General features: G+C 48.1%; 2 protein-coding genes across 3 annotated transcripts in view; both read left to right on the top strand.

Moving 5' to 3' along the window:
• Positions 1–159,468: 159,468 nt before the first annotated feature.
• LOC144819194 (long-chain-fatty-acid--CoA ligase ACSBG2-like) lies at positions 159,469–524,271 on the top strand. Its single transcript, XM_078677171.1, has 13 exons — positions 159,469–159,478; positions 163,201–163,490; positions 164,221–164,309; positions 168,127–168,247; positions 187,814–187,894; positions 244,163–244,312; positions 256,659–256,823; positions 298,166–298,347; positions 307,530–307,763; positions 337,671–337,888; positions 365,932–366,071; positions 449,728–449,974; positions 524,192–524,271. Exons 1-13 carry the CDS (start codon positions 159,469–159,471, stop codon positions 524,269–524,271), a joined length of 2,007 nt encoding a protein of 668 aa, XP_078533297.1.
• A 35,239-nt stretch (positions 524,272–559,510) lies between these two features.
• The window catches only part of LOC144817687 (long-chain-fatty-acid--CoA ligase ACSBG2-like), a 1,080,196-nt gene continuing 1,062,990 nt past the window's right edge, over positions 559,511–576,716 (top strand). The window contains exon 1 of one of the 2 annotated variants that reach the window (XM_078674432.1): positions 559,511–559,734. The gene's annotated coding sequence lies outside the window, so the exon portion shown is untranslated. Of the gene's footprint in view, positions 559,735–560,055; positions 560,118–576,716 lie in introns of those variants that run through there. The other variant, XM_078674431.1, reaches the window with a different exon arrangement.

Raw genomic sequence — 576,716 nt, 5'->3', positions numbered from 1 at the left:
GTAAGACAGTGCTTGTGTGGAAGGGGAGTATGTTCCTTCTGCACTAGGAGTAGTAGTGTTAGACCTGGCACTATTGGCGTGGGTCTCCCTTCCATTTTTTGCTGTTGCCTCGTGTGTTTGCTGGTTATAGATGCTTTGGGCACTGTGCCATTAGCTATTCAGTGCCACAGTGCAAGTGCTCCCTATGGTAAATTGATGTATGGATTAGTGACTCCATGATTGGCTGGTTTGGTTTACTTGTCAGACCCTAGCTGCTGGTGGGCTTGCAGCACTGGTTGTGCCACACACATGAGCAGCCTGTAAAGTGTGTCTCAGGCCTGCCATTACAGAGCCTGTGTGCAGTCTGGTACTGCCATGTTGACTGGGCAAATGCATCCACTTGCCAGTCCCCAAACCTTCCCTTTTCAGCACATTAGTCAAATCAGGTGTTTGTTAGTAACCCCTATTGTAGGCCCAAGGCCAGGGTGCATTGTAGGTAAAAGGTAGGGCATGCCCCGATGTGTGTGGCATGCCCAAATAGTGAATTACAGCCATTTTCGTTTTTCACTATTGCAAGGCTATCTGTTCCCCATAGGCCAAAGTGGGCAGTTTGATTATAACATCTTATAATCTTAACTGACTCAGGGAACTAGGTAGAAATTCGAGACTAAACTCAGAATGATAAAATACCTCTTTTAGTGAAATTGGTTTTAATACTCTGTGTTTAAAAATACCACTTTTAGAAAGTAGGTATTTTCTTGCCTAACTATCCGAGCCTGCCTCTGCTAGGTTGTGTATTCCTTGTCTGGAGTTTGAGTGACAGTGGCTGGGGGATTCCAGGAGACAGGTTGAGTCAGCACACGGCTGAATCTGCATGTAGAGTGGTGGGAGGAGTTGCACCTGGGACCTGAATAGGGCTGTGCCTGCCTTCCACAATGCTGTCTCCACCTCCTGTGGTGCGTCTGATGGCCCTGGCCCGCACTGTCAATGGAAAGAAGGAGTCTTGTTAACAAAGTGCTCCAGGACTGGCCCGAACTGGTTTGGACTAGGTACAGACACTCTCTGCCTTCAGAGAACAAAGAAAATAGGTATATAAAAGGGGGGACCCAGACCCCAGAACTTTAGATCACTTCTGGGAAACAAGAAGAACCTTTGCTGAGGAGAGGAACCAGAGAGAAACTGAAGCAGGAGACTATCCCTAAGCTGAGTGTTGTTTGGGGGATTGGCCTGCAGTGGTTGCCTGACTGTCAAAGAAAGGAGAAAGGATCTTTGTGCAACTTTCATCATATTGTAGAAGATATCCAAGGGCTTGAAGATTGAGCTTGCCTTCTGCTGAAGTCTCAGGGACAACAGACTTCACCAACCAGCTCCCCTGCATTTCCTTGCTGTGAATTTGAAGTGCCTACTGTTGTGCTGGGCCTTCTGAGAGACTGCGTGTCACAGGGAGCTGGAAGCGCGAGTCAGGGAGAAGAAGCGTGACGCCGCTGCAGCCTCTGTCGTCGCATCACTGAAGAAGGGTGCCTGCCGCGGCCGCATTGCATCACCGAAGCGCCTCGCATCGCCAGAGAAGAGTGGCGCTGTCACATCACCAGAGAAGCATGTCGCGCCGCAGGCGCTGTCGTCGTATCACTGAAGAAGGGTGCCAACGCTGCCGCATCGCATCACTGAAGCACCTCGCATCACCGGAGAAGAGTGTCGCCGTCGCAGCCGTCACATCACCGGAGAAGCGTGTCGCAGGGCCTGTCACGGCTCAGAAGATTCACAGAGTCGCCACACGGCCGTCGGGCATGCACGCATCGTCTCGTCGTTGTCGCATCAAGGAGAAGACGCCATTTTGTTTCATTGCACCGGATCTTCATCGCATCACGGCGCTGCTGGTCGTATCGCCACGGAAGCGCAGTAAGATACCCGCGCATCACCTCCCCACATGGTGATGAACCGGCGCATCCCCTACGTAGCAGTAGTAAACCGACGCATCACCATTCTTGCGTGTAAGGAACCGACGCATCGCATTCCCTGCAACACTTTCGTTGTATAGTGTTACGCATCCAAAGGTACATTGAGCATAGATTGTCGCATTTAACATCTAAAGAGAACTAAGCTATTGCTTCCATTTTTAAAGTACAGTATTGTGGATTTTTATTGTTTGAGGTCTTGTGTTAAGTCTATATAAAGATACTCATTTTTATAATACAACCTGTGTGGTGTCCATCTGTAGTGTTGTCACTGTATTACTGTATGTGTTCACAAATGCTTTACACACTGCCTCTGAGATAAGCCTGTCTGCTCGTGCCAAGCTACCAAGGGGGTGAGCAGGGGTTATTTTAGGAGTGTACCCCCTTACCCTGACTAGACGCAAGGGAACCTATTTGGTCAAAGGTACCTACCTCTGCCAACTAGAGACCCCCAAATCTAACAGGTAGTTAGATGGTTGGACGTGATTTTGTGCTGCTTGAGGTTGTAATGCAGTGGTGGTACCTGGCAGTGCAGTGATAAGATGTATTTGTGGGGTGGTAGTATACAGTAGTCTGTGGGGTAGTGTAGGGCTGCCATGGCAGTGTGACGCTGGGGATGGTAGTGTGGTGTTAGTGAGCTCACCACATCCACAACCATAATCCTCTCTCAAGATATCTGCATACAACTATCCGACTACTTCTGAAACAAATCTCATTCCTCCCTCCCTCCATCTTTTTTTCTCTTTGTGCATCACATTTTGTTTTATAATTGCTTGGCATGTATACCCATGAGCGTGGGCATGACTGAAGAGATACCTTCACTTGCACAAATGTATGAAGTCTGAATTTGTCTTGCAAAATGTATTTGTTAGACCTGCCCCCTTGGCGTGAGTCTCCCTTCCACTTTTTGCTGATGTGCCTCAGATGTTTGACTGGTGTTAGCTGCTCAGGGCACTGCGCCACTGCCAATCCGTGCCGCAGTGCAAGTGCTCCCAATGTAAAGTGTACCTGTAATTGATTTCCATGATTGGCTCATTTGATTTACTGTCAGTCCCCAGTAAAGTGCACCAGGAGTGCCAGGGCTGGTAAATACAAATACTGCTAGTGGGCCTGCAGCGCTGGTTGCGCCACCCACAGAAGCAGCCTTTTAAAATGTGTCTAAGGTCTGCCATTGCAGAACCTGCGTGCAGTCTGGTACTGTCATGCTGGCTGGGCAAGTGCACATACTTGCCAGCCTCTAAACCTTCCCTTTACTTCATGTGAGTCACCCCTATGGTAGGCCCTAGGGCAGGGTGCATTGTAAGAATAAGGTAGGACAAGCCCTGATGTGTGTGGCATGTCCTAATAGTGAATTACAGCCATTTTCGTTTTTCACTATTGTAAGGCTACCTGTTCTTATAGGTCAGAATGGGCTGCTGGAATTATTACACTCTATAATTCCAGCAGGCTCAGGGAACATGGTAGAAAGTCAAGTTTAGTATGCCTGAACTCAGAATAATAAAATACTTCTTTTAGTAAAGTTTATTTTAATATCCTGTGTTTGCAAATGCTACTTTTAGAAAGTTAGCATTTGCTTGCCTGACCATTTCAGCCCGCCTCTGCTAGGATGTGTATCTGCTGTCTTGTTTGTGTGAGTGACAGGGCTGGGGAATTCCAGGGGACAGTCTTGGCTGCCAGGTGGTGAATGGAGGGATTACCCCCAGGCAAGGTGGGAGGAGTGCCCCTTGACTCTGAATAGGGCTGTGCTCTGCCACCACAATGCTGGCTCCACCTCCTGCGGAGCGTCTGATGTCCCTGTCCTGCACCCTGAAAGAAGAAGGTAGCTTCCTGTAAACAGTGCTCTAAAACTGGGCTGAACCAGGCTCATGCCCCCTGGCCTGCAAAGACAAAGGATACTGAGTATAAGTATAGAAGCCCTGCTCCTAGGAAAGTAGATCCTGTTTTACCACAACGAACCTCTGCCCAACTAGAAGGACCAAGAAGAAGCTGAAGGACTGGCCTGCAGTGGTGCCTTGCTGAGGAAGGAGAGGAAAAGACCTGAGAGGACTTTGTTTTATTGTGCTTAAACTTATCTCCAAGGGCTTGGTCTGAGCTTGCCCCCTGAACTGAACCCCAGGACCAGTGGGTTCATTGTGCCTTGGCTCGTCTTTTACCGAGCCGTGTGTTTCCGTCCCGCCGGAGCTGAGTTCTGTGCCCCCTCGCCCCCTCCTAGGGCCGTGGTACTCAGGAGTTTTGCCGTCTGTTGCCTGCTGAGAGTCCCGCTCTTATTGAGTCGCTCTCTCCTCGTTGGGCCGGGCCGCCTGCTCCTCTACCACCCTGCCTGCTACTGGAGTGCTTGGAGTGCTCCCTCGCCCCTCCTGCCGGAATTCGGGTTGAATCGCAATCTACGCCTCGGACGGTCGCCCGTACGTGCATCGTACCCAGCCGCCCCGCTTTGCAATCCAGCCCCCTGAAAAAGGACGCGCCGCACTCAGAGAAGACCACCAGTACGGTCCGTACTGGAGGCCCTGTGCCGCGCCTGCCTACTGGAAGCCGCCAGCCGTCAAAGACCTTAAGGTACGCTTTTCCCGCCGGCGCGTACTCGCTGAGTACGACTCGTCCCCCTGACGTGCGCCGCATGGACTGAAGCGCCCAAGAGACATCAAGCCAAACCAGGTACAGTGCTTGTCACGGACTTGGGGTCCGCAACGTTCTGTTTTCCCCGTCAGCACTGTATGTCTCTATCTGCTCAGCATTGTTCGTCTCTATCTGCTCAGCATTGTACGTCTCTATCTGCTCAGCATTGTACGTCTCTACCTATCCAGCGCTGTACGCCTCGTACGCGAGGCACGTAGTCTCCAGAAGCCCTTTGTGTACGCTGGTGAGGTACGCCTCGGACTGACGTGTCCACGAGGCGCGTGAGGGTTGGCGAGGCTGTGCGCGAAAGCATCCTGGACAGCATACAGGAGCGCGACGAAGCGCCAGCAGTGAGAAACACTGCCAGAATAGAACAGAGCTTGCAATTGACAGTGTGAGGAAGCAATTTAAACCACGTTTGGGAACTTGAAAAGAACACTTGCTTTTTGACATCTTGTGGCCTCATTGATAAACGTTATATGGTCTTGTGATAACTCTGCAGAACTAAGTATTTTTATATAAAGCCTACGTATTTTTTATACAACTTCTACGCCTGGTGTCCATTTGTGGTGGGTCATTTTATTTACTGTATGTGGTCATAAATGCTTAACTAACTTAGCGCCCTGAGGATTAGCCATGTCTGCTCGCGCCATGCAACCTAGAGGGTGAGCAGGGGTTATTCTTAAGGGGTAGTTCCTTTGCCCTGACTATAGGAGAGGGTCCCTGTTTGTCACAAGTGCATACCTGTGCCAACCAGACACCCCCCAAATCTAACGTATTATTGCTCATGGTCCTAATTAAGGGTGCTATTTATATTTGATAAAAATAACTTTCTGATTTGCCACTGAACATTAACCAATGCACTTCAGGGCAATTAGACAAATATATCAAGTCTACTGGGCCCCTAGCACTGAGAGTGAGAGCTGAGTCATCCCATGTATTGCATGACAAAGAAACTGCCAACCCCAGTGAGACAGCCGCCTCACAGAGTGGATTCATAAACAAAAGCAAAGGACAAAATTGATCCTCCTGGACCCGCAGATGAACGTTTCCTGATACGTCTCTTGTGCTCACTAGAGCAAACTGTCAGGAGGTAGCTGTGGAGGTCTTTCATTGGTCAGAAGGCGCTCTTTCTCACTGTAGCGAAGGTTAGAGACTCCTGGGCCGTATTACGGAAGTGCCCCGGGAGTCCAATGAGCGTTAGCACCTGCTTTGCGCGCCCCTGGGGCACTTCGATATTAAAGAAAGGGTTGCAGAGGCTTGTGTGGCCCTTTCTGTAATACAGATAGCACTGGCACAGTGAAACGCCTAGCAGCTGCTTCAAATCCTTTTGTAGTGTCAGGGGCATATGTATAAAAAAAAGATATCCTGCTGCACAGCATGTCACCTTGATGCGGGACAAGGAAAGGGCAGAAATGCACCGTATTTAACATCAGACGGTGCATTCCTGTCTATTCCATGCGCTGGAGCACAATGGGCTGCCTAGCACCAACGCAGGCACCCTTGCACCACGGTGCATTGTAAGCAGGATTATTTTTGTGCAGGAAGGGACACCTTCCTGCAATAAAAATAATAATCTGAGGTATTTCCCTCTTTCTATGTGAGCTGACTAATGCAGTACACACACAAAAGGAAGTTAGGAGGATAAATAAAGGTATTCCTCCTGGTTACGCCTTACCGGGGAGGCATAACTTTTTGACACATTGCCAGTTCTACCAGTAATGGTTAAACTGGGAATGCACTAAAATCGAAGGGTGGATGCACGGGAACACCCAGGCTCCACCCATGGAACTCCTCCCTGGAGCAGTGATTTGCTCTGCCCTGCATAACTTTAGATGTATTAAGCCACAGACCGCCACGCAAGGTGGCCTTGTGTGGCTTGATGAATCTAACTTAAGGGTTCCCTCGCTCTTGAGCGCCCTTGCGTGGTGCAACTCTTTCAGAAATCTGCCCCTCAGGCTACATAGCTTGGAGGCAGGGTGACTGCTGTACAATAGTGAATATGGTTTTAGCTAATCATTTTAGCTTGCTTGAGGACTTCAAACTGCAGTTCAAGCTGGGGGAGAGGGGATAATAGGACATTGTTACCTTGGTGCTTGCCAAAGTATACAATGTTATCTCAGGGAAACAGTCCTTGAGAGGAACTGTGGGAAGACTTTGGCAAGAAAAGCCTGGAAAACAATCATGTAAGGCCGGGTTGGTACCTAATGCCTCCCAGAATCAAGAAAGTGTTCCCTAATATGTCTGGCCGTGCTAGAGAAGTGGTGCTCAAGGTGGGGCTATAAATGCATGAAATGATGCACAGAAGTTCCTGCCTAAAGAGACTGCTTTGCGTAAGCAAGGACTATAAGTACAAAGTGGATGTGTACGCACCGCTGGCAGGTTTTCAAAACACATAAATAAAAGGCATTCAGTCAGAACAGAGCCCGTTCAAATATATGATTTTACAAAGCATTTATTGCACATTCAGTTGAATGTGTTTAATATCCAGGGATTTAACAGATTGCTATTAACTCAAGTTTAGGAGGGCCCTACTGTGTTTACAGTGCCACCATAATCCATTTCCACCGTCCGACCTCACGGTGGGCGTGTGCGTCCAAACGGTGCACGCGTGGAATTCGCCCGCAGCATCTATTCCTTTATTCTTTTTTCCCATTTTGAATTGTGTACCTCGACATCATCGGGAAGTCCTTGAATCAGTATCTCGGAGATCCTACCTATCCGTGCACTATTTTTCATGGCTTCAAATAATGGTACTTTCATAGTTGGTTCTCTATCTTTCAGATTTCTGACAAGGAAGGACCGTAGCTGTAGACATTTAACAAAAATCATCTCCCCTTGCTAATCCATATGACTCCTGTAAATCTATAACGTAGCAGAGCTGCCCTTGTCTTTACATATCTCCCAGGGATTTTAACCCCCTCTGCCACCACTTGATTGTTACTTGATCCTGAAGTATTAAAGGAAGAGTTACTGGTGCCATAAATGGTGTGTATATATGCTTAATGTAAGGATTGCTAGTTTTCGTCTTGCCTTTATCCAAACCCTATATACTGCTATTAGTATTTGGAATCTTTTCTTTTTATAGTAAGTGGGCTCTAAAATCTTGACCAAACAGCCTTTAACCTTGTATCCCATCACTAGCTCCTAAATAATTGGATTTCCTGCTTCGTTCATCCTCTCAGGGCTATCTGAAACCAGTATCCCCATGTGTTGTAACTTATGAGGCAGAACAGGAGACTTTTGAAAGTCACAGGCTCCATGGAAGCCTATATTAATTTCCGACAGAGTGTATCGGAATGAAGACACTTGAGTAATAGACTTATGAGTCTACAGAAACAAACAGTAAGGGACCCATTAAAGTTAGAATTAGGTCCTGACTAAAGCCCAGACCCTGATGAGCACTGTAGGCTGAAACATGTTGACCACTCATTTGTGATGTTAGGAACAACTTACACGTCTGTAGAACGTCACCACTTCATCTTTTAACCATACCCATGTATACTTTGCCCGTATTAAAGTAATTGTTTTAAAATACAGGAGGTAATTTTATATATCACCATATGGATCCCACCAGTACTTTCCCTCGGAAGAATGCGGTACTCAACTAGAGAAGCGAGTACCTAGGTGCGAAACCAAATAATGACTCCTGCTAACAATCCACCATCGTGGTGATAACTTACGCCACTAGTGGCTAAGATTGGTTGAGGGTTTCAGGTCAACCCTGGAGATAATCCATACCCTGCAGAACTGACAGAGATCACTCTCCTTTGATAATGGATGTTATTAGAGTGGAAGCGGAGTGAACTCTACTCAAAACATCTGCCTCAACCCCCTTGATTCTTAATATCTATTAAATAATATAAATGTTGCAAAGTCATCCTGTTACCTGGGCACCCCCCACCTTTTTGCTGACTGGTACTGGTGGTATCTAACTGACCCTGGGCTCTACCTAACCAGGTGCAGGGCCAGTGCTATGGTGAAAACACCCTTAGAATACAGTGAAAACACTTACATACACTAGGGTACACTATGGGTTGGGGTACCCCTGTCATTGGCATGACCTACCCTATAAGGCCCTAGTACATAATAGGGCAGGGGGATTGAAACTACTATTAAGTCCCTAGTATAGAATAGAGCAGAGCAGTTTAGAGGCCAGCACCCTTTTCTGCACTTGCATGTGTGCACTGCTACGAGCCTGAGGTCAGTTTAAAAGCAGTCCTGTGTTGCAGTCCTGCTTTTAAAAAAGTAAATTGTGCCCAAACTCGACTTTGGGGTTTGGGGCACTTTGGATAACCCACAATGTTTGGGCACATTAGGTACCCCCAGGGTCTCCCATAGGTGTCCCAGGGGTGGTGGGCTCAGGTACTTATAAGGAGGACCCTTATAAAATGAGTTTTATATGCCCTCGGTTAAGTGAAAGTGCACATTTCACTCCCCACATTGTGATAAAGTGCTGCACAAACTCGACTTTGGTGCTAGGAGCACTGTGTAGGGAGAATCTGCAATATTTTTACATATTCAGAATCCCTAAAGTCACCCTTAGGTGTTCCAGGGATGGGGGTCCTGAAGATATAAGCAGAGTACTCATAAAATATGTTTTTATAAGCCCTGGTGCTGGAAAAATGGCCCACAGTAATTTTTTCTATTGCATATCCCATACCACATAGGTTAACATGGCAGGAAGTTATTAACTAATAAATCCTGCTAGGAGAATGGTAAAATGGCATTCAAAGACTTCCCAGAATGGTATTGATAAAGCCAACAATATGATATTGTTGAATTTCTCCTAAAATGTACAGACAAGAAGTTATAAGACTTTATTGTCTGTAAGCCCAGATTCAGACTTCCACTAACTCGGACCGGAGGCGGACCACTCATTTGCACAGAGTGAGTCTCCTGGTCGCTTTCTTTTAAAATAGAGCTGTGTTCAATGCTCTGGGGCGCAGAGAGGGCACAAACACTTCCGTAGTCGAGGCACCGGGTCAGCAGTCTAGTTGCTGGGCCAGACGCCACTTTCTCCGCTACAAAGCCGCAATAGACGCGTGTGATCCGGGACTAACTCGGACCGGAGGCGGGCCACTCATTTGCACAGAGTGAGTCTCCTGGTCGCTTTCTTTTAAAATAACTGAGAATCCTTTTAATAATTTTAAAATTCCATTGCATTGTGTGTTGTGTTTTTTACTGTAGGGGCAGAGCTGTGTTCAATGCTCTGGGGCGCAGAGAGGGAACAAACACTTCCGTAGTCGGAGCGCCGAGTCAGCAGTCTAGTTGCTGGGCCCGACGTCACTTTCCTCCGCTACAAAGTCGCGTGATGACTAGGCTGTGCAGCGGACGCGAGCAACGGGCGCGCTGATGGCGCGCTGAAGGCAAGCCCATCTGCGCCCGTCTGCACCCGACCGGGCCTAGGGGCCAGAACCCCTGCATCTCCTACACCTTATCAGCATCAGTACTCCAGCACACAGCTTAAATACAGCTCTCCTCTCACTTACAGGCATCCTTATCTATCGCCCCCCGGGAGCACTAGGATCCTTCAATGAATCACTATTAGAGTCAGTGGTCAATCTGGCAAGCTCAGCGTCCAACTTTATGCTTCTCAGAGACTTTAACCTCCACTTCGAGGACCTACCAGTAGCCTAGGCAGCTGAGCTAACAAGAGACCTTGCAGTTCTCCAATTGACATACAAAAAATCCTGCAGGCCACTCATGCGAAAGGTCACCTTCTGGACCCTGTGTTTTCCTGTTTAAAGGACCTAAAAGGATCAGATCCCACCCTTCTCCCATGGACAGACCATTTCTTTGATTACCTGCTCATGGGCACCTTTGACCTCCAAACGCACCACCCACTCCACCTGGACCCGAGGCCTCCCCTGGGCCAAGCTCCCCTTAGAAAATTGGATTAAAGAATTAGAAAGGACCAAACCCAGCCGAATCTTTACCCAATCACAGCCAGTGAAGATTTTGCTAATTGGATAGAGGAATCACTTGATTCGGTCTTCCCTAAGATCAAGATAAAAAAGGCTGGCGGATCTCATAACTGACCCTGGTTTTCTCCTGATTTGCGGGCACTAAAACAACAATGCAAGATTAAAGAAAGGCAGTGGAGGAAACATTTCCTTCCCTTAAAAAAAGTAGAATACAGAATAGCGATCCACACTTACAAAGCAGAAGCCAAAAAGGCCCAGGCCTCCTATTATGAAGGCAAGATCCTGTCAGCTTCCAACTCGTCCAGAGAAACTTTTAACATTATTAATAAACTTTTGAAAACGCACATGCCTCGTATTGCACAGAACCCCTCGGGCCAGCGGTGTAACAAGCTGGCATTTTTTTTACCTCTACGGTCCAATTAATTCTGGAATCCCTGCCTCCGACAGACGAAAAAAGGGAAACCCAGATAAATCAGGACCCAATAACCCATGAACACATCTTAGAGATTTTTCCCCCATTGTCCCAGGAAACTCTGCTCACCTTACTGTCCTCAGTCAAAAGCGGATCACCAAGCGATCCAGCGCCCTTCAACATCCTGATACAAGCAGCAGCCACACTAACTCCCAGTATAACGGACCTGATTAACGCTTCACTTATTACAGGAGCAGTCCCTACTTGCTGGAAAAGGGCCATGGTTAAAGCCCTACTTAAGAAGCCCAACCTAGACCAAGCATATCTAGGCAATTTTCGCCCTATATCTCTTTTGCCAGGATTTAGCAAAGTGGCAGAGAAATATGTTAATCACATCCTCTCAGGCTTTCTCGAAACCCACAATCTGCTCCATTCATCTCAAACTGGGTTTCGACAACGTCAGAGCACCGAAACAGCCCTGCTAGGAGTGGTTGAGGAAAGCAGAAAAATTCTGGACTCAGGAGGATCTACAGCCATTATCCTCCTTGACCTTAGCGCAGCATTCGACACGGTGAACCATAAGATTTTGATACACCGTCTGAGCAATATAGGAGTGACAGGTACTGTACTCCAATGGCTACGCTCTTTCTTGGAAGGAAGATCCTTTCAGGTGTTCGAGGATAACATCCTATCCAAACCCACCCCCTTGACAAGTGGGGTCCCTCAGGGCTCCTGACTTAGCCCAACCCTTTTTAACATCTATATGTCTCCCGTGCAGCCATTGTCACTCCCTAAAGAATCTGCATGGTGACCTATGCCAATGACACACAACTGTTGGTCGCACTCAACCAAGCGGACAACAAATAGAATTGTCTCCATGTCTGTCTCGAGAACATATCACATTGGATGAACTTGTCCCAGCTCAAGCTCAATGGTGGTAAAACAGAGATCATGTTACTGGGAAATCCCCTCAGTTTTATTCCCAGTCTCATGTGGCCAACCAGTATGGGTCCCGCCCCTGCCCCTAAGACCGAGATCAAGAGTCTGGGTATTTGGCTGGACCAGGACCTGAACTTCAGGACGCAAGCCATGTTTCCTCTTCTCCCCCCCCTAGCCAAAAATGTTCTGATTCAATCTCTCATACTCTCGAGACTGGTCTACGGGAATGCGCTTTATCTAGGCTCCCCGCCTCAGTTATTTCTAAACTCCAGGTAGTCCAGAACAGTGCTGCAAGACTGATGACAGGACTACCGAAGAGACAATCAGCAAAATCAACAATACGGTCCCTGCACTGGCTCCCAGTTCAGGAACGAATCAAATTCAAGGCCCTGTGCATCTCCAGTCACCAGGTCTTCCGAAAACAACTCAAGACTCTCCTGTTCCCTTAAGCTTTCCGTCCTCTTCCGTGTTGGTCTTAGCGCTGGGACACTCCCGGGTAGCCATGCGCTCTATAAAGGTCTTTCAATTTCAATTCAATTCAGTGGTCTGTCCTGATTGGTCAGAGGTAAGTGGATTAGCCAGGCTCCTTTGAAGAGGTGATAAAGAGTCCCTGGGGTTAACCAGCTCCACTGGGAGGGCAGTGTTCTGTTACACAGGAATGCAAGAGCAGGGGGAGGAGCCTTAAACAATGGAGTTTAATGAGAGGGGAAGACACCAGTGGCATTTACAACTCTAGTCTTTTGAACCCAGACAGATGCTAGGCTTAAGTAAGGAATGATCAGATGCAAGGGGGAGAGACTATGGAGATTAGCAATCCTAGGGGTGTGTTTAGCCAGCTCTTCTCTCCCTGCTGGAAAATCAGCCATGATGAATTTGGAAGAATTGGTGCACTCTGTGACAAAATAGTGCCACACTCTGCAGGATGTGGTCATACCTTGGGGTGTTACCCTGCCCCCCATTGGACAGAAGTGCCCTCCTGCTTGACCCAGGGAACTTGGAATAAGTATCTGAGAAGGGCAGAAAATCTCAGATCTGCTGCTTGAAACCTAAGAGAGCAAGAAGGGCCCTGCTGAGAAGTTTGATGTGCATTCCCTAAGGCCTGCACTCTGAGGATTCAGCCTTCTGCACCATCGGAAATTACAGCCCTGTGGACTACCTTGCTGTAAAAGGACTAAAGAGTGGACTCCCTGCAAGGTACAGGTTAACAGAGCTCACCTGGAACATCACCACCAAGAATCCTCAACCTGGAGAAATACCAGTGGATTCGCAAGGGGTTTGTCCAAGTGGATTGTGTGAACTGAACTCCTCAAATTCCAAGGACCATCTTGGAGCTTCGCGACCCTTGGAGTAAATTTGAGACACTTTGGGACTCTTTGGGGAACTTCAAGAAGATGTTCCACAAGTTTGGAGCAACTTTGGAAAAAAGCTCTATAAGCGGACCGACTCAAGCGGACCGAAGCGCCATCGGCCTTCAGCCACGCGTCGGCCGACGATCCAGGTTCGTCCCGCTGAAATGTTCTGTAGTTCTGACTTCCAGTGTTTAACCGGGAGTAGGCAAATCCGAGGCCGGCGAACCCTCACCAAATCCGGCATGGTGAAGAGCATCGAGGGACCCCACAAGAAAAAGCTCCGCAAAAGATTCTAAAACCGAACGAAGAAAAGGTGACTGGGAGCCAAGCCGCCTGCCTTCAACCGCGAGCCGGCCTGGATCCTTGGTTTGTCCCGCTGGAACACTCCGAAGGTCAGACTTCCATAAGTTTGTCGGGGATCACGTTGCAAGGCACTGGCTGAGAGCTTCAAGAGACCCCTGGGAAGAAAAGCTCCAGAAACGTTTCTAAGTCAGATGGTAAAAACTTTGACTGAGACCTATCTCGAGGGGTAGCAATGCAGGGCTACATTGCGGTCGGACTGAAACTTTAACTTTGACCCGGTATTTCGCGACCAGATGAACCGATAGGGCGCTATAGGTTTCTATGTGCTAAATAACGCTAAATCTTAAAAAAATTATATCTCCAGTTCACTACATTGGATTCTTGTCATTTTGGTGGCATTTTAAAGATAAAAATATTTCCTGTTTTGATAAATTGGTGTTGGATTTTTATTGTGCATTGTGTCTTAATTATTTACTGAATTGGTGTTTTTAAAAGCTTTACATACCTGTCTTTGAAGTTAAGCCTGCCTGCTCGTAGCCAAGCTACCAAGAGTTGAGCATGGGAATAATTTTCTAAGACCTGTTCTGAGCCCTATACTGTGTTGGTGACCTTATTGCCAGTGGCAGATTTACATTTCCCCATACTAATAATCCACTTTCCAACAGTAAACAAAAGCAGTTAGTCATAGTTAATGAATAGGGTTGATTCATATGAAGTTATCATTTTCACTCCTAAGCTGAATCATGAGCAAATACGGTATTATTTTGTGTAAAGGTGCCGACACTACTGGCCTATCTTAGTCTTATTTTAAAACTATTCACAGCCCTGTTTAACTCACCTGTGTGAAGTAACAAGTGCCGCCTCACTGCCAGGCTGAGCCAGGGTGTGTTCTTGCTGCCACGTGGGGCTGGTATAGCAAGAAAAACAAAACTGCTGCTTCGGTGTCTGCTCTCGGGCGATCCTGCAGCATGGTCACAGTGAGGCAGGTGCTTTGCCGGAATTTGAATCGGGAGAATTACAAGAGGCAAGGCACTTGCCCAAAGCACTGTCTCTGCTGCAAGTCCGGATTGTTTGTACTGACAGCTGAGAGACCACGTGGTAGTCTCACTAGCCGGGCGGGCTGGCTCACTTCATTAAACTGCCTCATGTAAGCAGTGTGGTAAAATGTATCAATCAATCAGTCATTTGTAAAGGGCATTGATCAAACTAAGTGCGCCCTAACAGGGCATACTAAAGACTTCAAAATAAAATTTAAAAAAAGCTCTACAGGCTGAGGAGCCACAAACTTGCGTGGCCAACAGCTCGTCACTTTGCCAAAGAAGCCCTTCCATGGTCCCACCTGGGAGGGTCTCAAGGCGCTTGGGGGGGGGCGCTACTAATCAAACAGCCAGGTCTTGAGCATCCTCCTGAAGGTCAGCAGGTCTTGGGTCTGTCGTAGGCTCAGTGGGTGGGTGTTCCATGTCTTGGCGGCGAGGTGGGAGAAGGATCTCCTGTCGGTGGTTGTTCTTCGGATGCGCGGGACGTTGGCTAGTGAGAGGTCGGCGGAGCGTAGCTGGCAGTTGGGCATGTAGAAGGAGAGCCGTCTGTTGAGGAAGGCTGGGCCTGTCTTGTGGAGTGCCTTGTGTGCGTGGATGAGGAGATTGAAGGATATCCTCTTGCTGACGGTGAGCCAGTGCTGATCCCTCAGGTGGGGGGTGATGTGGCTGTGGCGTGATACATCGAGGATCAGTCGTGCTGAGGTGTTTTGGATGCGTTGTAATTATTTGATGGGCTTGGTTGGGGCTCCCGTGTAGAGAGCGTTTCCGTAGTCGAGTCTGCTGCTGACAAGGGCCTGGTTGACTGTCTTTCTTGTGTCTGTCGGGATCCATCTGTAGATCTTGCGGAGTATGCGGAGGGTGTTGAAGCAGGAGGAGGAGACGGTGTTGACCTGCTTGGTCCTTTGAGAGCGTTGAGTCGAGGATGATTCCCAGGTTGCGTGCGTGGTCGGTGGGTGTCGGGGCTGCCCCCAGTGCCGTTGGCCACCAAGAGTCTTCAAAGGCTGAAGGGTTGGTACCAAGGATGAGGACCTCCGTCATGTCCGAGTTCAGCTTCAGACGGCTGGTCTTCATCCAGTCAGCGACTGCCTTCATTCCTTCGTGGAGGTTGGCTTTGGCGGTGATGGGGTCCTTGGTGAGGGAGAGGATCAGTTGAGTGTCGTCGGCGTAGGAGATTATGTTGAGGTCGTGCTGTCGGGTGACGTGTGCCAGCGGGGCCATGTAGATGTTGAACAGTGTCGGACTGAGGGTGGTTCCTTGGGGTAAGCCGCAGATGATACCGGAGGCTTTGGACCGGAATGGGGGAGGCGGACTCTCTGGGTTCTGCCGGAGAGGAAGGAGGTGGTCCATTCCAGGGCCTTGTCTCGGATCCCTGCGGCATGGAGGCGTGCGGAGGCAGACGGTGTCGAAGGCGGCAGAGAGGTCTAGGAGGATGAGTGCTGCGGTCTCGCCGTTGTCAAGCAGGGTCCTGATGTTGTCGGTGGCGGCGATGAGGGCAGTCTCAGTGCTGTGGTTGCTGCGGAACCCTGACTGGCAAGGGTCCAGGATTCTGTTTTCTTCGAGGTATCGGGTTTGCTGTCTGTTGGCGATTTTCTCGATGACCTTGGCCGGGAACGGGAGCAGAGAGATGGGCCGGAAGTTCTTGCGGTTTCTTGGGTCTGACTTTTTTTCAGTAGGGTTTGATCTCGGCATGTTTCCAGCTCTCTGGGAAGGTAGCGATCTTGAGGGAGAGATTCATGACATTGCGCTAGTGGGGTGCGTTGGAGCTGCTTGCTTTGTTGAAGACGTGGTGCAGGAAGGGATCTGACGGGGAGCCGGAGTGGATTGTGCTCATGTCTAGATAGTGTCATCGATGCTCACGCTTTCCCAGGCTAGCAGGGGGTCATGGTCGATGGTGTGCGGAGGGTCTGTAGTGTTGCTGTCTGTTGGGGCTGTCTGGGTGTTGAAGCTGTTGTGGATGTCTGCTATCTTGTGGTAGAAGAAGGTGGCGAGGGAATCGCACAGGGCTTGCGACGGCGGGATGTCGTTGGTGTTGGAGCTGGGGTTGGAGAGTTCCTTCACGATGTTGAAGAGCTCCTTGCTATTGGGTGCATTGTTGTCGAGGTGGTCTTTGAACGGGGTTCTCTTGACAGCCCTTATGAGGTGGTGGTGGTTGCGGATGGCGTCCTTGTGTGCTGCGCGGTTGTCCGGAGTTTGTTCGCTGTGCCATTTCTTCTCTAGTTTCCGGCAGGCTTGCTTGGAGGCTAGGAGTTCTGGGGTGAACCAGCTGGCCCTCTTGCTGGTGTCTCGGTGGGGGGGTTTCTTCAGCGGAGCGAGGGTGTTGGCGCAGTCCTCGATCCAGCGTTTGAGGCTGTGGGCAGCGTCGTCGGTGTTGGAGGGTTTGGTGGGTGGGATGAGAGCAAGGAAACCCCCCCACCGAGACACCAGCAAGAGGGCCAGGTAGTTGGTCTTCGGTGATTTTTGCAGTGGCGGGGGATCTGTTGGGTGCGGTGGTGTGTGGTGGGTTTCTGGAAGGTGAAATGGAAGCGGCGGTGGTCGGTCCAGAGGAGTTTGGTGGTGTGGCTGACGGAGACATGCGGGCATGAGGAGAAGACGGGGTCGAGCGTGTTGCCGGCGGAGTGAGTGAGCGTTGTGACGAGTTGCTTCAGTCCGAGGTTGGCGAGGTATCGATTAGGGTTGTGGAGTTGTTGTCGTTGTTGTTCTCAAGGTGGAAGGTCAGGTCTCGAGGAGGATGTAGTCGGCGGAGGTCAGGGCATGTGTGCTGATGAAGTCGGCGATGGAGTCGCTGAACTGGGGGCGGGGGCGGGAGACAAGGGTGCCTCTGAGGGTGGAGTTGGGGTCTGTGTGGATCTGGAAGTGCATGTGTTCGGTGGGGCTGAGCGCGTCGTTGGTGCTAGTATTCAGGGCCGACTTTGGTGCTGGTGGCATCTGGTGCAACAGTCTTTTTTTGTCCCCCGCCTCCCAACCACCTCCCAGATTCCTTCACAACCACCCAGTAAAATTGCCTTGCATCTCTCCATAGCCCCTCTCTCGCATACATTTCATTTGTTTCTAAGCTCTGGTAAAGACTGTCTTTACTGATCCACTCAGCTTTCCACATAAAATACAGATCAGTTCTTTGCAGCAGGCATATTAATGCTCTGTGTTACACTAAGTTGAGTCAAAACTGTGATTAAACAAAACTCTGACCTCACTCTCTAGCAGGAACATTAATCACAAGAGTTATCTTTATATTTTTATTGCTGCCTGAAAGCTGAACACACAAAGAACTCTGCAGCAGGTGCTTTTACATCAGATTTACTGCTAAACACAGCGACCCCCCCCCTGCGGTCAGTGCCCCCCTTCAGGTAAGTGCCCAGTGCAGTCGCACCAGCCGCACTGCCTTAAAGCCGGCCCTGAATGTATGTTTTTGAAATTAAAGAAGGACGCTGCCCATATTGTGAGGACACAGCATGCTGCATAAATGCATTGCCGCCCCCTTCCTTCTCTTTATTGCGCACCTCGGGTGGTCCCTGGCACGCAAGATCTGCATGACTAATGCATTTTAGTGTGGTGATGCAGACACCAGCACTAAAATGCGTTAGTCTAACCTGTGATGCGTGGTACTTGGCAGGTTGTTCATCCTGCCCTAAAAATAAGCAACACTGCTATAAGGGGAAGCTCACTGGTACCAATCTAACATCCGCAACCAGGCTGGAGTGGCTCAGTGCTGCCCTGGCCGGCACTGGGTGTGAGTTACCTAGGCCTGGGATTGAGGCATGGTGATCTAGGCAGATCATGGAGGCCTGTATCCAAGGGTGGGGCCTCCTGCCACTGGAGCAGGCCGCAGCCTGGTCACAGACACTGAGAGGACCGATTGCTGGTGTCTGTGCAGCCCATTCAGCGGACCGCCAGCAAAGAGCCTCGTTGTTGTAGGGGGTCCCGGAACACCGGCAGAGGAGCAGTAGTGGCTTGGATATCCCAAAAACCATTTTTAAAAAACTATTTTTTAATTATAAAGATGTGTTTAATTTTATCTGTAGTTTGGAGACCATGAAAATAATAAGTGCTGTAACATGCTTTATACAAAAATTAATTAGAAGGAGAAAAGACTATGCACCTTTGGATGCTCTGCTATATGAAAAAGATGATGAGTAAGATATCCTCTAAATCGCATTCTTTGCACTGATTGCACTTGCACTTTATTGTATGAACTAGTGGTAGATTGCATTTTAAGGATTTTGAAAAATGGCCCTACTATTTTACGCTGCTTCTTTGTATTTTAAATTTGCTCTTGTTGTACCACCATTAATGTCCCTATGAAATTTAGTTAGAATGTACCCTTTAAGATATATGTGTATTAGTATGCTTTTATGGTGTTTGCCTTGTTGTCACCGAATAAAGCTGTTTTGATTTGATTTGATTTGGCTTGGAGTAGAGCGGTCACGGCTAGTGAAGCGGCATCCTGATTGCCTCTTGCTCCCTCTGATCATTGCCTTTTTATCCCCAGGACTGGGAGCGCACCCTCTGCACTGGGAAAGCCATGCTGGTACCAGCGTGGTGCTGCTCGCTGCAAACGAGTGCAGATCCTGTGGTGGGGGCTCCGTTGAGAGTACATCGGACGCGGATGGAGGTGAAAGTAGATTGTTGGGGGAGACTTTGATCTCTCTCTGTGCCAGTGAGGGTTTGAAGGGTTTGAGGAGCTCTTCTGGAATTGGGCATGACCACCTGAACTGGAGTGCTGCGTGTTACCTGCACCATCTATCATTGTGGGGGTGCCGCAGACTGACAGGAGGCCCTGGCTTCCATTGGAGCCCTGTCATTTGCTCACCTGCTGGTACGCTAACTCATCACTTCGGTGGAGTCCCACCATTATGGGTGTTCATCTACAACAGAGGGTGCCGCTCGAGTAGAGGAGTCTCTTGCCAAAACTCTGACCATGCTACAGGAGTAGCTATCAACTGTTTCCAGGCCATTATTCTTGCCAGCGTGAGGAGGTGACAGCCGCGAGGCCGCAGAGGAGGCGAGAGGCGCGGCCCCGGGACTGCGAGGACCAGCCTACAACACCCACAGCTGTGTCCTCTTCCCGGGTGAGCCGCGCCCCCTCCCAGTGCCACGCCCCCTCTCCACCCTAGACTACATTACCAAGCCCAGTGACGCGCACCGCGGGACGCGCGCGGGGCACATCCCGGGGCAAAGACCGGGCAAAGAGCGGGCCGTTTTAGGCCGTTAGAGGCCGGACAGAGCCGGGCCGGGCTACCCCCCTAACTCCCAGCCTCAAAAATCTTTTCTAAATATCCCCACTTGTACAAACATGTCTCCAAGGGGAAGCAGAAGTAAGACCGCTGCAAAAAAAGGACAACTAATCGGCCCCTTAGATAGTTTTTTAACAAAGTCTAACACCTTCATAGATCAGAGTATTTTACTCATAGAACGGAGAGTATCCCAAGACCTCCTGGAGGCCCGGCGATCCTCACTGGACACCTAGCAACTGCTAGAACGCCAGTTCCAACCAAAGATCAAAGACACAGTGAGGGCGGGATTAACAACAGACAGAGCCTCCCAAATATAGTTGATCTATCAGTGTCACAACTCTCTGAATTCCATCTTATAGCTGACTTTGACCTAGAAAAAACTCCTGACCTAAATCTACACCCTACACCAGAAGAGGTAAGACAGGCAAGAGGGAGGAGGGAGGGAGCTATAAAAAAGAGAAAGAATCATGTAGCGACAAATGAAACACCAACGAGAAAACAAACTCCATCCGCCACAGAGGAAATACGAAATACACTTAGTCCCCCCCTGCTGGGAAACCAGAGTAGGCATACTGTGAGTATACACTACGACGCCTCACCTACCACAAACTTAGGGATAGCATCTGAGGGTTCCCCCTCAAACGATACTCATTATAATTACAATCCAGACCTGCTGGAAGAAATTGGAAATCTCCTACATAAATCCCTTTCACCCATTCAAGAGACCCTGGCAAAATTAGAAAAAGCCGTAGCCGAACTCACAGTGTCGTTGAAAGCCAATTCTGCCTTAAATCATGTACAAGATTTACAAAAAGTACAAAAACCCGGGGCACCGAAATCGGTAAATATAATCCCTGTGCCCCAAGGAGAAAACTCGCTACCCGTACCCACCACAGCCCCGAAACCCTCAGCTATAATACCAACCAAGAACAAAGCACCAGACACCTTAGTCTCAACAATCCCGCCGGGAAAAAATAGCACCCCCGGTAATGGCACTATCATAGCCTCAAAAAATAAACAACCATCAACCAAGCAATCTCAAACTTACCGACCGAGGGAAAGACAACAACAGGGCGATACACGACCAGTAACACGACCAGTAACACTTCCACCAGAAGCCAGTCCCTTTGTTGCTATACTGACTGGTGTACCAGAGCTGACGGACCAAAAATACGAACCAAACTGGTCATTAAAAAACAAGATACAACACTGGCTTACCATAAATCGTCCATCACCACCCCCCTACTGCTCCACTAGAATTCTGATGATTAGAGGAGCCCGTTGGGTCGGCCATGGCAAAAAAACAATACAGGGGGACTGTGTCCTAATTAGTTTTGAGGACCCGAGAATAGTGGAACACATCTGCTCAGGAGAGGACCAAACTCCAAATGGGGGGGTAGGAATAAAACGTCTCTCCTTCTTTTACCCACCCACATTTCAAGACGGTCCCTCGCAAATGGAGGGACCTTGGTATACAGTAGGTCCTCGCTATCGAGGCAGAGATAGGGACGAATGGAGAGGGCAAGAACAGTGGAGAAAATATAGAGAACCTCCACGCTGGGACAGCTGGAACGGATTACCACTAACAAATATGTATAGTGGCCTAGAGTGTGTCGACTGACCACGACAGCCAGAAGAACAGACTTCTAAAACTCCAGCCATCCCGCCAATCCCAGATAACCTTTTAATCCCTGAAGATCCAGCCATTCCCAGTAATCTACAAACAGACAATGCCCTCAAAAGTAATCCTCCAACTCTGGGCGTGATCTCCTGGAACATCGCGGGATTACGACCAAAGCTGGAGGATGGGACTCTCATGCACCATGTACACAGACACCAAATAGTCTACTTACAGGAGACATGGTCACAATCAGAACTTCATTTGCAGGGGTATAAGACATATTTTTCCCCTGCACTGGGGGAACAAAAGGGTAGACCAAAGGGAGGACTAAATATTCACATACCCAATACTATCCAAAACATAAAAATAAATATCATTGAACTGGAGCCCAACTTCCAGATCATTGGTCTCACTTTATTAAAAAATGAGTTTGTAGTCCTCGTCAATTTTTATAACAACCTTGAGGAAACACAGCTCCAGAGAGTTTTCGCCCACCTTCACAAAAAATTAACAACCCTTAGACAGAAACAAGGAGTAAGGGGTGTATTGTCTATAATATGGGCAGGAGATTTCAATCTACATCATTGTACCCAACCACAGCAAAAATGTCCTGGTATGGTGACAGAGGAAGGTGATTCTCTTATCCATTTTTCTCACAATAATGCGGGAGGAGTAATGAATGAGCTCTTATCAGATCTGGACCTCCAAATAGCAAACATCCCGGATCACAGAACAAGTTCATTAGAACCGACCTATATAGGTAGAGGTTTTAGCACTACGGTTGATTACATTATAATATCAGCTAGCCTACAACCCAGAGTAAACGGCTTTGAAGTCATACCCAACACTCATAGTGATCACGCTATTCTTACAATGGAAATGACTATAAATCATCAACAATCTCTCCCTATGACGATAGCTAGTGCACTGTCCCAGGACAATATAAACCTGGGCCAACTGAATGGGTACTCAATAAAGTGGGGGAAGATAAACCCAGAGGAAATTACCAAAGACTTGATAAAATCAGTATACCCCCAAATCAAGAAATGTCTAGATACACTGGTAGAAGATGAGGAAATTCTTAAAAGTTTTGCCCAAATTTTGGAAAAAACAAAGTCCCTACTCACAGCTAAACATAAAGCTGGACCGCGTCGTTTAAAAGGATGGTTTAACCAAGAATGTACTCAGGCTCATAAAAACCTTAAAGTAGCACTAAACAAAGATGAAAGGGATCCTCATACCATATCCGCTTTAAGAAAGGAATACCTCTGTAACAAGGTCGGGAAGGGTGGCCGGGAGGACTGGTGGACACCTGATGGTATTTCCCCTTCTACTCTACAGACTGGAAGAACGAGGGATGCATGGGAGCTTCAGGAGGAGGAGAGCGAAGAAGCGTCCTCGGGCTCCTTTAAGTGGGCGTATTGCAACGAAGAGGAATCCCCGCCTCCTGATGACGTCTCCTCTCCCGGATGGATGAATACGGGGGAAGTCCTCTACACGGCGTGTGACGACACCGGGACAGGAAGGACCGGCGCAGGCGAGGCGAGGAGAACGGAGACGCGAGCTGAGGACAGAGAAACCGAAGGGACCGACTGTGGAGGAAAGCCAGGAGGCCAACGTTTTCACGCTCCGCCGTGCCATACTCCCGAGGGAGGAGTATGGCTTAGCCAGGTACGCCGGCGTTTGGCGGGCTGGTTGGGGAAGGGTCCCCCTATTGCTAGCGTAAAAGATTCTTAAGTCTGTGCGCGTCTGACCACATCTTTTCCCCCCCCTCTTTCCGCTACCCGTACCTGCTACCCTGTTTCCCGTACCCCTGTACCTCACACGTATCCTCCCTCCTCAGAGCACGTTAGTTAGTACGGGTGTCCCTGCACAAACACCGGGTTCCTTTTGGGCAAACGCGATAAGGACAGTAGTAGCTAACGGCGTCCCTCTCTCCTTCTTCTCTTTCCATGACCGGAGTCCTGAGACCTCACGGCGGTGAGAAACGATCCAGGAGGGAGACCAGTAACCCGGGACACTAGAAAGACCAAGAAGACCAACAACACGGATAACTCAGTGTTTGCGAGGGAGAGACTTACGTATAGAACACGTCGTACCATAAAAATAAAACCCAGTTTAAAGAAGTACACTGGTCAGCCTCTTACTGCTGTAACCCCTGTTCCGATACCGGAAACTGCTCCTAGTACCCCTCCCACGCTTACAACCTCGCAATCAGAAAAAAGAGAAAAGCGGAATTAAAGCAAGCTTTATGGGATGAACTCCACGTTAGTGCACAGGAAAAAAACAGCCAGGCTTTCTGGAGAGTAATAAGAACCCCTTTTTTGGCTGACGACACAAATCCAAAAATTGAAGTTGCGATAGATGAGACAGAATGGGTGTCACACTTTTAAAAAATCTTCCAAAAACCATCCTCAGATCAAGAAACTGAAGATGAGAACTTAAAAGCTCCGCTTTACCCCATTCAAATAGACTTTGAAATCTCCGAGATCCTTTTGGCCCTGAATTCAAGCAAGAACGGAAAAGCCCCAGGCCCGGACGGAGTCCCGGCTGACTTCTTCAAGTACAATACAGATCTCTGGGCCCCGATCATTACCAGGGTGTGCACGGCGGCGGCAAAGAAAGGAATCCTGGAGTCCTGGACAAGGTCCGTCTTGGTGCCGATATTCAAGAAGGGTAATCGCCAGGACCCTGCTTGTTACCGTCCAATATCCTTGTTGGATTCATTGGGAAAGATAGCAGGTAGGGTGATTCTGGAGCGACTTCAGGACTGGGTAGGGGAGAGAGGCATACTGTCTGACCTACAATTTGGTTTTAGAGAGGGCTTTGGAACGGTGGAGCAAGCCCTAAACCTTTCCGTGATCATTGGAAAATATATACATGCCAAAAAAGATAAACTTTATATGATCTACGTGGACTTGTCCGCGGCGTTTGACTGTGTCTCTCACACCAAATTGTGGTCCCTCTTAGCTCAAATGGGGGTAGATCCGCCACTCCTGAATTTCTTAAGGGAAATGTACTCCAACCCCTCAGCTAGAGTCCGTTTTGGCACCAAGGGAGAGCTGGCAGCGTCCTTCAGAGTGGAGCGTGGAGTCAGACAGGGATGTGTCCTGGCGCCTTTCCTTTTCTCCCTCTACACTAACAACTTGGAGGTTGAGCTTCTGAAGGGCGCCCGGGACCTCCCACAGGCAAAACAACGCCCGATTCCCGCTCTGCTCTACGCGGACGACGCTGTCCTCCTGGCACGGACTCCCCGCGAACTCCAAAAGATCCTTAACAGGTACTCTCAGTTTATGGCTACTCTAGATCTTCACATAAATGTGAAAAAGACTTTTGTGATGACGGCAGGTGCTGGGAGAAAACATCTGAAAAACATTACCCTCAACATACAAAAAATAGACTCTGCAACTGAATACTGCTATCTGGGAATTACAATAGACAATAAATTGTCCTGGAAAAAGGAAGTGGAAGCGAGGAAACACTGCTTTAAAAGAGCGCTGGCGGCATTGGTGACTTTTTCACAAAAACTGGGAAAACGACTGCCTGTGGAATTGTTAGCGATATATAGGGCCAAATGCATATCGACAGCCCTGTATGGAGCAAGTCTATGGGGTCACACGGACGTCACTTCCTTGCAAATAGCAGAAAATAACTTTCTAAGGTTCCTTCTGATGGCCCCAAAGCGATCCTCAACTTATGCTTGCCACGCTGAACTTGGCATCCCACACATCGAGGACCTTGCAAAAATCCAACCGTTACTTTTATGGCATCGTATCTGGACCTCGGAAAAAAATGACCTAACCAAGATGATAGTGGCAAACGCTATGATATTAGATCAAGCTCTAAAAATCAAATGGTTAGCCTATATCAGGAATTTCTGCATTGACCTTGGGGCAGAGCAATACTACTCAAATCCTGAAAAAATTAGAGAACTTACAAAGAAACAACTAAAAGCATTAGCCCTGGGACATTTGGAAAACCTGAGACTACAATCTGAAGCAGGCAAACCGTCTGTTCAACACTCGATAATGGTCCAATCCACTCTTTTAATTCAGCCCTATCTAAATCTTAATATTGGTATCTTTGACCGTTTCCTACTGACAAGATTCAGACTAAACATGTTTCACAGACTGGTAGCTTTTCCAACACCAAACGTTTGGGATCCGAATCCACCCTTATGCCCCTGTGATGAAAAGTCAACACAAACCACCTTGCACACTGTCTTGTTCTGCAAGTTTTATCACGATCACCGCAAGGTTTGGCTATTGACTTTATTAAAATCCTGGGGTCTCAGACAATGTTCCCCTGCCATGATGAGTTTACAGCTTTTGGACACTGAAATTACCTGTTACCATGTGCTCAATTTTCTGAAGTGTATATACAGACACAGAAAAAACCTTTAAAGTGATTTCCTTAAACAAATTAATGTTTTTATAAGTCAGATGTGGAACTTACCTGTTACATGTAATTATTTTGCATTTTTTTCTTATATATAACTGTTTTAGTATGTGTTGCCATGCTTTTATGGATTTCTAACTTTGAAATTCCGAATAAAGATTATTATTATTATTACAACAGAGGGTCAGTGGTAAGTGGTGAGCATGGTGCTTGTGGCTCTGTTGTCTATTTGTGAGGGCACTCATGCTTGGGCACAAGTGAGGGCTCAGCAGTGTGGGCTGCCCTTTGAGACCCTTTTGGATTGTTATAGGCGGTGCACACACAATGAGGCTACATTACAGCCTGGGTGGAGAACATGCAGAGCCTGCCAGTCCCTGTCTGAGCACCAAACCACGGTACTCAGGTCATTCACAACGCTGCTAAGACAGCGTAGTGATTGGTCAGGGAATTGGTCAGGGGATTCTGGCAGGCTGGGTGCTTCCTGCCGAGTGGAGGAGGACGGAGAGTGAAGAGTCGGCGGAGAAAAGTTAAGTGCATTCTTTTAAATTAGAATTTCCCTCCCCACCCTCCGTACCTCGCCTCACCACACCTGGTCGATAGTAGCCGCTACTGAGGTAGGGTATATGGTATCAAAAGGCAGCTACAGAGAGACCTGGAATTACAAGAGATAAAAAAGTAGCATGCTTGCAGAAGAAGGAAATTGAATTGTTGGGGACACGAACAGAGTTAGTGTGTGTCAGGAGAGCCCTGTGAGAATTATGGGATACGGTAGATAATTTAACACCACTGGCCTCATTTTTAGTATTTTGGCATAGGGTAGCGCAACAAGTCACGTGCTGCCCTGTGCCAAAGTGAAAGGGCAGGAATGCACCGTATTTAAGCAATACGGTGCATTCCTGTCCTTTCCCCCTGTGCTGGCACCGTTTGGGCAGCCTAGGGCCAACGTAGGCATCCTTGCACCATGGTGCAAGGGTGCCTCCGTTACAAGCAGGGTTGAGCGGGTGCAGGGAGGGGCACCTTACTGCACAAAAACAATCCTCTGAGGCAGAGTGCAGCACTCATGGAAAGAGGAAAAAACAAGCAGAATTTCACGTATTTCTCCCACGCCTCACCTCGGGAGGTGTACGGATCTAACTCTTCTCCAGGTTAACTTCACTTTGTAAATCTGGGGCAGTGTCAAAGTCCTTGGGTGTTGCGTGGGAACACCCGCCGCACTGCTCATGGAGCGCGTCCTGGCTGCAGCGCCTCACTGATGATTGGAGGCCATTCAAAGCCACGCAGGGTGACTCCATGAAGCTTTGTGGGAGCCCAGCTTTACGCATGTACCACTTCATGTGGGGCAAAGGTGACGCAGGGCTCTCATAAATAAGCCCCTAACAGTGACGTCATAGGGAGGGAGACAAGTGCAGCGAGTTATGTGCCAGGCGTGTAAAAAGCGAGGCTGATACCCCTGCAGTCAGCCCCGGCGGCAGGACGGTGATGGTGAATAGCACAGTCCAGCACCCCCCCCCCCCACGCAGGCAGGCACCAGAGTGCCACTGCGGTGATACTTATTAGGATGTCCGGAAGGATGAATGTTAAGTTACCAGAGGACGTCGTCATGTGGGTGGCCGGATGAGGAGCGCTTGGAGGCGAGGGCTCGGCAGGAGGCGCTGTCACCGGATCCAGAGGACAGAACTTGAAGATATTCCACCCTGAGAGCCACGGGCGGGAGGAGGTAATCCCGGGCCACATGGGAGTAAAGGGTCCTTTACACTGGCTGTGTGTATGGTCCATACTGGCAGGGCTTTAAGTGGGCCGGGTCTCACCGGGTCTGAGCACCGGCAGTTTCTTTAAGGGAACCTCGAAACGGGTCTCTATCGGGCTCTGTTTTGTGCCCTGGCACCGGCGGACTGCAGTGACAGCGGCACATGGGTGTGCACTGCCATACTGCTCACTTCTCACTAGTGTGCGCTGCTCACACTGCTCACTTCTCACTAGTGTGCGCTGCTCACACTGCTCACTTCTCACACTGCTCTCTTCTCACTAGTGTGCGCTGCTCAAAATGCTCACTTCTCACTATGTGCGCTGCTCACACTGCTCACTTCTCACTAGTGTGCGCCGCTCACACTGCTCACTTCTCACTAGTGTGCGCTGCTCACACTGCTCACTTCTCACACTGCTCTCTTCTCACTAGTGTGCGCTGCTCACACTGCTCACTTCTCACTATGTGCGCTGCTCACACTGCTCACTTCTCACTAGTGTGCGCTGCTCACATTGCTCACTTCTCACTAGTGTGCGCTGCTCACACTGCTCACTTCTCACACTGCTCTCTTCTCACTATGTGTGCTGCTCACACTGCTCACTTCTCACTATGTGTGCTGCTCACACTGCTCACTTCTCACTAGTGTGCGCTGCTCACACTGCTCACTTCTCACTAGTGTGCGCTGCTCACACTGCTCACTTCTCACTATGTGTGCTGCTCACACTGCTCACTTCTCACTAGTGTGCGCTGCTCACACTGCTCACTTCTCACTCTGTGCGCTGCTCACACTGCTCACTTCTCACTAGTGTGCGCTGCTCCCACCGCTCACTTCTCACTAGTGTGCGCTGCTCACACTGCTCACTTTTCACACTGCTCTCTTCTCACTAGTGTGCGCTGCTCACACTGCTCACTTCTCACTAACTTGCGGCTAAACCAAACCTGAGTAGCTTCAACAACCTCAGCCACGCGGAGAGCATGGCTGTGAAATCCCTTGGCAATGATAACAAGATTTTCATTAAACAGGCGGACAAAGGGGGAGCCACTGTAATTCAGGACGCCACTACTTATGATATAGAGTGTAAACGACAACTGGCAAACACTGATCATTATAGGCCATTACCCATAGACCCAACTCCTAGACTCACCACCATGATCACTAGTTTGATTATGGAAGGAGAGGCCAACGAGTGGATAAGTAAAAAGGAGGCAGAATTTCTACTGACTACTGACCCTGTCATCCCTTACTTTTACACCCTACCCAAAATACACAAGGGAACAACACCGGTCCCGGGGAGGCCTATTGTGTCTGGCATTGGCTCACTCTTGGAACCCCTTTCAAAGTTTTGCGATGTATTCTTCCAACCACTGGTAAAGAAAATCCCATCCTACTTGCAGGATACTAGGGATGTACTAAATCTGATTGAATCTATCAGGGGGAAGAGGGCGTCGACCTCCTACTTACATTGGATGTCGAGGCCCTCTACACTAACATTCCCCAACAGGCAACCCTTGATGCAGTGGAGGACACACTCCGGATGGCAGAGTGGACTTCGCCGACACCCATCCCTTTCATCATGGCCTGTGCAAGTATAGCCTTGACGGAGAATTTCTTCCAATATGGGTCCCAGCTATACCACCAAATTCGTGGGACATCAATGGGTTCTACCTTTGCCCCCAGCTTGGCATGCATCTACATGGCCACCTTTGAGGATAACATCATTAGATCAGACCTCAACCCGTTCTCTGAGAATATCATCCTCTGGCGCAGGTATATCGATGATATACTTGTCCTGTGGCGGGGGGATCGTGAAAGATGTGAGGCCTTCTGCTCGTGGATTAATCTACAGAACACTTTCCTGAAATTCTCAGGAACGATTTCAGACACCACTATACCTTTTCTAGATCTGACGATCAGTCTGAACCAAGAGGGACTGAGTACCAGCTTGTACCGAAAAGAGACGGATACAAACAGTCTTCTTTTATACAGCAGTCACCACCCTAAGGCCCTAAAAGATAATCTCCCCTTTGGACAGTTCCTTAGGATACGTAGAAATTGTACCACTAGCACCAACTACTATAAGGAATCTGTCCTTCTTCAGCACAAACTCCAGGATAGAGGTTATCCCACCAAGCTCATTCGGAACTCACACAAAAGGGCGCTTAACAATCCCAGAGAGGCATTACTGGAAACACACCCAAAAGAACAAGACAATTTGATTACTTGTGTGACCTGCTTTACTAAGAATTCGACCTTCTTCAAAAAAAACGTGAACAGGCACTGGGGGTTATTGAACACAGGGGAGTTAGACATCCCACGACCCCGGTTCGCCTTCAAACGTACATCTAATCTCAAAGATGCCCTCATCCACACACGCCCCAAAAGACCAACCCCCACCGGTCAAAACACTCTCTGGAATCTTCCACCGGTGGTGGGCCACTACCAATGTGGGGGATGTGTGGTATGTCCTCAGACAATCCAATGCAAAGACATAAAACTATCTGACACTTTCACCTGGCATCTTAACAGGCACACAAACTGCAACAGTCCCTGTTGCATCTACATGCTCATCTGCCCTTGTGAGAAACAGTATGTTGGCATGACGATGAGACAGGTCAAGCGGAGAATAATGGAACATAAGAGTAACATCCGTTGTTCCAAAACACATACACGCCTTTATGACCATTACTTGCAACACAACCATCATGCTGACAGTATCAAGTGGGTGGTGCTTGAATCACACCCCTCGATCACACAACAAGCACTGTTCAGAATTGAGCAACGGTGGGTCCACCGCTTACAGTTAGACACCCTTGGCCTTAACGATTCGGTCCCATGGGCATCCCTGACCAACTAGGGATGATTGCCTCACTGCCCTCCATTGGCATCCCAATAACAACCCCCCCCCCTTTGTTCCCCCTTCCCCCTTGGGTTTTCAGTTTGACAGTGATGATACCCCTGAGACATCACCTTTCAGCAACACTGATCCCTCTCTGTTTACCCCATCATGATTTGGACCACACTCACTCCTGACTCAGGGGTGAATGCATGCTCGTAATTCTGTGCCAAATGGTTGTCTCTGCCCTGTAGCGTCAGTGCCATTTTCATTGCTCTATTTTTGAGACGCTAATACAACCCTTCCAAGACGGCCGCTGTGTTCCCTTGAAGTGCTAGCCTCCGTTGTGGCAGTCTTTGCCTATTTCGTGCCTTGGTAGCCCGGACTTTGTTACACTCTCTGGGTGACACCTATGCCCCGATTTTACGTGGTACGCACTCTTGTGTCTGTGCGCACATTCTTGACTTGACCTGGTGCATCGTTACTGCCAACATTGCCTTTCTGGAGGGTTACTTCCCCCACTCCAAGATGGCCGCTATGATGCGACTGTGGGATAGTCTAAGCGTGTGCACTCTGTCCACGCATGCGCAGTTAACCCGGTTTCCAAACCACGCCCTCCCCGCCTGGCCGCCGAAGTGGAGTGTCGGACAGCATTTAACTCGGTCACACCGGCATGGCCGTGACCAGCTGTTCCGCGCCTGTGTTCGAGCACTTCGAGTGTGAGTAGGTTGCAAGCCAGGGTCTGCACTGCCAACAGGTAAGAGTGCGCTGCTTGTCCCTTGCCTTCCTCCCACGAGAGCTAATGTTGACCTTTGGTACTGGCCGACACGGACCACGAGTCGGTGTTGACGACGTCTGGCGAGTTTTTGGAACAGATGCCCCAGCCTCGCTGACCCGCTCCGGACTGGGTGGGTGCGTGCGGCCGGGATGGGGTTGCACGCCGGGGGCACTCTATTGCGTGCTTCTCGAAGGTTACGGACCGACAGTCCTTGAGTACAGTTCTCTCAGTGGACACGGTTGCCGTGGTGGCGTGCCCCTGTTTGCGTGCATACCGATATTTGGGGCCTCTCTGCACACCTCCATTTACCCTCGGGGGGTCGAGTGATCTGGTACCTGGCTCTGAAGACCCCGGATGTCGGACACTGGTTTTTGGCGGTGCCCCCGCCTGACCACTCGTTAGTGTGGAGCTCCCACAGCCGTATCATATACGCTGGCCCTCTCACTCATCTAAATAACTACCTTGAACCAGTGTGTTTTTGTTTGTTTTTTTGATTATTGTTCCCCCTTAGGGTACCTTCCCTATTGTGCTGCCCCACGGGAACAGACTGCGAGGCCCATTAGGGACTTCTATTAGGGTAAGCATCAGCCTGTATGCAGTTGTTTGTGGTGTTGCCATCGTCATTAATTTTAATTTTACTATTTATCCTGCGAAGACTCTATCTTCCGATAGGGCTGCTGCCTTTTAATCCCCCCTTGGAGTGTGTATATATTTTCACAAGAAAGAATTATGTGTGACCTACCTCTGGATGAGTTGATGGTGCCAGTATGAAATTTGTGGCCAAACTTCTCGTATCCTTTTTTATAGGTTTTCCCTTCAATGCAGAACCTCCCGGTATGCCCCTTTACAGACCCTGAGAGGTTGTATCGCTTCATTTTCACTTGTATATTGTTCACTGTGTAGTACTTACTGTTTTAGGTCCTGAAGAATTGCGCTATTAAGCAAGAAACATGTCGACCTGATCAGAGGGTCGAGGTACTTTCCCTGTGCCAGCTACAGCCTCTATCTCCCACCCCACCTTTTAATCAAGGGAATCAGTCACGCCAATAAAAATCTTTGTGAATTGACTCACCTTTTTTAATCTCACACTCTCCACTAGACTACACCCTTATTTCTCCCCCTCACATGCGCTCAACCGTTGGCCTGAACTTAAGATCTCCGACAAAGAGCGCCCTTGTGGCGCCCGTCAGGCATTGCAGCGCCAGCCTGTCGAGGAGCAAGAGGCCAATGATGAAGCATGACATCTAGCTCGCTGGGTGTGTGAGGCCTCTGAGTTCTAACAAGGGAGCTCTTCGCTCCCTGACTCTACCCACTTTAGGTTACACACTCCTTGTCCCCTCCTTTTAGCACTCTTGGGGAACTTTGTACTTTCTGTGCTACATGTTTGACTGGACGTGTACACTGGACCCCATTAAATATTGTCCAGAATTGGTCCCCCTTCTTGTATTCGCTGCTCACACTGCTCACTTCTCACTATGTGTGCTGCTTACACTGCTCACTTCTCACTAGTGTGCGCTGCTCACACTGCTCACTTCTCACTCTGTGCGCTGCTCACACTGCTCACTTCTCACTAGTGTGCGCTGCTCACACTGCTCACTTCTCACTAGTGTGCGCTGCTCACACTGCTCACTTCTCACTAGTGTGCGCTGCTCACACTGCTCACTTCTCACTAGTGTGCGCTGCTCACACTGCTCACTTCTCACTAGTGTGCGCTGCTCACACTGCTCACTTCTCACTAGTGTGTCCTGCTCACACTGCTCACTTCTCACTAGTGTGCGCTGCTCCCACCGCTCACTTCTCACTAGTGTGCGCTGCTCACACCGCTCACTTCTCACTAGTGTGCGCTGCTCACTTCTCACTAGTGTGCGCTGCTCACACTGCTCACTTCTCACTAGTGTGCGCTGCTCACACTGCTCACTTTTCACATTGCTCTCTTCTCACTAGTGTGCGCTGCTCACACTGCTCACTTCTCACTATGTGTGCTGCTCACACTGCTCACTTCTCACTAGTGTGCGCTGCTCACACTGCTCACTTCTCACTATGTGCGCTGCTCACACTGCTCACTTCTCACTAGTGTGCGCTGCTCCCACCGCTCACTTCTCACTAGGGTGCGCTGCTCACACTGCTCACTTTTCACACTGCTCTCTTCTCACTAGTGTGCGCTGCTCACACTGCTCACTTCTCACTATGTGTGCTGCTTACACTGCTCACTTCTCACTAGTGTGCGCTGCTCACACTGCTCACTTCTCACTATGTGCGCTGCTCACACTGCTCACTTCTCACTAGTGTGCGCTGCTCACACTGCTCACTTCTCACTAGTGTGCGCCGCTCACACTGCTCACTTCTCGCTAGTGTGCGCCGCTCACACTGCTCACTTCTCACTAGTGTGCGCTGCTCACACTGCTCACTTCTCACACTGCTCTCTTCTCACTAGTGTGAGCTGCTCACACTGCTCACTTCTCACTATGTGCGCTGCTCACACTGCTCACTTCTCACTAGTGTGCGCTGCTCACATTGCTCACTTCTCACTAGTGTGCGCTGCTCACACTGCTCACTTCTCACTAGTGTGCGCTGCTCACACTGCTCACTTTTCACACTGCTCTCTTCTCACTAGTGTACGCTGCTCACACTGCTCACTTCTCACTAGTGTGCGCTGCTCACACTGCTCACTTCTCACTATGTGCGCTGCTCAACTGCTCACTTCTCACTAGTGTGCGCTGCCCACACTGCTCACTTCTCACACTGCTCTCTTCTCACTATGTGTGCTGCTCACACTGCTCACTTCTCACTATGTGTGCTGCTCACACTGCTCACTTCTCACTAGTGTGCGCTGCTCACACTGCTCACTTCTCACCAGTGTGCGCTGCTCAAACTGCTCACTTCTCACTAGTGTGCGCTGCTCACACTGCTCACTTCTCACTATGTGCGCTGCTCACACTGCTTACTTCTCACTAGTGTGCGCTGCTCACACTGCTCACTTCTCACTATGTGTGCTGCTCACACTTCTCACTTCTCACTAGTGTGCGCTGCTCACACTGCTCACTTCTCACTAATGTGCGCTGCTCACACTGCTCACTTCTCACTATGTGTGCTGCTCACTGCTCACTTCTCACTAGTGTGCGATGCTCACACTGCTCACTTCTCACTAGTGTGTGCTGCTCACACTGCTCACTTCTCACTAGTGTGCGCTGCTCACACTGCTCACTTCTCACTAGTGTGCGCTGCTCCCACCGCTCACTTCTCACTAGTGTGCGCTGCTCACACCGCTCACTTCTCACTAGTGTGCGCTGCTCACTTCTCACTAGTGTGCGCTGCTCACACTGCTCACTTTTCACACTGCTCTCTTCTCACTAGTGTGCGCTGCTCACACTGCTCACTTCTCACTATGTGTGCTGCTCACACTGCTCACTTCTCACTAGTGTGCGCTGCTCACACTGCTCACTTCTCACTATGTGCGCTGCTCACACTGCTCACTTCTCACTAGTGTGCGCTGCTCCCACCGCTCACTTCTCACTAGTGTGCACTGCTCACACTGCTCACTTTTCACACTGCTCTCTTCTCACTAGTGTGCGCTGCTCACACTGCTCACTTCTCACTATGTGTGCTGCTTACACTGCTCACTTCTCACTAGTGTGCGCTGCTCACACTGCTCACTTCTCACTATGTGCGCTTCTCACACTGCTCACTTCTCACTGGAGTGCGCTGCTCACACTGCTCACTTCTCACTAGTGTGCGCTGCTCACACTGCTCACTTCTCACTAGTGTGCGCTGCTCACACTGCTCACTTCTCACTAGTGTGCGCTGCTCACACTGCTCACTTCTCACTAGTGTGCGCTGCTCACACTGCTCACTTCTCACTAGTGTGCGCTGCTCCCACCGCTCTCTTCTCACTATGTGTGCTGCTCACACTGCTCACTTCTCACTATGTGTGCTGCTCACACTGCTCACTTCTCACTAGTGTGCGCTGCTCACACTGCTCACTTCTCACCAGTGTGCGCTGCTCAAACTGCTCACTTCTCACTAGTGTGCGCTGCTCACACTGCTCACTTCTCACTATGTGCGCTGCTCACACTGCTTACTTCTCACTAGTGTGCGCTGCTCACACTGCTCACTTCTCACTATGTGTGCTGCTCACACTTCTCACTTCTCACTAGTGTGCGCTGCTCACACTGCTCACTTCTCACTAATGTGCGCTGCTCACACTGCTCACTTCTCACTATGTGTGATGCTCACTGCTCACTTCTCACTAGTGTGCGATGCTCACACTGCTCACTTCTCACTAGTGTGTGCTGCTCACACTGCTCACTTCTCACTAGTGTGCGCTGCTCACACTGCTCACTTCTCACTAGTGTGCGCTGCTCCCACCGCTCACTTCTCACTAGTGTGTGCTGCTCACACCGCTCACTTCTCACTAGTGTGCGCTGCTCACACTGCTCACTTTTCACACTGCTCTCTTCTCACTAGTGTGCGCTGCTCACACTGCTCACTTCTCACTATGTGTGCTGCTCACACTGCTCACTTCTCACTAGTGTGCGCTGCTCACACTGCTCACTTCTCACTATGTGCGCTGCTCACACTGCTCACTTCTCACTAGTGTGCGCTGCTCCCACCGCTCACTTCTCACTAGTGTGCACTGCTCACACTGCTCACTTTTCACACTGCTCTCTTCTCACTAGTGTGCGCTGCTCACACTGCTCACTTCTCACTATGTGTGCTGCTTACACTGCTCACTTCTCACTAGTGTGCGCTGCTCAGACTGCTCACTTCTCACTATGTGCGCTGCTCACACTGCTCACTTCTCACTGGAGTGCGCTGCTCACACTGCTCACTTCTCACTAGTGTGCGCTGCTCACACTGCTCACTTCTCACTAGTGTGCGCTGCTCACACTGCTCACTTCTCACTAGTGTGCGCTGCTCACACTGCTCACTTCTCACTAGTGTGCGCTGCTCACACTGCTCACTTCTCACTAGTGTGCGCTGCTCCCACCGCTCACTTCTCACTAGTGTGCGCTGCTCACACTGCTCACTTTTCACACTGCTCTCTTCTCACTAGTGTGTGCTGCTCACACTGCTCACTTCTCACTATGTGTGCTGCTTACACTGCTCACTTCTCACTAGTGTGCGCTGCTCACACTGCTCACTTCTCACTATGTGCGCTGCTCACACTGCTCACTTCTCACTGGAGTGCGCTGCTCACACTGCTCACTTCTCACTAGTGTGCGCTGCTCACACTGCTCACTTCTCACTAGTGTGCGCTGCTCACACTGCTCACTTCTCACTAGTGTGCGCTGCTCACACTGCTCACTTCTCACTAGTGTGCGCTGCTCACACTGCGCACTTCTCACTAGTGTGCGCTGCTCCCACCGCTCACTTCTCACTAGTGTGCGCTGCTCACACTGCTCACTTTTCACACTGCTCTCTTCTCACTAGTGTGCGCTGCTCACACTGCTCACTTCTCACTATGTGTGCTGCTCACACTGCTCACTTCTCACTAGTGTGCGCTGCTCACACTGCTCACTTCTCACTATGTGCGCTGCTCACTTCTCACTAGTGTGCGCTGCTCCCACCGCTCACTTCTCACTAGTGTGCGCTGCTCACACTGCTCACTTTTCACACTGCTCTCTTCTCACTAGTGTGCGCTGCTCACACTGCTCACTTCTCACTATGTGTGCTGCTCACACTGCTCACTTCTCACTATGTGTGCTGCTCACACTGCTCACTTCTCACTAGTGTGCGCTGCTCACACTGCTCAGTTCTCACTAGTGTGCGCTGCTCACACTGCTCACTTCTCACTGGTGTGCGCTGCTCACACTGCTCACTTCTCACTATGTGCGCTGCTCACACTGCTTACTTCTCACTAGTGTGCGCTGCTCACACTGCTCACTTCTCACTATGTGTGCTGCTCACACTGGTCACTTCTCACTAGTGTGCGCTGCTCACACTGCTCACTTCTCACTATGTGCGCTGCTCACACTGCTTACTTCTCACTAGTGTGCGCTGCTCACACTGCTCACTTCTCACTATGTGTGCTGCTCACACTGCTCACTTCTCACTAGTTTGCGCTGCTCACACTGCTCACTTCTCACTAATGTGCGCTGCTCACACTGCTCACTTCTCACTATGTGTGCTGCTCACTGCTCACTTCTCACTAGTGTGCGATGCTCACACTGCTCACTTCTCACTAGTGTGTGCTGCTCACACTGCTCACTTCTCACTAGTGTGCGCTGCTCACACTGCTCACTTCTCACTAGTGTGTGCTGCTCTAACTGCTCACTTCTCACTAGTGTGCGCTGCTCCCACCGCTCACTTCTCACTAGTGTGTGCTGCTCACACCGCTCACTTCTCACTAGTGTGCGCTGCTCACTTCTCACTAGTGTGCGCTGCTCACACTGCTCACTTCTCACTAGTGTGCGCTGCTCACACTGCTCACTTTTCACACTGCTCTCTTCTCACTAGTGTGCGCTGCTCACACTGCTCACTTCTCACTATGTGTGCTGCTCACACTGCTCACTTCTCACTAGTGTGCGCTGCTCACACTGCTCACTTCTCACTATGTGCGCTGCTCACACTGCTCACTTCTCACTAGTGTGCGCTGCTCCCACCGCTCACTTCTCACTAGTGTGCCCTGCTCACACTGCTCACTTTTCACACTGCTCTCTTCTCACTAGTGTGCGCTGCTCACACTGCTCACTTCTCACTATGTGTACTGCTCACACTGCTCACTTCTCACTAGTGTGCGCTGCTCACACTGCTCACTTCTCACTATGTGCGCTGCTCACACTGCTCACTTCTCACTAGTGTGCGCTGCTCACACTGCTCACTTCTCACTAGTGTGCGCTGCTCACACTGCTCACTTCTCACTAGTGTGCGCTGCTCACACTGCTCACTTCTCACTAGTGTGCGCTGCTCACACTGCTCACTTCTCACTAGTGTGTGCTGCTCACACTGCTCACTTCTCACTAGTGTGCGCTGCTCCCACCGCTCACTTCTCACTAGTGTGCGCTGCTCACACCGCTCACTTCTCACTAGTGTGCGCTGCTCACTTCTCACTAGTGTGCGCTGCTCACACTGCTCACTTCTCACTAGTGTGCGCTGCTCACACTGCTCACTTTTCACACTGCTCTCTTCTCACTAGTGTGCGCTGCTCACACTGCTCACTTCTCACTATGTGTGCTGCTCACACTGCTCACTTCTCACTAGTGTGCGCTGCTCACACTGCTCACTTCTCACTATGTGCGCTGCTCACACTGCTCACTTCTCACTAGTGTGCGCTGCTCCCACCGCTCACTTCTCACTAGTGTGCGCTGCTCACACTGCTCACTTTTCACACTGCTCTCTTCTCACTAGTGTGCGCTGCTCACACTGCTCACTTCTCACTATGTGTGCTGCTTACACTTCTCACTTCTCACTAGTGTGCGCTGCTCACACTGCTCACTTCTCACTATGTGCGCTGCTCACATTGCTCACTTCTCACTAGTGTGCGCTGCTCACACTGCTCACTTCTCACTAGTGTGCGCTGCTCACACTGCTCACTTCTCACTAGTGTGCGCTGCTCACACCGCTCACTTCTCACTATGTGTGCTGCTCACACTGCTCACTTCTCACTATGTGTGCTGCTCACACTGCTCACTTCTCACTATGTGCGCTGCTCACACTGCTCACTTCTCACTAGTGTGCGCTGCTCACACTGCTCACTTCTCACTAGTGTGCGCTGCTCACACTGCTCACTTCTCACTAGTGTGCGCTGCTCACACCGCTCACTTCTCACTATGTGCGCTGCTCACACTGCTCACTTCTCACTATGTGCGCTGCTCACACCGCTCACTTCTCACTATGTGTGCTGCTCACACTGCTCACTTCTCACTAGTGTGTGCTGCTCACACTGCTCACTTCTCACTAGTGTGCGCTGCTCACACTGCTCACTTCCCACTAGTGGAGAAGTGACGGCATGACCTCATGGCAGGTGAGCCTTGCAGGGAGAAGGGAAATCATCCAAGAGTCATTTTCTCTCTGGATTTCACTCCTCTTTTTGAAACTCTGGAGCAGCAACATTGTCGTGATGTCACCAGGGATTTAAGTGGAAGTTTTTTCAATATTATATACAAGCCAAAGTTGATGCTTATTTAACGAGTGCAACTAACAACCATTGACAAAGCCAACAGTCCAGACTTGTTGTAGGTATGATATTACTTGTCGTATCACATATCTGGCTGCAATGACAGAAACAGCAAAATACAAGTCGGGCGTGTTGGACAGGCCCCATGAAGGGCTCGCTCCCCCCGCATGACAGGGCCCTGGTACCGGCCTTCCAGGTACTACCCGCAGAAGCAACCCCCAACCCGTCCCCCATGGGATGTCTGCTCCTGGGAATCCCTGTGTCCCTGGCCTGGGCCACCGTCAGCACCCTTGCCCGGGCCAGCCGCCATCTTAGACACTGCGCCACGAGGCCGCGTGGCCTCAGCTCGACCCCAACCCCGGGCCTGGCCAGGCCCCGACATCCCGGCACCACCATCCACCCAGGAGGTGAACGGACCACTTGGCAGGTCAATGGGAGTAAGAAGTGTCGATGGCTCTCTCCCGCCAGGTGCCGATCACCCCCAGCCTCCCCGGGCGCTGGCTCCACCCCCCTGCTGGGTGTCTGGACTCCCTCATCCCGGACCTCCCGACCTCCAAGAGCGAGGGTCCGGACATCAAAGAGCACCAGACCTATAACTGAGGCAGCCCCAGAACAGGAAGGCAGTTGTATCCTGGAGTCGAGAGACACCGCGACGAACTCATCCTTGACGGACTGCTGGCGCTGCCGCAGCCCTGCCTTGTGAACTATTGTCCTGCCTGCTGGCGCTGCCGCGGCCTTCTGCAACCTTCATCTTCGTGGGACCTGCTGGCGCTGCCGCGGCCCGTTGTAACTTCCATCTTCGTGGGACCTGCTGGCGCTGCCGCGGCCCGTTGTAACTTCCATCTTCGTGGGACCTGCTGGCGCTGCCGCGGCCCGTTGCAACTTCCATCTTCGTGGGACCTGCTGGCGCTGCCGCGGCCCGTTGTAACATTCATCCTCGTTGGGACCTGCTGGCGCTGCCGCGGCCCGTTGCCACCTACGACCTCTTCGGGACCTGCTGGCGCTGCCGCGGTCCGACCCGTCCGAACACCGAGCTCGAGGATTGTGAGCTATCACCGTTCCACCGCCGTACCTACGGGTACCAAGACTATCCCGCTACCCCCTTTTTCCTACTAGAGACTAGAGCTGAGAGGACCCCCGTGTCCTGATCTCCTTGTATCATACTGCCTCATTTCAAGAACTGCCTATAAAAGGTATTAATCTGATCTTCGTGTGGTGTCCATCTGCGGGGGGGAAGTTCCCTGTCTGTGCGATCGCTGGAGACGGTCCTCACTGGAGGCCTCTCCCCTTGTGCTCGGCCGACCCTCCAGGTCCCCGTCTAACATTGGTGGCCAGCGGCGCGATCCGAACCAACGCGTACCGTACAGACAGTAACTCACCCTACGACTAAAACCACAATGACGACCAAAGAGAACGGATCGGCAGAGAAGTTCCAGATGGAAAAGCTGGAAGAATACAACCACCGAGAGCTCAAACAATTTTGCATGGACTTAGGCATTGCTACCACCGGGCTAAGCACGAAAGAAGACTTCAAAAACGCCCTAGAGGCCTGGACAGAGACGAATACCGCCACCCCCCGGGACCCCGAAGCCCCGGAAGTCAACACCACCCTGACGGAAGAACGGAGAACAGGCCCCTCCCGAGAAGAGATCCAGGAGCGGGAAAAAAATAGACTACACGAGTTAGACTTGGCACGGCTCAAATTAGACGGAGAATTGAAGCTGGCGGAACAAAAAATAAACTTAGAACACTTACGGCTCAGAGAAGAGCGAGAGGAAAAACAGAGACAGAGGGATCTCGAAGAAAAAAGACTGGCGTACGAACACGAGTGCAAACTAGCAGAGATAGAAATACGCAAACTGAACAAAAACCTAGGGGTGCCCGAGTCACCGCGCTCCCCGGGTACTACCGAGCAGAAGGTCCACATCCCCAAGGATGTGGTCCGAGAATACCACCGAAACGACGACATACAGCAGTGGTTCAAGGCCTATGAGATCGCCATGACTGCCCACCGGGTCGCTCGAAGTGACTGGGGAGCCGGGTTATGGGGGAGATTCGTCAATGAGGGCCGTGATGCCCTGCTGCAGCTTCCGGACCATCAAATGACGTCCTATGACCACATGAAGGCCGCCCTCCTCAGTCGATATGGGCTTACGCCCGAAATGTACCGCCAGAGGTTCCGCAACTGCACCCGGATCCCAGGCACAACTTGGTTGGAATACGTGAACTATTTCAGCCGGGCCTTCGAGGGATGGATCAAGGGTAACAACGTAACCACTTACGAACAACTCTTCAATCTCATTGTGTGGGAGCACCTCTCCAACAACTGTTTCGTCGAGCTCAGGCAGCACCTCCTCGACAGTAAATTGACTGAACCACGGCAGCTCGCCACCGAGGCGGATCGGTGGGAGAGCACCCGAGTGGCCCGGAGTGGGCCGAACGAGCAGAACAGAACCAACCAAGGTCATCACCGTCCCCGGGGAGGAGGAGGAGGACAGGGCCGGGGCAGAGACGCTGTCCCAGTCGCTCCCGCTAACACCACCCCACCCCCAGCAGGCCGGGGAAACCCCCCGATGCGCCCGGGGTTCCGAGCCAACGTGACGTGTCATCGATGCCAGCGAGTCGGCCACTATGCCAGTGACCCGACCTGCCCGAAGAACCAGGTTCCCGGGCCCCGCCAGGTGGCGGCCGCCGCCCTAGGAGAAGAACAGGTCTCCGAAGACTCTGAAGCATACGAGTCGGAGCAGTTCGAGTGGGAACCCGCCGCCATGACCCTGGCCTGCCTAGGAGGAAGAGACATGGTCCCGCGGACTCCCCTGCCCGCCAACACTCGGAAGTACAGCCAATGGGTGAGCATAAATGGGCGCAAGGCCGAGGCACTGCGTGACACCGGGGCCAGTGTGACGGCCGTCCGTTGTCACCTGGTGACCCCAGAACAAATCCTGCCAAACGTGCTTTGCCCCGTCCGATCGGCAGACAACTCGGAGAGCCTGTGTCGGATGGCCTGCGTCCCCTTCGAATGGGGAGGAGTGTCCGGCATGCTGAAAGTAACTGTCCGCGACGATGCCCCCGTGGACTGCCTCCTGGGGAACGATCTCGAGAGCTCCCCGTGGGCAGCTGTTGAAAGAAGAGAGCATCTGGGGATGTTGGGTCTCCCGGACTGGGCGTGCGTGACCACCCGGTCCATGGCCAACCGCACCATCCCGAGACCAGAAGAACCGGAATGGTCAGCACCTCCGCCCTCGATCGCTCCAGAAGAAGACTTCATCCATACCGACCACCCGGAACCCACCACAGAGGGGTCCGCACAGCCCCCCGAACTTCCCGACCTGGCTCAGTGGCGTCAAGAAGGGGGGCCCACCCAAGAACAATTCCGGCAGGAGCAAAAGACCTGTCCCTCCCTCGAGGGACTGCGACAGCAAGCGCTCGCCCAGGGCCAAGGCGACACCACCGGGGCCCACTGGGTTTATTGGGACAATGACCTCTTGTACAGCGAGCAGAGAATCGCAGAGCTGGGGGCCGGTCGAGTGCTGGTGGTGCCCCTCCACTTCAGAGACTTCCTGTTGAACTTGGCCCATGATGTCCCCCTGGCTGGGCACCTGGGGCAAGACAAGACCTACCACCGCCTGGTGACTCACTTTTTTTGGCCCAAAATGAGAAATGACGTCTCCAACCACTGCCGGTCCTGCCCGACCTGCCAGGCCAGCGGGAAGAGCGGCCGCAAACTCAAGGCACCCCTACAACCATTCCCCGAGGTGACCACCCCGTTCGAGAGGGTGGGAATAGACATTGTGGGGCCCCTGGACCCCCGAACAGCACAAGGGCATCGCTTCATCCTGGTCCTGGTGGACCACGCCACCCGCTATCCTGAGGCGGTCCCCCTTCATACTATAACAGCCCCAGTAGTGGGTCGAGCCTTAATGGGGATCTTCTCTCGAGTGGGCTTCCCCCGGGAAGTCGTCAGCGACAGGGGTACGAACTTTATTTCAAAGTATATGAAATCCCTCTGGCAGCAGTGCGGGGTCACTTACCGATTCACAACGCCCTATCACCCCCAGGGAAACGGACTGGTCGAGCGGTTCAACCGCACTCTCAAGGGGATGATCTTGGGGCTAGAAGAACCCCTACGCCGCCAGTGGGACGTGCTACTACCGTGCCTCCTCTTCGCCTACCGAGAAGTCCCCCAGAAGTCCCTCGGCTTCAGCCCCTTCGAACTCCTGTACGGACACCCCGTTCGCGGGCCTCTCAGCCTAGTGAAGGAGGAATGGGAAATGGCCCCCCTAAAAACCCCTCCAGACGTCTACAAGTACCTCCTGACCCTCCGCAATCAGACCCGGAAATTCAGGGAGATCGCCAAAGCCAATCTTGAGGCCAGCCAAGAGGACATGAAGAAGTGGTACGATCTACATGCCTCCTCCATCGAGTTCGAACCGGGTCAGCAGGTATGGGTGATGTCCCCCATCGAACCGTGTGCCTTGCAGGACAAATGGACGGGGCCCTTCAAGGTGATCGAGCGCAAGAGTCCCGTCACCTATCTCATCGACCTGGAGTCCCCCCGGAACCCCCTCCGGGTTCTCCACGCCAACAGACTCAAACCCCACTTCGTGCGCTCAGAGCTCAGCCTGCTGATGGCTACCGACAGTGGCGCAGAAGGAGACTCCGAGCCCCTCCCTGACCTACTGAGGACCCGTGAAAGAGATGGTTCGGTGGACGGGGTCCGACTGTCCGAGGCCCTGACCCCAGAGCAGCGTCAAGATTGTCGGGCCCTCCTGCTGCCGTTCGCAAACCTGTTCTCCCTCGCACCCGGAGTCACCTCCTGGTGCCTGCACGACGTGGACACTGGGGACAGTCCTCCTGTCCGACACCGGGCGTACCGAGTACCGGATCGGGTACGTACATGCATCCAAGAAGAAGTCTCCAAGATGCTCGCCCTCGGGGTCATCGAACCTTCGGACAGTCCCTGGGCCAGCCCGGTCGTCCTGGTCCCCAAGGCCGCGGCCCCGGGCACCACACCGGAGCTCCGATTCTGCATCGATTATCGGGGTCTGAACGCGGTCACCCGAACCGACGCTCACCCTATCCCCCGAGCAGATGAACTAGTCGACCGCATGGGGGCAGCCCGCTACCTAAGCATCTTCGACCTGACAGCGGGCTACTGGCAGATCGGCCTCACCCCCAGGGCCCAAGAACGTTCCGCTTTCTCCACCCCGGATGGGCACTACCATTTCAGAGTGATGCCATTCGGCATGAAGAACGCTCCAGCCACTTTTCAAAGACTGGTGAACCAGGTATTGGCGGGCCTCGAAGAATTCAGCGCCGCCTACCTGGACGACATCGCGGTATACAGCCGCCACTGGACAGACCACCTCCACCACCTCCGAGAGGTCCTGCAGGCCCTCCAACAGGCCGACCTCACCATAAAGGCCAGCAAGTGCCAAATCGGCCAGGGGTCCGTGACCTACCTCGGACACCAAGTGGGGAGCGGTCTGGTGGCCCCCCTCCAACTCAAGGTAGCTGCCATTCAGTCCTGGCAACCCCCCGAAACACAAACCGAGGTCCGAGCCTTCCTGGGGCTCACCGGATACTACCGGCGGTTCGTGAAGGACTATGGCAGCATTGTGGGGCCCCTCACGGAACTCACGTCTAAGAACCACCCAAAAAGAGTCAACTGGACTCCCGACTGTCAAGCGGCCTTCGAGAAGCTGAAGGCCGCCATGTGCACCGCTCCTGTGCTCCAGGCCCCCGACTACAGCCGCGAGTTCATCGTTCAGACCGATGCCTCCGACCATGGTATTGGGGCCGTCCTCTCCCAACTGAACCCCGAAGGAGTCGACCAACCAGTGGCCTTCATCAGCAGACGCCTACTGCCCCGAGAACAGCGCTGGAGCACCATTGAGCGAGAGGCCTTCGCAGTAGTATGGGCCCTCAAGAAGCTCCGGCCTTACCTCTTCGGAACCCACTTCCGGGTACAAACAGATCATCGGCCCCTGCAATGGCTCATGCAAATGCGGGGGGAGAACCCCAAACTATTGCGATGGTCCATCTCCCTGCAGGGGATGGACTTCACTGTAGAGCATCGCCCTGGTCAAGACCACGCCAACGCGGACGGCCTGTCCCGCTTTTTCCGCCTCGACGAGGAAAGTCCCCAAGAGGATGGGTGACTCTCCCCGCCTTCAGCTGGGGGGGACGCATGTTGGACAGGCCCCATGAAGGGCTCGCTCCCCCCCCGCATGACAGGGCCCTGGTACCGGCCTTCCAGGTACTACCCGCAGAAGCAACCCCCAACCCGTCCCCCATGGGACGTCTGCTCCTGGGAATCCCTGTGTCCCTGGCCTGGGCCACCGTCAGCACCCTTGCCCGGGCCAGCCGCCATCTTAGACACTGCGCCACGAGGCCGCGTGGCCTCAGCTCGACCCCAACCCCGGGCCTGGCCAGGCCCCGACATCCCGGCACCACCATCCACCCAGGAGGTGAACGGACCACTTGGCAGGTCAATGGGAGTAAGAAGTGTCGATGGCTCTCTCCCGCCAGGTGCCGATCACCCCCAGCCTCCCCGGGCGCTGGCTCCACCCCCCTGCTGGGTGTCTGGACTCCCTCATCCCGGACCTCCCGACCTCCAAGAGCGAGGGTCCGGACATCAAAGAGCACCAGACCTATAACTGAGGCAGCCCCAGAACAGGAAGGCAGTTGTATCCTGGAGTCGAGAGACACCGCGACGAACTCATCCTTGACGGACTGCTGGCGCTGCCGCAGCCCTGCCTTGTGAACTATTGTCCTGCCTGCTGGCGCTGCCACGGCCTTCTGCAACCTTCATCTTCGTGGGACCTGCTGGCGCTGCCGCGGCCCGTTGTAACTTCCATCTTCGTGGGACCTGCTGGCGCTGCCGCGGCCCGTTGTAACTTCCATCTTCGTGGGACCTGCTGGCGCTGCCGCGGCCCGTTGCAACTTCCATCTTCGTGGGACCTGCTGGCGCTGCCGTGGCCCGTTGTAACATTCATCCTCGTTGGGACCTGCTGGCGCTGCCGCGGCCCGTTGCCACCTACGACCTCTTCGGGACCTGCTGGCGCTGCCGCGGTCCGACCCGTCCGAACACCGAGCTCGAGGATTGTGAGCTATCACCGTTCCACCGCCGTACCTACGGGTACCAAGACTATCCCGCTACCCCCTTTTTCCTACTAGAGACTAGAGCTGAGAGGACCCCCGTGTCCTGATCTCCTTGTATCATACTGCCTCATTTCAAGAACTGCCTATAAAAGGTATTAATCTGATCTTCGTGTGGTGTCCATCTGTGGGGGGGAAGTTCCCTGTCTGTGCGATCGCTGGAGACGGTCCTCACTGGAGGCCTCTCCCCTTGTGCTCGGCCGACCCTCCAGGTCCCCGTCTAACAGGGCGGCACAGTGTGGTAAGCACAGATATTTACCCTATGTGTTTTTTAGCCACTCCCTTAATTCCACAGGCCACGCCCCCACGTTGTCATCCCACTCGAAGCCCTGCACCCTGGGGGTGGCTTCACACCCGTGGGCCGCTCGTGTCCCAGGGTCGGGCCTTCCTTATCTCGTGCACACACTGCATCGCCGTGAAGGCCAACGTGGTGAAATGTGTGTCGTGGGCTGACCTCTGACCCGTCTGTCTCGAGGCCGCCCGCAGGGTAAGCTTTGACCCGAGTGCGGGGGGAAGGCAGGTGACGGTGACCCCCGGACCCCAGAGCCTGTTGGGTGGCAGGGTGTGGCGTGGCGCACCGCACGTGCCTCTTGGCAGCACTGGAGACGGCACCGGCTCGGCTGTGCCTCAACATGCACTTTATCATGATGAGCGCCCCATGGTGTGTGAACTGATGGGGCACGGGTTCGACCTGTTTCTATGGTGTCGTGGTGTGAAAAGACGTCTGAGTTACGGGGGTCTGACTGCGAACACTGCGCTTCCACTCCTGTGAGGCTTCGGCACTGCTTAATTTGTAAAAAAAAAAGTGCCCCGGCCCTGGTCAGGAGGCCACCTTGTCACTGTCCGCACTGCCAGTGACAGCACCTGCACCACGACGACCCATCACACTGATGCGGGTCTGTTCTCGGCAGCCAAAGCTATGACAACGGCTCCGGAGGCAGGTACTAGTTCTTTACAATATATATTGAATTACTGAAAAACAGTTTTGGTGTCGTAAGTGCCGGTGTTGGCAATAAAGTGCCGGTGCCCAACACCGGAAACCACCGGCTCAAATTAAGCACTGCAATGTGTGTGCAAAGGCTGTGTCTATATAACATACGAGTGAATACTTCTGACTGTGAGGCCATGTTGATGGTGCACACATGATTATGGGCAGGGTGTGGCCGTGTTCACGTGTGTACTGAGTGGCTCATTTATGAGAGGTTTGCCCTGCCAAAGACTCACCTTTGTTGACGTTCCGGCAGCGCACGTCTCTCACTCCCATCAACGGGCGACGCAGCGCCACGCGGCATGGCTCATAGATGTGGGCACGAAAAAGCAACGCAGGTCGCTGCCTTGCCTCACTCTGTGCCAAGGAGGCGCTCCACGGGCATTTTGATGGGTTTCTTCGTGCGACGCCCATGGATTTTGACGCCGCCATAGATTTACTCAATCACATACACCTGGGGCAGCGCCAAAACCGAACCCCTCCCCAGAGCAGACGTAACTAAGAGAAACATTTATATCTCTCCTCGTTTTTCCTCCTTTCATAGAAAGAGGAAAACGCTAATGGATATTGTTGTGCTGGAAGGTGCCTTTTCTTGCACAAAAACAACCCTGCCTGCAACAGAGGCCCCCTTACACCACGGTGCAAGAGTGCCTGCATCGGCGCCAGGCTGCTGAAAGGGCACCAGTGCGGTATTTGATAAGTACGGCGCATTCCTGCCCTTTCACACTGGCGTAGGGCAGCGCAGCAAGACTTGCGGCGCTGCCCTGCGCGAACAGCTCATAAACGAGGCCCTTAGTGCTTGCATTTGTTTAATTACCTAAGGGGTGCACGTGTTGTGAGTGCATAGCAGCGTACACCACTATTGTGGTAGCTGCCAGCGAGTCTTCCACCCTTCTCGTTCTTGTGTATGCACATATTGAGGAGGCATGTAGGGGGAGGGCTGAGTGTAGGCTGGTGAGCTTGTATGATTGTGTTTGTTTCAGCGGTGCCTAATTAGTGACTGTACGCATGTGTCCGCCACTGGCATCTGACGTGTAGTGTTCTTGTATGTATGTTGTGGGCAGGGTGCATGCAATGTGACAGGTTGTTTCTGTGCGCATGTGCATCGCCTGTGCGCATCATCCCTCTGTGTTGGTTGCATATAGATCAGTATGAACGAATGCACGTGTGTGAGAGCCATCCTCTGCACATGTATGTATGGTGTGAAGACAGGCACGTGCCAGGTGAATGCGCACTGGTAGGCGTGTGTGTGGGTGTGCGAAAGAGAGAAACAGATATTGACACTTTTGCACCAGCCTAAAGTCGATTGCACAACAGGTGAATTGATGGAGTTCATGATGTGTGGGCATGTGTGGATTGGTTGATACTTCACTCTACATGAGAGGGGTGGATGAGTGACTATTCTCCGAGAGTGCTTGAGTGCAGGTGTGAGTGTGCCATACGTACTATCAAAGCGCACGGGAGATGTAAGATGGACGCTCTCCTGTGATAGTCACAGCCGTCTGCTGGTGCAATGGCGAGGGGTCCCCTCGCCCACTGAGGCATGTTCATGAGGTTGATGCTTTGCCTCCTCTCTTGATAAGGTTTGAGTGGTCCACGAACTCCAAAGAGGTGAACTTAAGAGCTGAGCTCCGCAGTGTTCCAATGCCTGCTCCATGAGTCAAAATCTTCTCTTGAAATTAAAAACTGCTCCGCAGAGCTTCGATAGCAGGTGTATGGTGCGACTAGCGGAACTAAGTCACGACAAAAGTCATTGAGCATTTCATTTTGGGGAGACAGTGTGGCGTAACGACCAGAGCTGCCGACTGTGCAAGACCTCTGACCTCCTGGTCAGGGAACTCTGCTCACCGTCCCAGAAGCTCCATCATTGCACCGCTGCCCCCAGGGGTGTAACACAGGCCCCTGCAGCCCCCGCGGTGCGGGGGGGCCCTCACCCTCCAGGGGGCCCCGTCAGCACCGCACTTCTGCTGGGGAGCTCTAGATTGAGTCCGAAGGGGGCCCCTTTACCATACCCTGCAGGGGGACCCCCTCAAGGTTTGTTACGCCACTGCTGCCCCCTACACCTCTCTGTCCAGGTAGGTGTTGGAGGCCCTCCTCCACCCGCAGATACCTGCCTGCGCCTCATCCCTGGTGGTCCACTGGGAAAGCCTTGCTCTTCTGCTGCTCCGCTCAGCCAGCCTTCTCTGTTTGTCTGGTTTTCTCTGTCTTTTCTGTCTGTCTGGTTCTGTCTATATGTTGCTCTTAATCTTTTTTATTGTGCTCTTAATCTTTTTTATTATGCCTTGTTGTGTCCTCTCTCCGTATTGTGCTCATGTCCGTTTTCGCTGCCCTTTACTGCCGCCACTGCCCCCGCAGCTCCTCCCCCCTGCTGTTTCCTGCTCCCGCCTCCCAGCTGTGTTTCCCTCTCCCATTCCCTATTTAATGGCGGCAACATCACTGGCGCCAACGGCAAGCCTGTCTGTGCCCGTCCAGGACCCAACCACCACCAGCACCAGGGACTCTTTTTCTCCGACCACCCACCGTTATGACTCTGCTGCCATCTACGCACTTAACCCCGGAAGAAACAACAACTGCTAGCTGTCCACGCCAAACACCACCCATGGCCAGTTCTCCTGCCAACCCCCATTCACCAACCTCCCGTCGGATGCCAGCACACCTGAAGCCCTGAGGTGCATCCTACTCAACGTGCGCTCCTTGCACAGACACGCAGTAGAAATCTGAGACCTCCTCGACACCCTCTCGCCAGACGTCCACTTCTTCATGGAAACCTGGACCAATGCCACCTCCGCCGCCGACATCACTACCACCATCCTCGATGGATTCAAGATCCAGATGAAGGATTGTCCCAACCACCCAGGAGAGGGACTCGCCATCGCACACAAGAACTCCCTCCGACTCACCACCTCTAGCACGAACGACTCCTCGTCCCCCACGGAACACCTCCATTTCCAGATCCAGACCAGACCCAGAATGACCATACGCTGCACCCTTGCCTACAGACCTCCTGGACCTGAGACCGCTTTCACCACAACCATCACCAACCTCATTGCACCCCATGCCATTGCCTCAATGGACTTCATACTGCTCGGAGACCTCAACTTCTACCTCGACAACCTCCGCGATTACAACTCCTCTGCCCTCCTGGAGAACCTCACCAACATCGGACTGAAACAACTCGTCACCACCCCCACCCCCACCCACAAGGCAGGACACACTCTTGACCACATTTTTGCAGGAGGTAACAATATCCACTTCAGCCACACCACGCAACCCCCATGGACTGACCACCACTGCGTACACTTCTCTTTCGACAAAGCCACCGCTCACAAACCTACACTACGCCCTCCGTGAAGGAACTGGAGCAAGGTAATCGAGGAACACCTCAACTCCACCCTTAACCAAGATGCCCCTCCACCTTGACTGACGCCAACTCTGCAGCCAAAGAACTACACAGATAGATCACAAACTGCACAGACAAGCTTTCCCCCCTCCGCAACTCCAACGGACAGCGCCCCATGAAGGCCACCTGATTCACCACCGACCTCCAAGAATCCACACACACCTGCAGACGTCTCGAGAAGCTATGGAGAAACAACAAAACCACGGAAGATCGGACTACCTACAAGAACGCCATGACAGAATACCACCAACACATCAGATCCACCAAAAGGACCTTCATCCAGAACAAAATCCTCGCTACCTCCAGCAACTCAAGGGAACTCTTCAGCATCATTCAGAAATTTACTAAAACCCCCAGCGAAGCCACGGACGTCACACCCTCCCAGGACCTTTGCAACAAACTCAGCTCCTACTTCCATCTAAAAATCAAGTCCCCCTATGACATCTTCAATTAACAGTCAATTCAATTCAATTCAATTTATCTTTATTTCGGCATGAATACCATAAAAGAGCAATACATTATAACAATAAAACATTCCTTTAGAATACATAGCATACTATAAAATTCATTTAGTTTTCATGTCGAATCTTGAGATCAAAAATTAAAAAAACCTGAAGGTCATAGTAGTTGTTCTAGTTCAACAGGAACAGATGTAAGTGACAGAAATAGGTTACAACGAGTACGGGTGACAGAGATAGGAATTCGTCAATTGCCCCTCAGATAATACAGAAACAATTATAACATGTCAACGACTTTTTAGGTACTTAGCGATTTACAGTTTATAACCCAATTTTTTCCTTTGGAAAAAGATGCTGTGCAAAAATCTACTAACACTAAATACGATAGGCTGGCTGCTATCAGTCAAAAGGATCCTTAGGGCCTGAGAGCATGTTCTTACACCTAGTGTTTGACATATGGGCTTGATCCATCTCCTCCTCGCTTTAGCATATATTGGGCAGAAGAAGAGGATATGTAGCTCATTTTCTTGTTGGTTACCACCACACATGGTACATGATTCACCCTCTGCATGATTCGCTGAGTTAACACCACCAGACCAACGGACCAGTGTTGAACCAATTTGAAGGTTTCCATATCTGAATTTCAGAAATAGTGTCTTTGCAAGCGGTGGTTCTATTTCATCCAGAAATGACTCAAAAAATGGATCACCTTTAAAATTAAGGAATCTTTGTACAAGCGACCCATTACAAGGAGCGTTTGTGATCATACCTAAAATGTACGACCAAAAGCACTTTTTTACCATGGTTTTGGAATTTGGAGGAAGTACATCTGGATGTTCCCAGTAATGTGACAATCCTATTGAGGTAAACCAGAATTTAACATGTTTAAACCAGGGTATCACATTAAAGCTGTCAAGCTCCATGATTTCTATTAGGCCATTTTTGTAAGCCTGCAACTCCGGTACACGCCACAGCCTGATCCATAACAATAAGGGACGTAGAATAATGTGATGGTCTGTTCTACGAAAATTTAGGTCAAGCTGGAGCGGAACCAGAGGAGTACTCCTGGGGACTCTAACCAGACTTCTCAGGAAGTTGTTATCCATGACCCTAAAGACATCTTTGGATCCTGGGCCCCAAATTTCCGAGCCGTACAATACTGCAGATTGAACCTTATATTTAAAGAGTTCAACTGCTGGAGACACGGCTTTGCTGGTACTTAAACCTTGTTCTCTGATAATGGGTTTAGTGTTCTGACTAAAAAGCATCTTACATTTTTCTAATTGGGCTTTCCATGAAAAGGTAGAATCAAGTATTACACCTAAGTAACCAAAGTGCGGGACTGATTCCAATTTTATTCCATTTAAAGTTAGGGGGCCCTTGTCGCTCTTTGTTGGATTTAGGACCATACACTTTGTCTTTTTCCCGTTAATCTCCAGTCCTTTCTTATTACAGTAATCATAAAAGGAATTTAAAAGAGACTGAAGGCCTTTTTTAGTCTGGGAAATTAGTATGGTGTCATCCGCAAACAACAGGGAAGTAACTTTTTCACCATTTAACTTGGGGGAATCATTATTACTTTCTTCCAAGTATGATGGAATGTCATTCACGAATAGCGAAAACAATGTAGGGGCCAGTACACACCCCTGGCGCACTCCTCGTGCAATTGGTATTTTAGGGGTTAATTCGCCTTTTGGGCCCCACCGTGCTCTGGCGAAGTTCCCTCTATGTAACTCTTTTATTTGCGCTATCAGGATTGGTGACATCCCTACTGAACGTAGTGTTTCCCACAGTAAATTGCGTGGAACTAAATCAAACGCCGCCCTTAGGTCGACGAACGCAACATGAAGTTGTCCCTTTTTAATCTTAATGTATTTCCAATAAAGGCAACAAAAGCGGAAAATTTGATCAATTGTACTAACTTTGGATCTGAAACCCGCTTGATATTTTGACAAAATTGCCTTCTCGTCCAGCCAATCATTGACACGGAATAAAATGTGTCTTGTGTAGATCTTTTGCAATATGTCCATTAGACTTATCGGACGATAATTTGAGGGGTCCATCCTGTCACCTTTCTTGTAGATTAAAACAATTTCAGCCCCCTTCCAGCTTTCTGGGAAGTCTAGGGTTCGGGATAACTCGTTACACAAATGGTTAATGTATGGGACCCAAATTTTTAGTTCGTGTTTATACAAGTCTCCCGGAATCTTGTCTAACCCAGGGGCTTTGCCAGATTTAATCTGGTTTATTGCCAATTCTGTCTCTCCTAGGGTGAACTCCAGGGTTTCCCCCGGAATAACATGGCTAGGAGTTCTATCAGTACTGGGTTCCTCATATTCCTTATAAAGTTCAGAAAAATGATTTACCCAAGTCTGTTCATCTAGATAGACATCCTTAACCACTCTACCTTGGTGATTTCCGTTAGCTATCAGCCTCCAGAAGGCTACACTATCTCTTATTTTTGCTGCTTGTAACAAATCAGCCCATTTTGCTTCTTCCCATGCTACTCTACATGCTTTTTGGAGCATTTTATAATTGTTCCTTGCTAAAATAACATTTGTTTGGATCTTAGACTTAATTGCTGTCAGTAGAGCCCTCTTGGACTCCCTACACTCCTTGTTATACCAGGGTTTACTATGGGATAAGTTGTTTGTCTTCTGCTGGCTTTTTTTCGGCATCTTGGTGACTAGGGGCTTTAAAGCGTTAAAAAATTTAAGATGTAATTCCATAAAATGGCTATCATGGCCTTCATTTGGGATGACATTTGGGTATGCTCCAAAGATACTAGCAAACAACCCATAAATTTCACTTAAGACGTCACCATCGCCCAATATTAGTGGCCATTTGAGAGAACGTCTGTTGTTACTAATGTGTAACTCAATTTGCTCACCACTATTTCCGTCTCCCATTAATGGAGACACTGTATCTCCTAGTAGGGAGTCCTCGACATGAAGGACCAGAGGAAAATGGTCGCTCTCTAGTCTTTAACAGTCACCAGACACTGAAACCACTCCTTCCTCCAGCAACGACAGCCAGCATACCATCTCTGCCTGGACCCGGGTCACCACTGAAGACACCACCACAACTATGAAAAGCATTCGCTCAGGATCCCCTGCAGACCCATGCCCGCCTCACATCTTCCACAGAGCGATTGCCGCCAAAGCACCCAAGCTACGACGCACCATCAACACCACATTCAAATCCGGAACATTCCCCGACAACTGGAAACGCGCAGAAGTCAAGCCCCTCCTCAAGAAGCCCTCTGCAGACCCACCGGACCCGACAGACCTAAAAAAACTACAGGCCCAACTCTCTCCTTCCCTTTGTGGCCAAAGTCACTGAGAACTCATCGAAGAGTACTCCATCCTCGACCCTTCCCAATCTGGATTCCGCAACAACCACAGCACCAAGACCGCCCTCCTCGCCGCCACAGATGACATCCGCACTCTCCTCGACAAAGGCCACACCGCAGCCCTCATCCTACTAGATCTCTCCACAGCCTTCAACACCGTCTCCCTCTGCACTCTCATCGCCAAACTTCACAACGGCGGCATACAGGGAACCACCCTCGACTGGCTCTGCTCCTTCCTCACTGGCAGAACCCAAAGAATCAGACTCCCGCCCTTCCTCTCCGAACCTATAGAGATCAACTGTGGAGTACCCCAAGGATCATCGCTTAGCCCCACGCTCTTTGACATCTACACGGCCCCCCTGTCAATCATCACACACTGAATGCACAGGTTGTAGTCAGTGCTTCATTTGAACCAGTGATTGCAGGTAAGGCACACTACTCTCATTTTTGTTGGACCGGAACCTATTCTTCCTCACTGTACTCTGCCACACAATGCTAGCCACAGAAGGGAGGAAAAGAAAAAAGAAGAGAAAAACACAAAAAACATGACAACGATAAAAAGCAGAAAACTGCTAGCGTGAGATAAAGAGGCAGGGAGTGTCTGGTGGTGAATGAAAGAGGCATGAGGTTGAATCAATACTGTGCAGCCTTGATATTCAGCATCCTGATATTTAATAGCGTCTCCATGGGATTTTGATCAGAACTTTATGCCCCATCACCTTTAACATCTTAAGCACTGGGTCTTGTTAGCGAAAGCCAGGTTATTATCAAGCCTACTGCTTATCTTACCATGCCCCAATTTCCTCTCTCTCCCTTCCATTCCACTTCCTCCCACAGTGCTGTCTCTCATTTCTTTTCCTTGCAACTTCCTTCTTGTCGCCTGTCTCTGTTTGTAGGTCTAGCTTAGAGCAGCACGTGTGCTGTCTCTTAGAGACATGCAGTATTCAGTATATAGGTAGTAGTAATAACAAATTGAGAAAGAGGGAAAAGGACACTCTTGGTCCCCCTGTTAAATCTTGTAAAACAACAAAAGAGTGTCGTAAGAGAAGTGTGTAAGCACTAGACACAGAGAATAAATCTCCCTGAAGAAGTCACAGTGGAAATCAGCGTTTTTTTTTTTTTAGGAAGCCCTCACTCACCACCCTGGGTGGTGACATGCTTCATCATCGGGCCCACCAGGAGAAGTCGAATGCCTCCCTGGTGTGCTACAACACCAGATTACTGCGGAACAGGTTCTTTGTGGCAAAAGTGTCAAAAAGAAATGTGAATTAAAATGTCAGAAACTGTACCATACAGAATTTTTTTTATTCAATGGTCAGTTTGACATAAGTAAAATATGTGTGGGAAACTTACCAGTTAATGACTCGGTTGTTTCCACTTAAAGTGGGGTCAACATGTTTCTGCCCGTCTATGTGTCATTTACTGGGCTTTCATCAGGACCGTCGGGTGGTGTACCTCGGCGGTATGGGCGCGCTAAGGCCCACCCTTACCTGAGGACGTGAAAGTTAAAAACAAGTGTGTAAAATAAAGTGCAAAAACCAAACAAAAGTTATGGGAAACCTTCAATTTGAGGTCCCTGTACTGTTTGTAATGCACAAGATCCACACCTAGCGTCTCCTGAAAACTGCTAGGAGACGCTAGGTGCAAAACGGGTGGCAGGCATTGCGGGCGGTGTGCCATTGTCGCTTCCCCCCCCTCCCGAGACCCATACCGCCGAGTAATCTGGCGTTGTAGCACACCAGGGAGGCATTCGGCTTCTCCTGGTGGGCCCGATGATGAAGCATGTCACCACCCAGGGTGGTGAGTGAGGGCTTCCTAAAAAAAAAAAAAAAAAAAAACGCTGATTTCCACTGTGACTTCTTCAGGGAGATTTCTTCTCTGTGTCTAGTGCTTACACACTTCTCTTACAACACTCTTTTGTTGTTTTACAAGTATTCAATATATATGCATGTGCCCCACCCATGTTCCACCCATCTTTTCAACTGGCTTACCTTCCTGTCGTATGAAAACAATGGCTTTTGATTCGTTAATAGGCTTAGTAGTCCCTCCTTATTACCTCCTTGTCTCTCTTTGTAATCTCCCATGAGGACTGTCCCTCTTACCGTGGTGTTACGCAGCATATTTTATTTACTGTCTGTGGCACTATTTTCTTGATTGGCCCTCTCCTATCGCACACACAACATGCTTTCCTGCAATCTGCAACTGCTTGTTTACAATTTACTACTGACAGACGCTCCTTCTCTCTCCTCGGCTCCCTACTCGTCCCTCTTGCTTCTTTAATCAATGCTAATTTTACATTGACACTTCCACCCAGCTTTAATTAGCACCAACCACCAACATCCCTCCCTCCTGTTGCTTGTTTAAATCACCCTGCATAAATGCGAGTTGTAAACAGAGGGTTTAGTAATGCATGAGTGCAGACTAAGATTAAACTAGGAAAAAATAGGTTTTTTGGGCAAACCCACATCAAATGTCGTTTTCCCCACAGTCACCCTTTCTTTCTCAAAAACAAGAGTTTTACAGCCATTCAGATGTTAAAAACAACTTCCATAAAGGTGACGTGTGGCCCTTTTCAAAGAACCAGATTATTTATAAAGTGCCCTCTCTCCTCCTATGTCTGCAGAGACAGTTTAGCAATGTTGTTGCGTCACTTTTGTGATGTAATAGTTGCGTCCCATTTACATCTAGGGAGGTGCATCACGTTGTTAAATGTACAAGATTTCACTGTGTGACTTTTAGGACGCCACTGTCTTAAATCTGTCTTAAGTCTGTCTTAAGTTTGTCTTAAGTCTGTCTTAAGTCTGTCTTAAGTTTGTTTTAAGTTTGTCTTAAGTCAAATTTAAGACAAAATCCTAACTTTACTACTACTAAATGCCTTCTGTGAATACCAAAAGTAGTACGTTTAGTATTTTGTCTTAAGTTAGTTGTGTGAATCGGGCCCAAAATTCATAGGGAGAGCCAAGCGGGAGCAGAGCTATGGGTCACACTTAGGGGCATATTACCAAGGAATTGCGATAAATATAGCAAAGCGCAATTAGCGCTGTTATTTTTATCGCCGGCTATCGCTGGATTAAATCGCCTAGATAGCGTTGTATTATCAACGCTTATCTCAAGGGCGATAAGAAATCCAGCGATAGCAGGGTTTTCCATGGAACATCGCTGGTTTTCCAGTGATGTTCCATGGACAACGGCGATAGGCTTGATAATAAGGCCCTGTGGCCTTAGCCGCACAATCCACCCCCCATGTTATGTATGCCTTAGTCAGGAATTTAACAGACGTTAAATTCCTGCGTTAAGGCAGAGTTAGCGCAATTAAAATTATCACTGCAACTCGTTGGTAATATCGCAAAGCTGCCTTTGCGATATTTACCCTTGTTGTTTTGACAGCCACTCCTACTTTGCATCTCATTAGCGATGCGATGGTAGGCGTGCTGGAAACGGGCGCTAAGTAAGGAAAACACGCGCTAGCTTGTCCTTGATGATATTGCGATATAATTATCGCCGCTTTTCGCCCCAAAAACGGACAAAAACAGCGATAATTATATCGCCAGCCCTTGATAATATGCCCCTTAGTTATAAGGCCCAAAGCACAAGCTGGTACATCAACGATTCAATGTGTAAATGATGCAGCAAACGTTATGTAAAACAAGGTATATGCTCTTTCAGATTAAAACTAGGTTATTTCTTGAACGCCTGTGCTTCACCTGGATTCATTACGTATACTGCAGTGGCATTTGTTAACAGTTTATATACATTTTACCAATGACGTTTCCCAACTCCAGAGCCCTGACAAAATGCCCATGTGTGAACCAATAGATGGCATTTTGTCATCCTTTTACGAAACTAGTGCTATGTAAAGCGCTCTGATACCGGATGTCTTGGGTCTAGTTTGCGCTATATAACACTCTAATTTTTTTTTACAAAATCTGCACTCTATTTATACTACCAATATTTTTTATGTGGGACATGGTTATAGCTGGTTAAACTACATAAAAGTGAACTCAGTCTGTGTAAAGTGTCTTTTTTGAAGAATGCTAAACGTAAGGTAAGGCAGGGTACTATACTTCTGTTCATATTACTGCATTCCCTGACTAAGCTTACAGGAAAGATGAAGGGGAGCGGTCACCGCAATGATGGCCATTACACTACTAAAAGAGACGTTTTTTACATACTTTAAGATGCCTTCGATAATCGGTCTCAAAATGTCCAACTCACTATTAGTAAAAGAGAATACACTCCTTTCTGTTTGTACTGTTTGTGTATGAATATTCCTGAGATATTCACATTTTATTCCAATATTTGATGTTTGTAAGAGTACATTAGAGTACTGCAGAAGTATTAATATAGATACTCTAAAATGCTGTTGGAAATAGGCCTAGGACGCGGTTCACTTACAGCTCTACACATACAACTTTATGTGAGATGCTGTACCCATTGGTGTTGTCTGTATGCACTAGTGGCTATCCAGAATAGAAATTTTTTTATAGGTTTTTGCCCCTCAATACATTTCGCATAAGTGGGACTGTAAGAAAGGTTGAAGTTGTCCTAAATTGTTTTCAAAAGTGTCAGGTGCATGTGTGTAGCTCATTTGGTGTTCAATATATATATATATATATATTCACGCTCCAAGGTTGTCCACCATGTGAGTAGCACACGAGCAGCAGCTTTATTTATGTGTAGGTGAGGACGGGGATCCGCTTGTAGACGCCGCTCCGTAATGGATCTGCCCGACGCGTTTCGAAGCTCCATCTGCTTCTCTTCAGGGGCTTTAACGGAAGCGGTGTGCGCACCCGCTACACTTCTCCAATTATATAACTCGCCCGTCGATGGGAGGCTCCAATGAGACTTCTGGGAAGTGTAGTACGGAAAGCACACAATCAAGTCCTGTATGGACTCCACAAGTGGGCCCGTCCTCGATTCCATGTACGGCTGCTACTTCACTGCCGTGACCCCCACGTTAACGGGGTGGTGCATACTCTGCGGCTGGACTGCCGCATATAGATTCACGCTCCAAGGTTGTCCACCATGTGAGTAGCACACGAGCAGCAGCTTTATTTATGTGTAGGTGAGGACGGGGATCCGCTTGTAGACGCCGCTCCGTAATGGATCTGCCCGACGCGTTTCGAAGCTCCATCTGCTTCTCTTCAGGGGCTTTAATGGAAGCGGTGTGCGCACCCGCTACACTTCTCCAATTATATAACTCGCCCGTCGATGGGAGGCTCCAATGAGACTTCTGGGAAGTGTAGTACGGAAAGCACACAATCAAGTCCTGTATGGACTCCACAAGTGGGCCCGTCCTCGATTCCATGTACGGCTGCTACTTCACTGCCGTGACCCCCACGTTAACGGGGTGGTGCATACTCTGCGGCTGGACTGCCGCATATAGATTCACGCTCCAAGGTTGTCCACCATGTGAGTAGCACACGAGCAGCAGCTTTATTTATGTGTAGGTGAGGACGGGGATCCGCTTGTAGACGCCGCTCCGTAATGGATCTGCCCGACGCGTTTCGAAGCTCCATCTGCTTCTCTTCAGGGGCTTTAACGGAAGCGGTGTGCGCACCCGCTACACTTCTCCAATTATATAACTTGCCCGTCGATGGGAGGCTCCAATGAGACTTCTGGGAAGTGTAGTACGGAAAGCACACAATCAAGTCCTGTATGGACTCCACAAGTGGGCCCGTCCTCGATTCCATGTACGGCTGCTACTTCACTGCCGTGACCCCCACGTTAACGGGGTGGTGCATACTCTGCGGCTGGACTGCCGCATATAGATTCACGCTCCAAGGTTGTCCACCATGTGAGTAGCACACGAGCAGCAGCTTTATTTATGTGTAGGTGAGGACGGGGATCCGCTTGTAGACGCCGCTCCGTAATGGATCTGCCCGACGCGTTTCGAAGCTCCATCTGCTTCTCTTCAGGGGCTTTAACGGAAGCGGTGTGCGCACCCGCTACACTTCTCCAATTATATAACTCGCCCGTCGATGGGAGGCTCCAATGAGACTTCTGGGAAGTGTAGTACGGAAAGCACACAATCAAGTCCTGTATGGACTCCACAAGTGGGCCCGTCCTCGATTCCATGTACAGCTGCTACTTCACTGCCGTGACCCCCACGTTAACGGGGTGGTGCATACTCTGCGGCTGGACTGCCGCATATAGATTCACGCTCCAAGGTTGTCCACCATGTGAGTAGCACATGAGCAGCAGCTTTATTTATGTGTAGGTGAGGACGGGGATCCGCTTGTAGACGCCGCTCCGTAATGGATCTGCCCGACGCGTTTCGAAGCTCCATCTGCTTCTCTTCAGGGGCTTTAACGGAAGCGGTGTGCGCACCCGCTACACTTCTCCAATTATATAACTCGCCCGTCGATGGGAGGCTCCAATGAGACTTCTGGGAAGTGTAGTACGGAAAGCACACAATCAAGTCCTGTATGGACTCCACAAGTGGGCCCGTCCTCGATTCCATGTACGGCTGCTACTTCACTGCCGTGACCCCCACGTTAACGGGGTGGTGCATACTCTGCGGCTGGACTGCCGCATATAGATTCACGCTCCAAGGTTGTCCACCATGTGAGTAGCACACGAGCAGCAGCTTTATTTATGTGTAGGTGAGGACGGGGATCCGCTTGTAGACGCCGCTCCGTAATGGATCTGCCCGACGCGTTTCGAAGCTCCATCTGCTTCTCTTCAGGGGCTTTAACGGAAGCGGTGTGTGCACCCGCTACACTTCTCCAATTATATAACTCGCCCGTCGATGGGAGGCTCCAATGAGACTTCTGGGAAGTGTAGTACGGAAAGCACACAATCAAGTCCTGTATGGACTCCACAAGTGGGCCCGTCCTCGATTCCATGTACGGCTGCTACTTCACTGCCGTGACCCCCACGTTAACGGGGTGGTGCATACTCTGCGGCTGGACTGCCGCATATAGATTCACGCTCCAAGGTTGTCCACCATGTGAGTAGCACACGAGCAGCAGCTTTATTTATGTGTAGGTGAGGACGGGGATCCGCTTGTAGACGCCGCTCCGTAATGGATCTGCCCGACGCGTTTCGAAGCTCCATCTGCTTCTCTTCAGGGGCTTTAACGGAAGCGGTGTGCGAACCCGCTACACTTCTCCAATTATATAACTCGCCCGTCGATGGGAGGCTCCAATGAGACTTCTGGGAAGTGTAGTACGGAAAGCACACAATCAAGTCCTGTATGGACTCCACAAGTGGGCCCGTCCTCGATTCCATGTACGGCTGCTACTTCACTGCCGTGACCCCCACGTTAACGGGGTGGTGCATACTCTGCGGCTGGACTGCCGCATATAGATTCACGCTCCAAGGTTGTCCACCATGTGAGTAGCACACGAGCAGCAGCTTTATTTATGTGTAGGTGAGGACGGGGATCCGCTTGTAGACGCCGCTCCGTAATGGATCTGCCCGACGCGTTTCGAAGCTCCATCTGCTTCTCTTCAGGGGCTTTAACGGAAGCGGTGTGCGCACCCGCTACACTTCTCCAATTATATAACTCGCCCGTCGATGGGAGGCTCCAATGAGACTTCTGGGAAGTGTAGTACGGAAAGCACACAATCAAGTCCTGTATGGACTCCACAAGTGGGCCCGTCCTCGATTCCATGTACGGCTGCTACTTCACTGCCGTGACCCCCACGTTAACGGGGTGGTGCATACTCTGCGGCTGGACTGCCGCATATAGATTCACGCTCCAAGGTTGTCCACCATGTGAGTAGCACACGAGCAGCAGCTTTATTTATGTGTAGGTGAGGACGGGGATCCGCTTGTAGACGCCGCTCCGTAATGGATCTGCCCGACGCGTTTCGAAGCTCCATCTGCTTCTCTTCAGGGGCTTTAACGGAAGCGGTGTGCGCACCCGCTACACTTCTCCAATTATATAACTCGCCCGTCGATGGGAGCCTCCAATGAGACTTCTGGGAAGTGTAGTACGGAAAGCACACAATCAAGTCCTGTATGGACTCCACAAGTGGGCCCGTCCTCGATTCCATGTACGGCTGCTACTTCACTGCCGTGACCCCCACGTTAACGGGGTGGTGCATACTCTGCGGCTGGACTGCCGCATATAGATTCACGCTCCAAGGTTGTCCACCATGTGAGTAGCACACGAGCAGCAGCTTTATTTATGTGTAGGTGAGGACGGGGATCCGCTTGTAGACGCCGCTCCGTAATGGATCTGCCCGACGCGTTTCGAAGCTCCATCTGCTTCTCTTCAGGGGCTTTAACGGAAGCGGTGTGCGCACCCGCTACACTTCTCCAATTATATAACTCGCCCGTCGATGGGAGGCTCCAATGAGACTTCTGGGAAGTGTAGTACGGAAAGCACACAATCAAGTCCTGTATGGACTCCACAAGTGGGCCCGTCCTCGATTCCATGTACGGCTGCTACTTCACTGCCGTGACCCCCACGTTAACGGGGTGGTGCATACTCTGCGGCTGGACTGCCGCATATAGATTCACGCTCCAAGGTTGTCCACCATGTGAGTAGCACACGAGCAGCAGCTTTATTTATGTGTAGGTGAGGACGGGGATCCGCTTGTAGACGCCGCTCCGTAATGGATCTGCCCGACGCGTTTCGAAGCTCCATCTGCTTCTCTTCAGGGGCTTTAACGGAAGCGGTGTGCGCACCCGCTACACTTCTCCAATTATATAACTCGCCCGTCGATGGGAGGCTCCAATGAGACTTCTGGGAAGTGTAGTACGGAAAGCACACAATCAAGTCCTGTATGGACTCCACAAGTGGGCCCGTCCTCGATTCCATGTACGGCTGCTACTTCACTGCCGTGACCCCCACGTTAACGGGGTGGTGCATACTCTGCGGCTGGACTGCCGCATATAGATTCACGCTCCAAGGTTGTCCACCATGTGAGTAGCACACGAGCAGCAGCTTTATTTATGTGTAGGTGAGGACGGGGATCCGCTTGTAGACGCCGCTCCGTAATGGATCTGCCCGACGCGTTTCGAAGCTCCATCTGCTTCTCTTCAGGGGCTTTAACGGAAGCGGTGTGCGCACCCGCTACACTTCTCCAATTATATAACTCGCCCGTCGATGGGAGGCTCCAATGAGACTTCTGGGAAGTGTAGTACGGAAAGCACACAATCAAGTCCTGTATGGACTCCACAAGTGGGCCCGTCCTCGATTCCATGTACGGCTGCTACTTCACTGCCGTGACCCCCACGTTAACGGGGTGGTGCATACTCTGCGGCTGGACTGCCGCATATAGATTCACGCTCCAAGGTTGTCCACCATGTGAGTAGCACACGAGCAGCAGCTTTATTTATGTGTAGGTGAGGACGGGGATCCGCTTGTAGACGCCGCTCCGTAATGGATCTGCCCGACGCGTTTCGAAGCTCCATCTGCTTCTCTTCAGGGGCTTTAACGGAAACGGTGTGCGCACCCGCTACACTTCTCCAATTATATAACTCGCCCGTCGATGGGAGGCTCCAATGAGACTTCTGGGAAGTGTAGTACGGAAAGCACACAATCAAGTCCTGTATGGACTCCACAAGTGGGCCCGTCCTCGATTCCATGTACGGCTGCTACTTCACTGCCGTGACCCCCACGTTAACGGGGTGGTGCATACTCTGCGGCTGGACTGCCGCATATAGATTCACGCTCCAAGGTTGTCCACCATGTGAGTAGCACACGAGCAGCAGCTTTATTTATGTGTAGGTGAGGACGGGGATCCGCTTGTAGACGCCGCTCCGTAATGGATCTGCCCGACGCGTTTCGAAGCTCCATCTGCTTCTCTTCAGGGGCTTTAACGGAAGCGGTGTGCGCACCCACTACACTTCTCCAATTATATAACTCGCCCGTAGATGGGAGGCTCCAATGAGACTTCTGGGAAGTGTAGTACGGAAAGCACACAATCAAGTCCTGTATGGACTCCACAAGTGGGCCCGTCCTCGATTCCATGTACGGCTGCTACTTCACTGCCGTGACCCCCACGTTAACGGGGTGGTGCATACTCTGCGGCTGGACTGCCGCATATAGATTCACGCTCCAAGGTTGTCCACCATGTGAGTAGCACACGAGCAGCAGCTTTATTTATGTGTAGGTGAGGACGGGGATCCGCTTGTAGACGCCGCTCCGTAATGGATCTGCCCGACGCGTTTCGAAGCTCCATCTGCTTCTCTTCAGGGGCTTTAACGGAAGCGGTGTGCGCACCCGCTACACTTCTCCAATTATATAACTCGCCCGTCGATGGGAGGCTCCAATGAGACTTCTGGGAAGTGTAGTACGGAAAGCACACAATCAAGTCCTGTATGGACTCCACAAGTGGGCCCGTCCTCGATTCCATGTACGGCTGCTACTTCACTGCCGTGACCCCCACGTTAACGGGGTGGTGCATACTCTGCGGCTGGACTGCCGCATATAGATTCACGCTCCAAGGTTGTCCACCATGTGAGTAGCACACGAGCAGCAGCTTTATTTATGTGTAGGTGAGGACGGGGATCCGCTTGTAGACTCCGCTCCGTAATGGATCTGCCCGACGCGTTTCGAAGCTCCATCTGCTTCTCTTCAGGGGCTTTAACGGAAGCGGTGTGCGCACCCGCTACACTTCTCCAATTATATAACTCGCCCGTCGATGGGAGGCTCCAATGAGACTTCTGGGAAGTGTAGTACGGAAAGAACACAATCAAGTCCTGTATGGACTCCACAAGTGGGCCCGTCCTCGATTCCATGTACGGCTGCTCCTTCACTGCCGTGACCCCCACGTTAACGGGGTGGTGCATACTCTGCGGCTGGACTGCCGCATATAGATTCACGCTCCAAGGTTGTCCACCATGTGAGTAGCACACGAGCAGCAGCTTTATTTATGTGTAGGTGAGGACGGGGATCCGCTTGTAGACGCCGCTCCGTAATGGATCTGCCCGACGCGTTTCGAAGCTCCATCTGCTTCTCTTCAGGGGCTTTAACGGAAGCGGTGTGCGCACCCGCTACACTTCTCCAATTATATAACTCGCCCGTCGATGGGAGGCTCCAATGAGACTTCTGGGAAGTGTAGTACGGAAAGCACACAATCAAGTCCTGTATGGACTCCACAAGTGGGCCCGTCCTCGATTCCATGTACGGCTGCTACTTCACTGCCGTGACCCCCACGTTAACGGGGTGGTGCATACTCTGCGGCTGGACTGCCGCATATAGATTCACGCTCCAAGGTTGTCCACCATGTGAGTAGCACACGAGCAGCAGCTTTATTTATGTGTAGGTGAGGACGGGGATCCGCTTGTAGACGCCGCTCCGTAATGGATCTGCCCGACGCGTTTCAAAGCTCCATCTGCTTCTCTTCAGGGGCTTTAACGGAAGCGGTGTGCGCACCCGCTACACTTCTCCAATTATATAACTCGCCCGTCGATGGGAGGCTCCAATGAGACTTCTGGGAAGTGTAGTACGGAAAGCACACAATCAAGTCCTGTATGGACTCCACAAGTGGGCCCGTCCTCGATTCCATGTACGGCTGCTACTTCACTGCCGTGACCCCCACGTTAACGGGGTGGTGCATACTCTGCGGCTGGACTGCCGCATATAGATTCACGCTCCAAGGTTGTCCACCATGTGAGTAGCACACGAGCAGCAGCTTTATTTATGTGTAGGTGAGGACGGGGATCCGCTTGTAGACGCCGCTCCGTAATGGATCTGCCCGACGCGTTTCGAAGCTCCATCTGCTTCTCTTCAGGGGCTTTAACGGAAGCGGTGTGCGCACCCGCTACACTTCTCCAATTATATAACTCGCCCGTCGATGGGAGGCTCCAATGAGACTTCTGGGAAGTGTAGTACGGAAAGCACACAATCAAGTCCTGTATGGACTCCACAAGTGGGCCCGTCCTCGATTCCATGTACGGCTGCTACTTCACTGCCGTGACCCCCACGTTAACGGGGTGGTGCATACTCTGCGGCTGGACTGCCGCATATAGATTCACGCTCCAAGGTTGTCCACCATGTGAGTAGCACACGAGCAGCAGCTTTATTTATGTGTAGGTGAGGACGGGGATCCGCTTGTAGACGCCGCTCCGTAATGGATCTGCCCGACGCGTTTCGAAGCTCCATCTGCTTCTCTTCAGGGGCTTTAACGGAAGCGGTGTGCGCACCCGCTACACTTCTCCAATTATATAACTCGCCCGTCGATGGGAGGCTCCAATGAGACTTCTGGGAAGTGTAGTACGGAAAGCACACAATCAAGTCCTGTATGGACTCCACAAGTGGGCCCGTCCTCGATTCCATGTACGGCTGCTACTTCACTGCCGTGACCCCCACGTTAACGGGGTGGTGCATACTCTGCGGCTGGACTGCCGCATATAGATTCACGCTCCAAGGTTGTCCACCATGTGAGTAGCACACGAGCAGCAGCTTTATTTATGTGTAGGTGAGGACGGGGATCCGCTTGTAGACGCCGCTCCGTAATGGATCTGCCCGACGCGTTTCGAAGCTCCATCTGCTTCTCTTCAGGGGCTTTAACGGAAGCGGTGTGCGCACCCGCTACACTTCTCCAATTATATAACTCGCCCGTCGATGGGAGGCTCCAATGAGACTTCTGGGAAGTGTAGTACGGAAAGCACACAATCAAGTCCTGTATGGACTCCACAAGTGGGCCCGTCCTCGATTCCATGTACGGCTGCTACTTCACTGCCGTGACCCCCACGTTAACGGGGTGGTGCATACTCTGCGGCTGGACTGCCGCATATAGATTCACGCTCCAAGGTTGTCCACCATGTGAGTAGCACACGAGCAGCAGCTTTATTTATGTGTAGGTGAGGACGGGGATCCGCTTGTAGACGCCGCTCCGTAATGGATCTGCCCGACGCGTTTCGAAGCTCCATCTGCTTCTCTTCAGGGGCTTTAACGGAAGCGGTGTGCGCACCCGCTACACTTCTCCAATTATATAACTCGCCCGTCGATGGGAGGCTCCAATGAGACTTCTGGGAAGTGTAGTACGGAAAGCACACAATCAAGTCCTGTATGGACTCCACAAGTGGGCCCGTCCTCGATTCCATGTACGGCTGCTACTTCACTGCCGTGACCCCCACGTTAACGGGGTGGTGCATAAGGTGGACAACCTTGGAGCGTGAATATATATGCGGCAGTCCAGCCGCAGAGTATGCACCACCCCGTTAACGTGGGGGTCACGGCAGTGAAGTAGCAGCCGTACATGGGATCGAGGATGGGCCCACTCGTGGAGTCCATACAGGACTTGATTGTGTGCTTTCCGCACTACACTTCCCAGAAGTCTCATTGGAGCCTCCCATTGGCGGGTGAGTTATATGAAATTGGAGAAGTATAACGGGTGCGCACACCGCTTCCGTTTAAGCCCCTGAAGAGAAGCAGATGGAGCTTCGAAACGCGTCGGGCAGATCCATTACGGAGCGGCGTCTACGAGCGGATCCCCGTCCTCACCTACACATAAATAAAGCTGCTGCTCGCGTGCTACTCATAAGGTGGACAACCTTGGAGCGTGAATATATATGCGGCAGTCCAGCCGCAGAGTATGCACCACCCCGTTAACGTGGGGGTCACGGCAGTGAAGTAGCAGCCGTACATGGGATCGAGGATGGGCCCACTCGTGGAGTCCATACAGGACTTGATTGTGTGCTTTCCGCACTACACTTCCCAGAAGTCTCATTGGAGCCTCCCATTGGCGGGTGAGTTATATGAAATTGGAGAAGTATAACGGGTGCGCACACCGCTTCCGTTAAAGCCCCTGAAGAGAAGCAGATGGAGCTTCGAAACGCGTCGGGCAGATCCATTACGGAGCGGCGTCTACGAGCGGATCCCCGTCCTCACCTACACATAAATAAAGCTGCTGCTCGCGTGCTACTCATAAGGTGGACAACCTTGGAGCGTGAATATATATGCGGCAGTCCAGCCGCAGAGTATGCACCACCCCGTTAACATGGGGGTCACGGCAGTGAAGTAGCAGCCGTACATGGGATCGAGGACGGGCCCACTCGTGGAGTCCATACAGGACTTGATTGTGTGCTTTCCGCACTACACTTCCCAGAAGTCTCATTGGAGCCTCCCATTGGCGGGTGAGTTATATGAAATTGGAGAAGTATAACGGGTGCGCACACCGCTTCCGTTAAAGCCCCTGAAGAGAAGCAGATGGAGCTTCGAAACGCGTCGGGCAGATCCATTACGGAGCGGCGTCTACGAGCGGATCCCCGTCCTCACCTACACATAAATAAAGCTGCTGCTCGCGTGCTACTCATAAGGTGGACAACCTTGGAGCGTGAATATATATGCGGCAGTCCAGCCGCAGAGTATGCACCACCCCGTTAACGTCGGGGTCACGGCAGTGAAGTAGCAGCCGTACATGGGATCGAGGACGGGCCCACTCGTGGAGTCCATACAGGACTTGATTGTGTGCTTTCCGCACTACACTTCCCAGAAGTCTCATTGGAGCCTCCCATTGGCGGGTGAGTTATATGAAATTGGAGAAGTATAACGGGTGCGCACACCGCTTCCGTTAAAGCCCCTGAAGAGAAGCAGATGGAGCTTCGAAACGCGTCGGGCAGATCCATTACGGAGCGGCGTCTACGAGCGGATCCCCGTCCTCACCTACACATAAATAAAGCTGCTGCTCGCGTGCTACTCATAAGGTGGACAACCTTGGAGCGTGAATATATATATATATATATATATATATATATATATATATATATATAGATACATTCACTGAAAAAAACAAAGGTTACAGGTACATTATTATTATTTTTTTAATGACGTTTTTTATTACGTTAATTAAAACCACAACAATACATTTCCTAATAAGTTAGTGTTAGAAATCGGATTTCCGGTTGGCTAAGGCTTGCGCCAAAGTCAGGCAGAAACCAGCACTCTAGTCAGGGCAAGGGAGTTACACGCCAAAGATAACCCCTGCTCACCCTCTAGGCAACGTGACGCGAGCAGTAAGGCTTATCCCGGAGGCTATGTAAGTTAAGTATTTGCGCACGCACCCAGCAACAACACCCAAGGCCCACCACAAAGGAAACTCCACACAAGGTTATATATAAAAATAGCCTTAGTATTGTACAAAACACATTAGATAAAAACACACACTTTACAATGTGCCAACAGGCACGGGCAGAATTTACAGGGGATATATGTACAGGACAGGGCCACATTGACCACTGTCAGGATTATGCACTTTTAGACTTAGAATACTTGTTAGAAATAGCACTTAGGACATAGCACATATAATGATAACTTGTAGCACAAAATAGAAAATAGAGCACACAACCAGTAATCACTGGTAAAAGGTAAGTACCACCTACGCAATCCTAAACACCTTAGGAAAATATTACGCAGGGAACCAGGAACTCACTAGTATACCTATACTAGTAAAAACAACCACCTAAGCATCACTTACATTCAGCGGTATAAAACATTACACGATGCAGCAATCACATTAGGCAGATAAATCACAATTGTGCAATAACCACTTAGGTCATGAACACATAAATTGTCCCCAGGCCAACTGGCCTCTCTGAGGCTGAAACGCCCTGTGTCCAAAATGTTAGGGCAGGCTGCGCAGGCAGCCAAAGGAGAAATGCGCCAAACCTAAATGTAGCAGCTGCCCACTAAGTGCTGGGCAGCTGTAAGAACTGAGCCTGGCACCAGCGTGGCCCCTGGCTCTCTGTAGGGCTCTGAAAGGAATAATAGCGCCAAAACGATGTGGGAGCCTGGCATGCTCTGGGACCCAAAACAACTGTGGCCCCGGGAGCCTAGTGGGCTCTGAACAAATGCTGCTCCACTGGGGAAGCGGCCCGCTGACAACTGGGTCCGCTCTTCCCTCGCAAATGCCCCCGCTCTGGTGGAGCCTCTCGAGCTCAAAACACAAAGTGCCTCACACGTTGGAGTCCCCTCTCTGGGGACATGAAATCAATAAATGCCCTGAGCCTCTCAGGCTCGAAGAAAGAATGGCCCCGGTCGTTGTTGGAGTCCCTCTCTGGGGGACTCGAAATCGCAAATGCCCCCGGAGCCCTCGTGGGCTCTGCAGACGTAACTGGGGTCTCAGGAGAGTCTTGCAGGCTCTAAGTAAACAAATGCCCCTGTCGTCGGTGGGGCCTCGGGGCTCTAAGTTACCACATTACCAATGCCCCCAGGGTCGGAATCCCACTCGGAGGCTCACTCGCTGGTTGGCTGCTGCACTGGAGCTCCCGCTCCTCGGGGCTCCTGCGGTGGCGTCTCCTCCCGCTTCTCACTGGCAGCGGCTGGTACTCTACAGAGGCTCTCCTATGCTTCCCCAGACCGGGGAAAGCGGAAGGGAGACTCGCCGGTCCCGTCCACGTCCGGGCGTCTTGTGCCTGCCTTCCGGTTTGGCAGGCAGTACTTCCGGGTCGTGGCTGCGGGTGCGGCAGCCAATGGCAGCGTGGCCCGGGTGTGTGGAGGCGGGCTCAGCGCCTCCCAGAGGATCCCCGGGCCGGCGGCGGTGATTTCAATACGGCAACAGATGAGGGGTGGACTCCCTCAAAATAAATAAATACAAGTGGGCACCTGCTCAGATTACCCAAAAAAAGGGCACAAATGGCGGAAAATAAGCAGGGTGGGCACCTGCCTTGAAAACAAGCAACACAAGGGGATCCCCACGCCGGGGATCCCTTGGGATAGGAATTACAGCCTCCTTGAGTCAGTTAGCGCTGTAGGGACAAAATAAAGTGCTCCCAAGCGCTAGGGTCCCCCAAAGTCCAGGGGATGTATTTTAAAACGAAAGTCCTTAGGAAGGCAAAAGGGGGGGGCAAAGGCTGGGCCCAGGGGCCAGCTCACCGGTCCCTCCAGGCAGGGAGCAGTCCCCAGTGGCGGTTCCTCCTGGCGCCCAGCAGCAGCAGGCCCCCCTCAAGTTAGGATCAGGCAGGAGAACCTTTTGCAAGGGGACACATCCCCTTTTTATACATAGAAATCCTTTGTCTTTAGGTGCAGGGTGAAGGTAAAACCAGATGCAACTGGTTTTGGAGCACTTTGTTATGCTCAGCCACCCTTTCCATTCACTGGCCAGGCTAGGGACATTAGACGCACCACAGGGGGCGGAGCCAGCATTGTGTGGGGAAAGCCCAGCCCTATTCAGGTCCCAGGTGCACTCCTCCCCGGCCATCAACATGCAGGTCTCCCATTCACCACTGGGGCAGATCCATCCTGACTCCTGGAGCCTGGCACACCAGCCAGCTCCAGCCAATCACAACCAGCCAGTCATTTCACCTAAATTACACAGGCAGGCCAACTTCTAGAAGTGGCACTTCCACACTAGACACAATCATGCCGCACACATCATCGCGCAGCATTCAATCACATGAGTCCGCACATACCAAACTCGAGCTTGCACTCCCCACGCATCAGGAACTACCAGGGACACATACATTCCCCATGCATTCCTATGGGAGGGCATGCCAACCTCACTTCATGCACGCACTTTACCCTGGGACACAGTGGTAAAGTGCGCAGAAACCAAAAATCACTATCACCAGGTCACAATTAAAAGCAAAAAGTTTAGGGGTGAACCTGCCAGAAGGGCTAAGTCCAACACAACCCCCTTCCAGCCAAAACGCAGGGTAGACCAATCACCACCGTAATGGGCTTCCCTGCTTGGGGCGATAGAACACGGACGCGGGCCCGCAACTGCACGGGCACCCTCCTGTTCTATGCCACGGTGAACCCATGGAGTTCCTTCTAAAACCACTGTCTGGAACAACTGGGCTACCCCACTGGTACTCCCAAGCTGTCCGTGGCCAGGACCAGGCCTTAGGCCACCCAGGTGCCACTGGTCCTTGCCTATTCACAGAGTGGGGGTAACCCCTGGTACATAGTAGCCATTCTCCACCCTAGACTGTCACTGGTTCTCCAGCCTAGGGTCTATACCCTCAGGCGGACCAGAAGTCTCAGGGGAGGCTCTCCTCCCCCTACCTCTCCGTCTAGGGTTCCTCCTCCTCTTGCGAGGTGTAACCTTAGAACGCCATTCTCCCAACCTAGGGTTTAACCGCTCAGGTTGCACCGGGGTCAGAGGCGGGCTCTCCCACCCTCTGTACCCCCTTCCAGAGTTCTGCACCTTCCCAACTGGAGTGGTACCCCTGGACAAAGCACTGGTCAGGACGCTGGTTACAGACGTCCCACCCTTCAGGTCAGGCGGATCCTGAACCTGGCCTTCCAACCTCTGGTCTAGAACCTTTGGAGGAATAACTGCCTGGCACTCCAGGACTTCTGGGGATTTACACACCATCCCCCTGAGGCTGACACATGACCCATATGTCGTGTGACTGTCTGTCTGGCGCAGATCTCCCATCCCCTGTCCATCTGACAGTGCGCGAAGATCCCCCCGACCAGAAGTGGTGTCACCATGGTCACTACACGGGAACTTAGCCCAACTGGGTAGTCCCTGACCCACTGGTTCTTCCACTGGGGAACACATCCCCCATTCACTCCTCACTTCGGACTCCTGTGCCCTCCCAACTGGAGTGACACTACCGGACACTAGAACCACTGGAGCTCTATTTACAGATGCTTCAGGTTCCCTAGACACTGTGGGATCTTCCTCAAGTGGACTCACAGGAGAGCCTAGGTCCCCAACCTGGTGTTCCCTAAAGAAACCATCCAGGCTCTGAGGCAGGGCTTCGGGTGTCTGGGGACTCTCGGTAACCCACTTACTCCCGTTCCACTGACACAGGCCGTAAGCCCCTACACCCTGTAGTGTAGTTCCTATATTCCCAATAGGCTCTGCGCATTGGAATAATATAAACAGCAGTGTAGACGTAGTACTGAGGTCGACTAGGTCTCTACTGACTAATTAGACTTAATTAGTTTTGCCAGCTAGCTCAGAGGTCACTAGAAACTTTCTCGAATAAACAAGGAGGAGTTTAACTTCCCTGGATAGACAAGAAGGGATTAGCTTCTGACAACCATATAACATGACAACTTTGCTTCCTCAGAATAAGAGTGTATCTCTAGAGTCATGTGAAAACAATAGACAGCTATTTAACTCAGTCAATCGTGCATACTTAGTTTCACCAGAGTGCAGAGAAATAGAGAGACGGGCGTTTTCAATAAAAGTTGAAGTTGAAAGTTCTTGATAGAGCGCACTGTGACCAAGCGGCTTCCTGGCGCTGGAGTTTAAACAGAGAAGCACAGAAATCTGCCAAGAATAGAATCAGCAGGAGTACGCTTGGGAAAACAGGAAAGTCTTGAGCGCATTGCGAAACTGTGAGTAGACTGGAATGGATCTGATGGACAAGGGAAGGCTATTCCAGAAACGGGGAGCTAGTACAGAGAATCTGGTGCCTCCAGTTTTGGCCCTACGGAAGCGAGGGACATTGAGGAGGGCCTGATTAGAAGAGCGGAGGGTACGGCTGGGGGTGTAGGGATTAATTAGAGAATTGATGAAAAACGGGGCAGTGCGGGCAGAAGCCATGAAGGCTAGACAACCCATCTTGAAAAGGGATCTCTGGCGAATGGGGAGCCAATGAAGGGATTTCAAAATGGGAGTGATGTGGTGAAACTTGGGAAGGTGGAGGATGAGGCGGGCGGCCTGATTCTGGATAGCCTGAAGGCGGCGAAGTTCGTAGGCTGGAATGCCCACGTAAAGGCTATTCCCGTAGTCGAGATGGGAGAGAATCATGGCCAAAATGATAAGTTTGAGGGCATCAGGAGAAAAAAAACAGGAGACTTTCCCGATGATCCGGAGGGATAGGAAGCAGGAGGAAACAACTGAACTAATCTGGGCATGCATGGAGAGGTCCCGACAGACTTTAATACCCAAGGTCCTTACTGAGGTCGCCGGTGCTGGTGGGGGGCCGAAGATGGAAGGCCAAAAGGCGGCGGACCAAGGGGTGGTGGTAGCACCTGTCAGGACCAACTCCGTCTTGTCCGGATTAAGTTTAAGGTGGTTATGATTCATCCACTCAGAGATGAAAACCAGAGTAGAATGAAATTTCAGCAGGGAGTCAGAAGTAGAAGAAAGATCAAATACAAGTTGGAGGTCATCCGCATAATTATACACGGAGACCCTCATATCAAGAAGAGAAAGAATAAGGGGGTGGATATAAAGATTAAAAAGGAGAGGGGACAGGGAAGAACCCTGGGGGACCCCACAAGGAACCAGGTGGGTAGCGGCAGAGAAGCCGGAAAGGTGAACCACCTGAGTCCGCCCTTTAAGAAAAGAGGCGAGCCAAGAGAGGGCAGTGCCCGAACGCCCGCCGCGCTGACACAGCCGAGAAGAATGGAATGATCGACCGTGTCAAACGCGGCAGACAAATCAAGGAGCACCAAGGCTTGAGGTAAGTTGGAATCAGCCTTGTTCTTTAGCTCGTCTAGGACGGACAGGACCACTGACTTAGTCGAGTGGGCCGGGCGGAATCCCGCCTGGTTGGAGGCCAGGAGATGGTTATCCTCAATGAACGCGGAGAGAGTAGTTGTAATGTGGCTCTCCAGGATCTTTCGTAGATATGGAAGAAGGGAAATGGGTCTAAAGTTAGACGGAAGGGAAGGATCTAGCCCAGACTTTTTTAGAATAGGAAGAACTATAGCCGATTTAAAGGATTTGGGGACTATACCTTGAGAGATAGAGGCGTTAAGCAAGGAGAGGGGGGGGTCAGGGCACTTAATGAAAACTCTCTGAGGATGCGGGCCGGGGCACAATCAGCTGGGGAACCAGACTTCACTTTATGAAGTAAAACAAAGAAGGAGTCTATAGAGATGGGGGGAAATGGTCAAGGAGGGCGGAGGGGGAAGGAAGAACAGGGGAAGGGGGAGGCGAAGATACTAAAGGAATATTAGATTTGATCTTCGCGATCTTTTCTATAAAAAAATCATTAAGGGACGAGCAAAGAGCTTGGGAAGGAACAAGATTGGGGTTGACCCTATCAATAGCAACTAAGTTGCGGACTATGGAGAAGATCTCCTTAGACTTGTTGGCTGATAGTGTAATTTTCTCCGAAAAGTATGTGGTTTTGGCTGAGAGGACCGCCCTTTTTTAGTTAACTAAAAGCAGCTTATATTTGGCCCGCAAAAGGGGGCAGTAGTTTCGCCTCCAATGGCGTTCAGAACGCCTAAGGTCCAATTTAAGGGTCTTCAGCTCGCCAGTAAACCACTTATGGGCATCATGAGGGCGACAGGCCTTGACTTAACTGAGAGTGGCAACCGAATCACATGATGAAGACAGCCAAGTATTCACGGCGTCTGCTTGACAGTCAAGGGAAAGCTCGGAGAGTGCAGGAGAGGAGGAGGCAAGGGAATCACAGAGAGAGTTAAAAACGACCCGATTCCAGTTTCGAGCAGAAGTGTTCTTGGGTAGAGGGGGTTTCTCTAATGCACCAAGGTCGATGGAAAAGGAGATCAATGAGTGATCAGACCAGGTGCAAGGGAGAATACTAGGAGAAAGAATAGTGCCATTGGCTGACCAAATTTGGTCTAAAATATGGCCATGAATATGGGTAGGGATATGAACGTGGGGGAGAAAATTGAGACACTGGAGGGTGTACGAAAAATCTTTAGAGGACTGATCTTCTCTAGGGTCGCCAGGCCAATAATTAAAGTCTCCATAAAGGAGAACAGACGAATTGTTGACCACGAGCGTAGCCAGGAGTTCTTGCAAGGTGGACACAAAAGAGGTCATATTATGGGGAGGGTGATAAATAAGAACTATGGTGAGGGGGGCCAAAAGGTTAACTGAGCGGGCAACTAGAAAATCAACACAAGGTATGGGGGGGTGCGGAAGAACTTGGAACTGAAGGCTAGAGCGCGTAATCATGGCCACTCCCCCGCCGACTTTACCATCGAGCTGGTCCGCCCGAAGTGCATAGTAAGAGTCAGGGAGGGTGGACAATACATCGGGCAGGGAATCGGCTGAAAACCAAGGGGCATATTACCAAGCAATATAATTATCGCTATTGCTTGGTTAGAGACAAAATTTTACCGCTGAGCTGCGGCGATTTTTATCGCAGATAAACCTTGGTATTACCAAGGTTTCTCGCAAATGCGATAAAAAACGGCCGCAATGCATGAATATTGCTGAAAAGTCAGCGATATTCATGCATTACCGAGCTAATGCTCTTAGCCATGTTATCCACCTCCCATTGGATAACATGGCTAAGAACTGCTCAGGGCAGGTGTTAGCTTTTGGAGATATTCGCGCTTAGCGCGAATATCTCCAAAAGTTGGTAATAGGAGATAGCGATGTTAGCGACTGTTTCCAGTCGCTAACATCTTGGCACGCCCACTTTGCATATCATTAGTGATAAATATCACTGACATGCAAAGTGGGGCCCAAGATGGTCGCTATCTCCTACTAGCTGTCGCTAACTGGTGTTAGCGACAGCTAGGTAATAGGGAGATAATTTTATCTCCGCTTTCTTGGCTTTTAAAGCCAAAAAAGCGGAGATAAACCCCCTTGATAATATGCCCCCAAGTCTCTGTGAGAAACAGACAGTCAGGAGCATCGGTATCCAGTAGGTTAAAGAGCTCCAGCTGGTGCCTGCCTGCCAAACGAGTGTTGAGGAGGTAGGCAGTGGCCGCAGTAGGAAGAGGGAGAGGGGGGGGGGGGAGAGGCAGAAAGGGGTGAAGAACCGTATAGCAAAGGGGCAAGCAAAGTAGGAACAGGCGAGTGGGGGGAGGGGACAGAAATTTCAAGGTCATTAATACGCTGAAGCAAGGAAGGGGCAATGGACTGAAAAACATTATAGGAAAACAATTGTGCTGAGGAATAGACAAGAGCAGGGGCAGGGGGCATGGCTCCTGGTCCCGGCTGGTCGCGGACGGGCGTAGACGGGCTTAACTTAGGCGAAACTTTGGCACGCCTTCGTCGCACCCGCTGCGCGGCCGGGAGAGCGATGGCATTGTATAGAGATAGGGAGGGGGCGTGGCAGGGGGGGAGTGGCCAGAAGACTGCAGCGTCAACCCCAGAGCACCCAAAGATGGCGGCCAGCCCTCGCCCGTCCCCGCTCCAGCAACCGACTCGGCAGAGGAGGGGAGCGATCAGCGAGGAGGCTCCCCGGAGTGCGTGCAGGTAGGGATATTAAAAGCAGCAGCAGCAAGGATGTGCACAATGTCCAAGCACACGATTAAAAATGGGCAGGGTAACGTTGCTCCCGGCAGAGCGCCTCGGGAGATCTGGCTTCAATGTCTGAACGGGCGCGGCATCCGTCATGCGCCAGAAGTAGCTTGCCAGGGGGGGAGTGGCCAGAAGACTGCAGCGTCAACCCCAGAGCACCCAAAGATGGCGGCCAGCCCTCGCCCGTCCCCGCTCCAGCAACCGACTCGGCAGAGGAGGGGAGCGATCAGCGAGGAGGCGCCCCGGAGGTGGTATTTATTGAGCAGTCTTCTTTCTCATGTAAGAGAAATGAATTGCCACAATTGCAATACTTATAGTAAAGTAAAGTGCGTACAGTAAAAGGAGTATCATAAAATAATACTGTAAAAGCATTGATATGGTTTCTTAGCCATATGATACTTTAAAATATATAAAATATATACATACATAAAATCATTGACTAACGTACTCAACTGGTGCTTCTAAATACGCCTACCCCGGTGTACCTGACCTAAGCCTAATACGTGGGAAGGAGTAAGTAAGTAGCAGTTTAAGTTAAATTGGTTTTGCCAAGAATCTGAATCAAGAATTCTCTTTAAGGGTTTAGTCAGCTCCGTACCTGGGTAATAGAATGCAGTAGGTCTAGTAGCTCTCTCTCAGGACTCGATATCCCAGCAACCCGCAAGGACGGCTGGAAACACCGGAGCTGGATTTTCTCGGCTGGAGAAAAAGACAGCGTCTTTCTCAGTGCGTCAAAAAGGGAGGGGCGGCGTCCGTGGGCTCTCACATCAGCTGGGCTCTCGGGCAAGTAGATAGCCGCTCTGCTCCAAACCACCGTGTGTTTGCTTAAGGCAACGTTGGTATATTTATACCTGAAAGGTGCCGGGTTTGATGTAAGGTTGGACATAAGACGTCAATAAAAGATGTCACTAAGAACTGGCCGTTCTTTTAGTGCTCGCAGGAGTTCTAAGACAAATCAAAACAGAAGCATGGGGAATTCCCAGGTTGCTGGAGGTTTGGTTTGTTTAAAGAACGCATTGTACTCTCTAGGAGTCTGGGGAAGTAGCCTTGCTTAATTTGGACTGCATGGGCTACGACTAAATATGGATATGATTCTTATGCCTTTATAAGGATATTATTTATTATAGCCATACAAGGGCATAAATTGGGAATATCGAATTAGGGTCCTAGATAGAAATACAACACCCACTCCACGATCTAATGTCCATCATTACTAAAACTAAGCAATAGTAAAAATATAACGATGCATGTGTGTTTTCCAACCCACCCCAAAATACATAAATCACATTTGAAATGGTGTATGGTAAATACACGAAAATGAGTATTGGTACTGTACGCTTTTCAAGCAGTGGTATCATTCAGTTAAAAATGCATATATATATCAGCTGAATGAATTGCGAAATTTACACATGAAATGGCTCTGAATACAGAAAAGAAGGTCAAGACCATTTCATCACATATTTATACAGATTCTGTACATATTCTAGAGGCTGAGGTAAAATATTGTCTCTAGAGTTCCTAAAATAGAAGCTCTGTTCTCTAAGAATAGTTCTACTTTAAGCAGAGTACATGTGCCAGAAAAAGGTAAATATTTTGGAAGTGAAAAAAAAAATTTGTTTTCAGTAGCTGTGTTTATCAAAAACTGAAGGCCGAATTCAGAGTTCAGGGAACGCTGTGTGCTCGTTGCTTTAAAAGTTATTCTCGTTGTTCAGGGGAGAACATCATATCAGACAGACTCGCAAAAAATTGGTCCACAACATCAGGTGAAAGTTCGACCGAGTTTGAAAATGCCGAAACAGTGCATGTGTGAGAATGATTGCTATCATCGATGTCAGGATCAGCAATGCTCACAGAAGGTTGTACCTGTGTGATGCTGCTCTCATCTCGTACTCCACTGCCACATACTCGTAGTGGTGAAGTCTCAATGAATGCCGTCATCAGAATGGTTAGCCGCTGGGGACAACACGATGCATGAGCCGTTACAGGACCTAGCAAGGTATCTGTATCCATTGGTACTGCTGATGGTAGTGTAAGACAGACGTCCAACACGCATTCTTCTCCGCATAGCATACATCGAAGCACAGGTAAGATGCAATTTTGCCAGATTGGTCTGAATGAAAGAAACCAGGTCATATTCAGATCTCTTAGCCGGGCTAATCCGAGGACTTTAGTGATGCGGTCCCGATAGGGTATAGCTAGGATCGTTTCTTCCATCGTTGCTGGAGTCTTGTCTGCGGCTTGGCTTGCCATATCGAAGCAGAAGGATCAAAAAATAAAATTCCTGCCACGAGTCCCAAAAGTAGAGGTAGGCCGCCAAAGACATAATGGACAAAATTAGGAAAGATGCCCAGAACTGTTTCAAAGGGTGTTAACAGTCCCGAAAAAATTGTCTAATTGTCTTAAATACATGTGCGATGCCACTGGTATCTGACATGTTTAGGATTTGGCTTAACATTTCTACGAAATGCACGGGGCAATTTGTTGATAATAGGGAATGTATCTCTGCCGTTGTCCTTGCAACTTGCAGATCATACGTTTCTTTGGACGAGGTCAAAGGCACAGTTGTCTGTAAAAGAATAGACTTCATTCTGCTTAAAGTATCAATTCGAATAGAAGAGATATTCAAATAAGGCCATATTGCCGCCTCCATGTCTGGAGCGATGTTTGGATACAATACTTCCATACAGCAAGTGACCATGGAACTAACACTCACGAGATAGGCTTTTCCTGGCACCATGCCACAACAGCTGTGGTCATTTATTAGAACATAGCTGCCGTTGGAAAGCTGTCTAAAGAATGGCTCTATCTGTGTTGTAGGAGTGCCGTGCAGGTGACATGAAAGGTTATTCGAAGACCCTTCGCAGGCCCCATGCAAGTTAATATCTTGACACAGAAGTGTACCGCTTAGTGATTTTTTACAATTGTTACCACTAAGAAATAACTCCTTTTCCTTTTCACTATAATATTTGTGTGTATAAGGTAATTTCCATGTTGACTTGATGTACCCTTTACCCAACCTTTCATACTGGCCCGCTGGTATATACTCTTGGCAATATTTAAACTGGAAAGTTGTTATCCGAATTGTAATTATTCCTATGTATTATCCATTCAATGACCGGTCTTTCTGACATTGTCAATGGTAATCTCTCAAGTTTTTCAATGCTCAGAATCGTATAGTCTGCTCCTTTTTGTGCCAAACTGATTTTTTTATCGGTAAGGTTAAAGATAGAGAATAATGACGTTGTGTTGATTAAACGCCATGGCACGTAGCCTGAACGCAGATTTTGCAACGTCCAGTCAAGCTGTACAATAGTAAGTAATTGGGACTGACCATGTTGTAACATTAGCAAGTCCTGCTCTATTATATCAATAGCAGATGATACAATACTGTCCAGTGAATATATTCTGGAGGACAGAGTCATTAACCCATTGTCCACTACAGAAAGTGATTTTTCCAAATTAATCCGATCAATTTCTCGTATTTTTTTCTGCTGTTTCAATTTGTGTTACTTTCCAAGCCTCGTTGTATGCAGCATATATACCGGCCGCTATGAAACGTTTTTGACGCTGTTTGTGTGGTCTCAGTATGAAATCACGCAAGTCAGCACCGTCTTTAAGTAAAGTCAAGTGTTGCTTCATTTCTGCCAGTGTGGATTTTTCTAGCCATTCGAGACATAGTTTCCCGACACTGTATGTTGTAACTATCCCTGGATGTTGTCTCTGGGAGTATCTTGGGTCTGGCCTGGTCATTTTGAACCGCTGTGTTTTGTTCAGGAATCTATCTTGACAGTTATTTGTGTCTGTGGGCCAGATCAACCATTGTTTCCAATCAGGATGTCTTCTGTTTTGATATAATATTTGGGATACGTCTATCTCCACATCTGTAGTGCTATTACTATCAGGTATGGGCTTCGGAATAGACGGTTTGTTTAAGTCTTTTATCTTAGCTAGGCCAAGACAAGTAGTCTGTTGAATGGTGTCATTCAAGAATATTAGTTGTTCTGGGATCATGCAGGCTCTAAATAATGTTTCTAAACCTTGGACCTGCCATTCTTTTGTACCCCAGATGGTTTTTGTTTCAATGTTGTTTTTCCAGAATTCAAAACCAAATGTAGTCATTTTTTCATAAAATGCTTCAGAATAAATCAATTTAGTATTTGTCAACATTGTTTTCATTCCTGTCTTATTTAACATTTTAAAATAAAACGTTTCTGCATCACTTGTGTTAAACCCTGAGAAGTATGGGAATTTCTCATAAAATGTTTTCGAGCTGCTTTTAGGCGGTGCTGCACAATGTTCCCATTGGTTATAATTAAAAACATTTCTAGGTTGAGCAGATTTATGCAAATAGTGATGACCAAAATTATTATAGCAATACATTTCTTCATAATTTGATGAACCCTGTAAATAATCATGTTCTGTAAATTTTGCTGACATTACTAAATCTGACATCATATTGTTAATATTTTCAAAGTCCCAATCATCAGAGAAAGTACTTGGTTTTACAAAGTCACTTAATGAAACCTTGAATTGGTGTAGATATTTCAAGAGCTCAATCTGCCCATACATTTCATAATCCGTTTTGTCCCATGCTACCCCACCGGGTATTTGATTGGCTGTGATGTTCACTGATGACAGTTCTCTTTTCTCGATGTGAGATGACTTGTGAGACTTTAGGACCAAGTTGATGTTCTGACTAGCTGTGTCCATTGTACTGTATTTTCCTTCAATGAATTTTCCCATACAAAGAACCATGATGAGCCAAAGCAGGAGGAAAAGTACACCTAACACAATCCAAAATTCAATCCATAGTTGATGAAAGAGTTCAGTCACTTTGTCTTTGAAAGTTTTTGTTGCTGGCGTTTCTTCAGGCTCGCTTGGATCTTCAGAAAAGTCATCGAAATTGATGAAGTAGCCAGATGCAGTTCTGTCAATTGTTGGAATTGCTTCCGAATTTTCATTTGCTTTTGGATTTTTCTTTGTTTCATCAGCATAGTCGAGGCTACATCGTTGTAGACTGGTGTTTCTTGACAAACTGTTGCAATTTGGGTTTCAAGAGGCACAAGTTCCATGGCTTTGTTGTATAGTCCTTTTTTATTCACTGCAGGTTTATGAAATGTGATTAGTCTCTCAGTTTGAACCTCTTGAAATGTAGCAAATTTTGGTACTCTGCTATTTCTTGGGAGTCCACTGGGCCTACTACTTATTATTGGCCACATGATTGTGGTTTCACCAGGTCGATGGATACAACTCGGTTCTCCTTTTTACCAGCAAGGGGCGGTAGTACAACTGATCTTGTTCCGCTGACAGCTAAGACAGGTACTGCTTTTCTGTAAGAAGGCCCAAATTTCTTCTTCACCGCGATCTTCTCTCTGACCAGATCCCCAATCTTTGGAATCCAGACAGGTCTTGCTGGGACAGGTGGTTTTTCTTCAGTGGCTGTTGGTTGTTGCTTTATTTTTATGTTACTCAGGTTTCGTCTTGTTTCATTTAAGTCCTGTAAAACAGCCAAACGGTCTTTGATATCAAAGCACTTTTCTTCTACCACTGTAGTGTGACTATCAAGATCCTGAATGTGCATTCTAGTACCGAACAATAGTTCGTATGGACTGAGACCTTTTAGAGAATTTCTTGGCAGATTATTAAGACTACGTTGGACACTTTTTAAATGTTGGACCCACCCATCACCCGAACCTAATACCCTCGCCGTCATAGATTGCTTTATGTCCCGTTTTTTTCTTTCCACTACCGCATTTCCCTCAGGATGGAATGGACAAGATTACCGCAATGCAATGCCCATGCTGGCCATGGCCTCCTTGTAAGCCCTAGAGCTAAACGCAGGACCCTGGTCAGAATGTAGCATGCCAATTGCGTATGTGCCGATAAGGACTCGCAAATTTTTTATAACAGCTCTGGCGTCGGCCGAGCGCTGGTGTCTACATTTTAAGTGAATCTAGTCTTAAATATTATGGGGACGCATTTCTCCTGCTGGATTTTTGCGTATAGATAGCCTGATGCTTTCTAATAAAAGGGTCCTGGCAATACTCCAGTCGGTTCACAACTGCGATCTCTGTTGCAGTTTGGACAGCTCATTGCAAATCTGTAATGTTGCAGGCTCATCCCCGGCCACAAGTATTCTGATTGTAATTCTTTCAGAGATTTCAAGATCTCTTGGTGCCTTAGACCCAATCCCATGTTGCGAAGCCTTACACTTTGCCATCAAGCTAACCCCGTCTTATGTTTTTAAAGGAATGTTATTAAATCGACCTCCAGGAGCACGTACAGGCTTCCTTTTTAATCTAGGCTCGATACTGGAGTCATTAGTGACTGAAGAATCATATACAGTCATGGGCGATTGGAATTTCCATTTAGAGCAACATGATGATAAAGACACCCTTTCCCTACTAACAGACATGGAAACGTTAGGGCTCCACCAACTGGTTACATCCCCCACCCACGAGGCCGGCCATATCTTGGACGGTATCTTTTCCAACTTGGAGGGATTGCGTATAACAGATATCCTCCCCATGCCATGGTCCGACCACTATGCCATCTTAAGTAGAATTACTATTACAGAGAGCCCCATTCATAGGGCCATTATCTCCAGACAAGAATCCTTTAAGGTCTGGAAAGATATAAACAAGGCAGACTTAAAAGAGCTATTGGACAGTACTCGCCCTACCCTATCCACTGATCCAAACACTGGCACTCTTCAATACCAGGATTGGCTAAGGCATGCTACACACTCACTAGTACCCACTAAAACATTGTCGAGAAATAGGGCAACTCCCTCGGCTCCATGGTTTACGATGACTTAAGGAAACAGAAACAACTCTGTAGGAATAGGAAACGGCATTGGCGGAAATCCTACAACTTAGAGAGTAAAGCTAGTTACAAGGAAATGCTCGCAATCTATAAATCTATGATTGCGGGGACAAAGAAGAAGTTCTTCACCGAACAAATTGAGAAGGCGAAAAATTCCAGTAAGCGACTCTATGAGATCACAAAGCAGCTTGCTGGAAATGTTCTTGATTTAGCACCACCACCCTCCCAATCACTTTGTGACGCGCTCGCAAATTTCTTTTTCACGAAAGTAAATGATATATATCTAGCTTTCTCCTCCTAAACAGATGTCATCTTAAACTCTACCTGTAACAGCCCCCTCACTCTTTATTGACGCATTTCACTGATCTCACGGATGATCAAATAATGGATATTATTACATCCATTAAAACCGGATCAGCCCTGGACCCCTGTCCTTTTAAAGTTCTGCCCCCGGTGATGGACTCTCTTGTTATGGTTATTACACAAGTTTGCAACTCCATGTTTAGATCGGTGGATTTACCCCGATATACTGAAAAAGACCCTTTTAAAACCACTCTTAAAAAAACCACTCCTGGATAAGGACGAGCTAAAAAATTATCGACCCATAGCGAGTCTCCCATTTCTAGCAAAAGTAGCTGAAAAAGCCATGAACCAGCAGGTTTCAGATTTCATCGCGAAACACCATCAGCTGGACAGTACCCAATGTGGATTTCGTAAATTCCATGGTACGGAAACAGCACTAATTAAAGCAGCCGATGACATTAGAGTCATCCGGGATCAGGGAGGAACAGCTGTCCTGGTGCTGCTTGATTTATCTGCAGCCTTCGACACGGTCGACCATAAGATCTTGGTCGACCGTGTCGAAAAAATGGGCACCCAACAGGTTGCAAAAGACTTGTTGGCCTCATTACTGGCTGGGAGAACTCAGGCGGTCACCCTGGGATCTTTCCAATCATCTCAGCTGTCCTTGCCGTGCGGGGTTCCTCAAGGCTCATCCCTAAGTCCGACACTGTTTAATATCTATGTGTTGGACCTGGCTAAAGTCATCAAAGCCTACGGGATGAGCCTAACCTCCTACGCAGATGATACGCAGTTAGTTCTGGCCATAAATAGTGATGGAGACAGGGTGGCAGAACGTTTTCAAGGAGGTATGCTAGCAATTGGAGAGTGGATGGCTTCCAATTGTCTTAAGCTTAACTCCGATAAAACGGAGGTGGTCATCTTTGGACCACTCTCGCCAGTCTGGTCCTCAGTCTGGTGTCCCTCATCCTTCGGAGCTCCTCCTAAACCGGTTTCCAGGGTGAGGAACCTTGGAGTGGTTTTTGATGAAGGCCTTAATTTTATGGCCCATGCCAACAAAACAGCAGCCACAGCCTGTCATAAACTTAAACTAGTAAGAAAAATTATTCCTTTTCTACCTGACACAGCTGGAAAAACCCTAGTAAGCTCCCTAGTGCTATCCTCCCTGGATTACTGTAATGGTCTATTTGTAAATGCCCAGATACGTGTGACTAATAAAATGCAAACTATACAGAATGCGGCTGCCAGACTCCTTTCCAGAACATCTAAATTCAAATCCACCTCAGATATAATAAGGAACTAACACTGGCTGACGATCCGTAATCGGATTAAGTTCAAGACTCTATGTATAGTCTATAAAGCACTCCACAATTAAGGACCGCAGTTTCTTAAGGACCAACTGACTCCCTATATTCCCTCCAGACAACTTCGTTCCACCACTTTGAATCAACTAGTGGTGCCGCGCACAAAAACAGTTTCCTGGGGGCGACCGCCGCTTTCTGGTTTCTGCTCCCAAGCTATGGAATACACTGCCACAGTCAATTAGGATTAGTCCTACACTCTTGCTCTTCCGCAAAGTCAAGTCAAGTCAAGTCAAGTGAATTTGTATAGCGCGCTACATACCCGGAGGGTCTCAAGGCGCTTGAGGAGGGAGGGGAATTACTTGTCGAATATCCAGGTTTTAAGTTGCTTTCTGAATGCTGGGTGGTTTTGAGTGAGGCGGAGGTGAATGGGGAGAGAATTCCAGGTTTTAGCCGCCAGGTAGGAGAAGGATCTTCCTCCCATGGTGGTTTTGTTGATGCGAGGAAGAGCAGCAAGGGCTTGGTTGGAAGAGCGTAGCTGGCGTGGGGGGGTGTAGAAGGAGACTCGCGTGTTGAGGCATTCGGGTCCAAGTTCGTAAAGTGCTTTGTGTGCGTGGGTGAGGAGGTGGAAAGTTATCCTCTTATTGACAGGGAGCCAATGGAGGTCTTTCAGGTGATTAGAAATGTGATCTTTACGCGGGATGTCTAGTATGAGTCTGGCTGATGCGTTCTGGATGCGTTGGAGTTTTTTCTGCAGTTTTGCGGTGGTGCCGGCGTAAAGGGTGTTTCCGTAGTCCAGGCGGCTTGTGACCAGTGCGTGGGTGACCGTTTTTCTAGTTTCGGTGGGGATCCAGCGAAATGTTTTTTTAAGCATGCGAAGAATGTTGAAGCAGGATGATGAAACGGCATTGACTTGTCTGGTCATTGAGAGTGAGGAGTCCAGGATGACGCCCAGGTTCCATGCGTGCTCCGTCGGGATGGGTGCTTTTCCAAGGGCCGCTGGCCACCAAGAGTCGTCCCATGCGGAGGGGGAGGTACCTAAGATAAGGACTTCTGTTTTGTCTAAGTTCAGTTTCAGACGGCTGAGCTTCATCCACTCTGCTACTTCTTTCATTCCTTGATGCAGGTTGGTTTTGGCGGTGTTAGGGTCATTGGTGAGTGAGAGGATCAGTTGAGTGTCGTCAGCGTAGGAGATGATGTTGAGGTTATGTTGGCGTGCGATGGTCGCGAGGGGGCTCATGTATACGTTGAAGAGGGTGGGGCTGAGTGAGGATCCTTGTGGCACGCCACAGATGACTTCAGAGGCTTCTGACTTGAACGGTGGGAGGCGGACTCTCTGAGTTCTTCCGGCAAGGAACGAGGTGATCCATTCCAGAGCTTTTCCTTGGATTCCGATGTTTCTGAGGCGTTGTAACAGGGTGCTATGGCAGACTGTGTCGAAGGCTGCGGATAGGTCGAGGAGGATGATGGCGACTGTGTCTCCATTGTCCAGTAGTTTTCGAATGTCGTCTGTTGCTGCGATGAGTGCGGTCTCAGTGCTGTGTTTGGCTCGGAAGCCGGACTGTGAGGAGTCGAGGGAATTGTTGGTTTCGAGGAAGGCGGCGAGCTGGTTGTTGATTGCTTTCTCGATGACTTTGGCCGGGAATGGAAGGAGCGAGATGGGGCGGTAGTTTTTGAGTTCGGTGGGGTCAGCTGTGTTTTTTTTTAGAAGGGCGCTGAGTTCGGCGTGTTTCCAACTTTCCGGGACGGTGGCGGAGTTGAGGGAGCAGTTGATGACGTCTCGGAGGTGTGGTGCTATGATGGAGTCCGCTTTGTTGAAGATGTGGTGAAGGCACGGGTCTGTGGGGGATCCTGAGTGGATGGAGTTCATCAGGCGGATGGTATCCTCAGTGGAGATTGGGTTCCAGTCATTAAGGATGTTCAAGGGGGGTGAAGGTTCGGCAGAAGGTTGGGTGGGTTGGTCTTCGGGTTGGTTGTTGAAGCTGTTGTGGATGTCTGCTATTTTGTTGTGGAAGAACGAGGCTAAGGAGTCGCAGAGGGTTTGAGAGGGAGTAATGTCGTTGGAGTTGGCAGAGGGGTTGGTAAACTCTTTGACGATGTTGAATAATTCCTTGCTGTTGTGGGCGTTGTTGTCTAGTCGGTCTTTGAAAGCGGCTTTCTTGGTTGTCCGGATCAGTTGGTGGTGTATGCGGGTGGCGTTTTTGAAGGCGTCCTTGGTGCTGGTGTTTGGGTCTTTTTTCCAGGCCTTCTCGAGGGAGCGACAGAGTTTCTTGGATTTCTTAAGCTCATCGTTGAACCAGGGGGCGTTTTTGTTTCCTAGTTTGATTTGGCGTTTTTTCAAGGGTGCTAGGTAGTCGGCGCTGTGAGTTAGCCATTGTGTGAGGTTGATGGCTGCTTGGTTAGGGTTCGACGAATAGGCTGGGGGGTTTTGAGAAAGCGATGTGGAGATCTGTTCGGTGCTGATTTTGTTCCAGTTTCTTCGCAGAGTGGGTTGAGGGTGGTTGTGGATTGTGGTCTTTTTGTAGGTGAAGTGAACACAGCTGTGGTCCGTCCAAAGGAGAGCTGTGGTGCGACTGAAGGAGATGTGCTTGCTGGAGGTGAAGATAGGGTCGAGTGTGTGTCCTGCGTAGTGGGTGGGAGTGTTAACTAGTTGTTTGAGTCCGAGGTTGGCGAGATTGTCCAGAAGGGTGGTGGTGTTGCTGTCGTTGTTCTTTTCCAGGTGAAAATTGAGGTCTCCCAGTAGGATGTAGTCCTCGGAGGGAAGGGCGTGAGGGGTGATGAAGTCAGTGATGTCTTCACAGAATTGTGCACGGGGTCCTGGTGGTCTGTAGAGGAGAGTGCCTCTGAGTGTGGTCTTGGGGTCGGTGTGGATCTGGAAGTGAAGGTGTTCGGCGCTCGCGAGGTTGACGTCTGCGCTGGTTGAAACGCGGATGGTGTTCTTATGGACGATGGCGATGCCTCCTCCTGTTTGCTTGGTGCAGTCCTTTCGAATGATCTTGTAGTCTTCCGGGATGGCTATGGTGATGTCTGGAGCTGAGGAGGCGTTCATCCAAGTTTCTGTTAGGAAGGCGACGTCCGGAGACATGGTGTGTAGTAGATTCCAAAGGTCGATGTCGTGTTTGTGGACCGAGCGGGTGTTGAGAAGGATGCATTTAAGGTGGTTGGTGTCAGATCTCTGATTGGTGTTAGTGGATGGGGAGTTGGTCTTGGTGCCGTCATACTTGCAGGAGTTGCAAGTGAAGGGTCCATGGGTGTGTCCAGGTGCGGCTTGGGCGCAGTTGGGGAGTCGGACGGGGTTTAGTGCTAAGAGGGCGGAGGCGTCGTATGTGATTCGGGAGGGGTGGGTGGTGCGGGAACCAGGGGGTCTGGCGCTGGGCGCGGTCCAGGCGCGGACGGGCGTAGACGGGCTTACCTTTGGCGCACCTTCGGCGCGGCCGCAGCGCGAGGACGGTGCGCGTTGGGGCATCTGTCATAAATGGATAGTGGAGGGGGCGGAGCGTGGGAGGGGGAGCTGGGAGGCGGGAGCGTAAGGGGAGGGACGGGCTGCAGGCACAACAAAATGGACGGGGAGACAACAACAGGACCGGGAAATGCGAGCTGGCGCTGGAACACGGGCACAATATCAGTTTAAATTAAATGAAAGTAATGCACAGCGTTTCTAAATGCGATATTCTAATCAGGCTAAGCAATGCGGAGAAATCACAGTTCACGTAGTCGAGCAAGCAGAGTAATGCTGAGCGCTACGCAAACAGAGCGGGTGCAGGTCCAATTAGTAAAATATCAATTATGGCAGTGGTAAAATATCAATTATGGCAGTGGTGGGGGAGCAGCGCTACGATACCACAAGCAGCGCTATGGATCCAGGAGGGAGGGTGGAGCGACCGCTTCACACGGAGTCAGGCAGGTCACGGAGGTTCCTCAGCTGAGACGTTCCTGGTATCTCATGGGTGGGAGGTGGAGCTGGGAGGCGGGAGCGTAGGGGGAGGGACGGGCTGCAGGCACAACAAAATGGACGGGGAGACAACAACAGGACCGGGAAATGCGAGCTGGCGCTGGAACACGGGCACAATATCAGTTTAAATTAAATGAAAGTAATGCACAGCGTTTCTAAATGCGATATTCTAATCAGGCTAAGCAATGTGGAGAAATCACAGTTCACGTAGTCGAGCAAGCAGAGTAATGCTGAGCGCTACGCAAACAGAGCGGGTGCAGATCCAATTAGTACAATATCAATTATGGCAGTGGTAAAATATCAATTATGGCAGTGGTGGGGGAGCAGCGCTACGATACCACAAGCAGCGCTATGGATCCAGGAGGGAGGGTGGAGCAACCGCTTCACACGGAGTCAGGCAGGTCAGTTAAAAACAGTTAAAGACTTGGCTCTTTAACCAATAATTTCATAGCAGCACTTTTCTGGAGATTCACGTAGTTAGTTTTAGCGCCGGGACGCCTACGGGTATTCGTTCGCGCTTAATAAATAGTAATAATAAATAAATAAATAAATGTGTGCCGCTTCAATCAAGAAGACTCTCCTGTTCGTGTTTGGAATTACTCTGTCCCCCACTCCGGGGATTGGAGCAAAAGGAACAGAGTTTGCATTGATTATGTATGTATTATTGAGTGAATAGTTCACAGGTAATGCTGCATAGTCGCCTTTCAAAGATGCATTTACCGCCAGCATCGTTTCCCCGTCTATGTATTTTTCTGAATGCTTTTTTGTGGCTACGGAAGCCGGTTGAACCGCTTCCGCCGTGGCTGTGTCAGCCAATGAATTCCCTGCAACGTGACCGCCATCACGCTGATGACTCAGTGTATGTATCACGTGAGTCTTTTGTAGTTCTTTCTGCAAAAGAACTACCTGTTCCCAAAGCCTCTTATGCTTTATTGTGGCACCTGTGTCATCTTGGTAATCGTTTTGAACCCAGTTCTGCAAGTCATTATTGTAAGACTTGACGCAGTAATGCGAATCGCACACTATTAGTGTGGGGAATTCGCGATCGGCATTTTCAAGCGCCATCTTTAAAGATCTTATTTCAGCTCGCTGAGTTGAGCAGTTTCTGAGTGATTCAGTTTTGGTGACTATTGGTCTGAATTTATCAAAGCGCCAGCGACCTTTAACAATCGCGCACGCTGCGTTATGAGATTTTTTCTCTACATCGTAATGTTGTGCAAATCTGTCCATGTAGATTACACATGTGTACTGTTCGAGAGGCAGAATTTCGATTGGCAGAGGATATTCTTCTTCATATACTAGATTTTTTAGTTTTTTCATTTTCGGGTCAAAATAGTATTTCACGTCTTCTGCAGCAAGATAATTTTACCATTGTATCCATTTTGGATCTAATGCCACAGCAGTCAAATTGCGTGGACTTGTTAATGCCTCAAGGGCTGATTCTGCTGTTAAAACAGTTATTCTTCTGCCTTGCGCTTGAGCTCTTTCTTTTGCTACAGCAGTTTGAACCGCTATTAGAATCTTTTCAGTAGAACTGAATTTCATTTCAGCTTGTGTGTACAAGTGTGATTTGTAAGCTATTGGTACCGTTTCTCCCTCATTAGAGGTTAGGTACGTGAATCCGCATCTTCCTGGGATGACTCGGATTACAAGGTTGCGTACGTTTTCGCGAGTTTGTAATTTTGTTTTAGCTAACATGTCTGTTTGCAATGATTTCAAAATCTCTGTGTGTTTCTGAGTCCAATTTATTGGTTTGAAATCAGGTTTTATTAATTCATAGAGAGGTTTAACCCTCTCTGCATAATTTAGAATGTATGTTCTTCCGAAATTCAGGAAACCTAGTATTGATTGTAAGTTCTTCAGCGTTTTAGGTGCTTGGAGTACAGCACACTTCTTTAAGAAGTTGTCTGCTGGGCTCTTGCCTTCACTTGATAATTGATATCCTAAAAACAGGACAGTTAGATGGGCAATTCGTGACTTTTTAAAGTTGAATTTGTAACCCTCAGCTGCAAACCCAAGTATTATGGTGTTCACTCTTTTCAAGTGAGTCTCCAGGTCATCGTCTGTGAGACAGATGTCATCGACATAAGATTATGCCTCATCGTTCATATATTTGTAGTAACTCTGTTACCCTTGCTGAGAATAATCCTGGGCTATTCTTGAATCTCTGTGGGAGTCGACAGAAGTTTTTTTGTGACCCCATTATTGAGAAAGCGGTCAAATACCTGCTTTCAGGTGCAATGTTTTGACAAAAGAATCCATTAGAGATGTCTAATGGCGTTTTATATTTTTTGCGCACAATGTTATTCATTAGTGCTGCACTGTGTGAGTTTTGTACTGCAAATGTTTTGCATCAGGAGTTTAAGTGTCTGTAGACCAAAACTAGACGATATGAATCATCTGGCTTGGAGACAGGAAACAAAGGATTGTTCATTTGTGAGGTGCATGTTCCAATCACCCCCTGGTATTCAAGTTGATCTAAGATCTCCCTGACTTGCTTTTTAGCTTCTTGTTTAACTGGGTACTGCCTTTGTGCAGTGGGTTGACTTTTTAACTGGATTTTGTGAGAAGGAGAATCCTCAACCCATCCTACATGATTTTTATATAATGCAGGAGCTTGGGCCACTGCCCATTTTCTTGCAAGTGTATATGTTTTATGAATTGGAATATGATTTGAGAAGGCAGGCATAATCATTTCTTCGCCATGAGGGCACTCCCTGACAAACTCTGGTGGCCAGTCTTTCTCAGCTAGAAGGATGTCATAGCCTTTCGAAAGGTTATCCCAAAAGAGACCCCTTACTTTCCTAGTCTTGTCTCCCTCTATACACAATGTTATTTCGTATATTTTATGAGGTTTGCTAACTCTGGTATCCGCAGTTTCCACCTGAATGTATTCATTCGTGCCCACTGTCTCCAGAAGATTCATCAGGATCGTGCGAGCTATGGTCACTTCTGCTGCGCTGTCTAGCAATGTCTGGGCCCACTCTCCATTTTTCAGTTGTGTCCTCAGTATCCTCAGCATGTTTAATTATTTTAATACTGGCTACCTTCTTTCTTGGAAATTGTAATTTTTTACTTTCATGAGCAGGTTCATTGTCTTTGGATTTGACGTGCTCTTCCCTGTGTTCTGACCGTCCACGTCTTTCCAATTTCTGCGAGGAAGTCTGAAAAGATCGAGAGGGACGTGTATCAATATCTTGATATCTATCAGGTTTTCTCAATTTATCCCTATCTCTAAGGTTGTATCTTTTCTCAGAGGGCTCCCTCTGGGGAGACTTGTTTCCTTGGTCCGGAGATCTTTCTCTCCGTTGAGGAGACCTTCCTCTGGACTGGAATCGTTTTTCTTTGGGAGTTGATTGTTTATTACCATCCCAACTCTTTTTTGGAGTATTTAGATTATTTTTAATAAATGTTTTTTCAGGATTTTCAGTTAGTTGGGGTTTTACTGGTTTCCCACCCAAACTATCTCTACCTAGTTCTTCATAGGATTTTTCTATGATTCTGGCAACTTCAAATGGTTGTTCTGATATATCTGTTTCTTTCAATTTCTGGAGGTAAGTTATATCCTCCATTGCCAATTGAACTACTCTCTATATGCCTTTGTTAGTTCTTTTATTTTAACTAAGAGTTCTTCGCTTGACATTTTATCAATGTCTGGATGTGGTGTGTAGCTGGCTAGAACCGGCCACGTTGCTCCTGGTCTACCTAGTGGACCGAGCCTGGTGATGTGATTTTGATGTTTTAGGGCGCCTTTAAACCAGAGCAGGTGCTCTTGGTAATTTAGTGGTATTTCAACATCCTCGAAAGGAGTGTATTCATCCTGAGGTACCTCTATTTTGTAATAGTGGAATTCTTTTGTTACAGCGTTTGCTGCTGGAAAGTGTATCCATGAATAGAATAACTCTGTCTGCCGATATTCATGGGCCTCTACCACAAATACGACTGTACCACCTCGTGATGTCAGTCCATTTTCTATAAATTTAATAGTTATAGTTCTTCTTATATTTGCCGGAATGAGTATAACATTTGGGTCATTTTCGTGGAGACTTGTGTCATCCGCTAGGAGTTGAGCTGCTATTCTAGCTGTCTCCCTTTCGTCTTCACTTTCCACCATTTTACTGACAGAAAGCTTTTTGTTGCAGATCAAGTTTCAAGGGAAACAAAGATTAGGGGCCCGATGTAGGTAATTCTTATTTACCACTTCTTAAATACCGAATTTTACCGATTCGGTATTTAAGAAGTGGTAAATATGAAGGGGGGAGATGTAGGTATTTCCAGATGTGTAAATACCGAATTTTTAAGAATCGGTATTTACCGAATCTGGAAATACCGAATCGGTGTTTCCTATTGATTCCTATGGGCTGTGAAGCCCATAGGAATCAATGGGCAATACCGATTCTGTAATTACAGAATCGGTAAATACCGATTTGCACAAGGGTGCAGGGGGTGTCACTTTGACACCCTCTGGCACCCCCAAAACAGGCTTGGGTGCCATGTGGCAGGCATACATGCCCTAAGGGCAGGTCTGCCTGTCACATGGCATAGGTGTACATGCACACATGTGCATGCACACCGGAATCGGTATTTTATCATCAAATTGGATTTGATGGTAAAATACCGATTCTGTAAGGCCTCTGGGACTCTGAAGAGTCCCACCTACATCTCGGTGCCTCAGAATCGGTAAATTTACCGATTTTTTATTTTACCGAATCGGTAAAATTACCGAATCGGTAATTTTACCGATTCGTTAAAATAATGCCCCCTACATACCTGTCACCCATATACCGGTCGGTAACGGCCGAAAATACCGATTTTCGGCCGTTACCGACCGACCTACATCTGGCCCTAGGTGCACAATATTTTGGAACACTGTATCCTTCAACGTTGACTAAACCAAAAACTATACATAGGAATCTCTTCCTACTAAGTTCCGGCGGATTTTTAACCTTTTACCCACTCCAGACGTCTATTGGAGTTTTTACAGGAAAAAGGGTCTGTGTGAAAAAGCACGACTGAGTTACTCTAGTGTCTTGCGTTAGATTATCGCCTTACCAAACGTTGGGCGCCATGTAGTGTAGTTCCTATATTCCCAATAGGCTCTGCGCATTGGAATATTATAAACAGCAGTGTAGACGTAGGACTGAGGTCGACTAGGTCTCTAGTGACTATATTAGACTTAATTAGTTTTGCCAGCTAGTTCAGAGGTCACTAGAAACTTTCTCGAATAAACAAAGAGGAGTTTAACTTCCCTGGATAGACAAGAAGGGATTAGCTTCTGACAACCATATAACATGACAACTTTGCTCCCTCAGAATAAGAGTGTATCTCTAGAGTTGTGTGAAAACAATAGACAGCTATTTTACTCAGTCAATCGTGCATACTTAATTTCACCAGAGTGCAGAGAAATAGAGAGACGGGCGTTTTCAATAAAAGGTGTTATTTATTGAGCAGTCTTCTTTCTCATGCAAGAGAAATGAATTGCCACGATTGCAATACTTATAGTAAAGTAAAGTGCGTACAGTAAAAGGAGTATTATAAAATAATACTGTAAAAGCATTGATATGGTTTCTTAGCCATATGATACTTTAAAATAGATAAAATATATACATACATAAAAACATTGACTAACGTACTCAACTGGTGCTTGTAAATACGCCTACCCCGGTGTACCTGACCTAAGCCTAATACGTGGGAAGGAGTAAGTAAGTAGCAGTTTAAGTTAAGTTGGTTTTGCCAAGAATCTGAATCAAGAATTCTCTTAAGGGTTTAGTCAGCTCCGTACCTGGGTAATAGAATGCAGGAGGTCTGGTATCTCTCTCTCAGGACTCGATATCCCAGCAACCCGCAAGGGCGGCTGGAAACACCGGAGCTGGACTTTCTCGGCTGGAGAAAAAGACAGCGTCTTTCTCAGTGCGTCAAAAAGGGAAGGGCTGCGTCCGTGGGCTCTCGCATCAGCTGGGCTCTCCGGCAAGTAGATAGCCGCTCTGCTCCAAACCACCGCGTGTTTGCTTGAGGCAACTTTGGTATATTTATACCTGAAAGGTGCCGGGTTTGACGTAAGGTTGGACATAAGACGTCATTAAAAGATGTCACTAAGAACTGGCCGTTCTTTCAGTGCTCGCAGGAGTTCTAGGACAAATCAAAACAGAAGCATGGGGAATTCCCAGGTTGCTGGAGGTTTGGTTTGTTTAAAGAACGCGTTGTACTCTCTAGGAGTCTGGGGAAGTAGCCTTGCTTAATTTGGACTGCATGGGCTACGACTAAATATGGATATGATTCTTATGCCTTTATAAGGATATTATTTATTATAGCCATACAAGGGCATACATTGGGAATATCGAATTAGGGTCCTAGATAGAAATACAACAACCCCCCTCGCTATACTGGGACCTAGCTGGGCTACTCTGAACCTCTTCCACCACGCTGGGCTGGAAGATACCTGAACCACTACTTTCGGAATCACTCACCAATGACTCCTCAGAACCTCCAGCACTTTCCAAGCGGTCTGCTTCCCGTGCAAGGAGCTCTGAATTAGTAGACCTGTATTCCAACAGGTGTTGGCGCAACCCTGGCGAACAACAATTAAGCAGGTGCTCTTTGAGAATCATTCCAACCAATACGTCAAAATCATCTTCAGTGTGAACTCGTACACAATCAATCAGTGTCCCATAAAATTCATTCTCAAACTCTTCCCAAGATTGGTGAGACAGTTTCCTACTGCCCCTGAATTTCAACCTATACTCCTCTTCTTGGGAAACAGGCACCATACTCTGGGAACTGGGAATGGGACTTCTTGCACTGGGCTCTATATAGCTGCCACCACTGGACTCAACCCTCCCTTGGGGAGTCCAGAAAATTATAACTGCACTCAGGGGACAATCTACCCTCCTGAGCTAATCTCTCTCTGGCAAAGGCCCTCTCAGCCTCCGCCATCCTCTCCTGTACACCAAGCTGCGCTATCTCCTTGGCATGCTCTAACCTGAGCTTCTCCAAAGCCAGCTGGTGCTCCCTTTCTTCCCTCCTATCTACCCACTCCTCCGGGGACAGGGACAGGGAAAGGGGTGGGGTGCTGTCCCCTACACTGGACCCAGCAAGGGACTCCCTATCTATGGGGTCTTCGCTATCTGCTGGCGCCCATTTACTGTCATCTTCTTCCTCCACTTCAGACTCTTCAGGGCTCCCCACAGACCTACCACCCTCATGGTGTGAGGCTCTCGCCCTCTCTTTCTAACTGTGCTCACGTTCCCAGTCATCCTTCTGCCATAGGATCAGATTGTCCCTCAGTTTGGACGGGGTGTCTGACCCATTCACTCCTATATCTCTTTCTTCACAGAACTGTACCAACTTATTCATACTGTATCTAAGCAGACCACAGAAATTAAAAGCAGACTCCATTTTGGCAGGACGCTCAGGGACCTGTGCAACACAGGGAACTTAACTGTCTGAGCTGAAGCAAGAGTACACAATTCACAAAGTATTCAGCAAGCTCCCTTTCACATAGAACTCACACTCACTTGTCCAGTGCAACACACCATTCATCCACACACAACCCGCCCCCCTCGGACTGGTAAGGCAGTTTCTACCGCCCCTGATTTCTCAACCTGACCACACGTGACACAGGTACCAAACTCTGGGAGCGGGGCGGGGAACAAATGTACTTAACACTATTACGCTGGATCCCACCCTCTGGTGAATCCAGAAAATTCAAACTGCACTTAGGGTATAGAAAATCCCCCAGAGCTAGGGACACCTAACTCACAGTGCACAAGAACCATATTTCCCAAGAAATGACTTTTAGCATAAACTTAAAAACAATAATCCCCTAAATGTGATGATCTAAAATGCAGATTTTTTTTTTTCAAAACTGTTTTTATTAAAAATCGCTGAGACAAACATACACAGTGCTCCGATCCCCGGAGGGGCTGTGACAACAATTATGCTTCATAATGTGCGATTCATTTAACTGTCATACCCTCCACCCTCCACCCCACACCCCATCTACCCCACCCTCCCCTGCCCCCCCTCCTGCAACACAATGACTCTTCAATACTGTTTAGAGTAAGCATACAAATGTCTGTATATGTAACCTTGTCTCAACAAGCCCATTACAACTGCCCATCCTCGCCCCTTGGCGGTGGTGGAGGCTCCAGCCACAATCCCCTGTAGTCTGCCCACCTTTTCCATATTTTATAGTGTTTTGTGGGGCAGCCTCTGGCCTCAAACACCGGCCGCTCCAGTCCCATGCAAAAGTCCAGTCCTTTTTTCCACCCGATCACCTTGGGGGCCCCGGGATCCTTCCAGGCCTGCGCTATATCTCGTTTGGCTAGCGTTAGACCCAGCAGCAGCAAGTGCCGCTTGTAGACGTTACCGCCTACCCCTTCTAGGACATGGAGCAGGCCCAATTTCGCCGTACGGGGAAGGTCCCATCCCAGCACCTCCGACCGACAGTCCCACACACCAGTCCAAAATCTCGCCAGGCCACTACATTCCCACATTGTATGTAAGAGGGTGCCCATTTCATGGCCACACCGCGAGCACGCCGGGGACTCAATCAGACCAGCCTTCCACAATCTCTCTCTGGTATAATAAGCACGGTGCAGGTATTTGAATTGTATTATGCGTAGGCGGACAGCTATTGCCGCCTTGCCGCCCCCCTGGGGGACTCGAGTCTGGTGCAGCCAGCTGCTGCTGTGGTATAGCGCAAACACAAATCAGGATCCCTTCCGCTGCCTACCAATGTTAGAAATGGGATTTCCGGTTGGCTAAGGCTTGCGCCAAAGTCAGGCAGAAACCACCACTCTAGTCAGGGCAAGGGAGTTACACGCCAAAGATAACCCCTGCTCACCCTCTAGGCAACGTGGCGCGAGCAGTAAGGCTTATCCCGGAGGCTATGTAAGTTAAGTATTTGCGCACGCACCCAGCAACAACACCCAAGGCCCACCACAAAGGAAACTCCACACAAGGTTATATATGAAAATAGCCTTAGTATTGTACAAAACACATTAGATAAAAACACACACTTTACAATGTGCCAACAGGCAAGGGCAGAATTTACAGGGGATATATGTACAGGGCAGGGCCACATGGACCACTGTCAGGATTATGAACTTTTAGACTTAGAATACTTGTTAGAAATAGCACTTTGGACATAGCACATATAATAACTTGTAGCACAAAATAGAAAATAAAGCACACAACCAGTAATCACTGGTAAAAGGTAAGTACCACCTACACAATCCTAAACACCTTAGGAAAATATTACGCAGGGAACCAGGAACTCACTAGTATACCTATACTAGTAAAAACAACCATCTAAGCATCACATACATTCAGAGGTATAAAACATTACACATGATACAGCAATCATATTAGGCAGGTAAATCACAATTGTGCAATAACCACATAGGTCATGAACACATAAATTGTCCCCAGGCCAACTGGCCTCTCTGGGGCTGAAACGCCCTGTGTCCAAAATGTTAGGGCAGGCTGCGCAGGCAGCCAAAGGAGAAATGCGCCAAACCTAAACGTAGCAGCTGCCCACTAAGTGATGGGCAGCTGTAAGAACTGAGCCTGGCACCAGCGTGCCCCCTGGCTCTCTGTAGGGCTCTGAAAGGAATAAAAGCGCCAAAACGATGTGGGAGCCTGGCAGGCTCTGGGACCCAAAACAACTGTGGCCCCGGGAGCCTCCTGGGCTCTGAACAATTGCTGCTCCACTGGGGGAGCGGCCCGCTGACAACCGGGTCCGCTCTACCCTCGCAAATGCCCCCGCTCTGGTGGAGCCTCTCGAGCTCGAAACACAAAGTGCCTCACCCGTTGGAGTCCCCCTTCTGGGGACTTAAAATCAATAAATGCCCTGAGCCTCTTAGGCTCGAAGAAAGAATGGCCCCGGTCGTTGCTGGAGTCCCTCTCTGGGGGACTCAAAATCGCAAATGCCCCCGGAGCCCTCGTGGGCTCTGCAGACGTAACTGGGACCTCAGGGGAGCCTCGCAGGCTCTAAGTAAACAAATGCCCCTGTCGTCGGTGGGGCCTCGGGGCTCTAATTTACCAATGCCCCCAGGGTCGGAATCCCGCTCGGAGGCTCACTCACCGGTTGGTTGCTGCACTGGAGCTCCCGCTCCTCGGGGCTCTGCGGTGGCGTCTCTTCCCGGCTTCTCACTGGCAGCGGCCGGTACTCTACAGAGGCTCTCCTAGGCTTCCCCAGACCGGGGGAAGCAGTAGGGAGAGTCCCCGGTCCCGTCCACGTCCGGGCGTCTTGTGCCTGCCTTCCGGTTTGGCAGGCAGTACTTTCGGGTCGTGGCTTCGGCCAATGGCCCTGGTGTGTGGAGGCGGTCACAGCGCCTCCCAGAGGATCCCCGGGCTGGCGGCGGTGATTTCAATATGGCAACAGATGAGGGGTGGGCTCCCCCGAAATAAATAAATAAAAGTGGGCACCTGCTCAGATTACCCAAAAAAGGGCACAAATGGCGGCAAATAAGCAGGGTGGGCACCTGCCTTGAAAACAAGCAACACAAGGGAGATCCCCACGCCGGTGGATCCCTTGGGATAGGAATTACAGCCTCCTTGAGTCAGTCAGCGCTGTAGGGACAAAATAAAGCGCTCCCAAGCGCTAGGGTCCCCCAAAGACCAGGGGAAGTATTTTAAAACGAAAGTCATTAGGAAGGCAAAAGGGGGGGGAAGGCTGGGCCCAGGGGCCAGCTCACAGGGCCCTCCAGGCAGGGAGACAGTCCCCAGTGGCGGTTCCTCCTGGCGCCCATAGGCAGCAGGCCCCCCTCAAGTTAGGATCAGGCAAGAGAACCTTTTGCAAGGGGACGCAGCCCCTTTTTTTATCATAAAAATCCTTTGTCTTTAGGTGCAGGGTGAAGGTAAAACCAGATGCAACTGGTTTGGAGCACTTTGTTGTGCTCAGCCACCCTTTCCATTCACTGGCCAGGCTAGGGACATTAGACGCACCACAGGGGGCGGAGCCAGCATTGTGTGGGGAAAGCCCAGCCCTATTCATGTCCCAGGTGCACTCCTCCCCGGCCATCAACATGCAGAACTTCCATTCACCACTGGGGCAGACCCATCCTTGTGATGTATTCCTATAGGTTCTGTATCGATCCCCCTATTCCTGACCCTATTCTGGTTAACAAACCAACAAGTTAACTAGCAGCCATCCCATGAGGCAGAAAACCCCCATGATGCAGGAACCGTTATCTGATAAAGCCACACTACGGCACAGGAACGTGTTATCTGATTAAGTCATAACGCTTGCCATCTAATTAGACAAGCGATATTCCTCCAGCCCCTGATAAGGCATACGGAGTTCTCAAAACAAATCAAACCTATGACAGACCTGGGAAAAACCCTGCGGCCATTGTTTTGATTTCACCGAGAACTTCAGCAAAAGAATGTGCTAATGACCAGGTCGTATGACATCCTTATTGACGTATCTATGTCCATCCTTACGTCAATCTCGGCACCTTAAAGGTATAAATATTACCGATATTGCCCTATGCAAACACACGCGGTGGTGACGAGATCGGAGCAGCCAGACTTGCCGAAGCCCAGAGCAGAGCAGACCCCACTGGCGCAGCCCCGCCTTTCCTGACGCGCTGAGAACGAGACGCTGCTTTCTCCTGCCGAGAAATCCAGCTCCGGCGCTTCCGGGTAGCCCTCGCAGGCAGCCTGGAATATCGAGACCAGAGACGAGAGATACCATCCCTCATCCATCCTAGATTCCAGGTACAGAACTGAATAACCCCTCACAGAGAATTCTCTAGTCAGTCACTTGGCAAAACAGACTTAACTTAAACTGTAACTTTCTATTCCCGCCCACGCATTAGACTCAGGTCAGGTACACGGGGTAGGCGTAGTTAGAAACACCAGTTGAGTACGATTAGTCAAATGTATATATATGTATGTAATATATCTTATTCATTTTAAACCTTCATATGGCTTAGAAACCATATCAATGTTTTTACAGTATTATTTTATACTTCTGCTTTTAATGTATGCACTTTACTTAACCATAAGTATTGCAATAATATCGATCCATTTCTCTTGTATGAGAAAAGAGACTGATCAATAAATAACATCTTTTATTGAACACGCCCGTCTCTTCCTTTTCTCTACAATCTGATGATACTAAGAATGCACGTACTGACTGAGTAAAATAAATTGCCTTTTGTTTTCACACGACTCTCGAGATACACTCTTGATTAGGGGAGAGCAAAGTTGTCATGTTCTATGGTTGTCAGAAACTAAATCCCTTCTTGTCTATCCAGGGAGGTTCAACTCCTCCTTGCCTATTCGAGAAAGTTTCTAGTGAACTCTGAGCTAGCTGGCAAAACCCAAAACTTTAAGTCTAATATCGACAGTAGTAGACCTAGTTAACGTCTGGTCTAGGCCTATACTATTGAAGGTATTATTCCAATGCGCAGAGCCTATTGGGATAATAGGAACTACACTACATGGCGCCCAACGCGTTTGGAAGGGCGATAAAATTAACGTAAGACATTTAGAGTAACTCAGTCGTGCTTTCTCACTCAGACCCCTTTTTTCCCATAATACTCCAAAGACGTCTGGAGTGGGCGAAAGGTAATATCCGCCAAACCTCGCAGGAGGAAACTCCTATGTATGGTACTTGGTTTAGTCAACGTTGAAGGATAAACCGTTCCAAAATATTGTGCATCTAATCTTTGTTTCCACAAGAAACCAGATCTGCAAACAAACAAAGTAACCATCCTGTCGGTAAAATGGTAGACAGTGATGATGAAAGAGAGGCAGTTAGATTAGCAACTGAACTCGCAGCAGCTGATAATGCACTGCAAGACACAGACCCGGATATAATACTCATCCCGGTCATCAAAAGGAAATCTATAACCTTAAAACTTATAGAAAATGGACTGACACCTAGAGGTGGTACAGTCATATTCGTAATTGAGGCACACGAATATCGGCAGACAGAGGTATACTATTCATGGATACATTTTCCAGCAGCAAATGCTGTAACAAAGTACTTCCACTATTACAAAACAGAGGAACCTCCTGAAGACTATACTCCTTTCGAGGAGGTGGAAGTACCACTTAAATTTCAAGAGCACCTGCTCTTATTTAATGGCGCCCTAAAACATAATAATCACATCACCAGGCTCGGTCCTTTAGGTAGACCAGGAGCAACGTGGCCGGTCCTAGCCGGATACACACCACATCCAGAGTTCGAAAGAATGCCTGCAGCAGATCTTTTAGTACAACTAAAACAATTAATAAAGATACATAGACAATTAGTCCAATATGTGATGCGGACTTCAACAATTCAGCCAGCAATTAAAATTCCACAGCTGACCCCTCATCAGGGGAACACAAATAAAATTACACCACAGAACATACAATCCTGCCTAGGTAAAGTACCAGCTAAACGGGAACAAATACCATTCTGGTTAGCACAAAAAATCACCCAAATAGAGGCTGTGTTTCCAGACACCACCCCGTTAGAAAAACACAGGATTCTGACTATCTGTCTTCCAATGGGAATCGCACCACACATTAAGGACTGTGACACTTGGGGTACAGTCTTTGCTTCCATCTACACAAAAACGCACGGTGTTCCATCCATTTCGGTAATACCAGATGTGCTAAAACAAATTCAAGACGAATACGGTCCAGAACCCGCTTTAACTCTTGGTATGAAATTACTAAAAGACTTCAAGCAGGTCTCGGCTATATTATTAGCCAACATAAAGGGAGAAGCAGCAAACGTGGCGATCCGCCAGAGGTTAAAGGAGATAGATATAGCAGACCAACCAGCTGAAATTGCCAGAATTATAGAAAAATCCTATGAGGAACTAGGTAGAGATAGTTTAGGTGGAATACCAGTAAGACCACAACTGATTGAAAGTCCTGAAAAAATATGTTTTAATAATAATTCAACATCACAAAAAAGGAGCTGGGATGGAAACAAACAATCCAATCCTAAAGAAAAGAAATTCCAGTCCAGAGGAAGGTCTCCTCGGCGGAGAGAAAAATCTCCGAACCAAAGACACAGGTCACCCCAAAGTGACCCCTCTGGGAAAAGATATAACCTTAGAAATAGGGATAATATAAAGAAGCCTGATAGATATCAAGACATTGATACACGTCCCTCTCAATCTTTTCAGACTTACTCGCAGAAATCGGAAAGAAGAGGACGATCAGAACAAAGAGAAGAGCACGCCAAGTCCAAAGACAAGGAACCTGCTCATCTAAATAAGAAATTACAATTTCCAAAAAAGAAGGTAGCCAGTATCAAGGTAGTTAACAATGCCGAGAATACTGAGGACACAACTGAAAAACGGAGAATGGGCTCAGACAATGCTTGACAGCGCAGCAGAAGTGAGCATAGCTCGCAAAGTCCTTATGAATCATCTGGAGACAGTGGACACGAATGAATATCTTCAAGTGGAAACTGCAGACACCAGAGTTAGCAAACCTCACAAAATATATGAAATAACTTTACGTATAGAGGGGGATAAGACTAGAAAAATAAGGGGACTATTTTGGGATAATCTCTCCAAGGGCTATGACATCCTTCTAGCTGAAAAAGACTGGCCACCAGAGTTTGTCAGGGAGTGCCCTCATGGCGAAGAAATAATTATGCCTGCCTTCTCAAATCACATCCCTATTCATAAAAAATACACACTTGCTAGAAAGTGGGCAGTAGCCCTAGCTCCTGCTTTATATAAAAATCATGTAGGATGGGATGAGGACTCTCCTCCTCACAAAATCCAGTTAAAATCACAACCTACTGCACAAAGGCAGTACCCAATTAAGCAAGAAGCTAAAAAAAAGGTAAAAGAAATCCTAGATCAGCTAGAATACCAGGGGGTGATTGAAACTTGCACCTCACAAATGAACAACCCTTTGTTTCCGGTCTCCAAACCAGACAATTCATATCGTCTAGTTTTGGATTACCGACACCTTAACTCATGTTGCAAAACTTTTGCAGTGCAAAACTCGCATAGTGCTGCACTAATGAATAACATAGTGCGCAAAAAATACAAAACAACATTAGACATCTCTAATGGATTCTTTTGTCAAAACATAGCACCAGAGAGCAGATATTTGTCTGCATTCTCAATAAATGGCACTCAAAAACAATTCTGTCGGTTAGCCCAGGGGTACAAGAACAGCCCGGGAGTATTCTCAGCGAGAGTAACGGAATTACTACAAACATATGACGACGAAGCATTATCAAATGTCGACGACATATACTTAACAGATGATGACTTGGAGACTCACTTGAAGAGAGTGAACACCATAATACTTGGGTTCGCAGCAGAGGGTTACAAATTCAACTTTAAAAAATCCAGAATTGCCCATCTGACAGTCCTGTTCTTAGGATATGAATTATCAAGTGAAGGCAAAAGCCTGGCTGACAATTTTCTAGAGAAATGTGCCGTACTCCAAGCACCTAGAACACTAAAAAACCTACAGTCAATTCTAGGCTTCCTAAATTTCGGAAGAACATACATTGCAAATTACGCAGAAAGGGTCAAACCCCTTTATGATCTAATAAAACCAGATTTTAAAAAAAACCAATTGGACTCAAATACACACAGAAATTTTGAGATCCTTACAAACAGACATGCTAATTAAAACAAAATTAGAAACACGTGACAACACACGCAATCTTGTGATTCGAGTCATCCCAGGAAGATGCGGATTCACATACCTGACCTCTAATGAGGGAGAAAAGGTACCAATTGCATTCAAATCACACTTGTACACAGAAGCTGAAAAGAAATTCAGCATTAAAGAAAACATTATTCATGCAGTTCAAACCGCAATAGCTAGAGAAAAAGATCAAGCGGACGGTAGACACATCACAGTCAGAACAGCAGAATCAGCCTTTGAGGCATTAACAACCCCGGGTAATTTACCAACAACAACATTGAATCCGGAATGGATACAATGGGTGAATTCAATTACAATGGACAAAGTATACTACTACTTTGATCCAGAACTAAAGGAATTGAAAAATCTAGAATATGAAAGAACATTCCCTCTGCCTATCGACATTCTGCCCTTACGACAATACGCATGTGTAATCTATACAGACGGACAGGCTCAACCCTCCGTTTGGGGAGAACAAGCATACAACCCCACATGTGAGATTACAAAAGAAGTGTGGCGCGGAGGTAAACTAAAACCTCTATTAACAAAAACACACTCAGTAGAAACTAATTCAGAACAACAAACTGAAATAATAGCATTGAAAATGGCGCTAGATAATGCGGATCGCGAATTCCCGACACTTATAGTGTCCGATTCATATTACTGCGTCAAATCATATAACAACGATTTGCAGACATGGATTCAAAACGGTTACAAAGATGACACAGGTACAACAATAAAGCAGAAACTGCTCTGGGAACAAATAGCTCTTTTACAAAAAGAACTACCAAAGACTCACGTGACACACTCACTGAGTCATCAGCGTGATGGCGTTCACGTTGCAGGGAATTCATTGGCTGAAACAGCCACAGCGGTAGCAACTAAATCGGCTTCCGTAGTTCGGAAAAAGCGTACAGTGAAGTATATTGACGGTGAAACAGTGCTGGCGGTGAAAACGTCATCAAAAGGCGACTGCTCAGCGCTACCGATCAACTATCCACTCAACTATACATACATAATCGATGCAAACTCCGTCCCTTTTGCTCGAATCCCTGGAGTGGGGGATAGAGTGATTCCAAACATGGACAGGAGAAACTTGTTAATCGCAGACGCACATATGGGCGAGGGTCTCAGACACCTCAAACTGAAAGATTCTCTGGAAGAACTACAATCAAGGTACTGGTGGCCAGGCATGAGCCTGCATCATACCATTTTTGTAAAGAAATGCCCAAACTGTAACAGGAATCGCAGTGGTGAGAGACACGGTGTAATACCGTGTCGTTACACTCCAGAAAAAATCAACAGTAAAAAGCAAGGCTTGCGATTAACATATACAGGCTAGTTTCCACTTATAATGTAGATCAACAGCACTCGGCTGACGTCTGGACTGTTATACAAAGATTTGCGAGTCTAAATGGCATATACGCTAAGAGCATGCTACGTTTGACCATTGTTTTCACTCTAGCCCTCCAGCCTGAGGGAAACATGGCCAAATGAGCATAGCACAGCGGGAATCTTCTCACTTCCTTCCTGAGGGATACGGGATGGTGTAAAGAAAAAACCAAGGCATAAAGCAATCTATAACGGAAAGGATATTAGGTTCGGGAGCTGGGTGGGTCAAACATCTAATAAGTGTCCAACGTAGTCTAAATAACCTGCCAAGAAATTCTCTGAAGGGATTCAGTCCGTACGAATTATTATTTGGAACTAGGATGTTAATCTCTGACCTTGACAGTCAGGCTTCAGTGGCAAAGGAAAAAAGCTTTGATATCAAAGATCGTTTGGCTATTTTACAGGACTTAAACGAAACAAGAAAAGACCTGAGCAACATAAAGTTGAAACAGCAGCCAACAGCCACTGAAGAATCACCACCTGTCCCAGCAAGACCTGTCTGGATTCCAAAAGTCGGGGATCTAGTCAGAGAAAAGATCGCGGTAAAGAAGGAATTTGGGCCTTCTTACAGAAAAGCAGTTCCTGTCTTGTCTGTCAACGGGACAAGATCAGTAGTACTACCGCCGCTTGCTGGTAAAAAGGAGAACCGAGTTGTATCCATCGACCTGGTAAAACCACAATCATGTGGCCGATAACAAATAGTAGGCCAAGTGGACTCCCGATAAGTAGCAGAACACAAAGGTTTGCTACCAGTACAGAGGTCCTAACAAAGAGGCTAATCACATTCGAAACGCCTAAAGAAGAACGACAAGGACTATGCAACAATGCAATGGAACTTAGACCTCTGAACACCCAAATAAAAACATTTAGCAGAGACACACCAACCTATAATGAAGTAACAAACGACTATGCAAGAAACAGTAATCCTGAAGCAATTGGAACAATTGACAGAACTGCATCCGGCTACTTCATAAACTTCGATGATTCCTCCGAGGACTTCACTGAATCAAAAACACAGCCATCATCAAAAACCTTTAAAGATAAAGCTAAATAACTTTTGAAACAACTGAAAGAAACATATCTGATTTCTCCATGGATTGAATTTTGGGTGGGTTTTGGTGCATTTATCCTCATACTTTGGCTCATCATGATACTAACTTTGGGACGCTTCATTGAGGGAAAATATGCTAAAATGGACACAGCAAGTCAGAAAATCAACTTGATCCTCAAACCACACACATCTTCACACATCGAGAAAAGAGAACTTTCTTCAGTCAACTTCACAGCCAATCCCATACCGGGTGGGGTAGCATGGGACAACACTGACTACGAAATCTATGGTCCGGTTGAAATCCTGAAATATCCACACCAAATTAAAATCTCATTGAGTGACTTCGTAAAACCAAGCACATTTGCTGATGATTGGGACTTTGAAAGTATAAACAATATGATGTCTGACTTAGTGATGTCTGCTAAATTTACCAAACATGATTATTTGCAGGGTTCGACAAATTATGATAGTATGTACTGTTATAACCACTATGGTAACCATTTTCTACATAGATCTGCACAACCTAGAAATGTTTTAAATTATAATCAATGGGAACATTGTGCAACCCCTCCAAAAGGAAGCTCAAGAACCATTTACGACAAATATTCATACTTTTCAGGATTTAACATAAGTAATGCTGAAACATTTTTATTTTAAATTGTCAAATAAGACAGGGACAAAGACCATGATAACCAACACAAAATTGATATATTCAGACTCATTCTTTGAACAAATGAATACTTTTGGTTTTGATTATTGGGACAAAAATGTTGAATTGAAAAGTGTTTGGGGCACAAAAGAATGGCAAGTACAGGGTATAGAATCTTTGTTTAGAGCCTGCATGATCCCAGAACAAATTATATTTTTAAATGACACTGTTCAACAAACTACCTGTCTTGGCTTAGCCAAAATCAAAGACTTAAATAAACCGTCTATTCCAAAACCAACAATGAACAGCAATAGCTCCACAGATGAAGAGATATACGTAAATTATGTATTAAACCAAAACAGAACACATCCAGATTGGAAACAGTGGTTGATCTGGCCCACAGATACTAATAACTGTCAAGACAGATTCCTGAACAAAACACAGGGGTTGAAAATGACCAGGCCAGACCCTAGATATCCCCAAAGACATCACCCAGGGATAATAACCACCTACAGTGTGGGCAAATTATGCCTTCAATGGCTACAAACTTCCACACTGGCAGAAATTAAGCAACACCTAACTTTACTTACTGATGGTGCTGACTTGCGTGATTTCACTATGGGACCACGCAAACAGCGTCAAAAGCGTTTCATAGCAGCCTCTGTATATGCAGCATACAATGAGGCCTGGAAGGTTACTCAAATTGAGACAGCAGAAAGAATACGGGAAATTGACCGTATTAATTTGGAAAAATCACTTTCTGTAGTGGACAATGGGTTAATGACTCTGTCCTCCAGAATTTTTTCTCTGGACAGCATTGTGTCTTCAGCAATCGACATAATATCGCAAGACTTACTGTTGTTACAACACGGTCAGTCTCAATTGCGCTCTATTGTACAGCTTGGCTGGACGTTACAAAATCTGCGTTCAGGCTATGTGCCTTGGCGTTTAATCAACACAACGTCACTTTTCAATATCTTTAACCTTACTGATAAACAAATCAGTATGGCCCAGAAGGGTGCTGATTATACAATCCTGAGCATTGAGAAACTCGAAAGATTACCAGTGACAATGTCAGAACGACCTGTCAGTGAATGGATAATACATGGGATAATTAATATTCCTATATCAACCTTCAGGTTTCAATACTGCCAAAAATATATACAGGCTGGCATGTACGAAAAATTGGGAAAAGGATACATTAAAACAACATGGAACCTGCCCTATTCACATGCATGTGTCAGTAATAAAGGACAGAAAGTGTTTCTTAGTGGCAATAATTGTGCGATGTCACTAAGCGGTACTCTTCTGTGTAACGGAATTAGTTTGCATGGAGCCTGTGAAGGGAACTCAAATAACCTTTCATGTCACCAGCTAGGCACACCTGCTACAGAGATAGAACCATTCTTTCAAAGACTCTATAATGGGAGTTACATTCTAATTGTGGACCGCAGATGCTGTAGTCTTATGCCCGGGACTCCTTATCTCGTAACTACGACTGCGAAGGTCAAGTGCTGTGGACGCTTATTGTTCCCCAGCTCCTTTCCAGACAGGGAGGCAAGGGCATGGCCCAACTTGAAAATTACTTCTATTCGAATAGATACTTTAAGCAGAATGAAAACAGTGCTTCTTCAGACGCCGACAAGGCTCACGTCATCAAAAGAAATGTATGATCTCCTAGTCGCAAGGACGACTGCAGAGATACATTCATTGTTATCGACTAATTCCCCCATACATTTCGCAGAAATCCTGAATGAAATCTTAAATATTTCTGATACCAGTGGAGTCTCAAAAGTATTTAAGACAGTATTTTCGATGGCATTAACACCATTCAAAGCCATACTGGGTATTTTTCCAGATTTCGTCCATTCGATTTTTGGCGGACTTCCCCTCATTTTAGGACTAATTGCAGGAATCCTATTCTTAGTCCTTATATTTCGTTATGGCAAACCATGTCACAGACTAAACACCTGCGACAAGGGAAGAAACAATCCTAGCCATTGGATACCGGGACCGGATATCAAAAATCCTGGGACTACCCCGGCTTAGAGACCTGAACATGACTTGGTTTCTTTCATTTCGACCAATGTGGCATCGATGTGTTTTACCTGTATTAAGGTGCCTGCTATGCGGAGAAGAATGCGTGTTAGACACCTGTCTGACGCTACAATCGGATGCGCCAATGGATGCAGAAACATTGTTGAGTCCAACAAAGGCTCATGCTTTGTGCTGCCCTCAACGGCTACCAATCCTGATGACGGCATTCGTGGAAGCTTCACCACTACGATTAAGGGGTAGTGAGGTTCAAAATGAAAGCAGCATCGATCAGGTACGACCTTCTGTCAGCAATCCAAATCAAAATGTCAATGGAGACAATCATGCGCACGAATGCATGGTTACACCTATTTCCGAGTTAGTGGAACTCTCCCAGGAAGCTGTTGACAACTTTTTCGAGAGTCTAAATGATATGATGTTCTCACCAGAGCAGAAATAGAGACTTTTGAGCAAACTCGTACACGGCGTTCCCTGAATTTGGCCTTCAACTAGAATAGCAAAATACCATGAACAATTTTCCCTCCAGTTCACGGACAGCAAATTTTTTTCAAGCAGCCCCAAAATATTTTTACGAATTTCGGGACACTTATTTTCTGCTTAAAGTAAAAACTATTCTTAGAGAACTAAGATTTCTACTTTTAGATAGCTTATAGACATTAGCTGCCCGCTGGTATGTTCATAATTATTTTATTCTGTGATGGAATGGTCTCGAAACTTTTTTCTGTATTAAGAGCCATTTCATGTGTAAATTCTCATATACCATTTAGCAATAATGTATACAAATGCGTGATTACTTTAGCATTATTTCACAGCTTGAGTGCATACAATACATGTAAATGCTTTTTTTTCCGTATATTTGATAATTTCAGAATGCATTTATGTATTTTGGGGTGGTAAGGTATACACGATACTCTACAGTATGTTTTACTATGCATAGATTAGTAAATATGTCCATAGTTAGCGTGGAGTGGGTGTGATGTATTCCTATAGGTTCTGTATCGATCCCCCTATTCCTGACCCTATTCTGGTTAACAAACTAACAAGTTAACTAGCAGCCATCCCATGAGGCAGAAAACCCCCATGATGCAGGAACCGTTATCTGATAAAGCCACACTACGGCACAGGAACGTGTTATCTGATTAAGTCATAACGCTTGCCATCTAATTAGACAAGCGATATTCCTCCAGCCCCTGATAAGGCATACGGAGTTCTCAAAACAAATCAAACCTATGACAGACCTGGGAAAAACCCTGCGGCCATTGTTTTGATTTCACCGAGAACTTCAGCAAAAGAATGTGCTAACGACCAGGTCGTATGACATCCTTATTGACGTATCTATGTCCATCCTTACGTCAATCTCGGCACCTTAAAGGTATAAATATTACCGATATTGCCCTATGCAAACACACGCGGTGGTGACGAGATCGGAGCAGCCAGACTTGCCGAAGCCCAGAGCAGAGCAGACCCCGCTGGCGCAGCCCCGCCTTTCCTGACGCGCTGAGAACGAGACGCTGCTTTCTCCTGCCGAGAAATCCAGCTCCGGCGCTTCCGGGTAGCCCTCGCAGGCAGCTTGGAATATCGAGACCAGAGACGAGAGATACCATCCCTCATCCATCCTAGATTCCAGGTACAGAACTGAATAACCCCTCACAGAGAATTCTCTAGTCAGTAACTTGGCAAAACAGACTTAACTTAAACTGTAACTTTCTATTCCCGCCCACGCATTAGACTCAGGTCAGGTACACGGGGTAGGCGTAGTTAGAAACACCAGTTGAGTACGATTAGTCAAATGTATATATATGTATGTAATATATCTTATTCATTTTAAACCTTCATATGGCTTAGAAACCATATCAATGTTTTTACAGTATTATTTTATACTTCTGCTTTTAATGTATGCACTTTACTTAACCATAAGTATTGCAATAATATCGATCCATTTCTCTTGTATGAGAAAAGAGACTGATCAATAAATAACATCTTTTATTGAACACGCCCGTCTCTTCCTTTTCTCTACAATCTGATGAGACTAAGAATGCACGTACTGACTGAGTAAAATAAATTGCCTTTTGTTTTCACACGACTCTCGAGATACACTCTTGATTAGGGGAGAGCAAAGTTGTCATGTTCTATGGTTGTCAGAAACTAAATCCCTTCTTGTCTATCCAGGGAGGTTCAACTCCTCCTTGCCTATTCGAGAAAGTTTCTAGTGAACTCTGAGCTAGCTGGCAAAACCCAAAACTTTAAGTCTAATATCGACAGTAGTAGACCTAGTTAACGTCTGGTCTAGGCCTATACTATTGAAGGTATTATTCCAATGCGCAGAGCCTATTGGGATAATAGGAACTACACTACATCCTGACTCCTGGAGCCTGGCACACCAACCAGCTCCAGCCAATCACAAGCCAGCCAGTCATTTCACCTAAATTACACAGGCAGGCCAACTTCTAGAAGTGGCACTTCCACACTAGACACAATCACGCCGCACACATCATCGCGCAGCATTCAATCACATGAGTCTGCACATACCAAACTCGAGCTTGCACTCCCCACGCATCTGGAACTACCAGGGACACATACATTCCCCATGCATTCCTATAAGAGGGCAGGCCAACCTCACTACACGCACGCTCTTTACCCTGGGACACAATGGTAAAGTGCGCAGAAACCAAAAATCACTATCACCAGGTCACAATTAAAAGCAAAAAGTTTAGGGGTGAACCTGCCTGAAGGGCCAAGTCCAACAGTTAGTGAACTGTAGCAAAAAATTATTATTATATGATTCATAAAACCGACTTAAAACAACTTGTGTTTAACCGTTATCAGCTCTCAATTCTGTATAAAGTGCCATCAGTCAGTTAGTCAATCTCTTGGTGATATGCTGAGGTTTCCAGATGGTCGTCGTTAGCAGGTGATTAGACCAAAGCTTATTTAATACCAAATCGACTGCACAAGGGGGAATGTTTCTACAGATGTTCTTGGCCAACTGTTCAATTATTCTTTTAAAATACAAGTTCTGGGTCAGGACCAGTCAGTCTTGATGTTAAGGTACCATGCTAAGGTACCGTCATAGTTTATTTATTGTTATTATTTGTTTATTTATTTATTTGTTTTTAATATGTTTGCATGTGCAGAGAGGAACTTTATTAATAGGCAGTTCAATGGGGTATCTGTTGGGTCCAAGCCTGCTATGATAGCGGACCTGCATGCCCTTATGCCTCTGAAGTTCATAGCGTGTTTTAGAAAGGTGGTTGGTGCTTCTGATAGTTTTGGACAAATGCAGACTAGATGAACGAAGTCCTCTTTACTGCTCTCGCATAGTCTGCAATCTTTTGGCCCTTTGTGTGCCAATGTTTGCTGGTCTGCGATGGACGGCAGTTTGCCTAGGCGCAGGGCCATTAGTTGTAGCTTCCGGTAGGCCGAAAATGTGATATTTAAGTACGGCGCTGGGGTGAGTGTTTTATAGTTGGTAATTACCATCCAGGCATGTTTTCTCTTACTGAGGATGTTTTTGTCGACTAGCTAAGAGTGAAATGTTACTGACTTATTTATGGCTCGTTTGAAGGCTGAATAAGGCAAGTTGGTTTCCCAAAGCGCACATGTACCGGTTTATGATAAGGCTTTTTTTAGATAATAGTTGTATGGGGACTTTTCATCGTTCTCTAGTTCCTCCCACAACGCCTTATTTAGTTCCGAATCTGCTGTGTTTAGCTTCAGGCTATACCATTGTTTAAGAGTTGCATACATTCTCCCCAGTGTTTCATTAGTTACTCCAAATTCTAACCTTAATTGCGCTGAAGATGCGGTCTGATGGATTTGAAAGACTATTTTATAAATTAAAACTTGCGATTTGTTTAGCAGCTCGGCATCTTTCCCGTGTAGTGCAGGGCTGCCATGTGATAGTGTTGGTAGCATTTTGGCTTTCATTACTGCTAGAAGGGGTTTAAATGATGGCCCCTTCAGTTTTTTTGCTAGCGATCTGAAAGCAAACCATATGGCGTTTGTCCTCTGGGCCATGTATGCTTTTTGCTCCCTGTGATTATTTCTGTTGTCAGTGTAAAAACCCAGGTACTTATAATTAGATACGGCTTCTAGTTTTTTGCCCTCTAGGTGAAGTTGCTGATTGGCCATCCGATGTCTAGTGATCAACAGTGTTTTGCTTTTTTAGGTGTTTATCTCTAGCCTGTTGTCGGCTATGTATTCCAGCATTCCTACCAGTGATCTTTGTAGGCCGATCTTAGTTAGGCTCATCAGGACGACATCGTCCGCATATGATCGGTGAGATAATGATAAGGAGCCTAATTTGGGTGGATGTTATGTTATGTTAAAAAATGTGTACCGCGCACGTACACCGAGACGATTTCTTGGCGCTCATAACAGACATGACGAACCGGGGCAGGAAGTATTACTCAAAGGCCGACTTAAAAAGGTAAGTTTTCAGGGTTTTTCGGAACAGTTCGTAGGTGGGACAGTGGCGAAAAGAAGAAGGGAGGGAATTCCAGAAGGTAGGGCCTAAAAAAGAAAAACGAAGGCCGCCGTGTTTTTTGCGGCGGTTCAATGGAATGCATAGAAGATTGTCAGCAGAGGATCGAAGATTGCGGGATGGGAGGTATCGCTTGAGTTTAGAGGAGATGAACTCAGGGGCGTGATTGTGAAGGGATTTGAATAAGGTGCAACCGAGTTTGAAGGAGCACCGTTTAGCCACCGGGAGCCAATGAAGGCTCCTCAGGAGGGGGGAAACATGCTGGTGTTTGGGTTGGTGAAACACCAGGCGGGCAGCCTGGTTCTGAATTAGCTGAAGTTTTGGAAGCTGGTAGGCAGGGATCCCCGCATACAAAATGTTAGCGAAGTCAACCCTGGAGATGACCAAAGCCAATATAGCTAGTATGAGTGCCTCTCTGGTTAGGAACCTACAGATCTTGCGGATCCTGCGCAGCTGGAAAAAGCAGGATGATGTTACTGCTGAGATCTGAGGTTTCATAGATAGATCCTCAAAGATGATCACTCCTAGGCTTTTCACCGTGCTGACCGGGCGAGGGGGGGAGCCAAGGGAAAGGGGCCAAAAGTTGTCATCCCAAGGGTTGGTAGGGCCGCCCACCAGCACAAGTTCCGTTTTGGACGGATTCAACTTGAGTTGGCTATGAGCCATCCAATCGGAGATGAGTAGCATTGTGGTTTGGATGTTAAGACGAGAAGAAGGTGAGGTGTCAAGAGAGAAAATCAATTGCAGATCGTCTGCATAGTTATATATAGTAGCTGGGGAGTGACGAAGGGATGCCATGAGTGGTTGCATATATAGGTTGAAGAGAAGAGGGGAAAGAGCTGAACCCTGGGGAACACCACAAGTGAGGGGGGTAAAAGGGGCAGAGAAGGTGGAGAGGTGGACTGCCTGGGAACGGCCTTGCAAGAAGGATCGAACCCAGTCAAGGGCGACGCCGCGAATGCCGGCGTTGCTGACACGGTCGATCAAGATGGTATGATCGACCGGGTCAAAAGCCGCCGACAGATCTAACAGTACAAGGGCTTGGGGAATATTATTGTCGGCACCAGTTCTAAGTGTGTCCATTACTGCCGCAATCACCATCTCTGTGGAATGTAGTGGGCGAAAACCAGCCTGATGAGGGTCAAGGAAAGAGGAAGTTTCCATAAAGGTACTCAGACACTTGGTTACATATGTCTCCAAGAGCTTTCCTAAGAAAGGGAGGAGAGAAATAGGTCTGTAATTACTCATCACAAGAGGGTCTGCGCTGGGCTTTTTCAAGATAGGTAGCACTATGGCCTGCTTAAAAGCCTCTGGAACAACTCCAGATGTTAAGGAGGAGTTGAGAAGGGCCAGGGCGGGGTCGGGGCAGAGCCTAAAGATTTCTTTGAAGATATGTGGAGGGCAGCAGTCCCTAGGGGAGCCAGAACTGACTTTATGGAGAAGGCTGTGAAATTCAGTGATGGAAATGGGAGGGAAGGTGTGGAATTTATGGACGTTTTCAGAAGGGAGGGGGAATAATTTGGAAGGAGAAGGTGGAGAGATGTTGTTTTTAATTGTGGAAATCTTGTCCTGAAAAAAGGCACTGAGCTCATCACACAAAGCCTGGGTGGGGATGGGGGGGGAGGGTAATACGATCGGGGAGGGAAAGCTCATTGACAATTAAAAAGATGTCCTTGGCTTTGAAGCCGACTCCAGGATTTTGCGTGAAAAGTAGGAAGTCTTAGCCTCTAGAATAGAAGATTTATATTTATTTAGTAAAGTCGTAAATTCAGTCTTGAGTGCAGGATCGTACTTCTGGCGCCAGCGACGTTCAGCCTGGCGGAGGGCAAGCTTATCAAGTTTCAGCTGGTCGGTAAACCATCGCTGGGCGTCATGGGGGATGAGATATAATCATGTTAAGTTTTGGTGCCAGGTCTGCCATGAAAAGATTGAAGAGATACGGGGCAAAACACATCCTTGTTTTAGCCCTTTGGTGGTTGTAACCTTTCTTGATAGCCTTGAGCTGTCTCCTAGCTTTACTCTCATCCATGTGTTCGAGTATAGAATAGTATTACACTGAGTAATTTTTCCGGGATGTTCCACTTGCGCAGTGTTCCCCATAAGATGTGACGGTCCACACTGTCAAATGCCGCCTTTAAGTCGACAAAACAGGTGAAGCTGTTGTTTCCTTCGAATATATTTGTCGCAATCATCTAAAGCGACAGGATGTTTGTGATTGTCCCGCATCCTTTTCTGAACCCTGTTTGATTAAGCGGTATCAGTTTTAAAGTGTCAGACCAGATTGTCAGTTCTTCTAGTAATAGCGATGCGTAAAACTTTGCGTCCACGTCCAGAAGTGCTATTAACCTATATTTGGACGCGGACGTTCTGTTGCCTCCTTTGAAGATTGGTGTAATAACTGCCCCACGCCAGCTTGAGGGAATTTGTCTTTCTTTCTTCACCTCATCAAATAGGCTTTTTAGTCTTCCACTCCAGAAGTCGAGGTCTGATTTGAAGACTATTGGAGGGATGCCATCCGGACCAGGGGCCCCGTTTCCATGGCCCTTCAGGATTACTTTTTTTACATCTTCAACACTAAAGCTTTGGTTTCTAAGTGTGGACCAAGAATCACTAGCTTCTTCCCATTGTGTGGCATCTTTGTTTTGCAATTTTGGTGGATAGCAAGTTGGTCTGATATTTGTGTTCCGTGAGATAATCCTAACGTAGTCTGTTTGTTCCTCTTGTTCCTTGGTAATTACTTGCCCGTTGTCTCTCTGTGTTTGGCGGTTCGGCGATTCAATGTCTGTGAATCTGTTTACCAATAATGAGACCCAATATTTTTCTTGTACCCTTGAGACAGTTGTATTCACAGGCCGCTTCAGCCCGTTTATTATTCCCCAGAATGCACTTGAATTTATGTTTTTTTTTGCAGAGTTTTATATAGCGCGAACTAGACCCGAAATGAATCAGGTATCAGAGCGCTTTACATAGCACCAGTTACGTTACATGAGGACACGCATTCATTTTAGGCACGGGGAGATTAAGTGATTTGCCCACAATCACAGGAGGTTTTTGGCGTCGTTACCGAGACTCGAACCCAGATCCCTAGGTCCGTGGTCGAGCGCCCAGGCCGTTAGTCCAACTCGTCTCCCCGGTGTATAGTAGTTTAGTCCAAACGTTGTCCTACTGTCGTCTTTTGTGTTCCCACGTCTTCTTTTTGTATCCTTTCTTCAACTTCCATATTAATTCCCAATCCTGGCAGGACATTTCAGTTCTTTTTTGGCTCCTGACGTTTTTCCTTATTTTTCGCATTAAGTTTCACAAGTTCGGTTGATTTTCCTTTTTTTTTTCAGCTGTGAGGCTTGTTTGGATTTAACAGCCATAATTGTGGCCAGTTTGTCAGTAAAACATGTCCACTCTTGTATTTTATTGCAGTCGCTAGTTTCACTTTCTGTTTTGATTCTCTGGACTTTTACTTGTAAATTGCCTAAATTCTCTGTAGTCGTTCAAGTCAGTTGTGAATGTGCTTTCTGCCATTATCGAACTGTTTTGATGCTTTGAAAACTTTAAATTAAAATTAATATGTTGGAATGAATGGTCACTTTTAGTCATGAATTCAATTGAAAATCGAGTGAGAAGGGGCAACAATGGTAGTGAAATTGCTGTGTAGTCAAGCCTTGATTGCGAATTGCCTCCCAGGTGGGTATATTTTGGTGGACGGTCTTCTGATGTTCTACAATTTATTATTCTCAGCCCCAGGTATTCCAGAGTTGTCACCAATTGTTGTCCTACTAGATCGGGGCGGTCTGACTTGAGCTGATATTGAGGTTGCATCTCCCAGAACTCATTATCTTCTTCTGGTATGTCGTCCTCTTCTGGAGTATAAATTAAATTTGTATTGAAGTCGCCTGTTAAGATGATTTCCCAAAAGGGATTATTGTATCGTATGTCATTGATTATAGATGATAACAGATGAATATGGACTTTCTTCTCTTTTGCCGATGGATGTACGTAGGTATTGATTAGTAATATATGTGCCTCTTTGTGTGGTAGAGAGAGTTTTATTAATTGCACGTTTGGTTCATAAGGGGTTATTTGCTCTGATTTTAGATCAATATCAGTCGAAAGGTAGACTGCTAACCCTCCCTTCGGGCGCCCATGCCTCTTAATTTTCTTTGCTGGAGTGCTAAAACGTGTAAATCCGACAAGCGGCAACTCCTCTAATGCCCAAGTCTCCTGTAGGGCAATGATGTCGCATGACTCCCAGCTTTTGAAGGGCCGGCCATCTTCTAGCCATTTCTTGGCTCCGGCTATGTTCCATGAGATGAGGTGTAGAGTTTCTTGGGTGTTGCTTGTTGTGTTTTTCTGTTAAGGTCAGTTAGGTTTCATTTTATTCAGCGTACCTGCAATCCAGTACCAGTGGTCTGCGGCATGTTCCATGGTTGCTTTCTCCTTAGACTGGCCCACACTGCGGCTTGTTGTTGGTGGACTATTCCCCCTTGCATTCTGTAAGGCTGAGTAAACCTGTTCTTTTTTTGCTGTGCTATGCCCTACTTTTCGCTTCTCTGGGGAATTTTCCCTTAGTGGGCCTGGGTAGCGTGGTTTCGCAGGTTTCAAAAGTTTGATGCCCCATGTGTCGAAGTGTTGTGCAAAGGACATGATTAGTTGGGCGACTTCCACCGTTTGCCAGGTTGTGAGTGTTTGCTCATTGGTGTTTCCGTGTCCAGCCTGGCAAAATTCCACAGAGAGTAAATGATCCGACTTTAAATGTTGTAGCCCTGGGATACATGACATCAGTTTAAGAATGTTACCCCTATTTAGGGTGTCGTGCCTCCCCTGGGACTCGTACTCTGGTGATAATAGTATTTGTGGAGGCTGTTGTCTGTGCTGCCCTGTGGAACTTGTAATGCTGATAACTTGGTCTGTTGCCTCCCCTGCTGGTACTTTTATTCTCCGGTTGGCACCACTGGTTTTATTGCAGTTTTCGATGTCGTGTATTGTAAATATTAGTGGTGAACTACTGGGCTGGTTATTTTGTTTCCCAGTTGAGGCGAGGTCATTTCTCTGGGGGACCTGTTTTTTTCCCGAGGTAGCTAACCTTGGTTGGTCTACATATGCACTTCCTACAGGGGCTGCTTCCTCCTTGTTGACCCTAATTATATGGATACGTGTTGTGGGACCATCTTTTTTGCCGGACTAGGAGATGATCTCTTGATTATCCCAATTGAAGAGACATTACTGGCCGTGCCTCGTGGTATAATTTCCACAAGGTCTTTGGGCCCTTGTTTGCTGTTTATTTTTTCAGATTGTCTATTCCTAGTTCGGCCCAACTGGCTCCAGGCGTTTTTCCCTGGTTCCTTCCTTTGTTGCGGATTTAGTCCTTCTGTTCGGGTTACAGGTACATTATAGTTAGGGCATAGAATAAAAAAAACATAGAAATCCACTTAAAAAACCAAAGTTACAGAGACATTATAGTTAGGAAATAGAATTAAAAAACCCTTAAAAATTCACTGAAAAAAACAAAGGCTACAGGGAAGTTATAGTTCCAAAATAGAATTTTTAAAAAAAACTTAGAAATTCCCTGAAAAGCCAAAGCTTACAAGTACTTTATAGTTAGGTGCAAGTTTCACTCATACAAAACCTGTGAAAATCAGCCGTTATAGTTAGTTGACCTAACTTAAACTTGCCCCCAGCAATACACAACTTATGACCTCACATATTACATCACTCATGACATGGTCAGTGACATCACTGATGACATCTCAAATGACTGTGAGTGTTTTAAAAAAGTTTATGAGGGTTAAATATATATACTAAGGTGTGTTGGGTGTATGAAGGACTGTATGGATGATTCAGTGGGTGTGTGACTGACTGTATAAGTGAGTGATAAGGTGTCTCACTGAATGTATAGGTGAAGGACTGGTTGTGTGAATGTTTGTATCAGCCTGTCAGTTGGTGTCTAAGTGGCTGTATGGATGTGTGAGTGGGTATGTGACTGGCTGTATGGGTGAGTGATTTGTTGTATGAGTACCTGTATGGTTTTCTGAGTGTCTGTGTAGGTGGGTGAGGGGGGCGTGTGACTGCCTGTACGGTTGCGTGAATGGGCGAGTAAGTTGCACTATGGTTTATTAAATGCATGTGTGAGGGGCTGTATGGGTGAGTGAGCGAGTGTGTGCATGGTTGTGTCAGTGATTATTTCATGTGGCAGTAGTATATGTGTGTGTAACTGGGTATGTGAAAGACAGTATAGATGAGTGATGGGCTATATGAGTGACTGTATGGGTGAGTGAGTGAATGTGAGAGTGGCTGCATGGTTGATTGTGTGCTTGCATCAGTACATGTATAGGTGAGTGAGTATGTGTTAGTATCTGTGCGAGTAAATTAGAATGTGTGTGTATCTGTATGAGTGAGTAAAAGGCTGTGTGATTGACTGTATAAGTGAATGACTAGGTGACTGACTCAATGTTTGTCAAAGCGTAGTAATTGCTGTGTAGTTGTAGCGAACCCCTCATAGACAGAGGAAGATATGCGTGGGCCCTGGCCATCCTCGCCCTTGGTTCCAAGATGAAACCGGCTTGATCAGAGTCAACCAGTCCTTGGACATAGGGGGCGAGCCTGTGTGCTAAAATACTAGTGGAAAGTTTCATATCTACATTGAGGATGGAGACGCACAGTCGCTGGGGTCTTTGCCCATTTTCGGGATTGCTATGATAGTCGAGTCCAGCACTCCGACCTCCCCGCCCAACGTGTTGTACAGTCTCACTAAAATTGGGGCGATCTGAGGGCCAACCAATTTATAGAACTAAGCCCCATTCCCATCTGGTCCCAGGGCTTTGTTAGGTTGCAGTCTATCTATTGCTAGGAGGACCCCTTGTACGGTGCTATCCTTATCCAATATTGCAAAAGTGGACTCCTCCGACACAGGGGGAGGTGCCGACATTACATAAGCGTCGGCCTTTGATTGATTGATTGATTGTGGGTTTCTAAAGCGCTAGAATCGACTCCCAAAGGAGTATCTCTGAGCTGTAGACCGCTGGGGAACACATCCTGTCTTTCCCTGTGATATGGTCCCTACTGGGTATCTCCAAAGTGAAACCAGGCATCCCGGCGTATGTGGGGGGCCGTTGTGCAGATGAGGCAAGCTAATGCCCAGAGTTGCCGAGTGTGATCCCTGGTTAGAGTAGGCACCGAGGCGAGAATTATCGAGTCCGCTGACCCTGGTCCACGACCCTGTTGCGTCGGGAATAGAGGGCCGTCCTCTGCTTCCGGGTCTGCCGCCTCTAACCAGTGAGCCACACCACTCCACTGCATATCCAAGCTTCTCCACTTTATAGAGATTCATGTAGAAGTCTCAAAACTCGTTAGCTATATCTACATCAGAGCACACAATGCCATCCACCCTCCATATCTCAGAGACCCTGTGCTCTGTCGCCTGCGCACGAAGACGATGTTCTAGCATGCGCCCCGCTTTATTACTTCCTGCGTAGTACTTTTGGTGTATTCTAATAAGAGCATATTCTGCTCTTCAAATGTCTATGACGCTCAACTGATTCTTTGCCACAGTCAATTGGTGGCCGGTCACTACCGAACCAGACCTAGCATGAAATGATTCAAGCTTCTTCATTCTGGGATTCCAACTGACAGGGTTTATCATTTCGCTCCCTATTGTATCCTGCAGCTATGCCGGGGAAATGTCCCCTCAGAACCACCTTCAAGGTTTCCCATAGTGTGTGCATGGACATCTCAGGGGTGTTGTTATGTTCTAGGTAGGTATGTATAGCAGATTGCGTATCTGTTCGTATTTTGTCATAGGTCAAATGCTTTTACGTTCAGCCACCACTGGGAGGGGGTGGATGGTTGTCCTCTGTCATTGAGCCATAGGAGGAGTGGTCTGAGAGGGATGATGACCCGATTTCTACTGAAAGTGTATCGCAGGTGACCCCGGGTATTGTAAGAAAATAGTCTATGTGCACATACGTCTGGTGGGACGCCAAAAAGAATGTATAATGTATTGTTGTGGGATGCATATGATACCATACGTCCATGAGTCCCGCCTCGCGCAACCACGGTTTAGTGCTTTGTTTTAGTCTCCTATCTTGTCCTGTTCTTGGAACAGATCTATCCCTGCTAGGGTTTATTGCTATATTGAAGTCTCATCCCAACACTATTTCCTTATCTGGAGAGGTGAGCAGCAAGACCATGGCTTCACACAGAAATGCTTCCTGTTTCTCATTCAGGGCGTACAATGTGGCAAATGTGTGCAAAATAACCTGTAGCGCTAACAGCCTGCCGGGTATCTCCGCCAGAACTTGCTCCATCTTCCTGGCATAGAGCATCTCAAGAAGAATTGTGGACCCCGCCTTTTTTGTGGCCCGAGGAAAAATACTGTAGGTTGAACCAGCAGAAACGTAGTCTCTGCCAGTCACTTTGAAGCAGGTGGGTTTCTTGTAGAATGCAGATGTCACATTTTGAGTCCTTAAGGAGGGCAGGAACCGATAGCCTCTTTGCTGGGGCGTTAAGGCCCCGGACATTTAAACTAAACAGGGGCAGCACGATGGGCATTCATAAAGAGGAACTTCTGGTCCTGTCTTCGCCAACCACACCCACCAGCCCACCCCGTGTTCGGGCCCGGGATAAAATGGAACACTCGAGGTGTAGGAGAAAGAGACAGAGATGGGGGCGGAGCTTGCTCGCGACTGAAATGGCCGCTTGAGCCCTGAGCTCAGCCTTGTCGTTGCACTATCCGAGCAATTATCCTACAATATTCACTTGCTTTAAACCCACACTCCGAAGATTTAGCAACCAGAGGGTGAGAGGTGTCGGCGGATCGAACTTTGGTCCCATTTGGAAGTGTGCATCCGGAGGAATCGACGGGAGACACCAGCGCTGCCCCTCGGCCGTCAATCCCCAGACTGGAGTGTACTTAAGAGTTGAGCGACGTCACAGGACGTGCGGACCGAGAGTTGGAGGGCGGACGGTATCGCTGGAATACTGCAGAAGATAGAAGGAGCCCCGCTTGGCGGAATTCCAGGGCATTGCGCAAGAAAGCCACTGTCCACAACTTCTTAGTAAGCAAGAAAGGCCACTTTATTAAGACAGGTGTGAAAAACAACACATCAAACAACCTTTTTATTTATTTAATTATTAACTCAAAATCCTCTCAGCCTAACAGATCATTCTTACCAAAGGATAAACCCCCCCCACCAAGTTAACCCTAACAAAACCAGAAGCCCCTAACATTTGTTTATACCCCCTCCTTTCCTTTAACTGCCTTTTGAGGATGGACCAACCCGCTCCAGGCTGCCCACCCCCCCACTAAAACCCGCCTACAAAGAAAACAACCGTTCTTAGCGTGGCAAACATAAAGAAAAACTAAACCAGCACTTAAAGCACTGGAGGACAAAAACAAAAAGGCCTAAAGCTAAACAAGAGGGAAGGGTGGGTGGGACAAAACGAACCCTGCAGCCCGCCTCCCAACGCACAATGTTCTCTCGCCCTGCGTTAGCCCTGATTAGACCCACCTGGCCCTCGCTGATTAGCCCCCACCTGCCCGTGGCCAGTACCCCCGCGCGAACATACCCGGGGAGAGACCGGCTCGTGCACGGCTCTCCCCGGGTCCCCCCTCCCGCAAGAAAGCCACTGCCACAACTTCTTAGTAAGCAAGAAAGGCCACTTTATTAAGACAGGTGTGAAAAACAACACATCAAACAACCTGTTTATTTATTTAATTATTAACTCAAAATGCTCTCAGCCTAACAGATCATTCTTACCAAAGGATAAACCCCCCCACCAAGTTAACCCTAACCAAACCAGAAACCCCTAACTCTTGTCTATACCCCCTCCTTTCCTTTAACTGCCTTTTGAGGATGGACCAACCCACTCCAGGCTGCCCACCCCCCACTAAAACCCGCCAACCAGGAAAACCTTTAGAGTTTTCCTGCCCCACCCAAAACAAGTTAAACTGGACTCTGAGAGCACCACAATTGAACATCAAGAACTTTTGCAATTAAATCACGTAACTCTAGAAGGTAAAATGACTGACCCAACTGAGAAAGGTGGACATCATCCTCACGAAATAGGTGCCGTTCCGAAACCTGCAAATGAGGGTGAGCCAAAGTATAAATACTTAAATCTGTACAAAACAGTCGCATAGAACGGTTCAGCTTCCTCCTTGCTCTGTCCATCGCAGAATAATTCCTTGCCCCAGTCCAATGAAGACGGGGCACAAATTCCGTTCAGATCACCAGGGTGCTCGCCCAGGCGTCTTTGATTACTTCCAACTCCATCTGCATCAGTTTTATCAAAGCCAAACCAGATAAGGAGACCAGGTCGTTCTCGCCCAGGTGAATAACTAGCAAGTCAGGTGGGCCCCCACCCTTAATACAAAGTGTAGACAACAAAGGAAACAAGCCCCCCCAACGCATTCCCCCAATATCATGCCAAAAAACCAGGTGTTAAACTGCTGAGACCTAAAGATCTCCCACAAAGTTGTCCTTCTGCAGCCACTGCGGCCCATTTCACGAAGGAATGTCCAATAATCCACACCCTCCGTTTCAAGCCGGCCAGCCGGAGCCAAGGACCTAGGAGAAAAAGAAATGTTAACGAAAGCAAAGATGGGCTACTTTCTCACATATTTCTCACAGCATCTCGACCTCCACCTCCCAATTCTCCTAATCTGAGACCAGTCCCACCCCAGCCGGGCACCCTCAGTTGCTGCTCCGATCCTAAAGGAATGTGTACCAAAGTGTGAAGGCTCCAAACCCAAAGCCAAAAGCACCTTCCGCAACACAGCCAATAACTGAGCGACTGTAACTGGAATGCCATCAGAGTGACAAAAGAGCACCCCGGCCAAAAAGCACTGGACTCCAAGAACGCCTCCCACTCACTAACCGGGCAACAGGCCACAAAACCACTTCTTCCTAAGAAAACCTACATACCCCTCCCCAACTGGTCCGTTTTCGAAGCACGCAACCAGAGGCGCAACCTATCCTTTTCAAGAACCACCTCCTCACTGGTCATTCCCACCCTGCTGCGCAAACCCAAGAGCTCAGAAGCCCGAAAAGCCCCAAAAAATAACCACACATAACACAGCCTAAATTTGAGGCACTCAAAAGCATCATAACAGCAACCTAATGGAGACATTTGCTGAAGCAACTCAAAAGTGACCGGCCTTCGCAAACACTTAGAACCAGCCTGCAGCCTGCCCAGACCCTTCAAAACTCTTTTGACCAACACCCCCCCACCAGATCCCTCCCCCACCACAACTGCCCATAAAAGGAGATCCCCGCCAGCTTGCAAGAGATGGTCGTGTGCGAAAGACCTTTGTCAACTAGATGCAAAACAAAACTTAACCACTTGGTTGCTAGAGCATCATCACCAATTTACTGTAATTTCCATTGAAATGAATGGGCACTCCATGACGAGTTACCCTTGTCATTAGCATCCAAGTGGTTAAAAGAAACTGCTCCTCAGACAGCCCCCCATTCGGACAAAGATAACCTGCACCAAATTCCAGAAACTCTCTCCATGCTTGTAAGTAACTCCGACAAGTAGAAACGGCTACTGAATGCTCGACCAACTGGGTGATTCTCACTCCCCCCAGGCCTATACGTACTGTGGGATCGGTGTCTGCACGGGATCCGCCCCAGGAGCCAGTCTGCGGAATTCCTTCCACTGAAATCGAGATAAAGCATCTGCTATACAATTAGTGGCCCCCGGGATATGTCGTGCTTTGAAAACAATATTCAAGTGCAAACACTTCAACATGAAAGCACTCAACAACTTGAGCACACGCAAATCCCTTGCTTTTTGTCTGTTAATCAGCTCGACTACAGCCAAATTATCCACGTGGAATAAAACAGACCTGTCCTTGAATTCAGCACCCCAGATGTAAAGCGCCACCAGCAGGGGAAACAATTCCAAGAAGGCAATACTGCGGCCCTGACCTCGCCAGTGAGCCGGCCAGCTTGCAGCACACCATCGCCCTTCCCACAATATACCAAATCCATTGGCACCAGAAGCATCCGTGTAGACTTGGACTTGCCAAATCATGTCCTCGTCCGCATAAAACAAGGACACGCCATTAAAGTCCTTCAGAAAAGACAACCATAGGCCCAGATTCGCCCTGATGGCCGCTGTAAGGTGCACCCGATGGTGAGGAAGATACGCCCCAGACAAGGACATACCCAACCTTCTACAAAATGTCCTGCCAGCTCGAACCACGCGGCACGCAAAATTCAAATACCCCAACAATTTCTGCACTTTCCTGAGTTCCAACTTTCGCTCTCCCACCACCGATGACAAAAAAGCTGAAATTTCTTGAACCTTTGCAGTGGGCAGTCTCGCCACCATAGCCAGGGTATTGATCTCAATTCCCAAAAAAGTCAAAGTGGTGCACGGACCCTCCGTCTTATCAGAAGCCAACGGCACGGCCAACTCCCCAGCCATTGCCTGAAAAGTCCGCAACGCCAGATGACACTGACCGGAATCCCGCATCCCAATGAAAAGGAAATCGTCCAAATAGTGGCAGACCAGCTCATGGCCACTGATTAAGGAGAAGCGCCACTGCAAAAAGGTACTAAAGGTCTCAAATAATGCACAGGACACCACACACCCCATTGGCAAAACCTTATCCACATAGTACTGTCCTTGGAACTGCATTCCCAAAAGGCCAAAATCAGAGGGATGAAGCAGTAAAAGGCGAAAAGCCGACTGGATGTCACATTTAGCCAGCAATGCACCCTGGCCCGCAGCTTTCACCATCCCCAAGGCATCGTCCACAGAAGCGTAAGAAACACTAGAGTCTTCCTGAGCAATGAAATCATTGATGGAAGAACCCTCAGGCCAGGATAAGTGATGTATAAGATGGAATTCACTAGCCGCTTTTTTGGGCACAACCCCCAGTGGGGAAACAATCAAGTCAGGTAGAGGACAGTGTAAGAAGGGACCAGCAACTCTGCCCGCAGCCATTTCAGCATCTAGCTTCTCCTGTACAACATCGGGGATCTCCTTAGCGGATTTCAAATTATCCGACCACCTCCCAATCCGGGGCCCCCAGTACCCAATCCGGAAACCCACCTTGAAACCCCAGGACAAACGTTTTGCCGCTTCAGCATCCGGGTAATCCTGCAACTAACACCCCCACTTTAATAGGAGTAGGAGCCCTTTGCGACAAACTGAGAAGACTGGCCTCTGTCCCCTTGACCCCTTCCATGATCCCCAAAACGTTGTCCCGGTAAACATTGGGTGAGGGAGTGCCGACCCCCACACTGCGCACATTCATGCTTATACCTGCACAACGGTCTGGTACACAAACCTCTGTTGTAATGCCAGCATGCCCCCGAAAAAGCTGACTGACATCTGCCCATGACCCCCACCCCAGACTGGGCGGGACGAGAGAGAAAGGGCCAATATAGTACCGGTAACCCGCTAGCCGTATGAGTAGTGGCGGGCGGGTGGGTAGAAGACATCCACTGTAACCACAGCTCAGCATCAACCTCCCCCCAAGACCGCTCAGGGAACAAACTCATCCTAGCAAAGAATTCTTCGTCAGACGACAGCCAAGCAAAATCCCCAAAATAACTGTATGCCTTCCTGATGACATCAACATATTTGAACATTGCCACCGCCTTATCCTGATGTTGCTGGCAGTAAACACTAGCTTATATCAAAAAAGCCGACGTCCAATTCTCAATGGACTTCGGGACCCGCGGCTGTCGAGCCAACTCCAACTCCTCCTCCTTAGACCCTTCTTTGGCCTGAACATCACGATGGAGCAACTTAAAAACATCGACAAACTCGTTAGTCCAGATCCTAGACTTAGTTTTTTCAGAAAAGTGAGAACCTAACGGCATACCAATGCCTGTATAGGGCAATTTCTTGTGGACGGTCTTGTCCCCTTCATCTGGAACCATTGGTGTAGCATTGTCCCCTGTCCGCCCAGTCCAAACGGCGGTGGCATCCCCTTTTGACTTGGCATTCACAGCAGCATGCCGCTCTGACAGCTTGTTAAGAGCAACTTGCCCACCAACGTTCCCATCCCCAATACCAATAGAACAAGTACGCTTAATGGGGAGACACTCCCCCTGTTGCCACACTGACCACCAACCCTCCTTACCTTGAGGCAACTTCGCCAACTTCTGTTGAAACACTGCAGGATCCCCTTGATGTGGCTTGGTTGCTGACGGAACTCTTACGTGTGCGTGGTCTGCACAAGACTCCTGCAAAACACTTACAACATGGGATTGCCCCAAACCCCCTTTCCAAACCTGTGTCGCTACATTTCCAACATCCTCATCTCTTACTTCTCCCTCTTCCAGATCATCATCATCAATATCCAAATGTAAAATAGCACCATGAACATAAGTTCCACTTCTACCAGGAATCTCCCCGTCCCCGACTCCCCCATCATAATACTCCCATTGGATGTCATCACTGCGCACTGCAACTTACCCCTGAAAAGAGGAAACCGCTCCAGAGTCCCCTTCCGCACCCCCCCTGCCCGGAACCGCAATTTGGGGCAGTCCGTAAACCACTCTTGACTGAAGCAGACTGACACGCTGTAGCAGGTGCCTTACGCCTAGGGCCGCTCAACCCGGACCGCGCCATCACAGAAATGCCTAATCCTCCATCTACGCCCAGAGGAGCCACCACCGATTCCCCACCAGCGGCCAACCACACCCAGCGCCCGCCACTCAGTCCCCCAATCCGCCGACCAGGTAACCCAAAGGGCGCCCCCCTAGGCTCAGGGAAAGACACAGGGTGGGACTCAGCGGGGGCAACTAAAGCGTGTTTGATAACACCTACACCACCCGAAGACTGAGGAAAACTAGTGGAAAGCAGGGGGGAACAGGCACTTTCCCCCCGAGATACCAAATTAACCCCTCCCATAGTAACATCATGGGGGGTGCACCTCAGTGGCAGCATGACCACCCCTTAAAAGGGGCAAAGGAATGTCGGGAAAAAATTTAACCTGCCCCACCACATCCTCACTAGGACCAACAACTGCAGTTGGAACCTCAGGGACAGCACATGGGGCAGGAGAAAGCAAGTAGCGCTGCCCATTAAAGACCAACAATTGCTGCAAACCAGGCCCAGGGGCACCCAGCAGCTCAGCAGGTGCAGGAACTGAGGCAGACCGGACACTTTGCACAAAAGGAGGGCTCCTGGATACGAGACTCCGCCCCCGCCTGCCTCTGGCACCCAAGGAAGGCTTCACCGAAGACACAGTGAAAGTGCCACCCCTCTTCCTAATGGACCTCCCACCGGGACGCCCACGCCTCCCTCCGGACACCCCACGCAAGCCAACAGCTCCCGGAGGAGCAAGACAAACCTGCTATAAGGCGCCCGGCGAGGTGGCAGGGCAAGGCAGCTGCTCCGGGGGGCCCGCATCTCCTGCCGTCACTGCCTCGGGCAAGGCCGCCGCACCATCCTCCTCGCTGTCTGCCTGCGAGGAGAGGCAGGCACACACAGCCCTCGCAACTCCTCCTGCCGCCTTGTGAACGGGACGAGCAAGCCCCACCCAGGCCGCACCAGGGACTCCAGGCGACAGCAGGTCCTCACGCCCGGCCTGACAAAGGACCCGGACCGCCCTCCGCACCTCTTCCGACTCCGCCATCAGCCAGGTATTCAAAAGAAACGAGCAGCTACGCAGTGAAAGACGCCACAAAAACGAACCCAACGCACAATGTTCTCTCGCCCTGCGCTAGCCCTGATTAGCCCCCACCTGCCCCTCGCTGATTAGCCCCCACCTGCCCGTGGCCAGTACCCCCCGCGCGAACATACCCGGGGAGAGACCGGCTCGCGCACGGCTCTCCCTGGGTCCCCCTTTGCGAAGAGTGGAGGAGATAGCCCTGCGGCGGTACAGAGGCAGCGGTGAGACTGGAGCAGAGCAGCTGCAGGATAGGCGATGCCAGGCACCCATTTTGGACTGCACAGTGCACAGTGTATAGCACAGAGGAGGCAGACGGCGCTGCTGCAACGGCAGGGACGCCGTGTTAGGCGCGACCCCGGCGGCGGTCAGCTGGAGTCCCAGCAGCAGTGTAAAGTGATGGAAGATTGCCGATGGGTGCCCAGGTGAGAAGAGTACTTAGGCACAACGCCCATATGAAGTACGAGCGGCGCGAATGTGAGCGTGGGGGAGAGCAGCTGAGGCTATACGTGTGAAGTAGGAGAGTGTCACGGGCCTAGATGGAGACAAGGCCCCTGCCGTGAAGAACAGTAAGAGTTGGCACACAGGCAGAGTGGGGGACGGGAAAGTCCCAGAAGCCAATTGACTGGCATAGTACTGCCCGATAAGAGAGGACTCCCAATTCATCCCCACAGGAGGAGGCATAGGCGCTTTCAGCAATCCAGGCCCCTCACGGGAGTGTAACACATAGAAGTGAGGTGCATGCAGTGTGCCACTCGGGGGTGACATAACATTGGTGTGAAACGGGAGCCCAGGCGGAGAGGGGGTACCTGTGATAGCCTGGCCCGACTATTGGTAATCCGGCGGACATCTGGGAGGACAGAGTGGATACCACCTGTTGCAGACAGGCGAGGCTGAGAGGCCAGATGGTGGTGACATACTCTGAAGCACCCAGAGGGCGAGATACACTACTGGGTGAGAACTCACACAGCTAAGGCAGCACCCACAGTCTGAAGCGGGCAAGAGACTGGGGCGTATCACTATAATAAGAGTGCTGGGTCCTGGGGTGGCTGAGGCTATCAAATGGTGTGGATCCGTATTGGCCCCGACTGACCCGAGACGTGCCGAACATAAACACAGAAAAGCGGAGGGCCTGGCTGGGGTAGCTGTTGAGTTGTTGCCCTCCCCAGCCCAGAGCAGCCGATTGTGCGGGTACGCTGCGGCCGGGAAACATGTGCAGACATAACAGGTCCCTTGCCACAATGGGGAGAGGAGACAAGACACAAGACAAACTGTCATTTGAGCAGACGCGCTCTAAGTCCCATGATGCAGCCAATACGGAAACCACGAGGATGCAAACAACAGAGAGTGAGGACTCTGGCGCGGATATACGCAGTATGCTGCTCTCTATGGAAAAAGGCCTGCACAACGTCATTGCAACGCTGGGCACGAAAATGGACGTGCTGTCCTACAGAATGGATAGAATGGCGGAACGAATGGACAAGCTTGCCGAGAGGCTAGACATGTCAGAAAGGAGAATTACAGAAGTGGAATAGGCAAATACCACACGAGATTCGGACCATAAAAAACTAGGGAAAGCCTTGCAAGTCTTGCAGGACAAGACAGAAGACCTAGAGGCCCGTTCGCGTCGCTGTAATCTCGGAATTACAGAACTGTCAGAGAAGACCCCCCCCCAGGAGCTGCTGATTACCCTCCTAGGAGAGGGAGTCTTCTCTACAATGTTTGTGGTGGAGATTTCACAATACGGGTACAGGAGTCTCGCAGACACTGTTCTGTTGAAGAAACAACTTCGCGACCTGGGCATCGACTACGCCATGCTGTATCCTGCAAAACTACGAGCAAACGGGCAAGGTGGATCCCACATATTCACTGACCCGAAGTGCTAAAGGGATGGTCTAAGGAACAGCGCACGTGCCCGGAAAGTCAACTGTTGGTGGAAGCGCCTGGAGGCTCATTGGAGGAACAAGACTGAGGTAGCAGGACAATGGACGCAGGCTGAGTAAGTTGGGAGGAGGGTGTGGGGCGGAACGGAGGCTTGAAGGGCAACTGAAAGCGCACATCAGACTGCAAAACTGTACGTTGTGAGACTGGGGGAATAGGTTCACCTCAGAGGAGGCTGCTGGAAAGCTACAGACATTTGGTGGAACTATGCAAAGTGGGTGATGGGACATTTAAGTCTTACTGAGCAGTATAGCCCTAGATAGTAAATGGTGGAGCAGTGAGATATGAGTGGGGCGGAAGGGCATATAAGATGTTGGTACGATGGCATAAACGCAGTAAGACAGAGCAGTTCTGAGTAGAATGCTATACATTGTTTAGAACAGCAAGGAGGAGGCAGGGCATTAGAGAAAGTGCAACTATGCAAGGAAGATTGTATAATGAGCGACCTCTGCCCATGAGTGTTAAGCACCAAGAAGTAAACAGAACGGGAGATTATGTGTGGGGTGATGAGGGGATTGGAGGGAGGGCTCAGGGGTACTGCGTGACCTAGTTGGGGGTGGTCAGCTGTAGGAGGAGGGGGGGTGTTTGGGGGGGCGATTGTTGAATGCGAGTTGTTTGGGGAGATTGTTTGGGTTTTTGCATACAGTACGCAATATAGGCGAACGCAATAAGCTGTCATCTGATAAGGGCATAGACAACAGTGATGACGGGATCGGCAGAGGCGAATACGCCGAATACAGCAGACTCCCTGCGAGCGCTGACATGGAATGTCAGATGGCTAAATGACTACCGTAAATTGCGCAAAGTGCTGAGCTATATGAACAGGCAAAACATAGATGTCGCCTTTGCTACAAGAGACGCATATTCCACAGTCGAGTGCGATGCTACGAAGTAAGGGCTTGATAGGTAATATCGCTTCAGCAGGATTCACAACACATGCCAGAGGGGTACTCACCTGGGAAAATCCCAAGTCTGCTTTTGCGATAGAACCGCTGGTAGCAGACCGAAGGACGCTATGTAATATCTAGATGTCAGGGGCGGGGGATCGACTTGATAATGGTGAATGTGTATGGACCTAATTATGACTGCCCGAGTTTTTCACGTCGCTTACGAATGCCACTAAAAAACTTCCACGCAGCACAATTTTTATGGGGTGATGACTTTAATTTGGTTAGGGACCCGGACCTTGATAGATCGGCAAGCCCAGTACGGAGGCCTGTTGCGGCGGCGAGAAGGTTAGACAGTGTCATGTCCCGTATGGACCTTAATGATGTGTGGAGAGTGCGTAATCGAGATAAGGGGGATTACACATACTATTCGGCATATCACAATTTGCATACCCGCATAGATTATTGGTTAGCCTCTACGTCATTGATGAATCAAGTCCGTAATTGCATGGTAATGACACGCACGCTCTCGGATCACTCGCCATTACTGATGACACTGGCCACCCCCAGAAAATCAATTCCACCGTTTACGTGGTGCTTTCCCCCTTACTCACTGCTGGACCCCCTTTTCAAAGGGGAACTTGCAGAGGCAATAGAAACTTATTTTGAAGCAAATATAGGTTCGATGGACAGCTTCCAGACAGTGTGGGAGGCATTTAAAGTTTATATTCGAGGCATGGCAATGTCTAAGCATTCGGGGGTACTTAACAGCGCGGGGACACGCCGTATGGCGTAACCAAGCGCTTTATAAACCCCTTTATTTATTATTAAAGCGATCCGACAGAGGCTGGCAGATCTGGAACATAAATTGAGACAATTGGAATCGAGGCAGGTAACAGAAGGGGGCAGGGAGCTAGAGGAAGAGATAAAAGCGCTGCTATGAGAATACCATGAAGCAGCAGATAGTGAAGTGAAACATGGGCAAATATGTCACGGCGCGCACATATGGAGAAGGAGATAGGCCAGGTTCGGTACTCGCTCAGATCATGAAAGCGAAGCGTGGCAAAACACTAATCACGGAGGTGAGGTCGGTGGAGGGTGACATCTTAACTGAAGACACAGACATAGCGCAGCGGTTCAGACAATTTTACTCGCCCTTATATACCTCAAGATCAGACAACATGGATGAGGAAATACTAGGTTATTTAGAGCATATTCCGCTGCTATTCCTCACGAACACACATAGAGAATTCCTAATGCTTCCCATCAAAAAGGACAAAATATTGGAGGCTCTGGCAGGCATGAAGTCAAAGAGCACTCTGGGTGCAGACGGCCTCACAGTCAACTTTTATAAAACCTTTATTGACTTGTTGCTCCTCCACCTCGCAGCGCTATATGATGACCTGTGTATTATGGGAACTATGCCACAGACAATGAGAGAAGCGATATTAGTAGCTATTCCCAAACCGGGGAAACCACCTGAGGAGTGCGGCTCCTAACGCCCCCTTTCCTTGTTAAATGTGGACACCAAGATATTCGCGAAAATATTAGCTAATCGCCTGGCCCCCCTGTCTTCATTCCTGGTGGCCCCGGAACAAGCCGGATTCATTCCGAGTAGAAATCTCACATATAACATTCGCACTGTTTTCTGCACCATACAGCATGTAAGGCAAGACACTAAGGCAGTAGCGGTGTTCCTGGACATGGAGAAAGCCTTTGACTCAGTTGAATGGGCCTTCATGAGACAAGTGTTGACACGAATGGGACTTGGGGTCGGTATTTCTACAGCTAATTGGTACCTTATATAATAGACCCATTGGGAGGATTCGTCTGGGTAACTTGGTTACAGATTAATTTGCCATCACGAGAGGGACCAGGCAGGGCTGTCCGCTGTCTCTGCTGTTTTACGCCCTGGTTGCGGAACCGCTGGCATGCTCCCTTAGAGAGTATCACAGACATGAGAGCATTGGGTTCCCAGCATACAGAATAGCGGTGTCAACATATGCAGATGACACGCTGCTGTATGTACGATGGGGAGCCACGCAAAAACCTACCGGACACTGTTATCGCTGCCAGGAGGAGGAGAAGGAGGACGCCGCCACCGGCAAGAGTCAGCCAAGCCATTTTCGACGCCGCCACCAGCCAGAGTCAGTAACGCCACACTTCGCGCCGCCGCCCCGGGACCACAACCCCCGGCAGGCTCAGCGGCGGCGCGCACCACTGACGACGCGCCAGCGCCAGGAGGCGCATATAATCGGCGCAGAGCCCGGTGGAGAGGGGGAGCCACGCAAAAACCTACCTGACACTGTTATCGCTGCCAGGAGGAGGAAAAGGAGGATGTCGCCACCGGCAAGAGTCAGCCACGCCATTTTCGACACCGCCACCGGCCAGAGTCAGTAACGCCACACTTCGCGCCGCCGCCCCGGGGCCACAACCCCCGGCAGGCTCAGCACCACTGACGACGCTCCAGCGCCAGGAGGCGCATATAATCGGCGCAGAGCCCGGCGGAGAGGGGGAGCCACACAAAAACCTACCTGACACTGTTATCGCTGCCAGGAGGAGGAGAAGGAGGACGCCACCACCGGCAAGAGTCAGCCACGCCATTTTCGACGCCGCCACCGGCCAGAGTCAGTAACGCCACACTTCGCGCCGCCGCCCCGGGGCCACAACCCCCGGCAGGCTCAGCACCACTGACGACGCTCCAGCGCCAGGAGGCGCATATAATCGGCGCAGAGCCCGGCGGAGAGGGGGAGCCACGCAAAAACCTACCTGACACTGTTATCGCTGCCAGGAGGAGGAGAAGGAGGACGCCACCACCGGCAAGAGTCAGCCACGCCATTTTCGACGCCGCCACCGGCCAGAGTCAGTAACGCCACACTTCGCGCCACCGCCCCGGGACCACAACCCCCGGCAGGCTCAGCGGCGGTGCGCAGCACTGACGACGCGCCAGCGCCAGAAGGCTCATATAATCGGCGCAGAGCCCGGCGGAGAGGGGGAGCCACGCAAAAACCTACCTGACACTGTTATCGCTGCCAGAAGGAGGAGAAGGAGGACGCCGCCACCGGCAAGAGTCAGCCACGCCATTTTCGATGCCGCCACCGGCCAGAATCAGTAACGCCACAGTTCGCGCCGCCGCCCCGGGACCACAACCCCCGGCAGGCTCAGCACCACTGACGACGCGCCAGCGCCAGGAGGCGCATATAATCGGTGCAAAGCCCCGTGTCGCGGGACGCGCGCAGGCGAAGCCCGGGCAAAGGGCGGGCCCTCTGTGGCCCTCAGAGGCCAGAGGAGGCTGGGCTGGGCCACCCCCCTGTCATCGTGGGCCCAACTGTAAGTCACAAACTTTCTATCTTCTTCTACTTATCACTGCTATGTCCCGGAAGGGTGATAATCCCAAAGCGCCAAACACAACCTTAATTGGATCTATGGACACATTTTTAATTAAGGTTAACACTGCATTAGACCAGAGTATCTCCCTGATGGAGAGGAGGGTCTCTAAGGATTTGGAACTCGCTAGGAGATCATCTATGGGTCACATTGCTAATGCACGCTCACCTGTCCACCATGCCCCATTATCTAACATTGGCGTATCTGTTATTCCAGAATCCTTGTCGAATGGTTTGGCAGAGTGTGACTTGGACAATTCTTCTCTAGGGAATCAGTCCACGGCATCCGATCTGCTCCTGTTACCTTCCCCCAAGGTCATGGGCGAATCTAGCCCACCTAGGGAATTATGCACCAGGCAACTCCGGGAAAGACGGCAAGGGGCTATCCCTAAGAATAAGCAGGGGCTGGCTTACACATCAAAGGGGAAAAAAGAGAAACAACCTAAACGTAAGAGAACCCTAATGGATGAAAAGGGGCAGACGTCCGAGTCCCCTCAGGCAAATGTTCACTCATCCAATGAGGCTCCTCTGGGGGTGGTATCACAGATCGCGGGTGGAGTTAGCGGTTTAGAGAGTGGGCTGGCAATGGAGGACTCCCTACTGCCCAAAATAGGCAATTTATTTAATCTCCTTCTTCGCCCTGTAGTTGACAGGTTATCTAAGATAGAACAAAAACTTAGTAAAATCGAGTCCTTGTCGTTGGGAATTGCTGATGGTATGGTCAAGGTGGCCACTCCCAAAGCTGCTTCTCCCCCGAAGGCTATGCTATCGGGGGGGGAATGCAGATGTCACAACAATTTCTTCAGACCAGAGTCGAGTGAAGCAGGTTGCAATAGCTCCCCCAATGAATGTTCTTGCATTAGGTCCAATTGCATCACCTAGCCGTGGTACTCTAGTACATTTGAAAGACGGGGCTGGGGCTGGGGCTCCCAAGGGGTCTGATGATGTAGGGGGGATTAACATCGACCTGCCACCAGAAACAAGTCCATATCTGGTAGTTTTGGCTGGGGTCCCGGTTCTAAAAAAGGATGAGTATGAATCCTTCTCTTCCCTAAGGAACAAGGTGATAGTCTGGCTAAATAAACACAGACCTTTACCACCATCCATCTCTAGTAAAATACTTATGGTGCGTAGGGTCTCTTGGGTGGGCCACTCGGTCAAGCACATCAGGGGGGATTGCATCCTAGTTAATTTTAAAGAACCTAGGACAGTAGGGCACATCTGCAACTAGAGACAATCCAACTCTGGTTCTTCCATAGTATCCCTACCCTTGGTCTATTTTTATCCCCCGTACACCCGACCCATGTGTGACGGTTGGTCACTAATTCAGCGGAAGGGGAGGAGTTTGTTTAATGTGGGCCGGTGTGAACCTTCACCCTCCTCTAACCAGACTTCCTGTTATAACCCGTTTAGCGGTTTGAAGTCTGTGGATTGACTCCAAGCCAAATCAAAGGTACCCTTCACTCCAATTGTTCCATTGAGTTCCAGTTGCATCAGTCCCCCCAGGCCTCGTCAATCCCCAGCCATGGTATTACCTACTATAGCCCCAATTAGACAGGGGGCCTTGTCTGACAACGATTTAATCCCCATTCCCACTGGCAATGTACTGCACTCATCCGATGACTCACCTAGGAACCTTAAAATTGTGTTGTGGAATATAGCGGGTTTGCAGAAAAAACTATCCCTACCTGACTGGAACACCTTTATTGATGCATATGACCTGTGCATATTCCAAGAAACATGGAGTCTAGAGCCTTTGTATAAGCCAGGTTTTAGTTGTTTCCACGTTCCAGCCATTTCTTCTGAGCGCGGCCTCTCCGTCTGGCGGGCTGATAATCTGGATCAAAGCTGCACTTAACTGCAAGACTGTCCATCATTCAAACATTTCACCGGACCTTATGAGACTGACTATTAAGGACCCAAAGAACAATGTTACATTGGAACTCTTTATTATTTACGTCAGAGGCTTGTAAGGGGGGGCAAAATCACCAACCGTTTCCACTCTTTCGGAAATTCTTACATCTTGCCCCTCTGACTCTTAATTCTTGATTGCTGGCGATTTCAACTGCACTTTTGAACCTTTGGCAGTAAATGGTGATGCAGGAATAGAGGAAGATGATGTTAGATGGGGTATATCACTCCTGCAGATCCCACCTGTGAAAAAATGGTCACCGATTGTTTTACAACTAAATGCACTAACGCTTGGGCATGACTTAAAAGATGTCAATGGGTGTACCCCTTCGGACCTTTTAGGAGCCAATACATATAACAGGGTCTCCTGTCCTAGCAGAATTGATTACATTTTGGTGGTCAAAAGGCTATGGAAATACTTGATCGATATGGCAGTCATTCCTTCTATCCATAGCGATCACAATCCCTTGTCTCTTTGCATGCGGGGACTGTTGCACCATTTGGACCTTCGGAGCAGCACCAGCCCCCATATGCTAACTAAGGCATTAATTCCCTCTAATTGCAAAAGATTTATCAAATGGCAAAAATTCTCCCTGAATGACCAGAAAATCAATGCCTTGGATGGAATTTTAAGTAAACAGACCCCCAAACTCTTAATAGCTTGTACGAACAAGGTGGGTACCCCCGAGGCTGAGTCAATCCATACTGAAACCACTGATCTGATAGCTTCTCTCTTTACGGAGAGTATGGCCCCTAAAAAGTACCTCATGGGCAGGAAACCAGCCGATCACTGGTACAATAAAAACTGTAAGAGGAAAAAGTCTATCCTGATGCTTGCCATTAAAACTCGCAACCCTTTAGAGGTACGCCTTGCAAGGCATCAGTATAGGCAAGCCATATCTGTAGCAAAGAGGGAATGGGAGGAAAATCATTGGGCCAACCTGAAATTAGCCAGTCAGTCCAAAACTAGTGAACTCTTCTGGGCTTTAGTAAGACAATCAAATGGTTGTGGTTCAGACCATCTTCCCAATCATATTACTGACAGAGAATGGTTTGACCATTTTAGCACATTGTATGCAGGGGATGAGGTTGCTGAGGGGAATGGGCACTGTGGCTATCTATTGGACCCTATGATTGGACCATCTGACTCGTTTGACCCTATAGAGAAGAACGAGGTGGTGGTGGCCATAAATAAAATTGTGCTCGCTAAGGCCCCGGGTCAGGATGGCATCCCAGGTGATTTGTTTCGGGCTAAACCTGAGCAATGGGCTACCTATTTTACACTTCTGATCAATGCACTCCTTGAGGGCTCAACGGTACCAAGTTCCTGGAAAGGGGCGGAGGTGATCCCTATTTATAAGAAAGGGGCCAGGGAGAGCCCTGCCAACTACCGCCCTATAAGTCTTATTGACGCTGGTCAGAAGGTGGTTGGCAGGGTTCTACTGGAGAGAATCCTCTTGTGGGCGTAGGAGAATAACATCATATCACAGTATCAGGCGGGATTCAGGCCATGTACGAGCACAATCGACCAGGCTTTTAGGCTGATGTTACTGCACTGGAAGGTTGTAAGCATTGGTAAGGGTGGTCTATACCTTGCTTTTACAGACCTGAAGACCGCCTTCGACCTGGTTCCCAGTGAGCGCCTCTGGTCGGTCCTGCGGGACATGGGGTTCCCTCTCCCCATTCTGAACCTCTTAGCTCGCATGCATGAAGGGAACTATGCACGAATCAGGTGGGGTTCTCAGGCTCAAAAAACAGAAAAGATCCCTGTAAATAGAGCTGTCCGTCAGGGATGCGTCCTGGCCCCTACCCTCTTTACGTTGTTTGTAAACAGGGTAGTTTCCTTCTTATCTGAAATTAATGCTGTTGCCCCCGTCCTGGCTGGTGTTAAGGTACCAACACTACTCTTTGCGGACGATAAGCTGTTGGTTTCGAAAACTCCAGCAGGCTTACAGAAGCTGCTTGATCGGTTCTGCTTGTTCTGCAAATTGAGGGGCCCAGTTATTAATATCCCCAAAACGAAGCTCCTCTATTTTAACCCCAGCAGGGCCGCCAAATCTACTCTTACCCTCGAAGGTGAGCCCTTGGAACGTGTAAAAGTTTTCGATTATCTGGGGATCAGAACTGCGGATAATCTTAAATGGCAGCCGCACATTGAGAGAATGGCCTTAAGCCATACACGGGTTACGGGTGTTATTGGGAGAGAACATCGAGCTTCAACCTCTAGACCCATTGCTCCTGCCCTGGAGATTTATGCTGCAAAGGCAATAGGCAGTGCTTTATATGGAGCGGAGCTCTGGGGCTTCAATAATGTAGATCCCCTCGTGACATCAGAGAACAAGTTCTTTCGAGAGCTTGTCTCTCTCCCTAGGGGATCACCTACTAAACCTCTCTTGAGCGATTTGGGCCGACGCTCAATCAAGGATTTGGTCGGCTTATGCCCCCTTTTATACTGGGGTCGCCTTTGGCGTACCCCAGAGCTATCTAGCTACGCCGATGGCCTAAAGGAAGTAATGAATCTCCAGGGCTCTTATAAGATCGCCTGGTTAATTAACATCAAAAAACTTCTTTTGGCCATCGGCCTAGCTCCTGCATGGGAGCTAGGGGCCCCGGTGTCCAAGCTGACAATCAAGAGACTATATTGGGCATGGGTTGACAACCAAGCTCATAGAGATCCCAATCAGGGCAGGTTGACTGTTGAGTTTCGTCAGTATAAAACAGTCCCCCGCCTTGAGCCGTACCTGGATTTTATCCAGAAACCCAGGGACAGGGCCCTCTTCATTCAGTTTAGAATGGGAACTCTTCCGGTCCACGAGCATACTCATAAGTGGAAACCTCCTAACCAAACCCCTGCCACTTGCCCATTTTGCACTGGGATAGTTGAAACTATACCACACCTGTTCTTTGTATGTAAAGCCTATTCCAGACCGAGAGAAAAATGGTTAAGACCTGTCTGTCGATTGCTAGGTACAAGGAACCATTCAACTGCCCTTAGAATCCTTCAAACGGAGCCAAACACTACGTTAGCTTGTGGGGTGGCTAAATACCTAAGCTTGGCCTGGCTGATAAGATCGAAAGCCATATGAGGATTCTGTTTTGATATTCCACGGCAAAGATGTTACTGGTTTTAGACATCTTTTTTATCTTTTTAACCAATCTATTTTAATGATATCTGTTTTACAGAAAAACTCTTCAAAGCTGATTCATGGTTTAATATCCCTTTTAATTATTCCACTGTATAATTGATTGTTAGCTCTAAACTCTTCTCATTGTTGAAAGGACATGTATTTTTATATGTGATGCGCTTTTTAAGATATTTTATATCGAAATAAAGCTTTGTTCAAACCAGTTGTATGTACAAGACCCCAAGAGTAAGCTGTCCGCTGTTCTCAGAGAGGTTGTACACTTTGGAGCAAAATCCGGATTGAGAGTGAACTGGGCGAAGTCCATAGCATTTCCACTTACCCCGGTCACAGCAGAATTTAAAATGGAGTTCCCATTGCAGTGGTCTGTAGACTCAGTTAGGTATCTGACTTCACACGGACGTGGAGATAGTGTTTAGGGAGAACTGCGGCACTGCAATCAGCAAACTAGAAGACGACATGGAATCTTGGTGCCGGCTCCCGCTCTTGCTTCTGGGACGTGTCTCCATCATGAAGATGATGGTCTTACCTAGACTACTATTCCTATTTACGAACATCCCAATAGTACTGCTGCGCACCTTTTTTCAACGATTCAAACAAACTATGATAAAACTGGCTTGGGCGGGCAAACAGGCGCGAGTACAATGGCAAGTCGTCACGCTGCCATATAGTATCGGAGGCCTAGGAGCCCCTGACTTTGAGTTATATTACCGAGTGGCGCAGGGAGCCCACATGCATAAATGGATCCACGGCGAGTCGGACATTCCATTCCTTCGAATGGAAAACTCATTTGCCGAACCTCTCCCATTACCGGCTACGATATTGGAACCCATGGACCACAGAACCGGGATATTAGACTCAATAAACGCAACCCCCCATGCATGGCACTGCATATTGAAACAGCAGGGTGGGGCTTTGCTATACTCACCGGATATGCCGGTGTAATGGACCCTCTGGTTAAATCCTTGCAGGGACAAAGGAGTTACACATGCATTACACAAATTAAACATTAAAGTAGCAGGGGACCTATTTTAGGACGGGGTAGCAAAAACTTGGGACCAAACGGTAGGAACGGCTGGCGCAGGCACATTGTTCAGAAGTTTCAATACTACAGAGTGCGCAGAGCTATGCTGGAACAGTTGGGGGAGGATTTATCTGTACCACCAGAAGTGCCGGAATTATCCTAAGTCCCCAAGACTAAATCTCCTCACAAGATGGTTACTAACCTATATAAAATATCAATGGCGCACAGGGCAAATTGATGCACGGCAGCCAGGTTGGCATGGCAGAGAGACCTACAAATAACAATAGATGAAGTTATGTGGCACTACTGCTGTATGAACACTAGGCGCATCTCACTGCATGGTAAGCACAGACTCATACACTTTAAGTATATCAACAGAGTCTATTACACACCAGAGCGATTGTGCAGGTACGGGTTGCGTGGGGAGGTAAACTGTGAGAGGTGCTATGCCCCAACAGCAGATTTCATGCATTTAGCGTGGCATTGCCCGGGAATATACGCATGCTTGGAGGACGTCTTCTGGGAACTGGGGAGAGTGGTGGAGGTGGAGCTGATGCTGGATTCTGCGGTGACCCTCCTAGGATACTCTAAAAAGCTGCCAAAGGCAATACTTAGGTTGGTGGATATGGGTCTGCTGATTGCTAAACGGGTGGTAGCATTGTGCTGGATGAGAGGTCCACTGCCAACAATAAAGCGATGGTCTCATGACATGCTGTATTGCGGCACGCAATCAGAGAATTACAGTGAACTACTCCCTTCCGGTAGTCAACCAAATAATTTTTGGGGACTGTATATGACTCACAGGCTTGGCGTGACCGAGGAGACGGTGACAGCGGAGGAGCCAAGCCAAGTGGTAGCAGGCAAGCAGAGTGGCGGAACAACTAGTGAATGATAGAATATGTGTCAGAGACTGCACACATGGTTTCCTGGTAGAGACTATAACTTACGCAGGGTGCGCAGTGTGACGAGGTGGAAGCTCAGTTGGGGCAAGGGGAGGGGGGTGGATGGGATATGGGTTAAATGGACAAAGTAAGCTACCAGCCTGATAGGGACAGGAGCAAGTTGAAGGTTATAGGCGATAACTAGCATGGGTTCAAAGGGGGACACCTGTCGTCAGAGGTTAGTGGACACAGCTCTTAGAATTACTTGGTGAGCAACAGACATATGACGCTGCCTGCCCACGCTGGGTTGTTGGCATTAAAGCTGTGTGAATTATACGACATTAGGCTGAGCCCAGCCCAAGGAATGCAGAAGTGTATTGTTGTACGATTGTATGCGTATGTGTTTTTATGCAATAAACTTTATAAAAAAAGAGACAGAAAATGAAAGAACCAGGTACAGAACAATACCATTAGAGTCATGAATTTCCCCCACCTGGTGGCACTGGGAAAACAATAAGGAGCTGTGTCCAAGTCGTTGGCCAGCACGGTCGCCATCAAGCATCGCTGGGGTGGAACCCTGCCAGACCCTCCTTTATGTACAGCAGAGGAGGTGAACAATTCAGCTGCCCTGGGTTGAGTACGATCAAACAGGTATGGAGGGCCAAATAGCCAAGAAAGGGGTTAATCCCACCACCTCTCTTCAACGTCCGTCTGCACTGTCTATCTGGCCTTCTTTTTGCAGCAGCTGGAGGAATAGCCCAGAGTGATCTTCCCGGCTAACGGCGTCATTGGGCTTGCTCTGCAACTTCTGCCAACCTCGAGAGGGGTGGCGATCACCTCGGTTTCCTTCCTCTGTCTTCCGTCTCAGTGACTCTGTATGCCTCTCCTGTCCGAAGTCGGGGACGTCTGGTAGTTTCCGTGCCTCTTCCAGGGTCTGAAGCACCCGAACCTCCTCCCTCCACACAAATTGAAGGCAAAATGGGTGACCCCACTTGTATCGTACTTTCTGGAGCTACAAGAAGTCCATGAGAGGATTGAGGGACCTATGCCGCTGGAGCATTATTGGCGAGAGATCTTTATAGAGCATGACCTTATGGCCCTCAAAGTCTATGTTTTTGAAATCTCAGGCTGCAGCCATAATTGCGCCCTTCTGGAGGTAATAGTGTAGGCATGTGAGTATATCTTGTGGCTGACCTGGCCTTGCCACTGGCTTGCCTGCTTAATGTGTCCAATCAAGAACGATTTCCTGATATTGCATTGTTGGCCCCACATGTTTGAAAAGACAAATTACAAAATTCTCCAGGCTGCCAGAAACGGCTTGTAAAGGTATGCCCTTAATTCGAATATTAGAGCTCCTGGGCCTGTTTTCCAGGTCCTCTATCTGATACCGGAGTTCCAAATTGTGCTCGCAAACGTCAGTAAATCCTGGCGGTGTCTTTCTAATTCCTTCTCCCTGGCATCCTGGTGTTGCTCCAACGAAATCATTCTTTGATCTTGCCCTTCCACTTCTTGTCGGATCCCTTTGATGTCGGAGGTTATGTCGCGCTTGAGCACTATAAAATGGCTGCGGAGGGACTCGAAGAGCTGTTCTAAGAATGCTTTGTGATGGGAGATTCATCTCTCCCAGCCTCTCCACTTCACGCCATTTCTCCCGCTTGATCTGGATCTCCCGCTTCCGAGGCCGCTTCCGTCTTTTTTGTTGCGGATTTGGTGAGCATGTCTTTCCCCGACAATTCTTTCTTCGCTGTTCGGTGGGAGGTCATGGTCACTGGCTGGCAGGTAGAGACACTTTATGGTGACTTGGTCCGCGAATATATGTTGGTGTGGTTCACTTAAATCCTGCAAGGCTCCACTTGTGTTTGAGCGTACTAAATAAGAGTTCGTGGGTACGGCGCACTGCTGGGTTAAGTTCAAAAAGGTGTTTTGAATTTCAAAGGATTTGTGGTGAGTTTCTAGGTGCACCGGCAGGTGGCGTTACTGTCCAAGAACGCTGAATATCAAATTAACGGGTTGAGTGCATTACCTCTCGTGTAGATGCATCCCTGCAATTGGGCACACTAATGATGGTTCATGGTTGAGGGGACAACCGACTCCAAAAAATGTAGTATTATTGATTCAAAAATATATATTTTTTTTATTTGATAATTTCTCAAATTTTTCGAAAATATATCCATTTAATCATGGTGCATGGTTGGTGATTCAGTTCAAGTTAACCATGCGAGCTCCGATGCATTTCGGGCTGGGATTGCCCTTTATCAAGGAGCCGTGTCAAAGGTTAGATCCCAGTGTACGGGAGCGTATGTACTTTTGATTCCGCGCGGAGTACATGGACTCCGCCGTCCTCAACTTCCCTAGATGAAGACGCCGCTTACGCGACACCAACCTCTTTTTCACCGCTCCCGTACACTGGGATCTAACCTTTGACACCGCTCCTTGATAAAGGGCAATCCCAGCCCGAAATGCATCGGAGCTCGCATGGTTAACTTGAACTGAATCACCAACCATGCACCATGATTAAATGGATATATTTTCGAAAAATTTGAGAAATTATCAAATAAAAAGAAAAAATTTTGAATCAATAATACTACATTTTTTGGAGTCGGTTGTCCCCTCAACCATGAACCATCATTAGTGTGCCCAATTGCAGGGATGCATCTACACGAGAGGTAATGCACTCAACCCGTTAATTTGAGCGTACTAAATCCCACTTTCACCTCAGCCTCACAGCCTGCAGGCCAGAGCCTTTGTTTTCTTACGGCCCGACCAGGACCTCCGTCATCCAGTGCACGGGGCCAGCATATCCCGTTTGGTAGATCAATCACCAGGGGGCCGATATGCGAAATATCCATGGATGGGATGGTCCACACCCCGTAAAATGCAGAAGGCCGCCACAGCGCGCCTTCGTCCCCTTTCAGGATCTAGGTTGCATGCACCAGGCAGAGCGTGTCCACTGGGTCTCAGACACTATCACCGCTTCACGTGCCTGAATCTTCGGGGCCCGCGCCTGCCTCCCCACCACGACGAGCGATAAGGGCCCTCTCTGCTGGTTGCCCCGGGGCCCCTTACACATAGGAGCCCACGGATGTCTTTACCCTGTCCCAAAATTCAGTCCCAAGGGCAGCCTGCCCTCGAGCGCGAGCACGAGGGCAGGCCTGCCTATAACAAGGCCGCAGTATATCCTACGGAAGGAACCACTCCCTGCAGCCCCACAACAGGTCACCAGGTGGTAGCCTGACGTGCTCGTGGCTCCTGGCCCCCGCTAACAAAGCCTTTGTTTCTACTCATGGGCGATGGCGGGAGAGGAGGGGGCGGGCCACCGTCCACCACCTGGTCCGGGCAGGATCGCACTCCGGAGGCCACCGGTACCACTGGCCTGGAGATGGGCCCATCCCTGAGGGCCTGTCACCCCACACTCGTTCCTTGCATCTATGCTGGGGCACACGTCTCTGCCCGACCGCTGCTGCCTTCAAGGCCCCCCGGCAGGGCGACCAGCCGCCTCAGGGAGGTGCCCCAATGCCTTAGATTTTGCTCCTCTGCCGTGATGCCGCTGCTTGGCCTGGTCGTCCGGCAGAGCTCCGTTGGCTGCGACTTACTTCTCCGCCATATTGGACACGCCCCCTCAATTTATCTTTCAAGGAAGTTCTAAGGACAGTGAAAGTGTCAAGCCATTCGATTGATGACACAGATACTATTAATTCAACATTCATCTGTGTCAAATATCTACTTTTCCCCATGGTAATGTTAAATAATAATACACACAGAGGGGGGGCGCGACCTGGTGGCACCTAGAATGGCCGCATACTAGCGCGGCTCCCGTAGGGAATCCCGAAGATCCCCTAAAATCCGTAATTGATCCGGCAGCCTCAGTGTCCTAGAGGCTAGATTTCCGGAGTTGAGGTAATCCGGCGCAGGGAGATCTTTGTCCGGTCTTTCGCGGCAGCGCGGAAGTGCCGCAGCAGCCGCCGATTGCCGAGGCCTCCTGCGCCTACCACACAAGGGAAACGCTCCAGGCACCGGCCTAAAGTTATTCTGTGGCCGAAAACGGCCTAACGGAGCCGGCGGTGGATGCCGAGTACAGCGGAGAGCCCAGAGGCTCCTATACCACGCGCCCCCCCACCCCCGGTAGGGGCTATAACGGCGTCCCCCGGGCACTGGCAAAGAAAATAGTGGCAGGGCGACTGAGTACAGGACGAGTGGCTGGTGGGGGCCCGGGTGCGGAGGTGGTGGCCCCTGAATAGTTGTGGAGAGAGGGCAGCAGCGCAGACCTACAGCACCTGGAAGGGACAGTTGGCGCCTTGAGTGGGCACCAAATCGGGGCAGACAGGACACCCTTCATCGGGGTGGAGCCCTGCGGACGGCAGGAGTGAAGGCTGGGAGGCAGAGAGTACTGCTGAGGGTGAGACCGCTCTGGGACAGGAGTGGACGGAGCCTTGACAGAGCAGGAGGCGCTTCCTTGGTGGGGGAGCGGCAGAGACACTGTTCACCATCGCGGGCAAGGGGGTCAGTGACGTCAGCTCGTGGCCCTTGAGAGGATCTAAGTATCCCCGGGCGGAGGGGCCCGGTGTGGAGCGCCCACGTGGAGTAAAGGACGGATGGGTACTGGCCGTGAAGAGGGGTTGTACCACCCGGAGGACTGATCTGATCGTGGATCCAGTCTCGCGGCCTGCATGAGACCCTGGGAGAGTGCTGAGCTAACGTTTGCGGTGTGGCCGGAGTGGTACCGGGGTGTTCTCGTGAGGGGCTTCCCCCCTTCCCGGCTGTGGGCCCAGCGACTCTAGAACCGGTCATGAAGCCTAAGAAATCCACGACGACGCAGACCAACACCATGGATAACTACACGGCCTCAACGGGCGGTGGGGGCGATGCCCAGACTGGGGCTCAGGCAGCAGCATAGGAGCCATCTTTAACGTCGATCATGCAGGCCATACAGACGCTGGGAACCATGCTGGAATCTAAGATAGATAAGGTATCTATTGAAATGGTGCTACTAAGAGCAGATTTGAATAAAACATTAGAGAAAGCCACTCAGAATGCGGCAGACATTGCAGAACTTCGAAGTACCACCAAGCAGTTGCAACAGCAGGTACAGCGCCTGTTCCATCAACAGAAGGCAGTCACAGCCCGCCTGGAGGATCAGGAAGGAAGGGCCGGCAGAAATAATATACGCGTGGTGGGGGTGCCGGAGAAAATGGAGGGGCCCAGCGTGGACCTGTTTATGGAGGATCTCATCCTCAAACATCTACTACCCAACGCCTCTCGAAGTTCTTTGCTATTGAACGTGCGCATAGGGCGCCGTTCCCTCCGCCGCGCCCGGGGGCCCCGCCGAGGACAATTATGGAGATCGGGATGCCATCTTGCAAGCTGCCCGACAACATGGAGATCTGCGACTGAACAACGCCACCATCAGGCTTTTTACGGATTTCACGCTGAAGGTGCAACAGGAGCGCCCATCCTTTGATGGAGTTAAAAAACTGCTGCGAGATCGAGGCATCAAATACATGATGTTTTTTCCAGCCCGTCTCAAGCTGTTGGCAGAGGGGAAGTCCTTCTTCTTTACCTCTCCGGAGGATGTGCATTCTTGGCTGGAGGAACATACAGGTGCATCGGGGGCCCCGGAACGGGGGGCGACTGGAGGAACACGGCGCCGCAATCTCCGACTTCTTCGGTTGGCTCAGCGGGGAAAGATCGCCGGAAACGCAGTGACATTCAGCCCTCCAGTTGGAATCGGTCCCGGAGTCTCTCGGCCTCGCCGGACATGGGGTGAGATTGCCAGGAGGGGCTTAGAGCGCAGGAAACAGCTGAAGGACACGTGATGTATTTTGACTTTCGTATATAGACATTGACTGTGTGCCAGGGGTGGCGATGGATATTGGCCGGGAGGCTGGCCCGTGGGAGAGAGGGCCCTTGGGACGGGGGGTAACAAATGGAGGCCCAACTTGTACTGTGTGGGAGGAGGTGAGGATGTTCAAGATATTGGGGATGGCAATGCCGGGGGACACCATTTTTTAGTGATTGCATTATTAAGGGGTATTAGGACAAGTTGTGGCTGCTAATATGTTGCACTGGGGGGTCGACAGAGGACCTCAAATAGCGGGACTAGATGGCAGGGCTCTCCCCCTAGGTTTGAAGGGCTACAGGCACTCTGCGTGTTGGGGGATGTCTGGTCATGTTGGCCAGCGTAGCAGGGTGGCAGGGAGGGGGGATAGTTCCAGTCCAGGGGTTGGGAGGAGAAGGTTGTATATGTGTTTTTCTCTTCTTTTTTCTTCTTCTGTTATGAGTTAGTGTTGGCTCCAAAGGCACTATTGGTAGGCAAGCAGGAAGTGGAGGGGGGAGGGAAGAGGCACTCGTCTCGCCGGAGGTTCGTGTTAATCATCTACAATGCATACACCACACGCACGACATATTAGTATTTTGTCATGGAACGTCAACGGGCTGCATAACAAGATAAAGCGCACCACGGTGCTCCAATACCTACCCAGACACGCACCGGGCATTGTCTTACTCCAAGAGACGCATCTCCTTGGGAATCATTGTAGGACCCTTAATAGATTTCGTTATATGTTGCAGGCTCATGCTGGTTTTACCACAGGCTCCAGGGGGGTGGGGATACTCATTAAAAACTCCCTGCCACTGATACTTGGGAGACAATGGTTGGACCCCTTGGGGCGATACGCAGCACTGACGGCTCAGTGGGAGGGCAAGATGATTATTCTATGTTCGATGTACATTCCTCCTAAGCTACACAGCACCACTCTCCCTGACATAGGGAAATTACTGCTGGAGTTGTCATCAGGGATCCTGATCCTTGGGGGAGACATAAACGCAGTGATGGGGCGGGATTTAGATAGATCGTAGACTCAACATGCCAGGGGGGGGATTTGTCAACTCCGGGACTTTGTGCATGCTATGGGCCTGGTGGATCTTTGAAGGGCACACAATCCCCTGGTTCGGCAATATACACACATATCGGCGGCTCATGGCTCAGGGTCCAGGATTGATTATTTATTCACACAGGTGGGGAGCATGGGCCTGTTCCAGGGTGGGTGTCATAGGGCCAGAGGGATATCTGATCATTCCCCAGTTGGAGTACAGCTGCGAGGTCCGGATCGAGACTGGACTAACCCCCCCCGACTGGATACTATTTTATTTAACGATCAGGAGTTCCAGGAGGGGTTCAGGGAGCGTGTAGATCAATACTTCACTGATAATGTGGGATCTGTCAGCTCACATGGCATAGTGTGGGAGGCGTATAAAACCGTGGCAAGGGATTTTGTGCAGGCGGAGGTTGGCAAACATCGCAAGGACAAATTTGCACTCATTGATACGCTAGAACAGGAACTACAGGCCCTAGAAGTAGTGGGGGAAGGGTCTCCGGGCCGGGATCAGGAGAGGCGGCATAGGAGGCAGCTCCTGGAAAAAAAGGTACGAGATTTACTTACGGACCAGGCGCATTCCCACGCCTTGGCCGTCCAGAGACGGGTGTACGACTTAGGGGACAAAGCCAATAAAATGATCGCGTGGCTGGAGAAACGGGATCGGGAACGTAACTGGGTACCGGGGATTACTCGGTCCGACGGGTCGTTGCAGGCCACGAGCAAGGGAATAGCGGAAGAATTTGCACGGTGCTATGAGACAGTTTATAGGTCGCATACTCCTCGGCGAGAACAGGAGTGCAGGGATTTTCTGGCCCCCTTGCAGCTGTCGATTTTGGAACAGGCCGACAGAGACATCCTAGATTCTCCGATAACGGTTAAGGAAGTGGAAGACGCCATGGGAGACATGCAGGCGGGGAACGCGCCGGCCAAATGGGTTTCCGGCTGAAACGTTCAGGTGCGTCTCGAGTCGATTAGCACCCCATATGCTAAATATGTTTAACGAAGCCAAACAGGTAGGGAAACTCCCCAAGGATCTGCGGTCGGTGACAATCGTAGTAATCCATAAAGCTGGTAAACCGCAGGATCTGTGAAGTTCCTTCAGACCAATATCCTTTAATTTATTTCGAGACGAAGGTGCTTGGTGGGGCGTGGCCAGGGCGCCGATGTAGTGGGAAGCGGGACTCCGGGGCTCCTCCAAGTCCGCCTCGCTCCACCACATATCCTGACCCCTGGCTCTGACCTTGACCCCCCATGCCCGCATGTGAGGATCTGGGGAGAGCTGGGGAAGTATTTGCCCCCCCCGGGAAGCCCTGCATTCGCCTGGGCGCGCTTGACGAGCGAAGAGGAGTTGCCGCGGCGGAGAGCGCCTAAAATGGCGGCTGATGTCCCTACCGGCGCTGCCTGACGGAGCGGAGGGGGCAGCGGCGAGAAGAGCGGGAAGGCAAGGGACATCGCCCTCGCACCGGAGGCTGCCCTCGACGTGGAGAGAAGTAAGGGGCACCGCTCGACATTGCGGGATCGGGGAGCGCTGAGGGCGATGTCACGACGAGCTGCCTGACTTCAAGATGGCGCCGCCCGCGTGACTGGTTGCCCGGGCTTTGCCGGCTGAAGAGACCTGTTCTGCTGTGGGGAAGGGGGCCCCGGTGTCCCGGGCCCTGGGGAGTGCGGCCCCTGATTCCCCCACTGGCTGGCGAGCAGCGAACTGAGGCAGTGATGCGGGCATAGCCTACAGTACCAATCATTTACTGCGAGGAGGCCCCCGAGGTACTTGGGAAGCGGGTGCTCTACCCATCCAGAGGCGGTGAGCCATTGTGCACCCACGTGCTTGCTGCTGCCCTGAGGTTTGCGCTTGGAGGCGCTGGCACTCATGCACTGAGGGGGAGCGCGACGAATACGGATTGGGACCTCACCTGGTGGAGGCTTGGAGGCGTTGGCGGGGCTGCAGTAAAGTGTCACCTGGACAGCTAGCAGTGGGGGTCTGATTCCTGCCCGGGGGCGCCAGCGCACCGCACACCGACCTGGCCTTGGTGACTGAGGGCGAACGACGGACTGGAGCCCTAGCTGGCGAGGACTTGGGGGACACGGGATCGAACGACTGAGGCAGGACCGGAAGGAGACCTGGGAGTGCTCACACTTATTGAAGACTACCGCTGGGCTACACGGACAATCCCGTCCGGCAGAATGGCGCGAGGAGGCAAAAAGAAGGGCTTCGACGCACTGAAACTGGACGACCCGGGTCACCTAGTGGAGGGGGATGCGTCGGCGTCTGGAGCGAGCAGCTCGACCGGCCAGCGAGATCCATCCTTGAGCGACATAATGCAGGCGATAGTGGCGTCAAGGGAAGCTCTCGAAAAGCGTATGGACACCATTGGCACAGACCTGACGCTATTGAAAGATGACCACAGAAAACTGAAAGAGAGGGTAGCGACCTCAGAGACAACCCTGAAAGATTTACCGGGAGATGTGGCTGCGCTGAGAGCGTCATTGACGGAGGTGGCACAAAAGGTCCGGGTGCTGGAACTCAGGGCTGAGGACAGTGAAGGGCGCTCCGGACGTAACAACCTACGCCTCGTGGGGGTTCCCGAAAAGGCCGAAGGAAAAGATGCGGTCACTTACCTGGAGGGATGGCTGCGGACCGAGGTGGCACCGGAGGGTCTTTCCCAGTTTTTCGCCCTGGAACGAGCCCACAGGGTCCCGGCGCGCCCTCCCGAGCCGGGGAGGCCGCCGCGCCCGATTGTGGTGCGCCTCCTGCACTTTCGTGATAGAGACCACATCCTCCGTAGAGCCAGAGACCTGCAGGACCTGAGAATAGATAATAGCAGGGTCATGGTCTTCCCGGACTTCACGAGAGACGTGCAAAAACGACAGGCCTCCTTCCTGGCGGTCAAGCGGAAGCTAAGGTCACTGCAACTGCCCTATGCCATGTTGTTCCCGGCTCGGCTACGGGTCATCGCTGGAGAACGCTCCCACTTCTTCAACACACCGCAGGAGGCTTGGAGCTGGTTGGATACTAGGGGGGAGTCGGACGTGAGCGCTCAGCCGGAGGCCTCGCCTGGCAGACAGTCCGCTGAGACGACGCCGCCGAGGAGATCTGGTTCCCCGTCGAGTTGGCAGCAGGAACGAGCTAAGGCGGTGCTGGCGGTGGCGGCCATCAGCCAGGAAGGCGCCAGCCCCGCCAGCGGCACGTTGGAGCAATCAAAGATCAGGGCTCCCAGTCCTGGCTCCAGTAGTGGTCAAGATCTCTCAGAAATGGACATCCCGGTGGTGACTCCCCAAACGGCGGACGGCATCTTTGGCTGATGTGGACGGCGAGCAGTTGGACACATTTGTCAGGTACTGGGTTGTGTATGGGAGCAGCCTTCGGACGATATGCAGTGAGATGCGGAGACCGACTAGGGCTCCACACTGGCATGTGGGGGGGGGTAGAGCGGGGGGGGTTCCTCCTGACTGTTCCGAGAGGTGCGGGGCGGGGGCAGGGGGTTTCGGACCTGCTTGGGTAGGCGTGCTGACCACCCTAGCCCTTTTCACTTGAAGTACTCTTTCGTTGCTAGAGTTTGGATGGGGTTTCCATGTTGGTTGTCTGTCCGGGGGTGTGGGAGTTGGGGAAGTTTCTTTGATCAGTTGGGGGGGGGGAATGGGGGTGGGATCCAGGCATGCCAGAGGGGTCACTGAGAACGTAGATGAAGCGCAATGGGTTCTGCAATGGAACCCGACCTAGGATACAAATGTCTCACGTGGAATGTAAGGGGGATGCACACGATGCAGAGGCGCCACAAGAGCCACTCCTATTTAGTCAGGCGGGGTATTCACTTCGCCTTCCTCCAGGAAACACACCTGCTTGACAAGGAGGGTAGGGCGCTACAGAAGAGGTGGAGGGGACAGGTCTACCACACTGGATATTCAGCATATGCCAGGGGGGTGGCCATCTGGATACGGGCGGGGGTACCTTTCCAATGCACACAGCACCTGATTGATCCGGAAGGGAGGTATGTCATGGTTAGGGGCAAACTAGATGGAAGGGACCTTACTCTGGGTTGTCTATACGCCCCGAACGTGGACCAACCTGCGTTTCTCTCCTTATTGTCCAGAAAACTGGCCCCGTTTCTGGTGGAGCCCTTGCTCCTTGGGGGGGATTTTAATAGCGTCACCGACACCACCCTGGACAGGTCGCACCCCCCCTACCCAATGCACCGGCTGGCAAACTAGCACTTGCGCGCACTGCTTGGCAGAACCGTTGGGGCCTGGTGGACTCGTGGAGGGCTAACCATCCATCGGACAGGGACTACTCGTTCTTTTCCGCTCTCCATGAGCTACACGTCCGCATCGATGCCTTCCTGTGCTCTCAGGGCGTACATACAGAGGTGGGCCACAGCGAATACCTCACGCGCACGATCTCGGATCATAACCCGTTGCTGTTGCAATTGGGCTGGTCCCGATATCTCCCGCGAATCCCTGCCTGGAAACTGCGCCCGGAGGTGCTGGAAGACCGTCTCTTCCGCACAACAATAGCCTTGAATATCGAGGACTACTTTCAGGTCAACGCGGGCACAGCGGGCTCGACCACGATAGAATGGGACGCCTTCAAGACGGTGGTAAGGGGTCAATGCATTGCGGCAGCGTCGGGTGTTCGGAGGACGTTGCTAGCGGACATTACTAAGGAAGACGGGAAATTGCGAGTCCTAGAGAGGGCGAGGCCTGAGCGACCAGACACACATGGGGCGCTATTGGAGGCGCGGGAAGCAGTGGCGGCGACAGTGGAGCGCCTCAGGTGCTTCGACTATAAGGCCTACCTCACACGCGCGCACTCGGAACGCGACAAGTCGGGAGCTCTTCTGGCCTGGCTGGCCAATCCGACTCGTCGGAGCTCGGTCATTCTTGAGCTCAGGGACCACTCGGGAGTGGCGCGGTTTGATCAGGAGGGGATCAATGAGGTATTCTACGATTACTACACGGAGCTCTACCGCAGTAGGATCCTACCGTCGGCGGAGGAATTTCAGGGTTTTGTAGAAGGCCTGGACCTGCCTGAGCTGGATAGAGAGGACGCAAAGCTGCTCGGGGGCAAAATCGAAGAGAGGGAGGTGAGGGTCGCCATCAAGAGCATGGCAAGGAACAAGACGCCGGGCTCAGACGGACTTCCAACGGAGTTTAAATCACGTATATCGACCTCCTGGCACCTAAACTGACGATGGTCTACAATGAAGCGCGGAGACTGGGCAGCCTACCGACGACCGCTGGCGAAGCACTCATAGTCCCCCTCCTGAAACCGGGAAAACAGACATGGGACAGGACAGCATATCGCCCGTTGTCCATGCTCAACCTAGATTACAAGATCTTGAGTAAGATCTTAGCAACGCGCCTGCTCCCCCACATGGCCTCGCTGATCCACGCGGACCAGTCCGGCTTCATCCCGGCCCGCAACACGGCGCTTAATGTGCAACGACTCCTGCACGTGTTGGAGGCTGACACCTATGACGGCGATGAAGCGGCGGTGTTTGCTGTAGACATGGAAAAGGCCTTTGACAGCCTGGAATGGCCTTATCTTTTCCATGTTATGCGCACGATGGGGCTGGGCGATGACTTCATAGATTGGACAGCGCTGCTATATCGCAATGCGACAGCGAGGGTCAGGACTGGGAGAATTATCTCTGAGATGTGTGTGGTGAGCAGGGGCACCCGCCAGGGATGCCCTCTCTCTCCCCTATTGTTTGCCATAGCTGTCGAGCCGCTCGCGGCAAGGGCCCGACTAGGACGGGCGTATCAGGGACTAGATGTCTATGGACAAGTACACCACATAGCTTTGTATGCAGACGACCTATTAATGTTTCTGGCGGACTCGGGTGACTCTCTGCGCGGTGCTAAGGCCCTCCTGCAATCGCTGAGTAGGGTGTCAGGGCTCCGAGTACACTGGACTAAGTCATACTTGTTCCCAGCTCGACCGCGCAGCATATGCCCACAGACCTCGGAGGGGGTGATATGGGAGGGGAGGAGCCTGCGCTACCTCGGGACCTCGATATTTCACGGATATTCTTGAGGGGAACGTCGGTTCGGCAATCAGACACGCCAGAGAGAATTTTGAGTTTTGGAGTACACTCCCGTTGTCACTCATGGGGAGAGAGGCTCTCCTTAAGATGGTGACCCTCCCACGGTTGCTTTATCTTTTTAGGACCCTCCCGATCTGGATCCCGGCGGGCCTTTTCCGACGCCTGAGATCGTTAGTAATCGGCTTTCTATGGGGGACGGGCAGACGCAGAGTGGCGCACAGCACTCTTCTCCGCCCTAGAGAGGAGGGGGGGCTTGCGGTACCAGACTTCGAACTGTACTACCTGGCGGCCCAGCTACAGTGGCAATGGGTCGCACGAACCAGGGGAGAAGGCGATGGCTCAGGAGAACCGGCGGGCCCGGTTCAGGTGTTAGCCCGGATTGTTCTGGGGCTCCCGCTGGGAGACTTCCACCTCATGCAAGAATTTGCGACGGCCCGGAGGAGCTGGAATAGATACCGCCGGAGGGGCCGCATTGGGGTACCGTACGCCCCTGAGATCCCGCTCCGATTGTGCGGGCCACTGCCGCATGGGGGATCGTGGCACGGCCTGGGGAATTGGGAACAGCTGGGACTCAAGTCCATGGGGGACCTCTATGAGGACGGAGCGATGCTGCCTTTCGACATACTAAAGGACCGCTTTGAACTATCGGGGGGGGGGACTTCCTTCTTCACGCGGCACTGACATCGGCAATCCGTAAGCACTGGAAGATGGGTATGGCGGAGCCACCACTATCTCTGGGATGCCAGTACGTGGTGATGATGGCGGGAACGGTCATGGCAGTCACGTGCCTCTACAGGCGCATGGTCTCGGAGACTGTTGCTCCTCTTCTGGCCCTGAAGGCGAAATGGGAGGCGGATCTGGCGATGGAGATCCCTGACGAAGCGTGGACTGGCATAGTGGCGCGGGCCCGCAACGGAACGCGCAACGCTAGATTTCAGCTGATGCACTTCTATGTCCTACACAGAGCCTACCTGACACCTGACAAGTTGCATAAATACTTCCCTACTCACCCGGCGACCTGTCCGCGATGCCCGGCGCCCTTGGCTGATTTCCAGCACATGTTCTGGTCCTGCCCAGAGTTGAGTCCCTTCTGGCGGGAGGTAGTGGACACCCTGAGGGAGGTCACAGAGAGGGACCTACACCTTTCCATGGCACACTGCATCCTGCACTGGTTCCCACACACATCGAAGAACAAGATTACTAGCAAGTTCTTAGACCTGGGTCTGCTCCTGGCGAAACGTGCCATAACATCCCAATGGAAAGCGAATAGGGGCCCTGTGGTGGGGAGGTGGAAGGCTGAGCTGCTCAATGGGCCAGATGTGAAGGGGAACTCCGCATGCAGGCCGCACTTAGCACAGAAAATGACACGGCGGTAGAGAAGGCCAGGGCGTGGGAGGGGCTGATTTTGGACCTCACACTGTTAGACCTGGAGGAGGAGGACACCCCGGCACATAGCCCTGCCCCGGCGGACCGCTTGACCGGAGAGGTGGCGTCCTAGGCTCCATCCTTCATCCCCCTACTTCCCGAGTGAGAACTACCAGTCTTTAGCCGGCTACTCCTGTTGGGCTACTTCGAGTCTGCATTGATCGGGATAACTGTGACCTTGCATTTGCTGACGAGCTGGCATGCCTGGGAGGGTGGGGGGTGGAGTCGGGGGAAGGGGGGATAGGTCGGGAGGGCGGGGAGGTGGAGGGGGTCGGGGTGGGTTAGGGGGTTGAGAAGCCCTTGCTTCGACATGTCTCTAGGCTACGCGATTTGGGGTGAGAGCGTGAGGATTACAAAGCAGCACTGTATTGACTAGGAAGCTGGTAACAACTGTTCAGTGGGACTCCAACATCCGCACATACTTCTCTGCTTTTGCGCTGCTCGACCTCCGGGGTGTGAGCTACAGAGCTGTGTGAAACGAATGATGATAACTCGTAAAGAGACTGCTTACCAGCAGAGATGACTCATATACTGTAACGTTATCACTATTTTTGCTGCAATAAAAAGATATTTACAAAAAAAAAACGAAGGTGCTTGGTAAGATTTTGGCCACGAGACTAGGGGCAGTTATCCAGTTATGTTATGTTATGTTACATAGTTTTTATATAGCGTACGGCTACTCGAGAGGAGTGTCCCGACGCTTTTCCACCAGTGGCTCATAAAAAGTAACACAACACAGCTAAAAACAGAAAACATAAAAGAAAAGTAAAAAGAAACAATTTAATAAAAGAACAGACTAAGAATTAAAAAGCCAAGTCTTCAGGCCCCTCCTAAACTGAAGCAGATTGGCAGTACTGCGCAATGAAAGTGGGAGCAGATTCCACAGCTGGGGAGCTCTACAACTAAAAGATCGCCCTCCGGCGCGGGCCTTCCTCACCCGTGGGACCACAGCTTTAAAGAGGGATTCCGAACGGAGGGAACGGACTGGATGATAAAAGTTCAGTCTCCGCTGCAGATATCCCGCCCCTGATCCATGCAAAGCTTTATGCATCAGGGTCAGGGATTTAAACTGGATCCGCTTCCTAATAGGGAGCCAATGAAGCGTCTGAAGCAACCTCGAAGCACGGGCTCGTCTACCAAGACCGAAAATTGCCCGGGCAGCAGAGTTCTGCACCAGTCATTGATCCACCTGGACCAATCGGGCTTTATGCCTCACAGGTCCACGTGCTTAAACTTAAGGCGCCTATTCGGGGTTCTACAGAAGGTATCTGCGAGACCCGAAGTGCCGGCAGCCCTGTTATCTCTCGATGCCCAGATGGCATTCGATAGTATGGAATAGCAGTATTTATACGCAGTTCTGGAGAAGCTGGTCTTCGGAGATCATTTTCGAGCATGGGTACGGCTGCTATACACTGACCCACTGGCAAGAGTCCGGGTCAATGGTGTGTTGTCAAGGGAGTTTCACCTGAGTCGGGGCACGCGTCAGGGTTGCCCCCTTTCCCCCACCCTGTTCGCGTTAGCACTGGAGCCGCTGGCGCACTGGGTCCGGACAGACCCCATGGTATGGGGTATAGACTTGGGTGGGGGATGGGAGGAGCGCATCTTGTTGTATGCTGACAACATTCTCCTATATGTTCAGAGGCCGGCTGCTTCCATTCAGAGATTGATGGACATCCTACGAGAGTTTGGTGCCTACTCCGGGTACTTACGGAACAGACTCCTCTGTGGGCCGGGACATTCCTTCCGGCAGTGATGAAATTACAAGGTTTGCGTCAGTGGAGCCTGATTGGTATTGATGTGCTGGGTGATGTTTGGAAACGGGGAGAAATGGTGGGTTTTGCGGACTTGCAGGCTGAGTTCCAAATGGGGAATGGGGACTTCCTACACTACCAACAGCTCAAACAAGCTCTGCACCGTCATTTGACACAAGGGGTGGAGCTACCTGAGTATTCTCCACTGGAGGATAGATTACTACTAGACCCTATGATTGATAAGGCTATCTCCCTCACATACAAGAAGCTTATCAATAACATCGCAGACACATTGGGCCCCCTGCGGGAAAAGTGGGAGTCAGCTCTGGGGATGCTGGAGGATGATGACTGGGGGGAGGCCCTGCAGTGTCCCCGAGAAGTGGCGATACGTGCCAGGTTCAGACTCGTCCAACTACGCATCCTGCATAGGTCATACACCCCACGAACGACGCAATACATAATAGGCTATGTGGACTCACACTTTTGCTTGCGGGGGTGTGGTGAAGAAGGGACCTTCTTCCACGTATTGTGGGATTGCGCTAGAATTAGGGCATCCTGGTCAAGACTAGCAGGCATCATGTCAGAAGTGGTGGGAGGGGACATGCCGCTGGAGGCCAGATGGCATGTCTTGGGTGTCACTAGTGACATCACCTGGCCAAAATGGGACAAAGTGTGGTTGGCTCTAGCGAGCATGGTGGCCAAGAGAAATATCGCAAGGTTATGGGGAAGTGATCTTGTCCCCACGGTGGAGGAGTGGGAGCGAGATCTGGACTGGTGCCAATGGGCTGAAAAAGTTATCTATAAGAGTCGGGGTTGCCCTAAGAAATGGGAGAAGGTATGGGCAGCATGGAGGAGGTACCGGGGAGAGTGGATGGACTCACAGACGGATGGGGAGCTGACCTGAGGAGAGATTGATGTGAAACGTTATATCCCATGGCTGTGCATTTAACGTCGAGGTCTTCTGATGCCCGTTCTGCACTAGATTCCCTGGGGGGCGGATGGGCTGGGGAGGGCCGCAAGGTGGTCCTAGAGGGGAGGTGGCGGGGAGTAGGGTGGGGATGATGAATATAATCTGTAGGCTTTGGGGGGGCCTGGAGTTGGGGGGCCATTAAGGATGTGTATACGTGTGTGGGAGGGGTCTGTAGTGGCAGGGGGTTTTAATGATTTTTTATTGAATTTGCAATCAATTTTATCGTATGTGTCAATGAACGTCCGTTGCTAACTGATGTGCGATGTTATGGAGCTGGTTGTTAATAAAAAGATTTTAAAAAAAAAATAATAATAATAATACACACAGAGATACAACCAAAATAGTGTAGTCTGAAGATGACAAAGCCAAGTCCCAGAGGAAGACTGACCAACTGCCCTTCGCAGGGAGCACTGTCTTCAATCAATCAATCATTACATTTGTAAAGCGCGCTACCTACCCGTGAGGGTCTCAAAGCGCTGGGAGGGTGGGAAGGGGGGCTGCTACTGATCGAAAAGCCAGGTCTTAAGAAGTCTTCTGAAGGCCAGCAGGTCCTGGGTCTGTCGTAGGCTGGTGGGGAGAGTGTTCCAGGTCTTAGCGGCGAGGTGGGAGAAGGATCTGCCGCCGGCTGTGGTTTTCCAGATGCGTGGAACTGTGTTGAGGGCGAGGTTGGCAGAGCGGAGGCTGCGGGTGGGGGTGTAGAAGTTGAGTCGGTTGTTGAGGTATGCTGGTCCGGCATTGTGTAGGGCTTTGTTATGCTGGATGACAAGTCTTCACCTCTCTGCCTTTGCTGTCAATAAGGTATGCAGGGCGTCACTTCTCCCTAAGGTACTCTAAAATGCAAGTTGCTCTGCCTTCCATGTTATCATAGTGTAGTGCATAGAAGAAGGCATTAGAGTGTTAGGTACTAGACAACATTTTAACTGTTAGACAAGTTCATTTTATTCTCAATATTTTTTGTTCAAAAAGTCTTTAATGGCTTTCATAACATACAAAAACACATGCGAAGATAGTACCAGGATCAAGAGCTGTCGGTTAGCAGATGTCCACACATTGAGTGACATGTAAGACCGATTGCATTCATAAAACCTTTTCTGTAGACAAACATGTTCACAGCCATATACGCCCTTCATACTGGTCCATTGTCCTATTACATAGCCATGTAGTGTCAAGCCATTCATGGAACAAATGTAATAACTACCGTAACCCACATAATCAAAATGGAGTGTGTGGGAGTGAGAATCCACGGGTTGTGCAGAGGTTATTCTAGTTATTTATTTATTACAAGTTTTCTTGCTGTTTTTTATAATATGTATTATATTATTTTATAATTTTTTATAACTGTGTAGTTGTTTTAGATGTAATGAGAAACTGACTATTCCTATAGTAATAAATACTTTTTACTTAAAAGTGTTCTCTCTTCTTAGTACAGAGTGTGCGATGCTGTGAGTAACACGGTGACTGTCACCATGATGCCCCGACCCCTTTATGGGATTGTTAGTAAACCAAAAACAAGGCTTCTATGTCAGTTACACATTGAACAGTGCCTTGCAGGGCTACAATAACCTGTCCTTCACATTCACCACTGGTGCACTGAACTAAGTTCAGCCATGTCACAAGTGGGTGAGAAAGCACACTTTGTAGAGTTACGCCAAAGTTCTACCTTACCCAACATAACCTGGTACTTTACATAGAACTAAGCATAAGAATTCAAAAGAAGAAGAATATAACTGTAAAGGTGGGTTAGTCTGGAGGTGAATTCTCAAGAGGTTTCGACATTATGATAATCATGGAGTCACTTAAACATCCCAGTCAGCAGGTTCATACTTTATATTGCCAGTGGATGTTTAACTGCATCTAGTGTCTGATGCCAACTGAGCTACACCCATGATCAAACTCATGACAGTAAACAAGAGAGTTGTGTTCCTTATGGTCTTTGTCAATGTATCTACTGGATGGAAGAAGTCACCACTTATAGTTGCCAAGGCATGTTTGGCAGAAAGATCTGTCTCTGAATTCTGTCCATATTCTGTGTCATTCCCCTTCATGTCTCTTATAGGACAGAAGCCTCCAGATGCCGGTGGGAGCAGGAAGAGACTCTTAGAGCTGAACCTGGCCCCAGCAGACAGGTTCTGGACATCTGCCAGGGATGGAGCAGTGAAGCTGCACATGGAAGAGACAGGACCAGCCTCTGAGCCCCCGGTCACCACACACCAGTTGTTAAGGGACACAGTCGAGCGATTCGGAGGGCACCCAGCGATGGTCGTGAAGAAAGACGGGCAGTGGAAAACTACCACCTATCTCCAGTTCTACCAGGCATGCCGGGCAGCAGCCAAGAGCTTTCTGAAGGTGGGTCCTAGCAAGCCCCACTGTTCTTCAGAGCTGGGGAATGGAATGTGTAAGGGGAGTGTGTAACTGGAGAAGAAGAGGCATTTTTGTGGTTAACAACTGACAACAAAAACAGGCCCTTTATTGATGGGTAACTATGTTACAGACAGAGGTTACAACTGTGGTAGGTACACTGGCACACACTTCTGGGCATGTGTGGCGGTGACTAATGTCAAATTGGGTAAAATGTCCACATGCTCCTGTTTTCTAAGGTCCATGCTTATTGATGCTGACTGGCTTACTAATGAGCAGGACAGGTGTCAGTCCAATAGCTCATCTTTAAAGATGTGTTTGTAGAAGGTAATGGTGCAGGGTTGGACTGTTGGACTGTGTAACAAAGATAGCCCTGGAAAAAGTCCAAACCAGCACTGCTGCCTTCCACTGATTGTTTCCATTCATTCTCTTTTCCCCCCTCGCTGTTTCTCTCTCACACTCTGTGCTTCTTCCTCACACCCTAAGCTGCCTCAAAACCCCAGGGTGTTGGAGACAGAGGAGTATGGTCCCTCCGGGGAAATGCCAGATGTGAGAAATTCCCACAGTAGCCCTGTGGTGGTCATAACCTGCTCCATAGCTTTGTGGCAACCTCTTTTTAAAATTATTTAGCTGGATATATTAAGAGGTGCAGTATCTTTGTGCTGAATGGAAAGGAAGTCTGATGCCAATCGTATCCTTACAATTCTGATTTTTACAGCTCGGCCTGAAGCGCCTTCATGGTGTTGGGATCCTGGGCCATAACTCTCCTGAGTGGTTCATTGCCTTTATTGGTGCCACCATGGCCCGGTAAGTGCCTGCTCATCACTTGCTCTTTGTACTTCTGCTTTAAGTAATCCTCACTTGCTCTTTGTACTCCTGCTTTAAGTAATCCTCACTTTCTCTTTGTTCAATGCCTATATTGGTGCCACCATGGCTCGGTAAGTGCCTGCTCATCACTTGCTCTTTGTACTCCTGCTTTAAGTAATCCTCACTTGCTCTTTGTTCAATGCCTATATTGGTGCCACCATGGCTCGGTAAGTGCCTGCTCATCACTTGCTCTTTGTACTTCTGCTTTAAGTAATCATCACTTGCTCTTTGTTCATCGCCTATATTGGTGCCACCATGGCCCGGTAAGTGCCTGCTCATCCCTTGGTCTTTGTACTTCTGCTTTAAGTAATCCTCACTTGCTCTTTGTACTCCTGCTTTAAGTAATCATCACTTGCTCTTTGTACTCCTGCTTTAAGTAATCATCACTTGCTCTTTGTACTCCTGCTTTAAGTAATCCTCACTTGCTCTTTGTTCAATGCCTATATTGGTGCCACCGCGGCCCGGTAAGTGCCTGCTCATCACTTGCTCTTTGTACTTCTGCTTTAAGTAATCATCACTTGCTCTTTGTACTCCTGCTTTAAGCAATCCTCACTTGCTCTTTGTACTCCTGCTTTAAGTAATCCTCACTTGCTCTTTGTACTTCTGCTTTAAGTAATCCTCACTTGCTCTTTGTTCAATGCCTATATTGGTGCCACCATGGCCCGGTAAGTGCCTGCTCATCACTTGCTCTTTGTACTTCTGCTTTAAGTAATCATCACTTGCTCTTTGTACTCCTGCTTTAAGCAATCCTCACTTGCTCTTTGTACTCCTGCTTTAAGTAATCCTCACTTGCTCTTTGTACTTCTGCTTTAAGTAATCCTCACTTGCTCTTTGTTCAATGCCTATATTGGTGCCACCATGGCCCGGTAAGTGCCTGCTCATCCCTTGCTCTTTGTACTTCTGCTTTAAGTAATCCTCACTTGCTCTTTGTACTCCTGCTTTAAGTAATCATCACTTGCTCTTTGTACTCCTGCTTTAAGTAATCATCACTTGCTCTTTGTACTCCTGCTTTAAGTAATCCTCACTTGCTCTTTGTTCAATGCCTATATTGGTGCCACCGCGGCCCGGTAAGTGCCTGCTCATCACTTGCTCTTTGTACTTCTGCTTTAAGTAATCATCACTTGCTCTTTGTACTCCTGCTTTAAGCAATCCTCACTTGCTCTTTGTACTCCTGCTTTAAGTAATCCTCACTTGCTCTTTGTACTTCTGCTTTAAGTAATCCTCACTTGCTCTTTGTTCAATGCCTATATTGGTGCCACCATGGCCCGGTAAGTGCCTGCTCATCACTTGCTCTTTGTACTTCTGCTTTAAGTAATCATCACTTGCTCTTTGTACTCCTGCTTTAAGCAATCCTCACTTGCTCTTTGTACTCCTGCTTTAAGTAATCCTCACTTGCTCTTTGTACTTCTGCTTTAAGTAATCCTCACTTGCTCTTTGTTCATCGCCTATATTGGTGCCACCATGGCTCGGTAAGTGCCTGCTCATCACTTGCTCTTTGTACTCCTGCTTTAAGTAATCCTCACTTGCTCTTTGTTCATCGCCTATATTGGTGCCACCATGGCCCGGTAAGTGCCTGCTCATCCCTTGCTCTTTGTACTTCTGCTTTAAGTAATCATCACTTGCTCTTTGTACTTCTGCTTTCAGTAATCATCACTTGCTCTTTGTACTTCTGCTTTAAGTAATCATCACTTGCTCTTTGTACTTCTGCTTTCAGTAATCATCACTTGCTCTTTGTACTCCTGCTTTAAGTAATCCTCACTTGCTCTTTGTACTTCTGCTTTAAGTAATCCTCACTTGCTCTTTGTACTTCTGCTTTAGGTAATCATCGCTTGCTCTTTGTACTTCTGCTTTAAGTAATCATCACTTGCTCTTTGTACTCCTGCTTTAAGCAATCCTCACTTGCTCTTTGTACTTCTGCTTTAGGTAATCATCGCTTGCTCTTTGTACTTCTGCTTTAAGTAATCATCACTTGCTCTTTGTACTTCTGCTTTCAGTAATCATCACTTGCTCTTTGTACTCCTGCTTTAAGTAATCCTCACTTGCTCTTTGTACTTCTGCTTTAGGTAATCCTCACTTGCTCTTTGTACTTCTGCTTTAAGTAATCCTCACTTGCTCTTTGTACTTCTGCTTTAGGTAATCATCGCTTGCTCTTTGTACTTCTGCTTTAAGTAATCCTCACTGGCTCTTTGTACTTCTGCTTTAAGTAATCATCACTTGCTCTTTGTACTCCTGCTTTAAGTAATCATCACTTGCTCTTTGTACTCCTGCTTTAAGTAATCCTCACTTGCTCTTTGTACTTCTGCTTTAGGTAATCATCGCTTGCTCTTTGTACTTCTGCTTTAGGTAATCATCGCTTGCTCTTTGTACTTCTGCTTTAAGTAATCATCACTTGCTCTTTGTACTCCTGCTTTAAGTAATCCTCACTTGCTCTTTGTTCAATGCCTATATTGGTGCCACCACGGCCCGATAAGTGCCTGCTCATCACTTGCTCTTTGTACTTCTGCTTTAAGTAATCATCACTTGCTCTTTGTACTTCTGCTTTCAGTAATCATCACTTGCTCTGTGTACTCCTGCTTTAAGTAATCTTCACTTGCTCTTTGTACTTCTGCTTTAGGTAATCATCGCTTGCTCTTTGTACTTCTGCTTTAAGTAATCATCTCTTGCTCTTTGTACTCCTGCTTTAAGTAATCATCATTTGCTCTTTGTACTCCTGCTTTAAGTAATCCTCACTTGCTCTTTGTTCAATGCCTATATTGGTGCCACCATGGCCCGGTAAGTGCCTGCTCATCACTTGCTCTTTGTACTTTTGCTTTAAGTAATCATCACTTGCTCTTTGTACTCCTGCTTTAAGCAATCCTCACTTGCTCTTTGTACTTCTGCTTTAAGTGATCATCACTTGCTCTTTGTACTCCTTCTTTAAGTAATCCTCACTTGCTTTTTGACCTCATGCTTTGAGTAATCCTCACTTGCTCTTTGTACTCCTGCTTTAAGTAATCATCACTTGCTCTTTTTACTTCTGCTTTAAGTAATCATCACTTTCTCTTTGTACTCCTGCTTTGAGTAATCATCACTTGCTCTTTGTTCTTATTCTTTGAGTAATCATAACATGCCCAAACTAACACTAAGCAAGGCGGGGTACTGGGACTTTGGGGCACACTTTGTAGAGACTGCCTACACATACACAGTTTCACCAACATCACCTGGGATGCCACTACATTATATTTGGTTTTTGGACTGTGGTTGTGAAAGAAAAGATGCAAAGATAAGGCGTGATGATGTCCGCATCACACAAATAGAGTTTTACATCATTCCTTGTGTGTGTTCTTGGTCGTACTGCCACAGTCAAGGGCTTGCCAGTCTTCATGTGTTGTTAAGAAACTCTTGGTTCCCTCAATTGGTTGTTAAGTTATTGTATTTTTCCACTTTTATTGTGTATACTATGACACAAGTATAGCTTCACAGCTCCTCTCGGAAGTCTGTGATGTGAATTTCTAGACATTTCCACCACAGACTAGAGTCTAATTCCGTTTTTTACACAACATGTGGTCAATGGGTTGAGTAAGTTAGTTTTATTGATCTGAGAACTGTATCAACGTGATTCTATATTTATTTGGTTGGTTGATAATCCAAGACGAACCAAAGTCATTCAAAAGGATTTGGGAATAGAGCATGGCATCATTATATTCCCTCATACGGTACAAAGGTATCTTGCTAACTGTAAAAGTATGAATTTTAGACTTTCCCCCTTTAATTGCAGGGGTTTACCTTCTGGAATTTACTCCACAAATTCAGCAGACGCCTGTCAGTACGTGGCCAGCAACTGTGAGGCCAACATCCTTGTGGTGGAGAATCAGCATCAACTGGAAAAAATCCTGCAGGTGAGATGTTCACAACTTCTTTCTGCTTCTAAGCACAGAACTCACAATGAAACCTAAAGTATTGGAAGGAGCCTTCAACAGCCTTCAGCCTGGTCATCCCGAGATCACCATGCCTGCTCTTGCACAGATTTATAATCCAAGCACAAACATTCATAGGTCAGGGCAACCTTATGATGAGGTCAACAGTATGTTCTTTAGAGATCGAAAGGATAAATAAATAACCCAGGCCTATCATCAGTGGTGATCGCTACATTTATTTTTCAAACATACTTTACTGCATTTCACAAACATAAGTATTACAATTCACCACAGAATATACCCTGCATTGGGTTGTATCAAGAAAAGATGCATATCTTCAATGCCACTGAGGAAGTAAGGACAAAGTGCATATCACAATGCTCTGATGGCATTACAGCACACCTGCAAGTAAAGGTAATCAGTCAACAACCACTTCCTCCCACCCCTATACCCACCCAAACCCTATCACCAAGATCATCTAGTTCCCAAGGGGCAAGTCACTTGTCGTTAGAGGGGTGTGAAGTGCTCTTTTGTATCATAGTCCTATGTAGTCGGTGACTAATGTATACCACAAAAGCGAATGGGAATGTCGAATGTCGAATGCCAGAGCCTAAGGATCGAAAGATCCACAATGGGTTGTCAGGTAAAAGTCAGTGTCCTCTGCCTGAACATTGAACTGCTCTGGCAAAGTATCACATATCACAGCTATGGGACGTTTCGTAGCCCACGGTACTCCTCGGGGTGCATCGCCAAGCATTGAGCTGAACCGCATTGACTAACCTCCTCGTGCCAGCTCAGTACAGTGGGCAGTATTGGGGGCTTGCAGCGACACGTTATTTGCCGCTTGGCCAAGTGTAGAGTCAAGTCAACGAAATGAGAATCCGATGCGGAAGTCTTGGATCTGGGAAATAAGCCCAGTATGTAATGCTCCACTTTGTCCCAGTGACTGATTTCAGTTAAGTTTCTGAGCGATTTCCGAACCCCCCACCAATAAGATAACTGAGAAGGGAATGCCAGCATATGCAAGAGATCAGCGTCATCAGTGCAACATCTAGTGCAGTTGGATTCAACTGGGTAAACATTCTGTGTAGTTTGGAGGGTGTCAAGTATGATCTGTGTAATAACGTAAACTTGATCAACTTGAGTCGTGTGTTGCGGGTACAACGCTAGGATATTCCAGAAGGAACTTCCATTCCTTATCATGAAATGGGCGATCCAAGTCTGCCTGCCAACGATCTTGCAACAATGTCAGCTACAAATAGGTGGGAGGGTAGACCTTTGTAGAGCCACTTACTCACTAAGGGGGTCATTAGGATGGCGGACGGACTTGCGTCCGTCCGCCACCCCTGAGTTTGAGGGACCGTCCGCATGGGCAGCGGCGGTCCCTCCATAGCAAGTAGGATGTGACCGCCACCCTGGCGGTCACATCCTGTATGTTTTACATTGCGGCGGATGCTGCTTGAAGCAGCATCCGCCGCAATGCAAAAAACGAAAGGTGTGCATTTGCATGCACAAAGCGGCAGGCACCGCGTGGTGCCTGCCGCTTCGTGCACGCAAGGGCAGGGGGGTACCATAGGTACCCCCCATGTGCACCCCCCACGCAACCTTCACCCAGGGGGCCCGCAACGGGCCCCCAAAGTGACTGTCCGTATGCTTTTCCACGGCGGAAAAGCCGCCGCGGAAAAGCATGACTCACCCTGCATCCTAATATGGCTGGCGGTGTCTGATAGACACCGCCAGCCATGTTATTGCTTTTCCGCCGTGGTCGCCTTCCGACCACGGTGGAAAAGCGGCGGACGGATTGGGAGACCCACCAGCCATCCTGATTTGGCGGTGGGTCTTTCAGGCCTCCTCGGCGGATTTCCCGCATACTCCGGGCCGGCGGTGGCTTCCGCCGGCCCGGAGTATGCAGGAAATCCGCCATCCTAATGACCCCCTAAGTGTCTTCCTGTGCCCATTTTGTAGGCCACCTGAATCAGTGCATTTGTGGTAGGTTCCACCCCCATCGGCGACCAGTACCAATGCACGTAAAGTAGGATGATGGCATGTGTAATAAATATGGCTCCGATAAGGTCCTGTGAGTGTATAAAGTCCTGGTGTGAAAGCCATTGCCCATTCTCCAAGAAGTCACCAATGGTGGAGAAACCAGCCGCCTCCGAAGCTGCCAGTTTAGTGGTTGTGGGAACACCTGTCGGGGTGGGTAAGCCACACAGAGGAATGTTCGGGGCATTAGGAGTTGCAGTGGCGTGATATGAACTGTAGTGTTTCAATATGTAAAAGCATATGAAGGAGTAGTGGACGTCCGTCTGGGGGACATTGTCTCCCAGGTAAAAGTAGTGTGTAAAGGCTCTCAGTGCGAAATTTAGAGCGTGTGTAGTATATTTATTGCAAATGTAAGACCGATATCCAATAGGAGAGCCACTGCAAGTGCGCGCCAAGGCGATAAGACCAAAATTGGGTGTGTCCAGCCCGCCGTGTACTATGGGCAGCTGTAACTTGAGGAGACTAATTCAGCATCGGCCTGAGCCTCATATTAGGTCTATTAACAAGGAATCTAAAGTCCTAAAGACAGACTCCGGAACAACTATGGGGTAAGTTTACAAAATAGTATGAAAATTTGGAATGCATCTCCATTTTGGCAAGGGCCAATCGGTCTGTAACCAAAAGAGGAAGGGTGACCCATAATTTATCTTGTGCTCTGAGCAAAGAGGTAGCTTGGAGTAGGTTCCCTCAAGCCAATTAATGTGTGATGTATAAACCTGGATATCTAAATATCTGAATGTGTGTTAGGTGACCGGTATCGTTTGTGTACTCAGAAAAATTCTAGCACATCCAGAGCATTGTGCTCTGGAATGAGAATCTGTGTGTTTTGGCATGATTAACACGTAGCCCAGAAAAGTCCCTTAACATCTGAAGAATGGTGGAGATAAGTGCGAGTTCCATTCCCTGGTCTCTGATGTATTTAATCATGTCATCCGCGTATATCGAAATGGTGTGGGACTGCAGCCCGTGTGTAATATACCAGCCTGCTACCAGCTACCTCCTGGCGACTTCTGCAGAATTATGCATTTGACGCATCTGCCACGTAATCAACCATGTACTGCATAATCTACAGATTTTAACAACAAAATTGCTTTCCATCTCAAATGGTTGAAAAGTTACTAAAAATGCAGCGACACATCTTGCTGCATGTGGGAAGGCCCTTTGGAAAGCTGGAATAGTCAACTTTCTGTTTCCCACTGCTAAATGTGGTTGTTAAATTGGTATTAATAGGGTGCAACCAGTGCCCAAACAGTGTTACCAAGTTTAAAAACGGCAAATAAAAGAAGTAATACTGTTTCAAAATGTGCCGGTTTATGCCGCATAATTTGCCTTTTCTTGCCACATAATTTACTCACCCTGCCACATAATGTAGCCCTCTCCTGCCGCATAATTCCAGTGGTCCTGATGCTAGGGTAATCCATGGCAGTGATTTTGTTCCTTGTATATTTCACATGCTTTACTAAATCTTGCATTCCCCAGGTGTGCTAGCTGTTTCCAGCATGTGTGTTTCTGTATTTCATTCCACAGCAGATTACTCTTGGATGATTCACCCTTTGTACTGAGTCACCTCCAGGTGTTTATAACAGGCTACAGTTGGGCACTTTGGAGTTGAGGATACAGGCAGTACAGATTTCACACTGTGACTGTCTGTGGGTCAAAAAGGTGTTCAGATTACATGGTCAGTCAAAATATAGCCTTTCTGCAGAGCACAAATAGCAATTGTCCTGCATTCCAGTAGTGATCCTATGCAAAGGTGTGTGAAGGAGCTACTTATTGGTCAAAACAACAAGGTGAAAGGAAAATAATGTATTTTTGTTACACATTTAACTTAAACAGCTAACAAAACCCAGTCGCGGCCAGCATGAGTCGCGGGTGTGAGGGTCGTGAGGGGTTGGTTTAATTTTAATATTAAAAAATAAAAAAACTTTCCTTATAAAAAATTAAAAAACTTTCCTTACCCGGCCCGATCCGGTCCCACGTCGTCTCTGCTTAGGGGCCTCACATGTTCCAATTGTGCCTGGGGCCCCACATATCCTAGGACTGGCCCTGAGTCTAATTAGAGATGAGAATAGTGATGTTCCCAGAGGTGAACAGAGGGAACTCTCGATGAAAGCCTACTTCCTAGCTTTGAAGGTATGAAACAGAAGTCCCAAGATATTTGCATGCCTAATTTGCATACCTGCTTTCTGGGCCTCCTTTAATTTTGACTTGTGTTAAAAAAAAAAGCTCCAATTTTTTGGGGCAGTTAACTCTGGAAGCCCCCCTCCTCTGAGTGGCCGTGAGGGTCCATGGGGGGCTCTCTGCCAGCTTTAGCATTTCATTGAGAAGCTGGAGGCTTTTCGACCTCAAACCTACCTCTGGCTTTACGTGCGCAGATTAAGATTGAAACACGACCAAACACCTTTATATCAGAAGCATTTATATGAGAGGAGAGGTTTCCACAAGGAAATACTTGAAGAAAGGTGGAGGAAAACAAACATTGGCAGGTCCAATGGGTCCAGCTATTGGATAATGAAAAGGTGTCTTCATGGACTGGGCAGGCACAGAACCCTCACGAGAGAAGTGTGACCCTTTAGTGACGTGTGGAGATGGCCAGAGAGGTTCTTCACTAGGTCTGGCTCAGGGCTGTACTCTGGCCCTGGTACAGGTGGCTTGAGGCTACTGACCTCATGTGTTACAGCAGTTTAGAGATGACGTCACAGTCAGCTGGCTGGCTCTGGCGAAGCTCCTAGAAGTGGAGCTGTTTATTCGACCCTTGACCCTGCTGAGTGAGCTGCTGCTGCTGCTTTTTTGTTGATGAGCAGTGTTTTGATTGGCTCTCCTCTGCCCCATCCATTATTCAGGAACCGCCAAGTGACATTGGCATTTCTGCCACCATTAATGTGGCAAAGGAGGGAACCAGCCCTGGTAAGGCCAGCTGCGGGCCATCGCAGGCATAGAAATGTAGGAAAAGCTCAAAACAAGCACTGGCTACTGTGGCTCACACAGGTTCTGGAGCAGAGGTCAAAGGCCCTCCGCCCTGCCGTGTGGCCAACAACACCAACTCAGACACAAACCGACGCCTCCCTTTTGGTGTGGCGACGGTAAGGTATTTTTTCCAGATGATGATGGGGTATGTAGAGCCAGTGTCATGACGCTGAGGAAACCCGTTCCAAGGCACCTGCTCAAAAACGCTGCGCCAGCCTCACCTTCCAGGCCACTGAGCACCGATCTCTTCAAGTTGGTGGGTGCTGAGTCAGCGCTACCAGGGTGGGCATGCCTGATGGAGGGTGCTGAGTCAGCGCTGCCAGGGTGGGCATGTCTGATGGTGGGTGCTGAGTCAGCGCTGCCAGGGTGGGCATGTCTGATGGTGGGTGCTGAGTCAGTGCTGCCAGGGTGGGCATGCCTGATGGTGGGTGCTGAGTCAGCGCTGCCAGGGTGGGCAAGTCTGATGGTGGGTGTTGAGTCAGCGCTGCCAGGGTGGGCATGCCTGTTGGTGGGTGATGTGTCAGCACAGCCAGAGTGGGCATGTCTGATGGTGGGTGCTGAGTCAGAGCTGCCAGGTAGGGCATGTCTGATGGTGGGTGCTGATTCAGCGCTGCCAGGGTGGGCATGTCTGATGGTGGGAGCTGAGTCAGCGCTGCCAGGGTGGGCATGTCTGATGGTGGGTGATGTGTCAGCACAGCCAGAGTGGGCATGTCTGATGGTGGGTGCTGAGTCAGAGCTGCCAGGTAGGGCATGTCTGATGGTGGGTGCTGATTCAGCGCTGCCAGGGTGGGCATGTCTGATGGTGGGAGCTGAGTCAGCGCTGCCAGGGTGGGCATGTCTGATGGTGGGTGCTGAATCAGCGCTGCCAGGTAGGGCATGTCTTATGGTGGGTGCTGATTCAGCGCTGCCAGGGTGGGCATGCCTGATGGTGGGTGCTGAGTCAGCGCTGCCAGGGTGGGCATGCCTGATAGGTGCTGAGTCAGCACTGCTAGAGAGGGCATGTCTGATGGTGGGTGCTGAGTCAGAGCTGCCAGGTAGGGCATGTCTGATGGTGGGTGCTGATTCAGCGCTGCCAGGGTGGGCATGTCTGATGGTGGGAGCTGAGTCAGCGCTGCCAGGGTGGGCATGTCTGATGGTGGGTGCTGAATCAGCGCTGCCAGGTAGGGCATGTCTGATGGTGGGTGCTGATTCAGCGCTGCCAGGGTGGGCATGCCTGATGGTGGGTGTTGAGTCAGCGCTGCCAGGGTGGGCATGCCTGTTGGTGGGTGATGTGTCAGCACAGCCAGAGTGGGCATGTCTGATGGTGGGTGCTGAGTCAGCGCCTCCAGGGTGGGCATGCCTGATGGTGGGTGCTGAGTCAGCGCTGCCAGGGTGGGCATGCCTGATGGGTGCTGAGTCAGCGCTGCCAGGGTAGGCATGCCTGATGGTGGGTGATGAGTCAACGCTGCCAGGGTGGACATGCCTGATGGTGGGTGCTGAGTCAACGCTGCCAGGGTGGGCATGACTGATGGTGGGTGCTGATTCAGCGCTGCCAGGGTGGGCTTGTCTGATGGTGGGTGTTGAGTCAACTCTGTCAGGGTGGGCATGCCTGATGGTGGGTGCTGAGTCAGAGCTGCCAGGTAGGGCATGTCTGATGGTGGGTGCTGATTCAGCGCTGCCAGGGTGGGCATGTCTGATGGTGGGAGCTGAGTCAGCGCTGCCAGGGTGGGCATGTCTGATGGTGGGTGCTGAATCAGCGCTGCCAGGGTGGGCATGTCTGATGGTGGGAGCTGAGTCAGCGCTGCCAGGGTGGGCATGTCTGATGGTGGGTGCTGAGGCAGCGCTGCCAAGGTGGGCATGCCTGATGGTGGGTGCTGAGTCAGCGCTTCCAGGGTGGGCATGCCTGATGGTGGGTGCTGAGTCAGCGCTGCCAGGGTGGGCATGCCTGATGGTGGGTGCTGAGTCAGCGCTGCCAGGGTGGGCATGTCTGATGGTGGGTGCTGAGTCAGCGCTGCCAGGGTGGGCATGCCTGATGGTGGGTGCTGAGTCAGCGATGCCCGGGTGGGCATGCCTGATGGTGGGTGCTGAGTCAGCGCTGCCAGGGTGGGCATGTCTGATGGTGGGTGCTGAGTCAGTGCTGCCAGGGTGGGCATGCCTGATGGTGGGTGCTGAGGCAGCGCTGCCAGGGTGGGCATGTCTGATAGTGGGTGATGAGTCAGCGCTGCCAGGGTGGGTGTCTGATGGTGAGTGCTGAGTCAGCGCTGCCAGGGTGGGCATGCCGGTGGTGGGCGCTGAGTCAGTGCTGCCAGGGTGGGCATGTCTGATGGTGGGTGCTGAGTCAGCACTGCTAGAAAGGACATGTCTGATGGTGGGTGCTGAGTCAGCGCTACCAGGGTGGGCATGCCTGATGGTGGGTGCTGAGTCAGCACTGCCAGGGTGGGCATGTCTGATGGTGGGTGCTGAGTCAGCGCTGCCAGGGTAGGTATGTCTGATGGTAGGTTCTGAGTCTGCGCAGCCCGGGTGAGCATGGGTGATGGTGGGTGCTGAGTCAGCGCTGCCAGGGTGGGCATGTCTGATGGTGGGTGCTAAGTCAGCGCCTCCAGGGTGGGCATGCCTGATGGTGGGTGCTGAGTCAGCGCTGCCAGGGTGGGCATGCCTGATGGTGGGTGCTGAGGCAGCGCTAACAGGGTGGGCATGCCTGATGGTGGGTGCTGAGGCAGCGCTTACAGGGTGGGCATTCCTGATGATGGGTGCTGAGTCAGCGCTGCCCGGGTGAGCATGTCTGATGGTGGGTACTGAGTCAGCGCTGCCATGGTGGGCATGTCTGATGGTGGGTACTGAGTCAGTGCTGCCAGGGTGGGCATGTCTGATGGTGGGTGCTGAGTCAGCGCTGCCAGGGTGGGCATGTCTGATGGTGGGTGCTGAGTCAGCGCTGCCAGGGTGGGCATGTCTGATGGTGGGTGCTGAGTCAGTGCTGCCAGGGTGGGCATGTCTGATGGTGGGTGCTGAGTCAGCGCTGCCAGGGTGGGCATGCCTGATGGTGGGTGCTGAGTCAGCTCTGCCAGGGTGGGCATGTCTGATGGTGGGTGCTGAGTCAGCGCTGCCAGGGTGGGCATGCCTGATGGTGGGTGCTGAGGCAGCGCTGCCAGGGTGGGCATGTCTGATGGTGGGTGCTGAGTCAGCGCTGCCATGGTGGGCATGCCTGATGGTGGGTGCTGAGTCAGCGCTGCCAGGGTGGGCATGCCTGATGGTGGGTGCTGAGGCAGCGCTGCCATGGTGGGCATGTCTGATGGTGGGTGCTGAGTCAGCACTGCTAGGGAGGGCATGTCTGATGGTGGGTGCTGAGTCAGCGCTGCCAGGGTTGGCATGCCTGATGGTGGGTGCTGAGTCAGCGCTGCCAGGGTGGGCATGTCTGATGGTGGGTGCTGAGTCAGAGCTGCCAGGGTGGGCATGCCTGATGGTGGGTGCTGAGTCAGCCCTGCCAGGTTGGGCATGCCTGATGGTGGGTGATGAGTCAGCGCTGCCAGGGTGGGCATGCCTGATGGTGGGTGCTGAGTCAGCGCTGCCAGGGTCGGCATGCCTGATGGTGGGTGCTGAGGCAGCGCTTCCAGGGTGGGCATGTCTGATGGTGGGTGCTGAGTCACCCCTGCCAGGGTGGGCATGCCTGATGGTGGATGCTGAGGCAGCGCTGCCAGGGTTGGATTGCCTGATGGTGGGTGCTGAGTCAGCCCTGCCAGGGTGGGCATGCCTGATGGTGGGTGCTGAGTCAGCGCTGCCAGGGAGGGCATGCCTGATGGTGGGTGATGAGTCAGCGCTGCCAGGGTGGGCATGACTGATGGTGGGTGCTGAGTCAGCACTGCTAGGGAGGGCATGTCTGATGGTGGGTGCTGAGTCAGCGCTGCCAGGGTGGGCATGCCTGATGGTGGGTGCTGAGTCAGCGCTGCCAGGGTGGGCATGTCTGATGGTGGGTGCTGAGTCAGTGCTGCCAGGGTGGGCATGTCTGATGGTGGGTGCTGAGTCAGCGATGCCAGGGTGGGCATGCCTGATGGTGGGTGCTGAGTCAGCGCTGCCAGGGTGGGCATGTCTGATGGTGGGTGCTGAGTCAGTGCTGCCAGGGTGGGCATGCCTGATGGTGGGTGCTGAGGCAGCGCTGCCAGGGTGGGCATGTCTGATAGTGGGTGCTGAGTCAGCGCTGCCAGGGAGGGCATGTCTGATGGTGAGTGCTGAGTCAGCGCTGCCAGGGTGGGCATGTCTGATGGTGGGTGGTGAGTCAGTGCAGCCAGGGTGGGCATGTCTGATGGTGGGTGCTGAGTCAGCACTGCTAGAGAGGGCATGTCTGATGGTGGGTGCTGAGTCAGCGCTGCCAGGGTGGGCATGCCTGATGGTGGATGCTGAGTCAGCACTGCCCGGGTGGGCATGTCTGATGGTGGGTGCTGAGTCAGCGCTGCCAGGGTAGGTATGTCTGATGGTAGGTGCTGAGTCTGCGCAGCCCGGGTGAGCATGGGTGATGGTGGGTGATGAGTCAGCGCTGCCAGGGTGGGCATGTCTGATGGTGGGTGCTAGATCAGCGCCTCCAGGGTGGGCATGCCTGATGGTGGGTGCTGAGTCATCGCTGCCAGGGTGGGCATGCCTGATGGTGGGTGCTGAGGCAGCGCTAACAGGGTGGGCATGCCTGATGGTGGGTGCTGAGGCAGCGCTTACAGGGTGGGCATTCCTGAGGATGGGTGCTGAGTCAGCGCTGCCCGGGTGAGCATGTCTGATGGTGGGTACTGAGTCAGCGCTGCCATAGTGGGCATGTCTGATGGTGGGTACTGAGTCAGTGCTGCCAGGGTGGGCATGTCTGATGGTGGGTGCTGAGTCAGCACTGCCAGGGTGGGCATGTCTGATGGTGGGTGCTGAGTCAGGGCTGCCAGGGTGGGCATGCCTGATGGTGGGTGCTGAGTTAGCATGGCCAGGGTGGGCATGCATGATGGTGGGTGCTGAGTCAGCGCTGCCAGGGTGGGCATGCCTGATGGTGGGTGCTGAGGCAGCGCTTCCAGGGTGGGCATGTCTGATGGTGGGTGCTGAGTCACCCCTGCCAGGGTGGGCATGCCTGATGGTGGATGCTGAGGCAGCGCTGCCAGGGTTGGATTGCCTGATGGTGGGTGCTGAGTCAGCCCTGCCAGGGTGGGCATGCCTGATGGTGGGTGCTGAGTCAGCGCTGCCAGGGAGGGCATGCCTGATGGTGGGTGATGAGTCAGCGCTGCCAGGGTGGGCATGACTGATGGTGGGTGCTGAGTCAGCACTGCTAGGGAGGGCATGTCTGATGGTGGGTGCTGAGTCAGCGCTGCCAGGGTGGGCATGCCTGATGGTGGGTGCTGAGTCAGCGCTGCCAGGGTGGGCATGTCTGATGGTGGGTGCTGAGTCAGCGCTGCCAGGGTGGGCATGCCTGATGGTGGGTGCTGAGTCAGCGATGCCCGGGTGGGCATGCCTGATGATGGGTGCTGAGTCAGCGCTGCCAGGGTGGGCATGTCTGATGGTGGGTGCTGAGTCAGTGCTGCCAGGGTGGGCATGCCTGATGGTGGGTGCTGAGGCAGCGCTGCCAGGGTGGGCATGTCTGATAGTGGGTGCTGAGTCAGCGCTGCCAGGGAGGGCATGTCTGATGGTGAGTGCTGAGTCAGCGCTGCCAGGGTGGGCATGTCTGATGGTGGGTGGTCAGCCAGTGCAGCCAGGGTGGGCATGTCTGATGGTGGGTGCTGAGTCAGCACTGCTAGGGAGGGCATGTCTGATGGTGGGTGCTGAGTCAGCGCTGCCAGGGTGGGCATGCCTGATGGTGGGTGCTGAGTCAGCACTGCCAGGGTGGGCATGCCTGATGGTGGGTGCTGAGTCAGCGCTGCCAGGGTAGGTATGTCTGATGGTAGGTGCTGAGTCTGCGCAGCCCGGGTGAGCATGGGTGATGGTGGGTGCTGAGTCAGCGCTGCCAGGGTGGGCATGTCTGATGGTGGGTGCTGAGTCAGCGCCTCCAGGGTGGGCATGCCTGATGGTGGGTGCTGAGTCAGCGCTGCCAGGGTGGGCATGCCTGATGGTGGGTGCTGAGGCAGCGCTAACAGGGTGGGCATGCCTGATGGTGGGTGCTGAGGCAGCGCTAACAGGGTGGGCATTCCTGATGATGGGTGCTGAGTCAGCGCTGCCCGGGTGAGCATGTCTGATGGTGGGTACTGAGTCAGGGCTGCCATGGTGGGCATGTCTGATGGTGGGTACTGAGTCAGTGCTGCCAGGGTGGGCATGTCTGATGGTGGGTGCTGAGTCAGCGCTGGAAGGGTGGGCATGTCTGATGGTGGGTGCTGAGTCAGGGCTGCCAGGGTGGGCATGCCTGATGGTGGGTGCTGAGTCAGCGCTGCCAGGGTGGGCATGTCTGATGGTGGGTGCTGAGTCAGCGCTGCCAGGGTGGGCATGCCTGATGGTGGGTGCTGAGTCAGCGATGCCCGGGTGGGCATGCCTGATGATGGGTGCTGAGTCAGCGCTGCCAGGGTGGGCATGTCTGATGGTGGGTGCTGAGTCAGTGCTGCCAGGGTGGGCATGCCTGATGGTGGGTGCTGAGGCAGCGCTGCCAGGGTGGGCATGTCTGATAGTGGGTGCTGAGTCAGCGCTGCCAGGGAGGGCATGTCTGATGGTGAGTGCTGAGTCAGCGCTGCCAGGGTGGGCATGTCTGATGGTGGGTGGTCAGCCAGTGCAGCCAGGGTGGGCATGTCTGATGGTGGGTGCTGAGTCAGCACTGCTAGGGAGGGCATGTCTGATGGTGGGTGCTGAGTCAGCGCTGCCAGGGTGGGCATGCCTGATGGTGGGTGCTGAGTCAGCACTGCCAGGGTGGGCATGCCTGATGGTGGGTGCTGAGTCAGCGCTGCCAGGGTAGGTATGTCTGATGGTAGGTGCTGAGTCTGCGCAGCCCGGGTGAGCATGGGTGATGGTGGGTGCTGAGTCAGCGCTGCCAGGGTGGGCATGTCTGATGGTGGGTGCTGAGTCAGCGCCTCCAGGGTGGGCATGCCTGATGGTGGGTGCTGAGTCAGCGCTGCCAGGGTGGGCATGCCTGATGGTGGGTGCTGAGGCAGCGCTAACAGGGTGGGCATGCCTGATGGTGGGTGCTGAGGCAGCGCTAACAGGGTGGGCATTCCTGATGATGGGTGCTGAGTCAGCGCTGCCCGGGTGAGCATGTCTGATGGTGGGTACTGAGTCAGGGCTGCCATGGTGGGCATGTCTGATGGTGGGTACTGAGTCAGTGCTGCCAGGGTGGGCATGTCTGATGGTGGGTGCTGAGTCAGCGCTGGAAGGGTGGGCATGTCTGATGGTGGGTGCTGAGTCAGGGCTGCCAGGGTGGGCATGCCTGTTGGTGGGTGCTGAGTTAGCACGGCCAGGGTGGGCATGCATGATGGTGGGTGCTGAGTCAGCGCTGCCAGGGTGGGCATGCCTGATGGTGGGTGATGAGTCAGCGCTGCCAGGGTGTGCATGCCTGATGGTGGGTGCTGAGTCTGCGCAGCCCGGGTGAGCATGGGTGATGGTGGGTGCTGAGTCAGCGCTGCCAGGGTGGGCATGTCTGATGGTGGGTGCTGAGTCATCGCTGCCAGGGTGGGCATGCCTGATGGTGGGTGCTGAATCAGCGCTGCCAGGGTGGGTATGCCTGATGGTGGGTGCTGAGTCAGTGCTGCCAGGGTGGGCAATGCCTGATGGTGGGTGATGAGTCAGCGCTGCCAGGGTGGGCATGTCTGATGGTGAGTGCTGAGTCAGCACTGCTAGGTAGGGCATGTCTGATGGTGGGTGCTGAGTCAGCGCTGCCAGGGTGGGCATGCCTGATGGTGGGTGCTGAGTCAGCGCTGCCAGGGTGGGCATGTCTGATGGTGGGTGCTGAGTCAGCGCTGCCAGGGTGGGCATGCCTGATGGTGGGTGCTGAGTCCGAGCTGCCAGGGTGGGCATGCCTGATGGTGGATGCTGAGTCAGCCCTGCCAGGGTAGGCATGCCTGATGGTGGGTGCTGAATCAGCGCTGCCAGGGTGGGTATGCCTGATGGTGGGTGCTGAGTCAGTGCTGCCTGGGTGGGCATGCCTGATGGTGTGTGCTGAGTCAGCGCTGCCAGGGTGGGCATGTCTGATGGTGTGTGCTGAGTCAGCGCTGCCAGGGTTGGCATGCCTGATGGTGGGTGCTGAGTCAGCACTGCCAGGGTCGACATGCCTGACGGTGGGTGATGAGTCAGCGCTGCCAGTGTGGGCATGTCTGATGGTGGGTGCTGAGTTAGTGCTGTTAGGGTGGGCATGCCTGATGATGGATGCTGAGTCAGCGCTGCCAGGGTGGGCATGTCTGATGGTGGGTGATGAGTCAGCGCTGCCATGGTGGGCATGCCTGATGGTGGGTGCTGAGTCAGCACTGCCAGGGTGGGCATGCCTGATGGTGGGTGCTGAGTCAGCGCTGCCAAGGTGGGCATGTCTGATGTTTTGATGGAGAGCGCATTAAGAACTGCCTGGATACGGTCTTTGCCTGGTTCCAACTTAACCAATTGAAGTGTAATTCCGATAAATCAGAGGTACTGTTTTTCGGCTGTCATCCTCACCCTGGCTGGAAATCATGGTGGCCGGCTGACATGTTTCCTCCGGACTCGGACACTTCAGCTGCGAAAAATCTCGAAATAAAGATGGATAATGGTCTCACCTTTAAGCCTCAGATTTTGGGCCTGGTCGGGCAATGTTTTGGCTTGCTCAAAATGTTGAAAAAATTCCTGCCACTCCTTTCCAACTCTCACAGGAGGACGATTGTCAAGGCTCTGGTTGGGTCCAGGCTGGATTATGCGAATGTGCTCTACCTTGGCCTCCCGGACTGCCTTCTGTCCTGCCTTCAGGTGGTGCAGAACTCCGCGGCGCGGGCAATTTTCGGTCTCGGCCGGAGATCCCATTCCACGGGGCTAATAAATTCCCTTCACTGGTTGCCCATACGAAAGCGTATTGTCTTTAAGACTCTTACAATCGCTTTCAAGGCACTGCATGGCAAGGGCGCACGATATCTGAGGAGCCTTGCGATCAGCTTCTTGGGCGTTAGCTACGACTCCGGCCGTTAGACGGGCCCGGACCGGAGGCCGTTCCTTTAAATATCTGGCGCCTAAGGCTTGGAACCCTCTTCCAGTGTCGTTAAGGAAGATGTACAACTTAATGTCATTTAGAAAAGAACTCAAGACATGGCTGTTCTGCCAATAATTCCCCGATGTCCCTGTTCTGTGCTTTTTTCTTTGGGTCCGTCAGCGCTGGGACACTCTGTCTGAGTAGCTGAGCGCTTTACAAAACTCCATTTAACATAACATAACATAACATGGTGGGTGCTGAGTCAGCGCTGCCAGGGTGGGCATGTCTGGTGGGTGCTGAGTCAGCGTTGCCAGGGTTGGCATGCCTGATGGTGGGTGCTGAGGCAGCGCTGCCAGGGTGGGCATGCCTGATGGTGGGTGCTGAGTCAGTGCTGCCAGGGTGGGCATGTCTGATGGTGGGTGCTGAGTCAGAGCTGCCAGGGTGGGCATGCCTGATGGTGGGTGCTGAGTCAGTGCTGCCAGGGTGGGCATGTCTGATGGTGGGTGCTGAGTTAGCGCGGCCAGGGTGGGCATGTCTGATGGTGGGTGCTGAGTCAGGGCTGCCAGGGTGGGCATGCCTGATGGTAGGTGATGAGTTAGCTCTGCCAGGGTGGGCATGCCTGATGGTGGGTGCTGAGTCAGCGCTGCCTAGGGTGGGCATGCCTGATGGTGGGTGATGAGTTAGCGCTGCCAGGGTGGGCATGCCTGGTCGTGGGTGCTGAGTCAGCGCTGCCAGGGTGGGCATGTCTGATGGTGGGTGCTGAGTCAGTGCTGCCAGGGTGGGCATGTCTGATGGTGGGTGCTGAGTCAGCGAGGCCAGGGTGGGCATGTCTGATGGTGGGTGCTGAGTCAGCGCTTCCAGGGTGGGCATGCCTGATGGTGGGTGATGAGTTAGCGCTGCCAGGGTGGGCATGCCTGATGGTGGGTGCTGAGTCAGTGCTGCCAGGGTGGGCATGCCTGATGGTGGGTGATGAGTTAGCGCTGCCAGGGTGGGCATGCCTGATGGTGGGTGCTGAGTCAGCGCTTCTGTTAGAAGGGGCGATCTCAGAGGGCCAGGTTGTGCTCACCCGACCACCCCAGGACCCACCTCTCCCACAGATCTTGCCGAGTCTTATCGTGAGGTCCTCACCGGGGAGGACTTTGAGTCTAGGATCGTACACACTGAGCTCACACCACACTTACGAACGGACACCACTACGTAGGATTTCAGTAACAAGTTCTTTATAAGCAGTAAAAAGGAAGTAGCACTCTTACGTACACAATGATCGAGGGATCACAGTCTTTAGCCTTTGGGCCAGTACGAGGCGTACCCTGCGCACAGCTCTCAATCATCGAGCCGGGGGATACGGAAGGTGATGGCGTACTGGCTGCTTCGCTCACGTCAGGTCGACTCGGTCGTGATGACGATCTCGATGGTCCAGCCTGACCAGAGTACTCCTCGAGCCGCGACGAGGTCAGCAGGGCTCGATCCGGAGAAGTTCCCGAAGAGCCGTGACAGCGTCAGCAGGGCTCAGGTGGTTACAGGTTCAAGCTCGAGCCGCGACAGCGTCAGCAGGGCTCTGATGGTTACGAGTTCAGCTCGAGCCGCGACAGCGTCAGCAGGGCTCCGAGGTCTTAGAGAGGACGAGTCACGACAGCGTCAGCAGGGCACTGATGGTTATGAGTTCAGCTCGAGCCGCGACAGCGTCAGCACGGCTACGAGGTCTTAGAGAGGAAGAGCCGCGACAGCGTCAGCAGGGCTCCGATGGTTACGAGTTCAGCTCGAGCCGCGACAGTGTCAGCAGGGCTCAGGTGGTTCAGTTCCTTGTTGCGAAGAGGGAGCCGCGACAGCGTCAGCAGGGCTGAGCGATGCGAGGTTGAGTTCTTCTCAGGGTCAGCCGCGATGAGATCAGCAGGGCTTCAGGTCCAAGATACAACTGCCCGCTAGTTGACGAGCGGGCCCAGATATAGTACATTGGCCCTTTGATGTCCGGACCCTCGCAGGCGGAGGTCTCATGCCCTGGGGGCTGGTCATTGGCGAGGTCAGATGGGTCCGGGAATTCCCAGATGCCCAGCGGGTCTGGAGCCAGCCCTCGGGGAGGCCAGAGGTTCAATCGAAACTGGCCCCCAGGGGAAGGCCAAAGGTGTGACAGATACCAGTCTCTCAGGAGAGGCCGGAGGTGCCATCGAAACTCCCTGGCTTATCTCACTCGGGGAGCGCTTTACCCCCCCGGCCGGGACTGGCGCGCCTTTGGGGCCAGGGTCACGCTAGGCCCAGGGAGTCAGGGATCTCGGGAAGGGAAAATAGCTGCCGGGCCTTGTGGGGCATGCAAGGTTAGGCGCTCGGAGCCGGGAGTGGAACGGGATAAGAGGGGCTGGTCGTCAGTTACGGGGTCTGGGCGTACAGGGAGCAGGACGACCAGGGTTCGGGGTGCAGGCTACACTGACGGGGATGCTGCGCAGGGAACTCAGGGTGCAGGGCTACGCTCACAGGGTGCGGAGGAACAGCGGCGAACCACGCCACGAGGCCGGGTCCAACAGCTTCCAGGGTGGGCATGCCTGATGGTGGGTGCTGAGTCAGCGCTGCCAGGGTGGGCATGCCTGATGGTGGGTGCTGAGTAAGCGATGCCAGGGTGGGCATGCCTGATGGTGGGTGCTGAGTCAGTGCTGCCCCTGGTGGGCATGCCTGATAGGGGGTGCTGAGTCAGCGCTGCCAGGGTGGGCATGCCTGTTGGTGGGTGCTGAGTCAGCGCTGCCATGGTGGGCATGCCTGATGGTGGGTGCTGAGTTTGTGCTGCCAGGGTGGGCATGCCTGATGGTGGGTGCTGAGTCAGCGCTGCCAGAGCGGGCATGCCTGATGGTGGGTGCTGAGTCAGCGCTGCCAGGGTGGGCATGCCTGATGGTGGGTGCTGAGTCTGTTCTGCCAGGGTGGGCATGTCTGATGGTTCGTGCTAAGTCAGCTCTGTCAGGGTGGGCATGCCTGATGGTGGGTGCTGAGTCAGCGCTGCCAGGGTGGGCATGTCTGATGGTGGGTGATGAGTTATCACTGCCAGGGTGGGCATCTCTGATGGTGGGTGCTGAGTCTGCGCTGCCAGGGTGGGCATGTTTGATGGTGGGTGCTGAGTCTGCTCTGTCAGGGTGGGCATGCCTGATGGTGGGTGCTGAGTCAGCGCTGCCAGGTTGGGCATGTCTGATGGTGCGTGCTGAGTCAGCGCTGCCAGGGTGGGCATGTCTGAGGGTGGGTGCTGATTCAGCTCTGTCAGGGTGGGCATGCCTGATGGTGGGTGCTGAGTCAGCGCTGCCAGGTTGGGCATGTCTGATGGTGTGTGCTGAGTCAGCGCTGCCAGGTTGGGCATGTCTGATGGTGCGTGCTGAGTCAGCGCTGCCAGGGTGGGCATGCCTGATGGTGGGTGCTGAGTCAGCGCTGCCAGGTTGGGCATGTCTGATGGTGTGTGCTGAGTCAATGCTGCCAGGTTGGGCATGTCTGATGGTACCTGCTGAGTCAGCGCTGCCTGGGTGGGCATGTCTGAGGGTGGGTGCTGAGTCAGCTCTGTCAGGGTGGGCATGCCTGATGGTGGGTGCTGAGTCAGCGCTGCCAGGTTGGGCATGTCTGATGGTGTGTGCTGAGTCAGCGCTGCCAAGGTTGGCATGTCTGATGGTGGGTGCTGTCAGGGTGGGCATGTCTGATGGTGCGTGCTCAGTCAGCACTGCTAGGGAGGGGATGTTTGATGGTGGATGCTAAGTCAGCGCTGCCAGGGTCAGCATGCCTGATGGTGGGTGCTGAGTCAGCACTGCCAGTGTGGGCAAGTCTGGGGCACAGACAATGAAGCCCTGGGAATTTCCATACTGGAAGCGAGACAAGTTCAAAATAAACAAGTGACTCTGGAAGTAAGAGATAGATCTGGATACTAACACTCTATAGCACTTGTCACGTCACACTGGGTATTTGGTGACAACATCCCTGAGCTCCGCCCTCTAAGTGAGGGGGGGTTGTAGCCCGTACCCTGACTAGCCATGGGTGAGGGGAATTGTACTATTAAAGGGACAATTCACTATACCTTGGTCTCCAGCTGCAGTAGCGCTTTTCTATAGACACAAAGGTTTCTTGTTTGTGGTTTATGTACGAAGTAGGGGAGTCAACCCTAGCTGGTCGTAGAATCTCCTCTGAACCTTCCTTGTGCTAGAGGTTTGATTTTCAACCATGACCATGCCATTCAGTATTGTCTCATTGCATTGGATTCGTTGGGCTGCTCCAGTTTACGTACTAGCAGGTAAACACGCCTACAAGGGATTTACTAAACTAAACACTTAAATCGATTCATATATTCAATCTTAACAGTCTGTCTCAATTTGCTTGTGAATAAAGATTTAAAAAAAAAACATTTGCGATTATTTCCACATGGATGAATCTTTTATAGACATAAAATATCATAGAAACACTGGTGTATATATTCAAATTTGTTACGGAAACATTTGGAAAGGGCACAAGATCATTACATAACACAATGAAACCAGAAGTTGCAGCTGTATGCCAATACATGTCCTTCCTATTAACAATTGTGAACACCTTTTCTTTAATAATTAAACAACAGTAAAAGAAAGAGGTGTCATTGTCTGAATCACAACCCGACACAGGTGCTCCCTCTGGGCCTGGCTTAGAGTTTGGCGAATGGGCTACTCCGTCACAACTGTAACAGAGATCCCATCCGCAGTGTCCTAGGGACATAGGGGCATATTACCAAGGGTGGCGATATGCAATTATCGCCGGTTTAGCTAATTAGCGATAATTCTATCGCTCTATTAGCAAGCTGCCGCTAACTGATGTTAGCGACAGCTTTTAGGCGATAGCGAGCGGTTTGGGGCCCGCTTTGCATGTCAGCGATATTTATTGTTAATGACATACAAAGTGGGTGTACCCAACCTGTTAGCGACTGAAAGCAGTCGCTATCGTCGCTATCGCCTATTAGCAAGGCAGGCGTAGCGATGGAAATATTCCCGCTATCACCAAAAACCAACGCCTGCTCAGACTAGTTCTTAGCCATGTTATCCAATGGGAGGTGGATAAGGCTAAGAGCATTTCGTCGCTAATGCGTGAATATCGCTGTATTCTCAGCGATAATCACGCATTTTGCCGGAAAATTTATCGCTTTGGAGATAAACGTTGCTAATAGCACGGTATTTCAGCAATAAATTCCGGCGATGCTCAGCGATAAAAAAATCGCTGCTAAGCCTATTTAGCGATAAATATCGCTACTTGTTGGTAATATGCCCCATAGTGCTCTTGTAATAAGATGGACCTGATAGAAATCATTTTTGTGGCAGAGCATCCCATCTCCCAAACTCCAGATCAGGGTTATGTCTTTTTCATTTCCCAGCACTGATTTCAGTCCATCACCAGTGGTTGAAATGTAAGGGTTGATCTTGGCATGGCTCAGTTGAGTAAATTCTAAATGATGTGTGATATCGTTGAATTATATCTGTTTCCTTGTATGTCCTTTTTAGGTGCAGGACCGGTTGCCTCACCTGAAGGCCATAGTACAATACAGTGATGAGGTGAAGGAGAAGAGACCCAACCTTTACACGGTAGAGTACGAACACTGGCCTGGATCATACCGCCCTCTGTCACTCAAAGTAAAGTTTTGACAAGACCAGCAAGATATGTTTTCGCTTAGTAAAACGGAGTACAACTTTTGCATCTTCGGTATTGATTTTGCGCAAATCATAGATGAACATAAAACGCTTGTTTAATAGTAAGGTGCTAATCTGAAATTGTAAAATAACATTCAATACAAAGTGTACATCAGCCACAACTCTAGTTTTTTATCCATCGGCTATTTTTCTCCTGTCCCCACGACGGAGACAAATCTCAGGTCTGGATCATTACTGTTATTCCTCATTCATAAAAACTTGGCAAGCTAGTTTAAAAGGCCTGATGATCAATGCAGCGAACCCTGTATATGCTCAGAGATTTTGGGCGTGTTTGTTATCCACCTTACCATATATTGATTTCATATGTATGGGTCTGGTAGAGAGCACACATCTGGATAACTGTAATTCCCTGCTCTGACGTAGGAACAGTTAACTTCAAGTTCAAGTTCAAGTTCAAGTTCAAGAATTTATATAGCGCACTACTCACCCAGAGGGTCTCAAGGCGCTTGGGGGGGGTTCATTAAATATCGAATAGCCAGGTTTTGAGTTCTTTTCTGAAGGAGATGTGGTTCTGTGTAAGGCGGAGGTGAGTGGGGAGCGAGTTCCAGGTCTTGGCCGCCAGGTAGGAGAAGGATCTACCTCCCATGGTGGATTTTTGGATACGTGGAACTGCGGCGAGGGCTTGATTGGAGGATCTCAGTTGGCGAGTGAGTGTGTAGAAGGATAGTCGAGTGTTGAGGCATTCGGGACCTAGTTTGTAGAGGGCCTTGTGTGCGTGGGTGAGGAGACGGAACATTATTCTCTTGTTGACGGGAAGCCAGTGGAGGTCTTTCAGGTGGCCGGTAATCTGATCTTGGCGAGGGATGTCTAAAATGAGTCTTGCTGATGCGTTTTGGATGCGTTGGAGTTTTTTTTGTACTTTGGCTGTGATTCCGGCGTAGAGGGTGTTTCCGTAATCTAGTCGACTCGTGACAAGTGCGTGGGTGACAGTCTTTCTTGTCTCGGAGGGGATCCAGCGGAAGATTTTTTTGAGCATACGAAGTACGTTGAAGCAGGAGGATGAGACGGCGTTGACTTGTCTGGTCATCGAGAGTGCGGAGTCTAGGATGAAGCCAAGGTTACGTGCGTGGTCTGTGGGTATGGGTGCTGTGCCTAGAGCCGAAGGCCACCATGAGTCGTCCCAGGCAGAGGGGGATGATCCTAGGATGAGCACTTCCGTTTTGTCTGAGTTAAGTTTTAGGCGGCTATTTTTCATCCATACGGCTACTTCTTTCATGCCTTTGTGAAGATTAGTTTTGGCGGTGTTAGGGTCTTTGGTGAGGGAAAGGATCAGCTGGGTGTTGTCAGCGTAGGAGATGATGTTAAGGTTGTGTTGACGCGCGATGGATGCGAGTGGACTCATGTAAACGTTGAAGAGGGTGGGACTGAGTGAAGAGCCTTGTGGTACGCCGCAGATGACTTCGGTGGCCTCTGATTTAAATGGGGGAAGTCGGACTCTTTGAGTTCTCCCAGCTAGGAACGAGATGATCCAGTCCAGGGCTTTTCCTTAAATTCCGATGTTGTTGAGGCGTTGTATGAGGGTGCTGTGACAGACAGTGTCGAAGGCGGCGGAGAGGTCGGGTAGAATGAGGGCCACTGTTTCTCCGTTGTCCAGTAGTGTTCGGATGTCGTCTGTAGCTGCGATGAGGGCGGTCTCAGTGCTGTGTTTGGCTCGAAAGCCTGACTGTGAGGGATCGAGGGAATTGTTGGATTCAAGGAAGGCAGTGAGCTGGCTATTAACGGCTTTCTCAATGACTTTGGCAGGGAATGGGAGGAGGGATATGGGGCGATAGTTTTTGAGTTCAGAGGGGTCTGCTGTGGGTTTTTTCAGGAGGGCGCTGACTTCGGCGTGTTTCCAGCTTTCTGGGAAGGTAGCAGAGTTGAAGGAGCAGTTGATGACATCACGGAGATGGGGTGCGATGAGGGAGTCTGCTTTGTTGAAGATGTGGTGGGGACAGGGGTCGGTTGGGGAGCCAGAGTGGATGGAGTTCATTAGGCGGATGGTGTCTTCAGTGGTGATTGGGTTCCAGGCGTTGATGTTGTTAGAGGGAGGTTTAGGTTCGGGGGGAGAGGAGAGGATTCTTCGTTGGAAGTGTTTTTGAAGCTGTTATGTATGTCGGCAATTTTGTTGTAGAAGAAGGAGGATAACGAATCGCAGAGTTCTTGGGAGGGAGTGATGTCGTTTGAAGCTGCGGTGGGATTGGTGAATTCTTTGATGATGTTGAATAGTTCCTTGCTGTTATGGGCGTTGTTGTCGAGTCGATTCTTGAATGCTGATTTCTTGGTGGATCGAATCAGTTGGTGGTGTTTGCGGGTGGCTGTCTTTAAGGTGGTCATGTTGTCGGTTGTTGGGTTTTTTCTCCATGTTTTCTCGAGAGTACGGCATAGCTTCTTGGATTTCTTAAGGTCATCGTTGAACCAGGGGGCCTTTTTGCTGTCCTGTTTGGTGTGATGGTTTTTCAAGGGTGCTAATTCGTCAGCGCTGTGAGTGATCCGTGTTTGAATTTGGTGGCAGCTTGGTTTGGGTCCGATGAGAGGGCGGGTGGGTTTTGGTTGAGCGATGTGAGGAGTTGGTCGGTGGTGATTTTGTTCCAGTTTCTTCGAGGAATATGTTGTGGGGGGTTGTGGGTCGGGGTGGTTTTGTAGCTGAAGTGAACACAACTGTGGTCCGTCCAATGGAGAGTTGTGGTGCAATCGAAGGAGATGTGTTTGCTGGAGGTGAGGATTGGGTCGAGCGTATGTCCGGCTATATGGGTGGGGGTGTCAACAAGTTGTTTGAGACCGAGATTGGCCATGTTGTCGAGAAGGGTGGAGGTGTTGCTGTCGTTTTTCTTTTCCAGGTGAAAGTTGAGGTCTCCCAGTAGGATGTAGTTCTCGTAGGTGAGGGCATGTGGACTGATGAAGTCAATGATATCTTCGCTGAATTGTTTACGGGTACCTGGAGGCCTGTAGATGAGGGTGCCTCCGAGAGTGGTTCTAGGGTCGGTGTGGATCTGGAAGTGGAGGTGTTCGGCGGAGGTAAGGTTGTCGTCGAAGCTGGTTGTGATTTTGATGGTGTTCTTATGGACGATGGCGATGCCTCCTCCTGTTTGATTGGTGCTGTCTTTTCGGATGATCTTGTAAGTGTCCGGGATAGCAATGGCGATGTCGGGTGTTGATGATGCGATCATCCAGGTTTCTGTAAGGAAGGCGACGTCAGGTGAGGCAGTGTCGAGTAGGTCCCAGAGTTCAGTGGCGTGTCTGTGGACCGAGCGGGTGTTAAGCAGGATGCACTTAAGGTGGTTAGAGTCGGGGCTGTGTTTGGGGTTATTGGATATGGTATGGATCTTGGTGCTGGTAAATTTGCAGGAGTGGCAGGCGAATTGTCCATGGGTGTGTCCTGGGGTAGCTACGCAGCATTGTGGGGTGCGTCCGGGGTTGAGGGTTAGGAGGGTGGCGACGTCGTACGTTATGCGGGCGGAGTGGGATTTGCGAGGGCCAGGGGGTCTGGCGCTGGGCGCGGTCAAGGCGCGGACGGGCATAGACGGGCTTACCTTTGGCGCACCTTCGGCGCGCATGGGGCACGACCGCTGCGCGTGAACGCTGCGTGTAAATGCATCTGACATATGTGGGGAAGTGGAGGGGGGAGGGGCGAGGGAGGATCAGCTGGGAGGCGTGTGCGAGGTGAAGGGGACGGACTCTGAGTCACAACATAAACAAAATGGCCGTAGTAACAGAAACGAAACTGGCGAGAGGCTGGGGCACAAAGCCAGAATAAAGCAGCTTTTACGCTCTAACAATGAAGCGCTATCACAATGCAAAGCAACACTTGAGAATCAGGTCAACACAGTGAGCGATTGAAAGTAAAAATAAAACTGCAATTAGGAAAAGCTTATCTCAGTATATCGCGCTTTTAAGTAACCCTGGGCGTAGTTCGCGTAGCCGCACTCCGCGCACGCTACGCGAAGACGCACTTGCACTCCGCGAGCTACACGTAGCTCCGCGGACATGCGTAGTAGCTTGCTAGACCCGTTTGCGCGCCGTTTTTCGTCTTCGGGAGCGCGGTGCGCGTGTTCGGGGCGCTGCCTGCATGCTCGAGATAGCTAGCGCGCTAAGTTACTCAAGAGGTTTGTCCCGCCCGCTTGCGTTCCCTTATTTCCGGTTCCGGGTCACAAGTAACGTGTTCGCGTTGTGTTAGACATGTTCGGGAACTCATCTTCTCATTCGCACTGCCAAAGTGCGTGATCGCGTCAAATATCGCGCAAACTTACCGCGGCGGTCGCGACGGGCGGAGCCATCTTCGATTTCACACTCTGGCTATGGTTTTGGGCCTACTTTAGCATCTAACTCCTATCTCTTCCATCCTGGTCTTTTCACTCAGTTTTTCTAACTTTCTTTACTTATTACCTATTTCTCTCTGTGCCTAGGTTTATATTTTTCATTTTATTTGTACTTTTACACCTTTTTTTGCAACTTTTCTCTTGTTTTATATTACTTCCTTCTTTTACCTTGCTTCTTCCTTCCCCTACCTTTTTGTCTTCAACTTTCCTTCTCCCCTCCACCCAGAACCATGGTGAAGGGTGCCAGCAGCATCGGCGGCTCAAAGGGCAAGGCGGCTGTGCCGAAAAAAACCCGGCTGCCTTGCGGCAGAATGCGCCCCGCAGGAGTGACGCCCCGCCAACTTTTTGGGGAGGAGGAGGTGGCCGCCCTGGTCTTTTTTATCCAGCGCCACCTCCCCTTGACTTTGGCAGCAGGCGGCAGGCTCCGGCTACCAGCGCATTGAAGAGCGTCTCCGGCGGTGGGCGAAGGTGCGCCGTGCAGTCTTCCGCTGCTCCGGTATCCGGCGTACCCACCATCAGCTGTCCCACCGCTGGGCCGACATTTTGGACCGGGAGCAGGACCTGTTGGACCTGCTTGGTGTGGAGGTTGTGGGTATTGGTGAGTGGCTACCCCAAAAATAAAGTGTGTATATATATATATATATATATATATATATATATATATATATATATATATATATATATATATATAGTTATATATATATATATATATATATATATATATATTTATATATATATATATATATTACCTACTGGCGGTCGCCAGTAGGTATATATAGTTAGGATTTTTTCTCTATGGGTTTTTTGAAAATTCTATGTCTAATAACTTTGGCGTTTGTGGACGGAATTGGCTGAAATTTTCAGGAAAATGGCACATTTTGTTTCTGAGCAGCCCCTGAAAATTTTGGGGGGGTTCGTCAAGGGGGGGCCGAGAAAAAAGGGGGGTCCCAAAACGCGTTTTTCCCATGTTAATTTCCATAGGGCGGTTGGCCTCACTTTTAGCCCGAACGGCTGAATGGATTTGCACGAAACTTGGCAAAATTGTAGGGACTGGTAGCCCGATGTGCCTTTTGTAGGTCTCAATATATGTGCTCCAGTGGATTTTGAGAAATTAACGTTTAAAAAAAGATATATATCTGTAACAGCGGACCGGTTAGCGCTCTGGTTCGCGGACTTTTCGCGCAACGGAGCTTTGTGAAGCGAAGCTGATTGGTTCTCCGGCGTCTGTCAACATTCCAAACAGTCCGTAGCGGCCGCCATCTTGTCTCTCGGTAGGATCGAGAGACAAGAGGAGGCCAAAGCGAAGGGGCAAATGACCATAAGGGGGCATAGTACATTGTCGCTCACCCCCTAGGTTTGATGTGGAGGTTTTAAAAGGGCCCCGCGGGGCAAAAAAAAATAAAAATAATAATAATCGAACAGCTGAATGGATTTGCACGAAACTTGGCAAAATTGTAGGGACTGGTAGCCCGATGTGCCTTTGCTAGATCTCAATATATGTGCTCCAGTGGATTTTGAGAAATTAACGTTCAAAAAAAGGTATATATCTGTAACAGCGCACCGCTTCGCGTACTTTTCGCGTTACGGAGCTTTGCGAAGCGAAGCTGATTGGCTCTCCGGTGTCTGTAAACATTCCAAACAGTCCGTAGCGGCCGCCATCTTGTCTCTCGGTAGGATCGAACAGCTGAATGGATTTGCACGAAACTTGGAAAAATTGTAGGGACTGGTAGCCCGATGTGCCTTTGCTAGGTCTCAATATATGTGCTTCAGTGCATTTTGAGAAATTAACGTTCAGAAACAAGATATATATCTGTAACAGCGCTCCGCTTCGCGGAGATAAAATTATATGTGTATTACCTAGCTGTTGCTTTTGTTGATTATTTTTTATTTTTTTTTATTTTTTAAGGATTGTTTATTGTGTTTCATAATTTATTAAACTTTCTAACGCGGCGCGTCATATGACGCATTACGCGACAACGCAGGTCCAGAATATAGTCAAAATGTCTCCACCAACCAGCGGACGGCACACAACCCCTTTCAGCAGGCTAAATAGTTCTGTTAAATGACAACAGAAGGGACAGGCAACAAGAACCATCAGTCAAAGAGGGGAGGGCAAGTTCTTCTCTACCGGGTCACGTTGGAGCGCTACCGGAACTGATCGAATTGGTAGTCTACAGTGTTTCTGGATGTTTCAGACTGAAGCTGGCGTTAGCATGAGAGCACCACCATTTCGTAGCTCCGTCGTGGCCATTCCACGAGCAATCATGCTAGGCGCTCCCCACCAGAAGCCTGCGGGAGTCGGGGGCCCCCAAGACTTTTGTAGAATCTTCAAGGATGAGGGGACGCTTTCGAGAATGGAGCCCAAGCTCTAGCAGACAAGCGTCCGAGTTCCAAGGTGTCGCAGGCCCATTTAGTGGACCACGCCCAAATCTGAAGAGATGGCCGCCATTTTGAGAGTCCTGTGGCAGCCGCCTATCGCTGCACCGCAAGAGCGGGAGCAACTCAAGTACATGGTGAGCGAGACGCTGTAGTCGAAAAGCGGGCGGTAAACAGCTGAATAGCGGAAGAGGCACAGTGTAGCAAAAGCGGGCTGAATGGCAAATGAAACGGAAAAGGGGTGCCCCACTACAGCGTGTCTTTAGGTGAAACGGATTGTGGGACAAGGTGAAGAATGGAAGAGTCACCAAAAGGAAAAAAGTTCCGCTTGACCCCGGGAGCCGGCCACCTATGTCGGGGGCGATCTCAGGCCACACCAGGGCAACACGACTTGGGGAGGGGGCCGGAGCCAAGCGCCCCCTCCGAGTCCGCGACATGACACCGTCCCTCGGGGGCCTCCGTCAAGCGGTTCAGGGTGGCACCGCATCACAACAGCCCCCACTTACTTTAAGAATAGTGAAGATGAAGCAATTGCAAATAGGCTTCAGACAATGTTACAAGCACTCCTCAAAACTTTGAACTTTCAGAGTGCATGAGTTGGGACAGCGAGGGGTGATTTGGTTTCTCGGACTGTTTTTCTGGTCTCTCACCACTGGCATACTTTAACGTTTTCTTGTTTCTAGGACATTAATAGGTTTTATCATTACGTTATGTTATCGTTTCTTTGTTTGTTGTTTAATAAAAGTTCATGTTCATCAGTGGCCTACTGATTTTCGTTTTCCTATTTTTTTCTTTCCAGGTTGTTTCATGGTAAAGTTTCTGTTAACAGGATACAGTGATCACTTCGTTATTATTGCATATGTCCTTTTCACTAGGGGTGCTCTCTGGTCGGGCCAGATGACGTATCTCTAGTAAATGGTCCGGGTGAAAAAGGTGCATCAATCAGTGGGGAGTAGATAGGCATGACAGATTACAACGGGGGAGAAAGGTCCGCATTACGTACCCTTTCACTACTTGCAAAGATTTTCCTACGTTTATTTGCAAACAGGGAATACCTCCAAAAAGAACTAATTCCCAAACAGTCAATGTTCGGACAATCAATCAATCAATGAGGAATGAAATAGGTACGACGTGTTAAAGGCTTGCGTTACCTACCCTTCACTATCTGCAAAGGGAGAGAGAATATTCCTATTCTTCCTCGTTTGCAGGTAGAGAAGATCCTTAAGAGAATTAACTTCGAACAATTCAATGCTCGATTGAAAAAATCAACAAGGGGTACTGTGAACACAAATGAACGCCGCTTATGTACATACGCATTGCTATTTTCAACAGGTTGTTCCTAATGTTTCTATTTTAGCGAGGTCAAAAAGAGATCCCATTAGTGGCCTACTGATTTTGCTCGATTCCTTTTGTTTTTTTACACGATTTTTCGCTATCTGCAAAGACTAAACAGAGTATTGCGACTCTGTGCTTGTTTGTAAATAGAGAATGAACCAAAGAGAACAATCAATCAAATGGAGAGAGAAGCAGGCACGACGTATTACAAAGGGGGCAAAGGGCTGCGTTAACTACCCTTCACTATCTGCAAAGAGAGAGTACTCCTAATAGAAATGAGGGGTGGGGGGCAGCATTCAAAGCAGATCAGTGTGCATAAACACAAAAATGTTTTTACTTACCATGTACTTGACATTCGACAGCTTATGATATTTGCTATTAAAAAACCATTGAAATTCACTGAAAAAACCATAGGTTATAGACCATATATAGTTAGGAATTAGCATTTACAAAACCTTGAAAATTCACTGAAAAAACCATAGGTTATAGACCATATATAGTTAGGAATTAGCATTTAAAAAACCTTATTTTACTCACACAAAACCATTGAAATTCCATATATAGTTAGTTGCACTAACTATATATCGCGCACCCGCAATCCACTGCTGATCATGTCACATATTACATCATTCATGACATGGTCAGTGACATCACTGATGACATCACTGATGACATCTCAAATGACATCACTGATGACATCTCATTTGACATCATTCTTGTGCTAATACGATAAACCTCTTCAGACTCTAATATAACCTTAGATACACTCAGTGTAAACAGACACTCACACACTGCCACTTATCCATGGAGTTACTCACACACCCAGTCAGTCATGCAAAGAAACAATCTCACCTCCATTTCTTCAACTATACAGTTAAACACACCTTACTTATTGAAACATATACTAACACATATTTACTCTCTTATACAATCCCTGATACAAGTTCACAATGATCGATACAACCACTCACTCATTCAGTGGCTCTCATGCACAGTTATTTATATATGCCAACTCTCACATGTACAGTGTTTTACATATGTACTTACTATGACATGTAGCATTGAGATATCCATTCACTCATCAATACACTCATGCACACAGTCAACTGCCCATGTAGCTGTTTCCACATGCACTCTTGAACTCATACACCTAGTGAATAAACTGCTCACACATCTATGCATAGAGTCACACACCTTCCAGCCACCCCCACACAAACTCAATCTCCCATAGAAATACTTGGGCAACCAATTAATAACACATATAGCCTCTCGTATAGCTAATGATCAACACATGCAGCAGTTTACAGAACAACAGACATAATGATGCACAAATTAAGACAGTTTAGTCACTAACCCATGCATTCAGTGAGACACATTTAATCACTCACTCATACAGTCAGTCATGCACCTACTAAATCCTTCATCCAGACACTTATACATCCACTCAAGACATATTTTAACTTTACAGAAAAGTACAGTCACTGGATGTTGTCATCAGTGATGTCATCAGTGATGTCATTTGAGATGTCATCAGTGATGTCATCAGTGATGTCACTGACCATGTCATGAATGATGTAATATGTGACATGATCAGCAGTGGATTGCGGGTGCGCGATATATAGTTAGTGCAACTAACTATATATGGAATTTCAATGGTTTTGTGTGAGTAAAATAAGGTTTTTTAAATGCTAATTCCTAACTATATATGGTCTATAACCTATGGTTTTTTCAGTGAATTTTCAAGGTTTTGTAAATGCTAATTCCTAACTATATATGGTCTATAACCTATGGTTTTTTCAGTGAATATTATATATATAGTTATATATATATATATATAGTAGTATAAATATTGTTATTGTATCTCTTTGTAAATATTGGCTGAATAAGTAACGCGATGACTGTTGCTCCTAGTTACATTTCCGATGTATTCCGGTATATCTACTGTAATTGTATGACAGTGTTCTTCTTCTTCACTGGCTCTTGCGTGTTGTTTCAACTTGGCGCTAGCTGTTGCTGTTTATTGATGTGAGATTTTCTTTATTGTAGAGAACTGAAGTTAGTTAGTGCTATTAATAGAGTCTTGTCCTTCCTTTGTCCGTCAGTGAAATAGCGGTGGATGGATAATTGTACGTAGTTTGCATATTGTAGCATTTTTTTCACGGCCTTCTCTTCTGCATGAATCGAATCCTCCTCTGGCAATGAATGCTTTGTTCTTCTTACCTCAGCCAGGGCCGGCTCTAGGCATGTGCAAGCTGTGCAACTGCACAGGGGCACCAAACTTCAGGGGCCACCGCACCAATAGATATCCTTAATTTAATAATACTCTAAGGATGGATACATATTTGCGTTGCGGCCCCTGGCATGGATTTGTTGCCTCCGGCTCTGTTCCACTTCCAAACACCCTGACTGACTCCCCCTCTTCACTGTCTTCCGTCCTCCGCCCCGATCTCCTCTTCTGGGGACCCCTACCTACGCTCCCTGCCCAGGAGGACCACCATGATACTAGAGTCACCCCTGCCTCAGCCCTCCATAGAACTGATGTCGTTTCTTTAATGAGTGGTAGGCTTGGCAGCAGTAGCATTCAGTCAGTAGCAGAACAAAATATGATGCAAGTAATGTACAATATCGTGTATCCACAGAATTTCTGCATGTCTCCTCCTTATGATCTATGTCATTTTGCTGGCAAAAATGAAAAAGAAATGACTACTCACAGATAATTGATTACCCCATTCTTGAATCTCTTGAATCAGTGGTGTTGTTCAGGTGTTACTGCCTCTGTGTTACTTATTAATCTGCAATCAGAATGTTTATGGAACATGTGATTTGTTTCCTACAAGTATACAGTCAGTGAATCCTGCAAGGCAGTAGTCATTTCTTAGATCAATGTTTGTTTCTTTTAATGTTCTAGCAGTGTTTTTTGCAATGATGTCTATGTTTCACAGCACTCAATGTTTTTCTCTTTGTTTATTATTTTTTACATGAACCACAGAACCCAGGGGCAAGCAGAATGCAGGGACCGAGTCGGCGGGTGAACAACCACGTACACAGAGCTCCTCTACTGAGGATCCTGCTGCTGTCCCCAGTAAGTCCAACAGTGCTTGTTTTTTCCTCTGTAATGTGTCTGCTTTGGCAATTGACAGCAACCAAGTATGCATCCAGAATGATGTTTGTCTAGTATTTTTGTAAACGTTAGTATACCACTACTAGTCTTGTGGGTATTCTATCTCCTATGGAGTTATATACATATTACACAACTATGTATGCACACGAAAATTGGATGTTGGTACTGATAGGCAGGTTGGACCTTACTTACACCTCAGTCACAGAACTCTGAGGAACGCACAATTCACTGAACGACAACCTATATGGCCTGAGTCATTGGTCAATTATTCAATTCACACTCCTGAACCCCAATACCAAGATGCCGAATGCTTTTAGTACACAAACCGTTACCTAAGAAACCCCCTTTTGCTCACTCACTCGTGTGAGTCTACAAGACAACAGACACTGAAAATAAACTTCAGAGTCAAAGTGGTCATACAAAAGCTTTATTTTGTTAGAAGTAAGTAAGTAACATCAATGTTTTGAAGTTGTTCCGTCAAATACGTTGAAGGGCCCACCAGAAAAAATCCAGAGTTAAAAAAGGCAGAATAAAGTAATCAACATTTGTACAGCTACTAGTGCACAATAGGGAAATGTGGCAACTATCGGAGACCTCTCACCAACGTATACTGGTCAGATATTCCTCTTTTTTTGTAAGCTATGGAAATGTCCGCTTCGTAGAAGGCAATCTTCTCATCTGCCGAAAATTAATGACAAAAGTGGTGCACGTTAGACAGTATGAAATACATTTATGCCAGTTTTATGCAGCCATGCTAAAAAGAAGTTGTAACCTGTAAGCAAACTCTATTCCACAATCCACGTAGAAAACTTAAATACGGGCCCTTTTACTTTCCCACCTCTTCAGGTGTATGCATTGAACAATGATGTGTTGCCTCAGAGCGTCTTCTCGTACTGCGCAACAAGCTGCGAGTTAACATGCGCAAAACTGGATACATTGATGTACAAAGGTTACATAGTTCACTTCCAATTTCCAAGGACTAGAGTAGCAGGACAGATGAGATGAGCTTGGGTACCATACCATAACAATGAATGCTAATATGTGTAGAGACTCTGCTGTACTATGCAATGTGGACTCCTACTGATTACGTACGTTGTACTTAACTGTTTTGAAGAACTCCATTCTTGGTGAACAAGTACAAAGGGGGCTGTGCATCCATCTAAAAAGGTGTACTTATTTTTATAGGTGCAGAACCCTTACCATCGACCAGTGCCGACGGGGACAGCGGCGCACCTTCAGCGATCCCGGCGGGGACAGGAGGAACAGAGGCACCTACACCTACACCAGCAGCAGTGGGGGGGGAGCCAACAGCGGCGGACGATGGTAAGTTACATTCAATAGTGATCTGCATTACTTGGTGGGAGGGGAAAACTTTCTCACTGTACTCTACTGGAAAATATATGATGTTACCTTTACTTGTCATTAGCATGCTAAGCATTACCACTACAGTAATGCAAGTGGCTGATAGCAGTCAAATGCATGGGTTGTTGTTAAAGCATGTAAAGGGGAAAACACAGCTGCCAGCGTGGTTGGGAGACACACCCAATACCGGTGGTTAGTGGATAGTCTCAGCAGCAGCGGTGTTTTGGGCAAACCCAAAGGCAAGGGAAGGAGGGGACGACTGGGTGCATGGGTCGTTGCTGGTGAAACACAAACCAAATAAGGTTTGTTGCGCGGTATAAAGTATTATAGTCTTTACTAGACATGTACTACTAGCTGCCCCCTGTTAATTAATGTTAGTTTGAGAGTGTTCCCGCCTTCCCGGAATCAGAGTATATAATACAAAAGGAGATATGAAAAAGACAGGTGTTCGTTCTAATGTGTGTGACCGTTGAAGTACACCCATGCTAATAGGGCAGGCATAATGCCGTGCCAAAAAGTCCAATAAATTAATAGAGGCTGTAGAATGTTCAAGATAGATGCAACACAATTTTTTGTACTCAGCTTGCTTGCTAGTGCTACTGTGCCGCCCACTATGTGTTGAATCAATGTTGTGTTCTTGATTTGCGGGGAGTTTGGATTACAACAATTCTGTTTCTTTCTTTATAGTTACTCCTTCCCAAAAACCAACAAGGAAGGAGTTGGCAGTCCGGGCCCGGCAGCGGAAACTGCAGGCAATCGTAGAGGCCTACCGCCGGCTGGTGGATCAGGCCGAGGAGGAGGAGGAGGCGGCGGCAGCAGCTGCTGCCTCTTCCAATGCCCCGGGCCCCAAGCCTGCAGGACTACGTCGCCGTGGTCAGGCAGCCGCCCGCCGCCGCGTTGTTACATCTTCGGCGGCCCCCCCACAACAACATGCATGCAAGTGTAGGTGCCGGGAATTCCAAGCGAAGATTCTCCGCCGGGTAGCGAGTAAGTTGGAGGAGGAGCGGAAGAAGCTGGAGGACGGTATAGAGGAGCGTGTGAAGATAATGGTGGACAAACACCTGAAAGCCCGCCGGCTTTGAAATGGACCCTGTTTTTTGCCCCTTTTTAAATCCTTTTGTTGGTGGGTGGGATGTGGGAGTTGGGGTGTACATTTAAGGTTGAAATTTGGTTGGGGTTAGGGGAGGGTAGGGACAGCTCTGGGTCTGGGGGTTACATTTGTTATATATTTTATTTTTCTATCATCATTATGAAAAAATAAAAATCAGACAAAGATATTTTCACAAGAAAACATTTGAAGTTCATTTGTGTTTGTTGGGGGGGTGGAGGGGGGACTGTTTCACCAAATAATGTACGTTGTGCAACATGAACATGAACTACGAACGATAAATTAAGTACTGACTGCACCTGTAGTAGTAGGGTCACAAGTGCATAAATAATTTATATTATTAAATAACATGGGAAAATTGCCCATCACGTGAGTCTGAAGTTACTAGTATACTTTAATTCCATGCACATTTGCTCAGAGTCCGCTAAACAATCCTATGCAATGCATTGCATCATTCCTTTAATATACCTGTCCTAGTTGTCAGGGAAGAGGAGCTCGTCCTCAAACTCTGTGCGTTCAGACAGAAGTAGGTCATGTAACCCAGTAGTGAGGAGGTCTTCGGACTCGCTTTCTTCCTCCGGCGCTGATTCACGTACTTGATAGTCTGGTGGTATGAAGCGTTGATTCATTTTTATCATTGTCAGCCGCTCCACGCTTTTGGGGGAGAGACTAGTCCTTTTCGATGTGACAATGGCACCAGCAGCACTGAAAACCCGCTCAGAAGAGACACTGGCTACAGGACAAGCCAGATACTTTATCGCCAGCCTGCTCAGCACTGGCCACTGTCTCCTTCTTTCATACCAATAGACCAATGGGCTTTGCTCCATGAACACCTCTGTTGTGTCATCCAGATAGGCCTGAACCATCCGCTCAATGTTCATTGGGGCTCGGCTTTGCTGGTCCTCTTTTCCCTTTGCAACAGCAACGGACTTACCCATCCCTTTCTGTAGAAAAAAAGCAGTTATGCTTTTGGTTGGGTCTGCTGAATCAGATCGTGTAGGTGCTGCTTTTGGTACTGTTGGTGCCTGCTGGAAAGCAGACGCACTGCTCTCATGCTGTGAAGAACTTGCGTCAGGAGTACTTGGACTGGCCTGGGCTGGCAGTGGCAGGCCTTTAAGTAACAGCCGTTCAGTTTCTAACTCATTAGCTTCCGCAGCTATGGAAGTTTTGTACTTGTCAACATCCTCATCTGAAAATGGAATTACTGCGCTACTGCTGACAAATAATTTGTACCGTGGATCCAAGATTGTTGCAGTTATGTAATGTTCACCTGACACAATATTGTTGAGCCTTACATTTGCACACAAGCGGTTGCCTAAGCCCTTGGCTAAGGTATATGCATCAACTTTTTGTTCGTCACCTTCGTATGTTTGACAGACCTCCTTCACCTGTTGCTCAAGCATGTACAACAATGGGATGGCTTGGCCCATAGTACAGTCCTCCCTGCTAACTGCACGTGTGAAGACCTCAAAGGGTTGTAGCATCTCTGTGATGCATTTAATGAGGTCCCACTGCCACATCTCAATGGTCAGGGCTTTAAGATTAACAGTAGGATCCCCTAATCTTCTTGACATGACATAAGCATTCAGTGGGATTTACTGCTCAAAGAGACGCTCAAGCATGAAATAAGTTGAGTTCCAACGTCTTGGGACCTCCTGGATCAGTGCTTTGACTGGCAACCTATGCTCATGCTGAATGACCCATAGCAGCTTCCGTCCTTTAAAAGAATGGTTAAAGTGCGTGCATATTCTTCTGCAGATGGCCAGTATGTTGCTGACTTTGGCTTCATTTTTCAGAAAGTCTTGCACGACTAAGTTTATGCAGTGTGCCAAACAGGGTACCCTGAAATAATGTCCTTCTCTCATTGCCTTCACTACATTACTGCCATTGTCGGTGGCAACAAAACCAATCTTAAGGCCTCTTGGTTTCAGCCATTCAAAGACCTTGTCGTTAAAGTCAGACAAAATGTTTTCAGCAGTATGACTTTTGTCCATACCAAACATGGCTATAGTTGCATGTCTGCGCGTATCATTAAAAATTCCAGCAACGTCACGGAGGCCTGAAGTTAACTTGTCTTTAACACCTGCAAAAGAGATCCAGTGTGCGGTGATGCACATGAAATCTGTAGCATCGCAACTGCTCCACATGTCTGTTGTCAGGTGGATACAATGGACAACACTCTGTTGTAAGGCTTTCCCAATCAATTCCAGCACGTCGTGGTGTAGTGCTGGAACAGCCACTCGGGCAAAATAGTAGCGACTGGGAACGTTCCATTTTGGGCAGAGGGTTGCCACTAATTCCAGAAATCCAACAGCCTCAACAAATGAAAATGGGAGAAGGTCCAGTGCTAACATTTTCGCAAGTTTGGCATTGTACAAACGTGCTACTGGGTGGTTCCGCTCGTACTTTCCCTCCTGCCTTAACATGCTAGGAATGGTAAGCTGCTTTGCATGTCTTTGAGTTATGCTAGACGGACCACCTTGCATCGCAGACTTTGCACTCCTTGGTGTTTCCAGCTGACTCTGGTGCCACTGAGAAGTTGCTGATGCGGCGGATGTGGACTTTACCACTCCAGTGCTGGCGACAGGGGTCCATTGTGTACCACTCCTAGATAGGTCATCGTCTCCCTCTTCTTCTACCTCCTGGTCAACCATGAGTGGACCTTGTACCACTGTATCCCCACCAACACCAGTGCTAACATTTTTTAAGCTTGCAAGGTGGTTCTCCCACCTGATCAAGTGTGTTTTTTTCAAATGGGTCGTTTGGCCTCCAGTCCCATAGTTTGTACCAAGCTTACCACGACTAACATTGACATGACAAATGGTGCATACAGCAATGTTCTCCTGAACTGGGTGAACCGTAAAGAAGTCCCACACTGGGGAGGTAAACTTTTGTCTCCTGCCATAGGAAGAGGAGGACCCACTGCCAATGCCGGATGGACTGGAGGATTGTGGAATTTCACTATGGGACAGCTCAGTCCTAGTACTGCCACTACCTCCTTCTGTTGAAGTGGCGCTTCTGCTGGATGTCGGATGCTGCCGGGCCTTCGCTGATGAAAAAATTGGAGCTGGTGTTACTTTGGGTGTTGAGTGTGTAGGAGTTATGCGTGGTACCTGCTCATCAGTCATTGCAGCATTTCTGGATAGGGTGAAAATGTTGGTCTCTACATCCTCTGCACCAGGAATAACGCTTGTGATGATGACAGTGTCAGACCTGTCTTTATCACCAGCAGTATCCTGCTCACCTACATCGACCTCCATAAGTTCAAGCCTGCCTGGAAACTTCCTTTTTCCTAGCCTGGTCTTCTTGGGATGTCTCTCCTTTGAATGCGCAGATAGTTGTGGCTGCCAATCCGTATCAAGGTCATCGGAAGGGATGCTTGGCGAAGAACTCGATGCACTAACCCTCCTTTCCCTTGGTGAATTCAAAGGAAATAGATCACCTACAGAAGTGGCTTCCTCTTCTTCTTGCTCGGAAGGAGGCTCTACTTCCTGAACTGCCCCGACTTCGGGAGGAACAACTACTACTATTTGGTGCGGAGATGGTGGTTGTTGTTCTTGAGGAAGTACTATTGCGGGCTGGGGTTTTTCAACAACAACTGTTGCGGGTGGTGGTTGTGGTTGTTCAACAACTGTTGCGGGAAGTGGTTGTGGGTGAACAACTCCTATTGCGGGCGGTGGTTGTGGTTGTTGAACATCTACTGCTGGCGGTGGTTGTTGAGCACTTCCATCTTGCGTGGATTGTGTACTACTTTGAGACAGCGATAAGTTTAGTTCTGGCTCAGTATCACTGCTCGCAAGCAGAAGGCTGGCTACCTCTTCGACCCTCATCATGTGCTTGGCCCTGGGATGCTGGCTTGCCCCCACTAATGCAGCTGTGCTGCTCCCAGCTTGCACCCCAGACACCGCTGCTGCAGGCGTACCTTTTGGGGTGCCAAAAAAGGTTTTGGGGTCCATACCAGACTTAAGTGACACTTCCTTCTGCTGTTCCTTCTTCTCAGCAACTTTCTTTGTGGTGGAGGACCTGGTAGCTTTCTTAGGGCCCATCTTCTTCTGATGTCAGTCAGCTCACAGCAGCACAAATTGCAGAGATGTCTGGTCAGATGAGTCACACACCACACGTGGCGTACAACTGAAGGACGTCCGTCTGGCAGTAGAACGAGCGATGGATGAAAAAACAACCAGCACCTCCTCAGTCTTTTTTTGTGCACCTACAAGTAAAGAAGGCAGAACAACATCAGTCAAACAAGCAGTAAGGCAACATGAACAATTGAAAGACACACAGGCCAATGTATAAAAGACAAAACAGAAGACTAATAATACCAGTCCAGCAGCACCACAGCTCAAAGGCCACATGAAGTCCAGAAAGAACCAATAAAGTCAAGCAGGCCTATATATACCAATATGGACAGAAAAAGGAGGATGCCTGCTGCACATGACAGGTTAATGTGCAAGGAATAAATAGCCCATGGCTAAGACAGAGGTTGTAAACCTAACACCGCAAAAACACATACAAACAAACCCCTGCCCAGACAACACATTGTTGAATGCAATGCCATACACACACATGCCCTAATGATGTTAATTGCATACACCGAATTAAAACAGCTACATAAAGGCAGCACCCCCGCTAACTACTACCTCTGGGACTCTGGCCTACTGTGAGATCAGACAGAAAGCTGGGAGTCCAATGATAAATGCACAAAGGAAGTACCTACAAAATGGCCGCCACCACATGGCCTAGCCACCACCAGCAACAAGAAAAGTAAGAGAAAAAAGAAGACAGACAATAAATGCCTATGGGAAAGGGACAATGCTTTGTTTTGTTTCACAAAGTAGCCGCACCGCTGCCCACGTGGTCAGCCCACCCACAAACAAGAAGACAGACACAGGAATTGTTCCAGGCTCCAAAAACTACAACCAAATGACAACTTCTGTTTTTTTGGGTGCACAAGAAACACCTGCAACATTTTCGAGAAACTTTTATGCAACTCGGGACATATTGTCCGCGAGAATGCAAAATCGGCGTGTTCGGCAGCGCGAATAGAAGAAAACGTCGTTTTCGCGTTCCCGAGCAAGTACATTGAGCGCGCGAACAAGACAAAAAATGTAATGTCGCGTCAAGAGTTGATTAACTTTAATGCACCTATGGCTATGAGTAGTAGTAACTCTGCCCTACTGCCACAATACAATAGTCAAAAACCTTGGATGCCTATGGCAAAAGCACAAAGGAAGGACCCACAAAATGGCCGCCACCATAGGGCCTGGCCACCAACAACAACATGGCAAAATCACAAAGGATGTATACACAAAATGGCCTCCACCACATGGCCTGGCCACCAACAACAACATGGCAAAATAAATCACAAAGGAAGCATACACAAAATGACCGCCACCATAGGGCCTGGCCACCAACAACAACATGGACAACTTTAATGTATACACAAAATGGCCTCCACCACATGGCCTGGCCACCAACAACAACATGGCAAAATCACAAAGGAAGCATACACAAAATGGCCGCCACCACATGGCCTGGCCACCAACAACAACATGACAAGAAAGAGAAGACAGACAATAATGCCTATGGCAAAGGGACAATGCTTTGCTTCACAAAATGGACACACCACACCACCGCCCAAATTGGTCACCCCACCCAAAAAAAAAGTAATCGTTACATAGAGGACAGAAAATGGAAGTGGTCAATGCTCCAAAAAGAGAAAACTACAACCAAATGACAACATAACATAAATGAGGACTTTTTGGGTGCACAAGAAACACCTGCAACATTTTCGAGAAACTTTTATGCAACTCGGGACATATTGTCCGCGAGAATGCTAAATCGGCATGTTCGGCAGCGCGAATGGAATAAAAAGTCGTTTTCGCGTTCCCGAGCAAGTACATTGAGTGCGCGAACAAGACAAAAAATGTAAGTTCACGTTCTCACACTGTGCGAAGTTACCAAAACTACCCAAGCTGTATTCCTAGGGTTACCTAATGGCAGAAATTGACAGAGTATTTAACCACACCCAAAACCAGAAATACCCCACACATAAAAATAAGATTTTCTACATCAATCCAAGCCATCCATGATTTTCACATTAAGGGTACACCACAAAAACAGTTGATTAACTTTCATGACCCTATGAGTAGTACCTATGGCCTACTGCCAGAGTAGGCCACAAGGTTGGAGGCCTATGGCAAGAGCAAAGTGGCTGGAAACATAAAATGGCCGCCAACACATGGCCAGGCCAACCACAGAAAGTTAATACAATGAACTCAAGCATGCCTACACACTAACTACATGGGGTACTAGGGTCAGATATTGGCTTAAAAATTAGAAACATTTTAAATTCCACAAACAGAAATTCCACAACAGACATTGCTATTGCATAATGAACATAATCCAATGCCATCCATGATGTTTGTTTACAAACTGGAATAAACATTTAAACACAGACTACAGAAACATGATTGGACCCATGGGTACCTCTTTATGTAGCCTGGATGCAAGTTAAAAAAAAAATACAAGTTGGGACCTCATAAAAGTACAGGCCTCCATCAATAATTTAATTCCAGGATTGAATACTGTAGTTAAAAAAAAATCAAATCAAACAAGCACAAGTCTACATCATACACACTCATACATTACACAAACTTACTTGAAAAAGAGAATTCCAATTCAAAAAGTCCTCAATAAATCCAAGATAAATCAGTAATGCAGCCAACACAGACAGAAAGTGATCCTTCCAGCTCAAAATCCAAAGGAAAGTGAGCACCACATGGACAAAGCACTGGGAGGAGCCTGGTGGACAGGAACAGGAAGTTGTAAACTCAAGAGCCCTTCCTCCTTACTCTTCAAAACAAGAGTAGAAACAAAAAGAGGGCTCCTTCCCCCCTAAAAATAAAGCCAAAGGTACAACTTTAAGGTTTTTTTGCTTTTTTTTCCTAACCAAAATGGTAATTTATTATGGTTTTAACATGCTCGCGAGTTATTCTGTGCAAGAATGCAGTTTCTGCGTGTTCGGCAACTCGATCTTACCAACAAGCATCCTCGCGCATCCTTATGACGCTATCGCGCATCCAAATGACGTTATCGCGTTCGCACAGTCGCACGGGATTGTGCGAGAGTGTTTCCAAACATGGTGGCACACGCGACCAGGAAAAAACGAACGCAGAACGAAGGTAAGCCATTGCCGCGCACGCGATAATGTTATTCAGCGCGCGAGAACTACGCTACGCACCGGATCGCGGAGTAATCGACAGCTACGCGTTCTCCGCGGAACGCGGAGCTGCCGAAACTCCGCAAGCTCCGCGAACGGAGCGTAGTTCTTCGCCCAGGGTTACTTTTAAGTAGATGAGCACTTCTCTAATGAGGGCACAGAGCGCAGCTAAACGATACCACGAGAGCAGCAAGGAGCTCACACGATGTCAGGAATGCAGCAGAGAGCTTGGGGAGCGACCGCTACTGAAAGCGCCAGGACGGTCACCTGAGCCTTTACCCACTGCTGGTACATCTGGAGGCATTTTAGGATGCTCTGGCTGGGGTCTCTGAGAGCCTGTCACAGCAGCACTGGCACAGACTACAGCTTCTGGAAGGGAGTGGTGGGGGCTGGGGGAGGCCATGATCTGCTTTCTTTGTTCATTTGGGACAGGGAGGAGAGAACATGGGGCCTCATTTATGAGGCCGTGCGTCACTTTTACGCCGCCGGTGTGTCACTTTTTGTGACGCACAAGCAGCGTAAAAAGTGTGCCTTAGTGCACCATATTTACAAAGTGACGCATCTAGGTAGATGTGTCGCTTTGTAAACCCCTGCGCTACATTATACCTACGCCAGGCATAATGTATGCAGGGGGGGCGTTCTGATGCAAGACAGGGTCATAGAAGTGACGCAGTGAAATCTAAAAGATTTCACTGCACCACTTCTAGGACACAAATGCGTTAATTTCTCACGCCTGCCTCACAGCAGGCGTAAGACTGACGCAGGCCCTTTCACATGGGGCTTGCCCCATGTGAAAGGACACATTGCTGGAGTTGCGTCACTTTTGTGACACACTCCAGCAATGCGTCACTTTTGCGCCTACAGATACATCAGAAATACTGACGTATCTGTAACTCCTTGCGCCATGATGCGTCATAATGTAAATATGGCGCATCAATCATGTCGCATTGAGAGCGCAGTGAAAAGTGATGCATCGCTGTTTTCACGCAGCGATGCGTAACTTTTCATAAATGAGGCCCATTGGTATGTATGGCTCTACCATTAGTCCTAGGCCCTCGCGTATCAGTTCAAAACAAAATTAAAGATAGATAAAAAGTAAATAACAGATGGTTTTCAACCTGGGGTTGTAATGACATCACAGGCGAAGTGTGCCACTGGCATATTTATAAGGCCACGTAAAGCCACGTTATGGTTTTTTTTTTTTTTTTTTTTTTTTTCATGGTCTTATAAATATGTGCCCCTTTCACACAGAAAACTGCGTGAAAGGGGCGTCCATGGGTGTTGCTGGGGGCGTTCCCAACATCCATGGATTTTTGACTCTGCCTCAGATTTACAGGAAATCTTAAGTCTGAGTCAGCGCCAAAACCCTACGCCTCCCTAGGGGTGGCGTAAGGAGTCACAACAAACAAGGAGAACAATCTTTATTTCTCCTTGTTTTTCCTCTTTCTACGTGTGTTTTATTGTGAAGCCCACAAAGAAAGAGGAAAAAGTCTGTTGTGGTTATTTTTGTGCAGGAAGGTGTCCCTTCCTGCACAACAATAATCATCCCCGCAACGCAGGGCAACGGCACTGCCCTACGGCAAAAAAAACATAAATGAGCCAGAGGGTTTATGTCTGCTGAAAAGAATTCCGAATGGATTACGGTACTCCTCCAGGAACATCAGTAATGATATCGAGGAGGATAATGTCAAAAACACATCAGCCCTTTAGATCATGTCCTATACGTACAATAACAAACCAGATGTGTACTTAAATAGAGCCCAGTTATGTATGAGGCCACAATATACAGAGCAGCTCAAGTCCGTGGTACCGTAAGGCGTTATAAAGTCTCTGTAGGTTACAGACAATGTTGTAGGTTGTAAGCTTACAAACCCTATGACCACTGAAGATATTTGAACTGGTGACACCTCACCAAAAAGTTCGAACTCAATTTGGGGTTAGTCATTTTATTATACGATTGGCTTAAAGAAGCCAATCATTAAACCCCCTACAGTGCCAAAACTATGGAAAACATGCATGGCAAAAATAAAGAACGAAGTATTAAGATTACAGCAAACAATACTTTTTTCCCTAAATGTGCTTTTTAAAGTTCACCAAGTTGTAACCCAATTCCTCTGTTTTTGTTGAACCCTGGAGTAACGCCTCAGCGAATTGGTTTTCTAGTAGGAATATATTCGCAATCGTTTTCTCGGTTTCTTTCTTACACTCAGAATTCTGTCTCCATACAAATTGATGAGGAAAGCCCCTTATATTATCTTTACAGTCATCCAATACCACAGTTGGTGATGCTGAGTCAATATTTATTTAATACATTCTTTCAAGTGTTTCTTAAGTTGCATTACAAATTCTTTGCTTAAGAATAAGTATCTGGGAAAGAAAAAGAGTCGCAGTCTTTGCCTTTCTCGCGATGTATCACAAGAGAGGAGAATTGGGTTGAGGTCAGAAGTGACCCTTGGGCAGATCTCCATAGTGCTTGATTCTAGAATCTTGTCTGAGACCCAGGCCATATCTATGTGTGAGCATAATTTATGTGCTGCCGAATAATAAGTATAGCCTGCTACATTTGGGTGTAATACCCGCCAAGCATCCCTTGTAGCATGTATACGCCCCAATTCTCTAATAGCAGCACGTGTCCTTCGCATCCGCTGAAAAGTTCCTCGTCTGGTAGTATCAATATCATAATTCATGATGTAATTAAAATCACCCATTACTACGTATTCTCCATCCCAGCCCAGCAACTCAATAATCACCCGATCAAAAGTAGAGGGAACATCAATATTTGAACCATATACAACACAAAACGTATATTTACAGCCTTCCAAAACTAATTGTGCAATAGCCCATCTTCACCCTTTGTTTGAAGCTGTTGTTTTAACAATTTCAGCTCGAAATTGTTTTTGTTTGAGAATGGCTACTCCTCGTATTGAAGCATTGAAATCTGAGCAGACAATTACATCGTATCCTAATTGTCTTAGTAAATTTCGATCTTTGTGAGACATATGTGTCTTCGATATCACAGCTATTTGAGGATTATACATTCTTAACTCTTCAAAAACGAGTCGTCTTTTGTTTCTACTATTCAGGCCCGCTACGTTCCAAGCTAAACATCTCAACCGACGCATCTTTGTCATTTAATACCCCCTTCCTTGCTCATTGTATCCAAAATAATCTTTCTATAAACATATTTTATACAGCTTATTCTCATGTTGTTTTTGTTAAAGTTTTTTTGCCCCCCGTGGAACCAGCCACCCCCTGACCCTCCCAACCCGCCCTTCCCTTTCCCCATCCCCTTGTCCCCTAGAGGAGGATACCCCTCTATAACCAGCTGCCGCTGTCAGGGCAGCCTTACAGAGTCACAACAGTGGTGGTCACCCCCACACCTCTAGTTCTACCTAGCAGTTTTTAGAGATTGAAAAAAGTATTGCAAAACGAAATAAATACCATCTATCTCAATACGAGAGTGGGGAAAAAATAGGCAAGATCCTGGCATATAAATTCGCAGATAACAAGGCCAAGACTATCATAAAGGTAGTCAAAGGACCTAACAATTCGATTTATAATCAGCCTGCGCAGATCTTGGAGCAATTTGTTAATTACTGCAGAGCGTTGTACATTCCGGAACGTTGTCCTGACATGATTGATATACAAAGATATTTAGATACTAATGTAGTAAAATATGGGGAGAATGAAAGATTTGATTTACTAACCGAGGATGTCACGATGGCAGAAATTAAACTTGCACTTACTGCTTTGCCATCGGGCAAAGCTGCGGGAGAGGACTCAATACCACTGGAGTTGTATAAGTCAGGTAATCAGTGTTATTGGAGCTGGAGGAAAAGCTCCTAATTCATGAATACCACACAGATTGTTTTTTTCTTTAAAATAAATAAGCCAGCTGATGAGTGTGGGTCTTATAGACCCATATCACTCATAAATACTGATGCAAAAATATTTGCTAAAATTGTGGCTACTCGTCTGGCACCACTGATGCCTAGTTTGGTATCTCCCCAGCAACATGGGTTAATTATAGGCAGGGACAATACGGCTCATGTACATATGGCTGTAACAGCATTTGATGTGGCCGAGAATAAGTCAACCCCACTCGGTATGATACTCTTGGATGCTGAAAAAACTTTCGACCGAGTGGGATGGGACTTTCTCTGGGCAACAATGACAGCATTTGGTTTCAAAGGTCAGTGTTTACATTGGATACAAGCCTTATACGATCACCTGATTGCTAAAATCAGCTATGCGGGGATACAATTTTCTAAATTTTCAATATCTCGCAGCACTCGGCAATGGTGCCCTTTGTCACCCTTGCTTTTTGCGCTATCAATGGAGCCATTTCTTTCTGCCCTGCAAAATCAACCCCGAATAGCTCCTTTTTTTCTTCGGCCTAAATTCGCTCAAAATCACTGTTTATGCAGATGACATCGCGATACACTCTACAGATATAGCGGAAGCTATGCAGGGAATAATTCAAGAGGCTCGGAGATTCGGGGCGGTCTCTGGATATAGACTGAATATTAATAAAACCCAAGTATTAATGAATTATAAATCCTCGGCTCCAATACAGGGAGCTTGTAATGTCGTTACGTATCTAGGTGTCAGAGTCTCCGCTAAGGTAAACAAAATAGTCGCACTAAATTACAAAGTCCTGATGAAAGAAACTGCTATTTCATTAAAAAGGTGGCATAAGGTGCCGCTAGGTATCACTGGTCAGATAAATCTAATAAAAATTCAGATTTTGCCAAAATTTCTCTATTTGTTCATGTCCATCTCATTACGGGTTGATAATTCTTTTTTTAAACAACTAGACGGGATCTGTAGCAGCTTTATTTGGGGGTGCAAAAAAGCACGCCAAGCAATTTCCTTGCTCAAGCTTCCATTTAACCAAGGGGGTCTTGATTTCCCAGAATTTAGATTATATTTTTGGGCAGCCTTCCTTGGTCGTCTTTGTAGTTTACTAAACTCTAGTAATGCATTTTCTTTTCACAGATTTATGTTAGGTGAAGATTCTAATATGTTTCTTTTTAGAATTAACGACCCAAATTATTTTAAAAGGGTCAAATTTAAGACCACGAGAGAAAGTGTAAAAATTTGGAGTGCCATTCTTACTACTTGCAAGACATCGCTCTATCATCCTAAACTCCCCTTGTGGGGTAATCCAGGTCTTCCAGAAATCTTTCATGATGGGGCTGGTAAGCTTTGGTCTACTTTGGGAATAAAATCCCTCAGGGACCTATATGGCTACAGTGGGTTTATGACTTTTGGAACATTGAAGACCTTATTTGATCTAACAGAAGGCATGCGGCTCAAGTATTATCAGATCCGCGATTATCTTGTTCTTAGTATGAATCTAACAGATATTTTGGATTCTGATATCTGGAATTGCTTTTATGCGGTCAAGAATAAATCATTGATTAGCAATGGATATAGAAATCTTAATTCGTACAAGGCTGATGATTGTGGGAGACTAGCGGAGAGATGGAGTGTAAGGATGGACACCAATATTACCGCTAATACTATTTCCTCTGCTCTCAGTAGCATTTATAGATCGGTACATTCTTCTAGCTTAGGGTTACAGCAATATAGAACAATATGTTCATTATATTACACACCAAAAAGGATAGCAAAATGGTCCTCAAATAATTCCATTAGTGACCGGACAAAATGCCCAAAATGCGATCTAGCAGCGGCTGATTTGAAACATATGTTCTTCTCTTGTCCGGAACTAACGGAATTCTGGTGAGGAGTTGCTCAGGTTTTGACGCAGAAACTTGGGAGGTTTATATCATTCACAGCATTTGAAGTAATGCTAGGTGGGCAGACTGCGAGTACCTGTCAGAAAAATCTAATAACTATTTTACTAGCTTGCGCCAGACTGACAATTGCTCGGGTCTGGATATTACGGAGCCCACCGTTGGTGTGGGAGGGATGGTCTCTAGTTTGAGAAACATGTGATATGGAATCTTCACTAGCTAAAATGAGAGGAATTCAATCACTACGGAAATTGGAAAAAATCTGGGGCACATTTATTTAACACCTGTTTGACATCTATGTTATGCTGCAAATTTGTATGAACAATTTAATTTTTTTATATCCTGTCTAATGAGTTCTAGAAAAGTATAGTTTATGTCCTAGCTGAGTTAGATTTTATATATATGCTGTTGGTCTGTACTTTTCTCATGCTGTTAATAACAAAATTTAAAAAAAGAAAAGAAAAAGATTACAGTAAACGAGAAATAGCACAGGTCAATTACCTGTCTGGTAACTACTAGGTACAGTGTTCCCCGCAAGACTTCGGCCACCCTTTATGATTAAGATTATTTCCTTGTGGGGGATGTGATGGAATGTTAGGAACAGTCGCTTCCCTTGTGAAATAATAAAACAAACATTTGAAATGCTATAGGTCTCACATTTACAAGAGTTTAGGCTATTGGCATCAACAGTGCCATTAGCTCAAACTCTTGCAATTGCGAGATCTATAGTTTTGCAAATATTGTTTGTGTCAAAGCGCCCCTTGCTGCACTTTCATGTTAATGGGGGCCGCGCCCCTTTCTTTAGACAAGCCACGCCTAAAAAAAGGGGTGGCGACATTAAAGTGAAACCGCGGCATGGGGGCTTTGACAAAAAAAAAAAGCATTTGTTTGTCAAGTTAACAAACAAATGTTTTTTTTTGTAAAAGTGCTAAAGAAAGGGGCCCGGCCTCCATTGAACACGCTTCATGGGTACTAGTATACAAACAAAAAATATATAAATAAATAAGCGCAGCCGCTATACTTAACACGTACCGCGCTGCTAAACTAAAGGAAGAAATAAACGCAGCCGCTAAAGTTAAAGCAAACTGCCATTAGTTATTAAAATAAAAGCGGGCGTGTGCTGAGATGTAGTAGGTGGAATAATGGCAAATTATTGAACAAAATAGTGTTCACAGCCAAGATAAAGCAGACTGTATAACAAGACAAATAAAGGTCCAGTCATTATCGGAGGTTACAAATGCAGACAAGGCGGGTCCAAGGAGGGACTAACAAACCTATTCAGGAATGAAAAGCAACGATTTTGCAAGGACGGTAACAGGGGCCAATTGAAAAGATGGACGGGAGATGGGCGGAGATTCAAGTCACTACCTGAATACAGCATGCCAACAATAGAAAGGCATGTGAATATGGCTGGCCACATCACAAGGATTGTTTCCTTGCGATGAAATTTGATGGAATGCTTGGAACTGTCTCTTCCCCTTTGAAATAACAAACAAGCATTGGCATAGCCAATTGGTCTCGCCTTTGGGACCTTATAAGTATTTAGTAATGCAGCACAATATCCTTGGTGCAACAACATCAACTGTTGCATGGCTAAACACTTATAAGGTCCCAAAGGCGAGACCTATTGGCTATCCCAATGCCTGTTATTACTATGGGCCTTTAAATACCCCTGCACCCCATAATCATAACCCACCCTTACTCCTTAAAATACCCCAACACCCTTAAACACTAACCCATCTTAACCCTATAAATATACCCTATACCCCAAAACCCAAATCTATCCCTAAACCCTAAAAATACCCCTGTACCCCAAAATCCACACCTACCCCTGAAGCCTAAAAATACCCCTGTACCCCAAAACCCAAACCTAGCCCTGAACCCTAAAAATACCGTTGTACCCCAAAACCCAAACCTACCCCTGAACCCTAAAATACCCCTGTACCCCAAAACCCAAACCTAGCCCTGAACCCTAAAAATACCCCTGTACCCCAAAACCCAAACCTAGCCCTGAACCCTAAAAATACCCCTGTACTCCAAAACCCAAACCTAGCCCTGAACCCTAAAAATAACCCTGTACCCCAAAACCCAAACCTACCCCTGAACCCTAAAAATACCCCTGTACCCCAAAACCCAAACCTAGCCCTGAACCCTTAAAATACCCCTGTACCCCAAAACCCAAACCTACCCCTGAACCCTAAAAATACCCCTATACCCCAAAACCCAAACCTAGCCCTGAACCCTAAAAATACCCCTGTACCCCAAAACCCATACCTATCCCTAAACCCTAAAACTACCCCTGTACCCCATAACCCCAAACTATATCTGAACCCTTAAAATACCCAAACACCCCAAAACCCAAACCTACCCCTGAACCCTAAAAATACCCCTATACCCCAAAACCCAAACCTAGCCCTGAACCCTAAAAATACCCCTGTACCCCAAAACCCATACCTATCCCTAAACCCTAAAACTACCCCTGTACCCCATAACCCAAAACTATATCTGAACCCTTAAAATACCCAAACACCCCAAAGCATATACCTCAGTACCCCAAAACATATACCCCTATACCCATACTTACCTTATCCAAAGATTTAAAAAAAACATGCTTTTACCATTCATGCATTTACAACGAATTTCGTTGTAAATGTATGCGTGGTAAAAGCATATAAAATGTAATGCCATGCGTTATAATGGCATTGCGGAGTCATGGTACTTTCGTAACGAAAGTATGCGGAGTGATGGTATGCGGAAAGAAAGTTGCGGAATAATGGATGTTTACCCTCCCCCGGTAAGTACATTGGTGGCACGGCGGCCCACATCTCCAGCAACATACTCATATTTTTTCACCACCCATTTGAAAAATGCACAGGTCTCTCTCATTGATGGCCAGCACCGACATACACTTTTAGACACACCTCCCGCCACAAGTTCTAGAATTGCGAACTTTAGAGCTGGGGAGCTACGTTCAAATCTCGCGATCAGCTCAACATCCTGTGATTCCAGGCAAATCGCTTTGTCTCCCCGTGCCTACCACAAATGAATGTGTTCTTCTGTAATGTAAATCTTGATCATGCCATGTTGTCGAGCTCGCGCTATATAATATTGCAAGGAAAAATAAAGCAGGGAAACTCGAGTTCACACACTACTGAACGCGCACTCTTAAGTGCATCAGCAGTGCACTGTGAATCGGAGCGTTTCACAGGCCTGTCACAGATAAGAAATGCTATCAAAACCAAATCCTACAAAACAATATACTACTGGCCGGCAGCAATTCATACCCGGACAACGTCGGGACGGGCTGCTAGTTTTACATAAAGGTAGCTAGGTGAATTCAGTGCTTGTAGTCAAAGTCTGTGTGATGCTAGAATGGTAACCCGGTGATTGCAGCGCTTGTAGTCGAGAGCTGTGCGACGCTAGAAAGGTAGCCCGATGATTGCGGTGCTTGTAGTCAAGGTTTTTGTGACGCCAGCTAGTTATAGCTGGGAAACGCAATAGGGACAACTAGGCCTTCCATCCTACTTAGGCCAATAAAACAAATAATATTAAGTTCTATCATAGTATGTTATTTACAGCGATAAACTACTACAAGCCCGTAGCTGCACACACCACATTACAAACAAAGTATTACATCTCTGTACAACTGTTGGCTTGTTTAAAATCATGTGTAAATTGGAAATTGAGGATCCACATATGATAAACAGAGCGGGCATTTAAGAAGCAAGCATTACATCCTTGTATGTATTTTTTTAATTCATATTTTTAACAGGAATCAGGCAACTATGGCTCCCAAGTATCTCATAAACCTTTGTCCATATGGACTTGTAATGCACACGTTTGCGATTGCTTTGCTGGTCAAAAACACTCTTTCGATAAACAGGTCATGATGATAAGTAATGATGAGAAAAAGGTTGCCACCTTGTGGCCGCAGGATGCAATGGAAGAAACGTTTGAAGTTAAAGGGATTGGAATATACAATAAGCATTGGCCGCGCGGCTGGGCCGCGAAATGAAATATTTAAAAATAAATAAACGCAAGCTGTGCGCGCATGACGAAAAAAAGTGTTGTGCACGTCGCGCGCGTGCTTGTGGGTGTGAGAGTAAGCTGGTCGCCGCTTTGGAAGCACTTCCAAAAGCCATCTACTAAATGTCTCGCTGACAGCGCATGCGCGCCTGATTAGCGAGACCTAAAAAGCACAGCGCTGATTCCCAGCACCATATTGCGTCTACCAAATAGACAAGCACCTTAATGTGGCCGATCACAGTGGGGAACTACATCCCCATCATCCTCGAGCCACACTTCGATGCTGTTGCAATCGCCTAGTGGAATGTGTTGATACGGGTAATTGGCGAGCGATGTAAAGCAAGGAGTTTAAATTCTGCCCGCTCAGACGCCTTAGATGTTCGGAGGCCACCAGACAGGAATTAACATAGTTGTGCACATCTTCCTGATGAAGTAAATGGGCAGGGTGAGCATTTTTTATTTTGCAATTCTGTTTTAACGGGGTTCTCAGTCACTAAAACTATACAAAAAGGCGCCGGGCTGGGTCACAAGGAGCAGAGTGAGAAACAAGATTACCCATCTTTCTTCAAAATATGATACTACTAATATCATCTCTACAAACAGGTGCCCGCCCGGACCTTCCGATCTCAGTCACAATGAGCAGAATTAGAAACAAGATTACCGCTCTTCCCAAAAAAACATTTTTTTTACACTACTCATATCATCTATGACCAATTATTGCTCATACTCCGATGATAGTTCAGGATGTCTGTGTAATTTGGCAGAAACTGAACACAAAAGAGAGTACCAGTGTATATAACTTTAACCCTTTGTGTGCCACATTGCTCATGTGTGTAGGACGGCTCCCGCCTGCCCTCGCACATGGCACAGGAAATCCCTGTGGTGCGGGCACCAGAGAATTTTTCTTTACCCGCAAACAGCCACGGGAGCTGGGGAAGAGTTTATCTTTTTATGTAACTACGGGTGGGGGCTGTCCAAAATGGGCATTCCAATGCTACCCCCCAAAAAAATCCACAGTATTTCTGCAGAAAGCTCACCAGATACCAGGGATTTTTTTTTATATCTATAGAGGTGGGGACTGCCCAAATGGGCATGCCAATGCCCCCAACCCCTCCCCCCCCAAATAAAAACCAGTCAACAGGCAACAGCCCCCAATTTGTTCCCCCCTTCGGGAGGGGGGGGGCAGAAAGTCCACTAGGCACCAGGAATTGTATTTATTTATACGTAGGGGTGGGGGCTGTCCAACATGGGCATGTCAATGCGCCCCCCCCCAAAAAAATTGCCTGCATTTTTGGTCCTGGGCTCAGCAACCATCTAGGGAAACCTACCAAACCCAGATATTTCGCAAAACTAGACACCTTGAGGATTCAGGGAGGTGCGACTTGGTTGGATCTCCCATCATTTTCCTACCCAGAATCCCCTGCAAACCTCAAATGTAGCTAATAAAATCACACTTTCCTCACTTTTCTGTGTGGGAAAGTTGGGGGATCACCGGGCCACCACAAATAATCACCCAGCATTCCCCCTTCCAATAAAAATGGTTCCTCACTTTTGTGGGTAGGCCTAATGCCGCGACAGGAAATGGCCCAAAACGTACTGTGGAGATTTTAAATTTATCGATCGCAAAATTACCTGGTTTTGAGAGGGAGTTACCTGCGTTTATGGTCCCGGGCTCACCGGCCATCAACAGAAACCTACCAAAGCCAAACATTCTGAAAACTACACACCTAGGGGACTGCAGGGAGGTGCAGCTTGCGTGGATCTCCCTACATTTTCCTACCCAGATTACCTGCAAACCTCAAATTTAGCTAAAAAAATCAAGTTTTCCTCACTTTTGTGTGGGAAAGTTGTAGGATCACCAGGCCGCCACAAATTTCCTACGACCCAGCATTCCCCCAGGACTCCCAAAAAAAATGGTACCGCACTTGTGTCGGTAGGCCTAGTGCCCGCAACAGGAAATGGCCCAAAACATACTGTAGAGACTTCAAAATTATCGATGAGGCACCTGTGTTTTTGGCCCCGGGCGCAGCGGCCATCTATGGAATCCTACCAAACCCAGATATTTCTATAAACTAGACACCTAAGGGAGTCCAGGGAGGTGCAGCTTATGTGGATCTCCCTATATTTTCCTACCCCGGATCCCCTGCAAACCTCAAATTTAACTAAAGAAATCACGTTTTCCTCACTTTTGTGTGGAAAAGTTGTAGGATCACCGGGCCGCCACAAATTTCCTACCACCCAGTATTCCCCCAGGTCTCCTGATAAAAATGGTACCACACTTGTGTGGTAGGGGTAGTGCCTGCAACAGGAAATGGCCCAAAACATACTGTGGAGACTTCAAAATTATCGATCGCAAAACTACCTGGTTTTGCCAGGGAGTCACCTGTGTTTGTGGTCCTGGGCTCAGCTGCCATCTATGGAAACCTACCAAACTAACATATATCTGAAAACTAGACACCTAGGGGAGTCCAGGGAGGTGCAGCTTGTGTGAATTTCCCAACATTTTCCTATCCAGAATCCTCTGAAAACCTCACATTTAGCTAAAAAAAATCAAAATGTCCCCACATTTCTGTGTGAGCTTTCGTCACCTGCACAACTTTCCTAGCACCCAGCTTTCCCCCCAGTCTCCTTACTTCACTTGTGTGGGTGGGCCAAGAGCCTGCGACTGAGAAGGGCCAAAAACGAAGCACTTGAGGGGATAGTACCAATGCTGTAATCCGGACTCTATCAGGAGCTCTCCGGTCGAAGTGTGCTAAAGGGCTCCCCTGCACCGCAGGGGCTGCGGGGGCATGTGTTACGCCCCTGGATAGCATAGCAAGCTCTAAGCACTATTTTATTAATATTTATATATACATTTAAGGCTGGTTCTGCATTGGACACCCGCATAAGTGGGGTATCATTTTCATCAGAAGACCGAGGGGAATGCTGGGTCATGGGAAAGTTGTGCTCACAGACAATCTCTCGGTGTTCTCAAATGCTTCCTTTAATAACAGTCCAATTAAATTTCGCATCCGTTCACAAACTGCGCAGAAAAATCACACAAGGTTAGGCATGATGGTATGTTATGATTTGCAAGGTGCTCAAATCGCATGGGGCGGTATCCTGGAACCTAAGTAAGGGAGGAACTGCCCTGACAGGGTCCTATTGGAATAGCCAGGTTTTCAATTTTTTAAGAAATTCCAAGATGGAGCTGGCGACTGTAATGTGGAACAGGAGGTTGTTGCAGGCTTTAGTAGCCAGGTAAGAAAAGTTGCGACTGCTGGCTCTTCCATCACGGGGGACGTGGCCGAGCAGGAGGATGGCATAGAAGGGGTGTCTGGTCAGGGTGTGAAAGTTGAAGTGGGTGTTCAGGTATGCGGTACCTTGCTTGTATACTGTTCTGTATGTGTGAGTGAAGATAGTGAAGAGAATATGTTTGTATATGGGGGCTAATGCAGGTCTTTGAGATGATTGGATTTGTGTATTGTGTAGAGGAAGTTTACGAGTGTGTCTTCTGCTGAACTCTGGATGACCTGGAGTCTCTTGGTGAGATGTGTAGGGATTCTGACATAGAGGTAGTTTCCATAGTTCAGTATGCTAGTGATCAGTGCTTGAGTGAAGGATCTTTGGGTGTTTAGCTGGAGCAATTAAAAATCTTTCTTGCAGAGTTTAAGGATGTAGAAGCAGAAAGAGATGAATATGGTTGACAATGAAATATCGATTTCAAGCCAGGCCAACACGATCACTAGGTTCCTTGCTGAAGGCGGTCTAGCTTTAAGGCCCACTAGGCTGCAGTTCACAGGAAAGTTTCATTTCCGAAGATGAGAATGTCTGTCTTGTCAAAGTAAAGCTTCAGGCAGTAAGTCCTTGTCAAGTTTGCGAATTTGGACATGCAGTAGGTGAACTTCATCTGAGTGATGGAGGTGTCAGAGATGGAGATGGGCATAGGATATGATGTTAAGCCGTGGGAATGGACAATATTGGCAAGCTCAGCCATGTTGATGGTGAAGAGTATAGGGCTGAGCACAAACCTTGATGCACAAAGCAGTCCAGGTTGGAGGCAGAGGAGGAGTACGAGGTCATCCTGACAGTATTGGTGCATCCAGTGAGGTAGGAGCTGACCAATGGAGTGCGAGTCCAAGTATTCCAGTGACGTGTAGGCTTTGGTTGAGGGTGGGTGAGAGATTGTGTCAGAAGTAGCCAAGAAGGATGAGTGCCACTGTAGGAGGCTAGCTTAGTTTATGGTGCACACTTAGTCAAGTGGTGAACTTTGCACTAATGAAAAATCAAAGGGGAGAGCAAGGGATCGTGTTCACTCTAGGTGAACAGAGAGTACTCCTGTTCCCCTGGTCAAGGACTAAAATAAACAAAGAGAGGAGTACCACCATAAGAAAAAGAGAAGATTTCCTAATGGGGTGTTTGACTAACAAAAGGAAGGAATTTATCATTTTGTAATAAACCCCTCACTCACCAACCTAGTGGTGACATGCTTCATCATCGGGGTCCACCCTGGTGGCATAGCGTCACCAGGGTGTGCTACAACACCTGAAGTACAGTGGAGCAGGTTGTGAATGTTAGTGCAAAAAAAGTGTTAAAAATTGTCCTGGTTTAACTTACCAAAAATATGAATTTTATTTTGAAGCAACTGGACAATATTAAAAAAGGGGTGGCGAGATACTAAGAGGGTAGTTACGGCCAGAGTATCTCTATATGTGTATTGGTCAAAAACACATATAGAGATACTCTGGCCATAACACTGTACTTCAGGTGTTGTAGCACACCCTGGTGACGCTAGGCCACCAGGGTGGACCACGATGATGAAGCATGTCACCACTAGGTTGGTGAGTGAGGGGTTTATTACAAAAGGATAAATTCCTTCCTTTTGTTAGTCAAAACACCCCATTAGGAAAGCTTCTCTTTTTCTTATGGAGGTACTCCTCTCTTTGTTTATTTTAGAACCTTGCACTAATCCAGGCAACCCCTATAAATCCGTATTTGCAAAGCGCGAACTACTCACCCTTACGGGTCTCAAGGCGCTGGGGGCCATCATGGAAATTAGGTGAGCTATTGCCCAGAGTCACATGGTGCTGAGCTGCCGCCAGAGCCGGGGATCAAACCGTGAACCCTGTGCTCCAAAGTCAGCTGCCCTGGCCGCTGCACCACACCTCTTATGGTGATTTTAGTGGTCTCTGATAATCATAGAAAGCTCTCAAAGTGGTAGCTGTGGAAAACAGCCTTCAGGCTTATCTTGAAGGAGTATTAAGCAGCTTGTTTTACCAGTTTAATCTGTAGTGTAGATCAAATTTAAAGAAACTACACAGTGTTTAGCAAAAACAAGTCTATTTATTACACACGTAATCACTAACACATTGGTATATTTCCTGCCCAGAGATTTCAACACAATACACAAGAATACAGCTGTCTCTAGGGGGAGTGCAACCCATATATTAAGAAAGTGGAATGCGAACAGCAAAGGAGAATGGGACATTTACCAGAAGACCCAGAAGAGCCCGGGACACAAGGAACTACCCGAGGTAAGTACCCAGGAACCTTATTGAGGCTGTGTGCAGATAAAGAGAAAGGACCCTTCCCGGAGGACCCTGAAGAAACACATTGAAAGACAGAAGGTTGGAGAGCAACCCCACCCACCGATGCCTCAGGCACCAGGTTATCTGCACCAGGGTAGCTGGGTGCATTAGGGTGAACTGACATCAGAACCTGCCATAGACAGCAATGGGAGCCTTCAAAGAAGATGACTCTGGAGAAGCCTGTGAAGGAGTCCAATAAAAATCCAAGGGTGTATTCTGGGAGTGAAGAACCTGCAAGGTGACAGACAGAGTCTATCCCACTCGGAGGCATGAAGACACAATGCCCACCGATGTTGGGAGAATCTGATGAGTCAACAGTGACCTTGTCGCTGCAGCGGTGAGGACCAGGCGCCACTGAGGAAGCCCAGGAGCTGTGCATGAGCTGCCCCACATCAGATGTCGGTGACTATGTGGTCGGTGTCCGGCATGAGCACCAATAAGCCTTGGTAGCTGCAACTGATGTGGAAGGCAAAAAAGGAGCGAGGTGCAAGGGACTTACAGACAGCAGGAAAGTCAGAGCAGGCCTCAGCAAGGATGCAGTGAGGATGCTGATATTGGAAGGAAGAGATGCTAGAGGCTGGAGCTTCTTGTAGCCTGAAGATCTCTGAAGTGCAGAGCGGACAAGCCTTGGCAACAGCAAGTCAACACGCTGCACAGGGGTTCGGTCCTAGCCGTTTCGATGAGGGGTAAATGCCTCAAAATTGCAGATAGGACAGGTCTGGCCTTGAGAGAGTTGCAGAGCCACCACCTGTGTTACCGAGCCTCTGTAAGTCTGTAGGACGACAGGAGCAGCAGACCGGTCAGCTACGTTGCGGTGCCTGCAGGGGAGTGACACCTTCATTCCAAGGGAGATTTCTTCAGGTGTCCATTATGCCCACAGGTCTGTTGAAGAACCTGACAGAAGCACAGAAACAGACGGCGAAGAAGACTTGAAGAACAGTGAGACCAGCAGCAGCAGGAGTCTTCATTAGTGCAGTGTCGGTTCCAGTCAAAGTCCAACGAAGTCCAAGTGTCTACGTTGTCCCAGAATGAATATAAGGAACCACCCACAGGTAAGCCCTTAAGTACCTCAGGGAAAGGGTTGGAACGATTCAGGGGTCCCTCCCGGAGGAGGGTCTCGACAGAGGGGAGAATACTCCCATGTCCTTTGTCCAGTTTTGTGCCAGAGTAGGAGCCAAGGGCTCCCTAAACTGGCTCAAACTGGAGTATGCAAGGAGGGCACCAAATGTGCCCTTTACAGTAATCTGGTGGTGCTGGCAAGCGCCCCCAGCCCAATACACTAAGTCCTATCTGGGAAGTGGTTACACCTCTCTGTGCCAGGAAACCTATTGTTCTACCATCCCCTGCTTCAACTCAGCTCAGCAGCAGGAGGGCAGACCCTCTCGTAGCTTGGTGTGGAGCAGTCAGGCTTAACTTAGAGGCAATGTGTAAAGTACATGTGCACCACTTCAAACAGTAATAAAGGGAACAACATCACACAAAAAGGATCCCACACCCAGTTATAAAAATAGAGTTATATTTAATAAATGGAACAATACCAAAACAGCAAAGATACAATTAGTAGAACTGGAGATATGCAGTTTTAAAGATTTTAATAAATATTGCGCCAAAAAGCACAAAGCGCCCACTGTAGTTATTTGGTTGCGCTGGATCGAATACCGTTACAAGTTCAGGCTGACCACGATGATGCCTGGGCCAGTTACAGGGACCAGATTAGGCCAGCTGAACAAAGTACCTTAAATTGCTTGCAGACCCTGAAAGTCTGTGACCGGGAGTACAGGGGATGTACCCTAATGATCCCCCAGTACATGGGATTATACTTCCAACACCGGAATCAGTGTTGGGATACGATTCCAACATGTTTCATACCAAACATGACGGGGTTCGGTGCAGCCACTATATACATCTCGTAATGATTGATGTCCACTATATGTATTAAAATAGCTGACAGCACTTACAAAGCCTGGGGAATCAACTCCGGGGTTTGTAGGGGTGTCCTGCTCATGAAATGGCACCCTCACACTTATAACCAAGCACCGTGCCCTCGCGACTGACGAGCCTGCCATGGGGGTGACTTATAGGTTTTACGTGCAGTGACCTCAGATATAAGTAAATGTATATCTGTTGTGAGCAAGCACCAACTCACACAGGCTGCAATGGCAGGCCTGTTGTCACAGTTTAAGTGGTCTCCCAGGGGTGGCACAATACATGCTGCAGCCCATGGAAGGCCCCCGGTCTACCTATGCCTTGGTACCTTAGTACCAGATACTAGGGACCTATACCAGAAGCCAATTGTGGAGTTACCAAAGTACTTACCATGTCAATTTAGGGGAGAAAGCACAGTTGCTGGGGTCTTGATTAGCAGGATCACAGCAGGCTAGGTCAAAAACATACTGACACCAATCAAAAAGTGGGGGTAACCATGAAAGCAGATCCTACTTTCCTACACCCCTTCATTCATTAATAGACGAACGTCATTGTTTGAATGTCATTGTTCGAGTCAATGAGGGCAGTCTCAGTGCTCTGGTTTGGTCTAAATCCTGGAATCCTCCTTGGGAGGGGTAAAAAGGCAGTTGATCTCCAAGTGGTCAGCCAGTCGCTTGCTGATAAGTTTTTCCAAGACTTTAGCCAGGTAGGGGAGAAGGGAAATTCGTCTGTAGTTCACCAGTGTCTATCGGTTTGCAGAGAGTGTTTTTCGAAGGTGCAAAATGGTGGTGGGTTTTCAGGAGTCCCAGAAGGTGGCTGTGGTGAGTGAGTAATTGAGGACTGGTGTTAGGGTGGTTGTGCAGATGAGATGAGTCCTTTGTTGAAGAGGAAGTAGGGACACAGTTTCCAGGGGGCATTCAAGTGGATAGAGTGACTGATGGTGGTTCCCAGTGAAGTGATGGTAGCTTAGCATATCAGGTTTCTGGAGTGTTTCTCTCAATGAATCAGAAAATGGAGAGAGTGTAGAGGTCTGCTTGGGGTGCGCAATTGTTGAAAATGTTGACGATTTTGTAGTGGGAGAGCTGGGTGCTGAATTATTGTAATAGAGCTGGCAGAGGGGAACGTGAATTCCTTCACTATGGCAAAACTGTTGGAGCTGTTTTTAATCTGTTAGGTGAATGCAGAATGCTTGGTGGTCTGAGTTATTTTTGGAAGATCCGAATTGCTGATTTGTATGTCATTGTTATCATGGGAGTGTCTCCAATGGTAGTCCAGCAGTTTGGAGTGGCGTTTGGAAACTTGGAGGTCTTCCATGTACCAGCTTTTCTGTGGCTTGGAACTAACAGTAGGGGCAGTTTGTGAAAGGCTTGTTAGCCTGTACAGTAGGTACAGTAGGTATTGATGTATTAAAGTTCAACATGGAGCGAGTACGGTTGTGGTGGTTTGACAGGGGTTTCAGACAGAAGTTATGGGGTCCAGACTTCTTCCAAGATCTTGTTCCAGTTTCACTAAGAGGTCTTGTGTAGTATAGTTCTTTGTTGGTTATGTAAAACATTAAGTTGCTAGTTTACTAGGGTGTGAGCCCTGGTCAAGCAGCAACCACAATCCTTGTCAGGGTGAGGCATAAACCAACTCTAAATTAACCTGTGCTCAACCCTCTCGTAGCTTGGTGTGGAGCAGTCAGGCTTAACTTAGAGGCAATGTGTAAAGTACCTGTGCAACACTTCAAACAGTAATAAAGGGAAAAACATCACACAAAAAGGAAATCCCACACCAAGTTATAAAAAATAGAGTTATATTTAATAAATGAAACAATACCAGAACAGCAAAGATACAATTAGTAGAACTGGAGATATGCAGTTTTAAAGATTTTAGTAAATATTGCGCCAAAAAGCACAAAGCGCCCACTGAAGTTATTTGGTTGCGCTGGATCGGATACACTTACAAGTTCAGGTTGACCGCGATGAAGCCTGGGCCAGTTACAGGGACCAGTTTAGGCCAGCTGAACAAAGTACCTTAAATCCTGGTGCACGGTCTGTGCTGCGTTGCTTTGTGAGGCTTCTGGTGAGCTCTGCGGTGAAGCTTGGTTGAGCTTTGCGAAGGTTCTGGGGGAGCTGGCACGTGCGGCTTTGTAAGGCTTCACATTGCGCCACTTCGGTTCCGATGGGGACCACAGCTGGGTTTGGCAGAATCACCTTCAGGCCCTCTTCTAAGGATCCAGGACTGGGGTGGCACCACTTGGGAGGGCAGGACTCCCAGATGGCAGAGTCCAGGTGCTGAGTTCAATGTTGTTGGAAGCATGTTGTGTTCCTAAGGTTTCTGAGTATCCTTTGGAGTTACTCTGGGTTCAAGAGATGCAGGTCCTGTCCTTCTCATACTGACAAGGATTGTAGTAGCTGCTTGACCAGGGCTCACATCCCATTCAACCAACAACCCAAGTTCTACAGTTTGGCAGGTGTAAGCTGAAGCGGGCGAGTGAGTGGTGGCTCCAGGTGAGGGGAGTGGGTCTGTCTACTGTGATGCCTGTGAAGCTGGCGGAGATAAGGTCAATGAGTTGTCCAGCTACATGGGTGGGTTCATTCACTTGTTGGTGAGTCCAGTTGAGCTCCAGAAGGTTGATGGTGCTGGTGTCAGTGAGGTTCTCTAGGAGAAAGATGAGGTCACGGAGAAGGATGAAGGAGCGACAGTTTAGTACCAGTGGTACTTTGAGGTCAGTGAAGGTGGTCCTAAATTTGAATCTGTAGGGTCATTGATTAAGACCCCTTCTAGGATGTTGCTGCTCTTGAAGGCCTCGTGCTCGATGTGGTCGCTGGAATTAGCTGATGAGATGGAGCAAATGATGTTTTCTTTGAGAATGTTGACGATTCATCATCTGCCAATGGTGTAGTCAAGGGCTATGGCTAATGTGATGTTCGGTGCGAATGACAGGGTGAGCCAGGTCTTGGTGAGGAAGAGTAGGCCCGTGGAGAAGTTGTGCATGAAGTCACAGACTTTGAGCGAGAGGTGTTGAGAAGAGTGCAGTGCATCATGAGGGAAAGGGAGTGGGGCTTGGGGAGTGGGCTGGGAGAGAGACAGGAAAAGCAGGAATGTGGAACAGAAGAATGCACCTTCTGTGCTGGTGGGAGTGGCCAGGGTGCACCACAGATATGAGTGTCTGGTATTCATGGCATGGAGGGCTTCAGCTGTGTGGCATCTCAGGCTTCAGTGAGTGCAGGAGCGGTGTGGATAGTGGCAGATGGACGTACTTTTGGCATGCCAGTGATGCACCCACTGCACATGTTCACGTTTCAGTTTTTAGGAATGCCGGGGTGGGAAGAGGCAAATCTTGGGGCAGCGGGCGGTGCTGAATGAGGCATGCAGCAGGAAATGTGAGAAGCAGTAGGTACTGATTTACCTAAAAAGGGAGCAAAGACAACAAAAAGCTGCCAAAGTGGAACTGAGTGAAAAGGAGAAAAAGCAAGGAAACAAGAGGCTTAGTGACTAAGTCAAAGTGGGCCAAAGTGTGAGAGAGCACAGAGAACGAGGTGAGTGAAAAAATGGCCAGAAGGAGCCAAAAGAGGAGTGAGTAGAGAGAGTGAGTGAGAGAAAAACAGGCAAACAAAAGTAAAAGGTGCAAAAAGCAATTGGAGAAAAAGCAGAGGAGAAAAGGCACACAGAGCAAAAAAGGCAAATGTTGAAACACCCAAAAGGGGCAAAGCAGAAAGATGAGGATCACAAGAGTCAAAAGGTGAAAAATCAAAGGGGCAAAACGTAGTAGTAAAAGAGCAAAAGAAGTGGAGAAAGGGAAAGAAAGGAGGGCAGACTTAATCAGATGAGGTTGAGCACAGCAGAGTCTGAAAGAGCTGGGTCTTGTAGGAGGACTGGGCACTCCTAAAGCATGACATAACCTGGTGTTACACAAGAGCCTGCTCCTCACTTCTTAAAGTCCACAAGATGCTGACGACCTGGTTTTCCAAGTAGTTCCACTAAGCAATAGGGGTCATATTAGCAAGGGCGTCTTCGCCGCTTTAGTAGCACTTTTTGCAGCTAAAGCGGCGATTTTTTAATCGCCATATCAGCAAGTTGTCGCTAACAGCTGTTAGCGACAGCTTTCTGGCAAAAGCGACTGTTTTGGGGGGCGCTTTGCATGTCAGCGATATTTATCGCTAATGACATGCAAAGTAGGTGTTCCCGACCAAAAGACCACGGAAACAGCCGCTAACAGGCCTAACACCTATTAGCAATGAGGCCCCGGTCCCGGTTAGCGATGACAAAAGTCACGCTAACCGGGGTTATCGCTGACATTTTTACACCTGCTAAATTCCTGACTTAGCAATTATCCTCAATGGGAGGTGGATTCTAAGGCTGAGTCCTCCCCTGCCTAATAGCAAGCTTTACGTTAGCGATAAAGGTTTTATCGCTGTTTCACTTGTGTTTTTGGTGGATTTCGCCGCTTTAGCTGGATTTTCTATCGCATTGGAGATACACGTTGGTAATAACGTGCTATCTCAGCGAGAGGATCCAGCGATAGACGGCGATAAAAAAATATGCGCTAAGCGTGAGTTGCGATATTTATCGCACGCCCTTGCTAATATGCCCCTAGGCGTGGCTAAACTCACACCTGCTCAGTAACAGGATACCGTCGCAAGTCAGTGACACTAGACATTCTGCATTGTGCAGCAGGAGGTTGAAGTCCACAAAGAATTTTTTTTCCATATTTGCTGAAACTCAACGTGAGCGCGGTAAGGTGATCCGGGCACTAGCTGAACTCAGCAACACAGACAGCAGTCCGCGTTCCTCGCCTAGTGAGAAAGAAGATCAGATTTTGGAGGTAACCAAAGACACTAGCTCTGTGGAAGACACCTACACAGAACTGCCAAAGGTTAAGCCAAGAACGGTGGACGAGATAATCTAATGGCGATGGTGACAGGCTATGAAAAGCACCCAAACCGGCGAAAAGAGCCTGCTGTGTTTGCAAGGTCGTAGCCTCCATGTACTTAACAGGGACTGTACCTGGGGTTTGTATTCATTGTGATGGGGGGACCGAGGACTGGGGAATCTGCTCCAAGACTGTGATAGTAGGCCACCCTACTTAGTGTTTTGAGGGTGCACCCGAGTTTGGACGCCTGTTGGTGTCCAGTTTGAATAGGGTTTGTTTTTATGCCTTTCCTGGGGTACATGGGTTTATATTTCTTTTGGGAAATGGGGTTCACAAGAAGGGAAGGGCGTACATGGTGGGTCGAGTTGGGCATGTCAACATCCAAGAGGAAAATGATAGTTAGAGTATTAGCAACCCCTGGTAGGAAGCGGGGAATCATTTGAAACAACAAATGACACTCCCCCCGTAGAATATAAAGTGCTCACATGGAATGTGAGAGGGATGCACTCCATGGTCAAATAACATAAGATATATGCCTTCTTGGCCAGAAGGGGAGTGCAGATTGCCTTATTACAGGAGCAGAATTCCTCCACCTGTTTTGGAGTTGCCCACACCTGGGGAGGTTTTGGAAAATGATCAATGACATGCTGACCGAGGTATTAGATAGGGAGGTTCACTGTGCACTACAACACTGCCTCCTCCATTGGTTCCCACATACCTCCAAGACTAAAGTCACAAGTGGGTTCCAGGAAGTGGCACTTCTTCTGGCTAAAAGAGAAATAGTTCAGAACTGGAAGGGACAAAGGGGGCCTGATCCGGAAAGCTGGAAAAGGGCGCTACTAAGGTGGTCGGACTGCGAAGGGGCAGTTCGAACTTGAAATGCCAAGAGAGGGAAGAGCTCATCAGAGTCAACCAGAGCCTGGACGGCGCTAGTTGGGGAACTGAAAAATTGAACTGCCCACCAGACAGAAACCCCTGAGGACAATAGTTGATTAAACGCACCTCAAGATAGAATATAGGAGAGACCTACGACAACGTGACAAGAAGAAACAGGTCTCCCTATAGCTGGGGGAGAGAAGATTAGCAAATTTGATTTAATTTAATGGTTTGAATGGATAAAATGATCTGTTGGGGTCAGACAATGGGATTGAGAAGGAGTGAACCATACCTCCTTCAGTTATTTTAAGACTAGTACACCATGACACGCCTGCGGGTGGAGATGGACGGGGGGAGGAAGGGGAGGGGATGTTGTTCATAGTAATTAACGAGTTACCCGGTGACTGGAATTTATCGACCTAGCCCAGGCGAGTTGAAAGTTTATCACTAGTCCTGTTGCATACTGTAACTGGGGATGGCCTAACTAGTACATCTCACAGCAATGAGGAACATTACTCAGGAATAATTGGCTGGGCACTGTAAACTATGTATTTGAGAGAATATGCATTGTAGGTGCTGTACGGATGTATGTATAAACCAATAAAAATCTGTTGCAAAAAAAAAAAAATTAAGCTTAAGCTTTTGGAATACTAAACTGACAGCACTGAGGCTAATCTGAAAGGCACACATGGACAATGGTAGGACCCAAACACAATAGTGAACAGTGAAGGTGGTTAGGAAGCATGAGTCATTTGATAACATTATTTGGTGATATATGAATCTCAGCTGTATTATAGTGAAAAACCTGGCGACATTCAACTGTGCAAATATTTTTAAAATCTATGGCAGTGGGTAGAAATCAATTTTGTTCTTGTCTAAAGACCTGCAATCTACACAGATTGGAACCTCACCTCTCCTCTTTTTGGTTACTACATTGGGTGATACTCATTCTGCAGAGTCAACAAGTTAAATCACACCCTTGTGAACCAATTGATTGATATGTTTTTGTAAGTCATCTCTAATGCTAAGCACAACATTGTGTACATTGTGGCAAATAGAAAGGCATTTTTCTTTAATACAATTCAAAGTCATAACCCTTCATATACCTCAGCTGATCCTTTGTGACTATATGATACGTTAAAGGTTCCTTTCTGCCAAATCTATAAATGAAATGGGACACTCAGTGCCCGAACTTAGCAGCATTCTAAATGCATAATAGCCCTCCATCCCAGCACGTTGTAACCCTTTTTGGCAACATAAATGTTTGTATAAATCTTCCTGTCCACTTACTTTACATTCTCTCAGAAATACCTCAACATGTCTATTTTTTTACTTCAAAAGCAATTCTTTTAAATTCAAAACTCCAAGAACTATTGTTACTAGAACACAAAAATGAACTGCAACCTTTAGATGAAAATCACCAATTCCAATTTCGCATTTTTTATCACCTTTGTTTTCTACAGTATTACATTCACGTACAGCAGTATCAACGTACAGCCCTTCTTTTCAACTGCTGGCCTCACATCTTGCACACTACTATTCGCGGTAAGAGTTTTGACCACCTTTGTAGGCTTTTGGAAAATGCCCAACTTTGCTGCACTTGTTACACTTCTTGTTGGTAGCTGAGCCTGAGTTGGAATTTGCAGTGTGAAATTTAGAACTACATCTGTACACATCCTCCTTGCCAGGTTCTCGTCTCATTTTCTTTGTAGGATAGCCTAGATGTTTCAGCTTTTGAAATGAGAGTTAGAGCAAAAACTGCACTCACTAAGACTTGTTCCTGCTTAGTTCTTTCAATTACAGCATTGAACAATCTAATCCTTAAGCAGTTTCTAGTGCTTCAGCTAAGCCTAGGATTTTCAAACATAGCAACTGCTACCAAGTCTTTCTGTAGTAGCAATGTACTACAATTTGATCTTTCAAATAAAACTCAAGTGTGCCATTGAATTCACATGGCACTGCTAGAATACATCATTCAGTAATATAACTGTTATAAAAATACATTTGGCAACTTCTTCCTGGTACAGAAGCAATGTAGTTTGCCAACAATAGTTGGCTGCTCTGAAAAATGTAGAGAACGTCTCTCCTCTGCTTCTACTAACTCATTCCACTGCCAAAATCTTACATGATCTGGCATTATCTATGGAAAATGGTCAAAAATCCTTTGCCCCTCAGTGTCTACGAAGCTGTAATAAATTCAGGCACCCCATCTACTGGTTGGCTGGCGTCATGCAGTGGTAGCAGAAGGGATATACTATTTTATTATAACTTGGAGAGGCAGTATTAGAACACACCTTGAAAATACCAGTATATGTAAGGTGGGACAATAAGTTCCATAAAATATAACAACCAATAGAACTTTTGTTAAGCAGACCGAGTGCACTAACTGAATTTAGTGATGTAGGGCTTGATTACGATGGCGGTGGGACCGCCACTGTCAGGCCGTCGGTGGTGGTCCCACCGCCATCGGACCCTGTAGCACCGCCCACCGCATTATGATGGCGGACAGATGGAGGGCGCTCAGAGAGACCGACTGCTATGCATCTGACGGTCTAAAGGAGCCCATCGGACTGTTAGAGGGACGGCAATCTTCAACAGTTGCAGTGCCCGCTCAGGCACTATCGTAGAGATTACAAAGTTCCTTTCCACCAGTGTTGGTGCGAAATTACCAGCTCGGTTTACCATACTCACATGGGCACATATACATTCATACCTTGAACCTCCTGCCTATCAGAATTTTTACTTATGCCTGTACACCATGACTTACCAAATCCTTGTCACCCGTGCTCTAAGTCCTAAGGATCGAAGGGAGGGTCCTGGCTTGGCCGCCGAAGAAAATGGACGCGTGAGCTCTGAGCTCCGTAACGGCCTTCCCCGATTATCCTGCTATACCTTCTCCTGTTGGCCCCACTGAGTCGGGCTTGACCACATCCCCACCCGCGGACGTTGCGGTTCGATCTGGGGCGGTGAGGTCGACCCGGCAGCGGTGTGGAGACGCGCCGCACCCGAGCTCTCCGGACAGCGCCGGCCATCTTTGCGGCCTGGGCTACCTGCTTCATCCCCGGCATCGATTACGCGGGTGACCGACTTGCGGTGGGGGCTGGCCGGCCGCCGGCTGCCACGAGAGTCGGAACTACCGCTTCGCGGCCGATCAGCGGCGGCGGTGGATGGGCCGCCTCGGTCTGGAACTCAAGCGGGATTTGATCGAGGGTGCCCACAGGTGAGAGGGCTGGACGTCTCCTGTGGCTGCGGGGGCCTGCTGGACACGGGATCGGGGAGACTCCCTGCTCATGCTCTGGGGACGCTGGGCGGCCCTGATCCTGCAATACCTCACTGAAAGTGCTTTGCTGGCATTAGACATTTGTCCTGCGGAGCTGGAGTGCCCTACCAATGGCTAGAGGACTGAGGGGTCGGCGCTGCGGGCCCCTGAAGCGCCGGGTCCTGAGGTGCCTTACCGGTTGCCGCTGACGTGGGGAGCTGAGGCCCGATCGGGGTGCCTGAGAACATAGCAAGGCCTAGTCCCGGGGGGCGGCTCTTTCCCGGCGTGCAGAGACATCGACCCCCCCTGGCTGGGACTGGAACCACCTACAGCTGGCATCGCCGCACTGCGGAGGACGCACTGACTGTCGCCTACCAGATCCCTGTTCCTGGATCCGGGGGGGCGGCTCGACCTCGGGGCCTGCTCGTGACATCAGCCCTGAGCCGCGTGGCACGCCTGCCCGGTGCTGGGAGTGGGGTGCAGGACCTGGAGGCCCACGATGGCGCTACCACGTGAGCGACCGAGGGAGTGACCCTTGGGATTACAGGATTGTGCTCTGGCCCGCCAGCGCGGCGTGAACTCCTGGTGGATCTGATTGAGGGAACACCCAGCACCCGCTGACCGAGGGCTAGGACCAGCTGCTGCCATGGGGAAGCGCCTAAAGCCTCCTCCAGACCCTGCGGAGGAATCGGCGAGCAGTCAAGACTCTGCGGTGACCGGTGGATCGGTGGCGGGCCTACCACAGAGCCAGCTGGAGCAGATCTTGAAAGCCATCACCGACACCAGAGAGGCCTTGCACCACGACATCGCTCAGGTATCCACGAGTTTGGGGCTCCTACGGGCGGACCACGGCAAACTGGCGGACCGGGTCAAGCAGGCTGAAGTTCGGTTGGACACACTGGAGCCCACGATCAAGGCATCTGAGGCGTCTCTGGGGGAGCTGCAACAACGGGTGCACCTGCTGGAGCAGAGGGCGGAGGATGCGGAGGGACGCAATCGCCGCAATAATATACGCGTGGTTGGCCTGCCTGAAAAAATTGAAGGGTCGGACATGTTGGGCTATCTGGAGACCTGGCTGCGTGATGTGGTGGTCCCGGAGGGTCTGACGCCGTTTTACACCCTGGAGCGTGCCCACCGGGTGCCGGCCCGCCCTCCGGCTGCGGGTCGGCCTCCTCGGCCGGTGGTGGCGCGCTTGCTGCACTACAGGGACCGAGATATTATCCTGCAAAAGGCGCGAGCACTGGGGCCCTATCAAGTGGACAATGCCCATGTTTCCATCTACCCGGACTACTCTCTTGAGGTTCAGAGGCTGTGCTCAACCTTCCTGGCAGTCAAGAAGGCTCTTCGTGAGGAGGGTATCCGTTATTCTCTCTTGTTCCCAGCCCGCCTGCGGATCATGATGGAGGGCAAATCCTCCTTCTACGATTCTCCTGACGAGGTGTGGGACTGGCTGGAATCGTACAGAGCCGGTGCGGATGCTCCACCGACGTCTGGGGAACTGCGGAGCGCTGCACCGAGACCTAGGCGGAACAGGAGACCCAGGAGACGACCACCGAATGCTCGGACCCCCTCCGTATCGCAAACTGAGCTGGAACGCAAGGAGGCCCTCCGGGCGGTCTCTACCATTTCCAAGACAGTGGAGTCGACATCGGCAATGGAGTCGAGCTCCCACAGGGGCTCTGAGGATGCGGCGTCGGAGGGTTTGGGCGGTGGCGGCCCCGTGCCGCCCCATGTCACGCCTGGGACTGCAGATGACTTGCGAAACGAATGATCCTACTGCCCCCCCCCCGAAGTGGTATTGTATATGCTGAGGTGTTCCTGAACTGTATCTGGGGTGGAGACTTGTACCCGGGCGGGCAGGGAACTGTTGTTGTTGGGCGGCTGCCTCGTACGCTTCGTGGCTCCTGCCATCAACGAGGTGGGGATGTGGGACACCTAGGACATACTGGGGCAGGCCGGTCGGGCGGCACCTGTAGCTCGCGGTCTGTTGGAAGTAGCGGCGCCCCCCCCCCCCCCTATCTCACACCTATTGTGAGGCTCTGGTAGTTACCAGAGACTGTTTTTCTTGGGCTATTGGCTTTTGGATGGGTTTCTACAGTTTGGGGCCAATTCTGGGGATGGGTGGGGCACGGTTTTGTTGGGTGGTCTTAGCAATCAGGTTTTTGGGGTGTTGTCAGTGTGCCTGGAGTTTTTTCTTTACTCAGAACTGTACTTGCTATTGTGAATGGGGACCTTACCTGAGCTGAAGTGTGTGACCTGGAATGTGCGGGGACTAAATTCCATGCTGAAACGCCACAAGGTGCATGACTATCTTGTTCGTTGATCCAGGTAGCCTTCCTGCAGGAAACCCATATTGACCAGGCGGAGGGGCGGGCTCTGCAGCGCAGGTGGCGGGGACAGCTGTTTTATACTGTGTACTCGGCCTTTGCAAGGGGAGTTTTGATCTGGGTGCGAGCGGGGGTTCCCTTTCAACCCTTGGCGACTGTGGTAGATCCTGAGGGGAGGTTTGTGGCTGTACAGGGCCGCCTGGATGGGAGGGACGTGACGCTCTGCAGCGTCTACGCCCCGAATGTGGAACAGCCCCCCTTTTTCGCGCGATTATCCGGGAAACTGGCGACAGTCCTGGCTAATACGGTCCTACTAGGGGGGGATTTTAACTCTGTATTGGATGTGGAATTAGACAGGTCTCACCCACCATTGGCGCAAGCGGCAGCTCACAGGCTAGCGAAGTGTAGGAGAGAGTGGCAAAGTAGCTGGGGCCTGGTCGATGCATGGCGCACTCAACACCCTACCGAGAGGGATTTTTCCTTTTACTCCCCCCCACATGCACTGCATGTTCGCCTTGACAGCATTCTCTGCTCGCCGGACGCTCAGTGCTTAGTCCGCCACAGCGAATAACTGGCTAAAACGATATCCGATCATAATCCTTGCTTGGTAGTGATCCAATGGACGCGGCAACGCCAAGCTATCCCGACGTGGTGGTTGAACCCATTGGCCCTGGAGGATGCAGTGTTTAAGGCTGCTATACGCACTGGGGTGGAAGGCTATTTCGCTGCTAATGAGGGCACGGCATTGAGTAGGGCACTGGAGTGGGACGCCTTTAAGGCGGTAGTTCGGGGAATCTGTATATCGGCTACCGCGGGAGTACGTAAGACCCTCCTGCAGGACATCGCGCTAAGCGAGGATCGCTTGCGTGTGGAGGAACGACGTAATCACACGAATCCGGAGGCTCACGGAGTGGTTTCGACCGCGCGGGAGGAAGTTGCGTCAGCGATGGAGAAGCTACGCTGCTTTGACTATAAGGAGTTCCTTGTTAGAGCTCATGCTGAACGTGACATGGTGGGCTCCCTGCTGGCCTGGTTGGCTAATCCTGGGACCCGAGGCACTCCGATTGTAGCTCTGGCTACCCCGGAGGGACGCATGGTTTACACTCAATCGGAGATCAACACCCAATTCTTGGTATATTATGCACACCTCTATGGGAGCGAGATCCCAAGTGCGCCTGGGGAGGTCGATGAATTCCTATTAGCGGCGCGGCTTCCCCGGCTCGACCCGGAGCACGTGGACCGCTTGGGCGGGGATATCTCCGAAGGAGAGATACGTGTGGCTATTAAGCACATGGCTCGCCGCAAGTCCCCTGGCACGGATGGTCTACCGATTGAATTTTATGCAGCCTACGCGGATGTGTTGATACCGCCGTTGCAGGTGGTTTATCGGGAGGCCTGGGACGCCGGAACTCTACCCACGACCACTCGCGAGGCTTTGATGATACCCTTACTGAAGCGTGGCGGCGATGCTAGCTCTCGCTCGGCCTACCGCCCACTATCCATGCTCATGACAGATTACAAGATTTTGAGCAAGGTTCTCGCAACGCGGCTTCTGGCTCAAATGCGCACCTTGGTGCACTCCGACCAGGCGGGCTTTATTCCCAAGCGCACCACCGCCACCTGTGTGCGTCGGCTGCTTCGGGTCATGGGGGGCAATGTTGACGGCCTCCCTGGTGCCGCTGTCCTCTCGATCGACATCGAGAAGGCTTTTGACAGCGTTGAGTGACCGTATCTGCTCCAGGTACTAGGGGCCTGGGTGAGCGGTTTGTGAAGTGGACTGCCTTGCTTTATGCCGCGGCCACTGCTCGAGTCAAGATGGGTACTACCATCTCCGCCACGTACAGGGTTGGTCAGGGGACGAGGCAGGGATGCTCCTTTTCCCCTCTACTATTCGCGCTCACTATAGAGCCTTTGGCTGCTCACGCCCGTATGGGCCGGGCTTATGAAGGCCTTACTCTGAGAGGTGACACCCATTACATCTCCCTCTATGCGGACGACTGTTTGCTGTTTTTAGCAGACACTGACGATTCCCTGCGTGGGGCCGAACGCTTGCTCTTATATTTTGGCCACCTTTCAAGACTACGAGTCAACTGGGGGAAATCTTGTCTCTTCCCGCTGGCACCAAGGGCGGATGACTCCCAACCGGAGGGCGCACTGCGGTGGGAATGCCATTGCCTCCCTTATCTAGGTACACACATCTATCATTCGTCGCTGGCCCTCCTAGAGGGTAACATCGCCAGAGCGATCCGGAGTCTGCGAGGCTGCATGGGATTCTGGCAGATGCTACCTCTATCGGTCGCGGGGCAAGTGGCGTTACTGAAAATGGTAGCACTTCCCCGTTTATTATATCTGTTCCGCACTCTACCAATATGGATCCCGGCGTCGGTTTTTAGCAGACTCCGCTCCTTAATCTCCGGGTTCATCTGGGGATCGGGTAGACGGCGCATTGCGCTGGCCACGTTGATGCGTCCCAGGGCAGAAGGGAGACTTGCGGTCCCGGATTTTGAGTGGTATTATCTGGCGGCGCAGCTGCAGTGGCTTACCCAGGCGGTGGCCTTAGAATACCGGGGCCCGGAGGGAATACAGGGCAGACTGTTTCCCAGACATGTCATCTCCTTTATAATCCTGGGCCAGAAGCTGGACCTTACCCAGCTCACCCTGGAGGAACGTACACTTCGTAGCTGTTGGCTTCGTTGCCATAGGCGCTCCGGCACCGCTTGCCCATATGCCCCTAAGATCCCGCTAGGGATGTGCACGGCCTTCCCGCATGGAGGAGACTGGTCTGCGCTGGCGACCTGGGAGGAGCTCGGTTTGCAAGTGATCGGTGATCTCTACAAAGATGGTTCGCTGTTCACATTCCAAGAGCTGCGGGATGCTTACGACCTTCCAAGAGGTGACTACCTGCTGCACGCCGCACTGGTGGCCAGTATTCGGAGACACTGGAAGGGAGGGCACGCCGAGCCACTGACAACCGAGTGCTGCCAATATGTGGTCATGGCGGCTGGTACTTACAAGGCCGTCACCTGCCTCTACCGGAGGCTGTCGACTGAAGCCCTACGGCCCATGGATAGGCTGAGAGCCAAGTGGGAAGGTGATATTGGACGACCGATTCCTGAGTCGACGTGGCCGCAGCTACTGCGGCGGGCATGGAAAGGCACTCGGAACGCCAGGTTCCAATTGATCCAGTTCTTTACTCTACACCGCGCGTACCTAACTCCAGTTAAGATTTCGCACTATTTTGAGGGTGCATCATCGCTCTGTCCTCGATGTGGGACAGCAGAAGCGGACTTCGCACACATGTTTTGGTCCTGTGGTGCACTGACTGGTTACTGGGAAGCGGTGACGACCTGCCTGAATGCTGTCACGGACCGGCAGATAGCCACGGATATGGGCGCTTGCCTATTGTTATGGTTCCCTCACACCCCCGTACTCATGTTACTAGTAAGTTTTATGATTTGGGCCTGATTTTAACCAAACAGGAGATCGCCATGCACTGGAAATCTGCCCAGGGACCCAGCTACTTGCGTTGGAGGGCCACTCTGCTACGATGGGCGAAGGCAGAGAGCGTGTTGCTGCTGCAACAGGCCAGGCGCCTAGACAATGACAAGGCCTTAGAGATGGCTAGAGCGTGGGAGGCCCTGGTGGTAGCGCTCCAGCTGCCTGAGAGCAAATTGAGTGAAGATGAGAGAGCAGCAACACCGTAGGAATGATATCTTAGGGGATACCCCACTTCCAACGTCGCACACAGTTACCACAAGTAAAACAGGGGTTCTGAGAGATCGGATCCCCCATTGACATGCACTACTTACCTTTTTCCTATTACTCTTATCAGGGAAGTGACTCTTTGTTGGCTAACAGCTTATTGAGAGAGGACAACGGCACACTGACAGGGGGGGTGGGATACGGGGCGGAAACTGTTTCGGGGATTGTTATATATAAAAGGCTTCATGTAAGAGAGATACTATCATCCTGAATTGTCATTTATCGCTGCATTATTTTGCCGACTGTATTAATCTACTATCGAACTTGATTGCCAATAAAAATTGTTTTTACAAAAAAAATAAGGATCGAAGGGAGTTAGCATAATAGGTAAAGAAATAACATTTGCCTTCATAAAATAACCACAGACTCAGAGAAGTTTTAAACGCTTTATCTATGCAAAGTTTTGTGAATAATAGTCAAAACAAGTGCAGTCAAAGACTTTTCGAGCAAGAAAATAATAATCAAAGCAATGAGCTGTAGGAATACTACGAGATTATATCTAGACATTGGTACCTGGGTAGGGTGAGAAAGGGAAACGGTACATGGACATACCACACATATATTTACCTAGAATGGTGCGAAGACCAACCCTGGCCACGGGCTGGGACAAGGGAAATTGCCCCTTCTAATCAGGTACCAACATGACAGGACAGGTGCAGATCAGGACAGGTATCCTCAGATAAGTGCAATGCCAGCATCACACCACGACTGGGTGATCGATACTTCTCCCTCAGCAAAACCCCGATTCTTCTGACAGAGTGCTCGACCAGCCCTCTGCTCTCGATTCTCCTTCAGCATATGTTGGGTCAGTGACAGGTCTGTGACAAGTCAGACAATCTAACTAACTAAGCCTACCCTAGTTATACCATTTCCAGAGTAATGTACCACCCCCCAATGTTGCCAATTCGTGTCTTCCCTTCATTTGATTGTTCAGAAAGACGAGGAGAGGTCATCACACCATGCCAGTATGAGATCATTTCCATTCGATATAGTTGATCAATGTTCCCGCCCATAATTTACTTTCCCATGGATTTTATTCCACCCAGCAATATTATTTCATTTAATTAACAATGTTAATATAATTTGCAAGTTGTCTTCCACTTTGCAGGTCACAGGCGCATCGTAGGCAAGACTGTCATTGGCATTGGTTGAATGCCACCGCTCGAGGTCTCTCAGCACTTTTGGTTCATGCGCAGTGCGGATTCAATATGGCGTTACAAGTCACCCTTCAGGCCCAAATACGAGCTATTAATAAAGTCAAAGAGAGACAAATTAGAATGTGAAAATAAATGAATGCACTGTATACCACTTAGTCCTCTTCTAGCCTCATTACTTTATTTTAACTATAACATTAATAGTTAAGCAGAACGAACAATGTTTAGTTCAAGGTACAGCAGGTGCATTAATGTGTGGGTAATGAAGCGGCTATTTTTGGCACTAGTACGCAGCTGCAGAAATTCCCACCAAAAGCAGAGATGCGTCACACCACGTAGATGTGGCAGACGCATGCGCAGGACAGTTCCTGCGTTTTCAGCGGCCATATTAGGTCACTTGAGTTACTGTTAGTAAAAGCACATAAGCAAGCTTCCCCTAGATGCTCGAAATGTCGTGTGGTGCGGTTTTAGTATTAACAAAAAATGTTGGTTAATAAGTTGCATGTTATTTCGAGAGGATTGAGTCAGAGCAAGTTTCTTTACGTATGAAACCTTGCTCCATCACCAGCCATTTCATGGCGGTTAACCCACCATGAAAAGGTAGGTGGAAAGGGACTTTGGGGGACCCTAGTGGGCCCTCCTTCCCTCCTGGACCTCTGGTATGGAGTCTGGGGGCACCTACGATACCCCCTAAACATCCCTGCAGCGTGTGGCAGGCACCACATGGTGCCTACCACACGGTGTAGGGATGTTCACAAACATGCCTCTTAGCATTGAGGAGTGTGCTGCAGCCCCTTGTCGGGCTGCAGCACAAGCGTCAATGCTGAGAGGCATGTTTCCGACCGCCTCCACGTAGGTCGGATCATAATTCCCCTGGTGGGACCGCTGACTCCCTGTTGGCCGATCCCATTCCCGACAGATTGGCGGTTGGACACTTGTCTGACCACCATCATAATCACAGTGTATGCTGCCGTACTGTGGCACAGTTCGTTCACGGTATCTGAGTGCTCAGTGACTATCAACAACAGTACACCCATCTCACCCCCCGCCTTTCATAGAGGCTGTTTTCTGCCAGGGATTGTGACGTGGTACAATCAAGAAAGCTACTAGGGAGCAATGCTTCAGGAAGAAATGTGGTTCCAGGACTTACTTCACCACGCGCACCGGTAACACTCCTGCCTGACCTTGCCGGACTTCACATTGTTTCTTGTTTGGAGATTAGGCATGCCAAACACTGCCTGCCCCATAGTTTCCATCTGCAACACGCCCTTGTCCTGGACCAATAATCAAATAGGATGACATCTGATATCCTCTGCTGGTCTATGCATGGAGTAGATGCCAAAGGGTTGGTGCTTACTGCAGACTTGTGATATGTGTAGTAACAAGAGTTACTGCACTTTATCAGGCCACCACTAATGTGTTAACGTGTGATTGGAGGGGTAGTTGTTTTCTACTAAAATTATGTTCATGTTTGCCTGCTATCTTGGAACTGAGTTTGTGTTGTCAAGCACTCGCTGGACCTCATCCATAACAATAACTGGAGTGCCAACCTATCAATCAAGAATGAGGTCGAACAGGTCCAGTTGCTAATGAGTATTTCAGTTGTATCTCAGTTGCTTCTGTGAATGGTCTTTGAGTGATTGATGATCCCACATTCAGTGTTTCATTTCTTGATTTCTCTTTCTGTGTTTTCTTTTTATTCCAGTGATTACCTCTTGTTTGCGACAGATACAGTGCTCACTCTTTCAGTTCGTCTATTACTTTACCTTCTTTGATGTTTTGACTCCTACTTTCTGTCTGCAGTGGGCTGAGTTCATGCAGCTGGGATCAGAAATTCCTGATTCTGAACTTGATGACATCATCGCCTCCCAGAGGGTCAATCAATGCTGCACTCTGATCTACACCTCAGGGACAACCGGTCCACCCAAGGGGGTGATGCTGAGCCATGACAATGTGAGTATCAATGTGGAAGTATGTGTCCTTGTTTGAAAATACTAATGTAGCAAACAGAAATGCAATGTAATGCAGAGAGTGTGCTGATTAATATTCAGCACTATATCTGAATACCGGCTATGCTCCCCACCTCACAACATCAATAAACTGCACACTAATGTACAAGTTCAAAGCTCTGGGAATAGGAATTTTTGCTTCATCTCTAGAGTCATTGCTAGATATTGGCATCCTGCCCATTGTAGACAAGCAGCGCAAAAGTATTATACCCTATACATCAAAGACGCATGGAGACTATTCTCAAGGTTGTTGACCACAAATGTGCAAGAGTTCGCCAGTATTCCTCTTTATAAAGCTGAGCATACGGTCAACTATCCCAGCGCTGCTCCCAGGTACACAGCCATTCCAGAATTTCAGCATTGTGATACAAGGAATTCAAACAAATTAATTTTCAAAGTGGTTATCTTAAAATATGGCATGGAGCTGACCATCCGTTGTCAATGCAGAGCTCATCTCGTATGAGACTTGGTCTGAAACCCCCTGTACTGTGATCCTGTTAATGTTACCAGGTTAGGGAATACTGGAGCAGCCCAAATGTTCTGGATAAACCTGTCCGGCGATGGGCTGGGTGCGATAGCCGGACCTTGCACAGGGAAGAAGCCAGAGGAATATGAATTCTGAATAGCCTATGAAAAAGATGAGCTACTGAAGGAATATGAAAGGCCCCAGCAGGACCGACAGACCTCTTAAATATAGACCAAACTTACCATAAAAATATAGGGGAACATAGACAGATTACTAGCAGGATTCCCCTGCTCATGGTATACCAGCACATAGAAGCTACAGAAGTGGACCTTTTACAGATGTTGGATGACCCATTGCCGCTCTTAAAGGTACTCCTTTCCCCTGTGGCCTGGTCCTTAATTCATTACACAGAAGACTGCAAAGAAAAGATGGTAGACTTCCTATGGTCCTCTAATTAACGTAAGAATTGAACTTGGTATAAGTAGCGGGTTACTTGCCTCATACATTACCAGATACATTGGGAGGACTACCCCCCTCCCTTGGATCTCTCCCCTTGCCAGCTTTTTCCCTTACGTATATATGCTCATTGTTAATCTCGACCTTACAAGTAACTATGCTGCCATGCTCTAATAACTGTGTAACCTTTGTAATGATGTAACTTGAAACTATGATCTGATACTCATGTAAAGCGCTCTGATACCTCCGGGTCTAGCCAGCGCTACATAAAACCTTTAAAATAATATAAATAAATTTGGAGCAAACAGAGACTGCTACGGAAATGTGAAAGTAATCCTGAGCAAGTGCTGATATATTATTCACGTATTTTGTTAGACGAACGAGATCCTTCGTAATTGAGACTCCTTTGTTAGACGAGCGAGATCCTTTTTAATAGAGACTCCAAAAGATGGGCATTTAAAAGAGACGTTGTTTGGTATTTTTATGCACATTTAATTGTAAAAGGCTACTTCTAAACACCTCAGCCCAGCCAACATGTGTTTCACCCAATGTGGCCCGCAAGCCAGGGATCTCTGAAGGCGTTGTTTTAACCATCATAGGCATCTCAAAGGTATCTGGTCATCCAATAGAAAATGTTCCTCAAATTGGACTTGCAGTCTTTATTTGTAAGTAACATTCAGCGTTCCGATTAAAATATCTTCGAGTCACCGTCTTTTGAAACTTCTCTAAATCCGTCGGCGTCTGCTATGGAAATTATTTTAGACAACAGTGGTCCCTAGTGAGGAAAGAATAAAGACCACGGGCAATAAATATAGACACAATCGTAACTATATTAGTTGGACATGTCCAGCCAGACAGAGGTCTAATATTTACTTAGAAGTAGTAGAGACAGTAGTAAAAAAACAAATACAAAAAATGGCACACAAGCCTGTGACCTACTTAGCCAGTAAAGTACATTTACAAGGGAAGAAAAACGAACAACAGGGGGCTCAGGCAAAGCTTGTTGGTTTGTTACACAAAGACAATACACAGTGTCATGAGAACAAATTGCAGAAAACACCTTTACCGTAAGTGAGTGAAAAGATTTTGACGTATAAGGTGTATTAAAGTGTCAACTGTGTTTCGATCCTTGAAGAGAATGTGCGGATCTTCATCAGGCCATTATAATTCATATCTGTAAGGTAGAGCCTTATTAACCAGCCAACGTGGATAGAAGGCTTGGCGGAAGAGCGAGTGCTGCTACAATGGCGTCTCCAGAAGTGTGTTGTCTTTGTGTAACAAACCAACAAGCTTTGCCTGAGCCCCCTGTTGTTCGTTTCCCTTCCCCTGTAAATGTACTTTACTGGCTAAGTAGGACACGGGCTTGTGTCCCTTTTTTTGTATTTGTCTTTTTACTACTGTCTCTACTACTTATAAGTAAATATTAGACCTCTGTCCGGCTGGACATGTCCAACTAATATAGTTACCATTGTGTCTATATTTATTGCCCATGGCCCTTATTCTTTCCTCTCTAGGGACCACTGTTGTCTAAAATAATTGATACCCAAAGTCCCTGGTCTACTGTTTTTGGGTTCCCTTGTTGCTTCAAAATATGCTATGGAAATGGCTGAATGTAAGGTATGTGTTTGCACACAGTCACAAAATAACCAACATTATTGTATCAGTAAAGAAATGAAATTCCTATTAAAGTGAAACTGGTTCTTATATGAGACTACTAGGTTATGATGCACAATGCTGGTCAGCTGATTCAGATATAACCTAAATAATGCAATGTTTATATTGTGTGACAGCACATGAAAACACAAAAAAGTGTTAACAAAATCTGGTTGTAGAAAGGCACTCTAGGACATCAGCTTAATCAGCTAAGAAAAGTCATGGACTGGTTGTACATCAAAGAGGGATGGGTTTTCATATGGTGACTACACACTGCAGAGTGAAAGAAAACTATAACCTAGTAAAATAGATTTAAAATATTTTATTAATGACAAAGACTTCATAGCTAAAAGGAGTGTGGGGTTGAGAATGCTTCCCAGTTAAATGTCTATGGAGAGTTAGAGGGCAGAGTAAAGATATAGGGCAACAGGGCTTGTCCAGTTCTCTCTTTGCCAAAACTACCACTGAGGTGAAATATGAGTTTTTGTTAGGTGCAATCAAGAGTGCAGTGCACGAAGTGCAGAAATGGTAACCATTTGGAGAAGAAACATATCTTCTTTTCGTCTTTATACACTTTGTTAACGATTCCATATTTCAAAAACGCTTTCCCTACTAAGGTGGAATTGAGTTTGACTTAGAGTTGGAAAGTGGGTTATTAGTAGGGGTAAATATGCATCTACTACTGGCAATAAGGCCACTAACACAGTCTAGGGCTCGGTATTAGTCTCAATAAATTATTCCCATGCTCAACCCTGGGTAGTTTGGCTACAAGCAGGCAGACTTAACTCAGGGAGACACGTATGTAAAGCATTTAAAAACAACAATTCAGTAAATAATTAAGACACACCACAAAAAAATAAATCCAACACCAACATATAACAAAAGGGAAATGTTTTTATCTTAAAAATTACACCAAAATAACAAGAATTCAATGTAGGAAACCGGAGATATGACTTTTTAAAGAATAAACGCTTTTAAGCACTCAGTTACCTTAGGAGTTTTTGACACAAAGTTGCTCAAAACTTCTGGAAATGCTTCCTGAAGTTCTTCTCGAAGGTCCAAAGAGTCCAAAACACAGTCAAAGGGTCTGGAAGCTCCAACATGGTCCTGGAAAATTGAGGACCACAATTACCACAAAGCACCTGGCCAAACCCTTAAAAGTCCCCTGGATCCACTCCAGACTGGGGTCTCTTGGTAGATTGATGTAGGTGTGCTCTCTTAACCTGTAGCTTGCAAGGAGTCTACTCTTTAACCCTTTTGAAGCAAGGCACCACCACAGGACTCAGACACTTGTGTCTTACGTGACTCACAGTATCGTGCAATTTGCAATCCTACAGGTCTCACATTCAAATGCGAGACTTATGGTATTGCAAACAAATGGCAGACAATGTCCCAACTTTGAAAGTGAAACTGGGTGTGTCGCGCCAAATGTAAGCAAATTCTCTCCAGAACTTGCAGAATGTCGGTGGTACACATAAGGTTACGCGCCTTGTACCTGTTTCCAGAAATAAGCACAAACGTCAACTGCTTTTTGCACACCTTCGTGGGGCCAATTTGTTGACTTGAAAAATGAGAGTAAGTGTGGCACGGCGCACAGCAGGCAGGGACCACTAAAATTAAGCAATTCTATGGTGGCGGTGTGTTTTGCGTAACTATGGGTTAGCCGCATAAGCCCTTAACTGCGAGTAATCTTCAAAGTTTATCGAACATTGATTCTAGTTCAAACTGACCAGAAGTTACTAAAAAAAACATGGCTGACTCTTACCTGGTATCGGAGTCCATCGGGGGCTGCAGCGCGTGATCACCGAAGAGCAGCCGGGCCATCAAGGACTTCCGCTGCTTCCAGAGGGCAGGGCAGCTTACGGGAGCTTAGTGAACAGAGGCAAGTCACTCCCCACGCTGCCGAGTGATCCCGTCCCGGGGGAACAAAGAAAAATGCCAGCAGCGGCCCGAGTCTGCCCAGCCCATCCATTTCCTCGATCCGGTGGGCACTAGTGGAGATTCGGACCGGATCCATTAGTGCGGAGCAGTGGTGAGGCGGTCAGGGTGGAGGATGCAATTCCGGCGACTGGCAGGGACGAGTACAGGCTCCGGGAGACAATAGGCATAGTAAGTGGGTAACCGCTGCAGCAGAGTGTCCGTAATGCAAAGCACAGCGCAATTTGCACCCACCACTGATCGCACGTATAAAACTGACACCAGCTTGTGTTGAAGTTAAAACAAAAGAGATCCATCAAAAAACAACAGACAGAAAAACAAATGCACTAACACCAGTAAAGGGGCCAATAGCCATAGGCGTGCTCAAGAGGGGAAAAAGGAGGGACATAAAACACGCTAACCCAATAGCAAGTAAGACATTTTAAAAGACACACTCAAAAACAAATAAAGCATATACTGCATGTCTCAAAGAGCCAGCGCATGTGCTGCCTAGGCAAGACCTAAAAAGTATGAAAAATAAAAGAATTCCAGACAACCACTTTTAAAAAGGCAAATGACTCTGTAAGTAGACATGCACGCAGGTCTCAGGAAATCCTTCAGCACATGGGTGATTCCGCTCCTGATCCACAAAGACACGCGGATGGAGCAACTGGGGGCACTGGAGAGTGCACAAAAAACACGTGAACGAGCAAGGAGGTCCCTGCTTGTGCCCCGGGGGAACGAAGCAGTGCGTGGCTCGATTGGAGCGTGAAACTGCCCCAAGCACACCCGGCCTGAGCAATGGCTGAGCCCTTCGGTAACTGCAGAGTGGGACATCCCTCAACGGAAAGAAAGAGCCCACAGCAAAATAAACAAATTAGGCAAGCGACCCAAGTGAAACTACATTTACCCACCATTGCCAACTAATATTACCCCATTCAAACTGACTACCCTCACTACTTAAATCAAGTCCCCTTCGCGCAATGCAGCTGCAACCTCTCCACTTGTACTTGTTCTCATGTGCACAACGACCAACTGGCAATCTGCATCGACAAGGAGCGCAGCCTCATTTCAGAAAACAACGCACTCCGGCTGCAGGTGACGGAGCATGAGGAGGTGCTTTTTCGAGAGCTCACTGGCCTGCGCCAGCTCTACGAGGCAAACTTGCCCGACGTCTGGCACATACTTGATGACATGGCAAGGGAGCTCGCACAGATAAAGATTGAGCTCACGCCAGCTCTACGAGACAGAATTGGCCGACGTCTGGCACATGCTTGAGGACATGGCGAGGGGGCGTGCACAGCTAAAGATTGAGCGCAGCACTCTGCGTTTCAGGCACAAGCAACTCCAGAACAGATTAATTGTTTTTACGAGAGCAGCGTGTGCAAAAGAGATGTATTTTAAACATGATGCATCTTTGTGCAGTTAGCTTTCATGCAAATGTGGGTGTTGAGGGCAATGGGAACATATTCAGAAAGTTCATTGACGAGGTGCATCTCCTCCCTTTCCTACAGCTGTGAAAGGTTTGTGGGGCTGAGAGGGGTTCCTGTTGTGCTGCCTCTACGTGAGCTTGAGTGTGAGCACTGCACCGGCATAGAGGTGGCCATGTTGCCAGGCTGGCATTAACACTGGTGGGGCCCTGTGCGACAATGTTTGTTGGCGCCCCCCAATGACCACCTCTGCCAAGGATTCTCTCACTAGCACCCTTTAACAGTGCTCCTCAAGTCTCCATAATCGCTGTCTCATTTAGTTTTATGGCACCACTCATACCAGTGTAAGGTGTTTGAGCACTTAACACTACACACACATTGCACAGAGACAATCATATGTGTGTAAATCAGTGTATAGGAAATGTTACATCAGGCAGGACTACAAGGTGTCGTGTAGGCATGACATGTCATTGATACTGGTAGGCAATATAGTTTAAGAGTCAATATCCTGGAAAAGCACACATTCAGAATTTAAAATGTAAAACCATTGTTATGGGTTCTCTTTAGTACTAAGAATTGTTTTCTACCCAAATGAACCCTTTTGGGACGATTAGGATAATGAAAAACTGTGAAAAAATAACATATAACTCTAACATATACCTTGCGGTTTGCATGCAGCTCCTTGATGATTAATAGCTCAATGTTATATTAGAATTTTGACTTATAAACAAAAAGTAACAAAAAGAGCTATTTTACAGAAGCAGTAACCCACTGACCTATTTACATTATATGAACTCTGTGAACTGCATGGTACACGTTCTTAGCAGCAGGCATTTTAACCCTCTGCTCTGCCTTTCCATGAGTCAAAATTTCCACTAGACAAACCTCCGGTCTATTTTCAGGAAGACTATTAATCACAGGAGTTATCTTAACATTTTAATTGATGCCTGAAAATTGCTAGAGGCCAGGAATGCAGCAGCAGGTGCTTTTAAAATGTTTATATCCTTGCAAAAATGACACCCCCACCCAAGGTCAGCACCCAGTGCGGTGGCACCGATTGCACCGCCCTAGAGCCGGCCCTGCATGTTGCCACCGGGAGGAAAGAGGCTGCAGCGGTAACTGAAGGGGATGGCCCCAGGAAATGAAAAGCACAGCAAGCATGTGCTCTGAATCTCTCTGCATGATACTTTCCTGGGGGAGGGAGCAAGCAGCGGGGAAGCTGCATTATGTTATGTTATATGTTATGTTATATGTTATAAGCTGTTTTGTAACGCGCTCAGTTACTACCGGAGTATCCTGGCGCAGTATACCGCTGGGGAACCCGTCCTGGCTTTCCCTGTGGGATGGTCCCTACTGGGAGTCCCCAAGGTGAAGCCAGGCATCCCCGGCGTTGATGGGGCCGTTGTGGAGATTAGGCAAGCTAATGCCCAGAGTTGCCGAGTGGAACCCCTGATTAGAGTAGGCACCAAAGCGAGAATTATCAAGTCCGCTGACCCTGGTCCACGACCCTGCCGCGTCGGGAATTGAACCCTGGTCCCGGGCCAACTCCTGTTTCCAGGTCTGCCGCCTCTAACCAGTGAGCCACACCACTCCACAAGTAACAAGAGTAGGAAAGTAAAGGAAGAGTGCACCTGAACTGACAGATAAGCTCTCCTGTGGAAGGCTACTGAGTAGTTAGGCATTGCTCTGTGGGTGGTAACTAAATAGAGAAAGGCTGGCAAGGAGGGGCAACTAACCAGTAGAAACCAAGATATTTCGAAGAGCAATCAAAGTAGCGAATAAAAGGCAAAAGTGGAGTTAAAGCTGAATACAACAGGTCTCGAAGAGACAGCATAGGCGCTGCCTAGGCTCAAACTAATAAAGACCTCTCGGAACTCGAAGGGGTTGAAATCCCCAAGGATCCGAAGTCTTTGATTCACAGTTGTTGCTGTGACTGTTCCACAGCTAACAGCCACGTGCAGGCCCCCCCTGTTAGTTGTTGAACATTCATAGCAGTAGCTGAGAAAGGTGTCTAAAGTCAGCTCATGTTCTCAGGCTGCAGTTAGAGTACCTTGGAAATGATAACAAAACAAAGACATTGCGAAGCCAGGGAGGTGAGGCGTCGCTGAGGCCGTTGCTGCATCTGTTCTTTACTGCTATACAGGTCATTGGCATGCCGGCGTTCAGGACGGTCAGTTGTACAATGGAGGTAAGGTGTTTCTGAGGCAAGTGAGGCATCAGTTCCTGGAGGAGGTGCAGAGTCGTTGAGCCGCTGACACCCAGGGATGTTGCAGGGCACAGGGGAGGTGATACAGCGTTGATGGCAAGACGTCTGTTCTGATAGCTGTGAGGTGTCAATGGTTAAACTGCGATGAGGCAACTTTACGGTATCGATGCCACAACACGGGGCCACTGGTGCTGCCTCTGAGTCAGGCGTCACGGATGTCTGTGAGGCGGTGCTTAAGACTCATGCTGTGGAGGAGTTTCGGAGGCTGGTGTTGGGGTGTGCATTGTAAGTCACGGTTGTTGCGTTGAGCAGAGACCACGGCTTTGCTGTAGGCAGCGGCACTGTGTCAAAGAGAGACACCAGAACCAAAGTCACACTCAAAGTCGATGTGGTGGTTTGTCTTTGTTTAGCACAGGAAACTCACTTCCAAGTACCAAGGAACTGGATTTGGCACCTCTTGGCAGAGTAGGGATCTCAGCAGAGGAGCACAGGTGTTGCAGGTGAAGCATTGAATGGCCCTGAGACTACTAACAGGAGGCATGCTCAACTCAAGCCCTTGGAAAAAGTTTGAAAGCAGGATGCATAGAGCAAAGTGTAATCCTCTAACTTCCAGACAAGAAGCAGCAAACAGCAGGCCAATACAGAAAAGTAAGCAGTAAAGTGACAGTCTCTCCTGGCAGTACAACAGCCCTTCTTCCTGGCAGAATGTTCTCAGTCCGGAAGTGTTCTAAGTATATCTTGTCGAAGGTCCAGTACCTATACCCGTTTTAGACTTTGAAATAGGGAGATTTCAAAGAAAGGTCTTTGTAGTGCACAAGACCCTCCCCTTCCTGGCCCTGGCTCCAGACACACTACAGGGTGGTATGCAGCTCTTTGTGTGGGAACAGGCAAATCCCTATTCAGGTCCCAAGCTCCGCCCCTCCATGCCAAAGATATATGAAATGCATTCAAATGTCACTGTTCTACGCTCTGTGGTTCCCTATTTCACCATTACTGCTCAAGTTTTCGGGACATGCGACTTAAGTGATATGGTAGTAATATGGTGCTGCATGCCTGCTAAAACATGCCCCTGATGTCCCGAATGTAACTATTGCATTATACTTGAAATATGTAGTCTTGCTATAATTGTGTGCTACCAAGGATTTATCCACCTGTTGTTTTTATATTGTGCAGGGACAAGAGAGATCACTATGCCAGACTGGCTCATGTCTATATCATGGTTATCAGAAGCCGTAATGTTTGTTACACAAGATGAAAATTATTAAATAAAAGGTTTATTAAAAAAAGCCCTTTTCAAGTGCAGGTATCAACTCCTCCCACCACTCTAGCTCAGGAAGACCTATCGGCCTGGTGATGGGCCATAAGGATATGCAGGGCATACCTCAGCTCCCTTTGTGTGTGACTGTTTCAAGTGAACTCACAAAGCCCAACTGTCATCCAACCCAGACATGTATTCGTGGAATAGGCAGAAGCACTGAATGGTTAAAGTAGGAAAATTCCAACTTTCTAAAAGTGGCATTAACAGACCTGCATTTTAAAACCCAACTTCACTAACAGATGTGTTTTTAAATTGTGAGCCCAGAGAGACCAAACTCAAACTTTTTATCTGTGACCCAGGCCTGAACGTATCCTCAGGATCTAACCAATGCTCTTAGGGGTCCACCTCTCGACAGCCCCAAGTCTGGATATACAATACACACAGACTAAAGGATGGTCAAGCGGGGGAAGGGAAGGATGGGGACAGCGGGAGGGAGACCTGTGAATACAAAATAACAGATTACCACCTAGACCTTTCTGAGATCTCCCTACTCCCTACATGCTCAAATGTACCTATACTTCTACTGACCTGTAGAGGAAGAAAAGGTTTCTGGCTGACATGGTTGCTGAGCATGTAATCACAATTACTTACACATATACTGGAAGACACAAAAACATATATGAGGCCAACACCCCAGCATACCTGTTTAACCTCCCTGTATTTGTAAGTGTAACTTTCCCTCCCTACAAGCGACACCTATCCGTGCTATAGTAGAAGGAGGGCTTCTAGATCAGAAGGATCACCTGCCTTAGTTCACCCCTGTGGAGGTAAAAGTAGAAGGTGCACGATACTGTGAGTCACGTAAGACATGAACATGAGATGCAAGAAAACTCAGAAACACCATCAGTAAACTGTGACCTGCGTAGTTAAGCAAATCAATTAACTGGATCCAGGGAAGACTTCAGATATCAACATAAGAACAAAGTTGAGAGTTCAAAATCACTCTCTCTATAACTCTAGCCCAACACTAAGAAGGCCAATGGATTCTTCCCTGCATGAGCCCAATGTCCTGAACTCGCCAACAGGGAAGACAAAATGAGAACCCCCCTCTGGCCCCCACGAGGAGGAGCTTACAAGTGTATGGTTGAGCAAAGGTCACTATAATCAAAAGCACCTCTATTTCCCTCACAAGAGCTCTGTGGACAACTGGTACAGTGACGAGAGCACGCCAACGTAGGGAAAGAGGGTGCCGAACACTAACACCAGTTGTGCTCTGGATAAGTACGGATAAACCTTCCTGGTACTCCAAAAGGATAACAACACAAAACGGTGCCTAATGGCACCCTTACCCGACTAGGTATACTGCAGAAAAAGCCAGCGTCCGAACCGGACTCCCAGGAATAATCGGCAGTGTCTTCTGCCGCTGCCTTGCCTTATCCCGGGTCTCCCGGTGTCATGTGTCGTGGTGCGCCTGACTTCAGACATCCCTCGACGCTGCCGGGAAATGTAGTTCTCCCAGGAGCCGATCATCAAGTGCCTGTGCGTGCGGCGTTACCGTGTCCCCTGACAATCTGCTCCCAATTGGAAAGTAGACTTGTAAAATGTTGTAAGGCAGCTCCAATGCTAGAATGGGAGAGATAGTCATTGTTGTAGTGAAAGTGAATTTTGAATCTTTTTGATTTACAAGCTCTAGGCACACACAGTGCACTGTACTAGGGACTTATTAGTAAATCAAATATGCCAATCATGGAGAAACCAAATGCCAATACATTTTAGACATAGAACACATACACCTTTGCAGTGGTCAGTAATGTAAAGTGCCCCAATTCCTAAAACCGGCAAAAATGAAGTTCAGCACACAGTCAGAAACAGGAAACCAGAAGCCAAAAGACAGGGGGAATCATGCCAAAAGATGCCAGGTCTTACATAGAGGTTAAAGGAGATATAGAGTGTGTTTATCTATTACAATTACCTGTGGTAGAAGGGGAGTGGGTGATAGTTCAGGTATCAGACCATGTGAGGGACTGGCCTACATTGTCTAAACTAAACATAAAATGTGATGAGTGCCATAAGAATAGGGTGGGATTGTGCATGTGAAGTTGAGGAATCACAACTGAATTCTGAATGTAGTCAGCTGATACAGTGAAAAGGTCCACCGTAGTCAAATATGCAGAGCATTGCGCGGGCCATGAGCCATGAGCGCACCAAGAACTGGTCCTTTATGATTATGTTTAATATCCTGCTTCTTTTATTCCTTTATTGTCTTCCAATTCTGCCTTACCTTTCTTTGAGTCTTTTATCTCTGCATTATCCGTTTGTTTTCCCTGTATGGTTGTCTGAATGGCAAAGGAGATAGAAGAATGAGAGACTGATAGTGAAGCATGTGTAAGTGTGAGAGAGTGTGAGGTGTAGAAGTAAAGGTTGTATGGCATTACAACGCGGGCTTTTACCCCGCATGCCATTACAACACGGGGATTACAACGAAAGTCGTTACAACGACTTTCGCTGGAGGGCGCTGGATAGTGGAATAGTTTAATTTTCTATTCCAACTCCAGCCCACGTTGACAGTAGGGAAGGTGTTGGATAGAAAATTAAACTAGTCCCTGTCCAACAGCGCTCTCCCGCGAAAGTCGTTGTAACGACTTTCGTTGTAATCCCTGCGATGTAATGGCAGTGTGGGGTAATCCCCCCGTTGTCATGGCTGTTCCCCGAAGTAAACTCTCGCCTTTCCCAAATACTGTGAAAATATTTAAGAAGTTGCTTTTAGAGTGCATAGCTATCTCTTGTAGCTCCAGGTGGGTGTTACCTACAAAGTGAAATAACCTGTTGACAATCTTAAACTGTTGTTCCCATGAAATCTTCAGCTACTCAAATTCTGCCTTTCCTTCTCTTTGTGGTGTTTAGATCACATGGTTAATTAAAATGTTCTGCAAACAGTCGGGCCTTCAAGAAAAGCAGATTGTTGTCAGTTACCTGCCACTAAGTCATGTGGCTGCACAATTCTTCGACATCTGGCTATCAATATACCTTGGAGGGACCACCTACTTTGCAAATAAGGATGCATTAAAGGTAATTTCTCAGCTTAACATCTGTACGTGCTGTGATCAGAGATGTACTGTGTAATGTATGAGTGTCTAAGCTCCCACTTTTGCTCACTCACAGTGAGCCATGAGGACTCGATCACTACATTTTGGTGGTTCACACCATGAAACACCTTTAAAAAAGAAGGCATGGGCGTGGCCAAGATGGCGAGCTGAACGGACGCGTTCACTGCGAGCTCCTCCACCCTCAGGCCCCTAACTCATGAATAAGCACTGGTCTCCCCCCTGGATCGCACCTGAGCACTTACGGACCCCCGCAACCTCCGGTGGCTCACTGGGGGGCGTCCTCCCGACTCCCACACGACACCTGAAGGACCCCTGGGAGCGGCGACTCCCAGACGGCAGCCATTACGTGTGCCTCGTGGATGGCCAACCAGTGAGGTGACCCGATCCGAGCCCGGAGCGGACCGGGGCTGAGGTCGCCGAGCAGCGGACCGCCAATTGCCCGCAGCGACTGCCCTACCCAAGCGCTGGAAGGCTGGGAGACCGTCGCCAGCGGTGGAAGGCGACACCAGCCCGTGATCCTGCTGGACCGGAAGGCGTCACGCGAGGCCGGGGACGCGGCCTGCTGCCGTGGCGCTCCGGACCTCTGCCGCAGACTAGACAGCGGCGCCAGCTTATCATCGTCGCACTCCTGGTGGTGAGGGGCACAACGAAGCCCGAGCGGCGGGGACGGCGCGTTTGAATTCCAGCGTTCACAGCAGCGAGGGGAGGCGCCGGAGGCCGGGCCGGTGCGGAGCCCGGAGGCCTGAAGAGCTGGGCCGAGGCGTTGCTCTATCCGGACGCTCCACCCAGCGGACCCTTGCATTCCCGCTTCGGGCCCCGCAGTGTCGGTGGGCACCGGAGTCGGTGGGCGACTGGGGTGAACCGGGCGCTTCCCGGGTGTGCCTCCCGGCGCCTCCGGGGCCGCGGCCTGCGGTTGGGGGAGACTACCCCCCGCTCCACACTATCTTGCAGACGCCCTGACGGCGGAGGACCCGCAACAGCACCTCCTATAGACTCTGTGCCTCTGCCCTGAGCCCATTAACGGGGGTGACGCGAGAAACTGTCCCGGATGAATCAGGGGAGCGTGACTAACCGCTCCGGAAGTGCAACTCTCCCGGGAGACCGGGGGACGTCCTACAACGGGAGCCGCCGTTCCCCTGGTCCAGAGCAGTGAGGCACCGACTTTCGCCCCCAAGAGAGGACAGGCGGGAATCGTGTGGCAGAGCGGAGGACCTGAACCGCTGACCACCAGGTACGATTTGGCACTGGTTCACGCCAAATTTCGCCAGCTGTCGCGCCAACCCGCATCACAGTGGAGAGGCCGTCTCCACGTGTGCTTAGTGGATCACCATTGGGAATCGACAGGGCCTGCGACGCCACGGACTACCTTGGAGGGGGCGAGTGGAGAGAATCGGTCACTTGGTGCAGACGCACTGCGCAGGGCCCCAGCGCGTGCGGCCACGGGAGTGTGGTGAAACCACAGGGCATCGCCTGAAGGGTCCGGGCAGCGGCGGAGGGGAACCACGGTGCTCTTACCACCAACGGCCTACCGGAAGGAGGGTCTATACCCGGCACAAGAGGGAGTCGCTCTGAACCTCACCGATTACAGGAGTGCCCACTCCGCTTGGACTCTACTTGCTTCACGTCTGCCCTCAGACGCGGCCCAGCAGGCAGGACGATACCGCTCACGCGTCAGTTCCCTCGAAGATGGCTGGCAACAGAGGAGCCAAGAAGGGCGACCGAACGTTGCCTGAGATGCTGAGTAGAGGGTCGTCGAAACCCGACAAGGGGCAACATTTCCCGGGCCCTTCGAGGACACCGCAGGAAGCTGAGGACAGAGAACCACCGGTCACCAGATCCTTCTTGGAGTCGCTCTTCAGCTCCCTACGAGATGACTTTCAAACGCTGAAGCAAGAAGTGGCCGGAGAGGTCAGAGAGGTGCGGAGGGAGGTGGACACCCTAGGTGAAAGAGTAGCTACGATGGAGGAGACTGGTCACTCCAGAGACGTGGAGATCGAACATCTGCAGCAGGAAGTCCTCTGCCTGCGTGATCAACAATTGGACTTGCAGGCACACAATGAGGACCTGGAGAACGGTTCCCGCCGCAATAATATCAGAGTCCGAGGAGTGCCATCCAAAGAGGAAGGGGAAGACGTCGCTGCGTACCTCCAGTGCATGTTCAGTGAAATACTGGGAGAAGCGGAGGACTTTCCCGTCAGAATAGACAGGGCACACAGGGTAGGTCTGGCGCGCCGAGGTTCGGCGCCACCGCCGGACATCCTAGCCTTCCTGCCGGACTACCCGCTTAAGGAGCGAATTTTCCGAGAAGCGAGGAAGCACCAATCACTGCACTTCCGGGGGCACCCGATCGCACTCTTCCAAGACTTATCGATGATTGCGCTTCAGAAGCGTAAAGCATTTAAAATTGCGACTGACTTTCTGAGGAGCCATGATACGCAATACGCTTGGGGGCACCCTTTCCGACTTATCTTTCGCTGGAATGGCACATTACATCAGCTCCGCTCCCTCCAGGACACCTGCGAGGTATTGGGCATCACCGCGTCCGACGAACCTCCATCGACGCCGCGTCGCAGACGCTCCACCAGGGACGGCTGGCAACGAATTCCGGACCGCCGGCCCTCTGCCTCTTCCACCCGTCCAGACTCACCCACCATCCGGTCCGGCATAGCCAGAACGGTGCAGGAGGCAGCCAGGGACACGAACACCAACACTGCCACGCTGACGGCTTGAGTTGTCTCCGGGGGGAGATGGATACAGCCTTACCATGATGCAGGTTTGGGGGTTATGGGGGGGGAGGGGCGGGCGGGAATGCGGTGGCTGGACGTCCACTACTTTATTCGACCACGGTCTTGTCCTTGAAGGACCGGACTGGGACTATGAGACCTTGGGACTCCTTGCGGGGCATGGGGGGAGAGAGGTGGGGATTGTTGGGAAGGGGGGTTTTCGTTTCAGATGTTTGGGGACACGAGTTGGGGGTTGTTCAAGGGCTGTTGGGGGGGGGAGGGACCATCCAGTGTACTAATCACACACACTTTACCCAGTCGCTGCTCTTCTGCTACGGTCACACACCTTAGTTTGCATGAGCCAGGAAGCTGCACGCACACATACATTTCCTTCTTGGCCTTGCTGCCTTTTGTACCGTTCTGGGCGCCTATGCGCCCCACCTTCTACGGGCGGGTTCCACATGCCTTCTACCTTAATTTTCTTTATGCTCCCTAACACTTTTAAGGTAGTTACCCAGAACGTCAGGGGTCTGAACAATCCTGTCAAACGGCGAGCGGTGCTCTCTCTCCTTGAGAATACACATGCGGACATATGTCTCCTTCAAGAGACGCACCTGCTGCCGCAAGACACACATAGGCTGCGTTCCCGTAAGTTCCCATCACAGTTCTTCTCATCCAGCACCACTAAGACGGCGGGGGTGGCAATACTGGTGGCCAGTCACTTTAAAGGGGAGGTCCTCCACAAACTCACCGAACAGAAGGGTAGACTGTTAGCGTATCGGTTTAGGATCGGGGGTCTTATTTTTACAATTGGATCCCTGTACAGCCCTAATGAACGACAGGAATGTTTCCTACAATCGGCAGTTGAGGATATCACTGCCTCGCAAGATAGGCATGTTATTATCGGAGGAGACTTTAATATGGTCTTTGATTCTGCTACGGACAGGTCGGCACAGCGCTATCCGCAGGTCGGGGAGTTCTCGGCAGATTGTAAGGGGTGGCTAGCGGAGGTGGGTCTCCTTGACCTCTGGCGTCATCTGCACCCCGCAGACAGAGACTATTCGTACTACTCCCAGGCGAACAAGACGTACGCGAGGCTAGACCACCTGCTGGTCACGTCTCCGGTGCAGGCGCTAGTCTCGGGATCGGACATGGGAGTATTGTCCCTATCGGATCATGCTCCGGTCGAGGCCATGTTGAGTTTGCCTCCGGCGGCTCTCCCCCCCCGGACGTGGCGCCTACGTGACACCCTGCTGCACAGGAAGGTGGTGGTGGATCGTATTGAGGGCGCAATCCGGGAATTCCTGACGCACAATGACAACTCTGACACCACCCGGGCTACCCAGTGGGCGGTCCTAAAGGCGGTCCTTAGGGGGGAATTCTTAGCAATCTCCTCGGCCGAAAATAAAGAGAGGCAGGCTAAGAGGGAAGAACTCACCGATAAGGTCCGCGAGCTTGAACAGATCCATCGCAGAACGGGGGCACCTAGAATATGGAGGCAGCTCAAAGGGGCAAGAAAGGCCCTAGCGGCTCTGGACTTGGACCGAGCGGACTACGCCGCACTCCGGCTGCGCCACACCTTTTACACAGGGGGAGACCGTTGCGGCAAGTTGCTAGCCAACAGACTCCGAGTGGCGCGCCAGAATCAGCTAGTGAAGGAGATCTATAGCCCTACGGGGACGGTGGAGACTGAGGATGCCCACATCGCGGCCGTTTTCCGCGGGTTTTACGAAGATCTCTACACTGGGGAGCCGCTGGATGAACCGGCTGTAACCGCATATTTAGATTCGGTCACCTTGCCCTCCCTGGACCCCCTGCAGGCGGAACACCTGGACCGGGATATCAGGATAGAAGAGGTGATCTCTGCCATCGCCAGGCTTAAACATGGCAAAGCGCCAGGCCCGGATGGGTATACCACGCTCTTCTACAAAACGTTTTGCACGTCGCTGGCCCCTATCCTTACTTGTCTTTTCAACTCGTTTGCTGCACCGGGGGCCATCCCGCCTGATCTTTTACGGGCTTCCGTCACGGTAATTCCCAAACCCGGGAAAGACCCGAAGCACTGTGGATCTTACAGACCGATATCTCTTCTGAATGTTGATCTAAAATTGTACACGGGGATCCTAGCCGCTCGCCTGGCCCCTCACTTATCCGGTCTTATTGATCCTGATCAGGCCGGTTTTGTTCCGGGGAGACAGACGGTTGACAACACAAAACGGATCGTCCACCTGCTTGAGAAAGCTTCCCGGATCCCGGGGGAACGAATGATGTTAGCGGTGGATGCGGAGAAGGCGTTCGACCGAGTGCACTGGCCTTACTTGGAACAAGTGCTGGTGAAGGCGGGCGTAGGGGACAAATTCCGCTCCATGATCTTCAACTGCTACAGACGGCCGACTGCAGTGGTTCGCGTGAATGGGTACGCCTCTCGTGACTTTAACATCGAAAGGGGCACTAGGCAGGGATGTCCACTCTCGCCCCTGCTCTTTGCTCTTTATATGGAGCCGTTCGCCCAACGGGTGCGGGACAACCCGGCGGTGGCGGGGGTGCGGATGGGAGGTTTTACACACGCTATAAGCCTCTACGCTGTCGATGTCATCCTGTCGCTTGACGAGCCCCGGACGGCCCTACCGGCCTGCATCGAGGAGCTGGCCTCCTTTGGTGCGGTCGCGGGGTTTAAACTGAATATGGGGAAGTCAGTGGCTCTAGATGTCTCCCTTGAACCAGCCACTAGGACCTACCTACAGGGCCGATTCCCCATAATTTGGTCGTCGGCGGCGATACCCTATCTGGGGATCCAGATAGCCCCCACCTTACCGGCCATGGTGTCGGCCAACTACACGGCACTGGGTGCTAAAATCAAGGAGGAACTGGGCCGTTGGAATCGCAGCACCCTCTCCTGGTTGGGCAGGATAGCCGCTGTTAAAATGACGGTTCTGCCGCAGGTGCTTTATCTGTTTCGGGCCCTACCGCTCCAGCCGCCGGTTGGGTGGATCCCGCAGCTACAAGCGGACGTTTCGCCCTTTATCTGGCAGGGGAAGAAACCCAGAATGCGTAGAACCTTCTCATTATTGGCCCCTGAGGCGGGAGGGCTGGGGATACCTGACTTTCGTAGGTATTTCCGGGCGGCGCAGTTACGCTACCTCGTGGAATGGAGTAGGTGGGAGTCCGACAAGCACTGGCTCTTCCAGGGTCAGGCGGTGGCGGGGCGGCCTTTGCAGGAGGTCCCGTTTTTGCGCCGGATTCTCCGGCCCAAGAATTTGTACGCCTCCTTTGTTACGAGAGTGCCACTGCGGGTCTGGGATGCCACTGCCACCACATGCGGCCTCACCTCCTTCCCGTCGCCGCTCACGCCGCTGGTGGACAATCCAGACTTCACCCCAGGTATGGAAAGGGGAGCATTCGCATGCTGGAGACAGGCAGGATGTAGAGCCCTGTGTCATCTGTACGATCAGGAAGGGGTGATCCCCTTCACGCAGTTTCGCCAGGAGTTTTCACTTCCTGAGACTGAAAGGCACCGCTATATGCAGGCCCGTCACTGGGCTCTTCAGCCGCAGGTGAGGGAGACAGCGGATAGGCGCTTTTTACCTTATGAACAGTGGCTGCTTACGCGTACCTCGGACTCAAAATTGATTACAGATCTTTATAAGTTACTACAACCTCCGTCCACACATTTAAATAACCCGGGGAGAGAACGATGGGAAAGGGAGTTGGGGAGGACACTGAGCCCTAAGGAATGGGAGAACATATCCTATAGAGCAAGGCATTTGGCGTACCATATGGGTCTCACTGACACATTGACTAAGGTTTCCACCTATTGGTACTGTACACCAGAACGGGTTCACGAATTTGACCGTAGCAAGGAGGCCACATGTTGGAGAGGGTGCGGACACCGAGGTACACTTACACACATTCTATGGGACTGCCCACTCCTGGAAACGTACTGGAAGGATGTGCCGGACGACATTGATACGCATTTTGGCATTGAACTGCCGCGCTTCCCCGCTTACACCTTGCTAGGGCTCCCGAATGGGCTGATGTACCCCCTTAGATCCCATAGGGGTAGGCAGATTGCCATTGCGCTGGGCTCAGCAGTTCAAAATATCCTGATACATTGGCGCACTGCCACGATACCCTCTGTCACGGGTTGGCTCCATAGATTGTGGCATGTGTTGGGCATGGAGAAGTTGTCGCTAACAGTGGCGGGGATACAACGCAATTTTCTGAGCTTTGGCAGCCATTTCATTCTTTGCTGCTAACAGAATTCAAGGAAATTACCTGTCCCAAGTACCTCCGCCTCATGCGGCTCACGAGCCCAGCAGCACAAGCCCCGTGACTTGAGGGGAGACCCACTTCCCCTGCAGGAGGTAGCTTTGGTGTCCACCTTGGATAGTGTTGGTGCACTGGACGTAGAATGGGGAGGGGGAGGGGGGGGGTTGGGATCCGGGAGTTGGGTTGTTGGGGTCCTGGGCGGGAGTTGGAAATGAAAATGGTATCTCATACTGTGACACTGCATTCCAGGTATAGCAATGGGGGACTGGTACAATACACTGCATCTAACAGTTCCAGTTGGAGCTGGGGCTCTATCCGCATGAACAGAATGTCCCATGATGATGTAAGTTGGTCCTTGTATGATGTGCTGAATAAAATACTTTAAACCTAAAAAAGAAGGCAACCCCGATGCTGCCACATTCTGCCTTAGCAGTATATGCTTGAAGCATGCAACCTCCAGAGCCTTCATATTCTATACTTATCTTACCCATGTAGGAGATATGGGGCCATATTATCAAGAAAGGGCGATACATTATCGCCGCTTTTATCGGCAGGAAACTACTGCTAAAGCAACGATATTGGCTTGATAATATGCCCTTGTGAATTCCCATAGAAGCCCAGGCTAACACCAGAACCTGGGCTTCTATGGGAATTCACAAGGGCATATTATCAAGCCCATTATCGACGCTTTAGCGGCAGTTTCCTGCCGATAAAAGCGGCGATAATGTATCGCCCTTTCTTGATAATATTGCCCATGGTGCTTTTCCCAGCACACGTTTTTTACGTCTTGCTTCACAGCGCAGCAGATGTGATCAGCACAAAAAGAGCTTTAAGAAGCAGCACTGAGATGGGCTTTGGTTTTGTCCAATACTGATCTGCCGCTGCCCTACAGAATTTGATTTGCCAGAATTTCGGAGCTTCAACTGAAAGAGTGTTTGTCGTGCACAGATCACGTTCAATACACTTATGTGGCACACCAGTTTTCATGTGTGTGAGCCTGAATGGCTTATTGGGGGACAAAGTATGTCAGATGCCATCAGTCTGATCTGTTTATTATGAAAAGGTATGACAAATGCTGTACCCAATTATTTATGAAGAAGAGCATGCGTTAGAGATAAAATGCCTTTATGGGTGGGTTGTTATTACACTGTGCTCAAGTCTGTTCTCCCATGGATAGCCAGATTGCAATAGTAGGAAGAGGGCTTTGGTTACCCCTCTCCAAGACCAGCTTTTTAGGTCGAGCATTCGAGACCTCTTCTATATACTTTAGTATATACTTATATGTGTATGTACTTTGTGGGCTCTGGAGATCAGCCCTAGGACTTGTCTGCTTCCGCTTAGGGATTTTTTTTTCTGTTCAACTGCCTCTATTTAACTGTCTTGATCGAAAACGACCAGTGGACTTCAGTAAAATACCAGAATAGCGTTCAGCTGAGGAACTTTCTTTTTTAATTTTTCTGGCAACTGCCTCTATTTAACTTTCTTGATAGAAAACGACCAGCAGAGGTCAGTAAAAAAACAGAATCACTTTAGCATTCTCCAGATTCCAGTCCATAGAAATTGTCTTCACGAGCAACCATGGACAATAATATTGTTTTTAAATCTGGTGTTTTCAGTGATATGACCACAGAAGGCCCTGATTTTCTATTAAAAACACAGCTTTGGACCATACTATTTCCTGCTGAAAGGCAATATTTCTCTCCAAGTGTTCCCATACCTGGCGTGTCACGCAGTTAGGTGCTTACTTTCCCTCCATATTGAAGAACAGTAGATGTTTCAGCACCCAGGCTAATGTTCTGCATAGCTAAATACATATAAGGTCCCAAAGGCGAGACCAATTGCATTGCAAATGCTTGTTTGATATGTTATCGTTTTTTAACCCGAGCTTGACAGAGCAGTTGTCCGCCAGGGTTGATGTGGTGACCAGAAAAAAGAACTGTAAGAAACTCCGTGCAAAAGTTGATTTGTTTTTCTAGCATTTGTTTCTTGAGCGTTTTTTAGGTCTTGCTGATCCAGCGTGCATGCGCTGTCAGCGAGACATTCAGTAACTGGCTTTTGGAAGTGCTTCCAAAGCGGCGTCCAGCTTACACTCACGCGCACAAGCATGCGCAATCTCTTTCACTTTCGCGCGCGTGCGACTCTCTCCCCCAGTGTATATCTTCATCTACCTTGCTTCAGACTCTATTGCAGGCGCTTCTCATCTCTCAGACTCTTCATTCCCGGCCTGTCTCTCACGATTGGACTCTCTGCGCCTACGTCTCTCTCCATATCCCATACACTTTCATTCACAGACGCACAGTGTGTTTATTTCAGCTGCTTGCCGTTGCAATGAAACTAACACCTACTTCTGGTTGAAAAGAACAGTCTCGATGCCTACATGTTTTCTGTTTAACTGCTCAGCAGATAGTCGTCGCTTCCCATGCCCTGCTGGAAAAAAATGCATTCCATGTAGTTGTTTTTTCTCTCCTTTTGGACAATCTGTGCCTGGCAAGGCCATGTACTTACCTTGGAGGAGGTGAGAGAGGCAGCGAGCACTCGCCAGAGAAATCAAACTAAGAATGTGTCTTGTCAAGAATTCCTTTCAGATGGAGACTGGCCCACTTCCTAAAATAACAAGCACTTGCAAAGCAAATAGGCCTCGCCATTACTTTAAACAATTTCTAATCCACGGAGTCTGCTTGCTTTTTTGAATTACCCACAGAAAACACCACAGCTTGTCAAAGTCAATTGAAGAAATACCTACAATCATGTGTGTCTCTGTGAGCTGCTCGCCAGAGGCTCACCCTGAGAGTGCTGTGCTGATCTGTCCACTTGGCTGAAAAAGGGCGCTGCTGAGTTTCCAGACTGCAGAGCCTAAGACGTGTAATGCATATACCAGTGGTTTCAGCAGTTGTTATGTATATGAATATCTGAAATGTCGGGTTCTATACCCAAGAAACTTTTTTCAGCTTTGTTCCTGTGTTTGTGCAGTGTCCCGCACAGAATTAGAGTCGGAGTTAAGGTTGTTCACCTGATTTGTACATGAATGTGTCTGCTGATTGGCTACTGGGCATTCTGTTATGACATATATGGTTATGCTGGAGCTTGAGATTTATCGTTTTTTATGACATCCTTATGGTTGATATTTATTTTACATGACTTCTATTAAAACAAGCATTGGCATAGCCAATAGGTCTCGCCTTTTTGACCTTATAAGTGTTTTGCCATGCAACACTTGATGTTGCACCAAGGATATTGTGCTGCATAACTAAATACTTATAAGGTCCCCAAAGCGAGACCTATTGGCTATGCCAAGGCTTGTTGCTTTAGGGCTTTGGGGCCTGGCCCACCAATCTTTTCTGCAGGACGGTTAGAATGCATTGACTAAGTCCTATAAGCAGCTCTAACACTGCCTGGCCCTTGCTCTGAGCATTGTAATGAGGCCACCGCTGTCACATACCCAGCTTCACCTCACCTACACAGCCCTTAGATCTCACAGCAAGACTGTGCCAGATGTGCAGCGGTAATGTGGTCTCACAGGGCGATGAGTAACAAAGCCGTGCGTGATGCTGTTAGTGTTCCATTTCCGGCAGTCCATCTTCGATGTTTATTTGATGTTGATTTTAACCTTCCCACTGCCTTCCACGGTCGCAGCCTTCTTGTCCTCAGCGCCATGAAACCGCTTGGTGTAAGTGCGCTCTAGATATATTTTAACATAACATAACACATTTGAAGACACTGCCTGCCAGGGAGTGTGAAGTGACCTCTCTGACGAGTGAGGGCGAGGCATGAAGCGTTAAGGCTTATCATGACTAAATGCAGCCAGAAAATATTTGTGAAATTATTTCCATATAAATGCAGCTAATATAAATTGTGCATGCCATTAATCAGCATCTTAGCATTGCTTGTGGTTAAGCGTTTTTAGCAATGAAAGATGTCAGTGCCAGTAAATAAAAATATACTTTGAAGAGTTACAAACATTAATTTCTTTCATAATTGTTTTATCGTTTATTGTATTTGTCTTGGCAGTTTGCTGCACATAATTTGTTTTTATTGGCATAGAAAAAGTAACAGCCGCCACTTTTTCGGAGGTCTGAATGTATTCTTTTAGTGACAGGATTTCGTTCCTATGTACCATTATATGTTCAGCAGACTTTTTGCCAGAATTGTTCAGTTTCTGTAGACTCATGGATACATTCAAGGAAAGATGGTGTGGGTTTATTATTTAATGTGTGTGCTTTCTACACCATGCACAGCTATTCATTTAAGTTCCGTATTCAAAATCGTGCTCATGTGGGGCCAGCAAACAATAACAGAAGAAACTGATCTACGACGGGGGAGTAGTGTGGAAGGTGACAGAGGGGTCACCAAGTACATGATTTTTGTTTTTTAGCTAACCCTGCCTTACCCCCCATGAGAGAGATAGACTGGCTGACTGTGATTGCACTCCTGGTGCAATTCACAGTAGATCTGCCTTACTGCTCACAAATGTCACCAGCTGCCACCGATTTGACTGAAGAATAAATAGTTGCTTTAGTCTGCCTATAAAGTAGTTTCATTGCTCATAACTAATAACATCAAGAAAGATCTCCTCAATGATCTAATTTCTCACTCCTGCCTTCTCACCAAAACCTCCCCTTTACCCCCAAGTGCAACACAACAAATCCTGTCAAAGTTTGTTTTAAAAAACGACGCAGCATGGTCATCCTTTTACACCTATTCTGAAGATGCTATAGGCAACTTTCTCAATGCCCTGAAGCCTGCCAATCACCTCACCGACCCTTTTTTTGTACAACAAGGTTTGGACAGTGGACCACTCCTATTTCAAGCACCAATCCTAATATCACCAAAAAATATATTACTGATTCTTAGTAAACTAGCGTGCAGTTTTCAAATGCCCTCTGTCCCCAAGAGCATATCCAAAAAATTTGAAAAAAGTCTATATTTTTGTTATAGATGAAAAAGCACCGCCGCGAAAATAAATATCCACAATTTGTTGGAGAGTAATAAATCGTTGAACAGTTCTCATAAATACAGGCGCTGAATCATGGAAAATGATGAAAAAATGAAATTCAATGTTCTTTTAATAGTCCATATAAACACCAGCCAACGCGTTTCGTTCTGTTAACCAGAACTTCTTCATGGCGCCATCAATTTCAAGACGTAGAGTATTTCCAATCCGAAATCCTCATCCGAGGTGTATATTTTTTATGCTGGGTTACCTCACTACAATTGACCCACACCGTTGAGTTTTATCAGGTGGTTTTCGAAGTTTGGAGAGAACTTATTTGTTCGATATTGAGCAAGGTATTAACCTTTTCCGTATGAGAAAAATCTCTTTCACCGCTTGACGATGGTCCCTCCTCTATTCCTGTTTCGAATCCCAAAAAGATATCACCTTATGGCAGTTGCCCGTAGGGTCAGTACATCATCCCACTTGTGGCGTCTCGAGTTTCCGACGCGTGTGTCAATCCAACTATGGATTTCTCATACGGAAAAGGTTAATACCTTGCTCAATATGGAACAAATAAGTTCTCTCCAAACTTCGAAAACCACCTGATAAAACTCAACGGTGTGGGTCAATTGTAGTGAGGTAACCCAGCATAAAAAATATATACCTCACCGACCCTCTCTCCGCAAAAGCGGTTAAAGAACTTACCCCATTACTTCTACCTCTCTGGACCAAAATCATCAACAGTTCACTTCTACAAGGTTGCATCCCTGGCTCCCTAAAGGTGGGGCAGGTGTATCCCATCCTTAAGAAACCCACAGCTGACCCCACGGACCTAAACAATTACCTTCCTATCTCCAATATTCCCACCCTGGCCAAACTTCTGGAAAAATGTGTTCACCACCAACTGACAAAACATATTGATCACTTCAACCTTCTTAACAAATACCAATCAGGCTTCCGTGCAAATCACAGCACGGAATCAGCCATGACACACGTCATTGATGATGCACTACAAATACTTGATCAAAACGGAACATGCCTCCTTATCCTACTAGACCTCTCCTCAGCGTTTGATACGGTCAAACACAAGAACTTGATAGATCTGTTGAATCACAGAATGGGTCTATCAACATCAGTGCTTAAAATTCAAGATCAACAACACCCTGTCCAAACCCGTTCCAGTTACGCTAGGAGTCCCACAAGGTTCCTCGCTATCCCCAACACTTTTTAACTTATTCATGGAACCACTCACCAATCTGCTACAAGCTTTCAACGTGCAATTTCACATGTACGCTGACGATACCCAACTGTACCTTAAGATCAACACCCTTGACGGCATTAATCTGCTTAACACTACTCTTAAGACCACCCAAACATGGCTGGCAGAAAATCACCTCAATTTGAATGCTTTAAAAACTGAATTCCTCCTAATTGCCCTATCCGCCAAAGTCTCCATAATGCACAATTGGATCAAACACATTACAGCATTCAACGTTCAACCAACCACTGTGGATTCAGCTAAATCATTGGGTATAATGCTGGATTGCAACCTCAATATGCAGAAGCACATTAGTAATGCAACAAAGGGAGCAAATTTTCAGATCAATACACTAAGGAAGCTGAAACCCTTCCTACCTGCCAAGGACTTCAAGATGGCAGGTCAAGCTCTAGTTCTACCTCGGCTGGACTATGGAAGTGTCTCGCTATGCGGTCTCCCCGAAGCCACTACAGCTCCCCTAAGAGCCTCTACCAATGCGGCAGCGACACTCATCAGTGGCTTGAAAAGAAGAGCCCACATCTCCCCTGACGTAAAATCTCGAAACTGGCTGCCATTTGAAGCCAGAATTCACCTGAAAATAGCATGCATGACCCATAAGGCCTTACATCACAGTGCACCCAGCTATCTCACACAAAAACTCACAATATCCGGTGGCATAAGATCCAAAAGAAGTGCGGAAAACCTCCTTCTGAAGACACAAAAATTCAACAAGAGAAAAACGTATAAACAATCCTTCTCAGAAATGGCACCCCGGATTTGGAATGCTCTTCCCCCGGAAATAAGACTGAACCCCTCCTCCTCATCCTTCAAATTGGAAGTAAAAGGCATCCTTATGGCAGAATTCACTTAAACAAAGTCCCATGTTTCCTTTAGCAAACTTTTCAACCTAATCAATATAGTGGCCACTACTATGCTTCATTAGTCCACCCTTGCCATGCACTTTATTGTTTTGCTTTTTGTCTGCTCAGTGTAGTGTTATATATTTGACTTACTTATCCTTATTGTACTACCATGACTCATCAGGCCGCTCCGGTTCCGCATCCTGTTTGATTTGCTTTTTTCTTTTGCTCTACGATGTTACGTATTTTGGTCCTGCATAACTTTAATGTATGATATAACTGAACTCATTTACTGTAAAGCGCTCTGATACCCCCAAGGGTCTTGTCCGCGCTCTATAAAACTTTCAAAATAAATAAATAAATAAATAAATTGTTAAAGCAGACCCCAGGTCAAATACAGTAGGAAGGGGTTTGTATGGTGTGACCATATGATCAACACAGTAGTGTAGTGTCCTGCTGGACACGTTCTAGTGTTTTGCCTAGTGCTAACCCACACTTTACACCCACCCACCCACCACAAGCATCACCGATCAGGTGACCCTGCTAATAAAAGGGGCCGAGCACATGTGCCAGTACCCAATTACACCGTATCTGTGTGGTCTTTTACCCAGCATGTGGGCCTAGGGCCCAAGACACCACAGGTAGGAAGGGGTTTCACACTGTGCACTCTCTCACATGTATTATAGGAAGGGGTTTTACATTGAACTGTGCTTACCAGATGCTGGGGAGTCTGTCTCCTCCTCTCTGTTGGGAGTCGTTGCTGGTGGTATTGGGGCTTTCTCTCTTGTTTGTTTGCCCACATATTTTTGCCTTGACCAAAGGTCGGCTGTGCCCTACTCTGGTGGGCGTGGCCTGTTGTCTGGGCTGATTTCTACCCGCCAGAGGTTTGCTGTGCCTTTCTCCGGCCAGGGTGTATGTCTGCATGTATGGCGGCTGCAGCGCCTCTCTGGCAGGGGGTGGTGCTTGTCCCCATTTTCTCTATGGCCCGGGGCCAAGGGTGCTGTCCTGTGTCTCCTGTGGCCCACATGGTGGGGATGTGTCTGCTCGCGGTGCTGCTGACTTTTCCCTGACTTTGTGCTGGTTTTCTTCTCCCGGCCAGAGGACGGCGGTGCCTTTCCATGGTGGGGCAATGTTACCAACTCTCTGCTTCGATGTCAGTGGTGTTCTGGGGAGTGTTTCTGGCTGGCGCCGGCTTGTGTATGTCTGGTGCGCCAGGGAGGGGTGCATTTGTTTGGCTGCTAGCAGTGCCGCAGCCTCTTGCGTTGCTTCTTCGCTCTGGTTTTCATCCAGCCGGTGGACTGCAGTGCCTTCCCCAGCCTGAGTGGGTGTTTGGGGCCTTGGCCCTCTGGGTGTCGGCACTTTTTCCTGTGGTGCTTTTCTGTCTGTTATATGTGGGCCCACTCGCAGCCCTCTGCTGTGGCTCCCTGTGTCTGGCTCCTGTCTCTTTCTTGGGCTTGGCTTTCATGCCAGGGGTCCCAGTCCTGCCACAGGGGTTTGTGAGGGCTTGCTCCTACGGTGGTTTGTCGGCCTCTGGTCTTTGGTGTCAATGGCGTCTATGGGTGGGTGCCTGGCACTCGTTCCAGAGGGGGTTGCTTTGCTTCATTTGGCCTTTGGTCTTGCAGGATAGTCTTTGTGGCATTCCCCTGTCCTGGCCTATTCATCTGTGTTTCAGCAGATCCCTTCTTTGTGGGTGATTGTCTGTGGCTGCTGAGCCCTCCCTGCGTCCTCAGTCTCCTGTCTGCCCATGTCGGGCGGTGCTCTGCTCAAGGTGCAGGTTTGGCTGTGCAGTGGTTTCTGTGTTTCGGGGACTCCTTAGCATATGGCTGTCCCTGGACTTGTGCTCTGCAAGTCGCTGTGGCTGGATAAGCATCTCGGTGCAGGTTCTGCTGACTTTTTGGCCCTTCTCTTTCGCTTGTTGTGGGGTGCTGGGCCTCTTAGCGTATGTGGTGGGAGTCTGCTGGAGAGGGATGCGGGGATCCTTGCCATTGGTAGCTCTCTCCCTTTGGGTTGGATTTCCTATTTTGTTTTGTGTAGCTGTGCTATGTTTTTTGTTGGGTTGTTTCCTGACCTGTGGCCTGTCCTTTTCCCCTTGCCTGTTGGTTTCCCTCTGGGTTCTGCCTTGGCATCTGTGATGCAGTGGTTGCAGGCCTGATGATGCTTTTTCAGGGTGTGTCACCCAGGCTGCTGGGTTCCCGTGATGGATGCCAGGCGATGTCTCGTGACTGCCCATTCTCCTGTGTTTCTGCTCTTACTCTGTTCTCGACTTCCATGGGGCAGTAGTGGTGGGTGCCTACGGGGGTGGGTGTGCTCCTTCCTGGGTCCCTGTTGGTGCTTCAGTGTCTGTTTGCGCATCACTCTGGGGGCTTCTTTGTTGTAAAGTCTTTCCCCCTTTGATATGGCAGTGTACTGTGTCTTCTTTGGCTGGTTAGTTGGTGGGGTCCCGTTGTTTATTCTTCATTCCTGATTGTTCTGTCATGACCCACCTGTTGGCTACTTCTTGTTCGGTACTGGGGCTTTTTGCCTTCTGTTGCGGTGGCTCGCTGGTGTGTGGTGGCCTGACAGTCCTTTTCCTGGCCTCTTGTTTATGCCTGGTCTGCCTTGCTCTGACGGTTGGGTATGTTTGCCGGGTTACAGTGTGAACTTGTCTCGTCATGTGGTCTTCCTGGGTGTTGACTCTGCAGTCCCTGTGGAGGTATATGTGGCTTCCTCCTCTGCTATCCCGGCCTGTCGCTTGGGCAGGTCACAATCTGTTTTTTTCGGGAGGGAGGGCTTCCTTGCTCCTGGTTGGTCTCCGGTGGTTTGGGTGCTTTCACTCTCCCTCTGTCTGCTTCGGTGCCTGGTGGGCTGTGTTTTGTGGCTTTCCGTTGTTCAGTTTGGGCTTTGTCCTCTTCGGTTCCATGGTGGGGTGGTGGTCTCCGTCTCCTGCTTCTCCCATTCCTGGGTGGTTGGGGTGGCACTGTGCCACGTTCCTTCTCCTTGGTTCCTTCTTGGCCCCTCTTGTTGCCTCAGCTTCTTTGGGTCAATGGGGGTTGGTGGGGCGTCTGTGGCTGCTTTCTCTGTAGTCCTGGCCTGCCCGTTCCTTTAGTTGCTGGTTGGCGGTTGTGGCTGGTCCTGGATCCTTTCTTACTTCATCATTGGGGGTGCCAGGCTGTTTGGTGTCCGGTTGTTTGGTTTCCCAGGATGTCTGGCTTGGTTACTCGCCTGGTCCTCCCCTGGTGCCTTTTCTCACTTGCCTGGGTCCCCTGGGGTTTTCCCGTGTGCAGTTCCTCATTTCTCTTCCTTCTTTGGGGCGGTTTCTGCCCAGATGGGGTTGGCGGGTGCTTTTCCGCCATGCTGTGGGTCCCTCGGGCTGTGCACCTGGCTTGGGTTGTCCAGTGGGTTCATGTCCTGTGATTGGTTGGTTGCGGTGGTTCGACCTACTGGGGGCCTGCCTTTCCCACTAGTGGGTGTGATGGTTCATTTGGAGCTCCTGGCTGCTCCTTCCTCGCTTCCCTGGATGTGGCATTACTGTCACAACTGCCATCTGTGGAACTTTTGGATCCCAGTTGGAGTTTAGTGTCGGCCCCATATCTAGTCACCTGTTCTGGGGTGCCTTCTTTCTCCCGTTCCTCGGCAAGGAGCCCCTGTTCCACTGGGTTGGGGTCGAGGTGGGAGCGGGAGGGGTGTTTGCAGTATGCTCTGGGGTCTTCGTGCCTACATTTTTTTGCTGGTTGCAATCCTGCGCATCCCCGTTTGTCCGTGTCTTCTGCAGTTGTTGAGATTCGCTGTGCTGTCTGGGCCTTTCTAGTTACTGCCATTTGGGCTGTTGGCTGTTTACTGTGGGTGCCTGGGCATGGGTTGCTCTGGTGACTGTTCTGGTGCCTCCTTTTTGCTGATCCTTGATTTTGTCTGTGGATGTGGGGGGGGGGGGTTGGTTTGAGGGTAGTTGCCCTGCAGTTTCCTTGGCCCGTGGGCCTCTTGGTGGCGTCCCTCTGTTGGCAATGTTCCAGGGTTCTGGTTCAATGGGATGGAAGTCTGGTTGTTCTGCTGCCTCTGACCTTTACAGTTGCTTTGTTTACTCTGTTGTTGGAGTTTGTGGTGGGTCTGGTGTCTCCGGTTTCGTTAGTGGCTGTGGCCCTGTGATTTTGTTTTTTCCTGGTGCCTTGTCGGGCGTTTCTTGGTTGGTTGTCTTGCTGGTGGGGCATGGTGACCGCCGGTGCCTTTGGCTCTCTGGGCTTCCAGACAACATAAAACAATACAAACTGGTTTTGGTTAATACATAAAAACAACACAAAATCAATATAATCAATACACAACTAACTACCTATCTTAACTAAACCACTACTCTGCTACCAAAGAAATATTGATGGCGCGCGGAATTACCTGCTCAGTTTACCATACTCACCTGGGCCGATAAACATACACACTTTGAACAGGTAGACCTCCTTTACCTTTTGCCTATAAGGATTTTATTCACTTTAGGATTTTTACCTATACACATTGTCTTACCAATCATTGCCACCTGTATTTAAAGTCCCAAGGGATCAATGGTGTTAGAATAATAGGTAGAATATAAAATTTACCTTCATAAAATAACCACAGACTCGGGAAAGTTTTGAACACTTTATCTATGCAAAGTCTTAAATGTCAGAGTCGATACAAGAGCAGTTAAAACCTTTTCAATTAGAAAGATAATAATTAACGCAATGATCTGTAGGAATATTATGAGATTTCTTTTAGACATTGATACCTGGGAAGGGTGAGAAAAGGAAACAAAACAATGACATACCACACAGATTATATTTACCTAGAATGGTGTGAAGACCAACCCTGGCCACGGGCTGGGGCAAAAAGAGGGCTCCTGAATAATCCGGTGCCAACAGGACAGGACAAGTACTGAATCAGGACAGGACCAATGCAGATCAGGACAGGACAGGTGCATATCAGGACAGGACCTCAGCTAAGTGTAACTCCAGCGTCACACTCCTCACTCTCTGCGGCTAACACTCGGACCCCAACTGGGTCTTCGATTCTTCTCCCTCAGCAAATTCCCGATTCTTCTGACAGAGTGCTCGACTAGCACCTCTGCTCTCGATCTCCTCCAGCATACGTTGGGTCAGTGACAGGTCTATGACAAGTCAGACAATCTAACTAGCTAAGCCTACCTTAGTTATACCATTTTCCAGGGCAATGTACCACCCCCGAGTGTTGCGAATTCGTATATTCCCTTGATTTGATTGGTCAGGAAGGCGAGGAGAGGTCATCACACCACACCAGTGTGAGATCATTTCCATTCAATAATGTAGATCAATGTTCTCGCCCATAATTATACTTTCCCATGTACTTTTATTCCACCCAGTAATAAATGTTTCAATATTGTATACAATGTATTCGATCAGTTCATATTTTCTTCCACTTGTGGGGTCAAGCGGTCATCTTCCCATGAATATTACAAGTAAGTCAGGACTTGGCTGCTTGTCAATAGCAGCGTGTTCAAGGATTTATGAGTTCCAGTGCGCAGATGCAGCATTTCTAAAATGGAGTTTTGAATCACCCTTCAGCCCAAATACGAGCTAATAATAAAGTCAAAGAGAGACAAATTACTTTATTTTAACTATAACATTAATAGAAAGTTAAGCAGAACGAACAAGGTTTAGTTAGAGCAGGAGCATATGCTTTAGCATGTGAGACATGAAGCGTCCAACTTTAATACTAGTGCTCAGCTGCAAGGATTCCCACCAAAAGCGAAAGACGTCACACCACGTAGATGTGGCAGATGCATGCGCAGAGGAGTTCCAGCGTGTCGGCAGCCTTATTAGGTCACTCGAGTTACTGTTAGTAAAAGCACATAGTAAAGCTTCCCCTAGATACTACAAATGTCGTGTAGTGCAATTATTAGTAATACAAAACATGTTGATTAATAAGTTATACGTTATTTTGAGAGGGCTGAATCCAAGCATTTTTTTTCGTACAAAACCTTGCTCCATCAATACCACCCCATCTCCTTACTGCCAACCTACTGAAATCTCATGTTGCACAGGAACGTAGTACTGATTTGTATAACTCTCAGTTCCTTGGCCCTAAGCAAGCAGGCTTTTATCCTAAGCATAACTATGATACTATTCGTTATTGATGACCTTAGGAGGGACTTGGACATATGCCGAAGCTCAGCCTTAGTCCTGCTTGATCTGTCCGCAGGCTTCGACGCGGTGGACCATACTATCTTGCTCAGCCATCCAGGGCCTGCAGATATCTCTGAAAATCAATTCATTGTACCATTATTTAAAATCATTATAATCCCCTTAAAGATTGGTGTGGTTGCCCATGGGAGCCAGTCGTTGTATTTAGCTGAGTCCCACTCGTAGTAATTAACTGCTTTTTGCAGTTCTCCCACAGCCTTTGGTCATTGCTCCAGTGGTTCTCACAGCTCTGACGGGCCAAACAGTGCTCTTTGCCAGTTAGTGTTTCTGTGAGGCCCTTCAAGGTAGGGTGGGCTGCAATCAGTTGAGATCCGCCTGCTGTTAAAAAATGCAGAGCTGCAAATCGACAGTATTTGCCCATTAATCTGGGCGACACCCAGCATGCAAAGAAGATGGAACATGCAATTTGCTGGTTTGCTTCCTGTGGTCTGTTTGCTGGTGTGGAGCACTGCTGATCTGCTGACCTCAAGTATAAGTAGGGGAGCTTTGCAGATGTCCCTCAGCTGACTGCAGCGACCCAATCACTGTTCTGAGAGATGTCACAAAGCTGCTATCGCGAAAGGACTCCCCATTCAGGCAGCAGATCATGGCATCATTGCATGTGTGGATCCCTAAGGGGGCACAGCCAAATTCTTCTGTGTAGGAGGAGCAGATTGCAAATGCAAATGATGTGAGCAAATCATTCTGCTCCCGCCATTCGCCATTTGCAGTCTACATTTCCAGATGTCTTCCCTTTCCCCACTTCCATGCCAGTCTACTTTGAGCAGGATCAGGCCAAATCTTAATTGCATGAGGTCTAATTCCAAGTCATTGGACAGTGACTGGGATCAGTAGGTGGGAAGTAATCCTGGGCCGTGTAGATTGGTACCCTAGCTGCCATGTGCTTCACCCTCAGCGCCTTCAGCTCTTGATTCAGGGATATCAACTCTGCTTGCTTTAAAAACTATTTTTGAATGTGTTTTCTGCAGAGGTCCATTGCCCATATTTTGAGCACATCTAGGCCTATTAGCAAGCTATTCATGTACTGGTTCCAGTTTGAATGTGTCCTGTTTATCACTGGCCATTAATACACTTTAAGGAGCCAGAGGGGCCTGCTTCGCTTTCTCTCAATAGGCAAGAAACCTGTCATTTGATACTCAATCAATCAGAGTACTTGTAAAGCGCGCTACTTACCCGTGAGGGTTTTAAGGCACTGAGGGGAGAGGGGGTGCTGCTACTGCTCGAAGAGCCAGGTCTTGAGGAGTCTTCTGAAGTGGAGTAGGTCTTGGGTTTGCCGTATGTGGGTAGGGAGGGTGTTCCAGGTCTTGGCGGCGAGGTAGGAGAAGGATCTGCCTCCGGAGGTCGTTCGCTGGATGCAGAGGACAGTGGCAAGGGCGAGGCTGGCGGAGCGGAGCTGGCGGGTGGGGGTGTGGAAGCTGAGTCTGCTGTTCAGGTAGGCTGGTCCGGCGTTGTGGAGTGCTTTGTGTGCATGGGTGAGGAGCTTGAAGATGATCCTCTTGTCGACGGGGAGCCAGGGTAGGTCTCTCAGGTGGGGGGTGATGTGGCTGCGGCGGGGGATGTTGATGATCAGTCGGGCGGAGGCGTTTTGGATGCGTTGTAGTCGTCATAGGTGTTTGGCTGGGATACCTGCGTAGAGTGCGTTGCCGTAGTCCAGTCTGCTGCTGACGAGGGCCTGTGTCACCACTCTTCTTATTTCGGTCGGGATCCACTTGTAGATCCTGCGGAGCATGCGGAGGGTGTTGCAGCAGGAGTAGGAGACGGCGTTGACCTGCTTAGACATGGAGAGGGAGGAGTCGAGGATGAATCCTAGTTTGCGTGCATGGTCGGTGGGTGTTGGTGCTGTTCCCAGTGTGGTCGGCCACCAGGAGTTGTCCCAAGCTGAGGGGGTGGCTCCGAGGATGGGGACCTCCGTCTTGTCCGAGTTCAGCTTAAGACAGCTGCTCGTCATCCTATCAGCGACGGCCTTCATTCCCTTGTGGAGGTTGGTTTTGGCGGTGTGTGGGTCCTTGGTGAGGGATAGGATGAGCTGGGTATCATCGGCATAGGAGATTATCGTCGGCATAGGAGATGATGTTGAGGTCGTGATGGCGGACCACTTGTGCGAGGGGGGCCATGTAGACGTTGAACAGCAGCGGGCTGAGGGATGAGCCCTGGGGGACGCCGCAGATGATGTCAGTGGCTTCGGATCGGAAGGGCGGCAGGCGGACGCTCTGTGTTCTGCCAGAGAGAAAGGACGTGGTCCAGTCAAGGGCCTTCTCTTGGATTCCGGCTTCTAGGAGGCGTGTCTTTAGAATGCGATGGCAGACCGTGTCGAAGGCGGCTGACAGGTCCAGGAGGATGAGGGCTGATGTTTCGCCGTTGTCTATTTTACGCCTGATGTCGTCTGTGGCGGCGATGAGGGCTGTCTCGGTGCTGTGGTTTCATCTGAATCCTGACTGGGACGGGTCCAAGATGTGGTTGTCTTCCAGGTGGCAGGCTAATTGCATGTTGACGATTTTCTCGATGACCTTTGCCGGGAACGGGAGCAGGGAGATGGGCCGGAAGTTCTTGAGGTCCTTGGGGTCCGATTTGGGCTTCTTGAGGAGGGTGTTGATTTCGGCATGTTTCCAGCTTTCCGGGAATGTCGCTGTTTCGGAGGAGATGTTGATGACCTTCCGTAGTTGGGGTGCGATGGCTGCGTCTGATTTGCTGAATACGTTGTGTGGGCACGGGTCTGACGGGGATCCTGAATGGATGGAGTTCATGACCTTGTGTGTCTCGTCGTCGTTGACGTTGGACCAGGAGGTCAGGCGGTTGGCGCTGGTGGTGTTCACAGGGGAGGTGGAGTCTGGCATTGTCGGGGCAGTCGTGGTGTGAAGCTGTCGTGGATGTTAGCGATCTTGCGGTGGAAGAAGATGGCTAGTGAGTCACACAGTTCTTGTGAGGGCGGGATGTCATTGACGTTTGCGCTGGGTTTGGAGAGTTCCTTTACGATGCTGAGGAGCTCTTTGCTGTCGTGTGGGTTGTTATCCAAGCGGTCCTTGAAGGAGGATCTCGTGGCTAATCTGATGAGGTGGTGATGTCTGCGGGTGGCGTCCTTGTGGGCTGCGTGGTTGTCCGGTGTACGTTTGTGGAGCCATGTCTTCTCCAGTTTCCGGCATGCGCGTTTAGAGGTCTGGAGCTCATCGCTGAACCAGGTGGCTCTCCTGTTGGCTTGACTGTTGGAGGGTTTCTTGAGCAGGGCGAGGGTGTTGGCGCAGTCATCGACCCACTGTCTGAGGTAGCGGGCTGGGGCTTCTAGGTTGGTGGGGTCAGTGGGTGGGTTCTGGGCGAGGGTGGTGATCAGCTGGTCTTCGGTGACTTTGCTCCAGCAGCGGGAAGGCAGCTGTTGGGTGCGGTGGTGCATGGTTGGTTTCTTGAAGGTGAAATGGATGCAGCGGTGGTCGGTCCAGTGTAGTTCGGTGGTGTGGTCGATGTCGACGTGGGATCCTGTGGAGAAGACGGGGTCCAGCGTGTGGCCGGCGGCGTGGGTGGGTACGGTGACGAGTTGTCTGAGGCCGAGGTTGGCGAGGTTGTCGATCAGGGTGGCGGAGTTGGCGTCGTTGTTGTTCTCGAGGTGGAAGTTCAGGTCCCCGAGGAGGATGTAGTCCGTGGAGGCGAGTGCGTGGGTGCTGGCGAGGTCGGCAATGGAGTCGCTGAACTGAGCCCAGGGTCCGGGGGGTCTGTAGATGAGTGTTCCTCTGAGGGTGGTGTTGGGGCCGGTGTGGATCCGGAAGTGCAGGTGTTCGGTGGTGTTGAGGGTGTCGTCTGCGTGGGTGGCGACCTTGAGGGTGGACTTGTGGGCGATGGCTATTGCTCCTCCAATTCCGTTGGCGCGATCCCTGCAGGTGATCTTGTAGCCGTCCGGGATGGCTATGGTGATGTCGGGCGATGAGGAGTCATTGCACCAGGTCTCGGTCAGGAAGGCCACGTCTGGGGCAGAGGTGTCGAGCATATCCCAGAGGTCAACGGCGTGTTTGCGCGCGAAGCGGGTGTTGAGGAGTATGCAACGGAGGTGGTTGGGTCCCGTCCTTGGGGGTTTGGTGGTACTGTCGCAGGTAAAGCTGCAGGTGCGGCAGGAGAAGGATCTGTGGGTCCATTTCGGGGATGCCTGGAAGCAGGTGTGGTTTTGGCCGGCATTTAGTGCGTGGAGGGTGTTGGCATCGTAGTGGATTCTGGTGTTGTGGCGTCCGCGGGGTCCAGGGGTTCTGGTGCTGGGCGCGGTCCAGGCGCGGACGGGCACAGACGGGCTTGCCACCGGTGCGGCCGCTTTGCAGCCTGCATATGAGGGGTCTTGGAAGGGAGGAGCAGCTGTGAGGCGGGAGCAGGGAGGCGAATGGGTGTGCAGGGGGCGGGCCACAGGGAAGCAGCGGCGGGAAGGACCGGATCGGAAGTGGCGGGGAGGCAGGGGGAACCGGCGCACAGTGCAGCAGGGAGGCAGGAACCAGGTGACAAGCAGCGGCGTGGGGGCGACCTGCCTGCGAGCAGGGTCAAAGGTCACTTGTGTGCATGAGCCTATCATCTTTCCTACTTGTGCTGTGGTTATTTTTATGGGTTGCTTGCTGGTCTCCATGCTAACATTCGTGATCTGCAAGGTGGCTAGGGCTTCAGTGTTATAGGAGTCCTTAATATTAGCTTCACAATGTGTTGCTGAGATATAAGCAACTTCCGCATGCAGTGTGGACCGCTCAGTGCCATTTATGCATGCCCAGAACGTCCTCTGCTTATTTGATCTGGGGATTTCATGTGCTTGCACCAATTTCTTCACTTCTTCCTCCTGATATTTCGCATATAGCAGTTTTCTGTTACACCTTCTTATCCTGTTGACTTTATTTCCCATTATTATGTTGTCATTGCTCTGACATTGTTCTCTGAGGCCATTTTCAAAGGCTCAAAAGCAGGTTCGATGAAACCCTGTAAAACTGTGGGAGATCCCAAGAGGGGATCGTATGAGTAACCACTGTTTCCGAAATCAGAAACTCTTTTGAAGATAACGTACCAATGAAAGAATAGGAAGTAAATCCACTGATGCCACGCATTGAGATGATAAAGTCGAAGAAGCAAATCCTTTCTCAGATCTTAAAGGGATCACATGAAACAGGGTCTAAACATACCAAGACGAAAAAGTTTCCCAGTGCTTTGCACAGGCATGAAGTGTGTGGAAGCCAAGCTCCTGGGGTTAAGGTCAGCATTGCGGGCCAATGATCAGCACAGCACAGGAGCTGCACCACCAGCGACACTGGGGCGGCCGAGTGCAGGGTGCCAAGGAGACGTCGGAGGCCCTGTCCTTTTGAATGGAGACATTTGGTTCAACAAAGTTGCTGCAGGCTCGGACAGGGAGACTTGCTGAAGGTGATCACTTGCTGGAGAGGTAAGTTGGAATCTTACGGGATGGCTGGACACCATCAGTTGGGCCACCTAAGGCCGTGGGGTGTCTGGTGATGGGGCGGCTTCTGGTATTGGGTTTTCTTACCTGCTCTGGTCACGGTAGGGGGAACCCTTCAGATTGAGGCTGCAGGCGTCGTCTTGAAGCTTGAGAAAGGTCGGGATCATCAGATCCCAGGTTCGGATCGCTGCGGAGACCTTCTCGTGTTGGGCCACTCAAACTCGGGCCGTGGGCATCGGGTGCAGAATCACGGAGTTTCCAGAATCTGGATTCTGGTCTAGGAGTCTTTGTTGAGCAAATCCAGTGCTCATGGGAGACAGAATCTGTAAGGTTTGCACAGGGCTGGTCCGTTGGAACCTAGGAGGGCTGCTGGACATGCCGGTTTCTTAGCTGTATGCAGATCGGAGGAGCACAGGCCCGTGGAGCTGGTGCCAAAGCAGTAGTTGTCCTCTTCGTCCTTGGTCAGCACAGCCCTTCAGTCCTTCTTTGTTTCTCGAATCTGAGGAGGCAAGGTTCAGGGTGGCCCCTAAATACTTGATTTAGGGGTGTTAAAAGGGGTGTGCAGGTCAGGACCAATGGGTCCCTTCCTTGGGGTGGGCACACCCCCTATTGTGCCACCCTCCAGTGGGAGGGGGCATTGGCTCCTTCCTGATTGGCTGGGTCCCCTTATCTTCAAGATGGAAAGGGCTGAGATGTGTGCTTCATCTCGCCTCCCCCACCTGAGGGGTGGGTTGGCAAAGGTGGGTACACCTCTCCTCCCATCTTAGTTTTCCTGCTGATTCTCCTGCCCAAAGTGGGGGCAGAACCTGTGGGAAGGCAGTTGCTAGGGGTAGCAAAAGGAATAGCTCCCAAATGCAGCAGGCCTTTGAAGCATCCCCTTCGTGGACCCATCCCATCCTAGGGGAGGAGGAATGACACCTCTGCACAAGATGGGCTTTGTTTCTGCACCAAGACAGCGAAGAATCTCTCCTCAGGGGTCCAGAAACCTGTCTTGTGGTGGCAAATGACAGGCAGCCATTCATGAACCACACCAGGGCTAATCGTTTTTCAGGAGGCATCTCTAAGATGCCGCTGAGTGCATTTACATTAAACCCCACACTTGCATCAGTGTGGCTATAATATGGTGTTAAGTTTTCTACTAAACTTGCCATGTTTTAGAAAAGCCATTATGGAGCTATGGAGTTCGTAATGACCAACTCCCAGACCATATACTCTTTATGACTATACTACACTTACAGTGTCTAAGAAGGACTTAGACAATGAGTGGTACAAGCCTCATGCCACTGTACCCTCACCTGAGGCTAGAGGGGTCGCTTACCTAGGCCTCAGGCAGTGGGTGGGCATTGCTCACAGGGATGGACGCCATGTTGACTCTTCACTTTTCTCTGCACCAAAACACGCATCCTGTAATGACAGTGTGTGGGTGTTAAGGTACATGGCCTCTAAGGGTGGCACAATAGGTGCTGCAGCCCTTAAAGGCCTTCCCTGGTCACAGTGACCTTGGTAACCATGGTCCCGTTAACAAGGGGCTTACCTGTGGTGAGGGATGTGCCAATTGTGGGTACAAAAGTACAGTTTTGGGAAAGAACACAGGCTCTGAGAGCCTGATTGGCAAGGTCCCAGGGCACATCAAGTTAGGCTGTATCAGATGTCAGGCAAAAACCATTCAAACAAGCAATGGCATAGCCAATAGGTCTCACTTTTGGGACATTTATCAACATAAAAAGGTAAGAAAGTGCTAGATAAAGTTGACGGTGGACAGATTTTTTGAATAAATACACATGCCATGGAATTCTCATAGTGCTCTCCATGTGCGCTTTACTCTGATGTCAAAAGTTGTGCTCAGCTTTGTGATTGCTAGAGGTATTTCTACTGCTGCTATTTTTCATGTAAATCGCAGGACAGACCGCTATTCAAATTATGTAGCAATCACCCCTCCTAGGCGGGGCCATTAGATCTATCAAGCAGAGTGCAGCAGAATTATTTGCTGACATGTAAAGATACTCTAGCGCCTCGATTTCTTCGCCCAAATCAAGTCCTCATCTCTTATGTGATTCAGAGTATATTCGTATTCTTCTCTTGACATGCAAAACCGTGTGCTGCCCGCTTGCTCCAGCCGGTGTCTAACCCGCTCTGTTCCCGACTGGAGCAAGCGTGCCGCGCACGGTTTTCGCATGCCAAGAGAAGAATACGAATATACTCTGAATCACATAAGAGATGAGGACTTGATTTGGGTGAATTACCCGGTTGTAGAAGCGAAAGGAACCATACTTCGGAACAAGCGAGAGAACTAACAGAACCCCTGTGTGGGTTGCAATTAACACCACATAAAAAGAGCTTTTACTTGGAGAGAATAGCCCTGAGGAAGTCGCGGGATCAAACCCTATAGCGACGAAACACGTGTTGGTTGCGGCCGAGAGAACCAGAATAAAGCTTGAACAAACAAAAGAACAAAGAAAAGAATTGTTTTCTATTTATTGTACTATTGTGTTTATATACCACTAAGAGGGAAACCGCCATTTTATTTCAAACGTGTGCTAGGGAGGAAAATTTTTAGTTTACATGACATATGAAGACGATGTACACCATGCATAATGTGTTTTGATTATTGTTTGTATACAGTATGACTCTGTGTCCCTTTGTCATTATCAAAATGTTAATAACGTTATTTATAATGTAAAAAAAGAAATGAAAAATGTGATGTGTTCATGTTGCGTTTTGGGCCGTTTCCTGTTGCGGGCCCTAGGCCTACCCACATAAGTGAGGTACCATTTTTATTGAAAGACTTGGGGGAATTCTGGGTGGATGGAAGTTTGTGGCCCCACACAGATTCCAGAACTTTCCATCACAGAAATGTAAGAAAAATGTGTTTTTTTTAACATAATTTGAGGTGTGCAAGGGATTCTGGGTAACAGAAACTAGTAAGAGCCACACAAGTCATCCCATCTTGGATTTCCCTGTGTGTCTAGTTTTAAAAAAATGTGCTGGTTTACTAGGTTTCCCTAAATGCCGGCTGAGCTAGGGTACAACATCCACAGCTAGGCACATTGCGAAAAAAAGAGTCAGTTTTCACTCGACACGTGTGATGTGTCCATGTTGCCGTCCGTTTCCTGTCATGGGCACTAGGCCTAGCCACACAAGTGAGGTACCATTTTTAGACTTAGGGGAACGCTGGGTGGGTGGAAGTTTGTGGCTCCCCACAGATTCCAGAACTTTCCATTACAGAAATGTGAGAAAAATGTGGTTTCTTTGACAAAGTTTGAGGTTTGCAAGGGATTCTGGGTAACAAAACCTGGTGACAGCCACAAGCCACACACATCAACCCATCCTGGATTCCACTCAGTGTCTAGTTTTAAAACATGTATAATTTTGCTAGGTTTCCCTAGGTGGCAGCTGAGCTAGTGTTGAAAATGCACAGCGAGGCACATAGTGAAAAACGGTCGTTTTTCCCTGGAATAATGTGGTGTCCATGTTGCATTTTAGGCCGTTTACAGTCAAAGGCACTAGGCCTAACCATACACGTGAGGTACCATTTTTATTAGGAGACTTAGTGGAACACAGAATAGTAGAACAAGTGGTATTACCATTTGACCTTTTATGCATTTCTGCCTTCCAAATGCAAGTCAATGAGTAAAAAAAGTCATTTTGAAAATGTTTTAATTCACATACTAGTATGGGTACCCTCAATTCTGGAGATGTGCACATAACTGCTGCTTCTAAACTTTATATTTTGTTCCCATTTCAGAAATTCATAGGTTTCCTTGATACCTATTTTTCACTCTCTACATTTTACCAAATGCATTGCTATATACAGGGTCCACAATGAAAAATCATTGCAAGGCGCAGCTCAGTTATTGGCTTTGGATTCCTCAGGTCCTTGATATACCTACAAGTCCTATATATCCCCACAACCTGAAGGGTCAAGCGGACCTAAGGGGGTATTGCTTTAAAAAATCAGGCGTACTTAGAAGAAGTTACAGGTCAAAACGTTGGCGCACATGGCTATTTTTCTTTACTTAATTTCAATCGTTTTTTATTTCAACTGTTAATTTCTATAAGAAAAGCTTAAAGGATCCACACAAATGTTCCCTTGCTAATACAGAATGTTGTCTACTTTCCATAAATGTATAGCTTTCAAGGATCCATTATTGCTTTCACACCCATTTCTACCACTAACTGGAAAGAGGATGAAAGTACAAAAAAAAAGGAAAAATAGGCTATGTCCCAGTAAAATGCCAAAACTATCTAGAAAATGTTGGTTTTCTGACAAACGTCTGCCTGTTCCTGAAAGCCAGGAAGATGGTGATTTGAGCATCACAAACTCATTGTTGATACCATCTGCAGGGAAAAAAGCAGGCGCTTTCTTCTCCAGCACTTTTGTTCCATTTTTCAAATAAATTCCCAAATGTAGCTATTTTTTAGTTAATTTCTCGGTCCTTTCCAGGCGAATCCACAAACCCTGCGTACCTTTAGAATCCTCAAGATGTTGGAAGAAAAGGGCACACATTTGGAGTGAATACTTTATGTGGACAAATAGTTACAGGGGTCAAAGCATTAACTACCCCAAAAATAAAAAATAAAAGGCTTAGCGCAGAGGGGCAAAAGGCTTAGCAGCAAGGGATTAAACAGTATGCCTGTATGTGCAACATTTACAATTAAAATACATAAATTAGAAAAGACTAGCAACAGTGAGGAAAGAAATCGGATGGAAGGCTGATAATGTACAAATTAGAAAGTGAATGAGGAATGATGATTGTAACTTAATAAATGTGAATGATGGTACCATACTGAAACGTGAAGCACGGCTCCCATGTACATAACAATTTATATAACAAATTCCTAGGTGGAGGGAAGTTTAAATACTAGTGCGTTGGGGTAATACCCAAAGTTATCATAGTTTCTAGTGAAAACTCACCTCTGGAACATGGCCAATCTCCCTTAAAAGGAAGCCCAAAATCAATTCACTATCCTACCAGAAAAAAGCCCAACTGCTGGTCAACATGGAAAATTGTAAAGAGAGTAGAAAAAAGGTGAAAAAAACAATACAAGCAACAAAGCAAGAGGCAGCAGTAACATCAATGTGGGCATTAAGAAGTGGGAGGGAGGATTGCTATATTAAAATGTAAGCAGCAATGGCGCCAAAGCTAAACACAGGTAAACAGTAACAGAGCAGGAAACCTTGAAAGAAAAAAACAGTCCCCCATAGAACAGATAAAGAACCATAGCGTAATGATACAGTACTTAGTCCCTGCAAGGTGGGAGGAGCGGAAGAGAAAAAGGAGGGACAAAGACAGGACGGAACACTAGCAAGCAAGGTTTTTTAAAGAACACTGACATAGACAAATGAAAAGCAATGGTATGAAATGGCCGGAGGTGAACTCCACAAGCCATATACAACAGGTCACTTAGCAAAAGCGCATGACCTTTCTAGGATCGACCTAAAAAACAAGTGAGGGAGGGGCCTTTAGTACTACATTAGGGTGTGGTGTAAACACAGAGGACGTATTAAGTAGTGTCTGTTTTAGGCATCCTAAGCCTTATTCAGTTATGATTAGGTATAACGCGAAAGACTGCGTGGGGGAAGTGGGTGTACGCTGCCAGCTTACCATTTAGGAGACGTAATCCTAGGTTGTTAAAAGCTATGCTGATTTCTTTCCCATGTTTATATGTTTTTTGGAATTGGGCTTTGAGATCTGGAATACTCCACATTTGACCGTCAAGCTTCTGCCAGATATTGTTGGGCTCTGCGGTTATTAGATTGGCATGGAGGTCTCCCATTAGCAGCCATAGTGAGTCTGTGTAGGTCTCTTTGAGGTTTCTCAGCTCCAGGAGTAATGAAGCTAATGTTCTTTCATGTCTGGGCTTTGCTGGATGTAGAGAGATAGTTCCTATTGGCACATAAATGGATAGCTTCGCATCTAACTAACAGAACTCAGTTAGTACAATTGACCTCATTTAGGGCAGCGAAGGTTACATTTGATAGTGCAGTTTCACAAGGCTCAGCCCTCTAGCATTATAATAATAATGATAATAATAAAAATAATACAGCCTTTTATAAAGCGTGATCAGTTACCTCAACCGGAGGTGTCCCAGCGCTGGGTGGGCTACGAAAGGCAACGTGGTGGGACAAGACCCGATGACTCAGCCTATATGGGAAAAGAGCCAAGTCTTCAATATCTTCCTAAAACCAGTTTCGGAAGGTGCCAGCTGTATAGCCGGCGGCAGAGTGTTCCACAGCTTAGCAGTGTTGGCCGAGAAGGTTTTACCACCCAAACACGCCCTTCTGACTCGAGGGACGAGTAGTTGAAGCATAGAGTTGGAGCGTAAGAATCTTGCCTGTGCATATCTGGGGAGTCAAGCTATTAAATAGTTAGGGCAGGTTCCATGCAAGGCTCTAAAGGCCAAGGTCAGAGCCTTGAATGTGATCCTGCTTGCCACGGGTAGCCAGTGTAGCCTACGCAAATGCGGAGAGACATGTTGCTTGAACGGGATAGCTTTATCAGCCTCGCAGGCGCATTTTGTACGGTTTGCAGCTGTTGGATCAGATATTTAGGAAGGCCCAGGTAGAGGCCGTTAGCATAATCCAGCCTTGAGGTGATCATGGCATGGATTACCGTTTTTCCGCATCCTTCTGGTAGCAGCAGGAGAAATTTTTGCAAATTCCTCAGTTTGCTTACGCACCCTCCGACGACTTGCTGGATGTGGGGTGAGAAGGATAAGCTGTCGTCCCACTTCACCCCCAGGTTTTTTGCCTTTAAGCTGGGGAGAGGCGCTGGGCCCATCTCAGATGGCCACCAGAGCCCCGCAGCGGGTCGAGGACCTTTCCCGAAGAAAATCACCTCGGTTTTACCCGCATTCAATTTCAATTTGTTTGTGTTCATCCAACTTGCTACATCGCGGAGGCACCCCTTGAAGTTTGCAAAAGCTGCCTCCGACACCTCAGAATACGGTAAAACAAGTTGGGTGTCATCGGCATATGAAATTGCAATCAGAGTGAAGAGTGGGGCTAAGTAAATATTAAAAAGCAGCGGGCTGAGTGTCGAACCCTGTGGGACCCCGCAGCCCAGCCGTCTAGGTTTAGAAGTGTAGGCGCCAAGCGCCACCTTCTGTGATCTGTCAAACAGATACGAGTGCAGCCACCCGAGCGCCTGGTCCTGTAGGCCTATCTCCGCCAATCGATGTAAGAGTCTGCCGTGGTCGACCGTATCGAAGGCGGCCGATAGATCCAGGAGCACCAGCATAGCAGATGCCCCTGAATCCAACGACCACCTGACTGACTCAGCTACCTCGATCAGAACGGTCTCGGTGCTGAAGCCGAGCCTAAAGCCCGATTGAGTTTCATGCAAAAAGTTTTGTCTTCCGTGAACCTATTCAGTTGACGTTGGATCAATTTCTCCAACATTTTGCCTGGTGCCGCCAATAGCGAGATTGGTCGCAGGTTGCTGAGATCCTCCGGATCCCCATTCAGTTTCTTTTTCAGAGGAAGAAGCGTAGCATGTTTCCAGCATGTTTCCAGCAGTCAGGAAACACCCCTGTGGAGATCGACATGTTCCATATATGCCGGAGAGTGGGTGCAATTGAATCCGCCATCAGACTCCAGAGCTTTGCAGGGCAAGGGTCATCTGGCGACCCTGATTTGCAACGCTTTATTTCCTGCAGGGCCTCAGGCAGCGAAATTGGCTGGAATTGGCATAGGGACACAGGGGGAACACTGGCCTCAGCCGTATCTGCCTTCATAGTGGGCCTAGACAGGGAAAAGGTACTGTACACTTTCTTGATTTTATCATCAAAGAATTCTGAAATGTTATCACAGAGTGTCACAGAAGGGACAACCTCCGTCTCAATGCATCTGGGTTTGAAGAAAGACTGCACTATTTTAAAGACTTCATTACTGGAATGTTCTGCTTGTTGGATGGAGGTAGCGATAAAAAGTTTTTTGCCATTTTTATTGATTTTTTAAGCTTGCGGATGGCTGCCCTGTAGCGGGCCCTTGCCAATTCGCAGTAATTCGCCCTCCACAACCGCTCCAGCCTCTTGCAGGTTGACTTTTCTGCCCTCAGCTCCATTGAGAACCAAGGGGCCGAGGGGGATTCCCTCCATGACAGTACGCGTTTAACTGGAGCAATAGACTCCACCATGTCATCCATTATATGTTCAATATTTACATTCAACCCTTGATGGAGGAATTGACTAATAGAGGGTGTCGGATTTTAAATTATGCTGCCAACTAGCAGATCTTACTGTCTTGACGATCAAGCTGCACCTCAGTCCCTATTTCAAGAAATGATGTGCTTTATCAGTGGCTGGATGAAGAGTAATTATTTAATGTTACATTCAGAAAAAACTAAAATAGTTGTCTTTAAAGGTAACCCTCTGTCTTGGTCCAGTGTTTACTGGTTCAGTGACATTGGACAGTTACTTGTTCCCAAGCTAGCAGCAAACAGCTTAGGAATAGCAGTTGACCAATAGCTTTCTTCTTTAAGACTACAAATGAATCCTATTGTCTCAAAATATATTTTTTTCTACATATCATCAAGAAACTACAAAAAAATTATTCTGCTAAAGAGATGAGGGAGAGGTGTGGCACAGGGGCCAGAGCGACTGACTCTTGAGCTCACGGTTTTATCACCGGCAGCAGCTCAGCTCAGCATTATGTGACTCTAGGCAGTGTCGTGACCTGGACAAAGGGCACTAGGACCCTGGACCACGACTGGCGGGAGGGGGCAAGAACCCGGACAACAGTTCCGGTCAAGGGATGAAAAGGGGCAGACACACATGAACCGGGCATGGGACAGGACATGGGGAAGCACGCTGTAACGAAGTTGATTAAACAGACCTGATCAAAGTTAATGACTCCTGTCGTGCTTCGAGGCTGCAGACACGACAACTGGCGACGAAGGTGTGGGAGCAGAATCGAGCATGTGTCCGGTGCCCAGCGGTAACGAAATACGGAGCCAGGAGCCCTCCCTGGTCCATGTGGCCAAGCAGAATGTCGGCGCGGGAGGCCAACCCAGCCGCAACAGGACCAGTCAAGGAAGACGGGGAAAAATCATCCGGCCGGTAAGAGGCTCCCCCGATATCCTTAAAAACAAGCACGAGCGCAAGAGACTTTGAAAGTCACGCAGGAGATCTCGCGAGAGTTGCAGCGGTCATCTTAAAGCCAGGCAAAGCGGCCAATCGAAATCGCGGAAGACCCGGCAGCCATTTTAAAGTCAGGTGGGAACTGGAAGAGTCCGCGATCTCGCGAGACTTGGGCGGCCATTTTAGAATCAGGCAGTTTTGGCCAATAGGAAGCAAAAAAAGCCCAGCGGCCTTTTTGAGGTCAGGAAAACAGACGAATACAAAGGAAAAAGAAGGATAAAAAGGGCAAGAAGGGTCAAATACATGAAATAAAGCGAAAGAAAAAGAAGTACAAGTGACAAAGACAGAAATGATGAGAAAGGAACAAGGGCATGAGTGGAATAAAGCCCAAATAACAGGAATATAAAGCGACGGTACACAGAACACGAGAAAAGAGCTCAAAAGAAGCCAGTGAAACCACAGGAAGTAGTGGAAGCAAAGCAAACAAAGACGAAAGAAGAAGAATAAAGCAAAGATAACGCAGAAAAAGAAGAAAAAAAAACAAAGAGAACGAAAGAAAAGAAGAGGCGCCACAGGCCCCAAAATGACTGAATAAAGGAGCGCGAAGCAGAGCGCTCAATACCGCAGACCCCTCCCGTTCAACTTATCTGAGCCACAAGTGGGATGGGAGCGATAGATTCGCAAGTTTGAACGTTACATGCGCATCACGGATGTAACAGATGCCAAGCAATTGGATCTGTTTCTAAACCTTGTAGGCGATGAAGTAAACGACCTACTAGTGACACTCCCGGATAAAGAAACGACAACATAAAAGGGCTAATAAAGTGCCTCTCAGACAAATTTGATCCACAAAGAAACATTGATTTTGAGAGATACACCTTCACAATCGCATATCAGCACACAGACGAATCCCTTGATGACTTTGCGACAAGACTACGCAAGCTGGTAACACACTGTGAATTTAACAAGTTCGACAACGAACAAGCGATTAGCCTGCGCATCATCGAGGGGTGTCGTGACAACCAATTCCGCGCACGAATTCTGAAAGAACCAACCTCGCTGGAGAAAATTCTATCGTTGGTGAGGGCCGAAGCGAGGGCGACGGTGGAAGCGAAGCAGATGGAGCTGGGTAAGGAACGGCGAATGGAACAAGCAAACCGCATGGTAGGAAGCAGCCGCATGAACACCTGGAAGAAGGGGATTAATGAGCAGACGACAAGGAAACAACAAGAAAAGACATGCTACAGATGCTGACTTGAATTCCCACATACAGGCGTGTGCCCGGCAATGGGTCAGACATGCAGGAAATGCAACAGGACCGATCACTTCGCAAGCGCATGCCTGGGAGTGCAATTCAGAAGTGAGAGGGGAAGACCGGGAAGACCGCAAATGCTAACAAACAGATATGCCAGGCACATGGAAACGACAAACCGCAGCTCATCGGCTGAATCTGAAGGAGAAGCGGTGGAAGAAAACGTAGAACGGCTATACTTAATGTCTGATGCCATTGCTGTGTCCGCAGAAGAAGACACGGGGCGAGAAAGCATCCACTTAATGGAGAAGAATCAAGTAAAAAAAAACTGAGACCGTGACCATAGACATGGGGCAACACAAAACGCACTTCGTGCTAGACAGTGGAGCCATATGCAACATCATGTGTGAATCCGAATATGAAAAAATGGAAGTAAAGAACATGGGAAAATTTACAGAGACACTGATATATAAAGGCCAAACAAGCAAAGAAGACATACATGTACTAAAGCGTGACATTCCAGCAACATGCCTACTGAGTAACGTCACAGCGCAGGTAATGGGCCTCCTCGCAATGACATACCACATGTCAGAGAAGAAGAACATCCTGCGAGATTATCCCGGAATCCTACATGGATTAGGGAAGCTAAAAGGGCGACAAATAACACTGCACATCAATGAAGCAGTAAAACCAGTGGCTCAACATCACAGGCGAGTGCCAATACACTTGCAACCGCAAGTGGAGGAAGAAATACAAGCATTGCTAAGTCAGGACATCCTAGAGCCGGCAGTGGGACCAACACCATGGATGTCACCAATAGTGGCAGTGCCAAAGAAGAACACATTCAAAATTCGCATCTGTGTTGACATGAGGATACCGAACACAGCGATTGAACGTGAAAGGCACCCTGGACCACACCTCGACGACATGATCAGATGCCTGACAGGAACATGCCGATTCTCAAAGCTGGACCTGTGCAAATTTTAACATCAGCTAGATCTTGACCCTCAGTCCAGATATATTATAACATTCTCCACGCACATGGGTCTATTTCGCCACAAGCGACTAAGTTTTGGCATCTCGTCGGCGGCTGAAATATTTCAAGAGAAAATAAGGCAAGTAATAAGGCCGGTAAAAAACAGCCTGAACTACAGTGACGACATTCTGGTGTTTGGTAGATCGGATGATGAACATGACAAACCATTGCAGGACGTATACTCTCAGTTGGAACAAGCAGGGCTAACGCTGAATGAAGACAAGTGCGAAATTGGGCGAGACGAACTGGTGCTCTTCTGACACATCTTCTCCAAAAAGGGAATGCGACCAGATTGCAGCAAAGTGGACACGCTAGAAAAAGTGAAAAATCTGAGCGACGTTGCAGAAGTGAGGTCGTTCCTTGGGCTTGGCAGCTACTGCGCAAGATACATAAAAGACTTTGCCACGGTAAGCACACCGCTGAGAGAACTGACGAAACAAGGCCAGACATTCACGTGGACAGAAGACTGCAACAAAGCATTTGAGGCCATCAGACAGGTAGGGATAGCGGTGGACCATCTTGCGTACTTAGATCCTCTGCTTTGCAAAGAATCGACGGTGGATGGCAGCCCAGTAGGGCTAGGAGCAATCTTGGCACAGCATAGGCCAGGCAAAGAATCCCCAAGAAGTATAGTGGCCTACGGAAGCAAAAGCCTGTCGGACGTTGAGAGGGCGTACTCACAGCCGGAGAAAGAAAGCCTCGCAGTAGTGTGGGCATGTGAGCACTATCACATGTTCATATATGGGAAACCATTTACCATCATAACAGATCATCAGGCCCTAGTAACGATCTATGGAAAGCCTAACGCGAAAATACCACCCAGAATAGAGAGATGTTGCATACGACTGATGGACTACAATTTCAAAATCATACACAAACCAGGGAAAGAGCACAACCCCGCAGACTACATGTCGCGGCACCCTCTACCGCAGGCACCTGAGGCAACCTCTATAGCGGAGGAGTACCTGAACTCTGTACTAAAACATAATACTCCGGCATCTATAATGATGGAGGAGTTGGAACTAGAAACAGAGAGGGATGCCACAATGCAAGCGGTCAAAACGGTAACAACACAACTGAGGTTGAGGCATGTCAACAACAACAGCATCATGGAAAACTGAGTGATCAAAGAGGAAATGCTGGCATTCAAAAGGATTCATGAAGAGCTCTCAGAGACCAAAAACAGAATAATAATGAGAGGGACAAGAATAGTGATGCCGAGAACTCTGTGGAGACAGACAGTGAATTTGGCGCACGAAACACATAGAGGCATGGTAGCAACAAAGAAACTGCTACGGGAGAAAGTGTGGTTCCCAGGTTTGGACAACATGGTGGAGGCCACAGTCGCACACTGCCATATCTGCCGAGTGACGGGGTAGCCAGCAAAACCGGAACCACTACAAATGTCAGAGCTCCCGAGGGCAGTGTGGACTGAGCTAGCAGCAGACTTCTACGGGCCCCTGGAAACAGGAAACTAGCTGCTTGTAATAATTGATGAGTTCTCCAGATTTCTCATTGTGCGAAAAGTATCGTCAACATCAGTAAGCGCTACGCTGCCAACTATGGACGACGTCTTCGCGGCGTGGGGCTACCGGCAAACTCTAAAGACAGACTCTGTGCCAAGTACTAAGAGACTATAGAAAAACTCCTCACAGCTCCACAGGACGGTGTCCCGCTGAGCTAGTGCTGGGCCGATCAAGCAGGACGAGGCTACCGCAGCTGGAAGCAGCAGCAAAGCAAGAGCAAAGCAGCATTGCCACCAAAGATCAAGAAGCAAAAGCGAAAATGAAGACATATGAAAATGCAAGGAGACACACCACTCCGGCGCAACTAAAGCAAGGAGACACTGTGGAGGTGCGGCAGTTGAGAAAATCGGACAGCCCGTTCTCAAAGGAGCCGTTGACGGTGACTGAGGTAAAAGGGCCCATGATAACAGCAGGACGCTACCACGTCACACGAAACAGCTCACACTTCAAGGAACTCAAGATCATGGAGGAGGACGGAGGAGCAATCGCAACAGGAGGCATGAGACAGGATGAGGGCATGCAGATGGACAAAAGAGAAACACAGCAGAGAAGTGGGGGCAAGGAACGGGACACCAGTTCCGGCCAAGGGATGAAAAGGGGCAGACACACAAGAACCGGGCACAGGACAGGAAGTGGGGAAGCACGCTGTAACAAAGCTGAATAAACCGACCTGATCAAAGTTAATGACTCCTGTCGTGCTTCGAGGCTGCAGACATGACAGGCAGTAGCTCATGTAATCTCCCCGACAGCCCCCAGCGCCTTGAGACCATTCGGGGTGATTGGTTTGCGCTTTATGGCAGCTATCACCGGCAGCAGAATAGATTGTGCAAAATAGCATCTACCTTGGGCTACCAAATTGTGATACTGCAAGACTGCTACTGCTACTGCTTCAGAATTCAGTGGCCAGACTGGTGTTCAAAGCCCCTCACAAATCACACAATATACCTCTTATAAAACGGGTCCGCACTACCATAACAAAACTTGAGGGGGCCTCCCTGCAAGGCACGTGGAAGGGCCCGCTCCGGGCTCAATCAGGGGCTCTGCAGCCAGAGTACTGTGCTGACGGGGCCCCCTGAAGCTTGGGGGCCCCCGCACCACGGGGGCTCCAGGGGCCTGTGTTACGCCCCTGCGGGTCCGTTGGTTTTTACTGAAGCAGTTTATTCCATTTAAATTTTGATTTAAGTCTTTAGGGTTTTAAATGTGTTGGCCCCGGATTATTTGACCAGTCAAGTGGTGAGATACTACATGAAGAGGGATCTCTGGGGCATATTAACAAGCAATAGCGATAATTATCGCTATTGCTTGGTTAGAGACAAAATTTTACCGCTGAGCTGCGGCGATTTTTACCGCCGATAAACCTTGGTATTACCAAGGTTTATCGCAAATGCGATAAAAAACGGCCGCAATGCATGAATATGGCTGAAAAGTCAGCGATATTCATGCATTACCGAGCTAATGCTCTTAGCCATGTTATCCACCTCCCATTGGATAACATGGCTAAGAACTGCTCAGGGCAGGTGTTAGCTTTTGGAGATATTCACGCTTAGCGCGAATATCTCCAAAAGTTGGTAATAGGAGATAGCGATGTTAGCGACTGTTTCCAGTCGCTAACATCTTGGCACGCCCACTTTGCATGTCATTAGTGATAAATATCACTGACATGCAAAGTGGGGCCCAAGATGGTCGCTATCTCCTACTAGCTGTCGCTAACTGGTGTTAGCGACAGCTAGGTAATAGGGAGATCATTTTATCACCGCTTTCTTGGCTTTTAAAGCCAAAAAAGCGGAGATAAACCCCCTTGATAATATGCCCCTCTGTTCTTCTACAGCCAACATCCTGGTGGTGCAGAGATTCTGCAAATCAAGAGTCAGAGATTCCAGGTTCTTGTTATTACCCCAACTCCATTGAACTCCTTCCGACCACATATTCAGCCCCTCCCTTAAAACCCCAAACTGAATTGAAAACATTGAGGATTGCTTTAAAAACCTGGCTCTTTAGGAAAGCATTTGAGTTGCACCCATAAGTTTGACCTCAACTTTCAGTATATTCGTCTCTCTCTCAGGTTAGCGCCATGATACTCCTGGGTGAACAAGTGCGTTTATAAATATTGGATCAGATAACATAACTGAAACCTAAAACAACACAATGTTACAGATTTTATAGCCTCCATATGTTCCCCTTGTACTTCTCCTCTCCTTCTTCGAAGAGCTGAATAAACTACTTCAATTTCTGAGGAAAGGCAAAGGGCCAAGAATTTTACTAACAAAACTCTTAACTTCTGAAAAACATAATCAATTTTCCTGAATTCAATATAAGATTTACTCAAGCATAACACTGAGGGGCATATTATCAAGGACAGGCATTAAAATGATTGCCGCTTCAGCGGCAGAAAACGACTGCTAAAGCAGCGATAAGCCCATTATCGCCGCTTTAGCAGCAGTTTTCTACCGCTAAAGCGGCGATAATTTTATCGCCGTGCTTCATAATATGCCCCTGAGTACTCTGTCCTAAAGACAAAACTACCTACCCCCACCCACTTTCGGGTACATTAGCTCATTTATTGTTAGTGCAGGTGTTTTCTTGCCACTTTCCTTTTTGTTTTAGTTTAAATTGAGATTGTTTATGTTATACAGAGCTGGCCACCAAATACCAGCTCCTTTTGAACAGGCTAAGAATATCTACAACAGATTCAAATAATTAACCAATGAAGGAGATGTTATGTAATAATTGGGACAAATGGTGGATACTGCAGACAGCTCACTCTGTGCTTTCTTGAACTGCAGGGCTCTGTGGTTGACACCCTGAAGGAGGTGCGACCCACCGTCTTCTTTGGGGTGCCACGAACTTGGGAGAAGATTCAGGCAATACTGGAGGACATGCAATCCACCTCATCTTCCATGCAGGGGTCCATCAGCACTAGGACGAGTAATCCTGGCATGGAGACCAACCTCAACCAAAAGAATGTGTAAATCACCTTTTTGCGCATGCGTGTCAATTCATCTCTCATTAAGAATGCTGTGAGGAGATTTATTAATACATGGGAAGTTTCTGTAATAGTCAGGCATACTGAGGAGCTTGAAAAGTCACAGGAACATGAGTGATAAAATTCAGTGGGACAGATAAACCAAAACAAGCGTATCCGTGTTCCCATTTCATTTGACACAAAGCTTCTAGGTACATTACTAATTAAATCATTCGTACATGGGGGAGGAGCTACGCTCGTAACCAAGATGGCCGCATAAGCTCCCGGCTCCGCCGACCTCCGCCAGAGGCTCATGAATCCTGACTCCCATCCTGATTTCCCGCCGGACTCCCGTGCAAGTGAACTGCGCCTGACTCGAAAGGTGCAATCCCGGAATTTCTAGCTGCTCGGACGACAAAGATAGGTCGTGTGCCATTCTTGGCCTACCCCAGATTTGAAGCCGGGGCCTCGAGTTTTAACCCGGCCGGGTTAGAGTTGAACAACATCGGCCGCGGACCGTGGGCGGTTCCGGTCTCCAGAAGTGGCGTTTTTCATCTCCCGTTATGGATGGTGATTTGGTGACAGCTCTACCCAGCAACTACGGTGGCCTATTGTACCGACTATTTGTTCGGGGTTCCGCTGCCCGGAGGCCCCGTTGAGCCCCCGGGGTTTTCTGGGCTCGGTTCCTCATGGGCGGCGACGGTACTGCTATCGTGCTTTGGACGTGTTAACAGCGGTTTCTACATTGCTTCTGCCCTGTGCCCCGGAGAAGTCGACCTCCGAGGTTCGGACACCCGCCCGGTCGCTCCTTGAGGGGCGATGGAGCGGACTGAAACTACACCGTCGCTACGCACTGTAATGGCCGCCATTTTGGAGCTCCACCTACGATTCACCGCCACCTTCCAGGAGATGATCATAACTGTTGATCATATAGGCTTGGGACCGGATTCCGGCCCTTTGTTCCTGGAGAGCCGAGATACTTCTTCCGCGGAGAACGCCTTGATTGTTACCGAGGACCCTATGCAGAATACCGACACGGAAATCTACTGCGAACCTAAGATGGCGGCGATCGAGCCCGAAAGAACTGGACGTTTATTTAGCCCTATGTCGACCCCGCCCGAGATGGATGTGACTATCTTCGTAAGCCATTGTGACTTCTCCAACTTCTGTCGGACTACACCTTTGCCTCTTTTTGTGAGTGATCAAAACTGCTTTGCTGATTTATCGCTGGTGGGCAGTGGATTTGCTTTGACTTTTGGACTCTGTGGCCGTCTATCTTGTTTTCCCTCCTATCGAATTGATCTTGACACTCTACTATTTTCTATTGATCTTGTTGTGATGGCGGTTCGGATGGACAGAGCCTGCGTGGAGAAACGCAGCGACCTATTTGTACTGGACGGGGTCATCATGATGGACCGTGAGGGTTTGGGCTGAACTTGATTGGACTTTGATGCACTGTTTCTTTTGTCTTTGCTGGGTGGTATCTGTGGGAGCGAAGGCCAGATGTGAATCTGATTGTCTGATTATTAGTCTGATATGCTCGGGACGGGATTTGCTGCCTCTGCGGTGCCGGGGGTCGGGCGGGATGGTCCTTTTTCTGTTTGCGGCTCCCCTACGGACTGTCTCTTGATTTGCTAAAATTTGCTTAACACTACGGTAGGGGGTGTCTGCTTTTGGCGGGGGGATGGGAGTCCGGGAGCTCGTATCGTTTTGCAACATTCTCCTCCTCCAACTTTTTCCCTTCCTTGGGGTGTAGTTTAGGGGGCGACAGACACGCTGCTAGTGGGGTTAGGTCGTAGCCATCTGCAGGGGTGTAGGGTGAGGGGTTGTGTTTTTTTTTTTTTTTTCCTTTGTTATTTTCTATGACCATTCTATTTCCCTTTTCCCTTCTTCACAAGAGATGTGGCGTATTCTCCTGATTTTTGCCTAAACGTATCTGGGTGTCATATGTCTGCCTCGTATATCCTGTACTCCTGGTGGGCGGGTGCTGTGGGGGGGTGCCTGCGGTCATTGCTATCTAATTGTTTTGCTTCTGCTTTACGCTGGTATTGATTTCTTTGCTGATTCTGACTGTACGGTATTTCTTCACTTCACTTGCCCGTCCACAGCTGTGTTGTATTCGTTTATGACACCCGATATGTATATTTCTCCTCTTGTGTTATAATAATAAAAAGATTAAAAAAAAAAAAAATCATTCGTACATGTAACTTCTGTTGTCACAGTTAACAGCAGTGGTGGGCTTATACGTCAAGAAAGCAAGAAACTTCTTGGCAAAGTAGAAATAAAGTCATGGTAAGCAAAGAGGCAACTTGTGTAAGTTGTGACTGACTAATGCAATCAGGGAATAGTACCTTTCTCTCACAGGGGAGCCTGTGAGGGTGTTCGGGGAGGCTGGGCTCCAGATTTGTCCTCTCTTACTTTGGCCACACGTTTTTAGGTCGAGGCTACAGCGCGCATGCACTGTCTGCAAGACCTGCTGTGTTCACTTACACCATGTTATTCCAGACTGCTGCTTGCCATTGGTTCCCTCCATTGCCCCTCTTAATTGCTGCATCCTGACTCGTTCTGGTAGCCGGTAGCTCACTTCCGTTCAAGGCAGAGGAACACCGTACGATTATAGTCTCTTTACTGTGTCATTGTTAATCTGTTTTTTTTTTTGGAGAACTCTTTTCTTTTTCACTGCATGCACGGTGCAGCCTTGTCCCACTGCTGCCTCATTCTCGCGATTTAGCATTCAGTGTTGCCTCATTCCATTGCTGCCTAGTGCCTGCTTTAACCAACTGTTTTAATTCCTGAAGCAACTATGCAAGAGTCCACAGTATGTACACAAAAGGCGCACACCTCAGTCGTTCATGGTGACATCAATGCAATACCTGATTATTCTGTCATTTATAGCCCTGAAACCAGAGCGGCGCACTAGCTTTTTGCCCAATTCCCAGCACACTTGCTTGGGAATTTAAGATTAGAATTAAACGAAGGGCAGCACTTGCCCATCGGGTAAAGAGTTTATAGAAGGAATCAATAATGTAGGATTATTTATGCCGCATGAATTGAAGTACTATAAAAAATAACATAAAGGGCTATACTTACCAATAGCTCCTATCCCATTATCAAATAATCAGTCAGTTGGCAGTGAAGAAAGTTCAATTGTTTATTAAGCAAAATACTCTATAAAGGAGCCTCTCCAACCCTCACCCAACCGGTGCGCGGAGAAGACTGTTGGCTCGTATTCAAACATGAGGTTATATACTTTTCGGTTCAACACATATATTCACTGTAAAAGGAAAAACACCAGTTGGCCCTCGAGCTCCAGGGAAGTACCATATATGGCACACATGATCAGTACAAAGCTTAACTATTTATTACTGGGAAGGTCAGGAGGGGTGACCCCCTTTCGTCTTGGAGCCCGGGAGTGTAGGCACGGTGCCTCTAGGAATGCGCTTATCACACCCGAAGCCAAATGCGACCTTGAGTCTCAGGACAGTCGAGAAAACAATCTAAGTTCAGCTCCTGAGGCTTGACAACCACCGAAGATTAACACGTGATCACAGCCCTTGTGCGAGCATAAGTTCGAAAATGGCGTTTGTATGGTTCTCGGCCTGCTCTGTTAGCAGCAGTTACGTAAGGAGCGAATAAACGCTCTCCTCCTTGCAAAAGCATGTATATATATCAAGCAAAATAGGGCGCGTATAGATACATCATGCTAACATAATATAGGTCCAATACTCCTTATGCATGGGAAATCGATTTTTATCCCTCAGAACGGCCCTTTTAACATGATGTAGCTAACAAAAATAGCTTAATCTTCAAATATTCCCTCATCAATCAGTGGGGAGTGAGTCCATTGTCTGTCTGTTCACAGTCTGTCCCCGCACATCAAGACATCAGGGGTTCTTCTATATCAGGTCCAAGAAGCGCAACTGACCTGAGTATATCTGCTCATAGTGCGTATATACAAATGATTCAGCCCAACGCCCCTAAGAAGTCACCACACTCTTGCCAGCACACTTTCTTCATTATTTGATTTTTCCACTGTGAGCCCAGAAAGGGTATATATGTTGCTCTCTGTCCCCTGGCTCCCTTCCTGTTGTGCTCGTCCTTGTACTCCACTCCAATACCTACATTCACCCTCCTCCATGTTGCTTTCAGGTTAATCTCCATACCCTTCTTTGTGTTGATTTTAGGTTAAATCTCACTCTTACTCCCCTCCACCTTCAGCTGCCTCCACCCCCATTGAGTCAGCAATACAGCATTGCTGTTGGAAACACATGTTGTAAATATTAAAAGGAAATGTTGGTCTAAAGTAAACTTTTGGCTGCAGGGCATTGCGTTATTTAATCCTTTAAATTAATTACTACTGAATTATCTTTTTTATTCCCTAAACATTTGCATGTTGTCCAAGAAGAGTCACTTACATGTATACTTACATGTATATTTTGACTTTATTTTTTGTTCAGTCCGAGATAGCCGCCTGCTACACTTCTGTGAACCCCAGCCGCGAAACTGGTTTTGTTACATTCTGGCCTGCTAGTTTCTGCGTCTGTCTCTACCAATCTCTACTGATGTTGGCTCCAGGGCTTGTACCATAATAAAAAGTGAATTTAACACCACACATGTACCCAGCATCTTACAATAAACATCAAAAGAAGGACAACATGAAATGCAAATAAAAACTTGCTGATACCTAAAACATAACTTACTTTGTTCCACATCACAATAGGGCACTTGCTCCCTGTTTTAATTAATTACAGAGGCCTCATTTTAATTCCTTTTTCCATTTGTGTCATTTTTTCGTTTCCACCTCCCCTCCCTTGTAACCTATTGCCCATTTTCTGGTTCTCCAGCGCCACAAATCTATACAAATGTCATAGCCAATAGGTCTCACCTTTGGAACCTTATCAGTATTTAGTTATGCAGAACAATATCCTTAGTGCAACAACATCAACTGTTGCATGTCTAAACACTTATAAGGTCCTAAATACGAGACCTATTGGCTATGCAAATGCTTGTTTATTCATTTGTTGGTTTTAACTTCACATCTTTCACATGATTAGTCCCCTCTTATTTTGGCCAAATGTTTTTAAGGTTTCTCACGCTCGCAGCGCCGGAATGTTAGACACGCCCCTCAGATCGAGAGATATTTAAATTGCCTCATTTTGCATCTGTGCCGCTGACGTGCCAAAGACAAGCCCATCTGCACCCGTATCGCACCAAGCACCGGAACCCCTGCCGGTTTTACTCCAGACAGATTCATCAGAACTACCTATTCCAATATGGAACTGTACACACTTAACTCTGGTAAGCAAGCCCGTACTTAGGTGCAGGTCCAGAAAGGTTTTTGTTCTAGGGCTGGGGCGCACTGCCCTATAGTGACGCTAATACTCAAAGGAGTAGAACTTCTGTGGAAAAGAGTGAGGTGCAAAGGGGCGAGGGGAAAAAACCTATAACCCCTCAGTAGAGTGACAATCTCGATTGGCACTGTAAGAGTACAAAAACAGAAAGCCCATGCACACTCTAAAATGAGTTAAATGAAATTCAAGCATAAATCAAATGTAGTAAGGGAGACAAAAGCATGGAAAATACATTTGCAGTAGTGTTTCTTAACAATAATAACAACAGGTTTGTCCTTGGAGTGAACTCTTGAACATGGTCTTGATCATGCACCTGCCGCCATACATCAACAGGGACTAACAACGCAAAAAATAGCTCTATGTCATCTAGGGTCATAATGGCTGAGGAAGCCGCTTCTGTGAGTTCTTTATAATAAGCCGTGGGATTCTTACGGGGGTCAGGTAGTTGTGATTTTAGCGAGAGGAAATCACTCCTCTTCCAGGGGGTGTAGGCCCATTGTTCCTGCACTCGTGCTTCTACACGAGGTCTAGTCACCTCGTTCCGATAATTTTTTAATTCCGGTATATCAGGATGAAACATATATAATAACATATATATAATAACAACAGGTTTGTCCTTGGAGTGAGGTGTCTTTAATGTTCAGACACATGAAGAACCAGCCGACACGTGTTTCGTCGTGTATGGCACAGTCTGCCTACGACTCTTCAGGGCTGTACAAGATTGGAAGAAATCCGAAGGTCGCTTAGTCGGTGATAATTCCAACCCGACTGGGCTCTGGACCGTGAATGGATGAATGGTTCAGGACAAGTTCCTAAAACTCTTGCTGGTGAATCAAGATAAGATATGCAAGGATATAGAAGGTGGTGTTGCTTCTGATCGTTGAGAAAGAAAACGCTGTAAACATTGTTGTTAGGCGAAAATGCATATAGAACCCATCTGTATTGGGTGTAGAATAGGTAGGCACCAGGGACACAGGCTGTTAGGCGGGTGCATCCTGCAGTTGTGTCTTCTTGTGTGTCGGCCTTGTGCACTAATTGTAATTTTCAGTTATTGGCACTGGCTACATCGCAATAGTGTCAAACGCTTCATCTAACTAACGCCCCAGGCAATGTATCAACTAAATTAAGATGTGCACCTCTTAACGTTCTTTCCCTGGTTAAAAACACATGGGAACTTGCTGATTGGATAGGAAGCTACCAGCTGGACATTACTTTCTTGACGGAAACTTGGACCAACAATCCTCTAACCCAGAGATCATAGTTGCTACCCCGGTGGGCTACTCCATCTTCAGACTAAAGCATTCCAGCAAAAGGGGTGGAGGGCTCTCCATAATTTACAGAGACTGGTTAAAGGTTAGGTTTGAACCCACGCCAGGTCTTGACCTTGAAGCATTATCTTTTACTTTTGAGTTAACAAAAAAAGTAATTCAGAGGATTACTGGTATATCGCCCTTCAGGACCGAGGGGTTGTTTTCTAAAATCCATTGGTGCACTTCTTGAGGACGGTGTCTGTAGCAGTAATTATACCACCTTAGGGGATTTTAATTTTTACCTTACTCTTTCATTCCATGCAATAAAGCACATGTCTATAGGCTTCAGCACAGAGTAATACAAATCCATCAATAAAAGCATTTTGTCTTTAACCATGCCATTCATAATAAGTAGGTCACTGGCTTTGTTATAACATTTCATAAATAACAGACCAAACCTATGAAATCTGGCGTGCCTTTCCCAGTGAGCTGAGGAAGCCTTTCCCATTGGCTTTACACGTTACCCAACATTAGCATATCCAAGTGCACATGAAGTGGCAATCATCATGCATTCAGATATAAAATTACAAATATGTAGAAAAATAACAATTCACACCTAAATGCCTATCGACTTTAACATATGCTTTTCAAAATATATATGCCAGGCCTTTATCATAACATTTCATAATGAACAGATCCGTGATGGCCAAGACCATTGATTGGCCACTATAAATACATTCTTTTTAGTAGAAGCACACCTATTCGGCTCAATCAAATCCTATACTCAGGGACCAACATGTGGGTGGAGCCTAAGCCCCTCTCTCAGTAGCACTCTGAAAATTATTTTTTGTTGATCACTTAAGGTAAGTGACAGTTGCACTATCAAGCCAGACATAAAAATCCATGTTGGTTAATGGCTGTCCTCCTTCCACCTGTACTGCTGCCAGAGAAATGTTTTAATTATCTAGTTATATAAGTCTCTTTGATAGCATTACCATGTCATGTGTGTGCTCCTGAAAGTACAAGATCAGGCAGCTGGATAAACAAACACAATTATCACAGCTGCAAGAAGGGCAAACACTTTTATGTGGAAGAACATAACTTCTGCCCAATCAAAAGATGTACTCCTGGCTCCCAACATGTGGGCAGAGCTACAGTCCCTCTTCTGGCGATTCTCCCATAAGTGTCTGGCCACAGCGGCACTGTGAAGCCAGACTTTAAAAAGTCTGTTGCTCAACTTGATCCTATTGCTGGTCTACTTAAGAAGATATTACGGACTCCTTCATAACTTTGGAGAGTTGACAATCTTATAGGAGCTGCAACAATCACTCCACCCTCCCCGAAGAGAACATTAGTTCAATCCAGTAGGTCCATTGTAACTGGGGAGTACGGTAGAGCATAGCATAGGCAAATCTACTCCCCAACACACATATTTAAGTACAAACTGGTTTCCCTCCAAGTAAAAAGCCAAGTACAATAAATAAGTCACAGAATATGCACAATTCTTTTGTCTTTTTTTGTCTTGTTCACGTTTTATTCTGGTGTTCTCGGCCACAACCTTTTGCGTTTGAGGTTTTGTGCCTAACTGGCGGAGTTTAGTGGATCTCCACACTCTTTAGCACCGTAAGATTCATACTTTGATAATAAATACAATAAGTGTAACTAAATCCTGTGGCACCATAAATCAATATTAAATAACCACTCCCTTCATATTGCTACCAATCTGAGAGCATAGCATAGCTATCAATGAACTTGTTTGATCACCTCTTGTTCTCTCAAATAATTACTCTCCTACAACTAATCACTAATCCCCAGCCTTCCGCCCATTATTAATCTTTTTCATCTTTAACTGTACTGAGCCAGGTCCCCTAACCTTGAGTCAATCATCAAACCCCTTCCAAAGCTGGTGCCACAGTGCTCCTGGATGTCTCTGCTTCCTCTCCCACAGCAGCTGGTCTCTGCCTCCAGTACTGAACTAACTTCCTTCTTTGTGATTTGGACCTTTATAAACACCCATATATATTCCTTTTCTTCATCTCCCAAGGTGACATTGCCCCTGTTCTCCATGAGAAGATTTGTTCAGTGGAAATGAAAGATGAAGCAGATAAGGTGGCCTTCACCACTTTTGCCCCCATTAGTGTTTTCAAAAATGTAAAGAAGTGGAAAATCTGATAAATGTTTCCTGCTTGATGTTTTCCAAGTGTAATGCGTTGTAATGGTTTTCGTTGTAATACTTGCGTTGAAACAGCATGCGTGGTAAGAGCATGCGTTGTAACGTCATACATCCGGCAAACCTCAGCAAGTTCTAACCTTTTATAGAACAACCCATGCAGAAAGAGAAGATAAAACAGTCTAGAAAGCAATGTATTGCCTGAAAAAGCCAGTATGAACATAAGGTGTGGTGTCATACATGATGATGGGTATCAGGCTACATAGCCAACTCTCTCTGAAGCCCTGGATGGAGAAGTTTTTGTTGATATTTAGGTTTTTCAGAGAGGGTTGGATGGAGACCTACCTATTTTATGTGTTAAAGTTGGTTGATTTACTGCCCCATCTTCTTACCCGCCTGCTCTTTCTGTTACAGCAATGACTGGGTGGCCGCTGGGAACCCACTGGCTGATCATCTGGTCTTACAGAAGAAAAAGGCTGACTTGGGCCTTGATCGATGCATTCTGCCTCTTGCAGGTGGTGCTCCCACCCAAAGAGAGACCCTGGATCTTTTTTTAGGACTGAATTTTCCTATTATAGAGCTTTACGGCACGAGTGAGAGTTCTGGGCCAAATACAACATCTGTGGCATGTGACTACCGCATAACAAGGTCAGTACTAGCCAATGGTCATCACTGCTTCATGTAAGAGGCTTTTTAAAGCCAGTGAGAGTATGTCTTAAGTGTTGTTTTCCCTAGGACCAGCCTCCTCCCATCTCTGTTTAGCAGCCTCTATGGTGCTTTCATTACCGCCCGACTGCTCTGCTTGTAACCTACCCGGATACTAACAAAGGTGGTGCTGTATGATTCCCACCCACATCTTTGATGATCACTAGTTCAATCATAAGCATTATCTATTAATGTTCTCTTCTTTAACTTTTGATCCAGCTGCAGGTAAGTATGTATGTGATGTCTGTAAAACACAAACCCCACCAAAAGGCAGGGGGTGATGTATAGTGTCAAAGGCACAGTTAGAGTCAATGTGTGATTGAAGCAGAAGGGAGACAGCCATGACAACGCGGGCTTTACACCGCGCTGCCATAACGACGCTGACATCACAACGCAAGTCGTTACAATGACTTGTGCTGGAGGGCGCTCTTGGTAAAGGAATAGTTTTATTTTCTATTCCAACACCTTCCCTACTGTTACGTGGGCTGGAGTTGGAATAGAAAATTAAACTATTCCACAATCCAGCGCCTACAGCGCAAGTCGTTGTAACGACTTGCGTTGTAATGGATGCTTTATAATGGCAGCGCGGGGTAAAGCCCGCGTTGTCATTACATACATCCGGCTAGGGCAGACCTAATGACTTTGGGGAAGTTGTTCAGATCCTGAGTTCATAGATGGAGAAGGCCTGTTGCCCTATTTCTTTTTTGTTGCAGCTCCAGGCTGGTAGTATTCTGTCGGTTTGTGTGCAGAGCCAATGACCGTGGTGACTTTGTCAATTAGATAGGCAAAGGTGCTTATCCAACCCTGCCATGTGACCCAAGATGCCCCTGCTCAAAAGCCCTGGTCCACAACCTTCTTGATGCCCACAAATCCAGGAAAGTGAAGGATTCCCAAATGGAGTTGTGGTTTTGATACCACCCGGGCCATGGTTAGAGGAAGTGGGGAGAGGAAGCCACACCTCATTGCAAGCTCTCAGCAGTGTCATCTATTTTGCTGGGAAAACTACTGAATGGCTGTTAATTCCTGTCCTGCTGGACCTCTCATGTAGGTCCTGTTACACATCTCCTGTCTGACACCTCTGTTCTGCCTGTGCCTGATGTAGCAGGGGATTGATGCAGTGCTGGTTTGTCTTGCAGAGCATTTTGCATCTGTGGATTTATATTTATAGGTTCATACTCAGTAGAAACCATACCAGTTGAAGTGTGCCTGCTCCAATTGCACTCACAGTAACTAGTCTAATGTACACATACAATAAATGATTGCCCTGTTCTAGACAAGGTTGATGCTTCAATTCTTCCCTTTGTTCAGGAGAGGAGTGAGCAGGATAATGTTGTCATCCAGATTAAAGAGGGAATATCAGATGTTACAACGCAGGGCTTCATGGCTTTATACCGCATGCCTTTACCTCGCGGGCATTACGAGTTGAATTTTACAATGCGTTGTAGTACCACACGAGGCTTTACAACAGTATCACGTTTTCCTCCCTTCAATTTTCCAAAGGAAAATTAGAAACAGCTACAGCTAAAACGGCTGAACGGAATTACACCAAATCTGGCAGAACGGTAGAATCTGGTACAGAAAGAGTGCCTTTTGTGATTTAGTGAGAAGGTGCTCAATAGTATGTGAGAAATTAAGGTTAGAAATGTATGTCTATTTCGTGCCGCAGTGCATCCGCAGACCGAACAAATCTAGAGCGAAGATATGATTGGCTACCACCACATCAACAAAGATGTGATGGCAGCCATTTTAGGACTCAGGGACGTAGTCACCTGTCCTGTAAGAAAACTTAAAAAATCATATAGGGGCGGGGGATAACCTGTACCCCTAGGCCTGCAAAGAGGGTCCCAGAGGGCTCTCCTTGGGGACAAAAATGTAAAGAAAAGATTATCAGCGCGGTGGATCACCTGATGATCCGCAGGGCCCAGGGAGTTGTTTTTAATTTTTATAGGGGAGGAGGGTGCGCAGCCCCCCTCCTCAAGCCTTATATAGGCCCTTGAGACTCAATCCACTGGTGCTGATCTTTAAACTTTGGGGAGTGGGGCATCTCCCAGGGCCCAATGAGAGCAGTGTCCTGAGGACCCCAGCCCCCGGACATTGCTGTTTCATGCCCAGGAGAGTGTGGGCAGTCTCGTCTCTGCCCGCACTCTCCCTGGCAGGAAACAACATTGATAGCACTCGAGCATGGAAAAATGCAGCTCCCGCAAGGCATGAACAATTTGAAAGAGCCGGCTCCCACCAGCACCACAATGGGCGCTGGTTGGGGAGTCGGAGAGGGACCTGGGGCTCCCGGCTCTGCTCCCACCACAAACCCCAGGGCACCCACTTGAAAACAAATCTGAATAAAAAAATTGTCCAGCTGCCACCACAGTGTTGACTGGGGCTCCCCCTGTGGCTCCCAATACCAACATGTGTTGTGGATGCCCGGGTGGGCACTGGAGCACCCACTTTAAAGAAACAAGTACCAGTCCCTGCCGGCACCCAATATGGGTGCTGGCTGGGAGCCAGCAGGGACCGCTAGGGTCTTGAGACTTCCCCTGCGGCCACCTACTTATAAAAATACATTTTTAAAATGTGTGGATATCCTGGGTGGGCAGCGGGTCACCCAAACAATTAAAAATGAATAGGGGTAAGATCAGTACCATAGACCAGGTGTTTAGTTTTTGTTGTATATATTGGAAGTATGTGCTTATCAGGAAGGGTTGTTTGTATGTCGCCTTCGTGGATTTGAGGGCGGCTTTCGACCTTGTTCCTCGTAATCTGCTTTGGAGGTCACTCAGTGAAGCTGGTCTTCCTGGACGCCTCCTGGCCCAAATAATCCATCTACATGATGGGAATCATGCCAATATTAGGTGGGGACCATGCGGAGAACTGACACGTGATATCCCCATAGAGCGTGGAGTACGCCAAGGATGCGTCCTGGCACCCACTTTATTTTCGCTCTTTGTTAATGATATCCCTGATTATTTGAGCAGTTGTGCCAGCGATTCACCAAAACTAAATGGGGAGTTGGTGCCGGCGTTACTTTTCGCGGACGACACCATCTTGGTATCACAAACAAAGAAGGGTCTTCAAAACCTCCTGAATTCCTTCAGCACATACTGTATGAAGAAGGGCCTAGAGATAAACATGAATAAAACCAAATGTATGGCTCTAAACCCACCTAAGCCTGATAGGGGGACCTTAAGTTTGGATGGCCAAACCCTGGAAACAGTGGATAATTTTCCCTATCTGGGTGTAGTGTTATATTCAAACCTAACTTGGAAAGACCAAATTGAGAAAAGTAAGATGTCATATGCCCATAATGTTAGACCAATTATCAGCAAACTAAAAAACTGCTCAAGTAAAAGCATTACTCCTGCACTTGAGCTATTCAAATTCAAAACACAGTCTGCTGCCCTTTATGGGGCCGAGATATGGGGGGCTTGGTCGAAAGATAGTTTCTATGGACCGGATAATAGATTCATGAGATCAATCGTAAGGGTCCCTAAAAGCACCCCCTTGATTCCACTCCAAATGGATTTGAATTTCAAAAGAACTGATAATTACGCTACCTTAAGACCACTAATGTTTTGGGTACGTCTATGGTCCACCCCCGAACTAATTGATTATAGGAAAGGACTCCAGGAGATACTGGGCCTTGATTCTCTGCATTCCATTGTATGGCTTAAGCATATAAAAAAATGGTTCCTTATCCTGGGGTTATCACAGTTTTGGGAATGCCCGGAAGGGTTACCATTTAATGCAAAACTTATGGTGAAACACATATTTTGGTCCTTCATCTCAACCCGTCTAGTAAACGGTAACAGTATTGGATCCCTTACCCAAAGCTTCTTACAGTTCAAGGAAGAGCCCTTTTTCGAGACTTTTCTGGATGAGATTGAGCCTCCGCTCGCTAAGTCTCTATTCTTGAAGTTGAGGTATGGGAATCTTATGACAAGCTGCAATGTTGAACGCTGGTCTAAGAAAAATGGGGATGGGGCTGACCCTATACATGGGAAGTGTGCAATGTGCCGAGGCTCGTATATGGAAGACGAGAGACATATCCTTTTCTTCTGCTCAGCGTACGACAAAGCAAGAAAAAAATGGGTTAAAGCCTTGTGCAATATCCTAGGAATAAGAACATGCTCACAGGCGTATAGGATTGCAAAGACAAATACCCTACAAATTGTCGTATTTAGTATTAGCAGATTTCTCCTATCAGTTTATTATTCAAGAAGGAAGGTTGGTCAACCGCTATGAGTAGCTAAATTATGTAAATATCCCTCCAACTAATATGGTGTATGATTCTGCCCCTTGATAAAAAATGCAATTGGTGACAAAACTCCTTTATCATGTATTCACGTATTTTTACTATTTGTTGGAAATGGTCTTAGTATTTTTTAACAAGATGCATTTTAAATTGTATATGTAAAATATATGTTGTAGGTTGTTTGTTTTACATGTATCTTTTATGGCTGAACAAGTCGAAATAAAGATCAAATTGAATTGAAAAAATGAATAATAAATGACCGCTCATTGTTTAACAAACAAAACCATTGCTAACATCACAGCAACATCTAAAATGACATCATTGTCAACACTGTGCAAGGTGGAGGTTCGAGGTATAGTTACTTCAGATAACGATATCTGATGAATTTCAGTGGTTTTGTTTGTTTAACCCATTTGGTGTGTCGGACACGCACATGGCACTGGAAAACCCTCTGGTGCGGGCACCGTAGGGATTTCATTTATTCCAAAACAGCCTCAGGGAGATGTTGTTTTGCGTTTTCATTGAAATGACCATCAGAGCGCACGGAGCGCTGGTGTAATTTCACTGAAAACGAAAGTGAAATGAGCCAATGGGCTAATTTCACTTTCCCTGCCTACGTGCTTGTGGGGCTATTTCAGCCCCCGAGCACGTAGGCAGACGGGAGAGGTATCATTGAAAATGGGAGAATCTCCCCTTCCCATGGGTACCACTCCCTAGTGTATCCCTGGTTGGGGATCACCACAGGAGGGTGATTCCCCAAGCAGGGTTCCATCCACTAGATACCAGGGAGGGGGAGCGACCCCTTGGGCAAGGGCCTTTGCTCCCCCCAAAGGTTTTGGGCATATTCAGTCTTTCTGCCCCCTCCCCCCGGGGTGCAGAAAGCACACTAAGCACCAAGGATTTTCTTATGTACATTTAGGGGTTGGGGCTGTCCAAGGCAATGCTCCCCCCAAACACATTGGACAGTCATTCTGCCCCCCTGGAGCCAGATGGGAAACATTTCCCACGATCTGCCCCCCCCACCCCTGGGGGGGTAGAAAGCCCACTAGACCCAGGGATCTCTTTTTTAATAAAAGAGGGTGGGGGCTGCCCACAATGGGCAAGACAATGTCCCCTCCCAAATGTAATTCCAAACAGTCTTTCTGACCCCCCCCACTCCCCTGGGGGATAGAGAGGGGTGCAATGGCCCCAATCTGCCCCACCCAGGGGGAGAAGAAAGCACACTAGACACCAGGGATTTTTTTTATGTAAAGTTAGGGGTGGCGGCTACCCAAAATCGGCATGCCAATGTCCTCAACCCCAAAACAAACTGGACAGTCTTTCTGCCCCCCAGATGGGGGCAATGGCCTCCAATCTGCTCTCCGGGTGCAGAAAGCCCATTAGACACCAGGGATTTTTATTTTATATGTAGGAGTGGGGGCAGTAGCGGCCCGCACAGGTAAGAGCTGTGGGGCAAGGCAAAAGTGGGGTGGGGGTCCTGGAAGTCAACAGACGATGGGATAGGTAATATTAAATAAATAAATAAATAATGCCACTTACTTTGCACTGCAATGTAGCAAGAGCAAAGTAAATGGTTTTATTATTCAATATTACTTATGACGTCGTCTGTCGACTCCACCAGCCCCCACCCGCCCCACCACTCTTACCTGTGCGATCCGCCACAGGGTGGGGGCTGCCCAAAAAGGGCAAACCAATGCCCCCATCCCCAAACACACATGGGACAGTCTTTATACTGGGGGGACAGAAAGCCAACTAGGCATGAGGGACTATATTAGTTTCTTAGTGTAAGGGCTGGGGGCTGCCCAGAAAGATCCTGCCAATGCCCCCACCTACCCCCCCCTCCCAAGAAAATGGCCACAGTCTTTGTCGGGACCAAAATGCAGGTGCCCCCTTGCAAAACCAGGTCATTTTGTGATAGATAGGGGGCGTTTTTGGTCCCGGGCTCGGAGACCATCTAGGGAAACCTACCAAACCCAGAAATTTCTGAAAACTAGACACCCGAGGGAGTCCAGGGAGGTGTGGCTTGCATGGGTTTCCCAATGTTTTCCTACCGAGAATCTCCTGCAAACCTCAAATTTAACTAAACAGATCACATTTTCCTCACATTTCTGTGTAGGAAAGTTGTAGGATCACCGGACTGACACAAATTTCCTACCACCAGTGTTCCCCCAGGTCTCTTGATAAAAACGGTACCTCTTTTGTGTGGGTGGGCCAAGTACCTGTGACCGGGAAGGGACCAAAACATATTGTGGAGACATCAAAATTATCTATCGGAAAGCAACCTGGTTTTGCAAGGGGGTCTGAAAACTAGACAGGTATCTAGGTTTCAGAAATGTCTGGGTTTGGTAAATGTAAATGTAAATGTAGTTGAGCTTATATAGCGCACAGCTACCCGCAGTGGGTTTCCCGGCGCTTGCTTAGGGAACCCATCCTGATATTCCCCTGTGAGATAGCAGGGTATCCACAAGGTGAAAGTCAGGCATCCCGCCGCGAGGGGCCGTTGTGGAGATTAAGCAAGCTGTTGCCCAGAGTCGCAGAGTGTGAACCCGTGAGTCGAGGAGGCACCGGGGCGAGAATTGTCGAGTCCGTGGAATTTTTAGCCCAAGACCCGCCGAGGCGGGGAATTGAACCCTGGTCCAGGACCGATCTCAGCTTCCGGGTCTGCCGCCTCTAACACCTGAGCCACACTTCTCCACTGGTGGTAGGACTCCTTAGATGGCTGCCGAGCCCAGGATCAAAAAAGACGGTGACGGATGATGTGTCGGAATGAGGGGGGGATGAGGTGACGGGGTCCCTCGGTGTGCCAACAGTGATAATTAAGCAGCACCATGTGGTAGCGATGTGTATGATGTCACCGACGTTGGTTACAATCCATAACGCTCAATGTAGATGCCATGTAATTGTGATATGCCCTGCTTTCTTTCTCAATAATTTTTTTTTTTTTTAAAAGACCGTGACTCCCTTGCAAAATGTTAATGTTAATGTTAAATGAACTTGTACCGCGCACAGCTGCCCCAGCCAAGGGGCGTCCCGGCGCTTGCTGTAAGAAGTGTGTCAGTAAAGAGTGATAGTTCTGTCACAGTGAGGTCGTTGAACATTAGCAGAAAAGGTGGGTTTTTATCGCTCTCCTGAAAGGTAGAAGTTCTTCAATTTTTCGAATATGGATAGGGAGTCCATTCCAAAGTCTTGCGGCGAGGTGTCTAAATGACCTACCGCCCATTCTTGCCAGTTTGAAGCGGGGTACTACTGCCAGGTTCTGTCCTTCTGAACGCAGCGTATGTCGAGGACGTACAAGGTCTTTTTCAAATTGATAATTTTCAAATCTCCACAGTACATTTGGGGCCCTGACCTGTCGCAGGCACAATGCCTACCCACACAAGTGAAGTACCATTTGTATCGAGAGAATTGGGGGGAATACTGGGTGAGTGAAAGTTTGTGGCTCCCCACAGATTCCAGAACTTTCCATCACAGAAATGTGAGTAGAATGTGGTTTCTTTGACAAACTTTGAGGTTTGCAAGGGATTCTGGTTAACAGAACCTGGTGAGAGCCACACACATCACCCCATCCTGGATTCCCTTGGGTGTCTAGTTTTAAAAAACAACGACATGTGTGACTAGATACCAAATTGTCACATTGTCTGTGGTGTTTGTCAGAGTCTGAAAACTGTTCTTGCATATGCACCTTCGCATTAAGGCCCCTTTTAGAATATTCTCCATAATATTCAGAGCACAACATCAATACAATCTCTTCTGTGATGTTCCAGGGGTGCACATAATAAACGCCGGCTGTGCACTTCACGTATGAACCCAAGCCACAATCAAAAGTGTGAAAGGAAGAGAAGTTCAATGAGACACTCAACCGCGAGCCAGCTATGCCATCCAGGCAAGCAGGATCTGGGAACTAGACAAGCCACGAGGAGGAATTTAGAAGGCAGAGAGCTGCAGGCAGTGCTTGGGGTCTTATTGGCAGACTGATAAAGTCAGTGCACTACTTACCTGTTGGTTTTGCCCAGACCCCAAGTACTGGGCTGGCTCTCCTGAATGTGGAATAGGCTGTGGGGCCGGATGGCCCGCAGCCCGGCCAGCCTTCTGAGAGATCTTGTGTGTGTCTGCGGCTGGCTCAGGAGAGCCTGTACACTGACGTGGCCCCTCCCACCCTACAATGAAGGAACTCGTCGTCTTCCAGGTCAAGAGTCCCATGTAGGGGATCTTCAACTGATCCCTATGAGCACCACAGCACAGCACCCAACAGACCCCGGTACTGACAGACATGGCGGTGGCTCCCCCCACATACCCAGCGCATGGGCCAGTCTAGCCCAGATCGGAATCAGGATGGAAAAAAATGTCATCAGATGGAGCAGAGGTGGCAAGGGCAACTTGAACTTTACCTTCACCGTAGTAGTCAGGCTAGCAGAAGCATTTGTTCAAAATCAATTGATGTGGGCAGACGGACCTGAAGATGGCCAGAGGTACAGTGTTGCTCAGTCTTTATGTTATTATGTTTTTTTATGCTATGCTTAAATTACTAGTTACTGCACAGCTCACCACACATTAACCCCTTGGCTGCGGCGGTAATTCCGCCGTGGCGCTAGGGGTGATGGGGGGCCGCGCGGCGCCGCCATGCTCGTGACGGAACCACTCCGTCACGAGCCACGGGCACGCTGTGCTTGCGACGGAGTGGTTCCGTCAAGGCCCCGCCCGCTCAATAAAACGCCCACGCAGGCGCGGAATTGACGCCGCGTAGGCGGGGTGGCCGTGCCGTGACGGAACCACTCCGTCACCAGCACAGGGCGTCCGTTGCTGATGACGGAGTGGTTCCGTCACCAGCACAGAAAGAGTTAAGGATGGTGGGAACTGAAAGTCTCACAATGGGGGTGGGGTGGAGCAGAGCTCTGCGGAATCTCACTGAGTTTTTTTACAACTCAGCGGAATTCTGCATAGTGCCACTCCTCCCACCCTTGCTTTCTATGCATTTCTGCCTTCCAAACGTAAGACAATGTGTAAAAAAGATGTCATTTTGAAAAATATCCTCTAATTCACATTATAGTATGGGTACCCACAATTTCGCAGATGTGCAAATAACCAGTGTATCTAAACTCTATATTTTGTTCCCATTTTAGAAACACCTACGTTTCCTTGATACCCATTTTTCACTCTTTACATTTTACAAAATGAATTGCTATATACCCGGTACACAATGAAAAACCACTGCAAGGCACAGTTCTGTTATTGGATCTGCGTACCCCGGGTTCTTGGTGAACCTACAGGTCCTATATATCCTTGCAACCAGAAGGGTCCAGTAGACTAAACTGTATATATGCTTTAACAAATCTGCCATACTCAGAAGAAGTTACAGGTGAAAATGTTGGCACAAATGCCTGTTTTGTGACTCAATGTCAATATTTTGTTTATTTCAACTGTTAGTTTCTATATGAAAACCTTGAAAGATCTACACAAATGATCCCTTGCTGAATTCAGAATTCTGCCACTAACTGGAAGGAGGCTAAATGCACAAAAAATAGGAAAATTAGGCTATGACCCAGTGAAATGCCAAAACTGTGTAGAAAAATGTGTTTTTCTGACAAAAGTCTGCCTGTTCCTGAAAGCCGGGAATATGGCAATTTAAGCACCACAAACTCTTTGTTGATACCATTTGCAGGGAGAAAAACAGATGCTTTCTTCTGCAGCATTTATTTCCCATTTTTCAAAAACTAAAATCAAAATGTAGCTATATTTTGGCTAATTTCTCGGTCCCATCCAGGGGATTCCACAAACCTTTGGTACCTTTTCAATCCTCAGGATGAGGACAAAATGTTACAGAGGCCTAAGCGCAAACAAACCCAAATAGCCAAATAAAAGGCTTAGCACAGGAGGGGGTGGGGGGGGGCAGGGGGGAGGCCTAGCAGCGAAGGAGTTTAAATGGTGTACTGGTATATTTTAACTGACATTTTCACATAACTATAACTTGCCTTTAGCCTTTGTTTTTTTCCAGTGGATATATATAAATATATACATTCACTGAATAAAACAAGGATTAAAGTAACGTTATAGTTAGGTGAAATGTTCAGAAACAATGTAACTCTAAAAACCACATAAATTCACCAGTTATAGTTATCGTGCCCTAATGTAACTATAACTCGTGCATCAGCCATGCAGTTTTCTCAACAATCATTTTATTTGAAATCTTGCAGTGATATTATCAATGATGTCATGAGGGATATAATATGTGGGGTAATTAGCAGTGCATGGTGAGGGCGCAAGTTAGGGTGGGGTTTCTCAGTGAATTTCTAGTTTTTTTAATGGGAAGCAATATTTTGTTACCATACGTAAGGCCAACTCCTGTGCACAGTGAAGGTTTGGCAACCACCCCATAAGCAGCCAATCCCACACTGCACAACCTATGAGAGGGTTTTTGTATAGCGCAACGTTCACTCCAGGGAGCATCTTGGCGCTTTTAAGGACATCAGGAGAAGGATTGACAGGGGAAAGAGGAGAGAGAGGGAGACATCTAGAGGCTGATGGGTGTGCATGGCTAGAGGCTGGTCACAGAGTGACCAGGCCCTGTGGCCAACCCACTGGAAGACAGCCTACCCGCTGCAGGCTGCCAACCCCGTGCCGTGCAGAGCCGGGGCAAATATATACAAATTAATGAAAGAGGGGTGTGCATCTCCAATTCTTAATAGGCCCAGGGGACTTATCACTGGGGCCCAATTCCATTGAAAAGGAGAGGAAGCCATGCGCCCCCCTCCCCGAGCCTCATTAGGCCACGGGACCCCATTCCCCAGGGCCAAATTCGATAAAAAATAGAAGGGGGGCCGCTCGCCCCTCTGTCCTTAATATCTATGTTTCAACCCTCTTTCTGGATCACTGGCTTAAACTTTGGACCGAGTCCTTACACTATCTCATTTGGAAACATCCTTAAATATGGAGAGGACATATCTAGCTATCCTAATTCTCCTAGCCTCTCAGCAAATGTTACTTGTTTCTACCTTCGATGAAAGCCGGGACAGTGTTGCTTGTCCTCGAGGTTCCAATGTGATTTTTCTACTAGCCAGTCACAACATTTGTTAATTCCCAAGTAGCTACCAGGTTAGGGACAACGTTTTAATTATTTTGAAGCTTTTATCTCATTGAAATGCTAGTGGAATGACTTGCAAAATATTTAAGAATGACTCTGTAAAGCCTCTGATTGCAGCCCACTGTACAGATGACGTAGATGGAACTCCACCCTGTAGGAAACCTACCCTTAAGATTTGAAGGTTCTAAAAAGGGTCACATGAATTTGCTTCTAAACCCTTATCTTCACACAACTTCCTAAAGTTTGATCAATGTTTGTCAAAGGCCTCCTAGAAGTCAATTGCTGCTTCTTTCATATGTTCAAAGTGCTGTAGGGCAAGCCCGAACATGCTGTTACTTTCTGAAACACACCTTCCTTGCATTAGGTGGAATGTTAGTGAAGATGACATGTAACATAAATTTGCTTCTCAAGCCTTATCCACACACAACTTCTTTGACTAATGTTTATTTAGGATGTATTCTTTGTTCTGCCCTGTCTGTTGATGTAGCTTTTTGCCAGCTGGTTGTGAATCTTGCCTAGTACCGACTCCCCTTCCAGATGGTGAGTAAACTTCTGAAGTTCATACCAAATGGCAAAAGACTCTTTCCAGTTCAAGGAAGGTGCCTCTTTGTTTGTCAACATTTCAGCTTCAGTTCCATGTCTCCCAGTGCTGCTCTCCAGCCCCAGTGGCTCACAGCCCTGGTTACTCCAGCAAGTCCTCTGTCAGCAGCCACCACTGCAAGTCCTGTTACACCTGCAAGACTCCGGACTCGCATCCGCGTATTACCGAGGCATCGGAGAGCAATAGATCTGAACATTAAGTACTAATGGGCATAAATCACATTGGGAATTATTTCTAGCAGTACTAGGTCCAATCATGTTCGGATGTATGACGATACATCGCAAACTAAAACAACGAGTGCTTTTACAACGCGGTTTTTAGTTCGCATGTACCGTCACAACGCATTTTTTTACAACACATGGCATTAGTTCGCATTTCCTTTGAAATGCATACTATATGCCTTTACATCGTCCTCAACTTTCCCGAATGTATTTACATCGCTAAATATCCCCCAAACACTAACACACTACCCTACAAACACACAGTCCATAGTAATACCCTACAGTACACAATTTAAAACTACCCCAAAACAGTACTCAAAACACGACCCTACCCCCACGTACAGTCTGTCCCGGACCTGCTTACACAACCCTTAAGCCTAAACCAATACCATACACTACAACCCCCTGACACTACCCTAAGCCCTAAATTCTAAAACACTAGCATACACTACAACCCTCTTACACTACCCTAAGACCTAAAGTATTAAACACTAGCATACACTACAACCCTCTTACACTACCCTAAGCCCTAAAGTATTAAACACTAGCATACACTACAACCCTCTTACACTACCCTAAGCCCTAAAGTATTAAACACTAGCATACACTACAACCCTCTTACACTACCCTAAGCCCTAAAGTATTAAACACTAGCATACACTTCAACCCTCTTACACTACCCTAAGCCCTAAAGTATTAAACACTAGCATACACTTCAACCCTCTTACACTACCCTAAGCCCTAAAGTATTAAACACTAGCATACACTTCAACCCTCTTACACTACCCTAAGCCCTAAAGTATTAAACACTAGCATACACTAGGCCTAGCGCCTACACTACTACCACCTGAGACTACACTAAACCCTAATCCCACTTACTTCTCTCCTTCCTCGTGGTCCGTTCCCGTTCCCAGTGTCGCCGAGTCTCAGATCCCGGTTCCTGTCTGCCATTACATCACATGCGTTTTAAATGCGCATGCGATGTAATGGCCCGCGTCGTAAAGTCTACGTGTGGTTACGTTGCATGGGTTGTAGCGCATGCGACGTAACGGCCTGCGAAGTAACAGCCGCATTGTAATGGCTGTTTCCCGCCATGTTCTAAATACAGCAGCAATATGCACATTTGGGAAAGATTCAACCCAACCCCCCTGCACCCCAATGCGGTGCAGTACGATGTCCAAACAAGGCCCACCCCAACAATTAATTAGAAGTCAACACCACACAGTTAGGAGTCGCACCCAGGGTTACAACGATATCAAAAATAAGTACACACACTGAATTAAACCGGATTTTAGCAGCAGGTAATGCTTTTCTAGCAAGGAATCAGGCATACAGTAAACTGCTGGCCAGTGTCGTGAATCACAGGCTGTTCACCTGCTGTCACTCCCACACACTCACTTCGCACCGCTATGCGGTACAATAGCTATCAGGCAGGGACATACAGCACACGCTCACACATATACGCACCCAGCACCCTAGTGCAATGCCACTGGTACCCAGTAGGTCAACCTGTGACACACTGCAAAACCCGTAGCCCAAGCCTTCCTCCACCCACCAACTCACTGACTATCCTAAACCCCTGCTGCTCGGAGGCACCCTGTCCTCCCCCCAGGCACTAGGCCGCATGCAGGCAAAGTCACTCTTAGTGAGGGTCCCAGGGAAGCAGGTGGGGTAGGCAGTAAGGTCAAGTAGGAGGAAGTCGGCAAAAGGGGTCTGGCAGCCACTCTCGAAGATGCCCCACATGATGCAGAGCAGGAATAGACTGAGGGCAATAGTCGGTCACACCCAAGGACCTTCCTGCACCTGCCCAGTTCTGCCAAACATGGGGGACATGCGGAACTTGGATTTCACACACCAGACAAAGCGAAAGCTCCAGAATTCCCTTCCTCAGAAATTGGACCCCTTTATGTGGCCGTTATATAACTACAGATATTGACCTCCACGAACTTGAACTACGCATCCCAGACTCCCGTGAAAGCCCCGGAATTCCTTTTCCCAGCAATTGGATCGATCTATACGGCAGTTTCGTAACTAGAGATAGTGATTCTACATCTCCCTGGGCCAGCGGCTCAACTATTCACTCCAGGATCCTGACCCATGTGACGGATTCCTTACCTACCATGTGACCATGCTTTATTGATGAGATATACTGAACGGTGTACATCTAACTTATCTGGCTGCTATTCAATCTGCAAAACTCCACTTCCAGTGAGTCCATATTCCCCTTGACATGAGATTTATTGCCCCTCCTGCATCCCTGTCCTGATGAAGACCCTCTAGCAAGGTTTTATCCTACGCCTGCATCAATCTGGGTCGAAACGTCGACACTTTTTCCATCCCCAGCCTCTTTCCCCATTTATCATTTGTGATTTTGTTTTGATAGGCATGAGTTTGTTAGATTAATTTATGAATTTTGATTATTAGCCTGTGTTAATTACTTATTAGTAATTTTTCATTGAGGTCATAGTGACCACTGTTTTGTCAGTTATACAGTTCCCTCACCATCCAATCACTACCCTTCCCTTTCCATCCAGTTAGGGGCACCATTTATGATTTAATATTGATGTATTTTATGAACAGCGTTTTATTGAATAATTTTGTACACGTTGTGATTAAAAACAATGTTGCGATATCTTCTTTGAATCTAGTTGAGATATTATTTACCTTGGTTCATTTGCTTTAGTATCTGGGACCACTTTGTTTGCATCAAACATGGGGGACACGCAGGTTCTTTACCCGCTTCTGATCATTCCTGGAAGCGTTCCTCCAGCCCAGCCAATCATTCTCATCCCCCAGACCCTAGCCAGGCAATACTACCTGCCACCTCAATGTCTCTGGTGAGGCCGGGTGAAGAGAGGGCCGTTGGTACGCTGCGCTGAGGGCCAGAAAAGGAACAATCGAGGAATGAGGAATGAAGCAGACATGGGCCCTCAAAGGAGGAGGCACCCCGACAGGTACACGTCGATCAGAGTCGCACCCAAGCAATCCGGGCACAATGACTGGTGTGCTATGATACGGGTCACACCAGACCGATTCAGTCACACACAACTATGAGTTGCAAAGTCAGTACCTCACTGGAAATGAGGCACAACGTCCGGTGCACAGTAATCTTGGTCACATCAGACAATTCGGACACAACTTTGAGTGTGCAATGATACGAGCCTTACCACGTGGCTCCAGTCACACACACACACAGTTGCAATTCCGTACCTCTCTGGAAACGAGGCTCAAAGTCCAGTGCACATTGATATGGGTCACACAAGACAGTTCCAGCCATACATGCACAGGCGCATGTTCAGCAATACCTCGAGAGATAGAATGAGGCACTACTATGAATATACCTTCATCTCCTAGGCTGACAAACTGTGAATCAGACACCACATGCAATGAGCATGCAGCCGGCGTATCTCACAAGAGATGTGGCACGGTTAATAAAGAGGGTCATTTTGGATACCGTAACATGTGAATCCGCTCACCACCTACAAGATGCTTGTGTGCCACGCTCCCCACAATGTGGGGGCCACACGCATTCGATGCAGGCAAGACATTGGGGCTCCACATGAGACAATACGGTCTTCAGGTACTATTCTTAGTTCGACACCCATGCCATGCTACCTGTTTGATTCCAGTTGGTGATGTGGGCACTTGAGAAGGCACCGCTCTCCAGGTGTCACAGGTAAAAGGTGTGGGTCCCTTGCAGTAGATTGTTGATGTCCCTGAGACCTCCGAAGAATAGGAGGCAAACTTGACAAGCCATTGGATAGCACACTTAAGGGCGTCACACAGCAGCAGGTAGTTGGGGCCACACGCATTCGATGCAGGCATTGGGGCTCCACATGAGACAATACGGTCTTCAGGTACTATTCTTAGTTCGACACCCATGCCATGCTACCAGTTTAATTCCAGTTGGCAATGTGGGCACTTGAGAAGGCACCCTCTCCAGGTGCCACAGGTAAAAGGTGTGGGTCCCTTGCAGGAAATCGTTGATGTACCTGAGACCTCCAAAGAATAGGAGACAAACTTGACAAGCCATTGGATAGCACACTTAAGGGCATCACACAGCAGCAGGTAGTTGGCCCAGGCCAGTCACTATTCACGAAGGACACACCGCTCCTTTCAATGGTAGTAATCCTCTGGCAGTGTACACCACATTGTACTAGGTTCTCCAGTCCCACATCCCCACATTCTTTGCTGAAGAATGGCATCCGTAGTTATACTACAGTGTGTTTTTGAAGTTGGAGGTGGTTCAAAGGGTCTCTCTTTACCACAGATGTCTCCTCTGAATCTTTAGTCCTCTCTGCCATGAGTCCATGGAATGCAGATACTAATCTTTAGTGGGCCCATGATTTGGATCTAGAGGTCAAGTGTCAAACCTCTCCATCCAACCTTTCCATCTCGGCCCGCAAATGGCAGTGGCCTGTCATTCCCCTTGCATGCCCAGTGTTTTATACCTGTCACTGAGGAATGCTCAGATCTGCTCCCCCAACCTCCTGTGTAGACTAGAACGAAGCACAAACGCCCACATTTTGGTAGTGGCATTTCCAAGTGAATCCGGACCAAGTCACCTTTACCACTAGAAAGGGGTTGCCACTACGAAAGAACCATCGGCGGCTTGAGCCTGCTTCTCCTCCTGTGGTTTGCCATTAATGACTTCTACCCGCGCTTTACTCGGCACTTGAAGTCTAATTTTATGCGAATGTGTTGACAGAACACCTAGGGCAATTAGCGTTGTCGAAGACTGGGGTGCTGTAATCGCCAGCTGCTCTGCGGCAGACTCGTTGCATCAAGCAGTCCTCAGCAAGGAGCTTCGCATCACTGAACTGCCTCTGAGAGCGGAACGCGAAGACGGAGCTCTCAACTCAACCGATCACCTCACACCATACCAGGCGCATCACAGTTCAGAATCCCGGCAGAGTGGGAGTTTGGGTGCAGATTGAAGTTGTAGTTTGCAACTCCCCCCCTGCCGATGGCTGGTCGCGTCTCTCTGCCACGAGCGGCGCCTGCGAGCGCTTCTGCATCAGACCTCCGAGCGCGCTGATATGCCGTTGAGGATCCTGAATGGCGCCAGTGTGTGGGTGCTCGATCTTTGTCCTGCATGCAGCAGGGTGTTTACATCCCGAAATAGAGTCCCCTGCTGTACCGTAACTTTTTCTTCCGAACGCTGCCTGACCTCAAAATGGCGGATCGGGTCCGTCTTAGACTTTAAGCCTTCTAAGGGCCTGCAATCCTTGATCTTACCTGGCACTAACATCTCTGGGCCTCATCTGGCATCCAACAAGAGGGTTCGTACACTTCGGACGGAATGCTGCAGAACCCTTGGTGTTCATGGTGACCGACGCCTGACCCCAAAATGGCACCCACAACAAATCAACAATTCAAGATGACCCGGGTGATCTAACGCTGCAGCCGGGGGTCCTCCCTCATCAACACAGCTCTGTTTTTCTTCTCCTGGCAAGAGCTCTTCAGTGAATGTCATGATGAGTCGTTGCTCACCCTCCTACAGCCTCTGCGTTCATTTACTAGTCATATAGAGTATGAAGTTGTCCGCCATTTCTACCAGAATTGTGTCGGCAATCTTAATGGCGTTTAGAGTATCCTACATGTCTGATACTTACCTCGTTTTCATGGCTGCATCATTATCTAGATCAACTAGTTCCTATTGCAAAAGAGAGGGATATATGAGACGCCCCGCCTTATCCGAACATGGCGGCCGTCTCTCCCTTGTTACCTCCCCGCGACAATACTCTCCTCCATGAGAGACTATCAGACACTGACTCTGGCCTTTTGCTGCTCCTTGTTTCATCAATCACCTCCCGTCGAACTACAGATATATTTGGGGATGGCTAAATGTAATAGTAAGGTCAATAGTCCCCTGCCTGACCCCAAGATGGCTGCCATAGTAGTCCCCTCCACGTTTTTACTTCACTGGGACAATAATTGAAGATTGACCAGACCGTGAACCTATCCCCTAACCTGCTTACATATCAGGACTTGGAACCTTTGGAACTTACCCCCGACTTTAGCGATTTGGCCGATGCCCGGGGGAGCTACGAGAGAGCTAATGAGGAGATTGGTTTTGGACTCACCCCCCCCGCCGTCACCTACCCAGCCGGACCTTGGGCAGATTTTCCCCTCTTCTCTACATCCTATATTCCTCCTTCCCCTTTACCCTATCCCCTTACCCTTCCTTGCTCCATTTACCTTGTCCCCTATGTTCTTCAAATGCTTTTCTTGATACTTATGTAACTTGTCACTGATGAAAAATTGAAACATTATTGTTCCTCATGTAAAACACTTGCTCCTATTCCCTCTTGCCTGAATCTCTCCCCTTACCTTCTACACCGCCTAGCCCCTTGTCCTTTGTGCCCTTTGACTAAGCACTCCTTCTCCCCTTGTTGGGGAAAGATCCAATATTTATACTCTGGAATCTCAGCGATCCTGCTGAGAGAGTCCACAGCACCAAGAGAGCCACTCACAGCTGAGGTATGGTATGGCATCCCTTGCCAATGCACTCCCTCTCCCCTTTTTGGGGAAGGATCCAGTTTATAGGCCTTGGAGTCTCAGAGACCCTCTGAGAGAGTCCACTGCGTAAAGGGAGCCTCTCGCAACAGAGATGGAGAAATTATACCACTTCCCCTAGGATCACAGCTTACTGGACTTGGACGTAGCTTTCACTCGTCTACCGGTCTGTGTCCCCTTCGCCCTCCCCCTCCTCTTTCCATGCTGTGTCTCTCACACTCCCATCCTCTCTCCCTCCTTCATTCTCTGCCTACTTCCCCCGCTCCTACACCCGCCCCCTAATCTCTCCCCTTGCCTACTTTTTCCCTTTCATATATGTGCTTATTGTTTTTCTCAACCTTACAAGTATCTATATTGCCATGCTCTAATAACTGTGTAACCTTTGTAACGATGCATCCTGCAACTATGATCTTATACTCATGTAAAGCGCTCTGATACCTCTGGGTCTACCCAGCGCTATTTAAAACCTTTAAAATAAAAAAATAATAATAATAAATGTGCACCCCAGCCCGTAATGGTGAGCTTCCCCTCTGTTGGGACCATTATCTGCACCACTGTGCACTTCAGCCTGCAGTGGCAGGCTGTATGTGCACCTAGCGACACCGTCAGTGCAAGTGTGCACCTCAGCCTGCAATGACAAGCCGGCCACATAATCAGGGGCACCATTGTTGCAAATACACCACTACCAATCTGCAATGGTAGGCCAGATACCAGTTCTACATCACCACATGTGCCAGTGCACTTGCAGGATGGGCATCAGGTTACCACCATCATAGGTGTGAGTGCGCACACGCACCGGACTGCACGGCCAGACTGGACACATGTATGTCCAACATCTGCTGACTTTTGAACAGTTTTGTTAAGTTCCGGACAATCTAGCTTTGACCCCAAACTGAATTTGTAATAACCAAGCTAAAACAGTGGCTCTGTTTATATATGTTTGTTAGCAAAGAATTCTCCTCTTGCAAGATGAGAATTTGAGCTAAAAGTGTGTGCTCTTCCTAGTTTGAGGCATGCATGTGCACCACAGTGCACTGCCTGAAATGGGCTGTCGCCTCAAATCGACATCCACACAGGAGTCCCAGGAACGCCAATCCTCATGCCAGTTCAGCACATAAGCTGAGAGTGCTCAGAGAAGCAGCATCAAGAAACAAGCATTGGCAACACCTATAAGGTCTCACCTATGCAAGAACTATTGGCTTTGCAAATGTGCTTTAGCCATTTTGTTCACCAGCATGAGTGGAGTGTTGAAGAGTTGAGTAGAGTCTTAGACTAGAGTGGAGTTTCATGGAGTGTCAGAGTTGTGTAGAGTGGCGTGGAGGGGCACAGAAGGTCATAGAGAGTTGTAGAGTGGAGTGATGTAGAGCACCATAGAGTGTTGTAGAGTGGAGTGGCGTACAGTGGAGTACCATGCCGTGGAGTAGAGTGACAGGGTGGCATGGCATGTAGTAGAGTAAAATGGCTTAGAGGGAGTTGTGGAGAGTGGAGTAGAGTGTGGTAGGGTGGAGTAGAGTAGAGACTCGTAGACTGGCATAACGTGGAGTAAAGTTTCGTAGAGTGAAGTTGCAGAGAGTGGAGAAGACAGAGTGGAGTGGCATAGAGTGGAGTAAAGTGTCGCAGAGTGGAGTAAAGTGTCATAGAGTGGAGGAGCGTAGAGTGTATGGGTAATGCGAGGGTTAGAGTGTCGTAGAGCGCAGTGGCATAGAGTCTTATAAAGTGAAGTGATGTATATTGAAGAAGCATTGAGTGGAGTAAAGTGTCGCAGAGTGGAGTAAAGTGTCATAGAGTGGAGGAGCGTAGAGTGTATGGGCAATGCTAGGGTTAGAGTGTCGTAGAGCAGAGTGGCATAGAGTCTTATAAAGTGAAGTGATGTATATTGAAGAAGCATAGAGTGGAGTAGAGTGTTGTAGAGTGACGTGGAGTGGTGTAGAGTGTCACAGAGTGTAGTGTTGTAGAGGGGAGTGGGGAGGCCTAGAGTGTAGAAAAGTGGCATGGAGTAGTGTAGAGGGAATTGTGAACAGTGGAGTAGAGTGTCATAGAATGGAGTGTCATTGATTGGAGTAGAGTGTAATAAAGTGTGGGTTGTAGATTTGTGTAGAATGTTGTAGAGTGGAATAAAATAGAATGTGGTAAAGTAGAATGTCATAGAGTGCAGTGTTATAGAGCAAAGGGACATAGAGTGTCGTGCAGTGGTGGGGCATAGAGTGGAGCTGTGGGTCTTAGAGTGGAGGGGCGCAGAGTAAAGAGGCGTAGAGTAAAGTGGCATAGAGTGGAAGGCATAGTGTGGAGTGTTGTAGAGTGGTATAGCGTAAAGTGGTGTAGAGTGTCATAGAGTAGAGTATTGCAGAGTGGAATGAAACAGAGTGAAGTAGCACAGAGTGGAGTGTCATAGAGTGTAGTAGAGTGTTGAACAGTAGAGTGGCGTAAAGTGGAGTATGCCTGGTATGGTAGCGCACTGCCTTTACAGACAACACATGTGTAATTGAAATGACCATTACATTTGCACAGACCGTTTTACTGATAGAACTATACAGAGCACAATAATGTGTGCAAATGGCATCACCTAGTGTATTGATGTGTTCTGATTGTATTAAAAGATTTTCTTCCACCACACTTCAGAATTACAAAGAAAGTGCTGCATTTGTGCTTTCCTAATTCTGATATATTCAGAAAAAAACTTTCCTTTCCCACCCCAGTATAGAGCAAAAATTTCACATAAATCCTCTCAATTTGAAGTAAACTAAAGAAAAGTAAACACCAAGCCCCCAAGCAAGGCAGAGCCTCACGTTTGACCTTTGTCTTTGAATGGACAGCAAATGTGACAAGATAAGAACAAAATGTAAAGGCCTGTTTACAGAAAGCGAGCACTCGTGGAGGAATACAAGGAGCGATGGTGAATAGGCTATGCTCCACAGAATGGGCAAATGCATGCTAGACATCTTAAAAACAAGCATTTGCAATTCAATAGGTCCCGCATTTGCGAGAGTTTAAGCTATTGGCATTGTAAATGACAATGCCTTTTATTTATCTGTTTTTCTAAGTAACACATAAATAAAAGACATGGTCATCCAGGCTCTCAGCTTTCCCTTGCTGCACTGCTTTAGGGCCCAGTCATCCGCACCGTGCACGGGGAGGGGAACCGTTAGCCATCCAGGCAATGAATGCATTACTGAAGGAGGTGGAGGAGGAGGAGGGGAGTTGTGAAACACCAAATGCCCCCTCTTAATGTATAGCCCCTGTGTAGGAGTGAAAGAAATTTTAGACCAGTCACCACCTTTGCTCGAGACAGTAAAACTGTATTGCCACCAAAAAATTGTTTGAAACACCCACGACCCTGCTGGGGAAGTATCTTTACTTTGTTCATATAATCATGCTGCAGACCTGGGAGCAACAGGCTGCATTATGGTGGAAAAGAAGAGATACGCATCAAAAGAAAAGCGAGGATATCATTTGTTTTACATGGTACGTGGGCCACTGCATTTATTTCTCGACCCTGGCCCGAGCATTTACTTCCCTGTGCCCTCGTCTTCTATTTACTTCTCTGTGGGTGTGTTAGATTTTAGCTACAGCTTATTCTTTTTTCAACCAAACCGCCCCTTGTGAATGGTAGTGATTGTAAGTGTGAAAACAAACCCGAACTAGTCCCAACTGGAGGGGGGCCGGAGCATGTCTCTCTCCTAGTTAGTCTCTCTGCTTGGCATTGCCATCGATGAATACAGTAGAAATAGTGTTGAACAGCCATTATCAAAAGCTGCAACTTGCCACTTTAACTTAATTTCATGACATCTGTTTGTGCATTAAAACTTCTAGTTCAATGTGCAGCGTGGCGCAGACATTATTGACAGCATGTAGGCTGTCTTGGGGCATAGCACAAGTTCAATTTTAGCCCTCGTTTATTTAGTAGCATAACTTTTTTTTGCGAGCTTTAAATAGCACATAGGCCCCTCCGTGAGATATATATTTTTTTAAAGCAGAGAAAATGATTATTTTACTGAGCTCGCATCCGAGCCTAGGCTCCCTCAATAGATATGACGTCAAGAGTCGATTCCCTGCTCTAACTCGTATGAAAACAAATGAAGTTTACATCCTTGTCCAGCAGATGTGGGCTTCAGGCTTGCAACTTGAACTAGTACCTCACTAAAAATATGTGCAGGATAGGTATGTTGCATGTATGAAAATCCAAGGAAATACCATCTTTAGTTAGTACATTCCCGACATTTTCGGCCACATGCATCATTGTAGGATTTTGCATTTCCTAAATTGCGAAAATTAAGGAATCGCAATTTAGGAATTGCAAAATCCTATGCATCAAGAATTCCTAAATTTTTGGGGGATTTTTTAATTTTCGGAATTTGTGATTCCTTAATTGCGAATCGCAATTAAGGAATGGCATTACATTGATTCCTATGGGCCTAGAGGCCCATAGGAATCAATGCCGTTTTGCATTTCTTTTTTTTGGAATTCGCAATTTGTTGATGCATTGCAAGGGTGCAGAGGGGGGTCCAAAGGACCCCCCTGCACCCCTGAAATGTATTTTAAAGTGCATGTTTCACACACACATGTCCAAAGGACATGTGTGTCTGTAACATGACACTTTCCAAAATGCATTTTTGTGCTTTTTTTTAAGAATTTCGCAAATTAACACGAGGTTCAACCTCGTGTTAATTTGCACTTCCTATTTCAAAATTTGCATTTTTTTAAAAATTGATGCATTGCATTTAAGGAATCGCACAAATGCGATTCCTTAAATGCATTTGCATTTTTAGGAAATGCAAAAAAAAGCGAATTTTGAAAAATTGTTTCATGCATCCCAAAAACTTATTTAGGAAGCACAAACGGCCGAATTTACCGATTCGCACCGTTTGCACTTCCTAAATAGGTTGATGCATGTGGCCGTAAGAGCTCTTCCTCTCGTTTGTCGGTGCGCTCTGAGGGATGCTTATGGGATCCTCCAACTGCCAATAATCAAAATTATTTTTTTAGAAAGAAATTCAGAGACAGAATTTATTTTGGATTTTTCGGAATATTAAGTGCGTGGTGCGAGTGCAAGGATCCGAAGGCAGGGATTTCTGAACTGTTTCCACCACGCCTAAAATAACACTGATCATGCTCGCGCATAGACCAAATTTGGAAATTTCAAGAATTTGCGACGGCTGGCTTCTGTGGCCCTTGGATGAGTGCGAGACATACTTTATACTGTGTTCTGCAGATTGAGCTTTTTAATTTGATTGTGACTTTCAAATGGTGCCGGCTAAGACACATAAGGGCTGAGGTAAGCTAATCAAACTTTCAGGTGCCTGTCAGAGGTTGTAAGTGCATGATCACTATCGCTCTTTTTTAGCTAGTTTTTTTTTTTATCAAACATCACCTCAAACGCAGACCAGGATAACAGATATTAAGAAAATCCACGTTTGTTCAAGTAGGGCCTTACATCTTTCTGTTGTGGGCTGGGTCCTATGAATGACAGAGAGGGCCTGGAGTTTACCCTGATGCTCTGAATCCTGATCTCATTGATTGACTGCTGGCAGCAGGGAGGATCCAGGGGGCCCAGTGTGGGCAAAGGCTAGTTGCTAAGGCTAATGTGTTTTAGTAGCTCAGCTAACTTGCTATGGCTGTTAATAAGTAAAACGTATGCTTCAATTATTCTAAGCTACCTGCACCCCTGGCCTTTAGTGTACTGAGTCTGAGAACTGTGGAGTCGCACATTCTGACTCTGCTGTTAGTGCACTTTAGTTAAATGACTGTTTACAGTTTCTTGTTGCTCAAATGGGTGCAATCTTTTTGATATTTATGTTTCCCTCATCTTCATCGTGTGACATTGCCCGCGATACAGTGTATGTATGTATGTATGTATGGCACACTTATAAAGCGCAGCTGTCACCCGACGGGTATCCTGGCGCTGTGATCATTCATGGCCTGTACACGAGAGAATTTACATTAACAGACAGCTACAGTGTCCTTGGAAACAGGTGAGTTTTTAATCCCTTTTTAAAAGAAGAGGTCTCCCAGACTACGGAGAGCCAATGGTAGCGCATTCCACAGCCTGGAGGCAGCATAACCAAAGGAACGGCCGCCCATTCGAATCCTTCGGATTTTAGGGACTGCCACTAAATAAGCCGCAGCCGAACGCAGAGGTCTGGTAGGAATATACCAGGAAAACAGTTCCCGCAGAGAAGTCGGTCCCTGGCTATGGAGAGCCCGAAAGACCAGACACAAAGCTTTAAATTCCACACGCTGGGAAATGGGCAGCCAATGTAGATCTTTAAGTGCCGTTGAAGAAGAGTCAAGGCGCCATCGAGAAAGCGCTAGTTTTGCAGCGAAGTTCTGAACCCGCTGCAATTTACCCAACAAGGTAATAGGAGCCCCCAGAAGCAGTGCGTTGCAGTAGTCGAGTCTGCTCAGAATGATACTCTGCACCACTTCTGGTCTAGCATGGGTCGGGAGAAATGGAAGAATCTTCCGCAGCGAGCGCAGCAGCGCCATGCAGATGGACACGGTTTTATTTACAAAACCATCCAGTTGTAAGTTGGATTCCATCATCACTCCAAGATTGCGGACCGAGTCAGATGAAGATACCGTGCCCTGAAAGGAAGAGGGCCAGAAATCTTGCGGGAGAGGACGCGGGATGCGATCTACTGAGCAGTGGAGCACCTCAGTTTTGGAAATATTAAATTGCAAAGAGTTGTTACCCAGCCATTCCGCCGTGCTAACCATGCACTGATGGAAGGTCTCCAGCGACACTGCATCCTTACCCTCAAAGGAGAAGATAAGTTGGGTGTCGTCGGCGTAGTTGGTGACTGCGATGCCAAAAGATTTGATAAGCGTGATCAGGGGACGGAGATAAAGATTAAAAAAGGATGGGACTTACGGCCGAGCCCTAGGGAACCCCCTGCTCCACCCTTTTGATGGAAGACTTAAAGGGAGGCAGGGCAACTACCTGATGTCTATCCGCAAGGTACTAAACCAGCCAATCCAGGGCCCGGCCTGCCACCTTCTTCTTCCAGTCTCCTGATCAGGATACCATGGCTGACCGTATCGAACGCTGCCGACATGTCGAGCAGCACTAAAAATGCAGCTCGGCCTTGGTCGGCACGCGAACGAAGGTCGTTCAAAACAGTCACCAAAGCTGATTCCGTTCCATGGGCTGGTCTAAAGCCAAACTGCGTCGAGTCCAGGTAATCATTTGTCTCCAAAAAACTGGACAGGTGTTTTGTGACCCGTTTTTCCAGGACTTTAATTGGGAAGGGGAGCAATGATATAGGTCGATAATTTCCTGGACAGGAAGGGTCCAATGATTCCTTTTTCAGTAGTGGAGAAACTACCACAAGTTTCCAGTTTTCCGGAACCAGGGCAGAGTCAAGAGATTGACAGCAAACTGCATGGAGTGGAGGGAAGAGTTCCTCTCTAAACAACTTCCAGAATTTATGCGGAAGCACATCAAGGGGGGAGTCAGAGGTTACTCCATCCGCTAGAGAGCAAAACTCCAAAAGGGAAGGGAGAGGAAAACTATCCAACCGGGCCTTCCCATTCTCCCTGTCCAAAGTGGGTAAAGAAGCAGCCACAGGTACCTGAGGATTCCAATTACTCAGGATAGTCGCAATTTTATCCTCAAAGGCTTTGGCCAACGCGTCACATAACAATTGAGAAGCTGGAGTATCTGTTATGACGCAGGCCGGGCGTGAAAGGTTTTTAACGATTTTAAACAGGGCCTGAGCTTTATTTGAGGCTGACAACAAAGTCTCTTCTAGGAACTTAGCTTTAGCGCACTTAATCTGCGACTTATAAATCGCTAGTTCCTTTTTAAAGAGAAGTTTGTCAGATTCAAGGAATTGCTTTCTCCATGCTCTCTCCGTGCGTTTATATTGCAATTTTTGCTGTAGCAGCTCCCTCGAGAACCAAGGCGTTGCATTTTTGGTTCTATCCCGCGTTTTCCTCAAAGGGGCCAGAATGTCTAAAGAGGCGGTAATTTGCCAGGAAAGAGAGTTATAACTTTCGTCCACATTTTTCCCCAGTTTAAAACTCCCGGTAAGCAGGTTTGGCAGGCGAGAATACTTCAAAAGCCTCGACCACTGTCTACCAGTCTTTGCCGTCCCCGGTTTGCAAATTTTTTGACAGCCCCCTGTAAGAGCCATGGAGAAGAGAACAAGGGCGTGATCCGTCCAACATTGTGGTAAAATGTTCTCAACGGTCACCTGACTAGGGGCAGCAAAGATAAGATCCAGAGCATGGCCCTTTTGATGGGTTTGATAAAGGACTAACTGCTCCAGTTGAATATTGCAACAGGCCTTGGTCAGATATTTAAAAGCCCAATCTGTTGGTCCATCCGGACACAGATTAAAATCTCCTAAAACCACCAGTCTAGCATGGGAATTGGAGAGATCATATATCAAATCCGTGAGTTCTGTCACGGCAGACAGAGCAAAGGCCGGGGGTCGATAGCACAGTAATCCGGTGTAAAGAACCCCACTCTGACCCTTCAGGGAGAACCCCATAAGCTCACAATCAGGGATCTCCTTGATTTCCAGCTGAGAGAAGTCCAACGATTCCCTGAAAATTAGCCCTATGCCTCCTCCTCTCACCCCAACCCGTGGAATATGTCTGAGCTTATAGCCTGAAGGGCAGGCTTGGCCCAACTCCACTGTGCTGTCAGTCTTGGTCCTGGTTTCCGTAATGAAGAGAGCGTCCAGGTCATGTTGTTCAATAAGTAGCGCTATCTCCATGGAGTGCTTGCACAGATCTCACATTTAGCAAGCCACAGGATAACATTTCCTGACGTCCATTGGATGTGGGAGGGTGATGGCCAGGTAAAGCAATAGACTTCAAACTGAGGAGCTCCTCTTTAGTATAAGTTATAGAAGAGGAGTCCACACGGGCAGCATTACCAGGCACCAGCGCGACCTTGTCGCGAACGGGCGCAAACGGGCTTACCTCTGGCGCACCTTCGGCGCGCCTACGGCGAGCCCGCTGCGCGCCAATGCTGCGCGTAGGGTCCATGTATTCTATTTATCAACGTAAGCGCAGGAGTCCACCGATGCGAGCCTCTAGACCGCCAACCAAGATGGCGCCTAGTCAACGGCCCGTCCTCACTAACACTCCCTCACCCAATATGGCGGCTGACGCCGCGAGTCGGCTCTCACAGCAGCCCTGCTATCTAAAATCCCGCAAAATGCGAGTGCAACCACGATTACAGTGCAGGTAAGTCCTACCATAAATAATGAGCCACTAAAGTAAATAAAATTCGAGTGCGCGTGTTACAGCGCGAGCGTGCAAAGTGCCCAAAAGATTAAAAGATTTTAAAAGCTGCCAAATGCAGTAGCGCGCGTGTAGGTTCCAGCGATCTACCTGAGTGTGGGGAAAAGCTCCTTAAATGCGGGCCAAAGCGCGGGAGTCCACCGATGCGAGCCTCTAGACCGCCAACCAAGATGGCGCCTAGTCAACGGCCCGTCCTCACTAACACTCCCTCACCCAATATGGCGGCTGACGCCACGAGGCGGCTCTCACAGCAGCCCTGCTATCTAAAATCCCGCAAAATGCGAGTGCAACCACGATTACAGTGCAGGTAAGTCCTACCAGAAATAATGAGCCACTAAAGTAAATAAAATGCGAGTGCACGTGTTACAGCGCGAGCGTGCAAAGTGCCCAAAAGATTAAAAGATTTTAAAAGCTGCCAAATGCAGTAGCACGCGTGTAGGTTCCAGCGATCTCACTCATAGTGTCACTCATAGTTGTTGAAAATTCACTCATAATTTCACTGACATTATGAAAATGTCACACATAGCATTCTGAAACGTTGGCAGCAATGCAGGGGATCTTCCTCACATGTTTTTATGTGTCCAATTAGCACTTCCACTCTGGCCAAAAATCCAAGATCTAGAATAGCAACCCCTGAGTTATTGACTTCTTCACAACCGCACTAGGACTTCATGCTAACCAGAACGCACCGCGCCGGGACCCCAACTCAGCTTCCTAGTTGATCTCTTTTTGTCCCTTGGCACAAAAACAATTTTTTCAGATTGGAAATCAGTTTCTGTTAGTCCCTATGACAAATGGTGGAACTTACTTTTCCTCGATTAAGTGCACGGGCAACACATTGTACTTCAAAACACACAGTTCCTCAAGCTCAAGACGATTCTAGGTTACACACCAAATTTCTACAGGAACAAAAACCCCCATAGACCTCCCCACTGCCACTCACCCTCTTATGATCCGGACCAGTGTCATACCATGTGAATAGTTTATAGCTGCTGGGAGGAGCCACCCTACCTCTGCCTTTCTTTCTATCTATCTCTCACTCTCTCTTTCCTTCCTTCTTCTCTTTTCCTCTATCTCTAACCAGCAGACTATTGCATGCTGTACAGCCCATTCCAATAGGTCCATATACTACCACCCGGTAGTTGCACCTAAACTCTGGTCTGTCCATCTAATCAATATTCCTGAGTCATGTATTCTACTTGGCAACCACCATTTTTCTTATGCAGGCCGCACAGACCATAAGGTCACACCAATCTTTCCTCCATTCAACCTTAAAGACTGCACCAGTACACTGCTGCTCATGATGCCGCCTTCATGGATCCTTCCATTGCACTACTTATTGTACCTATTATGGGTTTTTTCTGCATCTTATATATTGAGTATTGTTTTGTTGTATGATTACTTTATATTCCAATTTTGCATAAAATAAAAGTTTCCTTAAATCAAAAATGAGCAATCCAATTTAAGTATTTCCACCATACCATGCAGCTACAATCCAGGCATGCCCATTTCAAAAAAATGCTTTGTTTCAAGGAGGGAGGGGCAGATGGTGCTGCTTTAGGAGTTACTGATGCCAAAAAGACTCCTGTCCCTTTATCTCTACCAGTAGTGCTTAGAAACACCTAGAATGCTACACCCAATCTGAGCAGGAAAAGGAGGGATGCGCGTGCTTCCCAATGTACATAATCCAATTCAAGGTAACTGGTGCATCTTCTCATGTATGTATATGGGACAGGACTATTGCAGTGGGAGAAAATGTGCCTTGACCTACGTAAAGAAACATCCCCAATTATGCTCTATATTATATGTCAATCAACTCAGTGGATAAGACCAGGTCACTGCATGGGAAATACCACCATTGACCTAAGAGATACAGCTAACTACTGTAAGCTCTGTGTCCCAATCTTATTTTTGTATTATGCGCCTACAGCTGCGGTAAGATGGTCACAGGAAGCAGGACCCGGATCCATACGCCAGATGAGGATGGCAATGGGGAGATCTGCCTTAGGGGGAGACACGTCTTCATGGGCTACTTGAACATGGTTGAAAATACAAAGGAGGCTTTGGATGAGGAGGGATGGCTACACTCCGGCGACATTGGCAAGTTGGACCAGGATGGCTTTCTCTACATAACTGGAAGAATCAAAGGTGAGTGCTAAATTATTGACGTACTGTTTTGTAGCACTAGCCAGAAACCCACAAAAGAGCTGATGAATCCTTCCTAATAGAAAAAATATTTCCAGTAGTGATAAACAGATCCACTGGACAGCGCCTATATATTGAGATGGAGCTTGAGAAATGGGAGATAGTGTTGATCCCTGCACTCCTTGGCAGGCGCCTCAAGGTGCCTTCCATAAGGTACAGAGATTAAAAGGGGGGCACGGTAGGCGCCCCCTCAGCCCCCAACCCGAGGCCGTAAGGGAAAGGGGGCCCTGCTAGGGGCACCCAAACATGCTTCCCGACAGGGTTTCCATGTCGGAAAGGCTGGCATGGAAACCCTACCAGAAACTGTGCATCGTAATACGGACGGCGTAAACCACCATCCATATGGATTACGGGTTGGTTCCAACTGGCCCGAGCCTATCGGAAGCCAGCTGGAATGACAGGCCAGTTTCAATTCTGACCGGCTGTATCAGCCGGTCGTAAGTGAAACTGACTATGCCCGTCGTAAAGCCTCCGACCTAAGACCCCTTTGTGTGAAGTCTCTGCTAGATATCCAGTTTGGGGGGCGCGGCTAAGGAGCCAACGCGGAGATGAGAGCTCCGTGCCAACCCCGTCAATTATCCTGTCTGGGGGCCCATTTCCCTGCTGAAAATGCGCCTGGTGGTGTGTAATGCCTCTCTGTAGGTGTCAGCGCTGCTTGTTGGCTGAGGCGAAGCTGCCACAGAGGATTGGAAACTGTATTGTGGCAAGAACCCGGTCACACAAAATGGCGCTGGGTCCAGCCGCGATGGGAGGCTCTGCAGAGGAGCGCGACTGACATCTGCCGAGACGGCGGAACCGATCGCTGCTGCCGACTGTCTAGCACTGAGGAGATACTGGTGCTCGCTGAGGAAGGGGAGGCCGCGGTGAATTTGGAATGGCGGCGGCCACGGAGTGAAATGGGGCTTCCCCCCCTCCCGCACCTCTCTTCCCGGTGGGGCGCGAAGCGCCCGGGGTTGTAACAGCTGAGGAAGGAGGCACAGAGCGGGACCTCGGTGCATTGTGGAAGGGATCTGGGGGTATCTTGGAGCAGATTTCCCCTGCCTGGGGTTGTAAGCTGAGCAAGACATGAACAACTCGCGATCTCAACATAGCCTCCATTTTGTGACTACGGCGGTGTGGCGCAGCTGCAGAGAGAGCGGACCTCGGGGCAATCAACCACTGGCCTGGGGGCTGGTTCTATGGTGAAGAGACCCTTGTGACTGTGGAGCTGGTAAGCCGGGCTGGGCGCTGGCACGCTGCGCAGTGTACCCCGGGACAGTTAATTGGGGACTTGGGGGACTGTCTGAACTACTACCAATGTGGAGTGGGGAGGCAGCGAAGAGTCGGAAGCGGAGGCCCTGGGGCGAGAAGAGAGTCACCTAGTGTGGATCTTTGAACTGACTATTGGCTATAGAGGGGTCCGTGGAAGCTTTGTCCCCGGCAGCCTAGGGATAACATATTCCAACTCACAGCTGAGGACACACTCACCCAGTGTGGTGCCAGAGCAACAAGCAGAGACTGCGATCCATAGGTTTGGACCAGAGCACTGGGATTGGAGACCCTGGACAACAGCATATAGCTGGGGGATGTTGCGGACTCTTTCCCGGGACTGTTGCTTTTGAAATAGGGCTGGTTGCATCCATTGCCTCAAGACACAGCGTGGAAAAGTGACCCTGAGAGTGGACCCGCCTGGGGGACCAAGGGACTGGTTGAGCGCCTCAACGGACAGAGCCACGACTGGTAAGGGGAACACGAGGAGTTCCCTGAGAGCATTGAGGACTGCGGGGTGGCTGGCCTCTACTGAGAAGTGAGGGGGCTCCTAGCAGCTAGGAGCATCGGACAGCATTACTGGATACTAGAGAGGAAGTGATTGGAAATCATCGTGGTCACTGTCCCTGGGAAGAGGACTATTATAGGAAAGCCGTCGGGTAAGCAAGGGGGCGCACCCCCGGAACAAGAAGAGGAGGCAATCGATGGCCGGAAGACAGAGGCATTGGTGACCCAACCTGAGGGGCTGGCGTAGCAGCAAGTGGAAGTTATACTTAAAGCCATCACAGATACTAGAGATGCCCTTAAGCAGGACATAGCGCAGGTATCAGTGGGGCTGGTCCTTCTCCGAGCAGACCACGCTCTACTCTTCTCCACTTTTCTGCTTCTGACCTTTGCCCTCACCTGTCCTGGCCCTTTAGTCCCCCCGTTCTATCTGTGAATTTTTCCCTCGTCATTTGAGATCTAGCTATTTTGTCCGACGCCCGATGGAGCTACCTGGTTTAGCTATAGGAGAGACAGGTCGGGGATTCACTCCCTGGACGTCACCTACCCAGTCGGTCTTTTGACAGATTTCCTTTCATCTCTCTTGTCGTCTCCTCTCGCTTCCTCCCTCTTTTTATTTCTATCCTTCTCTCCTCTCTCAATGTATTAAGACTGACCTTGTCTGTCTGATGCCCAATGGAGCTACCTGGTTTAGCTATAGGGGAGATGGGCCGTGGATTACCTCCTTTGGTCGTCACCCACCCAGTTGATTTTTAGACAGACTTCCTTTCGTCTCTACTGTTGTCTCTTCCCTTATCCTCACTTTCTCACCTCCCCTACCCCCACTACTTCTCTCTCTCCTTTCTCTCCTCTCCTATTGTTTTGCTGATTGTTTGATATAATGTGTAATTGTTGATATTTTTCTGTTATATTGTTGAACCACATTGTTGCACTTCCTTTCGTCTCTCCTGTCATCTCCTCCCGCATCCTCCCTCTATTTATGTCTCTCCTTCTCTTTTCTCTCAATTTATCAAGACTGAACTATTCTGGCTGATGCCCGATGGAGCTACCTGTTTTAGCTATAGGGGAGATGGGCCATGGATTCCCTCATTTGGTCGTCACCTACCCAGTCGGGCTTTAGACAGACTTCCTTTCGTCTCTCCTTGTTGTCTCTCCCACTATCCTCCCTCTCTCACCTCCCTCTATTTATGTCTCCCCTTCTCTTTTCTCTCAATGTATCGAGACTGAACTATTCTGTCTGATGCCCGATGGAACTACCTGGTTTAGCTATAGGGGAGATGGGCCGTAGATTCTCTCCTTGGCCGTCACCTACCCAGTCGTCTCTTCCCTTATTTATTTATTTTATTTATTTTATTCAAATTATATAGCGCATTATAACCCAGGGGTCTCTAAGCGCTTTGTCAGGTAGCACAAACAGATTCCAAAGGGCCCTGCCGGGAATTATAGCCCCACCCAAGCCTTCTGAAACAAAACAGTTTTCAGCTTCTTCCGGAAGGACATCAAATTAGATTCCTTCCGCAGATCCGTCGGCAAATTATTCCACAGTGCAGGGAGGGTATTAGAGATGGCACGGCCACCCACTGTGGCTAATCTGAAGCGTGGTTGGGTAAGAAGAAATGCTTCGGCCGATCTTAACGCCCTACCCGGTGTATATGGAGTCAAACGGGTCTTGATGTATCCTGGGGCCTTGCCATAAAGTGATTTATGTACAATGCAAAGCCCTTTAAAGAACACCCTCTGCCTCACTGGCAACCAATGTAGCTCGCGCAGAAGTGGGGACGCATGCGAATTCCTAGGTTTCTTAAAAATGAGCCTGGCGGCATCATTCATCACCACTTGGAGTTTGTTCAAAAGTTTTTGGGGCAGTCCTAAATACAGCGAATTGCCGTAGTCCAACCTTGATAGTATCATTGCGGATACCGCCTGTCTCAAGGTTGAACATGACAATAATGGTGCAATTTTCCTGAGTTGTCGGAGAAGTCCGACACAGGTTCCTACCACCGTGATGACTTGCTTCCGCATGGATAGTTTGTCATCCAAATGGATGCCTAAACGTTTTACCGCCACTGCAGGTACTGGAGGTGGGCCAAGTTCTCTGGGCCAGAACCCATCGTGCCAGGGACTACCCGCTATGGTGATTGGTAGGACCTCTGTCTTGTCAGGGTTGATTTTTAAGGAGTTCAAAGACATCCAATTGGCTGTATGCTTAAGGATGTTTTGCAGCCTTGCTGACGCCCCAGGAACCTCATCCATTTGGATGATGATTTGGGTGTCATCAGCGTAGTTATACACCTGACAATCCATTTGATTGAGGAGAGAAATCAGCGGTTGTAGGTATATATTAAATAGAAGGGGTGACAAGGCCGACCCCTGTGGCACTCCACATGAAGTTGGCGTTGCAGTGGAGAGCAATTCTCCCAGCTGTACTCTTTGTGTCCTTCCTGACAGGAAAGAGGCGAACCAGGCCAGAGCTGTGCCCTGGATGCCGAAATCCCTCAACCGCGACAGTAGTTGTTCATGACACACGGTGTCAAACGCCGCGGAGAGGTCTAACAACACCAGGGCACCAGGTATCTTCCTATCTGCCCTGTTCCTGAGCTCATCTAAAATAGACAACATGACCAGTTCCGTACTGTGATTCGCACGGAATCCCGATTGATTCAGTTCCAACAGGCCGTTCCTTTCCAGATGGTCGGAAAGGTATGACAGCACATGCTGTTCTAGCACTTTGGCCAGGAAAGGAATCTGAGAAATGGGCCTGAAATTTTTCAGGCATTTCACATCTGCCCCTGATTTTTTTAGCAAAGGAACTAGGAACTTATCCTCCCTCTCTCACCTCTCCTGCCCCCTCCACCACTTTTATCTCTCCTTTCCCACCTCTCCTAATTGTATTTCCTATCTTTTGATGTATTGTGTAATTGCTGATCTTTTTCTGTTACATTGTTGATTCTCTTGTAAAGTGCTCTGATACCTTCGGGTCTAGCCAGCGCTATATAAAACTCTTTAAATAAATAAATAAATAAAATAAATAAATACATTTGGAGGTACGGGATCCAACACACAAGGCACTTGAGACACAGATGGGAGAAGTGCACCATCGCTTGCAACTCTTGGAAAAGAGAGCGGAGGATGCTGAAGGGCGGAACAGAAGGAACAACATACAGGTGGTTGGCATTCCGGAAGGAGTGGAAGCATCCAGTGTGGTGGACTATCTGGAGGCCTGGTTGTGGTCTGAAGTAGCCCCAGAGGGGCTGTCCCCTTTCTTTACCTTGGAGGGGCACATAGGGTGCCGGCACGCCCGTTGAATCCTGGGAGGCCACCCAGGCCTGTGGTGGCACGCTTGCTTCACTACAAGGACAGAGATCTGCTTTTGAATAGGGCACGCTCCGTAGGCCCTTTCAAGGTGGATAATAGTAGTGTGACGTTGTTTCCCGACTATACCTTTGATGTGCAGCGACAGCGATCCTCCTTCTTGGAAGTCAAGAAAACACTCCGCACGGAAGGCTTAAACTATTCATTGATGTTTCCGGCATGTCTAAGAGTGGCCAGGAACAGTAAAACCTTCTTCTTCAACACTCCTGAGGAAGCAAGTGACTGGCTGGAAGCCTACAGGGCGGGACAAGGAGAAGCTTGCTGAGGACTGGGGGGTGCCGCAACCACAGCGTTCAGAGAGACGGCGGCTCCGTTCCCAAAGGCCAACGATATCTCAGACGGAAAAAGAAAGGTCAGCGGCGCTTAAAGCGGTGACGGAGATATCTCAACGCAGGGACCAGAATCGAAAACAGCGTCCGACTCTGAGAAGGATTCGGAGGATGTGGCCTAGTGGTCTAGTGTTCAATTTGCTTACTTGGAAACTGGAAATCTGGAATCTAGCGTGGCTCTGACACAGGATGCCCTTTTGAGATGATTTCCTAAAGATCTGAAAGTGAGGAAGGAATTTTCTTTCTGCACTTAAGTGTCTAATGCTTCAAATACATGAAAGGGTGAATTTGTTATGAGCGATCTGAACACGCCTGTTGTGTTTTGTAAGTCATCTTCTGCAGAAACATTTTAGGAGGGGGGATTTTGTTCTTCATTGAACTCCTAATCGCTATAGTACAGGGGAAAAAAGGACGTATAAGAAAGCACAGATTTGGAACAACTCAGTTGGGAGTAGAGAATTTTAATGTTCACCACAGCTGTAGCAAGGCACAGAAAAGAAAAGCAGGTAAGTTATCTTAGAAAGCAACTGAAACCAATACAACATACTCAGTAAACCAGCAAACATTTGAAGCATGAGCTAGCTATTATGTATGCACCATAACAATTAGCAAGTTGTATTTTTTAATAAAAATCAAGTTTAATATTTGTCATTTGCACCAAAAATATTTTCTTTAAAAACAATCTGGCAAATAGAGTAGTGCTTTGACATACTCATTTTCATCATACATTTTGGTATCCTGCAAAATGTGTTGCTTTCACTGAGAGAAGCTTTTTTATCAAGATGGCTTCTGTGTTATGTTATGTTATGTTATGTTACTATAACTTGATAACGCTCAACAAATCATACCCTAAGGTATATCTCGGCGCTTCGCCAGCACAAAACAAGTAACCAGAGACTAGAACAGCCATGTTTTCAAAATGTTACTGAATTTAGTGAAATCTGCACAACGAGGGAGATGCAGTTGATTCCAGGCAGTAGGGACCATAAAGGAGAAGGCTCTACCACCATATCTCACGGTGCAAACACGGAAGACCATCAGAAACTCCTTTTCGCTAGTTCTTAAAGTGTAGGAAGGCCGGTAGCAATGCAATTTATCTTTTAGCTGGACAGTGAGACCCTTTGGAAACTCCTCCACCATCACAGCGTGCCAGATAAAGAATCCTAAGGAACTAACGACCTGCAAGATAGTACAGGGAGGACAACTCGTGGAAGCCTTCCAAGTGAGGACTGGAGTCTGCCAGGGTTGGTTGCTCTCTCCTTTTCTCTTCCTGCTTAACCTACTCTATCATACCCATCTCTAGATGCAAGAGTAGACTGACAGCCACATCAGCACAACTTGATCTCAACATCCACAGGGAAAAAAACACAAAGATCCTGAAGGCTAACATAGCCAGTACAACTGCAGCCACTCTTGCAGGTGATGCAGTGGAAGAGGCGGAGGCTTCACCTACTTGGGCAGTGTCATAGGCAAGCAGGCCGAACAGATGCAGACGTCAAGAAAAGAATCAGCAAAGCAAGTGCCTCCTTCATTCATCTAAAGAAGATCTGGAGCTCCAAGGACCACCACCAACGTAAAATCGGTTCTTCTGTATGGAGCATAAACTTGGAGGACAAGAGTGACCACCACTAACAAAGTCCAGACCTACATCAACACCTGTCTGAGGAAAATCCTCCAAATCCACTGGCCAAGCCCCATCAAGCAAACATTACATCTGGCAGCAAGTTTTCCAACTCCCTCCTCATGAAGAAATCATGGGGCTGGATAGGTCACAACCTCCACAAGATCACAGTAAATACCCCCAGGCAAGCCCTGACCTAAAACCCTCAAGGGAAAAGGAAAAGAGGAAGGCCAAGAAACACCTGGTGCTGAGACCTTGAGTCTGACTGCAAGGAGATGGGTTACACCTGGAGTAAGATTGAAGGAAACGTATTGTCAAGTCTGGGAATTGCTTTTTGTAATTGTACTGTCAATTGCGTATATCTGAAGCGTGTTTCTTAAGTTAAGATTTAAAAAAAAAAAAAAGATTGAAGGAAACACCCATGACAGAGATGGCTGGAGATTCCTGGTTGATAGCCTATACCCCAGGAAGGGTAGTAGGCATATGTAAATCATTTGTGTATGGGGAGCCAGTGGAGTTCCGTCTGTTGTGATGTGATGTGAGCAGAGTATCGGAGGTTGGAAGGGCTTCTGCTGCCAAGTTCTGAATCATATTCATCTGGTGAGTTTTTTATTGACCCTGGCATAAAGTGTTTTCCCGTAATCGAGCTTCCGTGTTATAAGGTTGTGTTTGACAGTTTTCTGTGTGCTGATTGGGAACCATTTGAAAATCTTCTTTAGCATCGTCAGAGTTCTAAAGCATAAGGGGATGACAATGTTGAATTGGGAGGTCAAGTTGAGTTTGTTGCCGATGACCAGTCCTATGTCTTTGGGCCATCAGGTGGAGTTCCACAGCAAAGTGCTCTTCCGAATAATCAAGATTTTGTTCTTGTCTGTATTCATCTTCAGAAAGTCATTTTTAGGCAATTTTAGTCATAGATTCATTTAACTTGATCCAGGTACTGGTTGTCTTCTCTGTGAGCTAGAAATGAGTTGCGTCTTGCCAGCATAAATGAGGATGTTGATGTTGTAAGAGCGGATGATGTTGGCTAGAGGAATCATGTATGCATTGCAGATGGTCAGGCTCAGGGAGGATCCTTGCGGAACTCCGCAGATGAGGTCATGGGCATCCGAGGTGAATGGTGCTCTGCTGACTGACTGGGTCTGTCCAATCAGGAAGGAGCACCTCCATGGGAGTGCGTGTCCTTGGATTCAGATGACATGTGGGTGTTGGATGTGGATCGGGTGGAAGACCATATAAAAAGGTGCGGAGAGGTACAGGGGGATGAAAGCCACTTCCTCCTCCACCCAGAGGCATGAAGATGTGATCCGTTGTGGCGATGAGGGCAGTTTTCGTGATGTGGAAACCAGCCTGAGAGGTGTTGAAGAGTTGGTGGTCCTTGAGGTATTTGGTGAGGTGTCCGTTGATGATTTTCTCTAAGACGTTGGCCAGGAATTGTAGCAGGGAAATTGGTCTGTAGTTGGTAAGCACTGAAGGGTCAGCGGAGTATTTCTTCAGCAATAAAAGGACAGTTACGTGTTTCCACATGGTTAGGAAGGTCACAGAGGAGGTGGAGGGATTAGGAATTGGTGTGAGAAAGGCACTGATGGGTTGTAGTCCTCTAGAGTGGTGGGGGGAGGGGTACGATGGGAACTCTGAGTGGATGGACTTTATGGTGGTACCAGTTTCTTCAAGGAGGAGATGATGGGCCATGTGGTTAGCACTGGTTCTTTGGGTAAGATCAGGAGGTGTTTTGTGAGGTCTGTAGGGTTTGATTGCAGATTGAAGTTGCTGTAAATGGCTGTGATTTTGTTGTTGGAGAATTGAGGGAGATTGTTGCAAAGGTCTTGCGAGGGGGTGATCAAGTTGGAGGATGCAAGTGGTGAAGTGAAAGCCTTCACAATGGTAAAGAGTTCTTTGCTTCTGTTGGTGCTGGCATCCATGAGGTCAGCCAGAGTAGCGTATTTGGTGGTTTGGATCATTTGGTAGTAGCGTCTCAAGGCGTATTTGAACATCCTCCTGTGAGCATTGTCTAGACGTATTCTCCATTTGTGCTCCAGTTGTTTGCAGAGGAGTTTCATCAGTCTGAGTCCCTCTGTGTACCAACTGGCATGGGGTCTAGATCTTGTTGTATTGTTGTGTTTGAGGTTGGGCAGGGAGTTGCCACAGAATGTGATCCAACAGTTAAAATGCTTGTTGCAATTTTGACATGCTGGTCTGGCAGTGGTGTATGTGCATTGGATTGGGACGAGTATGTGGTCTGTCCATGAAACTGAGGTGAGCTTGTCGACTTGAATGATTTTGGATGTGGTTGAAAGTGGTGAATATAGGGTCTAGGAGCTGTCTCGTGAAGTGGTAGGTCCCTTTATATGTTAGGTGAGGCACAGGCTTCCAAGGTGTTTGATGAGTGCAGTCTTTCAGGAGGAAATTCATGTCTCCAAGTTGTATATAGTTGCTAGTGTCAAGGACAAGTGGTGCACTGAAGTCAGTGATGATGTCGGTGAAGTTGTTGTCTGGTCCTGGAAGTCTATAGATGAGAGAGCCGTTAAGAATGAAGTTGCGACATTGAGGTTGAACAACAGGTGTTCCATGTTGGAGGATGATGTGTCCATGGAGGTGGTGCAGCTGATTGCGTTCTTAGGGATGACAGCGAGTCAGTCTCTTGACTTGTGAAGTCTGTCTTGCCTTTGGGGGTGGGGGTTAATAGCTGTGGCAATGTCAGGTACCAGTGTGGGATTCATCCAGAATTATGTAAGGAAAAACAGGTCTGCGGCATTGTCATGCAGCAGGTCCCAGATCTCTGTGGTATTTTTAGTGAGTGGGTGCTGAGGACCATGCATGTGAGTTCGGAGTGTTGTGTCAGTGGTTGCAGGACTCTATGAGTGTGAAAGAGTTCCGATATACTAGTGCCCGTCTTGATTTGGACATCTGGGTCTGTATGTACTTAACTGGTCCAATTCACAAATCCATTGACCAGACCCATGGCTTGCATCGTAGCATATAAAAAGTCCCACTGAAGGGAATCAAAGATTTTTTCAATCTTGATGGCAAGGACAAAGGCCCTGCGGAAATCTGGAGGGGTGGGGGTGTTCCATTAAATACTTGTATTAATTATCTAATATTAGGCATTGTGCTACGGCCAGGAATAAAGCCAGTTTGAACAGGGTGGACAAGCTTGCTAACCTAGGGCAATAAATGGTTCTTTAGGGGAGACGCTTTGCGGCGAGGACCTTTGTGGGGCACTTTGTGAGAACAGGACTACTGGTCCCAGGATACACGGGGCCAATATCACCTGCTACGCTCCTGCCCCGCCTTCCAACGGCCGTGACTTATTCAATCTCCCTTCCCGCTCCGCAGAACGCGCGCGGGCGCGCACCGGGCTAAGCCCGGTCAAAGGGTGAGCCATCTGTAGCCGTCAGGGGCCGAAGGAGGCCGGGCTGGGCCACCCCATTTAGCTCTCCTGAAAGCGAATATCTGGGACTCTCTTTTCTCACCGATGTGGTAATTATTACTATCTTATTCAGTCAAGCTAGGCCCTATAGTGTTTTGTCTTTTGTAGACTGTCTATAGAAACTTGCTGTAGGGCCCTATTATCTTTTACCAATTATTTTATATCTTTTAAATTAATTCTTAATCTAAATTTGAGTGTTTGAAAACATAATCTATTTAGAATTTACGTCGAGCACTATGGGTAAATCTAACCCCCCAATTTCTCGCCCCCTTACAAGGCAAAAAGCGGCGACGACCCAACCAGTGCCGAGCCTAACTGCCATTGATAAAATGCTCCAAAAAACAATAGGGGTGGTTGTGTCGGCTATAGAGAATACTGAAAGACGTCTCTCACTCACTCCTGCTATCCCCCCCCCCTTTGCCTACTGGCGATCTTTCCTTAGCCACTGTTAATTCTCCAGATTCAATGTCAATATTAATGCCCTCTTTTGTTGAGTTACCATGTGCACAGATTGTGCCAGACGATAGTGTCCCTATCAATCTTGCATCGTCCCCAGCCCCCTAGGCAGGCAAAAAGGCACCGAAACCCCGTTGCAGAACTAAGAAGTTGAAACCTGCTAAAAAAGTACCTAAGAGATTTCTACCTATACCTGATCCTTCACAGCCAGAGCCAGACCCCCTTTTTTCCACTCTAGCACCACCGGTCTGGGCTACCCATTTATTAATTAATCTCCAGGCCCAAATGGAACAGCTCATCAACTCTCACTTTAAAACCCTGCTAACTAGTTTCAATGATAAATAACAAAGGTCCAGGTGGAGTACAGCTACCGACTTCAACTGGGAATAATACTGTGAAAGTGGCTTTAGGGACAACTAAGCAGGCCACTAAAAACCACAGCTCAAGTGAAGGCGTCTGTTTAGATAACCTGGCACAGGATTTGGCCCCTTTAAATACGCAGAAACGTACCAGAAACGTACCACTCTCAAGACTGTTTCTGGCACAGCTATCCGACTTAAGGTGCTTCCAGATACAGCTAACCTGATCCCCCGAGATCCACTTCTTACCGCAGAAGCCCCTGGAAAGCAGCGGCCAGAACCTGGTAGGGCTCTACATAATCCCACTTCGAAATCTTTGGGGACTGTGTAATTGTTAATTTTAGGGATCCTGGAGTGGTTAACCACATCCTAGAATATGGAGGTCCCTTCAACATGGGTACAATTAATACTCTCCACCTGGGGTATTTCTATTCACGAGTTCCAGCACCGGGCGGGCCTGTTCTAACCTACCTCCATCAGGGTGGTCAGGAATTAGAATACAACATACCTGTAGCCAATAGTTACAGTGTCTTGAACAATGTAGATTGACTACCCCTTTCTTTGGGGCCCTATGAAATGGTCTCTAATCTAGCCAGTAGCCTTGTGGTGGAGGGTGTGAGTGATGAGGTGGGGCTATCCAAGTTGGCTATTAGGAATAAGGTGGATGCTATGATAACATTCCCACCAACCCTAAATACCAGCCATACAGGAGTTGGTATGGAGTTGGATATTCATACTTATATAGGACCCCCCCCCTTCTACTACAACCACCACTGTTAGAGCTGAGACTCATAGATACTCAATTGGCTCCTGGAATGTAGCTGGGATGGGGTCTAAGCTAGACAATCCAGATTGGGGAGAGTTGATGGGTAGGTTCGACTTGTGTTTGTTCCAAGAGACCTGGCTGTTGTCTGCCCCTGCTAGGGTGGGCTTCGCAACATTTTATTCACCGGCTGTGCAGTGCCCCAGGGGAAGACCATCGGGGGGGTTGTGCACTTGGGTTGCCTCACATTTGGGGTGCTCAGCTAAGGTAATAGATTCCCACTCCCCGGACATTCTTTGTATTGCACTCAAATTTTTGGACGGTTCGATGGTGGTAGTGATTAACATATATTTACGACCTACACCACACCAGTTGGGTTCATCTATGCTAGAGGCCCTCGAGGAACTTCTTCTATTATTTCTCCCACCGACCCATAAAATTATCGGGGTGATTTTAATTGTTATTTTGAACCGCTTGCCAGGATCCCTTCTGTAACCTCAGACGAGGACTCCACTTGGCATATCCAGGAGTGCACCATGTACCCGGTAATGCGCATATCGCCTTTGGCTCTCCAGATTAATAAGCTGGCAGTAACCCACTCCCTCATGGCCTGTAATGGTAGACTCCCTCCCGATGTACCCGGTAATATAATAGCCGGGTACCTATAATAGACCGGGGAAAAGCACAACCATTGATTGCTTCTTGGTTAATGTGGAATTCTGGGCCCAAATGAGAGCCTTTATTGTTATCCCAAAGGGTAGATAGTAACCACAACCTTTTGTCACTAGATCTAAACTGTACACTGGGACACCAAAATGAACTGGGGGTATTGGAGACTCTTACTAACTCGAATCTAGTTACAGCAGCGGGTGGCAGACGCATTAGGTGGGCGAAGGTCGCGCTAGCCCAGATAAACTAGCTGAGTTATACCAACATGTTGCATGCTCCTTAGTAGAGGCTTGTGACCTCTTGGGTCCAAACTATGACCTGCCTTATTTCCAGGACTTACAGCATATTCATAATAAGCTCCTCTCTACTTTGGCCGATTACTTTTATACCACTGATAATAAGCGGCCACGGGTAAAAAATCAGGCCCATTGGTATAATAAAAATTGTAGGGCGGCTAAAAATGCCCTTGTAAAGGAGGTAAAATCTGGGTCTCTGTCGAGCATTAGAACGGCTAAACAAATCTATAAAAGAATGATTACGGAGGCTAGGTCGGAGTGGGAGGCTCTAAGGTGGGAAAGCATAAAAGTAGCTATGGACGGACGCGAGTACAGGGCCTTTTGGAATCTAGTTAGATCAGGATCAGCAGACCTGCCATAATTCCTAACCTAAGTGAAGAGGTCTGGCTAGCCCACTTTAAGCCCCTCTATTCCCTCACTGACCCAGCACCTCCAGTAGATCTAGCTCCATTAAAGAGTACATTTGGTCTAGCTCCTCCGGATGCAATGGGTCTTGATTGCCCACCCTGTACCTTGCTCGAAATTCTGGCGGCCCTTAAAAGTTTGACTCCTGGGAAAGCTCCGGGCCTTGATAGGATCCCTGGAGATCTATACCTGAAGGTATGGGCCCGCTACATCTGGCTATACTTAAATGCCATTCTACAGGGCATGGAGATCCCCCAAACCTGGGGGTCCATTAGGATGGCGGACGGATCGCCACCGCCATGCAGGCGGTGGCGATCCGTCCGCCATCCTTGCCCGTCTGCCACCTTTCTTCCCCCTGCCAAATTACAATGGCGGGGGGACAGTGGTGGAGGGGAAGACTGTCTGCCGCTTTTCCACTTGATATGGTGGCGGTGTCTATCAGACACCGCCAGCCATATTAGGATGGCCTGGGAGGAATGCCTTTCCGTGGCTGCAATGCCGCCACGAAAAGGCATACGGTTCCTGCTTTGGGGCCCGTTGCGGGCGCCCAGGGTGAAGAGGGGGTGGGGGTGCACATGGGGGGTACCTATGGTACCCCCCTGCGTTTCACAGCACAACATGGCAGGCACCCCGCTGTGCCTGTCATGTTGTGCTGTGATACGCACAACAAGCATTTTTCACATTGCGGCGGCCGGTGCTTTAAGCACCGTCCGCCGCAATGTTAAAAATGCGGGATGCACCCGCCACTGTGGCGGGTGCATCCTAATTTGGGGCATGGTTCCTCCGCCCTTGTGGCGGACGGTACCTGCCCCCGACAGGATGGCGGACGGACTTTGATGCAGAAATCATTCCCATCCATAAAAAGGCTTCCCCTCTCGACCCGGCCAACTACCCCCTCATCAGCCTCATCGATGTCCTCCAGAAACTATTTGCCCGCTTTTTACTGTCAAGGTTGCAGAGTTGGATGGATGAACATCCCATCTTAACCTCCCTCCAAGCGGGCTTTCGAGCAAAGGTCTCCACCATCGACCAACTGTTTAGATTACAGTTGGTCAACTGGAAGACGGTATCCTTGGGGGCGGGTAGTTTGTACTTGATCTTTGTGGATCTTCGATCCGCATTTGACTTGATCCGGAGGGATAAGCTTTGGGCAATATTACTAGAGATGGGTGCCCCGGTTTATTTGTGCCATCTATTTAAACGTATGCATCAAGGTACCTATGAAGGGTGAGGTATGGTAGGAATGGGGAGCTTTCGGATCCGTTCCCAGTGGAAAAGGGAGCTGGCCCCCACGCTCTTCTCTCTTTTCCTTAATGGGCTGATCGAACATCTAATGGGAGCGAGGGATCTAGATTCACCCAGTTTAGCAGGCCGCAAGATACCAGCCCTGATGTTCGCTGATGATACCCTTCTGTTATCAAAATCTTCCATGGGTATACAGCGAACACTGGAGGCGTTCTGCTCCTTTTGTAGATCGAGGAACCTGTAGATTAACCTCTCCAAAACTAAGTTTATGGTTTACAACGCCAAATCATCCAACTGTCCCCACCCCCATTTGGATGGCTCGGTGTTGGAATGAGTGTCTACCTTCGACTACCTGGGGGTAACATTAAGTGATAGAATGGATTGGGGGTCCCACATGGCTAAGGCAAACCTGAAGTTGGCCCAATCCTCTGGCGGTATTCTAAAGGTTTACAATGAGAGCTCTCTTAAATCATTGGGACCGCCCGTGGAAATCTACAAAGCCCAGGCGAGAGGTGTAGCGCTCTACGGTGCAGACCTTTGGGGTCACGTCTGCGCTGTCTCTCTATCCTCTACCGAGAATAGTTTTATCAGGCGCCTTTTGAGACTTCCTCAGAGTACCCCTCTGACCCCATTACGGTTAGATCTAGGCTTGGCTCTTATACAGGAGATCATCTCAAACCGTCCCCTGCTGTACTGGAGGCGACTTTGGTCCACCCCCGAGCTCTCAAGCTACAGGGAGGACCTAAGGGACCTTCTGTCCATAAGGGGTGTGGGGAAATCCCCTGGCTAAAGTACATTAAACAGCTCTGCCACACACTTGTTAGGGGAGACGTGTGGTCCTCTCCTGAGGAAACCTGTGTCTTGACTACCAAGAGGTCGATGAGCCTCGTACTGAAGCGATATTGAACGGAACTTACATTAACGAATCCCTCTTTGGGTAGGCTGACTAATATTTTCTTGGATATCAAGGTTATTCCCCATTTTGAGAAATTCCTGGATGATATCCGGCCCTTACAGGCTAAGAAACTATATGTCCAGTTCAGACATGGAACACTGCCATTAAGGGCCGTGACAAACAAGTGGTCAAATGCTCCTCGTACATCGAGTTCTTGCCCAGGGTGTGAGGGTAGTGAAGAGACGGATCTGCACGTTATGCTCTTCTGCCCTTCCTACTCCAAGGCAAGAGCTAAATGGATCATTCAACTTTGCAAGTCCAGGGGTCTCAGGGATTATAGGGAGGTATTTAGAATCTTGAAATATGACACCACCCCCCTGATTGTGTTTGCGACTGCTAGATTCCTACTGTCTATGTGGTGCACAAGAGGCGCTAAAATCAAAAATGTCAAACTGCCTCTCCTGTGTTAGCATAAATACTGTAATACAGAAGGTACCCTACAAATAATTTGTCCAGGGACTGTCCATTGATTGCTTTATCTTGAATTGTATAGGTCTTTGCTATGTTTGCATCATTGCATCCTTTTTAACCATTTTATGAACTTATGCCGCTTTATGAATGTACCCTACTGTTGCCTAGTGACTTGTTTTTATCTGCATTGTGTATATATGTGCTTTTATGGTTTTTAACTGATAATAAAGCTTTTTTGACTGACTGACTGGTTCGTTAGGACCTAGGTCACAGCTTTCCAAACTGTGTGGCGCGACACATTACTGTGTCGCGCCCCAGCCGTAGGTGTGTCGCGCGATGAGATGACTTCTGCCGGGAATCGGCAGAGTCGAGCTGCAGGGGCTTGTGAAACAACAACAAAGCCCTATTAACATGCGCAAGGTCTTTAACGACCTGTGAAGTGCTCGGGTGCGGCTGTGAACGGTCCTGGGCTGCCACACACGATGGGGGGGTGGGGGGATGAGTGGGGGCTGAAGCCCTCTGATGCCAATGGGGGTGGGGGCTGAAACCCTTTGATGCCCACCTCATCTCCCGTATAAGGCAACCCTCCGGGCACTCATGACCACTGAACACATACAGGGTCCCGTCTCATCCCTCCTATAAGGGCAGCCTTGGGGTCACTCATGACACGTTCACTGCTAATCCCCCCCCACCCGTCCTCCTGTAAGGACACTGGGGTCACTCATTGCCCGTACAGTGCCGTTGCCCGCCTTACCGCTCCTGAAAGGGCAGCCAAGGTTGGTCAATCATGGCCAGTGAGTGGCATGTACAGTGCCCCATAGCATGTCATGTGTGGGCAGGGTGGGGGGACGTGCATAAACTGACCGAGCCTGTGTGGAAGCACCGTGGGTTCACCCATGCATGCAGAAGATGGCTTTTACAGGCACTAATCTACTTTCTCTTAGTCAGTCATCTATGAGCAATAATCCACGCACCACATGATGCATCTCCTGCAGGAGGGTCCAACGGTCCAGCGTGGGCGTGGCTGCTGAACGCGGTCCGTCACCATGTGTATCAGAACGTGTTGTTAACCTGGCTCAACACTCTCCAATAATATTATCAAGCCAATGAAAGCGGAGGTGTCACTCCTGCAGGTAAAGCCAGACGTTAGGCCGAAAAGCTACATCCGGGTCAGCATTCGGCATCCAATTCGTGTTTCTAAGCACTTCCTAGCCTGTGTAGGGAAAGGTGTTGATGGACAGAGAATAAGATGAAAGGATTTGCTAAAGATCACACAGTTTGAGCAAGTGTGGAAGGCAGGATGAAACCACGGATTTTCATGCCTTGGTTTCATCCTTGCTTGCTATTTCAGATGTTTTAAGCCCTGATGGACTGCAGGGAATAAAAGATTGCCTAAAAGAGGCTGCGCTTTAGATGACATCTGCAGAAGTATGATTGGGGGAGGAAGAAAGGAGATCCTCAAGGAGTAATTCTAAGAAAGCAATTACGTTAATAAATAATGGTAGAAAACATCCTTTACGCTTTACCATGCAGCTTTTGTCAAACTTTTTTTGTTGAGCAAACTAGAGCCAAAGGTATCAGAGCGCTTTACATGAGCACCAGTTGTGTTACAGACGGACACTTGCATTTGTGTGTGTGTGTGTGTGTGGCGTTGTGTATGTGTGTGGGGGGGCTGTGTGTGTGTGTGGGGGGTTGTGTGTGTGGGGTGTGTGTGTGGGGTGTGTGGGGTGGGTTGTGTGGGGTGTGTGTGGGTGGGGTGTGGGGGGTGTAGGGGTGTGTGTGGGGTGTGTGTGGGGGGTTGTGTGGGGTGTGTGTGTGGGGTGGTGTGTCTGTGGGGTGGCATGTGTGGGGTTGTGTGTGGGGCGTGTGTGGGTGGGGTGTGGGGGGTTTGTGTGCGGTGTGTGTGTGTGGGGGGGTATGGGGTGTATGTGGGGGGCTTGTGTGGGGTGTGTGGGGTGGTGTGTCTGTGGGGTGATATGTGTGGGGTTGTGTGTGGGGTTGCGTGTGGGTGGGATATGGGGGTTGTGTGGGGTGTGTGTGTGGGGGGGTGGGGTGTGTGTCTGTGGGGTGGTGTGTGTGGGGTTGTGTGTGGGGTGGTGTGTCTGTGGGGTGGTGTGTGTGGGGTGTGTGTGGGGGGGTGTGTGGGGTGTGTGTGGGGGGTTGTGTGGGGTGGTGTGTCTGTGGGGTGGTGTGTGTGGGGTTGTGTGTGGGGTATGTGTGGGGTGGGGTTGTGTGTGGGGTGTGTGTGGGGTGGGGTATGTGTGTGTGGGGTGTGGGGCCTGAACCCACCATAGGTGGTTCGGGCTCGCTCGCGGTGCTTCCTCGCGTTACCGTGTCCCTGAAATTTTTTTCACAAAAAGGTGTGTCACCAACATGAAAAGATTGGAAAGCTGTGACCTAGGTTAATATCTTGTAGTCCACATTGAGCATGGATTTATTCTTTATATCTCTCCCAAACCTGTTAAAACGATGGCAGATGCGGCGTGCAAACAAATAAGCCGCTGATCTTACATACACAACGGCCGTTGTGGGAGAGATATAAAGAATAAAATAGTATTTTTCTCTTCCATCTCCTTTTAAATCACACTATCACTTGCACTGCACTTCCCTTTGATATCATTCTCCATCATAAGGTCCAGTAGATACACTGTCCATAGAGGTCTATACGGATTTTATGTCAAATCACTCACCTAATACATCAGTAGGTTTGAGTGTGTAAGACAATCGGATTATCCAAATGATGACACTGGCCACAAAGGGCAGTTGATGGAGATCTGTCTTTTCCGTGTGGATCTCTATGGTTATCTACATGGAGGTCAGCTGTTTTGAATGAAGGTGGGAACATTCCCTTTCTGTACCTCAACGAGCTTCTCCAAGGAGGTGCTCTTATTTGAATCTGGTCTCTCTGCTCTCTTTTCACTTTCTCACCGTATTTGTAATGACCACCAGATTCTTGTGTATAGTCCATATAATACACAAGCCCACTCCACCTCCCTTGCAGTGCACGCCCCTCCCTCTCTGTGAGGTGAGTCTCCTGTAGGAAGCCTACCTGTGCACCTGATTGATTGATTGATTGATTGATTGATTGATTGATTTGTAAAGTGCAACTGTCACTCTGGAGGGAGCATTCTGGCGCTATGCGTAGAGGGTAAAGAGGACACAGGAAGACATAAGAAAGAATGATGTGTCTCATTTAATTTAGTGAGAGGCAGAATGCATTGGTGGACCCAGGAGCCACGTCCTAAGGGCTTTCCTAAAATGAGTTTCTGTCAGCCTCAGTTGTATTGGCATGAGGTTCCATGCAAGGGTTCCTAGGACTGCCAGAGGTTCACCTCCTTTTCATTTACACCTGTAGGTAGGGGGGCTTGAGGAGGATTCCTGACAGTGGTGTAAGGGGAACATCTGGCCGATAGGTATGTTGGTACTGAGTTTCTGAAACCTATGAAAGGGATTAATAGTACCTTAAACAGGATCCTTTGATGACTTCTGCACTTAATGTAGCCCTGCACATTATTGCTTTTACTAGGATAATTTAAGCCTCGGATAATCCATGTGAGTAATGTATTGTCTCCTCTGGTGGACGTCATCACTGACATCACTGACATTTTTTTTTTTTTTTTTTTTTGATGACACAAAGAATACATCATAGGCACGCCCCCGCGGGCCCCAGGACCAAAGCACACGCATACAAAGAAAACTGAGCTCCATTCCCAAATAATAGGAAACAAGGAAAACAACAACAACTACAAAACGCAGCAGCAGTGAAACTCAGCACCTGGGACAAACACTGCATAATGTGTCGTCTAAATTATTGAAATAGTTGGACAAGTAGGCATTCATAAAACGGGCCACAATGCCAGGGCAAAGAATGCCAATGGGGGAGGAGTGCAAGGATGAATAGCCGAGCCGGTGTTACCTCCCAGGTGACCTGCCCGCCCTAACTCTGTGGAGGATGCACAGAGGACTGTAGGCCCATCAAGGCAGGACACGCCAACTGGCCTAAGAGCAGCCTCCAAGAGTTATATTAATTTGTCCACTGGGCCCGGAATGACGTTGGGGAGGGGCGTGGAAAGAGTAACAAGGGTACTCCCAATATTATTTTCAGGTCTAGAGGAGGGAGTAGCAAACCAACAGCAAACTAGAAAAACCTCTTAAAGGACCTATATTGCTTTACAACTCGGCATTGATGCTCATTAACAATTTATAAGGGATGCAGACATTTCTATGAAATCATTCACTTTGAATTTTTGATTTGATTTCTTCAATTCTTTTATTTTATATCATTCTTATTTCATTTTTCTCATTTTTTAGTGACAATATATTCACAATCATTTTTAGTATACAGTGACATAATACATTAAATATAAAAAAACACAAAGTTGGTTTATTGCTTGTCTGGAACCCCAAGACTTTGTTGCTATCTTTCATACCATCAGTCATACATACTCAATCACTCATACTCTCTATCTAGACAAAACTATCACAACAAACACAATGAAAAAAACACAGTGAAAAAAGGTGAAAACAATTATTTTGTGTCCTTTTGTAGATTCCTCACGATGTTGATTTAGTATTAGGGGTTGGTAGTCTTTTCACTTCATATTTTTCTCTTACTCCCCATATATAGTTGTGACTTATGTGAGGGTCTCTGATGCGTACGGCGGTTGGGGAGGGGCGTGGCCTGGTAAGACGGCAGCTTGAATGCAGTTCCCGCTGGCTCCCATGCCACCGTCCCAATCCTGCATCCTTCCTGCCCTCTTGCTGCTTACCAACAGCAGCGGCATGAAGATCTTGGCTCTCGCAGGCCACTGCCGGCCGTGAGCTGGAAAAACAGTGCAAAAGGAGGCCGGAGTCGATGATGGTGGCGAGGGGCCCCAGGCCCGCCATACTACTGCCTGTGAGGCCTAGACGGGCGGAGCATCGTGCAGCGGGGGGGATCACTGCTGTGAAGACGGGCACTGTTGGCCCAGTAGGATCGCCCCCTGGGCTGGGCCGAGTGGGGGGGGTACATGGTGTTCCCCATGGACACCAATCGGAGCGTGTGGTGGGGGGCGGGCGCTCTCACCCTGAAGGCGGCCCAGACAACTGTGGCAACCCAGACTTTGCATGCACACCGCCGCGGCGCCGCTGGCTTACGGACACCTGGGCCTTTAGTGGGCAGAGTGAGTCCGGCGATGACCGCGGGACAGGCTGTGCCTCGGCCCGTGGTGGGCCTGCAGACAGAAAGCTCCTGGTTGTGGATGCAGTTCCAGCGGAGAGGCACCCTGCAGGATTCAAGGAGGTGATTTGAGGCCTGTGCGATGGGTGCCCATCGGTGACCCTGGCGAGGAGTTTGGCGAGTGTCAGAGAGGTCTCTGAAGGTAGGATCCCTGGGCAGCAGGAGTGGGGTTGCCCCGGGGAACATGGGAGTTGCAGTGACCTTGTGCTGTGGTTGGGAGGAATGCCCCAGTGACTGGCTCTGGCTCCCGTGGCCTGTGCCCTTGACTGTGAAGCATCTGGGCCGGTGGACAGTGGATGACAGCCCTACCTGGCGTGCCCTCGGAGACAACTGTGGTTTTTGGACCTTGTTACACTGCATGTGAATCTGGGACAGGCTGCTGTGTACTTCTCACATATTGTGGGAGTAGAGCAGTTGCTGGAGTTGAGCTAGGATTTGTAAGCCACTGAAAAAGAGAAGCCTCCCCAATCGCATTCCAGCAAAACCAGCATGCAGGACACCACACCTGGGCAGCCATCCCAGAAGATCACCAGGCAGGGTGGCACAGACGTTGGCAGTGCATCCTCAGAGCACTTGGGTGAACCCTTGCATGCTGACTTGCTGGCGGCTATCCAAGGCTACCGAACAGCACTTGAACATAAAATTGAGGCTGTCTCCATAGACCTCAATTTTCTTCGGGCCAACAAGCGGAAAATGGCTGACAAGGTGACAGCTGCAGAGAGCAACACCGAGTATCTCTACAGGGGGATGTTTCCGCCCTAAAGCAACAAATGTCTAAGATGAATCCTGTTACACTGGAGTTGAAGTTTAAGGTGGTGTGGAAAGCTGGCTCTGTAAATACTATACGAAAGTAAGGTATAGTGTGCACAGAGTCCAGGGAACCCCCAGAGAAATAGCAGAGGCTAAATTAGAGGATCTCTAACAGCTTTCTTTGTGTTAGTGTGGGCGAGCAGTTAGGATTATCAGAAGGGTAAGTATTTATTGTATTCACCCACTCTACGACTGATTACACACACTCAGAGACAGAATCCACACCAATTGGTTAAGTATAAAAAAAGGTATACTTACGTTTTATTTCTAGAACCAAGCAGGACTTTGTACAGGTAGGTAAAAAGTACTTGCATTTGTTATATGCTTTGAAAACAGTTTAAATTACATGGAAATTACTTTTGAGTTACTTATGGATTACATCGACTACTCAGGTGATATGCCTATCATACTGTGGATCCTACAATACAAGGTAAGTAAGACGTTTTCAGGTAAGCAATATAGTTCATTTTCTTTAATACAAAGGTTCAGCTTGACAACATTTTAAGGAACAAAACTTTCGTCATGCCAGGATGGGTGGCCAGTCACTTTCAGTCAAAGGTTGGCAAAGGTGGGCACACTTCTCCTCCTAGCTTGGTTTTCCCGCCGATTTTCCCGCTCAAAGTGGGGGTCAGAACCGGTGTGAGACAGTTGCTTTAGGCAGCAAAAGTACAGACAGCTTACAAAGGTGGCAGGCCTTTGAAGCTTCCCCTTCGTGGACCCAGCCCATCCCTGGGGGTGGAAGCATGACACCTCTGCCAAGGATGGGCTTTGTTTCTGATCCCAGAAAGCAGAGGCCCTCAACCCAGGGGTCCAGAAACCTGTCTGGTGTTGCCAAATGATGGGCAATCAGGAACCACACAGGGCTGACCATTTTTAGGGGCCATCGCCAAGATGCACACTGAGTGCATTTTACATAAAATCCCACACTACCATCAGTGTGGGTTGAATATTCTGAGAAGTTTGCTACCAAACTTCCCAAATTCCAGAAAAGCCATTTTGGAGCTGTGGAGTTCATAATGACAAGCTCCCAGACCATATACTCTTCATGGCTTTTCATAGCATCTTACAATGTCTAAGAATGGACTGCTCCTGCCACTTTACCCTCACCTGGGGTCTAGTGCACCCTACTAGAAGGGTGACTTACCTAGGCCCTAGGTATTGGGTTGCTGGCATGGCACACAGGGATGTGTGCCATGTTGACTCTTCACTTTTCTCTGCACCAAAACACGCAGCTTGCAATGGCAGTGTGGGTGTTAAGGTGCAAAGTGGCACAAAGGGTGCTGCGGCCATTAGAGACCTTCCCTGGTCACAGTGCCTTTGGTACCCATGGTACCTTTTACAAGGGACTTAACTCTGGCCAGAGATGTGCCAATTGTGGATACTAAGGTACAGTTTTGGGGAAAAAAACAGGCACTGGGAATCTGATTGGCAGGGAACCAGGGCACATCAAGTCAAAATGCATCAGATGTCAGGTAAAAAGTGGGGGTAACCATGCAAAAAGGGGCACTTTCCTCCAGGTGGAAAATGTGGAAGGCATCTTCTGTTGCAAATACATTTGAGTGCTGGGGTTCCCAGAGAGGGTAGAGGGTTCCTCTGCAGAGGTATTCTTGGAACCATGGGTCAGATAGAAGCTCCGACCACAGGGACATTTGGATTTCTTTGTGTTGGGGTGGGCTCACAGGGCCCGGGTATTTCCCCTTTCACCGGATGCCCCCTTTGAGGGCCATCATAGCTAAAAATCTGAACTCCAAAGTCGGGATTAAATACTGTGATGTGCCAGAGAACAGGAAGTGTCTGCATTTGACAACAGTAAAATAGCCATACATCTTGATTATACTAAGAAGGTACACAGACAGCATAAATTGTTCCTTGCTGTAAAACAAATATATGCTGTTGTATCCTTTAAACTGAAAGTAATTTCTCCGGGAAAAGCACATTTCTTTGAACATCCGGACGAGGTCTGAGAGTGGCTGATAATGCGAGAAAACTCCAGCTCACTGGCGGGGGCCCAAGGCTGTTTAGGTTCAGGTACTTGTTTCTGGAGGGTCAGTCCCAGAAGGGGCTGTAAGAGGATGACAGACTAGATGCACCCCGAGTCATGTTCCAGGAGGATAGCACCACGCAGGTGCCGGTTGCTGACATCCCGCAGTCAATTGAGGGGATGCCTCTGTTTCTTATGTCTGCCAGTTTGGTCCCTGACATCCAATATGTTGCTACAGACAATGCACCAGAAATTATGTTGGCTGAAATGATACCGGGCTAGTCCCCATGCGTACTCTTACTTAACTTCACTGTGTGACCTTAGCCTAGGGGACAGGAGATGGACTGCCTTGAACAAATGCATCCAAATTGCAAAGTGGCTTGTAGACGGCCTGATGGGACACTTGTGGTCACACAACTTGACTCTCTGATGTGCATTTTCTTTTTTTAAATATATATTTATTGTTTCAATTATTCAAGAAACATGTCTATCATACAACAATGACAAGAGTTCGCACTTTGGTAAGGCTAGTTTGTTGAGTTTTCTTATCTCTGGTGTCCACCCTTGTTCTTAGTACAAGTTAGGCACATAACATCGTGTATGACCCCCTTGTATTTTTTAAATGCCCTCTTTCCCCATCTCATTCACTCCCTTTGTGTCGTGAGCCCATCTGGTCTCCTCTAGTAGTGCGCACCATCGGTAGTGATTTGGGTGTTGTTGTTGCTTCGTGTTAGACCATAGTAGTTCATCCAGCTACTCCATGTTTTAGTAAATTTCTTGGTGCACCCTCTACTCTTGTTTGTCACCTTTTCCGCTGCCATGTATAGGTCCATGCCACGTTTCCATTTGTGTAGTGTCAGAATCTCCTCTGTGCCCCGGTACTGTGCTATGTCCGGTTTCGCTACTACCAATCCTAGTGACCTAAAGAGTAATTGGGGTCTAGGAACATGGATATTGCATGGGATTCCCAGAAGGATGAATTTCGGGTCTGCTGCAAGAGATATTTCTAATATTGCATTTAGTTATTTAATTATCTCGTCCCAGTACACCTGTATATGGGGCACACCCATAACGTGTGTAAAAAGTTTCTTGCAGCAGCTAGACAGCGCAAACACTAGGAGGACTTGGGCCATCCCATTTTATGTAGTGTTACTTTGTCGTAATAAGCTCTGTGGAGGATTTTAAACTTGATGAGATGGAGTCTGATTTTTATTGCAACCTCCCTAGGGTGCCTCAGGGCCGCTTCCCAATCTATCTCTTCTATTTCCCCCAGGTCTCCTCCCATATTTCCTTCAGTTTACCCAGGGTATCAGGCATATTATTGTGAATAGGTGAGTGATACTGCCTTAGTGGAACATTCTTCCTGCAGCATTCTCCCTTCAAGTGGTTCATACTCCAGTAACTCAGTTTCCCTTATTCCCTCTGCTTCCCATGCATGGCGTAGTTGGACATATTTGAGGAATTGGGAAATATGGAGTTTAAATTCAGTTTAGAGGGCAGAAAAGGATTTGAACTTTCCCCTTACGGTATATTGTACAGCTAAGCAAATCTATCCTGAACATAATATGAGCAATACACAACACCAGTGTCCTAGTGGTCCTTTCCCATACCTCTATAGTTACTCGCGTTGCGGGAAGCAGCCCACGAGTCCCTTTCTCCCCATACAGAAACAGTATAAACGTGTGCGGTGTCAGGGTTTCCCTTTCAAGTCTATATGTGGGATGGTCCCATGTTGTATGTACCCATTTGTTTATCAGGGTGAGGTGGGCCGCCCAGCAGTATACTTCAATGTTCGGAAGTGCTAAGCCCCCATTATATGAGTTGCAGTATAACGACTTTAAGGCAATTCTTAGGTGTCCATTCAACCACAGCAGTCCTCGAAATTCAGATTCTATTTCCCAGGTTATCGTACTCAGGAGAGGGTGATATGTGTTCTGGAGTGCATTTACGAATTAGGGCAGGGAAATCGTTTTAAACATGGCTGCCTATCCCATTATGGTGAGAGGAAGTTCTCTCAATCTGTCCGCATCCTTTTCAAAATTCGATATCACCCGCAGAATGTTATGGCTGCGACAGACCTCTGCATGAGGTGTGAGCAAGACCCCCAGATATTGGAAGCCTTCCGCAGCAATATGAAGGTCTCTAGGCAATGGCGGGCATTCCGTAATTTGATTTGGGCTGTATAGTATTGATTTGTGCCGGTTGACCTTATAGCCCGAGGACCAGTCGTATTTCTCCATTAATTGGAACACTGTGGGGATCATTGTGTCTGGTTTAGTAACAAACAGGAGACCATTGTCTGCATATAGTATATTTGTTCCTCCGTTTGCCCTTTCTACCCTTGTCACTGTCTCAGAACTGCTTGCAGAATTGGGAAATAATGTTAACTCATCAATTTGATCTTAAACCTCCCAGGTATCTAACCTACAGGAAAGCAAAAGAAAGGATGACCTGCAGCCAAGAGAGTGTAGTAATAAAGCAGGCCTTCCAAATGTTTTTTTTTACTAATCACTAGACGTATTAGCAGTAGCTTTTCCACTTTGAGCCACCAACAGGAAGCCCCTGCACAGTGTGTGAGGCAAATATGTTTTATTTATATAAAAAAAGGTGGTAAAGGAAAAGTAATGCAAGGTAAATCGTAAAACATGGCATATTGTTAAAAACCTAAAAGAAATCATTGTTTGCAAATTGGCTTTGTACCATAAATGTAATAATGTGTTTGATAGAATGTACCCATGTAGGGTTTAATACTTTCATGTTACCTACTTACTAAACTGCTTCCCTTTGAACGATCACAAGGTCATGAGCTCTTCACATAAACAGAAAACGACCCCAAAGGTATTATCATGCCCAGTGACCCCAAAAACCCGAACAGTCTCAGGATGACAGAACCCAAAACAGTGTGACTTACTTCCATGACAGCCCCCCAACCTTAAAATCTATGCACACTTGAAACCTCAAAACACTCTGTACTTGAAGCATCCATATGATCCATAGTTTTCAATACTGATCTCAAGCTGCAACTTAAAGATTGTGGGGCAATGGGAACAGAAAGCCACACGCATCTATCCTGTGGTGAGTGGGTGTGCTGAAGGCACCTGTGTCCTATGGCTGGTCTAGTCATTGTGGGTGTGTCCTCTCTTGCATGAACCTACATGTGGAGCTTCTATCAGTGTGTACAGCTGGTGATCAGCAGGACCACCTCTAGCCCCAGGTACCAGCCGTACTCGCCGCCCAGGCCCTCATTCTGGCTCACTTCTTTGTAACATAAACATCACTGGCGTAGCAAAAGCAGTTTCTATTTCTACTGCATGCTGCAACGAGCCAGCCATCCCTGCAGCCGCCCAGATGTCTAGCAGTAATGGCACACCCAGACGCATCCCTATGCTGCTGGCTTGCAGTTTCCTAATAAGGCTGGCTCTCATCCCACTCCGGAGCCACCTGCTGAGAACCTGCAGGTGCTGCTTGGGGGCGCACAGTACTGGGATGCTGGGAACAGAGGGCTTGGGGGGGGGTCTGACTTGATTTAATGCGAATGAACTTGGGCTGCTATGGGAATTCACAAGGGCATATTATCAAGCCCATTTGTGCCGCTTTAGCGGCAGTTTCCTGCCGATAAAAGTGGCAATAATGTATCTCCCTTTCTTGATAATAGGGCCCCTGCTGCATGTCTAGCCTTTGATTCTTGGTAAAAATCCTAGGATAATGAAGCTGCAGCAGGGAACAGCCTTGTTGTATGCATCGTCTCAAGAGAATATACATGTGATGATTCAAACGATGGGGCAAACAGGCCAGGATCACACTCCCTTCCTTCAAAGACGGTCAGTTTCTGTATCAGGTAGTTTGACATGAATGAGTCTTCATATCTTTATTGGAACAACAGAAATATGATTGGTGCTTATCTTTGATTGCAGAAATGGTTATCACAGCCGGTGGCGAGAACATTCCCCCGGTCCCAATAGAGAACGCTCTGAAGAAGGAGGTGCCCATCATCAGTAACGCGGTGCTAGTAGGCGACAAGAGGAAGTTCTTGTCTATGCTGGTCACTCTGAAGGTAAGAAAGCAGAGCTTGATCATGCTCAACAATGAAGGTAAACAGGAACCTTGAACCATGCTGGTCACCCTAAAGGAAGGGAAGGACAGCTCAGCTGGTCACACTGAAAGAATGTTCATGTGGATCAATCTGAAGTTTGGAGGGAAGGGATTCACATGTTGATCTCGCTTAAGATAACATGGAACAACATAGCTATGCTCATCGCTTTGAAGGAGACTGATATTTAATCCATGTTGACCACTTTAAAGGAATGCAATACGAGCTCCTCCATGCCAATCACTTTGTAGGCACAGAGGGAATTTAACCATGCTCATTACTGTGAACCAAAAAGAAGAATTGACCACTGTGAAGGTCTGAGTGGAATGACTGCTTGTGAGAAATTGGGTTGTTGGGTGATTGGGGCAGAACACTGCTCAAGTAACAGCCACAGTCCTTGCCAGCGCGAACCACTAAAAGTCACTAAATTAAACTGTGCTTAACCCTCTGGTAGCTTGGCACAAAAGCAGTCAGGTTTAAGTCAGAGGCAATGTGTGAAGTATTTATGCAGCACATAAACAGTAATGTAATTAAAAGACAACACAAGATAAATCCCACACCAATTTAGAAGAAAAAAAAGTACATTTTAATAAATTATTCAACACCAAAAATCCAATCAGTGGAGCAGGAGTTATGAATTGTTTATGTTTAAGGTAAAAACTAGCACCTAAAAGTTCAAAGCGCTAACAGCAGGCATCTAGTCGCACGAGACCCGGCAATGTCAAACGTTATGGCTGACAGTGATGGAGCGTGGGTCAGATTTAAGAAGTGGATTGAACCCGGTCTTCACTTACAGTAAAACTTAAAAAGAAATCTGGAAGAAAATGTCTGAGTATGTAAAGTTCAGCAGGGCAAGAAGGCTGGCATTGTCCAGCAGGGCAAGGCAACTGGCAGTGTCTGAGGAGGAGGCCTCATCATCGGGGAGCTGCTGGACTAAGTCGCACAGAAGATTCCTTTATTCGGACGTAGTCTTTTTTTTGGCAATTGAAACTCTCCAGCAAGGTGAAGCTGCAGGCTGTACCTGACAAGTGATCCACAAGACCAGATACCCGTTCTGCGAAGAGCCCCTGAACAGGATTTGCTGCTGTGGAGAAGAACTTTGCGGTCGCTGCCAGAAAGTGAGGCCGGCCGGTATTACACCTTGGGTGGATCAGTGAGCAGGTAGGTCTCCTCTCGGTTCTCGAGCACTTTTTGGACAAACATATTTTAAGTACCAAGTTTTAGATTTGGACTATCTGGGCACCTTTAGCACAACTTCCAAGGGCCCAGGACTGGAGAGGCACCATTTGGAGGGTCAGGACTCACTAAGGCAGGGTCTAGGTGTGATTTCAAGATGTTAGGAGCCTTATGAGGCCCAAGGCTCTGCTCAGGAGGCCAACCAACTAGCCCTTGAAGTCCTTTCTGCAGTTCCTGGGTTAAAGGTGAGACGCAGGGCTCGAAGAGCAGGGAAGACCCCTGAGGCTCAAAGCAGGCTTCAAAAAGCAGAGCAGTCATTCTTAGTGCATACAAGCAGTCCCTTTGAAGTACACAGCAGGCAGTCCTCTGAGAGGCCTTCCTCTGGTCCAGAAGTGAACTGAAGAGTGGGTCTGAGATCCTATTTCTATACCTGGTGCCTTTTCAAAAGTAGTTGGATTTCCTGTCTCCCTGCCCTGGCTCCAGCCTGGTTACAGGCACAAAAGGCTAGTGTTAAGTTCTTTGTGCATGAACAGGGCCCTGACAATTGATGCAAAGGTGGCACTGTGCACAGCCCCTACCCATCCTGCCAGTAATAGCCCATTCAGGTACACCTAGTCCCTCTATTATGTGACTGTCTGGGAGGAATATACAAATGTATTATTTGTTTATTTCTGTGATCACTTGGTATCACACACAAATCACCCCGAAACGAGCATCTCAGCGCTGTGCAAGAGGAAAAGGAGAGAATCTAATATAGCCAAGTCTTAAGCCCCTTCTTCAAGGAAGTGAAGTCAGGACAGGAGCGAAGGCAAAAAGGAAGTTTGTTCCAATGGCAGGGAGCAGTGCAGGAGAATTATCTGTCCCCATATCTTGAGCTGCAGATGTGAGGAATCACCTTCTAAAAGGAAGATAAGAATTTAATAAGAGCAACAGATAAGCTGGCCGTGCCTTATGTAGGGCTTTGTGTGTCAAACAACAAAGTTTAAAGGTGACACACTTTATAATAGGCATGCAATGAAGCTTTCTAAGTTATGGAGAAGAAGGTGAGCGCGAAGGAAGGCTACAGTTGAATTGAATTTGTTTTTTACTTGTTTCAATTAATTGTCACAAAAACCAAGCTCTTGTTTGATCTTACTCCAAACATCAACATACCATTTTATCTAGTTAGTTTCGAAGTGATGTGATGCAAAGGAAAAAGATTAAAAACCATCAAATTGGATATGTGTTCCACAAAAATGTATCTTTCATCAATGGGCTTTTAGCCCAAGGCTTGGCTTTCACTTAGGAGTCTGTGGAGTTGTGCAAAGTTTGCTATCCTTGCCAGTTCCATTGGGATTTCCAAATTAAAAAAACGTTCCATTGCATCTGAACAAGTACGGGAGATCCATTTAAAAGCGCGGGAGTTGGCAGTTTCCATAGTATTCGCCATGGCTCCAGGAAAGACTAATTACCCATAAGAAATTGAGGGCAGTAGCTTAGCTTTTATTACATTTCGGATTGCCTCAGTAGATGGAGTGTACAATTTGGTGTTAAGTTTGCACATGGTGTACGTCACCGCCTTGGCCTTTGCTTCTATGTAAGAAATTTGTTGGGGGGGCTTACGGTTACTCATAAACCAGACCCCATGTAATTATACTTGGAGGTGGTGGTAATTTTCAAGTTGCCCTGTCTCCAGTGATGTTTAAGTTTGTTGGCATACCTTCCAAAGATCACCACCTTTGTTTTGTGATGTTGGCCACTAGCTCAAGCGGTAATAAAAATGCTTAATGCATCCAGGGCTTTTTGCAGCCCCATCTTAGAGTAGAACCATATCATCTGTATACTGCATTAAAAACAGTCTAGTCGGGGCGTGGCTTGACCGGCGATGTGAGCAGACGCACGACTGCGGAGCTCCCGCCGCCGTTGGGCCTATCTTTGGCAATCAAAGCGGATTTCAGGGTGTCCAGACCCGCCACACACCTCCCCGGTGCCCCTGACCAGCTGGGCAGTACTTTTAGGTGTGAAACCTCCGTGCTCCGCCTGGTGGAAGGCAGAAACGAGCGGTCGGCTCACTCCGGGCGGGACCGGCCGGTCCGTCCGCCATCTTGCGACCCTGCAGGGAGCGGCCTACTACGGAGCCTAGCGGACACTGGGACCATCGGTGGCCACTGGCTGGAGCTACCCCCGCCCTTCCCACACGGAGAGACTACCGCGCCCTCACCTGTGGCCGCTGCGGTGAGACGGGGTGATTGGGCTGGGACCCCTGAGCAGCTTCTGTGTCTGGTGCGCTCCGGCTCCCGCGTTTCGGGGCGGAGCTGGAAGGCAGCGGGACCCGCTACCTGGTCCCAACGAGGGTCGGAGGCACTTCTGATCTCGCCTCCCCAGCGTGCGGCAGAGGGGAAGCGGTACTGCAGAACTGCGGCGGGGAAGATTGGAGCGGAGCTCTGGTGCGGACGGTGCCCCTGGGGCACTTTGAAAAGCGGACGGCGCCAGCCAAGCTACGACCCGCGCGAAGGCACCGTGTCAGCGCGACACTACAGCGGCTCATCCCTGGGGGTGAGTGAAGGCTTGGGACTGCTGTGGGTGGCACTGTCTGGTGCTGGCCCCCCCCTAGGGAGATAGTGACCTCCTCTGACTACGAGCGCTGCGTGGGTCCCCACTGCTGAGAGGGGTCTGTTCCCTGGCCTGACCGGCCTCCTATCCCTGAGGCATACGGAAGGACTGATTCACGTCGGTGCGTTTGAAAGTGAGGTACCGTGATCTGGAGATCCCTGGGCTGCCTGCTCTGCCACGGGGGTGTGTGTGCTGGGAGCTCCTTGCTGCGGGGAGTGACGGTACGGAGCCCGGAACCCCTGGATGCGTTGAGACTTCGCGCAGGTGCTCCCCCCCACACCCCCCTCCTACCTTCGCTTGCGCGGCCTACATCGGGCAAGGGCCCTGGCACGGCCTAGGCGGCACTCTTTGGCCCGCGCGGAGGATGACACGCACGAACAGGAACAGCAAGGCGGAACCAGCGCCGACCCCCAAGGGGAACCCGGTGACGGCCATGTGGGGCAAGGTGGGAGTGCCAGCGGCCAGTGGAGGCCCCCCTGCGGAGATGGCGGATTCCCCCCCGGTCACACAAGCGTTCATGGCCGCCTTCATGACTGACCTTAAGGCTGAGATCGGATCCCTGAGGACGGAGGTCCACTCCTGCATCACTGAGCTCCGGAAGGAAGTCATGGAACTGGGGGACCGCGTGGACAGCTTGGAGAGAACCGCGGACACGCGCACCGAGGACCAGGAACATCTATGGCAGCGCGTAGCGGCCTTGGAGGAACAAAATATTGAACTCCAAATCAAGCAGGAAGACTTAGAGAATCGGGGTCGACGAAACAACCTCCGCATCCGCGGCGTGCCACTCGGAGAAGAAGGGGAGGACGTAATGGACTTTGTGGCACAACTCCTCCACGAGGTGCGGGGCGACGAGGATGTATCACCTCCCACACTAGACCGGGCTCATCGGGTGGCGGCGCCTGCGGGGAGATCAGGGCTTCTCCCGGACATCATCACGCGGGTGCATTTCTTTGTGGAGAAGGAGGAGATCTGGAAGCGTGCTCGAGACAAGCCGGACCTGCAGTACAAGGGCCATAAGATTCAGCTCTTCCAAGACTTAGCGCCCAACACCCTGAAGCGACGACGCGCTTTTCGCCCAGTAACGGAGAAGCTGCGGTCCATGAACATCTCATATCAGTGGGGCCACCCCTTTGCACTTATCTTTCAATGGGAGGGGAAGCGTAAATCCTTGCGGTCCTACAACGAGGCGGCGCGGCTCCTCAACATTGCAGGCTCTCCTCCGGGGAGCCCCTCTAGACACCCTCCAAGCAAGAGGACACCGCTTGCCCCGGACTGGACCACAGTGCCAAGGAGACAGCGAGCGTCGCCTGTTGACGCACCGACAACCAGCCAAGCCAGACAGGATGTCATCGCCCACATTAGAGCGCTAGAGGAAGCGGAGATCGACCATGCGGGACGCTCCCCTGCGAAGCGGCCCTCTACACCGTGAGATGGACAGCACACATGTGACATGCTACTCGAGGTACTGTTCCCTTATACCCCTCCGGAGGGCAAGGGATGGTTGTGGGGCGGGAGGGAAGTTGCTTGGACTCCTGATCCCCTTGTGCTGGGCCTAGGAGGGTGGGGGCTCCATGCCTCCTAGTATTTCTGGCCAGTCATGTCCCACCAGAACTGTCTCCTGGGGAGTGACATCCCGATGGACATTCAAACCTGTGGGTGTAGGATGCCCTACTTTGGGGACAGTGTAATTTGGCCCAGTTGGCCACACCTTAACGGCCTAGGCCGTCAGCCCTACAGGCTGCTGAAAGTTTGGCTTCTTCGTTTGACTTTCTTTTTTCTCTTTTTTCTCTCTTTCCTTCCTTTTTCTGTCTATTCTGAGGGGCTGGAGGTGGGGGTGGTGGGATGGGCGGGGGTGGGCCCTCTGGGTGGGGCTCAGGGCCGGTGGGTGCTCTGCTGCGCGTAGCTTTGCGTACCACCCTCAGGGACCCCCAAGATGATGAGTGATATAGCCAGACCCCTTAAGATTTTATCACTCAATGTTAAAGGCCTTAATTCACCTAATAAGCGCCAACAGCTCTGGCACTATTTCCTGCAACATGACCCAGACATCATTTTCATACAGGAGACCCACCTTCTCCAGGCAGATACAAGGCGCATGGCGCACCCTAGGTACCCCCTCCAATACTGGGCTACTGCGGATACGAAAACGGCAGGGGTGGCAATTTTGTGCAAAGCTGGCATCAGGCGGGGTTCTGACAAGCTCTTCCGGGGTGGTGACGGTCGCTTCCTCAAGGTGTCGGTCGAGGTGGGTTCCCGCCGTCTTACGCTGTGCAATGTGTATGCGCCCAATCTGGCACAGGATCGCTTCCTTCGGGATCTTCTGCGTGCTCACGTCCTCCGGGGTGGACCCTCGATTATTCTAGGGGGCGACCTTAACCTGGTATGGTGCCCTATGATGGACCGAAGTGCGAGCTCCTTTCATGGAGCAGGGGCGATGTCCTCGGCTCTACGCAAACAGATAAGCGATTTGGGTCTCTTCGACGCGTGGCGCTACTTCTCCCCCGAAAAAAGGGAATACTCTTTTTATTCTGGTGCTCACCGCTCTTATTCCCGCATCGATCATATGTTCGTATCTCACGATTTGCTTTGTGATGTGATGGATGTGGAAATGTCGGACATATCCATTTCGGACCATGCACATGTGGAGCTGCTTCTTAGAGATCCGCGGAGCGGCCCTCCTGGGAAACGGAAATGGCATCTGCCCCCATACCTCCTCAGAGATGCTGCGTCGGTTGACGACATCCGCATGGCCATTACCTCCTACTTTGAGTTCAACGATCTGCCGGAAACGCCGTTCCCGGTGGTGTGGGACGCCTTTAAGGCTACGATTCGGGGACATATCACCTCCCTCGAGATTGCGAGGGCAAGGGAGAGGAGAGCAGTGGAGGAGGGCCTGGTGACGGATCTGCGGGCGGCGGAGGCGCAGAATCAAGAGGAGTCCACTCTAAGGACGAGGAGACGCCTGGCTAATCTGCGGGGGCAATTGCGCATGCTACGGGCGGAGAAAGCTCTCTTGGCACTAAAGCGCTTGCACTTTGACGGGGGGGATAAAGTGGGGAAACTTTTGGCGAGACGACTGAGGGTCAAGGCGGCCAGATCCCACATCGCAAACGTGATGCTCCCAGACGGGTCCCGGGCGATGGAGACTAAAATGAAGGCGTTCCGAGACTACTACGCCTCCTTGTACGCGGCGGCTCCACCGGCCCCTACCCAGTCAGAGGAGGTTCTGGAGCATTATGGCGGGACGAGCTTACATTCCGAAGCGGCGGACAGGTTAGAAGAGCCACTCTCGCTTGCTGAGGTGACTGAGGCCATCAAAGATCTGAATTTGGGGAAGACGCCGGGCCCGGACGGCTTGACGCTCTCCTTTTACCGCCTTTTTCAGGGGCAATTAAGTCCTTATCTTCTCAGACTCTTTGCCTCCTTCGATAATGGCCAGGGTCCCTCCCCGGACATGGGAATGGCCGAAATAGCTCTAGTCCCTAAGCCTGGGAAAGATCCGGCGCTCTGCTCGTCCTATCGCCCGATTGCGCTGCTTAATACTGATTTTAAAATTTTCACGAAGGTGCTGGCTAAACGACTTGATCCCCACATGCCGGACCTTGTTGACCCTGATCAAGTGGGCTTCATTCGGGGCCGTCAAGGGGCAGATAATGTGCGGAGATTGGCGCACTTGGTGGGGAAGGTGCATCACTGGCATATTCCGGCATGCCTCCTGTCATTGGACGCTGAGAAAGCGTTTGATCGCGTGGACTGGGGGTTCCTCCAAGCGGTCCTCTGTAAGATGGGGCTCGGCCCAAAGATGATTGCCAGGATCATGGCACCTTATGTTGCGCCGCGGGCACGGGTCAGGGTGAATGGGAGATTGACAGAACCGTTCGCCATTGGCAGAGGGACGAGGCAGGGCTGCCCTCTTTCGCCACTGCTGTTCGCCCTGGCGATTGAGCCGCTGGCGGATTTGATCAGGCGAAACCCAGACATTCACGGCGTTCAGATGGGGGGGCAAGTCCATAAGGTGGCGCTATATGCGGACGACCTCATCCTCACTCTCACGGAGCCCCGACAGTCCTTACCGGCGCTCCATGCAGTGCTCTGCTCCTTCGAAGGCGCCTCCGGCTTGAAAATTAATCACGATAAGTCGTGGGTACTTAACCTTACGATCCCTCAGGCCGATATTCCTCCCCTGGAGCGACTGTGCCCCTACCGATGGACGGACCAACATATCCGATACCTCGGTCTCTCTCTGACTCCCTCATTGGAGGGTTGGTCGGCACTCAATTGGGCGGAATGCCGCAAATCTGTCCTCACTGATCTGCAGCGGTGGAGGCCTCTTATCCCCTCTTGGCTGGGTAGATTGAACGCGATCAAAATGTCTATACTACCCAAAATACTCTACCTGTTTCAATGCCTTCCTACGCCTATCCCACTGCCGAAGATTAGAGCCTTGCAAAGGGACTGTACTAAATTCATTTGGGGGGGCAAGAGACCCCGCTTCTCTCAGGCACTCCTTATGACCCCGCGAGATCGTGGAGGACTGGGATGCCCGAATCTGGTGGACTATTATTGGGCCTCTCACTTGCGGTTTGTGATTGAGTGGGGTATTAGGCGGAGTGAGAAGGGGTGGCTACATCTGGATCGGGCGGTCACAGGTCGCACCATCTGGAATCTGGCCTGGACCCATAGGGCGGGACGGTCCCCTAGTGCTTATTTGGCGATCCCCACGAGGACGGTTCTGAACGTGTGGGACAAGGTGGCGGTACGGAAAGGCCTGACGACTTTCCCCTCACCACACACCCCCATAGAGGATAACCCATGGTTCCCGCCGGCCAACCGCACACCCGCCTTTCGCAGGTGGACGCGAGAGGACTGCAAAGTCCTTACGGATCTCTTTGATGGAAGCTCCGTCAAGTCATTTGCCCACTGTCGGGAGGAGTTCCATCTTCCCCCAGAGACCGAATTGCAGTTTCTACAGCTGCGTCATTGGGCCTTATCGGATGCGGTATACCCAGGGGCCACCCGGGCCTTCACCCCGTTCGAGCGGCTAGCCCGCTCGGGTGCGGGCACGACTGGCCTTATATCTAAAATCTACCGAATTCTGCAACATCCACATACTCCCCCTGCTCACCCGTATCAGCGGCAATGGCAGGAGACTCTGGGCACTGATATCGATCATGCACAATGGACCCGCCTCTGGAGGGATGTCCCTAAGATATATCGCAGCGCGTCACAGCAAGAAAACGCGTATAAAGTAATGACGCAGTGGTACTACACGCCACAGCGCCTGCACAGGATGTTCCCCTCTGTGCCGCCCGGTTGCTGGAGGTGCCATCATGTGCCTGGAGACTTCTTACACATCTGGTGGACTTGCCCCGTGATCGCTATCTTTTGGAAGGAGGTGCTGAGCCACATTCGGGGGGTGCTGGGATTTCCTCTGCCTGATGCTGCTAGTACAGTATTGCTGGGGTTCAAACCTGTCGACTTGCTGGCCCTGACCCGCAGTGACTGGACCATAGCGATGCAAATGTTGGGTGCCGCCAGGCAACTTATTGCCCTGTATTGGAAGAAGGTGGAGGCTCCCCCTCTAGCTATATGGTTTGGCAGATTGTGGCAGGTCATCACTATGGAACTACTCTCGGCTAGGCTACAATCTCGCACGACCCGCTTTGATAAGGTTTGGCGACCACTAGTGACTTACCTTTGCAGGAGCGAATATGCTAGGAATATGCCCCCGGCGCTGCGAGCATTGCAACTGGTGGAGGATGCGGTGCTCCCCTTTACCCCTCGTAACCTGTGACACGGGAATGGGCTTTCTGTTGGATGCTCCGATGACTGCGGCCCCCCCCTCTCCGGGCTCTTCCGCCCTCGCTGCTCTGGCTGTCCCCCCTAGCTCCCTCTGCTCTTCTTCTTTGTTCCCTCTAATCTTTGTCTCTACTCTTTTCGCTGCCTTCTGATAGGCTTCTGGTTGAGTGTTGGGCCCCTAAGGCCTGTTGTTTGTTTCTGTTTGTATTGTTCATACCTGCCCGCCTCTCGGGATGATGTATAAGGCGGGGTATCACTGGGGAGTGCTGGACTGCGCTTATGGACCCCCCTTTTGAGCGACTTACTGAGGATCTGGACTGACCTTGATGTACATGTCGACGAGTATGATCGGGGGTACCAACCCACACAGAGTCCACACAGAGTCCACACCACGAGTTATATAACGCGGCCGGCCCCATGGGGGTTGTAGGCTTATCGCTGTGTCAAAGTGACCCTTTTATTATGTGTGTCTCGGAATGAGACTTAATTAAAAGATGTTGAAACAAAAACAGTCTAGTCTGCACAATTTTTGGTGCATGCAAGTTGGCTGTTGATATTGAGTTGCTCAGATCTGCAGTGTACTAATTAAAAAGTAGAGGTGCCAATACGCAGCCTTGTTTAAGTCCTTGGTCCGTAAACAGCTTTTTTGTTGTTGTGTTCTGCTTGACACTTACCCAAGTTTTGGAATAAAGTGCAATAATGGCATTCAGCAGCATACTTGGGATCCCCCAATTTTGTAATTTCAGCCAGAGTAAATTCCTTTTGACACAGGAAAATGCTCCAGAAAAATCCATGAGAGTGTGCTGTCTTGCATCAGTAGCTGGTTGGATTAGGTAAGCCAGAACTAAAATATTATACAGTGTTGAGGCTCCCGCCCTGAAACCTGATTGGTACACCAGTAATATTCCTTCATCACTGACCCAGTTTTGCAATTCCTGTAGAAGGAGACTTGCGTATGCCTTTGCCTCAATATCCGCGCCTGGACGCCTCAGGGCAGCAGCCGCGCTGAATAAAAATTATTTTCATTTCATTTCATATCCAATAGAGCTGTCATCCTATAGTTGCAAGAATTTACAGTGTCACCTTTTTTTGTGTATTTGTTGTAGTAGGGAACCTTCCCAGTCTTCAGGAATTGTTGCGTTATTAATACAAAACTGGCACAACGGAGTAAATATAGTTGCCCAGAGATCATAGTCCTCTTTAAATAGTTGACTTGGTAGACCATTTGGGCCCGGGGCTCCATTACTTCTGATTGGTTCCAGTAGTATTCTGTTGGCTGCTACTTCCTAAGAATGGTTGATTATCTGTACAGGTTCTGGTAGTTGGCTTACAGTACCGTTTTTCACATGGTTAATCCATGTATGACTTGAGACTCCATTTCTTCGGTCGTGGCCGTGTCCTGCAAGTGTATTAATATGTTGCCAAGATTCCGATTGTCTGCTTTGTCTTAAAAGACTGTGGACTTATAGCCATTGACTTTCTTCATGTTGTTTTTTAAATTGCCATGTAGTTCTCTTATATTTGTAGCTAAAATCCACTTACGATGCAACGCTTCAGCCCCACAACCTTTTATGATAGCGCTTTGCCTGTCTCAGTATTCCTTTACTTTGCAATATCTTGGTGCAATTGGGTTGACAACTTGTTCATAGAGAGCATTACGCATAAATACATGATCAATAGTTGATTTAGGACTAGGCGGAGTGTGTTTTACTCTGGCACGGATAGCATCTTCAACAGACCTCAATTGATATGCGTTTTAGGGACCAAGCTGGGTCCCTAGGTAGATTAGATTCTTTATCTGTTGCCAGGTTATGAGTGTTAAAGTCGGTGAACAACCGTTACAACGCAACTTTTACAACGGACTACTTTTACAACGCAACTTTTACAACGCAAGAACCATTACAACGAAATACCATTACAACGCATTTTTTTACAACGCAATACTTTTACAACGCAATACCTTTACAACGTAAGTATTGGTAAGTATATTATTATAGTAAAAATGTTATAGGTTTGGGTTTTTGGGTAAAGGGGTATTTTTAGGGTTCAGGGCCAGGTTTGGGTTTTTGGGTAAAGGGGTATTTTTAGGGTTCAGGGCTAGGTTTGGGTTTTTGGGTAAAGGGGTATTTTTAGGGTTCAGGGCCATGTTTGGGTTTTTGGGTAAAGGGGTATTTTTAGGGTTCAGGGCCAGGTTTGGGTTTTTGGGTAAAGGGGTATTTTTAGGGTTCAGGGCCAGGTTTGGGTTTTTGGGTAAAGGGGTATTTTTAGGGTTCAGGGCCAGGTTTGGGTTTTTGGGTAAAGGGGTATTTTTAGGGTTCAGGGCCAGGTTTGGGTTTTTGGGTAAAGGGGTATGTTTAGGGTTAAGGGTCAGGTTTGGGTTTTTGGGTACATAGATACAGGGTAAAAATAAATTAAAAAAATATTACATTAAAATAAATTATATTAATTTTAATTAATTACATTAAAAAAATATTATATACTTACCAATGCTTACGTTGTAATGGTATGGGTTGTAAAAGTATTGCGTTGTAAAAAAATGCGTTGTAATGGTAGTTTGTTGTAATGGTACCTGCGTTGTAAAAATTGCGTTGTAAAGGTATGCGTTGTGAAAGTATGCGTTTTAACGTCATACATCCGTTAAAGTCACCAGCCATTATTATCCCGCAATTTGGATAATTAATAAGTAAGACTTCTAATGTGTCAACCAGTTCCTTACAATATCGAGGGCTTGCATTGCAATTACAATGCGCGTTTAACAGTGGATTCGCTGTTGAGAGCCATTCATTTTCAAGCCTTGCAGGTGCACGGCGTGCACCATTCCAGGATATTATTTTTAGAGCCTTGTCCATTCCACATGTGGGCCTATTATATATCTTAATGCTACGAGCAGTTTGCTTAAGGCTCTTCCAGGTTCGTCGCCAGCCAGCTCCAATCACTTGTACGGTGTACATCCTTTGCTCCTTCAGTAATTCTGCCTCCTATTACAGATCAGCAAATTATTTGGGGGTTTACCACTGGCGTCGTACCCATTAATATGGACTCACTCTGTATCTGTGTTGTTTAGGTCTCGCCTAAGCAGCGCGCATGCGCTGCATAGGAGAGCGACCTAATGCCATCGGCACAGCTTTGGGGGCAAAAACGTGCATGTGTTGCATTGCTTGTAATGGCAACACGTGCACGTCTGGCGATTTCCTTGCGGGAGCGCGCAGCACCATATGGTTGCATGCTCCCGCAAGGGAATCGCGCAGGCCCCCTCCCCTGCTGCCGCGCAAAGCGCCTGCTTGTTATTTTTCCCACTGAAAAACAAAATTGTACCTTACACTTCATTTCATGAAGAGGACGTTGTTTCACTATTTCTCAGTGAAACAGTTTTCTCTGTTTGAGCCTCTGCCTCTTTGTGATCTTTCTGCATGCCTTTCCAAATATGGGTAGGCCAGATTTTACTGTACATCTTTCAAATACAGATATACGTGTATTTACTATTTTTGTCACTTCAGAGTATGGCTTCTTGTTTTCACTTAACAACCATAAATTCTGGAATTCACTATGACTTATTTTGTCTTCATGAACTTCAAACTCTTCTCAACTATTGGGTGCTCACAGGAACAGTCTACTTCACCCTGAAATGCCAGTATACTGCTGACATTTCAAGTGACACTGTAGGTACTTTGTTAATGTATTTGAGAATCCCAATAACTTCGATGCTTCTGTAAGACAGATTGGTAAGACACTGGCCACCAAAATCTCCAAAATGTGAGAAAAAGTACTCCTGCTCTCAGCCAGCACCTCCCCTCCATCTTCAGGCAGCGCAGCGCTCCTTGGTAGGGAGCTCTACAGCAGTGACATGTGTTTGCCTCCCCCCAGACCTCGCATGTACTCCTACTGTCAGCCAGCGCCTCCCCTCCATCTTCAGACGGCGCAAAGCTCTTACGTCTCACATTTAATAAAACAGGTTTCATAAGCAGGATACATATCAATCAGTGAATGTATGTATTATGCACGCCCGACATAGACGGCCAAACAATATATACAAAATAACAAACCTTTGACATAAAATGTCACACTTCACTGATTAAAAGAGAACACAACAATAAAAGACGCGGGCACATGGCTGAGAAGCAGTTCTAGAAAGCGAACACATGAAGGGTCCATTCACAAAGGCTGATCAGAAGGCGAACATTATTGAACCACATAGGGAATTAAAAAGTCGCCAAATTAGACAAGTGCTTGTCACGGTGGCCCACAGCTGGGAAAGTGCTGGGGTGGGTGCAGAGGTCTTGAAGGGTTAACTCTGGCGGGAAGATGTTACTGCAGCCAACCGGAAGTGCATCAAGTGCTGGAACATATGGATCGTTTATTTACCAACCGGGACTCCCCTATCCATCAATTAATCGATCAATCAGGATTGATAAAGCGCTGTCATTCACTCAATATGGTATCCAGGCGCTTGCAGGTCCCGGGGGCTCACTCGAATAAATACAAGCATTTCAAAGGGACCCTGATACTGCTGCTTTTTTTACAGCTGACCAGGACATCATCTGCCTAAGACGTCACAGACATATTTATAAAAATTAATTTACAAATAAAATGAATGACTCAGTGGCCCTACTAAGCTGCATCCCAGTTTCGTTCTATTTTTCTTGTAGGTTTTATTTGCCTGTAGTGACAATACCAGAGTCCCGAAAGTATAAGGTACACACAGGCAGTCCGGGTTGAGGTGGGGCGTCTCTTGCTGCTGCTCAGTACCAGGTGCTGTTGGTCCCCCAGAGCTGCCTTTGCATAAAAAGACAGAAGCTAAAACAGCAAGCATTGGCATAGCCAATAGGTCTCGCCTTTGGGACCTTATAAGTGTTTAGCAATGCAACAGTTGATGTTGTTGCACCAAGGATATTGTGCTGCATAACTAAATACTTATAAGGTCCCAAAGGCGAGACCTATTGGCTATGCCAATGCTTGTTTTTCATTGGGTTGTCCCAGTAGCATATGTGGATATTTTTCCTCTTCACGTTCCTGTACGTGAATCCCCCAGTTAGTTTTCTTTTCTGCAATGATCATTTGTGCTAGAGCACTGGTTTTCCATGTGACTATTGTTGATTCTTTTATTGCGTTGTTTCTCCGGGCCCTAAATTGTACTCGTATTAGATCTTCTGTCTTAAGGTGTGTTAGCTGTGGAATGTAATGAATAATTTGTCAAATGTTTGCCCTGTTTAATATATTCGTGCTTCCTTGGGAGATGAATTTGTATGTGAATACTGTAATATTATTCTCTGGTTTCCTTTTTGCCTGAATCCCAGTCCTTATATTGACTACATATGTTTCCAAAGCTTGTTCATTTATGGTATTTAGGCTGGTGTGCGTGCTCAGTGGTCTGGCCCCCCATGGCCCATTTCTGATCATTTGAGCTGACATTGTTCTTGTACTGTCCAAAGTAGATGGTGGTCGTGGAGTGCCCTTCATCCGGGTCTGGGGCCCTATCCTCTTTATATAATAGCCTTAATGGCCCGCATTCAACAGTTGCCTTTGTTTCAGTTACTATTACCAATAGTGAGAAAACGTCTGGCAAAGAGCTAAGGGGCATGATTACAAGGGCTTTATCTCTGCTTTTTTGGCTTAAAAAGCCAAAAAAGCAGAGATAAAACTATCACCCTATTTACAAGAGGGCGCTAACATGCCTAATTGCATGTTAGCACCCTTTTTCCCAACGCCTCCCATTGCCTCTCTAATGAGATGCAAAGTGGGCGTCACTGGGCGTACCCCAGATGGACAACCTTGCAAATATCCCTGATGTTCACATCGCAATATTTACAAGGCAGCCCCAGCATTTTAGCACCTGTTTTCTCCAAAAACTAACGTCTGCTAAAATGCAGACTTACCTATCCCCAACATTAGGGTGGATTAAGCTGATACGACCCTGTGGGTCGTATTGGCAAGGTTATCGCCGTTTTACAGGGTACATCGCTGGAAAACTAGCAATGTTCCCTGCAAAACGGCGATAACCTCGCTATCTCTGGAATTGTTATCGCCCTGGAGAAATGCGCTGTTAATAATGTGCTACCATGGTGATAAATTCCAGAGATAGCCTGCGATAATAAAATTATCGCTAAGCACGGGCAGCGAGAATTATCGTTGGCCGTTGATAATATGTCCCGAAGTTTCTCCACTAGGGGGAGACATGAGCACTTCACCGAATGCTCTAATCTGTCTTCATTAGCTGCTATCTCAGTTATGGTTGCTGCGGTCGCCTGCATCATGTTCATTTGAATTTCCATTTTTTGCGTCTGCCATGTGAGAGCATTAATTGTGGCAGTCAGTGTTGTGTTTATTGAAGATAGGAGGGAATTTTGTTGAGTACACCCGGGTTGAGGTGTATACTTTGTGTTGCCAGATGGATGGAAGCCGTCTGGGTCCCCCTCAGGGCTCTTACCTCCCAAACCCAGGAGGGGGGAAACTCTGATTGAAATGATAAGGCTGCAATATTGAAGGGATTTGTGATGGAAACAGGTCACCATAAAAGCAACCGCCGTGACCCTGGAAAAGATCATCGCTTTTTCCTTCTATGTTATTGATAATATCATGGGGGGAGACCAGTTCTGATGATATTTCGATGACATTGAGTTGTTCATGCCCAATCTCTTTCTCCGGGGAGCCCTGTCTCGATGGCCAGTCAATTTAACCTGGGAATGAGGAGAGACTGCACTGTCCAAATTCTCCATGTGATGGGAGAGATGTTTTTGTCTCTGTTCTTCTACTTGATGTTATAGGGAGTTGTTACACAACTGTCCCTTCATAAGTACTCTCAGCGGGGTGGATGCTGGAGTAAAGTACCTGCAAATTGATGCCCTTGGGCTAAGTTGCGCGATAAAAGATTCCTTCCATTCATTCATTCATTCATTCATTCATTCATAACATAGGGGGTTGGCAGTGCAGCGGGGTTTAACACACGCAGGGCTTGTGTGTCATGGCCCATGTGTAGGAAGTTTTACTGATAGGTGTTTTAATATCTAGTCTCCTTTTTGTCACTATCGACCACTGTCGTACACTTGTTTGTATTTTTTAAAAAGGTTCTTATCCAGGGAAAGTCCTAAACAAGCATTGGCATAGCCTATAGGTCTCGCCTTTGGGACCTTATAAGTGTTTAGCCATGCAACAGTTGATGTTGTTGCACCGAGGATATTGTGCTGCATAGCTAAATACTTATGAGGTCCCAAAGGCGAGACCTATTGGCTATGCCAATGCTTGTTTAATTTAGGTCTAGAGGTACCCAACTCCCATTAAAGGAAATTTCCGAGGGTATACCCAAATATTTGTATCTCTTACCTTCTGTATCCCAGCAGAAAATCGAGCTATGATTTATATAAGAGCTCCCACATTTTTTTGGTTGAGTCTACCCTGGTTGATCAAGTCCTTTTAAAATCCTACTGAACGTAGTAGCCCTGAATAGGGTCATAGACTAAAACCAACCAAACGTGTTAACTTGTACAGATAGATTGAGCTGTGAATGGGATATGTATGTAGTATAAAAGATATGTATGTGTGAATGAGTGGTATGGTTGTGTTAGTTCTCTACCTGGGAGTGAATAGATTGTAATGTGGAAAACATATTTTGTATTGTAGATCTTTGAGGATATTATATATATGTATCTTTGACAAAGTTTTATGTTGAAAACAATTATGTTAAAAAAAGTATCAATGAAATACAGTAATATTAAAAAAAGTCAAAAAGTGAAATGTATGTGTTTTTGAATTTTGGTTTTGCCCATGTTTGAGTTCTGAGTCTGAATCGTATGATACAAGAGATAGGTCACGAGGGAGTTACTTTATAGCGTTTGTCTGCCCTGGTTGTACCATCATCCCTGGGTGATGATAGGTGCAGATGGTGAAGCGTGCCACTATTAAGTGGGTGAGGCGTCTACTTCAAATTCTTTGGATTTCCCCCATGGCTGTGTCTTCTGGCATGCTGTGGCCAGTGTCTGTGTTATGCTGTGTAATATAATTTGCTGCTGTGCTGCTTGAGCAAAGTGTCTGGAAGTCTTCACCATTGTGGAAAAGCTGCTAAATCCGCACTCAATCAAAACATTATTTCCTCCCCAAACTATGCAAATAGTTTGCACATTTTTTGCTAAAATGTTCTTTCAGTTCCCAGAGTAACCATCACATGACTCCCTGACTACCCACAATTCTGCCTCACTCTCTTCCTCAAGAGTCTCTTTTTCAGTTTACTCCCCTAACTGATACTCTTAAGGTCATATTAGTCCAATTTCCGTAGGTTGCCTGATCTCCATGTACCCTAGCCCTTGGAGCCAACATTTTCAGGCGCATTTGTACCTCTCTCTGCCAGCCTGCTACGATGGTGCTGGTGTGTCTGCTGCCATGCTTAGGTGGGTATTTGGCGAAGACGGATGGTGGATGCATTTTCCTCTGTGTTGTGATGGGTAGATGGTTGGGGCACAGTTTCTATTGCAGCTCGATTGTGCAGTATTTATGTGCAGTGGCCAGATGCCGGCTAGCATGTTTCCGTCGGCGGCCCTGTTAATTTCACTTCCTATGTATGTGGGATTTAGCATGGGCATTATCAGGGCTTTAAGTGGGCCGGGTCTCACCGGTGCTGAGCACCGGCAGTTTTTTTAAGAGGGCCTCGAAACGTGTCTCCATCGGGCTCTGTGTTGTGCCCTGGCACCGGCGGACTGCAGTGACAGCGGCACATGGATGTGCGCTGCCACACTGCTCACTTCTCACTAGTGTGCACTGCCACACTGCTCACTTCTCACTAGTGTGCACTGCTCACACTGCTCACTTCTCACTAGTGTGCGCTGCCACACTGCTCACTTCTCACTAGTGTGCGCTGCCACACTGCTCACTTCTCACTAGTGTGCGCTGCTCACACTGCTCACTTCTCACTAGTGTGCGCTGCTCACACTGCTGATTTCTCACTAGTGTGCGCTGCTCACACTGCTCACTTCTCACTAGTGTGCGCTGCTCACACTGCTCACTTCTCACTAGTGTGCGCTGCTCACACTGCTCACTTCTCACTAGTGTGCGCTGCTCACACTGCTCACTTCTCACTAGTGTGCGCTGCTCACACTGCTCACTTCTCACTAGTGTGCGCTGCTCACACTGCTGACTTCTCACTAGTGTACGCTGCTCACACTGCTGACTTCTCACTAGTGTGCGCTGCCACACTGCTCACTTCTCACTAGTGTGCACTGCTCACACTGCTCACTTCTCACTAGTGTGCGCTGCCACACTGCTCACTTCTCACTAGTGTGCACTGCTCACACTGCTCACTTCTCACTAGTGTGCGCTGCTCACACTGCTCACTTCTCACTAGTGTGCGCTGCTCACACTGCTGACTTCTCACTAGTGTGCGCTGCTCACACTGCTGACTTCTCACTAGTGTGCGCTGCTCACACTGCTCACTTCTCACTAGTGTGCGCTGCCACACTGCTCACTTCTCACTAGTGTGCGCTGCCACACTGCTCACTTCTCACTAGTGCGCACTGCCACACTGCTCACTTCTCACTAGTGTGCGCTGCTCACACTGCTCACTTCTCACTAGTGTGCGCTGCTCACACTGCTGACTTCTCACTAGTGTGCGCTGCTCACACTGCTCACTTCTCACTAGTGTGCGCTGCTCACACTGCTCACTTCTCACTAGTGTGCGCTGCTCACACTGCTCACTTCTCACTAGTGTGCGCTACTCACACTGCTGACTTCTCACTAGTGGAGAAGTAACGGCATGACGTCATGCCAGGTGAGCGTTGTGGGGGAAGGGAAATCCTTTAGAGAGTCATTTTCTGTCTGAATTTCCCTTCTCTTTTTGAAACTCGGAGCAGCAACATTGTCATGGTGTCACCATTTAAGTCGAAGCTTTTTCAATATTATATACCCGTCATAGTTGCTGCTTATTTATCTTATTTTGAAGAACAGTGGTCCCTATATGGAATTAATACACACAGAAAAATAATAATCATATACTTGATAAGTAATATGTCTTCTGCCCGTTTGGACAGGGTTTATTTATCAATGAGTGCATAGATAAGGTTTTTTTTGGAAGAATGTCAAGCGGGCACAGCCGTGACCCTCAACATACAAGACAAAAACAACAAGGAAAAAATGTGAACAAGGCAAGAAAATAAGTCTGCATACTTGTACATCAGTAAAGCAGGCACAAAATATTATGAAACCGCTCCATTGCAAATTTGTACAGAAATAGCTCGCATATGGGGTTTTTTAAAAGGTCGACGACGTTTCGATGCCTATAGAAATGAGGGCATCATCATCAGGACAAGGGTTAACATTATTGTTGTCTTGCGCGAAAGCAATATATAATGCCTTTAAGTTACATTTACTTTTACAACCATATTTACAATTGGGAGAAAAGAGAAAGAAAAAAAACAACAAGAATTAGGATAAGTAAAGGCATGTATTAATGATCCTATTATTTACAAAAAGTGAAATGCTTCTTGGTGAAGCCCAGTGGTGCGTGAGTTAAAACCAAAGTTTTCGACGCAGTGACTGTTACCGGCGCAGTGACTCTAAAACACGGGAATTGGATGTGAAAATAAGTGATTTCGGTCTTTAAAAGGAATTCTTATGGATCCAGAGACTGAGGCACCTTAATCAAAGCATTAGTCGATTGCTAATGGTCTGGGGTGCAGATTTACATGCATGGCAGTATTTGGGAAAGTGAAGCAGAAGTGCACGTAGGCGCAAGGGTAGAGGGATGTTGACGTGCTGGTGATAAAAGAATAGTTGCAGTGTACATACTTCGTCAAAACAATGACGCTGGCCGTTTAGGAATAAAAACGACAAAATCGGAGGATCGATTGATCTGAAAATGAAACCGGAACGTTAAAACAATTGAGGGTGCGCATGCTGGGCATCTGAATTAAAAAGTGCGGGTGTTGTTTACCTAATCTGTCCGATGGTTTTCTGCAAATGTGGTAGATTTCAGCAGAAAGGTAGCGAGCCGGGACTCAGTAGCTTCAATGGCAAAGGAGCGCGATGGCTTCCTAACACGGGCAAAAAAACGAGGGTCTCAGTAAAGTACCTCGATTCCGAGTATAAGGAATAAGGGTTTAGGTCGGCTATTTTACTTACTAGAGGAGTGCGGCGGCACTGCTGCGGGTGTGGCATCCAGTGAGCAGTGAGCCTAGCTTCCCGGGCTTTTGATGAAACTGCGGTGAGGTAAACAGTGTTGAGGGACTGGCTGGCTATTTGTGAAGGGGGTGTTTTTGGCGGCCATCTTAAAGTGGTGATATTAAACTAGCGTGAGCATGCAATTTTATTAAAAAGGCGGACATGAAGATAACAACCGTACATTTCGTTATTATGGGCATATGAAAGGAATATGCAACAAGGACTACCCGTCCTTAATCCAAATTTAAAAAAAAACATGTCAGACAATAACGTATGTGCACTTCAGTAAATGACATAAAGGAGGATTTTACAACAGGGATGTCCAGTCCTCAATCCGATTTAACCCATTCCGAATGCTGTTGGTCCGTAGGATCCAGTGTAGTTCCGCTTTGTTTAGTAATTGGGCCATGTCTGCCCCCCTGGGGGGGGGGGTTTGATAACCGTGATCACTTTTCAATAAAATTGCATGCTTACGCTAGTTTAATATCACCACTTTAAGATGGCCGCCAAAAACACCCCCTTCACAAATAGTATCCGTCAGCCAGTCCCTCAACACTGTTTACCTCACCGCAGTTTCATCAAAAGCCCGGGAAGCTAGGCTCACTGCTCACTGGATGCCACACCCGCAGCAGTGCCGCCGCACTCCTCTAGTAAGTAAAATAGCCGACCTAAACCCTTATTTCTTATACTCGGAATCGAGGTACTTTACTGAGACCCTCGTTTTTTTGCCCGAGTTAGGAAGCCATCGCGCTCCTTTGCCATTGAAGCTACTGAGTCCCGGCTCGCTACCTTTCTGCTGAAATCTACCACATTTGCAGAAAACCATCGGACAGATTAGGTAAACAACACCCGCACTTTTTAATTCAGATGCCCAGCATGCGCACCCTCAATTGTTTTAACGTTCCGGTTTCATTTTCAGATCAATCGATCCTCCGATTTTGTCGTTTTTATTCCTAAACGGCCAGCGTCATTGTTTTGACGAAGTATGTACACTGCAACTATTCTTTTATCACCAGCACGTCAACATCCCTCTACCCTTGCGCCTACGTGCACTTCTGCTTCACTTTCCCAAATACTGCCATGCATGTAAATCTGCACCCCAGACCATTAGCAATCGACTAATGCTTTGATTAAGGTGCCTCAGTCTCTGGATCCATAAGAATTCCTTTTAAAGACCGAAATCACTTATTTTCACATCCAATTCCCGTGTTTTAGAGTCACTGCGCCGGTAACAGTCACTGCGTCGAAAACTTTGGTTTTAACTCACGCACCACTGGGCTTCACCAAGAAGCATTTCACTTTTTGTAAATAATAGGATCATTAATACATGCCTTTACTTATCCTAATTCTTGTTGTTTTTTTCTCTCTCTTTTCTCCCAATTGTAAATATGGTTGTAAAAGTAAATGTAACTTAAAGGCATTATATATTGCTTTCGCGCAAGACAACAATAATGTTAACCCTTGTCCTGATGATGATGCCCTCATTTCTATAGGCATCGAAACGTCGTCGACCTTTTAAAAAACCCCATATGCGAGCTATTTCTGTACAAATTTGCAATGGAGCGGTTTCATAATATTTTGTGCCTGCTTTACTGATGTACAAGTATGCAGACTTATTTTCTTGCCTTGTTCACATTTTTTCCTTGTTGTTTTTGTCTTGTATGTTGAGGGTCACGGCTGTGCCCGCTTGACATTCTTCCAAAAAAAACCTTATCTATGCACTCATTGATAAATAAACCCTGTCCAAACGGGCAGAAGACATATTACTTATCAAGTATATGATTATTATTTTTCTGTGTGTATTAATTCCATATAGGGACCACTGTTCTTCAAAATATGTAATGCCCAAGGTCCCTATAAATATACCTTAAGGGTTCCCTTGTTCTGTTGAAATATAATTAGCGCAATCGCTGGATTGCAAGGGATTCAGGTAATCCCAGCCCCTTTTCTCTCTCAAGTGGGCTCACCGTGTCCTGTGTATTACCTTTCACACTCTATCTTCTCTAGGCATGTCTGATCCCCACCCTCCTATGTATGACTTGGAATACATTAATAAAATCCTAGGGGGTCCTTCTCTCCTTTCTGACCCTACTGAAAGCCCGTCCCCATCCAGCTCTTCTCTATCTGATGATTTAGAGAAACTAAAGAAAAAAGAGGTTCGTCTACTCCTAATGATTAGACTTTTGACTGATTACCTAAAATCCAACACTATTCCACTTGGTCTACAAGTGCGCAACGTGCCTGGGGTCTTCACCACCAATCCAAAATATCTAAAGGGGTTTAGTTACATTAGTACGACCTGCTCAAGGCACTGGATGGTGTTAGGAATTGAAATAGCGACAGAAGAGCTTCAACAATTGAGCACTGAAATAACAGATCTAGAAAAGCAAATTAAAGACAGCAATACTGGATCAGAAACGAGTAAACTCTTAGAAAAAATAAACAAAACTATAGAAGAGTTTCACAAATTCGAACTCAACAAAAAACAAATTAAAGTAAAAAAAGATATCAAGAACTATAACCAGGAAAGAACATATCCCTACCTCACCAAAGATTACTATACTAATCGCCCCTATAGCGGCCCACAGCAACAGAGACCGTGGGGTAGATTCAATAGGAGACAACAATACGTAGGATTCTCCGACACCTCAGCTGACTCATCTGGCCACTCTGATCAAAGTGACAGCCCAGGACCCTCAAACAGAAATTTTTTAGAAGGGGGCCGAGGACAACCGAGGGGCAGAGGAAAAACATGGTCCAAACCACCGAACCCCCCCGGGGAACGCTCTACACGCCGCCAACATTACAGGTGGTAGATATACCAAACCAAAATGCCAATGATTTTTTAACTAACACTTCAAAAACTGGTCTCTTGCCGATCTTTAATCTTACAGACCATATGCTATCCAGCAATGAAATATCACTCCTCAGCAAAGGTTTGTCATTCGTACCCACAATACGTCCTAACTTTCAGGAAGCTCAAACTGAACTATTAAGGTTCTTCAGAAAAGTACGCCTAAAAAGCTTTTTCAGTCTTAATCCATCCTTACCTAAGAACTTTAACACTCCGTTCAGACCTCCCTCAAAATTCTCCCCCACAGCCAACATGATCCCAGCGGAGATTCCAACATTTGAAAAACTGGTACTCAAGGACCTATCACACCTTGAAAATAAAAGGTCCTACATCCCATATAACATTACTCTAGATGAGAAAAAAGCGATCTCAACCTTGAAAAATAACCAGACTTTGATTATAAAACCGGCAGACAAAGGGGGTGGAATAGTTATTCAGGACAGTGAAGCCTACAAATCTGAAGTACTACGACAACTTAATAACGTCGAGCACTACTGTAAACTCCCTCGGAACCCCACTAATGAGATTCAAGACCTTATCTTAACTGTCACTACAAGGGCACTTGACTCAGGATTCCTTTCCAAAAAAGAACATGACTTTCTGAATACCAAATCCCCACGTACCCCGGTGATATACTGTCTGCCCAAGATTCACAAGAACCCTCAATCGCCACCGGGCCGCCCGATTGTTTCGGGCTGTGGGTCAATCCTTGAGCCTTTAGGTCATTACATAGATTACTTTATCAAGCCCTTCGTCCCTGAAACCATTTGTTACATCAGGGATAGTATGGCCATGATAACCCTCATTGAAGAGTATCCCTTTGACCCCACATCCAGCACTATGTGCACGCTGGATGTGGAATCATTGTATACTAATATTCCACAATTTGAATCCCTAAGGGTAATTGAGAAGGTTCTTGAATCAAGAGCACGCCCACACAATGTACCCTCACTATTTATCCTTGAATTACTCGAAATTTGCCTCACCAGGAACTTTTTCCTTTTTGAGGGACAATTCTATGGTCAAGTAAAGGGTACGTCCATGGGAGCTATTTTTGCTCCAAACCTAGCCATTCTGTACATGGACCATCTGGAAACCAGTACCATTCTGCATACGTCTAATCCTTTCCACGGAGGAATTTCTCTGTGGAAAAGATATATAGACGATATCTTCCTGCTATGGAATGAGTCCCCTGAGAACCTCCTAGCATTTCAGCATTGGCTTGACAACAATAGCGGAGGCCTCCGCTTCACTATAACCACCAGTAAAGATTCAATCCCATTCCTTGACTTGCAAATAAAACATAATGAAGGCCGTTTAACTACCACACTACACCGCAAGCCCACTGAGCGGAATACACTGCTCGAATATACCAGCCATCACGCTAGGGCCTTACGCGACTCCTTACCCTTTTCCCAGTTTCTCCGGATTAGGCGTAACTGCTATTTTAGGGAAGACTACTTCTCTGAAGCAAAGACCCTAAGCAAAAAATTAAGAAGCAGAGGTTACCCACGTAAACTGGTGCGGAAGTCACTCAAAAGAGCCTGGTACTGCCCTAGAGAAACCCTTCTTGAGCCTAAACTAAAAAATGAACAGGACAAACTCATATGTGTCACTACGTTCTCGCCAGTGTCCAACGCCATAAGAAAAAGTGTTCTAAAGCATTGGCCGGTTCTCAATGCTGGACAACTAACTCTAGATAAGCCTATGTTTGCCTTTAAACGTGCAAAAAATATCAAAGATCACCTAGTAAGGGCAGCGCTCCCATCACCAACACTGAAAACAACGATAAATGATGTGTGGGGGCTCCCACCTGTTACTGGTCACAACAAATGTGGTGGGTGTATGTATTGTGATACCACTATTGAAGGGAAAACGTTCACATATGACAATATCAAGTTTGAGCGAAAGTCCTTCTCTAATTGTAATTCTGCAAATTTAGTTTATGCCATCTTTTGCCCTTGTGGTCAAATTTACATTGGACAAACCAGCCAGAAAATTAAACTGCGTATTGGCCAGCATCGGAGCAGGATCAAATGCAAGACAGCAAATGCACCCCTCGTGGAACATTATTCTGCAAATGGACACAACGAGAATGACCTACAATGGACAGTGATCACGGTTATCAAACCCCCCCCCAGGGGGGCAGACATGGCCCAATTACTAAACAAAGCGGAACTACACTGGATCCTACGGACCAACAGCATTCGGAATGGGTTAAATCGGATTGAGGACTGGACATCCCTGTTGTAAAATCCTCCTTTATGTCATTTACTGAAGTGCACATACGTTATTGTCTGACATGTTTTTTTTTAAATTTGGATTAAGGACGGGTAGTCCTTGTTGCATATTCCTTTCATATGCCCATAATAACGAAATGTACGGTTGTTATCTTCATGTCCGCCTTTTTAATAAAATTGCATGCTCACGCTAGTTTAATATCACCACTTTAAGATGGCCGCCAAAAACACCCCCTTCACAAATAGTATCCGTCAGCCAGTCCCTCAACACTGTTTACCTCACCGCAGTTTCATCAAAAGCCCGGGAAGCTAGGCTCACTGCTCACTGGATGCCACACCCGCAGCAGTGCCGCCGCACTCCTCTAGTAAGTAAAATAGCCGACCTAAACCCTTATTTCTTATACTTGGAATCGAGGTACTTTACTGAGACCCTCGTTTTTTTGCCCGTGTTAGGAAGCCATCGCGCTCCTTTGCCATTGAAGCTACTGAGTCCCGGCTCGCTACCTTTCTGCTGAAATCTACCACATTTGCAGAAAACCATCGGACAGATTAGGTAAACAACACCCGCACTTTTTAATTCAGATGCCCAGCATGCGCACCCTCAATTGTTTTAACGTTCCGGTTTCATTTTCAGATCAATCGATCCTCCGATTTTGTCGTTTTTATTCCTAAACGGCCAGCGTCATTGTTTTGACGAAGTATGTACACTGCAACTATTCTTTTATCACCAGCACGTCAACATCCCTCTACCCTTGCGCCTACGTGCACTTCTGCTTCACTTTCCCAAATACTGCCATGCATGTAAATCTGCACCCCAGACCATTAGCAATCGACTAATGCTTTGATTAAGGTGCCTCAGTCTCTGGATCCATAAGAATTCCTTTTAAAGACCGAAATCACTTATTTTCACATCCAATTCCCGTGTTTTAGAGTCACTGCGCCGGTAACAGTCACTGCGTCGAAAACTTTGGTTTTAACTCACGCACCACTGGGCTTCACCAAGAAGCATTTCACTTTTTGTAAATAATAGGATCATTAATACATGCCTTTACTTATCCTAATTCTTGTTGTTTTTTTCTCTCTCTTTTCTCCCAATTGTAAATATGGTTGTAAAAGTAAATGTAACTTAAAGGCATTATATATTGCTTTCGCGCAAGACAACAATAATGTTAACCCTTGTCCTGATGATGATGCCCTCATTTCTATAGGCATCGAAACGTCGTCGACCTTTTAAAAAACCCCATATGCGAGCTATTTCGGTACAAATTTGCAATGGAGCGGTTTCATAATATTTTGTGCCTGCTTTACTGATGTACAAGTATGCAGACTTATTTTCTTGCCTTGTTCACATTTTTTCCTTGTTGTTTTTGTCTTGTATGTTGAGGGTCACGGCTGTGCCCGCTTGACATTCTTCCAAAAAAAACCTTATCTATGCACTCATTGATAAATAAACCCTGTCCAAACGGGCAGAAGACATATTACTTATCAAGTATATGATTATTATTTTTCTGTGTGTATTAATTCCATATAGGGACCACTGTTCTTCAAAATATGTAATGCCCAAGGTCCCTATAAATATACCTTAAGGGTTCCCTTGTTCTGTTGAAATATAGCTTATTTATCTTATGCAACTAACAACCATTGACAAAGCCAATAGTCCTGACTTCTTGCAGGTATGAGGCTACTTGTTGAATGATATATTTTGATGCAATGACAGAAACAGCAAAATACAAGTCTGTATATAAAATAGGGACCCAAAAATCAATATCATATTTAAAAACATCAATTGAGACCCCATCTGGGCCAGCAGCATTTCCATTAGCGTTACTTTGTGAGGCGGATGTGATTTCCTCTGGAGTTATAGGCGGCGATTCTACAGGTTCCACTAAAATTATACTGCCATTATTATGCTTATTTACTTTCACAGCATCAGGATTAAAAATGCTCTCAAAATGCGATATCCAGTCCTCCGGAGGAACTACAGTATTGATTTTTAGTGTAGCATTTTCATTAAAAAATGGATAGTTAATTGATTTCCAGAAAAAGATCGCATCATGTGTTTCAGGGGCCCGAATTAATTTCTTCGAAGCCTCCTCACGGATCTCCATTTTCCTTTCTTTCAGGGCATTTTTATAGGATTTACGCAAGAAGGTACTACTTCCGCTATCCCTAGGTCTTACTTTCAAAGCCTTTTTTAGGTCCCTATTTAGCCTTGAGCAGACTCGATTGAACCATCTAGGGTTGAAATCAGGAACATTCTTTCTCTTCTTAGTAGTTAAATCACCCGCTATTTCTGTAGTTATATTACAAAGCGCCGCAATAAATGCTGAATTTGTAGAGGAACTATCTGAACATATAGCTCATTCTCTCTGTGTTTTCTCCCTAACATGTTCCATACAAGAGGTGGGGGTCAACCCCTAACCACCTTATGGAAACTCCATTGTTAGCCTGAGTCCCAATATTTGTAGCCGCTACCTTCCCTCTTACTTTAGGTTTCAGGCTAAGCCTCAAGGACATAACTATGATATTCCATGAGAAAGACCATATACCAATATTATCAAAAATGCAAAAAAAACAAGTCTAAGGTGACCTTGCTTCAGAGTTTTCAAAGGCAAGTCATATTGCTTTAATGTTGTATATGTGGACATCACAAGCACATGATCCGTGATTAGCATTAACTGGTCATGACCTTCAACCTACTGGCAGAAGGAAAAATTATGTTTGAGGTGTGGTCTTTCAAAAATCACACAGCTGAAGGCACAGTAGAACAGATTTCTTCGGTTCCTCATAGTGTGAAGACATCTTTCTTGGCCTGACAGACAAACATATCAGATATATGTGGCAATTTTTGCAACTTATGATGACCAAAGGCGTAAGAGAAGTTAGATCAGTGGACACAATTTTTGATAAGTCTGTGATATTAGTACATTTTTCAGAATAGTCCTGCAGCTGCTGATGTATTGAAAGACATGCAGGTCAAAAATAACCCACCTGAAGAAAATGTAAAAATGGAAGTGGTTACAAGATGGAATAACCTTTATGAGATGAAAAAGAGAATATTTGAGCCAGATATTATTATTACTATCAATTCTTGTATAGTGCATAGCTACCTGTATGGTTTCCCAGTGCTGGAGGACATTGGTTAGTAACCTACTTGAGTTACCTAGAATAGCCATGTTTTTAACTAATTGCAGTACAAGGTCAGGGTGTTGCAACCTTTGATTGAAAGTGTGTTCCAGAGTTTGAGACCGATAAAAAGAATCACCGGCCACCTATGTGTGAGCGTCTGAATTTAGGAACTGAAAAAAGTGACTGGTTACTAGAACGCAGTGTACGAGAGGGAGGTAGGGCAGAGCTAGCTTTTGTAAAAATGCAGTGCCTGTGTGGCTCTTGGTCTTGTGCATGAAGCAGAGGGCCTTGAAGTTGTGGCTCTTGGTCTTGTACACGAAGCAGAGGGCCTTGAAGTTGATGCGTTGATCCACAGTGAGCCAATGGAGATCTTGAAGGAGGCCAGATACTGAGGAATGTTTGGGAAGTCGGATTGCCATTATCACTGCATGGTCTACAGCATTCAAAAGCAGGGCACGGTCTATTCTACTGGGAATAACTGCACAAGAGGTAGATAAAAAACTTAAAAGAAATGTTAGACATTTTGGAGCCATTTGAATTTCCACAGAAAAATTCTTCTGACAGTCAAATGCAACATGTTCCTTGGTGATTCTATTACTATTACTAATTGAAATGCAACGATCTCTGAGTGAAATAGTTGAACATTACACTCTCCGAGCAGTAGAAGGTGACATTCATAATGGCAATATAAGTGATGCCGATGCTGCTAATCCTGCGTAAGAGAGAAGCCACCACATACATAGATTTGTAATTAGATTGTCCTGTGCAACTGGAAATGAACTAGTATTGTTTGATCTGAAAGCATTGAAAAGCATGGCAGTATAGGTAAGGCAATCATACTGGAACCTAGTTTCAAAACATATGGTTTTCAAGAACAACCTCAGCCAATATACGTGTTTAGGAACTGGAACTAGAAATTCAGCAGATGGTGGCCATAACAACTTCTTCCACAAAAGATTGAGTGTGGGCCTCCACCACCCAAAAAAGCCAAGATCTGACCTCTGGAAAGTGATTGTGAAAAGAGGAATCCGAAAAGACAAAAAAGAATAGACCTTATCTGAAGTAGACGAGTAAGTACATCGCTGAAGATATTAGGGATGACGCAACGGATGTCTTTTTATGGTGGGGGTCAACTCCACCAAATGTCATCTCCTTCCACAGTGAGCCCTGAAGTATCTCCGTTGAACCACAAACTCTGTTCCCAGTGTATGGCTGTTCAGCAAGACTGGCGACATCATTAGTAGTAGGTGGGCATGCCTACAACCTGCATATGTTGAAATGCTGACCTTAATACAACCAAACTGCTGCAACGGTTTTAAGAAATTACAAACACAAATTATTTTCTTACTTTTAAAAGAGTTGTGGCTTCTTTGTACACTTATTTAGCGCAACATATGTCTTTTGTGTGAGTTGCAAAAAAATATTTTCATGGTTCTCGTGGTTGTTTTTTTTTCTGGGCTTGGCTCTTATTCGGGCCCTTAAAACCAAGCCGGACCCCTGGTTCAGCTCTCCTGATGAGTACTCGGAAGCACCCACCTTTTTTTGTTGGGTCTATGCGCTAAGGTTTCAGGGCCAGGCAGCATATAGGCTGCTATGCACAGGGTTGAACTGGACAGTATTTTCCCCAGAACACCAAAATAAATGTGGCCTCCATTAGCGAGTCAGATAGCTAAAAAAAAGTGGCTCACATTTGCAAATGAGGGCTGCTTTTATCTTGTAAAGACACTCTGTATAAGTGTTTTGCAAGGTATGGGAGACTACATGCATTTGTGCTGTAATATCAAGGAAGACCAACACTGGAAAAACACCCTTGCAGACCATAAATCATACCTACAAACAGACAAAAAAGGCTCATACACACTCATCTGGGAATGGTGGCTCAGTGGAATAATGCATTAATGCATCCACTGCAGGGGGTCTGTGTTCGACCTCATGGTCACAGGTTCAAATCCCAGCAGGTCTACTCATCCGTCTACGGTCAATAAAATTAGTGCAGTTGAGCTGAGTAACAACAAACATCTGTTATTCAGCGCCAAGATGCCTACGGATGAATGTTCCCTTTACAGATACATATGTTATGTTATCTGCCGTACCAGCCTTTATGGCATTGCCAGATTGTCCTATAGGCCAGTCTGTCCAAAAGGAAAGACAAAGAAAACCTAAAACTCAGCCACTATCCTTTGCAAATATCACTGTGTCCACTGTAGGACAAGTCATTCTGCGCTTACTCTCCCAGCCACAAGTATGGTATCTCCCCAGGGTAGAATCAGTTGCCACCAAACACTCAGTCTCTCCATTGTGGTACGAGGCGGTGACAGTTGTCACTCTCGTGGCCGGTTTCGGAATATATTTTGGGTGTACCTCTTTGGGAGCAGACATGTGTGCTTTGCTGGTGAAGGTCCCCGTTAACCGTGGGTCACGCCCAGTGACCTCACAGATTGCTGGATTCACTGTCAAAATGGACTCCAGATGGACATTAACCAGGGTGAAAGATGCACAGTTTCCTAGCCGTGCAAGGTAAGTAATCTCTGCACGCGGTGATGGGGGATATATCTTTTGTGTTATTGAAAGTGTCCAGCAGGACACTACAATATCTATACATCACCATATTTATTGATTTTGTGTTGTCATTCAGGTTTTTCCGCACTTGTACTTGCTAATGCTTCTCTGCTACAACCCAAAGGTCTCCGGCACCCAGGCATAGGTTGTTGGTTATTACGGACCAATCAGGTGCAGAGTGTTCCTCTGCAACAACTGAGGTGCCAGTGATTGCTAATTTTTTAGGCGGGAGATGATGTAGTAAATATGTAGCATACTTTTGCCTAGGTGTGTGGCGTGGTTAAAAAAGGGTGTGGGCCGGTCTCAAAGGGGAGAGGGATAGCCCCTTTGGACTATCTGGAGGACCGACCTGTCTGACGTGACTGTCTACCAGTGGTGGGGCTGATGGCTGATCTTGCCATCAACTGCCTGCCCATGATCTAGAAGGGCAAGACTAGGAGGGTTTGGAGGCTGAGGCTGCAGGGGGTGGTGGAGTGAACTGACCTCTGGACGCCCGACCCACAGGGTAAGAATGAGCATGCCCAAGGCCGTGCTGCAGTTGTAGAACTTGCACTGTCCTGTGGCTGGGGTATGGCTAGCGTGGCTGAAACACACCATGGGAGTTAAAGGCTTGGACCACCAAGCTCACTGGGGAAGGGTGGCTGGTGAGGAAGGTTGGGTTGCCCGGAGAAGGGCAGTGGCAGCAGGCAATTATCCTATTCACAGGAGCCCCTGCGCTGTGTTTGGACCAGGTACCCAATAGGACATCTGTAAGGGAAGGGCCTTGTTAAGGGTAGAAAGGACTTAGCAAAGGAGACACCTGGCTGCAAGACCTCTGTCAAGCTATTAGTCCTGACTGCCACCAAAGGGGGCTGAAGGTCCAGGATCTCAGCCGCCTTTCGCACCTCCATGGCAAACACTAGGGGCCCGATTCACAGAACTAACTTAAGACAAAATCTTAGGGCCCGTGGCACTGCCCAGGAGTGGAGTGGGGGGGGAGGTTGTGGGGGATACATGCTTCCGGGTGGGATTCTTGGTTGGATATTTAGCCTGTGGGCACGATCAAGCGGCTGTAGTGCGACCTTGGGGGGGTTGGGGTTAGAGAGGGAGGATGGGAGTTAGGGGGGGGAATCTTATATCTGTTTTCTTTTATTATTCAGCATGTCTTTGTTATGCATCCTGAGCTTATGTCTAACAATGTAGATTGCATGCATGTTCGCATATGTTTTATTTGGCACATGTCTCTGGATTGCAGAGCACTGCGTTGTGATTGCTTATTCACAAATAAAATATGTTTAAAAAAAAATAAAAATCTTAGGGCCCGAATCACAGAACTAACTTAAGACAAAATCTTAAACTCACAACTTTTGGCATTCACTGATTGCACTTACTGCTTTTGGTATTCACAGAATGAACTTACTACTTTTGGTATTCACAGAATGAACTTACTACTTTTGGTATTCACAGAATGAACGTACTACTTTTGGTATTCACAGAATGAACTTACTACTTTTGATATTCACAGTATGGATTAACGACTACTAACTTTACGTCCGCACTCGGGCCGGAAATTCAGCACCCGGAGCGGAATTTCCGCTTATGAGCCGGTATCTCCGCTTACAGTCCGGAATCTTCGGGCCGTAATACACACACTGTGGTTGTTGATCATTTTCCTCAAGGGTAAACACCTGTCCAAGTACTTACCATCCAACACCATGTATCAGCTGATACACTGCAGCCAATCTCAGCCCCACAGGATGTATAAATGCAGAGCAGACACAGACAAACCCTTTCAACATGTCGCTGAATGTGTTTGTTGCTCTGCCCCTTGCCATGCTGCAAAACTACTTGAGGAGGTGGAGGAAAGCAGAGAGGATCGTCAGACAGAGGATCAACCTATTTGGAATGTCCAGCCAAGATGTAAGGGCCAGGTGCCATTTCCCTCCAGAAGTAATCTTGGATATGGTATGTGAGTGGGAGCAGGAACTTGACTCTGTGACCTGCTGCTCCCATACAATAACAGCATATCTGAAGATCCTTTCTGCTCTCCATTTCTTTGCCACTCGGTCTTTCCAAAGGGTCTCCAGTGACCATATGGGCATTTCCCAGGCAAGCCAGTCGCGGTGCCTGCATCAGGTACTGAGATGCATCACTGCTAGAACCCACAACCACATGCAAATGCCCCATACACTGGCCAGGAGACAAAGGGCAGCACGAGATTTCTATCTCATTGCACACTTCCCACGTGTGCTGGATGCAATTGATTGTACACATGTGGCCCTTCAGCCACCCCATCGCATTGCACACATCTTCTGCAACAGACACTGATGGTATTCCAACAATGTGCAAACTGTCTGTGATGCCAGTGGGAGGTTCATTGATGTGCATGCAGTGTTCCCAGGCAGTACCCATGACAGCTTCGTATTCCGCATGTCACCTCTCGCCCGGCGGAAGGCTGCAGGAGAATTTGGCAACATGTGGCTACTGGGTAAGTACCAAGCACTAAAAATGAGGGATAAGTGTTATTGAAATGTCTGAATGCCACACAACATTAACCATTGTACCATAAGAATCATAAAGCTACATACATGGCCCAACAGACACTGCATGTACTAAAGTATAATGTAAGTAATGTTTATTGTTTAGTTAGTTAAAACCATAACAATTTTGAACAACAAAAAAAAAAATTAAAAACAGGAATTGACCATACAATCATTTCATCTCATCATGGAGTTCTAAAAGTTCAATGTTATTAAAAGTTCAGTGCAATGGGTTAATCCCTCGTTAACCGTTCATCCGACCCTTTCAGCACAGCTTTACGAAGGCTTTAAGAAATTTAATCAGTCTTCCATTCAATGGGGGATCTGAGGGGTTTAAGCACGCCATTATTGCAGCTCTACAGGATCTTATGCCTCTTTCATTAAAGCTTGATTTTAGAAAGATCGCTAGTTCCTCCTGGAGTTTTTTGCATATGCAAATTACGTGGATGAAATCTTCTTTGTGGGAGTTGCACAGCCGACATGATTTGGGGCCTGCATGCAACCAAGCAGGCTGGTCAGCCAAATGAGTTGCTTTTTTACATTTATTGAAAAAGTTTCACTCAGGTATGTAGCCGGGGCAAGAAGCTTGTAGTGGTTTATCACCATCCAGGCGTGCGACCTTGATCTAAAAGTATCTTTGTCGTTTAGGGATGATTGGGTTTCTTGAGACTTTGTTTAAGGCTTTCTTAAAAGTTTGATACGGCAAATTGTTGTTCCATAGCTCCGTTGTGCATGTACTTGTTATGGATTTGCGGAGGTATTGATTGAAAGGAGAGAATGTGTCCCCGTTTAGTTCAGACCAAAGGGCTTCATTATTTTTGATGTAGATATGTTTAGCTGGATACGATACCAAGTTTTCACTGTCGCGTACATTCTGCCTATGTCTTCATTTATTAGGCCGAATTCAAGGCGAACCTGGGCTGGAGAGGCCGACCTTTGTATCTGGAACACTTTTTTGTAAACGGAAGCTATCAGTTGATTTAAGAGCTCCCCATCCTCACCGTGGAAGGCAGCGCTGGCATATGTTAGTGTTGGCAGGGTTTTTGCCTTCATTACGGCTAACAAGGGTTTATAGGAGGGGCCCTGCAGGCTTTTAGATAGTAGGCTGAAGGCAAATATTAGGGCACTAGCTCTCTGGGTCATGTACCTTTTTTGCTCCGTGAGGTTTCTTGAGTTATCCATATAGAGGCCAAGGTATTTGAATTTTTTTACCTCTTCTAGTTGGTTTCCGTTGAGCCAGATTGACTGTTTTCTTCTCTGTTGGCTCCCAATCACCATTGTTATGGTCTTGGATATGTTTATTTCTAGTTTGTTTTCTGAAACGTATGCTGACATTTCGTTCAGGCTTCTTTGGAGGCCGATCTTTGTTTGGCTCATTAGCACCACATCATCCGCGTATGAAAGATGCGAGAGTCTCAACTCACCAAGTTTCGGTCAATGGGAGTTGATGCGGTCCAGCCTTTGAGAAAGATCAGATAAAAACAGATTGAAAAGGTGAGGGGCCAGGACACACCCTTGTTTTAGGCCTCTATTGGTTGTCAGCTTCCTCGATAGTCTTGACCCGTCTCCTATATTGATCCTTAGCCAGGTGTTTGAATAGAAAAGCAATATGCCTTTTAATAGCCTTTCAGGGATGTCCCAGGCTCGCAGCTTTTTCCACAGCAGGTGACAATCGACGCTATCGAAGGCAGCTTTGAGGTCTATAAAGCAGAGGTATAGGTGATGTTTCCTCTGCCTGCACTTGTTTGCAATTAGTGAAAGTCCTAAGATGTTTGTCGTTGTCCCTAGGCCTTATCTGAAGCCCGTCTGATTGGCCGGGATGAGATTATGATTTTCAGACCATGCCTTGAGATCTTCTAGGACCCGGGAGGCGTAGTATTTGGCCTCAACATCCAGCAGAGCTATTAACCTGTAGTGAGCTGGTTTTACTCTGTCTCCTCCTTTAAATATAGGGGTCAGAATCAAGCCTTGCCAGTTTACCGATATCATTTTTAAGTTCTCTACTTCTTGGTACAAGATTGAAAGGTAATCACCCCAAAACGAAATGTCGTGCTTAAAAGTTGCTTGAGGGATTCCGTTGGGGCCTGGCGCGCCGTCGTTTCTGCCTTTCTTTATTATGCGTCTGACTTCCGCACTTGGTGAAGACGGGTAACTTGTTATTGCTGTTACGGAAACATTTCCCTCCGATGGATTTGTAACAACCTCTGCCTGCTCCTTTTTTTGGGGGGCGATTACGGAGTCTACGGCGCTGAAAGTTTCTATGACCCTTTTGGGCTCGCCACTTCCCACATCTGGATCCGGAGAGTTTCCCACTAATGTTTCTTGGGAGGATGTTTCCATAAACCTCATGGATAAGAATTCCACCCACTCGGATTCTTGAATATTTGATGATAAGATTTTGGCTGGTCGATTCAAGTTGTTTATGATTACCCAAAATTGTTTTGAGTTGGGTTTTTTTGAGCTACAAAGGAGTTGGGCCCAGAATTTGTCGTTGCTCTTTCTTTTATCATCCCAGAGATCTTTTTTGTAGCGTTTCCTGAGCTGCCTTACCCTGTCCCATGCCGCATTATCGGGAACTGTTCTTTTTAACATCCTTATTGATTTTTTGAGGTTATGTTTCAAGGCTCTCAGCCCTGCCGTTGAAGTTTTTCCTAGGTCAGTAATATGGCTAAGATTGTTTGTCTGTTTTTGTCCAGATGACATTAGCGTAGTTAAGTCCGCTGTGAAGTTTTCCCATGCTTGGATTTTGTTCTGGGTACCAGCTTTACTTGCGGATAACTTCTTTTTTATTTTTAACTGTAGTGTTTCCATTGTATCGTTTGACCATTTTAACCGTTTTAGGTCAACTGTGTGAATGTTGTCTGCAGCTGATACATTTACCTGGTGTTTAATGATTTTTAACTTGAAGTGTACCAGCTGCTATGAGTGGTCACTCCTGGTCGTGAATTCTGGGAGGCTTGGCATAAGTGATACTGAGATCGCTGTGTAGTCCAGTCTTGATCTTGTCTTTCCCCCATGGAATGTGAGCTTAGGGGGGAAGTCGTCTGGAGTTCTACCGTTAATTACTCTTAGCCCAAGAAACTCTAGGGCGTTTACCAACCCCTGGCCTGCATGGTCCACTTTTGGCCTCGTAGGCTGGAATTGATTTGGAACATCAGTAATATGGCTAAGATTGTTTGTCTGTTTTTGTCCAGATGACATTAGCGTAGTTAAGTCCGCTGTGAAGTTTTCCCACGATTGGATTTTGTTCTGGGTACCAGCTTTACTTGCGGATAACTTCTTTTTTATTTTTAACTGTAGTCTTTCCATTGTATCGTTTGACCATTTTAACCGTTTTAGGTCAACAGTGTGAATGTTGTCTGCAGCTGATACATTTACCTGGTGTTTGATGATTTTTAACTTGAAGTGTACCAGCTGGTATGAGTGGTCGCTCCTGGTCGTGAATTCTATCGAGAAATGGGAGAGGCTTGGCATAAGTGATACTGAGATCGCTGTGTAGTCCAGTCTTGATCTTGTCTTTCCCCCATGGAATGTGAGCTTAGGGGGGAAGTCGTCTGGGGTTCTACCGTTAATTACTCTTAGCCCAAGAAACTCTAGGGCGTTTACCAACCCCTGGCCTGCATGGTCCACTTTTGGCCTCGTAGGCTGGAATTGAATTGGAATGGACCAAAGTATGTTATCAGTTACTAGAGCTTCGTCCTCGTCCGGGGTATAAATTAGATTTGAGTTAAAGTCTCCTGTGAGTATCAAGTCCCACAGTGAAAATGTACTCCGGATGTTTGTAATGATTGCGATTAGTTGTTTATTGTGGGCCATTTTTTTCCTTGCCATGGGATGTGCATATGTATTTATCAGGAGGACGGTCTTTGTTCTCCTGGCCGGCCCTGATGTCAATTGAATCAGTTGTATGTTTGGTCCTTCTGAGGCCATCTGTTCGCTTTTAGTCTTTAAATCTGTAGAGATGTATACTGCCAGGCCCCCTTTTGGCCGACCAAAGGTTTTGGTTTTAGTTGCTGGAACTGTATAGTGAATGTAGTTTGCCAAAGGAAGAGCGTCTATTGCCCAAGTTTCATGCAGAGCTATTATATCGTAGTTTTCCCATTTTTTTGGGTGTTCTCCGTTCCCCAGCCATTTTTTTGCCCCTGTGATGTTCCATGATAGCATCTGTATGTTTCTTGGGTCTTGAGTTGCTAGACTATTTTCTGTTGGTCAGTGTGAAGAGTTCGAATTTAGCACTCCTGGGAGCCAACCCCAGTTGTCCTTAGCCCTATCCATACCATTTGGCTGGTTGTTCAGTGGCTCCCTTTTCTGTGCTGTAGAGACACTTCCACCAATTGCCCCTTTGAGGAATGTTTGAGTGCTCTGCGTGCAGTCTTTTCACCTTTGACCATATCCGATTCTGGCGTTAGGGTTGTTATTCAGAGGGCCAGGGTAGCGTGATGTTGCTGGCTTTAGCAGTTTAATTCCCCAAGCTTCAAATTGCGCCTTAGAATCCATGATATGCTTAGAGTCTACTTCAGACTGCCAGGTTGTTAGTGTTAGCTCCTTGCATTTTTGGTGATCCGTTCCTATGAATTCTACTGCCAGTAGGTTCGCTGAGGTCAAATATTTTAACGCTGGAATGTGGGATGTTAGTTTCAGCATATTCCCCCTGTTCAGTATGTCATGGGGCCCTTTTGAATCATATTCTGGGATTAGCAGTACTTGGCGTTCAGTTGGGACATTACAGTGGCTTGTCTGTGGGGTTGGAGCTTCAACCTTATTTCCAACCTTGATGTGCTTTCTATTGTCTATAATTTCAACTTTTATGTTGACATGTTGGGTCTCGAGCTCCGCCGCATGGTCTTCGACCTGGAGCTTATCCATCTCCCGTCCTGGGCTAAAGGATGTTCCTGCTCCCGGATGCACATTCTTTCGGTTTGGCTCGCCTTCTGGTTTCAATTGGGGATTTCTGTAGATTTCCTCCATTCCATTGGTTCCACCAAGACCGAGCATTTGGTCCCTTGGGGTGTCAATTTTTAGGCCATCTGTCTTGCTGTCTCCGCACTTTAGGTTCCCCATGTTTGAGGTTTCTTGGTTTGCGGGCGCCAGACTTGGTTCTCGCCATCCTTCCCCGCAGACTTTCTTGGAGCCATGGTCCGTTTCTATTTTGTGTTCTCCTAACTTGTTTGCTGCTTCATTACCTAGTGCTTTGGCCACAGTGCAATTGGGCGCTGTTGGATTACTGGTCGTAGTTCCTAGTTTTTCGCGGCTACTTATGTCTTCTTTGATGGCATCAATGCGTTGCCCACTTTTGTTCGTTGAGCCTTTAAAGCTTTTGATCTTCGTTGATTGTTGAGTACCGGTAGGATTACCTACTAGGGTGGCTTTTTTAAGTTGCCCATGTTTGTTATCTCCTTTAGGGCCATATGTATCAAGCCTTTTTGGATTCGTAAAGGCCGGAATTCGGCGAATTCTGGCCTTTGCGAATCGCAAAAGGCTGTTTAGCATTTTTTGCTATTTATGTAAAAATCGCATCATAAGGAATCGCAAAAATGTGCGATTCCTTATTTTGCTATAGCATTTAAGGAATCGCAATTTTGCGATTCCCTAAATGCTATGTATGATGCAATTTTCAATAGCGATTTTAGCCTAAGAAATCGCAATTTACCACCAACTTTCTATTGGTGGTAAATTGCGATTTATCATAAAAATTTACAAATTGGCATTTTTAAATGTGGCATGGGATGCACATACATGCCCATAGGGCATGTATGTGCGCCATATGCACACACATGCTGATTTCAGGGGTGCAGCAGGGTGTCCTTGAGACACCCCTGCACCCTTGAAATCAATCTCATTCTGCGAATTCACAAATTGTGATTCGCAAAATGAAATGCATTTCACATTCATTCCTATGGGCCTCCTGGCCCATAGGAATGAATGGGTAAATATTCCTTATTTGCGAATTCGCAAATTGCGAATTCGCAAATAAGGAATAATTGGAAATCGCAAAAAAATAGCGTTTTTCTACATACATACCATTTTGCGATTTCTAAATAGCGATTCCTTAAAAATCGCTATTTAGAAATCGAAAATGGTGATGATGATACATATGGCCCTTAATCTCTGCTTGTTTATCCTTTTCTGCTAGTTCTTTACTCGTGATGCTAGCAGAGAGGTCTTCTGTTGAGCTAACCGAGGCTGTTGTTGTGTTATCAGTCTTTGGTAGGCAGAACATCGGATAGATCTTAGTTGTAAGCTGCTCTGTAGGTGGGGCCATTTTATTGCGTGCTTTCCTATCACGTTTTTTTTGTTTGCGAGATTGTTTTCGATCTTTATTACTTATTCTCTCCTGCTTTTCTGTTTTGTCGTTGTTAAGAGGTTCTGGGTTTGAATGAACTTGGTTATTTTCTATTTTATTTATTTTTAGTTCCTCTTCTTTTTTTTTTTCCTGACCGCCCAGAGTAGATTTGTTGGTTTGAATTATTTGTTCAAGGAGTGTGGGCCAGAGGCTTAATTTGTCAATTATTGGGCTACATGCGCATTGGACAGAATATTTTGCCTGTGCTCTTGAAATCCAATTGTTCATGTTATCCAGTTTAGTGTTAATTCTCGCTATGTGTGTTGCTATGATGTTCATCAGGTCTATTTGAATGTCCATCTTGTCATTTTGCATGTTAAACGCAGCTATTGTGGTCTGTAATGTATTTATTAGAGATTTGGATGTCTCCGAGAAAACATTTTCATACCCGACTGCCTCTCCTTGTTGGCGCTGCGATTTTGATGCATGAGTCTGCTTTAGATCATGGTCTTGGTTGAGCTGGTAGGTGTTATCATTGAGCTCCTTCCAAGGGTTGTTGATAGCGGTTCCCAGGGTTATTTTGGTTCCCTGGAAACATCCCTGTAAGGTTGTGTTATTTTGGGGATTAACATGGTGCGTTCTGCCCGTTTGGTCGATCAGTTCAGCAGTAGTTATTTGCGTGCAGGCTTTAGTTGTTGGTGAGTTTCTTTCAATTGGCCAAACAATGTCTAGGCCTTCTTGGTCGTCTTGCTCCCGCTGGTGGACCTGAGCGGCTGTCTGAAGCCTTGTTAGTCTTTCGTTGTTTGTTACTGGCTTTGGGGTAGAAGATGTATGGACCCCTTGGGCTGTGTTAAGAATTGTTGTAGGGGAATAGGATTTATCCCTGAAGCTTAATGCCCTTTGGTCGGTGTTTGTTGAGCCTACGGTCTGATTCAGTTGATCAGTATGTTCTGTTTATTCTGAGTTTTCTTCGTTAGTGTTGAGTGCAATGCCCTGGTTTTTTTGCAGGTCCGCTTGAGTGGTGCCTGAGCTCAGGCGTATGTCCTCATTGTGTGACGTGCCAGGGCTGGTTAGTTGAACAACTCCTCCATCAGACCAGGGTTTTCCTCATTCTCAATTGGTTTTGGAAGCAACCACTTTTTTATGGTACCCTAGTCTTTTTGTGCCTTGTTTTTTCCGTTCCCTGGCATAAGGAGTGACTGGGGAACTAAAGGAGACTTAAGGCCTGGGATCTCCGCTGATGTGGAGTAAATGGCTGCTCCAGGGTCTTTGAGCAGTAGTAATCGATCGCCCAGCGCAAGCTTTCTTTTGGCGCCTTCCTTTATTTCTCTAAACATTGTTGATATCGGTGATATTAAAGGGCTTTTATGCTTGTTAGCAAAAACTTCTGTTTCTGTGTTTGCACCTTGTTTTTTTTTTTTGCTTGTCGCTCTTGATTTTCTACCGATGGGGGTTGTCTGACTCTCCCCAATCTCATTTCCCTGAGTTGGCTGTCTTCGTAGGACCGGCAGCAAGCCCCCTTAGGGCGGGGCCTGGAGCCATATGTGTTTGGCACGGGCTCTCTTCACCTTTTCCTCCTCTTGTGCCCTTCTCGTTGTCCTATAGCCTTCCTGTCCTCCCGTGTGGTTTGAGGTCAGATGTACAGGTAAGTGCCCACCTTAGAGCACTTGCAGCCCACCAGTACCCACTGCTAATACCCACTGCAGGTACAATAATCCTTCGGGCTCCTGACTCAATGGCCGAAGGAAGGGTCTAGTAGGATCTAGTAGTGTTAGCAGCCCGCTGCTCAGGGTGACACAGCCGCAGTACCTTTTCCATCCTTTCCCCTCCACTCCCTCAGGTCACTCCTCCCGCGTCCACAGCAGTTAGTCACTCCGTAACTCTCAGAGGGGGGTGGGGGTGAGGGGTACTCGGCGGGTATGTGGTAAAAGGGGGTGTTTTGGCACTGTAGGTGCTGCCCACCCGTTAGCTCTGCCGTTAGTTCTAGCAGGCTACTTGCTGCGTGTTGATCGTGCACCTCTGTTCTTCCTCACAGTGTCGTGGCTCGGCTCAGAGCCCCTGCTCCACCCCCAATGCACTCGAGGCTCACCTGAGGGCAGGCGTCCCCCGCGCCACCACACACTCTGCCTGCAGGTCCGTCCCGGTCCATCTGGGTGGTTGCGATAGCCGGAGCCGTGGCTCGGACAAACTCATGGCTCACAGAGACACTGGGGCACTGGGTTACAGGAGCGGCTGAATCCGCTGCTGGCTGGCCGCCGCCCAGCTACCGCCTAGCTACCGTCCTGACAGTAGTGTTTTTGAAGGGCGGGGAAGCGGTGCCGGAGCCTGGTTGTAGCCGGTGCGGGTGTACCGATTTTTTTTTTCCTAAAGAAAATGTCGGCGCTGAGCTGCCCGCTACTCCTCCTTACCTCCCTGCCGCTGCTGGAGCGGTGCGGCGGAGGTGCGGCCCCCGGTCCGGCCCGGTGCTGTGGGGCGGGAATTAGAGGGAATCAGCTGCTGGCTGCGGCTCCGGCTCCCGGCCTCCTGGCTCCCGGCACCTGGCTCTCACTCTCCACAACTATCTCAGCTGCAGCTCAGCGCGATCTCCGCCTTGCTCCACCTCCTGTGCTGGGACCAGTGTTCAACACCAAATGAGATTCACATATAAAGTATAGATTATGTCCTGTGCAAATCAAAAGGGAAATTTAACCAACTGCTCTTTCTTCCCTCCTCAGGCGATGCTGGGTATGCACTCTCCCCACATCTCCACACCCCTTACAGGCGTGCAAACCCTGTACCTCAGCGTGGGTACAATAGGGCACACATACGGACGAGAGCCATCATAGAGCGCACTTTTGGTTTGTTGAAGTCACTATTCAGATGTCTTGACCGTACAGGGGGTGGGCCGCTGTACTCCCCTGAAGTTGTGTGACTAAAATCCCTCCTGAGGCGGAAGCTGGGAGGTTGCTGTATCGCTTACTTTGTGTATATTAACCATAATATCAGCTTGATTTAATAAGCTTTTAACCTGTATCATCAGCTTGATTTGAAAAGCTTTTTATTTGTTCGTCCCCCACCCCCATTGCTGTGTTATTACCCTCTTACTGTGTTGCCTCACTTTGCTCATTCATCCCGGCACCTCAGCTTGATTCGCTAAGCCTTGTTCTATTTGTTACCATCAGCCCCCATTTCCTTCGCTACCCGGGCCACCCTCAGCTGAGCATAGACGCTGAGTCGGCAGGTCCCGGGCAGGCGAAGCAACATAGCGGCCATATTGGGTGGGTGGAAGCGTTCTGACGCGGTCCAGTTGCCGCATAAAAGGAGCAATTCCCAGCCGGCTCGACACTCTGTTGTGGGACTAAAATCCCTCCTGAGGCGGAAGCCGGGAGGTAGCTGTATCGCTTACTTTGTGTATTGTAACCGTAATATCAGCTTGATTTAATAAGCTTTTAACCTGTATCATCAGCTTGATTTGAAAAGCTTTTTATTTGTTTGTCCCCCACCCCCATTGCTGTGTTATTACCCCCTTACTGTGTTGCCTCACCTTGCTCATTCATCCCGGCACCCCAGCTTGATTCGCTAAGCCTTGTTCTATTTGTTACCATCAGCCCCCATTTCCTTCGCTACCCGGGCCACCCTCAGCTGAGCATAGACGCTGAGTCGGCAGGTCCCGGGCAGGCGAAGCAACATAGCGGCCATATTGGGTGGGTGGAAGCGTTCTGACGCGGTCCAGTTGCCACATGAAAGGAGCAATTCCCAGCCGGCTCGAGACTCTGTTGTGTGACTAAAATCCCTCCTGAGGCGGAAGCCGGTAGGTTGCTGTATCGCTTACTTTGTGTATTGTAACCGTAATATCAGCTTGATTTAATAAGCTTTTAACCTGTATCATCAGCTTGATTTGAAAAGCTTTTTATTTGTTCGTCCCCCACCTCCCCATTACTGTGTTATTACCCTCTTACTGTGTTGCCTCACCTTGCTCATTCATCCCGGCACCCCAGCTTGATTCGCTAAGCCTTGTTCTATTTGTTACCATCAGCCCCCATTTCCTTCGCTACCCGGGCCACCCTCAGCTGAGCTTAGACGCTGAGTCGGCAGGTCCCGGGCAGGCGAAGCAACATAGCGGCCATAATGGGTGGGTGGAAGCGTTCTGACGCGGTCCAGTTGCCGCATAAAAGGAAACGGTCTTGCCTCCGTGCAGCGGATGCGTACAGCGGACGCGCCGGATCGATGCGGAGTCGTGCCAGAGTCCTGCCAGTCTGCGCCCGTCCACGACCAAGACGCGGCCGCGGCCAGAAGCACCGCCAGTGCCGGTGATGGTTCACTGACCTCCATCACATATGGTAGGGAGACTCTACTCAGACTAAAGCCAACCCATTGTACTATTGGGGACATTTTGCAGCCAGACCATTTGTCCTCACTCTATCCGTGCCTCCCTTGTAATTCGGGAAGGAAAATATATTATTTATTATTTATTTGAGAATTTTGTAGAGCGCGCAGCGGCCCCAACGGGGCGTCCCAGCGCTGAGAACTCTGAAAATAGAGGTCATAGGGTCAGATGTCCAGTTTTTAAGAGGAAAATAGATGTGTTTTCAGGGATTTGCGGAAAACTAATTCTGTCTGGCAGGTGCATAAGGCTAGTGGAAGTTTGTTCCAGCGCTGAGAGGTACAGACCTCAAAGGTTTTTCCGCCTGCCCGAGATCGTTTAAATCAGGGGGTTTCCAGGAAATGGAGGGTATTGGACCGTAAAGTCCTGGAGTTGGCATAGGGCCGAAGGGTGTTTTTGAGATGTGCTGATCCACTGCCTTTTGATGTTCGAAAGGCCAGTGTCATGGCCTTGAACACACATCTTTTAGCTATGGGCAGCCAATGCAATTTGCGGAGGTGAGGAGTAATATGGTGTCTGGCCGGGATTCTCTCCACCAGCCGGGCGGCGGCGTTTTGGACCGTCTGGAGTTTATGGCAGAGGCCCGCTGTGATGCCAAGGTAGAGGGCATTGGCATAATCAAGGTGGGATATGATCAGTGCCTGGATCACAGTCTTACGGTAGTCCGCCGGCAGGTAGTTGATAAGGCGTTTTATGGTTCTAATCTTGGCGAAACAGGAGGTTGCTACTGTGTGTACCTGATTTTTAAAGCTAAGCTGAGTGTCCCAGCGGACTCCGAGATTTCTCACCGAGTCTTTAGGGGTGGGAGCTAGGCACAGGTCTTCTGGCCACCATATACTAGAATCCAGGGGGGAAGGTGTATTGAAAAAAAGGATCTCTGTTTTTCCGGCATTGAGCCGGAGGGAATTGGCATCCATCCAGCTCGAGATGTCCCTGAGACAAGATTTCAATGGATCAAAAGCTGAGGCGGAATGGGAGTCAAAAGTAAAGAGAAGCTGGATGTCGTCGGCGTAGGAAGTAGATTTGATCCACGTCTGTGCAATCAGCTTGGCCAGGGGGGTGAAATACACATTGAAAAGGAGCGGGCTCAGGGAAGAGCCCTGTGGGACTCCCCATTTAAGCGGTCTGGCAGGAGAGGAAAATGGGGGAGTGAAGACCTGCTGTGTGAGGTCCAAAAGGTAGGATGAGAACCATTTCAGGACAACACGGCCCAACCCAAGGTCCTCCAGTCTTTCCAGCAGGATTTTGTGAGAGACGGTGTCGAATGCTGCCGATAGATCCAGCAGCACCAACACCGCCCTCGACCCTTGGTCAAGCGTCCACCTCACCGAGTCAGCCATTTCAATTAGGGCCGACTCGGTGCTGTGGCCCGATCTAAAACCGTGCTGGGAGTCGTGGAGAAGCCCATGTGATTTCAATGTATTTTGACAACTGGGAGTGTACCAGTCTTTCCAAGATCTTAGCTGGGGCAGGCAAAAGAGAAATAGGCCTGTAGTTAGTGGGGTTGTCTGGGTCCAAATTGGGTTTTTTGAGGATGGGGACTAAGGAGGCATGTTTCCATTTGGCAGGGAAACAGCCCGTTCTGAGGGAATCGTTCCAGATGAGATTAAGGTGAGGGTTGAGAAGGGATGCATGTTTTTTATATTGCTTATATTGATTTGCATTTGATAAGTTCGGCCATAGAATCTGCTTCTGATATGTTACCAAATTCGAGTAGGGTGGGCTGCGGAAGCGAGAGGGTAATGAGTTCCTTTTTTCGCCCTACAGTGTTGGGGAGGGGGAAGGAGGAATAGATAGCCTCAATTTTATCCTCAAAGAATTTAGAAAGTTTGTCGCAAAGCGACTGAGAGGCGGGCTGAGTACGAGTCAGCGCAATGGGGTTTGTGAAGGATCTCACAGTGTTAAAAATTTCCCTAGGACCATTGCTGGCAAGTTTGATTCGGGATGCCAGAAAATCACGTTTGTGTTTTTCGCTCATTCTCCGGTATTCTTTAAGGGCTGATTTATAAGTGGTTTTGCTGTCCAGGGAGAAGTTCTGTCTCCAGAGGTGTTCAAGGGATTTACAGGAGGCCTTTTTCTGCCGAAGCTCATCAGAGTACCAAGGTGCGGAGGGTGTCGCCCTGTAGGTTTTTGTGGGTTTGATAGGAGCTAGGGCGTCCAAGGCCTGAGTAATCCATGAGTCCAGGTGGTCAATCTGTATGTCCGGATCGGACGACAGACAGGGAAGAGAGTTTTTTAGATATCCCAGGAGCGATTCAGGGGTTATGCGACTCCAGTTTCTGCCTGATTATTTAGGGATGATAGCGGGTCTGACGTGGCAGAGAATGTCGATCTCAAAAGGGATGAGGAAGTGGTCTGACCATATAACCGGGATGGGAGTTGTGACCCGGATAGATGGTAGGTTAGAGCAGATCAGATCTAAAGTGTGACCAGCTTTATGCGTAGGTAGGGTAATTATTTGGACTAACTTGCAGGCAGCTAGCGTCGAGATGAAATTGCTGCTGTGTGAGCAGGATTCGTTATCGACATGGAGATTGAAGTCTCCTAAAGTAAAGTAAAGTCCACATTTGTAAAGCGCACAATCACCCGTAAGGGTCTCTAGGCGCTGGGGGCCGTCGGGAAGATTAAGCGAGCTATTGCCCAGAGTCACATGGTGCTGGGCTAACCTGCCGCCGGGGATCGAACCGTGGTCCCCAGATTCCAGCATCAGCCGCCCTGGCCGCGGCGCCACACCTCTCCCTTTGGACCTAGGGTGGTGAAGTTGGCGTAGCATGAGCTAAGCTGAGTGAGATAGTCCGTCAATGCCAGTAAGTGAGAGACATTGGAATGAGGGGGGCGGTAGATAAGAATTCCAGAGCAAGAGGAGCTCGGGGAAATTTGAACATTGAAGGGGAGACCTTCAATACTGTCAGTTTGATCAAATGGGGGGAGGGTAACCGTCCATTTGGATTTATGAATTAACGCAACACCACCCCCAGATTTACCATTGGGTCTGTTTGCACAGATGATGTTATAGCCCTCCGGCAGTGCGAGGGTGATGGCGGGATTCATGGTGTCATTTAGCCATGTTTCGGTTAAGAAAAGCAGGTCCCAGTCGTTGTCCCGAAGGGACTGCCAGATGTCAATGGCGTGTTTACTCAGAGATCTGCAATTGATCAGGGCAGCTCGGAGGGTAAGGGGGGATTGCGTTCCGGCGAGGGGGGGGAGTTCAGGGCGTGAGTGATCCTGATGGTGTAACCAGGAGCGGGAAGGGAAAAATTACAGACAGTGCAGGCATGGGCAGGGCCTTGAGCGTCAGAGGAGGGGAAAAGGCAAATCGCGCACTGGGGGTGTTTCAGAGACAGCAGCTCATTTCGGGTGTAAGTAGCGGTGGTATGGCTGGTGGGTCGGGGATGACTACCGGCCCCGGTCGCGTCCTGATTGCGGACGAGCGCAGACGAGCTTGCCTTAAGCGCGCCTTCGGCGCGCCATCGTCGCGCCCGCTGCGCTCGTCCGCTGCGCTTCCGGTACATGCACATATTTATGGGGATGTGAAGAGGGGGGGGGTGTGGCCTCGTAGTGGGCGTGGCCAAGCCAGGGCGTGGGAGATGGCGGTTTGTGAGAGATCGCCGATTTTAGCCTTTCCAGCGCTCGTTTTGCTGGGGAAAGGGGTGCCTGCACACAGTAGTCGTGTGACAGGAAGGGTAAGTGCAAATTTAAAAAAAGAGTTTCCAAATTACAATTTTTAAAATAACAGTGCTACAAACACAATCTTTCAATCTGCTCCCGGCTGTGCCCCAGGAGTTTTGCAAAGTTGTCTGCGCGCTAGCGAATCAGCGCGCCTTTTAAGACATTCAGCGGGGGGCGTGGCCTCATAGTGGGCGTGGCCCAGTCAGGGCGTGGGAGATGGCGGTTTGTGAGAGATCGCCGATTTTAGCCTTTCCAGCGCTCGTTTTGCTGGGGAAAGGGGTGCCTGCACACAGCAGTCGTGTGACAGGAAGGGTAAGTGCAAATTTGAAAAAAGAGTTTCCAAATTACAATTTTTAAAATAATAGTACTACAAACACGATCTTTCAATCTGCTCCCGGCTGTGCCTCAGGAGTTTCGAGACTCATTGCCCACTCCTGCAAGTGCCTGTTCAGCCTGCCCCGGCTAGTAAAAACCTGATACTCAAGGCGGGACTGATTAATTGTCGCTCCTTGGTTAAACATTCTTTAGACATAGCCCAGACCCTGATGGATAACAAGTGGGATCTTCTCTTCCTGACGGAAACTTGGCTTGGGGAGGAATCTAATCCCGCCCTGTGTCTGGCAATTCCCCCTGATTATAAAATGTTATGTGCCAACAGACAGAGTCACAATCATGGTGGTGGTGTCGCAATGTTAATGTTAATGTTATTGGGATTTATATAGCGCTCGGTTGCCCCAGCAAAGGGGCGTCCCGGCGCTGCGAGCAAAACTAAAAACAGAAAAAAAGAGAGTGCCAAAGGAGAAGAGGTGCGGTTACTGAAAGAGGTGGGTTTTGATGGCTTTCCTGAAAGCCAGAAGGGCCTGCATACCACGGATAGTTTCCGGGAGGCTGTTCCAGAGCTTGGCAGCAAGCAGGCTGAAGGATCGACCGCCCATTCTGGCAAGATTGGTACGGGGAATGACCACCAGATGTTGTCCTTCTGAACGCAGTGACCTCCCAGGAATATACTCCGTCAGGAGGGGGCACAACATCGGGGGGGAGGCGGTTTTAAGGATTTTGAAGGCAAGACAGAGTGCCTTAAACTGAATCCTTTTTCCCACCGGGAGCCAGTGCAGTTTTTTCAGAGCTCCAGCCGCTGAGGAGTGGCGGGGGAGACCTACCAACGCTCTGGCGGCTGCGTTCTGCACTCTCTGAAGTCTGACAATTTCCGCCTGGTTAGCGCCCAATAGGAGGGAGCTGGCATAGTCCAGCCTAGAAAGGATGGTAGCTTGGACAATTACCTGGCAGGTGTGACAGTTGAAGAACTTCAGCGTGGGTCTTAAATTGCGCAGGATGCCGAAGCAGGTGGCTGCGACTTTTTTGGTATGGTGAGTGAATTTCAGTGCTGAGTCGACCCAGACTCCCAGATTTTTTACACATTCCTTGGGCTTAGGCGGTTGGCCTAGAGTATCAGGCCACCAATTACCACCCCAGGCTGCGGTGTTTTTCCCCAAGAGCAGTATCTCCGTTTTCCCCGCATTGAGCTGAAGGAAGTTCGCCGTCATCCAGTTGGTGATGTCAGTAAGGGTCTGCTTGAAATGATGGGCCTCCAGACCGTTGTTACCATTGAGAGCCACCACCAACTGGGTATCATCTGCGTAAGATACTAACGTCAGACCACTGTGTTTAACCACTTCTGCTAGTGGTCGGACGTAAACATTGAACAGGGTGGGGCTCAGTGATGACCCCTGAGGCACCCCCTGTCCAATGTTGTGCTCTTTTGAGATGTAAGGGGGGGTGGACACTTTAAAGGATCTGTTGGCAAGAAAGTCTTTAAACCATCCCAGGGCCGTACCTGTGATTCCAGCTTCCTCCAATCTCAACAAGAGGACCTCATGTGACACCGTATCGAAGGCAGCACTGAGATCCAACAGGATCAGTGCTGCCGTTCCGCCGGCGTCAAGAATGGTACGGAGGTCCTCTGTAACACTAAGCAAGGCTGTCTCGGTGCTGTGACCAGCTCTAAACCCGTGTTGGGAGTCATCCAGAATGTTATTGGATAGGAGGAAGTTGGTGAGGATGGTGTTAACATGTGCTTCTATGATTTTAGCAGGCCAAGGGAGAAGAGAGATGGGCCGAAAATTTTCAGGAAGGGTAGGGTCCAGGGTGGGCTTTTTCAAGATGGGGGATACCCATGCCTGCTTCCATTTAGAGGGAATTTTGGCCGTAGAAAGAGACCGGTTAATAATATTCCGTATTGGTTCCGTGACAAGCTCATTGGCTGCACAGAAGGTTTAGGAGTATTAGGGGGTCGGCCGGGGAGCCAGATTTTATTTTTTTACAGATATTATAGAAACTCTCACGTTCTAGTGTGGGGAGGGAGGACAGACAAGGCCTACTAGGGTCTAAAATAGCGGAAAACTGAGGGGAATAGGGGAAGGTCTGGCAAATTTTCTTTATTTTGTTGGTAAAGAAATTGGCCATGTTATTACATAGGTCTGGAGAGGTGGCAGCAGAAATGGTGTTTTTTTTTACAGTAAGGTCTTTTAAAATTTTAAAAACAGTTTTAGCGGCATTAGTGCTACTGTTGATTTCGGTGGAATAATAAGCCGCCCTTGTTCTACAGACATGACGATGATAGGTTTTTTGTAATTGAACATAGTTATGCTTGAGGTTGGTATCATAATTTTTCCTCCATCCTCTTTCCGCCTTTTTACATTCCTTTTTCAGGGTGGCTAATTCTGAGTTGTACCAGGGGCTGGCCACGTGGGCACGAGCATCTATAGGGTTCAATGGACTATCTCTTCCTTCCCTTTTACCCAAATCGAATCCATAGAAGCATTACCATTTTGTATCAAACTGGATTCTAACATATATATACCGCCCTCCAAAATCTAAGACATCCTTTCTTCCGGTCCTTCTGGACTTTGTGCTCCAGGCCTGTTCCCGCTATGCGAACTTCACCTTGCTCGGTGATTTTAACATCCATGCGGAAAATGATTCTGACCCGATTAGCTCCAATTTCCTTTCCACCCTAACAGATGGCGGATTAATTCAATTGATCGCCTGCCCTACTCATAGGGCCGGTCATACACTTGACCTCATCTGCTCCAACCTGACGGATATTTCTATCAACGATCCTTACCCAGTTATTTGGTCAGACCATTTTTTTATTCCCTTTTCCATTCCTTTAAACCACCAGGACAGACCCTTGTTACCAGCCAAGACGGTGGGCCGCAACTGGAGTAAGATCTCTCTGGACAGTATAGCTACTCATCTCTCTACTACTGCCCCCATGGATGGCCCGGATTTGGACACCAGACTTACTAACTTCAATAGCTGGATATCTTCCGCTATTGATTTCATCGCCCCCATGTTTATTTTTCCCCCCTGGCTGAGCTTATATCTCAGTCAGGAATTAAGGCAACTTCTTATGCTGATGATATTCAGCTTTTATTTTCTTATGAAACTCTTACCCAAACGACATTTGATCCATTAAAAAACTGCCTCCGGAACATCGCCCGTTGGATGGATGACAACTTCCTCTGGACTTGACTCTTCCCCCTCCCCCAAGGACTCGGTAAAAAACCTACGGGTCAGATGGGACTCACGTATCTCGTTCCACAACCAAGTACAGACAGTATCTGCTGCCTGTTTTTCAAACATCCGGATGGTTAAGAAATTCATTAATTTCCTCCCTAGTAACACCAGGAAAACCATTGTACAGGCACTAATAACTTCACACTTAGACTATGCTAACGGCCTGTACCTAGGGCTCGCTTCCGGTTTGTGCTACCGACTTCAGACAGTCCAGAATGCGGCAGTCCGACTGGTTTGTGGCATTTCTCTCCGAGAACACATTTCACCACATCGACGCAGTTTACATTGGCTTCCTATCCAAAAGAGGGCAGAATTCAAAGCCCTCACTTTGGCACATCGTGCTATCAAGGGAAAAGGATCTGTCTATCTTTCTTCTTGCCTCCGTCCTTATAGAAACGCTAGACATCTCCGGTCCAGCTCAAAACACCTGTTGTCAACCCCTAAATTTAAAAAAGCCCGTTCCAGAGAAAAAACTTTCCAGGTATGTGCCTCATCCCAATGGAATAAACTCCCGATTTCCATTCGGATGATTCAGGAGGAGATGCCTTTTCGGAAAGCACTGAAAACCTTCCTCTTTTGTTAAAATCACTGATGTAAGACACAGAAAACCTGCAGAAGCGCCGGGACACCCCGTTGGGGTAGCTGCGCGCTATATAAAACACACTAAATAAATAAATAAATAAGATCACATTAGTCTGTTGTGTTTTGCACAACATTGCTTTAATGCATGGCTTACACATACCTCTGGAACGTCGGCTAGCTCTGAATCTTGGAAACCGTGACATTACACATAACCGAGGTCAGGGTATGCAAGTCCGTGATCAGCTTGTTGCCATGTTTTTCACATGAGCAACCTGTAGTGTCATGGACAAAATGTGGTTTGCTATCTGTTGTAAAAGATGAAACTTGGAAAGACACAACTGTGTCAATATATTCCATCCTGAGACTACTTTGCAAGCCACACTCACCGTATGTAAATCACGGTTATTGAACAGTAGTCAAAAGGTTGAGCATGCCTCAGGTCATGTGCCCATGTCAGCGATCAGTGTAGTGGATGTCCCTAAACATTCTATTCACGCAGATGAAAAACGATACATGTTCTGAGAGACCTACCTGGTCCTTATGCGGATGGGTCACTCAATCACAAAAGGCCATAACCATTGCAGTCTCAGGCCTGTGCACTCAACAGATTTGACTCCCCCACAAATGATGGACCCACAACATGAGTGATAATGTCATGGGTGAATCAGGCACCATGTGTCTGTGATATACAGCACTGCTCTACCCCAATTTTACGTAACACATCACACAACTCTTGTAATGAGCACTCAATATGGACTACATGTACCATAATGCAAAGTAGGAGAAAACGAAACTGGGGTTTGATGTTGTATCACCCTTCCCCCCCCCCTCGTCCGCACAGAAATTTAATTAAATGGTCTGTTTCCCCTTTTCTTACATGTTCATGATTTTAACCTGCACTGCCATTTCAGGTTTTTCCACAACAGAACTGCAGGATGGCAATGGATTTGATTAGTGATTGTGGATGGATCAGGATGAATACAAAATAGCTGCCAACAATTTCCTGTGATGTATTTCCTGTCTCCCACTTCCTGTATAACAATTCCTGTATGAAATAATGTGTTCCGGGTCAATTTCGGAGATTACGGGCCAAAACCGTAATTTCTGGTTTTGGACCGTAATGCGCAGATGAAGACCCGCCGCTCCGGAACCGGAAACTACGTTTTCGGGCCGTATCCTCCGAAATTAATCCGGAACACATCATTTCATAAGGGAAATGTTACCAAGGAAGTGGGAGACAGGAAATACATCACAGGAAGTTGTCGGAAGCCATTTTGTGTTCATTCTGAGTCATCCTCTATCACAGATCAGATCCTCTGCCATCCTGTTGCTCTCATTAACCTTATTTGTCCCAAAATGGCTGAGGGTTTAGGAGAAAGCACCCCCTTTCACAGAAAGGGAATTAGACATCTTGGTAGAGGGGGTGCTGGCCAGATATCCTCAGCTATATGGGGACCCTGAATACCAGCTGAGCACTGCAGCCCAGGCCGGGCTATGGGCCAACATTGGTGAGAGCTGCAGTGCAGTGGGAGTCCACACCAGGAGTGCTAGGGCATGCCCCAAGCGCTGGGAGGACCTAAAGCGCTCGACCCGGCACAAGGCTGAGGAGCTGGTGGGCCAGTCTTCCCAGCACCATGTGCATCGTCCTCGCCTCTCCCCACTGTACAGGAGGGTCATCCGAGTAGCTTGGCCGACCCTCCATGCTCAGCTGGAGGAGCATGAGCAGGAGAGACCTGGTAAGTGCATCCTATGCCAACTGTGTCTGGGAGTATGATGTGATTAAAGACAGTGCTGTACCATTGTGTGTTCCATGCCTTCATTCACCTATACCATGTTCATGCAGCAGTCATCAAGAATAAAAAGGCACACTGTGGCATATGGATTGTACAGGGCAGAGTGCATTTTGGGAGTAGTTTCTTCCTGACAACTGGGTAAATGAGCCACACTTGTGCATTTGTGTTGTAATTTGCTTTGCCAGCAACACTACCAGTGAACCAAGGGAATCATAACTGATGTGTGCATTGGATGAGAAATGGTACAGACACTATCCAGTGTTTGTATGGCAGGCCAAACGGTTTTGGATGCCTTCTCTTGCATTGCATTTGTTGAGTTTGGGTTCTAATTGAGACAGATCATCATGTGCCATGGGGTCAAGACGGACTTTGAGATCCTTGCCTCACTCCTAAGTGTTTCTAAATTTGCAAAGTGTGTCCACTGACACACGTCTTACCCTCAGTGGCTTGTATGCCATTTCACCTGTACAGGTAGCTGTCACAACGGCCCACCACTGGTCACCGGTGTACTGCACTACCTTATCAGTCACCAAAGCCAATATGTGGAACTGGATTGTTTGATTTTGTGAGGGTACATCAAAAGGCTAGACTCACAATGTAGCTAAACAAATAGCCCAGACCCATGTGGATGTGTGACCCACATTCGGCATTTGTCTTGTTGCATACAATGCTATACAGCAGATGACATTTGTCTAGACATCTAAGAGCTGCGACTATTTATTACTGGGAAATTTTGATTAAATCTGGACTCTCTCGGTTCCCCTTTGGTGGACTGTTTTTTTAACTTGCACATGTAGCAGTGACAGGACACACCAATCACAAGAATGCCAAAGTTGAGGGTTGGCCAATACTGTTGTGTAAGCCACAAATATTCATGTGAGATGTCCATGTCAGACTCAATTCAGGAGATGACAGTGAACATACATGTACTGTAAGCTCATAAACACTGACAACTGTATAATGTGGTCAGAGGAAAACAAAGTCTGACCTTGGCTCATCTATGTGTCCGTCCTGAATAAAACAACCACTACATCATGATTTTGCCTACATTTCAGGAGGCACAGCTTTGCCGAATGGCCAAACAGTCCCACCCGGACTGACAAGGAACACAGATCTGGTGCTACAGCCCAGGTGGAGGCTGTGGACATTGGGGGGAGAACCCCGACACCTCTGGCCATGGTGGAGTGCTACTCTTTCCCTGACTATTCACCTGTGGGTTCAGTCGAGGTGTCCTTGGGGCAGGCCAATACACAACCTGGCCTGCCATCAGCCCCTCCCTACCTCCAGAGGCCCCCATTCCACCGGGGACTCCAGCTGCATCCCCTGCAACCAGCCCTCCTCATCGTAGCCGCCTGCTCGACCACAACAGCAGCTCCCCACCTGAGGCACCACATCCCTCCACTCCCACCCAGGCCTCTTCCTGTGACTGTCCCAGAGGACTTGAGGTGGATGTGTGAGGGTCAGCCAGACATGCCCCCTTGCATCATGCTGCAGATGTGTATGGAGATACGCATGATGCGAGCGGAGGTTGTCGGAACTCTGGCCACCCTCATCACCAGCGTCTATTCCCTGGTCTTAGCCATGTCGTCTGTTGTTTCCCAACTCCCTTCCCATACCAGCGTCAATGTCTCCCCCTGTCTGTTGGCCCACACTGTTTCCCCATACCCCTCATGTGTCACAAACCCATGTAGTGCCTGTTCCTGCACCGACCAGCCGTGTGTCTGCATCAGACTCGAAGATCTGGACATTGTGGTGTTATAGGATGACCAGAAGGACAATTGACTTTTTTTTTTTTTCAAAACAAATTTTATTAGGTTTGGCAGTTGACAGCACAATAGAAATAATCCACCGCTCCCCTAGTAGCAGAGAGGCAGTGGGCATAGCAAAAACAGCAGAATCAAATACAACCAGCTAATATTTCCCCAGTACCCACCCACCACTAACCCACCCGGATCCCTCCCCCCCACCCCGCACGGTGTCTGTATTGTCCATCTAGAGGAGCTTAGCAATCGTAGACGCTGCATGTGAGCCACGTCGCCCTAAGCCAGTTCAGACGCGGTCCGCGTCGGCAACCCGAGGCTCCGGGGGGTCCAGCAGAAGGCCTCTGTAGTCAGCCCATTTCTTCCAGATCTTATAATGTTTTGCAGGACACCCCCTCGCCTCAAATATCGGGCGTTCTAGTCCCATGTTAAAGTCCAAACCTCGTTTCCACACCTCCAGCAGTGGGGCTCTAGTAGCCTTCCATGCTCTAGCAATGTCCCTCTTGGCCACTATGAGGCCCAATAGGAGCAAGTGCCGCTTGTACAAATTCCCCCCCACCTGTTCCATGACATGAAGAAGGCCTAACTTCGGCGAGCGGGGGAGCTCCCAGCCCAGCACCTCTTCCAGGCAGTCCCACACTCCTGACCAAAATCTCCGCAGTCTCACGCACTCCCACACCGTGTGAAGAAAGGATCCCACAGCACTGCCGCACCTCAGACATTCCGGGGAGGCAATCAATCCCGCTTTCCACAACCGTTCCCTCGTATAGTACGCCCTATGGAGGTATTTGAATTGGATAAAGCGCAGGCGCACTGCAATCGCAGCCCCCCTAGGGGCCTCCAGGGCCTCCCTCCAATCCTCCTCTTCCAAACTCCCCAACTCTCCTTCCCACACCAACCGCAGTTTGTCACGGGAGGGGGAACAATGGGTGACGAGCGTCTGGTATATACTAGAGATTTTTTTTGTGTCTAATTCCCCCATGAACAATTTAGCCTCAAGAGGACTAAATTCTGGCAGTGAAGTCAAGTTTGCTAAGGTAGGGGTCAGGGCATGTCGGAGCTGCAAGTATCGAAAGAATTGGGATTGGGGCATATCATACTCATCTCGCAGAGCCTGAAATGACTTGAGGACCGGGCCCTTCATAACATGACCCAGCGCCGAGATGCCGATCGCGTCCCAGCCATCAAAGCCCCGCAGGGAAGCCAAAGCCGGTAGCCTCCCATTATGCCACAGCGGGGTTTCCCCCGTCAGTCTGTTCCACCATCCCATACGGCGGAGGGCGTCGCGCCACACCCGGAACACCGTCTGTGTGACTGCCGGGAGTCTTTTGCGGAGTGCCGCCGAGTACAATATCGTATGTAGCGTGTGAGGGTCCATAAGGTACCTCTCCAGGGCGTAAGTCGGGTCTCCGCGATCCCCATACCACCACTCATTGAGGACCAGCAGGTGTGACGCCTGGTAATACGACAGAATGTCGGAGGCCGCTAAACCCCCACAGTACGTCGAGAGGAAACATGTGCGGAGCGCCACCCGCACTGCCCCTCCCGTCCACAAGAACCGGCCCAACACTGAATCCACCTGCCGAAACCATTGCCGCGATATCGGGTATGGATAATTTTGAAGCTGATAGAGGAGGCGAGGCAGGGCCACCATCTTAAAGATGGCCGAGCGTCCATATACATTCAGCGGCATCCTGGACCATATTTGTGTGTCCGATCGTATTCTATCCCACACGGGTAGAACATTGCGGGACCACGACACCCCTGGCATGTCCGTCAGAAAGACACCTAGATATTTAAGGCCTCCCTCCGCCTCCTGCAGGGCCGAAGCCCAAGGACCCAAGGCACTCCTATCTCCCAGGACCCACAATTTGGACTTCCGTACGTTCAGTGTAAGGCCGGACACGTCGCCGAAGATACGCATTATGTCTAGGACTCTGGGACCGGATCTGTTCAGGTCCGTAAGAAAGAAAAGGACATCATCGGCATAAAGCGCGATTCTGTCAGTCGGTCCACCCACCCATTCCACACCACGCAACTGCGCATCTATCCTCACCCAGGCCGCCAGTGGCTCCATCGCTAATGCAAACAGGTAGGGCGAGAGGGGGCACCCCTGCCGCGTGCCCCGACCTATCAGAAAGGAACCGGACACCGCGCCCGCAACCCGCACCGCCGCTGTCAAGTCAGTATAGAGTAAGTGAATGTAGGACAGAAAACGGGGGCCCGAAGATATGGCCAGCTCAGGGAATCAAACGCGCTATCAATATCTGCCAGTAATAGGGCCGCCGGTATATCAGCCGCACGCGCCGCCTCCACCACCAACTGCGCCCTGCGAATATTATGTCTAGTCGCCCTGTGGGGCATAAAGCCGGCCTGGTCTGGGTGGACCAGGTCCGATATATAGGGAGAAAGGCGTTTCGCCAGGACAATTGACTTTTTGACTGATGCATCTATGTGGACAAAAATGTATTTTCCCCTTGTAAATAGACTGGTTTCCCTGACGCTCCCTGACATGTTATATTTTTGTTGCCCAACCCCTATCCAAGTTCCCCTCTCCATCTGCATTAAGATCATCATTTGTTTTCCTTTCTCCCTTCCAAACGTACGGTTGTTCTAATGATCTAACATAAATATGTTTGAGGAATCCTACTTACTTTAACTTGTTTGACTTCATTGTGAATGTCTGGTACAGAAAATGGACATGTGTCTGGTGAGTCCTCTGTATTGCACATTATGGGTTGTTGCAACGATGGGTGACACGTGTTCCTGTGTCACACACACACATATCTCCTCACATCTCCAGGCCACCTACATCGTTATACAGGACATGATACACAACAGAATCTTACTTGGGAAGATCTTTACTTTTTCTGTACACATATTCACAGTGGCCAATCCAATTTTGGGATGTTGTCAATGGTGATCGTGCTTGCGACATCGCAATTTTGGAGGTGATGATCGCTGTGAGGGATCAGGTCTAGCTTTACGCCTACGTGTATTTGGGTGTTGTCCATGTGCCTGTACAGGGTGACCTACATGTGCAGGGGCCGATGGTGTATGCACAGTTGGTGTTTGTGCCTGGACAAGAGCTGGTTGTGCAGGTGGTGGGAGTGCCTGTTGAGGGGTTGCTGGTGGTTGTGCAGGTGGTGGGAGTGCCTGTGCAGGGGTTGCTGGTGGTGGAAGTGCCTGTCAGGGGTTGCTGGTGATTGTGCAGGTGGTGGGAGTGCCTGTACAGGGGTTGCTGGTGGTTGTACAGGTGGTGGGAGTGCCTGTACAGGGATTGCTGGTAGTTGTGCAGGTGGTGTGAGTGCCTGTACAGGGTGCCGGTGCAGATGTGTACCTTTGCTGTGGTCCTGGGCAGTTGGTGGTACAGGTGTGTGGATGTGCTGTCCTGCAGGCAGATAGGATGGCTCCCCTCCCTGCTTTGACCATGAAGGGAGACTTTGGATCACTTTCAACATGACCTCCATTATCTTTATGGCCAAGATATGGTGTCTTGCGCTCTTCTCCCTTTGGATGGATATCATGTCTCTCATATTCCCGGACATGTCCTGCCAAGTTCTATCCATCCTATCCAAAACATGGCTCAGTCTGTCCACCACCTGAGGGAATTGGACCATGTCCTACAGGGACTTAGGCATGTCTGACAGGGTAGCCCCTATGGCACAAATGTCCTGCCTCACATCTGCCTGCTGTTGGAAGAAGTCCTGCTCCCACTGGCCACTACAGCCAGGTGCAGGCCCCCTCTGCAGGTGTCTGCCTTGGACGGGACCAGCAGGTCCAACAGCGGGGGGGTGGCCGGTGGAAGCCTGTGAGCAGGAAAATGGTGCCCTGGGGATACCTGCACCACAACAGGGTTGGTACCTCCCCCAGATGATGGAGAGAATGCCGGGGATTCACTGTATAGGAAAGAGCGTGTAGGAGAACCACCATCTGGGTCCTGGACGTGAGGGCTGTGAGGGAACGATGTCTGTGTTGGTCGGCGTGAGAGCCGGGGCTGGTTCACCCTATGCTGGGGACAGGCAATTGTTTGTTTTGGAGGAGGCTGACGAACGTTGCTGGGCGGAAGATGTGACTCCATGAATGATACTGGCAATGTGGTACGATTGCTGTTGATGGCATCCAAATCGTCATCCCGGACTGGATGGACATATAGTCGACATCCTCTTCCAAGTCTTCATCCTCAGTGACTTCCTCCGCCTTTTACACAGTTCTTGCTGCCGACATAACTGCCTGGAGTATCAGTAGATTTTCCCCTCTGATTCCCGTCGGCCCACACTGGTTGTAGGTCTGTCATCCTCATCCTCTTCATCCACTGGAACACAGAGGTTGCAACCGTGTTAGTGATTGATCTGGTATTACATGTGATGCAACAGAAGAGTTGGATTAACTGTACTTTGCATCAACAGATGAGGATCATGTGACCTGGTTAGTGTACCAATACAAATGACAGCTCTCACCATAGCACTGAGGTGTTAAACGGAGATGTACATTATACAAGCAAACTCATCAACTCCAGCCACAACTTTCTGTCCCTTCGCGATCACCCCTGTTCTCAAATGCTGAACCTGTCTACTCATTGATGTTATTGACATGGTTGTCCACGATCCAGCAGCTGTAGAGGGAAGTGACAAAATTCTCAATGATCAGCATTACTAATTGCCAAACATGCACATGTGACACTCATAATATGTATGTCACTTTATAAACAACATCTGCTGATTCCATACAGAAGGGGATCTTGATCTCTGTCATGGTTTAGTAATCTAAGCTAGTGACACACTTTATGCCTGAATTACCTCATGGACGGGTGCGAGAGGGTTTCACTGCTGCAGCCAGGATGTCATGCGTTCCCCGGGATGGTGTGCGTTGCACTGGTGTCATCCTGTCAGCAGCTGTGATGAGACATACTTGTCCATATTTCAGTACAACAGATGGTAGCTATGAGCTAACATGTCATTCTCAATAACCATTGACTGGATAATCCAGGACAATGTACGGCATGTTTCCCTCATGGGCTTTACATGTGGGCCCCTGCTCACATGTCGTAGTTGCCAGCTGTTACCTCTACACAGCACTGACATCAATAAGATGACACATCAACAGACAAACTTGTATGAGAAGGTTACTGAAATTTCAAGGAAGGGGATAAATGACTCCTCCGCATTACACTGATTACACATTCACCATTAAGACCAACAGGTTTCGTGAGTGTAATGTTGTCTGTTAGCAAGTCAAAAGTTGTTCATGTGTGAGATGTGCAATAGTCAGGTACATAATGTTTGTCATTTGTGCTTCCCTACCCAAGAAGTCACAAAGCTCATTTCTGACTGAGAGAACACAGATTTATTATGTCTATCCTTTGAGTGTCCTCTCTTTGCATACCCTAATTCCAACCCTGTAATTCACTATTAGGACATGCTACACACACCAGGGCATGTCCAACCTTATACTTACCATGCACCCTGCCTTTGGGCCTACCATAGGGGTGCCTAATATGAAGCAAAGGGAAGGTTTAGGGACTGGCAAGAGGGTTCACTGGCCAAGTCAACATGGCAGTCACAGACTGCACACAGGCCTTGCAATTGCAGGCCTGAGACACACTTTACAAACTGCTTCTGTGGGTGGCACAAACGGTGCTGCAAGCCCACCAGCAGCATTTGACTCACAAGCCCTGGGCGCACATGGTGCACATGGTGCACTGTACTAGGGGCAGACGGTAAATCAAATAACCCAATCATGGAATCACTAATCAATACATCAATTTAACATAGGGAGCACTTGCACTGTGGAACTGATTAGCAGTTGCACAGTGCCCAAAACATATAACCAGCAAAAACATATCAAAACAGAGGAGGCAATCCGTCAAAAATGGAAGGGAGACTCACGCCAAGGATGTCAGGTATAAGAAGGGAGAAGGATAGAGCTTGTCCATGCTCATTACTCCGAAGATAGGAGTGGAGAGCTTGTCCATACTGATCACTCCTCAGGTAGAATGATACAGCTTCTCCATGTTGGTCACACCTGAGAGAGAAAAACAGGGCTCATCTGTGCTTATCACTTCTCAGGTAGAAGAATAGAGCTCATCCATGCTAATCACAGTAAACCAACTGTAAATCTGTCCATGCTGATCACTCTAAAGAGATGATGGGAGAACATGTCTATAGTAATCTCTCTAACAATGAGAGGGCAGAGGACATCCATGTTAACCACTATGAAGGAAAATGGGGGGTCAGTTATATACTTCATGACTATGAGGCTTGGAGGGAAGAGATTTCCTCTGAAGATATGATGTCACTATGACGTAATTGGGGAGAACTAGTCTATGGTTCCGTTAAGTTCAACAGGAGATATTGTCCTTGTTGATTCATCTAATTATAAACTGTAAACTTGGGCATGATAATCAAGCAAAGATCATCATTGTTGATTGCTTTGAGGACACTTGTCTATGCTGACAAGCCTAAATGGTAGCTAGGAGACCACCTGTGCTGATCACTCTATAGATGAGTTGGGAGTGTGAATCTGTGCTGATCACTTATGAAAGGTGGGGAGAGATTATGCATACTCAATGCTCTGAAGCTAGGGAGGGGTGTTGGAAGAAACACCAAAGGAGAAATAGGCTCGGAGGGTTCATTGACACCTTTCCTGACAATTCAGCCCAACACACTATTTTACCCACCCCAAACACTGTTCAGTTAACATTTAGCTTTAAAATGTATACATTTCCATTTTACACAAAACGAGTGCATGTTAAACACTATTGTTCTAAAACATCTTCAAATGATATAGACTCATTATTGTGCCTCGAATCTGAAATCAAGAGATTTCACACAAATTTCTCACTTGAGCCATATAACTTCCCTCTTCCCAGTCGCGTAAGCGCACTGGACAAGATGGCCGCCTCCCGATAATTCTCTCGTTTTAGTCCACATTTTTGAAAAATTTTAACCCATTTTCAGGCTTTCTTATCTGCGCAGGGGGTCATAATTTCATCTCTGTGGCCAGTGCTTCATGTGGAGGTTGTAGTTGAGCCTTTCTGTTCAGTTTGAACGGCTTTTGGTTGTCCTGTGCTTTCCAGTGAGCTGTCCTGAGGAGTGCTGCAGGAGTTTCCTGTCAGGAGGGCAGTGACATTTCAAGGAAAGTGCGAGGCTGAGGCCTAAAACACACTCACTGCTAGTTTTAGCTGTTGCACAGTCTCCTCCTTTGATAATTTCTTGTTTAATTTTATTTTCTTCACATTTCAAGTGAGTTTGACGTCTTTTATACATATTTTGCAAGGAAGATATTAATATGGAAGGAAAGAATATGCTTATTACAACTAACAAACGTAAACAAACAATTTCTCCTCCACCAGTGAAGTAAAAAATTGTGGCTACCAATGAGCCTTCTTTAGTTACTTTATTGGAAGAATTACAAGCAGTACGCTCTAATACAGACAATTTTGATTTGGAAATAAAAATATTCGCAAGGACATAGCTAGTCTTTCAATGAAAGTCTCCAACAATCACAGAAAAATTCTGGATAATAAAGCAAAAATTGGCACTATGTTGCCTCCCACTGCAAAATGGAGCCCATGATTACTCTATTCCTTGAATTAGAAAATCGTAATAGGCAGTATAATTTGTGCATCTTTAATTTACCAGAAGGTGTTGAAGGTAGTGACATGCAGGCTTTACTTGGAAACGTTATTTCCTGGTCTTTTACAGTTCAATCAATCAGTTAATCAAGTTAAAATTCCCAGAACAAATTGAAATTGATAAAGCACGTAGAATTCCTTCTCATCGTAATTCAAGCAATGTTAAACTGTGCCAAGTCATTTTTAAAGTCCTCCGTCTCCATCATCTGGTACTAATCCGGAAAGCTGCAAGAGATTCAAGCTTTGATGGTTAATGGAAGTAACATTTTTATACATCACGACTTCACCAAGGAAACTGCTCAAATTTGCAGAGAATTCGGTGACCTTAGAAATCAACTAAGAAGCGTTGGCTTTAAATATGGTCTTTTTGATCCATCAATGTAGGAGAGTAGGGTCTGCTATCCTATGGTCACCCCAAATTTTTGCTTTTTGCTTCACTGGTTTTCGACTACTGAGGCTGTGGGCCTGCTGATCAGACCCCCAGCCTGCTGTTCTCTCACTAAATTACTGACACATGTGCTATAGGCACATACCAATTGGAAATGGACTCCTTGTCAGCCCCTGTATAATGCACTATAGGTGCCCAGGGCATAGGGGCCACCAAGGCCTACCAGGGGCTGCAGCATATCTTTTGCCACCCCTGGCTGGTTCTTAAATTGACACAACTGGCTGATCACTCAGCTGGGGTAAGGTGGTGTAATCACCCCTTGCTTAGATATAGTATACCTATATCTAAACCTATATCTGGACACATGTAAACCTGTGAGCCACTCCTATGGAAGGCCTCATCAATCCTGGAGGCAGAGTGCGTGGTTTTATGTGAGATGGAGCTCTAGCATGAGCTGAGCCTGTCTGCAGCTGTCGGGAACAACTCCCTAAGCTGTTTCAGGATAATGCCATACCATATACTCTTAAGTGCCTTATAATCCTCGCGGTTAAATAGCAACTTTGGTTTGGCTTTATCAAAACATGTCGTGTAAGGTGTCATACGATTTGGAATACTATCCCCTCGCCAGTTCTGGCGACGGGGATAGCATTCCACCCCTCTAGAGGGGTAAGACATGTTCCTTTACTGTAATGCGGTTAATTTCTCCAAAGACCTTAGATCCACAAAATGGATGCCTCTGCCACAGACAAATGTCTGGACCCCTGCAGCTGACCGAAACTCGGCCAAATGGGTCCTGGACAAAGGGTTTCCTGTCACAGGAGGGTGTCACCGCCCTCCAGACAGGAGATAGTGGATTGTAGCAGGGAGGTCTGAAAGAAACCAGACACTGCCTGGGGCGCACAAGGCTGCCCCTTGCATAATCCGGCCAAACCGGTTCTGGGGCACTCCAGCCCTCGTGCCAGGGCGGCCTGGATCAAAGGAAAGGGGTGTATCCACCCCCTTCCTGGGTCCCACCCATAGGGGGGGACCTAGCAGGTAATCACGCCCCCCAGATTGGAATAAGAGTGGGAGCAGTGCCAATGCACATCAGATTTCCTGGAAGAAACATTAGAAACAAAACTCTGGACGCTTGGACCTCCATCTCAACGTGGAAGCCCGAAGAATCTCCCTTGTGGTCAAGGAGTGACCACCCTGCAGCAGCAGGCACCATCCAGCCCTCGACGTCTACTTTGTTGCAGTTCCCGCCGGAACTCGAGCGACTGAGATCGACGAGATCAAGCTTGCCTGCCTTCCAACAGCCCGATCCACAGTCCCTGCAGAGCTGAGACCCGTGGAGGCGACCGGAAGCGTGGGGCACGCCATCTTGAATTGACCACGAGACGCTGACCGTGCAGCCCACGAGTGACCCTCGAAGCTGTGCACCGGGGTTTGAGAAGCCCCCACCCTGAGCTACTCCTGAGCCGAAGTTCAGCCCTCCACACTCGACGAGTGCTGCGTGGGGCCCTTCTGCTCCATTTGGCTCAACGCGTTGGCCCGGTCACTTGCCCGCTGGCTAGTGGTCCCTGTGCCGACGAAACTACAAAGAAGACTCGTGAATCTGGTTGCTCCAGATCCACACCAGCTCCCCTGAAAAGGAGCCCCGACTCTGACCTTCCTGGTCCGAGTGAGAAGCAATCTTCTGATCCCGCGTGGATTGCTCTTGCCAAGTGTTGTTTGCTCCAAACTTGAAGCCGACTGCACCGACGGTGAGAGCCTGCGTGGGACAGATCGTGACCTGCTCCTGGACGTCACAGATGCCCCAGAGCCCACGTGACAGCGGAGAGAAGCTCCTCGACGACCACCTGATTGCGCCCGACATTGCCTGGTTCCGTCCTGGTTCCACCCTGGTCACTGCTGAGTGACCCAGACTCTGTCCCCTCTGCTTTCAGGTACCCTTCGACTTGAGTCCATCCTTGGACTCCACCGGACACTTCATCTTCAACCCCCCTGCAGCCCTTTCAGCTTCAAGCACCAAGAGCCTGCGTGTCAAAACCCGACGCCACTTCGACCCTGTGCACCCACTTCCTGTGGGTGAGGTAACTTTGCTCCGCCGGTGTTCCCACACCGGTGCACATCTCTAGGGTCTGTGTGTTAAGTTTTGTCCCTCTAGGTCCAGCGGAAGTGTCCTTAAACTTTAACTTTATGACTTTTACGCACCATTGGTTAACATTGGTGCATGCGTGCGCTTTCCGCACATCTCCCGAATCCCGAGGGCCATTCCCGACTTCAGCATTGCTTGTCCTGACTGCTCCCAGCGATTCCCTAGGCCCTAGGCCTAACCACTGCTCGAGTGGCATCTCTTATACCACTTGTTTAGTATATGGTTTGAGTGGCCACCCGCCCTCATCCATAATTGTGCAACTTGTATGTTTAAACAGTGCTTTTGATTTAACGCTTGTGCCCCTTTATTCATAAAGAATACTGGGGATTGTTTTTAGTAATAAACACATATATTTTTATAATATATACTTGTGTGGTGTCCTTTCATTTGATATTACAGGATTGTATGTGGTAAAACAGCTCGCTTAACACGACCTCTTAAGTTAAGCCTTTAGGCTGCTTAGTCCATGCTACCCCTAGGATAGCTTGTCTAATAAGGTTGACTTACAACCAGACACCATAATGGATTGTTTGGTCTGATAATAGGTGGTTCCAGAATTGGAAACATCACCTATCAGGCCAACTTCTCACATTGGTGAGCAGCGGTGCGGATTTGAGCTTGCTGTTGTTTTACCATTGCAATCTTTGTATCAAATTGAAAGATCACATCAAGTACCTCTAGGTACATATAAATCAAAAGCTTAGCATATTAAGTTCTACTGAACTTAGTAGTTGTAGATTAAAGGGATTAGCACACCCTGACTACAACTCACTAGCAAGGTACAGTAGGAAAACACTTAGTGTAGGTAAGTGCACCACTTACACCTCACTAGCAGCCATGTCTGACACAGGAAAAGCCTCAGGGTCTACTCCTGTGACAGTTGACCTTACCCAGGCAACTTTTGGATATGACAAACTAACCCGAAGAGACTTGATTGCCTTGTGCAAAGCAAGAGGGTTAAAAAGGGGCAGAAGCCCAACCTGCCAAATCCTGGTAGAAATCCTAGAGCAGGATGACTTAGAAAGGGCAAAGGTAGCTTCCCTAGAAACAGGAAATGGAGGGAACCCCCCTGTAACTGACCCCCCTCAGGAGGAAGATGAGGAAGAAGAAGAGGAGGAGGAGGAGGACTCAGAAGTTGAGGACTTAGAAGATCAGGATCAGAGGGGTAGCCAGGTCCCAGTTGCCAGGCTTAGCCAGGCCAACTTAGACCTACTGGGGAATGGAGAGGGCCAGCACCTCCCCAGATCCCACAATGTTATTCTCCCAGGCAACAGAAGAGTGAGATCTCCCTCAGGGGATTCTCATATTTCTAGTGCCTCCAGAGAATCACAGAGAGGCATGACTGCTTCTCAAAAGCTAGAGCATAGGGCCAGAATGAGGGCTGTCAAACTCCAGATAGAGAGGGAGGAGGTAGCCTTGGCTCAAGCTAGACTTGCCTTGGCAAGAGAGCAGAAATTAAGTGGCTTAGATGCCACTGGTGGCAGCAAATTTCCAAGAGAAAAAGACAGGGGCTATGACAATAGAAACCTGACAAAAATGGTGCCCCCCTTTAAAGAAGGGGATGACATCCACAAATGGATGACTGCTCTTGAGAGAGCCTGCATGGTACAGCAGGTTCCTGAGGATCAGTGGGCTGCAATTTTATGGTACTCCTTTTCTGAGAAAGGGAGGGACAGGCTCCTCACAGTTAGACCTGAGGATGCCAAAAATTACACTGTCTTGAAGAGTGCTCTTATTGAAGGGTTTGGCCTAACCACTGAGCAATACAGGTTGTTGTTCAGAGACACCCAAAAAGCACAGACTCAAGACTGGACTGATTTCGTTGAGTGTGCCACTAAGGCTTTGGAGGGTTGGTTGCAGGGAAGTAAAGTTTCAGACTATACAGGATTGTACAATCTTATGATGAGAGAACAGATCCTTAATAACTGTACAAACCAGCTGTTGCATCAATACCTTATTGACTCTGATCTGACCTCTCCCCAAGAATTGGGAAAGAAGGCAGACAAATGGGTCAGAACAAGGATTAAGCAGAAACCCCAGAACCAAGGTGGTGACCAGAAGAAAACAGACCAGAAGGGTGGTAATCAGAATCAGAAAGATAAAGAAAAAGACCAGAAGTCTTCAGGCCCCCAAACTAATAGTAAGGAGGGTGGTTCCCAAAATGGAAACAAGAAGAAGAAGAACAAAGGTCCAAAGACACCTTGGTGTAATACCTGCAAATCAGTTTCACACTGGGGCAGTGAGTGCACCAAGGCAAATCCAGTTCCCACCACTACAGCTCCTAAAGCAACTGCAACCCCAAGTACAGTAAGCAGTGGTGGAACACAGTCCAAGGGTGTAGCTGGGTTGACCCTGGGTATTGAAGTAGGATCTGGCCTAGTCAGAATCCCTACACAGGCAGTTCTCCTGTATGATGTGGACATTGAGTTGCCCACTGCAGTAAGCCCCAGTAACCTGGGCAAATACAGGCAGACTCCCTTAATTAATGAGAAACTGGCTCAAGCCTACAGGGACACATGTGCCAGTGTCACAATGGTGACACCTGACTTTGTGGACCCTGGGCAGATTGTACTAGGTGAGAGCTACCTAGTGACCAATGCAAGCAACTCCACTACTTCCCATAGTGTGGCAGTTGTGAACTTCTCCTGGGGAGGGGTTGATGGCCTAAAGAAAGTTGTGGTGAGTGCAGACCTACCAGTAGACTGTCTGTTAGGCAATGACCTTGAAAGCTCAGCATGGTCAGAAGTGGAGTACAGGACTCATGCAGAAATGCTAGGGATTTTAGAGCATGTCCTTGCCATGACAAGGGCTCAGGCTAAGAAGTGCCTTCCTGAACCAGTGGTGGATCTTGGAACAATAGACCAACCACAACCCAAGAGAAGGAGCAAGAGAGGAAAGGCTGAGCCTTCCACCTTGCCCCAGGTTGAGGATCAAGTTTCAGAGGAAACTGATTCTGCAGTCCAGGAGGAGACTGTCTCTGAGGAACTTGAACCTGACCAGGTTGAGTTTCTGGGGACAGGGGGACCCTCCAGGGCAGACCTGAGGCAGGCTCAATTAGATTGCCCTTCCCTTGAACCCCTCAGACAGCAGGCTGCTGCTGAGGCTGCTGGGGATGCCCAAGGTACCCATACTGTGTATTGGGATGATGGACTCCTTTACTCAGAGGCTAGAGACCCCAAGCCTGGCATGACCAGGAGGTTGCTTATACCTCTGCAGTTTAGGGGGTTTCTTCTTACCTTGGCCCATGATATTCCCCTTGCAGGACACTTAGGCCAGAACAAGACATGGGACAGGCTTGTTTCACACTTTCACTGGCCTCACATGTCAGAGGATGTCAAGGAGTTTTGTCGCTCCTGTGTCACTTGCCAAGCCAGTGGTAAGTCAGGTGGCACAACAAAGGCCCCCCTAATACCACTACCTGTGGTGGGGGTTCCCTTTGAAAGAGTTGGAATTGATATTGTGGGTCCAATGGACCCCCAAACAGCATCTGGGAACAGGTTTATACTGGTGGTAGTGGATCATGCCACCAGGTATCCAGAGGCTATTCCCCTGAGGACCACCACAGCACCTGTGGTGGCAAAAGCCCTCATTGCAGTTTTCTCAAGAGTGGGCTTCCCAAAGGAGGTGTTATCAGATAGGGGCACCAATTTTATGTCCAGCTATCTGAAAGCAATGTGGAAGGAATGTGGAGTAAACTATAAGTTTACCACCCCATATCATCCACAATGCAATGGGCTTGTGGAGAGATTTAACAAGACCCTTAAAGGCATGATAAAAGGATTACCAGAGAAGCTCAGGCGGAAATGGGACATTCTTTTACCCTGCCTGCTCTTTGCTTACAGAGAGGTCCCACAGAAGGGGGTTGGCTACAGCCCTTTTGAACTTTTGTTTGGCCACCCTGTGAGAGGTCCATTGTGTTTGGTGAAGGAAGGATGGGAGTTACCTCTCAAAAAGCCCAAACTAGACATAGTGGACTATGTACTTGGTCTCCGCTCCAGGATGGCTGAATACATGGAAAGAGCATCCAAAAACCTGGAGGCCAGCCAAGAATTGCAGAAAGCTTGGCATGACCAAAAGGCTGTACTGGTAGAGTTCCAACCAGGACAGAAGGTGTGGGTACTGGAGCCAGTGGCTCCAGCAGCACTCCAGGACAAATGGAGTGGACCCTATCCTATCATTGAAAAGAAGGGAGAAGTCACCTACTTGGTGGACTTTGGAACACCCAGGAGCCCTCACAGGGTAATCCATGTGAATCGCTTGAAAGCATTTGTGGACAGGGAGGACATGAGCTTGCTCATGGCCACAGATGGGGATCAGAAGGAAGAGAGTGACCCTCTCCCAGACCTGCTTTCTCAGAACCCTAATGATGGTTCAGTTGATGGAGTAGCCTTGGCAGGCAGCCTCACTGACCAGCAACAGGTGGACTGCAGACAAGTTTTGCAGGCCCACAGGCATTTGTTTTCACTCACACCCAGCCAGACTAACTGGTGTACCCATGTAGTGGACACTGGTGACAGTCTGCCTGTGAAGAATAAGATCTACAGGCAACCTGACCATGTCAGGGATTGCATCAAGGCTGAGGTGCAAAAGATGTTAGAGCTTGGAGTGATTGAGCCATCAGAGAGCCCATGGGCCAGCCCAGTAGTCCTTGTGCCAAAACCTCATACCCAAGATGGAAAGAGAGAAATGAGATTTTGCGTGGACTACAGGGGTCTCAATGCTGTCACTAGGACAGATGCTCACCCCATTCCAAGAGCAGATGAGCTCATTGACAGATTGGCTTCTGCCAAGTTTCTGAGCACATTTGATCTGACAGCTGGCTACTGGCAAATCAGATTAGCTGATGAGTCAAAAGCCAAAACAGCATTCTCTACCCCTAGTGGACATTATCAATTTGTGGTAATGCCCTTTGGTTTGAAGAATGCACCTGCCACTTTCCAAAGGTTGGTGAACCAAGTCCTTACTGGGTTGGATGACTTTTGTGCAGCATATCTAGATGATATTGCTGTCTTTAGCTCCACCTGGGAGGATCACCTGATCCACCTGAAGAAAGTTTTGGAGGCCCTGCAAAAGGCAGGCCTAACTATCAAGGCCACTAAGTGCCAGATAGGGCAGAGTAAGGTTGTATACCTGGGCCACCTAGTAGGTGGAGGCCAGGTTCAGCCACTGGAGAGCAAAATCCAGGCCATACAGGACTGGGCTCCTCCAGTTACCCAGACACAAGTCAGAGCCTTCTTGGGCCTGACTGGGTATTACAGAAAGTTTGTGAAAAACTATGGGTCTATAGTGACACCATTAAATGACTTGACATCCAAGAAGATGCCAAAAAAGGTTCAGTGGACAGTTAGCTGTCAAAAGGCATTTGATGACCTGAAGAAGGCCATGTGCTCTGCACCTATCGTGAAGAGTCCTGACTACTCCAAACAGTTCATTGTTCAGACAGATGCTTCTGAGTTGGGGGTGGGAGCTGTGCTCTCACAACTTAATCAAGATGGTCAAGACCAGCCTATTGCTTTCATTAGCAGGAGGCTGACTCCCAGAGAGAAACGTTGGTCAGCCATTGAGAGGGAGGCCTTTGCTGTGGTTTGGGCATTAAAGAAGTTGAGGTCCTACTTGTTTGGAACTCACTTCCTGGTGCAGACAGACCATAAGCCCCTCTTATGGCTTAATCAGATGAAGGGTGAAAATCCCAAACTGCTCAGGTGGTCCATTTCCCTACAGGGGATGGACTTTACAGTGGAGCACCGCCCAGGGACTGACCATGGTAATGCAGATGGTCTCTCCAGGTACTTCCACTTAGAACATGAAGACTTATCTGGTCAAGGTTAGTTTAATGTCCCTGCGTTTGGGGGGGGTTGTGTAGGAGAGTAGGGTCTGCTATCCTATTGTCACCCCAAATTTTTGCTTTTTGCTTCACTGGTTTTCGACTACTGAGGCTGTGGGCCTGCTGATCAGACCCCCAGCCTGCTGTTCTCTCACTAAATTACTGACACATGTGCTATAGGCACATACCAATTGGAAATGGACTCCTTGTCAGCCCCTGTATAATGCACTATAGGTGCCCAGGGCATAGGGGCCACCAAGGCCTACCAGGGGCTGCAGCATATCTTTTGCCACCCCTGGCTGGTTCTTAAATTGACACAACTGGCTGATCACTCAGCTGGGGTAAGGTGGTGTAAGCACCCCTTGCTTAGATATAGTATACCTATATCTAAACCTATATCTGGACACATGTAAACCTGTGAGCCACTCCTATGGAAGGCCTCATCAATCCTGGAGGCAGAGTGTGTGGTTTTATGTGAGATGGAGCTCTAGCATGAGCTGAGCCTGTCTGCAGCTGTCGGGAACAACTCCCTAAGCTGTTTCAGGATAATGCCATACCATATACTCTTAAGTGCCTTATAATCCTCGCGGTTAAATAGCAACTTTGGTTTGGCTTTATCAAAACATGTCGTGTAAGGTGTCATACGATTTGGAATACTATCCCCTCGCCAGTTCTGGCGACGGGGATAGCATTCCACCCCTCTAGAGGGGTAAGACATGTTCCTTTACTGTAATGCGGTTAATTTCTCCAAAGACCTTAGATCCACAAAATGGATGCCTCTGCCACAGACAAATGTCTGGACCCCTGCAGCTGACCGAAACTCGGCCAAATGGGTCCTGGACAAAGGGTTTCCTGTCACAGGAGGGTGTCACCGCCCTCCAGACAGGAGATAGTGGATTGTAGCAGGGAGGTCTGAAAGAAACCAGACACTGCCTGGCGCGCACAAGGCTGCCCCTTGCATAATCCGGCCAAACCGGTTCTGGGGCACTCCAGCCCTCGTGCCAGGGCGGCCTGGATCAAAGGAAAGGGGTGTATCCACCCCCTTCCTGGGTCCCACCCATAGGGGGGGACCTAGCAGGTAATCACGCCCCCCAGATTGGAATAAGAGTGGGAGCAGTGCCAATGCACATCAGAGTTCCTGGAAGAAACATTAGAAACAAAACTCTGGACCCTTGGACCTCCATCTCAACGTGGAAGCCCGAAGAATCTCCCTCGTGGTCAAGGAGTGACCACCCTGCAGCAGCAGGCACCATCCAGCCCTCGACGTCTACTTAGTTGCAGTTCCCGCCGGAACTCGAGCGACTGAGATCGACGAGATCAAGCTTGCCTGCCTTCCAACAGCCCGATCCACAGTCCCTGCAGAGCTGAGACCCGTGGAGGCGACCGGAAGCGTGGGGCACGCCATCTTGAATTGACCACGAGACGCTGACCGTGCAGCCCACGAGTGACCCTCGAAGCTGTGCACCGGGGTTTGAGAAGCCCCCACCCTGAGCTACTCCTGAGCCGAAGTTCAGCCCTCCACACTCGACGAGTGCTGCGTGGGGCCCTTCTGCTCCATTTGGCTCAACGCGTTGGCCCGGTCACTTGCCCGCTGGCTAGTGGTCCCTGTGCCGACGAAACTACAAAGAAGACTCGTGAATCTGGTTGCTCCAGATCCACACCAGCTCCCCTGAAAAGGAGCCCCGACTCTGACCTTCCTGGTCCGAGTGAGAAGCAATCTTCCGATCCCGCGTGGATTGCTCTTGCCAAGTGTTGTTTGCTCCAAACTTGAAGCCGACTGCACCGACGGTGAGAGCCTGCGTGGGACAGATCGTGACCTGCTCCTGGACGTCGCAGATGCCCCAGAGCCCACGTGACAGCGGAGAGAAGCTCCTCGACGACCACCTGATTGCGCCCGACATTGCCTGGTTCCGTCCTGGTTCCACCCTGGTCACTGCTGAGTGACCCAGACTCTGTCCCCTCTGCTTTCAGGTACCCTTCGACTTGAGTCCACCCTTGGACTCCACCGGACACTTCATCTTCAACCCGCCTGCAGCCCTTTCAGCTTCAAGCACCAAGAGCCTGCGTGTCAAAACCCGACGCCACTTCGACCCTGTGCACCCACTTCCTGTGGGTGAGGTAACTTTGCTCCGCCGGTGTTCCCACACTGGTGCGATTCTCTAGGGTCTGTGTGTTAAGTTTTGTCCCTCTAGGTCCAGCGGAAGTGTCCTTAAACTTTAACTTTATGACTTTTACGCACCATTGGTTAACATTGGTGCATGCGTGCGCTTTCCGCACATCTCCCGAATCCCGAGGGCCATTCCCGACTTCAGCATTGCTTGTCCTGACTGCTCCCAGCGATTCCCTAGGCCCTAGGCCTAACCACTGCTCGAGTGGCATCTCTTATACCACTTGTTTAGTATATGGTTTGAATGGCCACCCGCCCTCATCCATAATTGTGCAACTTGTATGTTTAAACAGTGCTTTTGATTTAACGCTTGTGCCCCTTTATTCATAAAGAATACTGGGGATTGTTTTTAGTAATAAACACATATATTTTTATAATATATACTTGTGTGGTGTCCTTTCATTTGATATTACAGGATTGTATGTGGTAAAACAGCTCGCTTAACACGACCTCTTAAGTTAAGCCTTTAGGCTGCTTAGTCCATGCTACCCCTAGGATAGCTTGTCTAATAAGGTTGACTTACAACCAGACACCATAAGGGATTGTTTGGTCTGATAATAGGTGGTTCCAGAATTGGAAACATCACCTATCAGGCCAACTTCTCACAATCAATTATGAGAATTTGGAAGGATGGTATCTCAAAATCTTTTCAACACCCTTGGGATCTTCATGCTTTTTTAGATCAGCATTCTGATATCCATGCAAACATGCGTCACTTCTACTTAATTCATACATTTGAGTATTTCTATTCTAAGTCTATTTGTTGCTATTCTGCATGAGGGCATTGTCTAGGCTGGTCAATCTTGCATATGCGTGTGTGCGATTTTAAAATACTATTTATGTTTCTATGTTGTCTTTTTTATGTTTGTCCTTGTTTTTCCTTTTTTCCCCCTCTCATCTTCTTCTGGAGTTGCTCTTTAATCCATTAAGCTATATTTTTTCTTTCTTTTTTCTATCTTCTTTTTTTGCTGTTTATGTATAATATTAATCAAATTAAAAATGTTTCGTTTAATGTGTCATGGTTCTGTTCCAAACTCTCAGGGTCGGCTCAAGGCTTAAATGGGTCCACCTCTCGATCATCTCAATTCTGATAGCAGTGATAGCACAGAATTTTAAGGAAGATCAAGCGAGGGAAGGTAAGGAAGGGAACAGCAGGGAAGGAGACCTGCAAGGCAAATAAACACCATAAGGAATCATGACAATAGACTATCTCAAATAATAACCTTCTCCCTTTAATGCATCAGAATACCTGTAAAGAAAATATCTGTAACTGTCATTCACTGGAAAAGAAGAGTACATTCCTTCATGTCCTGATACTTATTTTGGATAGCAATGCAATAAGATTTCAACAAAACAATAAGGCCTTGCTTCAGAGGGGAGTGGATGGGGGCAGGGATTGACCCAATTCACACCATATCACAAAACCCTTATTAAATAGGAAAGGAAATATAATTATTCTTAATCATGTGCTCTTCTGATTCATATTCTTGCACATATTGTAACCATAGAGCATTTATCTCCGGAGTAGTATTGATGATTCTGCTGTTATATTATTTCATCAAAATAAGTGGCGTTTGGTTTGTTCTGAAAATCCTATAGTCCGATTACACTCTAAACACAAGCTTACTATAACAACGAGATAGCCTCAGTTACCACAAGGTTCCATGCGGTGGCTTACATCTATTCAGGTATAGATAACAACCCAACATCTGCGGACAATCGTAGATTCTGTAAAAGCTTTTTTCTGTGATCCAAAGTAGCTTCTACTCCAAACAAAAGGTGTTTCCAAATCATGCGCCCAACGATAATGATTGCACAGTAGCCAAGCGTATGTAACCATTTGGTCAATTCATATCTGAAACAGACTTTCTTTTCGGTTCGATACATCTAGAAAATTTAGATATTTATAAAGCTCAGGTGGTGAACATGTCACCCCTACCACAAGGCACTGTTCTAGCAGGACTTGTAGTCCAAGGTCTGGTGAAGCCACGATGATCGGAATAAGTAACAAGTGTCGGTCGTCTGAACCCTTCTTTTTTTTTTTGTAAATCTATTTTATTGAGTTTTAAGTTGCGGTACAGCATACAAGATCAGGCACTGTTGGGGAAACAGTCCAGCATTTATGGCTCAGTGCGTACATATATTAGATTAACCGTCCATGTCTAACGTAGAAGGCAAAATTGTCAAGGTCAATGTTTACAGGTACTCTTGCGAGTTTGCAGTAGCAACCAGGTGCATGAAGGAAAAGTGGATAATGCAAGTGGATAAGTACACACAATATTCACATCTTTAGCCTGTACATTAAGAGTCCTCTGAATCAGGAATATTGGCGAGTGTCTATTGCCATATGCCACTGCATGTATTTTTTCATTGATTCTGCAGGAATGCTGGTGTTCAGTTATAATTGAGGGCCAATCATAGATTCATAATTAAATTACAAAAATTGAGAACTGCACGTATAACAGGGAAGGGAAAAGATAAGTAAAGGGGAGGGAATGCACCACACATGTAACCAAACGTATAGCCCGTACCTCCCCTCTTTATTTCCATGTACAGAATTACCCACAGCTCATGCAGCTAACAACGTCCGGCTGGTCGTCTGAACCGTTCTTTATCCATCCGGTTCACAACGTCATCAATTTGCGCGTTGGCTAGCAAACGCTAAGCCAAATTGGGAAATGTAGTACCCCTTTGTGCCAATCTCTCGAGAGCTGCGTGCAGCACCAAACCTTTGCTGAATACTACTCCACTGTTGCCCCCACCAACATTACCGGGAGGTACTTTCATGTTTAACAGAGGACCATGTCCTCAATAATGTTCCCAAGGGGTCTAGCCGATCATAGTGAACCATAATGTTAACGGGTTACAATATCCTGTTAAAAGAACTAAAGTTTTAGATTATTTAACCAGGTATAAAGGTGACTTTGCCTATTTCAAGATACTCATATAGATGATACAGTTTTATCATAAATGAATAAACGATGGGTGGGTAATATTATTTCTTCTCCTGCAGTTTATAGGAAGAACGGTGTTGCTATCCTTTTTACAAAAAAGTTAAACGTTCATACACTATGTAAATGTTCAGATCTAGAAGGTTGTTATATTATAGGAAAAACTAAAATTGATACTACCATTTTTCATATATTTAATGTCTCTTGTCCAACCAATGATAATCCTACATTTTGGTCTATCTTTCCTTCTGAAGTGATTACAATAGGTAATGTTCCACTTATTATTGGTGGTGACTTTAACTTAATATGTGAATCCCTATTGGATAGATATTCTCAAATGAAATATTGTCTGCCTAAAGCTTTTTTGCTTTTAAAATCCATTTTTAAAATCAACCAAATTGGTAGATATTTGGCGTCTACATCACCCAAAAGAAAAACAGTTTACATTTTTCTCTGACCCTCAAAATTCGTACTCTTGAATTGATTATTTGTCAATTTCCCGTTCATTAATTCAATCATTTTAAGATCCTAAAATTGATATTTCTGACCATGCTCTTATTTCAGGGGTTTTACAACTCAGTGCCACCTAACAATCCCACTCTTGCTGGCGTATGAATACGAATGTTGTTCTTAACAACAAAAATAAATCCACACTTCTGTCAGCATTACATGAATATTTCTCTTTCAATCCAGAAGGATCAACTTCACATGTAAATTGTGGGGATGCTTTTAAGCTATATGTCAGAGGGGTAACTATATGAATTATGGCACATGACAAAGCTTTTCACGCTAAACTTAAAGAATTAAAGAAACAAATAGCAAAATTGGAACGCCTCTTTATTTTGTCTAAGGACAATAAATACAAAATGCAATTAAAATAATTTAGATACGAGTTTAACTCTTTGTTAAGCAGAAGAGCCGGTGTACAAATTTCCAATAATAAGGCTAAACTTTGTTTTAAAGCCAAGAGATCTGGTCGAATTTTAGCAAAATATTTATGCATTAAAAAAGATAAAATTCAAATTAATGCACTTCATGGCTTAAATGGTAAATTGGCATTATTAGAAATTGTTAATGAATTTTTGATCTACTATTCAAAGTTATATAGTAATCCCCCAGTTACAGATATGTTTAGTATTAATAATTTTTTACAAGACTACGGCTTACCGAAAATTACCCAGTCAATGAGAGAAAAATTGGATGTACCAATCACATTAGAAGAAATTAATTTAGCTATTATATCTCTTGTAATGGGTAAATCATCCGGGACCGGACTGTATACCTGCTGAATTTTATAAAGAATTATTTTCCTTACCTGCTGCCTCATTTACGCCTCGTATAAGCTATAAAAAATTGAAAATTGCAAAATGTAATGCTGGTTTTGGTTCATTCGATTTCTTTAATTATCAAAGTGTTTATTTTAAAACAAATCACCTTTTGGTTCATCAATACAGAGTTTAACTCTACACCTTCATCGCTTCTCATTGAGAAAGGTTTGATATCACTGTTTCCATTACCTACGTTACTTATTATTTCTTCTTCTAACTCTTAGTACATTGATCTCCATTACTAAAATCTACAAAAGTAAAATTACAGGATTTAGATTCTCTATTTTAAAAATCTATCTCTCACACCTTAAATATGTCCTTATGGTATAATCCTGTTATAAAACTTAATTGAAACATACCATTTTGGCAATATTGTAGGGCAAACATTCTGCCAGCTACAACTTCACACACATGGCTAGATCCTAGCTGCACACTACGCAAGTCCTAACTTGAGGGACGGTAACATATGTGTGGGGGCCCCAACCCAAGCAAATACTGTAAATACCCAACCTAGCAAATACATACTGAACCTTCCACCTGCATCCTGCCCATTTGTTTGCATAGTTGCAGGTGTACACACACTTAAGAAAAACCAAACTGAGACATGGTACCAACTCCGCAATAACTGCGTTGACTGGTTATCCAAACATAAGTGATACAGTGTGGCTGACGCAAATAATATCATCATGGTTCGTAGGGTAAGCTGGGTTGGCTTCTCTGTCAAAAACATCGAGGGGACTCTATTGTTGTTAACTTTCCAAACCCTGCAATGGCCAAATCCTTACTAAAGGTACAGGAAGATACATGCATTGGCCCCAGTAATATTTGCTTGCTGCCGTTGGGATATTTTTATAGACCAATTGTTAGCCTACAAACGAATGATGGTGCACCCTTACTGTGGCATAATAGGTTCCTGCCTCTATCTACTCTAGATGCCCAAGACTGACTTGCACCCATAAGGTTATTAAATGAAGTCAATAGTCTACTTGATGCTTGTCAACCGGGAGGTGCTCAAATCCAAATAGGACTGGTACCGAGTATAATTAGTTGGAGCGTTGCCGGCCTGGCGTCTAAATTGAATTTACCAGATTGGATTGAAATAGTTGAAAATCAGGATAATATAATGATGCAGGAAACCTGGGCCACCAAGGATCTCCACTTAGAAGGGAATGTTTTAATATTGCTGTGCCGGTTCCCAAGGTAGGGCGTCCATCTGGTGGACTTTTAATATGGGTGGTACTGTAAATGTTTTCGATACACAAAATTCTAATCTACAAGCACTGATCTATACAAGGGGAATCTCCATATGTTTAATCAACTTTTACAACAATGATTTTTATTCTGTGCCAAATGTTAATTTTAATAATTTGTTTAATTTTATCTTAACCCTACGAAACCTCAAGGCTTTTTCTAATGTTGTTGGTATTTGTGTGGTGGGGAGATTTTAATGCCAGGATTCCAATGGGCAACAACCCAACAATATTCCCGACTACCAGTCTGTCTCGGTGTACTAGGGGACAGAACTATTTGATTATCTATATAATCATAAACTAGTTAACCGCATGGATATTGCTGCCGTCCCCGATAAAGATAATCGCATTGAACCGACATATAGAGGCAGGGGTTGTGCCTCTACGTTTGATTATGGTTTTATTTCCTCCATCTTAGAAGACTGTTTGTTAAGTGCTGAGGTCATGCCGACCCATCATGGCAACCACAATCCTATTAGAATATTATTGAAAATTGTTCCTAAGCCTGTAAACAATAAGCAGTGTGGCGCTAAGAACTTGTTACCCTCCACAGATAATTTGAGATTAGTTTGGCGGGGTATTGATAATAACAAGTTATTTGTCAATATGTTAACTGCTTACTCACCAGTTGTCGACACTTGTTTGACATTTAAAGACCATAACCCGGATGTAATCGGTGCTTTTACCCAACTGTGTGAGGGTAGTAAACGGTTGTTGTCAAGGCCTACTACGAAACCTCGAACGGGATCGAGATGGTTTGATAGAGTCTGCTCATTAGCTAACAGAAAGCTCCGCAAGGCACTGTCAACAACCCCTAGGGACCTGGCTCTTGTTAAATCTCTGAGACACCATTACAAGACAGTAATTACATGAAGGAAAGATGAAATCCTAAAGAATCATTGGGATAGCTTAGCGTGTAGTGCATCTTTAAAAAATGGAAATGGCTTTTGGGCGGCAGATAAGAAGCTTCTGACATTGGGACATCCGCTGACCGCTATTACTTGCAATATATCTAGCGATTTATGGGTGACTCATTTTTCCAAAATCTACTCGGTCCCAATTGGAAATGAGGATTCATATGAATATCATGCTCCTACCCCAATTGATATAACTTTGCTAGAAATGGAGGATGCAATCCAACAAAGTTTGGGTAACAAAGCCCCGGGCCCTGATGCGTTGTCCATTGATCTTATTAAAACCGAACCAGATTTTTGGACACCTCTTTTATTGAATGTATTCAATAATTTAACGTATGCAACAATTCCGAGTACGTGGTCCATGAGTATCATTGAACCCATTTTTAAAAAGGGTGATCGTTCTAACCCCAGCTGTTACAAACCTATCTCCCTCATCGATAACACCCTGAAAATCCTGGGTAGGATTCTCTATAACAAGATATGGTCATGGGCCGATGTAGATAAGATTTAAAGGCCGTGTCAACTGGGGTTTAGAAGTAAAGTAGGCACTAAACCTAAATTTGATTATCGGCAAGTACACTGTTGCAAAAGAATCCCCTATATATCTCGCCTTTATGGACCTTACTACTGCGTTCCACCTCGTCAACAGGTCACGATTACGGAGTATTCTTTTAAAACAAGGCCTGGAAGAAGCCCTAGTCCACTTTTTAGCGTATTTGCACAGAGATCTGCATGCCCGGGTGAGGATCAGTCAGGACGGGTACGTACCAAGTCACATCAAAATTGATAGAGGAGTTAGACAGGGGTGCGTTCTAGCACCCCTTCTTTTTATTCTATATATTAATGACTTACATGACTCACTAGTAAAACTCACTCACGATGTCCCGAGAATAAATGGCAATACACTCCCCGCATTATTGTATGCGGATGACGCGGTTTTAATGGCACGCACCGAAATGCCCTAAGCATTTTAGTATGAGGTTTTGTAGATTTTATGGCTCTTTTAGACTTAAGGACTCATTTAAAAAAATCTTTTTTAATGGCTTGCGGTCCGATAAAGCGCTCTATTAAAAAAATCACTGTAAATTTGGATAGTTTACAAAGCACTTGCACTTTTTCTTATCTTGGCTCAGTTTACGCTACTAATGGCTCCTGGTCTGACCACGTGGCACACAGCAGAAGTAAGAGTTGTCATGAAGTATTTACACAATTTTGGGTCTACCCCAACCCAAAAGGTCTGAAGTAGTTTTAGCCCTTAAGAACATTTTTAAACTACAGTGTGCCCCCACTGCAACCTATGGAGCAGAAATTTGGGGTTTTACCAAATGTAGTAGCATTCAAAGTGAAGAAAACAGACTATGCAGGAAACTTTTGGGAGCCCCGGTGTCCTGCTCTGTATATGTGTGCCAGAAAGAACTGAAACTCCCCTATATTGAAGATTATATTAGGGCGCGTCCAGCACTGTTCTGGGTTGCAATTTGGAAGAACAGCGCAGCAACCGTCACCAGAGACATAATAATTGATTGTCTTAGATGTGGGAGGGGACATATCATGGCTCGCTGCAGTAAAAAATAGCCTTACGAGCGTGAACCACGTAGGCATCTTTTCAAACCCAATCCAATCCGAGTTAATTAGTAAAAAGGCGATACAAGAGGCACTATATAAAAAGTATAGTGATGAAAGGCATCAGAGAGAGATCAAGAAAACTTCAGTTGAAAGGCATATGCCCATAGAGAATTGTTCTCACTTGCTTCCCAGATACCTTTTAAAACCTATAGGACACTGGGAAAGAGGGCTGCTATTTCGCTTACGGGCAGGCACTAGGAAATATTTATTATGTTTCCCTCTGGGCTACATTGCTGATCTTGATGCACTGCCCTGCCATGCAACGCAAATACTAATCAAACAATGCTGCATTTTTTATTCTTTTGTAGTTTCTATTCTAAATTTACAAAAGGCTTTTTGATACCTTTTTTTTAGAAAACGCACCATTTTCAACATCAGGGCAGCCTACACGGAAGTGTTTAAACTACAGGAAGATTAATTAATTTTCCGCATTGGTTCATTTCTGAAGTCAGCTGTACTGTCAGGCAGAACTATGGGTACTCAATGAAGGTCAGCAGAATTGCATATTATCTTTGTAATGTTGATAAACGCACCCTATCGATTTTGAATATATGATACATCCCGTCAATTGTTGTCCATTTTAGTCATTGTTATAAACGAACTGTACCTCTTTGCCTTAATATGTCTTTATGTATGGATTGTCTTTCTTCTTTTTATTGTGCTTTTATGGATATTCTATATTCAAATAAAGATATTTTGATTTGAATTGAAATGACTACTTGCTATCTGCTGCTCTAAAATCAGTTACTGCCAATTGGAAAAACGAAAATTGTCAATTCATTCATGGTGGTAGTGGATAATTTGTACCAGAAACGGATCTGATCTGACTGTGTTGGGTATTGTTCACAACACATCCACTTTTCCATCTTTTTGGAAACCAATTGATAATTATACAGCATTATACTATTAAGGGTTTATCTTACATAATAAATATAGTTTGCTGGATTTTATTATGTGGCTCTGTTATTATATGCTTGTTAAAATAGCTACTGATTCCCCCTTTTATTTTCTTATTTTTAGTTCCTATTATACTGCAATTTTCATTGTATAGATAAAGGCATTATTATATTGGATTATTATAAATTTCAATTTACCTCATCAGTGCTCTTTTTGTTTGATCTATTGCCTTATCATAAATTCAATAAAATATATGTTGAACACAATAACTTCCCTCTTCCCACTTAGTGTCATCTCTACATAGCAATATGACCATTTAATATGTTTTTGCATAAAAATAATAACTTTTCAGGGATAAGTATTTTCTCAATAAAGCACAATTCATGGAAACAAAACAATTAAAAATGCAACATAAACAAGCTCCACTTTGACATGATCCTGTTGTATCTGTTTTCAGAGTTCCACTGATCCAAACACACTTGAGCCCAAGGATGATCTGACTCCTGATGCCATCCAGTTCCTCCAGCAGTTGGGCAGCAGCGCCACACGGGTATCTGAGGTGGTGAGATCCAAGGACCCAGCAATCTACAAGGCCATCCAGGAGGGCTTCAACCGAGTGAACCAAAAGGCAGTTTCCAATGCTCAAAGGGTGCAGAAATGGGTCATATTGGAAAAGGATTTTTCTGTTGATGATGGAGAGCCAAGTAAGTACCCACATTAGAGTGGAGAGATCAACTGCAGTATACACAGTAATGGGTCACCACTAGGGGAGTACCCATAGTATGTAATAGGAGAATTTATGAAAGCAGAGTGATTAACTGTACACATCTCCATTTATGGGAGAGAGCTACCTATGAATCCACAGTATCTAAAGGGGAACTTCCATAACAGCCTAATTATCACAGGGGAGAGTTAGCCGAGTACCCACATGATAGCCGAGTGATACTCCACCTAGTGATGCTAGGTGAGTACCCACAGTGTGTAAGCAAAATATATATAGATATTTTTGAGACATACTCCATTGCTGATGCAATGTGAAAATATTTATTTCTTAATTCATTTATTGATTTACAACAAGAAATTTGGCAGATGAGTTTCGGCAAGTCTGCCTTCAACTGGACCTTATACTAGTGAAACGTTATGTCCTAGCACTAGCCCATTCTTTGAATCAGTCCAACTTTGCTGTCTGTTGAAAAAGGAACTGGAAAACAAACATATCCCCGGAGGCTATTAATCATTCTTATTAGTAATTCATTCAGGCATAGTCTCATTTTGATAAACAGCTTTTATCATCCATGCTATGTTGCAATAATACAGGCTTTCAATCAAATATAATACAAGACACAAGCATGTATCATCTAGTGATATCATAGAACTAAAATTCAAGCCTGGCTTCAATGTTGTGTCCCCAGGGGGACCTCTGTTCCCAAGAGCAGTATTAACCTTGATTTAGTCCTGCTGAGTAGCTTCATTCCTCAATTATTTTCTTTGTCATCTTTTTTATGTTTTTTATACTGCAATATATCAATTCATCAACATGTTGTAAATGTATTTCCTTGGAAATGTTTATCTATTGCTAATGTTGAGTCCCCATTTCCACTGGATCTCAGATATTGCAATATTCTTAATTGTATTATTGGTGTAGGTGGCTGGCTTAGTATATGGTGCACACTTACTTAAGTGAAGCACCTTGCATTAATCCCGGCAACCCTTATGGGGATTTTAGTGGTTTTTGATAACCGTTGAAAGTTCTCACAGTGGTAGGTGTGGAGAGCAGACTCCATGCTGATTTTGAAGGAGTGATAAGCAGCTTGTTTTACCAGTTCTAATCATGTAGTGTAGGTTAAATTAAAAAGAACCACACAGTGTGTATATCAAAATAAGTCTATTTATTTCAAATTGGTATATCTCGGACCCGGATATATAATCACAAATACACAATAATACTTCAATCGCAATAAGGAAAGTAGCGCAAAATACAGTGGTCTCCAGGGTGAGACCAAACCATATATTAGGAAAGTGGAATGTGAACTATAACCGATGTCAGGACTTTTCCCAGGAGACTCAAATGAGCTGGGGACACAAGGGGCCACCCAAGGTAAGTACCCAGGAACCCCACGGAGGCTGTGTGTTGAGTGAAAACACAGCTGCTGTCCAATAGAAGTCAACGGGAAAGTTGCTGTTGCAGTTTTGGAGAAGAAGGACCCTTCCCAGTGGACACTGAAGTAATCCCATGGAAGACAGAAGGTTGGCGAGTCATCCCGTCCGTGGATAAACCATTAACCAGGATACCTACACCAGGGAAGCCGGGTGCATAGGTGCAAAGTGATGTCGGAAACCGCTGTAGTCCACAATTGGGGACCTCAGGAAAGATGCCGCTGGAGAAGACTGTACAAGAGTCCGGTGGAATCCAAGGGTGGATTCTTGAAGTGAAGAACCTGTAAGCATAGTGTCTATTTTATGCCACTTGGAGGTGACCAGGAGGCACGGAACAGCAATGTCCACCAATGACCGACTGTTCAGGAGAGATGACAGTGACCATATCACTGCAGCTGTGAGGACCAGATGATGATGAGGAAGACCAGGAGCTGTGCACGTGCTGTCCCACATCAGAAGTCGAGACCAAGGGAGTTGGAGTCCGGCAAGAGCACCAACAAGCCTTGGCAGCTGCAGCAGGTGTGGAAAGCGAAGAAGGAGCAATGCTGAGACTAGCAAGGTCCAAGGGACTCAACACAGGCAGGGAAGTCAAAGCAGAGCAGGCCCTGGGCAAGCAGGGGAGCCCACGGGAGCAGAAGACGACCCTCAAGAAGCAGGCCCACAGTGCAGAGGATGTGGTGAGGACTCTGTACTTGGCAGGAAGAGATGCTGGAGGCTCTAGCTTCTTTTAGCTTTTAGTCCTGGAGTGCAGAGCCAACAATCCATGACAACGGCAATTAGTCAAGGTGCACAGGGATTTGGTCCCAGCGGTTCCGACAAGGGATACTGACCCAAAAATTGCAGAGGACAGGTTAGGCCTCGAGGAAGTTGTGGAACCACCACCTGTGTTGCTGAGCCTTTCAAAGTCCGTGGGACGTCATGAGCAGCAGACCGGTCAGCATCATTGCGGTGCCTGCAGATCCAGGGGAGTGACTTGTTCACTCCAAGGGAAATTACTTCGGGTGTCCTTGATTCCCATAGGTCTGTTGAAGATCCTGGAAGAAGCACAGACAACGATGAAGACTAGTAGAACAGCAAGACCAAAGCAGCAGGAGTCTTCCTTGATGCAGTCTTGGTCCCAGGTGAAGTCCAGCGAAGTCCAAGTGTCCAGAAGGTCAAAGAGAAACATGGTTTCAGGCTTGAGTTTTTTCCCACGACGAATCTGAAGAGCTACCCACAGGTAAGCCCTTACATATCCTAGAGAAAGGCTTGGAACGACTCAAAGGTCCCTCCCAGAGGAGGGGCTGGGCAGAGCAGAGGATTCTCCCATGTCCTTTGTCCAGTTTCACGCAAGAGCAGGAGCTAAGGGACTCCCTGAACTAGTTCCAACTGCAATATGCAAGGAGGGCACCAAATGTGCCTTCAAAGCAGTCTGGTGGTGCTGGCAAGCGCCCCCACCCTCAACCCAATACACTAAGTTCTGTCTGGGAGGGTTGTATGTTGTTACAACGCATTCCGTTGCAACGCATGCCTTTTCCACGCATGCGTTACAACGGAATGCTTTTTCAACGCATAACCTTTACCACGAATATTCCTTTACCACGCATACCTTTACAACGATTTTCGTTGTAAATGTATGCTTGGTAAGGGAATACTCCTGTTAAAGGTTATACCCCTTACGTGACTCCCCATACCCAATCCTTCTTATTTTTACCCCTTCCCTTAACCCTTTTAAATATATATTTTTTATAATACTAAAACTCCCCTTACCTCTTCACGTCGTCTCCTCTCCATGTTCCGTGGTGACGTCCTACGTCGTTAAGAGGAGCCGGAAGTTTCTTTCCGTTTCCTCTTAAACGACGCCGATTGCCTGTATTTCTCGATGTTACTTCAGGTGAGTTTTTATTTTTGGGGGGAGACCCCCCCAAGCCCCCTTTTCTAATTTGTTCCTTTACCACACTTGCCTTTACTACGTATCTCGTAGTAAAGGCATGTGTGGTAAAGGCTTTCGTGGTAACCACGCATGCGTTGTAATGATTGTGTGGTTAAGCCTTTCGTGGAAATGGCTCCGTTGTTGTGGCTGTTTCCCGTCTGGGAGGTGGTCACACCTCCCTGTGACAGGAAACTTATTGTTCTACATTCCCCTGCACAAGCTCAGCTCAGCAGCAGGGGAGCAGAATTGTGTCTGAGGTCGGCATCAGCACTAGCTTGTTGGCAGACCTTGAAAGGCTGTTCCGGGAGTACTGGGAGCTTCCCGGAGGAGGCCACTGTGGATGTAATTATACCTCCAACACCAGAAATGGTGTTGGAGTATGATTCCAATTTGTTTGATACCAATCATGCCCAGGTTCGGCACAGCCTCTACATAGTTAGCCATTCCATAATGACGAATGGCCACTATATGTATCAAAATGGCTGGCTGCACTTACAAAGCCTGGAGAATCAACTCCGGGGTTTGTAGGGGTGTCCTGATCATGCAGGGGCACCCTCACACTTATAGCCAAGCACCCTGCCTTCAGGACTGAAAGGCCTGCGGTAGAGGTGACACAGTTTTTAAGTATAATGACCTCAAATATAACAAAACGTATATCTATCAAGAGAGGTGCAAGCACCCACTCACACAAGCTGCAATGGCAGGCCTGTAGTCACAGGTTACGTGGTGTCTCATGGGTGGCACAATATATGCTGCAGCCCAAAGGAGCTTAGAGTTAGACTAAAGGTAAAGAAACAAGCAGAAAGAGGCAGAATAAAGGTAAAAAACAAGCAGAGAGTGGCAGAATAAAGGTCAGTAACGAGCAGAAAGAGGCAAGATATAGTTGAGCAACGGGCAGAAAATGGCAGAGTAAAGGTCAGAAACAAGCAGAAAGAGGCAGAATAAAGGTCAGCTACAAGCCGAAAGAGGCTAAATAAAGGTAAGAAATGAGCAGCAGGAGCCACATTAGAGGTCAGAAACGAGCAAAAAGAGGCAGAATATAGGTCAGAAATGAGCAGCAAGAGGCAGAATGAAGTTCAGAAACGAACAGCAAGAAACAGAAAAAAAGGTCAGAAACGAGCAGCAGAAGGCACAATAGTCGTCAGAAATGAGCAGAAAGAGGCGGAATAGAGGTCAGAAACTAGCAGAAAAAGGCAGAATAAAGGTGAGAAATGAGGGAAAAGAGGCAAAATAAGGTCAGCAATGAGCAGATAGAGGCAAAATAAAGTTGAGAAACTAGCGGAAAGAGGCAGAATAAAGGTCAGAAACAACAGAAAGATGCTGAATAAAGGTCAGCAACGAGCAGAAAGACGCAAGATAAAAGTGAACTATGAGCTGAAAAAGGCAGACTAAAGGTCAGAAACTAGCGGAAAGAGGCAGAATAAAAGTCAGCTACAAGCAGAAAGAGGCTAAATAAAGATAGGAAACTAGCAGCAAGAGCCAGAACAGAGGTCACAAATGAGCAGAAAGAGGCAGAATATAGGTCAGAAAAGAGCAGCAAGAGGCAGAATAAAGTCAGAAATGAGGAGAAATACTCAAAATAGACGCCAGAAATGAGTAGAAAATGGTAAAATATAGGTCAGAAACCAGCAGCAAGAGGCACAATAAAGGTGAGAAACGAGGGGAAAGAGGCAAAATAAAGGTAAGAAACAAGCAGAAAGAGGCAGACTAGAGGTCAGAAACAAACAGAAAGAGGGATTACAAAGGTGAGCATCTAGTAGAAAGGGTCAAAATTAAGGTCAGAATGGGCAAACTAAAGTTCAGCAACGAGCAGAAAGAAGCAAAATAAAGGTGAGCAGCAAGAGGCAAAAAAGGTGAGAAATAAGCAGAAAGAGGATGAATAAAGAAGAGAAATTAGCAGAAAGAGGCAAAATAAAGGTCAGAAAATAGCAGAAAGATGCAAAATAAAGGTCAGAACTGAGCTTGCTGAGACCTCGTCAGAGGTTCGCCTCCTTTCTCTACCATTCTGCACAGGGACCTCGTGGCGCACTACTGGTTGGGGGATAGAGTCACCTTGGCTGCTGAGGGTCGTTGGCAGCCAAGAACCCCTACTGTTGTTACAAGTAATTCCCCCACACTGGAACTGCTGATATGTCGGAGGCTCTGTCCCCTTTCTCAACCACTCTGCACAGGGGCCTCCTGGTGCACTACTGGTTGAGGGATGAAGTCCCCTTGGCTGGTCTTTGGGGCCAAGTTACCCAATTTTTGCCACAAGTGAGTACCCCACAGCCAGACTGCTGAGACATTGTCAGACGCATGCCCTCTTTTTCAAACACTTTGCACAGGGGCCTCCTGGGGAACTATTGGTTGGGGGATGAAGTCTCCATGGCTGCTGAGGGTTGCTGGGGGCCAGGAGCCCCTATTGTTATGACAAGTAAGTCCCCTACAGCCGAATTGCATAGATTCGTTGGGAGTCCCCTTCCCCTTTCTCAACCACTTTGCCAAGGGCCCGTGCCCACTGGCACACCAGAGTTTGCAGCGGCGGTTTGTCGCTCTCACCTACGGCACAAAAATAATTCACTCCATTGCAGAGTTTATCGCATTCTCCATGGAAAGCAGAATTGGCAAACACTGCAAACTCAGCAACCGGAGAAGAATTTTACACCAAGGTGCTTTTACCATTCACAGACGCACTCAGAGACTCATGCACTGACACCCAGACCCACTCAGACACGTACGGACCCACTCTGACACACACAACCACTCAGAGACCCACTCAGACAATCATCCACCCACCCACTCAGAGACTCACACACCCACTAACGTACCTCTACAGCCACTCACAACCCCACTCCCAAAGGTTTCAGTTAGGAAATACAATACAAATTCAGCAGGTATAGTTACCTGAGCTAACTGTAACTTACGCTCCCGCAATGCACTGCGTATGGCCTCACATATTACATCACTCATGACATGGTAAGTGGCAGCACTGATGAAATCTCAAATGACATCACTCATGACATCATCCAGTCATTGTTTCAAAAACAATTTTGAGTTTTATCGAAAAGAGGCTTATTTGGGTTGTTCGCGATTAGCACCTGTAACTTTTTGTCCACATAAGGTATGAACGCCAAATTTGCGGCCTTTTCTTCCAACATCATGAGGATTTTAAAGGTACCCAGGGATTGTGGATTCCCTTGGAGGAGACCCAGAAATTAGCCAAAATACAGCAACATTGTTTTTTGGGGTGATAAATGTGGGGAAAGTGCTGCAGAAGAAAGTGTATAGTTTTTTCCCTGCAAAAGGTATCAACAAAGGGTTTGTCGTGCTGAAATCACAACCTTCCCAGCTTTCAGGGACTATTCTACACAGTTTTGGCATTTTACTGGGACATAGCCTATTATTGCTACATTTTGTGCATTCAACTTCCTTCCAGTTAGTGGTAGAAATGGGTGTGGAAGCAAGAATGCATACCGGAAAGTTATACATTTCTGAACAGTATAAAATATTGTGAATTCAGCAAGGGGTCATTTGTGTAGATCCTTCAAGTTTTTTCTTATTGAAATTAACAGTTGAAAGAAAGAAATATAGAAAATGTTTTGTAAAAGACAGCCATTTGTGCCAACATTTTCACCTGTAATTTCTTCTAAGTATGACAGATTTTTTATAGCAATATACTGTTACACCTGCTGGACTCTTCTGGTTGTGAGGATATATAGGACTTGCAGGTTCACCAAGAACCCAAGGAACCGGAGGAGGAGCTTCGCGCGCATCCGAGATGGCCGCGTGAGCACAGGGCTCCCGAGGTCCCTCACTGCCTCCCGCATTTATCCTGGATAATATCCTGATTTGATGGAAGGTCTTTGAAGACACAACCCGGCTGATGTACTAGCAGGTTTTTGGATCGGAATCGGACACAGGGTCCCCGAGTTTTGCCGTCCTGAACTTTGTGGCCTTCTCCATGGAACAGCCTGGACCTTGAGTTGTAGCAGTGCCCAGGTCGTAATTTAACAACAACGGCCTGAGGGGATCAGACCACAGCCTCACTTCACTTTCGGTTTCGTTTCTCCAGCGCACTGTCACCTATCTGCGGTGTGTCTGTGGAACGGACGAGCTCCAATGCTAGCTCATTGAGCTTCGAGCTAGCGACTGTTTGGCTGTGGACTCAAATTGGCTCAACTTTGCCTCCTGTATTCTTGTGTGTGCACTTTAAGGAGCCATTTGGACCAGATCCCAAGCCTCCCTCCGGGGTACCTGGCTCGCCATGACGGGCAAGCCTGAGAGTGAGAAACGGAAAGTCAAGACCACCACCCGTGGAGGTTCAACTCAGACAAATATCATGAATCGCTACACACTTTCCAAAGGATTCCCTGGTGGCGCGCCTAAGACCCGGGAGGTGGCTGTCGACGATCCTACTGTGTTGGCGGAATTAACGTTACAGGACGTGATGGGCGCCATTGCTGGTATTCAGTCTTTCATTGGCCAACAGTATGAAGCCTTGGCTATGAAGTTGGACACGGTGGCTATTGATGTTAACCTCATTCGAACTGATTTGGCCAAGACGAACGAGAAGGTGAAGTCATTGGACCTAAAGACATCCAGCCTTACCACGGATGTGTCCGACTTGCAAACAGAAGTGCGCAACCTTAGATCTGCTAATGACTTTTTTGCTCGTCACTTGGAGGATTTTGAAGGCCGTGCACGGCGCAATAACGTGCGTATTATTGGGGTTCCGGAAGATTCTAGTTCACTCGCCACTGATCTTCGAGTGGAGGACCTCATTCTTAATCATCTTGCACCCAAAGTCCTGAGCAAATTCTTTGCCATCGAACGTGCACACAGAGTGCCAGGGGGGCAGGCGAAGCCCGGTTTTCCTCCCCGTCCGATTATTGCACGTATCTTCAACTTTAGAGATCGCGACGCCATTTTGCAGGCGGCACGGACGAGCGGCCCTACGCAGTTCGAGAACGCTGCTGTGAACTTTTATCCGGATTTTTCTCAATCGGTCCAGAAACAACAAATGGGATTTCAAGGGGTGAAACGGCGACTACGAGACATGGAACTAAAATACGCTATGTTATTCCCGGCCCAGCTGCGTGTTGAATATGACAATCGAACATTCTTCTTTGTCAGGCCTGAGGAAGCGAGTGATTGGTTGGACACTTTGCCGGCTCGCCGTGCTGGCCAGGAACATACTGGTGGTGCTGAGGGGGGACTGATGGACCAAGGATGATTATGGTGCCTGTGTCCGGAACACTATTCCACGTGACCAGCTGAGGCTCACTCGTATCCGGTTAATACCTCAAGTCCATACAACGGCCGAACCGCCGTATGAATACTGACAACAGGCATTACCCGCCTTTTGTCGACCGATACCTTCGGTCTACTCACCGTATCCTAGTGCAGATTTTTTCAACTGCGAGAACTTACACCCGGAACAGGAGCGGTCTGGAATTATCACCGTTCCCCCGACAACATATTTACATACAATAGTGCAGCCCTGAAGAGTCATTGGGTTAACACCCTTACTGACGAAACACGTGTCGGCTGGTTTCTGTTTTTGTTGGATCTCCTCTGAATAGGAGTAACAGCTATACACCAATTAAAAAACAAGAATGAAAATTGGACACTATTGCGTGATCTTATCCATTCAGAACATTTAATTTGATTACTCATATCATTGAATTTGTTGTGTGCGCTTGTCTTGACATCAGCTGAGGCTCACTGACTTCTTTGATCATTCCATTCGTATTTTGGGGGATAGCGGGGCTGGCGGGACCCTTTCCTCCTCTGGGGTTTTCTTTGTGTAGATTAGTTCTTTGTTTGTAAGTGTTAGGGCGACAGGCATACTGCAAATTGGGGTGGCTTTTGAGTCGGTGCAGGGTGGGGGGGAGTTGTGTTGGGAACCTTGGGGGGGAGGGAAGGTCATGTTTTGGGATTGTTTGTCTTTTCTTCTTCAAGGCAAGGTACTTTCATTATCTTCGACATTGGTGTGATGCTCGTTTTGTGATGGGAGTTCATTGTGGATCTGGATGGGGGTAGAGGGTTGAGGGTATTATGCTGGAATGTGAATGGGTTGGGTGATCGGATAAAGAGAGGGGCGGTTATGCAGCTGTTGCGGCGCCTTTTGCCTGATTTTGTTTTGCTACAAGAGACTCACTTAATAGGAAATACTTGTCACGCTCTTAATAGACGGGGTTATCGTCTTGCTGCCCATTCCGGATTTACATCTAGTTCTAGAGGAGTGGGTATTTTGCTTAGGGTTTCCCTCCCCCTCGAGATTGATGATGTGATCCTTGATGCCAGGGGTCGATATGTTGCACTTGTTGGACGGTGGGAGGGAAAACCAATTTCGTTGGTGTCCGTGTATGCCCCCCAGGCTTACAATCCATGACATTTACGGACCTGGGGCGGATGGTTCTGGGTCTCCCGGAGGGTGTTCTGATATTGGGTGGTGATTTTAACTCCGTCATTTCTGGCAGAATAGACCGATATCCGCCCCGAGATATTCCTGCTGCGCAAGCCTGGTTGGGTGACTTCCTGGAAACATTGGGACTTATAGATTGTTGGAGACTAATGCATCCAGAGCAAACACAGTTTACTTTCCATTCGGGAGCTCATGGTAGTCTTTCTAGACTGGATTATATCCTGATACCGGCTGCCCTGTCCCCCTCGATTGGAGAGATTAGACACTTGGCCCGGGGTATATCAGACCATTCCCCTATTTGGTTTCATTTTAATCTTAGCATTGGTGCCGAAGGGAGGGTAGCCCCGATTAACCCCTGGTATCTTCTTAATCCTAAAACTCGCACTGAATTGATTAAATCATTTGATCTGTATTTTACTGAGAATGCTGGTTCTGTATCCTCGCCCGTTTCATTATGGGAAGCTTTTAAGACTGTGATCAGGGGACAGGCATTGTCTTTGGTGGGGTGTGCTAAGAAATGTAAGAATGAGGCAATTGTTCAGCTCGAGACTGAAATCACAGACCTGGAGACTGCATTGGAACGTGGGGCGTCTCGAGAAGCTTTACATGTCCTCCGCCTTAAACAATTAGGATATAAAACTTTGGTTACTGATGCGGCAAAGACGATGAGTAGGGAACAGCAGGGACGGCTATATGATGTGAGTGATAAAGCAGGAAAATTGATTGCCTGGCGGGACAGAAGGGAGAGAGCGAGTCGAGTGGTTCCGGTGCTTGAGACATGTGGTGTGCGTGTAACGGACCCTGTTGAAATTGTTGAATGCTTTGCTGATTATTTTCGAGAGGTCTATACCTCGGTGTCCAACAGGCCCGAGGAGGATTCGCAGTTGTTGCTTCGAGATATAGCACTGCCATGTTTGTCAGAATCGGATCGTGACTGTTTGGATGCCACGCCCTCAGTGGATGAGGTGGCTCTCGCGCTGCGCTCCCTTCGTTCCGGCAAGACTCTGGGTCCCAATGGCCTTCCTGTTGAACTGTATAAATTATGCCCTGTTACTCTTGCTCCCTATCTCCGTGATATGTTTTTTGGTGCGCGAAACAGTGGCTCCCTCCCCAGAGATCAGCGTCTTGCGACTATTGTGGTGATCCATTAAGAGGGTAAACCACGGGATCGCTGCTCGTCTTATAGACCTATTTCGCTCTTAAATGTGGAGCCCAAGATCCTCGCCAAACTGCTTGCTGTGGTACTGAAAATTCTGGACCTGTGTCATAAACATTGTCGTATCATGACGATTTTGATATCAGCAGACCGAGAATGACTAGTAGACTATGCACACGCATTTTCGTCATATTCGAGTGACGAAATCACCCTGAATTCTGAGTTTTCGCCCTGAACCCTCGGGTTCCATTTTGTATACGGCAGCCATTTTGTGATTGCCCTCACATAGGCCGGTGACTAAGGCCAAAAACAAATCTGAAGGACACGTACACCTTTGCTGACTCCTGCACGACCTGGGCAAGCTGACTCCACTGCCCAAGGCCAAACCTGTTCGGTCAGTTCCTCTCCCAGAGGCCGGTCGAGATAGTATCAAGGCACAACATGCCATAAACCCTTCATCGCACACAAACCCTTCCTACTCTTACACACACCTGCCTCTGTTTCTTTGTTTATGACCTGCTTTACGAGGAGGAGGCGCCCGTTTTTATTGGGGTTTCGTCGATATCTGATGAAAATACTGGGCCTTGCCGGGTAATTGATTGTGGGCTAAACAAACTGAAATATGGGCTTGTCATCATGACTCTGCTTTTCCTTTGTATTGAAAATATGCGAATGGTCAACTGTAAAATAAGGAATGTTTGCCTGAAGCATAATATTTTGTATAAAAAGAGAAGGCTGGCTTTGTGAGATTGAGCAGTCTCCTGAGAATATACACCGTGTTGTACTTCTAGGACGCCTGTTACTTGGTTGCAGCCAATAAACTCGATCTTTGACTACACCTAGAAGACTCTGAGTTTCTGTAGTCTGAAACAGGAAGGACCCAAAGTCTTAGGGTGTGTCCCTGGCACCGCTGGGTTCCGAAAAACCCAGTACTTCATTGCTAATCGTTTGATTACGGTCATTGGCGACCTGATTCATCCGGATCATTCGGGTTTTATCCCGCACCGTAACACGGCATTAAATCTGCGATGTTTGCATGGTGTTCTCGCGAGGGCCCCGCCGCTGCGTGAACCGGCCATCTTGGCGTCCTTGGATGCCACGATGGCCTTTGATACAATCGAATGGTCTTATCTTTGGGCGGTACTCGCCAAATTTGGATTCGGCGCTGGTTTTATTGGTTGGGTCAAACTCCTGTATGAAATGCCACTGGCACAGGTGGTGGTTAATGGCTGTGTCTCCGTGCCTTTTACTCTTGGGAGGGGCACGCGGCAGGATTGTCCGTTGTCCCCGCTCCTCTTTGATTTGGCGTTGGAGCCACTTGCCGCTTGGCTACGGTGGGAACCTTCGATGAAGGGTATACGCTGGACGCCGGAATTCGAAGATCGCATCTCCTTATACGCGGATGATATTTTATTATACCTTACATCTCCCCAAAAATCGCTCAACGTAATGTTTGACGTACTTAACTCCTTCGGGAAGAACTCGGGCCTCATTATTAATTGGTCGAAATCCTACGTTTATGTACTTGCGGGGGATGTCCCTCGCTTGCCGCGGGGCTGTCCCATCCAGTTGTCGCAGTCTGGCTTTCAGTACTTGGGTGTGTTTATCTCGTTGGATCCGGCGGTTCGCTATGAACGTAATTTACTCCCCCCACTCCAAAGGTTGCGCTCCGATGTAGCGCGTTGGCGTAAATTACCGTTATCTCCCCTAGGGCGTGCGGCCCTTTTTAAAATGATGTCCTTACCGCGGTTCCTATACGCACTTCAGAATATTTTTGATGTCATCCCGTCGAAATATTTTCGGGAAGTAGAATCGTTGCAGAGGCAATTAATATGGGACGGACGTTCACGCATTGCTCTTCCAAAATTGACACTTCCCTGGTATGATGGCGGTATAGCGCTCCCGGATATTCGTAGGTATTATTGGGCCTCCCACCTTGCTGCCATCAACCACGGGATGTATGGCCCGGCGTTGAATCCAGCATTTGAAATGGATAAGTGGCTGCTACCGGGTGGTGATTACTACAGGGCGCTTTATTCGGGACCCTCCCGTTCACAACTCTCGGGACCTACTGCTATAGCCGTGCGGGTATGGCATAGCGCGACGGCGACTATGGGCTGGAGTGATAAATTAACTAGTGCAACTCCGCTCTATGCCTCTGCGAAGTTGGGTGGCCTATGGAAGACTAAGGGATTTGATAAATGGGACACGATCGGTATTAGTAAAGTGCGTGATCTCTGGGTTAAAGGAGGGATGAAGCCCTTCTCGGATCTGCAAATAGAGTATAAGCTGAGTGACAGGGAAAAATGTTATGTCCAGGTGCGCCATGCTCTGAACTCTGTGTTGCCAGTGGGTAGTGATATTCCGGATTCCTCCCCCCTCGAAGATCGTATATTAGACGGTTATGTGCCAGACAGTACTATCTCGCTGTTCTATAAGAAAATGATTAATGACCGATCGAGTCTGCTCGATCACCTTCGTGAAGCCTGGATTGCTGATGGTATTGAACTGGATGATGAGGACTGGCAGTCCGCGATCTCCTCTCCCAGGGAGGTGGCGATTCCGGCCCGCCTCCGTCTGGTCCAACTCAAGATCCTCCACAGAATCTATGTCAACCGGTCCCCGTCTGATCCATATGGGCTATTCCACGGATGGCATGTGTAGGCGTGGGTGTGGTCTCCTTGGCACCTGTCTCCATATCATATGGGAATGCCCTGCGGTGGTGCGATTTTGGAAACGTATACATGAGGTGATGGATGAAGTAACGGGTGTTGTGATGATGCTGGAAGCCCGACAATGTTTATTGAATGTGTGGGGTCCAAATGATTATGACGTGTCGCAGCTTCGGTGGGTGACTCTGGCCAATATGGTTGCGAAGAGGGATATTGCACAGTTGTGGGGGTCCCCGAGGCCGCCTACAGTGACTGCTTGGAAGGAGAGTCTGGACTGGTGCATGTTCAGAGAGAAGACAGTGTATATGGCAAGAGGCAGGCCCAAAAAATGGGGGAAGATTTGGAACCCGTAGAACTCATACCGTGGAGATATCTGTACGCCCCCACTCACTGCTATTCCTAGTCCTTCCCAGTCGCCCTGACCTACATTCCTTCTAGCTGTGGTATATTGTGCTGTTCGTATTCTATTCTACCTTTGGCGCCCTCCCCTTGTCTGTATTCAAAGAATCTTTTCTCCTGTGATTATGTATCTCCCGTCCTCCTTGAGCGCAGACCTAATGGCTGTATTATTACTGTATTGCCTTGATTGTATGTTTGATGTGTTGTATCCTTTTGTTTTATATAATAAAAAGTTTTTTAAAAAAAAGAACCCAAGGAACCCAGAGCCAATAACAGAGCTGCGTCTTGCAATGGTTTTTCATTTTGTATCGGGAATATAGCAATTCATTTGGTAAAATATAAAGAGTGAGAAATAGGTATCAAGGACACCCATGTATTTCCAAAATATGAATAAAATATAGAGTTTAGAAGCAGTAGTTATTTGCACATCTCTGAAATTGTAGGTACCCATACTAGCATATAAATTATAGGACATTTTTCAAAGTGACTTCTCTTTTTACACATTGTTTTACATTTGGAAGGCAGAAATGCATAGAAAGTAATAATAAGAGTTGCTCTACAATTCTGTGTTCCCCAAACCTCCCGATACAAATGGTACGTCACTTGTGTGGGTAGGCCTAGTGCCTGCGCCAGGAAACGGCCCAAAATGCAACGTGGACACACCACATTTTTACAGTGAAAACAGACCCTTCTTTTGCAAAGTGCCTAGCTGTGGATTTTGAACCCTAGCTCAACCGGCACCTAGGGAAACCTAGCAAACCTATGCATTTTTGAAAACCAGACACCCGGGGAATCCAGGATGGGGTGACTTGTGTGGCTCTGTTACCCTGAATCCCTTACATACCTCAAACTTTGTAAAAAAACAACAACAAAAAACAGATTTCTTCACATTTCTGTGATGGAAAGATCTGGAATCTGCGTGGATGATAAAATTCCACACACCCTGAATTCCTCGAAATCTCACGAAAAAAATGGTACATCACTTGTGTGGGTAGGCCGATTGTTCGCAACAGGAAATGGGCCAAAAATGCGATGTGGACACACCACATTTTTACAGTGAAAACTGATCCTTTTTTTGCAACGTGCCTAGCTGTGGATTTTGAACCCTAGCTCTGCCGACACCTTGGGAAACCTAGAAAACCTATACATTTTTGAAAACTAGACACCCGTGGGATCCTGGATGGGGTGACATGTGTGACTCTCACCAGGTACTGTTACCCAGAATCCTTTCTGTGACAGACAATTCTGGAATCTGCGTGGATCCACAAGCTTCCACGCACCCAGCATTCCCCAAAGTCACTCGATAAAATTTTTACCTCACATGTGTGGGTGGGCCAAGGGCCTGTGACTTGTAAGGGCTAAAAACATAGGGATTAAGGGTAACGCACAGCAAATTCTAAGAGCTACATTAAAACAAAATACATTTTTAGCCAATTCTGCATTGGAGAGCCACACAAATGAGTTATCATTTTACTCGGGAGTCCAAGGGGAACGCTGGGTGGTAGGGCATTTGTGCCAGCACAGTGATCCTACACAAAATTGATTGGAAAAGTTGATTTTTTTCAGGTAAATCTGAGGTTTGCAGGGGATTCTGGGTAGGAAAACGTTGGGGATCCATGCAAGCCTCCCTGGACTACCCAGGGTGTCTAGTTTTCAGAAATGTGTGTGTTTGGTAAGTTTCCCTAGATGGCCCAAAGCCCGGGGCCAAAAACCCAGGCCCTCCCCCTTGCAAAACCAGGTTGTTTTGTGACAGGTAATTTTGATGTCTCCACTATACGTTTTGGGCCCTTTCCTGCCACGGGCACTTGGCTCACCCACACGAGTGAGGCACCATTTTTATCGGGAGACCTGGGGAAACGCTGGGTGGTGGGAAATTTGTCAGTCTGGTGATCCCACAAGTTTCCCACACAAATTTGGGAAAACTGGATATTTTCGGCTAAATTTGAGGATTGCAGGGGATTCTGGGTAGGAAAACATTGGGGGATCCACACAAAGCATACCTCCCTGGACTACCCCAGCTGTCTAGTTTTCAGAAATGTGTGGGTTTGGTAGATTTCCCTAGATGGCCGCCTAGCCCGGGGTAGGTGACCCCCATGCAAAACCAGGTTGCTTTATATTAGGTAATTTTGAAGGCCTCACAGTATGATTTGGGCCATTTCCTGTTGCGGCCACACGGTCTACCCACACAAGTGTGGTACGATTTTATCCGGAGTCCTGGGGGAACGCTGAGTGGTGGGAAATTTGTGCCAGCCTGGTGATCCCACAACTTTCCCATACAAATTTGGAAAAACTGGATTTTTTGGCTAAATTTGAGGTTTGCAGGGGATTCTGGGTAGGAAAACATTGGGGGGTCCACGCAAAGCATACCTCCCTGGACTACCCCAGCTGTCTAGTTTTCAGAAATGTGTGGGTTTGGTAGGTTTCCCTAGATGGCCGCAGAGCCCGAGGCAGATGACCCCCTATGCAAAACCAGGTCGCTTTATGATAGGTAATTTTGAAGTCTTCACAGTATGATTTGGGCCATTTCCTGTTGCGGCCACACTGTCTAACCTAGACAGTGTGGTACCATTGTAATTGGGAGTCCTCGGGGGACGCTGGGTGAAGGGACATTTGTGGCGGCCCGGTGATCCCACAACTTTCCCACACAGAAAAGTGAGGAAAATGTGATTTGTTTAGCTAAATTAAAGGTTTGCATGGGATTCTGGGTAGGAAAATGTTGGAGAGCCATGTAAGCCACAACTCCCTGGACTCCCCTGGGTGTCTAGTTTTCAGTAATGTCTGGATTTGGTAGGTTTCCCTAGATGACCGAGGACCCGGGGTATTCTGGGTAAGAAAACGCTAGGGGATCCATGCAAGCCACACAGCCAGCCAAATCAGTACACGCACACCACCAGCCAAGCGCCATCCATGCACACCGTGAGCCAAGCGCCATCCACACACAACGCCAGCCAGGCACCATCCATGGACACTGCGCGCCACCCATGCACTCCGCCAGCCAAGCAGGGTCAAACTGGGAACAGCAACCAGCCCTAGCAGATTGCTGCTCCACCGGCCCTGGGAGGGGGGCGTGCTAGTAAACAGCACCGCTCCCGCCTTTCTTTCTGGGGCACGGTATTGCAGCACTGCTACGGCACCTCCTGGGGAAACGCCCTGTGCCCGCAATGGCCAGTCGGACCTGCAGCCAAGCACCATCCATGCACACAGCCAGCCAAACATCAGTCCACATGCACCGCAAGCCAAGTGACACTCCACAGCAGATTAGGGACTATTGCCCCCATCTGAAAGTCTGTAGCTAATTTGTATGGGGGTAGGGGCAATGGCATGCTCATTTTGGGCAGCCCCCACCCCTAAGTATAAATAAAAAACAATCCCTGTGTGCCTAGTGGGGTTTCTGCCCTAAGGGGGGGGCAATCGGGGGCTTTTGCCCCATCTGCCTCCCAGAGGGGGCAGAAACACTGTGGAATTAGGCGGGGTGGGATTGATATGCCAATCTGGCCACAATATGCTAAAAACAAAAAATCCCTGGTGGCTAGTGCACTTTCTGCCACCCCAAGGGGGTAGTCCCTGAGTACGTAGAACGTGAAACTGAAATGACGTCAGCGCAACGTGCGCGCTGATCGTCATTTCAGAAAAACCAAAGATACAGCCTCTGGAGTGGGGAATCACTTCCTCAGCTCCTGAGGCTGTTGAGTGGGGAAATGGAAATCTCTCTGGTGCCCGCATCAGTGTTTCTGCTGCCACTGTGCTGCCATTTTCAAGGTCTGCGACCCACATCTTAACCCCAAACAGTATCTCATAAGAAGTCCGACCACCAAGGGATTTTCTTGGCATATTGTTCAAAGCCCTCTGGGCCCCATATAGGTTATGGACACAGAGCCTAATACCCTTGCTGTTAGAGACTTCTTTAAGTCCCAGTTTTCCCTCTACACAATCTGGTTTCACTCAGGATGGTATGCAGACGAGAAACGCAGGGTCACATCCAAACTTCCCATGACCTCTTTGTAAGTCCTAGAGCTAAACGCCGGACCCTGCTCAGAATGTAGTGTTGTCAACTGTGTGTGTCCCAATGAAGGCTTGCAGATTCTTTAAAACAGTTTGGGCGTCTGCTGATCGCTGTGGCCATAACCACTGGAATCGAGCGCAGGAATCCACTGCCACCAAGATGTACTTCTAAGCCCCGTCTGATGATAGGGGGTCGCAATGGTCCAAATAAAGACAAGTCAGAGGCTTGTTCAAAATCAAAAGAGGTATCTGAGCTGGACGCGCTACGGTGGAACCTTTCATCTGTCGACAGATGTTACATCTCAGGACAAAATCCTTGGTCTGTTTGTAAAGACCCGGCCACCAATAGCATTATTGCAATAGTGAAATCATAGCAGCCTCCCCAGCGTGGGAAGAAGTCAGACCCTAATTTGCAGCCAGTATTATTCCTAGTCTGCCATCACTGTTCGGTATTACTCTTTCCCCCACTCCTTGAATCCGAGCATACAGTTTGTTTTGTGCATCTAGCTTGTAGGATTACTTGAGTGGAAAGCCTTTCGGCAGGTGTGTGTCGTTGGGCACAGTATTGACAGCCACGTTAATGTCTCTATTCTCGTAGTTTAACAAGTTATTCTAGCAACTGCAGCAGTGCGAACTGTTGCATTTGCAGCTTCATCAGCCAGTTAATTTCCTGCAACGTGAACGACAACACTGATTACTCAATGTATGAATGGCATGAGCCTGTGGCAAGCAAATTTTCAGCTTCGCCGCCTATTCCCAAAGCAACTTGTACTTTACTGTGCAGCCTTTCGAGTCCCTGAATCAATTCTGGCTCCAATAATGAAGATACTCGTTATAGGACTACACACAATAATATGAATCACACACTATGATTGTGGGGAATCCAGCAACAGTGTCCTGTAGTGCCAGTACTAGAGCCTTAAGTCCTGGCATCTGTACTGTGCAGTTACCTAGTGACTGCATTTAGGTTTTTTCATGAAGGAACATTCCCTTGTGCATACAGCCTTTTATGACTGCGCATGCGGCTGAATATTGGTGTTTGGTCCCTACAGCAGGTTGAGCAGAACCATCAGTGTAAATTATATAGTCATAGCGATCCAGTGGCATTATTTCATTAGGTAGAGGATATTCTTGCTCATGCTGCAGAAATGCTTGTGTTTGTAATGTAGGGTCAAATCTGTAGTCTACATCTGTTGGAGTGAGGGAGTTTGCCCATTGTATCCATCTTGGATGTAGAGCTTTAGCATTTGGAACACTTGCGCTGGTGCCAGTATCAGGGATTTGAGTTCTGACAGGTGCGTTGATACAGTCCCCCAGGGACTGTGTGTGTTTTTCCAGGACGGAACTTTCCTTCATGCATGTGCCCTTTAACAATTGTGCATGCCGCAGAGTATTGCTGTTTTGTTCCTAAGGCAGGCTGGGCAGAACCATTGGTAGAAATTATGCATTTATATCGATCTAGAGGCATAATTTAATTTGGCAGAGGATATTCTTGTTCGTACTGCAAGAATGCTTGTGTTTGTAATGTAGAGCTGACTCTGTAAACTACATTTGTTGCAGTGAGAGAGTTAGCCCATTGAATCCATCTCAGATGTAAAGCTTTAGCATTTGGAACGCTCGCTTTGATGACTGCCTCTAAGTTTGGTACCGGGGTCATGACAATTATGCCTTTCCCCTGCGCTGGTGCTCTCTCTCTCAATACGCCCGTCTGTACTACTGTATTTTCTCCATGGATGCAAAACCCATTTCGGCGTTTGTGTACAAGTGTGATTTATATGCAATAGATACTGTATCACCTTCATTGAAAGTGATATAGGTGTACCCGGTTGGTCCAGCTACTACACGGATCACAAGGTTATTTGTGTTAACACATGTATGCAAATGTTTAGAAGCTATCATGTCAATTTGTACTGAACATCAATCAATCAATCAATCAAGACATTTGTAGAGCACGCTACTCACCTGTATGGGTCTCAAGGTGCTGGGGGGGGAGGTGCTACTGCTCAAATAGCCAGGTCCTGAGAAGCCTCCTGAAGGTTAGTAGGTTTTCCGTCTGCCGTAGGAGGATGGTGAGGGTGTTCCAGGATTTGGCGGCGAGGTAGGAGAATGATCTGCCACCGGAGGTCGCTCTTCGGATGCAGGGGATGGTGGCGAGGGCGTGGTCGATGGAGCGGAGCTGGGAGTTTGGGTTGTAGAAGGTGAGTCATCTGTTGAGGTATGTTGGTCCGGTGTTGTTGAGTGCCCTGTGTGCCTGGGTGAGGAGCTTAAAGGTGATCCTCTTGTTGATGGGAAGCCAGTGCAGGTCTCTCAGGTGGGGTGTGATGTGACTGTGGTGAGGGATGTTGAGAATCAGGCGTGCAGAGGCGTTCTCTATGCGTTGCAGTCGTTTCAACAGTTTGGCCAGGGCTCCTGCGTAGAGCGTGTTTCCGTAGTCCAGCCTGCTGCTGACGAGGGCCTGGGTGATCGTTCTTCTTGTGTCGGTGGGGATCCACCTGTAGATCTTTCGGAGCATGCGGATGGTGTTGAAACAAGAGGATGAGATGGCGTTGACTTGCTTGGTCGTGGAGAGTGTTGAGTCGAGGATGAATCCCAGGTTGCGTGCGTGGTAGGTGGGCATCGGTGCTGCTCCCAGGGCAGTCGGCCACCAGGAGTCGTCCCAAGCTGAGGGGGTGGGGCCGAGGATGATGACCTCCGTCTTGTCCAGGTTCAGATTCAGACGGCTGTTCTTCATCCATTCGGTGACGGCTTTCATTCCTTTGTGGAGGTTGGTTTTGGTGGTGCGAGGGTCTTGTGTCTAATGGGTCTTGTGTCTAATGATGCACTGAAAAATTAGGTCTAATGTCGTAGAATGGTTTTACCCTTTCTGCGTAATCCAAAATGTAAGTTCTGCCAACATTTTAAGAAACTAAAATGGATTGTAGGTTTTTGAAGGTTGGAGCAATGCACATGTTTAAAAAAACATGCAGACAGGCTCTTGTCTTACTTGATATTTACAACAAGGGGTGGTGATGGACAGAGTCTCTGAATTAAGCAGAATACTCTCACCCAGTCAAGAGATCAGGGCTAGATCCAACACCGTTTTTTAGCTCATTGCACCATCCCAGTTTCAGAACCTGGCTGTATGCAAATTAGTCTGTCCCTGGCCCAGTGCATCATGGGAACAGGGCAGACCAGACTACAAAAGCCCATTCTTACACTGGGAAGGAAACAAGCTTCCGGGGACCGGTTTCTGGCATTTCAGCCGTCTTCAGCCCGGCTTGCTTGAATCCTGATGGTGCAATGAGCAAGGGACTCACATCTGAGTATACCCTTCCACGCTTAGGGTGGACAAAAATATTTACAACAAGGGGTGTTGATGGACAGAGTCTCTGAATTAAGCAGAATACTCTCACCCAGTCAAGAGATCAGGGCTAGATCCAACACCGTTTTTTAGCTCATTGCACCATCCCAGTTTCAGAACCGGCCTGTATGCAAATTAGTCTGTCCCTGGCCCAGTGCATCATGGGAACAGGGCAGACCAGACTACAAAAGCCAATTCTTACACTGGGAAGGAAACAAGCTTCCGGGGACCGGTTTCTGGCATTTCAGCCGTCTTCGGCCCGGCTTGCTTGAATCCTGATGGTGCAATGAGCAAGGGACTCACATCTGAGTATACCCTTCCACGCTTAGGGTGGACAAAAATATTTACAACAAGGGGTGGTGATGGACAGAGTCTCTGAATTAAGCAGAATATTCTCACCCAGTCAAGAGATCAGGGCTAGATCCAACACCGTTTTTTAGCTCATTGCACCATCCCAGTTTCAGAACCTGGCTGTATGCAAATTAGTCTGTCCCTGGCCCAGTGCATCATGGGAACAGGGCAGACCAGACTACAAAAGCCAATTTTTACACTGGGAAGGAAACAAGCTTCCGGGGGCCGGTTTCTGGCATTTCAGCCGTCTTCGGCCCGGCTTGCTTGAATCCTGATGGTGCAATGCGCAAGGGACTCACATCTGAGTATACCCTTCCACGCTTAGGGTGGACAAAAATATTTACAACAAGGGGTGGTGATGGACAGAGTCTCTGAATTAAACAGAATACTCTCACACAGTCAAGAGATCAGGGCTAGATCCAACACCGTTTTTTAGCTCATTGCACCATCCCAGTTTCAGAACCTGGCTGTATGCAAATTAGTCTGTCCCTGGCCCAGTGCATCATGGGAACAGGGCAGACCAGACTACAAAAGCCAATTCTTACACTGGGAAGGAAACAAGCTTCCGGGGACCGGTTTCTGGCATTTCAGCCGTCTTCGGCCCAGCTTGCTTGAATCCTGATGGTGCAATGAGCAAGGGACTCACATCTGAGTATACCCTTCCACGCTTAGGGTGGACAAAAATATTTACAACAAGGGGTGGTGATTGTCTTACTTGATAGCTCATATCCCAAAAATAGGACATCGAGATGGGCAATTTAAGATTTTTTTAAATTAAATTTGTAGCCCAGGTGAACAAACCCAAGAATTAGGTTGTTAACTCTAGCCACGCATTCCATTAACTCATCGTTCGCCAGATAAATATCATCTACGTAGGACAATGCCTCTTCATCAAAATTTTGAAGTAACTCTGTCGCTCTGGCTGAAAATAGCCTGGCTATTCTTATACTCCTGTGGTAATCAACAAAATTGGCTGTGAGAACATAGCACTGAGAATGCTGTCAAATATCTCCTCCCAGGAGCTATATTTTGGCAAAAAAATTAATTTGAGATATTTAGTGTTGTTTTGTATTTTTTCCGCACAATGTTATTTATCAGTGTGGCATTATGTGCATTTTGTACTGCAAATGTGCATGTGGAAGCGTTTAAATGTCTGTAGTCTAATATTAGACGTAAGAATTATCGGGTTTCATTACGGGAAACAAGGGGTTATTTATAGATGAGGTGCAATTTTCTATTACACCCTGGTACTCAAGTTGATCTAGGATCTCCCTGACTTGTTTCTTACCTTCATGTTTTATTGGGTACTGTCCATGAGGTTGAGGAATGGATTTTAATGGAATTTCGTGATGCGTCCTACCCAACATGATTGTGAAAAAGTGCAGGAGCTAGCGCTAACGCCCACTCCGGTGTGTATTCATTTTGAACTGATTCAGGTACAAGGTCGGAAAAAGCAGGTAAAATGACATTTTCCGCCATTGGCCACTCCATTTCGAAAACAGGTGGCCAATCCTTTTTAGCCAAAAGAATATCGTAACCATATGTCAGATTCTCCCAAGAGAGACCCTTACTTTGCATAGGTATGCCCCCCTCCATTTGGAGCGTTATTTCGTATAAACGATGTGGGACACATACCCTGGTATCGGGTGTTTCCGCCGTGATTAGCTCACTCAGCGCTATTGTGACTTCTGCCGGGCTGTCCAGGATTGCCACTGCCCATTCCCCGTTCAGGAGCAGAGACCTCAGTTGTCTGGGCATTTCTAATTTTGATGCCAGCTACTTCTTCTTTTTAAACTAAGGTTTAGGAGTCTTTTGTTTGTATTCCTGTTTAATGTAGTCTGAAGTGCGATGTGTCTCTCTTTTTGGCTTGACTCGCTTTTCCAATCTGTGCTCTGGCCATCTATCTCGCTTTCCAAATGTTTATCGGATGACCCCTGAAAGTAACGAGAGGAACGTGTATCAGTATCCTGATACCTGTCAGACTTCCTAATATTATCACAGATTCTCAAATTGAATTTTCTTTTGGCGTGGTCTTGGTGAGGGGACCCACCCTGTGACTGTGTTTTGTTTATTTTTTTGTTTGTTATTACATTTCTTTTTGGAAGAATCGGGTGTTTGCTTAGAGTTATCCTTTTCAGAATTGCTCTTAACTATTAGTTTCCCAGGTCTGGCTCCCAGATTATCTCTACCCAGTGAAGCATATGCTTCTTCAATAATCTTAGGCAGTTCTCTCTCTTGCTGTGCATGAGTGAATTCCCTCAGGCGTTGGCATATAGCCACTGCAGCTGCCTCCCCTTTTATGTTACTTAACATAATGGAAGATACTTGATCAAAATTGAAGTTTCATTCCCAGGTCCAGGGCATGCTCTGCGCCGAATTAATTCTGCATTTCTTTCAGTACATCTGGTACAACTGGTATTGAAGGGTTACAATGAGTTCTGGTATAGACGGCAGCGAAGACTGTACCACAAGAGGCACAATCTTCTATCATGGGAGCCATCCCCATTGGCAAGCAAATTGTTAATATTCTGTGTTTCTGCACTATCCAGAACGAGATTTTGTTCCCGACTGGTAGGAATCTTTTCCATAACTGCGTTCAGCTTTTGGGGTCCGAAAGCCATAGGTTGTGCAGCATGAGCAGGTTGATCTGTCAGTGTTCGCATTATGAACTGTATGAGATTCCTGTAAATGTTTACTAAATCTCTATAGAATGTATGCATTCCTACTGCTAATAAAGTAGCAATGTCTGGATGCGGTGTATAAGAAGCGAAGACTGGGTAGGTGGCTCCTTCTTTACTGAGCAGATCGAGCCTCACATTTTCTGTGATATGGGATAGGGCGTCTTCAAACCAATGAATATGCTCTTGGTAAGTTAATGTGTAGAAAGCATTCTTCTGGTGGGTCATCTTCAATGTAAGTGTGTAACAACTGTGTACATGCATCTGCAGGCGGGAATTTAACACAAGAGTATAATACCTCTGTTCTGAATGCTTCGTGTGCCTCAACCAAGAAGGTATCGTCTCCACCCATTGCTGGGAGGCCATGTTGTAACAGTTTCATAGCAACTGCCTGTTTGCAATTCTCTGTAATGTTTAGAGCAACTTCCTGCTCCTCAATGTCCTCACACACTTCTCCATTTAAGGACATCGTGAAGAGAAAAGTTACTTAATTAAATGAATTTTATATATGATAAGCACAATGCGGGAAACTTTTAATCCTCCAAGCTTGAATAACCTACAGCCAGTCTGTAGGATCTGCATGTCTGTTGGTCAACATAAACTTGGGGTTTGGTGCCTAGACTGATTCCGGGAAACCCCACAGAATATGTTGGCCTATAGACAAACTACCTCACAGTGCTACCATAAGCCCCCTTAACCTTACCAGGGTGCCAATGGGTTCTAGCAACCTCTGAACAGGGCAACCCTAATCCCTCAGTGATCGTGGAAACAGATGAGAACCTTTTCTGTTTCCAGTGGGATGTTTTAAATGTTTTTACTGAACCAACGTTATTCTTGTATAGAATACATGTGCTGCAATGATTAATAGACAGAAGCAGATAAAAGTGATTACAAGCACCAAAAGTGTAAACAGTAGCTATAGTTCTAACATGGTGCTAAGACAGTGACTATATGCAGGCATATAAAACAAGGCAGTAATAGTGCGTACTCCTACTATGTGAACCCTACTCTGAGTGTACCTAGAGTGTGTGTAGGTGTATGTGTGTGTAGTACACTTGTAAAGCGCACAGCTGCCCCAGCAACGGGGCGTCCCGGCGCTGTATAACTCTGGGGAACCCGTCCTGGCTTTCCCTGTGGGATGGTCCCTTGCTGGGAGTCCCCAAGGTGGAGCCAGGCATCCCCGGAATTGGTGGGGCCGTTGTGGAGATTAGGCAAGCTTATGCCCAGAGTTGCCGAGTGGAACCCCTGATTAGAGTAAGCACCGAAGCGAGAATTATCGAGTCCGCTGACCAAGGTCCACGACCCTGCCGCGTCGGGAATTGAACCCTGGTCCCAGGCTGACTTCTGCTCTCAGGCCTGCCGCCTCTAACCAGTGAGCCACACTACTCCACAGTAGAGTCAAAAATCCCCCAAAGGGATGATCTAAACCCATTACCTGATGAGAGAGAATGTAGGAGCCAATCTAAGTCACGAACTGGACACCCCCTGATGGAGATGTTAGACCCCTGCATGGTGAAGTCTAAGCATGCAGGGAAACTGTGTCAGCTGAAGTGCCTCCTCTCCTAATCTATCGGGATGCGCATCTGTTTAGAATGGAAAGTCATCTTGCGATGTGCGTATAGTGTTGTTATGGATATGTAGGTAGCCCTGTTGCCTCACGAGTGAAGATAGAGACAACATTCGTACATAGTGCGAAAGGAGACCTTGTATGTGATGTTCAGGGCATCGTGATAATGTTGTGCATAGCTAGATGTGTAAACAAGTTTAGTTTCAGAGAAACTAATCCAACATTGGCGGGCGTTTCGGGCTCAAGAGCCCTTGATCACACATATATATATATATTTTTTTTTTTATTTTTTTATATATATAATCCATACAAGTCGTTTGTTTTAACGAAAAAAGACGGCACTCAAAAGTCTCTCATCCAAGTGCAAGTTTTATTTGGCAGACCCCCTGCCCCCTTGACAAACGCGTTTCACCACTCGGGCTTCGTCAGTGTCAACCAGATTAGAGTGAGAAACACCATTTTATCCCCACCTTCCCCTCAACATAAAAAGAGGACTAAAAAGTTATTTTGCCTTAGGCAACGGCCATCTTACAATATATGACAATACATTGCATATTATTGATAAAAATTTCCCAGGGCGGGAAAAATGGTGCATATAAAGTGCTCGTGCAATTAAAAACATTTGAATGACTGAAATAGCAATTCAACAATTTGATTAATCACATATGTACATTTTCCCGTGGGAACAACGGGAGGGAGAAATATGTATATGGTTGCCATATCCATCCCCTTTGAAATATAATCCTGTATATAGTTTTGTATTTACATCTTATAACCATGTTTATGGAAAACAAAATGTCAGGCATATTATTTATCGATGTTATGCATCATACCCGTTGCTTTGTCCCTCAATGTGTGCATATGGTTATGCGATTATGTTCTCTTGCCCTGTATTGGCATTGATATTTTTTACACTACTCCCTGTTTTGCTGTTTTGCCCTGTATGGGCAAGTATTTCCCTATAGCCATATTATTTACAATTTACATGTCTTTAGAAAAGAGAGAACATATAAAACGATGGTGGCCATATAGATGTGTATCTCCACGTTTTTATCATTCCCCCCTATCCTCCGGGTTTGTTTGTTTTACATTATCAGAGGTGTCTCGTGGCATCGGTCGCTTTCACTGGCCAAGCATCATTTTCTTTTTTCCGTCCATTATGGATAGACTTAATCCAAGTGCACCCATAGCTCCTCATCGTTGTTTAAACCTCTCGGTTGCATACTTTGAAGGTCAATAATATATCTGGATACCAATGCTCTCAAAGATCGTACTTTGTCGCCTCCACGTTCCTTTCTATCTAGTTGGTCAATGAGAAAGAATGACAATAGGTCCCTATTGCTATTGTGGTGCGTTTCAAAGTGGCGTGCCACGGGGTAATTTTTGTCTCTGTTGGTTATGGCACGCATGTGCTCCAGGATACTCTTTTTTGCCGGGTTGATCGTACTCCAGATGTATCTCTTGGAGCACGGGCATTCCAGACAGTAGATCACATACTCTGAGTTACAGTTGAGTAATTTTTTGATCATTCTCACGGGGCGTGGGTCGTTAAGTCTTCCATCGTACTTGGTCTGTTTTTTACTATACTTGCACGCCTTACAGTGCATGCAAGGATAGAAGCCACATATAGATTTTTTATTTGAAATTTTAGGGGAGTCTACAAAGTGACTGTTGGTCAGATGGTCACTTAGAGACTTGCATCGTCTATAAGTTATAGAAGGTCTGGGGGGTAGCATCTTCCTCATCACCGGATCCGTTTTCAGGATATGCCAGTTCCTGTTGAATATTGTTACCAACTCACTAGATCTCACATTGTAAATGGTTATCATTCTGGTTGTTCCCTCCGTTTCCACCTCCTTGACTTTAGTTTTCATTAGATCTTTTCTTTCAAGGAGGTTAGCTCTATTTACTGCACTCGTTAGTGATGCTCTCGAGTACCATCTGTCTTGAAATCTGCACACAGCTTCATCCCTGGCCTGTGAGAAATCTTTCAAATCAGAGCAATTTCTCTTTAGGCGGAGTAATTCCCCAAAGTGGATGTTTCTTATCATACTCCTCGGATGATGGCTTCCCGCATTCAATTGCCCGCTGTGGGTTTCCGATATAATTTCGGGTGTAAAGAGCTTCCTCTTACGAAGACCTCTAGGTCAAGATAATATACAGATGTATCGCTGATAGTACTAGTAAATCTCAAATTGAGATGATTGTCATTCAGCACCCAGATCATAATGTGATCCAGCCATTTTTCATTGGTCCCCCCCCAGGCCACGTGCTTCTCCCACCAGCCCACGAACAAGTTCGCGTAGCTGGGGGCGAAGCACGTGCCCATGGCGGTCCCCCTGGTCTGTCTGTACATGTTCTCTGCAAATAAGAAGATGTTATTGTTGAGGCAAAACTCCGCCATCTGCAAGAGCATACAGTTGTCTCGATGGTATTTGATATCCTTCATACCAAGGAACCATTTTATTGCAGAGACACCATCCTGATGGTCAATACATGTGTATAGATTGGCGACATCAAGGGTAATCATGAGCATATTTGACTCCCACTCTATGCCGTCAATCAATCTTATAAAATCTTGGGTGTCCCATATGTAGGAAGGCAGGTCTCTCACAAAGGGGGCCAGGTAGGTGTCTATAAACCTAGAGGTGTTCTCCAGAAGACTTCCTATCTAGGAGACAATAGGTCTCCCCGGTGGATTTTTTATGTCTTTGTGCACCAGGTGGTAAAATGTGGGAATTATTGGATGTTCACAATGCAAATACTCATATTCGCTTTTATTCAGCATTCCCTCATACCTCCACCCCTCCAGTAAGCTATGATAGTCAGTTGTGCACTTCACAAAGTCTTTTCTGTTTTTTTTTTTTTTAAAACTCTTTATTCGTGACTGTAGCAGTTATTGTACATTACATTCAATCAGTACACATTGTATCAGTCTTTTCCTTTTTCTTCAACATTAACTTTTGGTAGCATATCTTCCAAATTCACCTTCATCATGTTTTACAGTTCTCCGGGTATTACTCCATTACAGCGTTTAAGTGTCTCACATGTGACTCCTATATTCTGCTAAACCCCAACTACTCTTCCCTTCCTCCCCTCCCTCCCCTCGTCTTCTGGTCATTCTCTCACATACACTCTACATGTCGGGTCTGTAAACTTCCGCCTTTTCAGGGAGTGTTACAGCTCGTAGGCTAGGCTATCCATTGCATCTTTTAGCCGTGCTCGAGTATTTTGGCAGTTCATTGCTGTGTGTGTGTGTAGTCATACCGCTGGGTCTTGCGGTATTTCTAGGTCAACCTCTCCCAGTTCCATCAGTATTTGGTCCCATTCCTGCGCTATGGGGTATTTGCGAAGACCCCTTTCCCCCTCTCCACGCAGCGCTGCGATTTCAGCTTTGCCCCATTTCAGCAAGTCAGATCGCCATATTTCTGCACCTGGGGATCTGGGCGATTTCCACCTCATAGTAAGCACCCTGAGTGCCAATAAGAGTGCTAAGTCCATAAATTTCAGTTGTGCTTTACATGTTTTGGGTCTTTTCCTGTGCCCTAACAGACAGGGTAGTGCCCCTCAGGGATCTGCAGTGCTGTTACAGTGTGCAATGTGGTTTTGATCGTCCCCCAATAATTACGTATTTTCGGGCATGTCCATAGCATGTGGAGGATGTGTGCCTCATCCTCTCGACATCTTGGGCAGCAGTGCGTAGTGGCAGGGAACATCCTGTGGAGCCTCTGGGGTGTGAGATATGTCCTATGGAGAATCATGGCCTGTATGAACTTGAACTTAACGTTTCTAGACACTCTCCTATGGTGGCCAAGGATGATTTTCCATTCCCCGTCCGTCATGGGTTCTCCTGTGTCCGCAACCCAGATCTCCCTGAGTGTGGTAAGGGGTGACGCTACATGTTCCCTAATACCCACATATAGCCATCTCACCAGGTGTCCCCCCGTTCCCATATAATGCAGGAGGTGTACTAATTCATGTTGGTCTGGTTTCGTGCGTTGCAGAGCCCAAGCGCGCCGTATGTAATGTGTCACCGAGGCATGTAAAAGGTATAATCGCGGTGGGGCTCCTGTGAGCTGTACAAATGAGGCATGATCCAGTAAAGTGTCATCTCCGATCAGGTCTCCTACTCTATCCACCAAAGCCTCTGTCCAGGGACGCAGTCTGCGTTGTGTCAGATTCCCTTGCGGCGTAGGGAGTCCCAGAAGGGGGATGTTATCCGCATAGGAAGTGGTCCCTGCTTTGTATGTCAGTGCCTTCCTCCAGCAGGTCAGAGCCACGTGTAGTAGGGGGTGGCAGTCTCTGGGGATCCTGGCAGTGGGTAGGAGGAGGGGGTGGAGATCCCCGCGTGCCAGCTTGTCCGTCGTGTAAGCGATATCATGTAGGTCCCTGCCCGCCACCCATCGTGTCAACCATTGGAGTTGGCTTGCATAGTAGTAACTCCATAGGTTTGGTACGCCCAGGCCTCCCTGCCTGGTGCTCAATTGCAATTTTTTAAGGCTAATTCTTCTCCTCCCCGAGCCCCAAATGAGGTTGATCAGTAATGTATTTAGTGTGGTAAAAATTGGCTGTGGGAGTAGCACCGGCAGATTCACAAAATAGTACAGTATCCGGAGAAGTAGTACCATCTTCGAGACCGCCACTCGTCCCATTACAGAAAGGGGCAGGGAGGTCCAAAAGTTTACACTACCTCGGAGGCCATTGATTTCCCTTTGGACGTTACCTTCAATCTGGTCTTCCGAGTTCTGGTACACATTTATCCCGAGATATTTAGACGTGGTCGGTGCCACCTGGATTTCACAGGCGCCTAACTGTATATGGGAAAGCTGTTGTCCTTCCCGGAAAAAGAAACCCAGAGGTTTTCCCGGGTTTATGGCTAAGCCAGATATAATCTTGAATCGTTCGAAAATAGTCGCCAGGTGTGAGTGGTCCCCACGTAGGCTCCGGAGAAACACCAATATGTCATCTGCATATATAGAGACCAAGTTATTGGTGTCCCCAACTGGTATGCCCTCCTCCGCAGCTCTAGTTCGGAGCGCAATTGCCAGGGGTTCCAGCGTCAGCACGAACAGCAACGGCGACAGCGGGCAGCCCTGTCGGGTGCCCCTGTGAATGCCATAACTGTCCGAGGTGTTCCTTCCTGTGCGCGCCCTAGCTGTCGGGCTCGCATAGAGCAAGCGAATCCATTTTATGAGGGCATCTCGAAAGCCAAAGCGGCGTAGGACTTCGAACATGAAATCCCACGTCAGGGAATCGAATGCTTGTCGGAGGTCTAGGGCTATGCAGCCAGCATGTGGTAAGTCCTGGGGGGTAGTCGTCATGAGGGCGTGGAGTCGCCTCGAGTTTTGTGAGGTGCTCCTCCCTGGGAGGAAGCTACACTGGTCAGTGTGAATCAGGCCAGGGAGATGATTTTGTATCCGGAGGGGGATAGCTTTACTAAGGATTTTATACTCCGCGGAGAGCATAGAGAGGGGTCTATAATTACTCACGTCCAGGACATCCCTACCGGGTTTCGGAATAGATATCACCAAAGCCTGCATGGTCGTGGCACGTAGGTGGCCAGCTTCGTAAGCAGTTTTATAAACTTTCTCCAGGACGGGTGCTAGTATGTCAGAGTACGTTTGATAAAACTCTCCAGGCAGTCCATCCATACCCGGAGTCTTACCCCGGTTAAGAGTGTGGATTGCTACTTTTATTTCCTGCTGCGTTATGGGTCAAGCTAGAGCAGCCTGGACTTCCCGGGTCAAGGGTGGGAGTGTTAGTTCTCCCAGGAAGTCCATCATGTCGTCCCGGGCATCTACAGAGGGAGGGGCATAGAGTTTCTCAAGGTGGTTCCTAAACACAGTGTTGATTTCTAGTTGTGTGTGTACCTGTGTGCTTGTTATATCTCGAATGCTCGTTATCGCAGGGCTCTCAGGGGCGTCTCTGATCAGGCGAGCAAGTAAGGCACCGGATCTATCCGCTTTCGTTTGTTGGCGTTTCAGATAGTTTCCATAGTCTATCACCCTTAGGGTTTCCAGGAGTTCCGCGTGCTCAATGTTACATAACTGTAGGTCATCTCTGCCATCAGGGTCCAATCCTGCCGCAGTTTCGAGGTCCCTCAAGCGACTCTCTACTTCACAAAGTTTACCGTGAATTTCCTGTCTGGCTCCTACTAATCGGCCGATAGCGGCCCCCCCTCACCACAGCCTTCATTGCGTCCCACACTATCAAGTTCGAGGAGGTAGAGTCCCAGTTTTCATTGAAGTAGTCAGTCAAGGTGTCGGAGAGGTGTGTGCGGAACGGGCCGTCCTCAAGTAGTGGAGGATGGAGTCTCCAGGTAGGAACTGGTGAGGGTATCTTTCCCCAGTGTAAGTCAAGCGTGAGTGGCCTGTGGTCTGAAAATGTTTTAGCAAGATAGTCCGAGGAGACACATTTGGTCGTCAAGGAGTTAGAGCAGACAAATCTGTCCAGTCGGGTATGCAGGTTGTGCACTGGAGAGTAATATGAGTATTCCTTGTGCGTTGGATGTAGTGTACGCAAGATACCGGTCATTCCCCATCCCTGAAGCCATGTCCCAAACGACTCAGACAGCTTGTATATCCCTGTCGCCTGAAGGGGGGGTGCGATCTGTCCAGGTCCACATCTAGTATCATGTTCCAATCACCACCCAGCAACCAGGGGACATTCACCCAGTCCGCCAACACCCGGCCCACTGCAATAAGGAATCTATCCTGGTCGAAATTCGGGGCGTAAATGCTACCCAAAACTACCACTATCCCATCCAGAGTGCCCCTCACCAGTACATAACGTCCTTGTTCATCCGTTCGTCTTTCTAGCTCCACGAACGTAGTACCGTGTCGTACCCATATCGTGGCCCCCCTGGAATTGGCAGAGTATGTTGTGGAGAATATAGTCCCTCTCCATTTCTTCCGTAGTAGGAGTGCCTCGGACTGTGTTAAGTGCGATTCCTGTAGGAATACTATGTGTGCCTTTTGGCGAAGCAAGAAAGCGTGTACCCTGTGTCTTTTCTGGACTGCCCCTAGCCCTCGCACATTCCAGGTAACCAGCCTATATTTCCCTCTCTTGTCAGCCATATCCCAGTGTAGGTGTCGGAATGAGTTTCCTTTTATGTTGCAATATGTATTTCTTCAGTGTCGACCAGAAGACGGTACCCTCCCTATCCCAATCCCCAACTCTTGAGGCGCAGCCTCTGAACCCTGCTGTGCCAAACAATAAACTTTGAAACAGAACTAAACAAATTGCTGTGCATTGTGGGGGGTCGGCGAAGCATGACCGTGTCCAAAGGGCCATACTCGTTCTTGCCGTCGGCTCAACGGCGCCGCCGGGAGAGTCATTTTGGAGCAGTCTAGTAGTAGCAGCCGCGTTTTGCAGAGGGGGGGAGAAAGGGAAAGGGGGAAAGAAGGGCGGTCACTTCTCCATACATATAATAGTCTGCATCCGTGTATCTTAGGAGTGTGAGAAGTGTGCGGGTCTCATCCCATGAACAATATATAGAAAGAGCTTTTCTCCCCTCCCCATTTTGGGACCATAAGTTACACACCATCAATAGAGAAACACATATGTATCTTGCTTGTAGGTCCCCTCGCTCAGCCCACTGCCCCGCTGTGCCAACAGGTTATACATAAAAGGATACCAGTTCGATCTGAGGTTTCAGGTCCTGTCCATATGAGGAGTTATTCTAGAGCATTGTCCAGAAGTTCTGCCGCCGTCCCGGGCGTTACAGTCGGGAATAGCACCATACTATTGTCCGAGTCCAAGTGTACAGTGCTATCTTCAGTGTCCGTGTTGATTGTCTCTCGCTCCTCTCTGAAAGAACCCACCTGTGCAACAGCATCTTCCTGTCCTTGCTTCTGTTGGTGGGCAGTAGGTTTATGCCATCTCAGGTCTTTACTTCGGGCGCCGGACCTGTCCTTCTCGCGAACTGAGCCTTCTCTAGATCCAGTGGCCGGTGATCCCTGCGCCGAGCCCAGACGCTCATCAATATCCGTCACCTCCATCCACTCTTCCACGTCCGCGGGGCTATCAAAAAAGTAAGTTTTGTTATCGTGGATCACCTTCAGGCACGCAGGAAATAACAATGCGTAGCGGAGTTTTGCCTTCTGGAGCCTCTTTTTAACTTCGTAGTAGGAGGACCGCTGTTTCTGCACCTGGTTAGTGTAGTCCGGATACAGTGATATACGTTTGTTCTCGTACTCTATGGTTGATTTTATTTGGGCTTGACTTAGTAGCACGTCCCTGTCTCGGTAATTCAGAATCTTAACGATCAGTGGTCGCGGTGGCTTTCCCGGTCTCGGTTGGCCAGTAGGGATCCTATGAGCCCTTTCTACGCAGAAGAACGGCGACAGTCCGTCGTAGGCAACATTATCTCGGAACCACTGTTCCATGAATTCCATCGCGCGGGATCCCTCACTGCGTTCCGGAAGACCAATGACGCGGATGTTGTTGCGTCGATTGCGTCCTTTGGCATCCTCTACGCGTTCCATCAGGGATTTTACCTGGTGTTGGATTTGTTGGATGGAGTCCGTGTGTTCCGCCACCGCCGGGGCAAGGTCCGCCAGTGTCAGTCCTGGTCTTTGACTTTATCCGGCAGCTTCTCGTGATCAGCTTTAAGTAAGGAGAGGTTAGTGGTGAGGGTGCCCATCTGTGTCTCCATCGCAGCCCTGGAGTCTCTGATCTCTTTGAGTATTAGATCTAGTTTGTTATCTTGCTGGGCAGCTGAGAGGGTGGAGGTCAATGTCAGTGGTGTAGAGCCGCTTGGGTCCGCATCCATAGTGGGCCCCGTGAGTGCCCCATCCTTGCCCTCCGCGGCCTTCGTGCCCTTCCGTACCATGATGAGCGCCGGAAGGCCCGTGTATTGTCGGGATCACATCGTGGGGCGAGCCGTTGTCGCCCGCTGTGTGTCCGTCTCACAAGTGCTTGCCCCGCTGGTCGCCTGTATCTCTGATGCCCCCGTATATTCGCTCTCAGGGCCCCAGCGCTTCCGTGGGGGAGCGTCTCCCACCTGCCCAGGGCAGTTGCAGTTGTCCCCACCGCTTCCTCAACCCTAGCCAGGGTCTGCGTCGGTTTTCGGCGTCCCGGTCTCAGCAAGAGCAGTGGGGGGGAGGGCGGGAGGGGGGGGCGAGACAAAAAAAGGGGGGGGGGAGAAGGCCGGTATCGCCAAGCTGCGTCGACTACAGTACCTCCGTGTCTTCTCCACTCATCGGCTCCAGTCAGGGGGCTTCAGTGTTTGGGTCGGTTTCAGGGCCGTCCTCTAGCAGCTTTCAACCTTCGGCGGCAGGCCGTGCCCCCCAGCTGTCCCGCTCCGGCGTCCAGAAGCCGGCGGCAGAGGTGTCGGGCCCCCGGCTCGTGTTTCTGCTTTCCCGCTATTAAGCGGACAGGCATCTAGAGTTGTGCTGCCAGGCGGGTTTTAGATTGCTGCGGCAAGCCTCCCTCAGCGTCTCCAGCCCAGTCTGCACTCGAGGCCCCAGCTTGCAGCGTGGGACCAGGCCTCGGGCCTCTCCTCCACCCCGGGCACTGGTATCTGCAGCCCCTCGGCTTCACTCACCCACGTCCATGCGGCCGGGGTTACAACAACAGGGATCGGCCACCGGCACAGAAGGCCCCGCTCACCGCAATCTGTCTCGTCCTGTGCCCCGGGCACACTCCACACTCGAGGCCCCGGCTTATGTCGTGGCGTTAGGCCGCAGGTTCTCATACACCGTTCTCCTGGGCTCCCCGTCTCCAACCCTCAAAACTTGCAGCGTGGCAGGCGGGGGACCTCAGCAGCAAGGTGCGGTCGTCAGTGCGTCCAAGCGACCCCACTCGTCTGCGCCCGAGGTCCCGACCCGCAGCCCGGGACCAGGCTCCGGGCCCCTCCTCCTCCCCGGGCACTGGGATCTTCAATTCCCCGACTTCGCCCCCCACACCTAGGCAGGCGGGGTTCCGACAACAGGGGCCGGGCTCCGGCGCAGGACGTCCTTCTGCATCGCAGTCTATCTCGTCTAGCGCCCCGGGTTCAATCCACACTCGAGGCCCCGGCTTGTGGCGTGGCGCTAGGCCTCAGGATCCCTCACGCCGTACTCCAGGATCCCCTATCGACAAACCTCCAAAACTTTCAGTGAGGCGGGCGGGGAACCTTAGCAGCAGGATGCTGTCGTCTGTGTGTGAAAACGACCTCTCGTCGCGGCCAACTGGATACTTATCTCCCGGCGGCACCAGAGCTCTAACAGACTCCGTCCGCCATGGTGGCCTGCCAGCCATGCCTTCCCAAAGTCTTTTCTGTTAATGATAATATAACAGTTCTTGTCCTGAAGTTGTCGCAGGGCTTCTTGTTTGTATTTAGTCTTACTGAAGATCACAATATTCCCCCCTTTGTCTGAGGGTTTGATCTCAATTGACGTGTCCTCCTTTAATGATTTCACTGCTTCCCATTCCAGCCGAGAGATGTTAGAGTTCTTTTTATTAATTTCCAGATTTGTGTTGGTCATCTTTTCCAGGTCCTGGAGGATGGCATCATTGAAGACGTCTATTGCGTCGTGTGTCGCTTGTGGTAAGAATCTAGATTTCCGCTTCAGATTGCTGGGATCTATGACTTGCACAATCTCCTCTCTTTGTAGTACCTCTATTGAGTCAGGAAGGTCCCCTGCTTCTGCCAATTCGTGTGTTGTTATGAGGAGTGATAAGTCATTGTCCCTGAGAGTGTTACTAGGGGTCCCAGTTGATTCAGGCGGCTTCTCCATTCCAGATGGGGTTTTCGAGGCAAATATTTTCTGTATTTTTAACTTCCTTACGAACTTAAAAATGTCTATTCTCGTTTGCACTGGATCAAATTTCGCAGTAGGGCAAAAAGTTAATCCTCTTTTCAAGACATTCTCTTCGTGGGCAGTCAATTTTCTCTCAGAGAGGTTTACTATGGTTTGTTCGTCTTTTACCATCTTCCTCTCCCACCCTTGCTGCGAGTTACCATTGGTTGCGCCGCCTGCGTGTTTCCCCCTGTCCCTCCTGCCCCGCCTTGTTTTCCTCTTTTTTGTTGGGGTTTCTGTGGCGTTTGGGTTGTGGTGCGTTGTCGTGTCTCTTTCAAGACCTGATATTCGTCTAAAAAAGGGACCGCAGTCGGGGCAACTGGTCCTTTCTTTTTGCCTTACTCGCTTCTTGAAGATTCGTCTTCTGACACAGAAGCTTCCGATTCAGAGGTTACAGTTTCTATTGTACTGGAGGTCCCCTGAGCAAGCCTCTTCCTTGTTGTGTCGAACTTCTTCGCAAAGGTTAGTATTCTGCCCGTCCGGTAATCCTGCTCATCCCTTTGGAATTTAGTTTGTTTACGTTTCTTTATCCCACTCTCATAGTCCTTTAGTCTTTTCATCATTGCGTCACGTAGATCCTCAGCCATTTTAGTGTCTTTCTCCTTGCTGATCAAATCCTCCAGTCTCTGTATCTCGGCGAGGGCTTTATCTCTGTCGCTCCAGGCGTATTTAATTAGCATCAGTAGCATTCCTTTGCTCATATCCGCCATATATGCCGCCCAGTCTTTCAGGAGTTGCGGGTCGGCATTTTCATAGGAGGGTATAGTAAAAATTCTAAGCCCCCTTGGGACCCTGCTACACTCCACATAGCGTTGGAGCGAGGTGGCCTCCCACCATTTACGAACCTCCCGTTCTTGTGTTCTTTCAAGTTGCTGGAAAAGGACTTGCAGATTGTTTGCAGGTGCCTGTAATGATGCACCTTCTGTTCTTATCACAATTGTATTTATGCTCTTGAAAATGTCAGCAGCCTCTTTCTCTCTTTCCGCTGTTAAAAAATAATATATATATATATATATATATATATATATATATTCACTGAAAAAACCATAGGTTTCAGGCCTTATATAGTTAGGAATTAGCATTTAAAAAAACCTTTGAAATTCACTGAAAAAACCATAGGTTTCAGGAGTTATATAGTTAGGAATTAGTTTTTAAAAAACCTTTGAAATTCACTGAAAAAAACATAGGTTTCAGGCGTTATATAGTTAGGAATTAGCTTTTAAAAAACCTTTGAAATTCACTGAAAAAACTATAAGTTTTAGTGGTGTTATAGTTAGCTGGACATTTTACTCATACAAAACCATTGAAATTGCTCCTATATAGTTAGTTGTACTAACTATATTTCGCGCACCCGCAATCCACTGCTGATGATGTCACATATTAGATCATTCATGACATGGTCAGTGACATCACTGATGACATCTCAAATGGCATCACTGATGACATCACTGATTACATCATCCAGTGAATGTGGTTTGCTTCGTTATTTAAATATGCATTATATATATAGCAATTTACATTGAAGAATGAGTGGATATATATAAATAAATATTTGGATGGAGGATTTAGTAGCAGTGTAATTGACTATGTACTTGACCAATTTATAATGTCTCACTAAATATAGTGGATAGTGACTAAACTGTGTGAATATCTGTATCACTTTGTCAGTTGTTGTGTAAACTGATTCTACAGTTGGTTACTAGCTATGTGAAAGTCTATATTAGTTATTGATTAGTTAACTGAGTATTTGTATGGGAGTGTGAAAGTGTGTGTGGTTCGGTGGGGGGGGTGTGACTGTCCAAAGATGTGTGAATAGTTGATTCAGTAGATATATGAAGTTAAAACTACATGTTCTAACAGTTTGGGTGAGGGAATCTCTTTATGGGTGTGGTGATGAGCAAATATATTTCTCAAAGGTACAGGTCCAACAAACTAGAAAAATAAAAGGCAGTGTATGTGTCAGTTGTTGTATATAAATAAGTATACATAAGACACAATGATTGTGTGAGTGACTGTATGGATAACTGTATACTTGTAATAATGATTTTATAATTCACTAAGTATGACTTACTATCTAAATGAATAGAAGAAGTGGTGTTTGTATAAGTGTTTTGCTAAGTAAATATGTAAGTATGATCCATTGTTTGCATTAGTGAGTAGGATGACTTCATATGTGAATAGGATGCGTGCTGTTGTTTAATGTCGATATAGATGTATAAGTATTTTTGATAGTGTTCTATTGTTCATTTACAGCATGTATGAGTGAATCCATAGGTAAGTGATTAGATGTGTGTATACATCTATGAATCACTGAGTGGATTTTTAGATACTTGTATTGCTGTGACAATGGATTTAATTATGATACTCTGTATTTTACAAACAGTGATGAAAAATTGTAATAGTGTATGAAAAGGTGTATGTGATTGTCACGTGGAAGTCATCAGTGATGTCATCGGTGATGTCATTTGAGATGTCATCAGTGATGTCACTGACCATGTCATGAATGATCTAATATGTGACATCATCAGCAGTGGATTGCGGGTGCGCGAAATATAGTTAGTACAACTAACTATATAGGAGCAATTTCATTGGTTTTGTATGAGTAAAATGTCCAGCTAACTAAAGCACCACTAAAACGTATAGTTTTTTGAGTGAATTTCAAAGGTTTTTTAAAAACTAATTCCTAACTATATAACTCCTGAAACCTATGGTTTTATCAGTGAATTTCAAAGGTTTTTTTAAATGCTAATTCCTAACTATATAAGGCCTGAAACCTATGGTTTTTTCAGTGAATTTCAAAGGTTTTTTAAATGCTGATTCCTAACTATATAAGGCCTGAAACCTATAGTTTTTTCAGTGAATTTCAAAGGTTTTTTAAATGCTAATTCCTAACTATAACTGGTGTGTAACCTATGGTTTTTTCAGTGAATATATATATATATATATATATATATATAAAATTTCTATGGCAAAATGAAACCCCTCATTTTGTTCCTTTTCAAATTAAATGTATTAAGTGTTACCACTTTATTCCAATCAAGATGACTTCAGGTGTGCCATACTTTTGTCATAAGTAAGACTGTTAGCGTTCTAGTTGTTCTTTAGAACACTCTGGGACATTCTGTCATTGGGCTATTGTTGGGATACATCTGGCTGATATTTGGGCTACATTTGGGCTCTTTTGTCTCTGGTGGCCATCCTGGGAGACTGCATATCAGAATTTTATTTAATGAAATATAAGAGGATTTGAGAAGTCACTCAAAATGTGCCCTAATTTTTCTTTCTTCAGCACTAATCATAATTTCTATGGCAAAATGAACCCCCTCATTTTGTTCCTTTGCAAATTAAATGTTTTAAGTGTTAACACTTTATTCCAATCAAGATTACTTCAGGTGTGCCATACGTTTGTCATAAGTAAGACTGTTAGCGCTCTAGTTGTTCTTTAGAACACTCAGGGACATTCTGTCATTGGGCTATAGTTGGGCTACATCTGGCTGATATTTGGGCTACAGTTGTTGTTTTTTTTCTCTGGTGGCCATCTTTGGGCTACATTGGGCTACATTTGGGCTCTAACATATATATAACCCAATGTAGCCCAATATATATTTTTTCAAAGTTAATTTTCGTAAAAACCACTGGAGCACATATCTTGAGACATAGCAAAGGCACATCGGGCTACCAGTCCCTACAATTTTGCCAAGTTTGGTGGAAAACCATTCAGCCGTTCGGGCTAAAAGTGAGTCCAACCGCCCTATGGAAATTAACATGGGGAAAACATGTTTTGGGACCCCCCTTTTATCTCGGCCCCCGCTTGACGAATCCCCCCCAAACTTTCAGGGAAGGAGCGGAGCGCCGCGAGGCAAAGTTAAGGAAAATTCCAGGAAGATTCCTCAACCGGCGCCAAAGTTATTCCCAATAGAATGTTGCGATTTCCCTATGGAAAACAATCCTAACTATATATACCTACTGGCTATCGCCAGTAGGTAATATATATATCTCAGGGCTCGAAACATCCACTCGCATTTGCGCGCCAGACTCAATTAGGGCAAGCTATTTTTAGGTCCTACTTGCCCTTTCTGGCGAGTAGGAAGACAAAGTGACTTTTGACCTCTGTCTCTGAAAGCAGAGGAAATGTGATCAAATAGCAAGATTTAAAGGCATCTTTATTGCTCACAAAGTGAATGAGCAATAAAAATGCCTTTAAATCTTGCTAACTTGTCACATTTGCTCCGCCTCCAGAAACTGAGGTCAAGTACATTTCAGTTAGATCGAGTATATTTTTAGGTTACTAGACCTCAAGGTCTAGTAAAAATTAAATGATTGTTCAAGGTATATGTATAAAAGAGAATCCTTGCCTTGGGCTGAGATTTTGATTAGGCTGCCATTGTTTGTATTCCACAGATAGCTGTGTGGCCATATGGACGTGATAAACACATTTGTATCACGAATGAGAGGGCCTTGCACATAATGACAAGGCAGTGTGATAGTGTGCTCACACATTTCTTTGTGTCAGCAAGGTTGGTGTTTCATAGAAACTAACCCAAGTGTCACAAATGCAAATGTGTCTCAAAAGTCAATGTGAAAAAATGAAGGCAGCTTTAGGAAAAAGACTGTGCATATGTAAAAATGGCACTATTTCCTACCAGGCCTAACCCGGGCACACGACAGTGGTGATGAGTCTAAAGAAATCAATGGCTACCTCCTTGCAGATGCGACATCTGGAATGGTTTTGGCGACCTTTCTTTCCTTAAGCTTATACACAGTTGGAAGGTCCCTAACATTCTCTCCACAAGCTCATGAAGAAAATGAAACACTTTCTGATTAAGTGTTTCTTTGGTAGCAACAATTCCACGATGACCAGTAGGTTTAAGCTTCATTACTCACTTTCGCAGTATCACAGTAAACACTAGTTTCTTGTCTTTTAATGAAAGTCCTCTCTGATGACAAATTAGTTCCTCAAGAGCATTTCAAAATGCTTTCGAGCGGGAAACAACCTTTACAACGCAACTTTTACAACGCAATACCATTACAACAAAACTTTTACAACGCAATATCCATTACATCGCAACCATTACAACACATGACACTACAACACATACCACTACAACGCATGTCATTACAAAGCATATCATTACAATGCATTCCATTACAACGCATACTACCTTTACAACGCATACCATTACAACGCATAACATTACATTGCATGTATGGTAAGTATTGGATAGTGTAAGGGTAAAAATTACTATTCTAACTCCAGGGGGTGCAACAGTAGGGTAAGTGTTGGATGGTGTAGGGGTAAAAATTACTATTCTAACTCCAGGGGGTGCAACAGTAGGGTAAGTGTTGGATAGTGTAGGGGTAAAAATTACTATTCTAACTCCAGGGGGTGCAACAATAGGGTAAGTGTTGGATGGTGTAGGGGTAAAAATTACTATTCTAACTCCAGGGGGTGCAACAGTAGGGTAAGTGTTGGATGGTGTAGGGGTAAAAATTACTATTCTAACTCCAGGGGGTGCAACAGTAGGGTAAGTTTTGGATGGTGTAGGGGGAAAAATTACTATTCTAACTCCAGGGGGTGCAACAGTAGGGTAAGTGTTGGATAGTGTAGGGGTAAAAATTACTATTCTAACTCCATGGGGGTGCAACAGTAGGGTAAGTGTTGGATAGTGTAGGGGTAAAAATTACTATTCTAACTCCAGGGGGTGCAACAGTAGGGTAAGTGTTGGATAGTGTAAGGGTACTATGCGTTGTAATGATATGCGTTGTAATAGTTTGTGTTGTAATGACATGCGTTGTAGTGGTGTGCGTTGTAGTGTCATGCGTTGTAATGGTTGCATTGTAAAGGTTGTTTCCCCAGTCCTATAGCAAGAAAGAAGTGCACTGACACAAAGGATGCTTAAAACACTTTAATAACAATAATACAACAATTACACCATTGCTGTTTCCAATACAATAGCACCAAATGCACCCGCAGAAGCTGAATGAACCAAACATATTTGACAAAGGTAAGACAGGACGACTATGATGCCACCCGATAAATGTCATGAAAGGATACCCCTCCGGCCTCGGCCCAAGACACAGCTACTGCCCGACTGCACCTGCCTTGAGTATCAGGAGAGTAAACACTGACTTGTATGCCTGAGATATGGCTTATGAAACCCACCTGCTAAGAGTCTGGGTGGAAACCGTGTTCCCTTTGTGGGCTGTGCCACAAGGCAAAGTTGTGCATTATTATACTTAAAACAATAATGCCTACTTCTTCCATTCACTCTTTCACAGGACTAGCCAGACAGACAATACATCTATCAGATAAAACCACTGAGGGGATGAGGGCTTGGTTATTAGCCCAATAATAAATAAAGTCTCAGACACCAAGCTTGATTCAAGCGAGGCGGCCTCTTGGCTTTATACTTCTAATTAGCTACCAAATATACAAAGATGGTGTTTGTGCCGACCGCTGTGTTCCATGAAGGGATACAACATTATTTGCTGAAAAGATACCTTCCACACAGGAGTTAACACATCATAATGTTGATGAACTAAGCTCACGCCCTACAGATGTTTTTCTATTCTTGTTCATAATGTATAATGTACGCATTACCAGAAGCCTAGAGCCTCTCTAAGATGAGAACAGCAACAACCATAGGGCGACTGGTTTACAACATACAGGGATCTCACCGAGAGCAGTCACAACCGGTCTGGGTCCGAGTGCAGCTTCTACTTCGAGGTAGCTGCAGGGTAAAGCAGAGGGTGTTGGTGGCTTTGATAATCTGGGGACTGGGGTGCAAAGAACTAATGTAAACTCAAGTACAGGAAAGTATACAAGAGAACTATTGTATGTTGTGGTAAAATATTGTACTTGCATTTAAATCTACCCGGTCGGTGTAACAAAATATTCGGGCGTGTGGTAGTCTTCTGAAGCCATCTCAAAACGGTTAGTGCTTGGTGAGCAAAATAATGATGGAATAAACCCAGATCTGTGACTGGGGGTGAATGTTTTGCCATTGTGCAACTTTCCGTCCATCATCTTGTATGTTTTGCTGTTCACCCTATGTGGGAAGGGTATGCCCAGACGTGGGTCCCGTGCTCACTATGCCACTGGAGTCAAGCTATCCTGGCTGAAGACGGCTGAAAGCCAGAAACCGGTCCTAGGATGCTTGATTCCGGTCCAGGGTAGACATGGCTTGGCAGTTCGGTCTGGAAGGTTCCCATGAGGCACAGGGTCAAGACTGATTTGCATATGGCCATGTCTGAACTGGGGTGGCTTGGTGAGCAAAATAACAATGGATTAAACCCAGATCTGTGACTGGGGGTGAATGTTTTGCCATTGTGCAACATTCCATCCATCATCTTGTGTGTTTCACTACATTGTTATGTCACAAGAGCACAAGTCGGCAGCTCTGGCCATTAGGTCCCATCCAGAATGAATCATGCACAGCAAAGGAGAACATTAATAATGATGACAAGTGTTGTCATTGGTTGAATGACTAAGCGGAGTACAGCAATGTATCTCACCTTTATGACAAGGCGTGATAGATGAAGACTTCCCGGTGCACCCTTGTCGTGGTGCTCCATTAACATTTACTGCAAAATAAGCAAATAGGACAATAACATACTAAAAAGTGGAAAGTACCAGCGTGGTTAGAGTTCATGCGCTGCAACAATATCCCCGACCAGCTTCAGCGCCCAAGGCAAGTATCGCCCCACTTAGAGGGTCTTGAGCTGTTAGGAGCCCGACCAAATTCCTAAACGCTTTAACGTGCTGAGTTGCAAAGGCATTAAATAACGCGCTACAAAACCACAGTGATTACATGTGGCAGGGGAACCCCTGCTGCATCAAACGCCTACTTATAAAACCGCAAAATCATTCACTGTGTGCCAGGGTGGAGTCCGACATCACGAGGGTGAAGCGTTACATTACTACTCACCGGTACACATGTGGTGTTTGTTTCACATTCCGGCACCTCTTTCCTCCATTCTTAAGCGGGGAGACCCGGCCCTGAGGTCCTGCAAGAAGAAGACATGAAGCGGCTGATTTGGGGAAGAAGCAATCTGAAAGAGACACGTTAGTATTAGATTCCTTACCTTAGAATATCCCCAGGCGTCAAACTGGATCCGGAAACTTTTGCGTAGCAGTACCCTTGCGCGTCGGTAGGCGTCGTCTGCGGCTCCGCGTCCGTCGTGGGCGCCGTGATGACATCGTCGGAGTACTTAGACGCCGCCTCCGCGTGCTGACGTCAGTTCTTTTTTCCGCGCCAGCAAGCGCAGATCTGGAAAAAGCAGTAACCCTAGTCAATTTTTGACTAACTTTTTTGATCACTTTTTGATTGTTCTCGAAGTCTCTCGACTCCGAACGGGGCCGTAGAGATGCCCGGCTTCAAGCACTGTGATGATTGCGACCGCCTGATGTCGGTCACGGATCCTCACCACGTGTGTTTATCTTGTTTGGGCGTCGACCACGACGACAAGGCCTGCTCCGACTGCCGGGCCCTCTCTTCGAAAGCCAGGCACCTCGAACTCCGGCAGTCGGTCCCGCGCCGTGAGAGGTCCCGATCCCATGGGAGGTCGAGGGACAGGTCGCCGGCTCGGAGCCACCACAGCTCCGAGAGTAGGCCGCACTCCTCCGGGTCGAAGTCGTCGTCAGGTAAGAGGCACAAGAAGTCCAAGCGGCGTCATTGCTCTTCGGACTCCCCCCGACACTCGCGCGATGCGGCCGGGGGTTCGGGTGACACCACCCACGTGGCTCCGTCGGAGTCGCGGGCGCCGCGTGCAGCTCCACACCCTCCGGTCCCTGGGCTGAACGCGTCACAGGAGGAGATCGAGCGCTTCCTCATCGCCATGAGGAAACTCTCTCCTCCGACGGGCTCCGCGGCGCCTCCGGGCCCAGCGGACCCGTCTGGGGCCCCTAGCGGGTCGGCGGCTCCGGCCCCGACGCCGTTGGGTGCTTCGGGCCCGGCGCCGAGGGGTTCAGTTGTTCCGGCGCCGCCGGCGTCTTCGGGCCCGGTGCCGCAGGACGCCGCTGGACCTCCTTCGGGATCTGGTTCGTCGCCGGTGGATCTTACGACCTCCCCGGCGTCGGACCCTCAGGTGTCGCCTCCGGCGCCGTCCTCGGGCGGCGCCGTCCCCGGTCCTACCTTCATTCCTGTTCAGCCGTCGGACGGCCCCGATGGGCGCCGCTCCAGACGTCGTTTGGTGAATTTAACTTTTACGAACAGGCCCCATTAGTTGAGAGCCCTGAGTTTCAGGAGATGGGTGATGAAGAGAACTGGGAGGGGTCTGAGGACCCTCTGACCAGAGAGTGTCAGTCTCATGAGGACTGGACAGGAGACCTTGGGGAGGCCAGTGGCCTGGACACCTCTCCAGACACTGGTTTTATCTCCCCTCCTACCGTGGCTTCGGAGGAGGGGGTAACCTATAGTGTGGTGCTGATGGGGGCTGCCAAGACCTTGGGCCTTGAGCTCCCCGTCACTGCCGTGAGGACTAATCTCCTCACTGAGGTCCTTAAACCGCAGTCAAGCTCGGCCGAGCCTCTGCTGCCCTTTAATGAGGCCTTGACCGACGTTCTTCTGGGCACTTGGTCCAGGCCCGCTACGGGTTCGCCCGTAGATAGGAACGTGGCCAGACGCCACCGCCCAGCTCCGGGCGACCCATGTTTCCTGTTCACCCACCCCACCCCCGAGAGCCTGGTCATCCAGGCCTCTAATTCCCAGACCGCGTTCCCGTCCGCCCCGCCGGACAGGGAATCCAAGAGGTATGAGCAGTATGGATAGAAGATATTCTCATCCCTTAGTCTGGGTCTGCGGTCTTCCAACACCGCATGCCTCTTGGGCCGTTACACCCACTCTCTGTGGGATACGGTCGCGGATGTGCTGCCAGAGTGTCCGTTGGAGGTACGGGCCAAACTCGGCCAAGCCCTTGTAGAGGGCCGGGACGCAGCCAAGTATTCCATTAGGTGTGGGCTGGATACCACCGACTCGCTAGGCAGAGCGATGGCAACGACGGTGGCGGTCAGACGCCACGCCTGGCTGAGGTCTGCCAACTTTTCGGCAGATGTCCAGAACACACTCATGGACATGCCGTTCGATGGCCGTCGCCTCTTTGGCGACAAAGCAGACCATGCGCTCGAGCGCTTTAAGGACTCCAGGGCTACGGCCAAGTCCTTGGGCCTCTCGGCCCCGGGCCAGCAATCGGCTGCTTATCACTCCTTTCGTGGCCATGGAAGGGGTGAACCCACACGTGCCGCTAGCCACGCTCCGCAGGGCAATACCCAATGCGGTGGCGGCCGTGGTAACCGCCGTCCAGGCGGTAGGGGTCAACGGCGAGGTCAGTCCACACCTTCCCCTGCAGCATCCGCCTCAAAACCCTCCTAGTCCGTGCTTTCAGGCCCATGTGACGCCAGTGGGGGGCAGGGTTCGCCATCACCACCTCCACTGGCGCACTGTCACTTCGGACAGGTGGGTGCTGCAAATCGTCCGAAGGGGCTACTCCCTCCCCTTCGAGGCGACCCCTCCAGCCATGCCACCGCAGAACCACCGTGTATCGGGGGATCATTTGCGACTTCTGCAGGAGGAAGTTACGGCCCTCTTGGCCAAGGGGGCCATCGAGCGCGTTCCTGGGCCAGAAGTAGGGTGTGGTTGCTACTCCCACTACTTTCTGGTACCCAAGAAGGGCAAAGGGGGCCTACGCCCTATCTTGGATCTATGGAACGTCAACGGCTTCCTCCGGAAGGAGAAGTTCAAGATGCTGACACTGGCTCAGGTCCTAGCTGCCCTGGACCCAGGAGACTGGATGGTAGCTTATTTCCACATCCCCGTCCTGCCGGCACACCGGCGCTACCTGCGGTTCACGGTTGGCCACGAGCACTTTCAGTTTACCGTGCTCCACTTCGGCCTTACCAGCGCCCCACGGGTGTTCACAAAGGTGATGGCGGTGGTCGCAGCTCATCTGCGCAGGTTAGGGGTTTCAGTCTTCCCCTACCTCGACGACTGGTTGCTGAAGGCGGGCTCGCCCCAGACAGTCGTCGGCCACCTCCAGACTACGGCAGATCTCCTGCACCAGCTGGGGTTCTCCATCAATGTGCCAAAGTCACACCTGTGTCCCTCTCAGAAGCTCCTCTTCATCGGAGCGGTTCTGGACTCGGCGCAGTTTCGGGTTTATCCACCCGAACAGCGGGTCCGGGATATTCAGGCTCTGATTCCCATCTTTCAGCCGTTATCCCGGGTCTCGGTCAGGTTGACGCTGCGGCTTCTGGGGCTGATGGCCTCCTGCATCCTTCTGGTGCATCACGCCAGGTGGCGGATGCAAAGATCGATCCTCAAAAGCCTCCCAACCTAACACAATTGTACAATATACTACTCCACGTCTGCCACCACAGAGGATCACATGCCAGACGGGGCCTGAGGTCGGGGGTGAGGGTTCTGAAGAACCGTCTAGAGCCGAAATCTTGAAGGCTATTCAGGGATCCCACGCTGCCCTGGAGCGACAGATAGAGACTGTCTCTTTAGATGTAAACCTACTCCGGACTGATCTCCGCAAAGTGGCAGACAAGGATTCAGGCGCGGAAGGCAATATTACCCAATTGCAGGGTGAGGTGGCCTCTCTGCGAAAAGCAGTTACGCAACTTACATCTACCACCCACGCACTGGAGAGACGTGCCGAGGACGCGGAAGGTAGGGCCCGTCGAAGCAACATAAGGGTCCTGGGGGTACCGGAACAATTGGAGGTGGGAAACACTGAACGCTTACTAGAAACCTGGATCCGCACTCACCTGTGCCCGACTGGTTTGTCCAATGTCTTTATCGTGGAGCGGGCACATAGAGCCCTTGTCTCCCCCCTCCCCCCCCCCCCCCCCCCACGCCCAGGCGATCCTCCTAGGGCCCTCATTGCAAAGTTCCTGAACTATAAGGACCGTGACTGTATTTTGAGAGCTGCGAGGGAAACAGAGTCCCTAACAATTGAGAACAGCCGTGTGTCAATTTACCCTGACTATACCCAGCAGATACAGGAACAAAGAAAATCCTACCTAGGAGTTAAACAAAAACTCCGTGAAATGAAACTCCAGTACATGCTTTTATATCCAGCCAAACTTAAGGTGCTCTCCCAGGGCCGTGCACACTTCTTCGAGACACCTGCGGAGGTATGGGAGTGGCTGGAGATTAAAGGAGATGACCTGCCCCCGGGTGAGCATGGTGGCCCTCGTGAAACTTGGGGCACCAGACCACCGAGTAGGCGTCGAGGTAGAGGAAGGCGCCGATCTGGATCCCGTGGTTCTCCTGAGACTCGAGTTACAGTGAGAGCGGATGGCGCTATTCGTATGGAAACGTCGCCGATGAGAACGGGACCGAGGTCACCTGGGGCCCTTGTCCCTGGTGAGATATTGGTCCCGGACACCTTGCAGGAAACACCGCTTGATACAGAATCTACAGCCCCGGTGGTCCCGGAAACTGCCCTCTCTGAACCAAGGTTGGAGTAAATTATTGACTTGAGTTGCATATTGATGTGCGTGCTGTTGTGCTCCGATTTGGGGGACCTCATTTTGACACTTTGGTAGTCCGCCACTGCTTCTCATTGACACTGAGGGTCTAGGATAACTAGCCACATCGGAGGGCTTGCGACCAGTATGGCCTTGGATACGGGGTGGGAGTGGGGAGCCAACTTTCTTCCTGAGTAACGTGTTGCCCGTGCTAATTGCTGATATGAGAAGACATGCCCGGGAACTGTACTCGGACCACTGGGTCTTTCAGGGAGCTGGGGGGGAGGGTGGGTGGGTTTGGTTTTCTGTGTGTGAGTGTGTGTTGAGTGAGTTGTATGGGGTGGCTGTGTACGTCCTGGCACTGGCAGGGGAAGGGCGGGGTGGCGTTTTCCTTTGTTGCTATCCTTTTGCTCGTGGGTGGGGGGAGAAGCTGTTTTTGCAAAAGTTCCGTATTCCGGGGTATTTGGGGGGTGGGCAGGGGTTCATGAAGAGGTTGTTACTGGCATCATATACATGTTGAATCCGAATTATGTGTGGCCCCCTGACAGGGCTACCCCTTCCGGCCTAACTGGGGTGGTGGCCGAGTGGCGACAGGTCATGTTGTACATATATTGTGGCCCGAACGGGCGTAATCATCGACCATGGGCTTTAAATTCTTAACTTGGAATGTGCGTGGTTTGGGTACTTGCACCAAGAGACACAGAGTCCTCTCCTTCCTTAAACGACATGGGGTCTCGGTAGCCTGTTTACAGTAGACCCATCTAGACGAAGACGGCGTGCAGCGGTTGTCCAAGAAATGGAGAGGTCAGATCTTCCATTCTTCCTTTTCCACATATGCCAGGGGGGGTCCTCATCTGGGTGGCCCCAGGGGTTCCTTGCGCTGTTCAGTATATTGAGGCGGACGTTGACGGCAGGTATCTATTAGTGCGGCTTAGATTAGATGACAAGGAATTAATACTCCTTAATACCTATGCACCAAACACCGATGATCCGGCCTTCTTCTCTCAAGTCCAAGATCTTGTAGCTTTGGATCTGGATGCACCCCTCCTCTGGTTCGGGGACTTTAACTGCGTGTTACATCCTGAACTAGACCGTCACCCACCCCGATCGGGCACTAAGCCCCGTATGATGGTGCGTCTTAGGGAAGTGATGCACAATCTTGGGCCGCTAGACGTGTGGCAAACTTGTCATCCTGTCCAGAAGCTCTACACGTGTTACACTCCGACGCATGGTACCCATAGCAGGTTGGACCGCATCCTGGCGGCTAATCTCACCCCATCTCTTACCTTGACGGTTACACATCAGACCCGATACTTATCGGACCACGCCCCAGTAACGTGCATGGCGCGGTGGGCTGATCGAGCTGCCCGTGCCTGGCGAATGCCCACTGATATTCTTCAGGACCAGGTGGGTAAAGACCATGTGGCGACATCACTGTCGGACTACGTAGAGCTAAACTGGGGTGGCGAGGATCTGCCCTACTCTACCAAATGGGAAGCCTTGAAGGCGGTGGTACGTGGAGCATGTATGGGCCTCACTTACGGGGTCCGAAAACAATTGTTGTCTGAACTGCACGATGCGGAGGTTGTGTTTCAACGCGCCCAGTCCCGCTCCGATCTGGACACATTAGATCAACAAACAGAGAAGGAAGCTCAGGTATCGATACATGACATCCTTACCCGCCTTGACAAATTTACGTTGGGCCAGTACAGGCAACGTCTCCACCGCGACGGTGATAAATCTGGCCGCTTACTGGCTTGGATCCTTCGCCGTGAGTTCGCACCTGAAAGGATAGTTGCTCTGCGGAACTCGAGCGGTGTTATGGTCCACTCCGAGTCCGATATCCTTGAGGTCCTCCGATCCCACCTGCAGATCGTGTATGAGGCTGACCCATTGGTTACAGAGGACTCTTATAGCTCGCACCTGGAAGATCTGGACCTCCAAACCCTGCCAGAGGCAGCGGTGAAGGAACTTGATACTAAACTGACACTGGGGGAGATCAGCGCGGCGATAGCCGCCCTCCCCCGCGCTAAGACCCCCGGCGGGGACGGATTCCCGGCCGAATTTCATCACTCATTCGGGGACGTTCTGGCTCCCCTCCTGTTGCAAGTTTATGATGAAGCTCTAAATACTGGCACCCTTCCGCCCACCATGAATCAAGGGGAAGTCTGCATGATTTTGAAACCGGGCGGTGATAGTAGTGATCCCGCGGCATTCCGCCCTATCACCTTGATTAATACGGATGCAAAAATCCTTACTAAGTTGTTGGCCACTCGCCTCGCCCCGCACATGACTCGGTTTGATCCACTCGGACCAGTGCGGATTTATTCCGGGGCGTAATACGGCGATGAATCTGCGCCGCCTAAATCATGTCCTACATGAAGTTCGAGGAAGAGAAGGTCCTCATGTGTTGGTGTCAATTGATTTGGCTAAAGCCTTTGATACCGTCCATTGTGGGTATCTAATGCAGGTGCTCCAAAAAACGGGGTTCGGACCGGGATTTCGCAATTGGATTCGGGTGCTCTATGGAACGCCCCGAGCCAGGGTCCGGCTAGGTTCGGCTCGCTCGGAGGAATGGCCATTGGAGAGAGGCACCCGACAGGGTTGCCCTCTCTCCCCTCTCCTGTTCGCTCTCGCGATCGAGCCCCTCGCCGTATCCGCCCGCGCTGAGCTACAGCAATGGGGGATAGCAGTGGGTGACACTATACATGTGGTCTCACTCTACGCTGACGATGCACTGTTCTATCTGACCTCCCCCAATGAGGCCCTCCCCGTCTTGATGCGGACCCTTGACCGCTTTGGTGCAGCCTCTGGGTTGCGTATTAATCTCAATAAATACCTGGTCTTCCCGCTGACGGGTTGTATTCCGGACCCAGGCGTGGATCTGTCGTATTTGGGTCTGCGTTGTGAGCGGAAGGTGTTTCGATACCTTGGCATTCAGGTGGCCACATTTGATGAGGCTTCGCTGACTTACAATGTCGACAGAGTACTCCAAGCTCTCCATAAATCTGTTACCTTCTGGAACACACTTCCTCTCTCTCTTATGGGGCGATTGGCGATCGCCAAAATGGTGATGCTCCCCAGGATTTTGTACGTTTTACAGAATGCCCTAAGTCCATTGCCCCCCCGAGTGTTTCGTACACTTGACTCGCTCCTTACCTCCCTGGTTTGGGCGGGCGGGCGCAGTAGAGTAGCGCTACGCACAGTAACACGGTGTTGGGAGGAGGGAGGCCTAGAGGCCCGAGATTTGACTTGTATTATTATGCGGCGCAGCTTCTCCTAGCTGCAAAGTGGTTCGCTGATGAGGAAAATTGGGAACTGGCTCTACTGGCGGGTACGGCGAATGAAAAGGCTCTGAGGGAGGCCTTGATGCAGGGTCGTGGCGCCGATAAAACTCTGCCCTATGTGGTGCGTCACACAGCAGGAATTTGGCAGCAGTTTGTTGAAAGGGTACTGAGGAGGGCTCCGTTTCATAGGGAGCTCCCAGTTTGGATCTTGGCCCCGGTACTCCGGTTGGAAGAGAACATGTCCTACCGAGAGTGGCGCTGTGGCGGATGCGAGACTCTGGCGGACCTCTACCAGGACGACTTCTTCGTGTCCTTTGAACGTGCCATGGAGTCCTTTGAGCTAAGTGGGGGACAATACCTCCACTACAGAAGCCTCCGGGACATAGCTAGAACAACGTGGCCCCAATACCCGGAAGCACCTCCACTCACCTTTACTCTCGACATTATTTTATCCTGTGGGAGAGGAAAACGGCTGATTTCCCTGCTCTACTCGGCCATGCTTCGGGACTCGACCCCCCCGATCGCACCGGCTTAGGCGGCCTGGGAGGCAGACTTGGGGGTGGGGATGGAACCTGAACAACGAAAAAGAATCGGACTCTTGACCCGTAAGGTCTCTTGCAATGCACGTTTTAAACTTATACATTTCAATTTTGTCCACCGCACCTATATGACCCCTGTATCTCTGAATCGCATATGAGCAGATAAACGTCACAATTGTCCTAGGTGTGGGGCGCAAAGAGCGGGCTTTCTCCATCTTGCGTGGGAATGTCCCCTGGTTCATAACTTCTGGAGGGAAGTGGTGGCCCACATTGCTCGAGCCGCAAACATCAGAATTCTCCTAGACCCGCTCCATTGTCTCCTGGCACTAGTGCCCAAGCCCAGAAAGAAGAAGCTGTCTTATAAAATCTTACAGCTGATGCTGGTTTTGGCGAGGAGGCGCGTGGCTATCACTTGGATGGGTCAAAGAGCGCCCGAGATTTTCCTCTGGCTGAGGGATGCTAGAGAATGGGCCCTAGCTGAGGAGACGCACATGCAGCGCACTCGCAGAGATGGGAAGCTACAGGATGATCTGCTTGCTTGGAGGATGTTGTGCATAGAAGGGTTGGCAGATGATGATTCGGATGCCACCAGCGCTGAATTATTCACTCCGGCTGAATCGGAGTCTGAGTGTGCTGGGGAGGGGGTTGAATTGGAGAGTTTGGACCCGGTGTGAAGGCCCTACGTAGCCGCGCAAATATTCCTTGATACGCATAATTGTACATAGCTGTGATTCCCACAGGTCCTTACTGTATTGCAATGACTGTGCCTTAGCCTCACATAAATGACCTGCCTCGTTAAACTCTGTACTAATGATGCCATAGTTGGGGAATTTGGTTTTTGTTAAACGTTAAATAGAATACTTGCACAAAAAATGGAAAACTAGCGAATACAAGGATAGTTCCATATCCTTAGGGCACGGATGAACTTTTTCCTTTTTTACATGCTTTGTTCCTACGCCGCCCAGCCTCCGGGATGTGGCCGAATATGGCTGTGTATTGTCATAGAAACTGCATGTTATCAACCTTTGCATATAAGTGGTTTGGATGACCGTGTAACCTGTGCCTTCTTATAATTTCGCAATAAAAATATTAAAAAAAAAAAAAAGTGTAAGTGTGCAGGAACTTAAGCAAAAACAATAAGCATTTGCAATGCATTAGGTCTCACCTTTGGGACCTTATGTGTAATTAGCTATGCAGCACAGAGGCGCACCTATAGCTGCATTTCGGAGGGTGGGGGGCAGGGGCAACGGAAAAGTTTGGGGGAGGGGGGCTAATTTTTCCAGGGATAGTCAGAGTAGAGATGCAGGGGCTCTAAGAAGGGGTGAGAAAACAACCAGGCCTCGTTACTAAGTAAATGGTCTTTTAAAGACCTGTGATGTACTCGGTGCGGCTCTCTGTGTGTCCGGGAAGCTGTCTCAGCCTGGGCTGCCACACATGGGGGCTGAAGCCCTTTCAGCCCAATGGCCGTTGCGCGCCTGGTGCAGGACATTAGCCTGGGTGCTGAAACATCTACAGTTCTTTGAAATGGAGGGAAAGTAAGCACCAAACTGCGTGACACGCCAGGTATGGGAACATAGCGAGAGAAATATTGCCTTTCCGCTGGAAATAGTATAGTCCAAAGCTCTGTTTTTAATATAAAAGCAGGGCCTTCTGTGGTCATATCACTGAAAATACAAGATTTGAAAAAAATATAATTGTATAAGGGTGCTTGTGGAAGACATTTCTATGGACTGGAATCTAGATAATGCTAAAGTGATTCTGAAAAGAAAGTCCCCATGCAGAAAGCAATTCTGGTATTTTACTGACCTCTGATGGTCGTTTTCTATCAAGACAGTTAAATAGAGGCAGTTGAACTGGAAAAAAAAGTCCCTAAGCGGAAGCAGACAAGTCCTAGGGTGATCTCCAGAGCCCACAAAGTACATACACATATAAGTGTATACTAAAGTATATATTAAAGTATATATAAAGTGTATACTAAAGTATATATTAAAGTATATATACTAAAGTATGTACTAAAGTATATACAAGAGGTCTTGAATGCTTGACCTAAAAAAACAAGCAGCGGCACATCAAACAAGACATGAATTAATCTCTACTGGGCATGCAACAAGTTCTCTGCAAATGCATCATGAACTGCAACAATGTTGTGACAATATATCAACAATGTATAGATTACAACACAACTTTTGATCAAGTGCGCTTTGTGTTTACAAATCTCACATATTGAAATGCAGTGAATCCAAATCTCTGCACAAAAACATAGCCAAGGGCAACTTGGTAATATTGTGTTGTTACAGCATACTTAATCATCGGCAAAGTTCTGAGAGTCGACGTTGCGGATCCCGTCAATGGCACTTGCAATGCAAAGCCCGGTGTCAAGGGTGCAATGCACAGTCAAGGCGATGTGTCAGCTCTGATGAGCGATGAAGCTGCCATGTGGAGATTCATTGCTGAGGCTGCCATCGACAGCAGATGCCAGGAGCTTGTGCCGTGGAAAAGGGTAGCACAGGTTTGTTCCGAAGGCCATGTGTTGGTCCCAAGGGAGGTGGCGATGCACGTCATTTGAGACGGGTCTAATTCACGCAATAGCAGCGATGCGTCGGTTCTGCTCGGGGATGCTTTGCTCAGGAGAAGAGATGTATCAGTCCAGCTCAGGGATGCGTCGCTCAGCTGAGTAGATGCCTCTGTTCTGCTGGTGAGCACCTTAGGCCCATCTCCAAGGGTCCAGGACTCGGGTGGCATCACTTGGTGGTGTCTGAGGTCTAGTACTTATACACAGTGGTGCCCCTGAGGTGCAAGATCCTTCACAGACATGCTTTTAAAGCACACAGATGTCCTTTGTTCCTGCCCAGGCTCCAGACTCACTATGGGGGGCATGCTTCCCTTTGTATGTGGGCAGGACACAGCCTATTCAGGTGTAAATAAGGCTGTGCCCAGCTCCTCCCTCCTATCCTGCCAGAGACGGCCCATTGAGACATACTTAAGCTCTCACTGTCATAGCTGTCTAGGAGGAATACACAAAACCCAAATGCTACTATACCCCATCATGTGATCAGCGACAGGCTACAGGCACGAAATGGTTAAAGTAGGGAAAGGCCAAATTTCTAAGTGGAATTTTCAGATTTGCAATTTAAAATCCGACTGCACCATAAGTTTGGATTTTAAATTGTGAATCCAGAAACACTAGATTTGAAGGGTGTATCTCTTTCTTCCCAATTGGAAATGACACTTATTAAATGTAATAAGGTAATTCGAGTGTTATTTTATGGGAGAGACAGGCCTTGCAGTAGTGAAAAAATAAAAGTTAGATTTTTTCACAACAAAGACATGTACAACTTAAAAAGTGCATGCCCTTCTTTTGAAATACATTTTATCCTGTGCCATTGGGATGTCCAGGGCCTACCTTAGTGGTGACATATACGCATAAAAAGGGAAGATTTGTGCCTGGCAAAAGGTTTATTTTGCTAGGTTGACATGGCAATGTAAACCTCACACACAGGCTCTACAATGGAAGGCCTGAGGCCTGGTTAAAGGGCTACTTAAGTGGGTGGCACATTCTGAGCTGCTGGCCCCATAGTAGCATGTCATTTACAGTACATGGGTACATGTATTGCTACTTTACTAGAGACGTATAGTTAAATTAAATATGCCAATTGGGGATAACCAATATTTCCATGTTTAGAAGAGAGAGAGAGAGAGAAAGAGAGATAGAGAGAGAGAGCACAAGCATATTAACACTGGTGAGCACTGGTAAAGTGTGCAGAGTCCTAATACCAGCAAAAACGAGATCAGCAAAGTGGAAGAGGAAGGCATAAAGTTAGGAGGGGTGAGACCACCCTAAGGCCATCAGGTAAAAAATATTGAAGCAAAGTATCTAAAATACTGAGAACAGCAGGCACCTGATGTTTGAATGAGCGTACTGCTCATTGGATGCCAAGAATACCTCCGTGGGTCAGAACTCTCCAATGGCTATGGCAGTACAGCAAGAAATTCAGGGTTTAGGAGTTGAAGAGGGGTGAAACGCCTACAGTGTGAAGTCTCTGTGCATGCGCTGCCCAGACATAGCGATGTATTTAAAGAGTATATCTCTTTATTACAGCAACTGAAGTGCTTGTTTCCAGTCCAGGGAGGACCTCTCTGGCAGTTCGGGCTGGACTGTTCCCATGGGGCACAGGGTCAAGACTGATTTGCATATGGCTGGGTTCAAACTGGAAAGGCATGGTGAGCAAAAAAACGATGGATTTAGGCCCAGATCTCTGTACTGGGGTGAATGTATGACATTGTTCTGCATTCTGTCCATCACCTGTTGTTTTTGCTTTTCTCACCCAGAGTGAGACGGGTATGCTCAGACGTGAGTCCCGTGCTCTCCACACCACTGGAGTCAAGCTATCCAGGCTGATGAGGGCTGAAAGCCCGAAACCGGTCCTTGGATGTTTGTTTCCAGTCCAGGGAGGACCTGTCTGGCAGTTCGGGCTGGACTGTTCCCATTGGGTGCAGGGTCAGACTGATTTGCATATGGCTAGGTCCAAACTGGAATGGAACAGTGAGCAAACAAATGATGGATTTAGGCCCAGATCTCTGTACTGGGGTTAATGTATGACATTGTTCTGTATTCTGTCCATCAATTGTTTTTTTTGCAGAACTCTTGCAGGCACCAACAAGCGCGGCGGACCGAGCTTGTGCAACTAATTAAATAACTATATAATAAATAAACAAGCGCAGCCGAAGCAGACTGCGCTCGTGCAATGGCGCCTTGACGGATCCAGGGCCTGTGTCCTGGTACGAGGCGGGGGGCTGTTTGTACGGAGGTATAATCCGATTCCTAAGGCTGTTTTTCTTTAAATTAGGTTGAGTGTTAATGACTGGAGCCAAAAGGAGATAGTCACAAATGGGCTACCCTTTGCTCCCCTTCTACACTTCCCAATTTGTTCTGCCTTGCAGCCTGTCTGCCTATAGCTGTACCTGTATGTCAATCGAATTTCCTTGCAGGCCAGAATATTATGTCCATTGATAGGACTTTTATCACCAATAGCATACTAAATATTTTGTCATTCCAAATTCAAAGAGCAAGAGCAGCGTTTGCTGCCTTTAGGAGCTACCTTGCTGCCCAATAAACTATATAGGAATCAGGATTATATTTTAAAAGTCTAAATGCTTCTATGCAATGGGTTGTGCCTAGGTTTTTACATAGCTGTACCAACCATGTAGTTCTAATTGAGCGATAACCCGGGCAAAAAAAGAAAAACCCATGGAGTTCAGACTCAACGCACATATAGTAAAACCACTTGCAACCTTCCCAGACATGCGCTAGGGTGGTCTTCAGCTCAGTGTTGATCTCCCCTTGTGTCTAAAGCAACTCTGATGTGTTGTACTGCAAGCCCCTCACAGCTGTATGTAAATCACTATCACTGCTGCTATTCCAGTATCTGAATGGGCCTTTACTTTAGGCACCATGGCCCTCGTCCTTTCTATCTCCGGTCTCCTCTTTTCTGTTCCCAACAATTTCCAAACTTAGGCAGGGTGTACTTAACAACATCTCCTACAGCCTCGGCTCACACGCGCGGCAGAAAGCAAACTGCGCACGTTCTGCGTGAGCGCACAATTTTGGAAATTGCTTTTTATCCCAGTCAGAAAAACAATCCACCATTTAAACTATATTTTTGGGTTGCCCAGCCAGCCCTCTCCCATTGAGAGAAAGTCCGGTTGCCAATCTAGCTGCATTAAGTGCCATAGAGCCCACTCAGCAGCCTCCGGTGGTTAGGTAAATGTCTGCAGCAAACACACTTGTAAACACTGCTGCTCAGAGCGCAGTAATATTTCTGCTATGTAGCTCTGTCACGTAATATAAACAGCTTGTTAAGATGTGTAGGCTAGCATGGTAAACAAATGCAAGGTAGTACACAATTTCAGGTTTGCAGTAAAGACCTGCATCCAGGCCTTACATGGACCATTCACATCTGAGCGATGTAAGTACGTTTCCGCAGCCTGGCAGGAAGCGATTACTAACTGGCAAGTATTTTACCAACATGGCAGGCATCTTTATGTCATTACCGGTAAATACACTAGGAAAAGTAATCAAAATCATATTTGTCTTAATGTAAATGTACCTAGGTTAAAAAAAATATATCCTGAAATATATTGTAAGAGCTAGACAACTATTACGTCTAAATTATACAACATTAGAATTACCCTGTGATAAAAAAGAGAGAAATCCACATAAAAGCCAATTCCAAAAGTAGCTCCAGGTCATTCCAGAATCTCAAAACTTGAACAAATGGCGGGCAATTTTCTTGGCGAAAAAAGTGGAATTCCTGTACGTTTCAGCAGTAGCCCTTATTCCTTCCCCGGAAATTGGTTCTGCTTAAAAAAAAGCAGGTCTGTGTGCAAAACTTTTCTACCCCAGCGCCGCACAGGGAATAGAAAAAGTCCTCCCTGCTTGCAGATAAAAGACCTCACTGCCTCCCCCAAGTCTCGGCAAAAGTAAACACTTGGCCCAGTAAACTAAACCAATAAGCAAGAAGCACTGGTGGGTGCAATGAGCCCGCCGCCTTCAGGGGTGTGATAACGGTCCACTCTGGGGGCCCCCAGCTCCCAGGGCTGAGCAGACAGTAAACAGGAAGTGAGGCCACCGGCCCCTTACCTTCTGGTCCACGATGGGGCAGGCCAGCTGCTTGACATGCACCAGGTCGGAGGAGGGTGGCAGCAGGATAAACTCCCGGGTCAGACCGATTTGGATGGTGAAGGAGACGCCCGGGCAGAGTAGCAGGGGCAGCGGCGAAGGCCCAGGTTCCAGACCAGGAGCGGGGCTGGAGGGGGAGGAGGGCAGGGAAATCTTCGCCCCCACAGGCCATCCAGGCAGAGGGCTCCGTTCCTCACATAGGCCCTCTAGCGGGCCACAGCGAGTGGCACCTCACATGGGGTGGGGAGGCAAACACACACCCCAAGAGCCCAGTCCTGGGTGTGGCTCTAGTAAAGTTTCAAAAAAATAGGTAAAAGTTCCGAATCCGTCTGGTTGGTGTTTCCTGTTCCGTCCCTGAGCCAGGTCTTAAATGTGGAGACATGAAAAGAGCTCACTGTAGACCAGAAACGCACAGGGTCTCACAGGAAGCTCTGTCTGCCAGTATTGGAAGCCTAAGTGCTACAGTTTCTCCCCAGTACCCTCTTCCTCACAGCTCTCCACCAGAGCGACAGGTCTCCCAGAGAGCAGGAACTGTTTTGACCGGCAGCTTTGCCAACCAATACAGGCCAAGGACTGTGATAGCCCCGCCCTCCCTTGAATTTCAGGGTGGAAAAGTTCAGAGAAAGTAAGGAAAGTTGGAAAAGTATCCCCTGTGATCATTTCCATACAAACTGCTGCGAGACCGATGATGTAGCTCAAAGAGTAAGTAATTCCCGCAAGCACGGCGCGTAGTTCGAACTCTCATGGCTCAACACACCCGGTTGTTGGAAAAGATATATGTCATCATCAACACGCTAGCAAGCCTGCTTGCTAGCCAGTTGGCCAGTTACGTGTGGTAATGTGCATGCCGCGGTGACGGAGAGCTAGTGAAATATGCAGACACAGCCAGGGTTGGATTGGGAAGAAATCGGCCGGGAAACGCTAAAAACAAGCGCGAGCGATAGAAGGGGAGGAGGGGGGCTGCGCAATTCACTTGCGGGAGCGATAATTGCTACCATATGGTGGCGCTCGCTCCCGCAAGTGAATAGCCACACATGCACGTGTTGCCATTCAAGGCAATGGAACGCGTGCATGTGTTTGGCTAAAAAGCAGAGGCGAAAGCAATAGGTCATTTTGCCTATGCAGCGCATGTGTGCTGCGTAGGCGAGAACAAAAAACTGGCTCAGTAACTGATCCACCTGTCCAGCGGGCGGGACAAAGTCCACCTGCTCAGATTGTCTTACGCTAAGCCGACAGCAGCTGAAAAGGGTATAAGTATTGACTAGTCAGGGGAGTATTCCCAGCGGAAAAACAATTGAACATGTGTTCACACAGCAGGGCCGCCTTCAGTCAAACATTTATGGCTGGGCTCTCAAACGTCAGTTCACTCACATTCCATGCCACTCCAATAGCTGTCAATCCCCACGACGGTAATGTAATTGGGACTTCTACTTCTGCCTGAAACTTGATTAGAAGAGTGCTCTGTTCCAGAGCTTGCTCTGACTATTTCAGAAGGGATTAGAATGCTCCAGGCAAACCGGAAGGGTCGAAGGGGTGGGGTTTGCATGTGTCCTGCAGTACTGTTGACACCCTTCAGGGAGATAATATGAAGGCGCTGACCTGTAAATGCTCCTTATCCCCAGAGAGCTTTTCATTCTCTCTCACTTTGTCTGGCCAATCAGGACACTAAAGCCCTGCCTCAGAGTTATTAAATCTGGTAGATTTAACAAGTCTGCATTGTAAATACATGTGTTACTTTAGGAGACTTTGGACAATAAGGCTGATCCTAAAGCACTGCACTTTTGTGAAACTATGACCTCATTTGGTTTGTTCCAAGCAAGAGCAGCATTCTTGATCGGATGGGGTAGTTGACGTGCTGATACAGCTTGGTCACATGTTACCTCTACCATGGTCTAAACATAAACTGATCATATTTAACACTTCTGTTGAGATTGTGGAAGAACACTATCTACCAAAGCGCAGAGGGACGCGAGGACATGGAAAAAAGGACCCAGCCTCAAACACATGGGGCGTTAGATCCCGAGCCTTGTTTCTCCCCAAGATTTTCAATCTGCTACTGAAGGGCATCTCTTTTTTAATGACACTTTGGAGGCAGTGAGGGATCAGTTTCGACCATGCAAGCCCTGAAAAACGGTTGTCGGTAAACCGATTAATAAATGGTTAACCGCGACTCCAAGGAGTGGAAATGATGATCGTCCTACAATGATCTTCTTAGAAACAAACAACATTTTAACATAGAAGAAGGAATTTACCAGGCTAAATCTCCATTTATTGCAGATATTATCCATGCGTCATCTAACCCTGCAAGAGATCGACTTAAACCCATGACCTTTTTAATATCTCCGCAAGTCTCTTGATCCTTAAATTAATTCACTCCAAAGGTTTGCAAAAATGTACAAAGGTATTAAGAACTCTATAAAGCTTACAAATATTGAGGACATTACCTTATCCTTCTCCGTTCTGGTCCTCTATCGGTGTACCTGAGCTTCACGATATTGAAATCTTAACAAAACAGGAGAATTCAGGCTGTCCTAATGTCCCATAGCCAGTAAAAAAAAATCCCACTTTGTTGGAGATCATTAATCGGTCCCTCTGAACAGAGGTTTACTACTAATGATTCGTAAGACCATAGTCTTGACAGCAGGTAGGAAATCATTGCCCAATCACTATGCTACCACAGCTGGGTAAATCTGGTTGTCTGTTGTACCCCTGCCAACTAGGCTGTTGGCATGATAGGGGCACAGAAACTGCCCAGGCTTTCTCTAGTTAAGATCCAGCGTTGATATTGGTGACTCTGCTCTGCTGTCTTCTTGTTACTACACTTGTACGCCACATTTGGCACTGTGAATCATAACATCATGCTAGCGTGCCTTGAAGAATTTGGCAAAAAGGGTCAAGTACTTGCCTGGTTTGTCCTGTTTCTGAATATTCATATAAAGGTGGCAGTTCTACTACTTTTTTTGCTCTCAAGTTTAAGGGATATCCTGGTGTGTCCCAAAGGGTTTTTCCCTCTCGCCTAAGCGCTTTCATATTTAGTTGTACATACACAGTATGCATTTGTACCCAGATTATCATTGGCTACATTCAGAAGTAGCCTAGCTCTGCCTTACTTAATTGTCTTCTAATTGGACAATACTGGATGTTGCTAAACTTCTTGTAACTTAATGCTACCAAAATGGATCTCCTTTCAGAAGGAAGAAACATGGATAGAGGGTATAACTCTCTTTGACCCACAGCTGTGGGCTGTGCTCGGATGCCATCAACTTCAGTGAAATCCTTTGTGGCCTACTTTGATTCCCAACTTTCTATGGCACTCACCGGCTTCCAGCCTAAAATATTGTAAAGGGGGTTTCATTGTTGTTCCAACAGCTGTATTGTCGAGTTATTGCCACATGTATTTAATCAAATTTGGGTCTCCAGGATGTTGCTCTGTCCCAGCTGTATTGGGTTCAGAATGTTGTTGTTTGTGTCCCCAGTGGACTCAGAAAAAGAGACCAACATGGATCAACTTGCAGTGGCAAGACCATTGGCTTTATTCACAAAGCCTTTTACGGATTGGAAAGATTGTCAATGGCTTCCTGTTTTACTCTTTATAAAAAGGTTGGGCTCCAGTAGCTCTGTCCTTTTTTGTCATTGCAAGGGTTGAAAAAGATTTAGAGTGACAGGGGCATTTAACTCTCTATCCTTGATCCTAACTTATGGAAGCAGCTACCTCTGGGTTTCAAAACTATTTCCTCGCATCCTGTTTGTATGACGCCTAACAAACTTTGTGCTACGAGCCATCCTAGTTCATGGAGGTACTGATGCTATATTAAAAGAATAGTTTATGGCCTTCGATACAATTTCCAGTTCCATCCTGGTTAATCGCCTCCCAAGTTCAGTATATGAAAATCTGCCTTGAATGGCTCCACATTTTTACTGACAAGTCTCAATGGGTTGCAGAAGCCCCTTTTTAGGTCTCGCCTACGCAGCTCGCATGCACTGAATAGGAAAGTGAGGGAGGAGGGCTGGGATGGGGGGTGGAATTTGGTGGGGACTAGGGGAGGTAGACCACGTCAAGGTGGTCCCCCGCATGGCCCTCAACTCATCCATCCCTTTTTCTATCAACAACCTCAAAATGGCCCTTCTAATCCCCTGTACTTCCCTATTGCAAACCGCTTCGAGTGCCTTTCAAACACAGACTGGGTGGATTGACATACTCAGGGTTCGCCAGGGGAACATGGTGTTTGTCGAAACCTAATAAGTCCCTGTAAGGATGTTTCCATATTGGCACCTATAACAGCTATTTTATCCCCCATACCCGGAACTAGCCTGACGACGAGAGAGAGCCGGGGTGCGGGTACAACGACCGCCCTTAACACAGACCTAGCACTCTGTAATGTCCTTACTTGGAATGTGGCAGGTTTAAATGCAAAGGCCTTGGACCCAACATGGCAAAGTTTTATTGAAAAACATCATATTATAGGGCTTCAAGAAACGTGGGTCACAACACAAACTTTTTCCCTGGATGGTTTTTGCAGCTTTTCCACCCCGGCAGTTCCAGCCATAAGAGGAAGAGCAAAGGGTGGTTTACTCATCCTGTGCTCCTTGGATTTAGTAGGGGTTTTCAAAAAAGTAGATACCGCTTTAACAAATGCTCTTGCGGTAGAATGGACTCTCCCCAATTCAAAGACGGTTCTCTTAATTAACTTTTATAACTCAAAGGAGTCCGTCATTGTAAATGAACATTTAATTTCTTTATCGAATTTTTTGTCAGCCTATAGGAGTGATTGCACCACCCCCTCGGAATTGGTTATTCTGGGGGATTTTAACATACACCCCTGTGAGGGGGGCTGTTTTAATGATAGATATGGGGGGATATCACCCGAAGCTATTCCCCATTTTGAACACACTCCAGAGGGCGAGTACCTAGAGTTTTTTCTAGCGAATCTAAATCTCTTCGAATTCGAACAGGGCATTAGTGAGCCGAGAGCCCCAACTTTTGTTGGAAGAGATGCCAATACAGTTATAGATTATATATTTGTTTCAAATGGGGTCTTGGCAAAGGCATATGAGTACAGTGTAGTTGATCACATCTCATCGGATCACCATCCTGTTCTCTTGTCCTTGGATTTAGATTGCTTCCGTACTGACAGTCCGCCAAGTATGGCAGCCATAAAGGATCTGAAATCTAAAGAGCAGGGAAGGCGTCTGAAATGGGAGATGATCGTCCCAGAGGATTTTTTTCATGCAATTGCCCAAGAGTCTGAGGACAGCATGGCAGTATGCTTGGATTCAACTGCAGAGGGCCCTAAGGTCTTGATAGCCTTCGAAGACATCTGCTCTAGGATCAGTAAGAACTTGGAACGAAGGTCGGTTGGGCAAGGGAATATAAAGACCCATAAATGGTTCAACAAGGAATGTTCGAGGGTCCACAGTGCTCTGATGAAAGCCATTAAACAAAAACCCAGAGATAAGTCCTTAGTGGCCAAACTAAGGAGGGAATATAAAACTATAACCCAAAAACGTAAAAATCAAATTAAGGAGGAAGCATGGAATAGCCTACTATCTAAGGAAGTCCTGAGAGACAGCAAAAAGTTTTGGGCAATTGTAAATCAGCCCTTTTTTTCCGACAATGGGCAAACGGATTTAGACTGCGTCATAGAAGATAACAGATGGCTAGCCCATTTTGGCAAAATCTATGAGTCTACAGCCCCTGCCTTAATTGACAAAACCCACGACCATACCAATCTGGTCATGGACTTTAACATCATGGAAGTTGAAAGGGCGATTAGAGAGACCAACAAACATAAGGCCCCGGGCCCTGATGGGGTACCAGCAGACCTCTATATACAGTACCCACAATTCTGGTCCAAAATTCTATCTAACGTTTTTAATGCTATCCCGACAGCTGGCTTCCCATCCTCCTGGTCTACCTCTATAATTGTGCCTATATTTAAGAAAGGAAATAGGGCGGACCCGGCCTGCTACAGACCAATCTCCTTGCTGGACTCTGCCGTCAAAATCCTAGGCAGAGTCATTTTGCACAGAATGGAGGATTGGCTGGAGGAGAGCGGGATCCTTTCAGACCTGCAGTACGGGTTCAGGGCACATAGAGGGACAATTGACCAATGCCTGAACCTTCATTTAATTATTAGTAAATACACTGTGGTGAAGGGGGGGCTTCTTTATTTGGGATTTATGGACTTATCCTCAGCGTTTGATTTGGTTAATCGTCAAAAATTATGGACCATTTTACACAACTCTGGATTGGACACTACTTTGGTTAGTTTTTTACATGACCTTCACTCTAATTTGTTTGCAACGGTTAGGGCATCAAGGGACGGTAGGTGTACAGCAAAGTTTAGATCAGGGAGAGGGGTCAGACAAGGGTGCATCTTGGCCCCTCTACTCTTTACACTGTACATCAACGCCTTGGGGAAATTTCTGAACACAGCCACCCTGGATATTCCGCGTATGGGGGGCCTACCTATTCCGGTCCTCCTATACGCGGATGACGCTGTTCTTATAGCGCGGACTGGCATAGGGCTTCAAAAACTTTTGGACCATTTCGGCCAGTTCATGGAAGCCCTTGATTTAAAAATTAATTCCATCAAGTCCCATGTTATGGTTGTTGGTTCGCGAAAGAAAAACATGAAGATCAGATCTTTCAGCTCCAATAATTCACCAATTTCAAGGGTGCCCTCCTTTTGCTACCTGGGCGTCACCTTTGACGAGAGAGGAACCTGGAAGCCACAAATGAAACTCAAGGAAAATGGAGTAATTAGGTCAACAACAGCACTTCTGAGCTTTTCAAAAAAATTGGGCTCGAAACCTATGGAAGCAATGACCAGGATTTATAGAGCCAAATGCTTGGCAATTGCTTCCTACGGGGCAGACATTTGGGGCTATGTTCCAGTCTCAGGCATACAAATTGCCGAAAATAATTTCTTACGGGCCTTGTTGACTCTCCCGAAATCTTCCCCCACACATTCAACGCATAATGAACTAGGTATGGGGTACGTTACTGATCTTCTAAAAATGTCCCCAGTACTTTGCTGGATTAAAACCTGGACCAATGAAGAAATCAGTCTGAATCACTCCATCCTTAAGGATTGTATATCTCTAGATAAAGCTCTTACTATCCCGTGGCTAGCATATGTTAGAGCGGCATGTGCGAGCCTAGGGCGTCCGGAAATGTACTCTCTTCCGCAACATCTCAAAAAAGAGGATGCAAAGTGGGTGAAGCAACATTTTCGATCTCTGTTGGAAGGCGAAAGAGAATCGGCTGAAATTAGTAAACCTACAGTCAGATTACTTTTTCAACTTTCCACTACTACAGAGATGGAACCCTATTTAAAATATGTCACAAAGCCCTACCATCGATTTCTGCTCATAAGGTTCAGATTTAATTTGATCCATCTCATCCTTGGCACGTATACAGATTGGGGTACTCCAGAAAATTCTCCTCCTTGTACATGCGATTGTTTCTCAACACAGGACACTCTGCATCTGGTTATGCTGTGTGAGCACTATCTGGTCCTGCGAAAAAAAATTCTTGTGCCCATTTTAAAACCTTTAAATTTCGTTCAGGTACGGCCAGCATTACTATATTTACAGATGTTGAACTCAGTGCCAGTCGCTTATGGCGTAGCCTGTTTTTTAGTAGCTGCCACCAGACAGAAAAGAGTAAGAACTGCCGCACTATCAACTCATGAAAATTGATTGTTAGTATATACTCTGGTGAGATTTATATACTGTTATCCTTAGGTGTTCCCTGTATCTACCAAATCCCTTCTTATTAACGTCCCCTTTTCCTTTGTTTTTAATTAGGAATGCAATCAACTCTCTCTATTTATTTAATTGTTTTTTATATTATCTTTGTATCATGTACTGCTTTTATGGTTTTAATTAACCGAATAAAGTTTTTTGACTGACTGACTGACTGACAGTTCCATCCTGGTTAATCGCCTCCCAAGTTCGGTATATGAAAATCTGCCTTGAATGGCTCCACATTTTTACTGACAAGTCTCAATGGGTTGCAGAAGCCCCTTTTTAGGTCTCGCCTACGCAGCTCGCATGCACTGAATAGGAAAGAGACCTTTAGCCATCGATTCGCCCTTTGAGCCAAAAAGTGCACGCCAGCAATTGCCTTCAATGGCAACGCATGCACGTTTGGCGATTCTCATGCGGGAGAGAGCAGAAACCCTCTGTTAATAATTACTAACAGATGTTTACTGCTCGCTCCCGGCAGGGAAACCGGGAGCAGGTCCCTCCTCTCTCCCTGCCACGCGAGGTGGGCATGTGCGCTTGTTTGTATTCGATACGGTTGCGGCTGTATGGTCAAGGGAAGCGTAACAATGCCACTTGTTTCTTTAAATTGTTCCCACTCCGTTTGCGATGCTGCACACATTATTTTTTTGTTTCACGTCCTCTAACATGGCGGTGGACGGATATTTCGAAACGGGACTCCATTACGATAATCACAGTGCTGTAAGCGCTTGGAAGATGCGGCAGTCTGCACGTTAACATTTCCATTCCTTCTTGTCTAACATGGCGGTGGACAGACTTTTTCAAATGGGACTTCATTACGGTAAGTGCAGTGCTGTATTCACTTGGTACATGTGACGCTCTGCATGTTAAAATCATGGTGAGCTACCTTATTTCAGCCACTCTTACCATTTGCTCCTCTGCTCTCATGTGTGCACTACCCTACTTGTTATGGGTCTTTGTTCCTTAGCCTCCTGTGTTTACACAAGTTTATCAGCAGCGCGTTTCAGAGTCCCTTGTCCTGTAAAATCTTTTTGAAGCAATGCTTACTAAACGCCGGCTCCGCCCTTTGGAATTAAATTCTGTATTGGTTTCTCTCATGCTGTGTCTGTCCTGTGTGGCACTTAAAGCATTTGCATAATAAAAATCACAGGAACCACCAAAGATCCACAGTGGCACTGGCCAGGGGTACACGGTACACACCTCTGTTTAAAACCAGACACGGAAGTGCAGGGCTACGCCTCAGTACAGCGTGGTGCGCACGCACCGGTAGCTTTCAGCGCGACGTGCGCCTCATCAGCTAGCCCTTTGATCTCCTTGTTCATAATGTTAGGGTTCTTTCTGCAACCACCAGCTGAGGGATTTGGGCTTAGCTCATGTAGTAAAGTTTAGCCTTCGGCCAGATGTCACCTTGGGTCAACTCAGGCCGCTGGTGTCAGGCTCCACCTCTCTGTGCCTTTTTGCCTCAGTCTCATTCTACAGTGACTCATGCCTAGCCTCGCGCCCCTCCTTGACTGGTTCGTTTGGCATCCGTCCTACCCCCCACCCCCATGTAGGAGTCTCTCCTTGTTCGAATTCTCCACCCCTAGTTCCAGCTGGTGTTTGGAACCACCCTTTGCTGCCTTCCGGGGTGTGCCCCTCCGTGTGCGTGCCTGGCTGTTGCTTGGAGCGGGCGACGCGCACAGAGTGGTTTGTGAAGTAAAGCTGTGTTTCCAGGTCGGGTCCTCCACTTTCCTCACCTAGGCATGAGGCGGCAACAGAAGCAGCTCTTGCAGGCCGCAAGGCTAGCCTTGAATGCTCTCCTCCTGCTGCCCAGTGTCTACTGGGGGCGGCAGGCACCGTGGCCCCCAGGGGCGCACCGGGGGCAGCACCAGCCGAGGTAAGAGGACACTAGCAGGGAGGCGGAGGACATGATAGTGGAGGGCAGGCTCAAGTGAAATGGGCATAGAAGGAAATGGGGTACCTGTATGGCGAGGTATTACCTGTGGGACAACGCCCTTCCCCTTCAGGAGGGAATGTAGAGTTAGGGGTAGGCAAGGTACACCTGTGAAAGGAGAGTTCATTAGGAAAGAGTGTGTGCAACTGAAGGGGAAATATTTTTGAGTATGTTTGGGATATTTCTAACCCACATAGTATGTATGCTGCATCTTCTGTCACGGTCACCTGCATGTCAGGCATTTTGTGGCAAACCAGTTGTTTCTGTGGCAAAGCCTCGATAAAGGTGGATTACCATAAAATACATGCCCAACAAGGGTCACTAATGCTTCTTCACTGAACTCTGTTTTGGAACCTTGTGCTTGGTTGTATCCTCTGATACAAGCTCTGACTCAGTGCAGTGGGTTCCGACCCTTTTTTTTCCTGTTTAAGTGTAAGTAATGTTTCAGTTTCTCAGCACCACATGTATTAATGCAGCTCAACGGGCGCCTGAAATAAGAAGGTGTTTATTTAAAACACAGAGAGCCGGGAACCCTTGCCATGTATGTTTGGCTTTGCATTTTGCAAGCTCCAAACCCATGGGAGCATGCTGGCAAATATGAGAGCAGTCACATTAAGCAATGGTATTCATGCTGCAAAAAAGATAAATATTTGGTTGTAGTAGTGCCTTGTTTGCAGATTAGCTGCCCCAGTAGATTAACGGGTTGCTTTTATCAAGTAGCCTTCAACGCTTTCCGAACCCCTGGCCGATCCTACTGCTGCCACGTAAGGCTCTAACTCATGGGTACTCGCAAACATTTTCCCAGGTGCCAAAAAGTTTGGTCTGTGATGTGACCGAGGCCCATATTGATGCCAGCAGGGTGGTGGTCGTGTGGTCAGGGGGCGGTTAGGTGGATGTAAGTGACGCAAAGCATGTACACCTTGTGACTAAATAGCATACTGTGAAACCAGAGCACCTGCATTAATCCTGCAACGGCACTTGTCCAAATTGTGTGATCCAAGGCAGTTGTTTTATTTCACTTTTCCACTTTTTCATCATTATTAACGTAAAAGACAACCTCAAAATAATGATTTCAGGTTATGCGCTGTACAAAACCTGCTCCTGTCTTTGATAATATTATGTATAATAGCATCCTAGCCCACCCAAACAAAGGGTGTACAAAACAACTGACTGGCCTCATAGTTCGCTGTTGACGTTGTTAGGGTGGGGGGAAGCATGACTGCTTGTAACATCATGTTTGAAAACAGTTGAAAAAATACTTCCCAATTCACTGATATCATCTGATGTATTAAGGTGTAAAGCATGGGGTACTCACCAAATTTTTTCAAGGGGTCAAAAAGTTAATATGTGGTGTGACCGAGGGCTGTACTGATGCGCTGCTGCCAGCATGGTGGCATGATTCTCCGCTATTGTCCGTCCGCAGCTCGTGTTATAATTAAATTACTGTTGTCCAACCTCCACTCCCCCTGTTATTTATGTCCCGCTCCCCCATAACAAAAACAATTATAACAAACAAGCATGAGAACAGGCAGAAAGAAGTTGCTACCAGTGCAACTACAAATAAACTAGAAGACATTTTTTATGTTAAAATCTTTTTATAATCAGGTTGTTCAGTTGTATATGATGTTGTCTTGGTTTCTATAAAGGTAACAAAAATGCTTAACACTTTTTATTATAACTTTTCAATATGATGCACATCAGCCACAATGCTCTACAACATAGCCAAAAGTTCTGGCTAAATACATAAGGTCCAAAAGGCGAGACCTATTGGCTATGCCAATGCTTGTTTTTCTTCTGCATCTGCTCGGTCATGTGGAGTTTTCTTTAAACACCATTCTCTTTGATATCCACATGGTCCCAGTAGCTGCAATCATCCCTTATTTTGGCTTTAAACATCCTCTTATGCCGATGACATGCACATCTCAGTAAGCGACATGATCCAGGTAAACTGGTCAGATCATGTACTGATAGCTTTCGAAATACAAAGGCCCAAAGCAACTGAGGAAGTGAAACTAGACAAGAAAGCAATTCAGGTTAGAGCGTGGTATAAATTAAAGAAGTTTAAAGAAGAAAAGATATTTGAAACCACAACGTGCTACCAGGAAGGGGCTACAGTCGATGAAATGTATGAATATTTACAAAAATCAATAACGGACCCTAGATGAAATAATACCTATAAAAAATTTAACACAGTGGCACAAACGCTTACTATCTTTGCACACGGAAGCTCAAAAAGAGATTAACACTAAATGTAAGAAAATTGAGAGGTAGCGGCAAAAGGCATACTGAATAATTATAAAAATGAAATTAAAAAAGCTAAGGAGTATCACTACACTAAAACAATCACATAAGCTACTAATAGGCCGAGAAAAATATATGGCATATTAAGGGAATCTAGCAAACACAGACTATATGATACAAACAGTATAGAGAATTATGCAACAATCTGTCGGAATTCTTTAGTAAAAAAATCTTGGAAGACATTAACACAGATACAATGGTGAAAGACCCACTCTTCGAAGAGAAGACCACTGAAGTGATACAGAGGTGGTTAGCACAAAGCTTGAAAATACAGAGATATTGAAAGAATAGGAATTTAAATCCCTGGCCCTGACAATCGCCTCAGGCTCCCTACTAGACCCAATTCCACCAAATATGTGGAAAGAATGGGCAGATGAATTATATCTGAGCCTATTAACCCCTTGCGTGCTGCCGTCGGCCGTTATCCGACGGGAGCACTACCTCGCTAGTGCTGCCATCGGCCAACAGCCGGCGCAGCTCTGACCACCTAATAGAACGCCCGCACCGCGGCGGAAAAACCGCCGTGGTTCAGGCGTTAAAGAACTGTAATCAATCCCTTGTGAAAGACATCATACCACAAGCCTAATAGAAAGTTCTAATCATCCTGCTACTGAAAAAGCCAACAGCAGACGTAAAAGATCTCAGTAATTATCACCCAATCTCACAACTTCCCTATCCAGTAAAAAATAGTAAAGAAATATGTTAGGAAAAAATTAGCAAGCCACCTGGAAAACCACAACATCCTGGAAAACAGGCTTCAGATCAGCACAATGGATTCTAGACATGGATGAGCTGAGGGTGACAGTTGACAGAGGTCCAGCAGCAGTTCTGATATTATTTGATCTGTCGGCTGCGTTTGACAGTGTCAGCCACCAAATATTGACATCCAGACTGAGGAAGATAGGGGTGGATGGAACACTATTGGAGTGGATTGAATCCTATCTATCAACAGGACCCAAGCAAACTCACTCCTTCCATTTCACTTATAAGAATTAAGAGAACATAACACAGTGTATCCCAGGGATCAGCACTGAGCCCTATCCTCTTCAATATATATTTGCGCCCACTGCTGAACCTCATTAGATCATACACTATCACGTTTGTAAACTAAGCAGACAATACACAGTTAATTCTGTCCCAGGATAACAATAGTCACCCCCCAGCAGAAGGGCTTCACCCATGCTTCAAAGAGATGGCAGAAAAGAACTTCTTAAAGTTCAATGGAGGAAAAACTGATTTCCTATGTTGCTCACCCTCCAAAGAGCCTTTTCCACTCCCGACTAAGAGGTCCATTAGGATGGCGGACGGACAAAGTCTGTCTGCCATCCTGTCGGGGGCCGGTACCGTCCGCCACAAGGGCGGAGGAACCGTGCCCCCTATTAGGATGCATCCGCCACAGTGGCGGGTGCATCCCGCATTTTTTACATTGCTGCGGACGGTGCTTGAAGCACCGGCCGCCGCAATGCAAAAAATGCACGTTGAACATTTCAATGCACAACATGACAGGCACCGCGCGGTGCCTGTCATGGTGTACATTCAAATGCATGTGCACCCCCACCCCCTCCCTTCACCCTGGGGGCCCACAATAGGCCCCCAAAGCACAGACCGTATGCCTTTCCGTGGCGGCAAGGCATTCCTCACCGGCCATCCTAATATGGCTGGCGGTGTCTGATAGACACCGCCACCATATCAGGCCTTTTCCGCCGCGGTTGCAAGCCGACCGCGGCGGAAAAGCGGCAGACGGTCTTCCCCTCCGCCACGGTCCCCCCCGCCATCGTAATATGGTGGGGGAGAAAGGTGGCGGACGGGCAGGGATGGCGGACGGATCGCCACCGCCTGCATGGCGGTGGCGATCCGTCCGCCATTCTAATGGGCCCCAAACTTCTGGCCATGGACCAGTACAGATAATCTGAAGATATCTCAAGTAGTACGAAACCTAGGAGTGTATGTGGATTCATTATTTAGCTGTCTGTATGAAATTTTAAGTTAGATCCTTGCACTCAGTAGCACATCCTTTAGTGTCCGTCCTCAGCTATAAAATGTTATCTAAAGGTGAGACTTAGAAACATTTACATAGACTTTGATTTCCTACGTGTGCCGGCATGCAATAACTTAATGAAACCTACTGCTTTAGGCACCGCTTGTATTAAAACTCTTTAGTAAATTTCTCAGCTCAGTCTCTTATAATAAGACACTCATGTGGTAGAGAGGGGTCTTATATAGTGGCTCAGTAAAAGTATTAAATCAGTCTCCAGGACCCGTTAGGAAGAATATGTGGTTAAACTACTATATGCTGAACTTAGTTAATAAGAATCATCCATGGTAGAGTACTAGGAGCCTTAAAGAACTTTTTTTCCAAGGGAGAAACCATTTGCCACAGTTTTAAGCTTTACAGACTATCAAAGAGCTGAAGAAGAATTAAAATGCCAACGTCTTGACTGTTACTGGCTTATGAACATTTATATTCCCTGCTTTTAAATTTCTTTTACTTTACCTCCCTCACTTATTCTCCCTTTCTGTTCTCCCAAATTCAGGTCCCACAATGAAAACGAAACGTTCTATCATCTTAAAAAAGTATGAGAAGGTCATTGATGAATTCTACAAGGTGAATTGACAATTTCAGAGGGAAGAAAAGACCTTTGGCCTAAAGCAATGGCAACTTAAAAAATAAGCTGTAAAGATATTTTGATTCCTGAAGGCTTTAGATTTACTGGAATTATTATTGTTGGCAATTTACAATAAAGAACTGCATTTTTTTCATTGGTAGCCAATTGAATCAAAATAATATATATTATTTTCCTGTAACCATCTGCATATTCTTGTAATTATTGCTGCATATTAAAACTTTAACGATTTGTGCTTTCATTTGTGTAAATGTGTGCATGAATCCCACAAGTTAACTGTTCTTTCAGTTCGAGTCAATATTCTGTTTCCTGCCCTTTATCTGCTGCTTATCTTTAATGGATTTTTCTGTATATAATTAGTTTCCAATTTCGCTACCACATAACACAGCATCATTCCTTGCTGTGCATTCTTTATCAGAAATGTGCATTTTTTTGAGCGAGCAAATTTTTCATGTAGAATATTCAGGCAGGGAACTGTTATATTTGTAATTAGAAATAGCATACAAGGCAAATCTGAGGCTTTACATACTAAAGAAATGAGACATTATGATAAAAATACGATTTTTCAGCGATCAATTAGCTCAAATCAATTAGTGATTTTTCTAAGAACAATTAATTATTGCGTTATGTTACAAGGATTTATATTGCGCATGGCTGCCCTAGAGAGGGCTTCCTAGGCTGAGCAGCCATCACAACGCGGGCATTACCACGCGCTGCCATTACAATGCTGCTTTTACAGCGCAAGTCGTTTCAACGACTTGCGCTGGAGGGCACTGTTGGAAAAGGAATAGTTTAATTTTCTATTCCAACACCTACTGTAACGTGGGCTGGAGTTGGAATACAAAATTAAACTATTCCACTATCTAGCGCTTACAGTGTCGTAATGGCACGTGGTTTAAAAGCCCGCGTTGTAATGTCTAACAACCCTTCCCAGTGTGCCCGATAGACCAGGAGAAAGAAAGAGGAAAGCCGCCAGCCTTAGAACAGCCAGGTCTTAAGCTGTTTTCTAAAAGACATGTAATTGATGTTGCTTGGCGCTGTTCAGCATGTCAACCAATTCATACCTGGCATCTACCCATGTGCATTTTAGTTGTACTCGATACGTAGCGACGTAGGAAGTGGAGCGGGGAGGAGTGGGAAGCGCAGAAGCAGCAGGGCCTGGTTTTTCTGGAGCTTTCTTACTGGCATCACCATTAGCTGTTGGCCATGAGAGACCTCTTATGTTGATCTTATTGAGTGTAGTGCAATTGCTCAGGACATATGTCTGACTCCCGGGACCTCAGGTAGCAGTCTAAGCTACTGAACCCTCCTACCGAAAGGGGTAGCTGCTGACTCCAGGGATCTCTATTAATAACCTGATCTACTGCCACCTGCTACAGAAAAGGACTTGTGTCGGACTCCCAAGAACACCATATATGACTTAAGGTATTGCACCACGTTTCTGAAAAGATTTGTTTCCGATTCCAGGGACCTACTGTAAAGAACTATGGTACTGTACTTTGCTTGTTATGTTAAAAGTATTTATTAAGCGCACGTACACCAATCAGTTTCATGGTGCTTCAGAGCCATATGCCTGACTCCAAGGACCTTGAATATCAAGATGCTCTAAACCCTGCAATCCAGATCCAATAGGAGTGATGAGAGCTTCCACACCTGTCTGAACTGCAGACTATTACCGTATGGGTTAGAAGTAGCCCTGAGAAAGAATAAGGTGGCAAGAATCTGGACATGGTCACAGTACCTGGCCGCACAACTGGACTGAATCGTACAGCTGCAGTGTTGAGATCTAAAAACAAGACAAGACGTTTAGTACAAAGAAGTGACTTTAGCAGATAAATTCCGATATTGTTCAACATACCTGCAGACACATTCTGTATTTTCCACTATCTATATTGGAATTAAACATTTCTCTTGAGCTGTAATATAATGAAAGTTGATGTGGTAATTGTGAACTGCATTTGGAGTAAATTTATGCTGTTTGTTAAAGAAAGCTGCCTTTAACATTGTTCAATGATGTTCTGTAGATCTGCTAACTTTAAAATGATAAGCATTGATACCATATTCTTTGGTAATCACATACTTGTTATAATCAATATATTCATATTATACTTGTCTAGCAAGTCTGTGCCAATTTGATTCCACAGGAATCTCTTATGAAAGTAATGCTATGTATGTTGAGTCTTTACACAAACAAATGACTGCTTGTGAAAATTGTGAGAATCCATAATCCTAATGGATGTCTCCTTGTTGAAATAAAAGTGACAAATCCTTAAGTAGGCCTTCTAGTGAAAATAACAAATTGCAAGTCTATATCCTCTGTAAGTGTGGTGCAAAAATATCTTCGTTGACGTCAATGATGTCTTCTTTCTACTTCTCAGAAATACAGGCAATTTAGCATCAAGTCATGGCTGCAGGAACTATGGGCCACATGTATCAACATTAGGAATAGCAATTACCTAATTGCGATTTCTTGCGAATCGCAATTACAAAAGGGGAAAGTAGACCTTTGGGGTCCTCTTCCCATTTGCAATCATGAAGTTGGTTGCAAAATGCGAATGTTTTGCGACCGCATTCACGGTCACAAAATATTCATACATACCGCTATGATTTGGTATCTGGAAGGGATGCCTGTGAGGAAGCGCCCCAAGTTCCGGTATTAAGACCCGACTTACCCCCTTCTTCAACGTCATGTCCCTTTTTTCCCCGTGGCCAAACGGTCTAGCAAGAGAGGAAGAAATACTGAGAAATGACTGTGCTTCGTCCCAACAGGATCGAAACCCTGCCTCCTAATGGTCAGACCAATCGGAGTTCCCGACAGAGCGACCAGCGGACCAATCAGCAGACATAAAGAAAAGGGGAATCCAGACAAGGAAGTCACCGACAAGAAGGAGGAACGAGGAAGACGCGAGGAAAACAAACACAGAGGGAGATGTAGAGACGGACAGCCTCACCGGAAAGGACACGATCAAGGTGGACGCCTGCCAAGAGGAAACCGGAATCGAAGAAGCCCCAGACGTATGGAGTGAGGAGTGGTGGTCACCGGAGGACGTCCAAAGATCCGCCACAACTCAGAAGAGTTACGGCTAAACACAGTACCTAGAAATTCCAAGGGACGGAGGGTGGGGGAAGCAAGAGAGGTAGTCCTTTCTCACACGGCTGCCCTGTCGTTTCCCTGCTACATTCTGGGCACTACCTTGTGGATTCCTCACTCTCTGGCACGATCTAAAAGAGAAGCAAAATCCCTCTCACAGCCCTAGCACCCGTTCCCTAGCACTGACCCCTTTACAAATCATGTGCACCTAACCTTCTACCAATCCATGTTGTTTTTTTTCCCTTTCTTCTTATCCTACCTCCTTCTCTTGTTTTTGCATGGACGCTCTTCCCACCCGGGTGTGGTAAAGGGTAGAGAAAGCCATTCCCATACTTTTATACTTACTGTGTCCCTGATCTTTATTGCATACTGCCTCTGCAAGCCTCCGGGGACCCCTCCAGCATGACAAGGCACCTAAAGGAAAGAAGCAAGAGGAAACAGTGAAGATACCGGGAGAAAAAGACAGGAACAAGACAAGCCTTTTTCCGTTTAATCCTTTTTTTTTTTTTTTTGGGAACTGAATTGATGTATTCTCATCCCCCCTTTCCCCAGAGACATATGAGATAGATAGATATTTTCTCTCTCCTTCTTTATTCAACCATTTGAACAATAAAGTGTTACACTATTACCCATATCCGGCCTCCTCGCTTCCGTTCCGCCCATCCCTCCCACAAGTGGTGTCAGAAGTGGGATCGGGGGAAATGGAGGCCGTGGTAACCAAAATGGTGGAAGGCCAGGAATAGTTAGGAAAAATAAAGGAGAGATTTTTGGAAGTCGACGAGTCCGACAGGGGAAACCTACATAAGACCTTAATGGAAAAAAGTCAGAAACAAGAAACAGTATGCATGGTAGTATCCAGTCCGTGTTTTCACTCCGACCGCAACTCATGGTCGACTCGCAGAACGACAAACAGACAAGCGAACGATGGAGACGCCGCTGCGGCCCCAGACCCACAGCCTGCCTGCGGTACCCGCTGACTCCCACACGGCGGGATTCCAACAAAAGTGTCTGCAAGCTACGGGCGGCCGGCTGGGGGAACAAAGTGTTTCTGTCCCCCATAGAGCGCAGCCCTCGAGCCATGACGGGCTCTGCAAAGCCTTGGCACCTAACAACTGTCTTCAGTGCTTGCACCTGGGCCAGCTCAAGGCCAGCACGGGGCCTCCCCCCGCAATCCTCCCTGTAGCAGCACTCGGGGGAGACTAAGCCCACAACTACACCTACCACCTACAACCTCACCAGTGAAAGGGTCGGAGTGGGGGCTACGGGGGAGTGAGCCTCATCAACCCTTCGACAGGTAACAGCACAGAAAAGGGCCAACAGCAGTGGCAAGCGCGGCTGCACATAAGCGGCTGCAGTAAGTGAGTGCTTGCGGCAGGTACGGAGGCGGCCTGATTAGGTCATGGGCAGCCCGTGACCTGGCTGGAGAGCCCCGCTTGCCCAAATCACCCCCCCCCCAGACAGACCCACTTGCCCCCACCACCTTCACCTCTGCCTTGACATCCCCCGCACCGGCAGGGGAAGGGGGAACTTGGCATCATCAAGGCAGCATTAAAGACCCAAATGATATCATCTTTGCCACTAACTTAAGCATCAGCTCAAGCTCCATCTAAAGGAGCATCAGCAGCCCTTGCATCTCCCACAAAGAAAGAGCGGAGAGAGCCAAAAAAATAGACAAAAGTGACAAAAGGGCAATTAGGGATTCGGACTTGGACCCGAAGCAGTCGCCCAGCAGCCGGTGGCCAATCCCAGCTGACCCCAGCGAACCATCTGGCACATGGGGCCCAAAAGGAAGGGGTGATTGCACACAACACCAGAAGAAATCCTCATGAGCAACCCGCCTAAGAAAGGGACTGAAGGACTACGAGGAGCAAATCATTAACTTATCGCCAAAAAGAAATGCCGCAAGAGGCAGATCAAAGGAGCACGATTAGAAACTTCCTTATTAAGAAAAACGATCATCCCAGTAGTGACAATGACATAACACAGGACGCTCCTCCCACAATCCACGTTCAGCTCAAATCAGCAGCACTAACGAACATAGCCGACGACAGCCCGACCACATCTGCACACTGAAGGACAAGACCCCCCCCCTGCGAGGAACCTAGGACCAAGCAGGAAACAACCAGTTTAGCTCACAAGTATTCCCCTCCCAAGCAACCAAAAGCCCCATACAGGGGTGGAACCCCCCACTTCTCAAAGGAGATATGAGGCAGGACACCACAATTAGTAAGACTCTTGGCATAGCGCCGCCCAAAGGCAGCTCCATAGTAATGTCAACTGCGCAAATCCACCAGCCCAACGCCCTTGGTCTAAACCCTTAGACCACGGAGATCAGTGAGCCCCAAAACGATTCCAAAGCCCCTAAACCAACAATCTCCCGGTCTCAACCAGCTCACTCTGTCCCAGTGTCTCCAGTGGCTGGAGAGCTCACATCCTCGTTCCTTTACAACCTCGAACAAAAGATCAAAAGAACTCTCGATCTAACACCAAACTTGTCATGGCCCTCAGCGTCTCCATGGGCCCCTAACTCAAAAATCGAATATCTTTCACACAACATCAGTGCTGAAGCAGATTCAGAGAAATCACTCTCGACTGCAACAAACAGCGCCACAAATAAAGCCCTCTTGTGGCAATCGACCAAGATGGAAGTGCAAATAGACCTCCTACAAGGAATTGCAGGATGCCTAGTTAACATTAGCTGCAAGGTGGAGGACCTAGATAAAAGGATTTCTCAATATGTGGCTTCCAACCAGGGCGAATGCTCCTGTACCTGTTCAAATCTCATCAAGAAGTGGTCCTCTCTTCCTGAGGTTCTAGCTGACCTAGTCGAGATAGCAAAAGGACGCATGGAGGCACCAACTTTAAATAACACAGACAATCGGGCAAAGCCCAACAGTCACACTCCAACGGCAACACAGTCAGCGGGGGTTTCATTAGAACAGAAGATCACAGGCGACAACGGCAAAAGTGCAGTGCACACGATCTACATTCCTGTCAGCAGCCCCGAAATACTTTAAAGAGACACAAAGTCCAAACCTCAGGGCTAGTGACGCTGTTGGAACAGATTCGCAGGAACATACTTCACTTTCAACTGACACACACGAACCCTCCCTATCAAGGAGACCAAAAAAGAAGCTGAAAAAGCAACAGAAAAAGTCAAAGCTAAAAGTGAGACAATTGCAGCCATTAAAGATCAACCAACCGCCCTCACAAGGGGACACAAAAGTTACTCAGCTTTACCTATTCTTCACCTACAAAAACTGGGGCAAAATGTCCCCCCAGTCTCAACGTCTTTGGAAATTCAGCACAAGCAACGTCACCACCAAGCACCTCCGGTGTGAAGGGCCAAACGTCATTAGAAACGATGAATCACCCCACAGATAACGATTCAACGGCCGGAACAAGTCCATCTACCGCAGAATCCTAATTCAGACAGCCTCGGCAACACAGACAGTACAGTCGGCCATTCCAAATCCATGACAATTAAGTCGGGGCTTCAGCTTGCTACTAGGAGTAATCACGGCCAAAACAAGCAGCCTCAAGCAGGACCTGCCTCAACTCACCAAGTAAGCACTAGTATATTATCAACCCCAGCAGAGACCGCAAATGAAAGGGGAGAAAGGACCCTAACTGTGGGTGAACCAGCAGTTGTATATGAGGTGGTCCTCACACTGAGATTCCTTAGCACGGGACAGCTTGACATCCTGAATCGGAGCAACATTCTACGTCTCTTCAAACACCTGGACACCCTAGACAAGATACAAACAGGAGACCTAGAATTGGTGACATTTCTGAGCATGAAGGGGGACACGCATGGCGACTCATCAGTGGTGGGCCTGAGGAACATAGAAATACAACAAGATGTCGTGAATAATTCCACCCAGCTGCTGAGTGGGGCATCGAAGTGCAGATGTTACCACACACAAAATACCCATACGTCTTGGCCCCAGACTTAGGGGGCGAGGCCACCTGGTCGGTCCTGCACGGGACAAATAGCTCAGGACCCTTGGATAAAAGCCAGATGGGCCAAAGGACCTAATGGGCATCCGAATCTCATGACAAAACAATCATCGGGTTATACGCACCATCTAATACAGATCAAAAGGGACTCGCAAGAAGGAGGCCACAGTATTCCTAACTACGACAAAAGCCAGCCGGTCAAAGGAGACGCTGGGCTAGGACTAACCCACAAGCAGCAATTAACTATAATTTCCTGGAACATAGCAGGGATTAGCAAAATCTGCAAAAAAATTTATCTGAAGCAGTTCCTGGAAAGCGGGGACCTAATCTGTTTCCAAGAAACATGGACCTTGTCCAGCACTCCTCTGGCTGGGTACTACGAACATCGGTTGTATGACCAAACAACTACCACTTAAACAATGAATGCCTAATCCACGAAGGCTAAACCACTACCAAAGCCAAACCACTATGTACTGTACAACGAATTACTAAAGCACGAAATTGAATAATTTTTCATATTACCGGAATCTACCAGTCAAGGGGTCAATTGAAACGGCCTGTGGAAGATGGTCACTTTTAATTCTTGTTTCAATGAAAGAATCAATCAACAGTTCAGTGAAAAGAGAAATAAAGACAGGAAGCAATATTCAAGTACTGCTTTTCGTAAAGGTGAGATGCGTATATGGAATTTGGTTATCACTATTTGATGTCCATTGAAGCGCTGTCAATGACTACGATTAAAGTTTGCTAAGAACTGTTGTCTTGGGTGTTCCACAAAATCCCCGTCTCCTTCTATTTCAGAGGTGCTTTGAAATGGGGTCAGACAGACTGAATCAGGGTATACTTCGTATTCAATTTTCACAGCTGACACATTCATATTCAGCCTCCTAATTTTTCAGATGGTATTTTCAACTCTCTTCTAATGAATGTCCCTAGATCTCTGTACAAACTCCTGTATTTTTCTGCAATGTCTTTTTTTAACTCAACAACTAGAGAGATCTTTCGCATCGAGGTCTGATCTTAATCACATCACTAAAAAACAAACCGACAGTGCCATTTACTGGCCTAACACGATAAATTAAAACAAACTAATATTTCTACATTGTAATTAAAATCAGGATATGTGCAAATACATTTTTTAAATAATATTACACATTACTAATTTATTAAATTTATTAAAAAATCAACATCCCGTTCCAAATTATTTTATTATTATTGCACTTGCATTTAAGATTAATTATTAACATTTTGACACTTACCTCTGGTTTAGTAAGTCGTGGTTCAGGTGGTCGTTGTTCGTGTACATTAGTGGTTAATGAGGTCATGGTTCTGGTAAAGGTCGCGGTTAAGGATTCGATGTTTAATACACTTGTTGTTAATGATTCGTTGTTTAGGCTGTTTCCCACGAACATCAGGTCCCAGCCATCAAACAGAACCTCTTTGGCCATCCAGCCGGTGGTTAAAACATGAATGTGCCCTTGCTGCCACAGCCATCAACTCAAACTCTCCTGGACTACAAGCCCTACAGATCAGAAGTCTGAATTTCAACAAACATCCAACGCGCCTGCTATTAATAACCTGTTATATCAACCCAACACAGACCCTCATGAAAGATCAGCTGGAGGCAATGGCACAGAACCTCGAAGACTTGCTAAACAAACATAAATCACAACAGGTCATCCTAGCCGGGGATTTTAATCTGAAGGATCTTGACACAACTGAATCACTCCCTCAGGGTTCAGGCAGGGCAGCTTCCTTGCACGACCTTCTCAACATTTACACGCTGACATCAACCCATGTACTGAAAAAAGCTCGCTCGGCTTCGTGGCATCCTCAACTCACCTTCCGGGACGCGTCAAGAATTGACTACATTATGGCCAGTGAAGAGATGGCGACCAGAATTGAAGACATTGAAGTCGCAGACTGGAAGTAAAGAAATCACAGGCCTTTAAGAGCAGCGTTTCAGCTAAAAGTTCTGTCAGCTACCATCTACCAACCTATTGGGGAGACCAGTGGGGAGGAAATACATAGTGTCTTGAGGAGGATCAAGTGGTCAGAAAAGACAGGGAATACACTTCAAGCTTGGTTGGCCCAGAAACAGGAATGGAGCCTGCTCGTTGATCCTTTACTCATAAAAGGAAGGGAGAACATCATTGAGGACCTAAAAATCAAGTGTGGGAATTTCAAGCCCCAAAACCCAAGATTGAAAGGGCAATTGAGACCAGGAAGCATCTTCCCAAACAACGATATAAGAGAATGCAAAAGGCTTCTGTGGAAGGCCCTCGCAGAAAAGAAAAGAGGGGTAGTCAAACGGAGGGACCATCAATCGCGTCTCTGAGGTCATCTTTTAGGAAGAAACTATGGGAACACAAAAAAGCCAACATGGAAAGCGAATGGCTTAAAGTCTTCTCCTTGCTCAAACAAAGGAACCCAGCACAACTCTGGGGATACATAAACCAGAGGAGCAATCAACGACCCTCAAGAGAAAACTGAGTGTCTGAAAAAGATTGGCTGCTACACGTGAAACAGCTAAATGTAACAGCACCTTCCAACAGAGAGCCAACAAGTGGTAGGGTGGACCCAGTCGGGCAAGCTGAGCCAGCTAATACAAAGCCAAGAGTCATGATCTCAAGCCCAGGCATGGTCTCCATGGGCAATAGATCTCTGGCCGATACCCAGGGCCCCTTACCAGCCCAGATAAACGTCCAACAGGTCATCAATACTATCAAGAGCATGAAAAATTATGGGGCCCCTGGGTCTAATGGGATTCCAGCACCGGTCTTCAAACTGGCACCCGAATTCTGGGCGTCACTCCAAACCCCACTCTTCAACTATACCTACTTGACCGCCTCAACTCCGGAGTCCTGGAGGGGTTCCATATTGGTACCCATTTTCAGTAAAAGGAGACCGCCTAAAGCCATCTAATTATAGGCTCATTGCCCTGCTCGATTTGGAAGCTAAGGCATACACCCGCCTACTACTAACAGACCTGGAGAAGTGGGTTAAAGAAAGAAACATAATACCATTGCACCAGACTGGCTTTAGGCCACAGGCATCAACCATGGATAATGTTCTGGCGATAGCGTATCTTTCAGCCCAGGCAACCCTGAAGAATCATCCACCACTCTTCTGCTGCTTCGTGGATTATAGCACAGCTTTTGACAAAGTAGTCAGAAAAAGACTATGGTGGAAGTTAGAAAACTTGGGCATTCCATCAAATATCCTGAGTGCAATAAGATCATTATATGAGGACACCTGGGTGCGCGTTAAAACAAGGGCCAGCACAGTATCCCCCAAAATAGGCACGGAGAATGGGCTGAAGCAAGGATGCGTGCTGGCCCCCTTCCTCTTTAACCTATACACGGCGGATTTGGGGGAGGCCCTAAAAGGAGCCAGTTTGGTAGCCCCAAGACTAGGAAGTGTGAGGCTGCCGGTGTTACAGTATGCTGACGACACAGTCATAATGGACCACACAAAGGTGGGCCTACAAAGAGCCCAAAACGCATTAAACAACTTTAACACAATGAATAACTTGACAGTCAACCAAGGAAAAACCAAGGTCATAATTTTTGAGCCTACCATCTGAAAAAGAATGCACTGTGGCAACTGGGAAATGTGCAAATCAACTCTGCGGCCTCATACAACTACCTAAGGGTCTGGCTGATGGAACGGGCTAAGGTGAACGTACACCTAAAACAGCAGAGTTCCAAGGCCAGCGAGGTTATACATCAATTAAAAGAACTAAGCCAGCATCTGATCAGCCCGTCCGCAAGCCCTTTTCTCACAGTCTTAAGAGCGAAGCTCCTTCCAGCAATTAACTACGGTCACCTTGCCTTTCCCGGGAAACTGGACGTACTCTTTAACACAGCCCAAGCCAAGGCGCATAAGGCAGTGCTTTTGATACCAAGGACAGCCAGAAAAACAAGGCTAAGACTGGAGTTAAATCTGGCAAGGCCAGATCTGATGTGTCAGGGGGAGATGTTAAAGTCATGTCTAAGGATATTAAGGGCACCGGCTAACTCCCTAAAAATCATATGAAACCAATATTTGAGGGGCCAGGCTCGGCCTGGCCTTCCAGCCTAGGAAACGCAATTAAAGCACTGAAGATCGAGGAAGAAAGCATCATGCAGCTGGACATCCCCCTGAACGCCTGGAAGAGAGCAGTCAACAAACAAGTGCGTCAAATCTCCTTTAAACAAGACTTTAAATCTCTCCGCCGAAGCTCTCATTTAGATCCGTTGAATAATTCCTACATGGCAGGTAAAGCACAACCTTACCTAAGCGAGCCCCTCACTACACAAGTCCGAAATCTTATTCATAAGGCTGACCATGCTAGGGATTGCGGAATTCAACCCTGCATGGGCCCGAAGAGGGGAATCCACAACCTGTAGACTGTGTCCCTGCAAGAGGGAATCCTGGCTGCATCTTTTATCCTCCTTCAAAGCCCAACTGGACAGCAACGCACACGACAGCAAAGAGCTCTTCAACATAGTGAAGGAACTCTCCAACCCCGGCGCCAACCAAGGACATCCCGCCCTCACAAGATCTGTGCAACTCACTGGCCACCTTCTTCCATCGCAAGATCGCTGACATCCACGACAGCTTCAACACCGTGACCGCCCAGACTACGGCAGACCCCACCCCCCCTGCGAACTCCACCTGCACCAACCGCCTGACCTCCTGGTCCCACGTCAACAACGACGAGACGCGCAAGGTCTTGATCTCCATCCCCTCAGGATCACCGTCAGACCCCCTGCCCACACCACGTATTCAACAAAGCAGAAGCAACCATCGCACCCCATCTACGGAAGGTCATCAACATCTCCTTCGAGACAGCGACATTCCCGGAAAGCTGGAAGCATGCCGAAATCAACGCGCTCCTCAGGAAACCCAAGGCGGACCCCAAGGACCTCAAGAACTTCCAGCCCATCTCCCTGCTCCTGTACCCAGCGAAGGCCATCGAGCAAATCGCCAACATGCAACTGACCCGCCAACTCGAGGACAACAACATCTTAGACCCGTCCCAGTCCGGATTCAAACGAAACCACAGCACAGAGACAGCCCTCATCGCCGCCACAGACGACATCAGGCGCCAACTAGACAACGGCGAAACTTTAGCCCTCATCCTCCTGGACCTGTCAGCTGCCTTCGACATGGTCTGCCACCGCACACTAAAGACACACCTCCAAGAAGCCGGAATCCAGGAGAAAGCTCTGGACTGGACCACGTCTTTCCTCTCCGGCAGAACCCAGAGAGTCCGCCTCCCACCCTTCTGATCCAAAGCCACTGACATCATCTGCGGCGTACCCCAGGGCTCATCCCTCAGCCCAACCCTGTTCAACGTCTACATGGCCCCCCTCGCACAAGTGGCCCACCAGCACGACCTGAACATCATCTCTTACGCCAATGACACCCAGCTCATCCTTTCCCTCACCAAGGACCCGCACTACGCCAAAACCAACCTCCACGAGGGATTGAAGGCCGTCGCCGAGTGGATGAGGAGCAGCCGTCCGAAGCTGAACTCGGACAAAATGGAGGTCCTCGTCCTCGGCCCCACCCCCTCTGCCTGGGACAACTCCTGGTGGCTGACTTCACTGGGAACAGCACCGACACCTACGGACCACGCACGCAACCTAGGATTCATCCCCAACTCCTCCCTCTCCATGTCGAAGCAGGTCAACGCCATCTCCTCCTCACGACAGCTTCAACACCACGACCACCAAGACTACAGCAGACCCCACCCCCCCCTGCGAACTCCACCTGCACCAACCGCCTGACCTCCTGGTCCCACGTCAATGACTACGAGACGCGCAAGGTCATGAACTCCATCCGCTCAGGATCACCGTCAGACCCCTGCCCACACCACGTATTCAACAAAGCAGAAGCAACCATCGCACCCCATCTACGGAAGGTCATCAACATCTCCTTCGAGACAGCGACATTCCCGGAAAGCTGGAAGCACGCCGAAATCAACGCCCTCCTCAAGAAACCCAAGGCGGACCCCAAGGACCTCAAGAACTTCCGGCCCATCTCCCTGCTCCTGTACCCAGCGAAGGCCATCGAGAAAATCGCCAACATGCAACTGACCCGCCACCTCGAGGACAACAACATCTTAGACCCGTCCCAGTCCGGATTCAGACGAAACCACAGCACAGAGACAGCCCTCATCGCCGCCACAGACAACATCAGGCGCCAACTAGACAACGGCGAAACATCAGCCCTCATCCTCCTGGACCTGTCAGCCGCCTTCGACACGGTCTGCCACCGCACACTAAAGACACGCCTCCAAGAAGCCAGAGTCCAGTAGAAGGCCCTGGACTGGACCACGTCCTTCCTCTCCGGCAGAACCCAGAGAGTCCGCCTCCCACCCTTCCGATCCAAAGCCACTGACATCATCTGCGGCGTACCCCAGGGCTCATCCCTCAGCCCAACCCTGTTCAACGTCTACATGGCCCCCCTCGCACAAGTGGCCCGCCAGCACGACCTGAACATCATCTCCTACGCCGACGACACCCAGCTCATCCTATCCCTCACCAAGGACCCGCACACCACCAAAACCAACCTCCACGAGGGATTGAAGGCCGTCGCCGAGTGGATGAGGAGCAGCCGTCTGAAGCTGAACTCGGACAAAACGGAGGTCCTCATCCTCGGCCCCACCCCCTCTGCCTGGGACAACTCCTGGTGGCTGACCTCACTGGGAACCGCACCGACACCTACGGACCACGCACGCAACCTAGGATTCATCCTCAACTCCTCCCTCTCCATGTCGAAGCAGGTCAACGCCATCTCCTCCTCCTGCTACAACACCCTCCGCATGCCCCGCAGGATCTACAAGTGGATCCCGACCGATACCAGAAGAATGGTGACCCAAGCCCTCGTCAGCAGCAGGCTGGATATAAGCAACGCTCCCTACGCAGGAATCCCAGTGAAACACCTACGACGACTGCAACGCATCCAAAACTGCTCCGCCCGTCTGATCCTCAACATCCCTCGTCGCAGCCACATCACCCCCACCTAAGAAACCTACACTGGCTCCCCGTCAACAAGAGGATCACCTTCAAGCTTCCACAACAACGGGCCAGTCTACCTGAACAGCAGACTCACCTTCTACACCCCCACCCACAAGCTCCGCCCGCCAACCTCGCCCTCGCTACCGCCCCCCCGCATCCAACGAACGACCTCAGGTGGAAGATCCTTCTCCTTCCTCGCTGCCAAGACCTGGACACACCCTCCCTACCCACCTGTGACAGGCCCAAGACCTGCTCACCTTCAGAAGACTCCTCAAGACCTGGCTCTTCGAGCAGTAGCAGCACGCCCTCCCCTCAGCGCGTTGAGACCCTCACGGGTAAGTAGTGCGCTCTACAAATTATATGATATCTATGATATATATGATATGCTGCTGCCCCAACTTTAACAACGAACGTCGGAGACTCCTGCACCTGATCGGCATCAATAAAGGCATAAAGTCGTGCAGCGAAGCATCAGCCCTGTGTTTTTCAACCACGAACACCATGGCACTAGCGAGACTGGTAAAATTCATCCACCAAATTAGGATAGGCTTAAAAGTCGCCAACGAAAGCAGCAAAACCCTGGGGAAGAACATGGTAATCTCCGTGGAGGAAAGCTGATGGGTTTTCTTAACGATGCACCAACAGTGCCCCTCTCGCATGCTCTCCAAGAGAGCATCGCCTCTCGAGAGACACCTAGGACGCCACAGAGGGCAGTTCAAGAGCTCCTCAAAGCAGATTATCTTCAGGGCACAAACGGGGGCTCCAAGAACACGTCCCTACATGCCGGGGAAAGACTATGTGGGACTCGGGGAGGGGTGTTAAATTTTACTCAGCACGGAGGTTTGCAACCACTGTTTTTAGCTTTTTTATGCTGATTGTTTCTGTTTCTACTGTAATGATTTTAATTAATTACACAGTTAATAAAAAACTTAAAACTTCAAGAAACAGTAATAGGGAATCTGGCTGAAACAACAGGACAACCACGAGGCCATACCAGTTTACCCTCTGTTGTCATGCAAAAGTATTCCTGGGGAGGACCCTGATTTTGTTTTTGCTAATTTCGAGAGGATGGCCCGAGCGGCTATGCGGCCCGAGGTCAAATGGGGACAGTATTTGGGGCCCTTGTTGGCCGAAGACCTCAAATCAGCTTACCAGGTGGCAAAACCCCTTGGAGTAACCCCTTATGATGATGTAAAAAGATGCATTTTGGGACGCATGGGGATTGATGAGGAAATTTACAGGATCAGGCTAAGGCAGATCAAAGAAGGTCCACAGGAAACTCCCCGAGCCCTGTATTACATGACAAGGGATATGGCCGAGAGGTGGCTCAAACCACTGTCCTCATCCAAAGCGGAAAAACTAGAGAAATTCTATTTAGAACAGTTCATCACGTCCTTACGCCCCCCAAACAAAGATGGGTGCATCACCATAACCTGTTTTGTCTGACCGCACAGGTTCCAGTTGCCAAGGCTTGTTGGTGCTACAGCCGGGCATCGACCCCTCAGCTCTTGACATCCTTTGTGGGACAGCTCACCTCCGGATTCTGGTCGTCCTAGACGTCTCCTGGTCCTTGTGGCTGCAGAGTCAAACAACACTTCTTCTCACCTGAAGCACCCGACATCGGTGGGCATTCGACTACCGAGCCCCTAGTCACCAGAAGTGATCCAGACTCTGTCCCCTCTAATTTCAGGTTCCTCTCACCTTGAATCCAGGCTTGGATTCCACCGGACACTCTTCGCCTTCCTAGCAGCAGTACTTCTTTGCAGCTCTCGATTGAAAACGACGGTTTACGACACCACTTGACACCCATGCACCCGGCTCCTCTGGAATAGGTAACAGGGGTACCTCGGTGCTCACTGATGGTTTGGCCTTAGAACCTCTTATGTTCCAAAGGGTTTGCTCGAAGTCCTCTTAGAAGTGTCCTTAACTTGTAAATTTCCAACTGCGACTTTCCCATAGAGATGTACTGAGCCCGTGTCTGTGTTTCCTCACTGCACCCGTCCTCCGTGGGCTCCCTGCGTCACTCCTCTGTGAGGTTCCTTGGGGTCCCAGCGATCCTATGTGCTCTAGGCACTGTGTCCAATTAAGTTGTTGTTGTTATACAACTTTTTTAGTATATGATTCGGTCTCACCCTGGAGCCCGCTGTGTATTGTGCTGTTTACGAATGTTCTATTGATTCAGTATTGTGTGCTTTGTGCCCTTGTCTCATGTGGAGACTAGTAGAGATTGGTATATTAATAAATAATAATAATAATAATCCACATTTGTAAAGCGCACAATCACCCGTAAGGGTCTCTAGGCGCTGGGGGCCGTCGGGAAGATTAAGCGAGCTATTGCCCAGAGTCACATGGTGCTGGGCTAACCTGCCGCCGGAGCCGGGGATCGAACCCTGATCCCCAGATTCCAGCGTCAGTCGCCCTGGCCGGGGCGCCACACCTCTCCCTAATAAATAATATTTATAATACATATTTTTATATAAACACTGTGTGGATCTCCTTTCATTTAGTCATTTAGGAAGTGATATTCTGGTAAAACAAGCTGCTTTACATTCCTTCAAGATTAAGCCTGAAGGCTGCTCTGCATATCTATGACTAGGATAGCTTCCAATAAAGGTTGTCTTTGACCTCATACATCATAAGGGTCGTGTGGACTGGTACAAGGTGCCCTCTTTAACTAGTGGACAGCATATACCAACCCACCTTCTCAAAACAAGTTTTTGATAATCTACCTGTTTTTTTTTGCAGTACAGCACATCACAGCGTTACTATACACGTTTGCAATTATTCCAAAGTCTAAAGTATGCAGTCTTAAAACACCGGAGACCCCACGCCCTTTATTCATTCCTGGGCCAGCAGATCTCCTCTGACTCTGAGTCACTGCCCTCTTGGTCCGATAGTGGATCACAAAGCTCACCCCTGTACGTATTCCACGCCCCCCACATGTTACTCCATTTTTAGGGCAACCCCTGTTACGATATACCGCCCTCTCAGCTATCATGGATGCCATGTATATCTTTACTCCATGCCACTAGGGTCGGCACCTCCGTCCCTCCCCACCTCTGTGCTATATTTCTCCTGGCAACCATCATGCCCAATGTGAACCAGCTTTGTCAGGTGCGCGTGAGGTCGTTTGGCTCCCATATATTTAGTAAGCAGCGTTTGGGCTCAGGTAGTAGCGAGACCTCCTCCGCCTGTGAAATAGTTCTCAGCACTTTAGCCCAATATTCCGCTATTCTGGGACAATCCCATATGGTGTGGTAAAAGGATCCTTCCTCTCCGCAGCCTATCAGGCAGTAGGGATGCTTCACCCTCCCTATCTTATGTAAGGTGTGCCTAGTGTAATAAGAGCAATGTAAAATGCGTAATTGCACCAACCTGAGTCGTGAGGGTATACCCACCTCCCTTGGGGATGCTTCCTGCCATTCTGTATCATCCATTTCGCCAATATCATGGGCCCATTTATCCCTCAGGGGTCCCGTTGGGTCAGGCAAGTTATTTACAAGTTTGCGGTAGGTGAGAGAGGTCGCCTTCTTTGGTATGTAGTCCGTTAATAATCTATCCTCCATGGGGGATGCTTCTGGGACTTCTGAGCCTACCCGCAGTGCTGCCATCAGGGCATGTCGTATCTGCGTGTATCTAAACCGTTCCGAGGGGGCCAGTTCGTATTGCTGTCTTAAATTCTCGAAGGAAACCACTTCTCCCTTCTGCCACATATCTCCAACAGTTGATATCCTGATGCCGTATGCCATAGTCCAAGGGTATGTCGCAGTGGCCCAAACCGCGCCACTGCCAGTCTTTTGTCATAAAGTGGAGCCAACATATCCCCCACGCCTAATTGCGCTCTATCTGCCTGAAATGCCGGGTCTGATCATGGGAGATAGACCCATTGATTAATCACCTTTAGTTGTGCTGCCCAGTAATAAAGTTGTATATCAGGAAGCGCTATTCCGCCATCATACCAGCCGCGCACTAGCTTGGCCTGCGCAATACTTGCCGGTTTATTACCCCACAGAAAATTAGAGACCTGCCCTGCAATAACTCTAAAGTAAGAGGATGCTACCGGATATGGTATGTTTTCCAAAATGTATAAAAATCGAGGCAAAAAAGTGCTGCCTTCCCCAGCAAGGTTATCGGTAGTGTTTCCCAGTGACGTATGTCTCTTTCGAGACGGTGAAGTGGTGGCTGTAAATTTTTATTGTAAAAATCTCCTGGGTCAGTTGTAATGTATACCCCTAAGTATTTGAACGTTTGCTCCGCTATTTGTAACGGGCAATTGTCAGGAAGATGCGGTGGTGGGCCGTGCAGCACGTACAGAATGGAGTTAGACCAGTTAGTGGTGTATCCGGATGCCCGACCATACGCTGTGCAAACATCTAGAAGGGTGATAATGGAGCGTCTAGGGGAGGTCAGATACAACAGGATGTCGTTGGCATATAGGGAGATTCGATCTTCCCATGTGTCTGTCCATTTGAGACCTCATATTGTTGGTTCCCAGCAAATCCATGCCGCCAGTGGTTCTAGCACCAGTGCGAACAGTAATGGTGACAAAGGGCAGCCCGGGTGCGTGCCTCTTGCCAAGGGGAAGTCAGCAGAGATGTGGCAGTTTGCGGCAACATGTGCCATTGGCTTGGTGTAGAGCAACTGAACCCATGAACAAAACTTCGGACCGAATCCTAAATAGCGTAGTGAAAGGGCCAGTGGACCATGTTGAACGCCATATGTGCGTCCAATGACAGCACCACTGCCGGCTCCTGCAAATACACAGAGCGCGCAAGCACCCCATGCAACCGTCTTAGGTTAAGCGTTGTGTTCCTGCCCGGCATAAAGATCGACTGGTCTTGATGTTTGAGTTTCGTCAGATGTGGCATCAGCCAGAGCGCCAGCAGTTTTGCGAGGATTTTAGCCTCAGCATTTATGAGGGAAATAGGCCGATACGAGGCACAGACATCCGCCGGTTTCCCGGGTTTTAAGATAGCCACTATGGTGGCCGTACGTTGGTCCGGCGGCAGCTCACCCGCCTGCAGACTGTCAGTGAACATACTCAGCAAATGGGGTGTAACGGAATCCGTCATCCTTTTATATAATTTGATCGGTATGCCATTTGGCCCTACCGCCTTGCCCGATTGCAGTGTCCAGATGGCTACTTGTATCTCCTCTGCTGTTAGATCAGCCTCTAGTCCCTTCGCTTCTTCCGGGGTCAACTTGGGCAAGTCAAGGTCTTTTATGTAAGTCATTACAAAAAGGGGGTGGTGATGGACAGAGTATCTGAGTTAATCAGAACACTCCTACCCAGTCAACAGATCAGGGCTTGATCCATCACCGTTTTTTAGCTCACTGGCTATATGCAAATTAGTCTGTCCCTGGCCCAGTGCATCATGGGAACAGGGCAGACCAAACTACCAAGCCAATTCTTCACTGGAAAGGAAACAAGCCCCGGAAGCTTGTTTCCTTTCCAGTAAAGAATTGGCTTGGTAGTTTGGTCTGCCCTGTTCCCATGATGCACTGGGCCAGGGTCAGACTAATTTGCATGTAGCCAGGTTCTGAACTGGGATGGTGCAGTGAGCTAAAAAACGGTGATGGATCAAGCCCTGATCTTTTGACTGGGTAGGAGTGTTCTGCTTAATTCAGATACTCTGTCCATCACCACCCCCCTTTTTATGTAAGTCAGCGCCTCATCTACTGAAATGTCGGAGTTTGAGGAATATACTGTCTGGAAGTGCCGTACCAGTATTTGTACTATTGCGCGCGGGTCTGTTGAGGGACGGTCCCCCCCTGTGTCGAGCTTCGCTATCCACCTGTCGCTCTTCTCTCGTTTATCTAGCCTGGCCAGCAGTTTCCCTGCCTTGTCGCCAATCTCGTATATTTTGTGTTGCGTGCTCGTTAGCTGCTGCTTGGTCAGTTCTGGCAGGTGTTCTTTATGGCGCTGCTGTGCAAGGTGTAAGTTGTGCGCTGTGTCAGGGGTTGGGTCTCTAGTGTGTTGTGTATCTGCAATGGTCAATTCAGACTCCAAAGTCTGCAATTCCAGTTGTCCTTCCCACCTGTGAGCTGTAATGGATGCCAGAGCATGTCCCCTGATGACTGTCTTAAATGCTTTTGCAAAGTTGTGACACGTGTGTAGCCGTGTCACAGGAGTTGCACAAGAGTTGCACAGCCTCATGCTCATTTGTATCCGATTACGACATGTTTGAACATGGCGATTCGAGAGGGCGGTCTCACGGTCTAGGACCGCAGCAAAGGCGCACAGGTACAAACTGGGGAGAAGGGGAGGGTGCGATAGATGGTGTTATCGATGGATTGAGTAAACGTGTCATGGGAGATAAGATCTGTGGATGGATAAGGGAAATGTTCTTGTTTTCGTTTTAAAATTAAGGAGACATAAGAGACACTGCAAATGTTTGTGGGGCAGATGAAAGAGAAACGTATGAGTAGCATTTTGGGTGATCGGCGTGGTATTACTGATTTGGATTATTAATTTGGATTTCTGCATAGCACTAGTTGTTAATTTGTGATAAACGTTTGTTATGGGGTTAATGGATGAATTTTAAATGAATTGTTTTAACTATTGTATAGACCCCTGAGGAAGGTCGATATGACCGAAATGCATTGGGTGAAGCAAAACAATGGAAAAATGAACTCTCTATATGTGCCTGTGGATAGGCCCGGATGGGCAATTCGTAAGCATTCAAAATGCGTGAAAATTTGGAGATTCATTGTCCATGACGTGACGGAATAACCTGAATAAAACATTGAATTAAAATAAATGGAGTGAAATTTGGATTAACACTGAGTACGTGTCGTAATCGGATACAAATGAGCATGAGGCTGTGCAACTCCTGTGACACGGCTACACACGTGTCACAACTTTGCAAAATTGTTTCAATTCGTGCACTGAAAGGAATGGAGCGCACAAATGGAGTGGATGCACGCTAAAACAGAGAAAAGAGATTACAGAACAAAAAAGCCAAAACAGGGTGTGCTGCAGATTTCCTTGCAATGTGTCTTAAATGCTTCCCACAAGATGGTGGGGGAAGCAACCGATCCCTTATTATCCTGAAAGTAATGTCTTGTCGCTTTCTGGAGTCCCCTTCTAATCTTGCGAATTTGGAGATAACCAGGGCATATCGGATAAATCCGGCGCTGCTGATGAGTGGTATATTTGAATAGTAGTGGGGAATGGTCAGAGATGCCCTGTGGTCTAATTTCTATACTGTCCACATGTGGAAGGCTACCCATCGAGCCTAGGAATTAATCTATTCTCGTGAGGCTATTATGGACATTGGATTAATATGTGAATTGGCGTTCTGTCGGGTGATATCTCCTCCATACATCTATCAGCCCCAGCGCCTCCATGAAACTTACAAGCCGTGATGTGCCGGTCGGAGCCATCCTCAGAGGAAATCTGTCCATGGAGTCGCTTGCAACTACGATGAGGTCTCCACCCGGGAGCAGCTCCCTTACCGGTAGCCCCAGCAAGTACGCACTCAGGTCAGGGAAGGCTATTGTGGGCAATGCCGGGGGGATGTAAACTGATACAATATTGAAGGGCCTCCCCTCCCACTGTGCGTGTATTGCAGCAATTCTCCCCGAACTTTCAGACTTAACTTCTTTTATTATTAGGGGAGATTGCTTTTTCACTAATATGCCCACCCCTCTAGAGCTAGATGTAAATTACAACAAACTAGAAAACAATCCCATCCCCACCACCCCCCTCCCTGCCTCCCTACCTCGCGGACCCAGAACTGCCTGCCACCCCAACTCAGCAGAGTGCTTAAAACCCCGTCCCTGAAACTTTACTTGCATGTACAGGGGTGGGAGGTCTGAGGAAGACAATTCGATCCCCATGTCCCAGAGTCCTAATGCATCAGCATTTCCATTGCGGTCATTAAAGCAAGGTGAAGTCGCCGCGGATGCCGTGTCTGAGTGGGCTGAAAATAGTAAACAGCGGATATCCACCCCACATGGAGGCGGTGTTGCTGAAAAGAGTTCAGTCTCCTGCTTCTTTCTGCGATTGTTCATCGTCCACTCCATCTTGCTCCGTGGTCTCGGAGTCTCCATCTCGTACCTGACGCCTTCGCCCTCTCTGCGTCTTTCCGGGCTTTCCCGCCGTTCGCCACCCCTCCAGCCAGTCAGCAGCCTCCTCCAGCGTGTCGAAGAACCAGGTTTTACCCTCAGCCACTACTCGGAGCTTTGCGGGGAAAAGCATGGAATAAGATAGTTCGCTGGCTCTCAGCGCCTTTTTGATCTCAAAGAAGCGGGGGGCCCCAGGCCTCGGCCTGCCACCCGGTACCCTGTGCGCCCTCTCCTCTGAAAAGAAGGTCGAGAGTCCCTTAGGCTGCATGCGCGTTTTTATGAGTTCTTCAATGTAAAGGTCCATAGCAGGGCCCCCTTCCGACTCCGGAGGCCCTGTAATGCGAACATTGTTGCGACGGGAGCGTCCTTCCTGGTCATCTAGTTTTGCCGCCATACGTTTGTTCTCTGCCTCCAATTGCGTCACCTTCTTTATCAGGGTTGCGGAGTCTTTGGAAAGGGCGGTCGTCACCTGCTCCACCTCCGTCACTCTGGCAGACATTTTCTGAAAATCCGCTCGCAAGAACGTGACATCAGTTGAGATGGAACCCACCGTGATTTGTACTTTATGGAGGGCCTCCATGATATCTTCTAATGTCACCTTAGGACCACCATCGTCCTCTTTATTTTTCCCAGCCTGACCCTTACTTTCTGGCAGTGGAGGGAAGTCTTTAGTATATGCGAATTTGTCCAGCTTATTTTGCTGATTCGCGCTGGAGCCACTGCCGCTCATCGTTCAGTCTATTGCAGCGTCTGTCCGCATGAGCAGGATATTATAGAGGTGGTTTGGGGGTCTCCCAGCGACAGCTTTGAAGCAATCTCACATCCACCAGCGCGTGTATTTATCGCGCGCTTCCACCAGTCATCCTCACCACATCTCTGCCACCAGGGGCGGGGTAGAACCAAGGGAGATCACAGGGTCTTCATTGTTTCATGCTCGTGCTTTATTTACTGGCTGCAGGTGTCCTTATTTCAGTAATGTTCCTCAATCCTGAGCTGCTGTTTGTTGCCACCCTATGTCCCCGGGGCACCCAACCACCGTTCACACAGCCTGGAGATTAGCCTTGCTGGTCCTCGCCGACACCACAACCGCCTTGTACCCACTTCCCACTTTCCTTACATCCTTTGGGCAGTGTCGCTCATCTCCTCCACCAGTTCCCTGATAAACCGGGCCTTTGAAGGTGGCAAGACCAACTCCGCACGGCGCTCTGCACACAGGTTTACGTGGGCGTCTGTCCTCGCGACACTTGCTGCTGTGTTGGCCCCCAGCGCTTTATCTCACTGGTTGTAATGTGACAGCTTCATTCCTATGCGCGGATAGTCCAATGCCTCTGCTGACTTGGGCGTCATCCAGCAATACACCAGGAGGGGTGGGTGGCCACGATTCCACCGCGTCCCAGCCCTGATGTCCGCAGGCCCCACCTCCGGCACACAAGCATTCGCCGGCCTCACTCCGGTGCAGCAACCGATCGAGAGGCAGCCCCACCTGTCAGCTCTCCGCTTAGGATCTTTGGGGACCCACAGTTGTTCGTGTAGCCCGTCCGGCATGCGCCCCGACCTCCGGTGCCCCTTGGGGGGATGGAGGGGACCTCAATCTTTGTTCGGCGCCACTCTCACCCTAGCCGGCAATGGGTTCGGTACAATCTCAGCTGCCCGCAGGTCCTCGCTTCTGCCATCTGGTTTTCGTCTCTAACCACCGGGCGTCTTCGCGGGCCAGTATTCAAAATCGAGTCCCCGGCTGCAGCGCATCGACCAGGCCGCAATCTGCTCTCTCCTGTAGCTCAGCCCAGCGCCCTCCATTTTTCACCAGGACTGGGTCGCTACATTCTGCTGTAGCTTGTCCACCTCGGTAGTGGCTCTGGGCACAATTTTAAAGACGGATTATTTGGCGGATTACATGCCCCCCCATAATCTTCCTGTTTTAACGCCACCTGCAGATGGTGATGGTTGGAATAAGTATTTGGAGACGACTAATAGACTAAAGAACACATGCACTAAACAAACCAGTGTTTTACTTGAAAGATTTAATTTTCACAATAGGAAGCAATCTCAAGAAGAGTCTATTGAGCAGTTCATCTATACCCTCAGGATTCTCACATCCAAGTGCAATTTAGGAGCTGCCATAGACACAGTTAACAGGGAGCAGTTTGTTTTTGGTGGTAATTCAAGAACAATTCAGGAAGGTTTGCTCAGTTTCTGCGATCCCACCTTAGCTGAAGTTTTGGATTGAACACTCTGCCATTTCCAGCAAAAATCCTACCTAAACCTGTTGTGCATGCTTTGAACTCTGCACAAAATTCTGAAGTTGTTAATGCTTTATCATATAGAGAGAAGACTCACTTATGTTTTCTTTTTATGAAACATATTGTTTTAGATTTGGTTCGAAGGCACATCTTAGAAGTTATGCCTCATGTCCATCAGGTAAAAAATGGAATATATGTCTACAATAAAACATTGTCAAGGGGTATTAAGAAGTGCAGAAAACATGTCTAGAGTGAGCTCAGTGGATACTTCCGCTGTAATGGATGAATGTTCACAAGATCTGCCAAGGGTTGTTTTCACACTTGATGTGATTGTCTAGATATGAAACTGGTGAAGAGTCCATTATGTGACGTACACATTGGTCCTATAAGACTCAACATGATGGCTGACTCAGGGGAACCTATCACAATTGTTTCAGACACCTTCTATGAACATACCTGGTCTGAAACAAAACTTTTATTTCCTCCTGATGTTTTTCCTAAGGCATATGGAGATGAAGACATGAATATGATAGGTTTCTTTATGGATGATTTGGAATGTTTAGGCAGACAGAGAGGCTCCAATAGTTTTTACAAAAAATTGAAAACATATCATTGATTGGCAAGATTTAGCTAAGTTGGGTCTGATGCAGGCTCCTGGTGCCCCCATTCCAGTTATGGTGAACAAAATGAGTGTAGCCTCAGTCACTGAAAATAGTGATAGCGTTTTGTCTGAACTTACACAAAGACTTCCAGAATTTTTTGCAAATCGTATTGGAAATATTAACTATTTTGATCATAGAATAAAGCTGAAGAAAAATGCTTTACCGGTGGCCCACAAATTCAGGCCAGTACCTTTATCCATAAGATTGGAGTTAAAGAACCTGCTTTATAATTTATTCTAAGGAGATCGGATTGCACACACAGACTCCTCAGAACGGGTAAGTCTCATTGTCATAGTTTGAAAAAACAGATAGGGACATCAGACTTTGTGTGGACTTACGCACCCTTAATAAGAGCCTCATAGTAGATTGCCACCCTTTACCCACAATACAGGACTTGTTAGCAAATATAAATTCTGCCAAATATTTTACACTTTTAGACTTGCGTTCTGCATAGCATCAGATCATGCTTGCTTCAGAGTCACAAGACCTCACCACATTTGTTACTCCTTTGGGAGCTTACATATTTTTACGCTTATCATTCGGTCTTGCAATTGCAGTGAGCGTATTTCAGTAATTAATGGATACTGTGTGATCTTGCATACCAGGCACTCAGGACGATGTACTACTCTTTTCCAACACAGTTACACAACAAAAAGTTATACCTAAAGTTTTAGACTTTGAAAGATGTAGGTATAACACTCGAACCTGAGAAATGCTGTGTGTTAAAAGCAGGATTTAGACTATTTGGGCCATCACATTTCAGGAGATGGCATAAAACCAACATTTTCTTTGGTAAATACTATTCAGGATGTGAATCCACCAAAAACCAAGGACACTTTAAGATCATTCCTTTAAATGAGTGAGTATTACTCAAGTTTAATTCAAGTTTATGCTGTAGAAGTGCAACCTCTTAGAATGTTGTTGCAGAAAGGGGTATATTACCCTTGGCACGAAGCAACCAATGACGTCCTTCTCTAGAATCAAAAATCTAATTTTTAATGAACCGGTTTTGACCTTTAATCCTGGAATCAAATGTATACTTTCAGTAGATGCAAGTTTAATTGGTACCAGAGCTGTTTTCTCACAGTTTTATGATGGTTGAGAGCATACTATGGCTTTTGCCTCCCGCTCGTTGAAATCTTCAGAATCACCATTGAGAGGGAGGCATTATCTTGCTCACGGGCCACAGAGAAATTCAAAACATTTCTACAGGGCATGAGATTTGATTTATTCACTGACCATAAACCTCTAATACACTGCTGGAATGGCAATGGGTCAGGAAAAGCCTTGGGTGGATTAGTCAGATTACTTTCTCATTTGCATGAGTACAATTTCACATTCGATTACATACCTGGAGGCAAAAATTCACAAGCAGATTTCGTGTCCAAGGGCATCAGGTTGATGACCAATCTGAAGGTTGTGAGGAAGTTTAATATGTGTTAGCTACCTTGGATGCCACAGTAGGTTCTTCAGGTGTGAGCTCTTGTGAGGAATGATTGTCTGCCTTGAGATGTGACAACACGTTGCTGTTATGGATTTGGTTTTAAAAAAAAAACATTTTAAAAAGATGGCACAGGGTAAGATTACTGCCAGCACCACGCCTTGGCACAGGTTGAAAGTGAACTGTCTATTATGGGTGGGTTTCTTTTACATATTGATGTATCAATTCCCCCATCTAATATTAGAATTAAAGTCATTGAAGAGGCCCATCAAGGACATTTAGGGGTAGGAGCCACCTTCAAGAATTTGAAACAATTCTTTAAGTTGCCTTTTTCAGACACACAAGTAGCTAATTGGGTATCTGCATGCAGCACCTGTTTACTTTCAGAAAAACATTTGAGTACTCACCAGACACCCTTAAACACTGCTCCCCTTCCTTATTAAGTTTGGTCCAAACTCTTCTTGGACTTTGCTGGTCCATTTGAAAATTCTGCATTCAGACAAACAATTTTTAATCGTTTTAATTGACTCTCCTCCATTTTTTTTATTTTCTCCCACCAGTACCTCCATCGTCATTACATTTTTAAGCAAACTCTTTCGAGCAGAAGGACCACCAAAGGATTTGGTAACTGAGAATGGAAAACATTTTGTTTCTTCACAGATGAAGGACTTAGTCATCATATAAGACATTTGAGTGTGGATTATACTCACCGTCCTCAAATGATCTGGCTGAGAGGATGAACAGATTTCTTAAAGAAAGTATTCGATCTGCCTTGGCCAGCAGAGTTCCTGTGGAGAAATTTGTAAAAAAAAAAAGATATGAGCTTCTTGTTTTGCTCCGCACTCTACTACTGGGGTTGTTCCTTTTTAGGTCGAGCCTTATAGAAAGCAAGCGAAGCTTGCTGAGTCCAGCTCGACAACTATAGTCATCCGTCTCGTGGGAATCTGAGACAGGGGCCGGGCACGAGCGTCGACTTAACCTCGTGGGTGCGCACGGCCAGCCCCGTCTCAGATTCCCAGGAGACGGAGACAGATTCACAGCAAAACAGGCTCTCGCCCGCGCGCGCACACAGCCACACTCACGCATGCTCACACACATTCCCATGCGCACACACTCAACCCCCCTCCCCCCCGAACACGCAGGGATTTTACATACACACAGAAACGCGCACATACACACCCTCCCAACCCCACTCACCGGGCACACGCAGGGCTTCCATCACTGGGGGGGCGGGCACCGTCAATGTGCCCCGACGCCCCCCCTCACTGGGTCTGTTATACTCCTCTCGTCCTGTTCCTCCCTGTGTCCAGACTCCGCAGCCCGCTCCGTTGTTTCTCCGCCCCTTCCAGACAGTTTGTGCGTGTCACGCCTCTCCTTTCTCCCGGCCGTAAATCCGATTTGCGTGTCAGGCCTCGCTGTCGCTGTTCTAGGCGGCATGTTTAGGGTGATGTCAAGTTCTTTTCGTTTATCATTGGCTCTCGAGAACACGTGACTTAAATACTTTCGCGCCCTTATATTGGACTTTATGCTGGGAAATTTGGTTGTTGGGTGCTGATAAGAAACAGCGTTGTCAGTGCGCGTCTGTTTATTCCAGCCTGCGGTAACTCCATTATTGGGCCCATGTTCCCACTTTCTGAGTACACTTTGCGAAATTCCTATTTCTTATTGTGCCATTTGTGTTTCTACCGCAAGTGCCGTCCTGATCGAGCTTATTTATTTATTTATTTATTTATTTTACTTCAGGCTGCACGCTTGTTTAAATTTAGCATGCCGCCCGCCTCGAGGGTTGCTGTGTGCATAAATCTGCACAGCCGAAGACCGAGCCGAGAGAGTGAGTACAGTGCTCAGGTCCAGGAGCTAAGAGAATAGTGGGTTCCGCTCCCACTGCTCTTCCTCTCTGCTGCTGGCGGGCTCCATCCACTCTTTTGTAGATCTTTAATTTTGGTGCTCTTATGTTTGAACTCCCGAAAGATGAAAGGCAGAACCAGCCTAGCTGTGATGCTAATCTCGGCACTCGGCTCCGCACCCGCACAGCTCGGTTGTCTACATGGGGGCATTACGCTATTACTATGTGGGTTCTGCACACACCATCAAACCCTTACTTCCTTATTAGACCCGATAACAGACTTGTTCAACTTACTTTCGTACAGTTTGTGTATAGCAACCCGTCTTGGTTTTCAAGTGCTCCTGTTAGTCATGGTGTAGCTTCCATTGTTTCAGCAGGTGCAGTGGCACCGGGGATCATAGGCCCGAGGGGCGCACTAAACCCCGAATATTGCTGTATTTCACTGTTCAAGGAGGGGGGGGGGGGCGTTTCCTTCTTTGCACTAGGGCCCATGGCAAACTGCCTACGCCAATGTCTGGCTGGGGGTGCTGGTGACAGCAGACAGGTGCCATCCACTCGTCACCTCTTCACGCTGCCCTGAAATGTCTTTTCATGCATGTAAGAAAGAGGAGGACCTCTGCTGTGGGTGAGAAGGACAGATAAGGGTCGTCAACTGGCCTAACATTCCTGTTAACAAAACTGGCCTAGAAGAAGTAGGAGACATAGTCGGCGCACTCATCAGTAATCTGATACATGGTTCAGACTGGGCTGCAGCCCGACTGATTACCAGTGGCTAAAATTAATTCAAGCATTCCATGCATTACTCTTTTGTATACTTTAGTAATGTTATGAAGGCTAACCCTTTTCATTTCTTTTTGTCATTTTATGCATGGCAATGTAACCCATGTAATCTCCGCCTGGTATTTAATATATGCGAACTCAATTAGAGTAAATCATTTGTTAGCTAACACAGACTGAGTAATGAGATTAGTCAGCGTCTGAAGCCCATTTGCGAGAGTTTAAGCTATTGGCATTGTGAACAACAGTGCCTTTTATTTATCTGTTTTGAAATCCCACACATTAATAAAAGGCATTGTCGTTTACAATGCCAATAGCTCAAACTCACGTTTTGTGTAGGCACAGGGAGATTAAGTGGTTTGGCCTGAATCACACATGTGGAGCCGGCGCCGAGATTCTAATTCGGTTCCCAAATAGGCAGCTCTGGTCGGTACGCTATATCCGGTCCCCATTTTTATGGGGCGTGCGTTCTTTCATTTTCTCCATTTGAGCTTGAGGAACAATATTGCCTCCCCACCCTCTCCCCCCTCCCAGGGTAAGTACACCAAGCTGAAAAATGCAATTTCTGTCATGGCACTGTGATTGCCGTAACAGTGCTGGTGCGGGATGGCAAGCCCTGCCTCTGAGGCTCTCAAAGCTACAGCACAGCCTACTCTGTGGGCGGCATCCCCTACTCCTACAATACCTACCCGGCCTACAGCTACAGCAACAGCCCCCAGTACAAATGCAACTACTCCAGCCGCACAGGGCAGCGCGGGGGGCAGCACCTTCATGAGCAACATGGGTCAGCTGAACACTGCAGCGCAGCCGCAGTGGCACCAAGGGGCCTCCGTGCCGCCCTGCCAGGGGACTCTGCATAGCATCAGGGCCTGGTAGGACACCCGCACACACTGCTGCTGCAGCGCCCGTCCACCCGCCGAGCCTGAGCTGCAGAGCCTGGCATGTTCACGTTTCATGAACACCAGTTACAAGGACACATTCATATTTTGTTTTTTTGTGTAGGCACAGGGAGATTAAGTGGTTTGGCTAGATTCACACATGTGGAGCCGGCGCCGAGATTCAAACTCTGTTCCCAGATAGGCAGCTCTGGTCAGTAGGCCATATCCGGTCCCCATTTGCTCGTCATTTGTTGCTTTTTAAGATAACATTTTTCACACTCTTTAGGTTTCACTATCAGGTCTATCTTAATCACCATCTGTCTTTCTCCACCACCACTCATCATATCTTTTTTTTAAACGTTTATTTTGGATTCTCAACCTCGTTGTTTTTTTGTGTTGGCACAGGGAGATTAAGTGGTTTGGCCAGATTCACACATGTGGAGCCGGCGCGAGATTCGAACTCTGTTCCCAAATAGGCAGCTCTGGTCGGTACGCTATATCCTGTCCCCATTTGCCAAACAGTGAGATATTGGGCAGAACCGTGGTGTAACAGCGGCTTCTCCGCTTGGCCGAATTGTTTGATCTTGTGCACATGAGGGGCCATTTCCTTGTGCGCAGCAAAATGTGAGAATTTTAAAGCTGATCCGCATCGAGAACTTACTGCTTTTGGAGGGATGTCCCCTCGGTGCCAGTGTCTTAGCCAGTACGCCATGGGCCTTAGTGCAGGAAATGAAATTGGCTTCTAGGCCACTGTATCACATGGGATAACAGCAACAATCAGGGTTCGTGGGCCCCGCAGGCCAGTGGTCGAACAATAGCCTCCAAGGGCCCCCTCCAACACTGCACTTGCGCTGGGGGTCTTACAGCTCCTGAGTCCGGAGCGCCCACTCAGTAAACTATGCGGGGGCGAGCCCGCCAAGCATACAGAGTGCGTGTACAGTAGCTGGCCTCGTTGGTTGTTAGAGGAAAGCATACTGCTGAATAAATAAACTAATGGTCTGCGGCAACTATTCACCATCTCAATACACACAAAAAAGTGATTGAAGAAATTTGGTAAAAAAAGGAACAATGGTCGTGCTCATTTTTTCCAATATAAAACTCCTAGTTAATGTATTAGAAAACAGATTTTATGTATAGTTTAGTTTCTTTAAAATTTAGCGTGATCGCTGCAGTGGTAAACGTAAATGCATTTTCAGACTACTTGGAAGGGCAGAAGGAATCGTGGTGACCGGATAGGATACCTATGCAACAAATCCGTGGCCATTGCTTTCCAAAAATACCCTAGGTTTGAAATCTGAATAGTATTTATTCTAATCAGGAATGTTGTTAAGGAAATATTAGTTTATTTTGCACTTACCAACGTGAAAATTACCGGGTAACTTAAATGATAGCATTTTATCAGCTCACTGAGGCCCTGCTCCATTTGTTTCACTGAGCACACTTATTTGGGAACATTTTATGATGTTGCCGGTTTTGGCTTGATGTGTCCAGTTTGTTGTGGGCCGCATCAGCCAAGTCACTGTTGGCTGCACATCCAAGAAACCAATCACTAAATCAGCATAGGCTTTATGGGGGTTCTTTTATTGCAGGTCAGGGCGGTGGTGTTTTATGTTCTTACACTAGTCAGTGGTGGAAACATGCCCCGCAGCACGCACGCACCCCTCAAACAACAGCTTCTTCCAATCCTCCCCCTATCTCAATATCTCTCAGCCTGAAACTGGATCTACAACAGTAGTCGAGGGGAATGGGCGGGCAGCAAGACCCAAATGTTTCCCTTGTGGCTTTTATGGTTGTCATGTTGGGCTTCCTACACATGGAGTTAATTTCTTGTCTTTTATCTTTCTCGGCCTGTGTGCCTAAATGAGAGGTCTGAGAAGGTCGGACAGGGACTAGGTATGTTAGGAAATGGGCAGAAATGTATGTTTTTAGGTCGAGCCTAAGCCATCTATCTATCGCCCTCACTCTATCTATCTATCGCCCTCATTCTATCTATCGCCCTCACTCTATCTATCTCCCTCACTCTATCTATCTATCGCCCTCACTCTATCTCCCTCACTCTATCTATCTATCGTATTACTCTATCTATCGCCCTCAGTCTATCTATCGCCCTCCCTCTATCTATTGCCCTCCCGCTATCTATCTATCGCCCTCCCCCTATCAATCTATCGCCCTCCCTCCCTCTATCTATCGCCCTCACGCTATCTATCACACTCACTCTATCGCATCACTGCAGCATCACTCAGCACCACCACAGCATCACTCAGGGGCACCACAACATCACTATGCGCTACCACAGCATCACTGAACGTCACAGCATCACTCGTCGCCACCACAACATCACTCAGCGCCATCACAGCATCAATCTTTGCAACCATTCAACAACAACTGGTTCAAATATGTTCTCTCAATGTTTCAAGCTTTATTACAAATGTCACAAAAAGATGTTAATATTTCACTTCTGTTCTTGGATTTTCGTCACAATAAAATATACTGAACATAATCTTCAAAAAAGTTATTTACAAAAGTTTAAGATATTGCCATTATAAATTCAAAGAGCTTTTATTTAAGTATTAATTATAAAAAGAATTTTAAAGCCATTGTTATTTGTAATATCAATACATCTAAGTCACGTAAATACAACACATATTGCATTACAAATGCTATAGGTGTCACATTTGCAAAAGTTAAAACTATTGGCATTGTAAATGACAAAACTATTAATTTAGCTATTATCAAAACCAACACATAAATAAAAAATGTGTCATTTACAATACCAATAGCTCAAACTTTCCTAATGCGAGACCTATTGCATTGCAAATGCTTGTTTTTTTATTGAGAAAAAGGAAACCCAGGTCTCAAGTTTGTCCTGATTGAATTAAAGACCTTATTCCCAAAAAGAAAGTTTTTCAGTGTAAAATGTTTGAACTAGTTAAAGCAAGAGTGGCAGCAAACCAGTCTACTCTTAAAGGGCACAATGACAACTCTTATGCTGTTAGATCCATTGACTTTAGTTTCCGACGGTGTTGATCAAACGCCCTACTGGAGAGCGAAAAAAAGGTCTTTCAGTTTTCTCTGATGCTGTACGAGTAATTCAAGTTGCTAGTGGTTCAGTTCTGTTAGATGGAGGAGTTAGGTGAAGCAAAAGGCACTTGAGAGAGTGACACCCGAGGCAGCTTGCAAAATTTTAACACGCAAAGGCATAAAGAAGTTAAACAAAACAACGATTGGTTCAGTTTGGAGAAAAGCAATGTAAATCCCACTCAAATGTCCCCCTCTGCAAAGTCTAATTCTTCAGATGCCATTCTAGCTCCTGGCTGTACAATATTTTATTCTCCTCCTGCTGGGGGTCTGAGGCCCGGGGGCACGTGCGGACACCTATTGGGGGGCCTGGGGCACGTGCGGACACCTGCTGGGGGTCTGAGGCCCGGGGGCACGTGCAGACACCTGCTGGTTGTCTGAGGCCCGGGGGCACGTGCAGACACCTGCTGGGGGTCTGAGGCCCGGGGGCACGTGCAGACACCTGCTGGGGGTCTGAGGCCCGGGGGCACGTGCAGACACCTGCTGGTTGTCTGAGGCCCGGGGGCACGTGCAGACACCTGCTGGGGGTCTGAGGCCCGGGGGCACGTGCAGACACCTGCTGGGGGTCTGAGGCCCGGGGGCACGTGCAGACACCTGCTGGCTGTCTGAGGCCCGGGGGCACCTGCAGACACCTGCTGGGGTCTGAGGCCCGGGGCATGTGCAGACACCTGCTGGGGGTCTGATGCCCGGGGGCACGTGCAGACACCTGCAGGGGGTCTGAGGCCCTGGGGCACATGCAGACACCTGCAGGGGGTCTGAGGCCCGGGGGCACGTGCAGACACCTCCAGGGGGTCTGAGGCCCGGGGGCACGTGCAGACACCTGCTGGGGGTCTGAGGCCCTGGGGCACGTGCTGACAACTGCCTGGGAGTCTGAGGCCTGGGGGCATGTGCAGACACCTGCTGGGGGTCTGAGGTCCTGGGGCACATGCAGACACCTGCAGGGGGTCTGAGGCCCTGGGGCACGTGCAGACACCTGCAGGGGGTCTGAGGCCCGGGGGCACGTGCAGACACCTCCAGGGGGTCTGAGGCCCGGGGGCACGTGCAGACACCTGCTGGGGGTCTGAGGCCCGGAGGCACGTGCGGACACCTGCTGGGGGTCTGATGCCCGGGGGCACGTGCAGACACCTGCTGGGGGGGTCTGAGACCCCGGGGCACGAGCAGACACCTGCTGGGGGTCTGAGGCCCGGGGGCACGTGCAGACACCTGCTGGCGGTCTGAGGCCCGGGGGCACCTGCAGACACCTGCTGGGGGTCTGAGGCCCGGGGGCACGTGCAGACACCTGCTGGGGGTCTGAGGCCCGGGGGCACGTGCAGACACCTGCTGGGGGTCTGAGGCCCGGGGGCACGTGCAGACACCTGCTGGGGGGTCTGAGGCCTGGGGCACGTGCAGACCTGCAGGGGGTCTGAGGCCCGGGGGCACGTGCAGACACCTGCTGGGGGTCTGAGGCCTGGGGGCACGTGCAGACACCTGCTGGGGGTCTGAGGCCCGGGGGCACGTGCAGACACCTGCAGGGGGTCTGAGGCCCGGGGGCACGTGCAGGCACCTGCTGGAGGGGTCTGAGGCACGTGCAGACACCTGCTGGGGGTCTGAGGCCCTGGGGCACGTGCAGACACCTACTGGGGGGTCTGAGGCCCTGGGGCACGTGCAGACACCTGCTGGGGGGGGCCTGGGGCACGTGCAGACACCTGCTGGAGGGGTCTGAGGCCCGGGGGCACGTGCAGACACCTGCTGGGGGTCTGAGGCCCGGGGGCACGTGCAGACACCTGCTGGGGGTCTGAGGCCCGGGGGCACGTGCAGACACCTGCAGGGGGTCTGAGGCCCGGGGGCACGTGCAGGCCCCCTGGCGGGAGGGGAGCATCCGCATGCGCGTCGCACCCTGAGCCCCAGGACGGTCTCCGACAACCCTGAGGCGTGCTGACGACATGCGCGGCCCGCCTCCGCGCAACCAAAACCCTCACACTTAGCCAATCAGCAGCCGGGACTCCAGCCAGCCGACCCAGCCTGGACCAATCAACAGCTGTGCCTCACACTGAAGCGTCCTGACGACTTCCTCGGTCAGCCTCCGCGCGCATCTAGCTTCCTGACACTCAGCCAATCAACAGCCTCGGCTTCAGCCAGCCGCTTTACTCCAAGCCAATCAGCAGCTGCGGCCTATCCATGCCCCTTGACCCGGCTGGAGAATTAATTATAAGGGCTGAAGCGTGGCTGGCCCCCCCTAGGACTTCTGGGAGCTGTCTCTGCGCGGACAGGCCTCGCTCAGCTGCCCGGTGTCAGCCTCCTCCGGCGCGGGGCCTGCTGTCAGCTGCCCGGTGTCTGCCTCCTCCGGCGCGGGGCCTGCTGTCAGCTGCCCGGTGTCTGCCTCCTCCGGCGCGGGGCCTGCTGTTCGCGGAGCCGACACAGGTGAGAGTAGGCCTTGGCATGCCACTCCCCTCTGCCCGAAGCTGGCCTGTGTCCCCTCTGCCCGGAGCTGGCCCGTTTCCCCTCTGCCCGGAGCTGGCCCGTTTCCCCTCTGCCCGGAGCTGGCCTGTGTCCCCTCTGCCCGGAGCTGGCCCGTTTCCCCTCTGCCCGGAGCTGGCCCGTTTCCCCTCTGCCCGGAGCTGGCCTGTGTCCCCTCTGCCCGGAGCTGGCCCGTTTCCCCTGTGCCCCGTGCGGAGCTCCCCAGGGTGCGGGGGTGAGTAGGGGCCCAGTCCCCCCGGAGCTGTCTCTGCGCGGACAGGCCTCGCTCAGCTGCCCGGTGTCTGCCTCCTCCGGCGCGGGGCCTGCTGTTCGCGGAGCCGACACAGGTGAGAGTAGGCCTTGGCATGCCTCCCCCCTTGCCCGGAGCTGGCCCGTGCCACCTTTGCCCCCTCTGCCCGGAGCTGGCCCTCCGGGTGCGAGGGTGAGTAGGGGCCCAGTCCCCCCGAGCTGCCCCAGGTGATACCAGTCTTTGATCTCCCCGCCTCCAGGTGCCCGCGGCCTCGGCTCACGAGCCTCAGTGGCAATGCTGCGTCCTGGCCCCCCTCGCTCAAACCCCACATTATTGCACATACTCCCACCCTGTGCAGGGCTTCAAAGGCCGGGTGTCCCCTGGTGCGGAGGGTTCTTTCTTTTGGAAGGAGGAGCACCCGCATGTCTCGGGGAGAGTGCTGCACGGTTACTCGTGAGTGCAGGCGCTCTGGGGAAGGGGAGATCTGCACCTCTATATCTTCTTTGCAAGAACTTGCCACCAAAGGTGTTTGAATTGTCCCGCACACTCGTGTAGGCTAGCTGTTCATGTACGAGGAGTGCAGTCAGACAATGTGTTTCTCTCGTATTTCGATGCGGACTTCCTAACTTTTGAAGAGTTCATTCACCTTGTAATGGAAAATCGACTTTGTATGTATTTAGAAGTACTTAGAAAATGCTCAGGTGACTCTCCTTGAACTTTCTGATACTACTCGCAGGCAGGGGGGGGGGGGGGGGGGGGTATTCACGCCCGATCAGAGAGCCTCTAATAGAATGAATGAAGAGCCTGTCTCTCGAATGGGGTGCCTCGTGAGGTCGAGACAGGTTTTTATGCCTGGTCACCCCTTTCTTAAAAGCCGGGCCTAGGATTCTTGTATGTTTATGGTAAGTTTCTGGCTTTGTCAAAAGATTAAGGTGAGCCTAAACTCAGACCAACCTTACAATTAGCCTAAGTTGAGATTTATAAGTTGGTTACTCACGTCCATTCCAGATTATGATTCCTAAGGGCTAGAATAGATACACCCACCTAAGACAATCCTCGGAAATGCTAGTTTTTTCCTTTTGGAATAGTATAAATGTCAGCGGAGTACTTTTAGTCCTACCCTATTCTCATTTTACATTTTGTTTGCCCAAAATACTGCCTTGTCCTCTATTTCTTTTGTTTGACCTGCCACCAAGAAGTGTGGCTCAATGGTTAGAGCGGCAGACGCTGATGCAGAGGTCTAGCCCGGGACCAGGGTTCAATTTCCCGCCTCGGCGGGTCTTGGGCTCAAACATTCCACGGACCTGATAATTCTCGCCTCGTGCCTATTCCAATCATGGAGTCCCACTCTGCAACTCTGGGCAATAGCTTGCTTAATCTCCACAACGGCCCCCACAACGCTAAGGATGCCTGGCCTCCACCATGGGGGTGCCCAGGAGTGGACACCTCACAGGGAAAGCCAGGATGGGTTCCAGAGCGGTATTCGTACAAGCGCCTTGAGACCCTTGCGGGTGAGTAGTGCGCTATACAAGTATCAATTTTACCAAATCTTTGACAGCCATAATAGATTTATGCAAATTCATGTTTAAAACAAACCGCAAATTCAATAATACAAATGGAATGCAAACCACGGGTTTCATATTACAGCTAGCACCCAATCGGTTACAACAATCTATAGGAATATTTTAGAACTCTCCAAAGAGCAAAGGCGATCATAAAAACAATCATGTGGTAGCTGGCCATACGTTTTCTGTGAATGAGCAGTAGTTGTGGGAGTGTGTATGTATACTTTTACTATAACCGGCATGTAGCAGTTTTTTACAGGTCAAATCTCATTTACAGAAAATAAAAATTATTAAATAGTAAAGTGCGAATGTGCAGCCTAAAAATGCCATCTTGGCTGAGTAGTCTCGTTACAACGAACTATGCGTCTTATGTCGGATCAAAGCGAACTATCCTTAAAATGTGCAAATCAAGTCTGTCACAGTATGATAAAATGTTCAAATACAAAGTATAAGCATGCAACCTTCCAATCCTAGCAATACGGTAACTATTAGAGAGTAAAGTGCAAACCTGCATCCTAGTGATGTAATCTAGTTTGGGGAGTCACAGGGTTACATGTAACAACGGACTATAGTTCTCCGTGGACTATATCCATAGAATGTACAAATCAAATCTCATTCACATAATATAATAAAGCGATAAAATATAAACTGCTCATGTGCGCCCTTAAAGAGATGCAATCCGGGTGATAGTCGTGGGATAGGTTGTTATCCGGAACTAAGTGGCTACATATGGCCAATCTAAATAACCTGTATAACCCATTCAGCTCAAACCTCTATGGCGAACATTACACAGATAATTTCCCCAGTTGATTTCTTAGGTGCACTGCTGAAGAGATGTATTTGTATATCATTAGTCATATATATTCTGTTTGGAGGAGCTGTAGGTAATGTCTAATGTTCAGAACCCTTAAAAGTTTTATAAATTCCTTCCGAGCTTTAGTGTATAACTGACAGGATAAAAGGGAATGCAGCAAGTCTGCCTGTCTATATTTTTTCCTGCACAGCCTTAATAGGAATGCAGCAAGTTCTGCCTGTTGCTACACAGCCTTACCAACCCTGTGTCCCTTGGTTTATGTTTCATGGCAGAGCCCAGGTTGCTATGAGTAAGAGTTATTACTGTCAAACCATTTTGGCAATTAGGGACTCTCGGTTTTCTCTCAACCCAGAGTAACTAGTTAATTGACTGGATTATACCGTCGAAAGCTTCCAGCATGCTTTTTGGATTAAGTTCACTCTCTAAGGAAGCTAGAATCTGCCCCATGTTTTTCTTTACCAGTTCCCCCAGGATAACGTAAGGGTTCACTGTTCACCATTTTTGCATGATTCCCTTGTTATTGGTGGAATAAAAGGCGGAGATTTTCAAATCTGTCTCAGAGGTGATAGCCAAAGGGCGATGGTCACTGAGAAATTTTTGAAAATGTGTAAAGTCTACAGCCTTTGGTTTATAATTCTCCGAAAGGGCAACAAAATCAATAAGGCTAACTTCACCTAACCATGCTTTTTATCTGATCAGATGTTGGCTGTGTGATGAGTGTATGAAAGAGGGATAATTGAACAATATGGCATAACAAATTTCACCACAAGGATTGTGGTCAAAATGACATTGGGTCCTCGGCATCATCTCCCATCACTTTACATGTGTTTGTTTTGGATAGGGCCAACTTTTGCAATTAAAATCGCCTTCCCACAATAGTGATTTAAGTTTTAAGATCATTTAGAAGTCTACCGAGAAAACGTTCGAGTAGGCTAGCTATGTCAGTGTTACCAAAGAGAAAATTGTTGTGATAGAAGTTGACCATAACCAGCATGGTATTTGATTCATACAGGTCAATAATGAAAGTGAGGGACTCGAGGTACATGTTACTATTATTTTTTGCCAGAATCGTTGCTATTAATGTTAGCAGGCCACTTCCATGATATCCCCCTGGCAAATGGCTAGCTGGAGCGTGGACAGAAAAAAAACATCTATATGCAATGCCTCCCTGGTCCAGGTATCTTGAAGACACAATTTAACCCTTTACAGTGTCAAGCCGATCATTAGTCTGCACCTTATTCAGGAGGCCTGCCTCATTCTGAAAAAGGAATTTGAAAACATTGGGTACCAAACTGGGTGTGTCCACTGGTTCTATGTTTTCAAAGTCTGGCCACGAGGTGATGTCATCAGTCGCCTTTAGGTGGAATGATTCTTTGGCGTGGTGGGTGGCATCTAATGTGCTATGCCCAGTTCTGTTATTTAATTTCAATGTCGACCTTGTCACTCGTCTGTATTATAATTACATTTGTGTGGGGTTTCGGTGACATTTTGGAAACGAGGCCTAGCGAGCCTATCTAGAAGAGACCCAAACACATGCATGTATTTGAAGTTAGTAAGTCTCCAGTCCCTTCCCTTTGTTTACGGTCCGACCCAGGATACACATTAAATATAATTTATGCTCCCAAAAAGGCTCACAGCTTTGCCAGTTCGTAGCATTTACTAGTGATTATATTGCTTTGTTTCAGCTGATCTCTTCCTCTCGATCGTCTGGCGAGGTGGAAAGTTCAAGATCATTACCATAGGGTTTGCTTCCAGTGGTAGTTGCAGAACTCTTCTAGAGGTTGATCTCAGTTCTTGGTGCTAATGATTGGCCTTCTGACTTTATCTTCTGCTGTGTAGCTGTGGTTAGCTCGTGCTTGGACGTTTTTATGTGCCGGGTACAGATTCTTATTCTTTGTGTTTAGGGGCCAAAGCTTTGGGTCTTATGAGGAGTTTGTTGTCCTGGTGGCCACCTCCCCCTGACGGATGTGGCTTGTCCTGGGTTAGATAAATGGCCTGTATTCGGGGGTTTAGATTGGAGCCCTGTGTCCCCTCCGGTCAACTAATCGATCTCGATTCAATTAAAGTTTTCAAAGAGGAATAGATACTGCCAAGAGTGGCAAGTAGGGGGTCCAGAATTGCTTTCAAGGTCTTCTCAAGAATGTTCAACGAGTAGGGTGTGTGATTCCACCTTGTGGCTGTCTTTCTGAGTTCAGCCAGGGAGGGGATTGCTGTGATCCCTATGGTAGTTGTGGTGTTTCCATTTGTTGCGAGTACTTTCCGACAAGAAACAAGCCTGTTAGATCTCGTAGCCTTTTTTGAGGGGGCGGGGGACATGTGTTTTCCTTGTGGGCACTGAGTAGTGTTGGAGTCAATCCCTAATGTGCCCTTAAATACACTAGGATTCGAAGCTCCCGATTCGCTCTTGTCGTCATTTTTTGCTTCACACAGTAGTTGTGGTCCTGTCAAGACAGCGGTCCCATCTTGGGGGCTTGCTTGTAGGTCTTCTCGCTATTGATGCCCCCATAACTGTTGTGACAAAGCTAGTGATCATGACGAATAATGGGAGGTCTTTTGTGGTGGGCATTACAGAATTTCTTTTCATCTGTTTTACTTGCCTTAAGCATGGGCAGGGCTTAACCTTGAAGAGTGTATTTTTGTAGGAGCTGGTTTGATAGGCCTTCAGAGTCAGAGCCAAGGGGGATGGGCCAGTCCGGTCTTGTTTGGGTAGAAAGTGCCCGCCCTTGGCCCAGGCACTCTGCACTGCCAGAGTGTGTCCTCCCTTAAGAGGGCTGACGGGGTTCAATCAGAGCTGCCTGACCGCCTCCTGGCAGGAGACTGCAGTTCTGGGTGGTTGTTGCGGTAGTCCCCTGACCAGCAAAGGCAGTTGGTAAAACAAAGTTACTGCTTGTGTTTGACCTTTATTTTTGCTACAGTGAACTCTAGGTGCTACAATTATCCAAAGGAGTCCTTCTTGCCTGAGATGTTGACTAGGAAAACAAGCATTAGCAATGCAATAGGTCTCGCATTTGCGAGACTTTGAGCTATTGCCGTTGTAAATGGCAATGCCTTTTACTTGTGTTTTGAAAATCTGCAAGTAGTGTGTAAACACCACCTTTGTACTTATAGACCCTGCTTTTAGTCCCTGCCTACTAGCAAAGACTATACGAACAGTTTGTTTACGCACCGCTTGCAGCTTTTTAAAACCAATAGATAAAAGGCATTGCCATTTGCAATTCCAATAGCTCACTCACAAATGCGAGACCTATTGCATTGGAAATGCTTGTTTTTCAGGCTGTTAGGAGGAGTACTCCTTAACACAGCTAAGTCTAGCATGACCTCAGGAACAGCACTTGGGGTCAAGACTTATTCCAGCAGAAGCCACCAGCAGGGCCCAGGGCAGGTCCAGTTGAAACTGGTCCGCAGAGCTCTTCAGGAAAAGTTTCCTGTGGCTTGTTGTGTCCCTATAAATTAACAGGAGGCCAGCCATCTGACCCCTGGAATCTACTACTTTGTCCTGGGTACAAGTGGAAGCAAGTTGAACCTTCCAGGTCTCCTCATTGGTCTCAACAGGTGGAGTCCTTCTGTCTTCTACAGGTCCAGCATTGTTCTGAAGAGGGTGCCCAGAGGTGTCACATTTATGCCTGGCACTAGTCTGTGGGCAGGTGTGACTTCAGGCCCTTCTCCAACTAATAGGGGAAAAGTAACCTGGGGTAAACCCACTCACTTTTTCAGAAGTTCCTGTGGGCGCTACTGCAAACTGCCACACAGTGCCCTTCTCTACCTAAAACCAAGATGGTAGAATCTACTTTGAATTGTACAGACTTCTGTGCCCACCACACATGTCTGGCTAGGGGAATGAGCGACCACTCTGTTGTCACTTCAAACCAGTTCTGGGAACAGCTCTTCTTCCATTAGAACTGTTGACTGACTTGGTGGACAAAAAGGCCCTGCCCAGGTGTCACTTAACATTTGCCTGTGTCCTAGAAGTCCCCTATAAAAATAATTAAGTTACTGGGTATGGCCCAGATCGTCGTCCTGCCATAGGAACAGAACACCTATCCACAAGCAGGCCTTTGTCTCAGCTCTGGGAGCAGCTTCACACCTCAACAAGTGGGCTGTTTAGCTCCTGGATGATAGTTGGAAACTCATGCAAATGGGCTTCTAGAGCAGCGTTTCCCAAACTGGGGGTCGTGACCTGAGTTTTGGTGGTCCAGGAAAGTCAGAGCAATTAATAAAGATGTCTTTAAATTCTGTGTTTATGTTGTCACATTCGCCCTGATTCAAAGACAGAGGTCAAATGTCAGGATTTGTCTTATGACAAACGGCTGCTTATTCTTTTAACACTGGGATTGCGGTTTTCTTTTCTCCACTGCAAACTGGGTGGAGTTTTCAAAGTGAATTGTGATACAATATTGCTGTAGTTCAGGTATACAGGTAGTGTGAAGGGAAAGACTCTAGGATACTGTTCTTTGTAACACAAAACAAAATGTATGTAAACATATTGTATGCATTTGGCAGTTAGGAAATCAAAAATGAAGCACTTTTTTGTAATGCCAAAGTTTGCTGGAAACTGATTTTAATGTTTTCAAAACTATTTGGTGATACACAAATGGTAAATATTCACAGAAATCCGATTTCCATTCATCAGTATTTGTTTGCTGTATAGATTTTTTTCCAGTAAAACTCTGTTTAAAGTTATGGCCATTTCAATGAGTTAAGGGCTTTCTTTAAATGACAAAGCGCTAGCGCGAAATGCTATTGTTACATACAAAAATCAACTTGCCTCATGTCCATTAAAGGTAGGCCGTCGTGGAAGTTTGTTCTAAAAGCAAATTGGTTGTGGTGCCCGCCACCAGGGGGCCTCATACCACCATCCATGGTTGGATATAGGCATAGGAATTTCTTATCTTATGCAAATGTGGGAAAGTATCTTTCTCCAAGAAAGGTGGAATGAGGAGAAAGCTTGTTGGAAAGAGGGACAATTGTGTGTTGGAGGCCTAAATTCCTTTCATGAGTTTGCTGACCTACATGTGTGAGGGAAGCTTGCATTCTGCAGCTCACATTGTATGTGTTTCATGAGAGGGAAACATGTGCTGCTACTGTGCTCTCTGCACCTCTATGCGAGAAGCATGACTGCATCTGCCAGTGTTACATCTGTACAGTGTGTGAGGGAAGCTTTGGGTTCTGCTGCTCACATTGTATGTGTTTCTTGAGAGGGAAACATGCTGCTACTGTGCTCTTTGCACCTCTTCATGTGAGAGAAGCTTGACTGCATCTGCCAGCGTTGCATCTGCCAGCGTTGCATCTGGACAGTGTGTAAGGGAAGTTTGCATTCTGCAGCTCACATTGTATGTGTTTCAATGAGGGAAGCGTGCTGCTACTGTGCTCTTCGCACCTCTTAATGTGTGTGAGAAGCTTGACTGCATCTGCCAGTGTTACATCTGAGTTTCCAAGGATGCCCTGGTGATCCAGTGCAGCTCCTATTTTCTCCACTGCTGCAAGGACAGAATCCATTTTGGCCGCCAGTGCTGTGGACGTCGGCTCCATTGCGCTCCTGTCCCTCTGATGTGAAGAATCCAGGTTGCCAGCACGTAGCGGCCCTTGCGGCATCTTGGCACGCATACGGCCCATCATGAGTTGATACGCCATGGGCATTCACAGCAAGTGCCTGGCAAGGTCAGTGTGAAAACAGTTCATCCTCGTTAGGAGCTCAGGTTAGGGGTCGACTGTCGCATAGGCGTGTGATGTTTGAGCCATGCTGTCCGGTGGGAGTACTGATCGCAGTCTCTGTCAGCGAATTCCCTAATTGACCGGTCTCATGGCTGCTTTGTAATCTGTTCTTCTGACTAATGCCAGCCAGCAGCAGCTTCCAGCATCAGGTCCCTGTTCGTGTCAGTCCACCACAGGATGCATTGTCTTTAGTGTACACTGCCTGAATAGCAGCTTGTGCCAGTGAAGGGACCTCTAGGGACACGTCCGTGTCTATCCATCCCTAGTTGGCTCTTTGTGTAATGGGGACTACTGGCTGTCGGCAATTGTGTGCGTTTCCAGAACGCCGGTCGTTGCTTTCACCCCTGAGATAGTGAATAGGTCCGCCGTTATGCGTGCAGGATCCTGTGTCCGTTAGGGACAGGGAGGGGCTTGGCAAGTAAAAGGATGTCCAGTGCTAGCCCACAACTTGCAGTCTCAACGCTAGGGTCAGTATGTGCGCCGTCTCACTCTAGGAGTAGCGTTACGCTGGGTAATACCGGTTGGTCTCAAAGGCGGATTAGCAGCGGCAAGCACGGATCACGGTTAAGGCTTTTCAGCGCGCTCGGTTAGGTGGGAAATTAGCGCGCCCATCTTGAGCCTCCCCTCGCAATCTGTTGGGTGCTCTACGCGTACAGTAAAGTTCGGATTCACTGGGGCGTGCTCCCCGATTACCTTCGCTTCACCGCAGTGTCACCCTTGCTTCCTTTTGCAGCTCCCAGCATGTACTTGGAGGGTGCAGCTTGCGCGTGCGACCAGCGCTGTCAAGACAGCACAGTGTAGTTCCGCATAGGCCTCAAAGCGCACCTATTTTCCAATCAGTCTGATGAGGCAAGCTTCACCAGGCACCGCCATCGCAGCGTGGGTCATCCGTTTGACCCGCGCACTGCTGCATGGCCTGGCTAAGGGCACTCACGCTCACCAGTTTGTTTAATGGCAGCACACAGTTACGGGTCGACCACAGTCGCGGCGCTTGATAGGAAGCCACTTAGGGGTCTGCACATTAGGATCTCCCCGGCATGCTGTGCTCTACCTTGTCGCGGGCCGTTGCTCCTCACCTCTCTGCTGTGGTAGTCACTATGGCCCCACGCTCCCTGGGGGCTCTTCTGGGGCGGGGTGGAACTTGTGTAGGACCCGCTGCAACTCGGGTCTTGGAGGGCAGCCGCTCTCCTCTCGGAGGTCCCCCACACTCCTCACTGCGTAGATCGTCCCAAGCCTCAGCTCCTCAGGCCGCCAGCGGTCCACAGGTCCCACGTCACCGCACTCCAGACCCGCAGGTGGCCCCTCCGGATGTTACACCTCCAGCGGCAGTGTGGCAGACATGTCCACACCACGGTGCCGGGCAGGAACCGCGGGTAAGCCTGTTGCGACTTCCACCTCGCCGGCGCTATATTCACAGCGGCGATTTTAGTCTCGTCACAAGCAGCTGCCATCTGCAATGTGATGGGACACTAAAAATCCTAAGGAAGGTCCTCGACCTATTACCTGTCAAAGCCGGGAAAACTATAGTACATACTGTGGTCACCTCTCATATTGACTATGGAAATGTCCTATACTTGGGCGCATCTAAAAAAAGAATTGTGAAACTGCAATCAATACAAAATGCAGCAGCCCTCCTAGTGCTGAATCTACCAAAAAAGACGTCCATATCTAAAGCCCTAGCCACACTGCACTGGCTACCAGTTTAAAAAAGAACACTATTCAAGACAATGTGCCATTCCCAACGTATTCTGGCAAATAAAGGACGATGATATCTTCAAACAATGATAGCAACCTACACACCTAGCAGGAACCTGAGATTTGGAGGCACAGCGTTAGTAAGGATTCCTAGAATCAAAATGGCTAGAATGGGCGGTCGCTCATTTATATTCCTGGCAGCCAAACACTGGAATACCCCACCTGTTGAAATAAGAACAGAGTCCAGTGAATCGACTTTCCTGGAGAAAGCTGAAGACATGGCTCTTCCCGCCAGCTAGTTAACTTTCTCACAAAACCTCCTGTTATAAACCTAGTTTAGGAATACCGATCCTGCATGACTCTCAACCCTACTGTCCGCTATTTTTTCAGATACTAGCGCGGAGACACACTGGCCGTGTAACCATGCGCTCTACAAATGAATACATTCCAGCTGCCTGTTGAATGGCCAGGATTTGGATGAACAATTCAAAAAATAGCTTTTGACTGTGTGGGGTAATGAGGCGACAGGCAGGGGTTTGTAATGCGACCTTCCTTATTGTTCTATACCACAGAATGCCGTTAACGAACGGCTCCCTCCTGCATGAACATTCTAACCGGTCACTGGGAACCACGCGCACATACACAATAGGTAGGACGGGAGCGGGTAAGGAACATAGGCTATGGTTAATCAGGACCACATATTACATCTGCTCCCATTTTTTTAAGACAACAATGGAATTAGTTTCTGAACAAGCTGAGGAAATACTTCTACTTTTCTTAACAACAAGTACATTGCATAATCCTTAAATCTTATGGGCGGAACAATTGTTCTCCTGTCCCGGACCGTATCAACAGAACAAGTAACCAGCCCTGGAGGAGACTCATTGGAGAGATCGCCAACAGACGCAGAATCTGTGCTAGCCCCACACACTTCACCTGTGTGCCTTTGCTGGGGAGGCCAAAACATAGTTCTGCAATTCGTAAGGCCTGCTCACAGGCTCTGGGATCCTGCTTCTAGCCACTTTTGAACCATTCCACCACTGGCTATTGTCGAGGAGGACATCAGTGCCCTTAGGTTTGACCACACACTTAGGTTCACTGTACTTGCTCATGTTGGCTCCTTTCTTGAGATACTTCACTCTCACCACATTACCTGCCTTCAGACATCTTTCACTGCATTTCTTGTATAGTAATTAATGTGCATGCGCTTCTGGCATTTGTTCACCAGACTTCTCATCCTGCTCTCATTTTCTTTGTGGTTCTCGTTTTCCCATTTTATCCAAGCCAGTGACTTATGTGGTTGCAAGCATGTAATCGCTGCTGTACCCCTGTTTAGTTCAAATGGGGTTCTACTAGTGGTATTGTGGGGGCGTGGTGCGGTACGACCACAACCTAGTGTGTAGTGCTGCCTCGACTGGAATGTGATTTTATGGCCATTTGGATAGTTTCTTTAATCAAGTGATAGGCCCGTTCTACTTGGCCATTGTTTTGTGGGTGGTGTAAAGAGGACCTCACCTGCTCTATGCCATTCTTTTTAAGGGACGAGACTAACTCGGAGGATACAAATTGCACTCTGCTGGTGACAAGCTGATGAGGGAAACATTCCCTGCAAAACAGTTCCTTCAAGAAGTCAATTACTTCAAATGTGGCAGGTTGAGAGACAAATTTGACTTCCACCCACTTGCTGAAGTAATCAGTTAAAACTATGGCTTGGCGTATCTCTAGATTCAAAGCATTCATTGGTCCAATGAAGTCTATACTGACTTTGACCCATGGACCTTCTGGTAGTTCAACAGAGCTCATGGGGCAATGGGGTCTTGGTTTTGCCGGCTTCAACGCAAAATGAGCGGTGAGTAACAAATACATCGTCAGGATCCATGGAGGGCCACCAGTACTTTTCTCTCAATCTGTTTGGTAACTGTCATCCCTATGTCCTTCGTGGGCTAACGTCACCAACCTGCTCCTCATGGATACTGGTGCTATCAAAGCCTCCCCCCCCAGCGAATGACCTCCTCCACAACACCAATATCTTCCTTAATTTTCCAGTAGGGTCTGAGTGCCTAGTAAAGTCCCCTTTCAAATGGCCAACTTTTGATCCTGTATCTTTTAATTCCTTCCAATACTGTCCTCTTTTATCGCTTCCAACCATTCTGACTTCGTAATTACCAGTCTGCGCATACAGTGACACCTGCATTTTGAGAGTGAAGGGTGATTAATTCATTGATAGAAAGAGATTTTATGATTCATAATAAGCGCCTGTTAGTTTTCAGTAATGACTGTCGCTTCAAATGGCCCTCCCTACTGAATTTAAAAATTGTATCTCACGTACTGCAATGTGATTTTCCTCATCAACGCTCACAATTTCTTTTCCAGTAAACACAGGGATTGGGGTTTTAACGGGGTGATTTGCCCAGCATCACAAGGATTTGTCATGTCAGGAAGCCAGAATTTAAACTTAATGTCAAGATTCTAAACATGCTCAACATCTTGTGAGTCTGGGCAAACCACTTAATCTCCCCGTGCCTAAAATGAATGCCACCTCATGGAGCTCACGTAAAGCACCCCTTCACTTTAGATCAAGTTTGTGCTACATAACACTGAAAGTGTTATGCTACAGCTTCCATAAGGAGAACTAATCACTACCCCGGGGTGGTGGGGGGCAAGCCAGGTCAGAAACCTGCCCACTCCTGTTACCAAATACTTCGTAGTTACTACTTGTGCTCGTGTCGGTTTAGGTAGGGCCTTTCCAGGTGCCAGGAGCTCTGCAGTACACAGCTTGGACCGGGGTTTGCACATTTTATTTTCAAAGCACACGAACTGATTCAAAAAAGAGGCATGGCAGGACAACGCAGAAATCCTATATGTATTTGGCTGCGGGAGGGCGGAATAAATCAGAGCGGCAGATTTCGTTCTTGAAGTAAGAACTTGTCAGGCAAACCCAGGAGGGTGCTAATAAGGCTCCTGATCGGCCCTGGGAGCAGTCTTGCAGGACCCTGAGCGCTGGTATTACAGGCAGGTCGTTTAGCTGCGGAGCACGGTGGCCTTAATTACCACTGCGGCGGAATTTCAATGTGGCCGATCCGTCTTGTGGCAGGCAAGGGCGGAGTTATATGGGCTGTTATTTCATGCCAAGCTCTGCATCTGCATTTTTATGCTGCTCTTCGGCCGGCCCCCCAGAGGCCCGGGCAGTTGGTGTGTATGGCAGGTAGAGCTGAAACCTGTGGGTGCGGCACCTACCGCAGGCAAAACATGGCTGCTGTACACTGGCTATCAATCATTGCCCACCCTCTCTGTAGCACTGCCAGTTGTGGTCTTTGCAGGGCACACATCCTAAATGAAACAAGCGGCTGCCATGTCATCCTGCCTGCAGTAGGAAACAAGTAAAGTCCCTGCCCAATCTGCGTCCACCAACGCGACCAAACCCTTGTAATTCCCTACAGTGGCGTGCACCGATCAAAGGATACCAGCACCAAGGTATGAGCTCCTTCACCCCCCAACCCTCCCATGTCCACGCACCAAGGACAGAGTACCCACAGAGAGGAAGCCACACAGTGCAGGCAAGATGCAGCCGCCAGCAGAGAGCCACAAACTGGCCCCACGTAAGCTCACACTTCCAGACTGCAACACGGTCAGAGGAAGGGTTTATTCGTTAAAGTGAGAAAAATATTAGGAATGCAATAGGTCTCGCATTTAAATGCCTATGGCATCGGATTCTAAGTGTCGCCACTGTAAGCAAATCATGTCGTCGTGCCTAACGTAGGGGAAACTCAATTTAGAAAAAGTACACCCTACTGTAACAACCAAATAAAGGGGCCAGTAGCCGTGGGAGGTTACAAATGAAGACATGGCAGTACTAAGGAGGGACTAACTAGCAAATTACAAAATCAGTAGCCAGCATTCCGAACGACAAAGACATGAGCAAATAAAACATATGGGTGGGGGAGTGTGCCGGGTGTCTCTCCCGTACTCTACTACAACAGATCGCCAGTGCAACGCTTGCGCACTGGCTCAGGTTCGACCTAAAACGTAAAAAGTTAATTGCTTTTTGGAGAAATTTGGCTATGTGCCACATCCTTCTCCATGTAACAATGCCAAGCGTGCAGGTCGTTCCACTAGAGATCCCTGCATCTCTTAATATACTTGAACATTTCTTTGTTTAAAAGTGTTGTGCTGGAAAGGGTTTTATTTTTCAGGTTTTCTTTTGTAAACTGCATCCACGAGGGTTTGCTGTGCTAAGATTACTATTTTCCCAGCTTTCATGTAGAGTTATAAATACATTTTTAAGTTTTTTGTTCTAAGTTATCAATTTTTGTGGTTTCGTCCTACTTGCAGTTTGTGGTGAGACCCAGTAATCAAGATGAACCTGAAGTTGTGTGTACACGTACAAAATTCTGAATTCAACAATGGGTCATTTGTGTTGGTTTTCCCATAGAACCTAATAAAGTAAAAAATGGAAATATGGGCCAATTTGTGTACTTTTCTGCTCGAATGGCTGCAAAAGAAATATACTGGTCCAGCAATTAGACTCTTCTGGCTGCAAGTGTACAGAGTTGCTGTCCAAAAACATGTGATACCTAGATCCAATGAATGAGCGGCAGCTTATATTTCATGGTGTACCAGCAATTCACACGATGAAAGAAAAATGGGTATGACAGAAACCTATGTATGTTGAAAGTTACTAATTCTAGGAATAGTAGTTGTTTGCCACTCTGAATATGGGTTTTTCCAATACAGTCGTGTTTGAGGGCATTTTGCAAAAGGTGTTCTTTCATGCTCACTGGGTTAGATTTGTCGAGTGTGGTGGCTTAGTGGTTTAATGCTTCCTTTGTAGGGGCCAGTGTTAGACCTCATGGTCACAGGTTCAAATCCCAGCAGGCCCACTCAGCCTTTCATCCTGCTGAGGTCAATAAAATGAGTAACATTGACATCGGTAACAATGCGCATCTGTTTTTCAGTGCTAAGATGCCCTTCTGGATGAACACTTACAAATACAGGTTATAGAAGCCAAAAATTGAGACAAATTCAATAGAAAACAAATGTTCTGTTATTACATTTGACAAATAACACTCCTTGTGTGGCTGGGCCTATTTCACGGGACAGGAAAGGCCCCAGAACACAACATGGAGACATGAAATCTTCACTTTAAAAATTTTAAAAGTGTGGTGTTTAGAGTACCCGTGCAATATTACCCTAGGCACTACAACCACCCAAGGTAACCTTCTAAAGCCAGACATTTCTAAAAACTAGATACCAATGGGAATCCATTGTAGTGACTTGTGTGGCTCCCACTCATTTTTCTTACCTACAATGGCCTGCAAATTTCAAACTTTGACTAAGATCTCCTCCTCAAGTTTTGTGAAGAAAAGCTCTGGACTTGGGATTCCCATCACCCAGTGTTTCCACACTTCTCAACATAAAACACATACTCCATTTTATATCAATGGAACACGTCCGTCTTCTAGAAGTAATACATGTTTATTAACCACTCAGTCTATTGGTTGTGACGTATCCAAAACAACATTATGTATTCTTTCAAAGCCACATGCACAGTAAGCACAATGAATGAATGAATGAAATAGTTTTATAGAGCACGCAATACCCGAAGGTGTTGTAGCGCTAGGCAATGACATTACAATAAACCTTTTCAGACCACTTAGGAAGACACGGCACAAACATTTTACTTGAAGAATAGAAGAAAGTAAGAACTCATCCAGCAAACCCTTTAAATTCGTCACAGCTTCCTCACCCTGCTGAAGTCGGGTATCTAATTCTGACATCGCAAACGTTCTTCCACACCAAGGCACTACATTTTAAAGGAAACAATTTACTCAGTTTTTGGAACCTAACCCAGTATACTCCCAACCTTCATTGATATGGAAACTCCTTGCGCTGCATTGTCGTCCATTTGGGGCACCTTTGATTCTCTGTACTTAGTATAAAGGAAGAAAGGACAAATGTTAAATCGGTCTCACCTTTAAACCCTTGTCTGCATTGTATTTTCTTTACTGAGTCTGCATTTAGCAGAGCTCGTTAACAGTTCCCCTAGCAGAGTGTAATGCCCCATTGTTTGGAAACATACTCTTGTTCTTCCACTGATAAAACTATCTAGAGCAGATATGGGAAATCTGGCATAATTTGAACCAATTTCTCTTCTCCCCTATCCTGCCAAAGTCCCAGAGACTCCTAAATACACATCTGATTAGTTACTTGAAAGAAAACACTTTATTTGTCAAACTGGTTTCAGAGCAACTATTAGCACTGACACTGCTCACAGAGATTACGTTATTCTCATGGTGGACGAGAGCAGATCCGTTGCCCTCATCCGCCTAGACCTCTCTGCGGCCTTTTATACAATTTCTCACTCTCCGTCTCAAATAGCTGGAGATTGGGCTTTACTCTACCACCTTAAGTGGTTCACCCTTAAGTGGTTCACTTTTCTTTTGGGCTTCTTTCATTTCATTCACATACCTTTTCAGGTCTAAACCACTATTTATCACCTGCAGCATTCCCCAGGGCACCTGCATGAGTCCAACACTCTGCAATGTTTATGTAACTCCTTTCCCAAATATTTTAAGTGTGAGGCTTTGGAATTCCGTGTTACACAGATGACACACATTTGTATCCGTAGCTGAAAACAGCAAAAAAGGGAGGCAATCTGGTGGTGTGTCTGACAGAAGCTGCTGACTGGATGCAAGACCACTGCCTAAAACTAAACTGAGATAAAATGGCGGTTTGTGAGGGTGGACTCCCATATGGTGGTCTACTCTTTGTACTCCTCCCATTCCTAAGAAAATGGATAGTAATGTAGTTATTCTGCTTAACTCGCAGTCAAGGAAAGAGCACATAAATGCATTGTGTTCAAATTGTTAGGGGCTTCTGCACTTACTGTGTAGGATTTTCAAATGGATAC

This window comes from Lissotriton helveticus, chromosome 2_1, assembly GCF_964261635.1.
Source record: "Lissotriton helveticus chromosome 2_1, aLisHel1.1, whole genome shotgun sequence".
Taxonomy (NCBI): domain Eukaryota; kingdom Metazoa; phylum Chordata; class Amphibia; order Caudata; family Salamandridae; genus Lissotriton; species Lissotriton helveticus.
The sequence above is the reverse complement of the archived record's forward strand: the minus strand, read 5'-3'. Positions and strand labels throughout refer to the sequence as shown.

What these genes read in the sequence shown, in the direction of transcription:
- LOC144819194 (XM_078677171.1), top strand. An exon ending in CAAATAAGGATGCATTAAAG is followed by an intron (nt 256,824 to 298,165) that starts GTAATTTCTCAG and finishes CTTGAACTGCAG; the next exon opens with GGCTCTGTGGTTGACACCCT. An exon ending in TGTGACTACCGCATAACAAG is followed by an intron (nt 307,764 to 337,670) that starts GTCAGTACTAGC and finishes ATGCGCCTACAG; the next exon opens with CTGCGGTAAGATGGTCACAG.